At 38.4% G+C, this 576716-nt stretch overlaps 1 protein-coding gene and 1 pseudogene across 6 annotated transcripts; both read left to right on the plus strand.

The window, feature by feature from the left end:
• Positions 1 to 25092: 25092 nt before the first annotated feature.
• Positions 25093 to 419678, plus strand: LOC119523146 (neuroligin-4, X-linked). 6 transcript variants are annotated; one of them, XM_037821928.1, is made up of 8 exons: positions 25093 to 25156; positions 98393 to 98561; positions 101825 to 101911; positions 140778 to 141542; positions 278952 to 279104; positions 406374 to 406559; positions 410527 to 411316; positions 418200 to 419049. In XM_037821928.1, the coding sequence occupies exons 4-8, from the start codon at positions 141437 to 141439 to the stop codon at positions 419047 to 419049; spliced, it is 2085 nt and encodes a 694-aa protein (XP_037677856.1). In that variant the 5' UTR covers positions 25093 to 25156; positions 98393 to 98561; positions 101825 to 101911; positions 140778 to 141436. The 6 variants fall into 6 exon arrangements, with proteins under 6 accessions (XP_037677856.1, XP_037677859.1, XP_037677858.1 ...); XM_037821931.1 differs by lacking the exon at positions 25093 to 25156 and adding an exon at positions 61191 to 61652 and having other exon boundaries at positions 98393 to 98581; XM_037821930.1 differs by lacking the exon at positions 25093 to 25156 and adding an exon at positions 61193 to 61652 and having other exon boundaries at positions 418200 to 419678.
• LOC119523147 lies at positions 159716 to 160544 on the plus strand (annotated as a pseudogene).
• Positions 419679 to 576716: the final 157038 nt, after the last annotated feature.

A 576716-nucleotide genomic window follows, 5' to 3' on the forward strand; every position in this document is an offset into this window, starting at 1 on the left:
AGAAGCTAAGACAGAGGGGGTGGTGTTATTGGGAGTGAAGTGAGACAGACTCCAGGAGGAGGAACAAGTCTTTGGGAAGAATGTTATCCTCAGTTATGACAGAGAAGGAGAGTGGAATTCCACTGGCCTTGCATGGACCACACATTCAGTGCCATTAACATCAAAATTATGCATCATTCTTCAGACCAGGAGCAACCTGGAAGAAGGCAGAGCTGGGGGGATGGGTAGAAGACGCACAGCTCCCACAATCAAGAGAAGATTTCAGAGGTCCCCAAAAGAGGAGAGCTCAAACTTTCCATGGAGGTGCAAAGTCTGGGTTTTCAAATTTAATGAAAACAGCACTGGCGACTTGGAAAAGAGGGGTAGAATCTGGTACTACTTCCCCATAGCTGGCTGATCTTTCTAATTTGTCAGTTTTTCTCATTATCCAAATGGGACTGTTCATGTCTAGTTTACAAGCATTTGTGAAGATCGACAAGGACAATATCAGAAAAGCTTCAGATATCCACTAAAGTCTCGAAGAAGGGGTGTCTCTTCCCACCTTCCCCTGCAACCTCTTGAAGCTCAGTTGGAAAATGCTGAGTTGCTTCAAAAATATTCTTAGAAGTGATGTAAGGTGCTTCTGGAACACTAATTGGATTTTGAAACAAAACCTTCCAGCAAATGGACTTGAATCTTTATGCACTTTGTGAGCACATTAGACTTTTATAGATCCTACCACACTCAAGATCTGACCTCACTCAAGGATGGTGTTATTAAATAATTAATGGATGCGAGAGATATGTGCAAGCATTATTGTTTAGTATTCCCTGAGATGATGTTCTATTCTATGGAAACACACTGGTGAGAAGACAGATATCGGATATTACTCCTGCCTATGTATACCTTAAAATATTCGTGGGCATCTTGCCATGTATTTATTGGCCATTTGTTTATTTGTTGTGGGGAAATGTCTACTGAAGCCCTTTGCCCATATTTAAATAGAGTTATTTGTCTTTTTGTCATTGAATTGCAGCAGTTCTTTATATCTTCCAGATATTATACCCTTATAAAAGACATAGTAATTATTTTCGACTATGAAACAGGTTGTCTTTTCACCTTCTTGATATTGACCTTTGACATAGAAAAGTTTTTAATTTTGATAAAGTCCATTTTATCTACTTTTCCTTTTTCTCTTGTGTTTCTGATGTCATATCTAAGATACTAGTACCAAATCCAAGTTTTTTCTAATAGCTTTATTGTTTTAGCCCTTATTTTTAGGCCCTTGATCCATTTAGACCCAGCAACCCCACTTCTTGGTGTATATTCAAAATAATTGAAAGCAGGGACTTGAATAGATATTTATATACCAATGTTTATTATAGCAGCATTATTCAAAATAGGCGAAAGGTAGAAGCTATCCAAATGTCCATCAACAGATGAATGGATAAATAAAACTTGGTATATACACATGTGATGTTTTGAAGGTTTTATGTATCCCAGAAAAGATCATGTTCTTAAAACTAATCCATTTCTGTGGGTGTGGACATGTTGTAAGTAGGATCTTTTGGTGAGCAGGATCTTTAACTTGAGATGTGACCCACCTCACTCAGGGTGAGACTTAATCCTCTTATCGGAGTCCTTTATGAGAAGATAAAAGAGAGAAGACACAGAAGAAAGCCCCAGAGAAGCTTATAGAGAAGGACACATGAAGCTAAGAGAGACAGAAACTAAAAGAAATGCATAGAAGCTCAGAGGGGAAACCACTGAAGCCAGAAGTTGGAAGCAACAAAACCTGGGAGAGAAGGGAGAAAACCGCAGGTTCACCATGTGTCTTCCATGTGACAGAGGAACTGAGGATGCCAGAAGTTTGTCTTTAGAGTCCAGGTATTGTCCTGTTGATGCCTTGATTTCGACATTGTCGTGGGCTCAGAATTGTAAACTCATAAGTTAATAAACCCCCATTGTAAAAGCCAACACGTTTCTGGCATATTGCACTTCATCAGCTTTAGCAACCTAAAACAGCATGCAATGGAATATTATTTAGCCATTAAAAAGAATTAGGTTCTGATGCATGCTTCAGCATGGAGAACCTTGAAGACATCTTGATGAGTGAAACAAGCCAGATTCAAAAACACGATTATATGATCTTGCTTACGTGAAATACCTAGAAGAAGCAAATTTCATAGAGACAGATAGTAGGTTATGGGCTACCAGGGATTGGGGGTGGGGGTAAGAGAATGTTATTGCTTAACAGGTATAGAGTTTTTGTATGAGGTGATGAAAAGTTAGGGTAATGGATATTGGTGGTGGTAGCACAATATTGTGAATGTAATTAGTACTACCGAATTGTACAATTGAGAAATTTTGCATCATATATATGTTACTAAAATTTAAAAGTTAAAAAAATATATATGGGATTATGTTAGGTAAGGTAGAGAGTACCCAGGAAAAGGATTAGGGGAGCCCCTAAGACGTTCTTCTGTGATTATCCCATAGAACAATAAAGTTGACTTCGGGGAGAGATGACATATAAATTGAAAAGTAAAGGATGAGAATAGACAGAGGGGTATTGGAGCGGGGAGGAAAGAATGGCTCAGATCGCAGAATTCATGTGTCAGAGTCTCAGGTTAAAGGGGTCCTGGGTGTTCTGGACCTGCAGGTAGTTACGAATCGCTAAAGTATTCGATGGGAAGCAAGGAAGGCAAGAGGTAAAGCCGAACAGATGAATGGAAGGTTGGAGGAGAGGGATAAATTCTGTAATGTTAGGGAAGGGTAGCAAGGAGCTCAACAAGGTATGAAGGAAAGCAATCTTCCCAAATGGAATAAAGAGAGAGAGAGAGAGAGAGAGAGAGAGAGAGAGAGAGAGAGCAAGAGAAAACATCTGAAAATGTTTGCATTGTGTTTTTACATATAGAAAAAATTAACAGCCAAGGAGGGAGTAGGCTTTAATGGAGAAATAACAGGCTGAAATACCAAACAATTTTGTGGGATTAAAAAATGTGATAGCAAGATCTGTTTTGCCATCTTGTAAAAAAGCAAGAGTAAAATTCTTAGAAGTCCATTCTAAAATATGGAAGATAATTTGAGATGTTGGATATGAATGTGAAAGCAAGGTACATAATTTTTTTTACAAATGAGAGAATTGATTAAATGTTTGAGGCTAAAGGGTCCTCCATAACTGTATTCTAAACTTCAAATAATATTTGTTTCTTAATGTAGCAAAGACCAATGGAGCAGAGGAAATAAAGAAATTGAAGAGGAAACTTTTCTCAACTTAGAAAATAATTGAGTTTGTTGACTAAAAGGGCTTCCCAAGAATTACATGGAAAAGGGAAGAATCATATATATTCATTCAAGCAGGAAAAATATGTGACCTAAAAAATGCAAGGTTAAAAATAGATTATCCTCCGGGTTTTTTCCACAACAAATTCCATAAGAGCATTTAAAAATAAATCCAGAGTCTTTAAGGAGGGTGGTCATGGGATGTTATTTGTAGTCATATTTCAGTTCATACATGAAGGAAAAGCAAGTCGATAATAGTGAAAAGGGGTTAATAAATTAAACATCTAATCTTGGTGAATGTTTAAATAAAATTGCATTATATGAATCCAGTGGATCGTTGTATGTCAAAAAACAGTGATCAGGAAAAGTGTATACAAATCAGGAAAATGTAGTGTATTAAATGTTAAAAACAAAATAAAATTTGATATAAATATGATCACAACACATAAATATATACTGGGGAAAAAAAACTTTGAGATGAAATACAGCAATGTGTCAATAGTTAATGTCTTGGGGGGCACTTGCCATGAGGCTTTTCTTTCTTCTTAATAATCTGAAATGCAAAGTCTTTTTTTAAAAAAAATATTTGGCCTGCATTAATTTTATAAAGTGAAACTAAAAGTTATTACTTTGATTTATTTATGTTTTCTTCTTCTGCAGTTAGATATTTAATATTTAATCAGCTGGTATTTTAAGTAAATCTCGGAAAGGAGTAACTCAGGCATTTTAGAAAGCATGTAGGTGGAACAATTGTTCCACTGCAAAGCAAATTTGAAAATCACCCATAGGACAGAGCCAGAAAATGGCAGAACAGCAACATTTAAAAAATGTTCACTAACGGGGTATCTGAGTTAATAAAATTGGTGACGAGACCATGAAAATCCAGAGAGGATGGAGGTCACAATTTCACCACGGGCCCTTAAAAGTTTTTCTCATCATTCAGGGACTCTGCTTGTCCATCTGGGATCATCAATTTCCTGAGTGAACTCAGCTAGGGTGTGGTGTCCAGTTGTTTGGTCAAGCAAGCACTGGCCTGATTGTTACTGTCAGGGTATTTCATGGATGGATTTACATCATTGGTCAGTTGATTGCATCTATGGCTGATTGCATCTACAATTAACAAAAGCAATTGCCTTCAGCAGTGAGGGGAGTCTCTCCATCCAATCAGTTGGCGATCTTAAAGCCAGAACTGAAGAATTCAGAAGTTAGAAAGAATTTCTGCCTCTTGTTCAGCCAGCTGGCTTCTCCTGGGAATACATCAACTTCATCAGAGTTTCCAACTCATGGTCTAGGCCAGATTTCAGAATCACCTTTTTCAAAGTTTCCAACTTGTCTGCCCTATGAAATTTCGATCATATGAACCAATTCCTATAATAAATCTCCTAATCTATGTCCTTTCAGTTCTGCTTCTCTTTGAAGCCTTACTAATACACCATCCAAAGTTTTTCCAAGGAACATGGTCATGTATCTTGAGAAGAAACCCCCAAAGTTGAGTCCTGCCTTTGCACATGAGTGCTTGTGGGTGAGTGCTGTATGGCTGGGTGTTTTGGTTTCTTCCTTTGCAAGTCAAAGAGCTTGACCTGTCTAGTCTGTGAGCTCCCCTGGAGGCCTTTCCTCCTGCCTGTCTTTTACTTGATGTCTTGACGAGCAGAGATACAAGCAACCAAGAAACAGGGTGTGAACGTTTGCCCAGAATCAGGTTTCCCACCAGCACTAGAAACGTTGAAGAGTTCAAGAGAATTTCCACTTCAGAAAAGGACCCATTCATGCCTGCTGTCCCTTTTATGTAAAAAATAAAAAGGCAAAAATGCTAAATAGTTGAGGCTATAAACTGCAGAGGGCAATTCCTGGGAACAGCAGGGAACATAAAGATAAATACTGCACAATCCTTGCCATCAGGGAGCTTAAAACCACTTACTGTCCTTATATAACATAGGGAGTGGTTCGAAGGAGCACAGAATACCTATAAAGAGCTCAGTGCCTTTCTGATTGACAGGGGGCAGGAATTGCTTCTGGCCAGTATTGTTTCCCAGTTGGCTCCCACAAACCCTTTCTGGGCCCCCCACCCCCACCCCCAGGACAGGACAAGGTTGAATCCATGTTCAATCCATTATCCAGCACTTGGGACCTGACTGATGCAAACTGATTTTAAGCACACTGTCTTTAGACAGGAGAAGCTTCCCAGATGACATGTCATTGGAATTTCAAGTTACAGAGGGGTGAGGGAATTATTGAGTGGAGTGAAGGAAGATAACGGCATATGAGGCTGGAGCAGAGAATATGATAGGACAGCTGGTTGGGTATGTATATATGTGTATTTCTATATGTATTGTGTATGTATATTAGCTGATTGGATATCTTCTGGTCTGTAGAGAGTAATAGAGTTGACATGCTCAATGAGAAAGGAGCATTTTCTAAAGAATTCTGCTCATTCCCTCTGTTCTGTCTAAGCTGAGGAAATTTAGAAAGTGCTTACTATGTAACACTAGCTATTTTCAGTTAATATTATCATTTACATATATATTCTATTTGAAAATCAAGGTAAAAAACAGTATCTGAAGCAAGCAGTAGAGAACACAAAGCAATTTTAAGAAGAATTTGGGAAATTTTAGCCCCATATAATGCAAGGTTATTTATTTATTTATTTATTTATTTTTGATGTCTTGGAAAATACAGAGTTCTGAGTAAGATGATAAAAACTAAGGAATAAAACTATATAGGCTGTTTATGAAGTAGAAATGCTCATCTCCTACCTTGCTTCTATTTCATTCTAAAAAGAGATAAATCTTCAAACTGCAAATAGCAGAACAAATATTGTTAAAAGGATACTAAAGTGCAAGATGGGAGAAAGTAACTGAGAAAGAAGCCCATTTAAAGGCAGCAGTTCTGGCCGAAGCCAATTACTCCTCAGAGTAACTACAATTATTACAGACATGATCAGATGGCCAGGAATGGAGGAAGGGAAAGAAAACTGAAGATGGGCAATGATTTGTCTTAAATTTAAAACTGGAAAGATGTCATACATTATAGCCAGCCAACTAGACATTAATCGCTGCCCCTTCCCCAAATATTGGCACTAACAGGTGTCCACAGGAATTTAACCAGTGTATGTGAGGCAGCACACAAGCTTTGTTATCATGTACTCAACTACAAGTTTTGTAGAACTTGCATATCTTGTAAAATAATATAAGAAAAAAGTAAGCACTGAGATTAAGAGATGGAGTCAAATATAAATAAGGTCAAAATATGCCCAGCTAAAGGGAAAGTTGCATACACTTGTTTTAATATTTTAATTATGTAGGACTTACATTCCACTGGTTTTAAATACAGTCTATGATTACATGGGTCTGTGGTCCACTAAATTTGGGATCCCATGTGTCAAACAAGGGACGTGGCTTCTTTGCCATTGCGCTCATCTTCACCTTTAGAGGGTGCACTGAGAACCTCCATAGGAGGATGGGATGACGGAGGCTTTCTCCAACTTATTGCACCCGAGCATTTTATTTTCATATACTTTTATTTCCTGAGCATTTCTCAGGAAAACTGCTTCATGGGACATGTTTTGGAAAATACTGGATGAGGGAATTAAAACTTGATGTTTAACACCACTTTTCAAGTAATAAGTTGACCCCATTTATATGAGCTGTGGACTTCACAGTGTGTGTTAATAATGGCAATGTTTCATCTTAGATATTACGTCCACCATAATTTTCCTGTGTATCGTACATCTTAGATGTTTGTGGTCAGACTTGTGTGACTGGGTAGGGGAAGATGGTGCAGATTCAGGCACAGCTAAGATGGAAGTTAAACAAGAAATTATACAATTGGACCCCATGAAGAAAGTTTAAGGAAATCAAGTCTGTTCACCTTGAGAATAAAAAAAGTTTAAGGGAATAATTACAACCAAACAGAATGCTCTTCAATACATAAAATTGAATAACAACAAAAATAAATGTACTCACTAGTGAAATCTAAAGTATAGGAGAATGAGCCTTATGTGAAAGTTATAGAAAGTCAATTTTCAGGAAAAGCTAAAAATAATTATATTCCTATAATTAACAAGGGAGTCATACCCACTGAAGGCTTTGAAAATTCCTTGCTTAACCATTGGCCAGAACTCTCCTGGAGAGGATTTCCACAGGAAGAGGAGGTTGATTTAAATACATTTATATATATTTCATCTCGGATCCCCTCCCACCAAAAAAAAAAAAGTGATGTGAAGCCATTCATTGACTTACATACAACATGAAAATGAATGAGGCTTTAGCACACAGATATATCACAAACCAAACATGCCCTTATTTTTGGACACTTAGCCTGTTTCATTACATGCATGCACCTATTAAAAATCTTGTTTGAGGAGAAAATTGCTTAACATGGGAAAATAACAGTAATATAATGTATTTGGGAAAGCAAGATACAATAAAATGTGAAAGAGACAGAGACAGACAGAGAGAGAGAGAGAGAGGGAAGGAGGTTAGGATTTCTGGGAGATTTTTATTCACATCTGTTTTTGAGTATTTGAAAAATAGAATCAATTAATATACAATGTTTTGTAAAAGAAATTATTAAAGAAAAGAAAAAGTAGATGAAATATTTTGTGAAAAGAGCAAATAATGTAAATATATAAACCAGGAGTCAGCTTAGAACACCAAAACCTGGCTCTAATGGTCTGAAAATTGGCTAAATCACTGTGATAGGCAGAATTCTAGGATGCTTCCTTTGATAGCCTGTCCCTCCCTGGAATTTAATAATTCCCAAGACTATAAATATAATCGATTTTACTCCCAGATTTGGTTATGTTAAATGGCACAGTTGACCTTAGATAGAGAGTTTACCCCGGTAGTTGGACCTCGCCTAATCTCCTGAGTTCCTCAAAAGTAGAGAGTTCCCCAGTGATCAGAAGAGGAAGTCAGAGCTTCAAAGCAGAAAAACGACTTGATGCATCACTGCTGGCTTGAAATGGAGGGGGTCACCTGCCACAGAGTGTGAGTGACCTCTAGGAGCTTAGATCCATCCCCCAGAAAGAAGATGAAGACCTTAGTCCTACAACCATAAGGAACTAAATCCTGTCAACAACAAAATGAGCTTAGAAGCAACTTCTTCCACTGAGCCTTGAGATAAGAACTCAACCATTCAGCATTTTTATTTCAACCTTGAGCAGAACTCAACACTTCAATGTGTTTATTTCAACCTTGAGCAGACAACCCAGAAGATGGACTTGTGACCTATAAAACTGTGAGCTAACAAATGCATTGTTCTAAATTTATAGCAATTTGTTATGCTGCAGCAGCAGACTAATACAGACCATCTTTGATTTTGAACTTTCTAAAAATCTATGTAATAAAGAGAATATCATCAGGCAAAAGAGAGACCCACAATCAGACTCTTAGATATCACCAGTTCCTCAGGCAAGGCACCCATAAATGGAGACCTGAGATAAAGATAGGGGAGGATGCATGTTGTTCCGGTTTGCTAATGCTGCCATTATGCAAAATACCAGAAATGGATAGGCTTTTATAAAGGGAGTTTATTTGGTTACAAAGTTACAGTCTGAAGGCCATGAAAATGTCCAAATGAAAGTATCAACAGAAGCATACCTTCAATGAAGGAAGGCCAATGGCATCTAAAACCTCTGTTAGCTGGGAAGGCACGTTGTTGGCATCTGCTGATCCTATGTTGTGTTCCAGCTCCACCCTCAGCTCCTGTGCACTCTTCAAAGTGTCTCTCTTGGCTGCAGCATCTCCTTCTGTCTGTGAACACTTTTATAGGACTCCAGTGATTCATATAAGACCCACCCTGAATGAGTGGGGCAACACCTCCATGGAAATTACCCAATCAGAGGTCTTGCCCACAGTTGATTGAGTCACGTCTCCATGGAAACACTCAGTCAAAGGATTCCAACCTAATCAACACTAATACTTCTGCCCCCACAAGATTGCATCAAAGAACATGGCATTTGGGGGGACATAATACATCCAAACTAGCACACATGTCATCTTCAATCATGTCCTGACAGAGAACATGAAGATGTAGTCCAAAGGCAAGTCCTAGGAGACCTCTATTCTTCTTTCAGGTTGCTTATTTTGAACAGCTTCCCTGGTAGACAGTATTTCCCACCACTTTGTCCTCAAGATGAGACCCTCAGTGTGAAAGCTTCTTGCACCCCGACGTGACCAGCTTGGTGTGGTCTTTCCAGAACTCGGTGCTTTTGAGGCATCTGAAGTTCTGTGAAGGAGGTTCTTGGCTTCCCATCAATTCATCTTCTCACTTCCAGATTCCCTACATGTCTACACACACCTGATAATGCAGTGAAGAACAAAACCAAGAGAATGACTTTAAGCAACAATGTGGTACTACAGGTTCAAATCATCTGCTGAAGGAATTAATAACCTGAAAATAAACCAAATTGAATGGGACTGCATTTCCTAAGTAAGGGCCAAGCCTAAGAACGTGAGATGAAACCCTGAGTTCACATATACTGTAGAGGGGAGAACTGGAGACAATTGCCCAAATAATTCAGACCAAACACAAAAGGTTTAACCTGATACAGCACCTTCACATTTTGAAAGTAGCATATTTTATGTTGAATTAAAGTAAATAAACACACACAGGCAAATGTGAAATTTTCTTCTACAAGTGACCTAGATCCATCCTAAAATGTTTTGTCTAATACCAAGTGCCAGGTTCTGTAATCTTAAAGAGCAGGAGGTTGAGCGAGTATCTCGTGTTCTAATACCTCGTCTACCGCTTACGAAAGTGCAAACTTGAAGGGGCTTAATAAGCATTCTGAATCCAATTTTCTCTGTAACTGTAACTGGAGAATAATACCAGTTTTTGTACTGCTAACCTGCCCACTTGCAAGGGAGGATTTATGGTGGGTTATACAAATAAACCAAAGTAAAAACTGGCTGTAATTAATAAATCAAATCACAACCATTTCCCAGCAAAGAGAGGCTTCCTCATATATTGCATGTACTTAACTATAGTGGTTGTGTTTCCCACCTAATGCATGTTAATTGTGTAATAGAGTCTTGTTGGTGAAGTGTCTGAAAAACCATCAAGTACGATGCAAATGTAGGCAACAGCATTCTTCTTCACTCCATTTATTTCTATTTAATAATTTTATTCCTTAGAGTACAACTGATTTCTTATTTTGTCCTGAATGAATACAGTGGGAATATTCAACTGCAGTAAAGGCCCACCCCAACCCAGTGACAATTATTAAAAAAAAAATGTGAATGGTCTGTCGATGGAGGTTAATAGTAATAATGAAAGTGTTCTACCAAAGAAGGGAGGTGCATGAACCAGGCACACTCCAATAGGAGCAGAGGGGTTGCTTTTCACTTCTCACGCCAGTAGCAGATTCCACCTGCCTGCCAATGGCCGTCCCCTGGCAGGTTTTGTCTGCTGCTGCTGCCTCCCTCTGCACAGCTTCAACCCAAGCGTGGATACCTCCCCCTCCCCTTTCCTTTCCCTGTCTCCTCCATTAAAAAGCCAGCTGTGCACATAGCCAGGCATGAGAGTTGAAAGGTTTAGCACTTTTTTATTCCCCTACATCTGCTTAGATTGTAGAAACCTGCAAAAAGCATCACTCGTACCCTTTTCAGGAGAAAATGATGCATAACCTACAAAATTGTAACTTGCCTTGAGCCTTCTGAAGAGGACAAGAGCTTGTAAGTTCAGAAGGGAGGTACAAACCGTCTCACCTGTGACAGACCGTGGAAGGAAGGAGAACCAGCTTCCACTTCAGCAAGGAAAATGAAATCAGCTAAAGTTTTAACCAATTCTTAGAATGGTTCATGGCCCCCGTAAAGAAAAATTGTGAAAGGCTTTGAAATCCAAGGGATGTCCTGACTAGCTCATCAATCGAAGTTATTTCTTCCTTTGTTTGCTTTGATTAGGCTATTTTGCAAATCTGTAAATTATGCAAAACTGATGGTAGTGCAGATAATCCCTGTCCAAAGTGATACAAACCACGTCCGGTAAAATGCAATCAGTTTTCACCATGTGGATTTGGAACCAGTGTGATGGACTTTTGATGTGCCAAGGCAGCCAGGCTACACACCAGAAAACTAATGCCACCTGCTTTTTCATTTTGCATCCATTTTAACATTCTTTATTGGACTATAAATGTGCAAACTGACTGTCCTTCTTACCAATTCCCTCATTAATTGAAAGAAGTTAAAATATTTGGCACATGTTTATTTTATATCTAAATTGAGTTATGATTTTGCCTTTTCCTAAAATAATATGTATACATCCTCTAGCACCCCAGACACAGAGGAGTTTTTACTTACTCATGAGCTCTCAAGGGGTCTTACTGGTTCTTGCAAGAGTTATTGGAGGCAGAGAAGAATAGAGAGCCTCCCACCCTCACCGCTAGCAAGGCGCAGGCACAAAGGAGACGACACGAAGCTGCTAGAGGAAAGTTGCAAAACCATGCCATCTTCAACATATCCTTCTTTCAGGAAGTAAAGCCTTAACCCACTAGCAAAAGATGCAGCAGGCAATGTCAACCCAGGTCCCAGGCAAAGACCCTTCACAGCCGGGGCAAGGTATGGGGATGGGGGGGGCAGGAAACAGATCTGGTCCAAGAATTCTCTACTGGTACCAAGCGGAGATCTACAACCTCCAGAGGGTTGCAGGGCATTGGGACATAAACTCAGTCCACCCTAAGACCAACCACACAGGTTCAGGAAGAGTTTGACCACAGTGGAAAGAAGGCCAGGGAGGCTGAGAAGGTCCAACTTCCAAGACCTGGGAACAGAAGTCCAGCCTAAGTCTGCAGCTGCACCAGGAATACAACACCCATAGCCCCCACCCATCCCCACGCTGAGCCCAGCACCTGTTCACAAGTGACATCAACGTGCAGTCTGGGAAGGGGCCCAAGAACCCCTGTGGGGTGCAGGAGCACAGGGCAGCTGAAAGGTGAGAGGAGAGCAGGAGCAGTGAGTAAATCCTTCAGCCCTCAGCCCCCACCCTTAACAACGGCCCATGATGGATGGCCCATTGAGTAGTGCGCTCAACTCTCCCAACAACATTCAAACCCATCTCGGTTCACCTCCCACAGTAGAGGGGAATGGACTCTTTATCTCAGTCTCTCCAAGGGCTGCCTTCATCGGCATGCACACCATGCATAGAAGGACACCCAGCCCCACTTAGTTTGATGTTCTGCAGTGGCCATCCTGAGATTCATAATAATTTTTGAACAAGGGACGCCTCATTTTCATTTTTTCCCAAGCCCTGAAAATTGTGAAATTAATCCTGATCTCTAACATCCTACACGTGGGTTCCAGCAAGTTCCAGCCTTCAACCAAGTAGACATGAAGTTCTCTGAGTGTCCTGAGACCTTTGTAGGGGGTCCCTGTTGTCAAAACTAATTTCATGATAATTCTAAGACACTATTGCCCTTTGCTCACTCATTGTCTCATGAGTTTATAGAAAAATTTTCCAGAGGCTGCATGACGTGTGTTTTTACAACAAATTGAAGGCAGAAGCCGATATGTGAGAATCCAGCTGTCTTTGACCAAGCTCAGTAAAGAGACTTGCACAAGTACAAAACATGACACCTTATGTACTAGATTTTTGAAAATATAGTATTTTTAATAAAAATGCCAACATGTAAAGGATTTATTACTATATCTATTATAGGGAATAAAAATAATTATACTAAAAATGCTTTAAAGATTTCAGTTTTAATATCTAATTTGGGAAATATAGCCCACATTGAAATAAAAGTTCTTTGAGGTCCTCAATTATTTTTAAGAGTGTAAATGGTTCCTGAGACCAAAAATTCCAAGGGCTGTCAAATGAGAGCATACTGCTTCCTTCCTCCTCCCTAAAATGAAAATTGTGGCAAGGTTCAAACTCTCTGACTGGCTAATCTGAGTTGACTTAAGAATCTATGACCATGACCTTGAGGCAGACTTTCTTTGCTGCGGATACGCCATCATTTCTAAATTTCAGTGATGCAAATACCACGTGATAGCACTTTCAAAATTTGTAACTGTTTTTCTCTCGTGTTGAGGGAAAAGATGAGTAAGAAAGAAAATTATACCTCAATGGATCAGTTGAAAGATAATGAGTAAATATTGAGTGAAAGTGGGATTTTACACATGTATAAATTGGTATTTTGCTGCACACTCCTATTAATTAGTTTCCTAGAGTTGCCATAACTAACTGCCAGAAACTGGATGGCTGAAAACAACCACAAAAGGGTTCTCTAAAAGTTCTGGAGGATAGAGGCCTGAAATCAAGGTGTTGGTAGGGTTGGCTCCTTCTGGAGTCTCTGAGGAGAGCAAGCATCCCATGCCTTTCTGTCAGCTTCCAGTGGGTGCTGGCAATCCTTGGGGTTCTTTGGCTTGTATCCACGTCACTCCAACCTCTGCCTATGTCTTCCCATGGTCTTTTTCTCTCTGTGTCACCAAACCTCACTCTCCTTTCTCTTATGAAGGCACCAGTTGTTGGACGTAAGGCCAACCCTATTCCAGATTGACCTCATCCTGTCCAGTGTGAAAGACAAATCAGAGTTGAGTTTGCAAACTATGGCCTTTTACTCGGGACACCAAAGATTGGCTGCAGCAAAGGAATCCACAGTCAGAAGTAGCTTCGGGGCTCCAGGGATGGCAAACAATTTTTATAGATATACATAGGAAGTGATCGTGACCCCTGTCGATTGGAGGGGAGTTTGTCTTATGAGGGGAGGTGGGTTAGGGCAGATGGGCTTTATTTTGTATTGGGTCAAAGCAAATGAATGAGGGGCTTGGTTGGCTATGGGGGTGAGCTGCCTTGGTGGGGGTTACAAATTTCAGGAGATAAAGAGGAAAACAAAGGGGACATACTGGTTTTGTTTTTGTTTTTTGGGTTTTTTTTTTTTTGGCTCTGAGGAGCCAATTTTATCACCTTATTATATCCTCAAAGACCCTATTTCCAAATAAGGTCATATTGACAGTTACCTGGGGGTTAGAACATGGACATATCTTTTTGAGGGACAAAATTCAACCGACCATATCCACATAATAGTAAAATAATTACAAGTGTAAATTTGGTAAATAATATAAATATTTTCGCCAAGTATTTGTTAATCCTAGCTGTTAATTCTAGTTGTCACATCAAACCAGTACACATCTCTGTGACTTTGCACAATACATGCTTATTTCTCCCCTACCCAAAGATCCAGGTGAGCTCTTGGTGTCTTTTCTCTACACCAGGGCATCTCAGACTTTCACACGCACACGAATCACCTGGGGATCTTGTCACAAGGCAGATTTTGATCCAGTGGAGCCTGAGATTCTGCATTTCCAGCAAGCTCACTGCAGCTGCTGCTTCTGCTGGTCAGTGGACCCCACTTTGAATGGTGAGGTTCTAGCTGGCAGCTCAGAGACCTCTCTTCTTTCTCCCTTGTACTTCCCTTTCTCTGGGCCCCTTCAGAGTCCTCTGCTCTGCTCTACCCTTAGCATTCCGTTGTCCTGGGGCAAACAACACCTGGCCAGGAATTGAGTGTAGGTCAATTATACACACATTCCATTGTCCAGAAGGCAACCTCAACCCAACCATAAGGATCTCAGGTAAATGTGGTCTTCGTGTTTTCCCAAGAAGAGGAGATGGGCTTGGAGGACTTATAGCTAGTTCTCCCCGCCTAGTTTATTGAGCATTAATGTTTGAATTTTTTCCCTTTTAAAATGTCTTAGGTGCATTTAGCTTTAAAAGGACATTTTGTCTCTGTTGTAAAACCTCCTGTGTTTTCATATGGGTAGCTAAGGGAAATAGGGCACACTTTATATACTTATAATTATAATGCTAGCGTCACTGTAATTCACTCAAACTCTATAAGATTTTCCATAGATTTCAACTATGTACAGAATAGTTCCCCTAAAAAAGTCTGTATATAATCTCAGTTCTGATAACCAAGTATTTAAGTGTCTATAATCCAAAATTAACAAGCAAAATAAATGTGAATTGCCACATGAGAAAATTGTTTTAGTCCGTTTTTGGTGACTGCCTAAAACACGGTCATATTTTATAAAATATAAAAATTAAATATGGATGCCTCCAAAAGAAAGCAGTTTACATCTAAATTTTTAAATAAAACTTTAAATGATTTATGTTTTTTTCTATCTAAGCACCAAGACTATTGATAAAAATTTTATCGTCTTTGCTATCTGACAATTTATGCAATTACTTTCCTCTTGGATAGTTTTCTTTTTTTATTATTCCTTAAAGAAAAATTGCAAAGATAATACCTGGAGAAAGTTGAAAAATTTCCAATCTAGTCAATAGTCTCAGTTTTACAACTCTTATATTTTACAGTATTTTGAGTCAGAAAATCAAAAATTGTGTTTTGAAAGTGGAATGTTAAATCATAGAGTGGGTTATGACAATTTCTGATTACTAGTTTGACAGAAATATGGAGGCACATAAAAGCACACGTACACATTTCTGGAAAACATATATTTTCTGGGCTGCAGCCACCATCTAGGATTTCCACACTTCCTGAAACTACCTATCATAACCTGGAAATCACATACTCTATTCTAGGAGGATAGAATATACCATTTCTGCATCTTCATGAGGTTTTTATGAAACCTGTGCCTGAAATCAGGTGGGAAGAGAAAGCACATGGCATATGGGATCCTTTGGTTGGTGTTAAACCTGGGGCCAATCTGCATCATCTATGAAGACATGGCTTCTTTGATCACAGACCGAGAAGCACAGAATTCCATCCCTGGGGGGTGAGATCCACTGATCTTGACAAGGTAGAATGTGGCTTCCAGCCGCTGAGATACATGAACACCTTTCAAAGGCTGTAGGACCAGAGCAGATCTTTTTTCCCCTCCAGTAGAAGAGCCTTCTTCACCTAAAAGTCTGGGGACAGTAACACTGGAAGGATAGGTATTAGCATCCTTTCAGCAAGCATCTTAGACAGTTCAGAAATGGTATGTATACAACCAAAATTGAGTTTTATAACATGGCAAGAAGCATAAAGAGAAACAGTGAATGAACTAACAAACAAAGACTACTTCTCTGCTGCTACCAAAGAGAAGCTTTTTATTTCTTGATAATACTCCATGCTGACACAGTGAAAAGGAGCACATAACTGTATGACAAAGAATTAAAAACAGCTCAGATCACTCAGTTTCCTGTGAACAAATAAATAGGAATGGTGGCGGGAGATTTAAAAGAAAATGCACATGAAAGTACCCTGACATAGAAAACCTTTAGTGTTCATTATTTACCAAGGAATTTTTTTTAGTAAGGTATAGGCATAGCATAATTAATTCCCTAAAAATTCCAGGAATGTGCTGGTAAATGAAATTAATACACACAACAAGTGTGCTTTTTAACCAATTCATGCACTCCTTACTTTCTTACATATGTTCCTAAAACTTAATACTGAAGTTAAATATGAGAAAACAAAATAGTACTATACATGGTATAAGAGAGCTTTATGTTCATAAAGCAAAAATGGGTACCAAAATTTTCCTTTTAGGTGAAATCATTGACAACATTGTTCCAGTGTTTCACACTTATCCTATAATTTTGTTCTTTTGCTTTACAATGGCACACAGTTGGCAGGCTTTAGCCCAATAAACTGGAGATTCACTGTTTTTCATCTCACTACATGATTCTCATTTTTGTCTGGATTGCATGAATTTTTTGAAACGTGTTCTTATAGTATTAACGCATCCATTATTCCATTTGCTAGAGTTTTAAAAATAAAATTACAAAGGCAAAATCTTAAGACAATCAAATCATCTTATCTGCATAATTGTACAAAGATGGCAAGCTTATCAAAATGTAACTATTGTCTGGCAAAGAACTCTGCTCTACAGGAGACTGTGGTTTTCATTTGTCGGAGGATACAATAAAAAGTAATTTTATGTATGGAGGCCTAAGTGAAGATATCAAATATATATAAATACGATGGTTATATACGTGTGTACATATACATGTGTGTACATGCAATGTGTTTATATATTTTTTAACTCCAGATTATCCTGAAATACAACAAAGTGGTGATTTTCCACATATCTTCATCAGGGGCTACAGCCTTTCATATTTGAATGAGAATCTGTGAACCAGCCAAAAATCCCATTGGGTCTCTTTGACTTTAGCTAAGTGTGGCCAAAACAATCCCTGTGTCTGTGGAACGTGAGCTGCTGGTTGGCTAAGATCAAAGTTGTGGATTCCACCATCCAGCTGGGTTGGACCCAGTTCTACCAGAAATGATGGGCTGAAAGTGAGGAAACAATGGGAACTTGTCTTCATCTCTTGGGGCTACCATAACTGAGAACCATAGACTAGAGGATTACAACAACAGAAGGTTATTCTCTGGCAGTTCTGGAGGCCTGAACTCAAGGTGTCAGCACAGCTGTGCTCCCTCTGACACCTGTAGGGGAGAATCTGTTCCGTGCCTCTCTCTTGGCTCCTGGAGGTGGAATGCTAGCAGGGCATGCCATTCTCTGCTTCAGTGGTTCCCTGGTGTTCTCCCCACTCTCTCTGTCTCCTCTTTGTAAAAGGTCACCAGTTGGTTTAGGGCCCAACCTAATCCAGTGTGGCCTCATCTTTACTAATAGTATCTTCAAAGGTCCTATTCCCAAATAGGGCCACATATGCACGCCATCAATTAGGGCTTGAGTATGTCCTTTTGGGGGACACAGTTCAATCCGTAATAGTATCCCAGGGGGAAATGCTTGAGGTTAGCAGGAGAAGCTCAAATAAAGTTGATGGAATAAACAAAAGGAATTCATCAGGCCAATAACTAATCAGAGAGAGAGACATGGCAAGGACCCAACGCTGCTTACTGAATTATCAAGCATATTTTTTCCCTTGGTGTTCCAGTTTGCTAATGCCACTGTTATGCAAAATACCAGAAACGGATTGGCTTTTATAAAGGGGATTTATTTGGTTGCACAGTTACAGTCCGAAGGCCATAAAGTGTCCAAGGTAAAGCATCAAGAATAGGGTGCCTTCACTGGAGGATGGCCAATGGCGTCTGGAAAACCTCTGTTAGCTGGGAAGGCATGTGGCTGGTGTCCGCTTGCTCCCAAGTTGTGTTTCAAAATGGTGTTCTCCAAAATGTTGCTCTTGGGGCATTTTGTCCTCTCTTAGCTGCAGCTGCTCTTCAAAACATCACTCTCAGTTGTTCTGGGGTCCTTCTGTCTGTGAATTCCTTTATAGGACTCCAGTGATCCAATTAAAACCCCCCCTGAATGGGTGGGGTAACACCTCCATGGAAATTATCCAATCAAAAGTCTACCCACAGTTGATTGAGTCACATCTCCATGGAAATACTCAATCAATAGATTCCACCCTAATCAACACTAAAACATCTGCCCCCACAAGATTGCATCAAAGAACATGACTTTTTCTGGGGGACATAATATATACAAACTGGCACACTTAGACCACATGATCCTCAAAGTGGATACTCAGCCTTGCTCAGATCAAAGCAACAGAACACGTGGGTGGCTTAGAGATGACTTCTTTATCAGTCTCTTATTTCTTTAACTAATTTAGTGGTCATTTGCAGCTAGCATGACTTGCACACACTTTTTTGAAGAAAAATAAATTCTGACTGGAGAAAAATGGAATAGTCTTATAAATGCAACCTGCAATAATTGGTTGGAAGAAGGCTAAAGGATATTGAAGATCTAAAAGCCTCATAAATGACAGAACGAAGGCAAGAAGTGAAATGGAGTAGAATGTGTTTAGGAAGAAGGAGTGTCTCCACGTGCCCTGACTCATAGGCTATGGAAAGGGGCCCCACTGTAAGCTTGGAAATGTAGACGGGTGCTCAAGAGTAGAGGCATTGGCCATCCAAGCTCAGGAGACTACTTGTTTTCCAAGAGCATTGCCTTTACAAGGTGGGTTGTAGAAGCTTTCAACCTTCTGCATGGGGACGATAGCTCCTTGAGTTTCAATTGCGGCTGAACACGGTTTGCTTGTGTCTTTCATGGATGCTTCCAAGCTTCTCCAAAGCAAAGATGCTTTTACCATCTGGTCAATTTTAAGGCAAATCATACCAAATGTAATGCCAACTTTGTAAAAAAAAATCGATTCATTCATTTCACATTATGTACTAACATATAAATATTCAGAACTTTAATTGGGAGAGAGGGGGAGGTTAATTTTTGGGAAGATAGTTATATTGTGGAGCAAGAAGAAAGTGTGGCATCTGTGTATCCAAACATGGGGAAGAAAATTCTAGAGTTTGTATATGGTGGATTGGCAGAGGCAGGGATAGGGAATAGGGTGTTAAAATAAGTGATAGGAGACTTGACAGTTGGAGTGCAATGAGTGGGGAGGTGCAGAAGCAATTTCAGAGGAGGTGTAGACTGTATTTAGCAAATTAGGATTAGGAAGTTGGGTGAAGAAATAACTGAAGAGTCTGAAATAAGTTTCTATGAAATCTGGAAATGGTCACACCATCAACAGAAATTGGAAATATGGGAAGAGCAGAAATTTTAGATGGGAAAATTATGTTGTATTTTTTTTTTTAATAGTCAAGATGGCTCATGGATAAAAATCTTCACCACAGTTTTAGTAGAATTTTATTATTGTCATCATCACAATCACCCTAACATACCTATGACAGTGGTTATATCTGAAAAGCCTGGTAATTGGTTTTCCACTAATTTTTGGATAAACATAAATATCCATATACCCTGGCCAAGGGCTATGGCCACCTCTTCTCTCAGCAGAAGTCCCTGTGCCTACAGCTTACACCTTTTCAACACTTAACCATGCCCTAAGTCATTCTTTGGGCATCATAGTAAAGTTTCCTTCCACCATGAGGAATTTCCTACTCTCCAGTATTTTCTTGTTGTTCTTTTCCAATATATTCTTGTAGCTTCCTTTGGATTTCCCTGGTAGCAATCAGCATAGTCTGTAATTGCACATTTGTCTGAGAATTTTGGGGCCACCTCCTGTAGCAGACAGTCTTTAAGGAGCTCCCAAAGAATCCCCACTTTCTGGTATCTTGGCCCTTATATATGCCTCTCTATTGCACATGCCCAGGCTTGTGAGATGCCACTTCTGAGTTTACATTATGCTGCATAAATCTCCACTGTGCTGGCAGACTGTCTCTAGGGAATTTCTCTCTTGCTGACTCTGCAGAACCAGGCAGTTGTATAGGGAAGCCCATGTGAAATGAGTCTGGCCTCTAGGGCTGAGCGAAGCTTTAGCTGATAACCAATAAGAAGACAGGACTCTCATTTCTACAACCACAAAGAAATTAATTCTGCCGACAGCCTGCATGAGTTTAGAAGCTGATTCTTCCCCAGTCAAGCCTCCGGATAAGAACACAGCCCAGCTAACAACTTGACTGCAGCCTCGGGAGACCCAAGAAACTGGATAATTAACAAACTCCTAACCCACAAGAATTGTGACAGCATAAATGTGTGTTGTTTTGAGCCAGTATAGTAGTGGAAAGTCATAGCTTTATCTGAGCTTAGAGAACACTTGAGTTGCTTACTGCTAGATGCTCATTGCAGAGTTTGGCTCTGGCCATAGGAGGTTCTTAATCATCATATCTGGAAAGAATGATGAGGCGAACGACTTTAATGAGGAAAGAAGGGAGAAAGAGGGAATTGAAAATTGTTCAATGGCCTTGTATTATGGCAAAGACTGGCTCATTCTTGTTACTTAAGGTTTTCTGATGCTGGAGCAATCTATAAAACTAAGGCTGTTGTAGTAAGAACTAATCCATGTTTACTCAACAAATTTGAAGAATCACCTGTGAACACATCAATTTAATCTGATTGATATCATGGATGGCTCACGAAAGACAATAATTCATATTTTTTTGGATGAAGGGAGACAGAGCCCTGCCCTCAATGAGTTTACATCAAAAGCAAACATGTCACACACAGATCAGAATTTTAAAAATAAAAAAATATAAACATGACAAGACATTTTTAAGGACTTTGTAATTCTAAACTATTAGAAAAGACATTTAGATTTCACACCCTGAACATGTCCCTATCCCCATCTATTTTTGATTCCCACCAACTAAAAAAAAATAGGTTCCATTGAGTAATTTAATTTCAATGCTAAGTATAACTGAGCAAACACATAGCAATACATCAGCCATCCACTAACTGGGATCATGTGTTCACCAAAGCATTCAGTGAAGGACTGAAAATAAATTCACCATTTATTCACATTCTCCATCACTGAAAAATATAAAAGGCAAATTGTCTTATTTTGAGTTCTCAAGGCCCATCTAGAGGCTTCAGGCTGTTATTTTACCAGCACTTTTCGGTTCTATGAGTGACTTAAGTCCACAGGAAAATGTACTTTTGAATACATTTGAATGGCAGTTTGAGACTTCGTTGTTGTGGTAAGATGCCTTTGAATACTTTTCTTGCATTAAAAAAAGGAAAAAAGAAAACCCTTTTTGAAACAAAATGATTTAACAATGATGAGAGAAGGCGGATGTTAAATCTTGACTTCCAAGCTGTGCAGTGTTCCAAAATACCTTCAGGATTTAATGCTGATTTGAATCAGAGACTAGACTTAAATGAAGTTACTTCACCCAAAGGATGCTCAAACTCCTTTAGCTTCAGGCTTTTACACAGCTCTCCACTTATTCTTGGTCTGTAGGCTCCCCAGAAATATAAGCTCACTTTTTTTTTTACTTCCTTGGAGAATCTGGGCTGTGTAATGTAGTAAAAGCATTTTACATCTTACTGTTAAAGCTCTAGATATAGAAACACTCATTTTACAACTTAACCCACTGCTTAAATTGCACTTCCAGAATTGTGGCGATTAAATCATAACTCCCAGTAGCAATGCCAGTCTAGAACTTAATGAAGGAGAAGGGTCTACTGAGATATTTATCTTTTTATATTGCTTTCTGCCAAAGCAGCTCATGGCATATCTGTTTGGAATTTTGTAAAAAAAAATAAAATAAAATAAAAAAATAAAAACCAAAAACCAAAAAACCCAATAGTATAATGGCAGAGGGAGTTACATAATTCTGTGGATTATTTTTAGCGTAATTTCCATGATGTGAAAAATAACTGAGAAAAGAATTAATTTGATAATGTGTGTCTGGCTTCCTAGTAACACTCTGAGCTTTCTATACAGCAGGATGTGCTTTCCCTGTTTCCATAAAAGCAGAATGTTTTCCTTACCAGCACTCTTGTCTTAACATTTCTTGCCTGACAATGCCTAGCAAAATCTCATGTTTTCATCTCCTATTTTTAGGCTTGGGAGTCACAGATAAGCCCTTAAAAGACCCCGGAAAAATGGAGGGGCCGTTACTCAGGCTGCCAGTTATTGCCAATAGACTTTTTCTACACCATCGGGGAGACCTCAAAATCTGTCTTTTCTCACATGTATGTTAGGACTCTGTCATTCACTCTGCCTGCGATTCTCCAGATACGATGAACTCCTAAAGCATAAGTGTACTTTCTCATCTGTTTATTGCCATGCTGTTTTTTCCCCTGTTCCTCTAAAGCCTGCTTTCTTTCGAATCTAGCCTAATTTCTCTCCGAGCCAGTTGAGTCACGTGCTCATCATCGTAGGGACTGGTGACCCCCATTCCTTTCATGATGTGAAAAAACAATGACTATCACCACCCTCATTGTTTCACAACAAATATTGGAAGATGAACTCCACAGCTGAGAGTGAAGATGTGCCTAAGACAAAAAAAGTGGGTGTTGTGATTAAAAAAATACTCAAACAGGCAAGAAGTATGTAATAACAATTGAACAGAGTCCAGCCAGAATTCCCAAGTATTTTTCTGGTGAACACCTCCCTTCTCTGATTCAGGAGACAAAAGCAGTGGAGCTCCGTGGGGCTGGGGATTAAGAGACCAGGCCAACTTTTTCTTTCTGTGGCCTTTGTCCAGCTTTTTATGCTTTTAGGTGATGAAAGGAACATGCTAGTATGTTAACACCTGCAGAGGGTCCCAGTGAATCTTGTGCACCTTTAAAACTCTCGTATTGCCATCTCCCCAAATGTAATTGCATGCGTTTACCATGGTTATGAGTAGGAGGAATTTTGTATGAAGGAAATTTTGAGTATTAATTTTTAAAAAAAATTTCTCCCATTGCAGACCCCGAACAATATAAAGGAAAGGCACATGCCCCAAAGATTTCATAAATCCTCTGAAAATCCCTGAAGTGGCCAAGATGACAAGGATTTGGGTATCTCAAATCCTTTTCTGTGCCCCATGCTTTTCTCTGCTGTATTCCTCTTTTCTAAATCAGGGTGAATGTGCCCCCTAGATGTTAATATCTTTTCCTAAAATAAGTCCCTAAGTCTTGGCCTGAATTACCACCTCTCTCACGGCCCGCTCATAATTCTTCTTCCATTTCTCCACTTAATTTTTACAGTGAATTTTCTTCTTTGTAGTTTTCAGGGCCGGCCTTTGGAATTTTAACATGCTCTGAAGGTTATTTTTAAGATGTCATTGTTTTTAAGCACCAGGAACAGTTAAGAACCAATTGCCTCTCTGCCCCATGGTTGCATTTTCAGGTGTTAGACACTCTTTAGGGGGCAGGGAAGCTTTAGTGACCTTATTTTCTTTCAGTGGGGATCATCTTCGAGATGTCAATTGCAAGAACAAGTGTCTTGCGGTAACTTAACTTCCTCTCACGAGAGCCACTAGGGCAAAATGTTAAAACTCACCTGATATGGTAAAGCGTGTCGTGATTGTCTGCTTACAGTTGACCACCCAAACCTTACCCCGTGTGAAGGAGCTTGTGTTCTTTCTACACTTTCTCACTGATTATTGAAATATACTGCTGCCCCTTCCATGTATGCACAGAGACAGGTTATCAAAGGAAGAGTGTTTAAAACCTTCATTTTTTCAAACAAATGCAAATTATCAAATGTAGTATTTGACGTCATCTCAATATATGTGTCACTGACAGTTATACTTCTAGGAAATAACTTTTGGGTGCTGGTAAAATGGCTTCCAGGAAGAAGACTGACAAAATTAACAAAATAAAATTAAGAGCTCTCCAAAGCAAACATAACATAAGCAATGTAAAATGACCAGTAACAACTGGGGAAACAGGTGACACTCTAAAACAGTTGGCTATCATGCTTCAAATATATTCATAGTATTAAACACAAAGGAACAAAGACTGAACAGAGAGTTGGGGGGAAACAAAATTAGAAATAAATGTTAACAAGTGAAAAACTCTCTCCTGCATAAACAAAAACAAGCAAATCAAGACAATGATGGGAAGACATATCTTTAACCTTTGAATTGACAGTCATCTAAAGATTGAAAACCCACAGCACACCTTCTGTTGCTGATGGGGCTGAATCTGAGGAGCCCCTAAGGGGGAGGATTTGGTGATGCTGTTCCCCATTTAAAACATTCATAGCCTTTGACCCAGCACTTCTCCTAGGAATGTTTCCTGACAAACAACACAGAGATTTATGTTCAAGGCCATTTGTTTATGGTAGCACTGTATTATAGTCACACAGAAATTGGGAACATAATTAAATGAAAATGATCATTGAATTGACAGAAGTTGGTTAAATGACAGTGATACACACAATGTCACTAGGCAGTCATGAAAAACAGTGCATGTGTGTGTGTATGTGCATGTGATTGTACTAATCCAGACTGTTTCCAGAAGGTTAGAAAAGGATGTCAAATGAGCCCTCCAGGGAAGGGTGGCTCAGAATCTGCTCTCCAAGAAAAGTAAACTCTTTTCTCTATATGTTTTTGTACTATTTGATTTTTTTCCATATGTGCTGTGATTTTCAGTTAAGAAGAGTTCATTAAATATTCTCCAATGCTTTATTCCCCATTAACAGAATGCTGGATTGAAGACCTCACATTCTGTAAAGAAAATCCTGGGCTTCTGGATGGACAGCTGACACCATTTGACAGCAGGTCACAAAAGAATGAACCTATACGGTAAGGACACTCACCTTGCCTGAGCACTTCACTCTCCACCAAAGTACTTTAGAACTAAGTTCTGCTTCAGATGCAACTCACTGTAAGATAAAGATTAATAACGAGTTACTTTCTGGAAAAAGAAAAGATTAACCTTTCCCTGAAGGTATAAAAACATCTTTAAAACAGCTATGTCTTAAGATCCTCAGATATACCGTCTATCTTTTATATAAGAAACACACGTTTTGAGGGCAAGCTTAACATTTCCCATACCCGAGAAGACTTTTATATAATGGTTGATTTAATTACTGCACACATCTTGAATATAGGTGTCCTGGTTATGAAGAATGGATCGTTAATAATAGTAAAAATCTGGATGATAAAACTCATATTAAGTAGCTACTAAGAGAAAATCTGAGATGGTAGATTTTGCAGGCTTCCATCCAGGTTATAAAAATTCTGCCAAGAAGTATGACAAACTTGAAATATTCTCCAAGTGCCAACAATTCTCAGTGCTGCTGCTGAGCAGGCAGGCTGTAATTGCTAAGCTCACAGCTGAGGAACTCATAGAAAAGAAAGTACTTGACATTTATTTAATTGTGCTACAATAAAAAGTGAATAATTGCCAAAGTGAATATTGCAATGATTATTAGATAGTGTGAGTGTAACCATGAGATCTGAATTTGAACTCATTACCTTTGGAATTCAGCAAAGCCCCTTGTTCAGCACGACTTCAGGTAACATAGATATCACATTAGTTGCAGAGCTGCTTTTGCACAATTCCTGAAAGTTGACAGCTTAGCATGGGTGAAATGGAATACTGCTTTCAATACTGAACCAGATTTTCTGGTGGATATTTGGCACTCTTTTGCTGAAGCCTGAGCCTCACCAAACAACACAAATAGTGCTGAGTTTGAAGTCCTCAAATCTAGTCCCATTCTGTGATTAACTAGGGGCAGTGACTTTAGAAAGTAATTACAGGCATACCTCATTTTATTGCACTTTGCTTTATTGTGCTTTGCAGATATTGCATTTTTGACAAGTTGAAGGTTTGTAGCAACCCTGCATTGAGCAATTTTATGGGTGCCATTTTTCCAACAGCATGTGCTCACATTGTGTCTCTCTGTCACATGTTAATGATTCTTGTGATATTTCAAACTTTTTCCTTATTATTATATTTGTTATGTTGATCTATGGTCAGTTATCTTTGATGCCATGATTGTAATTGTTTGGGGGACACCATGAACTGCACCCATATAAGATGGCAAATTTAATCCATAAATTCTGTGTGTGTTCTGACTGCTTCATCATCCTGCTGTTCCCCCATTTGTCTCCCTCTTCTTGGGCCTCCCTGTTCCCTGAGACACAACAATATTGAAATTAGGCAAATTAATAACCCTAAAATAGCCTCTAAGTGTTCAGGTGAAAGAAAGAGTCACACATCTCTCACTTTAAATCAAAAGCTAGAAATGATTAAGCTTAGGAAAGCATGCCAAAAGCCAACATAGGCTGAAAGCTCGGCCCCTTGCTCCAAACAGCCGAGTTGTAAAGGCAAAGGAAAATTCTCAAAGGAAATTAAAAGTGCTCCTCCAGTGAACACATGAATGATAAGATAGTAAAACTGACTTACTGCTGATGTGGAGAAAATTTTAGTGGTCTGGATAAAAGATCGAACCAGTCATAACATTCCTGTAAGCCAAGGCCTAATCTAGAGCAAGGCCCTAACTCTCTTCAATTCTGGGAAAGCTGAGAGAGGTGAGGAAGCTGCAGAAGAAAAGTCTGAAGCTAGCAGAGGTTGGTTCATGAGGTTTAAGGAAAGAAGCCATATCCGTAACGTAAAAGTGCAAGTGCTGATGACAAAGCTGCAGCAAACTATCCAGAAGATCTGGCTAAGATAATTGATGGAGGTGGCTACACTAAATAATAAATTTTCACTCTACATGAAACAGCCTTCTATTTGAAGAAGATGCCATCTATGACTTTTGTAGCTGGACAGAAGTTAATGCCTGGCTTCAAAGCTTCCGAGGACAGCCTGACTCACTTGTCAAGGGCTAAGGCACCTGGTGACTTGAAGTTGAATCCAATGCTTATTTACCATTCAGAAATCCTGGGGCCCTTATTCTACTCTACTCTGTCTGTGCTCTGTAAGTGGAACAACAAAGCCTGGATTACAGCACATGAATATTTTAAGCCCACTGTTGAGACCTACTGCCCAAGAAAAAAGATTCCTTTCAAAATACGACTGCTCATTGACAGTACATCTGGTCACCCAAGAGCTCTGATGGAGATGTACAATGAAATGAATGTTGTTTTCATGCCTGCTAACACATCCATTCTGCAGCCCATGGATCAAGGAGTAATTTCGATGTTCAAGACTTAATCTTTAAGAATTGCATTTTGTGAGTGATTTCTCTGATGGATCCGGCAAAGTAAATTGAAAACCTTCTGGAAAGGACTCACCATTCTAGATGTCATTAAGAGAATTTTTAATTCATGGGAGGAGGTCAAAATGTCAACATTAACAGGAGTTTGGAAGAAGTTGATTGCAACCCTTGGATGACTTTGAGGCATTCAAGATGTCAGTAGAGGAAGTCACTGCAGATGTGTTGAACATAGCAAGAGAACTAGAATTAGAAGTAGAGCCTGAAGATGTGACTGAACTGCTGCAATCTCATGACAAAACTTGAACAGGTGATGAGCTGCTTCTAATAGATGAACAAAGAATGTGGTTTCTTGAGATGGACTCCACTTCTGGTGAAGCTGCTGTGAACATTGTTGAACTGACAACAAAGGACTTAGAATATTTTATAAACTTAGTTGATAAAGGGTTTGAAAGGATTGACTCCAATTTTGAAAGAAGATCTTCTGTGGGTAAAATGCTGCCAAACAGCATCACATGCTACAGAGAAATCTTTCATGAAAGAAGAGTCAACTGATGTAGTAAACTTCATTGCTGTCTTATTTTAGGAAATTGCCACAGTCACCCCAACCTTCAGCAGCCACCACCCTAATCAGTCCGCAGCCATCAATATAGAGATGAGACCCTTTACCAGCAAAAGATTATGACTTGCAGAAGGCTCAGGTGATGGTTAGCATTTTTAGAAATAAAATATTTTTAATTAAGGTATGTACATTTTAAAGACAATGGTATTGCAGACTTAATAGATATAACTCAATCTCTGCCTCTGTCAAATTGCTGTCTTCAGCTCCAATTAAGGTTTATTATTTCCAGAAGACACAATTTTAGACCATGCTGATTGACTCGCCATGAGGCAGAGTTTCCCCTTGACCTAGGTGAGTGTGGAAAACAGAGAAGGGAATAAGACCAAATATAACCAAGAAAACCTACACATGAGTATCCTAACCATGAAACTGTGTGCCTGTAGGAACTCTAGCTTTTTATTGCATCTCTCTCTTAAAACATCTCTGGTCATCTCCAAAGTGTGTGCACCCATCCTTAAATATGCATCCCTATCTCCTCGGCCTGCTCAGCCCAGCATCTGGGTGATGAGCCATGAGCACGTCTATCAGCTCCACATGCTGCCCTCTCGGGCCAGACTGTGGCCCTACTTCTTGGCCCCAATCCTGGGCACACGCCTGCTCCTTCATTTCCCACAGCTCAGCACGTTCTAAGCTGGGTCACTAGATGAATCTTGGCAGTAGGCAGTTGAGAGCAACAATGCAGAAAGAAAGACTTCAAGCAAGTTCCTAGATATTTCTGTTCTGCAATCTCATGCACTGGAATGAGATGCTGTAGGTGCTGTACAAATTCTCCATGACAAAATGGGCCTCGTGGCCACCAAAAGGGGCTTCTCAGATCCCAAAAGCAGGGAAGATGATTAACTGGGAGCCCCACTGCTGCCTGTTGAAATCCATCTCCCTTTTGCATAGATACCCCATTTCCCACAGGTAGTCTCCACCAACAGCTGACTGAGTTTCTTGGGGTGCCATAGCAAAGCAAAGGAAATTGGGGGGATTAAAACAACAGAAATGCATTCTCCCACAGTTCTGGAGGCTGGATGTCTGAAATGAAGGTGGCGGCAGGGCCACACTCCCTCTAAAGTCTGTACAGAAGCATCTGTTCCCTGCCCCTCTCCCGGCTTCTGGTGGTGGCTTGCTGGCAATCCTTAGTGCTCTGTGCCTCAGTTGTCACACAGCCTTCCCTGCTTTTCTGCATGTCTCTGTATCCAATTCCCTCCTCTTATCAGAACACCATCATATTGGATCGGGTTCCACTCTAAACCAGTTTGGTCTCATCTTAACCAACCACGTCTTCAAAGACTGAGGTCACATTTGCAGAACCAGGAATTAGGACTTCAACATATCTTTTGGGAGGATGCAATTCAATCCATAATGGTATCCCGGAGGAAAATGGTTGTAGTTACCAGGAGAAGCAAAAAAGAAGTGGATGGAAAGTTTGAAACAAAGGTGTTGAAACAGCCACACTCCCTCTGAAGTCTTAAATACTGGGGGAGGACACCAGTCCAGGGCTTACTCATCTGTGCTGTCTTCTCTCTGTATCTCTTCTACCAACTCCCCAAGTTTCCTCTCCTACCAGTTGTGTTGGATTAAGACCCATCCTAATCCAGTTTGGCCTCATTTTAGCTTAACTAATTGCACCTGTAAAGACTCTATTTCTAAATAATCTCACACTCTGAGGTTCCAGGTGGATATGAAATTTGGGGGAACACTATTCAACACAGTATCACCACAGAAGACACTGGCAGATTTCAGACCACTCTTTTTCTCCCTTCTAGCTAATGAAGGTTTGAAAAATTATTCAGGCCTGGTTTTGGTGAAAGCATAAGCTAGTTACAAGAGAAGTCTGCCTGTGTCTAACAGATTCATACAACTATTTTGATCCTTTTCAGGACAGAGGAAAGTTGGGTAAACCAGATGAACGTGATATAAATATTTTTTAAAAAAGTAATTTGAGGTATAAAATAATCACTGGTTGAGAGCTAAAAAGAAAGTCAGAGCCTCATGCATGTCACAACCTGATTTATCATTTTTCTTCACTTTTTTGTTTTCTTTCTTTTTTCTGATTTTACTTGTAACCCATCACAAATACGTATAGGGAGGTCAAAAACTAAAACCTGTTCTCTGTGATGCCAGGACTAGACTCACATTAGACTGACCTAGAGAGCTGTTATGAAATGTCAGTGCCCACATCCAGTTGGAAGAGTCTCGATTCACCTGGCTGTAGGTGGGATATGGGCATCAGCGGTTTTAAAAATGTTCCAAGTGATTCTAGCATGCAGCTGGGATGTACAAGAACTGCAGGAACTGGGAGGACACTCAGTGTGACTAGTAGAAAGCTCTGTGTCCTCGATGCCTGCACTTATGTCCACTCGGGCTGCAGCACGGAACGTATCAGGTCAGGTCATTGATCCATTCTGGAAAATTGGCTTGATTTTTCTGTGCCCCTGAATGCATGAGTCCCACATCCAGTAGGGGATATTTCTATAAAAATGGCGGTTGTTTTGCATGATTGACATGGCAATTTTAACTGTTTAAGTGATCAAATTTATAACAGAATTGCCAACAGAAATGCATATGTTTTATAGAAAATATTTTCCGAATATTATCACTGCTTAAGTAGCTATGCAACAATTTTGACCAAAAAAAAAAAATTAAAAAGGCAGAACTTATGTAATAGGAGCTAGGTAATTTACGTCTATTATTTCATTACGTCTTCAAGACAACTTAATTGGGTAGATGTGGTCAACTAAGCTTTCTTTCTTCCTCATGTAAGGCGTAGTTATCTTTGGCATTTGGATGAGATTTTTGCATGTGATTTATATAGTAAATGAATAGTTTCTGTGATCTGTTTGAGTTTCAATCCATTGGAAAATAAACTGGTTTAAACACAAAAAAATACATATTTAGGAATTTGGTGGTTTTTAAAATTTTTAATTAAAAATATAATTTGAGGTGAAGTTCATATTTACATAAAATTCACCATTTTAAAGTGAAGAATTCAGTTGAATTTAGTAGATTCACAATGGTGTGCAACCACCACCTCTATCTAGTTCCAAAACATTTTCATTACCTCAAAAAAACACTCTGGACTCATTAAATAGTTAATCCCCATTTCCCCTTCCCCATCCCCTGGCAATCAAGCCAATATTCACCAATCTACTTTCTGTCTCTAAGGATTTGCCTATTCGGTACATTTCACACAAATGGAATCAGACAGTATGTGCACTTTGGGGTCTGCCTTCTTTGACTCAGCAAAATATTTTCAAGGTTACCTCAAATAGTAGCATGAAATAGTACTTCAGGCCTACGAGAATTTTTGACTAATGTAGATATACTTTTAGATTCATACAACTGCACCAAAAAGGAAAGAAAAGAAATCCAGCAAGCGAATGTAAATAAATAGGAAAGAATGTCTAGATCAGTGCCATCTAATAGAAATATATTGCAAGACTATTTTGTCAATTCTAATATGCTGGAAGCCACATTAAAATAAAAAGAAATGGGTGAAATCAATTTTGAGGATGTATTTTATACAAACCAACATATCAAAAATATCATACTTTCAAAATGTGATCAATAGAAAATTATTAATGACATACTCTACGTTCTTTTTCTGCCTTTGTCTTTAAAATTTAGTATTTATTTTACACATCCCAATTTGGACTCACTGCATTTCAAGTGCTCACAGTTACGTGTTGCCAGTGGCTACTGTATTGGGAAGCAAGGTCTAAATCAATGTTTTTCTCCAGGCAATGACCTACGAAGGTATCATCGATTTCTTAGCATCATAAGACACCAGCAATGGATGATACCTTAACGCTTGTCAAGTCCAAACATTCCTTTTATTGGTGATTCTCAGAGAGTTTAACCAGCTTGTCGAAGGTCACAAAATTAATGGGAAAACCAGAACTAGAAATGAAGTCTCAGTGCTGAGGTGAAGCCTTTCCTGCTTTGAAATATATATATATTTTAAATTTAATTATCATGTATTTTCCATACTACTGGTGTCCTAGAATCATATCTTTCTTCATGATTATCAGTCAGATTGGGCATACCCCCTGTGTCCCATCCCTGGTTTCATACCCTGTATGTCTCATAGGTGGGACCTATGAGTTGCTTATAGGCAAATTTATATATAAATTTATATAAATCCTAGTACTTTCCATTGCATTTATAGTCTTTGTGCTAAAGTATATCCTTTTGTAATTCCTTTTTAAAGGATCTTTGGGTAAAATATTTCCAGAGTGGAAATGCCTCCATGAGAACATCTCATCAGAATCATCTCCCACAGCTGGGTGGGGCACATTCCAAGCAAATCCAACCAGCACCAAAACGTCTGCCCCACACAAGACCACAAAGATAATGGCATTTGGGGGACACAATACATTCAAACTGGCACATTCCACCCCCTGGAACCCAAAATGACATTATCTTTCCAAATACAAAATACATTCATTTCATCACAATATCACAAAAATTTAAATCATTTCAGTAACAAAAGTTAAGTACAAAATCCCATCAAAATCAATTTAGGCGTGGTCAGTTCTAAGGCATAATTCCCCTCTAGCTGTGGATTTGTGAACCTAGAACAAGTTATGTGCTTCCAATATACAAAGGAGAGACATTCATAGGATGAACATTTCCATTGCCATAAGGAGAAACAGTAAGAAAAACAGGGTTAACAGGAGCAAAACAGTTCCTAAAACCCGCAGGACAAACTCCATTAGATTTCAAAGTCTGAGAGTCACTAACAAAACAACGTTGCATCCTTGGGGCTTGAGAGAGCGGGAGTCTAACCCTTCCTAAGGGCCTTTCTGGCAGCCCTTTCCTCTCCAAATGCTTAGGTGAGCGCTCCAACATTTCCACACATTGGGGAGACCACCTTCTCGGCCCCACCCTCCTCAAACATCGGGGCAGCTCCCGGATTCCCTTCCATCTCCCGGGCACACGCTCAACCCCTTCAGAACAGTGGGGTGGCAGCCAGGCTCTCCCCAATTCCCTGGGAATGTGCTCCACCCTCTTTGGGACCTCGGGTGGCAAAACTCTTCCAGAGCATCGAGGTGGAATGCCCGCCCTCGACCTCCAGGGCAAACTCACCCTTTCCATGCATGTGGGCTGCTCCACTCTCCCAGCCCGAGACCTCTTGACTCCAGACCTCAACCTCCATGGCTCTGTCTTTGAAGAGATTTTTCCTTTAATTTTTTCCTTGTCTGTCTCCTCCAGTCCAGACTGGCAATGGCTCTGTCTATAAAGATCTCGCAAAAATTCTGTTGGCTTTGCATGAAGCATACAGGGGTCAAAACCATCAGACAATAGGACTTTCCAAAAATCCTTTCTGGATAATTCCATCTCCAATCTTGGCTTGTACTGAAATGGTGGCTGGGTTCCATGTTTGGTAACATCCTCACGTTGGGCTGTAGCTTCAGGGATTCCACCCACTGGAAGCCCATAATTTTCCAAGCCATCAACTTCTGGTTTCTTTGAACCAAAGAGTTCAGTTCTAAGCTTATCTCTCTCTGCTCGCATTTTACTATAAGCTACAAGGACAAGCCAAGATACATCCTCCACACGTAGTCTGGAGATCTCCTCAGCTAAATATTCCAGGTTGTTGCTTCCAGATTCTTCCTTCCATCTGACACCAGGACTCAATTTTGCCAAATTCTCTGCCACTTTAAAACAAGGATCACCTTTCTTCCAGTTTACAACAACACATTCATCATTTCTGCTCAGGGCCTCATCAGAAGTATCTTTAGAGTCCATATTTCCATAAACAGTCTCTTTAAAGCAGTTTTGGCCTTTTCTATCAAGCTCCTCACAACTCTTCCAGAAACTCCCCATTATCCATTTAAAAAGCCTTTCCAACATGTTTGGTATTTGCAAACTCAGCAGCAAAAGCACCCCACTTCTCTGGTACCAAAATCTGTGCTAGTTTGCTAATGCTGCAGAATGCAAAACACCAGAGATGGATAGGCTTTTATAAAATGGGGGTTTATTTCACTACACAGTTACAGTCTTAAGGCCACAAAACGTCCAAGGTAACACATCAGTAATTGAGTACCTTCACTGGAGATGGCCAATGGCATCCGGAAAACCTCTGTTAGCTGGGAAGGCACATGGCTGGCATCTGCTCCAAAGTTCTGGTTTCAAAATGGCTTTCTCCCGGGACATTCCTCTCTAGCAAGCTTGCTCTTCTTCAAAATGTCACTCACAGCTGCACTCCCTTTTCTCCCCCCAAGTTAGCTCATTTATATAGCTCCACCGATAAGGGCCCACCCTGAATGGGCGGGGCCATGCCTCCATGAGAACATCTCATCAGAATCATCTCCCACAGCTGGGTGGGGCACATTCCAAGCAAATCCAACCAGCACCAGAACGTCTGCCCCACACAAGACCACAAAGATAATGGCATTTGGGGGACACAATACATTCAAACTGGCACAAGGGCCTTTAAATCTATACAACACTGATATTCTAATGCAATTGCATATGTACTAGTTATTTCTTGCTGTGTAACAAATTAACCCATCAGACATTGATTATGTCACAGTTTCTGGAGGCCAAAGTTCTGGCTTAGCTGAGTCTTCTACTCAGGTTTTCACCTCTGCAATCAAGATGTTGGCCAGTTGTGTTCTCATCTGGTGAAGATTCTGCTTCCAATCTCAGTCAGGTTGCTAGCAGAATTAATTCACTTGTGGCTGTAGGACTGAGAGCACTGGCTTCTTGCTGCCTGGCATTTAGAGGCCACTCTCATATCTTAAAGACCATCCTCAGCTTCTTGCAAGGGGGGCATCCCAATATGACCACCTTCTTCAACATCAGCAAGAGCGAGTCTGCTAGCAAGACAGAATTTTACATGGCATGACAAAAACATAGACGTGACATCCCATGACCCTGGCACACCCAAGAGGAGGGGTGTGTATAGCATTTGAATCCCAAAATCATGGGTCATTGAGGGACCATGTTTAAAGCCTGCCCACCACAAGGGCAGGCCAAATAGTCTTCTCTGATATGAACACTTGATTTATCAAGCCCACAAGGAGGTTCTCTCAGGAAGGGTCCAGTCCCTCTTCTAAGAACTTCCATCCGATTAAGCCAACCCACCTAAAATAATCTCTCTTTTGATTAACTCAGAATCAACTAATTTGGTCCCTTAATTACCTCTGCAAAATTCCTTCACCTTTTCCATGTTCTATGGGTTAGAAGCAAGTCACAAGTCCCATCCACACTTAAAGGGAAGGATTCCATAAAGGCCTAAACACCAGGTGGTGGGAATCATTGGGGTCACCTAAGAGAGATATTATCTATCCCAATATACCTGAAATGTTGATGCAAAATATAGCATTCCAAAGACAGCCATCTACAAAGCAAGAGTTAATAAAATAAATAAAGGCATTTTTAGACATAAGTAACTCTGGAAATATTTTACCCAAAGATCCTTTAAAAAGGAATTACAAAAGGATATACTTTAGCACAAAGACTATAAATGCAATGGAAAGTACTAGGATTTAAGGTACAAAATAAGTAAAGACTACAATAAACCATGTCAGTAAATCAATACATAAGCACTGATTCTAAAAATAACTTTAAATATAATATTAATTTTTTGTATTAAAGAGTTCACTGGTGGGCTTTTTGGTAGGAATTGAATGTTTTTAAATAAAATTTAATTTCTAAAAATTTGCACTGGAGCAGAAATGCTGAACAATATTAATAAGTATTTGGTTATGGAAGAAGAGTTTGCCCAATTTGGGTATATTAACTTCCATGTCTCATTCAGAAAGGCAATTATGAAACTTAAGAGCATTAAAGTTGGTGAGAAAATTATAAATCTGAATACTTAGAAGAGCAAGTAGGGAAAACAAGGAAAGTTTGCCAAAAATAAGTAAAATCATCAGAGGTCAGGAAAGGAGAGAAGAAAGAAGCAACATAAGGGGCAGAATGAAAAATGGAAAATACAAAGTGAGAGAGCAGAAATAATGACCAATTATACCTGTAATCACAATACATATCAAAGATTAAACTTGCCCATTGGAAAACAGACTCCCAGGTTGTGTCTTAGCTTGCAAGTCCTGCCATGGCAAATACCACACAATGGGTTGGCTCAGGGGCCATGTATTTATTGTCTAATGACTAGAAGTCCAAACTGAAGGTGTTGGCAAGGCTGTGCTTTCTCCAAATTCTATTGTATTTGGTGCAATTGATCCTCCATCACATGGCAATCTCTCTTCTGATTGCTCCTCTGGTTTCTGCTGAATTCTGGCTTCTTTGTGTAGCTTTTACTGCATCCAAATTTCTCTCCATATGAGGCTTTTGGTAATATGGAATATGACCCAGCCAGATTTAATATGGCCACGCCTTAACCTAATAACATCTTCCAAAGGTCCTATTTATAAATGGGGTCACACCTAACAGAAATATGGAAGAACATGTCTTTTGTGGGGCACATGATTCAATCTCCAATAGTCTGGGTTAAAAATAAATATTTATAATATAATCAAGCTCTATACTATTTAGTAGAGACATTTCTATAACAAAATGATGAAAAGAGTTTAAGAATAGCAATGAAAATTACAGACCAAGCAAAAAAAAACAAATGAAGCTGGCATGCGATTGCATTTAAGCCACATGTAAGTAATAGAAGTGAGAGATATCACATCTTGAGAAAGTTATCCCACACAAAATATATAACAATCATAAACTTGTATTTAAGGCTAACAGCAGAGACTTGATAAACATAAAGCCTGAAATGAAAGAATTACCCTAGGACATTTTGAAAAACCCATCTAAGGTGGGAGAATGTAACACACCTCTGGAAGAACTGACAAAAGAAACAGACAAAAAAAACCAGGTTAAATATTTAGAGTATGGGAAACAAAAATGCTTGATCTACTTGATATAAGAAGAGAGAAATATACATCCTGAAGAAAGACATCATGCACTATTTTGCAATTCAGCTGCTTCATTTACAGTAACTGACTTGTGCTGCAAAGGAAATCTCAAAATTCCAAGGAGCCCAAATCATTCAATTTTCCCCTCTGCACCATGGATAACTGTGGGTGATGACTCTGATTGGATAACTTCCATGGAGGTGTTGGCCCGCCCATTCAGGGTGGGTCTGAATTAAATCACTGAAGCACTATATAAGCTCAGACAGAAGGAGCAAGGAGCTACAGCCAAGAGGGACACTTTGAAGAAAGCACAGGAGCTGCCAATGAGAGACATTTTGAAGACGGCCGTGGAAAGCAAACTCTTGCTCCGGAGAAGCCAAGAGAGGACAAATACCCCAAGTGCAACTAAGAGTGACATTTTTGAGGAACTGCAGCCTAGAGAGGAACATCCTGGGAGAAAGCCATTTTGAAACCAGAACTTTGGAGCAGACGCCAGCCACATGCCTTCCCAGCTAACAGAGGTTTTCCGGACACCATTGGCCATCCTTCTGTGAAGGTACCCAATTGTTGATGCATTACCTTGGACACTTTATGGCCTTAACACTGTAACTGTGTAACCAAATAAACCCGCTTTTATAAAAGCCGATCCATCACTGGTGTTTTGCATTCCAGCAGCATTAGCAAACTAGAACACCACGTAAGCTGACATATTCACAGGTTCCAGAGATTTGGACATGGAACCCTTTGGGGGCAGGATTCTGCCTACCACGTTCATTTTGGGGTTCCTAAGCAGCTGTTGTAGTGGCAAAAGTGGAGGTGAAGAAAATGTCTATTTGCTCTTCATGGAATACAAAATTCCCAAGTCACAGACCTATAACACATGCTTAATCACAAATTCTGATTTTCCACGGATCAGATACTATTTTTTTAAAACATGATTACCAACACCGAGTTAAATGTGGCATAGTTAAGCATGTGTTATAGGTTTCTCTGGGCTCTGGACAATGAAATCATAAGGGGGAACAGGGCTGGAATATATATTCATTTTCTTCTGTGATGTGACCACTTTCTCTTTATAGCTGTGTTTCTAACTTGTTTACATTTAGAATCTTTCATTCATAAAAGAAGCATTAGTGGCTCAGAAACATCTTGAATTGCACTTAAACATCGCCCATAATTGTAAAGAAGCCATATGATATCTGAAAATGTATTGATTTATAGTCTCCCTCAAGTCTCTGGGAAGGAGAAGAAGGAACAAAAAATGTCATACAGAAAAGTAAAAATATGGTGAGATAACTCAATCTGATTTTTATGTTGAAGTTTCAAAATTTCAGGGGCAGGTTTTAAAAAAATCTAAAGTGACAATGGAGTTGTAGTGCTTTTGTTGGAATAACAGATCTAAATAACTGGCAAGGAGGAAAAAATGCCCTTGACTGTGTCAACAAAACTATTGTTAAGGGAGTCAATAAAAATGTATATGTATATAATGTGTATCAATATTTTGTTAATGCCTTTCTTTTTTTCACTGTAAGTTTTTTTTATCATTTGCCTTATTTTTTATGCAATTTTAATGAGATATATTCACATACTGTTCTAGTTTGCTAATGCTGCCAGAATGCAAAACACCAGTGATGGATTGGCTTTTATAAACGGGGTTTATTTGGTTACACAGTTACAGTGTTAAGGCCATAAAGTGTCCAAGGTAACACATCAGCAATCGGGTACCTTCACTGGAGGATGGCCAATGGTGTCCGGAAAACCTCTGTTAGCTGGGAAGGCACGTGGCTGGCGTCTGCTCCAAGTTCTGGTTTCAAAATGGCTTTCTCCCAGGACGTTCCTCTCTAGGCTACAGTTCCTCAGAAATGTCACTCTTAGTTTCACTTGGGGTATTTGTCCTCTCTTAGCTTCTCCAGAGCAAAAGTCTGCTTTCAATGGGCCGTCTTCAAAGTGTCTCCCGTCTGCAGCTCCTGTGCTTTCTTCAAGTGTCCCTATTGGTTGTAGTAGTTTACTCCTTCTGTCTGATCTTATATAGTGCTCCAGTAATTTAATTCAGACCCACCCTGAATGGGTGGGCCCACACCTCCATGGAAATTATCCAATCAGAGTCATCACCCACAGTTGGGTGGGGCACATCTCCATGGAAACACTCAAAGAATTACAATCTAATTAACACTGATACGTCTGCCCACACAAGATTACATCAAAGATAATGGTGTTTGGGGGGACACAACACATCCAAACTGGTACACATACCATACAATCATCTAAAGTGTGCAATCAGTCATTCACAGTATCATCATACAGTTATGCATTCATCACCACAATTTTTTGAACATTTTCATTACTCCAAAAAGTAAAAATAAACATATGAATAAAAATAAAAGTAAAAAGGAACACCCAAACATCTCATACTCCTTCCCCCCCATTATTGGTTTATTTCTTGTCCCCCTTTTTTCTAATCATCTGTCCATACACTGGATAAAGGGAGTGTGAGCCACAAGGTTTTCACAATCACACAGTCACACCATATAAGCTACATAGTTACACAATCATCTTCAAGAATCAAGGCTACTGGATTGCAATTGAGCAGTTTCAGGTATTTCCTTCTAGCTATTCCAATACACTAAAAACTAAAAAGGGATATCTATGTAACATATACGAATAACCTCTAGAATGACCTCTTGACTCCATTTGAAATCTCTCAGCCACTGAAACTTTATTTTGTTTCATTTCTCTTCCCACTTTTGGTCAGGCAGATTTTCTCAATCCCATGATGCTGGGTCAAGGTTCATCCCAGGAAGTTATATCCTGCATTGACAGGGAGATTTACACCCTTGGGAGTCAGGTCCCACGTAGTGGGGAGAGCAGTGAGTTCAACTGCTGAGTGGACTTAGAGAGAGACATCTGAGCAACAAAGAGGTTCTCTGCGGGAGACTCTTAGGCACAATTATAAGTAGGCTTAGCCTCTCCTTTGCAGCAACAAGCTTCATAAGAGCAAGCCCCAGGATCGAAGGCTTGGACTACTACAATGGTAGTCCCTAATGCTTGCAAGAATATCAGGAATTCCCCAGGTGAGGAAATTTAATATTTCCACATTTTTCCCCAGTCCATCAGAGGGCTTTGCAAATACTTTTTAATTCTCTGCCCAAATTACTCTGGGATGTATTGGGGTTTCTCACTAACCTGTACAGACCAACCAGATCTCACCCCCTATTCAAGGTTCCATGTAATTATGGTGTTTGAATAAACTGACCATACAATTAAAATTATATAGCATGCCACAGAAAATATAGATTTTGCACCAAATAAACATCTTTTCCTTTTGTCTCACACAGAAGTTTAGGTTTTAGAACACAGTCAATGTCATTCTTTTCCCTTTAGTCTGGTTTACCTTAGTTATAATCAAGTCCATTTCATGTATATCTCTAATTGAAGTCTGATCTGTTTTTCAGACTCTTTAACATTTGCCATATGGGGTAATGCTGACATTCACAGCTGCTGAACTCTGGCTCTGAGTCTCAGGTGTCAGACAGATACCCGAAGTTCCAGGAACAGACCAGGTTATACACAAAGAGCTCAGCATCTCAGAATTTAGAAACAACCATTACAACTCATGAATAGATGTGACTTCTGTAAGAGCTTACAATCTAGGAACCTTTACCATAAGCCTTCCTCTGATAATCTGTGCTCTCAGATTCAATTCTCAGAGTGTGCACATTATAGTTAGTCCATATTAGTGATGCATCCTTCTTTTTAATACCTTGAGTAATAAAATAGATAAATTTGTAAAATAAAGCCAATTCCTGATTTTATTTTCTTAAAATTGAAGCTCAACTTAACTCTTCAAACAGTTGCTTGAAACTTAAAACTATGAATTGATTGCTGTCATCCCTGAGTGTACCATCTCTTGTCTGAGGAAATGGCTTCACTGTGGGGAACTCAACAAGGAGAAGAAAGGTCGAGAAAAGTAGCCTCCATAAATACTCTTGCTGCATGTTCTTTGAGGGTATAATTTTGTATAACAATGTAATAATCACATTAAAATTACCACCTTCCCATATAGCCTATTTGTTATAATAAAAGGAACTATGAAAATTCAATTAAACGTAGAAAAGTATTAACCTGAGCATGTTGAATTTTAAATGAGAAACAATTAAAGAGAAAACAACATTCATTTAATTAATTTCTCTGAAATAAAATTATCTTCTGAATCCATTTGGCACTTCTTAAAAACATTACTGTTTCCCTCTCTCCTTCCTCCATCCAAATATAAATTTGGAGAGTTATTTGGGGAATAGATGTTGTTCTAAGCATTTAATAGCTAACAAGAATAGGTCAATTTAAAGTTGATAATTGGAAAGATGTTGGGTGATAATTAGAATCGTGGAGTTCATGTACATTAAGTTACTTCCCTTTGTAACTAGAGAATATAACCTGGATGTCAGCCATCAGCATGCCCCCGAATTTTCCTATCTGTTGATTTCTCCTTCAATAAGCCCATTGCTGGATCATGCTTCCATCCCATATTCTGTTTTGTGGCTCAAAACCATCCCCAGGGACTCCAGGATGCTTGTGACCTCTTGGTTGATCAGCATTTCAGGCTGTAGCTGAAACTACCTATGGTTTCCTCCTACTCCAAATGTCATGCTGGTCACACTGAACTCCACTGCACAATGTCCCCTCCCAAGGCTGTGGAATAAAGCAGGCATGCTTAAGGTTGGGGCTTTGAGGAGGGATTTAGGCAAGAAAGCAGAAGCAGTTACTTTAAAATAAGTATCAGAAGCTCCAGTCCTAAGAATCATTGGCCGTTCCCAGGCAGGGTAATTTCCTGTTGACCATGTCCTGTGAAGATGCCTCCCTCCTTCTGCTGTGGGAAAGTCTCCTCCACTCCCTCCTCCTATGGTGGGAAACCCTTCTCTGCTCCACCAGCACATCTTCAGGCTGGGTCCCCACCCTCATCCCTGACGTTTCTTTTCTCCAACTGTACTAGTTTCTTAGGGCTGCCATAACAAATTACCACAAACTAAGTGGCTTAAAACAACAGAAATATTGTCTCAGCATTATGGAGACTGGAAATCCAAAATCCAGGTCTTTTCAGGGCTGTTCTGCCTCTGGAAACTCTAGGGAAGAAACCTGCCTTGCCTCTCTCTCACCTTTTGATGGCTGCCAGCAATCCTTGGTGTTCCTTGGCTTGCTGCTACATCACTGTCATATCTGCCTTCTTCCTGGGTCTGTTGCTCTCCTCTTCCTATAAGGACAGCGGTCTTTAGATTTAGGGCCCACCCAATGAATTTATCTTAACCTGATTATACCTGCCAAGACCTTCTTTCCACTTGCATGTAGCAGGAGTTAGGGCTTCAACATACCTTTTCTGAGGACATAAAATGAGTGTACACCATCAACCTTCTCCCCTCTCTCTAGACCTGTCCCTGAAACCCCAGATACTTCTCCACAATGCAGGACAGTTAGCATTCTTTTATTTGAACTCTTTCTCTACAGAGCAGACGTAGGAAGTTCCCCTTCACACCCAAGGGGCATTTCAAGGTGTTTTCCTAAACCAGGAGTCAGCAAGTGTTTTCTGAAAAGGACCAGATAGTAAATATCTTCAACTTTGTGGGACATCCAGGCCATCTCATCTACTCAGCTCTGCCCATGTAGCATTGATGCAGCTATAGACAGTTCTTGAATGAATGGGTGTGGCTGGGCACCAACGGAACTTCACTGATGGACACTGAGGTTTAAATTTCATATAATTTTCATGTTCCAATAAATATTCTTCTTCTTTTATTCCTTTCTTTTTCAACCTTTAATATGTAAAATCCATTCCTACCTTGTGGGCCATGGTGAAGCAAGTGGTGCTCAGCTTTGACTGACGGGCTGCACGTTTTCCAAACCCAGATGTAAAGAAAGAGTTTCTCCTTGGCTATGACTCTTGACACTCACCTAGTGTGTGGAAATCACTGCAGGCAGTTATTTATTTCTTAAAACAAAATTAAAATTTTTTTCTACTGCAAGAGGAACATGAATAGTTTACGGACAGAAATCTGGGATTAAAATTAGAAAACCTGTACACCCAAGTACAAAGTTCTTCATGTCAAGTGACAGTATAAAAACAATTCCTCTCTTGCCCAGTGATGCATATTTTTTGAGTGGAACCAATGAAGGAATGTGGAGAGAAAGGAGTATTTGTAGTTTGTAATGCTTACTACAGATGCAAATTGTATCAAAGAGTACTTATGTGGCTAGGATTTGATCCTCAAACAAGGAAACATGCTACTTCTGAGCATTGCAACAAGCACACCTAGGAAAAGAAATGGAATTGCATCATATTTGCTCTCCCTCATTTTGACTGTTTGTAATCAATCAAAAGATTTGGCATCAAGAGATCCACAGGCTGTAGTTTAACCACTATCAGGATATTGCCCCCAAGGAGAAAATCATTTGGCGGTGCTTAGGTTGGCACTAACTCTTCAATTCAAAGCTTGATCCAGATCAGTAGTGGGCTATCTGAACGAACCATCACGCTGGAATTTTCTCCTGCTCTCTCCATCCTTGTGCTGTGAAGCAATTCCCGTTTGCAGACTTCCTCCTGCTAATGACCAACAGGCAAGTATTTTGAGTATGATTCTAGTGCAACTCTTGACTTTGAAATTTTATGTTATTTTTGGTTTTCTTTTAGAGATTTTTAGTTTTCTAGATTTTTAATATTTTATGTTATTTTATTAGTTTTTATTTTTTTTCCATTATTCTTCTATGCTTTGGTTAAAAAAAAAAAAAGCCATCTTTCCTAGACATTTCAGGCACAAACACCCCTAATTCTTTTCTTTTGAATGGTTATGGTGACCCGCCCCTTTACACTGGAATTTGTGGTATTAAGCAAGCCCCATCTCTCAAGGAAGCATATGTTAATTATGTAAGTATTAATTATGCAAATTGTAATAATTAAGTGCATTGGTTGATGGAGGATGAAGACTTATCAAAGTTGTCAGATTCTTAGGGTTTCTGTTTTGTCTGCTGAATTACACTGAGACAGACAATGCATTTCTTATTGTTTAGTGCAGAATATGATACACTCTCAGTGTTTAATAAATAATAAAAGCAGCAATTACAAGATACCCCTATCATGCTTAACAAAAATAATTCCTGTTTAAATAAATGAATTGTTTAAGGTCCCATGTAACTATGAGAGAATTATTCTCATCTGTGGATTTATTTAAGAATGAAGTGGGAAGAAGAAATGCATAAATATAGTGAATTTTTTATGTGTCTAAATGGAGGTGTATACATATTGAATTTAATTATTCTTATAAATCATTCATATTTCAGTTTCTCAGAAAAAGTTGTTTTGCTTTCCTTATTCTTTCTATAAAAATGAATGACTCTTTCTATAAAGAATCAAGAATATTGAAATCAAAACTTTTTCTAAATGATGCCAGTAAGTTTAAAAGTTAAAAAAAAAATCACTCAAACTGGTTGAAGCTTGTCTTAATGCCTAGATCAAATCAAGGCTGGCTTAATGGCCAGACCGAATTGGTTGTTCAATTTTGAGGTCTACCGAAACGAATTGTGTGTGTTTTCCATTCAGATGACTGTAAAACTATTAGGGAAGTCAATCCACTTCTTTAAAAAAAAATAAATAAATAACCTTAACTTCAATATTGTGTTCTCTTTGGTTTACTCAGAGATGGATGGAATTGACCAATTCCCTGCTTGATTTCAGGTTTTCTTGGATAAATCTTCAGTATCTCTCCCATCAGTATTTGTTTTGGCTATATATGTACTTGCTTGAAGAGAAACACTTGAAAACTTAAATGCATGTTTTAGCAAGAGGACTCTTTGGGTATGAGGCATGAATTTGAAAGATAATTTGTGCTTTCCTCCTCATTTTCCAAATAAAAAAGTCCCAAGGGAAGACAGACTTCCGAATGGGAACATTTTTATATATTCATTTGTTTATCTTAACAGGAGAACCTCCCATGAAAATTTAAAAGACAATAATGTCAATCCTGGTTGAATTTTAAAACATTAAAATAAAGTTGAGTTCCTGTTCAGGTTTAATTCCACCATTTTCCTTAGTGAAATTCTCTCTGGGTCCTTGTATTCACACTACATTAAAATAAGACCTTTTCAGACAGATTCTCAGTGCAGAAACGGCCATCTCCACCCAAGTGGGACAATCCAAACAAATTGGGAAAATGCAGAAGGTCTTCGCAACTGAAAGTTCCCCATTTGAATTTTGGGGACAGTCCCTTTTCTGCACTTCTCAAACTTAAGATCTACTCCAAAGTAGACCTCAGTGGAGGAGCCAGATTTACAATAAGGCACTCAATTTCAAGTTGAGAATGTTTGGGGAGAAGGGGCCGTATACTGTGATTGCTTTTTCTGGTGGAGAAGAGCTGTTACCTAAAGATTTTCTAGCTGGTGTAATAACCACATGCTCCACATATTAGCTACTTATTCTTAAAACAAATAAATTCACCACCAAAAGATCATTGACTTGATTACAGTCCCAACATAAAATTCACTGTGATTCAACAATGTTGTAGAAACATAACCAACAGATCCTCCAGCACATTTTCCCACATATTATCTTCACAACAGTAGCTGTCTGATTTTTATCCCCAGTAAAATTGTTAGCTATGCCCCATGAATCACAGTTAAATGAGAATATATTCAAAGAAATAATAAGTGTCTCTTTAGGGCCAGCAGAAAGGTCTTTGCTATCAGTTACTTGCCTTTCCAGAAATATCCCCAGTTGTCAAACCAAGGGGTTTGGACAGTTTTTAAAAATCTAACATAATTTTCATGGTTTTAAATATCAAATTGACCAGCAAAACATTTCAACTGCTACTCTATGAAAGTAAATATGAATGACCTTGTAGAAATCAAGCTTTTCAATCTGCATAATAGCCTTAATATTCTCGATGAAAGCTCTCTGCATTTTGACCTCCACAAAACTGAATGCAAGAAATCAAATTTAGCACATTACTTAGTTAAGCTCAAAACTTGCTTCCTGCCTGCCTTTTTAACATAAAATAAAATATTCATCTATTGCAAATGTTTGAATTCAACTAATATATTATTTCTATGAGATGTCTAGTTCAATAAGAGAAAGCAAGAGGTATTATAAAAACTAAAATGATCTTATAAAAGGTTTTACTAAAACAACTGAAATTTGTGCTTACCATTATTAATTTCTTTAAAGGGTGAGATATGTATTTAAATCCCTCTCCATCAACAAACAAGCATCACTAAAGTCCTGCAAAAAAAGTGCTTTTAATTTTGTGCATCCTGTAATTATATTTTAATATATCCTTGGCTTAAGATATGAACAATAAAATTGGCCTTCCTTGATTTAGATTGCAGACATAGACTGTTTTATTGATGGTTCCAGTTGAGTCAGAATATCTGCTGTAATTATACCTGATTCATCCCCACCTGCAGAAAGGCAGGTCACCGTTTTCTAATTTTTCTATTGGATCTTTGGAGTAAATGGATGCTGGCAGAAGACACAAGATTCTTGGGTCAGAGACAAAAGACTTTACTTTCCACAGCATCACCAACAGCAAGAACATCATATTCTCATCAGTCCGCGTTCCTTTCCCTGTTCCCTAGGCACAATACACAGGGCACACCTAGTGAGTTTAGGTCATATACCCTGAGCTCATAGAGGCCAAATATTTTATGATGGGCTGCAAGTAGAGCCATCCTTTCCCTGGAGGAAGACAATATCTTTGTATATATACAATAATCAGACCTGCCCTCAGTTCTGTAGGAAGTCACTGTCTCTACTTTCCAAGTCTGTTTGGATACCTGTGGATAGCTGGCAATTTCCAAGGCTATTTGCTACAGAGAAGAGAGGGTGTAGACCAGAAAGTCATGCAGAAACAAACAAAGCCTTGGAGACTGTCACCCAGCATATATTGCCTTGGGAGTCATAGCATTTATGATGATTCCAGAGCAGTGCATGGACACTGCAAAGCAGAAGATATCATGCAAGAACATCAAAATCCTGGTCTTGATGGCACAGAGGAGCTAAGTATACAAAGAAACTATCCTTGTTTACCCTACCACTTGTCTTGCCAACCTTTTTGCCCAGTTCTAGCTATTGCTTTAGCACAGATTGTTGAATCTCCAATTGGAAAATGTGGGGACCTGTTGACCTTTCAAGTGCTGTAAATGAGTATAATCTGGAGCCAGATTAACAAGGGGGCAGAAATAGCAAACACAAGTAGTTTGTTTCACCCCTGTTCATGCTTTATTTATTTTTTTTCTAAACCTGGCGTAAGAAGTGACAGACACAGTTTTTCTTAGTTGCTACTACTTCTCAAATAAAAGGATCCTGATCTCAGAGAGACAAAGACATTAGACATTGCACAAAAAGTGGTAGCATTTTAATAGACTACCTTCTTTAGTGCTCTGCTATAGTTAAATAATAAAGTATTATCAATTTCATTGGCCAAAAAAAAAAGAAAAGGAAAAGAAAAAAAAGAAAAAAAAAAAAAAACTACCGATGCCCAGTGAAATATTTCCATGGTTCTATACAAGATTGAGCTAATGAATGTTATTTAAGATGTTATTATCTATAGACTTGGACTCATTAGACTTGGGTGTGGAAAACTAAGGAGGAAAGATAATTCACTTACAATTTTGATGTTTTCTTTCTTCTTTTTTTCTTTTAAGAGTAAAAGTAACTGAATTAGAAAATACCTACACTATAATACTGACAAACACCTGTGGATAGCTGGCCATTTCAAAAAAGGCATGGGGGAAAGTTTGTTTTTCTAGGAATTCTCTATCAGGCTTATTGTGCTTCGAAGCCAAGCCTGGGTGTTTGAATTGAAAGAGAAACGAACATGTATGTTATTACTTCAGAGAAAAGGTGCCTAGAAAGGAGGCAGATGGTTGAGGAATGAACTGTTGGTAGGAAGACAACTGTGTCATTCAGATAAGGCAGGATTGGGACAGACCAACGGACATCCAGGATTTCGGGTTCTTGCTATATGTAAAAATAAGTGAAGAAATACTAAAACAAACGGGTTACAAATTCATGGAATCTTTTAATTGTATACATTGAAGTAACCAAAGCTTTCAACCAAAAACCACTGTGATTGTTGATGGTATAAAGTATGTCAGTTAGGGATCCTCATGGATGTAAGGTCCTGAACACATCCCCTCCCTAATCCTGACCCCAGCCATCGAAGCTGGGAGGGTGGCCACAGGGGCATGAGTTTCCTTTCACGAGAAGGGTAGTTATCTGTGCCCCTCTGGAGAAAAGCATGGTTCCTAGGGAGGCTGAGGGCTCATCACTGGGGCCCTCTCGAGGAAAAAGCATGGCGCCAGGGGAAGCTCAGGAAGGGTGCCAGGCTGTGCATTCCTGTCGGGATGGGAGGATGTGTTGCAACTATGGATGCCTGCCTCCCTCTGTCCACTCCTGACCTGGAAAAAAATGTTGTGCATGTCTGTGAGCATGTGTGAGTGTGTGTATGCAAGAGAGAAACAGAGAGAGGCAGTGGGGAGAGAAAGAGAGAGATTGTTTTCCTACAGGATTTCCTACAGGATTTGATTTTATTCAAATTATTCAATTTGAATAAAATTCCTACAGGATTTGAATAAAATTCCTACAGGATTTGATTTTATTCAAATTTATTCAAATTATTCAATTTGAATAAAAATACAGTCTATAAATATTTTCTTTAAATGCACCAACTTGGAAAAAATATTGCTTTGTGGTTGTGTGCACCATGTACTAGATGCTCTCCTTGACTGTTCTTGATCCATGTTTGCTATCAGTGAGGACTTGTTTACATTCATTGTCAGGGTCTAAGGGCAGAATGGCTTAATTATACTAGCTGCATATGTGAGTGATTTCAGAATTGCTAGGTGCATTGGGGTTCTATTTATCTGGGACTTCAACCTTTTTGTGTTATTAATAAGAAATGTGCTCCCTCATTGAATACCAGAAGTCTAATGACTTTAAGATTTTACTAGATCACATATTTGTGAATGATTTCACTATGCAAGACAGGAATCTCAACACTCAAGAATGAGGTATTATGATAAGTTGGAAGACACATTATAATCTGCTGCTCCCAGTAAAATTTCTTCAATTTTTTGACACATTTTCTCAATTTATGGAATGAAAGTAAACAGAAGAGAATGAAACAAAATCCACTTTTGCATTATGAAAAAAACTGCTCAACAAACATTTAAACAGTGAGGCATTAGGGACATACACACACAAATCAAACCTCTAGTCTAGTGGACAAGACACACGCACGCACACACACACACACACACACATATCCTATACATGCCACCAGAAGCAGGTGAATTAAGTTCTGTTAGAAGGTTAAGGTGTTTTGATAGGAGAGGAATTGGAATGATGAATTTTGCAGGGGTGGGTTTACGTGGGAAAGGAAAGGCCAGACAGCTTGATAGAGGAGAGACACCAATGCAGTTGTGGAGAATGATGGAAGATCTATGAGTTAGAGAAGTGAGAGAAGGACATCTCATCAAGAAAGAAGATGATGAAGGGTAGCCAGAAACCAGTGGTGTATGATCAGTCAACAGTCACTGTTTGTCAAAGAGGAGATTGGACCTTCCTGTTGCCCATCCCCCAGAGCTGTTTGCAAATCCATAGGAAGGGTTTTGGTTGTCAGATTCATCAGAGAGACTTTTGGCATTGATTGCTTCAGGGAGAGGGTAGAGATGGTGCACATTCTGCAAGGAACTGGGACCATACTACACCGAAGAATCCTCCCATCCAAAATGCCCATGAGGATCCCAGTGAGAAAAACTGCAAAGAGCATTTCCTAGGTTGTACAAATTGTGGGTATGTATTTCTTTTGCTTATGAGCAGTAATTCTCAACTGGGAGCAATTTTGACTCCTCCCACCCAGGGAACACTTGGCAGTAACTGAAGACATTTTTGGTTGTCACAACTGGGTGGGGATTACTAATATCTATTGGGTAGAGTCCAGGGATTTTGCTAAATATCCTGCAATGCAAAGAACAGCCCCACAACAGAGAATTATTTATCCCTGAATATCAGTAGAGCCAAGATTGAGAAATCGTGCTTTAGAAATTTTGTGACATATATATACATACATATATATATATATGTATATATGTGTGTGTATCTCAGGAACTTTTAGGTCCCTAGAGGATATGAATTTGGATAATATTTCCAACACTCTTGTGGCCTCCTTGATATAAGGCTGCCCATCATTTGCTGATGTGATGAATGGTAGAAAGACCAAGGCTGTTGATGGGCACTAAACAACTATCAGCCACCATAAAGCAAATCTATTTTGCTTGATGCAGAAATTACAGATTTGGTTGTCAAGATCCTCCTCTTCCCCTAATTTGCAATCCTTTGGCAGGCTTTGCAAGCAGATGTATTTCTTACTCTGGTTCATTCATCAATGATCCTCCTGAAAGAGTTGTAACTGCAGTTCTGCAAATTATAAAATATTTAGCACATTCGTTCCATTTGCTCAACTTTATTCTATATTCATGTTTGTTACAGTTTGTTTACTGCCATCCATATCCATGCCCACCCACCCATACATACATATGCACATACATACATATGTATGTGGCATTAGTTATTTATTACTGCATAATAAAGTATCACAGACTTAGTAGCTTAAAAATCCATGCATGTATTATCTCAGTTTCCTTGGGTCAGGGGTTTCAGCATAGCTTAGGTGGGTTCTCTGCTTCAGGGTCTCTTGTGGGTTGCAATTCAGGCATTAACCAGGGCTGGGGTCTCATCTGAAGACTCAGCTGGTGAAGGATCTGCTTTTAAGCTCCCCAGATGTTAGCAGGATTTAATTTCTCACTGGCTTTTGAGCTGAAGCTGATATCAATTTCTCGACATGTGGACCTCCTCACCATAGCAGGTTAAATCACCAAAGCCAGTCTGCTAGGAAGACAGAAGCCATGGTCTTTTAAACCTGACCACAAAAGGCTCCCCCAACATTGAGGTATTCTATTCATTAGAATAGAATTCTATACATACCTTTCCCCTTTGAGATCCTCAATCATTGTTTTTATTTTTTTTAGCACTGCTTATTTTATGACACTACAAATGATCCAAACTCATCTTGAATATTTCCTACTGCGGTCCTAGATTAGCCAATTCTCCAAGAAGCCCTGGTTCCCTTTATTGAACAATATTATTAGAAACCAAGTGCTGGGTACCAAGTGTGCTCATTGCTACTGGGATGACACTTGCCTCTAGGTTTCACCAATTATTTTAATTTATATTTATGGTTTCTTCCTATAATATTACTGGCAAGCACCCAACCAATAGTCAAATTTTAATTACCTAATATCTAGCTTTCAATGTTGTATGATGGGGTTTTCATAGATGCCCTTTAAAATGTTGAGGAAGTTTCTTTCTATTACTAGTTTTGTAAGCGTTCTTATCAAGAAGAGATGCTGGATTTTATCAAATGTCATTTCTGCATTAATTTAGATGATCATATGTTTTTTCCCTTGTTCTGTTAATGTGGTATATGAAATAATTGATTTTCTTATGTTGAACCACCCTTGCATACCTGACATAAATCCCTCTTGGTCATAGTTTAGATTTTTTTTATGTGCTGTTGAATTCAGTTTGCTGTACCTTTTTGAGTATTTTTGCATCTAAACTCATAAGGGATACTAGTCTTTAATTTTCTTTTCTTGTGATATCTTCTTATGTCTTTGGTATGAAGTGATGTTGTCCTCATAGAGTTACAAAGTGTTCCATCTTTTTAAATTTTGGAAGAGTTTGAGCAGGATTGGTGCTAATTCTTCTTGGAATGTTTGGCAAAATTCACCTACAAACTTCAAGCACACTTGCACTCATCCCCTTGCCCTCTGTCATGCTCTTGTTGGACTTTTCTTTGTTTGCAGGTTTTTGATGCTTGATTCAATCTCTTTACTAGTTATCGGTTTGTTGAGATCTTCTATTTCTTCTTGAGTCAGTGTAGGTAGTTTGTGTGTTTTTGGAATTTGTCCATTTAATCTAGGTTATCTAATTTGTGTCAAGTCTCATATATACTAGAAACTTCTAAATTTGAAATTACTGTGAATGATTCTTGTCAATGAAATGAATTAGATCTATTAGTGATTTTTAGTTGGAGTGGCTACTTGGAATGAAATTTTATTGCCGTAAATATCCATTGTAATTAGTTGAGTTAAGTACAGAGTTCCAACGTTGCTGTACAAAAATGCATTTACTGAGTCCAGTGGTGTGCAGCATAGCTGTCTTTCATGGCACAGAGGTTGGCAGGCAACGAGGGCATGATACAGGGCAATGGGATGAGTGCAAGTGTGCTTGAACTTATGAGCAAACTCAGAAATATCAGTGGTTAGTGCATAGTAAATCACTGTAGTCAGTCCCGAGCCAAGGTGTGTCCAAGCACAGAAGAGCACAGCAAAGCAGAAGGCTGAGATGAGCAAGTTCAGTCCAGAGTATTTGCAAGTGTCTGAGAAGCAGCACATGAATTATCAGTCATCAGAAACAGAAAGACCATGTGATTAACACAGAATGAGGAGTCCATAGGAAGACAGATGAACTGTATCAGAGAACAGAATGCTGCCTTTTCCAATTGATGGCCTCAACCAGGGAGATTTTATATGATTTTGGTTGAAGAGTCAATTGATCTCTAAGTGTAGGTAACTACACACCTGTAAACTCAACTCCCAACCTAAAGGTGGTAGGGGTCAAGCTGAAAACCAACTCCTCATGTAGACTGCGTCTCCCACAGCAGAGAGAGGGGTGAAAGATTCTGGCATAGGGGACGCTGATATGGTTGCCAGATAAAACTCAGGATGCCCAGTTATGTTTGAATTTCAGATAACAATGGGAAAACGGTAGTATATGCATGTCCCAGATTTTGCATGAAACATCTAACATTTTTTTCATTGTTCATCTGAAATTCAAGCTTAATTGGAATTCCTGTATATTTAGCTGCTAAATTTGGCAAGCCAAGCACCCCCAAGACGTGTGCTAAAGTGGGATCAAGCTAATGTTTCCTACTTGTGTGATTTTGATCCAGCCAGTCATCTTCTCTCTGCCAGTTTCCTCACATAAATTGACTTTGTCCAAATCCCTGCCCTAATTCTGCTCATATTCCACAAGATCCATTTTTTAAATCTAGCAACACCTTGCATATTAATTAGGGCATGTTCCCTGACAGTAACATATAGTCACTGAAGCAAGCTTAATTAAAATAAAACAAAAGAGGAAATTTGTTTACGGATACAGAGATATCTCAGAGGGCTCAAGGGAAGTCTAGGGGATTGAATAATGTCCCCCAAAATTCACGTCCACCAGGAACCTCAGAATGCCACCTTAATTGGAAATAGGTTCTTTGCAGATGTGATTAAGTTAAGGATTGAGATGATATCACACTGTATTTTCATATCCCTAAATGACATATGTCCTTGTAAGAGACAGAAAAGGACACATAGAGATCCAGAGAGAGAAGACCCTGCGAAGATGGGGAAGACATTAGAGCAAGGCAGCCACAAGCCGAGGAAATCCTGGGGCCAACTTAAGCTACAAGAAGCAAGGAAACATCCTCTCCAACAGGTTTCTGAGGGAACGTGGTTCTTGATTTCAGACTTCTTGCTTCCACGGCTGTGAGAGAAAAGATTTCTGTTGCTTTGATCCACCCAGTTTGTGGTAATTTGTTTCAGCAGCCCTAGGAAATTTAAGATATGCGGGAAGATGCTGAACATCTAGAAGGAAGTATGGAGGTCTCCCTTTGACACTAGTATTTTTCTCTCTGGATGTCTGCTTTCTTTGTCCCCCCCCCCCCCCTTTGTATATGAGCTTCCTCTTTTGTTCCATTCAACAAGTTGGGAAAAAATGGCATCGAGCATTCCTAAATGTACCTATTACCAATCTACTCTTCCCAAGAGCCAGTTCCCTATGTGTGTGGACTATGGTGTAAAAATTTAAAGCCGTGTGTTCCCAGGGTTTGCATACTGTTCCTGTTTGCTGATGCTGCCATTATGCAAAATACCAGAAATGGATTGACTTTTATAAAGGGGGTTTATTTGGTTACAAAGTTAGAGTTCTACAACCATAAAAGTATCCAAACCAAGGCACAAACATGAGCATACCTTCACTGGAGAAAGGCCATTGGCATCCAGAAAACCTCTGTTAGCTTGGAAGGCACATGGCTGGTGCCTGCTTGCTCCCAGGTTGCGTTTCAAAGTGGCATTCTCCAAAATGTCTCTAGGCTTAGTTTCTCAGGGCAAACTCTGGGCTAGCACCTCCAAAGCATCAGCAAAAGTCTGCTTTCAACAGCTGTCTCCAAAATGTCTCTCTAAGCTGCAGCAGTGAGCTCCTTCTGTCTGAGCTCTTATAGGGCTCAGTAAACTAATCAAGATCCAGGCTGAATGGACAGGGCCACACCTTCATGGAAATAATCTTATCAAAGGTATTACAATTGGATGGGTCACATCTCCATGGAAACAACCTAATCCAAACATTCCAACCTAATCAACACTAATATGTCTGCCTCCGCAAGATTGCATTAAAGAACATGGCATTTTGGGGGGCATAATTCATCCAAACTGGCACACATACTGATTGCCCAGCTCTGCTGGAATGCTCAGCCTTGAACAAGTCAACAATGAGCAGAAGTTGAAAATCCCATTCTGTAGGCCCATCTATTCCTTCTGTAACCCTTGCCCTGTGTAACCATGTCCATTGGATGCTGGGAAAGCTGTCCTCCAGACCAGCACAAATCACCAAATGAACCTGTTAAAATGCAGATTTGATATAATCATTTGGTATGGGAGCCTGAGATTCTGCAGCCAATGCCGTGATTGCTGGACCAAAGACACTAGTTTGATTAGCAACATACTAAGGTGCTAGATCTTCTTTGTTTTGCATTTGCAAGGAAAGAATAAGATATTCTATCAGTTCATTTGTTCTCTACATCATTTTGCTCACATGCCGGTTTGTACATATTATGTCCCCCAGAAAAAGGCTATGTTGTTTGATGCAATCTTGTGGAGGCAGACATATTAGTGTTGATTAGGATGGAACCTATTGATCGAGTGTTTCCATGGAGATGTGACTCAATCAACTGTGGGCAAGACCTCTGATTGGATAATTTCCAAGGAGGTGTTACCCCACCCATTCAGGGTGGGTCTGAATTAAATCACTGGAGCCATATAAAAAGCTGACAAACAGAAGGAACTCGGAGCACCTGTGAGTGACATTTTGGAGAGACACTGAGAGAAACTGTAGCTGAGAGACACATTTTGAAGATGGCCATTGGAAGCCAACACTAACATTTTGGAGAATGCCTTTTGAAACACAGCCTGGGAGCAAGCAGATGCCAGCCATGTGCCTTCCCAGCTAGCAGAGGTTTTCAGGATGCCAATGACCTTTCTCCAGGGAAGGTCCCCTTTGTTGATGGACACTGTATGGCCTTAAGACTGTAACTGTTTAATGAAATAAACCTCCTTTATAAAAGCCAATCCAATTCTGGTATTTTACAAAATGGCAGCATTAGCAAATCAGAATAGCTCACAACTATTCCAGGAAAATATTACTGTATTAGTATATCACTGTTTTATAACAGCAATTGATCCCCATTCCACACAAATGTATTATAGAGACCTTCCTGCTGCTCTGTTTCCACTTGTAGGAATATGCATATATGGGTACACATCACATATAAAGTGTGACTTGCAGTAATTTCCTTCTCTGGACAATAAATGATAAAAATTCAAAGTGATTTTTTTTTTAAAAAAAAGATGACAAAACAAACCTTGAGTTGGAAAGAATAAAAGAGGTCCATTGCCCCAATAATTATACTTGTCCATCTCATTTCATTTAAACTAAATTTATAAATCATTTTGCATTTACTACACAGGTACTAGTTCCCTATCAGCATAGACAGAACAAGTCATTACCAAGAGAGAAGGCTGTTTCCTTGAGTTCAATAAATAAAGCACATCTGTGTAGACTGAATTATGTACCTGATTTAGATACATTCTTAGTCTTAATTCATGTGGATTTGAATCCACTGTAAATAGGATTTCTTGAAGATGTTCTTTCAGTCAAAGTGTGGCCCAAATGAATGATATTGGATCATAATCTGAATTTCTGGAATCCTTTGTAAGTGGAAGAATTTCAGACACAGTAAGATAAAGCAACCGGGAAGTGCTAGAAGCCAAAAGTCAAGGAAAGGTAGAAGAGAAAGAAGAGGACATGGTCCTGTGACGTGAGGCAGGGAGCCAAGCCAAGAAACACCAAACATTGCCTGCACCAGAATGTTACAGACTTTGGAGAGAAAGCCCCACCTTGCTGATGCCTCAATTTTAGACTTCTCCTGGCACCAAAACTGGGAGTCAATAAATTCCTAGTGTTTAAACCAATCCATTGTATGGTATTTGTGATATCAGCTGAGGAAAACTAAGATAAAATCTATACTACTTCTTATATAGACCCTCCCCTACAATTTTCAATTTCTTTCTTTAAAAATATAGATTGTCTGGAGCATACAGTAAGAAAGTAGAAAGACAGAGTCCATAAGGAGGACAAAGATATAGGGATAAAACAGGCATAAATCAATGAATCAACCATTCTGGGACTCTAAACCCATCTCTTTAGTTCCCACCCACCCCCCATATACTGCAATAATTCTAAGGTTCCAATTAACCTGGAGAGAAGGGCTTTTATATATATACAATTTTTCATGATTGTAAAGTATGGCATGTGTTCTTGTTTGTCAAAGGAATATAGATATCATGAAAGAGTTTCATAAAATGTCCAAGGCAATAGAAGTGAGAAAGTCACTGCAAAATGTCATTAAAAATGAACTCTATTTTGAGTGCCTTATTTGGGATTCGATATGCTTGGTTTTCATACAAAAGCAATAGTTAATGGGTTTCTTATCCTCAATGAATGTCGCGAAAATCGGTAGCTTGAATGCTTTTTAAAAATCCGGGCCATTCAAAAGTCATTTAGGCCCAGTGATGAAATAATGACCAGGGAAAGAATTTAAAATAATCATGCATATCTTTGTACAGTGTATGCTTGTTACATAAATAATAATGTTTTATGGGTTTAAAATAATAAAAGTCAGAAGGACAAAATCTTCAAGGGACCAGATTGCAGACACTTACTTGTGAGGATATTATTGCCATTTATGAGAGGCAAAAATTGGAATTAAATAGGGAGAATGTACAGTCTTCTCTTTGGAAAAGATACACCTTTTAAAACTACCTTTAAAGGTTTATTAATCTTATTAAAAAGAGTTACAAAACTGACAGGGCTCTAGATAGGATGAACTCAATGTCCCTTCCAACTGAATTTCTAGAACTATGTTGACATGTAAGAAGTTATACATGCACTAAACTAGTACAATAAAACGTCATTTAGTTACTGACATTAATTTGAAATCCATGATAATTCAATTTCAACTAGTCTGAAGTTCACTTTGTATCACTGAGAGGAAAAGGTTTATTTAGCAAGTCAGAGTATAAAACAAGATAGAATGGAATTTGCTAAACCTTAAGAGAACAAATGTTTGTAAGGCCTTCAGTATACTCTTTTCATTAAAACTATAGTTAGTGATCGTATATTTTAATCTAGTCAGTAAATCCAGTTTGGGAATAATGCTATTTAAGTATTTTGTAATAAATTGAATTGGCTATGTACATTGGTTATATGAGTTCTCTTATATTAGTTACATTATGTATATATAATATAATATTGTGTGTACGTATATATCTAAATGTAAATGTTCTTTCTTACATCCCTTCTCCACAAATTAATTGAAATTCAAGCTCTGAACAGTTGTCATATAATTGTGATGATCCAAGGCATTATTGTCAATATGTTTCAGAGATTGTTCTAAGACCATTTGTCTACAATGGCAAATGAAAGCAAAAATATAATAAATAAACAAACCAATAAAGATAAAATTAGACAGTTGTTCTGGCTATAAGCCATCGCATATAGCCATGACAGGATTAGCTCCTTGGGGGCAAAGACCATGTCTTATTTATTTATCTTATTTATCCATTCTTGGTATCGTATAGAGTGCCTGGAGAAGTCAACAGTTCTGAGATTCATGTTCGTTGACTAAAAGAATAACAAAAATTATCAGCAAATAAACTGAAAACAGCCCTACCTCAACCCCGCTACCTCTGAATTAGTCTTATCTTTTCTTTTTCCTTTCACTTATAGTCTTGTAGACTATCCTCAGGTTTCTGACTTCTTCATCATGACCTCACTCATGAATCTACCCAAAATGTTGAGTTGAAGGCCATCAATGATGTAGTGATTCCAAAATGTAGCCATGTTTCGACATAGCCCATTTTGCATTGAGGGTTGAACCTATCAACCCCATAGGTACAAGGACATAATGTCAGAACTTGGTTGATGGAAGCAGTGTAGTTACAAGTGTCACAGAGAACAAAATAGCACAGTCTAGATTAGTTACCAAGTTCCTTCCCTCTCTCTTGTGCCAAATCTGGTTTATATGCCAATAGGTCCTTCTCTGAAGCCCATTGTATTGTATCTTTTTATGGCATTGATGGTTTTCCCATCTCTCCATATCCCATAATTAAGTTTCAAATGGAAGGATGGAGAATTATATCATTATCTCTTCTGAAAAGCGTGGATATACAACTCTTTTACCTCTGTTTCACAGTTTGCTCTCCCAATAGTGAAGTTGTCCCTTTTCTCACCATGGTTTCAAGTGAGGGGCTTTGGATTACGGGAAATGATAACTCATAAAATTATACGTTCACTGTTCTTAAAATGCTGTTTTTGTTTGCCTAAGATGCTTTTTAATGATCCGAATAGGGTCATTGAAGTAAAAATGAAAATCTGCCTGCCTGCATCCTCTCAGGTCTCGAAGCTTAAGGAAGCTATCTGCTACCCAACCAACCCACCCAGGCAGGAAGCCAAACACCAAGGGGTCACCAATAAATCCAAGGTCTCCCTCCCCAAGTTCAAAATATTTAGAAATGACCTCTTCTCCCTATAGCAATCGATTTTTTGTTGTTGTTGTTGTTTGGGGCTTCCTCATTTCTCTAGTATATATCCATCATTGCAACTTTCTTGGAACTATTTTGTTTTCAAACTTGATCCCCCTCCAACTTATTCTCTCATTGCAACCAGAGTGATTGTCCCAAGATATAAATGTGATTTTTCCTTTCTACCACCTGTTTAAAGTATTTTAGTGGTTCCCCATTGCCTGTTGGATAAATTCCAACCTTTTACCGGGGCATTCAGCATCCTCCTTCTCTTATCTCTCTCCTTTTTATACAACATCACTCACCCATCCCAAACCTTCCCTGTTTCTAAACCCTCACATAGGAGTGCTTTTCTGATATGCTTTTGCCCAAGCTATTCCTATGGTCTCTTGCTCAACTTCATCATCCAGTCAATGTCTATTTGCCATTCATTCTCTAATAAGAAGCCTCCTTCTCTGCATATGCTTCCTTGATCATTTTGACCTCCACAGCTCTCCGTGGTCCCCTAGGAATTCACACACCATAGCATCTTTTCACACCTACTTGTAATTCCTGTATATGGCTATCTTATCCATAGAATGTGTCCATATTCAAATCATGAATGTCTTTCTCACAAATGCATTTTCAGAGATTTGCTTAGCAGAGTACTACTGCTCAAAAAAGTCCTGATGAATTTATAAATAAATTATTGCTCTTATTGTTGGCAAAGCCAATGACTTTCTGTTCCATTATGATCGTTGAACTCAAGTTGAGACTTTGCTTCTAAAATCTAATTTGGGAAATGTCTATGTCTATGACTACGACTGTTTTTGTCTGTCTATGTTGTTGTCTTTATGTATGCCACTGATTGGATGGGGGGACGCTATATTTATTAACCATAGTATTTTGTTAGTGGATCCTATACACTATACACACATGTGTATTGGTATACATCTTTTTGCTAAAAGGTATTTTCATATGTAATATCTCATTTAATCATCACAAGAAGCCCACAGGAGAGCTATTTTTAATTTCTGTTTAACAGATCCATTTCCTAGGATTCATGGAACCTAACTGACTTTCCAACCAGGCAATGCTAATGAAGGGAGATTCTTGCTTTGAAACCAGGTCCCTGACTCTATCCCTACCACCTCCCCTCATGATTGCCCAGGAAACTGTCTCTTAGAATTTGTGAGGAATCCCTGATTACACCATCCAACCAAATAATTATAGCAGGCTGGATGCTGAAGTTTACTGCCTAAGTACAGAAACCATTGTGAGGCTGCCCCTTTTGTAGATGACATTATCTTTCTCCTTCTGGATATACATTAATAGGCTGTGAAATGATTTTAAGGAAAGGTCATATTTACTTAGGCTTTTTGCATCCCACATCCTGTATTTATTCATTTAATCATCATGACAGTATTGTGCAATGACAACCTTAATCGCCTCCATTTTACAGATGCGGAAACAAAGACACAGCATTTAAATACAGGCCCAAGGTCATTTGTGTGACTTGAACTCAAGTAAGCTAGTTTCCTAGCTCATTGTGTTCATTGCCTAGTGTTCCTGTATTTATCAACTAGAAACTTTAGACAGTGCCCAGTTAGAGCCAAGTTCATCCAGCATCCTATCACCAAACTTGAAACTGGCTGCGAAAAATAAACTCTTGGATCTAGAAAGTGAAGGAGGGCATTTAAAAATAACTGGCCAATTCCAGCAACATCCTCAATATTTTATATATCAAGACCAACGCTGCATAAGCAAACAAACCAAAAAGAGTCAACTAACTCATCTCTCAGCCATCATCGGGGCACAGAGAGGTCCAGTTCGTTCCAATTTGCTGCCCTTAAGAAATGACATCATTGCTTCCTAATATAATTACAATAACGCGGCCCCCGAGAAACAGTAACCTCTTTGTGTGACCGCCGGGAACAGCTCCTCCCTGCTGGCGCCCTCGAAAAATGTGGCCTTAAACAGTTACAGTTGTTTGCAAATACTGTAGCTCTTTGAGCGTAGAGGGTCTGTGACTCGCTCTAAGAAGCTGCGGAGCCCGGAATGAGGTTTTCTGTGCGTTTTTGGCCTGGTGGCCGGGGATGACATGTCCACCTGTTCCAGCACCCTGGCGCCGGGGATCACTGCGTTTCCGCTGGTTTGCGCTGGGATTAGCAGCTCTTTGCATGGGGTTGTAGCTGCAACTGTGGTTTCTGTAGTGATGGGGCCGGCCGCAGACACCTATTGGCTGCCGATTTTGTAAATTTCATTCAGTTTGGTCCAATCGCAGGAGGAGAGCGAGGCAGACAGCAGCACCTCGCGGCTCAATCTCTCTTTTTCTTGCACACTCGTCTCTCCGCCGTCCCCGTCTCTGAGCACAGAGCTCTTATTCAGACCCAGCTCTGCCCTCCCTGCTCCGATTGGAATGCGCTTTCTTCCTGATTATAGGCTATTGACGACCGAAAGAACGAATTCCCTCCAAACGGCGGTTTGGGGGCCCGTCACATTCCTTTGGATGTGGCAGATCTGGTCGGGATTCCAGAAAGGGAAGACGCTGGGACTACATACATCCTCCTGAATCACACCCGCGGTGACGGTTCCCCAGAAAAATCTGGATGTGTAAAGAGGACACTTACAGACGATGCAGCTAGTCCACTGTTAAGGTAGGTGCCCTTTGAAGATGTCTCTCGGTTATTTTCTTTAAAAGCCATTTAAACATTTTGCCATGTAGTTGTCCCCCCCAGCAAAGGGTGAAAAGCCTAATTGCAGACACTGGAGCTCCACTTCATCTGTTTCTTATTGCTATTTTTTAAATTTTTTATTTATTTATTTTTTATTTTTTGCAAATTTGCACCGTACTTTCTCCCATTTGCCGCTCCATTTCGAAGGTGTGGGTGGGAGTGTGGGCATATGTACGCGTGTTATGTGCAAGCTTCATGCCCTTGTCGACAGAAACATTTCGTTTTCTTTTGACTTAAAAAAAAAAAATGAGACCACCGTCGTTTGGAAGCATTTTGCTGCAATCAGCTATCTGAACGGCTCTGGGGCCGTGTGTGATGTGTTTATAAAGTAGCTCTGCCTCACATACAAATAAACAGAAGAGTGTGGCGGGGAGAGGAGGAAAAAAATATGTATCTGCAGTACACGGAGAGAAGAAGCAAAACGCCAGATCTCTGCAAACCCGGACTCGAGATGAAGGCAAGACGACTTCTGGAAACTGTGAGCGCCCGGGGGCCTTTTTTTTCCCTCTCTTTCTCTCTCCTTTAAGGAAATTGTCAGCTACCACCTCCTGGGGTGGTTTTTTGGGTTTACCAGAGAGGAAAAGGGAAAACAGTCTGGTCTGGGGTTGCATTAAGCGGCTGGTTTTTCCTTTTTTTTTTTTTTTTTCTCCTTTTATCCTTGCTGAGCTGGGATAAGATGACGGCTGAGAGGCACGAAACAGCGCACGTGATTGATTAGGACCTGGTTTGGGGGTTGCTGGGGAGCTATTGGGGCGCACTGGAGACCCCGGGTATAGGCGAAACGACGGTAGCTTATCCTTCCTCTGCAAAGCTGGGGAGCCAGCGGCATGTCCTTTTTCGTGCGTGGGAGCTGTAGGGGAAGCCAGCGGCAGAAGGGGGGAAGCTGGTGGTTTTGCTTCTTCGGGGAGCCTTTGGGTCAGACCTGGACCTTTCCAGGGGACGCAGCTCCGCCGCTGCCCGGAGCGTCGCCTCCAAGCTGCCAACTGCCCCGTTCTCCCGGGGACAGGAAAAGTTGGGAGCTGCGGGGACAGGCGCCGCGCGTCCCGGCCTGGGTCTCTTGGGGATCCGGAGCCCCCGCCGGTGCCCACAGAAACGCGGCTCCCGGGGACACAGCCGGTGGGGCGCACGGCCCTCCAGTCCCCCCCGCCGCGGTGGGCGCAGGCGGTCTGGGGAGTTGGTTGCAATCCGTGGTCCGCCCCTGGAGCCTTGCACCACACGGAAAATCACCCGCGATCCCAAAGCTCTCGGCTGTCCGGCGCTTCAAATGCCGTCCCCTCAAAACGCTTTCTGGAACCGAGTTCATACCCACCCCACCCCCAGACACCGCTGCGCTCCAACCCGCCCGCCGGGCTCGGACTCCTGATGGCGAATATCTGCCAAGCCCGCAGCCTGGGGTTCCGGTGGGGGTGGGGTGGGGGCTTTGGAGGCAAGAGGTCCGAGGCCACCGGAGAGAGCAGGTGAACTTGAGGCCCGACCCCCGCCCCCAGGCCGCAGCGGATGCGCCACCGGCCTGCGCCCGGCACTCGGATGGCCGGACCTGCGGAATCGCGGGCGGGGAGCGGGGGGCTGGGGAGTAAATGTGACTGTCGTTCGGCTGCGGATGACGCGGCGGTGGGGGGCTTCCTGAGAGGAGGGAGGCTGGCATCCTCGCCACAGGGCCCTTCTTCCCTCCCCCTCACCCCCACTCCGACGCCTGCTCCCTCCCCCTCCCACTCTAGAGGTCCAACGCCGTCCCCTCCCTCGGGCGCTCTCGCGTCCCTCGGGCTCCCGGACGCCCCTTCCTTTCTTCCCCGCTGTGCCGGGGCTCCTTTGCACCGCCGAGACCCGCGGGGGTTGGGCCAGGATCTCCGGGGTCGCAGCTCCGGGCTTTGCGCCCACGCATTCCGACCCCGCGTCCCGCGCAGCCTGCGCCAGCGCGCACCATCCCGGCGCCGGCCCGCCGCGCAGACACAGCGCCCTTTCTTCCCGGAGTGGCGGGGGCGGGAGCTGGTGTGGGGGGTGTCACTCCACCCTCCGCACCCCCGGGCCCGGGCCGGAGCCACCCTGGGAACGGATGTCCCGCTGGGAGGACGAGGGCGCCCGGAGGATGCTCTCAGCATCCCCTCGCTTTTCCCAGCCGCTTTCCCCGCACCCCGGGGCTGCGGGTTTCCTGATCTCTGTCTCCTCCCGAGGCGACTTGCAGGTGTGGGCCTCTTTTTATTTCTGACCGGAGCCATTGTGCTGCTGTCTCGGGGCTGGCGGGTTGGGAGGTGCGGGGGGCAGCGCTGGGGGTGTGCTAGCGGGGGCGGTGGGGGTGAACCCCGCCGTGCGCCGTGGCTGGCAGCGCGCGCCGGCGCTGAGTGTGTGCGCGTAATGAACTACACCGCGGGATGGGCGGGCCGGGGGGAGCGAAGCCAGGGGGTCTCCATCTGTCCTCCGACCCAACTTAAGAAATCGGGGGTCAGAGGGTTGGGGAGGGGGGTTATTGATCTCAGCAGGTGCTGTTTTTGCGAGCAAAATCCACAAGGTGGTAGTATGGGTTCTCCCTTTGATTTTTATTTTATTTTATTTTTCTATTCGGTCAGTGGTTGTGGGGGGCGGGGGGACGGTTATGTGCTCATTATCGTATGCTTTTCCGAGGGGTTCCATTGCTGACGAGGCCCAATGTTGCATTTACCATGTTGCATTTAGCTGTTTTCTAAAGGGGGGCGGTGCCAGCGAGCTCCTTTCTCTAAGTCAACACTTCTAGTGATAAGAGAGACAAGAAAAAAGAAAGAAAAGTTTAGGGAGACCTAGTCATTTTGATGGAGAAGAAATGCCACTTGGTGTAGGAGCTCTCGGGCAACATAAAATACAGGCTCAGGAAATCGTCGGTAGGTAGCTACTTCAGCCAGAAATTAAATGAGCAGGATTTGAGAACCTGATTTTGATTATGAACAAAGAAGCAGCAGCTGCTGAGAGGGATGCTTGGTTTGAATTGAGATGCTTAGCGTTTAGGTAGAGAATGTCAGAGCCTGGAGAAATGATCAGATTGAAAAAAAAAATCTGCATTTTTGTGGGGCATTTTGGGGGAATGACAATTGGTTCATGCCTTTGGTTGGCTGTGAGAAGATGTTGACTGCAATTATCAAATTCAGGTTACTGTTTCCTGTATAGATGGAGGGGAAGGTTGAAAGACCTTAGCACATGGTTGCATGGATCTTTCTTTATTCCGTAAAAAAAAAACCTGGAATGTTTATGTGTCTCCAGGTTAAGAACATAAGAATTTCATGTATGCCTCTGCAAAATAATAATAATATTATTAATAATATGTATATACACATATATCTTTTCTCAGATAAGAGATTCAGTATTCTGTTAGCAAAGTTAATAGTAGATGGTTTCTTTTTTTTTTTTTTTAATTTGGCAATTTTAAAGCATATCTTCTTTGACATGTAAGAAAGTAATCAGACCCAATGTAACAAGCGGGAAATTACTTCATCAGTTTTAAATCACTGGATAAAAGAGATTTGATTTTTGGAAACCAGATTTTTGGAAACCAGAATGACTATCTAGCAGGGATTCAGTGAAAATTGCATTTTCATAATAATGGCAGTACTTGGATGATGTCTATAAGGTGTTGTATTTAGGTGTATTTTCCTTGGATGGGAGAATTGTGAATTTCTTGTGTATTTAGTTTTGTAAAATAGTGCTTAATGAACAGTTGGCTTTAAAACCAGCAGGTATGTTCATTTTTAACCAAATCTAAGAATAGAAAGGATTCTAGATAAGTGATCTATTGCTTTATAACATGGATAAAGTGAGTATCTTGATGCTATTAAATTTACAAGTGAATAAATTTGAACCTACTGGAAAGCTCTCTTTTTTGGGGGGAGGGGGTGGGTCTGGAATGTAGAGTAATGATAAGTTTATACAGGATTTTTTCTTTATTTCTGCACTTGTGCTTTTCATTTTTTTTTCTTTGTAGCAATTTGTGGAAAATGTTTGGTTTCTATACAAAGAAGAGGGCTTTCACTGACTCTGTCGTATTTCATTGTGTTCAGAATGTGAAAGATCTCTGTAAGAACACTTTAGAATGTTGTGCTTGGACTGCTAGCACCACTACCAAACACAACTGGGAGGTTATCAGTAATGTAAATATTCAAGTGCATGATGAATGGCTTCTGTTTAACATTTTTCATTTTCAGGTGGCTCTCCATACTTTCAACTTTTATTAAATGTTTGAATATTGTCAATAATGTAACCACAGAATTTATTCATTTCAAACGACATGCAATGTAAAAAAAAATATTTTAAGTTCCTTAGTACCCTCACTCTGAAAATACACTCATCTGGTTAAAACATACTTACCCAAACATGAAGAGGAGTGATTCAAATTGTCAAAGCTAAGTAGGAGCAGATTTTTCAGATATGAACATGATTGAAGTAGTTAAAAGTAGTGCTTTTTGCCTGTAACAACATGCATTTTTATTCCGAAATGAGAAGATAACGTTGAGAGTTTAGTTTAAATTAGTTGCCTTTTTAATTTTCTGAATACAGTAACTTTTTGGAGGAAAAGACAAACTCTGTCTTCTACATAGCAGCACGTGATTTCTCAAAGTTGTCCCCTACAAATTCCAAACCAAAGATATGGGTTGTGCCCAGTGAATTACAGGAAATTAGAAATGAAATTGAAGCCCACGGGTTTAGGCAATTAAGTCATCTATTTTCCTCTGTGGTAACATTCACTCAATGAATATTTTCCAGTTTTGTCATTTTCTCGAAACAACCTACATTTGGCCTTTGAAAGTTCTCTCAGTTCTTGGCCCAGTGAATGGTAGAATAGGAAACTTGCCCTCCTTTTTTGGGGGGATGTGGGGGGGATGGGGACTATACGAATGAACAAGGAAAAATAAAATGGCACTGCCTAGAAATGTGACATTTTGCCACTTACAGGCTTTGGATAAATACTTGGGAAAAAAATTATCTCCCTGGTGGTTATAATAAATAAACAAACAAAAAGACTCATAAAATCAGTACCTGTCTGGAAGGTTGGCAGTGGAGGATAGGTAGGTTTGGAGATTTCCAACTGCAGGCATTTAGTGTTGAGGTCACCTGTCCCAGGTGAGTGGAGAACACAGCACACCTGTGGAAACTGGGCCATCATTTCCAAACTGAACCTCTTTCCTGGCCCGAACAACCCTCCTTCCTCCCAGAAATGGTGCCTGAAAGAAAACAAACACAAGCAATTTAAAAAATATAGTAAAATGAGGTTTTATTGACTTTATTCCAAAAGGAAGAGAGTAATCCTTGTATGATTTAGGAAGGAGACAACATAGAAGGAAACCTGAAGATACGTTATTTAAGAAATTGGTTAAGGAACACCTTTCAAAGAGAAAAATCTTTATTCCAGGAGAGTGCTAAAGAAATGACATGTGAGTTCACAGCTCTCTGGAAATGTGGGGAGATGACCCAGAGTTTTGTTTTGGTTGTTTTCTTTAAAATGTGCTTTATATAAATGGCAATTTGCCACAGTGACAGAGTGCTGTCTTTGGATTGCAATCAGCCTTCATGGTTGTGCGTGTGAGAATTGGTGATCGTTTTGGTGTCAACATGGTAGTAGCTGATTGGATGACATCTCAGAACTCGAAATCACCACCCCAAACCCACATTTTTGTTAACATCTGTGCCCCTCTTTCTTAGTCCCCACATCATCCCTTATTCTGCCTCATTTTCTGTTTCTGTTTTTATTGGTTTGGTTGATTGTGTGTGTGTGTGTGTGTGTGTGTGTGTGTGTTTTGGTGGGACACATTTTGCAAAAGATACTCTTTCTAAAGTGGGGAACTTAGTCTGTACATGTTTCTAAGTTACAGAGGAAAGAAACTTGGTTTGTTTAGCGTTGCCTTACCTGATAAGTTTTTGTATCCTTTAAAAAGGAACCATATTAATGAAACTGGAATCATCATTGATAAAAGGCACACCAGTGAGTTCATGTCTATTTTGCAAAGTATGAAAAAGTTTCCTTTGTTGTGTTATTATAGCTGTGATTGGATTTCTACAAGGTATCGTTTTCATGTTTAATATTTCAGCATCACCAATATTCTGCTCGGAATTGCAGGATGGGATCCAATTGCCTTGTTGGGTTGTCACAGTTGGCAAAAGAGCACAGCTAACAGTGGCTCAGAAAGGGTGGGGGTGGGGTGGGATCAGCACAAGTGGGGAGCCTGTGTGTGTGTGTGGGGGGGGTGGGGCATGTAGAACAGAACCCCATGCAGATCTAGTGTCTTTGTCTTCAACGTTTTCCAACTTATAATACAGATAAATCTATGAATAGGCTTGTGAGAAGCTCATAAAAAGAAATACATTTTTACAAATAAAAATGTCACTGTTAACTACTTTTCTAAGTCAATCAGATACCCCTTCACAACCTAAAGCCATGTGATAACATTTGTGTGTGTGCACACACACGTGTTATATACATATATGCATATACACATATATTTTTCAGCCATTTTTGATACATTAGATAAAAATAAAGTTAAAAAGATACCTGAAAGGAAATGTGATTTTCCATTAATTATTTTCATTTTTTTCTCTCCATCATTCATCAAAAGTATGTCCTATTTTTAAATTCCTAACTCAGCTCACCTATGAAGCTTGTAAGTCCTCTTGCGTTAGAAGTAAAGGCTTTATACCAATGAAACCTTGATAAAAAGGGGGCATGTATTTAGCACAGGTATCCGTTTTCTCCAAGCTCCCTTTTTCTTCCTCTCCTATTTCTAAAAAAAAAATCACCTGAGTTTAAGATAAAAATGACCTGTGTAAATATATGGAATAAAATACTGCCCTTTCATGGGCAGCAATATTGCAAGACTGAGATGGAGAAATTGACAACTTTTGCAAGAAGCAAACTGGGCCCTCTTTTAAGAATGCTAAACCCACAACTCTTTATCTGCCTTTGTAGGAGATGCATGCCTTTTTTCTCTTGGAGCTAAAAGGTCTCTGCTAGAATACTCTTTGACCTTGAAGCAGGTGACACACTTGTTTGAGCATGGTTTTAGCATGGCTTCTGAAACCCTGTGTTCATTTTCAATAAGCACAAAGAAGACTGAAGTCACAAAGTTGAGATCATAATAGTGTCCGATGGTCTCAGGCTCCTTTCTTCCCTACAGAACTCCTTTGAAGCCAGTGTGGAGTACTCATTCTTTGTGCACCTACTGGGGAGTTTAGGATAATCCCAGCTGCATTTCTTGGGCTAGGTGGTAGCTTCACCACCGTGCACAGGTTCTTTAGAAATATGATTACACATCACACGAGAGCACTGTCAATATTCTGGTGTGTAGAAATAAGTGGTCTTGGGATAGTTAAAACTACAAACTGCTTATGTCATAAAATTATGTTTTCTTGTGGTTGGGTGGGCAGATTTATCCAGAAAATCTTCATCATCTAGGCTAGCTGTATTTCAAAATTTATTGGAAAGCCTTTATGTTCTTTTTTTTAGAAGCAAATTTTGAAATGCATTTTCTGGAAGAAAGTGTGCTTTAAGTGGTGAGTAGATTGCCAGGCTGTTCCATAGTTAAATCACATTTAAGGATTTACAGAAGTTACAGTGTGACATTCAAGTGAAGCGGAAGAGCTGTCTGTGGTATTGTGATAGCAAACATGTTACGATACTAACAGAAACAATTCATTGTTGAGTTTCCCTGCATGTGATTCTTAGTGTGTTATTTGTGGATCCATCATAAAACCCTGTGTCAGTGGGAGTATGTGCCAAGCTATTTCTCGTGCCTGCTTGGATGGATAGGTGACCTTTGCTTCTTGATTGAAGGTTGAGAAATCTTTGGTGGTCTGGAGCTTAGCAGGAAAGAACCTCACAGCAAACCATTGGTGTCAGCCCTGGGCATGGCTTGGGCAGGAGGGTGCTGGTGTTTCTTTCCAGCTACAGAATCTGTTGCCTAGTTCACGTCCATGACCTTGCTCAAGATGAAAAATCAATATGGTAGGCTCAGGAATGTTGCCCCATAGCACTGGCAAGAAGCAAACTCTGTGTCTAAGATACACGTATCCATTTCTGGAAAACGGCATCTTATTTCAGCATGCGTTTGCCCTTCATGTCCTTTCTTTCATCTATGGCTTTTATTGAGCAATTACTATATGCCAGTTACAGGCCAGGAACTAAAAAAGTCAGGGCTGGTAATATACAGGAGAACTTAACATATCCCTACGCTCAACAAAAAGGGGTGTGAATAAGGGAGAGTTAATTACCTTCATTTCCCATTTCTGGTGTTATGTATTGTTATGTAATGTATTGTGGTTTATTTCCTTCACTCTCTCTTTCTCTCCCTATCTCTAGCTCCCATTTCTTCCTCACTTTTTCTCTCTTTTCTTCCTCCTTTCCTTCTCTCTCACTCTTCTCTTCTTTCCCTCCCTCCCTCACCCCTTTCCTCCCTCCCACCCTCCTTCCTTCCTTCCTTCCTTCCTTCCACTTCCTTCTATTTGATGAATGGTAAGGGTTCAGGAGCCCTTAAAGGTTTAAAAAAAAATGTAGTTAATTAGAGGAATGACGCAAATGGTTAGGAAGGAATAGTGAAAAGAAAGACTCGCCAAAAGTGAAGGGCACACTTTCATGACCATTTAACAGAATTCTCCCTATGCCATATTTGTATGGCTGCTTATATTTCAAATATTTCTCAAACACTATAAGTATACAATTTTGATTTTCATTTTACTAAGTCATATATATTAATGTATACATAAAACAGATTACTTTGAGTCAACAAACAATTGAGTGTCTGTGAGATTTTTTTTAACCTATGACAGTGAAACCCATCTCATTAATTAATGTTCATTTCCTATGGGCTGTTTATAAAAATCAATAAGCAACAGATATTTCAGCCTATTTTCTAGGCATGAACACTACTTTGAATTCTGAAGTTTTTGAGTCTGCAAGCAAGAGAAGAAAGATGTGAAGCATATAGGTAACTGTCTCACTGTCCACTAATACTCATATAATCTCTTTTTCAACAATTCAAGATTTATTTGTTCAGTGATGCATCCTTGAAAATCAACAGCATCACTTGGGTGACCTAGGGTTGCTTGAAAACGGGACATTGCTTGCATTGTCTTTGAGCAAAATTTTTCAAGGTAATTCTTTAAAAAATATGTATTCTTTAAAAAATGTGCTAGCAATTGATAGGAAGAACTCTCAAATCAGGGATTTTCTCAGAGTCTCCCCAGTCAAATAGTTTTGGAAACCCTCGTATACCATACGACTCTCTTAATGTTTTACACTGAAAACAGACACATTAAGAGTTCTGAGAAGTCCTGTATTCACAGATTCAGTAGATAGGTTGGGGAGCTGGTCCTTCTTTGTAATGAATTTTACCCAAATTAAACACATGAATACATTGAGAATATTTCTATTCTATTTTATTGACACAGAGCAGAAAGACGTGCTAACAGGATTTGAAGCTCCTTGAAAGGGTTTGAATTGCCAAGTTAATTGGGAGAAATTAACTTTTTTGGTATTTGTTCAATATTTGTTGAGGAACAAGAAGTGCGGTCATAGAGAAGACTAAATGCTGAGTCTTTCCTTTATTAACCACATGCCAATGACATTTTGTGCCTCTTCATGGCAGTAAAAGGGGGAGGGGATAAAAAATGAACCAGACTCATGTTTAGGAACAAGGAAATGTGTCAGAGTTTTCTTTCCTGTGTGTGTGCATTGATTTTTGCTTATTTTTCCCCAAATCTTTCATGCCTTATCTCAAATGTTAAGGAAACTAAAAGCTTAATTAAATGGCCATAAATATTTTTAAAATAGTTAAAAACAAAATCCTCAGCACTATAGAGCTCAAATATTAGGAGTTAGGAGCCCTTTATCATTTTCAGGTTATATTAATATACTCCTAATTTTTAACTTGCAAAACAGGTCAGTCTACTTGAGTTTGATGGTATACTCATTTTCTGCAGCTGCCATAACGTATTACCTCATAATGAAAATATATTCTCTCACAGTTCTGGAGGACAGAGGTTCAAAATCGAGGTTCTGGCGGGGCCATGCTCCCCCTGAAAGCTCTAGAGGAAAATCCCCCCTCGCCTCTTTCAGATTCTGGTAGCCCAAGGCTCGCTTGGCTTGTGAGTGCATCGCCCCAGAGCCAGGAAGAAAACATAACCATGATATGCAAGTTAAATAATAGTAAATGTACAGAGAGAGAAATGTAAAGGAGAGGAACAGGAATGGACAAACAAAAAGTGAGAGAAATCTGAATTTGTTGGAGCATAAAACAAAACATACAAATAAACAACCCCAGTGAAAAACTGGGGAGCAGGTGAATTGTAGAGTATGTGGGTTATCTCAGTACACCAATTTAACAACAACAAGAACAAAAAAGAATGGAGGAAAATCATAATATGTAACTTGGAAATATATATATATATTCATCCTTGCATGGCTTTCTCTCCTCTCTCTGTCTTCTCCTCTTCTGTCTCTTATGAGAAACCTGTCATTGAATTTAGTATCCACCTGGCCAATCCAGGATGTCCTATGTCAAGATACTGAATTAAATTACATTTGCAAAAAAACCCTCAAAACACATTTTTCCAAATAAGATCACATTCAAGGTGCCAGGTTTTGGGACATGGACATATCGTCTTAAGGGCACCATTCAACCAACATGGGAAAAGAGACAGGTTGTCCAACAAAGGATAATGGCGTTTCCCATAAGCTTTGGAAAAGGCAGCCTGCCTCTCATCAGGGAGGCATTGGATGGTGTTCAAGCCCGGGTTTGATTTGTTACTGCAGAAAAAGAGTGAACCTATGTAGACATAGTATAAATTTACCCATGGGACAAGCTTATGCTTTGTGAACATCAAATAATTATTTGCAATAGGTATACTTTGAGAATTACAACAATTGGAAAGTAGATAAGACATTTTGAATAAAACTAATAACAACCAATAAAAACCACACAAGACAAAATTCTTGCTCTTGGATTTATGGTTGCCTGGTACTACAGAGAGCTCAGGGCTACTGGATACAATGTAACCCAGCAGAAGCATCAGGAGAAGGCATTTCTTGCTGAGTAAAACAGTAAAGCAGACACACAGAGAAAGCAGAGCCAGGAAGAAGACAGAACCGTGATATGCAAGTTAAATAATATTAAATGTACACAGAAAGAAATGTAAAGGAGAGGAACAGGAAGGGACAAACAAAAGTGAGAGAAATCTGAATTTGTTGGAGCATAAAATAAAATACACAAATAAACAACCCCAGTGAAAAACTGGAGAGCAGGTGAATTGTAGAGTACATGAATTATCTCAATAAAGCCACCAATTTAACAACAAAAAAGAATGGAGGGAAATTGTAATGTATAACTTGGATATGTATTATCTCCACAACAATATTCTGACAGACTAGTTCCATAATAGGAGCCAAATAGAAGTGTATTATGTGGATAAAATACTATTTCACACATTGCTTGACTTAATATTTGTTTGGAGGTGTTTTATAATGATTACATCTGTCCTGGTAATTTCACTGGAAGAGTAACGTTCCATGAATATATACGACAATACATGGATTGAAAAGTCTCTCTTTGATGAACAACCAGAGTAAAAAGATATGATGATCTACAAAAAATACATAACTAGGCATGTATTAATTTCACAATAAAATATGTTTTGGCATTTAACCCAGTCATATCCAAATTAGTAAGAAATTAATTACTTCTGTAAATGCCCAACATTTGTCTGGATTGTGGGAGATTGAATTATGTACCTGAATTTAGATGTGTTCTTAATCTGAAATTCTGTGGGTGTGGACCCAGTTTAAAAGGACCTCTTGAAGATGTGAGTTTTAGTTAAGGTGTGGGCAACTGAATGAGGTTCCTGGAGGCCTTTATAAGCAGAAGAAATTTAGACATAGAGAAAGCCACAGAGGGGAGCTGGAAGTATAAGTCAGTGGAATCTGGGAGAGAAAGGAGATTTCATCATGTGACCCAAGGCAGGGACTCAAGCCAAGGAAACCCAAGGAAACCCAAGGATGAACAGCAGCCGGCACCACAATGCTATAGATTTGGGGAAGGAAGCATCACCTTACTGGATGTCTCGATTTTGGACTTCTTCTAGCCTCAAAACTGTGAGCCAGTAAGTTCCCATTGTTTAAACCAGCCCATTATGTGGCATTTGTCATAGCAGTTGGGAAACTAAGACACTGATATTATATATGTATATACATACACACAGAGAGAGATATTATATACACATACACAGACTTATACATGTATAAATAACCTACTTTTTATTGGGAAATGTTTCTTTCTAAACATTTTTTCAAAGACAAGATTTTATTTGCTTCACATAATAGCATAACAGAACCAATAGAAAATTTTCAATGCATCATTCATTTTGACTTAATAATTGATCTTTAAAGTTCTGGTGCTAAATCATACAGGGAATACAGTATGCATAGCCTGTCTCTCATTACTTTAAACATGACTGTGGATGAGAAAATTAAAGTGGGGAGAAAGGTACAATCCTACGTATAAATGCACGCCATGGTTTTTGTTTTTGTTTTTGTTTTTTGTTTTGTTTTGTTCTTCTTCTTCTCAAAATGTTGTTTAATTCAGAGAAAGCCCAGCCCAGCCTGGAAGTCCCCAGTATCCCAGGAAACATGCAGCTGAGCCCCAGATGACTTTATTCATGTGAGGCTGGTCATCCCTGATTTTCTGGTGCTGGAAAACAGTCTGTCCCAACAGAGTAGCCTTTGCTTCATCTGGATTCTCTTGAGTTTGCCAGTCCCAAGTGTCTCCCCAGAGGGTAATTATCCAATCGCACTTGTTCCCAAGGACTTTCCTGGAATCTGGGTGTAGGAAGGCCTGCCTGATGGTCTCCCTGGGCTGGGATTCTCTCCAGGACAGGGTAGAGCTGATTCTCCACCTTCCTTCCCTCCCCGCCCTGCCCTAGCCCTCCTGTCGGACATCTGTACAAGACTTCTGGACAGAAAAACAATTTCTCTATTCAAGTGATGCATAGTGCTCAGTATATGCTGTACACATTTTCTGGCTATTTTAATTTCCCCCCTTTTTTGGGGGGTGGGGGAGGGCTGGACAGGACAGCATTTTTCAAGAAAGCCTGAAATCTGTGTCATATTTTCATCTTTGTTTACTATTTGTTCAGGAATAAAAAAATGTGCTAAATGATTATGAAATTACCTATATTAAATTTAAGTAGACTCTGTTGTCATATTAATGTTAAAAATAAAAAATAACATAGAATCACAGATCCTCAGGACTTGAAAATAACTCAGTACTCATTTATACTTCTTCATTTATACATGAAGAAACTGAGTCAGAGAGAGAGGAAATGATTTATCCCACAGTTTTTTTTAATTTAAATTTTTTGTTTAGCTAGTTTCTTTTCTTTTCTTTCTTTCTTTTTTTTTTCTCAGTATTTTTAAACATTCTTTGTGAGATGAAGGTGAAATACCTGAAATTTCAGGCTTTCACAGATCTGGTTTTGCCATTTCAAGCATACAAAATGAGAAGGAAAACAAATAGGTTAATAAAACAAGGTGCATTATTGCATTTCCAAAATCTGCTTTTCTATATTGTGCAGAAGACGTTTTTAAAAACTAAATCTATTTTAGGAAAAGAAATAGGGCAGAAGGCAGAAAAAAATCCAAGCAATTGAAAGCGAAACTTGGTACTTGGAACCCCATTTTTTTTTTTTTTTTCTGGGTTACTAGGAAAGCAACTCTGCTGGTTCTGGTATATTTTATGTTTTCAATTTTTAACTGTATGCAATGACCCTATATCTTTCCAATTTTTTTGAAACGTTCATTCCTTTCATTTATTATATCTTGTCTGTTTAAGGAATTCCTAAAAGGGTACAAAGTATTTTCATGGGTACTTCCATCTTTCTGCCCACAGGGTTTTCTCCAAGATGAGAAGTTTGTATCATCTTCCCCTCATCTTTGCAGAAACCAATGAATTCTAGTACTCTGCTCCTCTACTTCCAGTCCCTTGAGATATAATCAAGAGGAAGGAATTATCCATCATCACCTAGATTAAAAGTCATCCCATCCATGGGGTCCTAGAGGCACAAAAATGGTAGGAACCCTCTTGAGGGTGAGTTTTTAAGCTGTGCAGAAGGGCAGGATCGTTAGCAGGGCTGGTCTCCGGGAGTCTTGTCTGATTGAAGGCTTTGCATTTGATCTGTCGATTCTCCAGTATGGAGTTGATGAAACCTGTACTTTGTGGCCATTAGTCTACATCTGACGGCTGTTGGAGGGGAAGCAAAAGTCAGGAGGGGACTTGCTAATTGATTGTTGAGTAGCAGGGTCTACCTCCTGCCTTTAACGCAGCCCACCCCCAACCTGATCTTCCTTGGCAATGGTTTGTCTAGCATGGAACTAGAAACCTGGCGTATTTGAGGGGCACAGCTGTTATTGAGATGCTTTCTGTTTACCTGAGAATTATTGTTTGCTTGCAGCGTAAGTTTTGCCATGGCCTTTTGTGCATTTTAGCATTACCCATCTAAAAAGTTGGGAATGAAGCTGTGGGTACAGGTGTCTGTGTGTCTGATATCTTGTTTTGCAGATGCATTAATGTAGAGGAATTAAAAACAAATCCTTTCCTATTTCAGTGAGGGACGGTTTTACAATTTTATCTGTGTTATTTTTGCTTTTACACATGGGGTCTTTGATTCTGTAGGGATTAAAACAAGGAACTGCTTTTTCCATTCGATGGAAAGTTACAGGGCACAAAGCAAGCAGACACACCTCCCTGGAGTAAAAATGCTGACTGTTCAGTTCTTATATATTGTTCAATTTTACAAAATATAAATCTATTTTTTTCCTCTAGGACTTTTTTTTGGCAAAACTATATTCATTTTCTAAAATAACCATTTTGAATTTGGGAAAGTTGCAAAAATAATCCAAGAGTTCTGTAAACCCCTCACCCAGCTTTTCTTTTCATTAACGTCCTTTATTACAGTGTTATTTGTCACCAAGAAAGAAACAATGTTGGTACATTCCTGTTAACTAAACCCTACAACTTTATTTGGATTTCATCAGTTTTTAACTAATGTCCATTTTCTGTGCCAGGGTCCCACTTGGCATTAGTTGCCATGTCTCCTTAGTTTTCCCTCATCTGTGACAGTTTCTCTGTCTTTCTTTGTTTTTCTTGTCCTTGATAATTTTTTTTTTTTTTTGGATTTTTTTTTTTTAATCATCATTTTATTGAGATATATTCACATACCATGCAGTCATACAAAACAAATCGTACTTTCGATTGTTTACAGTACCATTACATAGTTGTACATTCATCACCTAAATCAATCCCTGACACCTTCATTAGCACACACACAAAAATAACAAGAATAATAATTAGAGTGAAAAAGAGCAATTGAAGTAAAAAAGAACACTGGGTACCTTTGTCTGTTTGTTTCCTTCCCCTACTTTTCTACACATCCATCCATAAACTAGACAAAGTGGAGTTTGGTCCTTATGGCTTTCCCAATCCCATTGTTACCCCTCATAAGCTACATTTTTATACAACTGTCTTCGAGATTCATGGGTTCTGGGTTGTAGTTTGATAGTTTCAGGTATCCACCACCAGCTACCCCAATTCTTTAGAACCTAAAAAGGGTTGTCTAAAGTGTGCGTAAGAGTGCCCACCAGAGTGATCTCTCGGCTCGTTTTGGAATCTCTCTGCCACTGAAGCTTATTTCATTTCCTTTCACATCCCCCTTTTGGTCAAGAAGATGTTCTCCGTCCCACGATGCCGGGTCTACATTCCTCCCCGGGAGTCATATTCCACGTTGCCAGGGAGATTCACTCCCCTGGGTGTCTGATCCCACGTTGGGGGGAGGGCAGTGATTTCACCTTTCAAGTTGGCTTAGCCAGAGAGAGAGGGCCACATCTGAGCAACAAAGAGGCATTCAGGAGGAGACTCTTAGGCACAAATATAGGGAGGCCTAGCCTCTCCTTTGCAGCAACCGTCTTCCCAAGGGTAAAACTTATGGTAGAGGGCTCAACCCATCAAACCACCAGTCCCCTATGTCTGTGGTGATGTTAGCAACCATGGAGGTGGGGTAGGCAAATACCCCTGCATTCTCCACAGGCTCCTCAAGGGGGCACTACATCTTTTTTTTTTTCCTTGTTTTTCTTTTTTTTTTTTTTTTTAACTTTCCCTTCTTTTTTAAATCAACTGTATGAAAAAAAAAAAGTTAAAAAGAAAACAAACATACAATAAAAGAACATTTCAAAGAGACCATAACAAGGGAGTAAGAAAAAGACAACTAACCTAAGATAACTGCTTAACTTCCAACATGTTCCTACTTTACCCCAAGAAAGTTACATAATATAGCAACATTTCTGTGAACTTGTTCCTACTATATCCATCAGAAATTAACAGACCATAGTCATTTCTGGGCATCCCCAGAACGTTAAATAGCTTATCTGTTCTTCTTGGATTATTGTTCCCCCTTCCTTGATTGCTCTCTACTGCTAGTTCCCCTACATTCTACATTATAAACCATTTGTTTTACATTTTTCAAAGTTCACATTAGTGGTAGCATATAATATTTCTCTTTTTGTGCCTGGCTTATTTCGCTCAGCATTATGTCTTCAAGGTTCATCCATGTTGTCATATGTTTCACGAGATCGTTCCTTCTTACTGCCGCGTAGTATTCCATCGTGTGTATATACCACATTTTATTTATCCACTCATCTGTTGAAGGACATTTGGGTTGTTTCCATCTCTTGGCAATTGTGAATAATGCTGCTATGAACATTGGCGTGCAGATATCTGTTCGTGTCACTGCTTTCCGATCTTCCGGGTATATACCGAGAAGTGCAATCTCTGGATCGAATGGTAGCTCTGTATCTAGTTTTCTAAGGAACTGCCAGACTGACTTCCAGAGTGGCTGAACCATTATACAGTCCCACCAACAATGAATAAGAGTTCCAATTTCTTCACATCCCCTCCAGCATTTGTAGTTTCCTGTTTGTTTAATGGCAGCCATTCTAACCGGTGTTAGATGGTATCTCATTGTGGTCTTAATTTGCATCTCTCTAATAGCTAGTGAAGCTGAACATTTTTTCATGTGTTTCTTGGCCATTTGTATTTCCTCTTCAGAGAACTGTCTTTTCATATCTTTTGCCCATTTTATAATTGGGCTGTCTGTACTATTGTCATTGAGTTGTAGGATTTCTTTGTATATGCAAGATATCAGTCTTTTGTCAGATACATGGTTTCCAAAAATTTTTTCCCATTGAGTTGGCTGCCTCTTTACCTTTTTGAGAAATTCCTTTGAGGTGCAGAAACTTCTAAGCTTGAGGAGTTCCCATTTATCTATTTTCTCTTTTGTTGCTTGTGCTTTTGGTGTAAAGTCTAGGAAGTGGCCGCCTAATACAAGGTCTTGAAGATGTTTTCCTACATTATCTTCTAGGAGTTTTATGGTACTTTCTTTTATATTGAGATCTTTGGTCCATTTTGAGTTAATTTTTGTGTAGGGGGTGAGGTAGGGGTCCTCTTTCATTCTTTTGGATATGGATATCCAACTCTCCCAGCCCCATTTGTTGAAAAGACCATTATGGCTCAGTTCAGTGACTTTGGGGGCCTTATCAAAGATCAGTCGGCCATAGATCTGAGGGTCTATCTCCAAATTCTCAATTCGATTCCATTGATCTATATGTCTATCTTTGTGCCAGTACCATGCTGTTTTGGCAACTGTGGCTTTATAATAAGCTTCAAAGTCAGGGAGTGTAAGTCCTCCCACTTCGTTTTTCTTTTTTAGAGTGTCTTTAGCAATTCGAGGCATCTTCCCTTTCCAAATAAATTTGATAACTAGCTTTTCCAAGTCTGCAAAGTAGGTTGTTGGAATTTTGATTGGGATTGCATTGAATCTGTAGATGAGTTTGGGTAGAATTGACATCTTAATGACATTTAGCATTCCTATCCATGAACATGGAATATTTTTCCATCTTTTAAGGTCCCCTTCTATTTCTTTTAGTAGAGTTATGTAGTTTTCTTTGTATAGGTCTTTTACATCTTTGGTTAAGTTTATTCCTAGGTACTTGATTTTTTTAGTTGCTATTGAAAATGGTATCTTTTTCTTGAGTGTCTCTTCAGTTTGTTCATTTCTAGCATATAGAAACATTACTGACTTATGTGCATTAATCTTGTATCCCGCTACTTTGCTAAATTTGTTTATTAGCTCTAGTAGGTGTATCGTTGATTTCTCAGGGTTTTCTAGATATAAGATCATATCATCTGCAAACAATAACAGTTTTACTTCTTCTTTTCCAATTTGGATGCCTTTTATTTCTTTGTCTTGCCGGATTGCCCTGGCTAGCACTTCCAGCACAATGTTGAATAACAGTGGTGACAGCGGGCATCCTTGTCTTGTCCCTGATCTTAGAGGGAAGGCTTTCAGTCTCTCACCATTGAGTACTATGCTGGCTGTGGGTTTTTCATATATGCTGTTTATCATGTTGAGGAAGTTTCCTTCAATTCCTACCTTTTGAAGTGTTTTTATCAAAAACGGATGTTGGATTTTGTCAAATGCTTTTTCAGCATCTATTGAGATGATCAATTGATTTTTCCCTTTCGAGTTTTTAATGTGTTGTAATACATTGATTGTTTTTCTTATGTTGAACCATCCTTGCATGCCTGGAATGAACCCCACTTGGTCATGGTGTATGATTTTTTTAATGTGTCTTTGGATTCGATTTGCAAGTATTTTGTTGAGGATTTTTGCATCTATATTCATTAGGGAGATTGGCCGGTAGTTTTCCTTTTTTGTAGCATCTTTGCCTGGTTTTGGTATTAGATTGATGTTAGCTTCATAAAATGAGTTAGGTAGTGTTCCATTTTCTTCAATGTTTTGAAAGAGTTTGAGTAAGATTGGTGTCAGTTCTTTCTGGAAAGTTTGGTAGAATTCCCCTGTGAAGCCATCTGGCCCTGGGCATTTATTTGTGGGAAGATTTTTGATGACTGATTGGATCTCTTTGCTTGTGATGGGTTGGTTGAGGTCTTCTATTTCTTCTCTGGTCAGTCTAGGTTGTTCATATGTTTCCAGGAAATTGTCCATTTCCTCTACATTATCCAGTTTGTTGCCATACAGTTGTTCATAATATCCTCTTATAATTTTTTTAATTTCTTCAGGATCTGCAGTTATGTCACCTTTTTCATTCATTATTTTGTTTATATGGGTCTTCTCTCTTTTTGATTTTGTCAGTCTAGCTAGGGGCTTGTCAATCTTGTTGATCTTCTCAAAGAACCAACTTTTGGTGATATTTATCCTCTCTATTGTTTTTTTGTTCTCTATGTCATTTATTTCTGCTTTAATCCTTGTTATTTCTTTTCTTGTACTTGGTTTAGGATTGGTTTGCTGTTCATTTTCTAGCTTCTTCAGTTGATCCATTAGTTCTTTGATTTTGGCTCTTTCTTCCTTTTTAATATATGCGTTTAGTGCTATAAATTTCCCCCTTAGCACTGCTTTTGCTGCATCCCATAGGTTTTGGTATGTTGTGTTCTCATTTTCATTCGTCTCTATATATTTAGCAATTTCTCTTGCTATTTCTTCTTTAACCCACTGATTGTTTAGGAGTGTGTTGTTTAACCTCCAGGTATTTGTGAATTTTCTAAGTCTCTGATGGTTATTGACTTCTAATTGTATTCCATTGTGGTCAGAGAATGTGCTTTGAATAATTTCAATCTTTTTAAATTTATTGAGGCTTGTTTTATGTCCCAGCATATGATCTATTCTGGAGAAAGTTCCATGAGCACTAGAAAAGTATGTGTATCCTGTTGATTTGGGATGTAATGTCCTGTAGATGTCTGTTAAATCTAATTCATTTATCAGATTGTTTAGGTTTTCAATTTCCTTATTGGTCTTCTGTCTGGTTGATCTATCTATAGGAGAGAGTGATGTGTTGAAGTCTCCCACAATTATTGTGGAAACATCAATTGCTTCCTTTAGTTTTGCCAGTGTTTCTCTCATGTATTTTGTGGCACCTTGATTGGGTGCATAGACATTTACGATTGTTATTTCTTCTTGCTGAATTGCCCCTTTTATTAGTATGGCCTTCTTTGTCTCTCAAAACATCCCTGCATTTGAAGTCTATTTTATCTGAGATTAATATTGCTACACCTGCTTTCTTTTGGCTGTAGCTTGCATGAAATATTTTTTTCCATCCTTTCACTTTCAGTTTCTTTGTGTCCCTGTGTCTAAGATGAGTCTCTTGTATGCAACATATTGATGGTTCATTTCTTTTGATCCATTCTGCGAATCTATATCTTTTAATTGGGGAGTTTAATCCATTTACATTCAACGTTATAACCGTGAAGGCATTTCTTGAATCGGCCATCTTATCCTTTGGTTTATGTTTGCCATATTTTTCCCCTCTCTCTATTAATATCCTTTATTGTACCCATACCGAATCTCTTTAGTACTGAACCTTTCTCCAAGTCTCTCTGTCCTGTCTTTGTTTCTCTGTCTGTAGGGCTCCCTTGAGTATCTCCAGTAGGGCAGGTCTCTTGTTAGCAAATTCTCTCAGCATTTGTTTGTCTGTGAAAAATTTAAGCTCTCCCTCAAATTTGAAGGAGAGCTTTGCTGGGTAAAGTATTCTTGGCTGGAAATTTTTCTCACTCAGAATTTTAAATATATCGTGCCACTGCCTTCTTGCCTCCATGGTGGCTGCTGAGTAGTCACTACTTAGTCTTATGCTGTTTCCTTTGTATGTGGTGAATTGCTTTTCTCTTGCTGCTTTCAGAACTTGCTCCTTCTCTTCTGTGTTTGACAGTGTGATCAGTATATGTCTCGGAGTGGGTTTATTTGGATTTATTCTATTTGGGGTTCGCTGAGCATTTATGATTTGTGTATTTATGTTGTTTTGAAGATTTGGGAAGTTTTCCCCAACAATTTCTTTGAATACTCTTCCTAGACCTTTACCCTTTTCTTCCCCTTCTGGGACACCAATGAGTCTTATATTCGGACGTTTCATATAATCTATCATATCCCTGAGGTCCATTTCGATTTTTTCAATTTTTTTCCCCATTCTTTCTTTTATGCTTTCATTTTCCATTCTGTCATCTTCCAGGTCACTGATTCGTTGTTCAACTTCCTCTAGTCTTGTACTATGAGTGTCCAGAATCTTTTTAATTTGGTCAACAGTTTCTTTAATTTCCATAAGATCATCCATTTTTTTATTTAGTCTTGCAATGTCTTCTTTATGCTCTTCTAGAGTCTTCTTGATTTCCTTCATATCCCGTACTATGGTCTCATTGTTCATCTTTAGTTCTTTGAGTAGCTGCTCTAGGTGCTGTGTCTCTTCTGGTCTTTTGATTTGGGTGCTTGGGTTTGGGTTATCCATATCGTCTGGTTTTTTCATATGCTTTATAATTTTCTGTTGTTTTTGGCCTCGTGGCATTTGCTGAACTTGATAGGGTTCTTTTAGGGTTTGTAGACCTATTGAAGTCCTTATCTCTAATTTATCAGATCTACAGCTTCGTGGAGTACTTTCTCTAACTAACCAGCAGGTGGCGTCCACGAGCCACCTGTTCTCCACAAGCCAGTTCTCCCCTGCTTAGCCTTTTTGGTGAGTGGGGGAGTGAGTCTTGTGGGGCTCAATTGGTGTACCAAGCTTGCGTGTGTAGTTGGTGTTGCCTGCCCTGTATGTGGGGCATGTTTCTGGGCAGTCGGGGAGGGGGGGTGGCCCTAACAATCAAATCTCCCTGATGATCCTAGAGTTTTAAAGCTGCTGCAATAGTCTAATCCTTCAGTTCAGTCCTGCCACAGTTTGTCTCTGCCACTGACCCACAAGTCTTTGGTATTGGCGTATGGCTCCTGAGACTTGCAAGTGGGCCCCTCTTCCAGGCTGTGCACCCCGGGTCCTCTGTTGAGGGATGACTGTGCTATGTCACATGTGAGTGCCGTCCCCCCCGGGCAGTTCTGGGCTTCTGGGCTGTGTAGGGAGGCTCCCAGTCTGCTCAAATGATGGCTGAATGGGGCTTTGTTAATTCACACTGCTCCACCTTCCCAGCTCTGGGACAATCAGCTGAGGTTGCAGGGAAGGCTAATGTCCACGCCCAGTTTTGTGGTGTGTGCCTGTTATTTGAAGCACTTCCGTCACACTGGGTTGTCTGGGGCAGCTCTGGGCTATGGGGCTGGCGATGGGCAGGAGTGTTTCCTGTCCACCAGGATGGTGGCTGTGAGCAGACACCCCCCTTTTCTTGGGAAGTTGTGGTGTTTAGTGAATTTTCTCAGCCACTGGATTATTGCCTTTTGTCTCAGCGCTCTCTTAGTTCTGCTCTTGGCTTGACGTGCCCAAATTGTAATTCTTTGAAGCTTTCTGTATTGGGCTTCTTAGAGTAGTTGTTTCAGAAAAAGAAAAAAGGATTAAAAAAAAAAAAAAAAAAAAAAAAGAGCCCTCCTCAGAGATCTAATGGGTTATTGAAATGCTAATAGACAAAGCAACCAGGGCCATTAAGGAAAGGTTCACAGGGCAGAGAGATCAGCTTTTCTTCAGGATTTGCATATGCGCCTCAAGGCCTGAGCTCCGCCCTTCCCCTTTCTGTGTTCACCAGAACTCCAAAAATCCTCTGCTTTTATTTTGGAGTTTTTCGCGTTATTTTTTTTTTCTATGCCTGTCTCCTCTCTGCTGGGCTGGCAGCTCTCAGATTCTCTGGTGTCTGGTCTCAGTCTATCTATGGTTGGAGTATGAATCAGTAGAATGCGTTTCTGAGAAGGGCTACCACTGCAATTCTCCCTTCTCCTTCCCGGAGCTGGCAGCCCCTCCTCCCCCGGGACTGAGCCTGGCAGGGAGGGGCGCGGGTCCCCTGGCCGCAAAAACTTACAGATTTCGCTGATCTCAGCAGTTCGACATTTTCATGAGTGTTGTATGAAGTATGCCCGAAGTCAGATTGCTCTGTGGTGTCCAGTCCACGCAGTTCCTGGCTTTCTACCTACTTTCCTGGAGGAGTAACTAAAACTTACAGCTCACCAGTCCGCCATCTTGCCCCGCCTCATCCTTGATAATTTTGAGGTATTTTGTAGAATGTTGCTCAGTTGGAATTTGTCTGATGTTTTTCTCATGGTTAGACGAGAATTATGAGTTCTGGGGATAAAAACTACTGAGGTAAAGATCCCTTCTCATCACATCATACCAAGGGTACATGTGATCAACAAAACTTATTAGTGGTGGTAGGTGACCTGGTGGAGGTTGTATTTGTCACATTTATCCACAGTAAAGTTACACCCCACCCCCTTTTCCTATAAGTCTATTCTTTGGAAGCAAATTGTTCAAGTGCAACTTACACTTAAGGGAAGAGGGCTGGGGAGAGTTAAATCCTACATAGAGGGGGGATATCTACATGCATTTTTTGGAATTCCTCTGTAAGGAAGATTTGTCTCTTCTTCCCCATGTATTTGTGTATTCAATAATTTATTTATATCAGTATAGACTCTTGGATATTTAGTTTATACTTTGGGTTCTAATCCAATACTATGCTCCTTATTCTGTCACGTACTTTTACATTATTAATTTTGTTGCCATTGTTTGGCCATTGGGGAGCATTTTCATTTTGGTAGCTGATAAATTAGCTGCATTATGTGAAAGAACAACTAGAGTGAAAATCCCACCCAGGGTTTGGGCATGGAAGGAGGAGTGTACTCTGGGAAGGTATGGGGTCCACATGGCCAGCCATTTGGTCTGTGAGTTTGACCTGGCATTCCAGTTTTCTGTTGTATTGATCAGCTCCACTGCACCCTGGGGGCCCAGGGATATTAATTTACAAAGATGTGTCCATCTGGCAATCTCCATGGGCTGGCCGCCTTCACATCATTCTTGACAGAGTTTGATCTGCATTTTCCCAGCACTTTCTTATGCAGGAAGCCAACCATTCATACCATGGGTTGGGAATGGGGTAGAACTCTTTACTTCCTACAGTTTATATCTTTATATCTTTCCATAAATAGGTATCCATTTGAGAGAACATATTACTTACTGGCATATTTCCCAAGGGCCCCGACTGATCAGGTTATAATTTGATCCTGTATGCACATCCACGTGCATCTTTTCACCGTGATCAATAATTTGAATACGATAGTATCTTCTTCCCGTTATGAGATATATCTATATATATTGCTAAATAAATTTTTAATTTGCATATAAGTGGTGATCACTTAAACCTATTTTAAGCAGCATTCTTCTTGGAATTCCAGTAACCAGTTTCATTTTATAAGTAAGTCATGGAAGCAAAGGCAGTGCATTTCTCCTCATAGAGAAGGAATAAGGAATATTGTAGGAAATACAGAAGTTTTGAAAAAACATAAAAATTTGTCATCTTTCTATAGGCCAGTGGTTAAAAAGGAAGGAATTCATCTAATTTCTGCCAGTCCTTTGAATATTTTATACATAAGTGATAGTTACCTAGCTATACCCTTATCTTTACAACTGTGTATCACATCTGCATCTATATCTTGATGTAAATCCCATCTCTATATATATCATAGATGTATCTTTGTCTATGTATCATCTACACCTGTATCTGTTATAGTGTCTTATCTGTAGCCACACTTATATCTAAATCATCTTTTATATATATCTATATTCATTTCCTTATTTATGTCTATGTCATATCTAGCTCTACCTCTATCTTTTCCATTTTGAACTTTGCATATCCCACAATATTATTGCAGAAGAGAGTTTAGGATTGTTAGAAATCTTCATAAGCCTTGCTTTTTGTGAGTGATAGAGTCTCTCAGAAGATTATGCTGTAGCCCATTTAACCATTCCTTTATTCTTCGATATTTAGGTTATTTGTACATTTTTTTTCCTGTGACTTATTTTCAAACCCCTCCTCATAAATGGGCCCCCCTCCCCCATTCTCCATTGCAGGAGCCCTACTTATTTTTGTTTACTCTTTTGGTCTGCCATTTTTTATATGTTGTTTTGTTTCGTATACTTTTTTCTTTTGCTTGTGGTTGAAATCTTCTGGACTATTTTCCTATATAACATTTCAAATCTATACAAACAATAAAGAAAACAGGACGATGAATCCCATATATCCATCACTCCAGTTCAGCAATTATGAATGCATGCCTTAATCTTTCACCTTCAACTTCCTACACTTCCCCTATTTCTTATTTCTTAAAGGAAATCATGATATTTCAGCATGTTGCTCTACGGAAAATCTTGTTTCCAATATAGCCACAGTATCCTTACCACATGCAAACATATCAACAGTAATTTCCCAATATCGACTATTAATCATAAATGCCCAAATGAATTTTTAAATTGTGATCTCAGAAAGGTGCACACATTGAACTCTTTTTAAATTTCTTTTAGTAAATGGTCCCACTCCAACCTTTTCTAGTCATGCAAATTCTTGTTGAAGAAACTGCTGTTTTTTTTTTATCCCATGGGGAAGTAAGTTGTAGAATCAGCAAAACAGAGTGCTCAAGAATTTTAAAAGACCCATGAGTATTTTCTTTAACACTCAGGGGCATAGCATTCTTCCAAGAGGAGGGGTTGGAAACTGGCTTTTGTTCTACGTTAAAAAATGAAGCAAAACAAAAAAACACAGAAACGTACCAAATTGATTGCAAATATCACCCCCCCCCACACACACATACTTTAGCAACCCACAATGAGCAAAATTATGTTATTTCATTGCAGTACATATTCCATATTGTACTTAGGAAGATAAAGACTAAAGAATAGCAAAGTGATCTATGCAATTAAAATAGTTGGCTATCATACTTGGCTAGTGGAGTTGTGCTCCATTTTAAGAACAGTTCGTTAGTGTGTGTGCTTGACAAATCTAAGTTTCTATGACATAGATTATGAATATTGAACTATGTCGACGATCATTGTCAACTCTTCCAAAATGATTCATTAGAGATTTTTTTGAAACTGGGGAGTTTTATATAGTATTTAAATGTGATTTGATTTACTTGGATATTTTGCAGGGATACAGCTATCTCAGAAAAAAAAGATTTCTCCACCTTAGTACTGTTGGCATTTTTTGGTGGGATGACTCTTTGTGGTGGAGCTGACCTGTGCCTTGTGGAATGGTAAACAGGAACCCTGGCTTCTACCCAATGAATACCAACCAGAAGCACCCACTCACCTAGTTGTGACACCCCAAAACATCTCAGATGTCCCTGGGGATAGGGGAAAATTCATCTCATTGTAAAACAAGATACATCCATGCCAGGTTTAACACAGGGAGTTTCACTGCCGTTGGGATTCCAATAACCAAATCATATATGCTTGGCATGTCCAGATAAACTCAGAAAACTGTGCAGCGAGAGATGGTGAACACATTATTTTAGAAGCTCTTTTGTTGCAATAAGACTGGTCTCTATAACCAGTACAGGCTGCAGGGAGAATTTGCTCAATGTTTGGGTAGAGTCTTTATAATGCACTTTTTCCAAAGGGAAACCGGAATTGATTTATGTAAGTGATAGCCTTAGAGAAATAAAAAAAGAAAAAAACTAAACTTGATAAGTGTCTTTCAGACAAAAGTGCAAAACACAATGTAGCCAGCTTATCTAAAATTGAGCAAAACCTTATTGCGAATGAAAGTGCAGTAAATGGGAAAACAGCATTTGAACATTTGATGTGCAGAATCTGATTTACAGTTCTACAGATGTGAACAAATTGGTGAGAGCTGTCACTTATTTAGAAGTTATTAACATCAGTGGAAACACTCAAAATGTGCTGTGCAGAAAATTAAATTTATGACTCACTGAAAACTGTTATATTTTCTGAACTGTTACATTGATTGATTGAAATTAGATTCCACAACAAAAATAGAAGTGGTAAAATTCTGAGTGAATACAAGATGAATTTATATGGAAAATGTGTTTTTAAGCAATGTTTTATTAACCTCAGAGAATCTAAATTCATATCACCTACCCCAAAGAATGCAATGTAACATTTATCAGAATGACTTCATAATAGATTACTTAGTGTTATTGTTTTTAATTTTGATAATAAATTGACATATTTCAATATTTCACCTTTTTTTAATGATAAAAGAATGTGTGGAAAAAAAACAGATATTTTATTCAAATGATAATGATAATAAAATAGCAATCAGCCCTGTTTTATTTGAAGTGGCAACTTCAACCACATATGAAGTTTTTAAAGGTCTGAAAATGTATTGTCAACTAGTTAATAAGAACTTATTTCTATAACATTGGATTGTGGAGGTGTGTGATTTTTTTTTTCTATACACGTTTCTTTATTATTTATGTTTGCCAAAATGGATATATACTATTTTGACTAAAAGCATTAAAAACATTTTGTTTTCCTTTTAAACATTTCAAGAATGTTGGTTATATTTTTGAAATATTGATACCATTGCTAAAATATTCAAGCTGCCTGATGGAACAGGTTTAAAATAAGTTTTTGCTTTAAAAGGAAACCAGTAAATAAGCTAAGCTGAAACATGTAAGAGAAAAGGAAGAGCCAATTTATTATATAATTATCTTATCACATACATACACACAGTTTTGGGTGAATGTATCCAGATTGAACCCCAATACAATTTGACAGAAGTTGTCCTCACATTTAGGGCAGAAGCATTTTTGAATGTGCGTTATGTAAATGGCATAGATTTCCTTGTCATTCATCAACAGGATGCAAATGTGTAGAGATGGCCAGGTAGCTTTTGTATATCATGAAATACTTGTTTGAAGATAAACACATTCGCTCAGTCATCCAAATGTTCTATTTCCACAATGACCCTTTCCAAATAAGTGAGTGAATGTGTGTGTGGGGGGTGGGGGTGGGGTGGGGTGGGGGGCTGGAATGTTCTTGTTCTGTTTTGCTCCAGGTTTAACATTTCAGAGACTGAAGAAAACACACCATGAGTCTAAACATCTCGTTTTACCAATAACCAAGACACAGAGCTCTTTAGAGGACTTTTTCAAATGTATCCATTTCCAAGCAGAACTGGAATTCAAACCACTGCCTCAGCCTGATTCTGAGCCTTGCCTTGTTTCTCAGATACATTGTGGCAATGGACGTGGAGATGTCATTGTCTTCTCCCTCCCTCCCCTTTCCTGAGAATTTGAGAGAGTCCACTGCAGCTTCTCAGGGTGTCAACCCATCCCAGAGTGGGGGTGGGAGCCCCATTTTTAATTACAGTCCTTGGAAGGGAAACAGCACAGCTTCCTCTCCGTTAACCGTCAAATGAGTGGGTTGGACCATCTCTACGTCCTTTCTGATTCTGATGCTTTATGATTTGAGAGCCAGAATCATGGCAATTAAGACTCTTGACTTCATTAGTGCTCATTTTAGACCATGATTAGAATGGTGAAGTGCTACACACATTTTCTGAATAAACATCATTGTGACACGGTTGAATATTGGATGGAGATCTGGAAGGGAGGGCTTCCCAGTAGAAATGGCGTGATTTAAAACCACTCGGGCATTTACATACCGAAAGATATCAAGACTCAAAAGTCAGGCAGTATAAAATCACTGTGTGGTGTTTAGGTTAGAAAATTCAAATTGCATTAAAATGAAACCTGGGAAGGGGTAACGTTGGTAATTTTTTCATCCTTCCCTTCCATTTTCTTCTGTGCCTGTCCATTAGGAAACATGGGCTGCAAAGTGGTTTTCTTCAGCTCATTTTCAATCTCTGATTCATACGTTGTAAACAGTTAAGCAAAGGAACAAACGCTGCATCAAGGTGAAAGGAAGTCCAGATGTCACGTCTTCTCCTTTCCAACCCCTCAGGAGATATTTCTCCATCTTTATAAAGAGGATTACTATGATCCTCTTCAACCTCAAACTCAGTGTGAGTGTCCAAACCACTTGAAACTTAGTCATACATTGAATACTTTGAACGTTGCTGCCAGGCAGGCTCTGGGCTGCCCGTTGTGAGTGGGGGACAGAGTTGAGGTGGAAGCACCAGGCACCCCCCCCCCCTCACCCACCTCCTGGATCTGTGGGCTGCTGGAGGATAGAAGCGCTGATCAAACAATGACATGGATGCATCATATAATGCAGCACCATCACCATGGTGAGTGTGGCCATCAGTGTTCATGGCGCCCAATGAATATGAGGGCTCCTAAAAGGGGACATACTGGAGAGTTGGGGTTTGTGGGTGGCCTTTTCGGGAAAGACACTGGAACTTTGAGCTGGGAGGGAGTGGAAATAACCTAAAGTCATATTGGGGCAGAGGAGATGATGGGGGTGGTCCTGTTGAAGGGGGAATCGGGCAGATTTGAGGGATGAATGCTACTGCAAATATGGGATTCACTGCTGATATTGAGACACCTCAGAAATGTGGCTTAATGGAGAGAAATAGCTCATGGTTTCCTGATTTGCCCAATTCCTGAGCCCATAAATCCATGGATGCAGGAGGGTAAACATCCATCCATTTCATTTCTGACTTTCTCAGGCTATTTCTCCTGGGAAGGTTGTTACCAGAACCCTAAGTTTTTATTACTTTTGAATCAGATCTTTCTACTGCCATATTGCTCAAACTTGAGTGAGCAGCAGAAGCTCCTGGGTGGCTTGTTTTATGACGTGGGTGGCTGGGCTCCATCCCCCCAGAATTTCGGAGTCAGCATCTCTAAGCTGCGCCCTGTAAACTGTCAGGCCAATCTGCCATGGTTCCACCAGGGACCGTGATCTGAGAACCACTGAGCTAGTGCATGCTCAGGTTATGTTTCCACGAGTGACCTGTTTAATTTTTGACCTCCCCACTGTATTTCAGTCCTGGAATTGAATAGTTTGATGGTGGTTTTGATAACTCTGGGCCTCATGGTCTGCTTTTGTCATTCAGTCTTGGTCTGCTGATTTACAAGTTATCTCGTGTTGCTTGTCAACACAAGTCAGTGCGTATTCATTGGGCATCTACCATGTGCTGTGGACTGTGAGGGATGCTATGATTAATAATAACAACCATAAAAACTCACTGATATGCCCTCATGGCCTCCACCTGCTTGGGTCATAACTCAGAACACTAGACAACTTGAAGGCAGCTGATTATTCCCATTTCAGCAAGCAAAGACACGTTCTGTCTCAAATGCAGTTCTGGAAATTCCAGGCTGCATGGAGTGATTTTTCTTTCAGACTAGAAAGCCATGAATATTGCATCATTGATTCAGTCATTCATTTGAAAGCCATGTATTGGCATCATATTTTGAGAGGATCATCATGCTAGAAGATATGTTTAATTTCCTAAGCTACTTAAGCAGACACTGCAAAATGGGTCAGGTAAAATAATAGGAGCTTACTAGCTTACAGTTTTGAGGCTTGGAAAATGTCCAAATCAAGACATCATGACAGTGATGCTTTCTCCCCAAAGACTGTGGCATTCTGGGGCTGGTTGCTGGTGACCCTTGGTCCTTAGTTGGCACATGGCAAGGCACACGGTGGTGCCTACTGGTCTCTCCATTCTCTTCTGGGTTTCGTTGAATATTTCAGCTTCTGGCTGCTCTCTCTCTGGCTTTCTCTGTATAAATGTCATTCTTTTATAAAGGACTCGAGTAATAGGACTAAGACCCATCCTGATTGAGGTGAGACGCACCTTAGTTGAAGTAACCTGAACAAAAGGTCCTACTTACACTGAGCTCACACCCACAAGAGTGGATTAACTTTAAGAACATATTTTTCTGGGGTACATACAGGTGCAAAACATCACACATAACACTCCAGAGAGGGACTGGAGAGATGGCATTGATGGGATCTGGTAACCTATTGGTTAGAGAATAATCCCATGAAGTAACTGTCAAAGGCTGGGGTTGTCTGGGGTAGTTCAGTTATGGGAAGAGAGAGGTTTCAGAATGTCACTGGGGGTTGGCAAAGTCAGATGCTGCAGACGTACATGAGAATGGAAGTGATGAGGTTATTATTTTGTACATTGGTGTGCAAATATCTGCCCGAGTGCATTTTCAATTATTTGGGGTATACCTAGGAATGGAATTGCTAGATCATATGAGAATACTATGCTTAACTTTATGAGGAACTGCCAAATGTTTTCCACAGCATCATTCTGCATTCCTACTAACAATGTATAAGGATTCCTATTTCACCACATCTTTACCAACACACGTTATTTTCAAATTTTTAAATTAATAACTATTCTAGTAGGTATGAAGTGGTATCTCATGGTATTTTAATTTGCATTTCTCAATTATATGAAATAATTGATGGGCTTTGAGAAATTATTTCTTGTCAATCCTCCATATTCTCTTTTTTCTAATGTTTGTTTTGTTTTTTTGGAATTGACCTTAAATATTTATAACCAAGTCCTTCTATTATTCTAATCAGCTTTCTCAAAATCTATGTCTGAATACAAAGTCCCTAAAGAGCAGACAAGTCTTATTAAGATACATCTCTTTATTTTCTCCCACTTTCTTTCCACTTTCGTTTCAAATAACACACTAGAAAGGACACTCTGCAGCTGACCCCTGGGGAGGCTCACCCATCAGTGGAGCTTTCATCCTCCTTGGAGTTCTGCATAGACCTTCACATGTTCATTGCTCCTCATTTGGGGAATTTTCCCCTTCCTTGAATTCAAAGACACCGCACTCAGCTAGTTCTCCCCCTACTGCCTTTCTCTTCCTTTATTTAACTTGTCTGACCCTGCTCTTTCTGCCTCTTTTAGTTCTGCTTGCTCCCTGAAACCCAACCTCAGCCTACTTCTGTTTATCTCATACTTTCCTCCATGACTTTGCATCTACTCATGGTTTAGCAATCACTTCTACTCGGGAGACCCACCTCCACTTTCTGCTCTGACTTTCCCACCAACATCTATCCTGCCCTTACAGCTGCCTCTTGGACAATTTTTCCTGTAGGCTCTGCCAAAAATTCAAATCCAGTGCATGCAAAATTGACCTGTCATATCCCTTGCCAAACTTGTGCTACTCTCTGCTGTTTTCCTGCAAATAGCATCTTCTCCACTGAATCCGTCATCTTGAACTCTGAGAACCCTCTCATTTGTGTCCCTGATGTAATCTAAGTGATGTAAACCCCTTTCCAAAGGTCTTTTAATTTCTTCCTCTGTGATACCTCTCTGCCTTCCCTGATCCTCTTCTCTCTTTGTGGTTTACTTTTACTGTTTTAAGAAGCTCCTGCCTAAGGCCGCTCATATTCCCCAACCCATTTAATGAACAGTTCTTGTTTCATCTTCCTAAATAATAGATTGTATAAGACCACTCTCCCATTTGAGAATCATCATCCATCATCCATTGTGCATGCTTGAAGTAAGAGCTCTCCATTACCTGCTCTGCACTTATCTTTACAACCTGAGACATCCATCCTCCTCTCTGGATACTTCATACTCTATCCCAACCTAGCATCACTGAGAAGTCACTGCACCTTGGTCCTGGATTTTTTTTCTCTTTCATTCTTCCCATGCCTGGGATACTTGCATTCCCTCTCCTACATTCATACCTTATCCATCATGTAGGGTTAAGGTTTGGTGCCTGTCCCCTCCCTATCTCTGACATGCATTATCTGCTTTCCCATGTGGCACTCATCAGTTTTCACCCAAGGGGCCAAGGGACATGGTACTTCCTAGATGCATGAATCTCAGGTGGTTACTTTATTTTTAGTGTCTCAGTTTCCTCATCGGTTAAGAGGGCTGTGAAAACAGTACCTACCTCTAGGAGTGTGTTCCGGTTTGCTAATGCTGCCGTTGTGCAAAATACCATAAATGGATTGGCTTTTATAAAGGGGGTTTATTTGGTTACAAAATTACAGTCTTAAGGCAATAGAAGTGTCCAAGCTAAGGCATCAAAAATATGGTAACTTCACAGAAGAATGACCAATGGCGTCTGGAACACCTCTATTGTCTGGGAAGGCACGTGGCTGTTGTCTTCTTCCTTTGCTCCCACGTTGTCTTTCAAAATGGCTTTCTCCCAGGACATTTCTCTCTAGGCATCTGGGGGTATTCTCTTAGTTTCTCCCAGGCAGACTCTGGAGTAGTAAAAGTCTACTTTCAATGGCCATTTTTAAAATGTCTCTCTTGGCTGCAGCAGCGAGCTCCTTCTGTCTATAAGCAGTTTTATAGGACTCCAATGATTAAATCAAGAACCACCCTGAATGGGAGGGGTCTGAGCTCCATGGAAATAATTCAGTCACATATTTCATCTACGGGTTGGTTGAATCTCATCTCCATGGAAACACTCAATCAAAGGATTCCAACCTAATCAACACTAATACATCTGCCCCCACAAGATTGCATTAAAGAATATGGCTTTTGGTGGGCCATAATATATCCAAACTAGCACAGAGTGGTAACAAAATAAATAAGTTAATTAAGCTTGTACCATGCCTCAATATACAGGCACATAGTAATTGCCCAATAAATATTCTCAATATTATTATTATACACTTCATGTTGTTGAAAGGAGGCTCTTTATAATATTTATACATAAATCATCATCCTATATCTCTTGCCTAATTTAAAATGTTTTACAAAAGATGACTTTCTATTTTGCTTAGAAGAAACCAAAAATTCCTTTCTCTGGCCTTCTTGGCTTTAAAGCATGAGGTTCCTGCCCATTTTTTCAGCTCCATCCCTCGGCAGCATTCTCTCCTTGCTCACTGCACTGCCGGTATACCAGTTGTCTTTTGCTTTTGTGACGTCAGCAAGATCGTTATCAACTCAGGACACTTGTACGTGCCCCTCCCTGCCTGGAACACCCTGTCCTCTCTATTTAAAGTGGATCCCACCCTCTTATTTGCATGTTTCATACCAACGTTTACTTCCCTCTTGGAACTCACTCTAATTTGAAATCATTTTTATTTTTTGTCTACTTATGCATGTAGACTGTTTACTTTTTTTCCTCCCTCTGTTAAAACATATATTTCATGAGTCTGGCATAGATTAGGAGCTCATTGGGTAATTGTTGAATAAATGAGATGCCAGGCACTCTAAAGATATTCATTGAATGAAGGATGAATGAATGAGGAAATCAAATGCTGCTTTGTAAGCACAAGTGTCAACAACTGAGCCATCCCAAACTTCCTTAGACATGTAGCCAACTCTGAGACACTTTGAGGGAAGGAGCCTTTGATCATTTAACCAACTTTTGTGTGTGTGTGTGTTGAGTGGGGGGGTATGTTCTTCCCTCACCTAAGCAAAGAAGCACCTTCCTTGGCTGTTCACTGTGGCGTTTAGCTATTGTGGTAGATTGAATTGTGTACCTTTATTTGAACAGGTTCTTAATCTTAATCTGCATTCCTGTGGGTATGAACCCATTGTAGAAAGGACCTCTTGATGATGTGATTTTAGTTAAGGTGGGAACCAGCTAAATGAGGGTGGCCTTAATCTGGCTTCCTGGAGTCCTTTATGAGCAGAAGAAATTCAGGCATAGTCCGGGAAAGCCAGGGAGAGGCACTGGAAGACAGAAATCAGTGGGAACCAGAAGAGAAAGGAGACAGCCTCGCCATGTGATTCAAAGCAGAGACATAAGGCAGTGAGCTCCAAAGATCACCAGCAGCCAGCACCAGAATGCTATAGATTTGGGGGAGGATTTTGTCTTGATTTTGAACTTCTCTTAGTCTCAAAATCATGAGCCAATAAATTCCTATTATTAGGCCAAACCACTGTGTGATATTTGTGATAGCAGCCTGGAAAAGCTGAGACAACTATCACGTTTTACTGAAAATGTACCGATTACTTGATGCCTATTTACCTTTTAAAATCTTCTTTGTTAGTATTAATATCCCTAGAGTTTTTGTGTATTTTTTAACTTTTTCCCATAGTTTTTAAAAAGAAGATATTAGAGAAAAAGCTTTGTCAAGAATCCCATTCTGATCTATGCCTACAAAATTGTAAGTGATAAACTTCAGGAATGTGAAGGATTTTGGAGTTTATTTGTTTAAAGTCTTTTATCAATCTGTTGTGCAGTTTTATTTTCATATTTTTCTAGATGGATAAGTCTATGTGCTTATTTCATTGTAAAGATTTAGTTCAAAACTAACGGTCTGGTCAAGAAATGAATTACTTGACAGCTCATCGGAATTGTGAGATTATTCAGGGTGAATGGAATTGTGTAAAATGGATTATCTGTTCTTAGTCACTCTTTTAAAATTCCAAATAGAAATGATTTTCTCTTCATGTCAATTTTCTTCACTTTCATAATGCTAAAAATTAAACAACTAGCACATTCCATTCAAAAATTGGGAGCAAATTCAAGTCAGAAACAATAGCTCTATTAAATATGCAACTTCTTGAAAAATGGGTACATTTTAGAAGATTTTTCTCTTTGGGAGAGGGAGATATATTTAGGATAGATAAATTAGGGTGCATATTAAGACTTCTGTTAAATATCTAGAAATACATGGAGTGACCACACTGAAACCTACAGATAAGTTCTCTTCTCATCTGACTGTACCTTTTTGATGTAGCAACCAAAGAAATCTGTCAAAATCAAAGTCATCACTCCTGTTTTCCCACTGGAAATTTTATAGGTCACTGCGACTCAAAAGAAAGCAAAATAAACGATGAACCATACTAGGGATTTTTTTTTTTTTTAATTTTAAAAGTCCTTTTTGAAATATCTTTAGATTTTTAAAGTAACTTTTCATTTTCTGGATTTTTGTGTGTGGAGGCAAGTGTTATTAATGAAAGCTGTCAAAGCTGTGGGGATGGGTCTGGTGCAGTTTGCTCCCTGTGCCATTCCGGAGGCCCTGTTCTGACAAACACGGCCAAGCTTTCCTTTGTCTGTTGGTGTCAGCTCCAGTACGACCTCACAAAGTCTTCTCAGAGCTGTCACTTCCTGTGAGCCTGTCATGATGTACTCTTTTTTTTAAATTCAGTTTTATTGCGATATATTCACATATGACACAGTCATCCGTGGTGTACAATCAACTGTTCACAGTACCATCTTATAGTTGTGCATTCATCACCCCAGTCTATTTTTGAGCATTTTCCTTACACCAGAAAGAATCAGAATAAGAATAAAAAATAAACGTAAAAAAGAACACCCAAATCATCACCCCCCATTCCACCCTATTTTTCATTTAGTTTCTTTGCCTCCATTTTTCTACTCATCCATCCCAACACTGGATAAAGGGAGTGTGATCCACAGGGTTTTCACAATCACATCATCACCCATTGTAAGCTACATTGTTATACAGTCGTCTTCAAGAATCAAGGCTACTGGGTTGGAGTTTCGTAGTTTCAGGTATTTACTTCCAGCTATTCCAATGCATTAAAACCTAAAAAGGGTTATCTACATAGTGCGTAAGAAGGCCCACCAGAGTGACCTCTTGGCTCCATTTGAAATCTCTCAGCCACTGAAGCTTTACTTTGTTTCATTTCGCATCCCCCTTTTGGTCAAGAAGATATTCTCAATCCCACGATGCCGGGTCCAGATTCAGCCCCGGGAGTCATATCCTGCGTTACACCTCATACATGAGCTCATGGCTTTATTATTCCTTGCTTTAGTGACTCGCTCCTGCTAAAGCTTTCAGGCTCCTGGAGAGCACAGAGGAGGTCAAGTTCATCTGTGGAGGCCCTTCTCTGTCCTCACTTCTCATTCATGGTCTGTGTTAGGAAATACTCTGAAATGAGATAACTTAGGATCTCTAGACAATATGAAGTAGAAATTATTTTGATAAAAGGGAATAAAATCCTATAAGTAGCTTATTAAAAAGAGACACACCAACGTCATCCTATATGGAAATATTTATATCCTTCTATCTTACATCTTAGGTATCTTGTTGACCTGCTTCCCAAGGAGAGTTGAAATGGCCGTGATCATCTCTTTGGACTCCAAAATCTTCAGTTGCAAAGATGAAATTCTATGGAGAGACTTATTTAAGACATTATCCTAGTGTGGAAGATACTGTTCTTAGCTTCAGCATCTGATATTCTTCAAAAGGTGTGTATGCTTTGATCAAGGTATGATCTTTGTCCCAGTATACCATTAAAATGATATATAAGATTTTTATGGTCACCTCAAGTAGTTTAGTACTTCATAAATATTGGTTTAATAAGTATATTCCTTTCATTAGTCCACCTTGATTATTTAAAAGCAATCCTCACACAGGCTGTACTTTTTAAAAAAGTATATGCTTTTATATTTAAATCAATAACTTATTTATTAAGTATACTATAAGTCTTTACAATGATATGTATATGGTAGGAGCTTGTTTCTTATGTGAAACATTAGGCTATAAAATGTAATTTCTTATGGATTTATAGCTAATGAGCCAGTGTGTTCATATTCACCTGTCTTCAATAATAGGTCAATAATTCCCAATTTCATAGTAAAATCAAGGAGTATTTTAAATTTAGAGTTTGTATACTTTAACCTTTGAAACATCTTAGCAGCCACATGACTTGTTTCTTATAACTTCTGTGCAAATTCACGAAAGAAGCCTTGCTCTAATTATTTACATCATCATGGCCAATACTAAACCATTCAGCAGTGAGCACATGAGCAGAATGAGGGGGGATTATTTTAACAAAGGAGCATTGAGGAGGAGCTAGGTTTTCCTTCAAATGGCATAACACGGGTATGATAAAGAGCCACGACCTTTATATGACTCTTCAATGGTTGGAGGTTTCTAACCCAAAAGCTGTCTGAGAAAACATTATGTTGTGAGTTGACACATGAAGGAAAAAAAATTTACAAAGGAAAAAAAAAACTTATTTGGAAAAGAGTCTCTCAATGTATTTAACCTTGCATGGGAGGAAACTTAATCTATTCTGTGTTTAGGATAGTGACACAGTTCATAAAGAGAAGAACCAGAGGTGGTGAGTTGGCCAATACAGAATGGGTGGGAACATTCCAGCCTTAGAGTGAGGAAATGGAGAAAACCGTTCTCCCAGGGAGAACAAGTGTGGATGACAGGGTTCTCTCCACGGAGCCTCAGGAGGCGACACAGCTATGTACTAAATACTGTATGAAATGAATATTTTCTCCCATGAGATTTTAAAAAAAAGATGTATATAAATAAGATTAGTATTTCCATCTCACTTGTGTACTTAATACATACATACATACATATATGTGTAAAACAATCAAGCAAGCTAAGAAACAAATATATCACTAATGCAAGATGTTAATAATAGGACAAACTGTGTTGGGTGTAAGGGAACTCTAGTTTGCTGTGCAATTTTTCTGTAAATCAAAAACTGCTCTAAAAGTAAAGTTTGTTATTAAAAAAAATCTTCAAACCTAAAGTAATTTAAGAACATAAGAATTTAAATTTAATTTAAAAACATAGCAATTTAAAAACATACTCTAGCCTAAGAAAAGAGTATGGTCAATGAGATGGAATATAAACTCAACCTTGTAGAACTTTCCTGAAAGTCAGTCTTGGTGATTGCCAGTGAGTGGGAGCTGAGGTACGAGCAACTTCAAGGTTGTAATTCTAATATTGCAATTTGAGAATACTACTATGAACTGAGCATTTGCTATATGCATCACTCTTGCCTTATGAGGCTGTCTTTGATATTGAGGTCAAAGAACTATTTTTTTCCAGTGAAAATTTTTGTCACTGATGAAAACCCTTCCAGGCGTAGATCCCTATAATGGGGATAATTGAGGGATGTGGAGAGAATTGAGGCTAACTACCTACCAGGGCCATTGTAGCAGCATGGATGGAACTCAAATCTCGTTTCAGCCCTGGCTCCAATTTCCGTGCCTCTGTGGCCTTGGCCAAGTCACCTACAGTCTCTGAGCCTTCGTTTCCTCAACAAATCTTGATGATAATTATCTGATATGTTTATTAAAAAGATAAGAAGTCATGGTATTTATAAGGCGCTCAGTATGATGTACATATGCATGTTTCCTATTATAATAATTATTATTACATTTGTTTGAATGAGGAAGTAACTGGATATTGTGAAAAGTGTGTTTTCTTTGGACTCCAGATAGACTTTGATCTGACTCCTTGCCCGTACAGCTTCTGAGCACTGTGACTTATCATCTGAATATCAGTTTTTCTACATGTAAAGTGGATATATTAATAACCACCCTGTGTGGCTCTTTGAAGGGTCATGGATAGGAAGTGTCATCATGGTTGCTCTTAAATACAAATTCACCTTCACAGATACTTTTTAATCAATATATATGAACTACATTAGCCATATGCACTCCATGTTATGAGTAATATGAAACAGAATAATTAATTAATTATAATTTGTTTATTTATTTTATTAATTATAAATTAATATAAAACATATTAATCCTACAGATGAATAACACACTGGCTCATAAGCTGTGAAACCCAAAGACCCTATGTACTTGGGACTAACATCCTTCAAGTATTGAAGAAACCCTGAAAGTGCATTAGATGACTTGCCCTCTCGTATTTCACTTACTATCTTTCCTTCCGATGTAAAACATAAGTGTAAAGGGTGGTTTGGTATTCTGTCAAGTGTCCCCCACAGAGGTAGGAAGACACAACGCTTACCTCACTCTCACCCCCACTTCTGTCTTTGGTGTTTCCTTCTCACTATTTCCCGCATGAGGAAAAGAGAAGTGTTGCATGAGAGTCATCATGTAAAGACAAGGTTGCATGAGGAGATGACGAGAGAAGCACTAACTGGTCCTGGGATGATTCCTGATCATACAGGAACTAGTTTTTATTGAAAGAATGTCCAGAGAGCAGAACAGTATAGGGCCATGACTTCTTTGACCCACTGCTGTGGGCAAAATATCATCAGAATGTGGGTCAGTTCTTGCCAGGAAATGGTTTCTAGAATGCAGTTCCCCTATTCCTTCAAAGTATATTTCACGATGATTTTTAATTCTTAATATACACAAGCTAGATCTAACAGGAATACACAAACTCAATTATTATCTCCAAAGCAGATTTAACGGGCGCACTGATGAATGGACTGTGGGTATCCTCAAGCTTTATTCATTTAATCTGAGTTCTCAAAGTATGTGTGTATGAAAATGCTTGGATATAGAGTCCACATTTAGCGTGGCTGTGTAAGTGCCCTCTCTTGACTATTTGATTGAGTTATTAGAGAGCAAGTCAAGAATTACTTTATGCCCTTACCAGGCAGTCCTTATCACCACCCATAGAAAGCTTCTAAGGCACATAGCATTGGTGTTTACTCCATAGCCTTGTCTTTTACTAAGTGGAACAATTTGTCTCTCTCTCTCTCTGTCTTTTTTAATGGTAGGGAAAAATGTGCTGAGATGCGAAAGACATCAAGTTGCTTTCCATGGAGGCATTTTTAAAGGCATCGTCTCAGCAGGACAATGTAATGGTAAGTATCAAGAATAATTTTTGATAAGCATTGAACTCTGGCTTGTTATCTTAACAAGGCATTTGCAGCTTGGTTTTATCAAGTAGAACAGTGCTTTCATATTACTTTGGTGCTGGAAATCATTTTTAAACATTTATTTAAATATTACAAAAGCACAAAGTAGTGATTTGAAGCTCATCTGAAGTATACATAATGGCATGCATTAGAAATTTAGGCTTTTGTAATACTTATTTGTTCTTCCAAATAACTGCAATGTGGGTCATATCTCATAAATGAGACACGCCAATGAATGGTAAGCTCCCTGAGTTCTGAGAAATCCACCCTCTGGCCCACTGCCCACCAGATGCCATCTCTATTCTAGGCTAAGTGTATTGAGTTATGTAGGACCTAAGGGGTCCTTTTGGGGACATTTCAATGGGACATTACAATTTTGGTTGCCCTTGCAAAGTGGGATCCAAAAGAACAGACGTGTGCTAAACATGTAGGCTAATGATGCAAGGCAGAGACCCTTCTCGGGACATCGAATCTGCAAATAGAGCCGAGTCAAGGAAGGTGATGATGGGTAGAATATTCTCACGGTATACGATATGAGTGGATGTTAATGGAGATGTTTCACAACTCTAAATCCGTACCCTTCCCCCCAAACTCAAATTTAACAAAAGATCATCATCTCTTTTAAAACATTTAAAGTAAATGATTCTGTATTTTCATAGCTCAGCTGTCAATTCAAGCTCTATTGAGGAAGTAACTAAGATTATAACACTCAAATATTGGTTATTTGCCCATTTTCCTATCAATTTTAGTGTCATTGCTTCTAAACATTTGTCAAAATTTGGACTCCAAATGGCTTTTGGGTATCTCTTTGTAAAGTCGGCCAGATACTTCCCATAGCTGTAGTTTACTCTGATTGAAACAAACATCTGTAGATTTTCTAAGAGATTGCCAAGGCCACATCATTTATTGAACTCTTCCTTTTCATCAAAGTTGATTGCCAAACTGCTTTATAGATTTTGTGCCATGGAACAAATACTTGTCTCTTTTTTTCAAAGACAATTTGTAATTTAAAAAGAAAGACTGATTCTGACCCCCTTTTAATCACTTGCATGCACATTTGGAAGATGATCATAGGGAACCTTTTTTGATCATTTATTTGCTATTTGTATCATGTATGATTTATCTATTTTATCGAAGGTACTCACTGTATATACATATTTCTGTGCAGCATGTACAGCTAAATTGTCAATAACAAAGCATTATACAAATCCCTTCATCACCTGAACTTCTCAACAGTTTTTCTTTTTTAAATTTGGAGGAGCATTAACAAATAGTGGAGACTGGAAGTCTTGAAACCTTCTTCCTTCCCACACAACCATCCTTTTGAATGGCAACCTGATGCAGCTGTGGATGTCATCATTTCAGTAGCTGCAGTGCAAGGAGTGTTCAGTTTAATATTATTAGGCTGCCCTAGTTCCAAAGAGAAGTGGTAGAAAAAGGTTTGGCTTCAAGCTCAGGGCTGTAGATGAGCCACAACTCATAATACGACAGCTCACATTATGAAACACAAAGGGAACATTATGTAAAGTGCACAGTCAGGGGGAGGAAATGAGAACATCTAGAACTAGAGAGTTCTTATTGTCTTACCATATGCACTTAAGTTCATTTGGCATTGGAAACCACTGAGTGTTATCAGCATGGTCTGCTACTGTGTGTGTGTTGTGTGTTTTAATTGGTAACTGCATCTTCTGTTGAGATGTCTGCTTTGGAGTGGGTTGTCTTGATGCGTTGCGATGGTCTTTGCTGAGAGTGATCCTGTGTTGTAACTTCTACATTGTATACCAAGAATGACTTGGCCTGAGAAGAAATTAATGGAAAAGAAGGTTTCCTTTCCCAGCCATTGTCTAGTCCATCCTGAGAACTGAAAGCACTGTGGTTATTCAGTCACAGTAATTGTCTTTTAGGAAAGGTGCGGTTTAGTGGGAAAACACAAGTCCTATGAGTGAAGGGCTCCATGTTATATTCCAGGTCTACTGTTAATTAGCTGGTTTACAATCACCAGGCTTCTGATACATTTAAAGAGCAGAGAAACATATATTCCCTTATCACCATGAAGAATCTGTGATTATAAATTAAAAACAACAGCTGGCTGGCTAGGAATCTCAAATAATTCATTAAGCATTTTTGATTCTTGGAAATTTCAACATATGCCACTTTAATGAATTTTTCTATGCGGAGTTAACTGAAACTTTCTGGTTTTGTGACTCCTGTTAAGGGAAGTTTTTTTGCAATAGAGTTTCATAGTAGACTGGGATTGTGCTGGTGAGTATGACTTAGTGCATTTCAAAACCGATGATCCATAAAAATTCCTTCTTTGCATTATTGAAACCATAGTCTTCATTTCTGAATTGCAGAAACATTGAAGAAATGATCCAGGGATTAGAAAGCTCAGTATTATATGGAACAAATTTGTCAGCTTGCCGAATACTCTGATGGTCAGGGTAAATCTAGGGGCTTGTAAATTTCAACATTGGGAGAGTTTGTTTATATTGTACTTAGTTCCAAAAACATATTACTTAAATGAATCTTAAAAAAAAAAAAATTTGTGATGTAGGGGTACATGGAGTACTTATGTAAGTCAAAGTGGTGCAGCAAATGGGGTACAGACTTAAAATTCTCTTCAGATTTAGGGAATCTTGGCATTAAGTAGAATTTGGCAGTGGTCAAATGGTAGTCCAAAGAAATCTAAGATTCTTGAGGGACATTTCAAAGATACAGAATAGAGTAAATTTTGATTGAAATAACTTGCTCAATCCATCTGATATGCTCACTTCCACTTAGAGAGTAGGATGAAAGCTAATAAATTAAAGAGAAATGAAACGATGTTTCTACTACCTGGCATTAGGATATCTGAGAACTAATCAGAATATTTTGGCTTCTCAGTTATTAAAGGAGGAGATGAGCTTAGCTGTGCAGAAATGGAGAAAATAAAGTTTTGCTTGTATACTTTTTAAAGATGAATACTTAATAGGAATAAAAATATACAGTTATATATTTTAAGAAACCCTTCACTACTTAATCTTTTTTGGATGCATGGAAGAGCCAGAAGAGAAAAGGGCTGTACCTCTTTTGTTAATTTCTCTTTCCCTGTCAGCCAGAAGAGTGCTTTCTTTACTTAGGAAACCGACATATTTGCTAAGTAAGAGTGGAAAGCATTTTGTTACAGATTCTATTATAAGTTATAAATGAAATGAAAATAAGTATATTGCTCAGCTCATTTTTAAGTTCAAAAATTTCCCCACAATCCATTTTCATACAAGCTCCTCTGAGTTACTTTTTGTTTTGCTTCAAGTCAAAGACCGTTTTATGTCACATAATTTTTCCTTCTGAAGTCAACAGTTTCTCCCTTGTGCAAAACCAGCTCCCCGGAACCACATGACTCTGTTAACCAGGGACCATTCCCACTCCCCTCCACTCAAAGTCCTAGAAAGATGAATATTGTGGGGTAAGACATCTGCCTGGGGAGAGGAGGGACAGAGTGGGGTGATGGGCTTCCCACAATGTTTCCTTTGTTCTAATATCATATTGGGGCCCAGGGGGCTCTGGGGTCACAAAGAAAGGAGGAAAGAAAGGAGCATTTACCTAAGCTCCTTCAAGAGAAACAACCCACCTAGCTCTGACCCTAGCTGTACCCACCCATGGTGTCACCTCCTGCCCAGGGCTCCCCAGGTAGGGCACCAACAGGTAGTGGGTAGGGCAAAAAGTGGGGAAATATGCATGTGTTTGCAGGTGTTTCTGCACCTGTTCAGGCTTGAATTTGCCTAATTGTGCTGATTTTCCCAGCTGAGCCGCAGCAGACTGGCGTCCCTCTTTCAGGGGTGAAAAGGGGTGTTAGTTATAGCTCGAATAAGCTTACGCTCTGTAGCCAACTGCTAAAACTGCTCTAAAAGCAAATTTGTAAGCAATTGACTAAAGATTGAGGAGTTAGATCCAATATTTTCCTTTGGTTTCTAAAGAAAACAGACTGTTATCCCTCTCCAGAAACAGGTAAAACTACTTTTATAAGTAATATAAAATTAGTGTAAATCTCATGGATGGTTTTTTAGATTCAATTAAGGGGTAAATTTACAGCAAATATTAATATGCTGTTCACCCCTTTTATTACAAACAATGGTTTGAACGTGCCTTGATTCAGTCAGTGGATATAGTTTGTTTTGTCTTGTATCTTTGCAGTGCTTAAATGACAAGTTAAGTGCATGACTTTTAAGGAACATTTTCATTGTATTGTTTTGGTTTTGCTCTGTTGGCTTTTGTTCACGGTTCTCCTTGATACTTTTCTATTCAACTATTTATAAATCCACAATGTTTCTTTTGACCCAAAGCTCTATTTTCTATTTTTTCCTTGTTTATTCTTCTTTTCTGACAACAGATATGTATCAGAAAAGAAGAAAAGGGAAAATGTTTTAGTTAAATGGATCATCTTACACTGTTTATAAGGTATATAAAATAATTGTATTTTTTATACAATTTAAAACTGTATCCCATTTTTGTCTGCTTTCTAGCGGACAAAGATAAACTTGGCACTGAGTTTGTGCCTAATAGTGAGGTGGGTCAGCCTCCCATTTTTTTAATAAAGTTTCATTGGAACACAGCCGCGCCCACTCATTTCATTTGCATTTTGCTAGCAGCTGCTTTTGCACTGTAAGGGCAGAGTTGAGTGACTGAACCAGAGAGGGTCTGGACTGCAGAGCCTAAAATATTTATTATCTGGCTCTTTATAAAAAATAGATTGCTGACCTGTAATTCTGAGCATGGCATGATTCCTTCTGGGGTGGAAACCTTTCTTGGCAAACTTCTTGGGTCCATAAATTAATGCACATGTTAGCAAAACAAATAATTATCATTAATAAATTGTATGAGTTGACATATGAGGAATCCTACTAAGTGTCTATAATCTCTTACACATGGAGCAGGTTTGGAAACAGCCTGGAAATTAAAATATGAAGTTTTATATGTACCACGGAGGGATTCTGTGCCTTCAACAACAAAACAAACAGGCTGCAGCTGACGCACACCAGTTAGCTTGCGTGGCTTCAAGCTCTTCCAGTGATGGATTCTGGTGGCCTCTGATTATTAGGGCTAAGGCTCATAATTAAGCAGATTGGCCGTGGGGAACCATATTGACCGGTTTTGCCATGCCCCAGTCCATTTGTTTCATCATCTACAAGAAGGGGATGCTTGATTACACACAAGCAATTATTTTGATTTTTGTTCTGCTTCAATAAACTTCCTAATGAAATGAATTTTATACAGTTATAACCAGGGGGTTCGTTGATCCCGTTTTTGTGAGAATTTGCGAGTGCAGTAATTCTGACTCAGCATGCTTCCTCGAAGTGGGTAATTAATATCAACAGGGAATGGAGTCGTTTTGTCTTTCTCTGGCATGGTAGTCAACGTCACACCTGGCATGCTGTGGGCTGCTAGTAAATATTAACTAAAAATAGTTTATTATGTAGATGATTAAGGATTTTGCCTGAAAATGTTACCCTCACCTCCCTTTCTCCCTTCCCTTTCCACAGTGACTGGTGAAAACATGATTTTTCAAATGTGTTCCTAAGTCTTAATTTATTTCAGCATGACAGGGGGTGATGGAATGTAAGAGTTAGGACTCAAATGAAGCAGAATGTAACATGATTTGCTTGGAAATGAATTAGTGCAGTGGCCCACAATGGTTGTAAATATTTTCCTTTGTAACCGTTCTGTCCTTCTGTCTCTCTGTCTCTACCCCATCCCTGTCATTGTTGAGGAAACTTTGTGAACTTATTGCTCATTTTTAAGTCCACTCTATTTGTTACTTATGTTACACAAAAAAAGTATGACAAACTTTGAGACTTAAAACCACACCCATTTATCTGTGGCTGGGTTTCCTGCATAGATTCTCCTAAGACTGAAATTCAGACGTCAGCTGATGTGGGCGCTTGCCTGGAGCCTCTGGAGAGAATGTGCTTCCAATTGGTGTCGGTTATTGGCACAACCCAGGTCCTTGCACTTGTAGGACTGAGGTCTCCAATTCCTTGCAGACTCTCATTTGGGATGGTTGTAGCTTCTGGAATCGGCCTCCAATCCCTTTCTCATGACCTTCTTCCACCATTCCCAAATCAATGCTTGTTTGAATCCTTCTCATGCTTCAAATCTTTCTTTCTGCCTCTTGTCTCCTCTGCTTCCCTCTTCTACCTTTCTCTTCTTCTGTTTTTAGGGCCTTCTCAGATAATCAAGGATAATCTCCCTATTTTAAGGTCACTTGATTAAATAACCTTAATTCCACGGGCAAAGTGCCTTGTGCCTAGATTAGACTTTGATTGAATAACCAGGGGACATGGATCTTGGGGTGTCTGTCTATGTCTGAATTTTCTGTCTTTATAAGTCCTCCAGTAATACAGCTTAACACCCACCCTGATTTGATTTGGCCGTACCTCAACCAAATCAACATCTTCGAAAGGTCCTATTTACAAATGGGCTCACACTCACAGGAACACAGACTAAGATTCAGAACATGTCTTTTGTTGTGGTACATGATTCAGTCTACCAGAGTAACTATTATTTCCTCCACTGGAGTTTGTGAAGGAAATTAATGCAGTCTTTTAGGGTGTATTCTATAGGTAATAGCAACTTGGAAGCGATTGTGTGCCAATTTTGAGATTCCCCCCCCCCCCAGCATCTACTCTACTCTCATATATATGCACAGAAGAATATGAATTCTTTAGCATTGACTTATCTGTAATTAAGTCCTCTAAATGGACTAGCATTTACCTGCTATATTTTCTTCTCAATTACTTAGAAAATTCAAGTCTTCCTTGGGGAATGCTTAGTCTTTCACTTGTCCTTTTAATGGTAATTGATTGGCTTCTTCAGATTATACTGTTCTGGGAAGGAGTTTAACAAATACAATCTGGCAAGGATATAAACAAATGGTGTCTGATGAATAGAAGGGTCCCGCATATGTGGCCTCATGAATTTCTTACCTTTCAAAAGTTGCGGATGCATAATGATGGTAAACTTTAAAATGGGAAAATGTCACGTGCAGGTTTTAAGTTTCAATGATAGGTGTTCTTTTTAAAAATATATATTGCTAGTATTTGCATTTATCCTTTTATAATAACTATTTTATAATTAAAATTCTCAACTAATTTAGTGCTTTTGAAAAGATATCATATGTTCTCTTTACTTTTTAATAATTCAGTCAAACACTTGCCTTAAACATCAATTGAGGGGAACTTGAGCTGAAGGTGGATAACTGTTATTTATTATATGATTCTTGGAAATGTAAGGCTATAGTTTAAACATTGTAATTAAAATAAAATCGAAGTGCTGACCAAGTTTTAACACCCCTTTATGTGCTCATGTACTTAATCATCATTACTATTTCTGTTTTTAAGTCTTAGAACATGGCTGTAAAATGATGCAGCATCAACCAATTTTATTTTTTAAAAGAGGTAAAATAGCACCAAATTAGTTGGGTTTCCCAAAATATCCAGCTAGAATTGGACTGACTTAAGGATACAGTGACTTTTATCTCACTGCCTTTCCAAGTGAGCAGATGACATGTAAGGTTCTTTTCAATGGTGATGCCATCCTGATTTTTTGTGTAGTTGAAGGCGAGTTGATTGGGCTGTCTCAAGAAGAAATTGAAAGGATTTGTTTTTCTATTTTTATTTACACATACTCCATATTACCAACTATATACTCCTCTTCCCTCCTTTCAGTACAAAAAAGAAATAAGATGTATTGAAATAGTTAAACTGCTTTGCTAAGAAATTTCAAAATGATTTGACTTTTCAAGGCTTAGAAAGCAGACTCCAGCTCTTAAGAGCACATATTTTTCTCTCACAAATGTTATCCACAAGGTACTTCTTCAGAATCTTTAAAATTGATTTCTTTCATTCAGATTCTGTATTTGGAAGTAAAATGTCAGCTTTTCACTGACTTGACTCCATCCCTGCTTGAATCTTCTTAGCTAGTCTTCTTGGAAAAACTAGTCACACTTTGTTTTCCTCACTTTCCACTCTTCCCTCAGTGGGCTGCCCTGTTAGGGTTTCGAATTCTGGTTGATATGTTTCAGCTGTTATGAAAGTGACCTCTGTAAGGACTCTGCTTGACCTCCTCCTCCATAGTGACTTTTCAGTCTCCTTCCTCTTCACAGCCGTGCTTCCTCACTCCCCTTCTTTATCCTTTGTGCTTTCTCCCTTGCAAATCTCCCCACCCTCTGTCTGTGAAGGAGTTTGTATCTGGAAGATTCTCCATGTGTGTGAGTTGGACAAAGACTGGCAGGGGGTGAGGTGGGAGGTGGGCTATGGGCACTGAATGGCCTTTGGTGATTTAGCATGGCTCCTCTTCAAACTCCCCCATTTCTGACTTCCCCCTACATATATTTGGTCACAGGCATAATGAACCACACAGAATCTTCCAGAAGCATAAGTGTTCCATTGCAGACCTCCAAGTCTCTTTAAAGGCTGGCCCTTCATCCCTGAGCTGACTTTTCTACCTGGAGCTGAGTTCCTAGAAAAGTCTTCTTCAGCCCTTATGCACCACATTCACCTCCCCTGGCCCGTCCACCTCTGCAATCACTTATTGGGGGGACACTTTCATTTTAACCACTGTCACCTCTGTTGTTGATATAGATCTGACTCCTTTACCAGACTGAAAACTTCTTAAGTGTAGGAAATGATGTATTTCTGTAACCACCACCACATCTTTAACACAGTGCCCAAGGTGAAAATTTTCATTGAGTTAATATAATCATAGCAGAGGCAGTCATTAAGAGACGGTTTAGAATCAGCTTCTCTATTTTGTTGTCAGTCTCTTAGCAGCTGTCATGAGCCATGCCCCATCCCTAGTTTGTCTGTCTCTGTGTATAGGCATAGGGTAATAGATGACAGAAGAAGTCACTGAAAGCTTGGGAAGGTTCTATGTACCTTCTACTAAAATGTATTGACATGCATGAACAGTTGTTAAAAGAGATTGCACTTTCCAAATAACCTGAACTATCCTCATTTTATACAAGCCCAACACAATCATCTTGAGAGCTGTTGATGGACCCGTGATGCTGAGTATTAAGTTCTATCAGAAATAGAAGAGAGTCGTAGATGCCGCCACTTGAGGGAAAGAAGCAAAATATATGTGGCTCCTAATGCAATATTGTTTTCCCCCAGAATGTTTCTCATTTACTTAACTTAAGGGAAAAAACAGGCCAGGGTGGTGGAAATGAACTGAAGACCTTGTGCTGGCAGACAGGCTTCTCCTACAGGGAAGATGCTAAAGAGTAATGTTTTGAAAATACCGTGAAGAAATGGAAGTTAACATTTAAGGAAAAGAAGAAACTCTGTCAGCAGTTTAGACCTTCTGAAGATCACGGGGAGAATGGATTAACTGGAGTTTATAGCAACTCTGATCTCATTTTTTAAAGAAAAGGTATAGCTGAGGATTTTTTCCTTAACGCTGTCCTGCTGCTCCTTTCTATGGTTATAAATAGCAAATGGATGTTTACTAACAGATCTAAATTTCATTTAAACACTTTCATCCTAACGTGTCTATTGATATAGTTTTATATTGTCTATTGGTATAGTTTTGCAAAGAAGATTTGAGTTAGCACTCTATCACGTAGAAATTCAGTTAGTGCTGTTTTCTCTCTTAAGTTTATTATTTTTGAAGTCTTTCTAAATGGAACCCAGTTCCCAAAGATTGTCATTTCTCTTCCTAAGCCTAAATAAGGTGGATTTACTAAAAACTTGAAAAGATCTTTAGTGTCCAGTTACTAATTTATCTGACACTTACTGGATGCTGTGAAAAGGTAGCTACTGTCCTTGTTTGCAGAATCATCATTAGAGGACAGGAAATGATAAAGAAATGTCCTTAGAAAGGAAGGAAGGCTATCGGATCTCACATCAATCACAGCTGTGCAAACTAGGAATGTCATCTCCTCTTGGTTGTCTTTCCACACTTGCCTTGAACCCTAACTTTGGTGGGGTCCCTTGACTTGGAATTGCCTTCCAGCCCGGAGAGGGGCAGTGGTTCCTGCCAACCGGGGGACATGACAGGTTGGGCTTCAGGTGACCAGTGGTCACTAGTGGAAAAACTGAGACCCGGCCAGCCACGTAACACCATGGGAACCAATGCCAGTCTTGTTAGACATGGAGGTTGGCGCACATCCACGACTGATCCCACACGGGCATCCCAAAGGCACACAACAGATGCTCACACTTAGGCTTCTCTATTCTTAGGAATGTCATAGAAATCGTAGGATTAGCAGCATACTAAATTTTAATCAACTACAATTAATAAATTTTATAAATATAAATTAAAAAAATATATATATATGTATGTATATATATATATGTTCTCAAATCCACTGACTCTCTCAGGAGATGATTGACATGGTAGGAAACTGCAGTCCAGTGCTTCTGAGCTCATTATTTTTCTGGGCTCTCACACTGCAATGCTCTTGATTCTAAGACAGCGTAAGACTATAAAGCCTTATACCTTTACCCCGGCTATATTCATGATTTTTGTTTTTTTCTTTAAACTTTTTGGGAACAAAATAAGCCTTATATTCCTTGTCATGCCAGTTGAAAATCATTGCTCAACATTTCTTATTTATTAGTGGGTAGCAGCTGTCTTAGCTCAGGTCTTCAAAAGCTTGAGTTGATGAATCTTAGTCAACACCTTGGAATTTTAGTTTTCTCCATTTTACCTGAACTTATGTAAACAATCTTATACTTCTCCCCTTCTGTCTCTCCCTCCCCCCAGACATAAAACAAGTATGATAAATATTTTCTTAATATTTCTATATTTTGCTCTTCTTAGAAAACGTCAGTAAAGGAGGTATTTTTCTTGTGTTCTTTTCAACCTTACCTGTCCCAACTCTGCATGATTTGCTTAAAGACCATGATATTATTGGCAATCATGGAAGACAGTCCTTTTATTGAAAATCACTGAAATATCCAGAGTCCACTAGAATAATTATACGTGCACTTGTTGCTTTATAGTTTGAAACTTCTTTTCATATTTACGGTTATAGTTGATTCTCCAAACAATTCCCTAAGTTAGGCAGACATAGCCTGTCTATTTTCCAGGGAAACAAAACTGTGGTATAAGAAAGTCAAGTGGTTTCTGGAAGGTCATTGTGGGCTCTTTTTTAGGGTTTGAGTACAGTAGTGTCATAAGAGATGGTATGTTCCCACAGGAGTTCAAAGTGACAAAATCATCACTGCAGAGATGGAGTCCACTTACACTCACGGGAAAGCCCAGAGATATTAGACAAACACCAGAAACTCAGTGGGTGAACAGTGTAGCATGCAATTGTGCTAAATTATGTCATATATTATTATGCTATTGCTATTATGTTCTTTTGAAGTGGAAATCTGATTATGCATCCTAATTGGTACCTCATTGGCAAGTTTTTTGCGTTTGTGTGACAAAAAGATGTATCCATGTTTTATCTCAGGCCCTCATGAAAGCCAAGGTGATATTCTAGAACATGTGAGGGGAAAGCTAAGAACTGCTGAACTCAATGAAGCTATCTACATTCTGTCAGCCTCACTCGTCTTTTCTTTATTTAAATGCCAGGTGTATGAACTTCAGACATCCCTCCTGGTGTCCTTTTGAAATATCTAGGGCTCCTACTTGATATCTATCAGTAGTTTTTCATATTCAAATAACATAATTCTGTGTGGATAGTCTGATAGTATTTGATAGTTGACTAGAATTAGCTATAAAATCTTGATTATCCTATACAGGAAATATCACATATCTCAAGATATATTACAACACTTGAATAATCAATCAAGTGCCAGGCAGAATAGAGAACTATTTCAACATATAATGTGAAGGGAGTTGTATGCCCTCAACCTCACTATGAATGACCTGAATTTTCTGTTTCACCTGCCAGCCTACAATTCTGTTTCCTGCATTCAGAGTTATCAGTTTGGGTTATCAGTCATCACACAGGCTGCCAGTTATATAACTTTTCCTCTGTGCTAGGATCTGTTCCAAATACTTTTTACATTGAAACATTTCAACCATTCCATCTGGTAGTTACCATTTGTATTTGCTTCCGATTTCTGCTCTAACAAATTACCAAAAATGTAGTGGCTAAAAGCAATGTGTATGTATTATCTTGCAGTTCTGGAGGTCAGAAGTCCCAAATGAGTGTCAGTGGGCTGAAATCTCTGTGCTGGCAGGGCTGCACTCTTCCTGGAGGCTCGGGGTCAGAATCCATTTCCTTGCCTCTTCCAGCTTCTAGAAGCCGCCTGCAGTTCTTGGCCCCTGACCCCTTCCACCATCTTGAACACCAATGGGTGTTGTCCTTCTCATGCTGCCATCTTTCTGGTTCTCTCTCTGGCTTCCCTCTTCCACTTATAAGGTTCCTGGAGGTTACCTTGGGTCCACTCTGTTAATCCAGGATAATCTCCCCATTTGGAGGTGACTGAGACCTTAATTCCTTTTCTGCATGTAAGGTAACTTCCACAGGTTCTAGAGATGAAGGCATGGCGTCTTCAGGGTCAGTCTTCTGCCTACCATACAAAGGCTATCTTCACTTTACAGCTGAGGAAACCAGAGACTGAGAGCTAAGTAATTTACTCAAGGTTGTAGGGCTGCTCCAGAGTCTGGGCTTAACCATTATGCTATTATCTCATTAGGTTTAACATTTGATATTCCAAAGAGTAAGCTTCATTCAACCCTTATCGCAAGTTCTCCTGGAGAATGTTTCTCCCAACTACTACCTCAGAACATCTCGTATTTAATAAGAATAAATTCTGGACTTGGAGGTCCAAACTTCCCTTCTGGAAAAGGTGGTACTTGCATAAAACAGTGAGGTGGGAGTGCATTGTGGTGGGCGTTTGAGCTAGCCAAGGGGTGGGGTGGATCTTCATCTCAGATCTTTGTGAGTGAAACCAGAACCTAAATGCAAAGTCAGCAGAAGTCTACTGACCTCCAAACTGAAAGAAACTGCTACAAGGCAATGGGGTGGAAATTGGAAAAAAGGAATGAAATTCATGTAAATATTGAAACAGTATAGTATGCAAGCAAACCCATTTGAACAATTTTGAGCCGGAGATATTTTTGCAGAAAGAACAGGCACCCACTTTCTCAACATCTGTACTTGGAGGGTGCTCTTTACTCCTTGGTGACGTGAAAATTTCAACGTAAGTCTTCAGACGAAGGAACAGTCTCATGATAATCTGAAGTCAGGTTGTGCAGGGCAAGGTATATATAAGATTCATCTGGAAGCCCCTCCTCTACCTTGGTAAACCCTTTATCTGATCAGGGCTTCACAAATGAATTTGTTGGTTACAAAGAATGTATACATAATATTTCCACAAGACCGAGGCGAATCTTCTTGGTTGTGCTTTTTTGACCTTCAAGATTGACTTTTAGTTAAAATATTCAACTTTCCTGATGTGTTGTAAAAACTAAATTACATTACAGTGGGGTTGATGTAAAGTCAGTAACTTTCTATTTATGCTGCCGAAGATCCTTTAGCTAAAAGAGTGCTAAGAGGTACAAGAAAATTTAAAGACAGTTAACTCGGTGGGGTTTTTGTGTTTAAACATGTCATGCCATGGAAAGAAAGGCTTTATACCCAAGTGGTTACATGCGTGGGCTTTGGAGATATGCATTAGGATTTGAATACTGGCGCTACTTCTGTCTTCTTGGACAGTTCTCAATCTCTCACCACATTTTCTTCTCTGTAAAACGGGGAAATTGAGGATTCTCTCTTGGAGGACTTGGGAGTAAACCCTGTGCTGCTCCCGGAAACCTGCTGGCACGTAAATAATGCCTCCAAAAATAATGCTGCCTTCTGGGGGGCATGAATCACTCTTTCATTTATTACATGCTGCGAAAGGAAAGAATCTACTACTTTTCTTCAATTCTAAAACGAATATGTGCATCAAGAATTGAAATCCTCCTAGCAGAGTTATGCTTTTAAAGATGGTGGCAATGTGCTTGCCAAAAGGCTTCATCTGACCTATTTTTAGGATAGCTTTTCTAACATGGAAAATCAGCAAACACGAGGAGGAGGTTGAAAGTGCCCTCCTACCTGCACACCAGCCAAAAGCCATCACGTCTTTAGGCATCGCACAGGGTGCAGCCCAAACTCGGTGATAGCTGTATTCCCCAAGCCCCCAAGTCTGAGAAGGAACGCTCTATGTTAAATTAGACAATGAGTGTGGGATATCTTTGAAAGCTTAAAGAACTAGACACATATAAAATGTAATTGACTTTATAGAAAATTATGTCTGCTCCCGTATCATCTCCTTTTCTTTTGTCTAAACCTAAATGCTTTCAACATCTTTGTAAGCTTTTCCTGCATAAGTGTCTCTACTGGGGCAGTGTATGGGATTTAATTTTCTATATATCTAATCCTAAAATTGGAAAGTTAATCCACAGTATTGCTTAGATAAGCTATTGGGTTTTTGTTTGTAAATTCAAGGATATGAAAACTGCTATATATTCCTATTCTGTTTTGCATAAAACACCGAAGGGCATGAGGATATTTGTAATTTTGAATACAGTGTCTGGCATGGTTGCAAAATACAGGCATTAGAATTCATTCTTTTACTTTGGTAGGCAACTGTATTTAATAGTTTCTCTTCTGTTCTTTCCAAAGTTGTCTTTGCATTTCCCACTCTGTGGAAGGGAAGGAAGGGAAGTGGTCTATCTGGTTGCATAGATATGCCATTTTCCCACCTCAGGTCATCTTTCGTTTCTCCATCTCAACACAGTGGATCCTGGATTGGAAAATGCCAATGGCGAAATGATATTCAAAGTTCACTCGTTTCTTGCATTCAATCATGGCAACAGCTTAGTTGCAGACCATCACCCCAGGTGGTTTATTAGCATATTCAGTACTTTTAATTAGCACTTCTTGGGAGGATTGATTCAAGTCAGTTCCACAAGTTATTTTCTTCTTTAAAAGTATAAATGAGGTGGAGGCGGGGCAAGATGGCGGACTGGTGAGCTGCATGTTTTAGTTACTCCTCCAGGAAAGTAGGTAGAAAGCCAGGAACTGCGTGGACTGGACACCACAGAGCAATCTGACTTTGGGCATACTTCATACAACACTCATGAAAATGTGGAACTGCTGAGATCAGCGAAATCTGTAAGTTTTTGTGGCCAGGGGACCCGCACCCCTCCCTGCCAGGCTCAGTCCTGTGGGAGGAGGGGCTGTCAGCTCCGGGAAGGAGAAGAGAGAACTGTAGTGGCAGCCCTTATCGGAAACCCATTCTACTGATCCAAACTCCAACCATAGATAGACTGAGACCAGACACCAGAGAATCTGAGAGCAGCCAGCCCAGCAGAGAGGAGACAGGCATAGAAAAAAAACAGCACGAAAAACTCCAAAATTAAAAGCGGAGGCTTTTTGGAGTTCTGGTGAACATAGAAAGGGGAAGGGCAGAGCTCAGGCCCCGAGGCTCATATGCAAATCTGGAAGAAAAGCTGATCTCTCTGCCCCGTGGACCTTTCCTTAATGGCCCTAATTGCTTTGTCTCTTAGCATTTCAATAACCCATTCGATCTGTGAGGAGGGCCCTTTTTTTTTTTTTTTTTTAATCCTTTTTTCTTTTTCTAAAACAATTACTCTAAGAAGCCCAATACAGAAAGCTTCAAAGACTTGCAATTTGGGCAGGTCAAGACAAGAGCAGAACTAAGAGAGCTCTGAGACAAAAGGCAATAATCCAGTGGCTGAAAAAATTCACTAAACACCACAACTTCCCAAGAAAAGGGGGGTGTCCGCTGACAGCCATCATCCTGGTGGACCAGAAACACTCCTGCCCATCGCCAGCCCCATAGCCCAGAGCTGCCCCAGACAACCCAGTGTGACGGAAGCGCTTCAAATAACAGGCACACACCACAAAACTGGGCGTGGACATTAGCCTTCCCTGCAACCTCAGTTGATTGTCCCAGAGTTGGGAAGGTGGAGCAGTGTGAATTAACAAAGCCCCATTCAGCCATCATTTCAGCAGACTGGGAGCCTCCCTACACAGCCCAGCAGCCCAGAACCACCCTGGGGGGACGGCACTCACCTGTGACATAGCACAGTCATCCCTCAACAGAGGACCAGGGGGTGCACAGCCTGGAAGAGGGGCCCACTTGCAAGTCTCAGGAGCCATACGCCAATACCAAGGACTTGTGGGTCAGTGGCAGAGACAGACTGTGGCAGGACTGAACTGAAGGATTTGACTATTGCAGCAGCTTTAAAATTCCAGGATCACCAGGGAGATTTGATTGTTAGAGCCACCCCCCCTCCCTTACTGCCCAGAAACACGCCCCATATACAGGGCGGGCAGCACCAACTACACACGCAAGCTTGGTACACCAATTGGACCCCACAAGACTCACTCCCCCACTCACCAAAAGGGCTAAACAGGGGAGAACTGGCTTGTGGAGAACAGGTGGCTCGTGGACGCCACCTGCTGGTTAGTTAGAGAAAGTGTACTCCACGAAGCTGTAGATCTGATAAATCAGAGATAAGGACTTCAATTGGTCTACACATCCTAAAAGAACCCTATCAAGTTCAGCAAATGCCATGAGGCCAAAAACAACAGAAAATTATAAAGCATATGAAAAAAACAGACGATATGGATAACCCAAGCCCAAGTACCCAAATCAAAAGACCAGAAGAGACACAGCACCTAGAGCAGCTACTCAAAGAACTAAAGATGAACAATGAGACCATAGTACGGGAGACAAAGGAAATCAAGAAGACCCTAGAAGAGCATAAAGAAGACATTGCAAGACTAAATAAAAAAATGGATGATCTTATGGAAATTAAAGAAACTGTTGACCAAATTAAAAAGATTCTGGACACTCATAGTACAAGACTAGAGGAAGTTGAACAACGAATCAGTGACCTCGAAGATGACAGAATGGAAAATGAAAGCATAAAAGAAAGAATGGGGAAAAAAATTGAAAAAATCGAAATGGACCTCAGGGATATGATAGATAATATGAAACGTCCAAATATAAGACTCATTGGTGTCCCAGAAGGGGAAGAAAAGGGTAAAGGTCTAGGAAGAGTATTCAAAGAAATTGTTGGGGAAAACTTCCCAAATCTTCTAAACAACATAAATACACAAATCATAAATGCTCAGCGAACTCCAAATAGAATAAACCCAAATAAACCCACTCCGAGACATATACTGATCACACTGTCAAACACAGAAGAGAAGGAGCAAGTTCTGAAAGCAGCAAGAGAAAAGCAATTCACCACATACAAAGGAAACAGCATAAGACTAAGTAGTGACTACTCAGCAGCCACCATGGAGGCGAGAAGGCAGTGGCACGATATATTTAAAATTCTGAGTGAGAAAAATTTCCAGCCAAGAATACTTTATCCAGCAAAGCTCTCCTTCAAATTGAGGGAGAGCTTAAATTTTTCACAGACAAACAAATGCTGAGAGAATTTGCTAACAAGAGACCTGCCCTACTGGAGATACTAAAGGGAGCCCTACAGACAGAGAAACAAAGAAAGGACAGAGAGAATTGGAGAAAGGTTCAGTACTAAAGAGATTCGGTATGGGTACAATAAAGGATATTAATAGAGAGAGGGGAAAAATATGACAAACATAAACCAAAGGATAAGATGGCTGATTCAAGAAATGCCTTCACGGTTATAACGTTGAATGTAAATGGATTAAACTCCCCAATTAAAAGATATAGATTCGCAGAATGGATCAAAAAAAAATGAACCATCAATATGTTGCATACAAGAGACTCATCTTAGACACAGGGACACAAAGAAACTGAAAGTGAAAGGATGGAAAAAAATATTTCATGCCAGCTAGAGCCAAAAGAAAGCAGGTGTAGCAATATTAATCTCAGATAAAATAGACTTCAAATGCAGGGATGTTTTGAGAGACAAAGAAGGCCACTACATACTAATAAAAGGGGCAATTCAGCAAGAAGAAATAACAATCGTAAATGTCTATGCACCCAATCAAGGTGCCACAAAATACATGAGAGAAACACTGGCAAAACTAAAGGAAGCAATTGATGTTTCCACAATAATTGTGGGAGACTTCAACACATCACTCTCTCCTATAGATAGATCAACCAGACAGAAGACCAATAAGGAAATTGAAAACCTAAACAATCTGATAAATGAATTAGATTTAACAGACATATACAGGACATTGCATCCCAAATCACCAGGATACACATACTTTTCTAGTGCTCACGGAACTTTCTCCAGAATAGATCATATGCTGGGACATAAAACAAGCCTCAATAAATTTAAAAAGATTGAAATTATTCAAAGCACATTCTCTGACCACAATGGAATACAATTAGAAGTCAATAACCATCAGAGACTTAGAAAATTCACAAATACCTGGAGGTTAAACAACAGACTGCTAAACAATCAGTGGGTTAAAGAAGAAATAGCAAGAGAAATTGCTAAATATATAGAGACGAATGAAAATGAGAACACAACATACCAAAACCTATGGGATGCAGCAAAAGCAGTGCTAAGGGGGAAATTTATAGCACTAAACGCATATATTAAAAAGGAAGAAAGAGCCAAAATCAAAGAACTAATGGATCAACTGAAGAAGCTAGAAAATGAACAGCAAACCAATCCTAAACCAAGTAGAAGAAAAGAAATAACAAGGATTAAAGCAGAAATAAATGACATAGAGAACAAAAAAACAATAGAGAGGATAAATATCACCAAAAGTTGGTTCTTTGAGAAGATCAACAAGACTGACAAGGCCCTAGCTAGACTGACAAAATCAAAAAGAGAGAAGACCCATATAAACAAAATAATGAATGAAAAAGGTGACATAACTGCAGATCCTGAAGAAATTAAAAAAATTATAAGAGGATACTATGAACAACTGTATGGCAACAAACTGGATAATGTAGAGGAAATGGACAATTTCCTGGAAACATATGAACAACCTAGACTGACCAGAGAAGAAATAGAAGACCTCAACCAACCCATCACAAGCAAAGAGATCCAATCAGTCATCAAAAATCTTCCCACAAATAAATGCCCAGGGCCAGATGGCTTCACAGGGGAATTCTACCAAACTTTCCAGAAAGAACTGACACCAATCTTACTCAAACTCTTTCAACACATTGAAGAAAATGGAACACTACCTAACTCATTTTATGAAGCTAACATCAATCTAATACCAAAACCAGGCAAAGATGCTACAAAAAAGGAAAACTACCGGCCAATCTCCCTAATGAATATAGATGCAAAAATCCTCAACAAAATACTTGCAAATCGAATCCAAAGACACATTAAAAAAATCATACACCATGACCAAGTGGGGTTTATTCCAGGCATGCAAGGATGGTTCAACATAAGAAAATCAATCAATGTATTACAACACATTAACAAGTCAAAAGGGAAAAATCAATTGATCATCTCAATAGATGCTGAAAAAGCATTTGACAAAATCCAACATCCCTTTTTGATAAAAACACTTCAAAAGGTAGGAATTGAAGGAAACTTCCTCAACATGACAAAGAGCATATATGAAAAACCCACAGCCAGCATAGTACTCAATGGTGAGAGACTGAAAGCCTTCCCTCTAAGATCAGGAACAAGACAAGGATGCCCGCTGTCACCACTGTTATTCAACATTGTGCTGGAAGTGCTAGCCAGGGCAATCCGGCAAGACAAAGAAATAAAAGGCATCCAAATTGGAAAAGAAGAAGTAAAACTGTCATTGTTTGCAGATGATATGATCTTATATCTAGAAAACCCTGAGAAATCGACGATACAGCTACTAGAGCTAATAAACAAATTTAGCAAAGTAGCGGGATACAAGATTAATGCACATAAGTCAGTAATGTTTCTATATGCTCTAAATGAACAAACTGAAGAGACACTCAAGAAAAAGATACCATTTTCAATAGCAACTAAAAAAATCAAGTACCTAGGAATAAACTTAACCAAAGATGTAAAAGACCTATACAAAGAAAACTACATAACTCTACTAAAAGAAATAGAAGGGGACCTTAAAAGATGGAAAAATATTCCATGTTCATGGATAGGAAGACTAAATGTCATTAAGATGTCAATTCTACCCAAACTCATCTACAGATTCAATGCAATCCCAATCAAAATTCCAACAACCTACTTTGCAGACTTGGAAAAGCTAGTTATCAAATTTATTTGGAAAGGGAAGATGCCTCGAATTGCTAAAGACACTCTAAAAAAGAAAAACGAAGTGGGAGGACTTACACTCCCTGACTTTGAAGCTTATTATAAAGCCACAGTTGCCAAAACAGCATGGTACTGGCACAAAGATAGACATATAGATCAATGGAATCGAATTGAGAATTCGGAGATAGACCCTCAGATCTATGGCCGACTGATCTTTGATAAGGCCCCCAAAGTCACTGAACTGAGCCATAATGGTCTTTTCAACAAATGGGGCTGGGAGAGTTGGATATCCATATCCAAAAGAATGAAAGAGGACCCCTACCTCACCCCCTACACAAAAATTAACTCAAAATGGACCAAAGATCTCAATATAAAAGAAAGTACCATAAAACTCCTAGAAGATAATGTAGGAAAACATCTTCAAGACCTTGTATTAGGCGGCCACTTCCTAGACTTTACACCCAAAGCACAAGCAACAAAAGAGAAAATAGATAAATGGGAACTCCTCAAGCTTAGAAGTTTCTGCACCTCAAAGGAATTTCTCAAAAAGGTAAAGAGGCAGCCAACTCAATGGGAAAAAATTTTTGGAAACCATGTATCTGACAAAAGACTGATATCTTGCATATATAAAGAAATCCTACAACTCAATGACAATAGTACAGACGGCCCAATTATAAAATGGGCAAAAGATATGAAAAGACAGTTCTCTGAAGAGGAAATACAAATGGCCAAGAAACACATGAAAAAATGTTCAGCTTCACTAGCTATTAGAGAGATGCAAATTAAGACCACAATGAGATACCATCTAACACCGGTTAGAATGGCTGCCATTAAACAAACAGGAAACTACAAATGCTGGAGGGGATGTGGAGAAATTGGAACTCTTATTCATGCACGCCAATGTTCATAGCAGCATTATTCACAATTGCCAAGAGATGGAAACAACCCAAATGTCCTTCAACAGATGAGTGGATAAATAAAATGTGGTATATACACACGATGGAATACTACGCGGCAGTAAGAAGGAACGATCTCGTGAAACATATGACAACATGGATGAACCTTGAAGACATAATGCTGAGCGAAATAAGCCAGGCACAAAAAGAGAAATATTATATGCTACCACTAATGTGAACTTTGAAAAATGTAAAACAAATGGTTTATAATGTAGAATGTAGGGGAACTCGCAATAGAGAGCAATTAAGGAAGGGGGAACAATAATCCAAGAAGAACAGATAAGCTATTTAACGTTCTGGGGATGCCCAGGAATGACTATAGTCTGTTAATTTCTGATGGATATAGTAGGAGCAAGTTCACTGAAATGTTGCTATATTAGGTAACTTTCTTGGGGTAAAGTAGGAACATGTTGGAAGTTAAGCAGTTATCTTAGGTTAGTTGTCTTTTTCTTACTCCCTTGTTATGGTCTCTTTGAAATGTTCTTTTATTGTATGTTTGTTTTCTTTTTAACTTTTTTTTTCATACAGTTGATTTAAAAAAGAAGGGAAAGTTAAAAAAAAAAAAAGGAAAACAAGGAAAAAATAAAAGATGTAGTGCCCCCTTGAGGAGCCTGTGGAGAATGCAAGGGTATTCGCCTACCCCACCTCCATGGTTGCTAACATGACCACAGACATAGGGGACTGGTGGTTTGATGGTTTGAGCCCTCTACCACAGGTTTTACCCTTGGGAAGACGGTTGCTGCAAAGGAGAGGCTAGGCCTCCCTGTGGTTGTGCCTAAGAGCCTCCTCCCGAATGCCTCTTTGTTGCTCAGATGTGGCCCTCTCTCTCTGGCTAAGCCAACTTGAAAGGTGAAATCACTGCCCTCCCCCCAACGTGGGATCAGACACCCAGGGGAGTGAATCTCCCTGGCAACGTGGAATATGACTCCTGGGGAGGAATGTAGACCAGGCATCGTGGGACGGAGAACATCTTCTTGACCAAAAGGGGGATGTGAAAGGAAATGAAATAAGCTTGAGTGGCAGAGAGATTCCAAAAGGAGCCGAGAGGTCACTCTGGTGGGCACTCTTACGCACACTTTAGACAACCCTTTTTAGGTTCTAAAGAATTGGGGTAGCTGGTGGTGGATACCTGAAACTATCGAACTACAACCCAGAACCCATGAATCTCGAAGACAGTTGTATAAAAATGTAGCTTATGAGGGGTGACAATGGGATTGGGAAAGCCATAAGGACCACACTCCACTTTGTCTAGTTTATGGATGGATGAGTAGAAAAATAGGGGAAGGAAACAAACAAGCAAACAGACAAAGGTACCCAGTCTTTTTCACTTTAATTATTATTCTTGTTATTTTTGTGTGTGTGCTAATGAAGGTGTCAGGGATTGATTTAGGTGATGAATGCACAACTATGTAATGGTACTGTAAACAATCGAAAGTACGATTTGTTTTGTATGACTGCGTGGTATGTGAATATATCTCAATAAAATGAAGATAAAAAAAAGAAAAAGAAAAAAAAAAAGTATAAATGAGACTCTTACACAATTTTAGATTAGAGACCCTGGCCAGAGGAGGAAACCCTAGTGGCGATTTATAAAGAATAATGGACGGGAGAGGAAAGGCTTGTGGTTGATTGGATGACAAAGATGGAAGACACTGAGAAAGTTCGTAGAAACGTTAGATCTCAAGTTGGCAAGTGCTTTTGGCATGCATGTCATAGACTAACTCTCAATCCTGGTTCCATGTTGTTTTTCCATATAAGTTTCCATTTTTTTTCCCGTTCACAGCTTTGTAAAAACTGTTTTAATCTAGGTGTAGTGGATGCATTTTTGCCAGATAAAAACAGAAGCCAAAAAAATTACTTGTTGGCCTGACAAGTGGAAGGAAAGGATGAAATAGTACTTGAAGAACCATTGGGTTAAGGTATTTATTAAATAGCTGTGCAAAATATGTAATAAATTTTATTTCGTAGAGAGAATCCTCCCTACTTCTCAAGGTGGAACATGAGAACATAATTTTATGCTACACTCACCATTCCTCTAGATAGTTCTGCTTTTTAAAATTCAGGTTCTTTTATTACTTGTAGTGCTGTATTTCTCTGGGAAAGAAAAATAAATAATTGCAAACATATGGTGGAGAATTTGATGTATGTAAGAGATAGGCAGGTTGGATTGTACACATGGCTTTATTTTTTTGCCTTCTTTTAAAACTCTAAGCTCATTTGAACTGCGGTTAGACCACAGGTTTCCATTCTGAGTGGCCAAAACCTTGCCCTTCCACCTATTCCACAGGGAGCAGAAGGAATTTATTTTGGAGAAATTAATCTTAGACAAGGACTGGGGAAGTCAGGCTTTGAGAAGTGTGGCTGGAGTGCTCTGAGTGAGAAACAAGGGAATGCCATGAAAATTTTGGTAAAAATGTGGAGAGTTGTTCGGCAACTTTTCCTTCCTGCCCAAGTTGCAAGCCACTGGAGTTGCGTGGGCAAATATTGGAGGACTCTTCGCTGGGGAGCCTGAACTTGTCCAGAAAAGAATTCTGTAAATGGCCTTTGAAGGCCGTTTGGGTGCATTGGTCCTTCACCGTAGGAAGGCCCACTTACTGATGACCCCTGTTTACCCACACTGAGCTTCTTTTTCTTTTTAATTTTTATAATATTGTCTAATTATTTTTTTTTTTAAATTCAGTTTTATTGAAATACATTCACACACCATACAATCATCCATGGTATACAATCCACTGTCCACAGTATGATAACATAGTTATGCGTTCATCACCACAATCTATCTCTGAACCTTTTCCTTACATCAGAAAGAACCAGAACAAGAATAAAAAATAAAAGTGAAAAAAGAGCACCCAAATCATCCCCCCATCCCACCCCATTTGTCCTTTAGTTTTTATACCCATTCCTCCACTCATCCATACACTAGATAAAGGGGGTGTGATCCACAAGGTCTTCACAATCACACTGTCACCCCTTGTAATCTACCCTATTATATAATTGTCTTCAGGAGTCCAGACTGCTGGGTTGGAGTTCGGTAGTTTCAGGTATTTACTTCTAGCTATTCCAATACATTAAAGCCTAAGAGGTGTTATCTATATAGTGCATAAGAATGTCCACCAGAGTGACCTCTCGACTCCATTTGGAATCTCTCAGCCACTGAAACTATTTCATCTCATTTTGCATCCCCCTTTTGGTCAAGAAGATAATCTCAGTCCCACGATGCCGGGTCCACATTCATCCCCGGGGGTCATACTCTGCGTTGCCAGGGAGATTTACACCCCTGGGAGTCGGGTCCCACGTAGGGGGGAGGGCAGCGAGTTCGCCTGTCGAGATGGCTCACTGAGCTTATTCTTAAATGACAAAGGACCGTCTTGCCTCCCAGACATTTCTGGAAAGCTTCCACTAAGTAAGACTCACAAAACAGATGACTGACACAAGTTATCTGGGAGAAACACATACAGTGCTAACTGGAAAACATGAAGAAAACATCTCCAATGTATAACCTGTGGGAGATATGATATAATATTGTTCCATTAAAAAAGATGGGAATTCTGGGAAAAAGTAACAACATAGCCAAATGTGAAAAAAGAAATGAGAAGAAGGGCTGGAAAATAAATAGAAATATATGGCTCATAGGTGAAACCTGATGAGATAGAGATGGGGAAAAGGGAAGAAAGAAAATGAAAGGCTTAATGCAGGAAGTCAAACCTCCAGAGTTGTGCTCCAGAAAATGATGAAGTAAAACAGAGTCAGAAATTACTTATAACTAGTTGTTAAATGTATCCCAGCACTGAAGGATCTAAGCTTCCAGACTTAAGAGGCACATTGGGAAATGAAACTCTTCCCAAAGCATGTTGTTGTGAAATTTCAGATCCACTGCAGTATGGGGAAGATCTGAAAGGCCTCCAGGGGTGGGGAGGGGCAAAGAAAAGCAAAATAATAACCTGTAAATAATCAAAAGTGTAACCGAGAAATTAAGAATAAATGAGTATGACTGCTGAATCATTATAGAGATGTTTTTCTTTCTATATTGTGGAATAGGCAGAAATTAATACCTGAAATGACTGAAACCCAGCTAGTCTCACCCTTGTTTATACTTCCTTTTGTACTGGTTATTCTACTCTGGTCTCAGCCCTGTTTATACTCAGTATTGTAATGGTAACAAGTCCATCCTCCCTTGTTTGAATCCATAAAAACCCTGGAGACTGGGGAGACAAATTTTTGGCCCGTGGGCCATCTGATCTGCTTCAGGTGTAACATCGAACTCATTCTCTTTGAAACCCCGGGGTCATGGATTGGCTGTTCTGTGCGTTGGGCAGAGAACCCACCGCTTTTGTCTGGTTTCAGCTGTTATAATGCCTTTAGGCCCTCCAAAGATTAGGAGGCAAAGAGAAACTTGCAAAATTCTAAGAAAACTCATTCATTATATTTAACTCTATCCTGAGCCCAACTATCAGTGTGAGGTAAAGACATTTTCATTCAGGCACAGTTTCCAGAGATTGCCCGTTCACGTACCTTTTCTCAGGAAGCTGTGTATGTATTTGGATGGATAATGAAGGGAAGGATGAGCTCCAAGGAACAAAAGCCTCAACAAAAGACAGGAGAACTTGGCTCCCAGCTGAGTGCTGGGAGCAGATTGGGAGCCTAGGAGACCTCAAGGAAAAATAAATACAAGGGTAAAGTAAATGAGGCATTGGACCATGTGGAAAAAGTCCTCAAGAGGGCCTTTAGTTCTTTTGGAGCATTTAGAAAAGGCAAAGAATAGGTACGCAGAAAATCATGCAAAGGAAAATATGAATGAGGCAGTTATTGTTTCCTAGTGAAACAGAAAGTTATTCAAGAAAGGTGATTTGATTAGGTTCTAATGTTTTGTTCAGGAGTGATCAATAAATGCATATTTACAATCAGATTAATATTCAATATTGGTATAATCAAAACAGTGTTTTAACTGCTTTTCAGGAAGTATTCCTTCCCAGCCACACCCAATGCAGACAGCCATTTTATTTTACAGAACAATATCTAAAAATAGTAGCTCAATAGAAAGTAGCATATTGTTATTTAGAAATGGGGTGGAGCATGTTTTGAGAAGAAAAGCTAAGAGGCCTGAAAGGGGTTGCCTCTTCAGAAAAGAACTGGTCATTGGGGAAGGGTCTGGGTAGGGTTTTGGGGAGATGTTTTGGGCAGGAGCTGCTGTTGTTTTTGTGGTTGTTTAAATAATACTTGTCGTTTGGCATTTCAAACTTCACGCAAGTATTTGCCGAAACACAAATTACCTAAAAGAAAAATAAATAAAAGTAAAGGCCAAAATTCCATGGTGTGTGTTGGTGAATACAATCATGCAAAACGCTGTTTCCCAAACTTGGTTACGCATTGGAATTCCAGTGGAGAATTTAATAAGTACCAGTTGCTGGATCCCTTCCTCATAGATTCTGATTTGTTTGAGTGCAGCCTGGCCTCTGGGATTTGTACAGTTCTCCCTAGAATTCAAATATGCAGTAGAGATTTGAGAACCACTGATCCGGAGTATATTGCTTTAATTTAAAATTTCACCCAGTGTTTCCTTTACCCCGATACAGCGTTTTCAGTAAAGAAGAAAGAATCTGATAAGGTTTTTAGATTGAGCAAACTTCATCGCTCACTTTTTCCCCCTTATTGTCTCATGTGCTCTTTATAGAAAGGATGTAATTGCCTAAAATGACCCAATGCTTCTCTCAAAACGCTTTCCATTTTCTGGCTGTTCTTCCTTTTTTCTTTTTTAGCTGAAGCCACAGAATGTTCTCCTTTCGGGGGTGCTTTGTCTCTTCTATGGGGAGCCCATTGTGCGTGGTCAAAGGAGGCTTTCAAATTTAATTGTTCCACTTCCTCCTGTGTTTGTAACTGCACATGAGGTTGAATTAAATATCATTTTCTCAGTTTGCACTTCCCAGGCAATCGTGCTAAGTGGCTCCTTGGAGGAGCCCAGTGCATTCTGTTGGTCTAATTCTGTGATGCCTTTTAACTCAAGGGTCTGGAATGTAATTACCAGCCCTAGAAATTCTTTCAGTGGTCACGGGTTGTGTTGATGCCAAACTTTCTTTCGTTATGATCAGACCTTTTCCAAGCTTCTGAAGTGAGGAGGATTGAGTTCATATTAAAAATCACTGGTGACCATCAAAATAATGTTTTTTTTCTTTTATCTTCTGCAGCTAGTATAGTCCAAATTTCATCATAAGTCTTCCAAACAGCTAAGTCCACCTGATACATATCAGACAGTACGTGAAGCTGTGTTCTCTCTGTGCAATGAAATGAGAAGCCAGTGGCTTACAAAACCATTTACTTTTGAGGAGCAGCTTTTATCCTAGGAGAAGCTAACAATAAATGCATTCAATGCTGACCTGCAGAGCTGGCTTTATGGCGTGACCTAATCTTTGAATCTGTTTCTCAAAGTCTTGATTTTGGTAGAACTTATTCCATCACCCCCTTCTCTGTTGGGGTGACCTCTGGTTAGTCCTGTCTTGTCTTTCCTCTGATCTGGAAAACCAGCCAATTTCAGTGAGGACATCCCATTGATGGAGAGCAAGGTCCTCTTCCCTCCCCTTCTGATTTTCCTTTTCCTTTTAAGGGTCTTGGCTTCCTCATTTTAGTCTCTTAGAATCTCCTTAGGAAGGAAGTGAATTTTTCATGTTTTGATTGGATTTCTGAAATCTGTGATGTCTCATGAAATAAATTAGACAGCCAAACGGCTGTATGTGAACAATGGGCTTGTGATTTTAATCAAGTATGTAAAAAAAAACCCTTGGGCGTAGCAGTTCAGTATATAGAATTGAAGTTTATTTGTTAATGCGTATTGAAACCAGTTGTTTGAAAATCAGTATCTGGCCTGTCATAAATTCAGTTTGATCTAGTTGTTGATTAACTAATTTAAAGTACATTCGTGAGTGGTGAATGGGTTCATATGTGTTGCTTTAAAACCTCTTTGACCTAATCACCTTGTGAAGTTGCAGTAGGAATTTCACCTTAAAATGGCACCCTCCCTGTTGGTAGTTTGTGCTGAGACATTTGCCAGAGGATGATTTAACACCAAGATTTTATATATATATATATATGGGCACCACACTTGCTGAGTTGCACCGTCTTTGGTGGGCCGATTGAAGAGAGCATGAATAAAAGAGGCTTGTTAAGGGATAATTAAACATGGGGGAAATAGAACAATTGTGGCAGAGGATTTAATTGGGTTTAATTGGGTTAAGAGGAGTAGGCCAGGGTGAAAGAATAGCTCTTAACAGGAGGTCTGAAAATAGCCGAGAAAAGCATTAATTGCAGAAAATCTGTGACACCTGATTACAGTAGCGCGCACCCAGCCTTTTCGTATCTTGGTCTGTATGGAAAGAGGTGACAGGGAGAAGGGAGTCTTCCCACAAAAGTATTTAAGGACAGCAAGTGGATGATTTGAGATTACAAAGAGACGTAGGCAAGTTACAAGTCAGAAAAGAGGCGAGTGAAAAATCAATATTTATTTATTTCCTAACTCTCAGAAAGGGTGGGTTTTGCCATTTGTCATGAAAAAAGACACTAGAGTTTTTCTAATATTTAGCCTGTCATCATATTTTCTCCTAGAGAAGGGACATTGGGAGTGGAGTGGATGGGGTTTGTGGAACAGGTTATGCTTGTCTTCATTGATTCTGGAAATCCCCAGAATTCTTCTCCTTGGGCTCTAAGTTGTAGAGAGGCTCACTCCAAATGCATAGCATCCAGCGGTAAATTATTTAAATGGCCACTACTTGTGACATTTTCCCTTCCTCCGTTAATCTGCGGTATTTTAATGGAATACTGCATTAACTGCGGTTTTCTATGTATTTGTGTTTTGAAAGTGTTGCTTATATGTAGCTTTCTTTACTTTACATTTTTGTCTTGAACGCTAAGTGGCTTTGGCTTAGAGAGAGAAGAGCCTTCTAGTTACTGGAGTCTTTGCAAGTGGTTGAAGGCACCCTGGTATTGGTCATGAATGACTAACCAGATAATCCTCACGTGAGATAGTTGAGTAAGTGGACCCTTAGCTCACCCTTCTGCAGCCACCATATCCACTAGCTGAACCGTGTCCTATAACTTGTTCTACCCACCAGTGCTTGGGGTCTAGAGAGGCAAGTGGAATCAGTTGTCTGGGCAATTGGGCAGTGGTTCTTAATTCTGTGTGTCTGTGTGACACACCTGTTTGTCAGTTTGGTGAAAAGTATTCACCCTTTCTAAAAATAATGCTTTTCAGTACAAAAAGAAGCTAAATGAGCTTAAAAGGAAGCCAATTACATTAAAATAGTAAGCACAATATTTTAAAAATATACTGAGATATGCGTTTCATTATTGGGTATCAAATAACCAGATCTAGTTACAAGTCTCATAATTGCCACAATTTCAAAGTAGCGGTGAGCATAAACCATATTTTGAGATAGTTGCAATATCAGGAGTTTGATAGGGAGCTATCTGTGATTTCTGTTGGACACAAAAGTGCAGGGATTGCTGATATTACTGAAGATGGGAGAGAGTTGTCTGTATTCATAACTGAAAGAAATATTAAGCCTCAGTTCAAGTTTAGTGAAAATAAAGATGCAATTTCTGTCACCCATTCAAGTTTATTGAACCCCTGGGATCTATCCCAGGACACTTGGGGAATGAGGGTCCTTGCACCAGGGTAAAGAACCTTCTCGAATTTATGCCGTGGAAAGGGTTATTTATTAATTTATTTCAGATTTTTTTTTTTTTAATTTGCCTATTCTAGTTAGGAATTTTGCCAGATGTGGAGGATGTGAGAGTAGTATAGTTTCAATCTAGAGCACAGGGTGTGAGACTTCTTTTTGCATCAAAAAAGAAAGCAAGGAATCAGGTGGGTTTGAAACGTTGTATCATTTTCAGTTTAAAAATTGGAAAATCTCAAGAGCACTGAACATGGAATGCTATTTACTGCTGTTTTGGGAGAAAATGCATTTCATTTTTATTCATTTTGATTTGTTATGATGCCTACCAGGATTTGTAGGGAGATTTATAAGAAGACCTTTGGCCCCCTGTCTTATATTCTTACTTTATCTTGATCCCATCTCTTACCCTTCTTATTCTTTCCTTCCTTCTTAAGCCCTATACTTCCTTTTGCGCCCCATTTCTCCCTTCTCTTGCTAATGCGAGATACAGGGATGTTAAAGGGTGTCTCCTCCCTGGATTCTGGATCCTGGAAGCCTTGATCATTTCCTAGAATTGGATGCTGAATGTCCAGTCTCAGGGAGTGAGGAGAGTCTGTTCCCACAAATTCATCTTGCCACCTGGCAGGTGCAGAGGAAACATTGTGGAGAACGGTGGGAGGTGGTGGATGAGTGGGGTTCAAGACTGCAGTCCAGTCCTGCCTTTCTGGGAGCTCATACAGAGTCACGATCAGGAAGTAAAACCGTGAACTAACGATGGTTTGGTAACCTGCATCCCACAAGCTCCTCCTCACCTTGGCTTTCCAAGTGCATCTACAGCATAGAAACACACGTGAGAACATGGCACTGAAAGAGTCATGCCCAAGACCCAGGCTCTTCTGTATAAGTGGAGCAACCCTGGCAAACAGAATGCAAGCCGCAGAAGTGAGGCGCGGTGCGGCACTCTAGCTGGGGTATGCATGATGGAACTCGTCCATCTGCCGTGGATGGCAGCCTGGGAATGCCGGAAGACTTTCTCCTTGGACATTGCACGATCCATTAGCAAAGGCTCTGAACAGCGGGTTCAAAGCTGCTTATTAAACATACACAGAGAAGTACTCATTGTCACCTGAGGTCACTCTTCTTGTCTCCCGCTTGGCAGTCCACAGTTGTCCTGCTCACATTTATCTCAAGGTGTGCAGCTGTTCAACAGCCATTCAGATGGGTTGGGTAATACCAGTTCTAAGGAACCACCTCCACTTCAAACGGTGCTATTTATAAATGGACTGCTGTTTCTTACAAAACGGGTAGTTTTCCTTTGCAGGAGAGCACTCAACTTTGCCCCTCTTGAATATTTCCTCTGGGCCATCAGGATTATTTTCGTATCCTCTACACACCTATGAGAAAGCCTTTTACAAGAAATGGCATTAGAGGCACTGGCTGGTGGAATTCCCGGCTTTGCTTGCAGATGTGAAAGCAGATATTACCTGAGAACTGATTCTGAACCATTTTCTAAATTAGGCTTAATAGAAACAGGGCAAGCTGGTTAAGTGCCAAAGGCTCTAACTCTTTTTGCTGCCATGCCAAAGAGGGAACTCAAGTCTTTCCCCACTGATGGAATCCTTGTAGGCAGAAATTTCTGGAGCTAGGTCATGGAGCAAAAGGGAGTTTATGAGCAGAGCTGGTGGTGGAAGTAGTGGCTTACCGTAGCACCTATAGGAACAAAGCTCAATGGAACCTTGCTGATTTCCCTGCATTGGATATCCAGGCTCCTTCTGACTTCTGCATCTTCTCTTCCTTTTAATTTCATGACCATTCTGAGGTCCTTCTGTTTGTTACAGTCTAGCATGAACTGAAACATTTAGGAAATGACTGTGACATTCTGTGAATGTTCCTTCTTTCTATAAATCTTGGTAGGATTGCATTTACATTCTTGGATTTCAGTGCTTAATTCCCCTCTTGCCATCTTCACACACCTCTCCACCTCAGCTTCCTCTTACGCATCTAAAATTTTACATACCTCTCTTAGATATTCTGTTCCAAATTCCATCCTGCACAAGCCCACTGTCCCAGAGAAGGGGGGTGACAGAGTTAGTGGACCATATGCTTGCTTAAATGCAGATTTTACGTCATCGACTGAACTGTATTTTCTTGGACAGTGGGAATTGGTTAGGTGTATCTTTATGTTGATGAAATTATGTTTCACAATGGAGGCCCTTACTTATGATAGGACATGTAGCAGTAATTATAATGAGCTAGCAGTTTATTTGGGTGCTAGCACTTGTTCTAACTTTACATGTCTACATAACATTCATGTGCATGTATGGACTTATATAAATATATGTGTATATATTCACACACACATACCCCCCCACATACAATAGCAAAAGTAGTAACATCCATGAATTACATCCTGTTACTATTCCCGTTTTACAGATACAAAAACAGAGGCATTCACAGATGATTTAAACCTTTCTCCCTGATCACTGATGGATGAAAACTTAGAGCCAGGATTTGTATTTGTAGGCTCTCTCAGTCCAGGAGATGTTTTCCTAACCATTGCCCCACACTTCCTGGCAGATACCACATGCACGGACAAGTACGTGTTTTGGTGTATATCAGCATGCTTTTGAGCCTTTTGCTCTTCAGATAACTCTTGCTCAGAACCATCTGTCTGAAATTGCATAATCAGCATGATGTGGTACAGGGTTTATTATCTACAGTGCACTGAACAAGGCTCTGTAGAAAGCAAAGGGAAGGGAGAAAGCAAAATTACTGAACCTAAGGGCCTTATTATTTCAATGGATTCGTCTGAGTTTATTGACCAAAAATAAGTGGCTAAACACTTTACAGTTCCCCATCTACCATGGAGTCTCATATATATATAGACACACACACACACACACAGTAAGTACAAATTTTTGTGACATAAACTACATAGTCAGATATGAGAAGCAGGGAAAAGATTATTTGTACAGAACAATGAGTGCAATGAATTTTGGGAGAAAGCCAATTAAAAGCTATTGTCAATCTTAACATAGATGTCAAGTAAAAGAAAATCTGGTGACTATGTTATATGGCATGGAAAAAAACATACTTTTAAGAATGTATCTGTAAGGCTACATTAGCTCCATCTTACTCAATAACCCTTCCCAATTTCTTCAGACCAATTATCTCACTTAAGTTGTGGTTTCTGTCCTCCATGGGGGAGCCTTCTGATCCCACTGGCTTCTATATTTCATTCACTCACGGCTTTGATGATAACAGGCTGAGGTTTCCGTGCATGTTTGTGCTAAAAGCAACTCAGCAGGTTGCTTTGTCCAAGCCCTCATTTTGCAGTTTGAAGCCCAGGGCACTGAGCCATGTGCCAAAGGAACATTGGCTAATTAGCGGGAGGGCCGTAGCAGCTTTTGGTTATCTGATTCCCCACCCCAGTGAAGTCTGCTGCTTTTTATGGGATATGTGGGCAGGTGCTCTATTTCCCTGGGATAGCAACAGAAACTTGTTAAAAACAGTTTGTTTCTTTTTCTTTGTTTATAAATTCTAAAGACATTGTGATAGTGCATGGGAAAACACTGTGATTGAGTAAAACCTGTATTAACAAGCTTCTCTTGATTAAACTGCATATTGTGAAATAATCATATATATATATATAATAGTGCACAAAAATGGGAACACAGTTTAAAGTATCAGAACTAAACAGAATATCCACTGTGGACTAAGAAATAGAACATTACCAATATCTTCATATATCCATGTGGGTTTCTTAGTCTTACTTCCTACCACTCAGAGACAGCTTTCATCCCAGAACTTGGTATTTGCACAATTTAGCACACAGGTAGCTCCAAACATTGTATTATTGAGTTTTAGGACTATCTAAATAATATGCTTCTGACTTGCTTTATTTTTTTATTTTTTTTTTTAATTTTTACTTATACTCCCTACCTACCAACAAAAACTCCCTTGCCTTTTATTTTTGAGACTTATCCATTCTGATACATTTATCTGTTTTTAAAATTCATTTATCCCCTTTTGTGCAGTTTCCTGTTCTCATGTGCCAGTATTTATTTATCCGTTCTCCTATTCATGGATGCCTGGGTTGTTTCCGATTGTTTTGCTATTCTGACCGGGGCTGATAGGAACTTCCTGTACTTACCTCCTGATGTCAACATTCAAGAAGCTCTCTAGGAGAGATATAGACTATGGTGTGTTATGTGTGTGTGCGTGTGCACGTGTGTGTCTATATTTATCTGCCTTACAGGCTTCTGCACGCTTGACTTCCCTATGTAACATAAATTGTTTTCCAGCGGGGTGGCGCCAATTCCTGCCAGCAGTGTGTGGTACTTATGACTTCAGGTCATAACTTATGGCTTTGCTCAGCATTTGGAATCGTTGGTCTTTTTAATTGTTGCCAGTCTCATTTGATTTCCTCTGCCTTCCCCTAGTCACAAATGAGGTTGAGCCTCTTGTCCTTTGGATGGTCTGTAGATTTGAGCACATGCCTGTTGTTGGATCAGGGAAGGGGAGCCACTGAAGATGGCTAGCCTCAACAACTGGAAAAATAATGGGACATTGGACAAAAGTCTGGAGGCACTTGAGGGACTCAAAGATGAGGTTTTAGGGGCACAGCAAGATATCCAAGTAGCAATATTCTTGGAGTCGAGAGAGCTTGACCTTGAGAACATATGTCTGAATTTGGTGACAGAGGGCAGCACTAAACCTGCAGATATTTGCAAGTTGTGAGATTCAGATTTTGAAAATGTGCTTCATATTAGTTTAATCCAGACAGAAAATCTAGTGTTGAATGAGCCTTTACTGGTTGCCAATCCATGCACTACCTTTATATTTCCAGAAGTAGAATAAGAAAAAGGCACCCACTTGGGGATAACTTCATGAGAATGTAAGTTCCTAGTAGCCAGAAACTCTGTCTTTTCCTTTGTTGTGTTCTCACCACATAGAACAGTGATCTTTATGGAAGTCTTCTTGGCAGCTGGCTATTACCTTGTTTCTGTGGTCAACATCAGGTGCTGAGAGCATTTGTAGCACATAGTTTTATCTAGAACTATGAACGCTTTATTCTTGATCACATAGTTGGCCTGTAACCTCAGTAGTGTCTTCTTTCTAAGCCATCTTGGCTGGGCCGCATAATAAACCATTGATTCCTTTTTCTTGGGTTCAGTCTGGTTTCTGCAAAGAAGCTCCGGATGCTACCACTATGGACCAAGTGTGTTTCTAACCGGTTAATCTTCAGTGTGAGGACGAATAGGGTGAGGGAGGCGATGCCATGAGCCCACACCAAGGCTCAAAGCCACCTCGAATAAAATACATCTGCCATCTTTATTTTACTCCCGTAATTACTTTCTTTCTACTGCTTTCTTCTTGGTTCAACATGGTGGATTTTTAAGGAATCTGTTTTTAGAACTGATGGAAACTACATAGAAGAATGTATAAAGAACTGTAAGATTCCGGAAAACATGCACTAGTTTGTAATCTTGCCTGGCTCACCCAGGTGATGAAATCAAGACCAAGATAACAAAATATTACTCTAACAAAAATATACTATTTGGCTGATTACCAGCGTGGAGTGAGTCCTGGGTAAGGACTGTGGGTTTATGTGGAATACATTACAGAAGGTGGTCGTACATGCTGAGTGATTTGGGCAAGGAGCAGGCTCTGCTAGTCTGTTTTCCTGATGCTCTTGGAATGTTCTGGAATGCAAGGAAGGCTCTCTGGAGTGCCTCAGTTTGTCAGAAACTTCTAGGCAACGAAGGTCTCTGCACATCCTAGACTTTCTGCGTGGCTGGAAGTACTTAGAATTTTTTTTTTTAATATATTCATAGCCAGACAAAGGCAAGACTCTATCCACCCGGGAGATGGGATTTTATTTATTCCTTCCAAGGCCAAAATACCAAAAGGCATTTACTCAGGGCTTGCATTTATTTGATGTATATTTTAAAATTAAACTGGTCTGAAATTGAGAGATGTGCTCTTTGGGGAGAAATTTATTGCAGTTTTTATTCTGACCAATATATATTCTGATACACCTGAATAGTTTGCCCTGTCTTAATTACAACCTCAGCCATAATAACTGCTCAATGGGGAATTATTCTGACATACCCAAACAAGTTATAAATCAAGTCAAAACACCATTCTGAAATATTACTGTTTGTACAACTCTGGCAGAGAAAAGAGGCTAGAAAAGTCCTTCTTAACTCCCAAATTATATATGTATATTCATTGATGCTATGATTTTAATTATTTTTTTCATTGAAAGGTTTATGCAAAGACAATTCATTTCATAACATGTCCTTGGAAAAAATTTAAATGAATAACAGCATATCACCCCTTGCAAAATGAATCCTGTTCAGTTTGTGAATGTTCCATGAGAGGTCTTTTCTTTTTTCCTGTAATGGCCATAAGCTGGTTAAAAATTTTCAGGAATTCTTTAATGATGACGATTCTCATTAATGGGTTTGTCTTTAGAATCAAGGTTTCTTGTAATGTTAAAAATTTTAAAGTAACCAAATATGTCAATGTTATACACACATATTTATATTTATGTTTATATTTACATACACCATACTCATTGATTCTAACCTTTAAACATACCCGCAAATACCTTGCCATTTACATGGCCACCATAACTGAATAAATGATGGATTTGAGCCTGGGTTCTCACCCAGGGGTGACTTTGCCCCCCACAGGTCACTTGGCAATGTCTGGAGACATTTTTGGTTGTCACACTGAGAGGAAGGGGTGCTGTAGGCATCCAACAGCTAGAGACAGCGTTGCAGCTAAATATCCTACTAGGCACAACACAGACCCCAGCACAGACAATTATATGCTGCAAATGTCAGTAGTTTGGAGGTGAGAAACTCTGAGCTTTAACTTGAATTACTTGCATGTGATTTAGCCAAATATTAAAAAATGAGGACAAAAAATGAAGAGGGGAAAAAGAGAGATAGCCCTAACTTGTGAATATTATGAATGCTCAACTCAGACTCCATCAGTGCTCAGATGTCCCATGGCCTTCCTTTAAATGGGCCATTTGCCCCTTCTCTCTGCCTGTTGGAACTGTGGGGAGGTGGGTTTAGTCAGAGGAGGAAGTGACTTGCTCAACCCAAGCTTGCTGTCCAGGCGTGATCCAAAGGGGGCAGACTCCATGAATATGTGATGTGTAGATGTTCTCATCCACTTTGGGTTCAGAAATTTAAGGAATGGGCCAGAATTTCTCATGTCTTTATAAGTCCTGGGACAGATCCACCAAGCCAGTTCTGCATTTATTGAATTCTTAGTGCCAGAAATTGTAAAGAGATCAGGAAAGTGAGGCCAGAAGAGTTGCAGTGACTTGCTCTGGGCCTGCTGGATGCTAAGAGGGGGCTGATGCAGAACTGGTACCCTTTGTCCTTCCTGTGATAAAGTAGGTCTGTGTTCGAAATCCTTACATTTTGCACTTGTTGAATTGTCTTCTCTCCTCAGCACCTTTTGCACATGGCCTTGTTTTCTACACTCCATGGCTCTTGAAGCAGATAGGACATGCCTTTTATCTGAAGCCCAGAGAAGTTGATTCATTTCCTCAGTTCCCTGGGATAACATCCAACTTAAAGGTGATTAGGGCCACCTAATACAGGAAGGAAAGCTCCAGAAGGAGACATAATGCTGTTTGAAAAACAGAAGGGCTTTCAGGAAAACAGGAGCATCCAAACCTGTCATCCCTTCCTTCTTGTTTAAGGCTGTCACTTAATTATTCAGAAATTCCATCACTTTTTGGCTGAAATCCAAATGTTGTCTATAACAGAATTCAAAGATAGAAACATTTGGTGTGATGCTGTTTGTTCACTTTTCAATTCAAGCTATAATTCAGAGTTTTAGTGCAGTTTCACGCAACCCTGGTTAACTTTGCCAGGGATGTCATATATTGTGGAATTCACCCCAAAGGTTTGCTGCTCCGTGATAGATCCAGAACTGATGCATTTTATTTTAAAAAGTAGCTGCTTTACATAATTTACTCAACTGTTTGCTTAGATAAAGTGCATACTTATATTCTAGTCCAGAAATATTCTCCAACTTCTTATAAATGGGTGTCTGTTGTTGAGTTGCAAAACACTAAGATCTACTCCTTGAAACGCCTAATGAAATGTTTTCCACCCCAATGGATCATTTGCACCACTGTCCACTGGTGGACACTGTTATTTAATGTCATACGAGCAGTGATGCATCTACTGAGAGAGCCATTCTATCACCCAAGATAAATTGAAGAGGCAACTTTTTAAAATTACCGTAGACTCCTTGCATGCTCATCAAGAAGGAAATCCATCACACTGTCAGCTTTTTGTGTAGGCTGTACTCTCAAAAGTGCACTCTCTAAGGCTTAGCAATGGCTTACCCAAAGGTCAGAGTAAAATGTATCAATCCTTTGAATTTTGAAGGCCCCCTTGATGTGTCAAGCACTGCAGCATGTACTTGAATGGACCATCTTGTTTAGATTTCGTAGAAGGAAACAGATTCCGGGCCATGAAGCATGTAACCTATAGATGTGCACAGATGAGTAGCAGAATGCAGAATCGCTTCTGAAGCTTTCACTCTTCCAATTAGGTAGGCTACCTCAGTGGTATCTAGTAAATATCCACACACCTTGCACCTAGCTCAGCCTGGACACGTGCTCCTACTTACTGTGTACTAGAAAACAGAGTTCCTTGATAGCACCTTAAGGAAAAGGAATCATTTTGCTTAAAAAATTGAGAAACAGTATGTTGGGGGTACCTACCCATTGATGACCAATCTTGTAAATAATAGTGAAATAATGAGGAAATACAATCATAGTCATCTGCATAGCTTGTATAATGTTTTGAGATTTGGTTGTTCATCCAACAAGCACTTGTTGAGCATTTTCTGAATGTTTGGCGCTGTTTTAGGTGGTGGGGAATTGCAAGAATTAAGACAGCGTGCTTGCTAACTGCTGTGAAGATGCAAATCAGCCAATGCATGAGACTTTCCTAGAGGGACATTGAGGATTTTCTAGAGGAGACAGCAAATGTCATAAGGGGGTGGTTGCATTGGCCTCAACTGTCATTTTCTGCCTTCTCTTCCCATTAGGCTGACTGCTCTTCCTCGGAGTTTTCATAAAGAGCTGCTGCCCTTGGGAGTTGTTTGAAGGTCACCGCCTCCTTGGAGCATTGTACTGGCCGGAATTTGGTTCCAGGATTAAGAGAGGGCTGCTCCCGGGCAATGGGCTGCCAAGAAAACAGCAGTGTTTGTTTTTAACATTGCGTGTTACCTAGCAGAGCAACTCTCCTGGGTCTCTCACTCCTGGAGAAGCCCCCTCTCCCCGCTTTCTTTCCTTAGGGCTGTATCAAACACCCCACCCCTGCGGATGTGGTTGTGAACCCATGTCGAGGCCCAAGGAACTTGCTATGGGTTCCACTGTTTTTTACCCCGCTGTGCGTCATGTTAAACTCCAACGTTCTCCTGTGGATCACCGCACTCGCCATCAAGTTCACGCTCATCGACAGCCAAGCACAGTATCCCGTCGTCAAGACCAATTACGGCAAGATCCGGGGCCTAAGAACACCATTGCCCAATGAGATTTTGGGTCCAGTGGAGCAATATTTGGGGGTCCCTATGCATCACCTCCCACTGGAGAGAGGCGGTTCCAGCCCCCAGAACCCCCTTCCTCCTGGACTGGGGTTCGGAATGCCACGCAGTTTGCCGCTGTGTGTCCCCAACACCTGGATGAGAGGTCTTTACTTCATGATATGCTGCCCATTTGGTTTACTGCCAACTTGGATACCTTGATGACATACGTTCAAGATCAAAACGAAGACTGCCTGTACTTAAACATCTATGTGCCCACGGAGGATGGTAAGTACCTTCCTTTAACAGAAAACAACACTCGCCTACCCAGGGCAGAGAGATGCACCAAGAAGTTTTTATAATGTCCTCAGCGTGACATTTCCTATAACCCATTGATTTTTTGTGTGTGTGCCAAATGCAGTTATTGCTGTTAATTTCCATGTGCTCCACTTGGGTTTACTGAGCATCTAGTAAATGAACAGTACTATTAATTATCTCAAATATTTTCCTGTTATTTTCTTAAAATTGTTGTAGTCTTTATTTGCAGATGATAACCAGTATGAACGTATAGTCTGTGTATTATACCGAATCATCTGTAAAGGAATCAATCTAAAGAAAATAACAGAATTAAAAGCATCACCGTACTAGAGTTTGCAAAATGAAAAATGACAGGGATGGTCCTTTTTGCCTTAACACCTTAAGAGTTTAGCACTTTCTTTTTTGGGTCGTGAAAAGAACATGGATTGCTTTTAATACACAAACAAAGGATGTTTCATAAAATGCTTCAATTTTATTGCTTAGAAACCATTTTGTTACAGTAAATTTAGTCCTTGTTTTCTTCCAGTGTCCCTTGCAACCAAATACAGATGAGTATAGTCAGATGATACTACCTACATTAAAGTGACTGCATTTCCTTTTTAAAATGACCTTTTCTCTTTTCTTAAAGAAGAGTAAAAATCTGTCCAACCAATAGCACTCAATATTGTTTGCTTAATCCAATATTCATAAAATTCAGACCCCTTTTTGTTCCTGTGGATCTCAAATTAAATTTTTCCATGAAGTCTAACCAGACTAAAGCGAAGCCACAATATCACACCTCTCAGTTACCATTTGCATATGTTATTTGTAGTCAAGGAAGCGGAAAAAATATATGATGCAATCTTACTGGAATTAAAAGAAGTAACTTATGGGAAACAAACATTATCTACTATAAATACTAGTGTGTGTCTTTTGTATAGTTTTTGGAGAACCTTATTTTTTAAGACTTGGAAATGTTTTTCAGTAACATTTGCTTAATATCTGATCTGAAAAGTTACATGAGTTCACTGATCTCCAAAATTTTACCACATCTGCAATTTCAGTCAGTTCTCCACGTAAATGCTGAAACACAGTCCAAGTTAGAGGGTCACCCAAAATCAGACTTGGATTGTGTGCCACAGGATCACAAAGAGTGCCCCACAGAAAGAAATTCAAGGACCGGCTTCATTATATTAGTAGTTCCAGCACGTTACCTTTGTCATTATGGAGACAGAACATGCCGTTTGCTTGTGAAGTCTAGGTCTGGCTGTGATTCGAGGCGTTAAACCAACATTTGGAAGCCACACTTACCTGGAGACTGCCGAGCTGGCTTCGTGTGTTACGGCCCCCAAGTAGCTGCTTTGTGCATGTATGAGAAGATGGATAACGGCATCTAGAACCAATTAGCGTTCTCATTTCACCAGCCACCTGAGTCACGGGCTTTCCCGTAATGAACTATTCAAACCAAAAATAAAAAAGAAGGAAAGAAAAGGAAAAAAGGAAAAGACAGGTTGAGGATTTAAATTGCTTTCACAATACATTTGACAGCCTCGTGTCTCTGAGCCAGTGGTTTATAGAGGTAGCTTTTATGAACAGTGAGCACATGTCAAATGCGATACCTCCTTGTGAAAGAGAAGGGACCGAATTAGACCACCCTGGAAGAAAAATCAATAGCCTCCCTGATTACAGGACCCTGTATGTGCAATTGTGTGGATTGAAACTATAAGCTATTTGGCCCTTCCATTGTGGTTTGTATTGAATGGGAATTTGCAAATATAAAAACCAGCAAAATGCTACCTAATGAAAAGGCAATCTAAACTCAGTTATAAACCTAGTTCCACTTTTTAGGCCTGTACACTGTTTGCGCCCTTGTGCATGCAATATTTTACCCATCTTACCAAGAGAATGAAGAACAGGATAGGGGTTAAGACAGAAGACAGCGATATGTGAGTGTTGGATTTTTACTGGGGAGCCTTTGATGCTACCTGCCTGAATGTTTGCAGAAACAACAAATCACAGTCTATAAGGGCAAGAAGTGTATATGTGTGTGTGTGTGTGTTTGTTTGTGTGGTAATATTTATATCAACTTGAGAATCAGTGTGGAAGACTAGATATATTTAATTGTTGGTTATTTGTTGGATGAATGAACAATGCAACACACTGAAATTATGGTGTCTTGCTGATTCCCCCAAAGATCTTTCCTCAGGGTGCGTTTCAGTTTGAATCAATGCATTTATTTAACAGCACAGACAGTGGTATTGTGTATTTGGAATTCCAAATTCCATTTTGAAATGTCAATTTCCAGGTTGGTCTTTTTGCATTGATCAGATTGGCTCAAATTTCTAGGTTTCTACTTCCATATAATGTGGAGATGTAATCATAGAGTGGAAAACAAATAGCCTATATTCCAGGCATTTATATGTATTTATCTTTATTATTCAAAAGTCACTTGCATGAGGAAAATCATTAGAAATTTCTTTGTAGTATAATAGTTTTATGAAACATACATTTTCCCACATCAAACAATAAATACATCAATTCTTGCTACAGGTGATTCTGTTAATATAAATTGATACTATGATCTATAAAATCTAGGCATGTTTCTATAATCTATTCCCATAACACATTTCGCTAAATAATTTAAATTTTCAGAGGTTATGAGCACTTGAAAATTTTGTTAATTTCAATTTGATGTCAACATGAGAGACTAATGAGTTAACTTGAATTGCATATGTAACCTTTTGATAGATGCTCAAATAAGGTCAAAGCCAGTCAGGAGACATGGACTATCATTGTTAATAAGGTATAGGCATGATTGTGTGTGTGTGAGACAGAGAGATGGGGAGAGGGGAGGGGAGAGAGGGGCCAAGGGAAAGTGACTTTTGGTGAATACTGCCAAACATATGGATTAGAAACAGACTGTTCAATTCAAGCTGAGAATTCTGAATCTGATATAAAAAGTAATGACGAGTTCATGTTGGTTTGTTAGTGAGGTATGGCAGTGTTGACTCTGGAATTCAGGATATCTTCTCGGTCCAGGGGTAGACTGAAAGCGGAAAGACTAGTTATTGAAATACCCCAAGTTTCTGTTAAGGACCTTTAATGTTTTGCAGAAGTGGGGCATAAAATGAAAGGGGAAAATATGACACTTGTGAACAAAATGCTCAGATGAGACTCTAATTAAAGGTAAGAGAGTGGAAGAATGAAACAGTGGAACAGTGTCTCTGGTGATAGAAATAGGTACTTCTTCTCTGTCTCCTTTGACAAGTCCCTTAAAATCTTGTCCTTGAGAGATTTTCAGGAGAGAGTGATCTATCCATTCTGCCTCACAGGGCTAAAAATACTGGGAAATATCAAGACAAATATAAATGAAAGTCATTATCACCAGTCTTTCATTGTGGGATGGTAATAACAAATGCCATTATGATTTCTATGAAAGTGAAATTCTGTTTTTGTCAGGAATAAAATTGAAGGGAAGATGTGTTAAAGAGGAAATTGCAGAGCATAAGGCCTCTCTCCCATCTTTTTTCTCCTAATGAGGCATCTGACTTTTTCAACACTATGATCTAAGTAAATATCCAATGATGTTTGGTTTAGGACCTATTAAATGCAAAACCTTGAGATTTGTGGTGGACCCAAAGGGAGGAGATATAGCCTATGACCTCCAGGGATTCGTGGATGTGTGGAAGCACATCAGTAAACTTAGAGGTAGAAAACCAGAAGCATCCTCATTAGGGAAACCAAGAAATCCCTAGGGGAGTTCAAGGACAGGCTATTTCAGGAGAATTTGATGGTAGCTCTAACTGGTTGAGTCTGCCTTGAAGGAACCATAGGATACAGAAGGGATTCATCAGAGAGTACCCTGATAAGTAGTGCATTTGAACATAGAAGCCTGTGTTGATTCAGTGCCTTTTGTTGTGGTTGTAATCACTTGGGTATTAGTCTTGGAATGAGAAAGAGGGGTTATGCATTAGTATAGCACAATTGTTAGCAATGTCACAGTACAAAATTTCCCAAGTTTTCTGTAGCTACTGACCCTAAGGCTTTCTATGGTAGGCAGATCACCTAGGATGAAAGAATGACAGCACACCTCCAGGCAGTGATGTGGAAAATCGAACGGCCCTCTTTGTCCTCATTATTTCTCTATGGAACGAGTTCACTTATCTTATAGACCAGACTAGCCCCAAATCAAATACAGACAATTTTGAATCATAGCATCATGTTTATCTTTTAAAATCTCTTATCCTCTCAGAAATCCTTACAACCAGTTTCCTACCTTCTATCTTACTCACAATTTGTGTCCAAAGGATAGAAATGTAAACTAGCCCTTAACCTGGCTTTGGGGGAGAAATAGAAATTTATGAAATCGATGCTGGGATAGCCCAAGTTATTTTGAAAGTTGTGAAACAAAACTGGGGGTATGGTAGGGGTGTAGCTGGGCTTCAGGAACACTTGGAACCAGTAACTCAAATGCCACCGCTGAACCCCATTCTGTCTCTTTGCTTCTCAATATTGTGGCTTTGACCCGTCATTCTTTCTCAAATGTGCTTCCTCCAGTGCATGGGGTGTGGAGTCTCCTCTCATGATTGTAAGTTACATCCTATAATTCTCACCACCAACAGCGTGGAATAAGCTTCTCTGGTTCTCTAGGAATTTTTTTCACAATAGGAGAGTTTTGATTGGCTCAGCATCACAAACCCACACCTGGGTAGGGGTAGAGTAGAGGAGACATTGCAGAAACCTGGGTGACCAGTTGGTTGGAACAGGGAGAAATCCAGCTCCTGGAAGAGGCAATGGGTGATGGGCAATCAGTTTTTCACTGAAAAAGATATTTAGACCACTTAATACGTAACAGGTGTGTTTTAAATGCTGGGGTTACAAGAAATGCAAAAAAAGACACGTTTTAAGGGATGGGCACTGTGGTGAGTTAGAATAATGCACCATCCCCAAAGCTGCCCACATCCTAATTTCTGGAGTTGTTAATATTGCTTTACATAGCCAAGAGCAATGAATGTCGAAGACGGAAATAGGGTTGCTAATTAACACACCTTAAAATATTCTTAAAATCCAAGAGATTACATACTGGATTATCCTACTGTCCCAAAGTAATAACAAAGGTCCTTAAATTTGAAAGAGGGAGGCACAAAGTGAGAGGAGAATCAGATTGCTGTAATGTGAAAAACATGGTGTCTCCCATTGTTGGCTTGAAATGGGAAGGGGTCCAGGAGCCAAGGAATGTGTTGGTCTCCAGAAGCTGGAGAAAAACAAGGGCAGCTCCTCCCCTGGAGCCTCCAGAAGGAACGCAGCTTTGCCAACACCTGGACCTTAGCTCAGTGAGTTTTCTGACTCCAGAACCGTAAGATAATAAATGTGTGTTGTTTTACACCACGAGGTTTGTGGTGATTTCTTTCAGCAGCAAGAGGAAATGAATACAGCACTTTGCTGCCCTTTATTAGTATTTGAAATTCACAATAAAGTATATGTCGGACTAGAAAATAAGTCAAAGTAATGGGTAAGGGGTCGTTTCATTTTAGACCCTCTGAACCCCTCACTATTTCTAAGATTTGAATTCATTTACCTCCCTTTCCGCCTCAGGACCACTGGTGGAAACATGCTTTTCTTCTCAACAGTGAACAATTACATCTTGATACTTTCCCTCAAGCAGGGCAAGAAGGTGATATCAGTTTGCTGGTGGCAGTGTAAACACACGGTGCACCTGCTGTGGAAGACAGTTTGGTCATTCCTCAGAAAGTTAAGCATAGAACTACCGTATGACCCAGCAGTCCCACTAAATTGACAGCATGAATTTGGACTGATATTTGCACACAGATGTTCATGGCAGCATTATTCACAATCGACAAAAGATGGAAGCATCTTAGGCTCCATCAACTGATGAATGGATAAATAAAATGTGGTGTATTCACACACTGGAATATTATTCAGACTGTAAAAGGAATGCAGTTCTGATGCATGTGGACAAACATAGACGAACCCTGACGACATCCTGTTGAGTGAAATTAGCCAGACACAAAAGGACAAACATAGTATGATCTTACTGATATGAAATATTTAGAATAAGCAAAATTTTAGAGTCAGAAATCTAGAATGTAGGTTACCAGGGGACGGGGGTGGGGATAGAGAATGGGAAGTTAAGGCTTAAAATGTACAAGAGTTCTTATTTGAGATGCTGGAAATGCTGTGGTATGGATTGTGGGTGACAGTAGCACAATGTTGTGAATGCAATTAACAGCTCTGCAATATTATCTGAATGTGGTTAAAAGGGGAAATGTTAGGTTGTATATATGGTAATAGAATAAGACTTTAAAAAATTCCATGGAATGCACTATGCAGTGAATCCTAAGTTAAACGGTAGACTATGATTAAGAGTACAAATATAAAACTTTGCTGTCATCAGTTGTAACAAATTGTACCATACCAAAGCTGGGAGTTAATAATAGGGTGGTATATGGGAATCCTGTGTTTTATGCATGATTGTTCTCTAAACACACAACTTCTATAATTAAAAATAGAAAAAAGATACACCAATGTGACACAGGAAAGAAATGAAAGCTATGTAATATTCTCAGGCATCTCAAACAGGTTTCCAAAATAATTGACAGTAGATGACAGATAGCAAGCCATCCAAATTGTCTTCTTCCCTCATCTGTTGCCATGGAAGTCTCTCTCCTGGTGGCAGTTGTGTCTCTAAGCGTCATCTTTGCCCACTTAAAACCACTGCTAACCTCTCTTCTAAGCCAACTCTGCAAGTAAACTCACTGCCCTACCCCCCACATGGGACATGACTCCCAGAGATGAGCCTGGTGTTGGCATCATGAGATTGAGGTTGCCTCTTGACCAAAAGGGGGAGAAGAAATGGAACAAAATAAAGCTTCACAGGCTATGAGATTTCAGACAGAGTCAAGAGGTCCTTCTGGGAGTTACTCTTAGGCAAGCTTCAGGCTGATATTACAGATTGCCACAGTATGCCAAGCCCCAACCGACAGTATTCCTGAAAACCCTGGAGAATACCCTGGGCTCTAAGACTCTAAATGTTTTACTAGTAAGTTTATTTTTTCAGAAACTTAAGGCCTCCAGATTGTTCCTTTGCCAGATAGGTTCTGAAACCCAGAGGTCTATCCAAGAACATCAGCCTCCAGATTGTTCCTTTGCCAGATAGGTTCTGAAACCCAGAGGTCTATCCAAGAACATCAGCCAGTTCCATTCCTCTACCCCATAAGGTCAACACCCCTTTTCCGCACAAAGAAATTAACGTGGTCATTGGCCAGATATCCCTGAAGATTGAGAGAATGATCACATTTCAGGGAGAAGGTGTAATTTGGATTTAACCAATGACTGTGAATACTGACTCATTATAAAAATACTTGTTTTTAGTTTCTAGTGCTTTAGAATAGCTAAAAGGAAATACCTGAAATTCTTGAACTGTAATCCAGTAGCCTTGATCTTTGATAATGATTATATAACTATGTAGCTTTCATCATGTGACTGTGTGATTGTAAAAACCTTGGGACCAATACTCTCTTTATCCAGTGTATGGGTAGATGAGTAATGAAACAAGACATGCATGAAATATAATCAATAGTAATTTTCTAATTAAAAATATAAAGACTAAAACAAAACAAACATCAATGACCACCAGGAACTATGGCATAACTAAAAGTCTTATGAGTAAAAGAGTTTATAAGAATTATAAACTAGAATCTACATGTTAAATAATGTGTCTGGCTTAAAAAAAAAAAAAACACACCCACTGTAAAAAAAACTCCTTGGGGCTCCCCACTCCGTTGCCTCTAGACCTCCAGATCTTGGTCTCTTCTGGGTAAAATGAGGCTCTGCCCTTTTTAATGTAAATCCAGTTCCTTCACATAGCTCAGCTTGTTCAAGAACTTGGCTCCTTGGATGCCAGTGCTGGGCTGCAGCCTTACCAGTTCGGTGACCTTGGGCAAGTGACTCGGTGTGTGTGAGCCTTCGTTTCCCTGTGTGTAAAATAGAGGTGTGGTGGGAGGCTGTAGGAATTAATCCATGTGAAGTGCTTGGACTAGCACCAGCTCATAGCAGCACTCTGCAATCTGATGTCAGTGGAATATACCCAACAATAGAAAAGTGAGCCAGATTTCAGCTAGATTTTACATGCATATTGGACATAATATGTACATCAGCCCAGTGCATGACAACTGCTTGTCTTCCGGGACACACTTTTTGTAGTAGTTGAAATGAGGTGAGGAGCAAAGTATTTCTGACCATTCTGAGTATGACTTTAACAAAAGGGAATTTAGAGGGAACAGAATTTTAGAAAGAGCTGAGTATTATTATTTCTGATTTATTCCTAACCTTTATGATTTTGAACCTGAGTCATCACAGGGATTTTTAATGTCATGCATGAGTTACAGAAATTATTCATCAGGGAAACTTTAAAAGGTATTTCTGGAAAGAGCATTTTAAAATATCATAAGACAATAGTTCTAATATTTTTGTATGAATTAAGGAGGAATCAATTTCATTGCCTTTTTCATATAGGCACAAATTGTATGTATACTGTGGTGCACTCTAGATAAAAAACTAAAAGTTGGCTATAATTTAAGACAGACATGTTTTAACCAATCAACACGATATTCAACGGTTTGAAAATATTTAAATGATTCCAGTTTTCATCTTTCAGGTGGGTATTTGACATTGTGTAGATGTAGCTTATAAGTGAAAATAATTATGAAAGTTTATTAAGCAGATGCCTCTGTAACAAGGATTGATTGAAAAGGGTTTAGTATTTTGTGAGCAGAAACTAGTGTGAATTTCTGATATCATGTTTCTCTTTCCCAGATTAAAAGTTTTCAGCAATTTCAGCATGGAATGATAATCTTGTTGAGGGTTTAGAAATCACATATATTTAGAACATTCCTGTTTGGGTAGTACAAATTATGATTGTTTGAACAATTAAAATCATTTCCTAAATGAAAAGGAGTTCACCCACATTTGTAATTTTCTTTTAAATGTATTTTAATTCAATTCCATCTGCAGTTTAGATTTTTTTCATAATAACTCAAAACCACCTAGTCTGTATTAAAAACAATTTTTCATTTATAGTGCATATCATAAGCAAAATTACCCAAACTGCCAAGGTAAAACTTTAGGTGCAACTACTCTGCTGGACTATTTGGCCATTTCCAGTGATTTACTAATTATTTGCTTGTACAGAGTCTTGCCTCCTAGGGAGAATTATAGTTTTATTTGTTGCCAAGTGACACTGCCAGTTTGGACATTATCATTTATTTTCCATGTTGTCTTGGCCAAATCATTTAACCTCTTTAATACTTAGTGGCTTTGGCTATTTATAAAATGGTATTAATATTATACTTGCTCTGAATTTTTTTTTTTTTTTTTTAGATTTAGAGTGATTTGGTGGTAAGCTACTGCTTTAGAAATAATCATAAAATAGAAGATCAGTGCATTCTTATAAATTTAATTTTATGTTAATTTAATGTTAATCTCTTTAGGTGATATTTCATGGGAATATTGAGTTCTTTGTTTCTCTGAATCAGTGACTGGCTGCTGGGGTTGGGAGCAGGTCTCTACCTTCTTCATCTGCTTTTAGTTTTCCTAATCCAGGATGTTTTCATAATGAAGCAGTTTAGTATTTTCTCCTTTATGTTGAAGAATCCCTTTCTTTTGTGAAGTAACATCCAGCCTTCAACTCAAGCAAGCAGATATTAAGAGTTTGTTAACTTCAGATTCGGGGATGATAGAGGGTTTGTGAGATGTCAAATAGCAGCTAAACTTAAATAAATCATAACAAAAAATCACAGTGAATTTATAAATAAAGCAGACAAAACATCTGAGAAACAATGATTATTCACATTCTAACTACTTGTTTCCGTCAAGATGAGATGATGTAGTCTCTATATTAAATTTCAATCTTATATTCTGTGTTTAGGTTCAGAGAAGCATGTGTAGATTTCCACAGATTAGAAAGTAGAGGCAAAATGAAACATTGAGAGAAATTTCCCTGTTAGGTTTCAAATATCTGATTACTGTTGGTGGTAGAGATGAGTGCTGTTATATGGTGTGTGTGTGTGTGTGTGTGTGTGTGTGTGTGTGTGTTGGAAGAAAAGCCCCTAGAGAAAAATCCACAATTCAGTGAAGATCCAATATATTACAATTTTCCAGGAAAAACCAAATCAAACACGTAAAGTACTCTACAGCCCTCCCCCACGCCTTGCTTCCTGAAGTCCCAGTTAAGCAGTACGCCTTCGTCCTCTTGGTCTGAGAGTGAAATTGATCAGACGATAGTCACATTGTCTGGGGAATTCCTGTCCCCATCAGGAAGGAAGGAACACTGGAAGTATTGGCTTATCTCAAGTAAAGGAGCTTTTGTCCTGGGTTTGACAAGATATTAAAATTGCGTGTCCGTGCACTCTTGTTTCCTTCTTCGTTAAAGTGAATGCCCTTAGCTCAGTTCTGCTCCGGCTCTCTTTTACAACATAATCATTCAATCAGCCAGCCAGCATCCAATATTCTGCTAACATCCTATCTGCTTGGTATGCCTTGATTTTAGCCCAAACTCAAGCCAATTCATCTACTGATCTGATCCTGATCTCAACTGAGACTCTCTGTGTATTTTATTCTCTCTTCCATTCCTTAATCTATCTCGTCAGAGCAATTTTAGGTCATTCATTATATGACTGTTAATAAATCAGTATTGCTATATGCAGAGCTTTGGGCAATTCAAAATAAGAATGTAAAAAATATGTAAGCCATTTGCTGGTCAAAGGGATATGCCCTATTGACCTGTGACCCAACAAAACCAAGGTTTCCAGAAGGGCTCAATACACACAAAGAATTCAGGGAATGCTTTAGTGTTTCAGGGGAAAATAAGAGGAGAATCTGAAAGTTGACGTTTTCCAGAAAGGGTCCGTGATGAAAGGGTTTACATCCAACCTTGAGACAAATGTACAAAGACTAGTCAAATGTGGGTAGAAGATGTAGAAATGCTTTCCAAGCTCTCTGCAACTAAGCTCCTTGTTTACTGCTTCTTTGGAAGAACCAAGACATAGGAAGTGGAAAATGGGGGAGAAGGGAGGGATAAAGCCTTGACAAAACCAGAGGTAGGTGCATCTATAATATAATTTGACATGCAAAGTACTCACTTGGGTGTTTTTGCATTGTTGCCTTTTGGCATTGGAGGATCCATAAATGGAATTCCATCCAAATGTAATCTAATATACATTTTTCTTCCCAGCAGACTGTGCAATAAGGTTAAATCAAAGAACAGGAGGTTCCATTCTTTCTGAATTCAAATATACTTTTATCATTTGGAATTTAAATCATTAACCTAAAAGCTTTCAGATCCCTGCATATATTATCTAGCAAATTGCTTTCACAGATCTTTATTTTTAAATGGATTAATCCAGATAATTAATATGGAATTAAGTTATGTTTATCTTGCATGTTTTAAAAAATAATTTAAATTCAAAATTAGAGTAGACCTTAGAGAAAAAACTGGTTTTCCTAAGAAAATTAAAATGTTAGGAATCTAAAACTTTGATTAGATATTTCACATTAAGCTAAAATCATATAATAATGAGATCAGATTCAACCATAGCATATTTTGCAAGGATATTTGCATTTCATTCATTTTTACGTAGGGGATTTTGGGGTATATTCAATGTCATACTTGAATATTAGTGATGGAATCAACTCAGGACTTCAATCACAGAATTATAAAATCTTCCGCTTGGAAGGAGCTTCAGGGGCCATTAAATCGAACTCTTTCCCAATGCAATATTTCCCTTTTCATTAACCCTTTGACACCCTAAGCCAAAATGGAAACGCCTCCACTGAGCTCCCACAAATTCAATTTAGTCACTGTATTATGAGTCTATACCTACTAGTCAACCACAAACCGTTTGAAGGCAGGGGCTGTTTCTGAGATCCATGAACGAATCAGTCTACTTGAAGGCACTGAACAAATGAATGAGTGGATGTTAGTTGGCCATGCAGCTTGTCTTGGATCCTAGCCAATGAAGATGTTTGCAGCTTTGTAAGGGGGGTTCATTCCATTATTAGAAAATGGTTGACTGTGTATACCTGTGAAATGTCTCTGGACAGAACTGAAGCAATTCTGAATGTTTCTGCCCCTCACCTCCATTATATTGCTTTAGAAATCTTTGAGACAGAATATTCTATTCCTTCTGGGTAGTCTTTCTATGCATCCCCAGGAGCTTTACCTCTCTCCTGCCAGTAGTTTTGAGACTCTCATCATCTGTGCTAGCCTCCTTTGGACAGGCCGTAAATTGGCTATTTTGTTCTTATGTAGGGGTCTTGGAACCACACAATTACTCCTGATGAGGAAGAATACGCAGGCATTTGCTCTCATTCAGCACACCATTTGCTATAAATATTCCCAGAATTTGCATTATATATATTTTTTGGCAAGTGCATTAAATTCTTAGCTTGTCTATATTGAGCCTGCAGCCCCATGTTTACATATATATGTATTTTAAATATAACATATTTAGTATTTTCGTTTCCAGGCTGCTAAAACAAATGCCATGCAATGGTTTGGCTTAGCAACAGAAATTTATTGGCTTAAGTTTCCGAGGCTAGAAGACTAGCTTCCTTCGGGGGATTGCTATCTCCTGGCTGGCTGCCGGCAGTCTTTGGGTTCCTTGACTTTCCTGTCATGTGGGAAGGAGCACACATGGAGGTATCCTCTTGTTTCTCTTCCAGATTCCATTGAGTTCCAGATTCTGGCTGCTCTGCATGGCTTCTCGCTCTCGCTCTCTGAATTTCATTTTGTTTATTAAGGACTCCAGTAACCTGGATGAAGAACCATCTTGAATGAGATGGGTCACACCTTTACTGAAGAATTCTCATACAAAGGCCCTACTTACAATGGGTTCACACCCACAGGAATGGATTAAGATTAACAACATGTATTTCTGGGGTCCATAACTCCAAACCACCACAGTTAGCAGTATGGTTTGTAAAGTAAAAGAAAATATGATACCTTTGCTTCCTTGGATAGACTATGAGCATTCACTGGCTCACAGCCATTTGCAGCCATGGCTCAGTTCCCCCACAGGTCGTTGTATGCCCAACCGATGAGCAGCCAGGCCGGAAGCCCATTTGTTGCACGTTTCCCCAAAATACCAAGTCCCTGTGGTTTTGAAAAGGAAGACAGCATAAATGGTGATAGAACGGCCAGCAAACTAAATTGGTATGTCATTTTGAGAAGGCAGTGTTTTGCCTCTTTGGAAATACAGTAGGCTATAGCTTGACTGAATGGAGATAGTATCATTTCCAAGAAATTAGTTACAGTTCACAGGTTGAAAAGTGCTAAGTTCCTCATCAGAGAAGGTTTCCTCTAGATTTAGGAGACAGTGAGTTTCCACCGGCATTCTATTCAACTTACGGTTTTGTAGTTTTTTATTATTATTAATCACCACCATCATTGTCATCATTGCTGTCATCTTGATTATTACTACTATTTTTATCATTTTTTAAATAAAATTAGTCATGAGGAAGAGGTATTATGAGGTCTTCCTGGAGAGGAAGTTGGGATCTATGAGATTTGAAATTGTTATTCTAACAATTGTTGTTCTATTCTATTCACCATTTGGAATCTGTGTTTTAAAATCTTTTAGAGGGAAAGCTGTAGCAAGTACTCCTTATAACTTTTCTTTGGTGGTGGTTTTTTATTGACCTGGATTATATAATTGCCATCTATACTTCCTGCCTTTGGCCAGCATAGGTTGGTTTGCATTCTGGTTCCGAAATTCCTCTGTGGGGACCCACTACTCTCTCCTTGAGGGAGCCCCCCTGATACCTTGAGTTCCTGGATATCTTCTACCCCTCTACTCACTGGAGAAGTGAGATCTTGGCTTCTGATCCTTTAGAGCAAGGACTTTACAACTGGTGGACTCAATGAACTAATGGGCCCCAAACTCAATTCAACCTTCTTCTACTGAGCTTTTGTTCTTCAGGATAAAGTTATTCCACCACTCCACTTCCTTCCAGTGGGCCCAGATATTCCTTCTGAGACATTTTGATCCATATCTAATGGATTTTAAGGATTGTCAATGTTCCCTGGCAAGAACTAGGCACCACCATCACTATTCATTTTTTTATCTATTTTTTTCCTTTTTTAATTTATTGACATAAAATGAACCATTTTAAAGCAGCCTAAAACAATGTTGTGCAACCACCATCTCTAATTACAAAACATTCCTATTGCTCCAAAATAAAATCCTACACATATTAAGCAGATTCTTGCCTTCCTCCCTGTCTCAGCCCCTGGCAACCAACTATCTGCTTATTGTTTCTATGGATTTCCTTACTACAGATATATCATATAAAAGGAACCAAACAGTATGTGACCTTTTGCATCTGGCTTCTTTCACATCATTTGATTTTTTTCAAGATTCATCCAAGTGGTAGCACGTATCAGAACTTCATTCCTTTTTATGGCTGAATAATATTCCACTGTATGGATAGACCTCAAGTTGTTTATCCATTCATTTCTTTGAATATTTAGCTGTTTCTATCATTTGACAATTATGAGTAGTGCTGTCATGAACACAAGGATTTTTTTGAACACCCATCTTCAATTATATCCCCAGGAGCAGATATGTTGGGTCATCTGGTATACCATCATTCCTCCTGGTGTAGGCATTTGTGGAGCACTGACTCTTAGATGGAACTCAATGATCCTTACCTCCTTGTATCTCTGCTTTTGTGTCTTCCTCTTCCCTTGAGCGTGGGTAGGACATGTGACTTGCTTCTAACCAATACTATATGGCAAAGGTGATGTCATGTTGCTTCCATCATTATGTTGCTTGTGATTTGTGAGTTACCAGCAGAACATTTCTTTTGCTTTCCTGGTTTGTATGCTTTGATGAAACAATCTCTGGCCAAGGACCATCCGGGAACTGAGGTCCCCAGACCAACAGGCCCCAACAAATTGACTCCTACTAGTTACTATGTGAATTAGCTCTTGGGTGAGACCCCAGCCCTGGATGACACCTTAATTGCAGCCTCATGTGAGATCCCCAGGCAGATGAGTAAGCTGCCTAGATTCTTGATGCACATATGCTGTGATAAAATTAATGTGCGTTGTCTTAAAAAACTGAGTTTATGGTAATTTGTTACCCAGCATTTGATAATACAGCAGGAATGTAAGATAGATGGATTTCAAAAATTGGCCAGGTTGCAACCCTCCTTCACATACATAGTATATTTTTGTTGGAGGGATATACATTTTAAGACTTATCTAGCTGTAATTACTTAAGAACTATTTGATGGCAAGTGAAAGAAAGTTACATTCAATTAAGGGGTAAAAAGGGGATTCATTGGCCCAATTTATAGAAGTCTAGCAAGGAAAATTGAATGCTAAGCAACCAAAACCCATCAATGTCCACTTTCATCCCTCTTATTAGAGATAGTAACCAAGTGAAAATCATGGAATGGCTTCTTTGGGCAGGAGATGAATGTGGATGGTAAAACCATTTCTTCCATTTCTTCTCTTTATATTAAAAAGGAGAGTCTGGAGATTTGAAAATGAGGAACCTTACTTATGTGGTGGCAGTGTTCTTGCAAGCATCTGGAACTTTTGCAGACATACACTGATAAAGTTACAGGGAAATCTCTCAAATCAGGATATTCATATTAGGACATCATCAAAGCAGCTCCATATTGGGAGTCACATCCCAGAGAGCCTCCTGGGTCTGCAAGCTGTTAGCTGGTGGAAAATGAGAACTAACCTGAACTGTAACTCCAGGTGGAAAATTTGACCCAAAGTGGGTGAAGCTGTTTAGGACAGAATGTAACAAGTAGATAGATGTGGTCATCTGTTTTCAAAGCCTCTACAACCTTTAGGTTCCAACTAAAGGATTAGGTTGAATGAATGATCAGCAATTTTAGAGAGTTGATCTGGGGAAAATGAAATTGAATTTGAACAGGCTTCAACCAAAGCATTTAGCAGGGGGAAGACATGGGAAGAGTTGCATTGTAGGGCTTTAGGCAAATTGCTGGCAGTGTGGAATCTATTTCTCTCCCAGCATATTCCGCAAGAAACACAGGAGGTTGCACTGAGCTGCCTCCTTCTGCTCACTGGTCTTTGTTGTAGGAGTGTGAGGTGGGTGAGGGTACAGGTTATTAATGTGACTCTTGGGCTCAGAAGGTGAGCTAGATCTCCATTTCTTGTGTATCTCTGAAAATCCGAGTGAGTTCCACCAACAGCCTTCCTTAGCTGGAGAGAGGATTCACAGATGTCAATTTATGAAAATTGAGAAGTCCAACTAGGTCAAGTGTTTAGCTAAATAACTTTTTTGGAGAAGGGAAGCAGGGGTGAACAATATAGCCCAGGGCTGAAACTTGATTTTGCAAATCATGTTCTACTGGAATGCAACCATGCACCCATTTAGGTATTGCCTGGGATTGCTTTCATGCCATAAGAGCAGACCTGAGTAATTGTGACAGACACCATATGGCCCACAAAGTCTAAAATATTTATTATTTTGTTCTTTATAAAGAAAGAGTTTGCTGAATTCAGATGTTAAGGGATGTCTTCATGATGCCATTTGGACAATATTCTAGTTAACATGCAGACACGAATGACTGAGTATAAAAGTTCCATGCCATAGAACACTTAGACTCAAAATAGTCAGGAACTTTTTACAATGCAGATTCCCAGGCCCATGGAATCAGAAACTCTTGGGAATCCCAAGAATCTGCATTTTAATGAGCCTGAAAGGTGATATTGACAAAGATGGTTCCTGTACATTTTGTTGTTCATTTTGTTTTTTAAGCAATAGTGCCATAAAGCCAAACCTCAAAAAAAATTAGACCTGAAACATTTTAAACCAACCATGTACATACCATTTGCATAAGAAAATGCACTTTTCTACCATTAGAAAACAAAAAGGAAAAAAATGATAAAACTCATCAAAGAAAGTGTGGTCCAAATTGCCTAGACCAGTATAATTTTCTGGGATGACCTCCAAGATAAACAAGTTTCAAAGTGTATCCGTGGTGATTTGATGCTGTATATACCCCAGAAAAACATGTTCTTAAATCTATTGCACTTCTGTGGGTTTTGGATCTATTGTAAGTAAATCCTGTTTTGCTGAGGTTACTTCAGTTAAGAAGGTATGGCCCACCTCAATGAGGATGGATCTTAATCCTATTACTGGAGTCCTTTATAATAAAAAGAAATTCAGTCAGAGAGAGAGAAAGCCGTAGAGGAAGCAGCTAGAAGGAAGAGAAAGCTGCAGGAAGCTACATCAGTGGAACCCAGAAGTAAAGGGAGAAACCAGAGGACATCACCAGGTGCAATGATAGAAGAGCCAAGGATTGCCATCAGCCAGCCCCAGAAACTACAATCTTTGGGGAGAAAGCATCGCCTTGGTTTGGACTTTCAGCTTCAAAACCATAAGCTAATGAGTTCCCATTGTTTAAGCCAACCCATTTCATGGTATTTGCTTATGCAGCCTAGGAAACTAGTGAGCTAAATTTAGAGGCCTGCAAAAGAGATGATTAGCTATAGATCTTTAAAACATTAGGTAATCTTTTGAAATCAGTTTCAACAGAAGCACTAACAGTCCAGTGGGCAAAGAGCCCCCCAAAAATCATTAATAAAATAAGTATAGATGATAATAACAGTGGTGTCTTAGTTTGTCTGACTGCTATCACATATATCACAAACTGTGGTTTTGGCTTAAACAACAGGTAGTTATTGGCTCACAAGAAGTTTTGAGTTAGAAGTCCAAAGTCAAGATATCAGCAATATGCTTTCTCCTGGAGTCTGTATATCCTGGTGCTGGCTGCGGTGGCCCTTGGGATTCTTTGACTTGAATCCCTGCCTCATGTCACATGGAGATGTCCTCTCCTTTCTTCTAGCTTCTGTGACTTCCCAGTTCTCTTTATAAGATAAGGCCTTGAGTGTTCTGTATTAAGACTTAGCCTCAGCAGATAGGTTTGTTGGCTTACTCCTTTCTTCGCAATGATGCTGAGGAAGCATCATTGAATTCTTTCTTCCCACTGCCATCACATCTAAATCACAGTCTCCTAAAGAGCCTGAACAGCTGCGGAAGCTTTTCATCAGAGGGCTAAGCTTTGAAACAACCAATGAAAGTCTCAGGAGCCATTTTGAGCAATGGGGAACACTCATGGACCGTGTGGTAATGAGAGAGCCAAACACCAGATGTTCCGGAGGCTTTGGGTTTGTCACGTATCTGCTGTGGAGGAGGTGGATGCAGCCACGAATGCAAGGCCACATAAAGTAGATGGAGGAGTGGTAGAACTAAAGAGGGCTGTCTCAAGAGAAGACTCTCAAAGACTAGGTGCCCACTTCGCTGGGAAAAAGATCTTTGTTGGTGGCATTAAAGAAGACACTGAAGAACATCACCTAAGAGATTATTTTGAGCAGTATGGGAAAATTGAAGTGATTGAAATCATGACTGACCGAGGCAGCAGCAAGAAGAGAGGCTTTGCTTTTGTAACTGTTGATGTTCTTGACTCTGTGGATAAGATTGTCATTTAGAAATACCATACTACAAATGGCTACAACTCTGAAGTAAGAAAAGCCCTGTCTAAGCAACACACGGTCAGTATTTCATCCAGCAAAAGAGGTCCAAGTGGTTCTGGCAACTTTGGTGGAGGTCGTGGAAGTGGTTTTGGTGGGAATGACAGCTTTTGGTCGTGGAGGAAACTTCAGTGGTTGTGGTGGTTTTGGTGGCAGCTGAGGTGGTGGAGGATATGGTGGCCGTGGGGAGCAATTTTGGAGGTTGTGGAAGTTACAATGATTTTGGCAATTATGACAATCAATCTTCAAATTTTGGATGCATGAAGGGAGGCAACTTTGGAGGCAGAAGCTCTGGCCCTTATGGTGGTAGAGGCCAGTACTTTGCCAAACCATGAAACCAAGGTGGCTATGACAGTTGCAGCAGCAGCAGTAGCTATGGCAGTGGCAGAAGGTTTTAGTCACTGACAGGAAAGAAAGCTTAGTGGGAGAGGAGACCCAGAGAAGTGACAGGGAAGATACAGGTTATAACAGATTTGTGAACTCAGTCAAGCACAGTGGTGGCAGGGCCTAGCTGCTGCAAAGAAGACCTGTTTTAGACAATAGTCATGTATGGGCCTAAAAACATGAGGACTGTATTTGTGACTAATTGTATAACAGGTTATTTTAGTTTCTGTTCTGTGGAAGGTGTAAAGCATTCCAACAAAGGGGTTTAATGTAGATTTTTTTTTTTATACCCATGCTGTTGATTGCTAAATGTAATAGTCTGATCATGATGCTGAATAAATGTTTCTTTTCTTTTTTTTTAAAGACTTATCCTTATTCAGTTGGGTTACACCTAAACTAAAAATAACATCTTCAAGAAGTCCTGTTTACAGTGGGGTCACACATGCAGGGACATGGATTAAGATTGAGAACATGTGTTTGTTGGGGGACATAATTCAGCCTACTCTAAGTGGCAATAATAATGAAAATAAGGATGATGATAGTGATGTGAAAATGGTGGTGATGATGGTGATGGTAGTTGTGATGGTAGTGATGATATTAATGGTGGTTGTGATGATGGTGATGAGTGTGATGTTGGTGATGCTGGTGATGTTGGTGAGGTCTATGTGGTGATAGTGATGAGAACCATGAGGGTGATGGTGGTGGTGATGATAATCATGGTAATGGTAATAATGATGGTGAAGATGATGTTGATGATGATGTTGATGGCAGTGGTGAGGATGATGAGGATGATGATGGTGATTGTGATGCTGATGGTAATGATGGTAATGGTGATGATGGTGGTAATGGTGGTAGTGATGATGGTGGTGGTGGTGATGGTGGTAACGGTGGTGGTGATGATGGTGATGGTGGTGATGGTGATGGTGGTGATGATGGTGATGGTAGAGATGGTGATGGTAATGATGGTGATGGTGGTAATGGTGGTGGTGGTGATGGTGATGGTGATGATAATGGTGGTGATGGTGATCATGATGATGGTGATAATAGTGATGGTGGTGATGCTGGTGGTGATGATGATAGTGGTGATGGTGGTGATGATGATGGTGATGGTGGAGATGGTGGTGGTGATAATGGTGGTGGTGGTGAAGATGATGGTGATGGTGGTGGTGATGATGGTGGCGATGGTGAGGGTGGTGTTGGCGATGGTGGTGATGGTGGTGGTGACAGTGATGATGAAGGTGATGATGGTGGTCATGATGATGATGGTGGTGATGCCAATTTCCAGGTATGTTGATGGTGATGATGATGATGGTGGTAATGGTGGTGGTGATGATAATGGTGGTGATGGTGATCATGATGATGGTGATAATAGTGATGGTGGTGATGCTGGTGGTGATGATGATGATAGTGGTAATGGTGGTGATGGTGGTGATGATGATGGTGATGGTGGAGATGGTGGTGATGGTGGTGGTGAAGATGATGGTGATGGCGGTGGTGATGATGGTGGTAATGATGGTGAGGGTGGTGATGGCGATGGTGGTGATGGTGGTGGTGACAGCGATGATGAAGGTGATGATGGTGGTCATGATGATGATGGTGGTGATGCCAATTTCCAGGTATGTTGATGGTGGTGATGATGATGATGGTGGTGATGGTGATGATGATGATGGTGAGTACAATGATGGTGATTGTGGTGCCGATGACAGTGATGTTGATGATGATGATGATGGTGGTTGTGGTGGTGATGATGTTAAGGGGAAGAGGTCAGTGATAATGCTGCTGATGTTGCCACTGATGGTGATGATAAAGTTGATGATGATATGAGTTAGTATTTAGTGAGTGAGTTTTATACCAGTCACTGTGCTAAAGACTGAACTTCTTCTCTCATTTAATCCACTTGACAACTCTCCAAAGCACCATGCTACAAATAGGGGAAGCAAAGGCAGTAGAGGATAAATACTTACTCAAAGTCATCCAGTTTGTAAAAGGAATAAACAAATTTAAATCTGAGCCTATCTGACTCTTTCATTTGTAATTTCTCTAGGAAACAATTACAAAGTAAGTTAATAAATTGAAACACCAGTTCACCTATAATATTACTAAAGATTTCAGAAGACGTATTATTGTCAGAGAGAATGCATGCACACAACTTTTTCTGTAGTTGTCTTTGTAAAGTGGTAAATAATTTTTGCAAAAGGAACATAGCAAGATGTATAAAACACATGTAAGTACATGAGTAGAAAAAAGACATGAAGTACAAGGCCATCTTTGCCAGAAACAAAGAACTGAGGACAGAGAGCAGAAGTGGTCTGTCTTGGATCTTTCTTCTTTCAGTGCTACAGCTGACAGCACCCAGATCCTACAGTGATGACCTGTTTCTGGCCACACAGAATCCCCTTGTCACTTCCAGAAACCACGAGGAAGCACACATGGTAGCTGCCTGTCCTGCCTTCCAATCCATCCCCCATCCCAGCATACCTGGAAATTGGCAGGTGATTGACTGGGTATATGGAAAATTAGAAAAGTGGGAGATGAACATACACTCTCCCACCAGTTGACACAGAGGTCTCCTTCGGACTCTTGTCCATGACTTAGTGAAGCAGCACGAAGTCTGTGTTCAGATTCTGCTCAGTCATTTGGGTGACTTCAGGAACATTATGAAGCCATCATAGACTAGTTCCTTCATGTCCACACGACCTCTTAGTCCTTCCCACCCACACAACCTCTTAGTTCCCTCCAAACATGAAGAGTTTCTGGCTTAGTTATTAATGTAGACTTTTGGTACTAAATTATTAGACTATTTAATAATATATTTAAAAAGGTCACACACATGCACAGCATTTGAAAAGAGCACATGACTGGGTGTTGAACACAAGGATGCTGTGTGGACAGCAAGATATTTAGGAGACACGGCTCTTGCAAATTTTAAAGATCTCAAACTTCTTGCACATGGTCCACATATGATGAACAGGAGTATTTAATTGTATAAACACCTGTATGCTGTTTTAGTCACAGCCATCTTTTAGGAATACCTCAACCAGGTAGTTGAGCATAACCTCCATGCTATCTTGAACACTGAGGATCTTGTCTTCCATCTCTGTCAGAATTCTTAATGTAACTTAATGGCAGAAAAGTAACACTGAAAACTATGGAATATATCACTAGGCTAATATTTAAAAAAAAATCAGCTTCCTCATAGATAAATGCATACCTGCCTAAAATGTTAGTGATGGCAAAATATTGGTGATGTCTGCTGCTCAGCCATATTTTCTATACTTGGCACTGTTGACATTTGGGGCCACACCACTCTTTGTTGTGGGTTCTCTCCTGTGTGTTGTAGGGTGCCTCTCAGCAGCCCCGTCCTCTGCCCCCATCCTCTGGTTGCCAGTAGCACTCCCTCCTGCGACTTGACAATCAAATGTCTCCAGACATCATCTCTGTCAGATGTCTCTGAGGGGCAGAGGAACCCCAGTTGAGAGTCCTTGGATTAACCGGTTGTCTCCTCGGAGTTCCCTGGATTTAACGAGCCTCCTGGAAAACCAGCTGCTTTCTTCCAAGTGCCCAATACCAGCTGCCTTCTCCCTCAATTCACCCCCTTCTGGAAGTTTCCAACAGATGGCTTTTGAGCTCAGCTCGTTCTCTGATCTCCTTCTCCTGGGTCCCTGCACTCCATCCTTCCAATACACCAGATACAGCCCCACCTTAAACCTTTGCTCTAGCTCTCCCCTCTGTGTGCCTCTTTCCCCAGATTTCTGCTTGGTAAATCACTCAGGTTTCTTCTTTTTTAAAATTTTTTACAAACAGTCCTCCCCACCCCTTCCTTCCCCTAGTGACATCTAATCTGTTTTCTATTTCTGACAATTTTTTATTTCTAGTTCTCTCTTACAAGGGATATCATACAATTTTGTTCTTATATGCCTTGCCTATTTCATGGAGCATAATGTCTTCAAGGTTCTTCCATGTTGCAGCATGTGTCAGAACTTCATTCTTTCTTGTGACTACATAATAAATAATATTTTATTATGTATGTCTACCACATCTTGTTTATCCATTCATTTGTTGATGGAGCCTTGGGCTATTTCCAGCTTTTAGCTATTGTGAATAATGCTGCTATAATCATTGATAATCTGTTTGTGGCCCTGTTTTCACACTTTTTAGGCATATACCTAGAAGTGGGATTGGTAACTCTATATTTAGTTTTTTGAGGAACCACCATATTGTAGCTGCACCATTTTATATTCCTGCCAACCATGCACTAGAGTTCCAATCTCTCTGCATCCTTTCCAACACAACTCTTTTCCATTTGTTTTTTTAATAATAGCTATCCTTGTGGGTAGGAAGTGGTATCTCATTGTGGTTTTAATTTGCATTTCCCTAATGGCTCATGACGTTAAGCATCTTTTCATTTTTGTTTATTGGCCATCTATATTTCTTATTTAGACAAACGTCTATTCAATTTTGCCTACTTTTTAATTGGGTTGTTTGTCTTTTTGTGGTTGAGTTGTAGCCATTCTCTCTGTATTCTGGCTGTTAAGCCCTTCATATGGTTTGAAGCTATTTTCTCCCATTCTGTAGGCTGACTCTGTTGTTTACTCAGATCTTCCCTTTTAAACAAGATCTACACTGCCCCTGCTGGGATTCTGCAGGTTGTTCACCTTCAAGCTCTCCAGCTTATCCTTTTTTCCTTGATTCATTTCCTTTTTTCCCCATAATGTTTTTTCCCTTCTAGTATGCTATGCAATCTACTCAGTTTTGCTTGTTATTTACTGTCCCTCTTCGTCTGCTGGAATGCAAGCTCCTTGAGGGCAGGCAACTTCTTATATTTGTTCCCTAATGTTTCCTAAGCTCCAAGGACAGAGCCTAGCCTTAGAGTAGCTATTCATTAAATAATTACTACTAATGGTCACATGCATGATCTCTCCACTAATAATCGCACTAAAGGTAAACTGTGTTAATTTAACAGAACTTTTCCATAAGAAACTTTGTTTTTATTGCCAAGACCCTGTTACTTCTCTTGGCTCCACGTAAACAGAACCACCCCAGAGACATTTCACATGTAATACATTCACAGCTCGACCACTGATTTCTCTGTGATGCCCACCCCATCTTAGCAAAAGGCACCCCGTCCCTCCAGTCCCTCAGATGAGGCAAATGTGTGATGTACTGGACCATATGCCCAGGTCAAGGTAAGGTAGACCAGATGGCTGCCCTTGGGAAGGTGCTTACCATGGTGACCGGAAATGAGCCCTAACACTGGGTGTGGTGAAGGTGGACTGAAGAGGTATGTGGGGGTCACAGTGCTGCTGACCCTGTGCCTGGGACGCCCAATGAGTTTAACAGAGGGGACATTTTGTACAGCATTTTGGGCCCTTGGAAGGATGTAAACCTGCAGAATAGAGCTTCTCAACCAAGTGCAGTTTATCCCCCCCAGGGGACATTTGGTGATGTTTGCAATCAGTTTTGGCTGTCACAACACGGGCAGAGGAGGTGAGGCCAAGGATGCTGCTGAATATCTGATGGTGCCAGGAGGTATCCAGCCCCAAAATGACACTAGTGCCAACATTGGGGAACCCTACTCTTGGTCAAAGGTCTGCCTTACTAATTTTTTTAATGCTGGTTCTAGACCAGTGTTTCTCAACTAGGGTTCACATTTGCCTCCCAGGGAACACATGGCACCCTCTTGGGACCATTTTGATCATCACAACTTGGGAAGGGGGAAGCGGATGCTTCTAGAAGATGGAGCCCAGGGATGTTACTCATCATCCTACAATGCACAGGAAACTCCCTACAACGGAAGGTCATCTGGCTCCAAATGCCTGTAGTACCAAAGTTGAGAAACCCTGAGGTGGACAGTAGACCCAAGTCATGCTAGGAAAGGGTCACCAGGAAAGGTTCACTGTGCTTGCAGCAGGGAAGGCAGGTTGGAATGTGGAGTGTGACTGTTGGGACCAATGCCCGAGAAAAAATACATCGGGACCAAATTAAAATCAGTCGCCAGTAGGACAGAGAAGTAGAAAGAGTCCGACATTTCTTGACTGATTGCTAAGGATGAGATCTGCATGAATTGTCTTGTTTATCCTATTTGGGAATTATGTTGACAGCCAGAGGCCCGTGAAGGAACATTTTTAAGCCGTCAAGTGACAAGCTCTAATTTGCATTTTTAGATTAATTACTCAGACTTCTGGTTACTTGTTAACTTGCTCAGCTTGGCCTGGGGACACATCTAGATTGTGTACTTTGTTTTATTGCACAGAGAGGAGTGCTGCCCCTTTGTTATCTTGGCCCACTGCCTGAATTTCTGATCACTGAAGACTTATATGTTCAGGTTAGGGCATCTCATTTCCAAGAGAACGTGTTCAATTTTTTAAGCCATCAAAGAAGTGAGGATGGATTATATTATTGAACTAGATGACCAGTGAATGAGTTCATCTCTGAGTTGGCTTGCCAAGATAATTTATCAAGAGAGGGAGATATTTAAAGGAGGCAAGAGGGATACATGCAGGGAACATAGAAGACCTTTGTCTCAATTACTTCTAGTTTTTTCCTTTTCTGCTTTGTTCTGTGTTTTACAAATTAGCCTATTGGTGGAGTGAGTGGTTGGTTCTGTTTCTTATGTTAACTAATGCCAAAAATTTAATTGGTATCATCTAAAGTTGACTGTTGTGGCAAGACTATAAAGGAGCTACCATAGGTAGGCATTTAAAACCAAGGCATTGGTCTTTCATCCCTTGTGGAAAAAAAAACTCTGTTCACTATCACATGCAACACAAAGCAGAGTATAGCTATAACCATTAGGAAGCAACAATATTTTTCTGGCTTCTTCCCCTGTGCCTTAAATTGTGGACAGAAAGAAAACTTTGAAAAGAGATATTCTGGCTCTTTTACATGCAATTGGCTGAAAAACGTCCACACGTCAGAGTACTACAAAAGATACCCATAAAAAAGAAAACCTTCCACCAATGCTATGAACAGAATTAATCTGTGGTCATTAACATGGGATTTCTGTTGCATTTTACATGTTCCTGATCAGATTCAAGAACCAAAGAATGGCTTTAATTGATGAAAACAGACCGTAATTTTGTGCTTTTAATACAATGGCCTCTGGCCAAATATGGACAAAAGAAAGAACATTTGATTTGTTACTTTAGATATGTTTCCTACATCCTGCTCGAAAATAGAAATGATTTACAGTTTTAATATATTTTTCATGCACAATTAACATCATTGCCGCCAGCTTCACAGAAGAGCTAGGAAAATGGGTAGCTGTGATTTATTATGAGTTCATAAAACCTAATTAATGCCACTAGCCATAGATCACAAATGGGGAAAAGTTAAAGCACAGTGGCTTAAAAATAAAAAGAAAGCTTGGCATCAAAAGTGTGTTTATTTTAGGCATCCTACCTTTTGATCTTAGAGGATGCCATTTTTAACCAAAAAAGAAATGTATATTCGTATTTGAGGACTTTGGCCTGTGTTGGAAGATTTTTTGTAGATTCCCAATATAGTACAATATGTCATTTTGTTATCTGAGGGATTGAAGTAAAGTCCAATTAAGATCGGCAGTTTTAGAAAGAAGTGGGGTAGAATGAATATTTTAAAGATTAGGTATCTTTTTCACTAGAAATTGAAGACTGTGCATTCAAGAACAAATTAGTGTTTTAAAAAACATTTCATTATTTAAAGTGTCATTGTGAATGGTTTTATTTTGTTTGTGTTTGTGTTGGATCTTGGAAGGATAACATTTATTTTTTTGCTATGGGGCCTTCAACATAGATTTTTTTTTTCGCTTGCCACTTGCCCTTGCTTGAGCGCTATAAAGGAAGCAGATATTTCTGTCAAATGCAGAGATGAAATTTGTATACTTGTTGTTATTCTTAATTGAAAGAGAGAGCTCTTTAATAGAATAAGGACAAACTAAAGACCTTGCTTAACACACAATCATATCTGAATTTCATTGGTAAAAATACTATGATTATTGATACCTATTTATTATTGAACCAATGAATGTGGACAGGGAAAACCAGGCATCAATAAAAGAGTCCAATAAAGGCTGGTTGCCGGATGCCTTCCTTGACCACTCAGGTTTGGGATGGGTACCTCCAGCTTGTCCCATATGTTGTTTTTCATCCTTTCTGGTTTCATTATATAATTTTGTTATGTCCTACACCCCCCCTGGAAATAGTACTCTCCAAACATGCAAGGGTTGCACCCAGTCCACTTGGGTCTTTCAACATGCCCAAGACAGAAATGGGCAAACTGTAGCTGACAATAATTATGTTAAATTTATGTGAATCACTGCACTATATCGGATGAATGGCTTTTTTTTTCTGAAGGAAGAATCTGTTGTTCTCTGTAGCCTTTTATACTTTACTGAATTATTTTCTCTTCCATCTCATGAAAACACTATTATTTAAAACCCCATTAGCTGTGGAAGAGGTAGACTGCTTCATGTAAAGCTAGAGAACATGTAAATTGTCACCATCTTTTGGGATAACAACATACTAATAGGCAGCACGTGCCTTAAATTTGTGCCAGAAATACATTCCACATCAAGGAATGTTATCCTCAGGAGGTTATTCGACAAGTGCAGAAAGATGTCAGAACAGAAGAGGGATTTTCATTGTTCTGTGCTTATGCTAGAAGAAAACTAAAATGAACACAAAAGAATTTTAACAGTATACAGTTTGTTACAAAACTAAAGATACAATGCAAGCATGGAAAACCAGCTGTGAAAACTGCATTATAGGATATTTAGTGGTGTGGCAATAGATACAGTGTTTCATTATATAAAAACATCCAAATCCTATCATGTTTCCATTCGATTTTCAGTCTCTTTGTTACATCTTTCCTTGAATAACCTACTCCAGGGCTGTTTCTGTTTTATTTTGCTTCATGATACATACGGAGCAGGTAATGACAGAAGGGCACAGTGGTGTAAAAGATGCTATGGGGGCAGGAAACTTGCCTGGAGTTATGTGTACCTCAGCTATACCAGCCTTCACTAGCCCTAACCCTAACCCTAGCCCTAACCCTAACCCTAAACCTAGCCCTCACCCACAAAGGATGCATCCCATCTGAGCACACAGACACGGATTCTCTGACTTAAACGCTGAACCACTGTTAGTTTTACATGTTGCAAATATCTCACAGCCTGACAGCAATCTGTTATCATTGTTTCTCATGCAGTTTATTGAAACAGAAAATCATTCTTATTAATTTACCAAAAATCCATCGACGTTCTTTTCTCCCTTATGGCTTATTCTAAAATCCTGCAGTACCCCATGCTCATGTAAATGTTCTCCTGCATATTTTTCCATGTGTGAGGGTTTCAGTGTTCATGCAGGCACCTCTAATTGATGTGGTGTTTATTTTTACATATGGTGTGAGGTAGGGGTCTGTATTAGTTAGGGTTCTCTTGGGAAACAGAATCAATGAGAGATGTCTCTGATTATCAAATTGTAAAAGTGACTCACGCAACTGTGGGTATGCACTAGTCCAAATTCTGCAGAGCCATCAACAAACTGTCAACTCCAAGGAAGATGTCCGATGAACTCCTCGGGAAACGAACCGACAACTTCGATGAACTCCTCAGGAAACGAGCCGGCAACTTCGACGAACTCCTCAGGAAATGAACTGGGATCTTCAACAAACGTGCTCGATGAACTCCTCAGGAAGCGAACCGGCAACTTCGACGAGCTCCCCAGGAAATGCTTCACTGGGCAGCCGAAGAAGAAGTGAAGGTTCTCTAACCGTCCCGCTTATAAGCCTTCAACTGATCACCCGGACCAAATCCAGCCAATTGCATTCTCTCATTGTGGAAGGCACGCCCCTTGATGAGTCATCAGTCAGCCGCAGTCAATTGACTGATGATCCAACAAACCAGCCCGTTGGTTTATTAACCAGCCTCAAATATCCTCACAGCAATCGTCAGGCCAGTGCCCACTTGACCAGACAGCTGGGTCACCTAGCCAAGTTGACACGTGAACCCAACCATCACAGGATCCAATGTTATTTTCCCACAACAGTGAGCAGAGAATCTCAATGCATAATGTAAACTGTATCCTTTCCATGATTTGTCAGTCAAGATCCTGGCAGAAAAGATAGCGTTCAAATGGGGTAATTTCATAAAGGACCACTTCAAAAGGTGAATAGCATATAGGAAAACCAGCTTGAGTTAGTGCAGTAACCCTGAAGTAGACACACTGAGGAATTCCTAGCTTCCTGGGCCTAAAGATGCAGGGGGCAGAGAAGTTACTAAAACTATTGAGGTTCTACTGGAGGTCTTATTGAGGGACCTCTGTCCCCTTCCACCCCCCAGATTTCCTGCTAGCATCTCCTTTGGCTGAAACGTAGGGGAAGCCAGAGGGCAAGACAAGTCCCCGGGAACTTCCCAGGGATTAGAGCAGAGCAGAGTCAAGGAAGAGTGGATCTCCAAGGTCTGCCAAAAAAAAATCCAGTACAAACTTGAAATAGCCACTATTTGTACATCAGCCAGTTTTTGGGCTATATCTTTGGTCCCTATTGGTCTGTTCCTATAATAGGCAAAATGAGAATCAAGTGGAACAAATGCTCCTTTGGTCTTATTCTTCAAAGTCCTCTTTGCTCTTTGTAGATTCTTTCATATATATTTAAGATTCGATGCACCTTATTTTGTTAAATTCTGCCATCTACCTTGGGACTTGAATAGAATTTAATTATTAGTCAAGGAAAATCATCATCTGTCCATAAACTGACATAGCTCATTACTTATTCAGGCCTCCTCTTAGCTTTTGTAGAGGGCTTGCGCATTCTTCAGTAAATTAATTGCAATCGTTTCTTTTGTAAAGGATGTCATATTTTCTCTTATATTTTCTACTCCTGGTATAAAACAATGTCTTGATTTTAGTAAATCAATTATATATTCTGCACTCTTTGAATTCTCTAGTTTTTTCTAGATACTTGTCTGTTGAACCTCTTGGTTTTCCACTAAAATGATCACTATCTACAAATAATGACCATTTCCTCTCTCTTACTTTTCAGTGCTTAAGTATGTCATTTGGTTTTCTCTTCTACCATTGCATTGCCCAAAATGTCCAGTGCTATTTTGAATGGAAATTGGACAGACTGACTTCTCTGTTCAGACTTTCACAGGAAATGGGTATCATGGCCCTCTAATAAGCATGATGTTGCTAGAGGTTTTTGGCTGGAAGCCATTAACAGATTCAGTAATTATCTTCAACTCCCAGTATTATACAAAGGATTTTTTAGGGTTTGTTTTATTTTAATCATAAATAGGTGTTGAATATTATCAAAATACTTTTTGGTGTCCATACACTGGTCACACAATTTTTTGTCTTTGTTTTCTACTCACATGGCACAGGGACATAATAGATTTTTTTCTGCTGTTGCATTTCAGAAACAACCTCTTTAAAAAAAAAATTGTTTATTAGAGACATTGTAGGTTTACCGAAAAACCATGAGTAAAATACAGAGTTCCCATATTGCTATCCTCCACCATGCACACAGTTTATTATTAACACCTTGAAGTAATGTGGTACAGTTGTTGCAATTCATGACAGAACATTTTAATTATTGTACTAGTAAATATAGTCCATCATTTACAATAGGGTTCACTGTTTGAGCTGTATAGTCCTATCTTTTAGAAACACTCTTTTTGGTCATTATGTAAACTTCAAAAAAATCTTATACTCTCAGATTTGGTTTGTTATTTCTCTTAGGATATCTATATCCATATTCATAAGTGAAATCAATTTATAGCTATTTAATCTTGAAAGTCTTGATTTTCTTTTGATATGAAAGCTAAATTACCCTTACAACAAAGATTTTGTCATCTTCCTTTCATTTTATAAGTTCTGGAGAAAATGTCCATTAGAAGAATTAGGAGAAGTTACCCAAATTATCTGGGCTGGTGAATTTTTCTGTGGGAGATTTTATTACTACTTCAATGTCATTAACAATTTTTAGTTAATTTTTTTATCTATGTGTGCTCAACTTTATTATTTTTAATCTCAGCTATTTATTTCAATTTGTTTAGCCTCAGTGTTTATATCATTAAAATATTACTCTGTATTTTTATATTTCTGTTATCTTTCAGATTATTTAAAGTTATTTACCCTTTTTCATTTAAATATTGTCTTTTCATTATTTATCTCTTTTTGCTTGATCAGTCTTGCCAAAAGTTTGTTTATATTATCAAGCTTTTTAATAATCTAGCTTTCATTTTGTTAATTAACTCTTGTTTCTTTTTTTCTCTGTTTCATTGACCCCCCCCACCTTAGCTTTATTGTATCCTATTTTCTGATTTATTTGGATTTCACTCTGTTTCTCTTCTTCTAGCCTCTTGATATACCCACATGGCTCATTTAATTCCAATCTTTTTTTTTAATGTTATAAATGTATTTGAAGTTTTAATTATCTCCATAAGAATTACTTCAGATACATGAATCTGATTTCTGCATGTGATGCCTAAATTGTCATTGGACTCCAAGTGTTTGGTGTTTTTGCTTCAACTTTGAGGATTCTAGCTTATTGGATTATTGTCCAGAAATATACTGATATATAATACTGATTCTTTGAAGTGCCTTATAAGGATGGTACATATTTTTAAACATTCTATACATGCTTGAAAGCATTATGTGTGTATATATACATGACAACAGAACATGTGTACATACGTATATACATATATACATGCATATGCTTATATGTATATATAATTTGGGGGAAGGCATAGAGTTCTGTACATTTCCTTAGGTCAAAGTTATTGGGTTACTCAAATCTTATATACTTTTGATTGCTTTCTACCTTTTTGTCTCTAGGTCTATCAGTTTCAAGAAGGTTGTATTTTAATTTCTTGTAGCATTTGATTTTTTTCCTATTCCTCCCAATAATGTTATTAAATATTCACTTTTGCACTTTGAGACCTTACTATTAGTTGTTTAAATAGGTGTCACCGTTGTGTCTTTTTAATCTTCTGATTCTTTACCGGTATTTAATGTCCAATATTGACATTTATGATTTGCTTTCCCACATATTTTTTCATTCATATTGTTTTGAAATTTTCAGTCTTCTTTATTTTCATGTATAAAAGTATTCAGGTATTTAAGTATATCTATTGTCAAAAGTATGTTGATGAAACTAGTTTTTAATCTTACTTTATCAGTTCATCCTGCATATATTTTCTTTCTTTTTTTAATTCAATTTTATTGAGATATATTCACATACCATATAGTCATCCACAGTGTACAATCAAGTGTTCACAGTACCATTATATAACTGTGCATTCATCACCACAATCAACCTTTGAACATCTTTACCATTCCCCACAAAAAAGAGCAAGAATAAAAGTTAAAGTAAAAAAGAATACCCCAAACCTCCCATACCCCATATCTCCACCTTATTCATTCAGTTTTCATCCTCATTTTTCTATTCATCTGTCCATATACTGTATAAAGGGAGTGGGAGCCACAAAGTTTCCACAATCACACGGTCACACAGCATAGGTGCCACAGCTATGTAATCATCTTCAAGAACAATACTGGGTTGCAATTCAACAGTTTCAGGTACTTTCTTCCAGCCACTCCAATACACCAAAAACTAAAAACAAATACCTACACAATGCATAGGAATGACCTCTTGACTCCACCTGAGATCTCTCAGCCACTGAAACTTTGTTTCCTTTCTCTTTCCCCTTTTGGTCCAAGAAGGCTTTCTTAATCCCACGATGCCAGGGCCAAGCTCATCCCCGTGAGCCATGTCCCACAGTGCCAGGGAGACCCACACCCCTGGGAGTCATGTCCCACATGGGGGGAGGGCAGTGAGTTTACCTGCAGAATTGGCTTAGAGAGAGAGACCACATCTGAGCAACAAAAGAGGCTCTCTGGGGGTGACTCCCAGGCATAGTTCTAAGTAGGCTTGGCCTCTCCTGTGTAGCAACAAACCTCACAAGGGCAAGCCCCAAGATTGAGGTCCTGGCCCTCCAAATTGTTAGCCCCCAATGCCCATGAGAATCTCATTAATTCCCCAGGTGGGGAAATTCAACATCTCCATACTGTCCCCTAATCCCCAAGGGGGCCCTGCAAATACATCTCTGTAGTCTGCCCAAATTACTCTGGGATGTATCGGGGCTTCACACTAACCTGTACAAACCAACCAGATCTCACTCCTTATTCAACGTTCCATGTAATTATGGTGTTTGAATAAGCTGACCATACAAGGATTATATAGTGTGTTTAAAAAAAAATACAGATTTTGCACCCAGTAAACATCTCTTCCTTTGGTCTCATACGGAAGTTGAAGTTTTAAAAGCACCGTCAATATCATCCTTTACCCTTTAGCCCGATTTACCTTAGTCTGACAAGTCCATTTTGTTCATATCTCTAATTGAAGTCGGGTCTCTTTTTTCAGACTCCTTAACATTTGCTGTATGGGGTAATGCTGACATTCGTACCTGCTGAACTCTGGCTCTGAATCTCAAGTTTCACACAGATACCCAAAGTTCCAGGGACCGACCCAATTATACATAAAGAGCTTGGCATCTCAGAATTTAGAAATAACCATTACAACTCAGAAATAGATGTAACTGCTGTAAGAACTTCCAATCTACGAACCTTTACAGGAAGCCTTCCACTGATAACCTGTGCTTTCAGACTCAATTCTCAGAGTTTGCACATTATAGTTAGTCCACATTTGTGATGCATTATAATGTTTTTCTTTTCATTTCTGGTTTATTTCACTCAATGGACTGTCTTTAATGTCCATTCACTTCACAGAGTCACTCCTTCTGTCTGTGCCACAGTTTGCCATTCAGTTCTTCAGTTGATGTACCCTTAGGTCACCTCCATCCACTGCAAATCATGAATACTGACACCATAAATCCCACTGTGCAAATGTCCCTTCATGTCCTTCTTGTCAGTACAGTTCTTCCAAGTATACACCCAATAACCAAGTTGCAGGACCATATGGCAACCCCATGTTGAGCTTCCTATGGAACCACCACACTGCCCTCCAGATGGGCTGCACCATTCTACTTCCTCACCAACGTTGATTAGGTATATCCCTTTCTCCACATGTTCTTCAACACTTGTATTGCTCTATTTATTTTTTAGACAGTTTTATTCACACACCATACATTATATCCTGAGTAAAGAATCAGTGATTCCCTGTATAATCACATAGTCATGAATTCACCAGAACTTTCTATATAAGGACATATCCATTTCTTCTACAAAGAAAGAAAAGACGTGAAAAAAGTAAAAAGAAACAAGGAAAAGAATGAAAAAATGACAATTAAAAAGCAACAAAAGAAAAAAATGAAATACAATAAAAAAGTCAGACGACACCAATGCCAAGAATACCATACCCCTCCCTTATATCCCCCTCTTATAGACATTTAGGTTTGGTATATTGCCTTTATTACAATTAATGGAAACATATTACAATGTTACTGTTAACTATAGGCTCTAGTTTGCATTGATTGTATTTTTCCCCAATACCACCCCATTTTTAACACCTTGCAAAGTTGACATTCATTTGTTCTCCCTCATGGAAAAACATATTTGTACATTTAATCACAATCATTGACCACTCCAGGTTTCACTAACTTATACAGTCCCAGTCTTTATCATCTATCTTTCCTTCTGATGTCCTACATGCCCCTAACCTTCATCTTTCAACTATACTCGCAGTCATCTTTGTTCAGTGTTCTTACATTATTGTGCTACCATCACCCAATATTGTGCTCCAGACCTCTCTCTCCTGTCTTTTCCTATCTGTCTGCAGTGCTCCCTTTAGTATTTCCTGTAGAGCAGGTATCTTGTTCACAAACTCTCTTCAGTGTCTGTTTGTCCAAGACTATTTTAAACTTTCCCTCATTATTGAAGGACAATTCTGCCAGATATAGAATTCTTAGTTGGCAGTTTTTCTCTTTCAGTATCTTAAATATATCATAGCACTTCCTTCTCACCTCCATGGTTTCCACTGAGAAATCCACACATAGTCTTATCAAGCTTCCCTTGTATGTGATGGATCGCTTTTCTCTTGCTGTTTCCAGAATGCTGCGCTTCTTGGATCTGTAATTTTATGTCTTTCATAAGAGACAAAGAATTTTCAGTGGTTGTTTCCTCCATTATAGTTTCTGCCCCTTTTCCCTTCCCTTCTCCTTCTGGGACACCCATGACATGTACATTCATGTGTTTCATGTTTTCATTCAATTCCCTGAGACCCTGCTCATATTTTCCCATTCTTTCCTTATCTGTTCTTTTGTGTGTGGGATTTCAGGTGTCCTGTCCTCTAGTTCATGATCTTTTCTTCAGCCTCTTCAAATCTATTGTTGTATGTTGTTCTAGTTTGCTAATGCTGCCAGAATGCAAAACACCAGAAATGGATTGGCTTTTATAAAAGGTGGTTTATTTGGTTACACAGTTACAGTCTTAAGGCCATAAAATGTCCATCAACAAAGGGTACCTTCACTGGAGAAAGGTCATTGGCATCTGGAAAACCTCTGTTAGCTGGGAAGTCATGTGGCTGACGTCTGCTTGCTCCTAGATTGCATTTCAAAATGGCGTTCTCCAAAATGTCTGCATCAGCTTCCAATGGCCGTCTTCAAAATGTCTGTCTCAGCTCCAGCTAGTTATGAGCAAATTCTGTCTAAGCTTATATAGTGCTCCAGTAAACTAATCAAGGCCCACACTGAATGGGTGGGGCCACACTTCCATGGAAATTATCCAATCAGAGTTATCACCTACAGTTGGGTGGGCCACATCTCCATGGACACTGCACCAATAGGTTCCAACCCAATCCACACTAAAACATCTGCCCCCACAAGAATGCATTAAAGAATATGGCTTTTTCTGGGGGACATAAATAAACAAACCAGCACATATGTCTCCATTGTGTTTTTCATCTCTTATGTTGTGCCTTTCATTCCCATAAGTTCTGCCAATTGCTTTTTCAAACCTTTGAGTTCTTCCTTATATTTGCCCAATGTCTTCTTTATATCCTTCATCTCTTTTGCCATATCTTCCTTCAACTTGTTGATTTGATTTCTGGATTGATTTAGGAGATTTGTTTGATTAATAATCAGCTGTTTCAAATCCTGTATCTGAGTTGAAGTGCAAATTTGTTCCTTTGATTGGGACATATCTTTGCTCTTCCTAGTGTGATCTGTAAATTTCTGTTGTCTGGGCAACTGGTTTCCTTGATTATGCCAATCAGATTTTCCCAAACCATATGGGCTCAGGTCTCAGGAGGAGGTTGTATTCAGTGTCAGGTTTCCCTGAGGGTGAGACCCAACAGGTTGTCAGACTTTCCTGTGAGGCCTCTAGACTCTGTGCTTTTCCTGTCTTGCCCAGCAGGTGGCACTTGTGAGCCTGTAGTTCCCCACTGGTGTAAAGAAGTGTGGTCCCTTTAGTTCTCAGCAGACTCTGACCCTGCCAGGGGCCGAGGGTGAATCAGAAGCCAAGAAGTTGTTTCTGGTTACATGCTCCTCACCCCAGGCCCTGGGATCTGAATTCTTTGAGGGAGGGCAGCCAGATGAGCTGGGCCCCAACCCCCTTTTCTCAGGGAAGACACACCCTTTAGGGAGTTATCTTCTACACTTGAATTCCTCCTTTGTCTCTCTGACTCTGTTAACTCAACCCTTGCCTGGGTCAGGGCTGACAATTGAAAATGTCTGAGGCTTTCTGTAATAAGCTGCTTAGAATGAGAGAAAGAAAGGAAAATTAGCAAAAGCCCCTTTTCAGAGCCAGTCCCTAGCCCCCCAGTTTCCCAGACAACTGGTGTTGGTGCCCGGTTCTCTATGCTCCTTTCCTTGGGGCACGGCATTTTCTAGTGTTTTGAGCTCAGCCATCTCCAAAAGCCTCTGTTTTCATTTATTTATGTATTTTTCTTCAGTGAGCCTCACCTCCTCTTTGCTGGGAGGAACCTCTGATTCTTTTCCAGTTTGCTCTGGGTTTATCTGTGCTTGTAGCTTGTATTCACTAGTCCAAATTTGTTAATTAAAACCACAATTGGAGCGTGGTTGAGTTACTTCTCCTTGCTCCAGGTAAACAGCTTCTTTTTTCCAGAAGGAAGTGTTTCAGCTCAGCCTGCCATTCCAATGGGGGAGGGATGCCAGCTCCTCACTTTGGGGAGCTGTATTTACAATTGTTTGCTGTGAGCTCAGACATTCCACCCATTCCATGCTGGGGTACAATGTGTGTCCAGTCACAGATGTTCCCCAACTGTTGTTCCAGACTATTTACTAGTTATTCCTGGCTGTTTACTAGAGGACTAACTAAATTCCACACCTCTCTCTGCCATCATCTTGCCCCCCTCTCCCCATATATTTCTGCAATTCCCATTACTATATACTAATTTCTGCCATGTTTTCTTATATTTTCTATTTACCATTCTTGATGTCTTTTTCATTCTTATATTTGCTTTTCCTAACTTCCATTACATGGATTTAACGTTCTTTTTGCTAAAGTCAGTGTTATCCTTTCAATTATCCTTTCTTATATATTTCTTTTCTTTTTCTTATAGATTGGATTCATCAGCTTTTCCTCCACCTGTTTGAAAGTTATATTCTGCAACTATATTTTTACTTTAATCTATATCTATTCTTACTTTTCCCTATCAGACTTTTCAGAGTCCATGGTTTTCCCCAGACAAGATATGGTTTTGCAAACTCTCACCTCCTGTGTGTCTCTCTGTCCTCTTCCCACTCACTGCTGTGTTGGCACCTAAGGGAACATCAGATTTAGATTACTTTTGAATGGCATTTTAAGTTACTGTTTCAGTCTTTATTTCTGTGAGTAGTTATTCCTGGCTGTGCCAGTTTGGATGTATTATGTCCCCCAAGACACCATGTTCCTTAATGAAATCTTGTGGGGGCAGGTGTATTAGTGTTGATTAGGTTGGAACTTTTTGATTGAGGGTTTCCATGGAGATGTGACTCAATCAACTGTGGGCAAGACCTTTGATTGGATAATTTCCATGGAGGTGTTACCCCACCCATTCAGGGTGGGTCTGAATTAAATCACTGGAGCCATAAAAAAGAGCCAACAAACACTGGCCTTTGCCTGTTTTGTGCTCTCTTTCTGTGTCTCCCTTCAGATGAAGGGTGACAGTTCTCTTTCTGTCTCCCACAGTTTGTCATTTCCTTTTTTTGTTTTTTCTCCATTCCTTCATCCCACATACCTTTTGGGAGAATGGCTCTTTGAGCTCACACTTTCATTCATTACCTTGTTCTACTATTTCACCCTGTTCTTCGAGCTCTTTAGTGCAACCATTTTATTTTCCCTCCATAGTATGTTTCTTGCCACCCTCCCCCTTCATAATTGCTTATTTGTATTTCATGTTGCCTTCATTTTTTTCAACCCTGTGTGGACATTTAGTATCTTTATTTTCATTCCTTATTCTCTTCTTTGGGACATTCACTTTTCTCTTGTATGTGTATGTACATGTGTGTGCACATTATATATATATGGTATGTGTACGTGTATATAATTTATATTTATATATAATTGCATTTGTTTTGAGTGCTTTGCTCTTCTGCTGTCTGTTAAATATTCTCTATGAGTTTATCATCATTTATTTCCTTGGGGCCATCAGAGATCTTACCGGGGAATGAATGTCCCACAGCCTCTGGGTCCAATGGAGCGAGAAAGGTGTGCCTCCAAAAGGGGCCTCCGACATTACATTTCAGAACCAAGAATTTGATGTTTTTCCTTCCCTTCCCATGCCCAGGCAAGGCTCTCATCTGGGGCTGCCCAGGTCCATTTGTCAGTCCCATTCTGCCGCGAGCAAGGAAGGGGGTGGGAATGCCCAGGGGGTCGCCAGCCTTGCTTGTTTGCCATAGACTCTCAGACCTGCGGGAAACCAGGCCAGCTCTGGGCCACCAGAATCTTCTGCAACTCTGACTTTCTTTGCCCTGAACCATGACCTTCCTGCTCCTGGATAATGATATGGGAAGCAGTGATTCTCAGGGCTGTGAGGGACAAAGAGCAAGACACAGTCAGAAAGCTCCTTCTCGCCTACTGTCCTGTGTAACAGGCACCTGATCTCCCAATGTCCCCAGGACCTACCTAAACTCACAGTGATTCAACTGCTCTTCGTCTCTCCAACGTTTCTCAATTTGGGTGGTGACTTCAGAAAAGGTACATGGTTTGATCAAAGGAACAGAAAAATATTTGTATGGCTTGTTCAGAAGATGGAGAGGAAAACACTAGGACTGGAGTTTGACTCCAATTTTGAACGACGTTCTGCTGTGAGTAAAATGCTGTCAAAGAGCGTCGCATGCTACAGAGAAATCTTCAGTGAAAGGATGAGTCCATGGATTTGGCAAACTCCAGTGTTGCCTTATTTTAAGAAATGGTCACAGTCGTCTCACCTGAGCCTTCAGCACCCACAGCCCTGATGAGTCAGGGGCCATCAGCTGTGAGGCGAGATCTCCCTGTCAAAAAGATTATGACTCACTGAAGGTTAAAATGATGGCTAGTATTTTTTAGCAATAAAGTATTTATAATTAAGGTTTGTACTTTTTTAAGACATAATGCTATTTTACACTTAATAGACTACAGTATAGTATAAATGTAAATTTTATTTGCTCTGGGAAACCAAATAATTCATGTGTCTTGCTTTATTGCCATATTCATTTCTCTGCGGTTGTCTGGAACCAAAATTGCAGTATCTCTTGAGGTGTGCCTGTACTTTCAAACCCATACTTTTATATAATGATTTGTTCTACCTGAAACTCTTAAGGTAACAGGTTTTTTTTTCTTTGAGTGTGTTTTCTTTTTTTCTTAGTAAATTTAGATTTATTTAGAGTCCTTAGCCCTTAAACACATTTTCCCTCTAATTTAAAGATTTTGGATGAAGCTCTTTGTAAATCATTTGATACATACACACCTCCTCAGACAGAGGTAGCAGAGGATATTAGGGTCTTTCGTTGTTAAGTGCTGCCATTGCAGATTGTGTTTATTGTAGGAGGTGTTTACAGGGTAGAAATTTCTAGGTTTGCCATGTTAAATCCCATCAGATTTATGGTGCATTTTTCTTCCCTTCTCATGCTTTTTGTACTTTTTCTTTCTTCTACTTGCTGACCTATTTCATAAAATTGTTTACTTCTCTTTTCTCTTTATATTGTGACCTATGCTACAAATTGAGCTCATTAGAGTTCTACTTATAATTGAATAAAGGAACTGGTGTCATTTTCTATGCTGGGATAATGGAGTGAGATAGCCCACTTGTTGATTACAGGAGTTCTCTTAAGCTGTAGAATTCAGCAGCCTGCTTACATTCTCGAAACATCAGTTGTCCAATGTGTAAAGTGGGGCTAATAATAGTGTCTTCCTCTCAGAGCTGTTTTTGGGATGAATGAGATAATTTATGTAAAAAACCTAGCACCGTAAATGACTCATGGGAGGCCCTTAATCAACACTAGCAATTATTAACATTATTAACCATGAAGACAATTAGCATGACCTGGTTGGTTTAGAAGGAGCTAACCTAGCTCAACCTTGTTCTTTCATTCAACGGATTTATTTTTTCAGCTCCAAATAAGTGCCAGACCTCATGTTAAATCCTGGGTGGACGTCGATGACAGAGACAGTGTTTGTATTTAAGGTGTTCATTGAATACCTTTAATTTTCCTGCTTAGAGATGCCCTTTGCTAGGCTGGGTCTTGCTTCTTGGCTGTGTTCTGTATGGGAGAGGTTATGCAGCAACTTTCTAAATTAGTGACATGACACTGTGCATATTGTGGGTTTTATTCTGAAGATTAGTTAATTGCTCTAGTCTTTATTGAAGGCTGTTTGTGGAATAGTACCAATTATCATAATAAACATGGTGGCATGCTCATTGATAATGCCAATATAATTCCACCTCAATGCTATAATACACAGGTCACTTCTCTGTGATTCGTGGGCCATTTCAAGCCCATAGGTATGTTTGCTTGTCCTGAAGAGTTGTACAAAATTAAAAATGGTGGCAGTACTTCAAAGCTGTGATATTTTGCATGAAAACGTAACTTCCCAGCATTTCTTAAAAACACATAAGATTTGACCACAGTGGGCCAGCAGTTGTCTGGGGAGGAGCAGAAGCTGTTCTCTTCAGCTTGGCATTCACTTTGTCATGAAGCTAAAGACCCACCGTTCCCTGTTGTGTCCCCAGCCCTCAAGCTGGATGCCTGTTGCTGACCTCTTTCTTGTACATCACTACCGGACTCATAAGTAGTTGACCATTTGGTCATCGTTTTATCTTTTCCAAAATCTTCCATGAATTTATGTTTTCCCCCTTCATTTGCTTATTTTGAGCTTTTTAATTTTTTTTTTTTTTTGCCAGTAATTCACTGTTCAGTATTGACACAAATTCGTATTTGCCAGTTCATCTCATGGGGTACTTTGTAAACTTCCTTCTGTGGATGTTCTCCTAACCCCATAAACAATACATCTAATTATCAAGTAGAGACTGCTTAAGATAAAAGTTCCCATCATCTTATAAGCTTCTATCTGTTGGTACTTTATTCCTAAATCTGGGCATTCAATCGTTCATCCATCCATCCATTCTGCATATTTAATGATCAGGGGCCTCCTAGGCACCAGGCACTTTTCCAGGTGCTGAAATTGTAGTAAAGCAGTCACCAGCAGTAGCAAAGCCCCTCCTCTTATGCAGCTTAAATGAATAAACAAGTGCATCTCTAGTACTTTAGACAGTGACACATGCTGTGGAGAACAATGAAGCAGATTAAAGTAGATGGGGAATAATGGAAGTGGGCTGGAAAATAATTATTTTAAATGCAGCAGTCAGGGAGACCATGCTGAGATCTGAAGGAAGTAAGGGCAGAGTTCCCAGGAGGGGGAGCAGCATGTGAAAAGACCCTGAGGGGGTCCTTGATGGGTTCAAGGGATTTCATAGCAGCACTGAGCCCATGGAGGGAATGCCTGGGGAGAGAGGAAAGGGGTTTGGGGCGTAAAACCATTGAAGGGCATTGAAAGGAGTTTAGCTTTTCAGTTATGCAGATGGGAAGCTATAATACAACTTTGAGCCAGGGAGGGACAGGCTATGGCTTACATTTTTCATGAATCCCACTGTGTTTCAGTTGGGAAAGGGTCTGTGGAGAGGTGCTGGTGCACTTAGGGAGATCACCGTGGGAGGTCTTTGCCATAATGCAATTGAGATGATGGTAGCTTTGTTCAGGGAGCTGACAGGTAAAAAGTGGACAGATTCAGGAAATAATTTGAAGCAAGAACCAACAGATTTGATGATGGATTGGGTATTGAGCAACAGAGAGAGGGACAACTCAAGGTTGACTCCAGTTCCTCTGGCGGAAGTAAGTGGAAGGATGAAGATGCTGTTACTGAAGACAGGGAATCTGAGGGAGAGAGGATTAGGGGAAGGAAATGAGGAGGCTGTGATTGTACAAGTTGAGAATAACCAAAAAGAAATGCCTGACACCTGGGCATAGGCGTGTGGCTGTGAGGGCGAGATCTCCTCTGGAGGTACATGTCAAGGAGAGACTGGCACGCACTTGGTAGTTAAACTTCTGAGCTGGATGTGATGTCTGAGGGGATGAATGTCGAGAATAGAAGCAAGTGTGGAAAGAGAAAGAGAAGGATAAGGAGAGGAGGGGTCGGAAGCAGAGGGGAAGTAAGAGTTTGAGGAGCAGGGCTTGGAGGAGGAGAGAGAAAAGGAAGGAGGAGGTAGAAGAGGAAGCACAAGAGGGGGAAGGAGAAAAAGACAAGAAGTAAAAAGAAGAGGACAGATGGGAGTATGAGCAGAAGGAGAAAGGTGGGGGGTAGGTAAAGCTGCACTAGCGAAGAAACAAAATTCCAGTGACTTGCAATTAGCAAGTTCCATTTCTCTCTCATGTCACACCTCAGTGATCGGTCAGCCTTGCTTCTGTTCCGCATGCCTTCTCCATTCCAGAATCCAAGCCTGGTCTGCGAAGAGGCTCTGCCCAAGCCAGAGGGCTAACGTGCGATGGTTCTTAAAGCTTGTGCTCAGATGTGGTGAGTTCATGGCAACCCATGTTCTATTCACCAAAGTCTGCTCCTCTCCACTGGGGAGGCATTGCAAAGAGACGTGGCAATGGGTGGGGGTTGGAGAGGAAGTAATGGATTAGGTCCTGGCAGCCATATAAACACAGTGTTTCAAGAGAAAGAAAGAGGCTTCACTGTGCTGAATACTGCCTATGAATGCCATAAAGTGGAGGTGAGTGACTGGTCAGGCAGTGTTTTCACTTGAAGGGGATGGTGACTTGCCAGGAGCTCTTGGAGTTAAGTGTTGGGGTGAAAGCCCATTTGGAAAGGAATCTAATGGCAACCTTTTCACAGAATTGTGTTGTAAAAACGAGAAGAGAATCGGAGCAGTAGCTATAGGGGCATATGGGCTGGAGGGGAATTTGAAAGGTGCCGCATGATAGAGTAGATTTGTGAGCACACAGCAGTGACGGGGGGGGGGGTGGTGGAGCAGTTTCTGAGGGGTGCTCTAGAGGATGATGGCATTGAGAAGGTTCCACGGGATGGAATGTTCAAGTGCAGGGACAAAGCTTGGAGAGACACATGGGCTGCTCCATTCACACCCAGGAGGGGAGGCGGACAGAGAATCTCGGTTGAGATGCAGGAGGTGGGGTGATCAAGAGCTAGGGAAATTTACTCCTGATGGCTTCTACTTTCTCCAGTCTGCAGCTGAGTGTGAGGTTGGGAGGAGCTGGAAAGAGAGAAGAGAAGGTGCGGAATTGTCTGTCTGCCAGTAGCTCCATCTTGAGAGGGCAGGGTGGTAGGCAGGGCTTCTGAGGACCTTCTCTTCACCATGTCCTCCTGCCCAGGTGCAGAGGTGGTGGGGAGCTGGATTTAACCGGCACAGGATGGTGCTACATCATGGAGTCAGAGCTACAGGTGAGAGCCAGGGAATTGAGATTGCAAGATGTTGACCAGATCATGCAACTGAAGCAAGATGTAGACAGATATGAGGAAAGAAAGGGAGGGTAAAAGAAGGGTAAAGAGTAGGATTGAAAGACTTGTAAAGCAGTTGCGCTTCTTATGGTAAGTGGCTAATATTAATCTGATGTGTCAGTGCCATGATTTACATGGAAATGCCCCCATAAAATAACAGAAAAGTCAGCTATCTTCTAATACAGAAAAACCAAACCAAAAATTCAGACCAAAAAGAGATCCACTAAGAGCCATTCAGAAATAATTGCATCAATCCCTTTGAACACTGAGATGGTGATAAAAACAGAAGAAAAGGAATATGCTAATTATACACCTTGCCTCCCCGGGGACTAGAAAAGTTCTTGGCACCTTAGAAAATCCTTGTGGAAAGAGAATGCAGGTGTCAAGCCAAAGCTGACATTCTTTCGCAGCATTCGCTAATTTCTTTATTACATTTGTAAAGTTTACCCTGACTCCACCGGTGGTTTTCCTCATTTGACCCTTGCTCCTTGAGCAAAGAAGTGAGGCAATATAAGGCTGGAGAGTTGCACAGGGATCACCCTGTTAAAAATCTGCTTCTTTGTCCATTCAGCCACAGAAAACCACTGGGTGCTCTAAACAAGTGGTATGTCCTGGGCAGGCAGCACTCACAGGGTCCGATTTGTGTTTCAAATGGCCAATTCTGAATATAGCATGGAAACACATTTTGCAGGATTCCAAAGCACCTGCCTCTTGGCTTCTCCACTTCTTGAACCATTTCTTTCACTCCGGGGAACATCCATCTGTGTGCTTTGCCTCTGTCTATCCCCATCCCTGGAATGCTCTTTTCCGGTTTCTCTTTTTCCGAGGGCTGCTCTTTCTGAATTATTTACAGTTGCTTTAGCAAGAGTCAATCCAATCGTCCCTTTCTTGGTGCCACCATCCTATTTTCTGCTTCTTCATGGAATGCTAGGGCTTGTGTTGACTTGTCTCTTTTGCCCAAGAAGTCTTTAAACTCCTGAGAGTGTTGGCATATTTTTGTCCAATCAGCACCTAAAATTGTACAGGTGTATGTACAAGTGTTCCATAAACTCTATTAACGAAATGTATACCCTGAACACAAATGTCCTTTTCTGCTTTTTGTTGGAAGGACACGTGAGACATCCTATATTTTCAAGACACAGTGATTTTGTTCTTTTTATGTATTGCTTTGATCAGGTAAGGGCCATCTGTTTTTCTCCAAGCCCCACCTCTTCCCTTAATACTCAACAAGTTTTGAGTTGTATTATGGTTCATTCTGCATTTCTGTGAATTAACACCATCCCACCAAAAACCACGTTTCCGCCTACATCCTCCTGATGTTACCTGATGCAGAATCATTAAATGGTTCTCTCAGCTACTTGCTCACAAAATAACACACACATCTTTCATTGTGCAGGCATGAGTCCTACTTTTATTTCTTCCCAGAAACCACTTTAGAAAATGGGTTGATTTTAAAGAAAATAGGTTATAGAGTGGAACAGTCAGAGACATCTTGACTAGTGTTTATTTCCTTTAGGGATTGTTTTTCTGGATTTAATGAAAGACAGAACCTGCTGTGTAGCTGTTTATCAGCAGGTGTCTCATGGTTTGTAGGAGGAAGGTGAGGCTTGCTGAGAAGCAGAAATTTACAAGTCTTGCAAGAAGGTTTACTGAACTTTCCCTTGGATAAAATAATTTGCAAATTAGACATCTCTCCCACCTGCACTCACAGCCAGCAGCCAGTGGTGCTGCTGTAACATCTGCACCTTAGGCACAGTGAGTATTGGGAGAAAATAATTTGCGGTTTGATGTTTAGTTAGCTTACGTGGATTACTGCATTAATGAAGGGGAAAAGTAAATAATTGAGAGAAAATTCAACTTTAACAGTCCACGTTATCCGGTGTTGCAGTTGTGTGTGTGTGTGAGTGTGTGTGAGATTGTGTGTCTTCTATGGGAAGAGACTATCTAACAGAGACGAGGTTTTATTAAGAGCTTTCCGTTATAATCAGCATTTTAACTAAGTTATTATATCATTGCAATACTCAGGGAGGACAGCGGAATTGGCTGAAAAGACAACTTCACCCTCTAATGATCCAGATAGGAAGAGCTCATAAAAAGTGTGACTTTCATCTCAGATTAGAAACTGGAGCCTGGCATTCAAATTTGTCTCTAAGTGTCTGATATCCTACTAAGAGTTCAATTCCTACATACTTTTTCTCAAAAGCCATTTCAAGTCTCTGAGGCTTTAAATCCAGCAAGTAGGAAAATGTAGAAAACCTGAAGATTCATTGCTTCAGCAGTTGATTGAACTCTGTACACATCTGTGATAATTCAGGTATAGACGGATTCTTCAAGTTAACTAGTTTATATCTGTTAACCAGTTGATGTATTTTTAAGGAAACAAGCATGGTACAGACTGCACTAACCCTTCATATCTAGTCAAAGCCAGGATATCCCAAAGGACACTATAAATGTCAGCCATTTATAGTGGCAGGACTTGGGATTTATTGCAAAGCTGCAAATTCTTAGTTTCTTGTCTCTCTGTAACACCTAATAAATATGGCGACTTCAACTGATTTCCGTTGGAAATACTTTGTCACTGCTTTCTATTTGTAGATGTTTCTTTTGTATTAAATTATTCCATAATGGAAAATTTTAGAGAAAGTAAGAAGTACCCTTTTGCGAAAATATTCTGTTCAATAGGTTTTCAAGTAAGTTTTTTGTTTTAGAATAGTTTTAGAGTCACAGAGAGAGTTCCTATTTACACTGTCCCCAATTTTCCCCATTGTTAATAACTGACATTAGTGTGCTACATTTGTCACATTTAATGAATGAATACTGCTGCCTTATTATCATCACCTACAACCCATGCTTTATTCAGATTTCAATAGTTTTTTTACCTAAAGTCCTCTTTCTGCTCCAGGATCCTAGTTTAGTTGTCATGTCCCATTAGGCTCTGCTTGGCTGTGACAGTTTTTTAGACTTTCCTTGTTTTTGATGACCTTGACAGATTTGAGTAGTACTGATCTGGTATTTTGTAGAATGTTCCTCAGTTTGGATTTGTCTGACATATTTCTTTCGCATAACTAGACTGGGATTATGGGTTTTTGGGAAGAAGACGACAGAGGTAAAGTGCACTTCGCATCACGTCATATCAAGGGTACACATTATCAAAATATTATTGCTCTTGATTGTGACCTTGATCACTTGGCTGAGGGAGGGTTTGTCAGGGTTCTCTACAGTAAAATCACTCTTTTCCCCTGTTTCAAACTGTACTCCTTGGAAGGAAATCCCTATGTGCAGCCCACACTTAAGTATGTGTAGGGTAGGGTGGCTAGATAAATTATTTGGACTTCTGCATAGGAGTTTTGTTCGTTCTCTCCCATTTATTATTTATTGAATTCTTTATATTAATATGCCCTTATGGATATTTATTTTATACATTAGGTATGCTGGTTTGCTAATGCAAAATACCAGAAATGGAGTGGCTTTTATAAAGGGGTTTTATTTGGTTACAAATTTACAGTCCTAAGGCCATAAAAGTGTCCAAACTAAGGTATCAACAGATGATACCTTCACTGAAGGATGGCTGATGGCATCCAGAAAACCTGTTAGCTGGGCAGGCACGTGGCTGGCACCTGTTGATCCCAGGTTGTGTTCCAGCTCCTCTATCAGCTCCTGTTCAGTCTTGGTTCCTTCTCCCAGGACGTTTCTGTCTAAGCACCTGTGGGTCCTGTCTTATCATATCCCAGGGCAAACTCTGGGCTTCATCTCATAGCTAAACATCCTTCTGTCTGCATCTCTAAGTATCTCTACGCATCGGTCCCAGCAAGCATCTTTCCAGAAGTATTTCTTAGCTGCTCTGAGCTCCTTCTGTCTATGAGCTCTCATAGGACTCCAGTGATTTAATTAAGACTCATGCTGAATGGGTGGGATCCATATCTCCATAAAGAGAATTTAATCAAAGGTCTTGCCCACAATTGGTTGAGTCACATATCCATGGAAACATTCAATCAAGAGGTCACAACCTAATCAAAACAATAATCAATCTGCCCACACAAGATTGCATTAAAGACTATGGCTTTTTCTGGGGGACATGATATATACAAACTGGTACCTTAGGTTACAATCCAATACTATGTTATTTGTCTATCATAGGTTTTAGAAGTAATCTGGAACTAAAAACTTGTCATTTGTGGTCATTGAACATCCTCTTGTTAATCTAGGGGATAGACATGAAAGATAAAATTATATTGCAGGCTTTATCACATACATATTTTCTAACTAGCCTCAATTTGCAAAACAGACAAACACACACAAAAAAAGACAAACATTATGCTTTTCCCCAAAGCTCTACTTTGCTTACTTAAAATTACTCTCCTACAAACAAGGTACTATCCTTTTACCCTCTTTATTTTAATGAATATTCACAATATTCTTTCCCCTGAGGCTCTGATTAGATTTCTAAAATCCTGAGGGTAAGATGTTAGCATATGAAGTATTTAAGAATTAGACGGGATAAATGAAGTTGGGGAGCCGGGGGAGTCTAGCCTAGAGTGAATCACGTACTTTTACTTTCTCTTTCTCTGCAATAGAAATAAATAAAGCGATGCATACATCTTCAAAGAATAATCGATGGAAAGACCCAGTTTAGGCTCTGCCTGTCCCATGGTTTCAGTGATTTGCTTTGCTTTGCTCTGTGGAGTAGGTACTTCCCCATCACCCAGGCTTCGGCGTGTTGACTTCCCAAGGGAACACGCACCTTCTGATTCTCACTTGGAGCTGCCCCCTTCCTCTCCATGTACCCAGGAGTATGAACTGGTACGGTTCAGATCTAAGCATTTATTGTTTCACTTTCCATTTTATTTCCAGCCCCTCCAATGTCCTCGTTTTCAAAATTCTACCCAAAAAGCGACTGCTGAAAACTTTGCTGGCATTATTGCCAAAGACACACAGAATCCCTTCGTCCCAGGAGGGGATTTCCAGCACTTTTAAGGATGAATGCATTTCTCTCTTTCCAGGAAGTTTGCTTATCTTCCAAATGAGCTATTCCTGATAAGAGGGGGATTTCAGATCACTCTTGCCTCAGTAGAACAACGGCTTTGAAGACAGCAATTTGCAGAGTTGTAGCTCCTTCTTTGCTCTACTGTTCTACAGTTAAATATATTCCTGGAATGAAGGGGGACTCTGAGTCGAGTAGCACATAGCAGAATCAAGGGGTCGGGTACCTGTCTGGATGTCTGAGCCGAGTTGGGGGGCACTCACAGGCACCCAGGGCTCCGATAACTGGCCCATCTGCAAAGGCTCCCTACCTTTGGGGCCTCTCTGTCTGAGGACGGGAGAGGGGAGCAAGGGAGACTCCTAGAAAGTCTGTGGGAACCTGCAGTCTAAGCCTGTCCTCGTCTTCCCCAGATTTCGTTCTGCAACTGGAGGCAAAGCTTCTGACAGCACCCTGTATCTCTGGAACACATCCTTTTGCTAATAGAGATATTACTATAATTCCCCAAAAGCTTTTAGGCTCTCCCTGGGGCTGCGTGTCTGCCTTTCCGGGTGGCTTGGCAGACGCAGGAAAAGAGAAAGATTATGGGCATCCGCAGCCCTGCGTTTGACGGAGTGAAACCCTGTGATTTTCCTTTAGTGCTGCAGAAAATTGTCTTTCTACTGCTTAACTATCCAGCTCCAGGGAACATTTACCAGTCAGGTGATGCTGGAATTTACATCCACCAACAGGGTTTACTTCTTAATCCTTCCCTTGTAGGAGTGTTACTGTTCTATTTAGGATACTGGGTACTGATGGATTTGGAAATGGTTGGCAACCACCAAACAAAGCAATGGTTTTGAAAAAGAAACATATAGTAGGCTCAGCTCTGCTGGCTGCATTTTCTGCATTTTGTTTTGTTTCATTTGGTTTTGGTTTTTCGTTGACTGCTCAGAGAATAAATCCAGTATGTATGAGATCAAAGCATATCTGGTGTTTGATGTGATTGAAAGTTTGGGTTTATAAGATCGCTGTCATAGAGCTTTGGTGTTTCTTTACCTTTTTTGTTTGATGGACCCAAAAGTTAGATAGTTAGAGATGAAAGTGAAGCAATCAGAAGAGCAGTTAGAGATCAGATTAAAAAAATAATAAAGAATGAAAGCATTAATCAATTTATTCCTTTGTTCATCGGGATCAGCTTTTCAACCAATACAATAGCGCCTCTAAATATTACCCGTAATAATAAAAGCTGGACCATGGAGTGATTAGCCCCATCCTCTGTGCGGATCTTGCTCTCATTTTGTTGCTCTCACTCTAACATAACACTTTATTCTATGGGATTGAATGGTTTGCACCATTAAGTATAGTGTTAGCCAAGCATTTCTTGATTTCTGAAGGCTTATATAATTATGAGTGTGATACACAGTGTCGCAGCCCAAGAGGGCCATGCCAGTTCAGAGGCCAAAGAAGACAGCAAGCATTTTCTGACACATGAACTTTTATTCAGGGCTTACTTACAGGGTGAGAAGTCATGGAGAGATCATGACGGCTCTCTCAGGCCGGGCAGGCATCGCGTTCGCAGAGAAGATGACCCAGCGATGCAAAGAGGACAGAAGGCCTTTTCTAAGGGTTTAAGACAAAGGCCCTCCTAAGGGTGGGGGGAGCATAGATGCAGGAACAGGTCACTCTGACCTGGGGGGTGGTGCAGGAAGGACTAGAATAACACTTGAACAATTACATTTTGCTCTTTTTGTGAGACTAAGAGCCTCTCACGTCCTGCCTGCTTGCATAAAGTTACATTTTAAGGTCAATTTACCCTTGTTTTTCTTTACTGGCTTAGAAAGACAATAGGTTAAACATTTAGCTGCCTAGGTCATGCAGACAGCTGTGCACCAAAGATCTGCAGGCCTGTTTTGCTCAGGCCACAGGTTGCCACACAGGGTCATCGAGTTCCTTCCAGGAGGGTAGGGAGACATTTAAATAAGGATTAGTCTAAAACTGGGATGTGGTTGGGAGCAGGTGGCAAGGGTGTCTACCCCAATCGTGGAGGCAGCCTGGAGGGCTTCCCAGAGAAACAAAATTTAGTCCAAAAGTTGAGAGGTGAGAAGGAATTGACCAGGGAATGAGGACCCACACACCGAATTTCCAAGTTAATGCATTTTATTTTGTGAAAGTTGATTTTTCAAACAGAGTATTATATTTCTTTCATTCTTATTTTGTCAGCATGTTTTATTCATTTACTTAAACACTCATAATGTGCAAATTTAATAAAAAATAAACCTAAATTCTGGTGGAAAGTAAATTTTAGTCAGCTTCCAACCGTTGGCCTTGTATGGAAAGTCAAATATAGAGAAGGGTGATTGACATGGCTACATGTCTGTCACAATCAAAATCAATCCATTTTGATTCATTATTTGGGTGGCAATAAGTCCTAAAAAAAATGTTTTCTAAGCCCAGATTCTCCTAAAAGCAGCAGCCTAGAGAAAACTTTGATTGGAGGCGATTATTGTGAACACTACACTAAAAGCAAGAATAGAAGATCAGTAGATTGAACAGGGAAAAGAGCAAGGGGCAATCAAGGGTTGAATTGGCCGTGGAACAATAGCCGTTGCTTGACCCAGTGGGGCTGTTTAAAACCCCTATGCAATTAGTCTCAGGTTCATCCTTCATGGGTAAGAAAAAGAATAGACATTCATCTATCAGCTTCCATCTGCTCTAAGTCCATGGCGATATACCTTCCCCAAGCTTCTGGAGGAGAGCCAACTAGAGCAATTGGAAGACATGACGTGAGGTTGCACCTGCATAAAACTGGTTGAAATCTGCTCACCAAAGCAGTGCCTGGATAAGAGATGCAGCCAAGAGGTGTCCAAAGCAAGGATTGTATGAAACCAGAGCTCTCCTAGCTGTGGTTGAGCTTGGCTCAAAGCCCATCAAAGCCATCCAAGGTACTTCGGATTGAATTCAAGCCCATCATGTGTTTGTCCCCAAATCAGTAAGGTCATGGGTAATCAGTGAGGAAAGCATAAAAAACAGTAATCCACATTTCAGTTTGCACATTACCTGAAATAAAATGGCTTTTAGTATTCTTTAGTTTTTTTTCTGTGTGTGCAGATTTTTGCCTGGAAAAATATTGGCAATTCTTTATTCTGTCATCCCACATCGTCCTTAAGAAGAGATGCTGTTCACTCGGGAAAGTTGACCTAACTGCTGATGTAACTGCCTACATGTTGTAAGAAGCATCAAGTTCAAAAGAACCCCCAATTTTTCAGCCAACCCCATGATAATACCAAGAGAATCTTCATTTGATGGATTTACTTCATACCACCAAAGACACCTCACCACACAAGTCCAGCCTTAAGTAAAATACTTGCTTTCAAATGATGATTCTCGAGATCATCAAGTATTTCAAGATATCCTCTCACATGGCAGCCAGTTTCTGAGTAGCAGAGAAAAAAATGCATATTCTTCTCCCAATTGTGATGCAGTTTCTCAAAGGGGTTTTGGATCACACACACCTGAGGAATTGGGGGGATTTCTGGGGCTGGTAAACAAGGCTATTTTTAGATTTTGGAGAAGTCTTTGAAATCCCTCCCATAGCAAGTAGAAAGTGAATAAGGCAACAGGTATAATGTAAATAGCAGTGTTTTGAATAATGGTGCCCCAGCCCGTCGGTTTGACACATCTCTAATAACTGACGTATCTCTATTTGAGATAGTATGGTGAATTGCAGAGGTTCTCAAAGGAAAGGGGGTGATTTTCTCCACAAGGCGCCTGTGCTAGTTTGCTAATGCTGGAGAATGCAAAACACCAGAGATGGATAGGCTTTTATAAAACGGGGCTTTATTTCACTACACAGTTACAGTCTTAAGGCCACAAAGTGTCCAAGGTAACACCTCAGCAATCGGGTACCTTCACCGGAGGATGGCCAATGGCCTCCGGAAAACCTCTGCTAGCTAGGAAGGCAGCTGGCGTCTGCTCCAAAGCTCCGGCCTCAAAACGGCTTTCTCCCAGGACGTTCCTCTCTAGCAAGCTTGCTCCTCTTCAGAACATCACTCCCAGCTGCACTCAGTTTCCTCTCTTTGAGTCAGCTCATTTATATAGCTCCACCGATCAAGGCCCACCCTGAATGGGTGGGGCCACACCTCCATGGGAGCATCTCATCAGAATCATCTCCCACAGCTGGGTGGGGCACATTCCAAGCAAATCCAACCAGCACCAAAAACGTTTGCCCCACACAAGACCACAAAGATAATGGCATTTGGGGGACACAATACACTCAAACCGGCACAGTGCCATTTAACAATTTCTGGAGACATTCTGGGTGTCCCAGCTGGTTCCCAAGGGTGTTACTGGCATCCAGTCGAAAGAAGCCAGGGATGCGAGTAAATATCCTAAAATATACTAGACGGGCTGCTATAACAAAGAATTATCTTGCCCTGAAGGTCACCAGTGCCGTGTTGAGAAAGCCAAGTGTAATGGAAGGAAGGGGAATTTTGGAGCTAGAAATGATGGGGTTTGATTTATGATCCCAGGAATTTCTGTCTGTGACTTTGGACAAATTATTTACATGACTTGAACTTCTTTACACCCGTGAAAATTGGGGTGAAGTTCTAGGTTTCTCTGGGTGGTTTCATTATGTAGGTAAACAGTGAAAAATTCAAAATTACCCCCAGGGGATTTGGATCTTCGATAGCGGACCGTTGGTTTCATCAAGGTCTGTGGTGGTCGAGCATCAGGAGGTCGTTGTGACATTGTGGCATGGTGTGTCTGAGAGTGATGAGTTAGCCTGGGATTCGAGGAGTGCCTTCCATTATAGGTGATAGTCCCTGATTTCCAAAGGGCGATGAGGACTCCAGCCACCTCCCTTAACTTAAACACTTACTTATGTCTGTATGGTGTTTATGGAAGATGATGCAAACCAAATCAAGGAAAGAGGCTGCTATCAAGTAAATTACTTTTTTTTTTTTTTTCTTAAAGAATGGAGGTGGGAGAGGAGTGTTGATTCTTGTTTAGTTTGCAAGCTAAACTCCCAGCTTAATTATCAGAGTAGATTTCCAAGGGATGATGTTGGGATTAAATGGTAGCTAGAGCAAGATGATAATTTTCCGGTTAACATTAATTAGGAAAATAATCATTTACTTAGTAAAACATGCTAGGTCACACTTTCTAAACCCTGAGAAGTAATGAGCCCACCTATATTTGTTCATATATAATCCCTTAACATCTTAAACACATTCACCTAAAGTCTTAAAAGACTTAAAAGGTACTGTTTTTGTTCATGATTTGACTTCATAAAATTTTATCAATTAAATATTTTATTCTATAGTCTATGCTATACGTGTGCATCTATGTATTATCTATCTATCCTTCCATCCATCATCTATTCATCCATCATCTGGCTAGCTAGATATTATATATCAATATCTACATATCTATATGATTATATGTAGATATAATTTTGCAAGTTAACTTCTTCATCGAGAAGGGGATATACACTTTCAGCCATTTGTAAAATGATTTGATGTCATAAAATTATATCAATTAAATATTTTATTCTATATTCTATGCTAAATATATGCATCTATTATCTATCTCTCTACATTTCTATTTATCCATCCATTTATCCATCCATCATCTAGCTAGGCAGCTAGATATTATATATCTATATCTATATAATTATATACAAATATAATTTTGCAAATTAACCTCATATAAAAGGGAATGTACAATTTCAGCCATTTGTAAAATAATGATTAAACCATCTCCAGGAATCTGACTTTGTTAGTCAAATCACAGCTCTAGTCATGTCTGAATTATTCAGATTTGAGGGATATGCATCATAACAGTTGTTCCATCCCTACACCTTTTGCAGTCATCCACTGGATATGTTTGGCTTGACTTGGGTCATAGTACAAAGTTCTTTTCCCTGCCTCCATCCCCATGTAGGTTGTCCCTGTCCCTTACCCTCCACACACATGGCTCACAGGTGTCCAGGTCTGGTGCACATTGCGTTTTCCCAGGTAACACATTGCGGAAGGGGTTAATGCCCAAAATTCCTTGCCCATCTTTTGTCTTCCCTCTCACTGTTCCTGGTCTTAATAGACTGGCCATTCCCCATCCCCACCATGCCCCTGGCTCTACCTTCTCTCCTTCTTCCTCTAGGCTCAGTCTCATCATCTAAAACAAATTTACTGAGAGGAAGCCCACATCCTGCAGGTCTGCCTTGGGCCTCTTTTTCGGGTTCTTAGGCCAGAGTTTCCTTTGCATCTTCTTTCATGTGAGCTGAGAGAAAGAAAGAGGCCTTCAGGATACAAGTGAGAGAGTGAGATGACGGGCAAGAAAAAATAAAGACAAACAGATTAGTACGTCAACATATAATCCTGCCATGTGTACAGCAAGATGCACATAAGTAGATAGCATCCAACACTGAAAGTATTTAATCAACTAGGTATCCCTGAGTAATACCGTCTCAAGTTCTTACTGGAGAAGTTGATAAATTCCTTACCAGGGAAGAGTATAAAGATCACGAAACCTGTCCTTTTCTTTGTCTAGAAACACAATGTTTTGTTTCTGTACTTGTAGACATTTGTAGGTCCTTCTGATTCCAAGAAAGCTTTAAGCTGGTTATTAGGCAGTATAAAATAAAAATTCAGTTGGAAAAGAATTTGTGGAGGAGGTGAAATGTAGAATAAACATTACAATTTTGGAATCTACAGTGTAGATCTTTGCCAGTATCTGAAAACATTTAATAGATTTAAAAATGAGTAGCTTCATACACAAATACAGCATTCATACACATACATTCGAATACATCTTTGTTGCTTGTGGTAGGCACAGAATTCTAGAATAGGTACAACATGCCAAATTTACGGTTAGGTTAGAAATGCCTTCATGGCACGTATAGTTGAGAGATAACTATGGATTTCTGCATCATGCTGAACTATAAACTGTTAATGTTTTATAATAGAATTGCATAGCATTTTGAAATAAAACACAAGTATTATGTGTTAAGGTTTTGAATCAAGTTTCATAGATGTTGAACTCTTGAGAAGACGCCCTGCTGTAACTTTATATAACTAAGAAAGTTGTATGTCATGGTGGTAAAACATCTGCATGATGCTTCTGACGTTCTAGATATAGTTTTAGACTCACTTGTTTAGGGGGGTTCCCTAAGTCAAGGTGGGAAAATTGGGCAGGCATTATAGCTGGTGATTTTGGGCTCATTTACTTTAGCTTCCTGCCAAGTTCTGTCCAGCTGTACAGATAGCCCAGAGTGATGTCTGACCTCATTGGTTTTCACCTCCCTGTTCTCACCGTACCCTGAAGCAGTTAGTCTTGGCTACCAGTTACCCACAGTTGGATGTTGAGCCTCCAAAGGGGGACAGGAGGAGACTGAGTTAGTGTCAAACATTAAAAATGGAGGGAAGAACGACTGGATTCAAGAGAGGCACAAGGGAGAGAGAAAGATAAGACAAAATCTGCGATTCTGTCCATTCTGGTTGAGTGGGTATCAACATGAGATTTGCAAGTTAATTCTGTTTTCCTTTGGCTTATATTTGCTGATATTGATATTTTCTTTTTGCTCATACTGCTTAAGCATTTTATATGTGCCACCAATGTAAATAAATATTAAATCCCATCCCATTGTATACCTTCCATCTCTTTTTCAAATATGAGTTTAATATTAGAACACAGAAGTGAGAATCATATACTTTCGTGAAGTGCTCTTTTCTGTGCAATCTTTAATAGCCTCCAGGAACAGAAAGTTCACATCTTTCCCAGGAAACCCTCGCAGGTAGCAAACCAGACACCCCGTCGGATATCAACTGAGGGATTGGTTGAAGATCATGTAGTTCATTACAAAATCGACTAAAAATCTTGACCCGGTTTCTCTAATGAGTACTATCTGTAGATGTGAAGTGAGTCTCTTTCCTCTCTCTCTATATGTACACGTGTGAATACACACACACCCCTTTATAATTAGCCAAACAAATTGATTTTGATTACTGGTCTTTGTTAAACAGTGGACCAACATTATGTACATATGTGTATAGGTATGTGTATACATATATGTATATACACGTATGTATGTATATACACAGACATAGAAACAAGCATGCACACAAACACATGTATGTGTGTACATATAGATATACATTTATACATATATATATATATATTCCCAAATATTACTTGGCAAATTAAAATTTGCCAAGTGACTTACTGAGTTTTAAAACAATATTACATTCCTGACAGACATCCCAAGGGGCACCCTAAAAAGCAGATTTGTTTTGCTTTTTCCTTATTTAGTAGTATGCATTTATTCCCTTCAAATGCCTGCTTTCTGATGACACAAGTTCCCTGCCTCCTGGGACTCCTGCATCTCTCCTGTCTTCTGAAACATAATCACTTTCTTCTCTGTTGCAAGAACAAAGATGATCTTCCTTGTGAGGGTGGTGATAGGGGGCAGAAGGAGGGAGTTGACCTTACCTTAGGGTTCTGTATTCATTCTATGGATATTTACTCACTGCCTATCTAAGCTCCAAGAGAAAGCGGTTCTCCTCTCCTTAGTATCTTCCTTGTGGAGTGCACGAATGAATGAACCAACCTCCCGTGCCGTGGCTCTTTGTTTCTCTACCTGATTTCCTCTCTGTCTCTCCAATGCTGTCTAATAACCTGTCCACCCTCCACAGATGGGACCTTCTGCAAGAAGCCCTTGCTTAACTGCTCTCCGCTGGAGGTAATTTTCCCCTCTGCTGAGCTCCCATTGAGTTTTATCCTCGTCTGTATCTTTTATTTTGTGTCACTCAGCTCCTCCAGTTGATAACAGCTTATAGACTGAAGACTCTGACTTTGTTTTCTATAAAACCAAAGTGTTTCAGATCTATTAAGCACTTCACACATACCCATTCACAGATGTTCTCTCTTTTATTTATGGCAACCAATGAACTAGACAGGGAAGTCATTTTCACTGAGATTAAGAGGTGAGAAAACAAAGCTTAGAGAGGTTGATTTATGCTGCCTCTTATTCCTAACAAGTAGGCAAAGCCAGATCTATGGAGTTTGGGTCCACAGAATCACATTGTTATCTATTTTTTTCTGGTAGGCTTTACTTCATCCATGTTAAATTATTAAATAATACTGATTTCTACAGTTCAGTTTAGTGTCACAAATACTTAATGAGCACCTTCTCGGTGAAAGCCATTATCACGTAAAGCTCTGTCCATATGTCAAAAAGGGCAGTAGGTTTTTTAATCCCATTCAACTTTGAAAGGTTGATGTCTAATAAAAGCTATACAGGAAGCACTTGAACAAATGACAAGGTGCTTTCTACTCTCGGGGAAAGAGATTACACAGCCACTTGCAGTCCAAGGAAGAAGGCAATAATTGTTGTACAGAAAAGTTTAGGAAGAAACAAGAGAGGCTTTGCCGATTCTTTCCCCCATTATTCTTCCGAGACATTTCCGTGTTCAATGTTTGAGAGAAATTGGATAAATAGGATTTGCTGATCCGAATTGGCTACCCGAGCATATTCCCCCAAAAATCACTAGAACTGACACTAACCCACAGTTAAATACTGGTTTATTCATTCATCCAACAAAATGTTATCAGTGTCCCTATGTTTCTAACTCTGGGAATGGAAGCATAAGCAAAATGGAGAGTATCTTATTTACTGTGGTTTATACTCCAGTGCAGTGGTCCTCACTCAGGGCCAGTTTTCCCCTCAGGGGACCTCGGGTGGTGTTTGGAGACATTTCTGGTTTGTCATATGGTGGGTAGGGGTTCCCCTGGCTTCTGGTGGATGGGGCCCAGGGGTGCTGCTAAACATCCTACAATGCATGTGCCGCTCCCCACAATAAAGTATTATCCAGCCCCAGTTGTCCACAGTGACAGGGTCGTAAAACTCTGGCCTAGTGGTAGGGAAAAAATAATCACATAATCACCCACCTATAAAACTACACATTGATATCCATGCATGATGCTAAGGGAGCTCACTTAAGGGGCTTCTGGTCTACTCATGAGCATGCATATGGGAACAAGAGGGAGATTGATGGGGTCAGGTCACCAAGGGAAGTCTATCTAGGTGTGCAAACAGACCAGCTTGTGGAAGGGACCTTGGATACCATCCAGGCTCTTCGGGCACAGGTGTATTTCTAGGGTGGAGGGCTCAGAGGAAAGAGGCAAGAGGGAAAACTGGATGCTCAGAGTGTCATTGGCCACGATGTGTGCCGGCAGTTAGCAGTGTGGGGTACAAATGCAATTCTGCAGACCCTCCCTCTTTTGTTCATAATATTCTTGTATAATATTCACTCATCGGAGCAGCACCTTTTCTGGGTCTGCGTTCATCATCCCAAGTGATAGACCTTGAAATGCAAACACAACTGAAAAATGTTGCCAGCTCTTGTGAAAGCTCATCAAAGTTACTGTTGTTTCTCTGCATTTCTAGTCTTTCAGTACTTCTTCCCGTCCTGTTAAACCGCTGATCTCAGTCAGAGGGTTCTGCGTATTTGCTTCTGGCACTGAGATGAGGCATGAAAGGGTGTCCAGAATCCCACTATTCTATAACCAAAGGAACACCACTGAGACTTTCTTGTTAGATTTTATTTGGATGTATTGTGTCCCCCAAAATGCCATTATGTTTGATGCAGTCTTGTGTGGGCAGGAAACTATTGGTGTTGATCGGGTTGGAGACTTTTGATTGGATGTTTCCGTGGAGATATGATCACCCAACTGTGGGTGATAACTCTGACTGGATAATTTCCATGGAGGTGTGGCCCTGCCCATTCAGCATAGGCCTTGATGAGTTTACTAGAGCACTGTATAAGCTCAGACAGAAGGAGCGAGCTTGCTACAGCCAAGAGGGACACTTTGAAGAATGCACAGGAGCTGAGAGAGGAGCTGCAGATGAGAGACAGTTTGAAAACGGCCGCTGAAAGCAGACTCCTGTCCAGAGAAGCTAAGAGAGGACAAATGCCCCAAGAGCAACTAAGAGTGACATTTCTGAGGATCTGCAGTCTTTAGAGGAACGTCCTGGGAGAAAGCCATTTTGAAACCAGACCTTTGGAGCAGATGCCAGCCACATGCCTTCCCAGCTAACAGACGTTTTCTGGACGCCATTGGCCATCCTCCAGTGAAGGTACCCAATTGCTGATGTGTTACCTTGGACACTTTATGGCCTTAAGACTGTAACTGTGTAACCAAATAAACCCCCATTTATAAAAGCCAATCCATTTCTTGTGTTTTGCATTCCGGCAGCATTGGCAAACTACAACACCCTATTACTTAAATTTTTAGACCCCCGACTATAAGCATTTTCAAAGAAGAGCCAATAAGAACAATGTTTTCAATGACTGTAGTTTAGTAAGTCTGAGATCAGATTCATATATTTAAAATATGTACACTCTTTAAAAAATGTTTTAGAAGATACGTTATGCAAACTTAAAGCACAAGAAAGCTGGAATGGCTACGTTAAAATCAGACAAAGTAAACTTTAAGACAGGGATCATTGCCAGAGATAAAGAGGGGCATTTCAAAATGATAAAAGAAAAATTCACCAAAAAGAAGTAACAATTCTAAATGGGTATATGCCTAATGACCAAGCTTAAAAACACAAAATTTGTCGGAAATTAAGGGGAAGAAGGACAAATCACTGAAGACAGCTGGGGATTTTAAGGCACCTCTCTCAGAAATTCATGGAAGAAATAGATCAGGAAAAAAGAAAAAGAAAAAAAAAAGCAGTATGGATGTAAAACTCGTCAAAAACACTGAGCACCCTGAACCAAACTGGCATCTATAAAACACTGTACCCAATAAAAGTAGCAACAATAGCCATTATTTTCAAGAATGTCTAAAGCATTAGCAAATACACCATACGATGGACCATAAGATATGTTTATGTATCTAAAATGATTGAAATCATACTGAAGCTGTTTGCCGATTGCAGGAGAATTCAATTAGAAGTTAATTACAATTAACTACTTAGAAAATTCCCATATATAAAGAAACACACTTCTAGTTAACCCATGGGTCAAAGAAGAAATAACAATGGAAATTAGAAAATACTGTGAACTGAATAATAAGGGGAAGGCAACAGATTGGAATCTGTGAGATATCAGCAATGCAGGGTTTAGAGGGAAATTTATAGTTTTTGTGCAAACTATATTTGGCAAAAGAAAGGTTTACATTTGCTGTTCTAAGCTTTTACCCAAGAAGGTATAGAAAAGAATGAGGGAGGATTATTACTAAACTAAGTAGCAGGTGGAAATACTAGAGATAAGTAAGAATTGCTGAAATGGAAGGCAGGACAGAGAGAAAAATCAATAGTATGCAAATTGTGCTTTTGAAATGATACTTTGATAAATTTCTAGAAAGACTAATACAGAAAAATGAAAGAAGACAGAAATTGCCAATAGTAAGAATTAAAGAGAGGGCATAACTGTAGGTCATTTAGATATCAAAAGGGTAAAAAGAGGCTATTATATATAATTTTATGCCAATAAACTCAACATGTTAGAGGAAATGGAGACAATTCATTAAAAAACTAACTTTACAATTTTATTTAAAAATTAGAATATCTAAATAGCACTATGTATGTATTAAAGAAGTTGAGTTTGTAATAAAAATCTTTCTACAAAGAAAACTCCAGGGCCAGGTGGCTGTACTAGTGAATTGTGTCAAGCCCATGAGGAAGAAGTGACAGTTTCATACAACGTGTTTAGAAAAGTTATCACTTCCCACTTTCCAACTATACGGCCAACTGACAAAATAACATGATCAGAAGAGAATGACACCATTATATTACATGAAATTGATGCAGTGACTGCCAATAAAGTTTAGGAAAATGTATGTAGCTGCATATAAAAGGGATAATCCAATATGACAGGGTGATTTTATCCCAAGAATCAGGATTTGTTCAGAATTTAAAACTGAATCAGGGTTATGCTCCCGTATTACCAGAACACAGGAGAATCTCTATGATCATCTTATTAGTGGCAGGAAAAGCTTTTTTTAAAAAAACTAACACCCATTCTTGGTAAAAAGTCAGCAAACTATGAGAATGAGAACATCCTCATTCTGATAGAGAACATCTATGGAAAACCTACCAGTAATATCAAACTGAATTGCATGCTTTTCTCTTACCGTCTGGAATAGGGCAAGATGTCTGCTCTACCCACTTCTGGTTAAAAACGAACTGGAGATCTTCACCAGTGCGATATAGCGAGGAAAGAATTAAATATATAGATTGAAAAGGAAGAAATAAAGCTTTTTATTTGCAGATGACGTGATTATTTATGTCGAAACACCTAAAGAATCTAACAACCTACTAACAATAATACATGATTTTAAGAGCTCAATATAGAAGATTCACACACATACACACACAATTGTATTTCTATATTCTGGCAAGAAACCATTGGAAAATGAAATTCAAATTATAGATTTACCAGTAGCAACAATGCACAAGATATCAAGGAATACATTTAGCAAAAAAAGTGTGTAAGACTGTACACGTTTTAGAATGGGGTCGTTTTCTACAAAGAAACGGTGTTTGAGGACTTTGATTAAGAGGGTGATGAATCAGAAAAGGATTTGGGAAGAACTGATACTTTAAGGCTACTGAGCCTTCTAATCCATTAGCTAGTCTAGCTCTCTATGTATTTGAGTCATCTTTAATTTTTCCTCAACAATATTTTTTCAAACTAGAGCTCTTGCACATTTTATGTTAAATTTATTCCTAAGTTAAAACATATCACCAAAGTAGGACCTGTGTAAGAATATGCAAAGCAGCTTTATTCCTAATAACTCCAATCTGTAACCAACTCAAAATTTCTGTGGATAGAGGAATGGATTAAGAACTGTATATTCAATCAGTGGAATACTTTGAAACCAATAAAAATTGAGCTACTTATATATCAACAATCTGGATGAATCGCAAAAGCATTATGTTGAGTAGAAAACGCCAAACATAAAAGATTACATTCAGTAAGATTTCTATTATATGCATTTCTGGAATAGCAAAATTAAGCTACAGTGGTAGAAATCTATACAGTTGTTGGCATGGAGGTTGACTGCACAGGAGCCTGGGGGAACTTTCAGGGGTGATGGAAAATATTAGTACATCTTATTTGAGGTAGCCATTACACGACTCTGTCCCAGTGTAAAAACTCATTGAATTGTACAGACATACACACCTGTTTCATGTCAATTTTGCATCAATAAAACTATTCCGTTTTAAAAGTACTTTTTAAAACTCTTTTCAATTTTCCTCTTTAAATGGTGAAAAAACATCTACCTATGTTGGGACATTCCACATACGAGTTTTCTAAAGGTTAGTGTCTTTTAAATGTCTCAGGCTAAAGGTATCCTGGATAACCACCTGAGATTTTGTTTTTCTAAAAAGAATCTCAAAATAAGAAAATGTCACACATGGCATGTCTGATTTTGGCTCTTTCAGACTTTCTGGAACATCAGATGGTCAGCCCACAGAAATCTGGTGTTTTCTATCTATAACCTCTCCTTGATAATTGCATCCTACTTCTTCAAACTCATTGACAGTCACAGTGATTTAAACACTTCCATTTTCCAAGGGCTCGTTTTGCAATGCAGGGACATATGTAAACATATTCTTTATCCTTTACCTGCTCTCTGTCATTGATGCAGCTACACAGGTTGTGTAGAAAACTAAATCCGGTTCTCTTTCATTTGTTACATTTCTAGTTCTATTTCAAAAGTTTGGAGTTATTGGTCAAATATATATTTCTTATTGTACATTGACAAATCAAGAAGCAATTGGGTGATATTGTGTCCTTGTGGCAGTTAACTGTGTCTCACTGTGGAAGATTTATCCTCTGGATACAAAGGATTGTTGACATGTATAAACTCTCAGCATACTCCTGGGATGAAGTGAAAGTAAACTAGCAATTTAGCTTAAAAGTTGTAAAACCTGGAAACACTATTATAACTATTGATGGGCCTATGTATTGTTACTCCATTTTTCTTTTTGGAGATATTAACAGCCAATTAACATCTATTTATTCAGCTTTCAATAATTTGTATTTAATCCTGTCTTATGAACCTTAATTTTGCATTTTATAGCAAAATGGCCACATTTCCATATTCCACTGATTGTATAGATCATGTCATGATTTTTCTTTTTATAATGTTAAACAATTTGTGTATGTTCTTTTACTTGCTCAGCTTTCTACCTGTGCTATTACATCCTGCCTTTCCCTGCTGCCCTAAACCCCAAGTCGTATGTTTCTGGGCTTCTTCTGTTCTTTTTGCTTTCTCTTCTGTCTTCTTTTCTTATTTTTTTTTTCATTCTGCAACCTGTTATGGCATTCTGAGCTCTTCAATCCCTGCCTTGGCCTCCCTCTCTCTCTCAGTCTCTCTCTCTCACTCTCTCTCTCTCTCTCTCTCTCTCTCTCTCTCTCTCTCTCTCTCTCTCTCTCTCTCTTGTCTTGGGGTAGTATCCCAAGTTGTCTAAATCTAGTGACATCTATGTGTTTTTTATCATATTTTTTATTGTAGAATATAACATGTATACATAGAAGTGATAACTTTCCAAGTGCAATTTAACAAGTAGTTAAAGAGCAAATTTCAAAAAATGTAATGAGTTACAGTTCCACAGTTTCAGTTATTTCCTTATTGTGAAATCTGTGTTTGCATTTTAAGCTACTATTTGCTATTTTCCTCCCCTGACACCTTCTTCTGATCTGCTCCTATGTGCCAGCTCTATGCTGGACAGTGGTTATAAAATGGTGCACCAGGTGCAGTCTACTTCACAGAGCTTGCAATCAACTGCTTGTTTTTATGACACATTTTTAAATGAATAGCTTCCATGATCCTGCCCTTCCCAGCTTCATACCTTGACGACTATTCTTTTTAATGCCCTCCTTGCTATTTTTTCCACCTCCCCTCCTCGTTCTTCACCAACCCTTTGTGTCCCCAGGACTCAAATTTGAATCTTTGGCCTCTCCCTCTGTATTTAGACTGGTAGTTTCAAAATAAACATGGATTTTATTTTTAAGGGATGAAAAGTAGGATATGAGGAAGACAGAGGTTCAGACTGCAGCAGAGTTTAAAAAGCACACTTTCAGATGACTTAACGGACACTGGGGAAATCTGTTGCTTTCTTTGGTGCCATCCTCCTTCCTCTTCTTTTGTAGCATGGGTGTAGATGGGCAGTGCCGTTCGATTTTTGTCTGTAGCCAACACAGTCATCCTTTACCAAAAGAAGGAAATGGGGAAATCTTAAAATCTCTGCTGTCTTTTGTTTTCGTTATTCTTTCTCAAGTAATTAACGTAATTTCCGAAGGTCCTGTCGTAACGCAGCTTCATAGACTCACATGTGTTGGAAATCAGCACTTTATGAATTTATTCAGTTGTATTATCTTTGCTCACATTTTCAGAGTTCTTTGTAATAGTTAAAGTGTCACACAAATGATAAGATGCTATTGTTCTCTTTATGTGGCGATTAGAACTCATCCCTCTCTGATAGATGAGCCAACCCGTGTGACAGGTAAGTGACCTGCGCAAGGTCTGGAGCTTGCAGCCAGGGCTCAGACCTGGTGTTCAGAAGGAATCTTTCCTTCCCTAGACGCATAGAGCTTCCCAGAGAATTTACGTGACTAGTAGGACATACAATGAAGATTTCAGGCATTACTTTTATTTATAGCTTGATGTGGAAACCTCCTCTTGCTGGGACAGCAAGGAATGGTTCTAACCAAATATGTTCCTGAAATGTTTTTCTTTTGATTTCCGTGCTAAGAAGTGACACTCTCGTCTGATTGTGCTTGCTTCTCCCTGCTTAGTATTCTTGGTTTGGGCCTTAAATTCGGCATGTCTGTCAATAAAATTTTAGCATTAAATAGCCAGGGGCCTTCAGCAGGTGAACATCTTTGATCTTATATCCTCACACTCTTCCACTAGGAGTTGAGGAATAAATAAGCATTCCTTTCCAAAACTGAATACCAATTACATTGTGAAAAACATCATTGTACTGGGAGATATTATACTATTATGTATAAAAGCACATATTTTAAAGGTTAATCCTGTGGATACTGTGTTAAAGGTTAACATTTCATCAGAAACATGGCAGACAGGAGTTTTGACACCAATAATTTCAAATAACAAGGCTTTTGCTTTCATTTCCCACCCCTAACTTCTAATCAATAGGGAAGGGGGTTGCTACATGAGGGAACTGTGGCCGTATAGGACATGAGAGCCAACATTGATTGAACGTGATATCACAAGAAAGCACATTGTCTAAATTGAGGAACAGATTTTGTATGCATTGGGCTAGTGGCTGTGGGTTCCCTCAGCTCTCCAGGGGGCACCGAGATGGTGATCCAGGAACAGTGTCATGCTTAGATTAGGCTGAGTCTGTCCCGTGGATTGATTATTTGTTAAATATTTACTTATTTATTTATTTATTAGTCATAAACACTCTATACCCAACAAGCAATATGTCTGTCTTCCCCCTTCCCTGTCCCATCCCCTAATAATCTCTATTCTATTTTCTGTCCCTGCAAATTTGCTGTTACTAGATATCTCATGTAAGTGACATCTTACAATATTTGCCCTGTGTTTCTTGCTTATTTCACCCAGCTTGCTGTTTTCAAGGTTCATCCACATTGCAACACATCTCAGAACTTCATTCCTCTTAATGGCTGAATGAAAGTCCATTGTGTGTATGTACCATGTTTTGTTTATCCATTCATCTGTTGATGGACATTTGGATTGTTTCTGCCCTTTGGCAATTGTGAATAATGCTGCTGTGGACATTGGTGTAGCCATATCCATCTGTGACCCTGCTTTTACTTTCTTTGTGTATGTACCTAAGAGTGGAATTGCTAGATTATATGGTAATTCTATATTTAACTTTTAGTGCAACTGCCATCTGTCTTTCCACGGTGGTTGCACCATTTTACATTCCCGAGGACAACACACTAGAGTGCCAATTTCTCCGCATTCTCATCAACACTTGTTATTTTACATTGTCTGGCGTAATTTGACAGTAGAACCTAGCTCTTTCCTGGGATGAATGTTCTAAAACAATTTTTATTGTTGTATATACAGACAGTTCTATATTATGGGTGATTGTTCACCATTTGCATGATTGACAATTAGCTAGCTTTGTGAAAAGAAATATTTTCAGATGTTCTGCCTGAAACATCAAGGCATTGAACATTGGTGACTCCATTTTCAGTTATCAGTGGCTACCTACAGCTAGATGCTTTCTCCATCTCCTTCTTTCCGTGAGTCTTTTTTCAACCTCAGCACTGTTGACATTTGGGGCTGGATAATTCTCTGTTCTGGGGGCTGACTGTACATTCAAGATGTTCAGCAGCATCCCTGGCCTCGACTCACTAGATATCAGCTGCCACCCCTCAAGGTGTGTTCAAAGGAGCAGTGGGTTCCTACAGGTTTAAGGTAGATGTGTCCGGAGCTTGGTAGTGACTTCAAGTCCATTCACTTGGATTCCTTTATTCTTTCCTAACCCTGATGGATAGAACTGTTGATTAAAAACAAATATGTGCTTTTATTAAACTTCCCTGTTAGTTGAGCTAGACAAAGACACTTAACCTCTCTGTTATTTGGTTTTTGGAAATACCAAATACCAGGTTTGGTATTTGTAAAAGTAATAAAGCAAGCAAGCAAACAAAAATCTACCTTCTCTCAGGCTTACTGAAAGAATGAAAGAGAAAATGACTAAAATCAGCTCACACAATACACATTCATTAGAATATTGATTAACACTGGAATTTTAAACTCTGATACCTTTTGAGCAAGGAATTTGGAGAGTGTTTGATGTTTGTTTAAGATTAGGGTGAAAAATTCAATCATTGTAAAATAGTATTTCATTCAGTCATTATTGGCTTTATTTCCTCAATATGGGTTTCAGTGGTTTGACTATCAAATAAGGGAAATCCATTATTACCAGGTTTATACATATAAATAAATGATAAAGTGAATCTACATTTTGAAATATTCAAGATATTAATAGATATATATATTGCTGAGGTACTGAAAGGATTAGGCATTGAAATCGTTTTCATGAATGTTGACATTCTGCTTATTAGACCATGTATTTTTCAGTGCCTAGACCAATTAAACCAGTATATATATTTTTTTTTTATTAAACAGAAATGAAGAAAAGGACTGATGTATTAGCTTAGAAATGAAGAGTCACCATTTTAATTTACAATTAATATGGATTCTACACCACTGTCTTAAAGTTATCGCTCAGGTACTGCACAGGTGCAGTAAGACTTAGCTCTTGTGAACGCAGCCGTTGACCCTGAGCTACTTGCCCTGTGGGACCACATAACAGACCCAAAGCTTATTCTGACGTGAAGGACAAACCATGAACTGCAAGTTATTCTCCACAAAGCCCAATGATGGGGGTGGACAAAGGAGCTGGGCTGGTGGATTAGAGAAGCCATATGGCTCCATTGTATTTCTGGTTTCTCACAGCTGGACAACCAATGGCCAGTTCGTGAGTACATAAATCGTTGAGACAGATTCTAAGTTAATACTTTCAAGGTCACTCTCAGGGTGGAACATCACTTGTCTGGAAAACTAGGACCGTGTGGTTTCCAAAGGTACTTGATAGAGCACGTGGAATTCGACTCTCTAGTGCCCAGCACATAGTCAGAAATTGGTGGATGCATCCATTGCGTTGGATCAAATCTACGTACAGACCCTGTATGATCCGACCCCACCCATCTCTTCCATTTTTTTGGTGCCTCTCTTCAGCATCATCACTTGGCTTCTGCTACTGTGTTCCCTTCCCCCACCAAACTCTGATCAGCCCTGCTGGGTGCTCTCTTGCCCCAGCCTTTTGCATGTCTGGATCCTTCTCAAGCTTCAGATCTTAGCCCAAATGTTCTCTCTCTGTGCACCGGGTCTAAAGTATACCTCATCTGCAGCCAAAGTTGCTCTTCTTCCATCTCCCCGTTCTGCATATTAGCTTGCTCGGTCATTGGCTCATCCTCCAAAAAGATTCCAAAGGCACAGGATGTGGCGGCTTCATTTACTATTGAATTCCCAGCACCTGCACATAGAACTTACACACGCAATGGATGGGTGTTTTCTGATGGAAAAGTGGGTGCCTTGCTAAAACAGTATGTTTATTTAACCCATTCACTGAAAATTAGGGATTGTTAAGTATTTCATTGTTGATGCACTAGCGCTATATAAAAAGTATCTTCATTCCTGATTCCATGGAGTGTGGGCAAAAGAAATGTCATATTGTCCATTGTGATATTTTCTTAATTTCTGGGATGATTAATTTCCTTTTTGTTTGTTTTATCCTTTATTGTATTTTAATTCAATATTTAATACCTAAATGTATACTATATATTAATACTATATATTAATAGAGCATAACATAATAGAGTAGTTAACACCAGCTAATCTGCCACTCAATTTAAGAACCAGAACATAATAAATAATCTTCACCTACTCAAGTTCTCCTTCATTATTCTATCTTTGTGACCCCAAGAGTTTCCTAAATTTTGTGTTGATTACCACCTTTCTTTCTAAACTAGAATTTAGTTTTCTTTAATTTATGTTGATCCCTCCACAGTGTATTGGATAGTTTTGCTTGAATTTGAGCTTTGTATAAATGATATCATCCCTGTACTTTACTGTCTTGTTTTTTGTCCTCAACATTAGGAATCTGAAGTTCAGGGTGTTTTAGGGCATTACCCTTCACTTATTTTCATGGCTGTACAATAACTGGTGCTTTGAATATTGTATAAACTAAGATATATGAGTCTGTTCCTCCTGTTAGTGGACTTTAGGTTGTTTCAAGTGAGTCCTTATGTACAGTGCTCTTTGGAACATTCTGATATGTATAAACTTTTAACAAGAATACATATAAATTTACTTACATATATATAAAATTTTAACAAGAATTTATGTAGGGCAGGGGCATTTAAACAATTGCACTACAACCCACAAAAATAAATAGCATGTTACATTGTGATCCAGTACAGACACACACACACACACACACACACACACACACACACGAGATTCATACACACCATCCACCCCACCCTCAGAACAAATTAGGAAACTGCAAAAAAGTTTCATGAATCATAACTCACCCTTTTCACAGGTAGTAAGACACCCACAAACACACATGCATATTTTTGAAAATGCTGATCCCAATCCAATATATTGATTTCCAAAAAAATCATTAGGTTAGGAACTGAAATTTTTGAGGAAAAAGAAAAGAACCCTGCTTTAACTGTAGGAGTCTTGAGTTGTTGGATTTGTGCGTGTTCAACTGTACATGAAAATGCAAAATGTCTTCTAAAGAGTTTGATTAATAAAAAACTACAAGTGAAAGCATTCCCTTCTCCAACATTAAGTACTTCAGATTTATATTTTCTAACCTGGTAGACATGTCTTCAATTTTAATAACTCTGGATATTGATGAGTTTGCGTGCCATTTTGGTAGTTTGTAAGCCATTACTGTTTTCTTCTGTGGAATACTTGTTCGTGTCTTCTACTTATTTTTTCCTATTTGATTTTTTTTTCTTGTTGACTTGAAATAATTCATCATTATTTTTCACATTGATGTTTTATTGGGTTTGTGGGTTGTGGAGATCTTATTTCATGTGGCTTTAAGGTAACTTTTCCTGGAGAGGCACCTTGATTTTCACATGGTAGAAGGAAATTCCGCTGGTATAATTTCCTTCAAAGTAGTGCTTGTTCTCTCTTACTTAATCCTGTCCTTCTCCAGGCTGATAAAGATAGTCTCTGATATTTTCCCCCAATGGTTTTAAATGGTTTGCCTTTCACTTTAACCCTCTCTTTTATCTGGAATGAATTTTTGTATGTGAAACTTACTGATCCAATTTCACGTTTTTCCTTAGTTTTCATCAGTTTTCCTAGAGCCATTAATTAAGCTCTCTCTCCTTCCCACCTGGAATCTTCAGTACCACTTCTGTCTGTAGCCACTTCTGGGCTCTTAATCCTGTTCCATTACTCATTTTTATCCCTGTGACAATAACAGCTTTAATAATAAGCTTTAATATAAGTACCTCCACCATGTTTTTCTATCATGGTGTGTCTTGGCAATTCTTGTCATTTTGATTTTCCAGGAGAGCTTTAGAACCAACTTACTAAGTTTCAAAATATGCTACTGTTATTTTAATTAGAAGCAGATTGTCTGTAGATATGGAATAGAGGCAAGGTAGAGATAGATAGATTTATATATGACTTTTTTATTGGCGGGGAAAGTGACATATTGACATATTGAGCTACCTAACCATAAAAATGTTCATTTAGGTCTTCCTTATTGCCTGTCTATATATATATATATATATGTATGTATATTAATTATCCAATTTTCATTCAGCTCGTAAAAAAATATATACCATATACATATGATTGCCAATGAATATGGACTCTTTTAAAAATTCTGTTGGGATGCTTTTTGCTTCTGTAGAGAAATGCAGCTGATTTTCATTTTCCCAACCACCATGCTAATCTCTCTTCTTATTTCTGATAATTTCTCTATAGACTCTTTTGTGTTTTAATGTTTAAACATTCATAAAAACTCAGAATACTATGAATTTTGCTTTTTCCTTTCTGTTCCTTAGTATATGGATGCACACATATTCTTTCTTGTTTTACTGTATTCTGGCACCATGCTAAACAGAAAAAGTGGAGTACTGGGCATCCCTGGCTATATCCGACTTTAAGAGGAAATTCATCTAGGGTTTCACCAAAAAGAGAGTTTTTCAAAATTGAGGTTTTAATAGATACCCTATTTTTTAGGGTAAAATAGATTTCCTATTTTAGAATTTCAATTCCTATTTTGGTAAGTCGTTTTATCCTGAATAGTGGCTGGATTGTATCAAGTATCAACATACCCAGGTTTTTGTGTTCTTTATTTTGTTAATAAAATGAATTACATTATTAGTTGTTTTTTTTTTTTTTTTAAATTTTAAACAAGCCTTGTATATCTGGTATAAACCCAAATTGATCATGATATGGTTCTTTTTTAAAATTTTCTGCTGGATTCTATATTTACCAAGATGGTAAACCACCATTACAATAAAATGTGGGTCACCATTTTTTTTTTTTTTTTTTTTTGAGTTTAATGAAATGACCAGAATGTCTGCTGTGTGATTAGTTGGTTGGAGATTCCAGAGGGGTTGTGTCTGCTCTGGGTTTTTGGCCATAGTTTCCTACTACCACTCTGGCTTGCTTATCGAGGGAGAAGATTCTAGATACTGCGGCTACTGAGACTAAAAGGACGTCATAGTGATTCCAGGAATCTCTTGGCTAAATGGCATCTGTTTTCCTTTTTTTTCTTTTTTCTGCTCTGAAGAGAGCTATGGGATACCACTTCATCCATCAGCTTCTTTTAAATCCTGATTTCCCCACCAGAATGCTGATTTTGTAGAAATAAGAACTGCAGCCCACCTTCTTTTGAGAATGGGAAAACTAGTCAATTGCACAAATCAAGCTGAATCTAAATTTGCATTTACTGTGTAGCTCCACATTCCCACTGTGTTTTGGTAAAGGCTTTGGAGTTGATATCCATGAGTATGAAAGTCTTTCAAATTTTTGAAACTATCTTTGTCTGGCTAATTATCAGTTATACTGCCCTCTTGGAATATGTTTGTCTATTCTGAGGAAGGGTTTTCATTAAATCAGAACGGTCTGTTCCTTAAAACTTTGGTAGAACCTGTCTGCAAGGCACAGGACATTTGAGTCTGATGTAATTTCTTCAATAATTAATTCAGAAATATTCAGGCTTTCAGCTAATACTTGGGTCAGCTACTACCAGAGGTTTGCATCTTTTGTTCTTCTTTTTTAAGATTTTAGTTGTTTTTGTCTCTCTATTGGATCTTTAATTTTACTTGCTTTCTTTTAGTATCTTCTTCCTTCTGCTTTGTTTTGAATTTTGGGGGGATACTTCATTTATTATTTTTGCCCTTTTCTTTTCCAAGCAAATGTTTATGGCCATTAAATTTTCTCTTCTGCTTTTCCTACATCATACAACTTCTGAAACATAGTGTGTGTTTATCAGTTTTGAAGTGTTGTCATTTTCCATTTTGAATAGACTTGTGAGATATTTAGAAACATTTTTACTTTCAAGCATATGGGATATTTATTGAGTTACAACATAATTGTCAGTCATAATGTGACTTACTGAAATTTTGGAGACTCCTGTGATAGCCTAATTCACTGTCATTTTTGGTCAGTGTTTTATGTGTAGTCTCCAGTTGGTGAGCTGCAGAGTTCTATAATTGTCAAATTAAGTTTTAATGGTTTAGTTTATATCATCTACTTACGCTGTTTTGATTCTGTTTGATGTATTAAAATTGAAAAAGATATTTTGCTATCTTCCTGTTTTATAGTAAATGTGTAAATTCTCTCTGTAATACTATCAATATTTGCTTTGAAAACTATGCTGTTTTCAATTTACAACATAATGTTATATTCCCTGAAGAATAAAATCGTTAATCATAATGTAATTATGTACGTAATTATGTTCTTTTGGTCAAATATCATGCTTTCTCTCTTATCTATTTTATCTGAAATTAACAGAGTCATCTCAGTTTTGTTAGGGGAGGGATTATCTTTTACCTAGAAATATATGTATTTATATTTATATTTTCACTTTTAATAGTTCCGGGTACCTGTAGGTATGGCACTTCAAATGACATCTGGGATTTCTGTTTTCCAATCTGACAATTCCCTACTAACTGGGGAATTTTAGGTCTTTGATATATTTTGGGACATTTGATATATTTTGACATATTTTTAGTATCTTAATATTTTTCAGTTTTATTTTATTATTGAACTCATTTTGTAGTGTAGAGTTGGTTGCTTCTTATCCCATATATTTTCCTTAATTAACCATTTACATACTTTCTGTTTTTCATGAGTACTTGGAATTGCAAGAGGCATTTGAATCGAGTCTAAAATTAAACGGCTACATTTAAATCAACAATCTAAAATTAAACAAAGTTAAACACCCTTTCTTAGAAAGTACAAGAAATGGCAGAGAAACTTAATACCTATCACCTCTCCCCTTCCTTACAGATTATTTTTGTTCGGAATTTTATTTCTGCCCTTTTGCTTTACCCTACATGTTAGACACTATTCTTTTATTTAAACATTTAGAATTTGCAGTCACATGTGCTTTTTATTTTCTCACTACTCCTCCCTCCATCTCAGCTCTCCTGATAGAGCTTCCTCGCCCTGTCTGTGAGTGATCCATTCTTAAAAATGTGATTCATGAGTGTCTGTTATAAACTCCCTCAGTTTTTGTTTGACTGAAAATATCTTTGTTTCATGCTCATTCTTGAAAGGAAGTTTTGCTAAGTACCCAATCCTAGGTGGACGATTATTTCCTCTCACCATTTTGGGTATGTTATCTCACTGTCTTTTGCATTTGGGAAGTTAAGAGTCAGACTCCAATTCTTTGCAGGTTTTCTTTTACCCAAACTGCAATTAAGGTTGTCTGTTCAGTATTGTTAATTGTCAGTTTCACATCAATAGGTGTAGGTATCGACTTTGCTTTATCCTTCCTGTGGTTCCTGAATCTTTGAATTCATATCCTTAATTAATATTTGAAAATGATTGGAATTACCACTTCACATAATATCTCTTCTTCACTCTTTTTATTCTTTTCTTTTGGAACTTTGATTAGACACATGATCAACATTCTCACTTTAAGCCCCCTATCCTTTAAAATTACTTCCACATTTCTACTTCTGTGCTGTTTTTGGTAAAACTTTCTCAGATATATCTTCCTTTTATTCTCTTTTCTATTGTGTCTCATTTGCTCTTTGCTCCACTGATGGTCCAACAATTGTAACTTCTACTGGTTTAAGCTTTATGTGGTTATTTTGCACATTGTCCTTGCCCTTTCCAATTATTTCCTCTTTCTTGTTTACCTTTTCAAAATCCTTTCCTTCATTTCTGTAAACAGTTCTTACATAGCTACTTTATATTCTATACCAACACTTAATATCGCAGTCCACCTGTGCTTGGTGACGGTTGATTCTGAGCCTGTGTTTGTTGGATATTAACCTGTGGGAACTTTTAGACCTAAGGTGATGGTGCTTTCCTCACACAGGTTTGCGTTTGCTTCTGGCAGGAGCCAGAGTGTGTGGCTTGAGCGCTTTCAGGGTCCAGCTTTTCCACCTTTCCTGGGGCTCAAGGCTGGGGGCTCCTGGTTCTACTCACCTGGCTGCACTTAGAGCCCCTCTTATGCTCACCTGAAGCTTCTACCACTCTGTACAGGTTCCCTCAGGGCAAATACCTTTTCTGGTTTGCTCACCTTTCAGGGCACCCAGGTGAGTTTTTAGCTTATATTTGGGGTGGGCGCTGTGTGACAGAGAACAGCTTTGGATATTTCCCTTCCTTGGGTAATCCCAGAAATTCATTAAAGGTGTCCTTATCAGGATGAGGTTCTGTAGAAGGAGGGTCCTTCAGAGGTAGTTGTTTTTTCCTGATGAGAAGGCAATTGGAAGCAGAAAGAGATAAAGTAAAGAAGGAAGGGAGGGAGGGGGGTAGGGAGTGGAAGATAAATTTAGAAACACTTCACACAATTGTGAAACCCACTTCTTTTATGCCCTTATCCTACAAGCTAATATTTTCTCTCCAGAAAGGCTGTAGTTTACTCTGTAAAACCACTCCACGAGGAAATAGGTTTGCAGAAAGGGATTTGGCAGTATTACAAATTTGGCAGGAATACAGCTGCCTGTCGTAATGATGAATGGGAACAGTAGGAAAAAAACGGCACTAAAATGTTAAAATATTAATGCCATTTTTCTGTGATTTAAGCTCATCTGCTATTGATTTTGCATAATTTCTAAGTTCTAGGAGTCAACATTCCACCATTAGCAGAATCTCCTTTAAGGCTCTGGGAATGAAGGGGAATTTTTAGAAACTGGATATTGTATCCATAGGTGAAAATTCATATTTCTCCTTTGGGGTTTCCATGTTCTGGAAGCTCAGCCTTCGGGCAGGAGGCTGAAGAGGGTTTTACTGCCCAAGAGTGGATGAAGCAGGCCCTGTGCTCGCATTTGTGGTTTTGTAAGCAGGTCTCTGGGGTGTCAGGGCCTCCAGCCAGCAAAGTTGGCAGCAAGTCAATGATGTTTCAAGGTGTAAAATGAGGATTAACAGTTCTGGTTTTCAGAGTCATCCTTGGGATCCAGTAACTGTTTTGATAGCACATCCAGGCCACCAGAAATGCTAATTTGCTTTCCTTTGTCATTCTCCACCTCTCCTGTCTTCCCTCCTTTGTCTCCCCTGTAAAATAGGATTTCTCAGTCTTGGCACTGTGGACGGCTGTCCTGCACATCACAGGGTGGTGAGAAGCGTCTCTGGTTTCCACCCACTAAATACCAGGAACCCCCACTCCCAGGTTGACAACTAAATTGTCTCTAGGTATCGCCCGGTGACCTAGTTAAGAACCACTGCTGTAAAATACACTCTATATTAACAAAAATCCCATTTTACATCTTTTACTCAGTGCAGGGATATGATTATAAGATGCTAGGTTTTACAAGATGTCTAGGAAAGTTCTTCGATTAAATCTCAAAATCCCACTACCACTGTTGATGAATAAAATGAAATTATATTATTCTTTTCATAAGCCCACATACAGCAGCATAAATCTTGGTGTTTTACGGTGTTGAATCTAATTGTAAGATCTAGTTTTACATGTTTTAAGATAAAATTTCTGATAAAACAGAAATTGAAACAAGGGCAGAATTTAATATTAAGGTAAAGATATGGCATTAGGACTCTGTGGATTTTCCATCTCAGGTATGAGATACTGATGATATGCTTCATGTCTAGTAGTTTCTTGAAATCCTTACAATGACAAAATTTTAACTAGCTTTTATCTATCTATATTAATATTATTGAAATATATCAATATGTAATTTATCTAGGTCTATTAATGTAACAACTATATAATTAATGCTATCCAAATGAATATCATAAATGCATCAATATATAAAATAGCTTCTATTGAAATACATAAATAATAAATAGCATTATATTAAAATATATAATTTATATTAATAAAATTTATTAAATATATATTTATAATGGAAGAATAGAGTAAGATGATATCTCACAAGTTTAGCACAACTAAGATAATTAAGAAATGCTTACTCAAGTAAAGATTGAAGTTAAGTTGGTCGAATGCCTAATAGCTCCATGTCCACAGGTGACCTTATTGCAGTTAGGAATTAAATGGTCATGAATAATTAGTTATTGTTGGGATTGTTCTCAGATCTATCCTGAGCTCGTTTCCCACACTTTGAAGTGCATGTTTCCTCTTGCCGATTACTCCGTCTCAGCACTGACCCTTGTTTTGCAGATGAAGAAATGGAGGCCTTCAGTGTTTTAAGTACCTTCTCAACTTACGCGGTTGCCAGTGGGCAGGTGAGGTTGGAACCTGGCGTTTCCGAGATCAAAGCCTGGAGATATTCACTCTCCTTCTTTGTCTCCATGCCCATGATCCGTTCCCGGTCTATTTCTAGAAGATGCTATCTCGTGAAGGCATCACTAACTCTCAGGCTCTCTCCTTATCAGAAAGTTGGAGTGAGTGGTTTTCACTCTTCTCAACCTGCTCCCTCCTGACTTTTTTTTTTTTTTTTTGGATAACCCTTTTGCCCTTGTGCACTTTGACCTCACCTATTTCTCACTTCTTTACACTTGTGGAGTGGATGCCTGACGAACGAACAAGTGAAATTAATTACATATGACTTATAGACATCTCAAACTCGATGCGTTTTCTTTGGATGCAGGTTTACTTTAAATAAGATTATTCTACAATTCCTGAATCTTTCACTTGAGCAATTGAACACATGCCATACTCTTGTGAAATGCTAGCTGCCATATAGAATTAGTTTATGATAATAATTAAGTCTTGCAGAGGTTTTGAAAAGCTCCTCTTTTTATTGAATCAAAATAGCCACACATAAACCTACTGAAGGACAAGGTAGGATGATGGGGAGATTTTAAGAAACATCTGAAAATGTAGAAGGGAAGATATGTATTCATTCAAATTTGTTTATTTCAGTAGGCATTAACATTTATTCATCTTTAACCACCTATTTCTTTTGGACATCACCTACATACCATCATCGTGATACACTTATATAATAAATTGGCTTCTATAGTAGTCTTTACATGGATTTATTTTAAGGCTGTATTTATAAATTTCTTCTCATTATGAAAAATGTATCTAATGGTTAAAATTAAATTGTTACCAAATGAATTGCTTTGCAGAATTTACTTAGGAATAATATAGACATTAAGTTAAATATCGAAATACTCCCTTTATTATGTGGGGACCATTTTTTATTTCATTCATTTATTCAACAAGCATATGTTAACCGTCTTCTTTGCACGAAGCACTGTGCTAAGTTCTGGGTGAAAATGGACAGGCGAGGGATACAAAGTCTTTGCCCTCAAGAAATGTTCAGCAGAGTGCAGAGACAAACACTCATCAAAGAAACAGCCAAATAAATCTATCGTCATAAACCATGATCAGTACTTAGAGGAAAATTACAGCATGCTGCGATTGTCAACCAGGGAGCTGACCTTGTCTTTGAGGCAAGGATAAAGTGGCATTTGAGCCAAACAGGATGGGTCGGTGCCACACATTTGGAGAGGTGAAGGATGACGTGGCGGGAGGCAAAGCATCCTCTTACAGGCCTGGAGGTGATCCAGTTTGCTAGGGTGGAAACAAAATCAGGAAGACTGTTACAGGGTGAGGCTGAGTGTTTAGACACTGGCCCAATCATTCATTGTCTTCCTGGAGAAGTCAAGGCAAGTGTATGTCACAGCCAGGGTTCTGAATGTGATAGAGTGCTGTTGCAGTTTTCTGGCCGCCAAAGCAAATACCATGCAGTGGATTGGCTTAACCAAAGGAATTTATTGGCTCACATTTTTGAGGCTAAGAGAAATCCAAATCAAGGCACCATCAAGGCAGTGCTTTCTTCTGAAGACTGGCTGCCTGAGATCCTTGGTCCTGAGCTCCTCTGTCACATGGCAATGCACATGGCGGCCTCTCTTGGCCTCTCCTTTCTCTTCTGGGTTCTATGGATGTGCATCTTATAGCTGCTGCGTCTGTGGCTTTCTCTCTATCTGTCTGAATTTATTCTGTTTATAATGAACTCCAGTAAGAGGATTAAGACCCAACCTGAATGAGGTGGGCCACACCTTAACTGAAGTAGCCTCATCAAGAGGTCCAACTTACAAGGGGTTCACACTCAGAGGAATGGACTAAGTTTAAGAACATTTTTCTGAGCTCCAAACCTCCACAAGTACTCTGGGTGGGGAGTGATGGCCAGACTGGAGTGGACATCTTAATTAGGCGGTCACTCTATTATCTGGGAGAGAAATACTGGCGGTTTAGACCAGAGGAGCAAAGATGGAGAAAAGCCAACAGGCCCATTTGAGAGATATTTGGGAGGGGATCAGAGAGGTGTTCATGATTTATTCAACCTTGTGAAAAATTATGGAAAGTTGGGTGGAATTTCCTCTTAGTTTCTAGATAGAACATCTTCACAGTGCAGTACTAAAGACGGGAACATGTAAAGAAGTAACATGTAGAGATTCAGGTGATGAGTTTTTCCTTTTGCTGTCTTTCTGTCTGAATAGAGATTTTGAAGAGCACTGGCTCTTACAATATGCAACCTCTCATTGTTACAAGATTTTGAACATTATTTCCTTCATGGAGCATGTCATCTGCCAGTTATATATATTTCAAATAATAATTTAAACACAATAATAATACCAACAATTAATGTATACATAATTTCTGTGATTATAATATATAACTCCATGCCATATAATATATAAATGATATGAGTGACAAATAATGTAAAATATAACATTTTTGAGGGGCAAGATTAATTAATTTTTAGAAAATTCTAAAATGTGAAACCAAAACTTGCATGTCTTTGGTAAAATGTAAAATTTGCAGGTGTGCTACTATATGTGTGTGTATTTACAGCACAACAGTAACAAGGTAGAGCAAGATTTCGAACTGTAAAACCATAAATTTGATAACTCAGGTAAAACCAAAATTTTAATTAAGGTGGAGCCAACTGGAAGATGAAGCAAAGCTTCTCTCCCTGTACTGTCTGTGATGTTTGCATGGCTTTGGATCAATACTTCCCTGGATGCAATTGGTTGGAACCTAAGGCCACAAGAAAGAGAAGTTCTTTCCATTTCATCCTGGAGGAAATAATTTATTTACTTTCCTACCTACATAGGCAAAATATTTTCATCACAACAGAAAGATGGTTTCGTAATGTTTATTATTTTTTTAAATCTCAGTCCTAATATTTGTGAGGCATTAAAACTAATACAGCTTGCATTTAATGCAGCCTTTTCAAGGTACAAGACACCAGGAAAGGGGGATCTGGTCACAAAACAGATTAAGACTGTCCTGAAGTTGAGAAGCAATGAAGCAATCTGTCTAAAGGATGATAAATTATCTAATGAGTCTGTGCATAAGAGATGGGGCAAGTGATAGCCAGGGCCTTGAGTTCCAACATGGGTCTGGAATGGCTCCACGGGGTTTGTCCTCCCAGATTTGTGGGCTGTGTCCTTTCCATGGATGGGTGGAATGAGTGCAGTGGCAAGGACAGAAAACCAGGCAGACAGATGGGTGGTCCCAAGCTGGAGGTCAGCGGAAGGGGCTGGGGTGATGGGGACGAAGGTGACCCAGAGCTGGGAAAGTAGAGCTGGAGGATGTGCATGACCTTTGAAATTAGGCAAGGTCACGCACATCCTCCTTTGGGAATGCCAAAGCCTTCTTGGGTTTAAAATGAATGCTTCACGGGCTTAATGATGATCTTATGAGTTAGTATCATGAGGAATGATCCTGCTTTTTGGAAGAGCTGTGACATGAGTTGCATTGTGCTTTAATTCCATGAGGTTGTAACCGTTAAGTATATTTCTATTGGGAAAAATAAGTCAAATCTTTGCCTTGATTGTTATTATGAGGCATTTCAAGAGATCTGAGGGCACTCTCTTGCTAATTGTCATGAGAATGCTGTACTTCTTTCCCCTGAATACTGGTTATCCTTGGGGATTTCCATTCCAGGGTATTTTTCCTACTGCAGCTGTCACAGGAGAGTTAGGGACATTTCTTGGCCAGTTTATGACAAATCAAAATCTGAATCCCTCCTCTGGCCCTGGCACTTCATGATGGGAAGTCTAAACCCATAAAAGAAAGATAAATATTGAATAAATGTTTTTGAAAAGAAAAGATTTTCAAAATGCATTTTTTCATGAAAGACTTTAAAAAGGATTAAAAGAGTTGTGCTTTCCTTAATTTCACAGGAAAGTTCATGTTTTAGATATCATATCCATATTATTTGCTTTTTCACAGGATTTTTCAAACAGATCATTATTTTAATAATGAATACATATTACCAGAATCCTATTGTCCTAAAAATTTAGTTCAAATAATTTTAGGAACATTTCTCAATATTTCCAATATCTGTGAATAATTTCGAAATACAGTAATTTTTAAATATCAGTATTTTTAAGTGAAATACTTTTTAAGTGTACCAAAATTTAAATAACTATACATATCCATCATCTTCATTCATGTGGTGAATTTTACTCCCTTAAATTTGTTAGAGAATTGTTTATGCATTTAAAATAATTATCTACGTAACACCTCTTAGGTTTTAATGTATTAGAATAACTAGAAGTAAATACCTGAAACTATCAAACTCCAACCCAGTAGTCTGGACTCCTGAAGATGATTGTATAATAATGTAGATTACAAGGGGTGACAGTGTGGTTGTGAAGGCCTTGTGGATCACCTCCCTTTGTCTAGTGTGTGGGTGGATGGGTAGAAAAGTGGGGACAAAAACTAAATGACAAATAGGGTGGGATGGCGGGTGATGGTTTGGGTGTTCTTTTTTTACTTTTATTTTTTATTCTTATTCTGATTCTTTCTGATGTAACAAAAATGTTCAAAAATAGATTGTGGTGATGAATGCATAACTATATGATTGTACTGTGAACAGTTGATTGTATATCATGGATGATTGTATGGTATGTGAATATATTTCAATAAAACTGAATTTAATTAAAAAATAATTATAAACTATAATTATACTACTTTGGCAGTATATACTTTTTGCTATTGTTAATAGTATTCAAAACTCAACGTAATGTTTGGTTAAAGAGCTGTATAGAAAATTGTAGATATGGTGCTTATGTGGAGAAAGTTGAAATTCATTTTTCTGTTTTTTAGGTTTTCATACCCAAGTTCCATTGATAAAAGTCTTATTACCACCCCCTGGGCTCTTTAGTGACCTAATAGTGTAAATAATTCTATTCTTTAAATGGCAGTAGGGGGATTTGCTTGGTTTATATCCATAATACCGTAACACTATCTTAAGAGTTGATTTCCTTTCTATCTTGGAGCTATTCATGTAGAATTACATAGCGCCAGTTCTGAGTATAAGCAGAAGAGAAACAAACTTCTCACCGCAGTGCCTTCCCTGAATGGAAACTTGCTCAGATACTGATGGTTTGTTTCAGGGGCATTGACAGCCTTATCATAACTTTCTATCCAGGGACCGTGAAAAATGGCTTCCACGGGAGCTCGACAAAGAAAATGAAGAGCTTTGCATTTTCTCTTGGCATTTCCTTCCATTGTTAAAAAGGTCAGATATGCAATTTAAAGAGTTCCATGCATGGAGCATGACAAATGTCACATAGAAAATGAAACTGCTTTCGTTGGCATTTTTGGCCAGTTTCCAAAGGGTACCATTTTTCACCTTTCCCCTCTTATGGATTTGCGATTTTGGACTGTGCAAAATGCCTGGTCCACTGTGCATTGTCCACAGGGAAATGCTACATGGAAGATATGAAAAATGTGTGCAGAGAAGAATGCAAGTGAGAAATTGAATAGCCCCAAGAAGAATTAGAGAAATAACTTGCAAATGACTCCATCAAAACTGTTAAGGCAGCTCATAGATGAAGAGATAAAATGTCTAAATAAAAATGCCTATCAAATTCATATTTAAAGAAAGGCAAATCAAACTAAAAAATGCATTTATTTTCTTTTATATTTTATGTTTTTATTTTATTGTCCTTCTGCCTAGCTGAATGGCAAAACCAAATTCAGTTAAGTGCAGGCATCGTAAAACGAGCATTCTCATACTCTCTTAGATCAAGGATAAATTGATATAGACTTTTGGAGGAAATCAAGTATTATATATTAAAATTTAAAAAGAGGCCCACTTTTCTCCCCAGCAATTCTGCTTTTAGGAAACTATCCTACATATATATGAACAAAGATGTATCTATATAGATTTCTTTTGCAATCTAAATTTCTCTCTTTGGGTAATAAGTAAATTTGGCTTCATTTAACAAGAACGAGGCATAGCAAAATGTGCAGACTTGTATAATAACAGTCACATAAACCTTTTAATTCTATAAATGCATTTATAGATACTTGTGTTATGTATCCATATATGAATATGCACATTTAACATATGTGCAGGTGTATACATACACGTGAGTATATATATTAAACTATATCTATGAATATGTCACTGCCTTGAAAAAAGTCCAGAAAAAACAAACTAAACTATTAACATATTTACTTCTGAGATGGGGAGTGAGAGACCATATTGATGGGCAGAGGCAAGGATTGATAGAGAAAAGGGAAACCTTAACTCTTTCTACATGTATCTTTTCTGCATTTTTCACAGGAAAGCCTGAATAATTAAAAAATAAATCATCATGAAGTCTATGCGAGAAGCCATCAGGAGAGCAGATGGTTTAATATATTAGGGAAAAAATAACACAGAATCTGAGTCAGAATTTGGACTCAGCTGATGGGATACTATTTATTTGCCCAAATTGTATGGTCAGAGCCTCCTTGCATGGATGGAAGCCACACGTGTAAAGAAATGCAGTGAACCACTTCATATTAGGGAGAAAGACTGATGGCTTGTCTATGTGATTGTACACATCGGCCCAATTTTGAGATTTGGCCCCATGATTTTAGAAAACCCTAGAAGCTTCCCTTGTGGTTTGTGCTACAGAGAAATCTAAGCAATAAATGGCTTATTCAGCTTTATTGTCACATTTACCATTATGCATTGCTTCTTTGGCAATGGGAGAAGCCCCCAGAGAAATAAACGGTACACTGCATCTTTTACAATATCTTGCGATTATATTTTGTATGCTGAAAGCAGTTGTTACACATGAAAACGATGTTTTCCTGCTCAAAACCTTCTTTAGCTATCCTTACCCAATAATAATTATTTATATTGTTTACCTGGATTTTCTCACCGGATGGTTACCGCAACTCCGTGAAGTAGCCTTGTGAACTCATACAACCAGGAAACTAACAATAATTTAAAGCTTATGGAACTCAAAAGTGGCAGAGTTGGCTGCAGCAGAATAAACCCCAGTTTCTCTTGGTTAACCTCTCCCTGTCCAACCAACCCTGCCATGAATGGGTTGCTCTCCAGGCTTGCCCTTTGCCTGTCTCCAACCCCTTAGAGTAAGATGGTGTTGAGCTTTCAGTCCCATCACTCAGAAAAGGGCACCAGAGTCCGTGTAGATGGTTTTCTGAACACACTGGCTCAATTCATATGATCAACGATAGTGTTCTCCAGGACCCACTCCATACCACGCTAAATGTGCTGAGGTCCACCAAGGTGGCAAAATCCTTGCAAAGGGTATTGAAGACACAGTGGAAAACACTCATGAACTCTGCATAAACACTTGGCATACTGTCTGAGTTCTGTTTAGGGTGATCCCAAGTGATAATAAAAGCCCAAAACTTATACAGCATGACCATTTAAGGCAAGGGCACTTCTATCATGGAACGAAAGGATTAGATTGCTTCAGTGTTTTAACATGGATGAGTTGAAGGGTTGATGAGAAGTCTGTGAAACCCACATTGAGGTGGGGATTCCAGAAAGAACAGAAACATGGAAGCGGCTTGAGTTCCACTAATGTAAATGCCTCAACTCCATTTAAAACCACCTCCCAGCTACTCAGTGTATGTTGTCCTTCCCCAGGCTTGCCCTTTGCCTTCCCCTTTGCCCTTTATGGGACAGTGATACTGAGCTATCATTCTTCACCCAAGAAATGGACAAGAAATTGTGGGTTCTATGTCTGACTTCTTAAAACTCGGAAATCCTAATCCCCATCCAAACCTCCTATTCTCCCGATTATCACTCTTTTCCCCTCACTTTGTTGGTCCTCTGTGACATTATCCCCTTGAGCTCCCAAGTACTGCCTGTCCTTGAGCCACCACGTATCTGGAATAGATGGCGTGATCTGACTTGAGCTCTTTCACCAGCACTCTTGGCTCCCTTCTCTGCTTGTGTCTCTCCCACCCTGCCATCCACCAGCCCCGATTCCTTCCAGATGCCTTGTCTGTTTGCTCTATAGCACAGCTGGCATCAATAGAATCCCTGCACAGACTGGCCTCATTCTGAGCGTGTGGTTTCCACAAACAGGTGAGATCTTGGTGATGGATGGTGTGTGAGCCCTTTTATCACTGTCCTCATCAGCTCCAGTCTTCATTTGCCAGGACCACGACCCAGCTCTTTCCCACCGTCCCTCCTTCATTTTTAATGCACAATGTCTAATCCTGCTTCACAGAGAAAACAAAGAATCTATCAGGAACGAGCTCTGACAAACTGCATAGCGGCCATTATGACCACACAACTATCTGGGGGTTTTTAAACCACCAACTCAACCACCTCTTCCCTCTCAATGGGCCATCCCATCTCCCCAACCCTAAACAGACTTGATCCTGTTTACCTCTTGAATGGCATATCTTTCTCTTTCCAATAATAGTCATATTTCTCAAAATAGGAAATTTTGCCTCCATTTTCCTCCTCCATTTCCACAAAACCTGGTTTTCCACCCCCTCAACCTCATGTTAAATAACTTCATCATTATATGACCAGTGATTTCTGTATTGCGAAACCCAGTGGATACTTCTTTTTGATGGTGTTATGTCAATTTTACGGGCACTTGTGACTTTTGCTTCTTGGCTTCCATTGTGTCCCCGTGATCTAGTTTTCTTATGCAACTCTGAGAAGCCCTTTTTAGCTTAGTTCTCTTATTATTCTTAAATGTTGGTTACTCTAAGTTTTTTTATTGTCTCCAGTCTCTGCTCTATATGATCCCTTGCGATGATATGTTGCATTCCTGTAGCTTCACCTACCACCTGTATGCAGCTCAGACCACTTACCTGAGTTTTGGCATTTGCATTTCTAACTCCTCTTAGGAACCACTCCAAACTCAACATGTCCAAACACTGACTATTTTCCTCCCCAAACTATTACTCCTCTCTCTGCACTTTTGTTGGTCAAAGGCATCCCAAATTCCAACTTCTCCAAGGTATGAACCTGGAGTCATATTTTACTTCTCCTTTCTCATCTCTTATGTAAATGACAATCTATAGTTCATGAGCTCTGCCCCAGAACACATATCTGAATGGGTGCCTTCTGTTTCATGCCCACATTTACTGCTTTAATTGTATCATCATCATATTGGTTTGGATTGCTTCTGAATTCATTGCTCTCCCACCTCCAGTCCATCTGTGATGGTTAAGTTCGTGTATCAACTCAGCTGGATTAGGCTGTGCAGTGGCTTAGTCAAGCAGGCACTGGCCTGATTGTTATTCTGAGGATATTTCATGGATTTAAATCATTAGTCAGCTGATTGCATCTCTGGCTGATTACATCTGCAGTCAACAATGGAGAGAGCTTTCAGTGATGAGAGGAGTCTCCTCATCTAATCAGTTAGCGGCCTAAGGGGAAAACTGAGGATTTCAGCAGCCAGAAAGAATTCCCATCTCTGCTTCTGCCAGCCAGCTTCTCCTGGGGGATTCATTGAAACCATCGTCGGATTTCCCACCTTACAGCCTGCCCTACAGAATTCAGACCTGCCCATTCCCAGAGTTGCGTGAGCCAATTCCTATAATAAATCTCATAATGGTTACATATATACTTATATATATATATATACTAGCACACGTGTGTGTGTGTGAGTGTATACAGTGTGTATATCTCCTGTTGATTCTGTTTCCCTGAAGAACCCTAATATACCATCCTTCATTCATCCCTCAGACTCATCTTCCCAAACCCCTGCTCTGATTTCTTTCCTAACTAAAAACAAAATGGACCAAATATCTCCCATTCCTACCCACCCTCTTGGCTACCTGGGAAAGCCCCAAACCCTTGCAATGGCAGAGAAAGCTTTTAAAAATCTGCTCATGACTCCCTTTCCACCATTGACTTCCTCTTCCAGCGTTGGCTCCCTCCACTTCTCCCGTATGCTCTGGCCCCAGCCCCTTGAACAAACAGTCCACAGCTCCCTGAGCACACAGTGCTGTGGTATCCACCCCCGGGCCTTCCATCTCCCGAGCTGCACCCTGATGTCTTCCTCCTCCCTGTCCATCTGCGAAGGTCCCACTCACTTACCAACGCCTGGTATCTGTGATTTTCTCCCCTTCATTTACTGAAGCATCACTGTGTTTATCTTAGCTCAGTGTCTTTCATTTCCTTCCTTAGCAAATGATTTCCGGATTGACCAATTAGTGAATAAGATGACTATTTTCCAAATTACAGAACATTGGAATCAGACCAGAAAAAAAAAAAAGGAATTAGTTTTATATGGGAAAATTACCCAATGCAGTATTCAAAGCATTTACTTGTCCCACTTTTACTTGGTGTTGGCAGTATAACAGAGATTGGGCAGGAATGGTCCAAGCCTTTATACCGTAGAACAAATAGAAAAAAATGATTAAAAAACCCTTGCCTGTTGTTTTTGCAAGTGTGCATGTAGGCAACTCATAAGCAGAATCACTGTGGCAAGGACACTCTTTTGTCTTGGGTGTCAGAATAATACCAGAACATAATAATCACATTATATGGTATAATAACTTAGAATTATGCAAGATAAATAGTTGAGCTCTCTAAATGGAAGCATGGCCCTTAAACTCTTGAAAAACATTTAAAAAAACAAGAAATGCATGGTAAGAAATGGTAACAGTGGGGGAATAGCTGAAATAATATAAAACCTGAGATCGTGGGCTACTTAAAAACCCATTACGAAATTTGCTATGATACTGAACCGAATGGGTTTTCAGTGTTTCCAAACAGCAAGTTTTTCTATCCAGTTATGTATCAACCACTAGAAAAAAGGGGGACAATGTTCATGATTAGCCCATTTTTACATGTTCCATAGTGCCTATGAGTTATATTTTGACATTTTATTCATTTCTGTGAGTTATATTTTGACATTTTATTCATTCTTTTATCTTGTCAAAAAGGCCATTTAAATGTTCATTTATCCAAAATAAATACTCTGACATTGTAGAAAAAAATAATCACATTATGATACCTGATGACATTTTAATTGGTTGATGATTCTTACAAGTTGATTTTGGTAGATCAACAGGGTGTGGTACGTGAACTACCTCCAGTCACACCCAGAAAAATATGGATACGTGCGTGTTCTGGGTGGTTATTCGTATGTCCATGTACAGACCCACACTTCTGTACTTTGAACCCCCCACTCCCCACCCCATGGAAGATGTGGTCTAAGGTTTGATTAAGTTTCCATCACCCTCTTGTGATCCTCATTCTCTGCTCACTGATGTAACAAAGTAGTTCATGTGATGCAAGTGTGAATTAGTGAGGCTGTGGGCAGCCCTTCTGGGGGCCGATGGCCATGTGGATAAGATGCTTTTCTGTTTGACAAGATGAGAAAAAACTAGATTGGATAGGATTATGCACCTTGCATGTCCAGTGGGTCTGGAAAGCCAAGTTGAAAGATAAGTAGATGGGTGGATCTCGGTTGGTGGATTGTTTGATCTTCAGTATCCCTTGTGGTCAAGTAGTTTCAACCTTTTCTCCCAGATGTGACTCACACCTGAAAATATAGGAGTCCTTGGGTGAGTGAAAGGACTCAGCCTCCTGTCTGAAGTCCTTGCTCACTTACCTTCCTATTCACTGCACAGCCACATTCTCTGTGTGATTTCAGACACTCCAACCCTTGTTTATCAAGGCTTGTCTTTTACATTAAGTACTAGAATCTTGAATCAACTGGGCCAATTTGCTTTCTAAAGAGATCATTGTTGTTTATTTCTAGGGAGAGTTTCAAGCTAAATAAATTCCTTCCTAATAATAGGGAGTTCATTTTGGGTCAAGATCATCTGAATGGCTACAAGGAGACGTGCTAATATCTGCAGAATACATTTCTATCAGAAAACAGATGAGCTACTTTCATTTAAATTTCAAATGTCCCATTAGTTCCAAGACTCAGAGACCATGACTACTTCACATATTACCTTTGGTTCTTTCAAGCAGACACACCTTCTCATGGGCACCAATATTTTCCAGTCTCCACCATGGTGGTGAATTTTAGTTTCCTAGACAGATTATGTGCTTTGTGAGGTAGCAACCCCCAGGAAGATGTCATCCAGGAGGAGACATGCCCCCATTTGTGATGTGTACTTGGTGAGCCCTGAGGGAAGGGGGATGAGGTGGGGGTAGGGGGTGGGAAGTAAGAGTTAGACTCAGCTCTTCCAAGCCCTTCCTCTCTCACCTCAAGCTGAGGGTGGTTTTCCTTCTCCAGAACCAGAGGTTCTTCAACTCGGAGCCATGGATGCCCACACAACACTTAGTAGGTAGGTGCAGATGTGTTTACTTTTGAGAAGTGTGTCTCCTCAAAGAAGCCTGTGACCAAGAAAAGATCAAAAATCCCAGTTCTGGATTCTGATGGAATGTAAATTCCATTCTTGGAACTTAATAAGAATTCCTTGTTAGTGTATGCAAAGTAGGGCCATATGGGATTGCCATTTGCTTGGGCACAAAAGCTGTCGAATATTGTCATTTTCATATGCTGCATCCCATAGCGTTCGTACGTTCACATCTTACCTCCCCTCCTAAATCCTCAGCTTCCCCAAATCAGGAGATGCCTGTGCCTCCTGTCCTCACTCACCTGTGCGTAGAGACGATGACTGAGAAGAAAGCATGTTCAAATACAGAAAGGAGAGCATTGGAATCTTGTTTGAAACCTCTTGTTTATATGACCTGGGGTAAATTATCCCAACTCTCTGGAAAACTAGCATAATGAGGAAACCTAGGTCTGTGGTCAAGATTCCTAGAAGATAGCAGGCTCTCAGTAAATTGAAGTTCCCTGTCCCCTTGGATGATGGTGGTGTCATGGAGCTTGAGGCTGATGTCGTTCTTGGTATGTTAAGGACACACTGAGTAATTGCTGTGTCGCAGATTTAATTGTGTGCTTTAGGATATTTATTCTCACATCGAATCGGTGTTTATTTAGTGCCTGCTGGCACATTGTGGATGTCCTAAGGTGGGGAAACAAACCTAAAAAGAGAAGCTCAGGAATATCAAAGGGGTCAGGTGGTGATGTGTGCTTTTTGGAAATTAAAGCAGAATGGGGTAAGTGGTGAACTGGGGAGGAGCTCCTTTAAAGGAGGGGGTCATTTCCACGGCTCTGCTACGGGCACATGTCTTATCCCCTTAATCTTTGCCAGGAGGCCATGAGGTGTTCCTATTATTTAACTCCTTTATAGAAATGGGGAAATGGGGAAACAGGGCGATTAAGTCCTGCTGTAAATGTCACATAAGGAATGGGGCAGCCAAGGTTTAAAGGTGGGCTCTTGGGTTACAATGAACACACCATCAACATCCTCATGCCTCCCCTGATAAAAGAACAGAGCTCACCACAATTCCCCTTAGCCTACCATTTAAGGACCTCGTCTAGCTACCCCCAAACCATTCTAAGGGAGCAGCAGAAGAATGCTCATGGATGGAGTTAATATAAGTTAAAGACTCTCAGGACCGCTCTTGTAATCTGTTACTAATTGTATGTATGTGGAGGGAGCTGTTTAAGGCATGCTAAAGGATCATTATTAGGAAATGGTGGTTTGTGGGCAGGGGTTGGGATTGTTGGACAGTTCGCTGGGCAGTGGGGCTGATCTCTTGAAGCGAGCTTATTATTAGCACTGGTATAGTTAGCAGCCATCTAAACGAAGCATGACCAAGACCCAGGTCAACCCCTGTCCTTCCTTTATGCAGGGATAACCCTACTCAGTAGTGAGTTGCTAGATGCCATGAGAGATCAGAAGCAGGTGGACGGGGCCAGCTGTTCAGGAGAAGATGCCTCTTGAGCCAAGATGACCCAGAGGGATGGAAACAGGATAAATGGCCTTTTTAAAGTCCCATCCACTTATTGATCTATTTGCGCATTCATTCATTAGATTTTGACAGGCCATCATTCTGGGCTCTTGGGAGATAATAGTAAATAGCACACACAAATGTCCTGCCCTTGACTCAGTTAGGCAGGCAGAAGTTAAACCGATAAAGAAACCCGTTAAGGATGGAATGGAGATTGTGATAAAAGCTGTGAGGAGAGCCACCAGTGAGTCTGATGGGATGTTTTGGTTGCCTGGGGCTGCTGAAGTAAAGGACCACACTCAGTGACTCGAAACAACTGAAGTGTACTTGTTCACAGTTCTGGAGACCAGAAACTGAAATCAAGGTTTTGGCAGGGTGTGCTCCCTCTGAAGGTTCTAGGGGAGGGTTCTTCCTTGCTCTTCCAACCTCTGGTGATTTTTCGTAACACATATGTGCAGCTGAGGCTCTTCAGTCTCTGCATCCTCTACTGCATGGCCTTTTCCCCTCTGTCGGAGAGACTGTCCAAATTCCTCTCTTCTCATACCAAAACCAGTTATTTGGATTAAGAGACCCCCGGTCCAGATTGGCCTCATCTTCACTAATCACATCTTCAAAGCTCCTCTTTTTGGAAATACAATTCAACTCTTAGCATGGGGTTTCTTTAGATCAGCTGACCAGGACAGACCTCTTCGAGAATGGGTGAATTTAAGATACACAAAGAATACCGAATCCAGAAGCACAAAGAACTGGGCACATGTCATCCGGACAGAGATTCTGATCCGAGTGTTGGCCTTGACACCATCTGAAAGTCTTGTGAGTTTTGCTAAAATTTAATAAATGTAATGATAGGAGTTCAAGCTACCTCTGCAGGGAACCCAGCTCTCTTTGCTGCTCGTGGGTTTGATTGTCACGACATGGTGCTAGAAATCCCATTTGCAGTTTCTGAAATCCTGTGATGGACTAGAAGGCATAGTTTCTTGTCCTTTGACAAGCAAAGAAAAATTCTCTCATCCTGCAAATGAGAATCAACTTGCTCTGAACTTTGGACTTTACACAAGCTGACTTTTTGTATTTTCCTTTTCAGTTGAGTTGTTCAGTGGTTAGACAATTAGGTAGATGTTTCTGGAATAACTGCTTAATTGAGGTAGGTAGAGGAGAGAAAATAATAAAGATTTAGTGCTGGAACAAAATGGTGTTCAGTGATTTTAAGGGAAAATGAGGTTGTAATTTTGGAGTAGAAAACTAAAATTTTGGAATGTAATAATATTGATGCAAAAACGAAGTATGAAGAAGATCATAAAAATATACTGTATCCATGTGATATAATATTCTCTATATGTGTTAGTCACTAAAATTTGAACATAAACATTTTCAAATACATACCTGTGCAAATGTCAGCAGTGACAGGTGGTATATCACATTTTATATTTAAAATATGTGTGGGAGTTAAAGGAAAAAGGTTAGAAGATGTTAAATTTAGAATCCTAATGAAAGAACATATTGAACATATTATTTAGGACTTTGTTCTTTTAGGATCTCATCAGAGATGATGCTGATAATATCCCCTCAACTTTTATTGGCATCCATTTTCAATAAACCCTGTAGACAATGAGAAACAACAGCATAAAGAAGCAAAGTGCATTAGCCAAATGGATTTCATAAATCCTGTGTCTGTGTAATAAGAATGACCCATAGGCTAAGTCTAATTAATCAGTATTTTAGTGGTGGAATAAGGAGTGTCTTCATCTAACACATTCTTCAATCAATTGGTAGACTGCATTGGGTGGTAAAAGTTTCACCTGGGAGTCATCTGGGAATATATGAGGAGAGAGCCACAACTCTCCTCCAAAGCATGAGTGGAACTCAACAATTTGAACATTGTAATAGTTGCTTGCATTAAACTCTAAAAAAATGTAACAGAACAACCAGAGAAACTGCCAAATGCAAACAAAAATGTTTCCTTCCTAAATGATAATGCATCTGGCCCTTTTGAACTTTTGTGTGGCCATGTCTGAGTTTAATACTTCATTTGCGAGTTGATTTCAGTAGAGTTGATGAAACAGTTTATGGAGCTTTGTATTAAGCTGGTTTTGGAGCCCCTTATTAATGTTTTAAGAGTACTCTGATACCATATGTTGATTTCTATTTTAAGATTTAAAAAAATGTAACCAGTGTGTGTTCCATTTAGCCCCAGATGCCTAACTTCTAAGCCAGCGTTTCAGTCTCCAGTGCAGATATCATGACACCATATTGGACTTAGCGTTGGTCAGATTCAGCAGGTACACTTGGCGAGTCTTGGAGACAGAAAGAGGGGAGTAGGTCTAGGAAGATTCCAGGTTTCTGGCTTTTGGGACCAGTGGATGAGGGAAGAGCAGAGAACTCCTAAACATACCTCAGTGCTTACCTCCCTGCCTTGATCCTCTCCCCTGCCTTAATTCAAATTCACATTGTCATCATTCTATATTATCTGGGCCCCTTGCCACCAGACTCTTCTTTATGAAATGCACATGTCATCACTTCTCTTTCTTGCTTGAAACTCTTTCATGGCTCCTGGCTCTTTATAGCGTCAAGTTCAGTCCTCACTTCTGGTGAATGAGTCAAAGAGGACAAGGTAGACATCTAAAGGAACTTGGACCTTTTCCTTCAAGATTGGGACCAAATGACACCACCTCTGGGAAGCTTCCTGCCTCCACCCTGGCCAGGAGTAGCCGTGAGCACTCCAGGACACCTTTATCCTTATCTTCATGGACTCCTGTTGGCTTTCTGATATTTGTTTCTATGACTCTCACCAATACAAGTGTAGGCTGCCTGGTGCCAGTCCAGGGCTTGAGAAACAACAGCATAAAGCATGAGACATGACTTCTTAGCTACTAGATGTCACTCTGCTATGGTTGCACCTGCCTCTTTACCACCCCTGCCCTCGGTCCCTTTGTTCTTGGTCCTACATGATGCAATATGAGTAGCATGATGAACTTTGTAGTCAGACACACCTAAGGCTCATTCTTGATTCCTGATCTCATTGCTTTCTCTTATACGGCCATGGGCTATTTTTTCCTCTCTTTGATCCTCACTTTCTTCATGGTATCACTTTGATAATTGTTCATACTGTCTGCCATTGCTCAGAGGAGTGAATGAGCTCAGATATGCACAGAAGCTGTGGGTAAAGCTTTAAAGAAACCACCATTCTGCTGCATGAAGATCTAACCTTGACTTGACGGTTTAGCGCTGTTCCCCTAGAAGCTGGATAAAGGAGCATGGTATCAGTATATTTTGTTTTGCCTCCTTGATTATGATGAAGATGATCCCCAGTTGGTAAATAGCATCTGGACAGGGAAAAGCCATACAGAACTAAAAGAATGCAGTGGTGCCTGAGGGTGATGCTTTTTGTCCTGCCATGTTTCCCGAGGGGAGGAACCCTTGAGCCTCCCCTATAGAGTATTTATGAGAGATATTGGCTCCTGTGAGTTACGAGTTTCTACTCCAAGGAGGACCTGACCCCATGGTTGTAAACCTTGCAGGGATATTTTCTCCTTGTCTCTGAGCCCTCAGTTGTGGAACATATAACTCCAGGATGTGTGCTGCTGTCCTGCTGGCCAACTGAGCCGCCTGTCCCGTGTCCTTCCAAGTCTTGTGATTTTGCATGTTTAGTTGAACGTAAGAAGACCCTGGGGAGCATGGCAGGGTATAAATCAGAGTCCCTGTCACAGAAAAGTGGCTTAACAAATGCTTTCCTCTCTGATCCCCCTTTGCTACCTGGAAAATCCATCCGTTTCTTCTTCACTAATAGTTTTAAGACCTGGCTCTTGTGATATTATTTCCTGATCTTTCCTCACCCCACATTGTTTTTATTTTGGTGGTGGTTTTACTCTTTCTCCTCATCTAACAGTTTCCTAGTTTATGATGCCTTGTCTTATATATTCTCTAATAACTGTACCCCCACTCATCTTACCCGGGTATATTTTACTCCTCTGCTACAGTATGTATTACTTGAGAATAGAGACCATGCCTAACTCATCTGCCTTCTTCATAACATGAAATATTGTGCTGCACAATAAGTTCCCTCTCCTTAGCATCCCTGCCATTTTTGGGCACACAGTGACACTAATTTGGCAAAGATGGCAGATGTTCTCATGGCAAAATTTCACCATTGGCCACAGCATTAGGATCCACCCTAAATATTAACTAATCCCAATTTGAAATATATGAGCTTGGCTTGTGTTCTCACTAATTATATGGTTCATTAATCCATTCCACCTGCAAATAGTTATCACGTTCCAAATCTGTACAAAGCATTGCAATATGTGCCAATGGCGACAAATATAAATAAATCGATCCCTAGTCTAAGAGAAATAAACTCCCCTTGGGAATGATGGTAGGGCAAGGGGGGATGGGTGCTGATCCTTGGAGGTGTAGAGGAGGGTGAGGGGAGCTGTTCAGATTGTAATGTTAGGAAAGGAGTAGGGAAAGAATTGTCATGTTAACCAGCTCCTAAAGGCAAGGTGGGAGTGTGTAAATACTCTAAGTACGTTACTGGAATAAGAAAGTACAAGGTATAATCTGGGAAGAACAAGGGGTCCTTATTTACTGAAGCAGAGAAAGTTTCAGGACAGAGTGAAAAGCAAGCCCGGGGCTAGCATTTGGGAATGATCCAGAGTACAATGAATACTGGAGTAAAGAGTTGGCCCCCAATAGGGGCTGGAGGGTCTAGGGTGTGGGCCATCAGCATGGAGCAGCGTGAATGGACAGGGAGGAGATGGAGTCAGAGACTCTAGCTAGGGGCTTGTGGCATGAGCACAGTGATGGATGAGGGATGTGGTAGCAGGGAAAGAGAGAAGGGACAGACTCAAGCAATATCCCAGAGACAGACTCAACATAACATAGCAACAAGAAAGAGTGAAGGGTTATTTACGGTGGATGCTAAGAAGATGCTGACACACATAACCTGAATCAGGAGGAGGCTCTGAGATTAACAGAAAACTCAAAGTAAATTCTAATGGTAACATGATGGCTAGAGAAATGGAATTTTCTAGACATAGAGCTGTTCAAGTGCTCTCATGTCCCAAAAGCAGAATCTCAAATCCAGAGGCCAGGACCTATGGTCTTAGATAGTTCCTTTTGATTGATTGATTGATTGAGAGAGAGAGAGAGAGAGAGAGAGAGAGAGAGAGAGAGAGAGAGACAATATGAATGAGCTGGAGATGAATATTCCTACATGTAGATACCCAGACAGCAAAACCTCCCACAAACTTTAGGAAACTATCTCCAGCTTTTGGCCACAGCCTCTCAATGTGATGGAAAACATATGCCTTCCTTGCACTCACCTGGACTAGTGCCTACCTTAGCTCATGAAAGTGAAAAAAAAAAAAAGAACCCGAGTTGGCTGTGGTTGATTTTATGGAGAAGCCAGTAGCTATCCGTGGTCCTGAATTGATCATGGCGGTATCAAATTGACAGACCAGGTCCTGGGACTGCAAGGTTGGCTCCCAGGTGCTGCTTTTATGCTTTCAAGCAACCAAGTGCTCTCTTATAATGCAGTCTTCAGGCATACTCATCAAAGATGTTGGGCAGGAGGCCCCCATGTCCCTGTTAAGATTCTAACCTTGCTCATGGTAAAGTGGGACCAGCTTTTCAATGGATATTTGGAGGGTTCTCCAGCCACATTAGACACAAAATGTGTTTGCTGTGCCTCCTGGTACATACAGATATGCAGACTGGCTGCTAGTATCCTGGGCCATGACTGTGCAAATCTGATGACCGCTTCCCTCCTCATCCCACCCACCACAATAGGAAGAACAACAAAACTGCAAACAGATGTCACGTGGCTACCTCTCAGTTCATTCCTTACTCACGGCAGCAGCAGTTTTCACGTGCAACAATCTTTGTTTGCTGCTTTTAGATTTTGTTCTAGAGGCAACTTTCATGAATGTCATTAATTTTTTTTTTTTTTTTTTGAATTGAACTCTTTGCTTTTAACAGTCATACCTCATTCACCTTAGCACCAGAACAGTGCCCTCAATTCTTTTATGTCTTGTTCAGGATTTAACAGGATTTAACTAGAAAAATATGTGCAACATGGTTTAATTCTTTTGTGATGGAGTTTAAACTACTTTATTGCTTCCAGATGAAGGATGTGATGAATTATTAAAATATTTGAATCTCAATTAGAAAAATATTTGAATCTCAGTTTGGTGAAATTCTGGCATTAAATGGAATTTTCCACATAGAGCAAAACAGCCCAGGTTTAATCCTTGAGACTGGACACATGTAGGTTGGATGACCCAATACTCTTTCCCAACCTCCTCTTCCTTGCCTGCTTGTAGAGGAGGGAGCATCAGAGATGAGTGGGACCGACTGGCTACCAAAAGACATTTGTGAGAAGCAATTCTGAGAAAGCTTTCACTCTTCTAATGCAAGGGCCCAAAATAGCCAGGACCACTTCTCTCCTTTCCCCTGCCTGGATGTAGAAGCTGGTGCTTTGTTCTGGAGCTCCACTGGCCATCTTATGCTACACTGTGGCAAGCGTGAGGACAAGATCAAAGCTCAAATTCCAACATGGTGGTTTGGTGAGAGGGAGGGAGGGAGAGCGAAAAAGAGGGAGAAAGAGGGAGAGTGAGAGAGTGAGAGCTGGAGAGATGGACTGGGTTACCTTGGAACTATTGGTAGCTGAGCCATAAATGTCTATCTCTGGCCATCTTGTTAAGTAAAAGCTAGTCTCTGCATTTTAAAAGTTCCCAGTTTGGGTTTTCCAAACCCAATATTCCTAATTGATATGGTGGGACTTAATCAGAGGTAACCTCCTATGTGCTAACATAAAATTGTACAGTAATCACACATCTCATAACATGGATTATAGCAAGGGTAGAATTCCATAAAGCCATGTGGGTGAGCCACTGATTATTTTGGGAATTGAAAAATGGCGTTTGCTTTGGTTTCCTCTTTAATCCCAGTAAATGGAGCCGGGAGACAATGTCTTCTCCCCCAAGCTGTGTGAAGTAATGGATTCCTGCAAAACTGGAGAGGAGGGTTATCTTTGCAGTGTTAATTGAACATATGAGTGATTCCAGCATGATCTTACATGGTATTTGTTGCCATCTGTTTTAATTTTGGTGGACAGAAGAATAGTTATAAATTTGCATATGTAGTAAAAATAATATGGTGTAATGGAGATCACTGCAAGTGCTCTGTTTAGTGCCCATGTGAAAGAAGGGGACAAAGCCTGTGATACGGGGTGCCATATGTGCAATGGAGCACTCTCTTAGGGTGGAGAATGTCTGAGACATGCAGGGTGTCGTGATCTTGCATATAATCTAGTTGTGAAGGCACAGGCAGCATTGCAGTGGATTTCAACTCTAACGAGCTCCACTTGACTACAGTATGGAATGAAGCAACTTACTACAATATTATTTATCATGAACATGTGTTTGCGGTTTCTCATTGGCCAAGATGTCAGGGTTATTAAACCTTTATCTGAAAGCGATAGTGGAGAAAAGGTAAGGGAGAAGAGAAAAGATCATCGACAACAGAGGAAGATGTTGAGAGTAAAGGGAAAATGGGAGGGTGTGGCAGGTTGACTTATGTACCCCAACAGAAGCTTGTTCTTAATCGCTATTCCTGTGGGTGTGAACCCACTGTCAATAGCACTTTTTGAAGGTATTATATTTAGTTAAGGTGGGGCCAAATGAATCTGGGTAGACCTTAATCTCTATGACTGGGGTCCTTTATGAGCTGAAGACAGTAAGTCAGGGAAGGAAGGCTGCAGAGGAGAGTAAGTCAAAAGTCAGCAGAAACAACGAGAGAAGACCACCGAGAGAGACTGACCTCCTCATAACAGGGACCCGCAGTGCAAGGAATCCCAAGGATTTTGGCCAGCTAGCATGAGAATGCTACAGACTTTGGGGGAGAAAACACAGCCTTGCTGATACCTTGATTTTGGACTTCTTGTCTTCCGAGCCGTGAGCCGATCAATTCTTATTGTTTAAGCCAACCTCCTGTGTGGTATTTGTCATAGGGAGAATGGGCATCTATGAAGTCAGAGGACTAAAGAAAAAATAAGGGATTGATCATAGAGACAGGACTTCCTGAAATGGCACCATCAGTTTATACTTTGATATACTTGGGGTTGTTTATCACAAGCTCACTCCAGAAAGTATACATGAAAGCCGCCATCACTCACTCGAAAGCTGTTATCTTTTATCAATGAAGGGTAAAAATAGCCAGGACCAGGACTGGGTGGTGATGGTTATAAAATTATATAACTTCTGAAAATGTACTTCATCAATATTGAATGCATTTGCATGCTAATTTTCTTAATCAGTGCTTAAACAGTGTAGAAGGGTGCTAAAATGGTAGAACCACATGCAAGCACTCCAAGAGTCTGAGGAGAGTGTGCAGGAAAGTAGAAGAGAAACAGTTTGGCTTGGAGACAGGAATTAAAGTGTCTGGCAAGAAAATGAGCCCAGAACATGGAATAAAGAGAAGAATTGCAAATGAGAAAATTGCTGAGACTCCTAATGACCAATCAGATAAAACTAGAAGAGGTCCCTAAGCAAAAAACTGTAATGGGTGAAGAGAAAGAAAACATAGGGGTTGTGTTGCAGCACCAAATGTTACATGCAGAAGTTTAGTGCTGAGTTACAACATTGATACTTTGCTGAGACATCTGTAGATACAGTAGAACACCAAATATTAAAGCTAATACAGAGAGGGTCCTTTAGAAAATACTGTTACACTTAATTAGCAACCTTAAGATTATTATTATGCCTAAGCCATCCACTGTTTTTTTAGATGAGTGCATACTTGAATTGAATTTTACATGTTTAGCATGCTTTTCTGTTGTTTTGTGTGTGTGTCTGTGTGTGGCATTTTTAATTATGTAATTTAAATACCTTAAAAATAGTTTAAGGAGAAGGAAAAGCCCTCAATATGTAGAAGACTGCCCAGGAAAAAATAAACACTGAACAATTAAGCCCATAATTCCTGACCCAACGTACATGTTTTGGATGGGAGATATTCTGTACAAAGAATGGATTTTATGTTTTTCTTGTACCAAAGCAGAATTTCTAGAAACTATATAGTGGATTCAGCTTTAAATAGGAAACTGTGGCTTTGTGGTGGGCATTGCATTCGCATCACATTATTAGGAAGAACTTGCAACTGTTTAATCAGTGAACGATGAAATCTTCTACCACCGACCCTGAAAAGACTTCGTTTGATAAAATATGATAAGGGTGATAATTGTGTGGTTCAATTTCATGTTGTCATTTCTTTCTTTCTTTCTTTTTTTTTTTTTTACTTCTCTGTGTTGTCTAAACTTCAACTACTTTTAAATCCGAAGTAAATACTGCATCTGTCTCTTCCCCAAACCACATGTCTCAATGGTTTTTACTTTGTCAGTTGTCACCATGGTTTTCTGCAAGTGTCTGCTGGACATGGCCCATCTTCTCCTGTCAGGAAGTGATTGGCCACTCTTTCTATATATGTCCAAACAAATGCACATTCCCACAATTCCCCCTAAAGTTTCCTCCTCTGTCCCACGCCACTATCTCTATGTTTACCTGAGTCTGCCCCTTTCTACCTGGTATTAGGGTGAGCTGATTCTAAGTCTGTGTTTCCTGGAATACAATAGTTCCCATAAAAATTCATAAAATCCTTCTGCAGACAGAAACAGCAGAAGTTCACATGCTTCACAGGCAACTTAAATGTCTGTCTTCTCTTGAAAGCCAATGACTGTTTTTATCATCATCCCAAAGTCTTTCCTGGGTTGTAGGTTCATGGCTGATCTGCAGCCATGTAGAGTAAATTATGATAAGATCCTGGCAATCTTGAATCCAACCTTTCAAGCACCTTTTAGTGCTCTGAGACGTCTACTTTCCTGTAAGGATGGGGTGAGAAGAAGGGATGGAAGGGTGTTGGAGTGGCAGAAATAAAGGAGCAACCCTTAGAAGATCTGATAATTTGTGCAGCTTCTCTGATTGCTAGGCGGCTGTGCAGAGATGATGTTGATTTGCCGATGGTATCTAAAAACAGGACCAAAATAGGAAGAAATGAAAGGAAATGGAATAGCTATTCACCTGTGACGAAAACAAAGAGCCAAGTGAGAGGAACTAGGCATAGTCAACCACAGGACTGCAAACAGTCATCTCGGTTATGCTTCTGCAACCTTGGAAAGACAGAGGCATCTCAAATATTTTTGTATTTGGCAAAGCACATTCTGTATGTTTTCTTGATTTGTCTTTAAATGGTTGTCTCTCAGTTACCTAAAAATTTTACTTTTCAAGTAATTTATTCTCTAAGGTTTTAAATATTCAGTTTTCTGGTTTACTTATCTATATAATACTGTATAATTCTGAAAGTAATATTTATAGCATCCCATCTTTTAATATTTGAAATATTTTATTTCTACTATTAATTCTTGCTTTCCAGTAATTTTTGAGTTTCTACCATAGTCCAGTTATAAGCACTGGGGATGCACTAAAGTACAAAATAGCCAAAATTCCCTGCCTCATGCAATTTACTTTCTATGGAGGGATAGGGGGAAGGAGAATAAACCTAAGAAAGAATTAAATTATGCATTACATTAGAAGATGGTGGGTGCAATGCATTATGGAAAAAAGTATAAGAAGCTCAGGAGAATCAGGTTTTTGAGGACAATTGTTAGTGGGGCGGTCAACATAGACTTAGTTGAGAAGGTAAAACATGAGCAAGGGTTTGAAGAATTTGAGGAATGAATCCATGAAAATGGTTTCCAGAAGGTTACTTCAGGCATTGGAACAGCCAGTGACAGTGTCCTGTGGTGGGAGCATTCCCGTGTGTATGGGGAGCCCAATAAGGTCATTGTGTCCAGAGCAGAGGGAATGACAGGGGACTGGTGGAGGAAGATGCTAAGAACCTCGTCTTCAGCTCCGAGATCCAAGGGGAACATCTGGGGAGATTCCAGCAGAGGAGTGACATGATAAGGCTTGTTTTCAAGGTCCACTTAAGCTGCTCTGTTGGGTCTAGCCGGTAGGGACAAGAGTAGAAAGTGGGAACTCTGTCAGAAGGCTATTTCAATAATCAATGTGAGAGATAGTGGCTACATGACCAGGATGGGAGCACTGGGGGTGTTGAGAGAGGTTGGCTTTTTTATATCCTTGAAAATAAGATTTGCTAATTGTTCCAGTTTGCTAAAGCTGCCGTTAGGCAAAATACCAGAAATGGATTGGCTTTTTTAAAGGGGATATATTAGGCTACAGATTTACAGTTCTAAAGCCAAAACAGTGTCCAAACTAATAAATCAACAAGAGGATACCCTCACTGAAGAAAGGCTGATGGCGCCTGGAACACCTCTGTCAGCTGGGAAGGCACGTGGCTGGTGTCTGCTGGTCTTTTGCTCCCAGGTTGTGTTTCAGAATAGCTTTCTCCAGAATGTCTCTGGGCTTCTGTCTCTCCTAGCCTCTTCAGCTCCTGTGCATCTAAGCATCTGGGGGCCCTCCCTTAGCTTCTCTCTCTCAGCTCCTATGCACCTTAGCTTGTTCTCCCAGGGCTTTTCTCTCTAAGCATCTCTGGGGCAACTCTGGGCTTCATCTCTTAGATTAGCACCTCCAAACATCCTTCTGTCTGCATCTCCAAACCTCTGGGTCTGTGTTGGCTCTTAGCTTCTCCTGGGGGGCAAACTCTAGATTACGTATCTTAGCTTTCTTCCAGGTGTCTCTCTCTGCTTCTCTGAGCTTCACCTCTCCGTGAGCTATCTTAAAGGACTCCAGTGAACTAATCACTGGATGGGTGGGGTCACACCTCCATGGAAATGATTTAATCAAAAGGTCTCATCTACAGTTGGGTGGGTCACATCTCCATGGGAACAACCTAATCAAATGTCCCACCCTGATCAAAAGTCATCCCCCACATGGTGGGGGTGGGGCGGTGACAAGGTAGATTCAAACCAGCACATTCTAATCCCTGGACCCCAGAAAGACATGTTCTTTCCAAATGCAAAAATAAATTCATTCCATCACAATATAGATAAGTACAAAATCTTATCAAAATCAGTTACAGGCATGGTTTCTCCTAAGCAACATTCTCCTCTGGCTCTGGAACTTAGAACAAGTTATCTACTTCCAGTATTCAAAGAGGGACAGTCACAGGATAAATGTTCCCATTGCCATAGGAAGAAATTGGAAGGAAAATGGGGTTCATGGGACCAAAACAGTTCCTAAAACCCACAGGGCAAACTTCATTAGATTTCAAAGTCTAAGAGTCATTTATAGAATGACATTTTATCCTTGGGGCTTGAGACAGTGGGCGTCCCACCCTTTCCAAAAGGCACCCTTTGGATCCCTTTTCTCTCCAAACACTGGGGTGATTATTTTAACATATCCTTGCATTGGGGAGACCAACTTGTTCTCGGCTCCACCCTCGAGCATCGGGGTAACACATGGATTCTCTGCCATTTCCAGGGCACATGGTCAACCCCTTCAGAACAGTGGGGTGGTGGGCAGGCGCTCCCCAATCCCTGGGAAATTTGCTCCACCCTCTCTGAAGCCTGGGGTGGCAGCACTCTTCCTGAGCATCGAGGCGGAAGGCCTGCCCTCTGCCTCCAGGGCAAACTCACCCTTTCCATGTGCATGGGTAGGTCCACTCTCCTTGCCTGAGATTTCTTGGCTCCAGACCTTAGCTTCCATGGTTCTGCCTCTGAAGTCATCCTTCTCTCAATTTGTCCCTTCTCCATCCCCTCCAGTCCAGACTGGCAGTGGTTCCATTTATACAGATCTCTCAAAAAATTTGTTGACTTGGCATGAAGCATACAAGGGTCAAAACTGGCAGACAATAGGACTGCCTACCAATCCTTTCTGGATAACTGCATCTCCAATCCCAGCTTGTACTGAAATGACTGGCTGGTTCCAGGTTTCACGAAATCTTCATGTGGGGCACTAGCCTCTGGGGTCTCGCTTTCTGGAAGCCCAGAATTTTCCAGACCATCAATTTCTGGTTTCTTTGTGTCCAAGAGTTCAGTTCTTAGCTTATCTCATTCCTCACATTTTACTATAAGATGCAAGGAGAAGCCAGGCTGCATTTTCCATATTTAGTTTGGAAATCTCTTCAGCTAAGTATTCCAGCCTGTTGCTTTCAAATTCCTTGTCGCTTTCAAAGTCCTGGTGTCAGATGGAAAATCTGACACCAGGACTCAATTTTGCCAAATTTTCCACCACTTTAAAACAAGGATCACCTTGCTTCCAGTTTCAATGACACATTCATCAGTTCTATTTAAGGCCTCATCAGAAGTATCTTTAGAGTCCATATTTCCACCAACAGTCTCTTCGAAGCAATCCAGGCCTTTTCTATCAAGCTCCTCATATTTCTTCCAGAATTTTACCTTTGTCCATTTAAAATGCCATTCCAACATGTTTGGTATTTGCAAACTCAGCAGCACCCCACTTCTCTGGTACCAAAATCTGTTTCAGTTTGCTAAAGCTGCCATTATGCAAAATACCAGAAATAGATTGACTTTTATAAAGGGGATTTATTAGGTTTCAAATTTAACTTGGGAGAATGAAAGGCTTGCAATGATTGTGCCCTGTTCATTGGAAAGGATGAAGTTGCTTGCAAACAACTTGGGAAGGCAACTGGTGGGAAGAACTTTGAAAGGTAGTTCATGAGTTGAGGTTTGGAAGGAAGCATTTGAAATGTACAGATGATATCAAAGTAGATATATCTTATAGGCAACTGTATTTCAGAGTTCACTTTTTAAAGGATTCATCTGTGCCAAAGAGAAATTTTGGAGCACTCAGCATAGAGAGAAATTAAAATCATGAGCCTGAATAAGATCACCAGGAGAATCCTGTAAAAATAGCAAAGAAGGGATGGATCTGGTGCCTGCTAATATTGTGGGGACAGACATAAGAGCATGACCCTGAAAAGGGGTCATAACCCTCTGTTGAGTGAACAGAGCAGAAGAGGGAGAACAACATGGAAGTCATGTGAATTGAAGCATTTCAAGGAGAGGGAGCTGATCAGCTGTGTGAAATGCTAGTAGGACAAGGATAATTAATACTAAAGACATAGCAATTTGGAAGTTGTTGGGGAGGGGGTTGGGGCAAAACCCTGAAGGGAATAAGTTTGAGAGAGAATGGGGGTGATAGAGTTGGAATTGGTCAGTATAGGCAACAATTTTGAGGACATTTTGTAAAGAAGCAAAGAAAAGGCAGTAGTTGGAAGGACACATGATCCAAGAGAAAATTACTTTTTTGTTTCTTAAGATGGAAGTTCTAACAGCATGTTTGTATGCTGGCCTAGACATGTGGTGTATCAGTCAGTTTAGATGAAGACGCTGCATAACAAGTATACCTGAAACATCAATGTCAATGTCAGTGATGTACAACCACAAAGGTTTATTTCTCTCTCAGGTTACATGTTCACAAAGGGTGAGGCTCTTTAGCCTGTCATCTTCATTCCAAGACCCTGGCTAACAGAGCAGACCCATTTCTGTTTTTATGGCAAAGGAGAAAGAGAACATGAAGGAACCATACCATAGTTCATAAAACTTTGCTTAGAAGTCTTATTTCCGCTCATGTCCTGTTAGCCAAAGCAAGTCAGATGGCCACTACTTATGTTAAGGAGGTAAGACAGTAAAATTCTTCTTGGGGGAGAATACTGCAATACTTACAACCAAGCCTGTTCTCACCTGATGAGACTACATATTTCTCTCAAAGAGAAGGGTGGGATACACTTTGAAGAGTGATAAAATACACCTCCTGAGGAAAAGTAATCTGATGCTTAGCAGAGAGGGTGTTTGGTTATTGAGCTGGTGAAGGACAATGAGCCATGATGCTTGAGAGCTGGCATGCAATGGATTCTCTCCTATTCATCTATATTGCAAAGAGGAAGGCATAGAGGATGGGGCAATTATTGATATGAATAAATGTGTTAGTGGGTGTTTGTGGGCATTCTTTTCCAATTATTTAAGCTTTCTCAGTATAGTAAGTTGCAAAGTCATAAGCCGACGGTGAAGATGGTGGAGGTATTGGGGATTTGATGAGAGAAAAAGGGGCTAAATAGTCATTTAGGAGAGCTTTAGTTAAGCAGTTAAATGCTTTTCCTTATTTATGCTCATCTTTAAAGGTGTAGGTGTGGACTGGATGGAGAGGTGGATTTCACAGGGTTGGGGCTTTGCCAGGAAAAAACCTAAAATTAAGAGTGGGAAAAAGGGAAGGAGGGTAAGTTCTAAGTGCTTGTGTGTCCATGCATTTAGGGCTCATAAAACTGGGTCAATTGCCTGTTTGCTATATAATTCTCCATGTGGGAGTCAGAACAACTTTCTAATTGTGCCCTAAAATAGAAATCTGTTTAAACAGTAACAGCATATACATTTTTGCAAAAGAAGTGAATCTGAGAAAGATATGGGTATATGGTTTTTATGTTCTGCATGATTAACGTGGTACCACAGCTAATTAGCCACACAAATGAAAACAATCGATCATTTGTTCAATTTTTGTCCAAGAGTACTAAGATGAAAGTGGCTATATAATCACTTAGGGGACTGATGTATAACATCAGATTTCTTGTTAATGTCTTCGCCCAGGAGGCAGTCCTTTCACAATGTAAAAAAATTGCTTAGTTTTTAAAGAATAAAGAAGATAAGACAGCACAATTATATGTAGTTGAGACAGAAAATGGCAAAACCATTTTCTCAGTGAATTAGCGGCTGGCTTAAATTCTCATCATTTTTAGTTAAGATCTTATTTTGCTGTGTCAGCTAAAGATTGAGTGGCATTCTTCACAGCCCAGTGTGTTGTTTGCTTACTTTTTATCCAGCAGAAAATGTATACTGAAAATATATTGTTCCGTGCAGGACAGGTAGTTGCTACAAAAAGGGCACAGAATTTGATGCAGTTCACAATGAGCCTTAAGTCTTGTTTGGGGGAAAAATACAGCAATTATGGAATAAGATAATGTATAATTAACCGCTAGGATATGTGGGGTAGGCAATTAGAGTATAAAGCACCACAGATGTTTTCAGGTGCTGATTGTGGGTTTTAGACAATAATGAAAATTGCAGAAGCACCATCGATTTGAGATGAAAGTATCAGGGGTGTTTTGTGTTTCCCTTGTTGCCCTCTAACTAGTACTGGACTGGTTTGATAATTTCCCAACAAATGGTTGGTGTCTTCTCTTCTTTCACAGGAGAATTGCTGGTAATTATAGAGATTGAGCTATAGATAGACTTGGATTATGGATTTTCATCTTGCTGGTAGATGAAGTTTACAAACAAAATTTGAGTCATCTTCACTGCCTTTCTGGCATTTGTCCAAATACCCAATGGTGACTCCGTTTTGTTTTCTTGAGTCTGCAGTATTCTAAAAATCCCAAATGCAAATTTTAGAACTTCTCCCCAAATCTAATTTATCAGTCATCTCATATGAATTCTTTCATCACCTTAAAATATCTCCATGATTCAATATCTCATCTTTCAACAGAAGAAAGTTCAGGTATTTTGGGATTACATGAATACTAAATCTTTTAATGATTCACTCTTTACTGAAGTTAAAGACATCCATCATAATAAATCCATATCATATTCTGTTGCATGTTCTCACTTAACCCTTTAATATTTCTAACCAGGTTATATAGTTGACAATTTCAGATATAAATAAAATATCTGATGTAAGAGTCAGGGCTCACAATTTAAATTGTATGTTTAAAGTTGTCTAATGATTTTAAGTACAAATAAAAATGTAATGCATAAAGTTTCCATATATTAGTCCTATGTATTTTTTCAATAATTCATAAAACTTGCCCTAAAATTGGTAATGCTCCATTTGTGTATTATATGCTAAAAATTTTAAAAAAATTCCTAAAAATTAAATCATTTTTTGTAAACCTCCCAAATACTCAAGTAGGGATCTCAATAACAGGACTGAAACAAAATATTTTATTGTATTCCATATTTTATTGTCTTTGTTTTTTTATTCAGATAATTACTTTTCATCGGCTTTTATATTTATTTGTAGTAAAATTTGGGGTATATCTATTTGCTTTTCAGTCACATATTTAATATCTTGAGCACACTGTCTTCATCAAAATTGCCTATATCAAAAACTTTTAAAAGTTTGTCTTAGAAGTGAAAAATGTAATTTGTCCTGTATCCAAGCTACCATTGCTTCTGTTATAGTATGAGTGCAAGCCTATTTATGATGTAATCTCCCCCCCCCTCTGTTGTGTGTGTGTGTATATATATATCTTTAAATAAATCTCTATGTACATATTTAACATATTTTACTGAAGTCATTTTTTACTTGCTTCAGTAAAACTGAGGCACTCTGAAATTCTGCCAAAACCCTATGATTTGTGTTTTGCTGAACAACTTAGGTGTAAGTGCTATATCCTTTTGTTATATTTTGGTATTTTACATGGTCCTTAGTCAATCTACACAAGTTTTGTTTTTGACGACTTGTTCAAGCCTATTACGTTGGAACATTTTTAGGTAGAACTTTTTAAAATATGGTCTCTGACTAAAATCTTATGGGTAGATGTGTAAGTAAATTGCTTTGACTCATCTGGAAACATTTTCTTTATGTTGATTTTCACTATTCCTTCTACTAATTTAGAAGAAAGACTTCTTTCTTTTACATGGTTCTGTCAGTGCATGAATCATCTTCCCTTAAGTCACATCCTATAATTGATTATCAGAGCAAAATTAGTAGATTTTATTAAGATGATAACTTTGAACCTAAATGGCAATTCATCAGGCTAAATTAGCCTAATCGTCTGTAGCAGTGATCAAAAGATATTTAATAAAACCTCTGACCCTTACATGTAATACATGCACATTTTAATGATCTTCAAATAGGAAAGAGACACTTGGCTATTTAATCTTCTTGACAAGATATTCATTTGGCATTCACTAATTCTTATTTTAAATGATCCAGAGCATCTTTCTTGTTTTCATTGCTTTGCAATGATTTCATTCAGGGGTCCTTCGAGACACCTCTACCTTGGTATGATCAAAAAGTATTTGCAATCCCAATGCAATTTTTACCCTTTGCATCCGAGCCTGAGGAATGGAACTACCTCTAGACGGCAAACTGATTCCATTCTCCTGTGACCGGGTTACCAGACTATGATAACCTGGCAAACACTGCTGCTCATTTTAGACAATAAAACAACTGCTATGCATGCTTCTCAATCATCTTTATGAGACTGGCCTGTGAAATACGTCATCTCTGCAAATAAGGGCCTGTGATGGCATGATCTGTTTATTCAAATAAATTTAACGTTGCGAAATCAGCACCATGGATAACATACCCAGTAGCGGTCAAGTGCCTTATTCTGTTGTTTTTATTTTGTTCTGTTGCTTAACTTCGTCAAATCTGCATTTTTAAAAATCTTCATAGCATCATGGAAGCCACTTCCCAGTAGCTAAGGAATTTGATCTAATTACTGATGAATTTTGCTTGGTTGAAATGGCCGTCCATCTCTTTCTGCAGATTTTTCAATGGCTGCTTCTCCTTGTTTCTTGGTGACTTAATGAAAAATTTTGCAACTTCATATCCAAAGCCATATATGTTAGATTCGTTAGCAGAATTTATTTTCACAGTGGACTGCTCCCAATCTCCCCCATCCTACTCAGCCTGTCAACTCGTAATATCTGGCTAAAAGATGCTAATACATTGCTGGTTGGTCTTCTGTCATCTCTTTCTAATTATTTAGCTTCAAAGCAAGTAGTCCATGTTATGCAAATTTATTTAGCTGTCCAATTAACACACATTTCCAGGCAATTCTGAGAGTGAGGATGACTTCTGGCTTCAGCCAAAACAAAACAAAGCAAAAGTGATCACTTACATGACATTGACCTTGGCTTGGTCTTAAGACTCTTAGGATAAGATTCATTACAGGAGTGCACTCATCTAACCTCACAGCATGGAATTGTCCCTGAAAATTATAGCCTTTTATTAATAGCATGAAAACTCTTCCTTTTGAATTAATGAAATATGAATCAGTTGTGGACACCAAACCTCACCCATGATATTATAGTGTGTGCATTTGAGAAGTTTCACGTTGTTGGTAGGCAGTTTGCAGAGACAAGGTCCGTTCCTTGGTAAACAGAAGTGAAATGGGCTGTTGAGCCAATGGACCCCTTCCGTTGGGCTGGTTTTGGGGTGGGAACTATGCCTTGTAAATGGCCACCACCAAGATGGCAGGAGGGCAAAGGGCCAGTCTAGGTCACCCAAGAAGTAGGAGACGCTGGGCTGTTCAGTGAGGTGTTTGGCTGCTGGCCATCCCCTCCTTCCATTCCCGGGGAAAGGTTTATCTTAGACCTCAGGTAGCTGACCCTTCTCAAACCTGGATGATGTGGGGGGATGGCCATTGGAAAACTAAAGAGCTCCTCTTGTTGATTCTGTGGTCAGCTCAGTAGTTTGCAGAAGAACAAAACCCAGTGGTTTCAGCTGGTCTGGAATTACTGTAATGATATACTCTCAAAATTCAGTTTCTCTTTTGCTGTTTCCCAGTCTTTACCTTTATCTTGATCCCAGAGTTCTAAAATTATTGGAGGAAGTATAAGGTGAAAGCATGCACATTTTTGGATCTACGCTTAAATATGATGAAACTTGGAATGCAACTTAACTTATTCCTCCAATGAACATGAAAGATTCTAATTTGGGGACAGAAACAAACAAAAATTATTTTATGTATTGCCTTACTCTTTTCTAAGTGACAGCCATACTGATATTAATTGGAAAGAATCTCTACTTCCTAACTCATGCTAATAGTACATGGGACGTATTAATTTTATTGAAGCTGCACTGCTCCCATTATTATAGATCACTTCTATCTTTGCAAATGGCATTGGGCTGCAGAGATAGCTCTGCTGTAGATGAATGATAAAAAAGGAAATATTACAGCCTAGCAGAATTCCAGGTGAAATGCAAAAGCTGTGCAACAATAAAAGAAGGAAATGTTAGAGCCTAGCCAAATGCCAGGTGAAATGCAAAAGCGGTACAACAATAGTGGTGACTAAGCAATTATTTCCTGATGCCATTTTTAATAGCAATGAAAGAATCCAATCAAAATTAAATATTTTTGTTTTAAAGGCTTCTTTAGTTCAACACATATGAAAGCTTCATATGTGCAACATGGTGCCAGGCAAGGAAAGATTCTTTTTTTTGTAGGAACCAGAGTTAATTTGTATTGTGTTCATGAAATGCTGTTAGAAAATTTTGTGCTGTTTTCTAAATGATCTCCATAGTAATGAAATGATGGAGAGTTTTCCATCTTTCTAGATAGAACATATAATCACATGCCGTTAAGAATAGAGATGTGACCTTTCAAAACCTTTTATCCCCGTGATCCATGCAGTGGTTGTGTGCCATCTGAAAGGCAGGGAACCCTCTGACCTGCCCCCACGGTGCCGACTGCAGCTCTGAAAATCTCTGAGCCAGCAAGCTCCTGGGGCTCCAGTGTGCTTCTGGAACATCCCCGGGGAAACTTGGTCTTCCCAAATTGCTCACCAGCTGCAAAGGGAACGATATGTGTTCCCTTTGAATTCATGCTGTAGGTGCAAATGCTTGCTCTATACCCAGTCATTATCCTACCCACATGCTGTTTGAGGATGCAGATCTTCGCTGCCTGGTTCCCGAACATCCCGTCTTAGACAGGTCACTGATTGACAGACAGCACAGTGCCAACTTTCTTGGGTGCCCCTTTCCTTTACCTGTCTGTGTCCGGGGCTTCACAGCCTTTCAAATCCCCCATGAGGAGTGGTGGGTGTCCTTCCTTCTGAGAAGGATACCTCCATGGGAGCCCCATGGGGTGCTTGAAACTCATGTAGACAGAGGAATGCAATTTAAAAGACGGAGGAGGCACCAGAGAGTTTTCAAAACAAGAGGGAAGACTGATACTATCCAGCTACTTCTTCCATTTCAGAAAGGTTTTGTAATGTCTGATTTCAAAGGCTTATTTGCAATGTGCAGACATTTAAGAAAGAACTTTCTCTTATCTCTTAAACATTCAGAAGCGCTTGCTCCTTTCTGGAATAAATTCCTTTAATTCCAAGATGGGCTTTAATTTCAAATGTAAGAAAAGCTCCAATTTAAAAATAAATGAAAACCACTGTTTTGTTCTGTTTTGAGCACATTGGCTTATGGAATGGAGCTGGCCCATGTGGTATGTTCTGAACAGACGGGCTTGCTTTCCCCAGCCCTGCCTACGCTCTGCGGGGGGACATCTGGCAGGCAGACCGAAAGCTTCGAGCAGCCGGCTGAACCCCAGATGGTCTTGTGGTGCCGGCCGGCCCTCCTTCACTTCCTGCCTTCCTCGGGGACCTCGCCGAATTCACGTTACCTGCAATTTGGGAGAATTCATGGAGTTGACACAACCAATGCCTTGCCGTGTTTAAGCTATGTAAACAGCGAGAGAATGGATGAAAACGAATGTCATCTCCCTTCAAACACTTGGATGGTTGCCCATCTGTATTAGGTTTCTTTCGCCACCTAACAAATTCCTACAAATGCACTGGCTTAGGCAACATGCATTTATTATCTCATGGTTTCTGTGGGTCAGAATTCAGGTGTGGCTTAGCTGGGTTCTCTGCTTAGGATCTCATCTGGCTCAACCAAGGAGTTATCTGGGCTGGGTTCCTTTCTGGAACTTGATGTCTTCCTCCAAGCTCATTGAGGTGTTGTCAGAATTCAGTTCTGCGAGATGCTGCCTACAGCTCCTTGCTATTTGGCCCTCACTCAGAGCCTCTCACCACACACACAGCATCTTCCTTCTTCAGGAACATTGGGAGAACTTCCCCCTCCAGCCTTATATTGCTGCTGGCACTCTTCTTTGTTAATTGTAGATGCAGTCAGCTGTAGATGCAATCAACTAACTATAGATATGTATCCATCCATGGAATACCCTCACCATTACAATCAGGCCAGTCCTTGCTTAGCTAAAAAACTGGGCACAATAACCTTGCCAAGTTGACCCATGTAATTAACTCTCATGCAAACCAAGGGAATGGTATCCCATCACTTGGCCCTCAAATGTGATCTAATCAGGGAGAAACTCTTCCACCATATTCTCTGGTCCAACTGACACTCAATCAGAGGAGAGTATACAAGGACAGAGGACAGTACTCATTGGGGGACGACCCTAGGGTGTGTCCACTGTACCATTTCACCCAGTTCTTAACTGGCCTACATATTAGTTGCCAGGGCTGCCATAACTAATTACCACAAACTGGGTGGCTTAAAACAACAGGAATTTATGGTCTCCAAGTTCAGAAAGCCAGAAGTCCAAAACAAAGGTGTTGTCAGGGTTGGGTCCTCTTGGAGTATCTGTTCCATGCCTCTCTTCTAGATTCTGGTGGTTGCCAGCAGTCCTTGGTGTACCTTGACTTCTCGATGCATTGTTCCAAACTCTGCCTCAGTCTTCACAGCACTTCTCTTCTGTGCATCCTTCGTGTTCTCTTCTTTTCTTATAAGGACAACAGTCATTGGATTTAGGTCTCACCCTCAACCCAGGATGATCTCCTCTTGAGATCCTTACCTTGATTACATCTGCATGGACCCTATTTCCAAGTAAGGACCCTTTGTGAGGTTCTAGGGGGACATGAATTTTGTGGGAATGCTATTCAACCCACTGCAGCCCGCAAAGCTTTGCCCATGGCCTGACCCTGCCCATACCTCCTGTATCATCTCACATCAGGCTCTCTCTTGCCCTCCATGCTTCCCTTCCTTGAAGTATAACAATATAACAGCCCACTTCATTGAGCATATATTCTGGGTAGGCACTTTGATGAGTGCTGCAGCTGGATCACTTCATTCCACCCACCAAGCAGTCATACATACCAAGAGGTGGTGTCACATTCCCTGCATTACAGTGGGGAAACTGAGGCACAAAGAAATTAAGTGACAGCTTGTGCAGGTCTTCCCAGGTGTCCTTCATCTTTACTGAATATATTTTTTTATGCTTCTCCTTTCTCCTCATTAATTCCCAGTTCAGATCACAACTCATGTATTCAGGGCACTCTTGTTGAGCACCAGCCTATACAAATTCAATAGGATGCATATACACACACACACATGTACACACATATATTGCATGTGGAACTATATCCATGTTCATTCAGCCTTATCACAGTTGGAATTTTAATTTTGGTGTGATTATTCTATCAAGGGCCAAGCATTTCAGGAGAATGTACCCTACGAGCGCCAAGAGTGAGTCTTTCTGTGTTCACTATTGAATCCCCTGTTCTAGCATTTTTAAATATATCAATGGTGGGAAAGCCCAATGTACCTTCCTACTAAAAGCATTTTGTGACTCTGAAGGTAACAAATGGAGATTCCTTGCCACTTCTCCAAAACCATGGATTTTAGCTCCATATTCTGTTTCCAACATGAGGATTTCACATAGCCATGAAAGGAGGAATGTTTGATTAACTGAATTGCTCATACATATTTTCTGAGCAGCTCTGACGAATGCCTCAAGTACTCTGGTGAATGAAATGGAGAGCAAGCGCGCTCTTGATGAATCCATGATCATCATGGGCTCAGATATACGCCATGATAACAGTAACACATCCTGAATTCTACCAGTGGCTATTTTTAAGATCTTTAAAAATTGACATGAGTTTCTTCAGTTAACCAGCTCAGTAAAATAATCTGTGGTATCACTCCTTTACATTCTCCTGTTATCCCCTGATGTTTTCTAGATTCTTTAAAAACATCACCTCTATTTTAATGTTTTCTTATACTTTTATTTTACCTAAATTTATATTACAAATAATGCTTGATGTTCTCACATTGTTTTATAATGATGTTTAAAACGATGATGATTCTGTGTATAATTTTCAGTTTCTCCATTCCATAATTTCCCCTTTCCTAGCCTTAATTCATGTCCTTTAAATCTCCTTTCATTCTTGAGCCTAATGGAGTTTAACTCTGCTTAATTTCTTATTTGGATTGTTTCCACATGCTAATGCTGCCTTTAATGCAAAATACCAGTAATGGATTGTCTTTTATAAAGGGGGTTTATTTGGTTACAAAGTTAAATGTCAGTATCAGCTTTCAATGGCTGTGTTCAAAATGTCTATCTCAGCTGCAGCAGCGAGCTTCTTCCACCTGAGCTCCTATATAGGACTCCAGTGATTAAATCAAAGACCCACACTGAATGGGCGGGGCCGCATTTCCATGGAAACAATCAAGAGGTCACACCCTAATCAAAGGTGTTACTCACAGTTTTGTGGGTCAAATCTCCACGGAAACAGCCTAATCCAAAGTTTCCAACCTAATCAACACTAATACATCTGCCCCCACAAGGTTGCATTAAATAATACGGCTTTTACTGGGGGACATAATATATCCAAACCAGCACACCACATATGGATTTTTACTAGATACATCAGGATGGGGAGTTTCTTAGCATTCTTACCTCTGAAAATACCATCCCTGAGGACCCATTGGCAAACATTTTCCATGAAAACTTGATAGCTCCAGTATCATCTGCATTTACTTGTTCCAGAGAAGTCTAAAACAAGTGAGATTTTTGCTTCTTTTCAGATTTCCCCAAAACTTTCTGGGGAGCTTATCACAAAGAAAATGACACGCAGAGCACAGATTACCAAGAGTCGTGAAGACATGTTGGAGCCCAAGGACTGGTTAGGACACAGATGTCCCTTCCTGTGACCAGAGACAGAGGCAGAAACACCATCACCAAGAAAGCCCTTTGCCCTTCCAGAGTTCAGTGGTCCTTCCCCTCATATTTTACCTGCATGCCTGTTTTAGCATTTCCCTTCTGGCTGATCAATTTCTTTGGCTTCTTTTAAAAAAATTGGACTATCCCAGTTTCCCAGACACTGGGGCCTCTGGCTCTGATATTGGGGCCAGAAGATGTGGAAGCAACAGCATAAACCTTTGTCACAGAAGCCACCTCCTGTTAGATTCGGCATCTACAACTGTCAAGAGACTCTTTTTTCTACCTGGAAGCCTGTTATTTTGCGTGTTTTTGGTTTACTTCACATATTTAAAAATAAGCAGCTAAGGTCAGAAGAACATGATGGGATAGAGAGGAGTAGAAGCTAGTTAGTCCCCCTGGAACAACTAATAAACAACCAGGAACAACTAGTAAATAATCTGGAATAACTGCTGGGTGGCAAACATGACTGTCCACAAATTGTGCACCAACCTGGATTGTGAGGAATTCCTGAGATCACAGCATAAAATCTGTAAGTAAAAACTGCAGTCCAGAGCTGTGAGCCCCTCCCCCATGGCAACCGGAACTGCAAAGCAAAGCCTTGCGGTGCTAGAGAGCAGCACCCTCTGAACAAGTGAATATACCTCAGCCCAGCTCCAATTCAGGTTTTAATTAGCAAATGTTGACTGCTCAATACAAGCTATGAATTCCCAACAAGCAGACAGAGGCTTTTAGTGATGACTGACTTTGAAGAGCCAGAGGACTTCTCTGTCCTGGGAGGGGGAGCCCAGAATATCAGGTGCTGTCTCCAGTTGATGTGTAAAACTAGGGGCCATGGACTGGCCCTGAAAGGGGGGCTTTCTGTCCATTTTTTGGCTCAGTGGAGAAATCCTCAGCCATTTTCAGTTCCCAGCGCACTCACCCAGACAAGGGTGGAGGTAGCACAGGCAGAGAGACTTCAAATGAATATGATATATCCCCATGGGGTGTACCTTCCCTAAGAGGAAAGAGGTGGGGCCCAGCTTTACTGCCTGCCTTCCATTCAGAACCAGACCCCGGAGCCTGGGGGAAAACAGCCACAGGCCACACCTCCTTACACCAGTCAGGAGCTACAGGCTGACAGGCACCAGCTGCTGAGCAGAAAAGCACAGTGACTTGAGGTCTCACAGGGTATATCAATCTTCTAAGACACCCTCAGGGAAACTGGATACTATTGCCTCCATCCAAGACCTGAGCCCATTCTGGTCTGGGAAAACCTGATTGGGGTAACCAAGGAAATCAGATGCCTAGACAATAGAAAACTGCAACCTACACTAAGAAAAACATAGCTATGGCCCAGTCAAAGGAACAAACTTACACTTCAACTGAGATACAGGAATTGAAACAACTAATGCTAAATCAATTCAAAAAGTTTAGGGAAGATATGGCAAAAGAGATGAAGCGTATAATGAAAACACTGGGCATACATAAGGTAGAAATTGGAAGTTCAAGAAAACAACTGGCAGAATCTATGGAAATGAAAGGTGCAACACAAGAGATGAAAGACACAGTGGAGACATACAACAGCAGAGTTCAAGAGGCAGAAGAAAACACTCAAACACCTGAAAGCCTACCCACAAAAGAACAGATAGAGAAAAGAATGGAAACATATGAGCAATGCCTCAGGGAATTGAATGACAACATGAAACACAGGAATGTACATGTCATGGGTGTCCCAGAAGGAAGGAGAAGAGAAGGGAAAAGGGACAGAAGCAATAATAGAGGAAATAATCAATGAAAATTTCCCATCTCTTATGAAAGACATAAAATTACAGATCCAAGAAGGGCAGCATACCCCAAAGAGAGTAGATCTGAATAGGCCTATGCCAAGACACTTAATAATCGGATTATCAGACATCAAAGATAAAGAGAGAATCCTGAAAGCAGCAAGAGAAAAGTGATCCATCACATACAAAGGAAGCTTGATAAGACTATGTGCAGATTTCTCAATAGAAACCATGGAGGGCACTATATTGAGTGAAATAAGACAGACACATAAGGACAATATTGCAGGGTCTCACTAATATGAACTAGTTATAATATGTAAACTCATAGACATGAAATATAAGTTACCAGGATACAGAATGGGGTTAAAGGATGGGAAACTGTTGCTTATTAAGAGCAGAATGTTCAACTAGGATGAACTTAAACATTTGAAAGTGGACAGAGGTGATGGTAGCATGTTATTGTGAGAATAACTAACAGTGCTGAGTGGTCTGTAAATGTGGTAGAAAGGGGAAGCTCAGAGTCACATATTTCACCAAAGGAAAGTTGGAGGTTAAAAGATGGGAATGTATAAAACAGTGAAACTTCTGGTGGACAATGTCTGTGATTAACTGTACAAATGTTAGAGATCTCTCTCATGAACTAGAGCAAATGTGTGACATTATAACTAGAAGTTAATAATAAGAGGGGCATATAGGGAAAAATATAGCTATTACAAACTACGTACTACAGTTAGTAGTATTTTAACGTTCTTTCATCAACAGTAACAAATGTACTATACAAATACTATGAATCAACAATGGAGGGGGGTGGTTAGGGGTATGAGAGCATTTGAGTTTTCTTTTTTTGTCTTTATTTCTTTTCTGGAATAATGAAACTGTTCTAAAAATTGAAAAAAAATTAATTATGGTGATGGATGCACAGCTGTATGATGGTACCTTGGGCAATTGATTGTACACTTTGGATCTTTTGGATAATAGTATGGTTTGTGAACAATCTCAATAAAAAAATAAAAAGAAATAAGTGGCTAGGACATGTCTTTGTGTCTAGCTCCTTTCATGTATTACTCTGGAAATGACAGAGCTCTTAAAATCTGTTTTCCTTCCCTGCCATCTTTCTTACTATGTTCTCTTTAGTGGTTGTTTCCTTCGTTTTTCTCATTTTCAAAGAGTGGTTCAATTTACTGTTCCAGCATTGGTTCTCCTTCTGGCTAACTTGCACAAGTATGCTTCTATGCTTCTATGGCTTTTCATTGTTTTTCTAGGTTGAAATATTTAATCCAGTGTCTCTCTTGTTCTAAGATGAGGTTTCTAAGGTGAGGTTGAGTTATAACTTCCCTTTTTGTTTGACTCTTACTTAGTGATAGTTCTTCAAAAAGAAATACTTTACATTTCCAAATTATTAATAATAACACTAAATAATATAGTGGCAGTCAAAAACCTCCATAAACCTTGTCTAGCCAAAATTATCCATTCTTGAATACTTAATTTTTCAGAATCAATATTAGAATGATTTTTTTCAGTTACCAATAATCTCATTGAATGTTTAAAGTCATAAATTTAAGAGCTATTGTTATTGTTACACATTTTATTTTTTATGAGACACATTGAATGTTTCCAAATATAAGCAAATCTGTTGTCTCATAATTTTACATATTTTATACAATGTGTCATCCGTATTTCTTAATGTTATTACTACAATGTTTATGATTTTTCTTTTGAACTATGATAATATATATGAAAATAACTTTGCATAATGATTTCATGCAATTAGAATGAATAACATATGTGCTCTAATTATTTTAGCTGAGTCTCTAAATTCCATCCTCCTGGTTAGACAATTACACATGACATGCAGTGATATTTTATTTTGTCTCCTTCCTAATATTATCAGTGTTTATCATTGCTTGTTACCATTTTTACCATATTGGTTAGAGCTTGCAGAATTATCTGGAAAAATGATGGTGATAATACCATTTGCTTATAATTTTATTGGGAATCTCCATAGTGCTTCATGACCCCAAGTGCATCTATGCAATGGTATGTCTGCTGTCCATGTAAAACATTAGAAGAGGATTTCTTGTCAAAATAAACATTCCATGTACTCTCCAGTTTTAGTTTCTTTGGCTGCTCAAGCAAATACCATGCAATGGGTTAGCTTAAACCAAGGGAATTTACTAGCCCCTCAATATTGAGGCTGGGAACATGTCCAAATCCAGGTCTCATCAAGGTGATATTTTCTTCCTGAAGACTGGTTCTCTGGGGCTGGCTGCTGGCGATCCTTGGTCCTGGGCTTCTCTGTCAATGGCATTGCACATGGCGGCTTCTTCTGACCTCACTTCCAGTTTCCACTGACTTTCAGCTTCCTTCTTCCTGTGGCTTTCTCTCTTTCATTTCCATTCTCTTATGAAAGACTCCAGTAATAGGATTAAAATCCATCCTGATTGGGTTGCAGCATCCCTTAACTGAAGGAGCCTCATCAAAAGTCCTACTTACAATGGGCTCCCACCCACAGGAATGCATTAAATTTAAGAACATGTTTTTCTGGGGTACATACATCTCCAAACCACCATATCTCCTATTTTCAATTAAAATATATTTAACAGCATCTAATGTTATTTGTAATCTGTCAAATAGTTGTTCTTATTTGATCTTTCCTATGGTTATCTTTTGCTCTTTACCATATTTCCTACTGTAGAACCATCTTCTACATCCTTAGAATAAACCTAATTCCTTATTGAGTCATGACATAGTTTTCTTTAGTTCTTTGTTTTTGTTATATGAATTTAATATTTCATGCTACTTATCAAAGTGGTGATTGGATTAAAAGTCAGAATGGGTTGGGATTTTTATACTATCTCTTAGAATTTAATGTTGTTGGAGATAATGGCTTTTGGGGTAGAGAGGAACCGGTGGGATTTTTTTTTCCTGTACTTGGAGACTCTAAAGGTTTTTATGCCTGAGGAAGCTCCCAGGACTTAATCTCATAGGTTTGATAGCTTTTGGGGTTGCAGTTTTCTCCATCAAATTTCTTAAGCCCTTATGGCAGTTCTCATGTAAATTATGTTTACATTAAGATTTGAAAATATATATCAATGTGGTATTGTACCTAGTGTTCCTTTAAGTGCCTTCTTTTAGAGTATCTTTCGATATCATTGGTTATTTCTCTTTCATCAGCTCTAAGGGACAAATTTATGCATTTTTCCTTATGACTACTGTGAATTTTAATTCTTTCAATGCACTTTATATTTTCTTGAGTCCACCTTTACCATCCCATTCTTTTCTTTCTATCTAAGATGGTTCTGTTTTCATTCTCTGCTGTCAGAAGCTACATCTTCTTTAACTTCATGAAAAATGGCAAATAGGTATTTATATTTTTCTTGGTTTCCAGATGATATGGTTTCCTTCTGTCCTGTGCTATTTTTTTTTTTCTTCAGAAAATACATGCTGTCTTTTTTTCTCTCTCTTTTTCCTCATGTTTGATCAAGTCTGGATTTACCCAGACGAGGTGTTTGCTAAGAGGTAGGATATATGCCAGAGATCTAGCTGGTCCTAGTCACTCAAGGTGTGGCTGCAGATGGCTGGAAACACATCCCCTTGGAGCTCCTTAGAAATTCAGACCCTCACATGGGACCTCAAACCTACAGAAATGGAATCTGCATTTTAAGCAGATCCTAGGTTGATATCTGTGCAAGCTAAAGTGGATAATATAAATAATACCTGCAGAATTCTATCTCTGATTTGCAGCTCTTGATCTAAATGACTCCTGCTCAAACTTGGTTTCTAATGGGACATTCATCTCTAGGAAGCAATGTCTTTCATGAAGATTATCTGTAATTAGTACTTGATACTCAAAACTCTATACTAGCCAAACGTGAAAAATATTTGGCTTCTGGGTCTTTTCCTAAGTTGTCCAACTTTGTAGCAGTAAGCTACTGCCCATTTTCCACCACCATCTCTGCCTCTTACCTTTCAGCTTGATTGGTTTTAACTTTGATTCATTAATTGGTATAGATAGATAACTCAGATAATTATTTCTGAAATAATACCGTGGCCATTTCCTGAGGTAGGAACACATCTCTTTGTTTTTTCTTTCCTTGGGTGTGTGGTGGGCGGAAAGTTGGGATTTGTCGAGCTCTTGTACTCTGAGAAGGGTGGTTGACTGTGAGAGGAGAATCCCAAGTGTTCCCTAATTTGTTTCCTATTGGGTTTATAGAATGGTTCCCGAACGGGCCAGGCTGTAAGGTGGACCCTGACTGGACCAGTCTCTGTTCAGCCTCATTAATGGGATTACCAGAAACCCCACTCAGATGTGACTTTAGATCACCCCTGCCCTAGGTTTGCTGTGATGTTCACATACTTTTCTTTGTCTTCCTGAGTATTTTAGTTGGGAGAGTCACAGCAGGGGATATTAACTGTGTACCATATTGGACGATTTCTTCTTAAGACAGGACCCTAGAGAGAAGTTTTATCCCAATCTTGAAAAATAATTGGGATGTTGATCAGTAGACTTGGCCATGGGAGTGTGTGTTTCTTGGTGAAAGAATGGCATTTCAGTGTATTTTAATGCTATTTACCACTCTTATTAATTCATCTTTATGATGTTTAATATTTTGACCTGGATTCTTTCATCCTCCATCTCTTCATCTGAAAATAAAGAAAAAAACAAAATCCTGGGAGAGTTCATAAATACCTGAAATTGCTTATAATTATTATAGAAATAAAATCTTTGTGCGGTGATTACTTTTGTTGTGGATCTCAAATTAACATACTTTTTAGAAATGGGGCTCATTTAGCATAAATCCCTAAACACCTAGAGGGAGATATAAGCTTAGAGCTTTGGCCTGAAGCAAATGCTTTATGGATTTACAATAGAATGAAATTGTTGGCTTAGAATCATTAAGTATATGGATCAAACATTTGTATTTTAAAAATCCCATCATATAATCATCTCCTAGTATTGTTTTCTAAAGTAATGCTAATGTAAATATATGAGAGTTCCGAAATCGAGACAGATAATTTAGATAATTATCAGAATGTATTTAATAAAGCTGAGTAGCATTTTATGATTACAGTATTATCTAAGTATTTGAATCCATGAGGGTAAGGGCTTGCAAAGTCTTAAAAATAGCTGTATTCCTAGCACTGAGGACTAACACCCAATACCTCCCAATAATTGTTCTCTTCAAATTTAGTGCCACAATTTTGCCTAAAAACGTGTTGTATTGGGTAACGGATGTTGTCATGATTAAACAAACTGCTCCCAGTCCAGCAAATTTCTCCCCATTTCCCACCTGGGCTTTGCAGTCTCTTTTCATTTACTCTTTAGTTTATTCGTCCTCTGGAATCACACCTGTCCTTTGAACCACAATTCCAGATCCTTCATGCTTGCCTTTCCAATAAGAATTTGTCATTTCTCTGGATACCAGTTGTTCTTCATCTGCTCTTCTCCAATGAAAAATTATATTTTAACTCTGTTTATAAAAGTTGTTTAGTTATAATTCTTATTTTGTCTACTAGAACAATGATTCTTGGACATAGTTGATGGCTTATTCACCTCTGTATTTTTTATAATTTATTTTGGGGCAGGAACAAAATTACTTTGCATAGCATAGCTCCTTACATGAAATGGTTTTCACTGTTTGTTAAAAAGGTGGCATTGTGTTGCCATGAGGGTTTGAGTTCTGGGTTTGAATCACAACAATGCCATGACTTGGTGTCATTGAACTTGGGCAGGTTCTTAAACACTGTCTGCTACAATTGCCCTATCTGTAAAATATGGGCAAGAATAATACCTGACAGTATTCAGGGTTGTTGTATTTGGAATAGAGTTATGCATGCACTAAGAAAAACATGCACATATAGTTATTGATATTGCTATTATAAAATAAATTTCGTATTGGGATGTAACAAGAAGACAGAGCTGCTAATGTTTACTCTTCCAGTAGCTAGCATGTATTATAGATCTGGGTACATACTATAATACTTATTATGTAGATATCAGCTGTGTCACTGAATAATTCTAGAATCTTGTAGGCAAGTCATTCTCATTTTCTATTCTTCAGCTTCTTGACCTATAAAATGCAGATATCAAATGAAAGGAACCAGAGCTCCTTGGAGAAATGGCTGATTCTGTAATTGGGGAAGGATATGTGATTCCTTTTTTCCACCTTTATTAGAAAAATTGTGGGTTTACAGAGCAATGATGCATAAAATACAGGATTCCCATATACCACCCCACCACCAACATATTGCATTGGTTTGGAACACTTGTTACAACTGATGCTTGCACATTTTTATAATTGTACTATTAACTAAAGTCCATGCATTAACTTAGGGTTCACTGTTTATGTCACATAGTTTCATGGATTTTTTTTTAAAGTTACTGTGTTACCATATTTATACAATCTAACATTTCCCCATTTTTATTCACATTCAAATACCTATATGAATATATAATATATATATTCAGTGCTGTTAATTATGTTCATAATGTTGAACATAGTCATGATGTCCCCATTTTTTATTCCACTATAATCTTATGGTATTTAATGTAGACTAAAAAATATCAGTTTTCTGCGACAGATAAACAAAATCATGGTCCTGATACCAGATAATAAGGCACTCATTTAAAGGAAAACCATCACATTGGCTTTGATTTCCAGATGTCAGACACACTAGAGGAGAAGACAGGTTTCTGATTTAAAATTATCTGTTTGATGAAGAGATGTGTTGGGAGGCTAGGATGCTGTGTGCAATCTGAGTTACATGAGATTGGATGTGTGAGTGCATTTATTTGTGTATGTGAACATCAGCTTGAGGGAGAGAGGCAAACAGCTATGGCATTTATGTCAGGCAAGGTTATGCTGTGTAACAAAAGGATTTCCGCGTCTTGCAACAACAACATCTTGTTTCTCTTTTATGAAGACTTTGTCAATCATGGGTTGGCTTGGCTTTGCTCTACCCCTTTGTCTTTCGAAGAGAAAGGCTGAAGGCAGAGTCTCTGTCTGGTTTAGTGGTAGAGAGGAAAAAAGAGATAGCAGAGAAGTTTTACATGCCCTTTCTCTTTACATGTTTTTGGCCAAACTGATGTGAATTGGTTGGGAGGGTATACTCCTCACACAGCAATGAGCAGTGAATATTTTGAACAAATAATACAGCCCAACCAAGCTCAACTGTTGAGTGAGCACCATCATGCAATTAAAAGGGATGAAGAGCTCTGTAAAGGGACTTATGGTTTCCCTTATGTTTGTTTCTTTGTTGCCATTCCTGCTGTTTGCATCATTAATTTCTTAGTTTCTAACTGGACAAAAAGAGACCAGCTCTATTGCGGCCAATCAGAGAGTAGCTCTATTATGGCCAATCAGAGACCTGTTCTATTATGGCCAATCAGAGACTAGCTCTATTGTGGACCATCGGGTAAGTTAAAAAGGGGATAGAGGAGCAGATACTCTTATTAGTGTTAAGAATCATTCCCCCTTCCAAGGGATTCAGTGCCCTTATGATTCCTAAAAACAATTTTAAGGGCCCTTAGTTAAGTCAATTGGATTTGCATATTCTGACATGCCAGAATCAAGAATTTAAGGGTGGGATGATTTTGTATGAATCTGGACTATTTTCTTTCTTTCTTTTTTCTTTTTTTTTTTAATGATTAAAAATCTTGTGTCTTAGGGGACTGGTGGTTTGATGGGTTGAGCCTTCTACCACAGGTTTTACCCTTGGGAAGACGGTTGCTGCAAAGGAGAGGCTAGGCCTCCCTATGGTTGTGCCTAAGAGCCTCCTCCCGAATGCCTCTTTGTTGCTCAGATGTGGCCCTCTCTCTCTAGCTAAGCCAACTTGAAAGGTGAAATCACTGCCCTCCCCCCTACGTGGGATCAGACACCCAGGGGAGTGAATCTCCCTGGCAACGTGGAATATGACTCCCGGGGAGGAATGTAGACCTGGCATCGTGGGACGGAGAACATCTTCTTGACCAAAAGGGGGATGTGAAAGGAAATGAAATAAGCTTCAGTGGCAGAGAGAATCCAAAAGGAGCCGAGAGGTCACTCTGGTGGGCACTCTTACCCACAATATAGACAACCCTTTTTAGGTTCTAAAGAATTGGGGTAGCTGGTGGTGGATACCTGAAACTATCAAACTACAACCCAGAACCCATGAATCTCGAAGACAGTTGTATAAAAATGTAGCTTATGAGGGGTGACAATGGGATTGGGAAAGCCATAAGGACCAAACACCACTTTGTCTAGTTTATGGATGGATGTGTAGAAAAGTAGGGGAAGGAAACAAACAGACAAAGGTACCCAGTGTTCTTTTTTACTTCAATTGCTCTTTTTCACTCTAATTATTATTATTGTTATTTTTGTGTGTGTGCTAATGAAGGTGTCAGGGATTGATTTGGGTGATGTATGTACAACTATGTAATGGTACTGTAAACAATCGAAAGTACGATTTGTTTTGTTTGACTGCGTGGTATGTGAATATATCTCAATAAAATGAAGATTAAAAAAAAAAAAATCTTGTGTCTATGTCAAGGTTTAGATTCAGATACTTTGTTACTTTTACACAGACAGCAAAAGTAGAATAAATCAAAGATGCTAGGTCTCCATAATCCTTGCCTCGCACACCAAAAGGGCACAGGACCCAGAAATTCCTCCCATTACTCAGCAGTTGGTGACCTGGCTACAGAAAGATACTTTTCAGCAGAGGTAGGGCTATGCAGCAGAACTCAGAATCTTCCAGAGTCTCTTTGCAAGGAGGATGTATGTACCTGCAGAACATTACTGTATTTTTGATGCAACATTTCAGGAGGAGTCTTAGGGCAAATGAAAGCCAGTTTTGCTCTCAACAGGCATTGTCTAAAATAAAAATGCATGAAGACTAGCTTGTGTAATACAATATTAAATTAGTTTCAGGTTTAAATACATTGGGATTTAATCTCAAACTCAGATTCTTCAGGGAGGCAATATATTTTATCAACTGAAAGTTCTAAGAAAAATGGGAAAAACTCATGTAAATCTAATAGGATCTGTCTTTTATTCTTGAGAACATAAAAATTTCAGTAACAAAATCACAACAAATACTGCCTATGTAAGATTGTGTAATGTTCTGGGACTCTAATAAGCCCAAGCATATGTCAGAGATGTGTACAATTTTTAGATTCACTTTGATTCTTGCCCAAGGGAATGCAAAATCAATTCTTTCTTAATTCCAGAAAAGCAACAAAGGAAAAGTTTTATTCAAATTATTCTCAAACTGGCTCCCAAAGCCAGTCAGAGAAAAATAAGAAAATATACAAAAAGTATTTCCATTATTATGATGCAATATTTTTGAACTTTTAGAAAGTTAGAAAGAATGAGACTTTATTTTGACTATATGGCAAAAGCATGCCCTCAATTTTCTTGAAATGACAACCCTAGATAATTTAAATGGCAGAATTTGTATGTACTATATGAAAACAAAAATCCTTATGTGGCCAACTAATGATGAATTACAACCTAACATCTTTTCTCAAAATCAAATAAGAGAATGCAGTGATTTATTTTCATACTTGAGAAAATAATTAGTTATCCACACTACATAGAAGAGTCAATGCCTGGTTCACCAGTATTTATGGTGGTTTTTGATAGCTGGTAGTGCAAGCACCCCTTCTGTGTAGAGAAAATGGACTTTAGTTAAAAATATGTGGTTATCTTATATATGGATATATTTGTGTGTCTATATATATGTATGTATGTATGTAACTTTTATGTGCTGGTTGTGTTGCTAGCCATTGAAGATTTGAGAATATGTTTATGAAAAGAGAAACAAAGACTTTGCTTTCTAATGGGAAAACAGTTATTAAACAACTTGTTATATATTAGCAATTGTAATAAATGTTGTGAAGGAAAATTTCCACTTGAGTGAATAGAAGAGGAACCTGTTAGTTTAGAAGCGAGGGTTGTGATGATTAGGGGATGCCTCTCTGTGAAAATGACATTGAATCTGAAGAATAAAGAGGTGTGATCCAGTAGAATATCTTAGGATTGGTCTATGGGGTGGGAGCAGAGAAAATTTTCCAGGAAATAGGTATAGCAGAAGGTCATCAAAAGTCCCAGAGTGACCTGATTTTATGAGTGAAATCACGTTCATAGTGTGTATCAGTTAGCGTGTGCTGCGTAAGACACCATTCCAAAGCTGTGCATCAGGAAACAATGTTTGTTTAGCATATGATTCTATGGGTTGGAAATTTGGGCCTTGCTCAGCAAATTTCAGGATTTGCCTGTTTGCCTGGGTTCACTCAAGACTCGTGAGGGAACAGATTTTCATAGCTACCAGGTATGTTGGGAGCTGATTGGACAAGGACTCCCTCGGCTCAAATGCTTGTGTGGATTCCATGTAGCCTGTCTTCCTCCAGACAGCTATGCTGGGGTTGTTTTCTCAGCAGCTTAGCAAGGTTCCATTTGAAAATGTACGAGGCATCTTATGGCTAAGGGCTAGGAACAGCAGGGATTCTTATTTCACATCCTCTTGGCCAGTGGAAGTCACGAGATCAGCCAAAATTGACTGGTGAGATACACACAAACTTTTCATGGAGCACTGAGAAAGCTACATTAAAAAAGGCATGGAGATGAGGAGAGGTGGAGAATCAGGGACAGTTTTACAATTCCTTTTACACAGTTGGAAATGCCAAATATAGAGATATGAATTGTCCTATTTAGTTTATACATTTTGTATTGTTTTACCTAAATAATTAATGGGATTTTTCATGATGTTTATTTTAAGAATCATAGAAGAATAAATATCCTAGAATAGATACAGTAGTTCTAAGATGGAATTACAAGAAAAGGATACTTGCTCTTCCAGCTATCAATAAAAATTTTAATCCAATAAATATACGTCTGGGTGTAATCCCAAGAGAGTTGAAAATATATATCCAGAAACAATGTGTACACAGATTTTCATAGCACCATTATTCCAAAATTGTCCTTAAGTAGATGCAACCCAAATATCCATCCATCAGCTGATGAACAGATAAAACAAAGTATAATCCATAGAATGGAATAACATTTGGCCATAAAAAGGAATGATGTACTGTTACATGCTGCAAAACAGATGAACCTGGAAAACATTACACTAATTGAAAGAAACCAGCCACTAAAGGCAAATATCGAGTGATTCCATTTATAGGAAGTGTCTAGCATAGGAAAATCCAAAGCTTAGCACTTGTTTCCGAGGGCTGAGGGTAGAGGGGGGCAAATGGGAAGTGCTTCTAATGGGATTTCTTTTGGGAAAGAAAATATGTCCTGAAGTTAGATAGTGCTAATGTGCAGATCTGTGAAATGTATTTTAAAAATCAGAATTGTATACTTTGAAAGGGTGAATTGTATTTTTGTGAATTATATTTCTGTCAAGTTGCTTTATGTAACAGGAAAGGACAACTAAAAGCGGAGAAATTAAGACAGCCTAGGATTCTAGAAAAATAGATCATTGGAACAAAACAGGGGAGCTAGAAACAAGCCTTAGTATATATAAGAACTTGGCATATAAGCAAAAAGGAATAATGGACCCATGGATGAAAATAGTATTGAGGTCTAAGGAAATATATAAAGGAACTGCATGTTACACTAACCAAAGAAATTATTTCTAAATGGATTCTGACCCCAATGTAAAATAAAATGTTAAAATCACTAGAAAAAATATAGCAAAATGTCTTTATGACTTTATACCTTTAGATTAAAGAAGGCATCCTTTTAAAAAGCTCAAAAACAGTAATTATAAAAGGACATATTGATTAATTTTACCACATGTATTATAAAATACTTCTTAACTGTGTAAATTTGGGCAAGTTATTTAATCTCTATGTGCTTCAGATTCCTGAGGTGTAAAATGAAGGTATTACTAAGTGCCCATGTCCTAGGGTAGTTGTGAAAATTGTACAATTAATATGTGTTAAAGCCCTTAGAACAGGGCCGGCACACACTTGGCACTACTAAATGTTTGCTGTTACGTAATTGAGAAGAGATCAGCGTCCAGATATATAAATTCCCTGTAGAGTAATAAGATGAAGATGTGTAGCCAATCAAAAATTGGCAGTCTAATATCTGATGACTTTATTTGATACTCTACATATATAAGTGAAAAAGTTAATATGTATTAAGACCATATGAAAAATTATTTTCCTGCCTCAAAATATTGACTAAAGAATCGATGATTTGTAGGTTTTCCATTGATTTTTATTTTTCCATTCACTCTGCTTTTTCCAAATTCTCTACAAAATGTCCATATTACATTGACAAGAAAAATATTATTTTATATTATTTGACTTTTGAAGATGATACAGATAAAGCACTAAAGGGCATCATCAGAAGAGGAGTATAAAAAAAGATGGAAAAGTTTCAGGACCAGGGATTTAGGGATATTTTTATGAATAAAATTAGATTTCCATTTTAATAATTAATGGAATGCCTATTCTTGTGTTTGAAATAATTTAAATATTCCTTATAAAATCGAAAACCATTTCCCCACAGAGGTGTGATGCTGATGCCAATTATTAGATGTAAAGGAATATTATACTGACATTTTGAGGAAAGAGGAAAATTAGCATCTATGTCAGTTTTGTAATGCTTCCTTAAAATATGTACCCTCGACTATACTGTAGGAAAATCTTCGTTTCTGTGTTCACTAACACCAGTATTTACATAGTTCATGATTATAACTAATTTAATACTCAAAAACTTTCTTGGTTTCTAGGCCATTTAAATTGTTATACTTTCAAGGACAAATAGAGCAGTAGCTTATTGAAAAAGAACGAAAGGGTGGATGATTAAACATACATAAAACAGTAAAGACCCCTCTACTTACGATTCTCGCTCTAATATATAAAGTTAGTTTAAAAATTATGTTCATCACTCTCTATGAAAATCTTAGTAGGTGTATTTTCCTAAATTGACAAGCTGATTTTAAAATTTGTATAGAAAGGCAAATAATCCAGAATAACTAAGGTGGCCTTGAACAAGGAGAACAACTTTGGAGGATTTACACTTCCCTAAAAGCTACAGTAAGCAAGACAGTGTGACCCAGACAAATGGATAAAAATATAGATTGATGGAATATAATTGAGAGAGTCCACAAATGAACCTTCACATTTACAGTCAACTGATCTATGACAACAATGACACAATACTTCAATGAGGAAAGGGGAGAATTTTTCATAAATGATATTGGAGCAATTTAATATTTGTATGGAAAAATTTGAGTGTCAATCCTTATACCACATACAAAGCTAACGCAAAATGGGTGAAAGATGCAAATGTAAGAACTTAAACAAACATTTAGGATAAAAACATTGGAGAAAATCTTCAGAACCTTGAGTTAGGCAAACATTTCTTAGATATAACTTCAAAAGTACAGTCCAGGAGATAAAACAATTGATAAATTGAACCTTCATCATCAAAAGTTTAAAAAAATAATAAACTTCTGCACTTCAAAGACACTGTTATAAAAAAAGAAAAAGGCAAGCCAAATACTGGGAGGAAATATTTCAAATCATATTACTGATAACACGTTTGTATCCATAAAATATAAAGAACTCTTACAGTTTGATAAGAAGGAAACAACCCAATAAAAAATTGGCAAAAGATTTGAATGGACATTGCTCCAAAGAATATATTAGAATGTGTAATAAGCACATGAAAAGATTTTGAAGTCATTTGGGGAATGCAGGTTCACGCCTACTGGAATGGTTTCCCTCCAAAACACAGGTAATGACAAGTGCTGGCAAGAATGTGGAGAAATTGAAACCCTTGCTCGTTGCTGGTGGGAACATAAAATGGTGCTGTCGATGTGAGAAAAAAAGTCGGTGGTTCTTCCAAACATTAAATATAAATGTCCCATGTGAAACAGAAATTCTTCTCTTAGGTATCTACCAAGAGACGTAAAAACATATGTCCACAAAAAATCTTTTACACCAAACTTCTTAACAGCATTATTCATAATGGCCAACAAATGGAAACAAACCAAATGCTTGTCAGCTGATGAATGGATAAATAAACATGGTAAGTCCAGACAATGGAATATTAGGCAGAGTTCTGATGTATGCTGCAACATAGATGAGCCTTGAAACCATTATTCTGAGTTGAAAGAAGCCACTCAAAAGACCACGTTATAATAATTCATTTCTATGTAATGTCCATAATGGCAACTCTATAAAGAAAGAAAGTAGACTAGTGATTATTGGTGTGGGGTTTGGGAACATTGGGTGCCTGGAAGAGAATACAGACTTCTGGGGTGATTGAAGGCAATATCCTAAAATCAGATCATGCTGATGATTGCACAGTACTGAAAATTTACTGAAGATCATTGAGTTTATATTTCAAATGGGTTCCTTTTATGGTATGCAATCATACCTCAATAAGGCTCTCAAAAATTGTGCTTTTGGATAACAGAAGACTTGGGTAAAGAATCCAAGAATCGGTAGATTGGAGTGGATTGCTATTTAATCAATGATGTGACCATGTTAAGAAAATTGTAAGTGTATTGCAAATCTTTACAACGTCTTCCTCAAGTTGCTTGGGGATTTTTTCCTACTCCCCGCCGCCCGACCCTGGGATTTTTTCGGATTGTTCCGATTCCAGGGATTGGTGGTGAACCTGATAACTTGAGAGGCCAAGGGCTTGGGAGAGAGCTGTGACAGTGCATGTCCTTGCTGGGCAGATTTTGCGGAGGTCTCACCTTGGACAGGATGTAGGCTTCCCTGCTTCCTCCTGCCACAGAGAAGACAAAAGATGCTGGTAAGAGGAAGTCAAGAAGAGAGTAGAAACAGAAGGCCAGGTGCTTAGAAAAGGTAGACTTCAGCTGTGGTCTCCGAATGACTTTCTAAGGACTGCAAATTTTGTTGTAAAAAAGAACTTTGATACTGAAACGTATCCTCTTTCCTAAGCCATTTCCCATCTTTTGAATACAAATATTTTTTTCTACTCTTCTTTTATAATGAAGAAACACTAGAAAAATAAAGTGACTTCTTTCTATAGAAACAAACAAACAAAAAAGTGCTCCAAAAATTAAAATATTTTCAGAAACTTGTTTTTGGACTTGTTTCTAACAAAAGCACATGGTTGAGTGTGTCATTCGTGTAGCATATTTCTTTATGAAAAGTATACCTTTTAGGGTTTTCAAAAATGCAATTTAGCAGTAAATTCAGCTAGCTTTGAAATATATTTTATACTGATAAACACTAATAAAACCACCAAAAATAAAGTCAGGCTAATTTGATGGCAAACTAATTTTTGGAATTTTTTTTTAGGCATCTAAATACAGTAGAATTCTTGGATATGAAAGTATTTCTTTATCAAACTAATGACTAATATTGATGCATCATGATCAGAATACTTTTTAAGGTTTTAGAAATAAATGGGTTGGAAGGAGAGTGGGTTGTTCTCTTTGGAATCAGCTCTGCCTCCTTTAGTTTCAAGGGTTTCTGCCCCAAATTTCCAACTCGGTGAACAGCGACCTCCTCTTTTAGCTTGAAACAGGCTCTGGTGGGTGAATTCACACCACGAAATTCAACAAACACTGCACATCAGGACTTTTTCTTCCCGAAGAACTGTCTGTCAAACTGGAACCACATGAAGTTGCCAATATTTAACCTTTATTGGGCCAAGAAAAACAGCAATTCCTTATCTTTTGAGTTACATACGACTGAAAAGCATCTTTCCAAAGCAAGTTTTGTAGGTGAGAGATATTATTCACCTTAACCTATAACCCACTTCTCCCAGTGCCCCACGGGCAGGCAAAGACTATTTCCCATCGATGGAAACACAGTTCAAGTTATCGGTAGTTGCATGTGAGGCATGGACAACATCTGTCGATAAAAAGAAGGAAGATTGAACCAAATCCACAAATGATTCAACAAAATTAAACGTTTTGGCCTCTTGTATCTGGAAAACAAGAAACCAAAGTGGGGTGCTGCATTCAAAGGGTGTAAGGGAGCCATTTTGCACAGTTATGTGTGCGTCTCTGCATTTTCTGTACATGAAAATAAGGCTGTCAAGGTAGGTGACTTCCATTTTTATTTTTTATAAATGCAAGAAATAACATTCAAATAAGTATTTTGAAACAAGCAGCAAGAAAAGTAAAACACAGTGAAGATATCTTGATTAAAGCTCATGTTTATTGCATATGTTTCTGTTTATGTTATGAAATTTCCTAAACAAAGTATATCAGTGTCTTTTCAAAAAATTAACTAGATTATAATATGTCCAAATTAGGGGAACATTGAATACTTCATTTGCATTTCTTTTAAGAATGTGGGAAATCTTTTTTCTAATAATTTAATTTTCTCTTTTTTTTTAAACTCACATTAGCTTTTTCTGTTTTTTTTTTTTTTTTTCTTTTTTGGCAGTACTATCATTTTAACCCCAAAACTGCATTTTCACAGGATATCTAATATTTCTTTTTGCAAAAAACATTTTGAATTTGTTCTTCTTGACATCTTTAAGTTTATATGCATTTTCTATCCGCCCTATTTCATTTTTTTGAAATCTAAATGTAACCGATTTCAACTTTTTGTGTTACATTTTTTTTCTTTTACTGGCTAGTATTTCTTCTAATTTTTTTGCAAACCTGTTGTTTTTGAATTCTCTTTTTTTCCCTTTATTTTCCTTCTCACTGTGACCCTCAGGAACCAACACAAAGAAAAGCGCAGATGATATAACGAGTAATGATCGTGGTGAAGATGAAGGTATTTTTTGTATTTTTTCAAAGCTCGACCCCGATGCATGATTTTATATCTATCTCTCTCTCTATAAACATTTTTTTCATTTCAACCTGTTTTTCCTCCTCTTATTCAAAACTAGTACACTTTGGTGTGCTGCTTTGTTTTCTTCTTGTGTGGAGACCACTGTCATTTTTAATCCAAATTGCCATATAGATGAGTGCAAATAACTTGTGAGAAGAATTATAAAAGTTGTTTCTAAATATGGAGTAACAAAATATTATTTACAAGGAACTCTACCTTTTTTTTTTCTTTTTTTTTTTTCCCTTGGGCATCAGAAGAGACAATGAAATTTTAAAACATGCATGTATACATTCTTTTCTTCCTTCCAAAGATTATTTTGTAAGTTATTGTTGTATTTTGGAATTTTTGTCTTCTCAATTCCTTCTATATACTACATAATTCTTCAACACCTCAATAGAATTCTTTGGGGGCTAGCATTCCTTTTTTTTTTTTTTTTTCTTTTATAAACATATCGATTCCGAAATAGATTTCAAAGAATCTATTCTGGCTGACAGTGAAATACGTCAAAAAGTGTTTTAATGAGATGTTGTTGTTTCTTTCAGGACTGCCTTTTAGCAGCATTTAAAGAAAAAAAAAAATAGGGATATCTATGAATTGACAAAGGTCAAAAGTCTAGCTATATGCATCTTTCTTTTCACACCACGTCTATTTTGAAAACATTTTTCTCCCTGAAATGTTTTGTTGCTATGGTAAGTTTCTTCTTGAAGGATCCCAAATTGCTTGACAAATTATCTACCAGAAGTGAAATGATTTTTGTCTGCGTGGACTCCAAGTAGACAACTAGCTATTGTATTCTGGGCTTTCAGCAGAGTAGATGGTTTTTTAAAAGGAAAATAAAAACTAAAATAAATCTTTGCTTGTTGAGAAGGCTCTATAGGATGGATAAGAGCACATTTTACCCCCCATCTGGGTAGCAAAATACATGGAAATCCATGTTTTTACCTGAAATGATGAAGGCCTTCGATGACCCTTTAGTTCTGTGGTTGAAATGCAATTTAAACCCAAGAAGTGAGCGGTGAGTTATCCTTGTCAGCTTAACTTCCCTGAAAGTGCCTTTTTTTTTTTAATCAATTGCCTGTTTTTGCTTCTCTCTTCGATTTCTTTTCATAAATCAAGTGTTCTCCAAGAAAAGAAATTTTGTCAACACTCCTTTCAAGCCTAGTCTTTTCATAACATTATGTTTTTACTGAGCCCTAAGTTCAAAGGGCTGACTTTGACTCAGCTAGCTCTTAAGATGGCATTAGAATATCACAACTGCCTTCTCTCCTTGGGTAAGAGCTTTAGAATGCCTGCCATTTTATCAGCATTCAAAACAAACAAAAAAATCCCAACCATTATCTCCTTGTTCTCTTGTATTTCCTGCTGTTATAATTTTCATCTTGCTCTGCTTTCTCCTTTTAGTATTTTTCCTTTTGATAGTTAGGATCTGTTTTCACAGCACTCTCAATCCAACTTTAGAACAGTTAAAATGCTGTCTAATTTTCATTAATAACTGATAAGCTGTGATTTTTACCTTGAATTAATTTGACATGTGGTTATTACTTCCTCAAGTTCAAGAAAACCATGTTCTATTTTTCATTAAAGGTAAGAGATACTAATCTCATATTTTCTCCCAGGAACCTCCTTAAGCAAGCATTTAAAATCTCTACTTATGTTTTTTCCACAATTTTTTTCCAACAGCCAGTAATGGCAAAATAAATCAGGGCCTAGATCAAAAAAAGGAGCAAGAAGAGGGAGCACATCTTGGGGAAAAGCCTTCCATATTCAGCTAGGAGATGGTTAAAAAATTCCACATAGTTTATGTTTAAAGAAGGGTTAATAAAACACTTGCACACTAGAATTTAATTTCATGTGAGATAATAGGAGACACTTCTGTAGATTAAATATCAACAGACATGTGGGAAGCTTAACGCTTTTTTCTGTACTTTATAGTGAACACAGTGCATGGTAGAATTTGGGGGGTTCTCCTGCTTTCTGTAAACTTATTGTTGGCACCCAACGAACGTGTTAAAGATTGTGATGTTGAATCATTCTGTTAACAGCCACTCTCAAAACAAAGCTAGTTTATTTGCTCAAAGTTTTAAAAGCTCTCTGTGAATTAGGTGGGAAAAAAATTATTGGAGAAAAGATGAAAATAATTTTGCATGGATACATGGTTCAATTGGATAACATACAGTTATTAAAGATATTTGCAAATATCTATCCAGAGAAAATTGAGATCAGTCTTCTTAAATATTGAAAGTGGTACAAATGGCTGATTAGGCTAAACATTACTTTGCCTTTTCAGAAAGCACACCTGATAGATTGCCCCCAAATTTCTGTCACAGACCATTGCAAAATATTGTTCTTGTGTCTTTGTTAACTAAAATAAAAATAGTTACTAAGAGTATACATTGGCTTCATATCATTGTGAAAATATGAAGTATTTAAATAATTTCACCTTGAGTTTGGAGTATTTGACCATTTTTATTACATCTTTAAATTTTGTTTCATTTAAATATGTTGGGTAATTACACAAAGATACTTGCATGGACTTTTTAAAAACACATTTCTGTGGTGGTGTTAATTTTTAGCCATTTATTTGGTTTAGTCATCATCTGTCCTGCATTGAGAATTTGTAGTTTACTATTGCTTTTATGTTTCCATTTTTAATTTGAAGATGGTTCTATACATGCTCACCTTTGACTGAATATAACAGTTACATTAAAAATCAATTATAATTTTGAAGTTGATTTTGCACTTAATTAGATGATGGAAATATATTTTGTAATGGGATGTCCTGTGCTTCTCCAATTTAAATCCCCTTCAAGAGTTTCAGCAATATTTAGGAAAAAAGTATTTCTCTTAAGTTCTTTATTTTTTAGTATTTAAGAATGTACACAAGCTTGCATATTACAATGCTTGTGTGCTTCTCCAAATATTGTTTCTACAAGTAGAATTTATGACAACATTGACAATTTTCTTTACGGAATCTTATAAAGGCTTATATAATGCATAGACGTCAACGTGGTTTCTTCTACTTGAAAGTAGGGGTATTAATGAACGTCTGCCCTTTATTTAGAATCAGCCAGTTTGATTCTTTACTGTATTTTCCTTACTTGATCTTTTTTCCAGACATCCACGATCAGAACAGCAAGAAGCCAGTAATGGTGTATATTCACGGTGGTTCTTACATGGAAGGAACTGGGAATATGATCGATGGCAGCATTCTGGCAAGCTATGGGAATGTCATCGTGATAACGATTAACTACAGGCTGGGAATTTTAGGTAAGTGATTACTCAGCTCATTTCAACAGTGTTGCAAGAGGCAATGATGAAAGTATGTGTTGTGATTTGATGAGGCTGTTCCACACGAATGGTATCACTCTATTTCCTCAAAAATTCCACTTTACAGAGCTCACTTTTGCCACTGAATATGTTTGTTCCTGCAAAATCAGTTATAGCTATATTCTTTTTAGTATCTCCATGTGGCACAGTCTAGCTTACAGTTTTTCATTCATGTGCTTCTTTTAAAATTTTGTTGAACTTGAGTCCCTCCTTAAGTAAGTGCAGATTTTGCCATCAAATTTAAAATAAATTTTCCTTAAAGCACTTTTCTTTCTTTGGGCTAAATGAATGTTTCATTTTTGTTTGTAGACATAGTCCTGTATAATGACCATATGTTTGATCATTTAATAGTTGGTAAGAGCCATAGATATTAGCTTTCTTTTCACATTGTGTAGGTGTATTCATTAATATATTATGTATAGGAAAATATTTTGCCAAGTTCTTTAACTGAGTATTGGCATACTTTGTATCATGAAAAACTTCCATTGAATTTGTGTTCAGTGAAACATCTTTTATTTGAACTTTATTTCACTGTATGATTTGCAATTAAAGAACACTGGGTAAATATATTGCTCTACTTTGTTTTGGTGCTTAGTTTATTGGAAACGAATACATTCTGAGGGTGTATGGGGAACACATTCTGAGGGTAAGATTTTAAGATTCACTTCCTTTTGTGGTTTTGTCTACTGTTGTGTATTTCATGAATAACATTTCTAGGCTTATGTAAAAAAAAATTGTCTCCAAGACAAAAAATGCATCTAATGAGTGCATAAAATCGAATTTTTAACAGTGTGGCTGTAAGAGAGAGGTGTCTCTGCTACAATGTGGTTATGGTAAAATATAAACAAATAAAATGAACTAATTGAGCTGTGTCAAAAAATAAGGCTGAAAATATTTTCTCCAAACAGGTAAATCCTGCCAAGGATATTTTAATTCCAACTTGATATTTAATTTTATTTTGAACATTTTCATTCATTTATATATGAAAATATTAACCTACAAAAGATGCCCAGAGGCGATGTTATACAAACGCGTTTTTAATTTAGGGATGTTAGTTGCGAAACTTCCCCAGATGCTGGCAAAGTTGTAGCATTTGAAGCACGATTAAGTTTCATGTCCGTGTTTTCTCTAAAATAAGCAAAACAACCCTTAGTGTCAAGCACCTTATTTCATTCTTTTGTTGTTGTCATTTCTATGAGCTAGATCTTTGTGGAACAATTTAAATGAGTTTGCATGGAAATGGTTGCAGGCCTCTGAGTATTTTTCAGAGGTCTCTGGCTAGCTGGTTTGGCTACTAGTGTTTGAAACAGGAAAGCGCATTTCTTTATCTTTTACAAAAGGTCCATTCTCACAAAGAGGTGGAGAGAGGAAAAACCGTGTAAGGTGGCTGCCCATGACCCTTTCAATGAGAGCTGTGTACTTCTCTGTGGCAGTAGGCTGTGGAGAGCCTTCGGAGCACAGTTTTCTAAATGAAGCAATGGACAATTAACGAGCTGTTGCATTGGTGACCCCTCAAAAATGTTCCCCTGTGTGCGTGATACATGGATTTGACTTACAAGGCTGTCATTTCAAACAACCGTGGCTTGAGGAAAGCAGAATTGTATTAAGCATCTCTGCAGTGTGATTTCTTAACAGGGTTGCCCATTGGTGAATTAATTGCAACCGAGTTGTGTGAGAATTATGCCAATCTTATTCTGTTTTTAGGAAAAGTAAAAAAAAAAAAAATTCTTTTAGAACTTCTCCTGTTGAAAAATCTTAAGTCTACCTTTTTGCTCCTGAAAGTTAACAAAACAAAACAAAAGCAAAACGTGGTAACTAACTCAGATCTCTTAACGGGGCAGGGAGCAAATAAAAGAGGTGATTTAGCATATCCATGCCAGGCTATTTACATTCTGCAAATGGCAGCTGAGGAAGAGCTGTGACCAGCTAGCTACCCTACAGACCCCCTTTTATTTGAAGGAGTGAAATGTGCCAACTTTGCTGATTTTAGAAGGTGGGAGAGATTTTTAAATGTGATTTAGTTTATCTTGATCGTGGGTCTTGAATTTATCATCGTCTTCTTGAAAACTTTGGCCCTGTTCGCAGTTTGCTTTGAGGAAATCACTGTCATTGGTCTTGAAAACTGTTTAATATTTTGACCTCCAGATATTTTAAAAAGATGATAGAATAAAATGGCATGCCATGTGCTATGATGATCGTCCCAGTTAGTGCTTTTTAGTAATAATAGATACATTTTGTATCTGTTTGAATTTTTCTCCATAAACTAACAAAGTCCATTTTGCTATACAACAAAAGAAAAAATATTGAGATTTTAATTTTCATTTATTTATTTTTACAGAGTAGCAAATGGGGTTTTCCTATCTGAAAAGAGGTGGTTAAAAGAAAAAAAGGTGAATTATGTAAAATGTGAGCTGAATGTTAGATTGAAAAGGGCACAGATTTTAGGTTGAGAAAGACTTGAATTAGCATCCTCACTCCACTCTGTATTTACTGTAAAACAGTGGGAAAAAGTCAGGTACATTTTCCAGGTTCTCTTCCTTAGCTAAACATGGTGATGGTGACCTCTCCTAAGTAAGGATATTTGCAAAGGTTTAATGTGTTCATGGATGTGAACTTCCCTAAGCTGTAACTTACCACCTGAGCCTACCCAGTGCATGGTAGAAATCATTGTTATTATCAGATATGGTATTAATGCTACAGTAAACACAGTGTTAGTACAGTATTTATACCACCCATCGTTGGGTATAGTATTAATGCTACAGTGAACACAATGTTGCTACAGTGTTAATACTACCCACCACCATCAGGCATAGTATTAATGCTACAGCCAACACAACGGTACTACAGTATTTATACCACCCACTATCGGGTATAGTACTAATGCCACAGTGAACACAGCGTTACCACAGTATTAATACTACTCACCATCATCAGATATAGTATTAATGCTACAGTTAACACGATACTACAGTATTTATACAATCCCAGCCTAACATATAATGGCTAATATCCACCAAATACCACCATGTAAACTGAACCACCTTAATTACCCAATAACAATTACACAACATTTCTAGAAAAAAATTAATGAGAAAAAATTATATGGTTGCTTCTTGAAATCTGAATTTTTTCCTTAATCAGAACTATCTGAAACAATGTGGCTCGCCATTGAAAGAGGAACCATATAACGTCCAATCCAGGATGCTTTGGAGAGAGAAAATGGGTGTGGTTCATATGCTATTAATACATTGAGATTGTTCCAGGTTAACTGGGATGGATCGACATAGCTATAAAGTAACTATTGATACCTGCCTATGAGTTATTGATTTAACTGGCATTCAGTTTAGAAATTTGTATTTCCAAAGAAGTTGTCCTCATGTAATCATATTTCAGATTTATTCTGCCGCATGCCTTTATCCTTAGGAGAGTGTGTAAATCTGAAAACTCGGGAACTTGAAGTTCACCAAGGCCCTCAAGCCTTGTACACGCTTAAGAAGGAGAAGGTACCAAAGCGTAGCTGGGTATTTGCCTTTTCTTCTCCACCAGCACTTGCTTTCTTCTGAAACTTCCTACACCCATTTCTTATTACCTCTGAAAGAACCAATGCATCAATACTCTCTTCTTAATCTAAGCCCCTCACTATCCGATAACTTGAGTTCTATCAAATCTGCCTCCTTTTAAATTTTTTCATGATGAATATCCAAAGAACTTTGATGTAAAAGAGAAAGGCCCTTACTGAAGGAGACAGTGAGAGCTTATTGATTTGTGTTCTCTGCCCCAAGGAATTTCTTCAAGTTGCATGTTTTTGCAACTTCAGTTGGTTTATTCTATCTCCATTCAAATATCCATTTTAGTGTAGCCCGTATTGGAGAACCTTCTTGGTTATCCTATTATCTGATGCCTCATTTTTGCTGAAATAATTGTTTCTTCAAAACAGATCCTGCATATATGTTTTATCTTCAGTGGAGCTTGTAGTGTGGCTGGCCAGGGGCTGCTGCAGATGATACCTTACTTAATCCTCCTTATCTTACCTATGAGGAAAAAAACGCTCAGAGGAGTTGGGATTCTTTTCAAATCGTACAGTTCGTAAAGGATAGAGCTGAGGTTTGCACCCAGGACCCCCTGAAGCCAAATCCCTCACTGTTTCCACTAAGATATCACCTCTTGCCTCGTCAAAGTTAAATAGGAATTAGCTAAACTATAGGATGACTTAGGGAACTGAATATGACCTTAGCATCAGATTTAGGTTATATAATTACCCCAAAATTGTCAGATACTCTAATTGCTGATCTAGATACAAAATTCCAGTAAGATGCTTATAGTGTATTTTCACTGTACTGAGACCAAGTCCTGAACTGATGAACCATTTCCATCAAATCACTCTTTATACTTTGCCATGGTGCGCAGTGGATTTGGTGGCATGAATGCTGACAAATGGCATGTAAAGCTTTTCTTGGTGCCATAGAGCTAAGGTTTTGTCAGAGAGATGGGTTTCTAACAGTTCTGATTTCATTATCTGCTTTCTGCCTCTTGCCTGTAAAGGGAGTTAATAACATTGAAACCTAAGGTGACTTTAAGGGAATTCTCACCAGACAGCTATTTCATGGTTTTAAGAAATGTTTGCAACAGCTTTAGATAATTGACTCTTCCAAGGATTAAAAAAAAAAAAAAATGGTGGGAACCCCTGCTAATTTTTGCAGTATGTAGCCATCCTGAAATTTCTCATCTCAGACAAGATTGCAAAATAGCTTTCTGAAGTTGTCTTTCTCATCAAGGTCATTAATTGCATAAACCTATTTCATTGTTTTGACATTATAATTTTGAATATGAGGAAGAAAAGGTTTAAAATAAAGGCAGTCTTTGTGCATTGGACGAAGAACATTTGAACCAATGTTCTGAGTTCTTAGGATGCTTTTCTTAGAATGGCTTGAGCTACATTCATGCTATTTGCACAGCCTGTGGGGTTGCTTTCTTTTCTCTGATCTTCTTCTCTGGATCTTGGTTTCATGTGAAATGGAGGTGAGTTGGGGTGGGCTTTGAGTCGACTCTGCAGCTTTAGCCAGGGCTGTCTCACCATTACTCATTTGATATCCTGGTTCCATGTAAGATCCCATTCAATCAAAGGAGTTTGGACCCATTAGAGGAGAGAATCTGTAAGTTCCACTGAAGGTTGAGAATCGGAATTCCACGTTTGTGCATTTGTGTGCAAGCATTTTATATCAGTGGGAATTTAGTGGGCCCCTGTAATAAATCTTATACATCTGCTGGAAAAGTCAAGCTACTGTCCATATGGTTGCATGGAGTGCTCATTCTCATCCAAGAGTTAGATATTGTTCATTAGTTTGTTATCTTCACTGTTTTTTTTCTAGCCCCCCCCCCTTCCTTTGGTTTCCTTTTCTTTTGTATTTTATTAAGGATTTTCTTTTAAATTGCAAATGTGACAGCTTATTTATAAAGTCAGAAACTCACATTTGGGCATCTGTAACTCTGAAAAGCATTTGTCCTCCCCTTCGAGGACACCATGTCTTGGTATCAGTGACCAGGCTTGGCCATCTCCCCTCTCTCTCGCCCTGCTACACAATGCCACAGGTACTCCCTTACTCAATCTCTGCAAATTTTCTACTTTGACTTGGAAAGTTTCCTTCTCTGTCTTAAAAGAAAAACCATGCCTTACTTAGCTGCAAGAAATCCCTGTAAAATGGTAGGCAGGGAGGGGAACAGTTAACAGTTGCACTTAGAGAAAATAAATGGGCAAAAGCAGGGAAGTGAAGCATGGGGCTCATGAGAGGGAACGGATTCCGGGGAGATTTATTGAGTGTGATCACTTAAAACCAGCATCTGGAAATGCAAGGGGGAAGAAGAGGGTGGCAGCTCACGGAGTAGTACACACTCTTGGTGGCGGGTGGTAGAGGACATCGGCCAGCCTGGAAACAGGCCCTGGGTTTGCTCGTTGTCCTGCTGGCCGCTGAGTGTCTTGGAGATGTGCTTGGCTGGAGAGAGGGACCATGGGCTCAGATACAACCAGAACAGAGCTTGGCTTTGATGCTGGCTATTCTGACCCAAGAGTTAGGTTTAGGTTTCCGGGTAATTTATACAATCTTAAAGCACTGCAATTTGATCCTTACTGTTGCCCTGTTTTCATGAACCACAAGAGTGGGAGCAGGCAGGTTGTGGCTGTTTTGCTCTCGGGAATCGTTCATTACTTGGACTTTCCTGACTTGCCTCCTAGTGGCTAAAAATGCCCACGGCATTGACTGGATACAGCAAGGGCTGAGAACATCAGGGAAGGAGGCTTTGTCCTCTGGGACCTCAGCGCACATGGAGAGCAGGCCTGCAAACCATTGAAGTGGGATGGGGACCCGATAATGGGGAAGGGTACCTTTTATGAAACATGGATAGAAACAACAAAGCGAAGAGCCTACTTTGTCCTGAGCTGACAGAGGGCCGAGGATGAAAGTCAACTCTCCAGCAAACTGCAACTTAAGGGATGCAAAGAATTTGGGGTATGTGTGTGGGTGTGTGAATAAGATCAGAGGAAGGATAGAGAGAGAGAGAAAAATATTTTTCTTTAATCCAAAATGCACAGAGAACTGTTGACTGGAATGTGACAGGCTACAGTGCATCTCTTTGATCTATTTATAAATGATGCAGAATTTCTTCAAAGACATTGGATTTGTACTTTTCTAGAGTGTTACCATCTTGGGAAATCAAAATGTTTAGGCAAACTCAATAGCAGAATCTATTATGTAAATATATATATACTCCAGTTGTTATTTTCCAGGGTGTCATTTGAGCATGAGTTAACAATCACATAGAGTATACCTAAAAAAGGTTCTTTCCTGGAAATTTTGACATTCAAAATTAGGTCTCTTAGGATTCTTAATTCTAAAAGAAGAAATTGCTTTATGTCTTCTCTATGTTTTCTTCATTTTGATTTTTTCCTGTGTACGAAGAGTTGATCATGTTTATTGATTGGGATGAGGTGCCTCTGTCTCCATGGAGACAAAACATTTTACCCTAAATGAAAAGAAGGACATGAGCCCAAGGGGAAAGCAGAGTTACAAGGAGAAGCATGAAACTGGGAGCCAGAATCCATTAGGTCGATTGAAGTGAGTTGGAAATTAAAAATCCTGGTGATTATTTTGTCAGCAAAATAGTTTTTACACGTCCCTAAAAGATAAACACCCATGTGCTTCTTGTGTCCCTTTTCTTCCTTCCCTAGACATGTTCAAGGAAATTAGTCCCTCCAAGTCAGACAATGAAAAAATCTCTAGAAGGCAATCTGTTTGGGAAGTTTAAACACTGAGAGAATGCATGACTATACAAATTCTGGCCTGCAGCTTTGTGTGTGTGTGTGTGTGTGTGTTTTTCTGGCATTTGTCTGCAAACCTATAATACAACATTCAATTTTCCACGAAACATGAACTGTCGTAGTCACATTCTATATCCGATGGGCTCATGGGACAAGCCAAGCTCTGCCAGTAGTGATTGCCAGGACTTCTACTAGTTGATTTGTGCAGAAAAGGTAGAATGTTGTCTACACTGGCTTTCTGGGGGAGATAAGTTCAGTGTACCCAGAACCAGACATTGCTGCGTATTCTGTTCTGTTGTCTCTCTCCATTTGACCCCATCACACACCAACAGTCAAGAGTTGTATGGAAATCAACCTCAGAGGGTGGAAGGCAAACTTTCAAAGAGAATTTCTTAAAGAACAAAATGGAATGCAGATACGGCAGATCCTCCGTTCACTTAGCAATATAAAAATAGGTTCAGATAAAGTTACACCCTCATACATTGATGAGCTAAGTTAGGTCATTTATTTGCACAGTATCTGTTTTGATTACATAATAAATGGCTTTTTGAGTCAAGCTTTTTGCACTTGGCAGTATAAAAATATCAGAATGCAACATTCCTTTGATACTGCCTCCTTTTGATGTGGAAGAGTTAGGGGCTTCGTGGAGATTAATCACAAGGATCTATTGATTCCATTAACTGAGATTGCATGCACTAATTTTTATTGCATTAAATATATAAGCATCCAGCTGTAACAGAAGTCATATTATATATCTCTGTTCGTAAATGAATGGGTGGGATAAGCACATTGTTATAAACATGATATCACAGAAAAAGGACTAAAAATTCTACCCAATAAAATTAAGCTTGTACTGAAGTTTAGAGAATGATTTATGGAATGAGGGAATGTTTCCAGTTTGGATGGATCAATGCTTTCTAACATTCAAAGTCAACTCTGCCTCTTTACCAAATATCCCAGTAAATATTTTCATGCCCTGGTTGCTTTTCCCACTTAGAAACCTAGCCAATATATATTTTTCACTCCCTCTTCTACCTTTTGAACACATGGGAGATACCTCCATCTCTGTTCAATGTATTTCTTACCCTTTACGTATCTTTTGTCTTCATTTCTGTCCAATTCTCCCTTCTAAGCTTGACATTAGAATATTTTACCCCTCTTAAGAAATATCATTCAACGTTTCCATTAATGCTTCTTTGCTAAAACCTTCCATAGGGTTTTCCCTTTTTGAAAAAAAGAATTTTCAGGGCATGACTTTTCACCACCTCTCCTTTTTACTTTATTTATTTCTTTATTTTTACTGTGGTGTCCACCTGTCTGATTATACCCTCTCTATTTCTTCTCCCTTAATGCCTGGTGAACTGGCTTTCTCTCTTCCAGTCATATTTCACCAAAATTGTTCTCTTGCAGGTCACTAGTATGCCATACACATTTTCTTTGACACTTCAAATGTTTCTGATAGTTTTTATTGCATCTGCATCTTTTTAAATCTTCCTGGGATCTTTAAAATGTAATTCACCCAAAAGACTTATCTTCACTCCTGCTGTTCATTGCTTGTAATTTTTTAAACATCTTACTGACATTTAAAGTGCACAGTCCACTGGCTTTTAGTATATTCACAACGTTTTGCCACCATCAACACAGTTTACTTTTTGAACATGTTCATCATCCAAAAAAGAAACCCCATGTCTACTCCCACCAAAACCTCCAGCCATAGACAACCACTGTACTTTCTGTCTCTATGGATTTGCCTTTTCTTTATAGTTAAAATTCATTTAAATGGATCACACAATTTGTGGTCTTTTGTGAATGGTTTCTTTTTCTCACATAAGGTTTTCAAAGGTTCCTCTCTGTTTTAGTGTGTATCAAAACTTCTTTGTTTTTATTGCCAAATATTTCTCCATGGTATGGATATCACATTTTGCTTATCTATTTGTCAGTCAATATGGGACATTTGGGTTGTTTCAGTCAATATGGGACATTTGGGTTGTTTCAAATGAGCTATTAGGAAAAATGCTGCTATGGACAATCAGGTATGTGTAGAATTTTTTATTATTATTTTTTTTTTTACCTTGGGCAAATAACTAGGAGTGGAATTTCTGGTTCATATGATAACTCTATGTTTAACTCTTTGAGGAACTCCTGAACTTCCAAAGGGGTTACACATTTTACATTCACATCAGCAAAGTGTGGATTCCAATTGCTCTAATTGCCCCACCTTCTCACGGTGTTTATTTTCTTTATTTTGGTTTTTTTTTAAATACTGTCTCTCCTAATGGGTGTGAAGTGGTATCTTGTGGTGTTGATTTGCATTTCCCTAATAACTAATGATATCGAACATCTTTTCATGTACTTCCTGGCCATTTTGTTAATTGTCACTGGAGAAATGTATATTTATTCAGATTCTTTGCCGATTTTCAAATTGGGTTATTTAACTTTTTATTATTTCATTGCTATTTTGAAACATATTCTGAATTCATGTCTCCCACCAGATATGTGATTTGCAAATATTTCCTTCCATTGTATGAGGGTTTTTTTTTATTTTTTATTTTGTAAGAGTTGTTTTTTCACTTTCCTGATGATGTCCTTTGAAGCAAAAATATTTTTAGTTGTGATGAAGTCCAATTTTTCTATTTTTTCTTTGGTCATTTGGGCTTTTGTTGTTGTATGTAAGAAGTCTTTGATTAACCCAATGTCATAATAATTTATTCCTATATTTTCTTCCAAAAGTTTTCTTGTATTTGCTATGTAATTTACATCTCTGATCTCTTTGAATTTATTTTTGCAAATGAGCATGTGGTTTTACTCTCCTTTCTTTTTTTGATAGGGTGTATACATTAATTGATTTTTTAAAAAATGTTAAACTAATCTTACATGGCTGGGATAAATCCAGTTTGGTCATGGCATATTCTCTTTTTTATGCTTGCAGGATTCAGTTTGACAGTATTTTATTGAGAGTTTGTACATTTATAAGAGCTATTGGACTCTAGTCCTTTTTCCTTTTGATGTCTTCATATGGTTTTGATATCAAGAGTAATTCTGAGTTGGAAAGTGTTCTTTCTTCTTCTAGTTTTTGAAGTGTTTGAGTAGGTTTGGTTTTAGTTGTTTAAACATTTAATACAATTCACCAGTAAAACCAGTTCATCTTGGGCTTTTCTTTATGGGAATTAAAAAATTACTAATTAATTCTCCTTACTTGTTGAAGGTCTATATCTATTTTGTTGTCCTTTATTCGGAAGTTATCCTCTATCATGGAGTCAATGTTCTCCCCTAAGATGATGGCATTCCAATTCATGTGTGTCCCATTTATTTTTTCACTTGATTTTAATTTCCAGACTTCGATTCATCTAGAGAGCATGTTCCCTTGAAATTTCAACCAGCGCTTTGAAATGAAAATGTACCAGATTATTTATTTAACCTGCTCCAGAGGCAAACCCTTCAATCGCCTTTGTTTCTTTCTTACCATTTACATATCTGAAAACATGAGCCTTTGTATCATTTATCTAGAATTCTGTGCAATGACTCTTGTCTCCCAAACAGGCTGTCCCACTATTGTACCCTTCAAGTTAAATGCTTATCAATACATGCCACTCAGTGCCAAGATCCAGTGCTGTCCGCATCTTTCAGGGTTTTCTAACCATTGTACCAACCCAATTTACATGTTTAAGAATTGAAGGCGTGTAGCTTCTCCCAGCTGAGGACGTAGTGCCAACAAAGGGACCCAAATGAGACTTTCCTACAACCAGTTCGCCATGACTGGGGATTTGATCTTACCCTTGCAGGCTCAGCAATATAAGTTGGTGACCTTGTTGATCAGGTTGTGGACCTACCTGATAGCCTGATGTTGATCCGTTGGTCAGGTGTGGATTAACATTATCTCAATGTTAACCCAACCACAGTGTAAATTTATTCATTAACCATAAGATGTATAACTCTCCATAACTGTCAATAAAAAATTATAAGGCATTTTTCAGTTAAAATGACTTGACAAACAAAATTATGTACACAAGGTTGTGCAGAAAACCCTGAATTAAAAGAGGGGTGGGAGAAGTTGTGTTTCTAAATTAGGAGAGGTTAAGACACATTTTCTCCAGTTATTAAGATAGCTTTGCAGAGGACAGCATCATAGCAGGTTCCATTTATTCCTTCATTCTTTGCCACATGGTGCTATCAGTTGGGGATGCTGTGGGCAAAGGAGACAAAATCCCTGAATTGGTAACATGTATATTCCAGTGAGTTAAAACCAGTCGACAAATAATATAGGTGGCGTAATATGAGATGATATGATACAGGCTATGGAGAAATAATTAGAGAGAGTGGTGCTGGATTGGGGATGAGGTGCTGCAATTTTAGATGGAGTAGATAGGGAAAGCATTGGTGCAAAGGTGACGCTCGAGAACCATGCATCTATCTGGGGGAAGAACATCCCAGGCTAAGGGAAGAGCCCATGCAAAGGGCTGGGACAGCCAAGTCCTTAGATGAGGGACAGTAGGATCTGACTCAGAGACGCCATCGTCATTGTGAGTTGAATCTCATAGGCTTTTTAGGACATCTGTCTTTTTCTCAGTGAGAGAGGAAGCCAGAGGAAGTAAGTTTATGGCAGGCAGGAGTGGACTAATCTGTCAGTCTGTTGTGTTTAGGGAGACAATGAGGAAGAAGAAGTTATAAGGTTATTGCAGTAATCCAGGGAGAAATAATGTCAGCTTGGGCCAGAGTAGTCACAGTGGGGGTGAAAATAGAGTTAATTCTGGGTTTATAATGATATGGAGCTAACAGGATTTGCTGATGGATTGGATGCGTGGGGTAAAATGTGATGCAAAAACTCCAAGGCATTTGTATTGATCAGTTAGAAGCATGCTTTGGGAACAGCCAAAGGTAGATCATGGAAGGAACAGGTAAGGGAATCAGGAGATCTGTGTTGGGCATAGTAAGGTGTGAAAGGTGTGTTGAAGCACGAAAGCAGACATAGAGAGTGGGCAGAAAGGGATGAGTCTGGGGGTTAATGTCTGAGCTGCTTGTCATTTAATGTACAAAGTCCAAGAAAGTGAGTGGGATTTCTAAGGTAATGAGCATAGAAAAATGAGAGTTCCTAAGGCGTAAGCCTGTGGCCTTCCAATGTTTAGAGCTTGCGGATATGAGAAGTAATGAGCAAAGAGTAGCCATTATAGTAAGAGGACAACTGGGGGGCCAAATAATAACCCCCAAAGATTTCCAGATCCTCTTCCCCCTTTCCTGGAACTATGTTATTTACATGGTAAAATGGACTTTGCAGATGTAGATTAAATTAAGGAGCTTATGATGGGGTGATTATCCAGAATTATCTGGGTGAGCCAATGTAACCACAAAGCTCCTTATAATAGGGACACTGGAGGGTGTGAGTCAGAGAAGATGTGGTGATAGAAGCAGAATTCAGAAAGACGAGGGCCACCAGCTAAGGAATGCCGGCAACCTTTAGTTGCTGGGAAACCAAAAAAATAGAATCTACCCCAGATGCTTTCAGAATAAATACTATCCCATTTGGACTTCTGATCTTCAGATCTGTTCAATAAATCTGAGTTTGTTTTAAGCCCCTAAATCTGCAGTAATTTGTTACAGCAGCAATAGAAAACTAAGATGCTAAGTAAAGAAGATTAACAGAAGAGGGAGTCTTCACATTTGAAATGGTTCTGGGAGATCACAACGAGAAAGGATGCCATTGGACGTCCAGAGGTGAAGGAATTAATGGACGTGATGAGGACTGTCATGGAACAGTAGAGGCTAAATCCTGATAGAAATGTGTTCAAGAGAGAAAAGCAGGAAAGACGTAGTAGAATTCTTTTTCAATATGTTCGTAAAGAGCAAAGAAATGGGCCAGCAGATGGACAGGTGCAGTGGAATCAGAGACTTCCCTTTTTGACGATGGGTTGAGTGGCAGTGTTTTTGTGTGCCTTGGGTTATGATCCAGCAGAGAAGCTCATTGTGCAGCTGTGGCACACGTCACAGGGGTGATGCTGATCCAGAGGCAACAATAGATGGAGTTGGAGTGACATCATTAACAAGTTGATGTCAGGCATCTCCCGAAAAGTCTCCCCTCAGAAGCAACTAAAAAAAAAAAAAAAAAAAAAAAACAAGGGGCTGTTTTGAACATTGATCTCATCTGGCTCCCTGCAGTGGGATATTCTAATGTGGAAATTACCAGAGGCAGAAAAGCTTCATGGATAAAAAGGAAAACTAAACTTCCATAAGGCAGGGCAGGACCCAGGACTAAAAAGTATAATAGTAAGGGGGCTGTGCCAGTTTGAATGTATTATGTCCTCCCAAACGCCATTTTCTTTGATGTAATCTTGTGTGGGCAGAACTATCAGTGTTAATTAGATTGTAATTCTCTGAGTGTTTCCATGGAGATGTGCCCCACCCAGCTGTGGGTGATGACTCTGATTGGGTAATTTCCATGGAGGTGTTGGCCCACCCATTCAGGGTGGGTCTGAATTAAATTACTGGAGCACTATATAAGATCAGACAGAAGGAGCAAGCTGCTACAGCCAAGAGGGACACTTTGAAGAACACCCAGAAGCTGAGAGAGGAGCTGCAGATGAGAGACAGTTTGAAGACGGCTGTTGAAAGCAGACTCTTACTCCGGAGAAGCTAAGAGAGAACAAATGCCCCAAGAGCAGCTGAGAGTGACATTTTGAAGAGGAGCTGCAGACTAAAGAGGAACGTCCTGGGAGAAAGCCATTTTGAAACTAGAACTTTGGAGCAGACGCCAGCCACATGCCTTCCCAGCTAACAGAGGTTTTCGAGATGCCATTGGCCATCCTCCAGTGAAGGTACCCGATTGTTGATGCGTTACCTTGGACACTTTATGGCCTTAAGACTCTAACCTTGTAACCAAATAAACCCCCTTTATAAAAGCCAATCCATTTCTGGTGTTTTGCATAATGGCAGCATTAGCAAACTAGAACAGGGGCACTGAGTGAAAGAGAGCATTTGAGCAAATCTAGGAGGAAAATCTGCACAAAAGCAAACAGAATAGCTCAGCAATCCCAGAAAAGGAACAAAGGAAAGGAAGCTTCTCCTGGAGATGAAACAATTGCACATAAAAGGGCAACCTTAAAAGTAGCACTGCATATCCAGGGTAAGAAACAGGTGCAGAGTACCTAAGAAAATCTGAGCAGTTAAACACAGGCTGCTCTAAAGTTTCAGTATAAGCTGGATCAAGTATCAAAGAAGAGCCTTAGTACATAGCCAATCTACAATAAAACTCTAAAAAGAGGGTGCAACTGACTTTCAGAGTCAGCACCATCAAAATAACTAGATGCCTAGACCTCAACAAAAATCACAAGCCATGGTAACAAACAGGAAGATATGGGCTTAGTCAAAGAAAAAACTAAAACTTCAGAGGAGACAGACTTTGGAACAACTAATCAAAGAAGTTCAAACAAATCTCCTAAATCAATTCAATGAATTGAAGGAAAATATGGATAGAAATATGCTAAATATGGATATGGAGCTAAAGGATATTAAGAAGACAATGTGAGAACAAAAAGTAAGAATTCAAAAGATAAGTTGGTATCTTTTCAAAATAGTGGGTTACAGGCTTAGGTTGTGTAATACAAACCCTAGGGTAACCAAAAAAAAAAAAAAGTATTTAAAAAATGCATAGAAATGAAAATGAGAAGAGGATCAATTACATCACAAAAGATCAACTGTATACAAAAGGAGTCTACAATAAGGAAAAAGAGGAAAAAAGTATAGAAGATATATAAAAAAATCAATGGATGAAATGGTTAGGTAAGTCCTGCCTTTACAGTAATAACACCAAATGTAAACAGATAAATCTCCCCAGTCAGTAGACACAGATTAGCAGAATGGATAAAAAGCATGATGCAACTATATGTGGTTTACAAGAAATTCACCTTACACTCAAGGACACAAATAGGTTGAAAATGAAAGGATGGAAAAAGATAATCTATGCAAATAGTAAGCAAAAAGAGAGCTGGGGGACCTATACTAATTTCAGACAAAATAGACTTTAACTGAAAAGCTGTTACAAAGGGTAATATATATTAATAAAAGGGTCAATCCACCAAGAGGAAATAGCAATCATAAATATTTATGCATCTAGCCATGGTACCCAAAAATATATGAGGCAAACACTGGCAAAACTTGAGAAAGACACCTATACAATAATTGGAGGTTTCAATAGATCACTTTCATCAATGAATAGAAGTCTAGATGGAAGATCAATAGAGAAACAGAGAACTTGAATAGTATAAATCGTCTAGACCTAACAGAAATATACAGAACACTGTACCCCAAAACAGCAGGATACACATTCTTCTCACATGCACATGGAACATTATCCCAGATAGACCACATTTTAGGTAACAAAAGAAGTCTAAATAATTTAAAATGAATGAACTATACAAAGCATCTTCTCTGACCATAGTGGAATGAAGCTGGAAATCAATAATAGGCAGAGAGTTGGAAAATCATCAAATATATGGAAATTAAACACTACTCTCTTGAAAATTCAATGAGTCAAAGGAGAAATCACAAGAGAAATCAGTAAATATTTTGAGACAAATGAAAACAAGAACACAACATGCCAAAACTTATGGCATGCAGTGAAGGCAGATCTCAGAGGGAAATTTATAGCCCCAAATGCTTACATTAAAAAAAGAAGAAAAAGCTCAAGTCAAAGCATAACTGCATACTTAGAAGAACTAGAAAAGAACAACAAAGTAAACCAAAGGAAGCAGAAGTAGGAGATAACAGAGATAAGAGCAAAGATAAATGAAACAGAGAATAAAAAACACAATAAAGACATTTAAGAAACCCTAAGTTAGTTCTTTGAAAAAATCAATAAAATTGACAAGCCTTTAGCTAGACTGACAAAAACAAAACCAAAGGAAAAAAAAACAATACATAAACAAACAAACAAAAACAAAGAAGACACAAATAATTAAAATCAGAAATGAAATGAGGGACATTAGTACTGACCCCACAGAAATAAAAAGATCATAAGAGGATACTACTGTGATCTACTGTGTGCCAACAAATTAGTCAACCAGATGAAATGAACAAGTTCCTAGAAACACACAAACAACCTACACTGACTCTGGAAGCAATAGAAGATCTCAGCAGATCAATTACAATTAAAGAGATTATGTCAGTCATCAGAAACCTCCCAAGAAAGGAAAACCCAGGATCAGAAGGCCTCACAGGGGAATTTCCCAAACAATCCAAGAAGAATTAACACCAGTCTTGCTCAAACTGCTCTAAAAAAATTCAGGAGGAAGGAACACTGACTCATTTTATTAGTCCAACATCACCCTAATACAAAAGCCTGATGCAAATAACCACAATTCAAGAAAATAACAGACCAATGTCCTTGTGAATATGGATGTAAAAATCGTCAACACAATACTGGCAAACCAAATCTAACAGCACATGAAAAGAATTGTACATTATGGGGATCTAGTGAAATTTATCCTAGCTATGAAATTGTGGTTCAACTTAGGAAAATCAATTAATGTAATACACTGCATCAGCAGAACAAAGGGATAAAAGCCACATGATATGGCATTTGACAAAATCCAGCATCCTTTCTTGTTAAAAACACTCAGAAAAAGAGGAATAGAAGGACACTTCCTCGACATGACAAAGGGCAGGTATGAAAATGCCACTGCTATCTCAAACTCAATGGTGAAAAGCTGAGTCCTTCCCCTCTAAGACATGGGACAAGACAAGGATGCCTACTACCACCACTGTTATTCAACATTGTAGTGGAAGATCCAGCCAGAGCAGTTAGGTGAGAAAAAGAAGTAAGACACATAGAATTTAAAAGGAAGAAGTAAAAGTTTTACTTTTTGCGGACAACATGATCCTATTTATAGAAAGTCCTGAGATCTACAACAAAGCTACTAGAGCTAATAGACAAATTCAGCGAACTGGTGGGGTACAAGATTAACATGCAAAAATCAGTAGTGTTTCTATACACAGATAATGAAAAATTCTGAGGAGGAAATTTAGAAAAAATTCCATTTATAATATCACCTAAAAGTTTCAAATATCTAGGTATAAATTTATCCAAGTAAGTAAAGAACTTATACACAGAAAACTGAAAAACATTGCTAAAAGAAATCAAAGATAACCTAAATAAATATACATTCTGTGCTCATGGATTAGAAGACTAAATGTTGTCAAGGTGTCAGTTCTACCCAAAGGGATTTATAAATTCAGTACCATCCCAATCATAATTCCAACAGCCTTCTTTGCAGAAATGGAAAAGCCAATAATCAAATTTATATGGAAGGGTAAGGGGCCCCAATAGCCAAAACCATCTTAAAAAAGAAAAAAGTAAAAGGACTCACACTTCCAGATTTTGAAACTTATTATAAAGCTTCAGTGGTGAAAACAGCATGATACTGGCACAAGGACAGACATATAGGCCAATGGAATTGAATTGAGAGTTCAGAAATAGACACTCACATCTAAGGACTACTGATATTTGTCAAGGCTGCCGAGTCCACTCAACTGGGAAAGAACAGTCTCCTCAACAAATGGTGCTCGGAGAATTGGATATCCATAAGCAAAAGAATGAAAGAGACCCTCTCTCACATCATGTACAAAAATTAACTCAAAGTGGATCAAAGACCTGAATACAAGAGCCAGGACAATAAAACTTCTACAAGAAAATGTAGGGAAGCATCTTCAGGGTCTTGGGTTAGGCAATGGTTTCTTAGACTTTATACTCAAAGTACAAACAACAAAAAGAAGACATGGATAAAGGGACTTCATCAAAATTAAAAACATTTGTGCATCAAAGGACTTCATCATGAAGGTAAAAAGGCAACCTACAGAATGGGAGAAAATATTTGGAAATCACGTACCTGATAAGGGCTTAATTCCTAGAATCTATAAAGAAATCTGACAATTCAACAACAAAAAGACAACTCAATCAAAAAATAGTCATTCGATTGAATATATTTTTCCAAAGAAAATATACAAGTGGCCACAAAGCACATGAAAAATGCTCAACATCATTAGCTATTAGGGAAATGCAAACCAAAATTAAAATGAGATACCACTTCACACCCACAAGAATGGAGACTATTAGAAAAACAACAACAACAAAAAAAACTAGTGTTGGAGAGGATGTGGAGAAACAGGAACTTTCATTCATTGTTGGTAGGAATGTAAAATGGTGCAGCCACTGTGGAACACAATTTGGTGTTTCCTCAGAAAGTTCAGTGTAGAATTATCTTATGACCCAGCAACCTCACTTCTAGATATATACTCAAAAGATTTGAAAGCAGAAACTTGAACAGATATTTGCACAGTGATGTTCATAGCACATTATTCACAATTCCCAAACGTTCCAATGGTACAATGTTATCTATAAAAGGAGATAGTTTCTTCTGTCTTAATACCCAGTCAATTCCAAAGTGGAGCTTATAGTGGGATAAATAAATATTTGAGATATAAATTCATCCCACCAGAGTTTCATTCTTGCTTCCACAAAATACATCATTCCAATGAATCCCTCCATTGCAAAAATGAATAGTTGAGGCACATGTAAACCTTAACAGTAAAATTTTGTGTAGATGACAGAATGATAGATGCTAAGGTTTACATTTTTCTTATGGTTTGCGAACAATGCTGCTCCGAAAGGAACAGTAAAGTGCAAATTTAGATATGTATAAAATCAAAATATTCCAAATGTTTTTCCCAAAAGACAGAAACACCCAAGTGTGCAGCAGCAAATGAATGGATATACAAAATGTGGTATATACATACAATGGAGCATTATTCAGCTATAAAATGGTATGAAGTTCTGATATATGCACCAACATGGATGAACCTTGCAGACATCATATTGAGTAAAATAAGCCAGACACAAAGGGACAAATATTGTACGATCTCACCAGTATGAAATAATCAGAATAAGAAAATGCATAGGGTCAGAAACATTCTAGAATACAGGTTACCAGGGACTAGGGACGGCTACAGAATACAGAGTTAAAGCTTAATTGGTACTGAAATTCTCTTGGGGGTGAAAAAGTTGTGATGAGGATGGTAGCATAATTTTAGCTCCGTGAATTTTACATCTGAATGTGATTAAAGGGGGAAATTTTAGGTTGTATGTATGTTACTAAAATAAATATATATTTTTAAAAGTATATTGAAGTAATAAGTTTTTAAGAATCACAATATATACAATTTACTCTCAAATATTTAGAAGATGGATGGATGGATAGATAGATAGGGAGGACAGACTAATGGACAGACAGACGGACAAATGTGGCAAAATGTTAAAAGTTGGTCTTGGTATGTGGGCCCAGTGTATGTTGGAGTTCTCTGCATGATTTTTGTATTATTTTTGCAGCTGTCCTGTAAGCTTGAAATTATATCAAAATTAAGTTTATTCAAAAAAAAAGGGGGGAATGTATAGGGTCCGTCTTGTTCAGAATCATTGAACGTGCTTTCTGAGTAACAGAGAGGTGAACTCATAGATGCAGAGGGTAGAGGTGGAACCTTATGGAAGTTCTCTTAATGATGACTGCTCCTCTCTTGGTGAAGCATGAAGGAAGGCTTTCAGCTCACTGGGATGATGAGGGAGAAGGTGATAAAGTTTGAAGGGAGAGAAGAAGTTATGAAATATTCCTCTGCACGATGATTGGGCAGGGAAATGCCTTCTTACACTTGGACAGCTCTCCTTGTCCATCTCAAGTTGAGATTCCTGGATTCCACATGAGGCCAGATGGTATTTTTTGTTTGTCGGTGTTGCTTCTGGATTTTCCTCCAGCCGTATCTCCCTGTTTGGGGATAAACGTCAAGTAGGAAGAAAGTTGGCTTTAACCGCCATTGCAGTTGTGCCAGGGCAGTACCACAATGGAGATGGGGCAAAGCATTTATTGTGGTGTGTGTAAGAGAGTGAATCAGCGTCTGTTGCTCTTTACCCCCCTGTTCATGGCTGCTCTTGGTGGGCACTGGTTCATTTTCTCCTTTGACCCTTATATCTTTTTCCACCCCCATGGCTAGCCGTCTCCCTTTCTTCTGGATGCACTGTTTCTGTATCTGTTTATACCTTTAGTCTGCAGTTACTTAGGCATGGGAAATTCGTCATAACCCTCTGCTTGATTTTACATGTTGTGCCGGTTTGAGTGTATTGTGTTCCCCAAATGCCATTATCTTTGTGGTCTTGTGTGGGGCAGAAATTTTGGTGCTGGTTAGATTTGCTTGGAGTGTGCCCCACCCAGCTGTGGGAGATAATTTTGATGAGATGTTCCCATGGAGGCGTGGCCCCGCCCATTCAGGGTGGGCCTTGATCGGTGGAGCTATATAAATGAGCTGACTCAAAGAGAGGGAACTGAGTGCAGCTGGGAGTGATGTTTTGAAGAGGAGCAAGCTTGCTAGAGAGGAACGTTCTGGGAGAAAGCCGTTTTGAGGCCGGAGCTTTGGAGCAGACGCCGGCTGCCTTCCTAGCTAGCAGAGGTTTTCCGGACGCCATTGGCCATCCTCCGGTGAAGGTGCCCGGTTGCTGATGTGTTGCCTTGGACACTTTATGGCCTTGAGACTATAACTGTGTAGCGAAATAAACCCCCATTTTATAAAAGCCTATCCATCTCTGGTGTTTTGCATTCTGCAGCATTAGCAAACTAGAACACATGTCTTATCCACATTTATCTGAATGGGTAGTCTAATTTCCCTTATGTGCATCACCTGGATTATCTATTTGATGGTTCCCCAAACTCAACACTATTGACAGTTTGGACCAGGTGGTGCTGTCTTTTGGGGGGCATCCTGTGCATTGTGGGAAGTTCATCAGCATCCCTGGCCTCTACCCACCAGGTGCCAGGACACTCCCTCCCTGGTTGGGAGAACCCCAAGTCTCTCCAGATATTGCCCGATGATCCACTGGGGATGGGAAGGGGAGCGGGGAATGAACTCCTGTGAGAAACTCTGACTGATGATGTGTTTCCCTTCTCTCAGAATTCCAGGCCATGCTGAAATGATGTCCCTGTCCCTGAACTCATTCTGTACCCTTAATTATACATCGCTTTGCTTTTTCATGTGGGTAATTTTTGCTGCTTCTAACTAATTTCTAAGCTCCTTGAGGACTGGGGTCATAGCTCATATTCCCCTTGTCTCCCAAGTGTATACCAAATAATAAACACTTTCTGGATGATTAGCTGCTGCAGTGTTTTTGACACCAAGATGCAGAATGCAAGCTAATTAACAAAGGAGGGGATACATTTACTTGAACATTTTTATTTTAGTATGAGTGAACTCCTGATTGTCAAAAATCAGTGAATGCCTGATTTTATGCAAACCATGTTTATTTCTACTTCTTACTTTGCACAGCTGTTCCTTTCTTCACTAATACCAAAGGTTCCATTCTCCTCAAAACATCTCCTTATGCCTGTGCCATCAGTTCATGCTTTATCCTCATAACACACGTGTTAGCTTGTATGGAGAAATTTTATAGAAATAGCACTTTGTTATCTTGAGTTGAAATCTAAAGATTAAAAAATATTTTAAACTCTGCATATCATAGGAACAATGATAACTGATAAGATTTTGATAGTTATAAAACAAATCAAGATAACAGAGCTCTCTAGTGTAAATTTTTTTCTTTTTATTTTCCTCATGGATGTTGTAAACCATTTATGATGACACTACATCAAACGATGCTTTTCCAAAGGCAGTGCTAAATTTTTGCAAATGGCTGGCAAGTTTATGAGATGATCTTAAAATCCCAACTTTCTCAGATACGATCATCACAGCTCACAGGACACCACCTCTACCTACCAAAAACTCTGGTAGGAGATTCTTTGACATTTTGATGTTCTTCGCCTCCTTTTTGCATCCCCTTTGCTTTCAAATAATGTAATCCTGCAGGATCAAGAAGTTTATTTTCTGAACCTTTAAGAGAATCTCTACCTACTGTAAATTTAGCAAAAGCATTTTTCTTTGTTGTCTGCAAACCCATGCCTTTGGTCCAGCAATGTGTGGTAGAGTTGCATTTCATATTTTCTTCTCAATTTGCAAGGCCATAAATATGAAGCAAAAACTGTTACTGAGTTACATTCTTTTTCTACCCTGGTTACCCTATTATAAAATCTTATTACAAATGCTCACTAGTTTTCTCTCTTGGAATTACAAATCGGACGCATGCCATCTCAAAATGAAGGATTATTTTATTAATATAAAAGATGAATGCAGGTTTTTAAAGAGGGACTTATTCAAATATATCTCATGTTTTAAAGTAACTGACTCATTGACTTTTAATAAAATGCATGGCCTTCTTATACTACCTCATCATTTCTTTGCAGACTCAGATGCTTCCGACACTGGTGTATTGTGTAGCTTCATTTTGTCCAGTTTCAGGATGTTTTAAGTGACATTAGATTTCCACTCTTGGCACATGTTACTGTGAAGACAGCATTTTATGCTTGTTTCTAGTTTTCAGAACATGTTGGTAATGAGTGTGTAACTTACACACGAGCCAGGTGTTGCTGAGGAAGATGATGTCGACAGAGCCAGACTTACCCATAGTGCTTTGGCTTCCCCTGGTGGTTGGAGGTGTATTTTGGTGAGATCCAACTTTAGACCAAGGTCAAGGTCACAGGACCTTGATGGAGAACAAGAAAACCCAAACCTTCTTGAGATCTTAGTCCATCTGTTACACGGGGACAACATTTTCTTTCAGGGGATGTCTCTTTCCTCCTCCACCAGCAGGGTCTTTGAATGGTGAGGATAAGAGAGTCCATTATAGGGAAATGTCTTAAGCTCTAAATTTAAACACATTCCAGAGAATATTTCCAGAGATTTCTACTTTAGGAACAGAGGTATATATTTCAGAATTTGGATGAGTATTGGTAGGATTCAAGTGAATGGAAATGAAACTTGCCTTCTTTAGGCCAGCCTTCTATTCCCTTTTTCCTCCAGGATGGGAAAAGTGTTGGTTCTGATTTAAGGGGTGCTGTGGGGAATTGGAGGTATCTGCTTAATGGGTACAAGTTCCCTTTGGGGGTGTTGAGAATGTTCTGGAACTAGATAGAGGTTCTCATTGCACAACATTGTAAATGTACTAAAGGCCAAAAATTCATACATTTAAAAATGGTTGATTTTGTGTTGCATGAATTTTACCTCAATTGAAAAAAAGTCTGAAGATTTGCCATATTTGACTCCTCGCTTTAAAATCTTATCAAAGCAGCCCAGTTTAGAGGAAGTTCTTAAAAGTAATGTATAAACCAACCAACCAACTAAACAAATAAAACACGCCAGCACAAATCACAGAACCTAAAATGAAAACAAAACAAAAGTGGCCCCAAGATTCCTTCCTTTCCTTTTTATTACTTTTAGAAACATTTTATCATATGGTCCACCTTTCTCCTTCACAGGCCCAGTGTTTCAGTTTGGTTTCAGAGCAAACTTGAGTTGCTAATGGAATTTCCTTGCTTTGAAAATGCAAAGACCTCATTTTTAAAATGTCTTTCAACATTGTGAACTTACAGAAAAGAGAGAATTTTGCCTGTATCCAGTTGTTAAATCCTCCATGTCCCATCAGGCATTCACCCAGTAACTATTTGTTACATTTACATTACAATATTTTGGTCTAATTGTCCTACTGTTTCTTTGTACTCCCCAAATTATCCAGTCCTTGAGCCGAATAGCCAACTATTACTTATTTTTATTTGAATTATAATAAAATTTGGGATATTGGTAAAGAGATGATTTTCATTGGATGAATTGTTACTGTGCATTTACATTTAATGTTTAGATACCTTCATATTTTCCTGTGCTTCTCAAACTGTTAGAAATCTGTCTTCACCTTTTCTTTCTTCTCTGGTGAAAATATAGTCTAGAGGGATAAAAATGTGTCTCCTTAATCCCATCCCTAGATCCCTTAGGCAGAAGTTTTTTTTCTTATCATTATTAACTACAGAAGCTTTGCTTCTGTTCCTGGTTCCAGCTCAGATATGGTGCAAGAAGCATGCCTTGGTTTGCCAGGGATGCTATGACAAATTCCCCCCTGATTGGCTAAACTGACGGGAATGTGTTTCACAGTTCTGGAGGCCGAGAATCCAGCACCAAGACATCAAGACATCACGGGCTGTGCTTTCCCCCAGACCCTAGCACTCTGGTGGGAGCTTGTTGCCAGTCCTTGGTGTTCTTGGCTCTTAGATCTATCTCTGCCACAATCTCACGGCAATCTCTGGCTTCTCCTAATGGGCTGTGCACGAATTTTCTCTGTGAATAAGGACTTCAGCCACATTGAATTAATTCACTTTGATTCAAGGTGGCCTCAGCCAAAAAAGTGTAAAGGCTCCCTTCAGGAGGAGACGAGATATGCAGTTCCAGAAAGCACGAACGTTGTAATGTATTTGTAATGCCAAGGACAGTAGGCATTCCCAGAGCACATCATTGGCTGTAGTTGCAATGGTTTTGGTGAAAAGAGGCTCACGGATGGTGCTCATTTGTCTTTTTTTTTTGGAGGAATGCATTTTAGTTGCAGGCAGTGCACATTAGTACATCATATAAGAAAACTCAGGGTATCCACATCACAGCAATATCCATCTCAGAGCATTGCCTTGAGCTCTCGGGAAAACTCTTGTGAAGTGTTTGGGTTTTAAGGAAAACTTATTCTCCTGGCTTTTTTTTTTTTTTTTTTTTTTTTATGTTTTCCTAACAGTCTGAAGGTAAAATACAATTTATAAAGGCAGTTATATGGTAATATTGGGTTACATGAACTTGGGTGGTTCTGGAAATTTCTGTTCCTTGGTCAAATGCCATTCTTTCCCCAATTGCATTATGGACTAACAGTAGTCAACTGTGAATGTATTTAATTTAAATTCTTATATTTTTAGTTAAATTCTGTTGTGTCATCCTGGCCGTATCCGTGTGGGTTGCATGCATGTACCCTTAAAGAGCTATAGTCCATAACTTCAGGAATGTGAAACATTAAAATCTTTGCAGAAAAATGTCAGGAGAAGCTTGACCAAATATTCAAAAAGCGTGCGTTTTTGTGTGAATGATGGTGGAGACCGAGGGGATGACAGAAACATGATTGAGTCAATATGCCAAGAGCTCCGTTTAACCCCAGAGTTTGTGTTTCTAAAACCAAACCCCTCTGAGCCAGGAAGAAAAGAGCAAACTGGCATGGTTTAATGTCATATGCTAGAAAAAGAAAAGCATGCCATTTTCGTACTCACCAACCTCTTCTTGTTTCCTGTCAATGATTCATATGAAATGTAATTTTTTTTCATGTCCTCAGTTGGCTTGTACTATTTCTGTGGAAGATGTGCTTAAAACGCTGCCCACTCTTTTGAGTAAAGATACTTCCACAGTCATTTAAATGGATAGCATCCAATTTGAGAAGCATCTAGCAATAGGTAGAAAGTTTAGTCTTCATTGTTCCATTCCATTTATTTTTATAGTTTAGATTTAGTTGTATCACGAGAGAACACGTGTACTCAAAGGAAGACAGCACTCATTATCAGTAAATGTGGTTTTGTATTTGTTTTTTTTTTGTGTCTGCAAGACAAACGTGGTGGTTAGCCAAAAAAAAAAAAAAAAGTTATTTTAAGTCTCCTTTCATTCCTTTAAGAAATTCCTGTTGATCTTGTAATACATGCTAGACTTCGAAGAAAGACAGAACTATTGTCACGTTGTCTGTGATAAAGGAAGCTTCCAGTCCACTGGGGGAAATAAATCACAGGTCCAATTACTTTCTCTAAAGCTCCCTAATCCATCAACTACATTTAATCCACATCCTTTAGAAGTGAGTGGCTTTGTGGCAAAATTTGTCTTTATTTAACCGCTTCCGTTATGAGAGAATAGAATCTAATGTTTTGCATCTTGGGTTTGTCCTTAATTTTTTAAAGGGTTTTGGTTAATTAATAACTGCTTTACTTTCTCAAGGGCCCCCGTAAGAACTTGACGTTGACCTGAAAGCATATTTAGTGGTTCCGTATTCAAAAACCTAGACTCAGAAATAGCCCATGGCCTCAGGTCATTTTCCTGGTTGCTTCTGAAATGGTCCAGGACAGAAATGTTTTTATTCATACATGATCATTCAGCAGGTTAACATCCTCGTCTTCATAGTCTGTGATAGTGATCTTTGAATCAGCAATTACTGGAAGAACTTGAAGACTCTTCTCTCTAGTATAGCCTGTCTCTAAGCATAAGGAAAATTAATTTTAAAGCATAAGGGAAATTAATTTTAGATTATGCCATCTCCCAGTAAGCATGTTAACTGAACCACACATATTGCCACTGATTTTATATTAGCCATAGATTCCATTTTATTTTCACCATATTTGATTTGATTTAGGAAGTTCACATAGTGCCTTCTGCATGGCTAAAAGCTCCTTGTTATTTCACCAAATATCATTGCACCCATAAATGCTTCTGGGGTTAAAAGAGCAATTTTTTGGACATTCAGATATGAAAATCATGGCACGATTGGGCAGGAGATTTCCCTGAACCAAACACCTTGCTAAGTGTACTTAAATATTCTCTGAGTCAGCAGTCAGTGTTTAATAAATGGCCAACTGGTGCTGAAAAGTTGCATGTTAGCTGTTCACACACAATTCTTTATTGGACTTGTCAGTTGAACTTACAGAATGAGTATGAAGGGGCAGGAATAGCTTATATTTGCAGTTTCCAAAGTGGAATTGAGCGCTGGTCTTGGAGTTGAGATAATCATCTGACCTAAAGGGGGTAAAAAAACATAAGATCAGAAGATAGAAATTGAAGTGACTCAATTCTTTTGTTGACCAGTAGTAAAGAAATGGTGCAGAAATGTTTGGTTTATGTAAAGGAGGAGAAAACTGTACTCCTATTAAAATGATTTACTGAAAAATACAGTTATTGTGAACATACAGAATTTCCAAGATAATGAATTGTAAAAGGTTGAGAAGACTGCCAACAACAAAAAAGGGCAGAAAACTGCCATGTTCAGGAACTGATTAGGATTTTTAAAAGTTTACATATTTTAATTCTATTCCAAATTAGTACTTTGGACCATTAAAATCTATATTGTGCCGCTGCCAATATGGTGAAGTTAGGTTTTTATGGCAAAAAAGGTTTTCTTTGTATTTTTAATGTTTTCTACCTTCTTTAGGACTATGAAACAGTTTAAACAGGAAATCTGTTTCTGATAATTCATAATTATCCCAACGCTTAGAGAAATAATTATCACAACCACTACTTCTGTGTCATGCAGTCCTGTTCACGACACAAAGCAAATATAAATGGAAGATGCTGTTTTCTTTCTTTTACAGAACAGAAAATGAAGGTTCAGAGACATTTAATAAATTCCCATTGGTTGCATGCATAACCATTAGATTTTGTTGTCTTGTTAGGCAATATCATTCTGAATTTATTTTTAAGAAAAAAAATATGACCTCAGGGTTTTCATCAGGCTTCTCTAATCAGTCAAGCAATTTGCATTTATACCACATTGGTTCCTGGAAGATGTAAATGTGTCTAATATTTGGAATAATGTATCATCTATAACATTTACATTGGAGTGTTGAGGTCACAAGTTCTCATCAAATTAAGCCTCATAATTTGAGAGCAAGTTTGATAATCAGAGAAAACTGACTGAGATGCTTTATGAAGTTGTACAATTTTGGGGGAGTTTACAAGAGTCCCTGAAAACCCTTTGATTCTTGAGACAGAAAAATATCTTCCTGTCACCAGCACACAGTTAGTTTGGCTTAGGGATGATAATTCTGCCTCTTGCATTTCTCCAGATATCAAAATAGTAATTATGATTCCATAGCTGCCCAGTTTTTAACTGCCAAGCACTTTGGTTAGCACTGACATGTATTAATTGTAATACATGTCACATGTGCTACTTACAAAAACTGCATGCAGTCATTATCATCTTTATTTTCACAGATAGTTGACCACCAGGTTACCTCCCCACCCTAATTGAACCAAGTCGTGTTTTTTGACTCATTACGACAAGGAAAAACATACATCATGGGGAGAGTTCAGTTAGGGATGGTTAGAAAGAAAAGAACCCATGGATTTGGCTTGTGTTATGTGATGATGTCGAGGATTCTGGGAAGTAGATTTGGCTTTGAGTTGGATGTTCCCAGGACTTGCAGGTAAATCTTTGATTGGTTATCTTAGTGAATCTTATCTAAAAGGTGCAAAACTTAGGTGAAGGCCAATGCTATAATTGGCAAAATAGCAGCAGTCGTTAATAACAGCCAAGATGGAAGATGTTTGATTGTTTGGGGGGCTTGGATAACCTTTTGTTTTTGTTTCCATTTGTGTTCAGACATGATCCCAAAGTGCTCTTCCTTTTACCCATCATAGCCACAGAGCTGACTTTCTGGTGTTGCTGAACCTTGAAATAGTTCAGCACCAGAGTTCAGCCGACAGAGCCAGACCAGCTCCCACTACCACCTGGTCTAAGCCAATTGTGCTGGACAAGCTCTTAGCCAAGACTCAGATAAACTAGGTAATGCAGCCAGCTGGCTGTGGTGCTTTGGCGAGCTGCTCAACAAAGATTGTACAGTAGAGTCTGGGCTATCTCTGGGAGACTGAATGCCAAGAATTTCTTTCTCGCTGGAAGGAGGCATCAGCACGTTCTACAGTGGGAATTTTAGATTTTAAGAAATGAGAAAGAAAGAATAGAGTTGTGTAATGCAGGTTTCAGGAGACACCTGGCTGGCACTGCTTGGCAGGTTTCACCTCCATTCTAGGGTGAGGGTGCCTGGAGCGAGGGAATGTTCTATCCACACCCAGGACAGACTCTTCTGTGGATTTGCTTGTATGTCGATAGCCAACACCAAGGTCTTTTACTCTTAGTTTTATTATTATGTTTTTCTGTGGCTGGTGAAGATCTGTCCTTACTGACTTTTCTCTCATTTTGTTCTCGGATTGTTTTGTTTGTACTCTGATTTTGATCATGGCGACTTAAGTCTTTCTAGGAAGGTGATAGGTTATCATCGCCAAGCAGTGACATTGTCCAGTGTATTTGAATTCCAAAGGGCAACCGGTTGCTCTTACTTCTTGCTTTGTTCTAGTAGCCATTAAACTTGCAAGCAACATTCAGGAGAAAGGGGCTGAAATTCACCGTGAGTTGGTAAGGCTAGTGAAGCATGGGAAGATACTACATGCCCTTGAAAAGTCGAGATAAATTCAGGTGCATCCCTTCCTCTTGGGTTTAAAGAGCATGAAAAAATACAAAAGAAAAATCAGCAGAAGACCTCTTGTAGTTTCTTTTCATTGATGAAGCCTTTTTCTCATTGATTCCAGGTTTTCTAGCATGTGTTTTTAGTTTTGGAGAGCCAGAAGCATATATAAATAAACTTGTATTTACCTAAAAGATTGATCCCATATTTTCTTGGTTCTGATGAGTGAACACAGCTCATTTTAGATAAAGTTGCAAGAAGAGCAATGTTGTTAAAATTACTTTAAAAACAGCAGTATGGCTTAGGTATTCAAACAATGTTTAAAGATTTTAAGAGGAACAGGTTATAAAGGAAATGTTGTCAGCTTTCTAGCTTTCTGGGTCTCAGAATCAGAGCTTTATACATGGGTTTCTTTAGGTTGATAATTAATTGCATGGCATTGAAGCCACATGTGGGAAAACATGTGCTTGCCCAGGAGAATTCAAGCTGCAAACAGACATAATGGGCCAGTGGTGGACAGAAAAACAGATATAATACCCATTTCAGAGCCAACTGCTCCTGATTAACCAGGAAACAGATACGGGACAAGTCATGGCTGACCCAGTGCCCTCTTGGTCCCTATTTGGATTTTTCCAGCTCAGTGCTAGAAAAAGCTGTCAAGCTGTCATTTACCCCTAAAATCAGGGAAAAGAGAATGGTCATAAAAATAAGGCAGAGAAATGTGATACTTTTTACAGCATGTAACAGGGAAAATTGGGCAGATCCTCAGTAGAATACTCAACAGAGATACTTGTATTTGCCTTTTATTAAAATAGAACTATGACAGTTTAAAGTGCAAATTTGATGCAAGGTAAAATTTTTCAAGTCCTATTTTTTGGCAAAAATTTTGAAACCAATGTTTCTCATATCATCTGCCTCAGAGTACTACTTCTCCATCCTCCTTCCCTCCCTCCCTCCCTCCTTCCTTCCTTCCTTCTTCCTTCCTTCCTTCCTGTTTCTTTCCCTCTCTCGCCCTTTCTTTCTCTCTCTCCTCCCTTCTTCCCTTCCTTTCATTTGTTCATTCTTGATTCACCAAGAATCCCATATTTTCAAAGCAAGTAGACCAAGAGAATTATCTGTTTGTTTTTTTAATGTGACTGTCACAAAGCTTTGCCACTTTAACTCTTGAAAAAGAAAATCTGCTGTGCTTTGATTGTATATTTGAATCACCAGAACTTCTGGGAATAATTTCTCACCATGTTTTCCAGATATTTTAACAGGAAGTAAAATCATTTTCATATCTTACGATAGCATCAGCCAATTGTTCTTAACACATGGTGCTAGTGCTAAAAATCTGTGTCTGAAATGAAACCACTTTTGAAAGGAACTTCCATAGGGGACGTGAAATACGATGTATATGCAAGTTTCATCAACTGTGGGGGTTTTCTCAGTAAGAGAGAATGTTTAGTAAAATGTCAGAAAAAATGCAAAGAACACCAAGGTGTAGCATGAAGCACAGGTGGGTTAAAGCTCGCCAAGGTGACGTCTCCCTCACTTTATGCTTATACCAACAGGAACATTAGCATTTGTTGTGTCCTGTGTGACCTTGAGCTCTTGACTTACCCTCTGTGTGCCTCACATTCTCTTTTCCTCAGGGAATCTCATAGGACTGTGAGGGTCAAACTAGTTACTAGACAGAAAGTGCCAGTGTGGGTGCACGTCCCATGCAAAGGGTTAATAAATGCTAGCAATTGTCATCTTCATTTTAGAGACGATAGGCCAAGGTTTAAAGCATGTATGTAATTTACCCAATGTCATATTCCTGGTTAGAAGTTGGGAGATGGAATTGAAATCTTTAGTGGTTGGGGCTTCCTTTCTTTCAGTTTGCACAGCCTGGAACTGATTTCTTGTCCTACATTGTGAAAGAAGCCACCTGCAAAATTGGAGTAGCCATAAAGGCTCTTTTTCTCTCTAGTTCTATAATGACTTTTTAAAATCCCTTCCCTTTAAAATTATTGCTCTATTCAAATTTTCTGTTTTTTCTCTATTCAGTGTTGGTAATTTACATTTTCCCATAAGAAACAGTCAAGGACATTTCAGTAGATCTCTGAGGAAAGACTTCCAAGGCATAAAAGCAATAGAAAATATTTAAAATATGCTACAACTTTGTAAAAAAAAAATCAAAATAATATTCAGTGTATATTACATTGAGCTTCATATAAGTAAATTATATATACTCACAAAGACGTGTATATATATACACATGTATGTATTTATATCTATAGAAAGACTGTAAAACATATATCCACATATTCATGGGTGATATCTGTGGGTGACGTTAAAGATTTTGCTTTTATACTTTTTACAAATTCTCTATAATTAGAAAACAACAAAAAAACTTTTTCTTTTAAACCCACATGCCCCTTTTGGGAGAGAACCCTGAAACCCTTATTTTGGCCCCCAGGAGTTCCTTCCCCACCTGCCCCCCGTCCTGTTCCCAGGCCTGTCTTCCCGCCCTTGGTCCAAGGCAGCACTGTCATAACTCCGGGCACATCCCTCTTGTGCCGGTTTGAGTGTATTGTGTCCCCCAAATGCCATTATCTTTGTAGTCTTGTGTGGGGCAGAAGTTTTGGTGCTGGTTAGATTTGCTTGGAGTGTGCCCCACCCAGCTGTGGGAGATAATTTTGATGAGATGTTCCCATGGAGGTGTGGCCCCGCCCATTCGGGGTGGGCCCTTATCAGTGGAGCTATATAAATGAGCTGACTCAAAGAGAGAAAACGGAGTGCAGCTGGGACTGATGTTTTGAAGAGGAGCAAGCTTGCTAGAGAGGAACGTCCTGGGAGAAAGCCGTTTTGAGGCCAGAGCTTTGGAGCAGACGCCAGCTGCCTTCCCAGCTAACAGAGGTTTTCCGGACGCCATTGGCCATCCTCCGGTGAAGGTGCCCGGTTGCTGAGGTGTTACCTTGGACGCTTTGTGGCCTTAAGACTGTAATTGTGTAGTGAAATAAACCCCCGTTTTATAAAAGCCTATCCATCTCTGGTGTTTTCGCATTCTCCAGCATTAGCAAACTAGGACACCTCTCTTGCCCATTCCCAAGGCCACTAGGAGAACACTCTGGCTGCCAACGCTGACCCTACACCCCCTGCCCAGAGCCTTTGCTTGGCTTTCCATGTCCTGTAGAGTAAGTCTAACCTCCTTATTGCATTGGAGAACTTTCCAGATCTGGCCCCAGGGAAAAGAATCATTTGGTGCAGGGCCATTGTTTTGGCCAAAAAAGGAAGATGGAAGGGATGCAATGAGAAAAGGGGAAATATTGGGGCTACCAACAGATTGTGGAAGGAACAGGTGCTGAGGCAGAACACTGGAATAATCATATATACTCTATCACATTGCATCGCATTGCATTACACTGCATTGCATCTCATTACATTGCATTATTTACATTTTATATTATATAAAACATTTTATATTATAGAGCACTTTGTTACATGTAAATCATAATTCTATATAGATGTAGATACATTATAGATATGCATATCTATAGATGTGTCTATAAATATCTACATCTATAGATGTTTTTAGAGAAAAGGTTTCATATCAGCTGCTTGTGTTTGTTTAATTCATTCCCTACTGAAATAGAAAAGAACAGAAAGAAATTTCAGGCCCTGTATGATTCAGATGGGAGCAGAAACCTGGACTAACCACCGACTATTTTATCACAGATTGTTTCAGGCTTTTTAATAAAAATAATGTAATTCTTAAGAGGACATTACTTATTAGCTGTACAATAATTAGCTGGGTTCTTACATGGTTCTGCTCTGCTTTCCATTTTTTTAGAAAAAGGCATGGATTCTTTTTAATTCTTTGGGCTGGTCTACATGATGCAATTCTCTGGACATTGCAGCTCAAAATGTGAAAATTTCTGAGGACCTATGACCTAGCTTCAAGGGGGGGTGGTGGTGGTGTTTATTATCCCCCAAATCACTTTCCCCAGCACACTCGGCTTTAAGTGGACACCTCTGTTATCTTCCAGTACCCAAGCGATCATGATGAAAGGAAAATCAGGGAGAAAAATGACCAAAATCAAATCTCAGCAGCAAAGCAGAACGCCCTGAAGGCAAGGATGAAAGAGAAGTTAGGAGCACATGTCAGAATCTTATTCTTATCTAGATGGAGCACCCCTCACCCGCACGCTGAAGAAGTGGCATTCTGCACAGCTTTTAGACATCTCTTAAGCTTTGTTGATCTCATTTTGATCTTCCCTTTATGTCAGTGAAGGTGCAGGCTTGAATGACTAAATCGCGTCTTCCAGAGTCTGGCCATCAGAGCTCCCTCTGACATCACTTTTAGGGTAGATCTATTTCCACTTTTGACGGAATGCATTTAGCTACCTATTCACATGGTCTGTTAGGAAGAAACATGCGTTCCAGGCTTATGCAAAGATTAAGGGACTCTAGGTTGTGTGTGCATTCACAGACATTGCCTGTGTATGGATTTGTGTTTGTAGTAGGTGCTCATTGAATTCCTCTTGAGTAACGAACTGTGGTCCAAGGTCTAGGAAAGGAGAAGTGAAGGTAAACGTTGGCTGAGGTGTCGGGGAACCAGAGGATCTCTTGCTGGTTAAGAGAAGATGTTCCTTTACATATTCATTCTGATGCCATCCTGGCATTTTTAAATATAAAAGTAAAATATATAATACATGGAAATGATTTTAAAAATCGTATGTAATCCCAGCACCCAGATAAAACCCATTAAAGTTTTGTCGTCCCCCTCTATTTATCTGCCTATTTCTTTTTTTTCATGCATGACTTTATTTTAGTATTCATCTACCCATACACTGGATAAAAGGGGTATCAGTCACAAAGTTTTTACAATCACGTGGTCACACGATGAGAGCTATATAGTTATACAATCATTATCAAAGATTAAGGCTACTGGATTACAGTTCAGCAATTTCAGGTATTTCCTTCTGGCTATTCTAATACACTAGAAACTAAAAAGAAATATCTATTTGAAGAGTCAGTAGTCATAATCATTTGTTAAATCCTAATTTCTCAGTTATACCTCCTTCCTCTCATTTGATCATTCTCAGTTTTCAAGCATATCTGGGCAATGACCATTCTAACTTTTTTGTGATGGAAAGGGGTGTTGACTTTATGGGGTAGAGGAATGGAACTGGTTGATGTTCTTGGAGAGACTGGTAACTCTGGGTTTTCAGGGCTTATCTGTCATAGGAACAATCTGGAAGCTTTAAGTTTCAGAAAAAAATAAACTTAGTAAGTAAAAATTTTTATAGAGTTTTAGGAAGAGCCCAGGGTTTTTTCTAGGGTTTTCAGGAATACTGTTGGGTGGGACTTGGCATTCTATGGCATTTTGCAATTTCTGGCTGAAGCTTGCATAAGAGAAACCGCTATGATGACCTCTCAGCTCTATTTGCAATTTTTTAGCCATTGAAACTGTTTTGTTTCACTTCTTTTCCCCCTTTTGGTCAAGAAGGCATTCTCAATCCCATGATGCCAGGTCCAGGCTCATCCCCAGGAGTCATGTCCCATGTTGCCAGGGAGATTTACACCCCTGGGAGTCGTATCCCACCTAGGGAGGAGGGCAGTGAGTTGATTTGCAGATTTTGGCTTAGAGAGAGACCTGCCTGATTTTAATCCATGGGTGTGAATACCGGACTTCCTTGATGATCCCTTAAACATGACTTCCTTCAAGTTCACCCTATTTGGCATTTCACAGGAGGGCCTTAGAAGTCCACCATCACAGCCACTAAAATCTCTGTCCTTTTTCTTAGCCTCAGCACTAGTACATTTGCCGTCAGGTTTCCTAGCCAATCTAACCATTGGGGAAAGTCTGTTTCCCTCTCAATTCCAAAGCTCTGGCTAAGTCTTGCATGGCTTCAATTGGGTCTCTCCAGCTACTTTCCAGAGAACTTAGTTTCCAGTTTGCACAAAGTACTGACCCTCGTGACATTTTCATTTTTGCTTTGCAGTAGGTTTTTGTCTCTCAGTTCATTTTCAGGTCAGAAATAGCAAGCATACTCTGACTCCAGCTCTTCCTAAGTCTTGAAACCAACCCCTTCTACCTACTGGTTTTATCTTGACTCATTTGTTTGCTCCTATCACTGTCCCAGTGAGGTGTAGACTTTTGACGTATCAGACAACCTTTGGCATGCAGAAGCAATTACAGGGGTTCCCAAGGGAAGAAGTGGGCAGTACCTTCACAGAAAGTTCTTTCCAGTTAATTGGATTCACTTACCTAACCAAGGCATTTGCTTCAGTAAATCACGTGAGGGTGGAGAAAATCTTATAAAACCATGCTGGATTGAGATGGATTATTGAAAGTGTGTGTTCATTGTTTGGAGAAGCAGTGACAAGACTTGAAGAAACAGGAGTCATATTAAAAGTGATGGGCATAGCAAACTACAAGAAGGCATATTTTTAAACATTATTGATTTAACTACTTATAAGTGATGATAACTGAATCTTCAAAAACTACCTTGGTTATGAAGGAAATCAGTTCAGATGTGTGTGCTTAAGAATGCATCATTCCCGTTGCCTTGTGGCCAAGGCAGGGTTCACTGCATCATCGTCTTCATGCTTCACACAGGGCAGAATTGTCTGTGTGTCTGTCCTGGGGGTCATTACTTTCTAGGGGCTAGGAAAGGAGGTCCAAGGCTCTGCTCACTGAGTTCACCCCCTCAGGGCCTCTGCACCTTGGCCAGGTCTGGTAGTGATGTTCTCTGGGCAAAAAGCACATTGACATCTGAGAGTTCACCGTTTCGTTTTTTGGACAAGGGATAGATCCCTTTTACCACCATTATTTTGAAAACACAAATTAAAAAAAATAGAATAAGAGGTGAAGCCTCATAGATCATCTTATTAAATGGTCCAATGTTGCATAAGTATCTGGTGTAAAAAATCCCATTGGGTAGTTCTGTAGTCATAGATTGAATAAACTGAATTATGTTCCCCCACAAAAGACATGTTCTTGATCTTAATCCATGTTCTTGTGGGTGTGAACCCATTTGTAACTAGGACCCTTTGAATGTGTATTCTCATTTATGACATGGACTCATTTGAGAATAGGATCTTCTACAATCCTATTTGGGTGTGGCAAACTGAATCAGGGTGGGCCTTAATCAGTAAGAGTAGAGACCTTTTATAGAGAAGCCAGAAGTCAGAGAAAGCTATCGAGGAGCCCAAGGACATTGCCATGTGACAGAAGCAGAGATGGAATTCAAGGAACCCAAAGGATTTCATCAAGCAGTACCAGAACGCTATAGACTCCAGGATATAAAACAGCCAAGTTATCACCTTGATCTGGGACTTGTAGCCTCTTAAAACTGTGAGCCAATAGATTCTTGAAATTTAAGCAAATCCATGGTGTGATATTTGTCATAGCAGCCCTGGCAAATTAAGACATTATTCAAACACCATCTATCCATGATCTGATTCCAGTGAAGTACAGACTTTCTAGTTTCAACATAGCATAAACAGAAGCACTTTTATTTTTTCCACGTCTTCCATTTCAGTCCACACTATGTCTTTCTTTTTCCTCACCTCTGGCTAAAATTCTGGGAACCTGGCCTAAACAGTTCTACCCACTCAAAGATCTTAACTATTCAGATGAACAGTCTCTCATCCAGCTTTTTCACTCTCCCCGCCTGAGCCAGCCACAGACTGTAAAACAATTGGATAAGAAAGGAATGTGAGGTTGGCTTCTTTCCTCTGCAAGAGGAGAAGGAAAATGAAAGGAAAAGGGCAACCACTTCCACAGCAGGTAGAGTAAAAATCTGATGTTGCTGCCCTCTGGGAGAGGCAGGTGTCCATAGCTGATTGGTACTTCTGAGGCATTTCTGATTTCCAAAGGCCCCTTTTCCGGTACTTGTAACTGTAGCTCATTTGACTCCGATGAAGTCTCTTCTAGCTGGATCCCCCCACCCATTGCTGGCTTCAGCTCCATGTATATACCCTTGGGCTCACATGGTCGCTGGGTGGTTGTCTTTGCAGGACCCCTTTTTAGATGACCAGGGAAGGCCTCTTTCTATGAGGTCCACAGGCGATACCATCACCATCACAGCTGACAGTTCCCTCACTCCAGGAACCCCAACAGCCTCTTCAACCTCCAACATATTCTTTGCTGAGCTGACAAAGCCCATTTGAGGCTCATGAGCTATGAATGCAAAGCAAGTTCCAGATTCTCTTAGCAGGTTCTAGAGTGGTGGTCTACCTCCTTGCTTTAGATCTGTGGTTTTCAGACATGGGTGATTCTGCTCCATGCAGGACATTGGCAATGCCTGAAGACATTTTTGGTTTTCACAACTGGGATGGGGATGCTACAGGCATCTTGTGGGTAGAGAGAGATCTATGATGTGGCTAAACATCCTATAATGCTCAGGATGGCCTCCACAATAAAGAATCATCCCATCCAAAATGTCCCAGTGCTGAGACTGAGAAACCCTGCTTTAGACTATGGGGATTGCTTTTTGCTTACTGTTGAACTGCTGTTAGGAGGCAGCTTTGGAGAGGATTGAAGAGTGAAGTCTGTGAAGCCATCCATGTTCATTTGGTCTGAGTCCCACCTTCGCCACTTCCAGGTCTGGGATCTAGGATGTGTCGCTTAGCATAAGGATCCTACCTAAATCATAAGGTCAAGATTAGGAAATAATTCACTGGGAGATATAAATGAGGTTAGAACATGGCCTGGATCTCTAGCAGTGTTATTCTTTTAACATTACTCAGAACCTGTTTGCAGTCTTTGGACTTTAGCTGAAGTTGAGATAGCAGGCAAACGCCCATGGCGTAGGAATCAGTTACACACAAAAAGCCCTCTCTCACAGGGCTTTTCCATCTGTTGTTAAACAATCCAACCACTGCCACATTTTATTAAATGGAATCAGATTATGACACTATAGTCATTAAATGGAATCAGATTATGACACTATAAGGAAATTAAAATGAAGATAGAGCAAACCGTAGGAGCCCGTCTTCTGATTGTACATGATATTTAGTGCCTTTACGATGATTCCTGTTATTACTCATTGGCATTTTCAACCAAATCAATGTTCGGCATCTTCTCGGTATTTTTATCAACGGTCAGCATCACTCATATTTGCTTACTGTTACTGGCACTGATGGATATAATCATCATGTCTTCCTCTGGAAGGCAGTTATGCATATTGAGTGTCTTAGTTTGCCCGAGTGGCTATAACAAATATGACAGATTGTTTGTCTTAAACAACAGAAATTTATTGTCGCACAGTTTTAGAGGCTCCACGTCCAAAATCAAGGTGAAGGCAAGTTGTGTTTTCACCAGAGTCTGTAGTAGTGTTCAGTAGTGGTTTGACCAGTAATCCAAAACTCAATCTCTGTCTTCATCACGTGACCATTTGTCTCCTCTCCTGTCTCCTAAGGCATCCAAAGTTCCTCTTCTTATATTGGATGAAGGTCCACCCTGATTCAGTTTGGCCTCACCTTACTAATAACATCTTCAGAGTTCCCAATTACAAATAAGTTCACAGTATCAGGGATTAGGATTTAACCATGCCTTTTTGATGGCAATGACTCAATCCATAAGACTGAGAAAGAGCTCTTGTTCATCCCAGTAAATTATATATTTAAACCAGGGAATTTCAGACCCTCGATTGACTACTTCCATCTCGCTCATTAGAGAACTCACGAGGTCATGGAAAATCTAAGCTGGGTTGTTGGCCACACCCGAAAGAATCATGAAGAGGAAAGCCTTCCTGCTTTCAGGGATGGGATGTACACCAGAGGCAGAGAGAGCGAGAATTCTCCAATCTCCCTTCCATCCCCTAGCCTCTGAGACAGAGGATTCTTGACAATCTCCACACTTGTCTTGATCAAGCCACAGGGGAGCAGAGAGTAAGAGGACCCCAAAGAAGAACGCCTCCTCTTCTTTCTCCCCTGCAAAAATTGCCCATAACCATTTCTACTTTCTTCTTCCCTTTTTTCTACCCTACAATCTGGAGGCCGCTAGGACATGTACCAGTCTCACGGCAAAAATTAATCACACATTTCATCCCTAAATTCTGAACCATGCCTTCTGACCTTACCACTGCCCTAGTACACATGCATTATTTTTAAATTTAGTTTTATTGAGATTGTTCACATACCACACAATTATCCAAAGATCCAAAGTGTACAATCAGTTGCCCATAGTACCGTCATACAGCTGTGCTTCCATCACCACAATTAATTTTTTTCAATTTTTAGAACATTTGCATTACTCCAGAAAAGAAATAAAGACAAAAAAAGGAAACTCAAATCCTCCCATAACCCTAACACCCCCCCATTATTGACTCATACTATTGGTATATTACATTTCTTACTGTTGATGAAAGAATGTTAAAATTCTACTAACTGTAGTATATAGTTTTCAGTAGGTATATATTTTTTTCCTATATGCTGCTCTGTTATTGACTTCTGGTTATAGTGTCATACATTTGTTCTAATTCATGAAAGAGATTTCTAATATTTGTAAAGTGATCACGGACATTGCCCACCCCAAGGTTCACTGTTTTATCATTCCCATCTTTTAACCTCCAACTTTCCTTCTGGTGACATACGTGACTCTGAGCTTCCCCTTTCCACCTCATTCATGCACCACTCAGCACTGTTAGTTATTCTCACAATAACATGCTACCGTCATCTCTGTCCATTTCCAAACACTTAACTTCAACCAAGTTGAACATCCTACTCATAATTAAGCAACCGCTTCCCATTCTTTAGCCTCATTCTATATCCTGGTAACTTATATTTCGTGTCTATGAGTTTACATATTATAATTAGTTCATATCAATGACACCCTGCAATATTTGTCCTTATATGTCTGACTTATTTCAATCAATATAGTGCCCTCAAGGTTTCTTCATCAACCTGTTTTTTTTAAGATGGTTTTGTTCATACACCATACATTCTGTCCTAAGTAAACAATTGATGGTTCCCTGTAGTCATGTATTTATGTGTTCACCACCATCACCACTATCTATATAAGGACATCTCCATTTCTTCCACAAAAAAGGAGGAAGAGTGAAAGAAGGTAGAGAGACAAAACAAAAAGAAAGAAAGAAAAAGAAAGCATGACAGCTAGAAAGCAACAAAAAGAAAGATAGAGTTAAACCAAAGTAGAATAAAGAGTCAGACAGCATCACCAATGCCAAGAGTCCCATACCCCCGCTTATGTCCCCTTCTTATATGTATTTAGCTTTGGTATATTGCCTTTGTTGCATACTCACAGTCATCTTTATTCAGTGCACTTACATTGCTGTGCTACCATCATCCAAAACTGTGTTCCAAACCTGTCCCTCCTGTCTTTTCCTGTCTGTAGAGCTCCCTTTACTAGTTCTTGTAGAGCAGGTATCTTGTTCACAAACTCTCTCATTGTCTGTTTGTCAGAGAATATTTTAAACTCGCCCTCATATTTGAAGGACAGCTTTGCTGGATACAGGATTCTTGGTTGGTGGTTTTTCTCCTGCAGTATCTTAAATTTATCACACCACTTCCTTTTTGCTTCCATGGTTTCTACTGAGAAATCCACACATAGTCTTATCAAGCTTCCTTTGTATGTGATGGATTGCTTTTCTCTTGCTGCTTTCAGGATTTTCTCTTTGTCTTTGACATTTGATAATCTGATTATTAAGTGTCTTGGCATAGGCCTATTCAGATCTATTCTGTTTGGGGTATGCTGCACTTCTTGGATCTGTAATATTATGTCTTTCATAAGAGATGGGAAATTTTCATTGATTATTTCCTCTATTATTGCTTCTGCCCCTTTTCCCTTCTCTTCTCCTTCTGGGACACCCATGACACCTACATTGATGCATTTCATGGTGTCATTCAATTCCCTGAGACGTTGCTTATATTTTTCCATTCTTTTCTCTATCTGTTCTTTTGTGTGTAGGATTTCAGGTGTCTTGTTCTCCAGTTCCTGAGTGTTTTCTACTGCCTCTTGAGATCTGCTGTTGCATGTCTCCATTGTGTCTTTCATTTCTTGCGTTGTGCCTTTCATTTCCATAGATTCTGCCAGTTGTTTTTTTGAACTTTCAATTTCTACCTTATGTATGCCCACTATTTTCATTATATGCTTCATCTCTTTTGCCATATCTTCCCTAAAATTTTTGAATTGATTTAGCATTAGTTGTTTCAATTCCTGTATTTCAGTTGAAGTGTGAGTTTGTTCCTTTGAGCTGTATCTTCATTTTTCTTAGAGTACATTGTACTTTTCTGTTGTCTAGGCATCTGGTTTTCTTGGTTACCGCAATCAGGTTTTCCCAAACCAGAACAGGCTCAGGTCTCATAAGGAAGAAACATTCAGTTTCAAGTCTCCCTGAGGGTGAAGATTGATGGACTTTCCTTTGAGGCCATTAGCCACTGTGCTTGTCCTAACCTGCCCAGCAGGTGGTGCCTGTCAGCCTGTCACTCCTGACTGGTGTAAGGAGGTGTGGCCTGTGGCTGTTTACCCCCAGGCTCTGGGGTCTGGTTCTGAATGGAAGGCCAGTAGTAGAGCTGGGCACCGCCTCCTTCCTCTTAGGGAAGATACATCCCCTAGGGAGTTATCATCTGCATTTAAATAGGTTCTTTGTCTCTCTGACTCTGCTATCTGGATCCTAGTCTGGGTCAAAGTGCTGGGAACTGAAAATGGCTGAGGCTCTCTCCATTGAGCCCCTCAGGTTGAGAGAGAGAAAAAGGGATAGAAAGCCCCCTTTCAGAGCCAGTCCATGGTCACCCAATTTCACTTGTTGTCCAGAGGTAACACCTGGTCTTCTAGACTCCCCTCTTAGGACAGTGGAATCTTCTGGTTCTTTAAGGTCAGTCATCATTAAAAGCCTCTGTCTGCCTGTTGGGGATTTGTAGCTTGTATTGAGCAGTCCATGTTTGTTAATTAAAACCCCAGTTGAACTGGACTGAGGTATATCCACTTGTTCAGAGAGTGCTGCTTTCTCCTACAGCGAGGTTTTGCCATTTGGGCTGCTGTTCAGGGAGAGGGCTCCCAGCATGTTTCTGCGGTTTTTACTTACAGATTTTATGCTGCGATCTCAGGCATTCCTCCCACTCCAGGTTGGTGCATGATGTGTGGACAGTCATGGTTGTCCCCCAGAAGTTACTCCAGATTATTTACTAGTTGTTCCTGGTTGTTTATTAGTTGTTCCAGGGGACTAACTAAATTCCACTCTTCTCTATGCTGCCATCTTGCTGCCTCCAACACACATGTGTTTTGATGGAAGACATCTCAAAATTTTTGCTTCACTTTTAGGCAAGCTATTCTGTCGCCTAAATAAAGTCACTATTTGTGCAGTTCAAAATAATACAAAATGTGTACAGTTTCTGCCCTGTGCATATATAAGCTTCTGGGGGACAAATTCAGCCCTCGATCTGCTTCCCAAAGTATGTACCTGTGGGACTGTGGAACCTGGCCAGACAGGTGCTTATTTCTAACTCAACCAATATCACCTTATTGGGGAGTGCGTCCCCTCACCACGTCCTTCCTTACATCTCCCATACCCAATGTACTATATATTTACTTGTCCATCTGTTTATTGTCTCTTTAACCCAACTTGAGTAGTTTGTATTCTGGCTTTCTCAGCTGTGCCTATAGCAGTATCTGACCACCAGTGGACACTCAAGTCAGTAAATAAATGTGTTGAATAAAGGAATACATGGCTGACATAGTTAACACTTGAAAGGAAAATGAATATTGCCATTGACTTGTGTAGCTATTATGTGTTACTCTGATTCTCTTTCTTTGTAATAATATTTGTGCCAGTTTGAATGTATTGTGTCCCCCAAACGCCATTATCTTTTATGTAATCTTTTGTGGGCAGAGGTTATCAGTTTTGATTAGATTTCTTTGAGTGTTTCTTTGGAGATGCGCCCCACCCAGCTGTGGGTGATGACTCTGGAGATTTCCATGGAGGTGTGGCTCTACCCATTCAGGGTGGGCCTTGATCAGTGGATCCATATAAATGAGCTGACAAACAGAAGGAACTCAGTGCAGCTGTGAGTGACATTTTGAACAGGAGCTGCAGCCAAGAGGGACACTTTGAAGAAAGCACAGGAGCTGCAGATGAGAGACAGTTTGAAGACAGCTGTTGAAAGCAGACTCTTGCTTCAGAGAAGCTGAGAGAGGACAAATATCCCAAGTGCAACTGAGAGTGACATTTTTGAGGAACTGCAGCCTAGAGAGGAATGTCCTGGGAGAAAGCCATTCTGAAACCAGAACTTTGGAGCAGACGCCAGCCACGTGCCTTCCCAGCTAACAGAGGTTTTCCGGACACCACTGGCCATCTTCCAGTGAAGGTACCCGATTGCTGATGTGTTACCTTGGACACTTTATGGCCTTGAGACTGTAACTGTTTAACCAAATAAACCCCCTTTATAAAAGCCGATCCATTTCTGGTGTTTTGCATTCCGGCAGCATTAGCAAACTAGAACAATATTATTATTATTGTTATAGTTATTAATTTCCACTTAGTCCTTTCTTCCCAGAAACATTTAGGAGGATCTTTTGCTTTCCTCTGATCTTCAGAAATTTTAGTGTGAAATTTTAGGCATGAGTGTTTTTAAAATGTATTATGCTAGACAGGTCTTCTCCATTTGAAGACTCATTTCCTTTAGTTTTGGGAAACTTTCTTGCTTATTGTTTTCTTCTTGGGAATTTCTTCCCATCCATTTTTGTATTCTTTTGTCTTTGAAAAATCTCCCAAATTCTAGAAGTCAGGCATTTAAACCCTTATTTTTCTTTCTCGTTTATGTTTGTCTGCTTTGTATTTTATGTTACTTTCTGGGAAATTAACTTTTTGTTGAACTTTTTAACACCAGCTGTTTTTTTTGTTTGTTTGTTTTTAATTTCTAAGACCTCTTTCAGGAAGTCTCTTCCTAGCATTGGTATTTGCATAATGGGTGCCCTAACTTCTCTTTCCCATAAGATGCAATACCTTTTGGAGGATTTTTTGAGACCTCTTTTTGTTCCTTGCAGGTCTCCATTTTTTTCTAAAGTCCCATTTCCAGTTTTGTTGTTCTCTTTAGGTCTGTGGGTGGGTGTATTTGTGGATGTGTGTGCTTTCACTTTTGGACTTTGTCTTAAATTGTCTGGTCTTTCTTCACGCCCGGCCGATCATTTTTTATTTAACATTGAGACACTGAAGACTCTCTGGAGGGCTGCCTTAAGAATTTCAGATTAGGAAATTGGAAAAACGAGAATGGGGGAACCCATCTACCAGCTTTCACAATTGGCAGTTCTTTATTTTTTGCGGGAGTCCTGCCTATCTCTGAGAGGCATCTTCTAGCCTGTTATCTAGAGACTTTCCCAGGCAACACCCAGCCAACTTGGCGGCCTGTGTCTACAAGTGTACATTGTCCTGCATCACTTGTTTCCGCTCATGTGTTTATCTGTGCCTTCCTCCTATTTCATAGCAGCGCTGAGTTCCTGTATCAAGCTCCTTGAATTTCTCCATGTACACCTCAGTCTTTTCAATGTTGTGTCAGTTAGAATGCTTCCTTTAATTATAATGTTTCTTGAATTACCCAAAAAAATTCCTCAAAGCTCCTGCCCACTGACAATTTCTGTTTTTTCCTTGTCTTTGTGGATTTCAAGAGGAGGGACTCAATACATATGGAGAATAAGCAAAAACAATATCTAATATATTACAGGACTTCAAGAAAAGTATATTTTAGGAAATTCAGAAGGTATTGTAATAGCAAAATTTTAGGAACACATATCCTTATATATGAAGGTAAAAATTAATTTTTCCATGTTCTCCCAAATGATTCAGGTTGGAAAATATTTTAATGAGTAATAGTAAAATCATAATGGTACATGAGTCATAACTGGTGCATAATTAGGCTGATATAATTTAGCAAATATGTCAGAAATTATGTTTCCAAAATGAGCATTAGTATATTCAAATTAGTCTCCTCCGAGGCAATCCACTAATTACAATAAAGTAAGCCTGCTTGAAACTTTTGTGTTTTTCCTCACTTAAAATTGCTTCAAGCCTCCAGTAATTTATTTTTAAAATCATGATGTGAGTCAGGTCTTATTCTTTAAAGCTGGGTTATGTTCATAAAGAGCCAGGGTTCTCTTGAGTAAGGTCAGTAACTGTGCTGTATAGTGAAATTTTAATTCAGAAACAAGGTAGTGCTATAAATTAATGTGGGCTTGATTAAACTAACTCCTAAGGCACCTTGAAAAGAAAAATAAAAAATGCTTTGAGAAATGTAAGTTCCTTACATACACCTTTCAAATTAACTGCTATAAAGGATGGCATTTCCTTGAAGCTGTACCCCCTTCCATGCTCAGTTTGGGAAGGCTCATTTTGTCACCTCACCTTTTAGAAGTGCACTGAACAAAAGGGACCCTGACTCTTTCATACATCTTCAATATAACTTTGACCAGGTATTGGTCAAAGATTGGCGACCAATTACCAGTTGACGTTCCTTCCTCAGTGTTAAATCATAGGTAATCTGCTTTCTATTAAATTATATCATTTCTATCAAAATGTCTTTGGATAATTAAACAATGCATAATGTGGGATCTGTAGAAATAACTCTACATATTTCATGTACCTAGAGAAATTACCAAGGAAATATTGGCAGTTCCCTGATGTTCATAGAGAGTAATAAATCATGGTGCATGCAGACATGCAATCTTAAAACTGCATAAAGGATAATGCTACTGGGACTTAACATCTCTGAGTGACTCAACTTGTAGCTCTCAGTCTGTAGAAAGTGTGTCATCTCAGTGGTGGCTGGAGGATCTGGGAGGCTTAATGAGGTTTTCCCAGTAACTTTCCTAATTAACTAGAATAGAAGCACAGAACTGTCACTGCAGGCTTTCCCCTTTAGTGAGAGTAACTCTTAGGTGATGTGGCCGTCTTTTCCAATGGTATTTTCAGAACAGGATGGACAATCTCACAGCAAGCCACCCAAAATGACAAATAACAGGGCCATCTGAAGAAATTATATAGATAAATGAGAGTAACTTGTCAACTATTATTTATTAGGTTTACACTAATTTAAAATAATTCTGCTTGAAATGGAAACTACAGAGAGAAAATTCAGTACACCAAAAATATTCAATGCCAAGTAAAAACAGCAAATATTTCTGTAATGATCGCCCATTTGAAGTAACATAATATCATCATTGCAAAAGTAGATAGTATGTGGGTGTGTTCTTTTGTGGCCATACATCCCTCTCCACTGATAACCATTATTCTAAATTTCATGCTAATCATGTCCTTACTTTCCTTTACATTTTTCCCACCTAAATATGCCTCCCAGAATCTCATAGTTAAGTTTTGCTTGTCTGGGGACTTTAAATTAATGGAATCTTACATTCTTTTCTCATGCATTCCTCCCATGCAAAATTGTGTTTTTGAGATTCATATTTGCTGTTGTTTTGGGATCTATTTCACTCATTTTAATTTGGTGTATAATTTCCATTAAATGCATACATCACAATTTATCCATTCTGTTGTTGATAGGTATGTATATCATATCTAGTTTGGGGCTCCTATAAACCTTGTTTTTTTAAGCATTCTTGTTCATGCATTTTCCATTTTTCATGTGTATGGGTTTCCTTAATCTTACTCCTTGTTGGAATTTGGGGTAAAAATTACATTATTCTCATACAACAAATCCAGGTGTCTGTCCTTTTCTTATATTTTCTTGAAGAGTTGAGATTAATAACAATTTTCCTTAATGTTTTCTAGAACTGGTAAGTGCAGCCATTTGTGATTACCAGAAGTTCCCTAGGTGGTGGTGGTGGTGGGGGTGATACCTGATTGATATCTAAATGTTTATTGCCTCATTGAGATTGCTTTATTTGTATTTGAGCCCCTTTTGGTATGTTATTTTTTTTCTGGAAGACTTTCTATTATTTATAGATTTCCTTCTTCTTATCTTTTCAATGCCTGCTAGCCTATAGTGGGGTGCTACTTTTATTCCTGAAATTACTTCTGCCTTGTTGCTTTTATTGCTATAACTTAACAGAATTTAATCTCTCTTTGATTAGACTTTCCAGTGATCCAAAATTTAGCTTTATTCTTCAGTCTGCTATATGTTTTCTTCATTTTCATTAATATTCCTCTTTTTATTATTTTATTCTGATTAATCTGTTGTTTTGCTAACTTCTTGAAACAGAAGCTTTTAAATTAATTTTCCAAAATCCTAATTTTCTAGGATATTAACAAATACCTGTCAGTTTTGCTCAAGTACCACTTTAGCTGCCTTCTCTACAAATTGGCTAAATGATGATTTTTTTTTTATTGTGCAGATGAAATACTTTGTAATTTATATTCTGAGTCCTTCTTTTCTGAGTTCTGATTTTTTGGGAGAGTATGTCTTAATTTCCAAATATGTGTAGCTTTTCTAGTTACTTTCTTTTCAATTTTTTTTATTCCTTGTCAAATTATTTTGTGTCCTGGAGAAAAATGTTTTGTTGTGTTTTGTTTTGTTTTGCAATTGTGGGATGCAGTGTTCTATATATGTGCAATAATTCAAGTTATTGAATTTTATTGATAGGTTGACTGTGTGTTCTCTTTCAGTTACTAAAATAAATCTGTTAAAATTTCCCATTGATTTTAGACTTTCTTGTCTCCTTTATATTTTTCCAAATTTTTATTTTATGTATTTTATGTCCTCATCAATTTAGTGGATAAACATGTAGAATTTTATCACTTTGTATTTCAGTGAAATGGTTACTTATGAAATAATCCTCTTTATTTCTGGATGTATTTAGTTTGATATTAATATAGTTCTTTTTGGGTTGGTAATTAAAATGTGTATTGTTTCCATACATTTACTTTCAGCCTTTCAGATGCCGCATGTATTCACTCTGTCTTTTGTTCATTATATATATTTGAGTCTCATAACATAACCTTTGCTGTATGGACTGCAGATCCAGGTGTATTTACTTATAATTTCAGATATATTTGCATTTTTGCATTTAAATCTTCTATCATAATTTTACACTCTTAATACCTTGATCTATTTTCCTTCTCTCTTGCTTTATGAATATCTTGGTGTTTTATTTTTTTTTTTAAATATATTCCATCCATTCCCTGACAGTCACCTCTACCTATCCACTATTTCAAATACAAACAAAAACAAAAACAAAAACAAAACTTTGCTTGTTTTCTTTTAGTGGAGAGCCCTAGAAATTGCAGCATGTATCCTAAATATAATTACAGATTTAATTAATCTATTTGCACATTTCTCAGACAATACTAGGAACTGAGTGCATTTTAACTCCATCTTCACCCTCTTTATCTACTGTGGTTACCATGTGATTTGTTTATGTGTTCTTTAGGAAACTCACGAGACCTATGTATTTTTTTAAATTTCATTTAATCCATATTAATTAGATTTTCCCACAGTTGCACCACATTTTTTACTTTTCATTACATCCTCCACCTCTAACTTTATCTGCAAGTGTTCTCTTAAAAATTTTAGTGGTGATCTAAAATATGTTTTCAGAGCATATGAGCTGTTGTAAATCCCCAGTTGGTTTCTCTGAAAATGTCTTTATATCCATTCTATTCTTGAAAAAATATTTTTACTGCATGTAGAATTTCAATGTGGCAGTTACTTTATGTCAGACATGAAAAAAATCACCCTCCTGTTCTCTGTATTCCATTGCTGCTATTGAGAAGTTAGCTGTCAGTTATACTCCTTTGAATGTAATCTATTTTCTTGACCCCATCGTCCTGGATAATTTTAAAATTTTCTGTTAGTCTTTGCATTCTGCACTTTTTCTGTGTTGAGACTATATGTTGCATTATTTTAATTTTTTTCTGCTTAGAATCCTTAATCATCTTGAATTTTTACAATGGTGCCTTAAGTTCTAGAAAACAATTAGCCATTACTTCTTGCAGTATTGCTTCTACATCTTTCTTTTCTTCTTCGTTACTTTAATTACACGTAACTTAGACTTTCTCTCTGTCCCTCTAAGTTTTCTTTCTTTCCTTCTCTTGTTTTCACCTATTTTTCTTTTCAGACTTCATTCTGGATTATTTTTAGTTCATATCTATATTTTACTTCCCTAATTCTTTCTTCTTCTCCATCTAAGATGTGGTTAAACCCATGCATTGAATTTTAAATTATGTCTGTGTATTTGTTGTTTACTTCTAGAAATGATTTCTTTTCTTCTTATATTTTCTACCTCCTTGAATTTCTCACTTTTTTCTTTTATTGTCTTGAATATACTGTTCCTGTTTATTTTAGTCTGCAATTGATATTTCCAGATCTCAATCTCCCATGGTTCGGTTTCTCTTGTCCGATTTTTTGTCTTGGTTTTTGGTCTCATTGTTGGATATCTTCATGCTCTAAATATTCTAATTATGCTCATATTAGCTCTTCTGATTTTGTTATCCGTGTTTGTAATTTGCGTTACTATCTTCCCCATCATTTTATCTCTCCACATTATATCCTGGATAATTTCTTCTCATCTATTCTGAAACTCATTCATTTTTTCTTCAGCTTTGTCTAATTTGCTCTTAATTCAATCTATTAGTGCTTAATTTTAGTTATTAATTCTTCCAATTTAGAACTTCTATTTGGATATTTCTGTTATTTGCTGTCTTCTTTCTTTCTTTTATTAATAGTTTCTAACTCCCTGCAGAGATTTTTCAATATTGCCTTTTCAGTTCTTTGGCTTATTCTTTAAGAAAATGGATTATTATGTGTTAACATTACACCATCTTAAATCCTTTGTGGTCTCTTTATATTGACTATACTTTCTGCTGGAAACCTCTTGTTTCTTTCTGCTTGGCCATCTTGGTAATCTGGTCAGTGTATTTAAAAATATATATTTATAGCTGCAAATCAGTGCTCGAATAATGGCATGTTGTCCTAGGGCACAGAACTGTGATCACTTGTGTTCTATCCAGATCTGATCTTTCCTGAATTTCTCAGGTGTCGTGGAGCTGGGCTGCAAATCCCTGAGAGAACCGAGTTACTTTCGTTTCGTGCTTGCTCAGTGGGTGAAGCCCATGGAGGGGCCGGGCTTAAAATTTCAGGGCATTTGTCAGACTGCACACATACAGCAGAGTCTGAGGTTTGACATTTTATCCCTTTATACCATGATGCCGTGGAAGCCAGAGCAGTTTCTTCCAGAAACTAGGGCAGAAGCTTTCTTTGTTCACACTGCATACTGCTCTACCAACCTCGTAGGTGGGATCCTTAGTCCCCAGCAATTTTGGAACTGTAATATCTAAGTATGATTTTAGCATTTCTATTCTTTTAAAAGATATTTTAAAATATCTCCCTTAAAAGAATCAGCTGCATTTTAATTTGTCCTCTAAAAGAGGGTTGGTTTGAATTACCTGATTCAGGTAATTCAAATTTTAACATAAATGCTTATTAGGTAAGAGATACTGATTTATAGAAATAGTGGGATATAGTTTATTAAAGTAACATTCTCTTAGCACAGCTCAGAGTTCAGAGAATTACTACTTTATTTTACAGCCATCAGAATAAATTAAATAGGCAATCTTAGTACTTTTCACCAAACTTCAGAGGTAGTTCCGACAGTTAATCATCATTTAACATGACAGCACATGAAACCTGGATTTTAATCATGATTTATGTTTTTGCTAGAGTTATGGATGAGAAGAGTTTATTAACATTTCTCTGTCACACACTGAATCACACTCTTGGTTTTTAGCAAGCTTCCTTACACTTTTCAGTAAGTATTGGGAAAATGAGTGTTTGGCTATTTTAGCTGGTTTGAGAGTATTTAGTCTTTTAAAAGACATGATTAAAATTCATTTTAGAAATAAACTCATGAGTGTTTTAATTACCCAACCCTGTGTTTCATTTAAAATTCATTCACATTTTTTCCCACCACAATTCTCTCTTATATATTTGTGTAAAGTTATGTAAGTTCATTGACTTTATAGATTGGTGATGGAGTTATTGCCATTTCTTCATTTAGTCTACAATAAGGAGATGATAGTAAATTCACAAAGTTACTGTGAAAAAAAAATGACGGTATGTGTAAAGAGCCAAGCAATCTTCTTTTCATACTTTATTCAATAAACAATAGGCCTTGTGATTATATATCTAATGATCATTCCAATAACAGTGAATTTGTATTTAAAATTCAGGCACACTCCAAAAGAAAAGTGGTGTATTTTATGCCAAAATTACAATTTCTTGGAATATTAAAAATAATATATTATTCTAGGAATGGAAATCTAGCCCTTTATATCGATCATTGTGAATATTTGAATCTGCATGGAATCCATTTAAAATTTAATTGACTTCATTTTAATGCAAATGACCTTTTTAAAATATTCAGAATCAGGAAAGCTTTAATGGTAGTGAATTTCAATTCTGTGGAAGCAAAACACACAATAAATCCCCATACGTAAACATATAAAATTTGTAAACTGGCTTGGAGTTGCAGCAGTTGAATTTTTGTGTCAATGGAAAAGTAGAAATAAGAACAAACTAAGATATTATCAGAATATTGACACATGTTAAAATGGGAAATTTTTTAAATGTTCATATTTCTCAAGGCAATCTCAGAGCACAATGCTTTCCAATGACCTGTCATACAGAATCAAGCTTTTTTGTCTTTTATTTTCATTCCATCACAGAAAGATATTTTTGTGTATGAATATATGAAGTATATAGGATTAAATCTGAAAAAAAACAGGTGCAATGTGTACGCACTGAAAATAGAAAAGATCACTGAGAGCCATTAAAAAAGACCTAAATAAGTAAGGAAATACATTGTGTTCTTGGGTCAGAAGAGTCAATATTGTTAAGATGTTGATTTTATACAGATTGATCTATCAATTCAATGCAATCTCAAACAAAATATGAGCAGGTTTTTCAATAGAACTTGAAAATTTACAATTCATATGGAGATGCAGAGAATCTAAAAAAGCCAAAACAACTTTGCAGCAAAAGAGCAAATTAGGAGGATTTATGGTACCTGACCTCAAGGCTTATAATGATGTTACTCCAATTAAAATTATGTAGTATTGGCATAAAGATAGAGAAATAGATCCATAGAACAGAATAGAGACTCCAAAAAGAGAATTATACATATACGAGCAATTGATTTTCCACAAAGATAATTCTGTGCAGAAATAATACTTTCAGCAAATGGTTCTGAAAAAAGTGGATATCCATATGCAAAAAGGAAAAACAAAACATTTTGCTCCATTCCCCACACTATATACAAAACTTTACTCTAAATGAATCATAGACCTAAATGTAAAACATAAACTATAAGACATATGGAAGGAAAAAAACATTGGCAAAAACTTTCATAACCTTGGGCTAGGCAAAGATTTCTTAGATACCATGTAAAAAGCATGGGCCTTGAAGGAGCAAATTGCTACACTGGGCTACAGCAAAATTTAAAACGTCTACTGTTGAAAAGACACTGTTAAGGGAATGAAAAAAATACAGTCCACACTGGCAGAGGTAATAAGTGCAAGCCATTTATTTCATATGGGAATTTTATCCAGAATTTCTGAAGAACCATCTACACTCAATAAAAAGAAAGTGGATAGCCCAATAAAAAAATGGGCAAATATTTCTAACATGCACTTCACCAAAGGAGAAACACAGATCTCCAAAGAGCATATGAAAAGATGCTCAACATCATTAGTCATTGGGGGAATGCAAAGTAAAGCCACATGAGGTACCTCTACACATAACTGGAATTTCTAAAAACAGCAAGACTGGCCCTGCCAAGCATTTGCAAAGATGTGGAGGAGTTGGAACTCTTATGCTGCTGGTACAAATGCAAACTGGGAAAGGGTTTTGGAAAACAGTTTTCCAGTTTCTCAAAATGTTCAACATACACCTACGACACCATCCAGTCATTTCATTCCTAGGTATTTACTCATGAGAAATGAAAGCATGTGTCTATACAAGGACTCAAACAGGAAGGTTTTTCTAGCTTCATTGATATGAGCCACAATCTGGAAAGAGGTCAAGAAGAAAATGCGTAAACAATCTCCGATATATCCATGGACTAGAATAATATACACAAATAAAAGTAAATGACCTAATGATTCTTGCTATGAGCCAGGTGAATGTTAAAATGATTATCCTGAGTGAAAGAGTGCAAACAAAACAAGTGAGCATATTCTGTTATTCTGTGTATAAAATGCTAGGAAATGCAAACGAATTCATGCTGTCTGCTCTGTGTGCGCATCACTGGTTGTCTGGGGACCAGGGGATGATACAGAAGAGAGAGATGAAAGAGGGGCACGAGGAAATCTGTGGGGTGTTGGATATGACCATAATCTTGATTATGGTCTTGGTTTTAGGGTTCTGCACATAATAAGCCAAAAGCAGTCACATTGTGCACTTCAAGTAAGTGCAGTTTATTGTACATCAACTATATCTTAGAAAGCCTGTTAACCTTATAAAAAGTTAGGACTTACCCAAGCCATTATGACATCTCCAGGTTTCCTTTATACAACTCTTTGTACTTTACAATAAAAGGGGACTAAGATTTCATCAGAAAATAATAATTTTGATAGAATTTCAAGAGATGTCTGGCCCATCGAATTCGGCTGAGGCTGCCGTTGACATGTAATTTAAACAGGGGCACTCAGTATGTCTGCTTCAATGGCACATTGTTTATTTTACAAAGTGAGTTAGTCTGAGATGGAATTTTTAGAAAGCGATTCATCGGTAAAGGAGACAAGGGAATCATATGCTAGCCAACTCATTTAGAAATAGAGTTAATGGCATTGTAAAATTTCCATCAACTAGAAAATTCTTTGAAAACAATGGAAGAGTCAGTTAATTTGAACTTTCTAATGGTCATTGTGTGTCTTTGGAAATGACTGCATCTCAATCCTGCTTGCATTTGCTGAGGGCCAATTTATTCTCTGTACAAATGTTCTGTCGGTAGCCTTCCAGAAAGCACTTGCCTCATGCAAGGCAACTCACCAGGTTATTGGCTGCTCCTCAAAGAGAAGATGCTGAGAGCACGTACTCAGGGAGAAAGACTAACTTTAAACTGGTGCAAGCCTGGTGTACCAGCTACAGAAGAATCTGGAATCTCTCCAGAGCAACCTGCTGAGTCCACACTTGGTCCCTCCGTACACAATCGGGAAATGGATGAATACTTGTAGCACATTATTTTATGCAGTAATAAGAGACTGTGTCTCACATTTCTGTTTTTGAGCCACATCTACCTAAATCCATAGTAAGACGTCTCTACCTTGGCACTGTTGATGTCTGGGGCCAGGTAATTCTTTTCGATGTGTATGTGTGTGTGCAGGAGGTAGGTCATCACAAGCACTGTGGGACGTTTAGGAATATCCCTGGCTTCTATCCACTAGAGGCCAGTGGCAATCCCCACCTCCCACTGCTCTAGAACTGTGAAAGCCATACAAGTCTACAGACATTGCCAAATATCCCCAGGCTGGGCAAAATCATCTCCAGCAGATAATCCCGAATCTATAGCAGTGACCCCAAGTGAGAGACTATTTAATCCTAGAGGATATAGTGGGATTGAGATGATTTCAGTGCAGCTTCGATTGGAGAATTTATACTCAATTATTATGTGACAAGAACTAGAGTGCGAGTGAGTGGTCATTTCTAGGCAAAAGACTATATCACATGAATAATTAAGATAACATGAAGAGAGTTAAATAAAGATGAATATTTAAAAAAAAAAATCTGGTCTCCATTTACCTGGTCAAATTTTATGTTGCATTAGCATTTTAAAAACCAGACAAAAAACTTAGAGTATAGTATACTGATGATAATATACTTAGCCATATGATTTGTTTTATTTTTTGTCTTGAAAGCCACCTGTGAGTATTCACTTTAGAATTTTTAAGGGACATGGGTATAGATATTTGTTGTAATAGTTTGAAATCTTTGAAGGCTAAAAACTTGGCTTGAAGTGGGTGACTATCAAGAATCTATTACAGATAAGTTTTCAAACTCAAGAGCACCTAGCTGAATTTAAAATCATGTGTATATTTAGGGAGAATGATTAAATTTTGAGTAATAAAAATTCTCCCCAGTGGGTAGTGAGCATGAATTTTTATTTTGGCTAGTATTTCTTTCTAACCCTCCTTACACTCTGAAAACTGGCAAATTTAGAAATTAAAGGAGAGAAACATTTTTAAAAAATTTTAACTCCAGTCTCTTCTAGATCATCTATGTAAATAAACAGAAAATAAATTAAACTGCTTATTTATCTTATAAGAGAAGATTTTTCTTCAGTACTCATGTTGAATATTGGAGGAGACAGGCATTCATGGAAAAGGTGGCACATTTCTCTATTGTTTAGCTCCATTAATGTGAATTTAATGCATGAGAATTACATTAATAAATAATTAATTAATAATTAATGCATGAAATCACATTAATGTGAATTTAATTAATGTGAATTTAATGCATGAGACTAATTATTGAGAAAAAATAGGTTTATTTTTCATGTGTTTACTAATATTCCTCCTATCCATAAGAAAAATATGAGCCAATGCTAGGGGGCACATTTTAAAAATATTTGAATATCATGGACAGATGAGAAAAATTCAGAAGTTTCACGAGATTATTGATTTCACTATTATCACAATGAGAAATATCCATGGCTAGAAAATTCTACGAAGTGCCCATTTCTGGGTAATCTGAGGGCCAGGGCAAGGGCAGATTTTACTATTTCTTTGTTATCTTTCTGAAAAGGCTATCCCAAACTTAAAATAAAGTAGGTTGAACATATAAATGCACATCTTTAAAAACAAAATAATTTAAGTCTAAAAAAAAGGAGATTGGAGATGCTCTGATCACATTTCAAATGATATAAAATAAATGTACATGACATGAAGGAGCCCATTTATTTTCTGCTTTTGAGAACAATAAGTGAGCAGAAAAACATTAACCAAACAGTAAGACTCTTCACTGTATCTTAATCCCTCTTGAAAAACTGGTTAAGTGATTTCACAGCAGGAAAGATGGATATCTGAAACAAGAAGTTCCATTAGTTACAAATGAGTTTTCTCTGCCATATATTTTCACAGAATGAGATGCATGAAGTGCCATAACCTTCATATTTCCCTTGGGTTTACTGATTTTGCAAAATTATCCCGCCCACGGCTTTCACAGTTTTAATCTTGCAGTCTGAATTTGATGGCCTTGTTCACCAGGCAAGATGTGTTCAATCTACTTTTACCCCAAGTGTGAGTTCTGTGCTTTTTGTTTAAAAATGATGCACAAGCAATGGACAGCAGGTTTGCTTAAAGGTATTTTCCTTATTACAGTTAGGAAGATATTTAGCTATGGAAGAATATCTCCTTGGTTGAAATTAGAGGGAAATCCATAAATACTGCTGTGTGTTTACTGCAGTTTTAAATGGCCAGTCCCTCCTTTTTTGCCATTGGCCCATTCCATAAGGGATACTTTAGTTGACTGCAGAGGTTGGATTTGACTTTGTGGATGGGTGTGCAAACATTGGAGGGGTTGGGGAAAAGAAGGAGAAAAATTTTAGTAAGATGGTCCTCGTGGCTTCAGCTGGAGCCTCAGTAAAGAAATAAACAGTAATAGGATTTTTCTTTTAACATAAAAGCAATCACTATCTTTTGTTAAGAAATGTATATGTATACTGTTCCTAAGCAGTGGTATAACATTAATTCTCCTGAAAATGGCAAATGTATCTACATGTTTTATTAAATTAAATTATAATTAAATGCATTTTGTACACCATCTTTGCAATATTACAGGAGTTTTGTTTCCCTCTGCCCTCCCTCCTCAGATGAATTTGAATTGACATGGACTCACCTTAATCTTTTTAACTGTTGATACCTTAGCTGCTGCAGAAGATTTTTAAATTTATCCTTAAGTCACTGTCACAGCCCAAGAGGGCCATGCCAATCCAGAGGCCAAAGAAGACAATGAGCATTTTCTGATATATGAACTTTTATTCAGGGCTTACTTACAGGGTGAGAAGTCGTGGAGAGATCATGACGGCTCTCTCAGGCCGGGCAGGCATCGCGTTCGCAGGGAAGACGAGCGAGCAATGCAAAGAGGACAGAAGGCCTTTTCTAAGGGTTTAAGACAAAGGCCCTCCTAAGGGTGGGGGGAGCATAGATGCAGGAACAGGTCATTCTGACCTTGGGGGTGGTGCAGGAAGGACTAGAATAGCACTCAACAATTACATTTTGCTCTTTTTGTGAGACTAAGAGCCTCTCACGTCCTGCCTGCTTGCATAAAGTTACATTTTAAGGTCAATTTACCCTTGTTTTTCTTTACTGGCTTAGAAAGACAATAGGTTAAACATTTAGCTGCCTAGGTCATGCAGACAGCTGTGCACCAAAGATCTGCAGGCCTGTTTTGCTCAGGCCACGGGTTGCCACAGTCACTCAATGGGATTGTGGGAAATTTTTGTCTATCTTCCCTTTAAATTTATGGCTTCTAATTTCATCCTTTCCTTCCCTTCCCTTCAGCCTCACCAACTACAATACCTTCTCAGTTATGTTTTATGTCTTTGGAATTATCTTTAACTCCAGTTTCTTAAGAGTACTATTTCAAAAGCTTCCTTCTTCCGCAAAGTCCCAAATATGCTGCAAATATCCATTTAAACTAAGCAGGTGTTTATGCTCATTTCTGAAAAGCCTATTGTGGGTGAGGTAAAAACAAAACAGTGTAGCAAAATGCATAAAAGGGAACTTCTACCCCATTCAGAACCCCAGTTTCTCTTAGTTTTCCTCCCACTCTTCCTTGTATTTTGAGGGTCTGTCTAGAGATATTCCACATTTAAACAACCCTGAAATGCCAATGGGAAACACCCTCATTTGCCTCTTGCTGTTTTGCCTTGAATAATATAAACTGGCAATTGTTCAGTCTACCTCAATCCTCAAAAAGGCTCCATGATATTTCGTTATGTAGACATACCATAATTGATTGAGAAGCCTGCTGGGACAACTGACATTTAGGTTGTTTCCAAACACTTGTTACAATGAGTCATCTTGCAGTGAAAACAGTCTCCAGTGGTCTTTGCGTGGGGGTTGGGTCTCATATCTATTTTTAAATCATGCATCTCTTAGAACATTGTGTTGAGGGAGGCTTAACTAATTTAATTCCCAACCACAATTAATGGAAGTGTCTCTCGGCCACATCTTGCCAGCATGAGTTATTATAAAATGTGTATTCTTTCTCTTTGTCTACCCCAGGTCACTACCTTTTCTACAAACATCAGAGAGGAAATATTTTAGGTTTTGTGGACCATGTGGAGTCTGTTACAACTACCTTTTCTGCTCTTGTAATGTGAAAACAACTATAGACAATATGTTAATTAACATGTATGATTGTGTTCCAATAAAATTTATTCTCCAATGCAGATGGTGGAACATATTTAGCCTGTGGGCTATACTTTTCTGATCCTTCATCTATTAGCCAGATCAATAATAAGTTTTAATTTGCTTCTATTGTATGAGTAAGATTGAGCCATATGTTCATGTATTTAAAATCCATTTAGGTTTCTTTTCTGTTAAATATCTCTGTCCCTTTTTACTTTTCACAATTGCATGGATCTTCCTCTTATTGGTTTGTAGAAGCTCTTTGTATATTTAGAACACTAATGTTTTTTTCTTACGTGCTGCCAAGTTAATGATCTTTTGCCCCTGTTGTTCAGCAGCTGTATTTCCTGTGCGATATATTTTATATAGAACTAAGTAAAAATCACTCTATGCCTTTTTGGTTTGTGGCATTTTCTCTTAAAAGTGATCACTCCTCATATTGGTGTCCAGTTTTACAGTTTTCTTAGGATTTTCAACCAACAGAATTTTATGTGATTCCTCACAACCTTACTTGGAGTTTATTCAGATTTTACAGGTGACTTAATAGCCTAACCAAGATTATTTTATCTTATAAATGTAGAGCTGAGACTCTAACTGTGTTTTGGAGTTCAGTTCTAGGGTTTCATGCTCCTTTTCTGTGCCTCCCATAAGTAAAATAATACTTCTTATTACACACACTTTCTCCTGACTTCTTTTCTGCATTGCTACAACTTAAATCCATCCAGAGAATTACAACCCTGCTCAAAATTTTCCAACTTCTTGCCAGGCTTTCCCATCAGCCATCCTATTCTCTTAAAATCCTTTTCTTCTGTCAACATTTTCTTTTTTTCTGCTTCTCATTTTTGTGACATTGTAATGGAGTAGGGCAGTGACTAGTGGTAGTGATTTAGAAACACTCACCAAAAGCAGAGACGGCACAGCACTCTCTCATATGGAAGTAAGATTTGCTAGTTTTCTCCAGCTTTCCCTTGGGATATCCAACCATGGATGATACAACCCACAGAGAGTGAGGATTCCTTCAGGCATGAGTAGTTGTTAGCCTCAGTCTTCTCCAAAACCCTTGCTGGCTTTCTCACCTACTTCTTTCTTCTTGGGATGCTGGCCACACGCCTGCCCAGGTGCTCACCAAGTAAAAGGAACAGGTGAAGCCATACAGGTGAGAGTCCCTGCTTGTTTGGGAGAACTGGATATCATTGTCAAGGGCATCCATAGGCTCAAGACTGAGGCTTCTTTTGCATTATTTTTCTTTTAAGTTCTTTCATCTTAGATTAACATTTCCTAAAGGATATCTCAAATTGCTTGCAGAACTGAAATCACTGACTTTCCTTTAGGGATGAACTCATATCTGGTTGAGGAGAAACTTTTATTAAGACCAAAAAATAAATAAAATGGAGTTCCTTTCTTGAAAGTATTGCCCTACTTTGCTTTTTCCACACATTAAGAATAGGCTTTTCTTTCAGGACACACATTATGTTTCGATTAATATTTTCACCCCTGCAACCCAGAATGGAACTTGCTGTAGAAGGCTGTGTTTAAAGCCCAATTCTGTCAAATCTAATTTCCCCAAAACCTATTAGGTCTAGGACTGTGCAAATCATGCCTAAATGAGGATGCAGTCAGTGGGATGGAATGGCTTAAACAGTGTGTCACCTGCTTGTAAAAAGGAAAGGGCCCTTGAGGACACTGTCGCTGACAGGACTAAATTCTTGAGATCACTAATGTGCCTTTCTTGTTTGCCGAATTATGTCTGCCTTCTGAAAGCATTTCTCCAAAGGGAAAATTATGGTGAATTATCCTTGGATCAGTTGTGATTTGATAGAGAGGAGGTGGTGAGTCTTGTTCTGTAGGTTTCTTGTAGCCAGGGTGAAAAATAACAGCTGGAAATCATTGCAAGTGCAACTTCCTGACTTTCTTCAAGATTCAGTGGAGAGAATTCATTACAAACTCCCTGGGCTCCTGTAACCCTGAGCTGAAGCTCAGCAGCTGGTGGACGACAGAGAGCTAGGCATGGCTGGGTCTGAATTAGATCACTCACCTGGGGCTGGTACACAAAGAGGGTCCCTTAGGGTGAGGACATTGGAAATTACTTACCTGAGAAGGTGTGACATTCCTTGCCTAAGTGACTTTGATCAGGTAGATGTAGCAAGTCGTCTGAATGTCCCTTGGAACTAGGCGAGAGGCAGAATTTTGGAGGCTTCATCCATGACTTGGAAGAGCTAAAGCTCTAAGACTCCATCTGGCTTAGGGGTTGTCTCATAATTATTTTATTTCTCATAACAGAAATTGTATTTCCGATCATTTTGAATTTCTAATCATTTCTGATAATTCGTAATGATTTCTAATAATCGATGCACTCCAGCCATGGAATGTACTTCCTCAGGGGATGGTGAATTCTCTCTTACTGAGGTGTAGTGTTTAACTAGCAGAGGTCAAAATTCTGCAAACAGGGTTCCTGCTTTGGAAGAGACGTTGGATTCAATTATATCTGCTGTTCTTTGCCTTTCTAAGATGCTTTAAGTACAGGCTTTTATTACCCTGAGCTCCCCTGTCATCCTCTTTCTAATTATTGTCAACTGTATTGATTGAAAATAGAGTAAAATTATTCCCCTTTCTTCTTGGGGCTGAAAAGCTGCAGTTGTCAGCAGATCTAGAGGTAGGTAAGAGACCCCCACATTAGTCAGATGTAAATATGTCACTCATATTATTTACATTTGAAATGTAAGAACAGTGCATTTCTAGAATTAGGACTGCAGGAGCCTTCATATTTCAATGGGCTAGCTCCAGAGAGGAAAATCAGTTTTATAAAAGAGACAGGATTTTATGAATTGTTGGAGGGGAGAATAAGGTGGGTGTCAATAGTGTAGAAAGACACTAAATAAGGAATTCTAGCTAAAAGGCCTCCTAGAAGTTTATGAATGCAAGGGATGGAGGGTCTCATGGAAAGTGCTTTGAGTGCTGGATGGGAGAAGAAACTCCTGCTGCTACTAGGAGAAGGTGCAGGTTGTCCAAGAATGACTGTCACCTGGAAAGGACTTGAAACTAGATGGTTGTTCCTTTTTCTTTTGAAATTCTGCTTGTGTGCAATCACGACATGTTAGGGTTGAGTGACAGCAGTGGCCAAGGGGATTCTGGAGAGAAGAGGTGGAGATGGGGGAGGAGGGGGAAGAAATAGCAGAACAGTCAAAAGCAGCTTGAGGAGCTCTGAGAATTCAAGTTCATAATGGTCCTTCCAGAAACACTGCGTGGTGGGGGTTTCTGCTAAATCAAGACTGAGGGCTAAAGGTGTATGATCTAGAACAATACAGGCATTCAAAATGCACATTTTTAAACAACCAACTGTTCTTTGTGTATGTTTGCAACTAAACTCTCATGGGCTCCCAGGAAATTATTCAGATGAACGAGTTCATTCACATGAGTTGATTTCCTTTTCAACTATACTGAACTTTTAGATAAATGTATACACAAACACAGATACTCACACTCAATGATAAAACCCCAAGATTCAATTCATGCAAACAAGATAAGGAATGTCTCAGGGTATGTGGGAAAACTGAAAATACAAGAAGCCACTTTTAAAAGCATGTGCTTTGATGGAGGAAGTGGAGGGCTCGATTTGATCAAGTCTCCACTAAGTTCATTTCCTATCTTAATAAACATTTAGAGTATCAGTTCCCATTCACAGTTCTTTCAGAAAAGAACAAAATTAGTAGAACAGTAGAGCAAGGTAAGCTGAAAATCACAACAAAAATATTGCGCTGGGGAATTTCCAGCTTCCTTTTGGTATGAATGATTTGTTCGTTCATTGAAGAAACAAATTATCAGCCACTTTGCTGGTGGTTTTGGTTCTCAAGGACTTAGCACCCAGTCTAATGGAAATGCATATCTGTAAATGGATCACCGGAAGATGGAGGTAAGCACAGAATGAAATGTCCTTGACATCCGATCCAGGCTGTAAATAAGATTGTGGGGCTGCAAATTTGAGTGTTCCTAGGAGTTAAACAGGTAGAGGAGGGTAAATACTGGGTGATGGGGAGGACTTTGCTCATTAGCAGAGCCCATTTTATACAGAGTCTGTGGAGCAACAGAAAGTAAGCAAGTGTTTGATTCTACAGGGCTTACATTAAAGACCTTCCAGTTTTAACCTTTCCTCTGTGTCCTCTAAGTGCTTTTCTTTGTGCAAGCATGGTGAGTTCCTGAGGCTTGAAGGAGAGCAAGCCAGGCTGTGTGCCTCTTGCTCCCTCAAGTACTACACAGGCCTAGCCCTGATGATGCAAATAAAAAAATAAACTTCTCTAAGATCCACTTGCCCAGCTACTGAAAATGCACAACCCCAAGCAAGACTGTGACAGAGAGTTCATGCACAGAGCAGAAGGTGCATGAGATGACTCAGCTTTTCTGAATTCCTTCAACCTTCTTTAACATTGTAGTCTCAGGATTTTGTAAAGGAGTTCTTGCATACACAGGAAAAAACAGATGTCTGAGCAGAGAAGGAAAATAAAACCTATCTCCTATCCTCCCCCAACCTGGGATACCATTTTGATGCATATGAAAACCCTTCAATGACTGATTAAAAATAAAAACGAACTGTGCAATGAAGATTTTTAAATGAGTCCTCAATAAGTTTTGCAGTAAAAAAAAAAATGGTTTTTGGTCGTGGATCAGTGCACAAGGAAGGAACACATGTGAAACCTAAATTGCATCAAACTCACCCTACATCAGGGGTATCTAATCTCTCTCCCCCATGATCAAATGGCCTCATTCTGTCAGTTGCAGTCCTTTCCGACTTTTTTTCAGACAGCACCCTGAATTGATCCCCAGCCTGACAGGGAATGTTATTGCATCCTCAGCCACCAGCTTGCTGTATTTAAGGTTATGATGAAGAGTGTGCAGTGCTACTCAGTTTTATAGAAAAAGTAAAAATGGAGATGATCCTGCAGACTTGTCAGACCCATTTAAGTATTAGTTTTATTGGAAGGGTGCCTGCTCCTTCCCAGTTTTAAGTAACAATTATTCACAACAATATTTCCTCATATTCAGTTTGTAGCATGGCCAGTTTCTCAAGCAGCATTAGTCTGCATTCTGAAAATTCAGTTGGACCTTGACCTTTTACTAAATGATGCATCTCTTACTCAAGCCATTGAAATGCTCTGAAAAGACGTCATGTGCAAATTAAAATTTATATATAGTTGCCATTATTTTTTCTCCTTTGACATCACAGATGAGTATCTTTGAAGAGGATATTTAAGTGTTTTATTTAAACATATAAACATTCATCTTCATTTATTTGGTTTTGAATATATTTTTTAATAATAACAGACCAAGGTGCTGTATGTTAAGTCATGACTCTTCAGTGATTCTAAAGTAAAGATTACTTATTGACTATCCTACATAAGCACTATGCCTATATTAGAATAAAAATCAAGCTCTCTCCATGAATTTTCATCTCCTGTGAGATCCAGGAACAGAATTGCTTCTTAAAGAACGAGCAAAAGTTAAGACTTTATAAGTGGAAAATCCAAGTGATTAATTCACTCTTTATTGCCATTTAAATTAAACTGGCATATGATTCAGCATCTTACTCATACTCAGAGTCTGCTTCTTTAAACCTGAAACTGTGTGCAATATTTTGAGACAGTATATTAAAGAGAGCAATAAAAGTATATCGTGTTCTACCCTTTCAAGAGTTCCAATGATCGAATGCTCCTGGATGCTGCTATTTTTTTTTTACTTTCCAGTTTCTGTGGAGAAGTTGATGAATAATATTTGCTGGGAGCCAGATTTGTGACTTGCATGTTTTTACCCTCTCCATCCTCTGGGGATGCCATGCAGCCAATAAGGCATTAAATTTTATTAACTGAAAAAGATATTAAAAGTGAGTCTAGTGAAAATACACCTACTAAAAGTGGATTTTTGGATATTTTATAAGGTTTAGGCAACACAATGTTGCTTATTATTCAAATGGAATGACACAGTCTAAAATGCCTTGCCCCCAAATTCATGTGAGGTCATTGCTACATGGAAAGGTGGACCATATATTTGATAAGAAGTTTCCTCACTTGCTAAAAGTTTATCTTTGGGCCAGTGACTTACTTTCTCCCAGCTCATATGTTATCATTTACTTAATGTGCATCTACCAGCCACACAAGGTGTGTGGCAGGCAAGTCTGCTACACGGTACCGCATCTCCGCCTTCCTGAGTTCAGCACCATCTGGGTGGACAGATCCACTCACTGCCCCACCTTATTTCAGCACCACCTGGGTGGACAGATCCATTCACTGTCCCAACTTTCCCGTGGAAAAGTGTATGCCATGGTTGTCTCTCTTTGCAATGCCTTCCTTAAAGTGGGTGATGACCCCAGCAGACCCAGACGTGCATATAACACCAGCAGGGGATGAGGGGTGGCCCTCAACCTTTGTGGGGGTGGAGAAATGCCTCACCTCCTGTCTTCCTGTGGGGCAACTCAGAGGCACGTTCTATGAAGTTCTTCAGGGGTTTTCCAAAGACCCTGAGTCCTGAGTTGCCCATATCCGTATCCCACTCATGCATGCCCCATTCATTGGCTTTCACTTATCCCAATTTTTGCCTCATATGGTGTGTTATTTGGAACAAGGTAGATATGCGGATGGTTCCTCAGAAAGTTACGCATAGAATTACCGTATGAATTGGCAATTGCAGTCCTAGGTTTGGATTGAAAACAGGGATTCAAACAGATATCTGCCCACTGATGCCCATAGCATTATTATACACAATAGCTAAAAAGTAGAAGCAATCCAAGTGTCCATCCACAGAAGAGTAGTTAAGTAAAATGTGATATATACATACAATGGGGTAATGTTCGGCTATGAAAAGGAACTGCATACAGATGCATGTGACAACATGGGTGAATCTTGAAGACATCATGTTAAGTGATATAAGCCAGGCAAAAAAAGGACAGAAATATATGATTCCAGTTATGTGAAATGCCTAGAATAAGCAAATTCAAAACGATAGAAAGTAGGTTAGAGTTTATCAGGGACTTGGGAGGGAATGAGGAGTTAAAGCTTAATGGGTACAGAGTTTCTGATAGAGGAGATGAAAAAGATTGGATTTGGGTGATAGGAGGGCACTATTGCAAATGTAATTAATACCACTGAATTGTCTACTTGAAAGTGATTAAAATGAGAAAATTTGTGCTGTAGATAGGTTACTACAGGAATTTTTTTAAAAGTTTGATTGAAGCTTGGCATGTGCTTGCCATATAATAAGAACTAATCATCAAGTCATTTGCATTCAAGATACTCAGTATTTGGATATAGCAGGTGTTACTGGTCTTTTACTTGGAAGCACAATGCAATTAGAAAGGGTTTTCTCAGAAGGCTTTTAAACTAATCTCGCTAGTTTAGCCCAGCCCTTCTTCAGCTCAGCCTTTGTATACATTTCCCTGGATCCACAGAACACAGCTATGCCTAATTTATTTAGACCTATTAGATGTTGTGCAAATCTTAGATAACTCCCTACAGATAAGGAGGAAACTCATATTTTGGAAGTATTTTAGCTATTGTAACTGAAGAACTTGTCTAGAAATTTCTTTCCCCTATTTGAAGTTGCCTAGTGTTAGTTAGAATGATGGTCACTATCTGCTATTTAAGTAGCAAACATTCACATCTAAGGTTTTTAAAAAATAGCTGGAATGTATTATTCTTGAGAGGTATTAATTTGCAAATTCAATCCTTCTTCCATTATTCATTCTTATATTTCTTTTAGAAGGCAGCCAGTTTCTTATTTTAGTTGTAATCTGGAAATACCTACTACTGGAAATAAATTGTACCATTCTACGCTGACAGTATAATTATTATTATTCTAGTCGTTTTGCATGATATTTTAGTTGTTTATGTCAGACTCTTCCATCAACAAAGGGTGCAACCAGCCCACTAGGTTGAGATTTCCTGCAGGGAGGGAATTAATCTCATTTGTTTTTGCAAACCCAGTTATGAAGTTCTCTGGGGCTGGGTGCTTCTTTCCAACTCTGCGTTTGTTGAAAGTATTTCCTGAACACACTCATCCCAGCTCTTACTCCATTCTGTGTCCATTCTTCAAGGCCTGACTCAAAAGTGCCCATCCCCCAAAGCCCTCTCTAATTCTTTTATCCTTCCCCTGTGCTCTCACTCACCTTGTGTGCTTTGCTCCTCAGGAGCATTAGGGAATAATGCCTTATTATAATGAAAAATGTCCAATGATGACATTAAGACTGATATAAGTAAAGTTATTTGGATGCAGGGGTGAGTGTATGCTTGGATTTCATGGAGATGGAGTGAAATGATGAACTGAGAAGGTTTCCTACAAGTGGGGCATCTGAGCACGGCTTTACAAATTATGGGTAGACTTCAGTGGTCAATAATTGGAGAGGGGAGCATCTCTGCAAAGCCAACTGTCCTATATTTCCTTCCTCTTTACTAAGTGAGTACATTTGAGGAGCCCAGTCCAATAGACTATTGGACTTTTCTGGGGCCCAGTTGTCAGAAAATGGGCGTGGTTCTTTTGAACCTTTCCCAGTCACCCCAGGGCTACTAGGGTTAGAGTGTTAAAGACATTTCCTTATACTGGCCTTAAGATAGTTTTTAAAGTATAAGAGAGATAAACAGTTAGAGGAAAATTGTCAAATGCTATAAAAACTTTTCAACTTTTGTTAAATACACTCAAGTACGTTCTTAGTTCTACAACTTTTGCTCTGTTATGCTTTACCCAGAAAATGAATATTCATAGTGATGCTTAGTTCACTAGCAACATGTTGCCTTGGATTAGCTTTAAGTTTTACCTCTGGCTTCATGTAATCTTGAGAAAGTTATTTAATATCTCATAATTCCACCTATTGAGTTATAACATGATGCAGTGAACTGAATTCTACCTCTCTCATGGGACGTTCCATCAAATCCTATATTCAACATACATATACTTTGAACAAAGTGCCTTGATACAACAGCATTTTGCATTAATATTATCCTCCGGGCTTTCACCTAACCTTCTACACGGGAAAATACATGCTTACTCTTGGATAGTTTGGATTGTTTTGTTAGCTAATGTATATACACATTATCTCTGCCCACCTTATTATTATCTGTAATCTCTCTCTTAGAACTCAAGACACAGTGGGCTTGTTTGATTTGCAGGGACGTAAACAGAATTGCAGATCAGAAGAGAAAGCCGGATTAAGATGATGAAATAAGACAGAGCCTTTCAAGTTCTATTTTAGTTGATTTACAGAGTATCTTAGAGAGATGATAGGCTCGTGCACAGGAGGATAAACCCATACTCAGATGCCTCTTCCAAGGAGTTCAGATCATATATTGTGAATGCAGTGAGACTTTCAAGGCAATAAATCCTCAGGATACCTCGGTGGTCCAGAAAAATGTAAAAACAGGTTTAAAGTTTGAAGGGACTCATGGCAACGAACTATTTTCCAACCTTAATAGGATTTCAAATTGAAATTGACATTTTAGTAAATCAGAATTAGCTTTTTTTAAAAACTCCCCTGTCTTATGTAAATGGCTGTGCTGACTTTTATGGAATTGCATATTTCAGAAAATGTCATGGAACTTAATATAAAACAAGTTAACATTCTCATTTTTAGATCTTAAAGGGATAGGATGTTAAAATAGAGATTTTTATATCCTTCTAACCTGTGCTTGGTTTTCTTTGTGTGTGAATTTCAAATTCAAGAATTTAACCTGCATATGAGGATATATCTATGCCTGTTCCAAATAGAATTGAGATTCTTAAGGACTATTATAATTTTCTCAAATGAGAACTGTTATAGGAAGTCAAAGACTCTATTAATGGAATGACATTACATTCTTATTGAGAGCTTCAAAACCTTTTCATTCCCATTGCTATAACTCTACCAAAACATCTGTACGACTCTGAAAGCCATCCTCTCCTTCCAAAGATCCATCCTCGTCTTACTCCCTACAGCTCCACATCTTCATCAACTGAGTTTCTTATGAGTTTCTTATGTCATAAAATATATTTTATTCATGAAATAAATCGCATGTTATGTCATCACGAATATTAGGATGGACTCTTGTGGGTGAAATTATAGGTAGTCTAGATATGTGAATTGGCGAAAATTATTTTAGAGACCATCTCCATGTTTGCACAGTCAAGGTATAATAATTCAAAATGTCCATTCTTCTTACATGATAACATGCCAACAGCTTCAAGTCCCCTTTGCCCTGATCCAAACCATTGACTAAGGGGGTGTTCCAGTTTGCTGATGCTGCCATTATGCCAAATACTAGAAATGGATTGGTTTTTATAAAGGGGATTTATTAGGTTACAAATTTACAGTTCTGAGACCATAAAAGTATCCAAACTAAGGCATCAACATGAGGATACCCTCACTGAAGAACGGTTGATGGTGTCTGGAACACCTCTGTCAGCTAGGAAGGCATGTGGCTGGAGTCTGCTGGTCCTTTGCTCCAGAGTTCTGGTTTCAAAATGGCTTTCTCCAAAATGTCTCTGCCCTTCTCTCTCTCAGCTCCTGTACATCCTTGCTTCTTTCTCCCAGGGCGCTTCTCTCTAAGCATCTGTGAGTCCTCTCTTAGCTTCTCTGGGACATACTCTGGGTGTCATCTCTTAGCTTAGCATCTCCAGACATCTTTCTTTCTGCATCTCCAAGTGTCTGGGTCTATGTTGGCCCCTGAGCTCTCTTAAAGACTCCAGTAAACTAATCAAGACCCACTCTGAATGGGTGGGGTCACATCTCCGTGGAAATAACCTAATCAAAAGGTCCCACCCAACAGTAGGTCTGCCCCCACAAGATTGCATTAAAGAACAGTAGGTCTGCCCCCACAAGATTGCATTAAAGAACATGGCTTTTTATGGGGTACATAATAGATTCAAACCAGCACAGGGCGATTTCCCTTAGCCATGAAGGGATGCTGATCATGAAGATAAAGGAGCGTACCCTGTGCTGGCTTCAGAGAAGTAGAAGACAGAGGAGCTAGGACAGAGAGGTTGAACCTCCCAGGAGCTTGTAGGCCAAGCCTTATGAAACATTTAGGGTCTGCTTCCTAAACAATGGCTGCATGTGTGAAGGGTTAGGGTCTGAGATCGCTGTCATCATCTGATTATGTAGGTAGAATCTGGGGGAGGGGAGGAAGAGCTAACCATCACTCACCTCCTACGTCTTCAGGGGTTACTGCTACCTACCAAAACGAACCTAAGAATTGTACATGAGCAAATTGGCTTGGGTGGTTTGCAACATCTGCTTTTCAGATTGACCCGGGGCTGCCCTGTGGGCTGAGCCTAATGAAACTCAGCCATGTTACCTAAAATTGCAAAGCACTGAATCTCTTGGCTTCCATGGCCTCGTTTCTTTATACAGAAATGCAGCACGCATTTGCTGAAGGCAAATCTTAAATAATCCCTGACCTAGAGAGAAGAGGAGAAAGAAAATTACACGGGGGGGTGGTTTATAGAAGGGATAAGATAGCCTTGTTGAATATGAGCCCAAATGACATAAATACTCATGTTCAATTACAAACTCAGGGGGCCTAGTTATTTTGGGAAACAGTTTTTTAGGGTAATATTAATAATAAATCAAGCTTTCAGCATGGTCTGAAAAACCACAAAATCCACAGTCATAGCTTAGCTCTTCAGACATCAGATGTCCATTTAAGAGGACGTAAGCTGGGAAGCTGGGGGCACGTGGTGTGGAGGAAGTGGACTTGCTATTTTTAATATTTCTAGAAAACACCATTTTACATTTTCTCGCTTAACATCCACTACTTCTGTATAATGGTAGATGGAAAAGAAGATGGATGGATGGATGGATAGACACTGCTGATTTTAGTGAGGACAGTATCTATTTAAACTCACTCTGATAAATTTAATAATATACTGCTTTTTGTCCCCAGATTTTTATGAGTTCTGGAATTTTTATTCCCATGTTGTATGTATGTATACTCTTTTTGTAAAAATGCTGTAATTCCCCCTCACTGCTCAGTGCCCTCCGCTTTCAATAAGCCTAAATTTTGAGGGGATTTCTTAGCATTTAACCATTTGAATGCATTCCTTATGTCAATCAGATTTTATACATGAGATTTGCTAAGCACAAACTTTTTGTTGTGGGGAAGGGAGAAGACAAAATTTGTTACCATGTTAAACACATTCATATGGTTCTAGTTACCCAAGGATAATAAGGACAAAGGAAAAGGCCATTTAAGGGGAACCACTAAAGCAAAGCACTTAAATTTCATTTCCCTCCTTAAAAGCATTGGTTGGAAATGCTTTTGGGAAGAGGAAATAAGTTTTTCTTATATTTAATCAAATTTACATGATACATGCAAATATCCCCTAACTCTTAAGTGACAAATGAGGAATATGGATGTTTTGTCACTGTTGTTTTTTGGGGGTTGCTTTTAGATATGATTTATGACTTGTTCACATTTCTATTTGTCAGTGGTTTGGCAGGTGATTCCAGCTTTTCAGTTAAATTCATGAAATGCTGCAATCTTGACAAAACTTGCAATTTTGCTTTGCCAGTACTTTGCTCCACGATGTACTATAGCACTATTAGGCAATCAGACAATGGTAGTCAACGGCTGCTTGAGTGTCTTGGTGCTGAGTGTATGGATGAAAAGGTATAGTGTGTCCCATATGCTAAATGTAAGAGGTAGTGAACTGTGACTGTGTGACGGCATCTTAAATCCTCAATCTGTGGCTTCCTCTTCTCTGACATCCCTCCATGGGAATCTGACGCTGAAGATGGTGAGGGAGCAGAGAACCATCCCAAAGAAAGCAATACGCAAAACCACGTCCCCTTCCAAACTTCCAAATAGAAGGAGCTATAAGGCACATAGGAATAATTTTATTTATTTGCACATTAGAGTGCATATGATTATAGAAGACATTGCGTTTTTATCTATAACCAGCATTAGTTAAAAATCAAGGTTCAGAAAGAATATAGGTTACTAGGAGCTTGAGTTGGGAGTAAGGAATGCAGAGTTAATGGCTTAAATTTTATGGAGTTTCTGTTTGGGGTGATGGGAAAGTGTTGGGCATGGATGGTGGTGATGGGAGCACAACTTGTGAATGTAACTAATAGGGCTGAATTATATACTGGAATGTGGTTAAAAAGGGGATATTTTAAGTGGTATATGTGTTACTAAAATAAAAGTTAAAAAACAACACATCATATGAATGTACAAAACAAACGGAATTATAGACCCTAGTTAATGGTGCGTTTATAATAATATTTATTTGTTGTAAAAAATGTACCATGCTAATGCAAGGCATTAATAATGGGGGGATGGTATATAGGAACTATATTTTCTGCATACTTTTTCTGTAAACCTACACCTTTTCTAATTAAAAAAAAAGCAAGGTTCTAGAATGACACTTATGGATATATGAGAAAAAGGTTGTTTAGTGGTGCTTTGGTGAAAAATCAATTTTTCCTTCTTTCTTCTCTTTCCCTCTCTCTCTCACACACACACACTTTTTCAATTTCTTGCACAATACTTATGAAACTTGTCAATAGTAGGACTGCAAAGCAGGCAGTTATTTTTCGTTTGGAGTAGCTTCCTATGCTATTATTTCTCAGATACAAAAGAAATGAGAATAAAGGAGAGTAGGTTGCATTTTGCTATGTTTAAATGATTTAGTAATCTAAAACTAATGCACAGTGGTTTCCTTGCCTACTCTGTACTGGTGTTTCGAATGTTGTCCCTGCCTCCATGTGGATAAGCGTTTGTCCTGCCTTCATGTCTTGCAGTCGTCTATTAATCTGCTAATGCAAAAGGCCCCCTGCCATGCATGGGACAAGAGGTTTTGCACTGTCTCCAGAGCAGGTAGCTAACCCATCAATTCTCTCCATGCCACATGTCTCAGGTGACAGAAGGACAGTGAGTGAAATAGTTGGGTGATCACAGCACATTCCAACCACATTTTCTACCAGCACTAATGATTTTACTCAGTCTTTCAGTTTCTGTAAAAAGTATATTTTATATACCTCTCCTCCCCCTTCCCTCCCAACAAATACTACAACTAAACCATTACTCATTATCACATTCCCTTTTGGGGTATATCTTAGAACATTGTCTCTAGTGTAAACATCAGCCAACACTCTTATACTTAAATTATATTTTTTGCATTATGATTTTTAAAATTTTGGTGCATAGGCATACATGTGCACACATGTATTTTGGTTTTTATTATATATACAATTTTTCTTATTTGTCCTTGGAATCATGCTTTTTTTCCCCAGTTTCACTTACAGTGATATCCAGCAAAGGGGAAATGTTGAAATAGTTGAAAGATGTGTGGTTACAATTTGCTGTTTGCTTTTCCTCTAGATGCTTCTTCATGTCGTCGACTATTCAGGGATATCTCGAGTTGTTTTCCAAGACTATATACTCTACAACCAGCATTTCTCAATTCTCTTTAAGTGTGTGGGTGATCTGGTCTTAGCAGTTTTTTTACTTTAATTTTGTGTTCCTTGTTTTCACTTTAATCCAGTAAATACTGATATATTTTGGATTTTTCAGACTAGTCTTCTTGGGGAATAATGTAGACTATAGTTCTTTCCCAGGGTAGTGGCATAACGTGTGTTTCTATAAGAACAACACTTTTAAATTTTGGTCTATAACTGGTTTATCATTTTGCATTATATTATGTTGTACTGTATTATTTCAGAACCCCTTTTTGATTCTAGCATTGGGAATTGGTGTTTATTTGTTTGGATGCAGGACTGACTCGCTTATCTCCTCTGAGATATGAAGGCTGAACCTCAATATTCTTTTCTTCCCTAGCTGGATAAAAATTACCATTCTTTTCTACTGGTTCAAAAGATTCTTTACTTCTTAAAGGATATATTTATTTTTATGATTAGATATGTTGTAGAAGAAAGTAAACTTGAAATATCCATCTGTAAAACCCTGGAATTTAAAGTTCTCATTCGGTTGGATATGCTAATTTATTAATGTGATACATCAGCTATGGCTAAAATAGGCAAATGGTTTCTGTGTCACCTACTAATTAATAAGGAAATACGGGGCTCCACTGTGGTGCTGAGTGCTTTGTTGTACTACAATTAGGATATTTTTAGCTAAACCTTGAGGTGTTCCCAGATGGTAAGGATTTGCATTTGGAGAATATTTCAAACACATGATAAGCTGGTAGCCTACTTTAGAGGCTGACATGCCAAGCATGACTTTGAAATTTTTTAATTTTATGTTAGAATATATTTTAATATGTAATTATGTTTAACATTTAATTATATTTTAAATGTCTGATTTAATCTAAAAATCACTTTCATCATTTTTGAGAGCATCTGTAAGGTAACTTATGTTCCTGGGTTTTAATGGTTAAAAGAAATGTCTGGCAAAATAACTAATAAATATTCTGAAGACAGAAATCAAAAGATGATAGAGTAACATCATTTGAAGCTGGAACTCTACTGCATTCATTACATGTATGCCTCAAATTAAAAGATAAAAGAAAGCCCAGATATTTAAAGGAAGAGGAAAGATGGAGGACATGGATAATCAGCAAGAACTCATGAAAATCTGGAGTCTGAGCAACGTGTTCACTAAGTGCCATTTATTTTCATCTCCAACCTCCATTTGAGGAACATTGCATTGGGAGTGGTGGGGAAAAAGAGAGGGTGTGAGAGCTTTATCCCAAGGAATAATTGGAATAATTATTCAGTCATTCAGCCAGGAAGTGGCCGTGCTATGGTCTGAATCTCCAGCCCCGTCTCTTCCCAAGATACCTTGCAATCTCTGAAAAATTGATTTTTTTTTCCTCTAAATTTCCCAAATAATTGAGGGGGAAATGGAGTTTCCACAACAGCTGGTCCACGTAGTATGGAATCCCTGGCAAGACACTAACACCTTCCTCTTCTTCACGCTTCGTGGTCTGGGCATAAAGTACAACTTTATTGGGTTGAGCACATATGGCTGTTGGGCACAGAAGGTCTGCTGGGGCCAGTCCTTTGCCAAGCTGCCTTCTTCTCTTGCATTGACAATCACATTCCATGAAGAAAGGATTAAGCCAGTAACACTGCAGCCCGCCTCAGTTCCCCAATAGGTGTTTGCAGTCATTCATGACATTTTCTCGTACAACACTCACCAAAGGTTCCAATGCCCCCTTTTGCTCCTACTATAAATGCTACATATATTATATTTCAAGTCTATGAAGAGAGAAGAGCAATACTACAGGCTATTCATCAAATTGGGTACAATTAATATTTTAAAAATCTCAAGTTTTAATTCTAGACGTTCCCTCTTCAATTGAACACTTGGGTGACTTTGACTTGTTTGCCAGAAACTGGGCTTTTGTAGAGTTGTGGGTTGAATTCTGTCCCCCAAAAGAGATGCTCAAGTTCTAAACCCTGGTTCTGTAAACATGACATTGTTTGGAAATGGGGTCTTTGAAGATGTGAGAGTTAAAATGAGACCAAATTAGATTAGGGTGAGCCCTAATGCGATAGGACTGGTGTCCTTTAAGAAGAGGAGAGGAGGGACACTCAGGCCCAGAAGAGAAGGCCATGGAAGACAGAGAAGGAAGAATGTCATGTGGAAATGGAGGCAGAGACTGGAGTGAGACATCAACGAGCCAAGGAAAGCCAAGGGTTGTCAGACACCACCAGAAGTGAGGTTGGAGGCGTGGAGTAGATTGTTTCATCCCCATGTTGGGGAATGCGGAACCCTGCTGACCCTTTAAGTTCAGATTTTTAGCCTCCAGAGGTGAGAGACAACCAATCTCTGTTGTTTGAGGCCCCCATGTTTGTGGTGCTTTCTTCTGGCAGTACTTGGAAGCTAAGACACATGGCTATCTAGTAATGAAAGAGATTCCCCAAAGGGCTCTCGAAATACCACTAGCCTGAACTGGTGACTTACATGGGCCTTCAGTTATCTATTTTTTTAAAATGAGGTTTGTTTCTTTTCTTCTCTCAGCATATCATATCAGCAGTTATGCTAATTTTCACCAAATTTGGGGTTTAATATTAGAGCAATGAAAATTAAAATAAAGGGTGTGGGGCAGATAAAAATTTAGTTCAAGATCTGGTGTGGCATGTCAAAGAAAAAGAAGTCCTCCAAGCATGTGGCTGTTTGCTTGGATGTATATTATCAGGAAAAATGTAGGGTGAAGGTCAGCGGGGATTTCTTGATGTAATATTGATTACTAACTTGCTGAAGCAACCCAAGGTTTGACAGCTCACTTATGACGATGGGATTTCATTGTACCTTGACACTGCTCTTATGTTTTTGTTTTGTTTTGTTTTAAGAGAAAGTGGAGTAACTTAAACTAAAATGTAACTTGTTGCCTGGTGTATATGTTACAAATACACACCCACACTCATATATGCGCACACACATTTAGCAACCCAGCGTAAAAACGGATAATACATATGGGAAAACATGTTCAACCATAATGAACTTATGCAGGAAACCCTGTGCTTCTTGTCCCAACTCAAGGACTGTCTCCTATAATTCTTTCTCACTTTCTACATTTGTCTCCATACTCACTGGACACACCTAACACCACGCAAATATCCTCTATTTATCCCATTTGAAAATAATTTTCTTGACCTCACTTCCTGGCCCCATTTCTTTGTCATGTCCTGATCTCCAGAGAGTTCTCAATGATCGTCATCTTCACTCCCCTTCTACCCTCTTTTAAACCTACTCCAATCAGTAGATATCCCTGGCCACTCCAGCAAACACTTCTTTCCAATTTGGCTTCCAGGCTGCTATTTCCAGCTCTCAGCTCTCAGGCGTCATCTTTCTTCCTCTGACAGCATTTCAGAAGTTCCTATCTTGAGGAAGTAGTGAGGTTGGAGTTTTTAGCAGGGGATATTGGGAAGGACTGGGTGATTCCACCCTACCCCACCCCCATGGTTTTCCCCAGAATCTATTCTCCCAACAGAGACATGGGAGGACAAGGCTTAATTTGTTTAATGTCACTGCCCTTTTGTCCACCAGGCAGACAAATAGGATCCTTCAAATACCTAATTTTCTTGGTGTGTCTGATCTATAGTCAAGCTCATTTGACAGACAGATGGTCCAAAATGACCCTTTTGGATTTCTGGGGTAGAAAAATGAAAGGGAAGGGGTCTAGACCCCATTATAATCCTGGATTGGAATGAAGTTACTGCTTTACTGAACAGTAAACACATATGCTATTCCTGGCTCCTGAGAATTTGGGACAGATGATACCCACATGAAGTAAGAGGATTTTTTTCTGCTAAAGAACTAGTTCAAAACAGCAGGAATAATTGCAAATTTCACTTTCAAGAAATAAACAAACGTATATTGAAGGATGGATTTTCTAGAGCCTCAGAAAAGAGTTTGATCTGATTTGCAGCAGCAGCAATGCAAGAAAAAGGCAACCAAAGGACCCTAACATATACCTTCTCCCCATCATGACTGAGTGGGAGATGTTCCTTCTCCATCCTAGTCCGGAGAATGAGTAACAGATTTTGCTGGGGTAAAGGCAGCCCAGAAGACACCCCAGTTGCTTCCACAGTGTCTGTCATGGCAAGAAGTTCCAGAGTCACAGTGATTGAAGACTGGGATCAGTTGTGGAGCTCCTCCCTCTAGTTGAGTGGAACCCAGGAGATGTCAAGAGAGAGCTGCTCATTGGAGCTCACTCATCTCACAGAGCAGGAGCAGTCACCATAGCCTGTCGTTAAGCCACACGTGTGTTGGCGTGGTTTCTTATGCAGCATCAGCTGACCAGAAGAAACTAGAAGAGCTGAAACCACAAGTATGGGGCTGTCCTACCCAAAACCTAACACATGGTTCTGGCTTTGGGAACCATGTAATGGGTGGAAACTGGAAGGACCCCGATGAGATGGTGAAGGGCTTGAAGGATGGGGAAGAAAACTGGAAGCTGGAGAAAAGAGAAAGAGATAGATGGAACACTGGGAAATATTTAATCAGGGTCATTGTTCTAGTTTGCTAATGCTGCCGGAATGCAAAACACCAGAGATGGATTGGCTTTTATAAAAGGGGGTTTATTTGGTTACACAGTTACAGTCTTAAGGCCATAAAGTGTCCAAGGTAAGGCATCAACAATTGGGTACCTTCACTGGAGGATGGCCAATGGTGTCCGGAAAACGTCTTGTTAGCTGAGAAGGTACGTGGCTGCCATCTGCTCCAAAGTTCTGGTTTCAAAATGGCTTTCTCCCAGGATGTTCCTCTCTAGGCTACAGTTCCTCAAAAATGTCACTCTTAGTTGCACTTGGGATATTCATCCTCTCTCAGCTTCTCTGGAGCAAGAGTGCTTTCAACGGCCATCTTCAAGCTGTCTGTCATCTGCAGCTCCTGTGCTTTCTTCAAAGTCTCCCTCTTGGCTGTAGCTCCTCTTCAAAATGTCACTCACAGTTGCACTGAGTTCCCTCTGCCCGTCAGCTCATTTATATGGCTCCAGTGATCAAGGCCCACCCTGAATGGGTGGGGCCACGACTCCATGGAAATATCCCATCAGAGTCATCACCTACAGTTGGGTGGGGCACATCTCCATGGAAACACTCAAAGAATTACAATCTAATCAGCACTAAAATGTCTGCCCCACAAGATTGCATCAAAGATAATGGGGTTTGGGGGACATAATACATTCAAACTGGCACAGTCATACAGGAAAAAAAAGTAATAAGATTATGCAATTTTACATAAACATGTCCTTTTGAAACAAAAAGATGACATCCCAATGAACATATTTTTTGTTTGTAGCTCTAGATGAACAAAATACTAATGTGAATTTCAGAGGTATATTATGTTTATAATCTTAGTTTTATAGCAAAAGGTCAAATATATAATTATAATGATAGATTCTTTTTTGTTTCTCTCTGTTATGCTTATATGTAAATTGTGAACACCATTTTCATTTTGTATCACACACCTTGGCGGTGCCATTATTTGAGACATATTTAATTGACTTTTCCATTTCAAAATTTGAGGAACATAGTCCCACCAAAAATAACAATTTACAAAGTCTACAGTTTGAAGAACTCTTTCTTTTAAAAATGAATTTTCAAAAAGTTTTCTTTCTTTTCTGTTTCTGTGCCATGTCTAGCTATTCTCTTGTTCAATTTATTCCTTACCTGCTAGGAATTATTTTGTAAAGTCGGGATATGTCCTTTAAATTCTTTTCAGTTTTTATTTGCCTGACAGGTATTTAGGTTACATATTTATTTTATTTTCTATTGCATATATGTATTTCTATTTTGAGCCTCAAGCTATTTTGCAGACATCTGCATTCTAAGGATAAAACCATAAAGAAAGATCAGCCATATGTGCTTTAAGAATGTTTATTTCTTCTCCTAAGTTTGCATTGTGGCGTGTGTGTGTGTGTGTGTGTGTGTGTGTGTGTGTGTGTGTGTGTGTGTTTAAAACAAACTGGAGAATAATGCCATCTGTCTCTGGAAAAATGATTGCTCTATCAAAAACATCTTTGCCTTCACATATTTATCTTCTTTTCCTGTATGGGACACAGATCTTTTGTTTCCAAAATCAAGCCACTTCAGGGTCCAAAATGACGAAGTTACCGTGGCTCCTCTAGAGAATTATACATTTCCTTGTTGCAGACCTTTCTTAAACCTGCATGCATTTTGTACGTCACATCTCGAACACTTCTCAAACTTTTCCTTATCCCAATGAATCCTTGACTAATCCTAAATTAAATACCTTCACCCACCACATTTATAAAATTTCCTCTTGAGTCTCTCCTTAGAGACACTCTCCTAAAATTCATTCTTTTAAATTACTCTTATTAATGATTTGTTGACCACTCTTACCTCCTTCTCCCACCCTCTGCTTTCTTTTTGCTATGCTTCCTACTTACAAATTTCTTTTAAACCATACAAGCACTCATTCGATTCTCTATATGTCACACTCACACAGTCTTATTTTTTTCTGCAGAACATGTGTCAAAACTGTAAAAAAAAAAATTGCAGTGTCTAATGGTATTCAAAACTTTTAATAAAGGATTAGTAAGTTTTTGAAATGTCAGTTAACAGGAGTGCGTAAATAGATGTCTAATTGGATGGTGGTTCTCAACCAGGGATGATTTTTCACAGGAGACATTTTTGTCCACAATTGGGGTGGGGGTGCTCTACTGAGCAGAGTCCACAGATGCCTTTCAACGTCCTGCCGTTCCCAGGACCACATCCCCACTGCCCACAACAAAGAATTATCCAGCTCCAAATAACAATACCACTGAGTTTGACAGACTCTGCCCTGTGATAATATGGATGAACACAAAATATAGCTTCAGGCTGCGGCTTCTTTCCATGGTTTATGCTTGATTGAAAAAAAAAGTCAGAAAAATCTTGGGAAGAAATAAACCCTTGGTTATACGGAATTCATGGGGAATAGTTTGTCTTGTGTTTATGTGACCTGTGTTTAGAGTAGAGAGATTGAAATCAAGTTACTTCCCAGAATCCTTCATTGTAATGACAAGACAACTCCCAGATTTAGCACTTAGCAGATTTAACATAAGCCTGATGATCCCAAAGTGGTGTATTTGTGTGTATACTCTTGCATTTTAATGTCTGATACATTGATTCTCCAAATTTGATTGTTCCACTTTGACCAAAAAGACATACAGCCAGCCTACTTTCTTCTGCTGGGGCCTTTCAGAAGATGAATCATATGTCACTTTTCCAAAGCATATGCCATTTTATTTTATTCTGGGAGGTTGAATCACATTGTACATCTGTTTCAGTGTCACTCCCGGTAAGTTCACCATCAGACCTTCCCTCAGTGCAGCTTCTTACAGGGATGCTTGCTGACCCGAACCATAAATCTCCCCGGTGCCTCCAGACTGTCTATAAACTCGTTACTGCTAGATTTGTCCTCTTGCAGAACTGCCATGCTTCTTAGGACCCTCCATTTTTCCCTCTACTTGGGATTTATCATTACTTATTGTGACTCTTGCTGTTGGACAGTGAGAAGAGAATTCTGTTTTTTATTAGTGTTGCTTTCTTATTTCCTTTTAGTGGATACTATTTCCAAAGACTCTATAGCACTTTCTTGCTTTCTCCTACTTCTTTCTCATTTTATCTTCTGACCAGCCTTGTGGCAAACACTTTAGTATTACCTTAATAATTTACATGAAGAAAGAAGGTTTAATAACCTGCCTGGATTTCTCATCCATTATTTGACGGAGTTGGGGATCTAAACCCTCTGTTCTGGCTCCAAATCAATTTTTCTTTGCATGCTATTTTGCATTATCTTATTAAAAATATCACTTAAAATGAGCTCAAAGAATGACCCTCTGGATGTCAGCATAGCAGTGTATCCAGAGTGCATGCACTGATTTCTTCTTTTAGACCAAAAGAGTTTCCAATTGTAAGGTGATCTGCTTATTTAGGGATCTTCCTAATTGACATGGACCCTTAGGTGCTATTCATTTGTGTTTTGGTGTGAACTGATGAAGACATTCAGAGTTGGCGGGGAGGGGAGAGGGTACCAGCCAAAGATATCTTCAGCACAAGTGCAGAAAGCAGCTCTCTACCCCAAGATTTAGGAGATGTAGTTATCTCCACTGCTTCAGGTTTGCCACTCTTTGCAAGATCTGAATATTTCCAAGTCACCTCTGTAAATTTCCTAATCTGCAACTTCACGTTCACCCATCTTGCTGCCTATATTTCCTTACATTCATTTCTCCATTGCTGCCATAACAAATTACCATCAACTCAAAATTATTGTCTGGCCATTCTGGGGGTCAGAATTTGGAAGGCTCAGCTGGTTTCTCTGATTCGATGTCGGCCATGCTGCCTTCCTCAGTAGAGGCTGTGCAGGGGCGAATCCCCTTCCGTGCACATTTTGGTGGTTGGCAGAAGTCAGGGCCACCTCACTGTGAGACTGAGGTCCCCATTGCCTCAGTGGCTGTTGGCCGATGGTGGTTTGATCTCAGCTTCTAGAGACCTCCCAGCATTCCTTAGCTTCTTCAAAGCTAACAATGGCAGCTTCTGACACTTCCATTGTCTCTGATCTCCACCTTCTGCTTTGAAAGACAATGTGTGGCCGTTGAGCCCACCCACTGGATATACTAAGATAATTTTGCCATCTTACAGCCAGCTAATTAGCAACCCATTCTGCACAGTCCCTTCATGGCAGTAGCTAGAAGTAGTAGTAGGTAACCTTTGAATGGGTAACCAGGAGCTGCGAGTTTTGAAGGACCATCTTTCAAGTTCTGTCCACTATGTTCTCCTACATGAACAAATGTCAAGGTTGGTGTGAAGCATCCTTGCAACTGGCTTCGGACCAGACACCTGTTAAGTCTGCCCCAAAGAGCCTGCTTATGGGAAGTTCTGCTTTATTTTCATGCCTGGTCCCAATCTAAGTAATAAGCCTCAGATGATTGTGCCAGCAGTCAGAAAAAATCAGTCCTCTTCTCTGATGTGGGTGGCTGCCACACCAAATTGTGTGTCTTTACATTTACAAGCCTAAACATCAAAATCTTTTTCTCACAAAATGGTGTTATCCGTGTAGCGTATTCTTGTTTGCAAAATTCAAGCTGAAATTGACCTACTTGAGTGATATTAAGTTTTTATTCTAATATTTCTCACGTGGGTGCAACTTTCATTGACCTTAAAGGGATTGCGTTGACAGAGTACTTGAACTCCAATCTTGTTCTCTTTGTTCTTTTGGATAATCATAGGTTATCATTTTTTCCCCTTCCTTAATTTCCAGCAGTGAGTCCAAGGTGGAAACATTTTCATAAATCAGTCATTTGGCAGCATTTGCATTTTTAATCAGCTTGCAATCAAATCAAAGAACCAGGAGAGACCTTGAGAGATTGTTCTGTTCTTTGGAAGTTCTGTGCTTTTGGGAAGAAAGTTACAATGGCACTTTTTCCCTAATTCCCTGCCCCATATGTCTAAACACTTAATATTTACTTCTCCTTACTAAAATCCAGAGTCAGTGCTTTCTTCTCTTCTACATGAATCCTTACTTATTTTACCCAAAGTGATTTTAAAATTGGAGAGAGCTAATTTGTAATGCAATGCTGACCTACAGAATTTTTCTGGTACTTGTTTATTCTTTCCTGAATTAATTTGGTAGGTTGGGTTTTTTTTTAAGCTACATTTCATAATAATCATAATAATCATAATTAGCATAACTTAAATCCAAATTTTTATTTTTGTTTCTAAATAAGGGATTTCTATTACCTTATGGTATTTTTTCTTTTTCTTTTTCTTTTTTTTTTTTTTTTTTTTTTTTTTGCTGCAATAGCCTGACTTTGATGATTTAGCATCCTAGTCTCCTTATGGTTTAACAGCTTCATCAATGCCTTTGTGCGTTATAATAGAGTACTGGCAGAAAGGTCTTTTAAAGTAACTTCTGAATGTAGATTCCATTTTGCTTAGCTAAAACATAATATTTCTTCTGAAAAATAAAGCCAAGCAGAGCTACCGTATTATATTTTCCTTTTAGTATATTGAACATTAATAAAAACCCTTGGCAGCACAAAATTTTCATAAGAATGTGATTCTACCATTCTTTTCCATTTATTAACAGCACAATACCTATTAAGCCATCCTATTAAAGGCAAAAGAAATAGCTTTTTGTAATACAGTAAATTGAAGATAAGCTATAAAGCAGTGTTTGATTTATTTATTTAACCCTCCCAAATTCTCTCTTAAATTGAGGTTCAATTAAGAATTAAGCCAGAAAAGAAATTTTAATGAAAACACTGTTATAAGATATGAAAATGTCTTTAAAATCCACCCATCACATACTAAAGGAAAATATGTTTAAAATAAAGTTACAGACACTGAATTAATGCCTGGAATGTATGGCTTTATTTCCATAAGTGAGTAATAGAAATGAGATTTTTTCTTTTTCTTTTTTTAATGAAATACAGCCCCTAATATAGCAAATGTATAAAAAGCAATATATTTCAGTGTATTTAATGTTACCATAATGTGATTCCAGCAACCTTTGAGATTGCTGAGCTGAGGTTGTAAACGTGATGAGATGACATTGCATTTTTCCCCATGCTCTTACCCATTCTCAAGAGCATTTGGACTTGCATCTGTATTTCAATGCTCTCTTACCTGAGCAGGAAATGAACATGTCCAGGGAAGACTAAAAGTTAACATCTAAGCCAAAACAGCCTCTAGGTAGTTAAAGCAGGGGAGCTCGGCTTGCCGGTGTACCAGTTCTTGTAAGTTGAGTGTTCCTAAGTAAACCTGATTTTTCTAGAGGTCTCTTCTTGATGTTTTTCCTTGCATTATGTTAACTTTGGAACATACCTGGGAACTTTGAACACTACAGAGGGTCCTTATCCTTTTCATCATTATGATAAAAATCATAATTAAAAATATGCATAGAAAGGGAAAAGGCTTAATAATCTAAACTTAAGACAGAACTTTTGAAAGAAATCAATCACAAAATGACTATGCAAGACGGAGAAAGTGTTAGTAAAAAGTAAAGGGTTTTTTTTTTTTTTTTTTTTGAGCAAAAAAGATATCAAGAAATGGATATTTTGTAACATAGTAATTTAGCCATTTTACTTGAAGAGATATGGATGCCCTGGCCTAAGATTGAGTCTTTATGTGCAAAACAGCAGCACAACTCTTTACTAATTAATAGTTGTGTTTATTGTGTTTTCCCTATGTGCTGCTTAAATTATTCATGGTATTCCTATTTTAAATATTTTTGCATGCAACAATATAAATATTTATATTTATATTTTTGCATGCAACAATATAAATATTTATATTTGATAATTTTACATTGCCTTGGGACAGTCCTTCCTCTGTGTCTTGACATTTCTTATCAGGCCCCTCCAGGCCTGCAAATTCCCAGAGCTGCTTCAACTGATGGCTACCGTCCCTGCTCCCTTCTCCATATATATGTTCTAGCACGTTTGCTAGGAACCGCTTTTAGGCTGTGCATTTACCTTTGGTGGAGACAGCAGCATGCATACAGCTGCATCCAGTTGGGTCTCTACATGAGTGAGCTGGACTGTGCAAAACCAAGCTGGAACATTAATAGGATGAAAAACTCGTCATCCCCAAATAGGAGTCTTATGGGAAGATTAGAGGGCTTTGGAAATAGCCCACCAGTTAGAATTAGGGTCTTGTGGAGGAGATCTTTAGCAATGGACCTGAAGCCCTTATAAACACCTTTCTCTGTATAGTCAGCTAAATCCTGATATCAGGACACTGATAATGCGTTTACAGTTTTTCTCTTTATAAACACCTTCCTCTGTATAGTCAGCTAAATCCTGATATCAGGACACTCATAATGCATTTATAGTTTTTCCCTTTATAAACACCTTCCTCTGTTTATTCAGCTAAATCCTGTTATCAGAACACTGATAATGCATTTATAATTTTTCCCTTTAAATTGATCTTTGACCATTCTACTTTAGTGGAACACTTGAAAATCATGAATGATGCTTTCAGGTAAAGGAATTATCATTAATTAGCCTTATATGCTTTAAATATATAAATGAATGAGTGGATGAATAGATGAACAAAGGGATTAATATATGTGGGTGTGTTTGTGTATGTATATGCATGTATAAATATGTGTACATATATAAGTATACTTACACATCTGTTTATATGTCTAGATAGAGTATACACATATGCAGAATATATAAACATACACATGTCTGGTTAGAATATGTATACATACTTATACACTCACATATATATATACAGAGGTAAAACATATTTAGTTTGAATTTGCATCTACAAAAATCCAAAAATGAATGCAAACCTGTTCCTAAACTAAATACAAATCCATAACCTCACCTGTGACCTTGAATTAACTCTTAACCCATGAACACATGACCTTTGATCCTAACCTCTGACCTGAACACTGACACAGAACTGAATCAGAGCCTGTATCTGAAACCTAAATCTAACACTGACCGTATCTGGAAATTGCAGACTTGAAACCAACCACTGAATTTTACTGCTTGACCCTTGACCTATAACCCTGAACAGCAAACACAGGAATCGGAAAGGGAAACCTATCCCAAATCTAAACCCAAACCCAAAGCTGAATTCAAACCCAGATGAGAAACCCAATCCTACCCGTATTGGACCATGAATCCAAACTTGAACCTGAACAACCCAAATCCGACACCTATACTTAACTGAAATGCTAATCCTTGAACTTACACTTGACCTTTGACCACTGAACCCTAACAAGAATATGGATTGAAACCCTAAACAGATCGGTTGACCTTTTGCCATTGACCCTACTCTTGACCTTTTCCCTTAATCCAAACCCCAGTTCTAATCTTAACTCTACCCAACCTGAACTTGAACACAAACTCAAACTCTGAACCCATACCTGACACCTATCCCTACCCAAGTCCATCTTTATTTTTCACTCTAACTACAGACCTCAGTTGCCTTCAGTAACTCCTAAGATGACCTTTGGTCAAGATCCTGAGACCAAGACTGACTCAAAGCCATAAACTTAAACTTACTTCAAAATCTAAACCTATCCGGACTTGAACTTGAATCCAACTCTGAACCAAACCTGAAGACACCTCTCTGTAACCCTAAGATAATCCTTGACCTCAGCCACAGAGAGTCAATCCTTGACGCCAAACTATGATTGTTTATACCTTGACCTTTGACATCTGATCATTGGCCCTTTATCATTGTCTCTGAACCCGAAACCAAACTTGAAACCTTAGTGGAAGCTAAATTCAAAATCTAACCCTACCAAACCTCAACTGGAGCCAAACCTGTGCCCTGATCCTTACAGAACACTTATCCCTAATTCAAACCCTAACAATGGATCTTTGATCCTGGACAACATTCCTTATATTTTATCCTCGACATTCACCTCTCTAACTTTCACCCCTTGACCCCAGATAATGAATACTGAACCTGGTCTGGAACCTGAATATGAACTCAAAATATTTTAACCTAAAATCTAACCCAAATCTGAGCCCAAACCCCAATCCAACCTAACCACAAATTCTAACACAAAACCTACCCCTTATGCAAATGTTGAAACAAGTGCCCTGTTGGGACCACGAAGTGGGGTTTGCAGCCCGGTGTCCACTCCAGACACCACAGACTTGGAGATGTGCTCAAATGTGTTTTTGGGAAAAGATTCAACAAACAGAAAAAAGGGCTTGAAAATTCATGCTTGACATCTCATTTTATCAGCTTCGAGGTGAAATACACATGGCTTAACTTCTGATATTTCCAACTTCATAATTGTGCTATTTGGAGAGCATCATGGGCCTCTGTGTACCTCAAATCCACTCATTCAACAGATAGACAGACAGTCACAGGCAGACAGACAGATAGATAGAAAGACTAAACAGATACATAGATGATGAATGGATGGATAGATAGATAATATATAGATGACAGGTAGACAGAGTGAAGGAAAAAGGGAACAAGGATAGAAGGAAGAAGGAAAGGGGAGGGAAAAGGAAGGAAAGTTGGAAGAAAGAAGGAAGAAAGGAAGCAAGGAAGGAAAGGAGGATGTAAGGAAAAAGGGAGGGAGGGAGGAAAGATAGACAGACAGACAGACACACAGATAAACTCAAATCCAAGTTCCACTCCAAGAACAAAAGCCCTTACTAAACATTTCTGCAAATTCCTTTCAGGGGTGGATGGAGATTTTCCTTTGTGGGCAGTGACTTTTCCAGCTTGGGTATTGGCTTAAGTAACTCCATTCCTTTGTGATTTGTACAATAATCCACTCGATTGTGTGTGCACTGTATGCATGTGTGGGTGTGTTTTTTATTAGACTTAGAATATTTGAGAACAAACTGGGGACATTTTGTCATCATAATTGGAAGAAAAATATTCCAAATTGAATATCTCATGCTTTTGTTGATAACTATCATTTAGCCATCCTAATACTGGGGATTTGTGTACTAGAAGTTTCCAGTCTCAACTTACCAAACCCACTGATATTATAGAGCAGATTTATAATTTCTTCTTGCCTTGAATTTCACCCTCTGCCACTCATGATTTACAAAAACAGTTCTATGAAAGGTAGTTGTCTCCCTAAGAAGAGTTTTGCTTCTTTAGTGTGTTAAAATAATAATAAACTGTTTCCTTAGAAGAAAATGGCATATACAGGGGAATCGTCTTAGAAGCTGTATCATTTTGCTTAGCTATGCTGGGAATTTGAATAATTATTATCTACCAATTCCAAAGCATTGCAGCCTGCAACTTTGCTGCAAAACACCTCCCAGGTGATCAGTCCCAATTGGAAACCGCTGATAAAAGTAATCATTTCTCCAGATGTAGCAACTGAGAATGGTAGAGCATTTGTTTAAAAACCATTTTATTAAATGACTTTATAAATATTAATTGAGATCTAATTGTTTAGATGAACATGTTCTGGTTAATTAGAAATTGCATTGGGCGCAAGCCATGGAATAATTAGAACTCATTTTTTTCTTTCCAGATAAACAACTATTTTACTGTTTATTAGGATGAAACTGCAAATTTAAACATACCAGTTTTTTTTAGGATTCGAACATTTAAGTTCTGTGATCTTGCTGCAGGATTTGACCTGGAATACTAAAAGGATTTATCTTTTTTATATCTCTAGCTGCTTTGTGCAGCACTGATTCCAGATTTCTTGGACAATTTTAATCTCTTTTCTTCGTTGTTAGAGAATTTTCAAACATGGACATGAAAAATAAATCAAAAATCTTTCTATTCACAACCTGAATTAAAATTAGAAACTGTTTTAGTTTCCTAGGCTGTTCAAAGTAAATACCATGAAATGAGTTGGGTTTAAATGATGGGGATTTATTAACTTACAGTTTTGAGGCTGAGAAAATGTCCAAATCAAGGCATCATCAGGGCGATGCTTCTTCCCAAAAATCGGCTGCCAGCGATCCTTGGCTCCTCTGCCACGTGGCAAAGCACACGGCGGCATCTGCTGGGCTCTGCCTTCTCTTCCAAGTTTCCTTGCTTTCAGCTTTGCTTCCATGGCTTTCTTTTCCTTTCTCTGTATTCATCCCATTTATAAAGGACTCCAGTAACAGGAACGACCCATCCTGAATGAGGTTGGTCACAGCTTAACTGAACTAGTCTCACCCAGTGGTCCTACTTACAATGAGTTCACACCCACAGGAATGCATTAGATTTAAGAACATGTTTTTCTGGGGTACATACAGCTTCAAACCATCACAGAACACGGTGAACATTTTTGCATGCTTCTCTTCTCACCTTCTAAATATTGTTGCTCTGGTCCCACCTGTTGAATAAAAAACTTTCTAAGTTTAGTTTATCCTATCATTCTTTTATTAAATTTTATTTCCACAAAATTGTCACTCACAGCATAACCCTACTAATATACATTAACTATGGTATATTTTAAATCTTTTTATAAATGAAATCATCATCTAGAATTCTGCACCTGGGTTTTTCACTCAACACTGTGTTTTTGAAAGTTAAGCTTGCTGATTCTTGAGGCTGCCATTTGTTTACATTCACTGAAATACAGAAGGCAATTGCATGGCTATACCACACTGTATTGAATTCTTTTTATTTTTTTGGAACTGGAAATTTTGTCAAGACTGACCTTTTGCAAACAGTTCAGTTGTAAACATTTCATACATATCTCTTGATGAACAAGTGCCGATGTTTCTCTACCTAGGAATAGGTGTTGGGCCATGTGTTATATATATATATTTAGATATAAATGCTAGAGTTAATTTTTAGAGGGTTGAGCACCTTTATACTCCCAAGAACAGTATATGAGATTTTTTATTACTCTTTGTCTTGACAAGGTGTGTCAACATTTTATTTTCATTTTCGTGTCTGACAAGTGCAAACTCTATTTTTAAAGGTACATTTTACTTGGAAAAATCACGGATTTTAAGGGCACAGTTCCTCGAGTTTTGCCAAATGTATACATCCACAAGATATCCACTCCAGAAAAGATGCAAAATATCTCCATCACAGTAATAGATTCTTTAAGCCCTTTCCCACTTAATAACATCCCGTCCCCTGGAGGTTTACTGTTCTGAGTTACATCTTTAGAGGTCAATTTTGCCCAGTCTAGAAATTTATGTAAATGGAACCATGCAGTTTTTACTCTTTTAATTCTGGAGACTTTTATTCAATATATAGGTTTTGCAATTTATGCATGTTGCTGTGTATAGCAGAAGTTCTTTCCCGTTTTCTTGCTGAGTTGTAGCCCTTTGTATCGATATGCCACAATTTGTTTATCCATTGACCCGCTGATGGGCATTTGAAAGTTTCCAATTTTGGGCTATAATGCATAAAACTGTGAACGTGCATGTAAAAGTTTTGTGTGGGCACAATTTTCATTCTCATGGAAAATAACCAGGAATGGAATTAGTGAGTCATATGCTTACCGTATGTTTAACTTTATAGGAAGCTGCCAAACTGTTTTCCAAAGTGATTGCACCATTTTGTAATTCAACCAACGGTCTATGAGTGTTCCAGTTTTGCCTTATCTTTACTAATACTTGACATTGTCAGTCTTTCTAATTTTAGCAAATTTGGTGAGGGTAAAGTAACATATCATTGTGGTTTTTCTTTCATTTCCTCTGACAACTGATTATATTAATGATCTTTTCACATGCTATTAGCTATTAGCGTATCTGCTTTTGTAATATCATTTTTCCCATTTTGCTTTTGATATTAATTTAAAAATAGAATTGTAAGACTTTATTTCTTATGGATCCATGCAAGTGATACCTTTGTTAAATGCACATATTGCAGATATTTTCTTTGACTTGGTGTTGTGCATTTTTATTTTCTTAATTTCTTTTTAAGAGCAGCTATTTTATATTTTTGATACAGACCACAGTATATTATTTCTTGCTTATTGTTTATTTTATGGTTATGCCCCACCTAAAATTAATTTTATATATGGTATGCATTAGGAAACAAGGTTCTTTTTTTATTTTCTGTACAGATATATGGTTGAAAAGACTGTCATTTCCCAAAAAAAATACCTTGGCATTTTGGTTGAAAATAATTTGACCATGTATATATGCCTTTCTTTGAAATGCTCTTTTCTAGTCTTTTGCTCAATTTCTATATTCTTACCCAAGTAGCATACTGACTTGATGGATATACCTTTCTAGTAAGTCTTGCAATCAGGTAGTGTAAATCCATCAACTTTGTTCATCTTTTCCAAGATTATTTTGACTAATATACATGCCTTGAATTTTGTCTAAGTTTTAGAGTCTGCCTGTCATACTCTACGAAAAATAAAATGCTTTGGGATTTTGGGGGGATGGTGTTGAATTAAAAAGAGAATATAAGAAGTATTGACATCTTAGCAATATTGAGGATTCTGAATCATGATTACAGTATTTCTTTCTGGTTATTTAACTTTTGCTCCATGTCTTTCTCCAATAGTTTTACTACTTTCAATGATGGTCCTTGCTCTTTTTTTTACTATTAAATATTTTGCTTCAATGCAATTCTCAATTCTATTGATTTTTAAGTTTGAATCTATTCATTGGTCATATATAGATGATTTTGGCTTATGGAAATGTTTTTTGCATATTGCCTTGTTTATTGCCTTGCCACATTGTTAAATTTACTTGTTTATATATATGTTTACAAACTTCTAATACACACACCCCCCCACACACACACTCACACACACACACACCCTTTAGAATATTATATGGAAACAATCAGGTTTAAAATAGTTTTATTTTTACCTTTCCAATTTAGTTTCTTTTCCTTCTTATTGCTTGAATCACCAGTACAATGCTGAATAGAAGTGAGAGCACGTCTCCTCATCTTTTTCCTGATTTAAAGAATACATTCAGTGTTTCACAATTATGGCTTATGCTAATTGTAATTTTTGAATATGCTCTTTATCAGGCTGAGGAGGTTTCCCTTTATGGTTTGCTGAGAGTTTATATAAATGTTATTGAGTTTGATCAAATATTTTTCTGCTTCTTTTGATGTTCATTAGTTTTTTTTTTTTTTTTTTTAACTCTTACGTTAAAGTGGTAAATTATATTAATTGATTTTAGAATGCTTATCTAACTTTGCATGCCTGGATGGAATTCATTTGACGATAACTTATCCTTCTATCCTGCTTCACTATGATACTATTTTGTAAAAGATACTTGTGTATTTTTGTGAGAGATGTTGATCTGAAATGTTTAAAAAAAATTTTTTTTTAATTTTTCTTTTAAGGTCTTTATCAAATTTTGGTATCGGCATTGAACCGCCTCCTAAACGAGATGAAATTTTCCCTTCTTTTGTCTGAATGTCTGTTTAAAAGTCACCGTTCCTTACGTATTTGAATAGTATTCACCAATGAAACTATCCATAACACAAGGGAGCTTTTCCATGTGTATGTGTTAATGTTTTTAATTACAAATTTAATGAATTTGTTAGACACAGGACTATTGAGATTTTCTATTAATTATTAGGTAAGTTTGGTGAGTTGTGTTTTTCAAGTAGTTTATCCAAGTTATCAAATTTCTGGGTATAAAGCTGTTCATAATATTTACTTATTAATATCTTAATGTAATACCCCTTTAATGACTGTATGATTTCTTCCTCTGTCATTCTTGATATTGGTCATTTAATCTTTCAAGGATTTTTTTTAATGAATTTTCTTAATCTTTTCAAATTAACTGTTGTCAGCTGTTGTCTTTGTTGATTTTCCAATATTTTTATATTGTTTTCGATATTGTCTATTTTTCCCTATCAATTCATGTTTTTTCTTTTTTATCTTTTAAAAATAGAATCATAAATAATTTATTTTGTGCCTTTCTGTTTTTCAAATATTGTCACGTAAGCTACACATTTTTTCGTTAAGGATTTCCAAATTCCAACATTTTTGACATTTTTCAAGCAGTAAACATTTTTAAACACTTTCCAGTTTTGCTTAAAATTTTCCTTGAATTATGATTTTCATTTTTCATTTTAATTTACAAATATTTGGGGGATTTTTAATTTATTTTGTTTTCATTTATCCCTAATTTGATAACAGTGCATTCAAATAATATTCGTTGACTAATTTTAATCCTCTGACATTTTTGATGCCTTTTTTATGGCCCAGTAAATTGTCTATTGTGGTGAGTGTTTCATGCATGAATTAGAAGAATGTGTACTTGGCATCTGTCAAACACAGTGTTGTATAAATGTCAATTAGATCTATATTTGAGAGTGTTTTTTAAATCTTCCATATCCTTCCTTGTTTTTTTTTAACTTTTTCCATCAATTACTGAGAGAGGGATGATCTTTTTTATTATTATTTTCCGTTAGTTTTTCTCTATTTACTTTTTTGCTTCACTCTTTGCTTTTACTCTTTGTTTTTTAGCTTTTTTTAACTTGTAATTTTTATTTCACATTTTAGCTTTTTTTTTTTTTTTTTTTTTTTTTTCCCATGGGCAAGGGATTATGGTAAGTAACCTTAATTTATAATATTCTACTTAGAATTAAACTTGTGTCCTAACACATTATAATTCCCTTCGCCCACCTTCCTGTGTTTTGTGTACTGTGTTGTCATATGTTTTGTTTCTAACTATGTAGCAAGCCCCAAATTTATCTTCCTATGAAAAGATATTTATTTTACTTATTTTTGTGCTTTGATTTACTTTTGTTTTATTAATTATATTCACACATACTCCATATCCACCAAACATACATGGCCCCTTCCCAAGATATGTATTTTTAAACAGTTTTTTTAAAAAGAAAGAAAATAATGTTTTCTATTTACCCACATACTTGCATTTGCAGTGTTCTTCCTTTTTGTATCATTTCTTTTCTACTTGAAATAACTAATTTTAGTGTGGGTCTGCTGGCCAAATTATTTACTTTTTGTTTATCTTTAACTGTCTTTAGTTCATTTTCTTCTAACACTTTAATAATAGCCTTCCATTGTTTTCCGACCTCTATTGTATCTGATGAGAAATTAGCTGATATCATTTCCCATGTATATAATAATGTTTCCCTTTGGCTGCGTTTAACATTTTTTATTGATTTGAAGTTTTCAGTAGTTTATGATGTTATATGACTTTAATTCATTGTTTATTTTTCATGGGGTTTCTAAATTTGTGGATTGCTGTTTTTGATCAAATTTGGAAGTTTTTCTGTCTATCTTCAGTCTCCCCCAGCCCCTCTCACTGCAATTCCCCATATGTATATTAATCAGCTTGACACAGACCCTCTGTTCACTTAAAAAAAAAAAAAAATCCCCATTTGATTCAGTTTACATTGTTCCTTATAGGTCTCTCTTCAAGTTCAGAGATCTTTTTTTTCCCTACCTTACCCAATCTGTTATTAATTGCATCCATGCTTTAAAAAACAAAAGTTAGATACAGATCTTATCATTCAATTGAAGTATCTCTGATTGTTGTGTTTTACAATTTTCTTGAAGTTCCCATTTACTTTACCCTTTGCATCCTCCTTTTCTTGTACACTAAGATATACATCATTGCAATTTTATATAGTTGTCTGATGATTCCAACATCTGGGTCATTTTTAGCCTGCTTTGTTTGCCTTTTTTCTCTTGACACTGTATCGTTTTCCCAGCTTCATAGCCTGTCTAGTAATATTGAATGGATATTTCATTGCAATGATAATTTGAAGAGACTATAGAGACTGTTCTAGTCAGGTGGTTAAATTACTGCCTGATAAGATTAAATTTGTGGATGCTTGATTTTAGGCTTTGTTAGGGTGGGACTATTTTAATTTACCCTTAGTCTTAAGGCAAACCTTTTTTTTTTCTGGGACAAATCTTGACCAACGTGTAAATCTTTATTCCTAAAGGTTTCAGTGGAAAGCCCATGATGTTTACCAAGCCTCCCCTAAATTGCGAGGACTCAAACTCCAAACTTTGTCACCCTTTTAGCAGCTGACATTGCTACCCAACACTTCTCAGAAGAGCCTTCACACTTTTAATTTTCCCTTCCACTCTAGGAGTCTTGTCCATAAAAGTCCAAGTCAGTGTTCAAACAAAGGATGTTAATGGTATTTTGGGTTCTCCCTGATCTATGAATACATCTTTTCTGTAATGTCCACTTTCACTTCTATAATTTCCCCTTTCACTGAGTTGTTCTAGAAGTCCGAAACACAGGGGCTTTCTGCCCACCTTGGGTCTGCCCACCATCCTGCCCCACAGTGGAGTACCCTCAATGGAAAACCCATAGAGAGGTATCACTTTCACCGTTCATTCCTTTATTTCATGTCTACCATCTTTGAGTTGCTCTACGCATCCTTGTGCCATGTTTTCCAGAGTTGATGGCTAATAGTGGGTATCTGCTGGGAGTTTAACCAAAAACATAAATACCAAAGCCCAGTCATTAGATCTTTAAATGTACATTCTCTGATTATTAATGAGATTGGGCACTTTCTCAAACCTATATTTGCAATTTTATGTCTCTTCTTCTATTACCTAATTGCTCCCAAATTTTTGTATTTTTATAAAAGTTTATTTTTCTTTTTATGCCTGATTTTTAAGAGTCCTTTACCTATACTAGAAAATAATTATTTTCTGATTATAAAAAAAGTATTTATTTATATTTATATCTCTGTGTTGGAAATTTCAAAATTTCATTTTTTTTTTGTCTTCTCCTCATGGTATTTTCTGATTTGAAAAAAAATGAAATTTAGTATAGACAAGTGCTTCAATATATTACTTTATGATTTTCCATTTCTTAGTTGTTTAATAAAGCCCTTCATCCAACAAGGTCATAAAGATGCATTTCTCTATTTTTTAAGTGTTTTTAAGTTTGTTTTACAGATTTGTAATCTTTAATTGACCAGTAAACCCAAGGTGTGGTATGAGGATTGATTTTCTTTTTCTTTCTTTCTTTCTTTTTTTGTTTTTCTTGTCTGTTTTTTTTTTTTGTTGTTGTTGTTTGTTTGTTTGTTTGTTTGTTTTGGTAGACAATGGATAATTTGTTATCCTATCCATATTCATTGAATTTTCAGGTCTATTCCCTCTGACCTGACATCCGTCTTTTCGCATATATATTTCCACGTAGACCTATGTCTGTAAAAGGGCTCTCTATTCTATTCCTACTAGTCTATTTGACCTTTCCTGTTCCTAGTCCATAATCACAAATTTACAATAGATTTGTAATAAAATTTGGTATCCAACAGATTACGTCCCCAAATCCTTTTCTGTGTACATTTGAAAATCAAACTATGAACTTTTACCAAATGCCTTTTGTGATTTTTTCACTGGAATAACATTGACTCTATAAATCAATTCAGTGTGGGAACTTACATATTTACAATATTGATGCTTCTTTCCCATGATTAAAGCATATCCCTCTATCATTTTTTAAATTATCTTTCTTGTCTTTTATCAGAGTTTTATATTTTTCTCCATATAGAGCTTACCTAACTGCATCGTTTTCTATGTATTTTAATATGGTGAATGGCATTAAAAATGTTTTTCTCTGAACTCTGTGGCTGATATATGAAAATAATTTTGGCATTTGTGTTTTGATAGTCTATCCCAGCACCATGTTAAATGTTTTCATTAATTGTAACAATTTGTAAATTCTCTTGTGTTTCCTATATAGTAGAGCATGTGCTTTACCAATATTGATAGCTCTTATTTCATCTCTGCATTTTCTGTCCTCATGCATGTTTGCTTTTTTTAATTGAGCTGGCTCAGGCATCTGAGTACTGTGACGAATAGTACTTGTCTTGTTTGGTCTTTATAGAGAAGGCGTCTAATGTTTCACCAATATGTGTAATAATTACGGTAGTATTTTGGTAAATTGTATTTCTCAGATGAAAGGAAGTTTACTTCTATACCTAATTTGATAAGATGTTTATAAAAGCATAGATAGGTTTTCTTGAGGTTTTTTCTTCATCTTTTAAGATTATCATTTTCCCTTTTCATTTGCTTTTGTGGTGAATTATATAATCAGAATTTCTAATGTTAAACTTGGTTATGATATGTAACATATTTTTATTCATTACAGCCTTCCATGTTAGTTATGTATTCATTAAGTTCTTTTCAACTCTGAACATGATAACATCTTTAATTTTTATGAGTTATTCTGACTTTTCTTGGTTTCAGCAGCATCTTATACTATATACTATAATGCGTTAGGAGCATTTTTTTCCTCTTCCCAGAGAGAGCCAGTAAAAAAAAATCAAATTATTTGCTCATTAAATAGGTGGTAGAACTTGCGGGCAAATCCATCAGGGACTGACAATTTCTGTGACTAAAGATTTACAATTTCTTTGTTTTATGACTATTGAGCCTTTCTATTTCTTTTGGAGTCGAATTTAGTTGGTTGCAATTTTGTAGCTCTTTGTGCATTTTCCTACAAACCAAGAATAAAATGATGGGAAAGAAATAATTAGCAATAAGTCTGTGGTCCATTCTCTCTTTTTTCCATGGGAAAAGGAAGAAAGAATGTTGGCAGGGTGAATCTCCAAGACATAGTAATGGAAAACCTCCTGGATAACACACCAATGGCATTTGCTAGTGGAAGAGTCCCTTCCATGGAATTTTTTATTATGATGGACATGGTATGTCTAAGATTGCTTTTGATAAATAAAATAGGAGTCTGTGGAAATAGGAGGTGTCGAGTCCTTGAAAAGAGAAGATCAGCTCTGTGTAACCACCATAATTTACAATGTGGAAGTTGATGATTGAAACATCCATTCTGTGTGAGTGATGAGTTTGTGTTCATAAACTTAAGACATTACGTCTGGGCTGGAATGCATTCTAAGGCAGCAAAAATGGGCTGAGAGCTCTTTTTGCAGTATGGCCTGCCTGCTTTGCTTGTGCCTCACAACTGCTTCTATCATTAAAATTATTAATAAAGCCTGAGAGTGGATGAGGGCTTTGAAAACTGTAAGCTTGCTTCCACAACCTCACCCTTGTGTTAGGTCAAAAGCGTTCTCTTATCATTATCTTGGTCTTCCCAGCATCTGCTGTTTCAGTCTCTTTTTTCAATCCTAACATTGTTAATTTATACCATATCTTTCTCTTGATCAATATTTTGAGGATTTAGCAGTATTTTCAATGAGAAATTTCTGTATTGATATTTTCTGTTGTATCTTTTCCATTTTATTAGGATCAGCTCTTATTTTTATTATAATCTGTTTTGGGGGGGAGCTAAATTTTAGTTCTTTTTCTGATTTCTAAAGTTGAGGGACTGATACAATCATATTTGGTTTTTCATTAGCTTGAATAAAATCATTCAGGGCTAAACTATTCCCTCTAAATACTTCTTTAGTTACATTCCACAGATTTTAATAGTAATGTTTTAATTTATTTATGATTGCTTTGTAATTTCAGATTATTTGATGCATGAGTTACTTAGAAACTCCATAAATTTTGTCTTGGTTAGGTTTGACTACAGCCTCTTCAAAAATCAGGTATCCAGTCAGTCCTGCAATTTCAAATCATCCCTTACCTATCTGTCCCTCACACGTGAGCACGGCCGACAGACCCACCTGCTGTTTTGTTTACTGTTAAGTAGGCCATTTCTCTGAGCCGTCGTGGCTCTGAGCATTTAACACAGTTGTTGGATTCTCGTGTTCTCTTCCTCCTCTGATGAGCCATAATGTCCTAAAACTGTTGTTCTAGGTTCCTGATATTGGCATTTGCAGACTCAGTACTCCATCTCCCTTTTCAATTCCCAAAGTGTTAACAGGTTATCATTTTACTTTGGCAGTTTGAATGATGATGCCTGTGTGTGTGTGTGTGTGTGTGTTTCCCCCATTGGGGTTTTTCCTTGTGAACTCAGTCATGTATTTAATCACTGAATTTATCCAACAAACATATGAATCTTTTTATTATGGAGAGGAAGACTCTTTGAATATCTAGTTCATCCTTTTTATAAACTGGAAGCTGACATGATTCTTTCTCAGTTCTCCTTTTCTTTCTGTCTTTCTTCTCACTGCTTTGTAGTCCTTCCAGACCAGTAGAAACATCTTTGCAAACATTTGTTCCTCCACGCCAATCTGTTTTTGAATGATCTAAGTCCACCCTGCTCAACTATCCAGGTAAACAGACTGTCTAGAAAGTAGTTCCACACCCATGTTTCAATTCTGCCACTATTTACTTCTGTTACTACATGAATCCACAGGTGGTTGTGTTAATATCCTTGCAACTTAAGGCTGAAATTAAATTTCCCATTTCCAGAGTATTATTTTCAAATAGATGTCGCAGGTGGTACAAATAAATCAGACCACCACATATTCTAGAGCCTGGTTCTGACATCTAGAAATTCTAACATAAATAGCATGCCCTTTCTGAGAATTCTGTCCTCCGCTTCAGCTGCATAACTCTTATCATTCTTTCATATCACACTTGGGCAGTAAGTCCTCTGGAACTCTTTAGTAAAACCACCATTCCTGGTCTTATTTGGACCCTTCCTGTCTGCATAAATCAGCCTCAGTTTCCATTGCATGCTCAATTGTACCTCTCTCACTGCCACCAAGCACACACATCCAATACTCAACAGCTGTTTGCTGAAGGAACACCTCAACTATACCCAAAGTAAGGTTGAAGTCGCCAAGCGTCCTGCAAGAACTCAAGGAAACCAGCCTCCCTAATTTGTGTGCAAATTCATTATGTTGTCCTCACAAACTGTGAGGTGTAGGAAACGTCATTTCACCCATTCCCATCTGGACCCACTAAGATAAAGTGGCTGGAAAAAAGGAGAGCAGTAGACAAATAGCTAAGCCTCCCAAGAATAAAGATGCAAAAAGAGAGCCAGTGGGGGGAAAAAAAAACTTGATTGCTGTGGAGAAAAAAGGATGGTAAACCAGAAGTCTTGACAATTCTAAAATGGGCTGTTTTGTTTAGCATTCAAGTTCAGGGAGTTCACTTAATATATTTATAGATATGGCACAGTCTTCTCTTTGCACCATGCAAATAAAACTTTTTTCTTTATATAGTCTTTCCCTCCTCCTTTTAAGGGAGATTGTTGTAAATTGTTTGGAGTTCATGTTTTTATTTGCATGCATGCTCTTAAAATCTGTATTTGCATGCATGTATATTTAGATTACACATGATATATATACACATACACACATATACATATATTTACATTTCTTCACTCCCCTTGTCTTTTTAGCAACAGGTGTCTTCTAACTGCTGTATATTGTCAATGGTTGCAGCCAATAAATTTTGCCTATCTACTTCTTACCTTCTTTTCACCACTAACAACTTTCCAATGAATGTCCTCACGTAGGTTTCTTTATAGACCTCTGATGAGTTCCTTGGGATAGACGTCAAGCAAAGACTTGCTGGGTCAGTTCCTCTGTTTGTGTATATTTGACAGAATGCTTCAAGGCTGATTCCAAAATAGATGCCGTAGTCTACCCTTGCACCAGAATTGCATGGAGCTCCTTACCCCAAAGCTCCCATAGTGTTTGGCTTAATTAGGGCCAGTCATTGGGCATAAAGGAATATGTCACTTTTTCTTTATTTTTAAATTTGCATTTCCCTGATTACTGTTGTGTTTAAGTATCTCTATATTAGGCTTGTTAGCCTTTTGGCTTTTGCTGTCTGAAATTCTCAGTTCATTTTATTGCTTGGCTATTTTTCCCCGTTAGGGTTTTTCTTTTCTTTTATTCCTCATTGATCTATAGCATTTTCTACTTTTTGTACATAATAACATCTTATCTTTTGTCAACAAACATATCCATTACATTTTCCCATGTTGCCTTTCATTGAACAGAAATCTTTGGTTTTATTGTGTTATTCTTATTTTCTTGTGATTTGTGCTTTTGCAGTTTTGTTTAAGGAGACCCTGCCCTCTGTTTTGTCGAGGTTCGCACTTAGGTCTGTCCTTTTCTAGAAATCTACTTTATATAGCTTAAGCTAGGGTCCACTTTTCTATTGTTTCTTATTGTGAGCTGATGTTCTAAACTTGTTCAAATCTCCAGTTATTTGTTGACTTTATATTAAGTTCATTTATATATACATGTACTATATGCATACACATTTATACACCTGTATTGCATGCATCCATATACATGCATATATATTACATAGTGTGTGTGTGTGTCTGTGTCTGTGTCTGTGTGAGCCTGTGGATGTCTTTCTTCTACACTCCTGGTTCAGTATTTGTCTGGTTGCATGCTGTATTAGTTTTATATTGCTGCTATAACAAGTCACCCTAGATTCAGCAGCTGGAAAGAATCCCCATGGATTGTCACATTTCTGGGGGTCACAGGTCCGAGCTAGTGTCCGACTCACCTGCACCCTATGTTTAGAGTCTCACCAGCCTAAATACAAGGCATCAGCAGGCCCTGGCCCTTCCTGAGGGCTCTGGGGCTGTATCTGCTCCCAGGCTCACGCAGGGTGTTCGATGAATTCTGTTTCTGGTGGCTGTAGGACGGAGCTCCCCGTTTCCCTGCTGGCTGTCAGCTGGGGACCCATCTTTGATCCTTGCATCTGCCTACATACATACCTTCCCCATGGGACCCCAGCAGCAGCAGGGACTAGTCCCTCTCCATCTTCAGATCTCTACAGCATCCCCTTCCACCCCCTCTCCCTGACTCACTCCTCTGGGATTACATTGGGCTCCCTCAGATAATCCAGGATAGTCTCCCTCTTGTAACATCAGCTGATTAATAACCGTATTCCACTTGTAGAGCTGCCCCACAGCAGTAGCTCTGTTACTGTTTGATTGAAGAACTAGGGGATGGAAAGCTTACGGAGGGATTCTTTAGAATTCTACCACTTCTGCTAATCCTATTCTATTTTTTTTTAATGGTCCTAGGAACATGTATAAAATGGAAACTTACTTTTTCTTGGAATTTTAGTAGAAGACACTTGTAAAACCATCAGGATCTGAGTTATTTTTAGGGGAGTGTACATGTTTGAGTATCATTTCAATTTTATTAGCTCTGGTTAGTCTTTTCAAGTTATATAGGTCTTCTTACCATGCTAGTTTTTGCATATTATGTTTTCCAATGAATCTGTTTACTTTTTCTAGATTTTCACAATTTTTAATATGTTTTCATAATTTTTAATATGTTTTCGTAATGTTTCTGTAGGTGTTTTTTATAATTTGGTATTTCATTTGCAATCACTCTTCACCACTCTCTTCTCTGTCACTCTCTCTATATTATATATATATAAATTGTATACATAAAATGTGTAAGTATGTATATAAAATGTATAAATATGTATATATTATATGTACACATTTATATATACAAATATATAATGTATTATGTATACATAATGTATATATAAGTGTATACATATAAAATGTGTGTTTATGTGTATGTATGGATGTATACATATATACACACATACAAATTTGCTTGATCTATTATCCATATATATTTCTGGTCTTTTTTCTAGAATTTTTAGGCAAGAATAAATTTTATTGTTAATTTTCATGCTTTTTGCAGCATTCTTCTCAATATTTTTTTACCTTCTAATTTTGTACTTTCTCCAAGAGATTTTGCAGAGTGAATCTTTGTCTAAATGTTTGAGGCCCTGTTTGACTATTTATTTATTTATTTATTTATTTATTTATTTATTTATTTTGCCTCCAATGTTAAATAACCATTTGACTAGATCCAAAAATTAAGTTTAAAGTTATTTTACTTTAAAGTTCCAAACATTACTCCTTTATCTCCTAACGTCTTGTGCTACCACTGATGTCTTTCTCTCTGAAAGCTTTTAGAGTTTTCTTTTTGTCTTCGATATTCTTAAATTTCACAATAATGCCTCTACTCCAAGCTCTCTGTCGGGTCATTCATATGTATTCTTTATTTCAATTGTATTTTCCTAATTACATCAACTCTTTCGTTCTTCATTTTTTTTCTCCTTCTATTTTCTCATGTTGACATGTCTACTCAATCATCTACTCTCCAAGCTCTTTATTTCTATTTCTTTACATTTCCAGCTGCTTTCTAGAAAAGTCCTCCATCGGGCTTTCCAATTCAGTACTTTGTAATTTGACTGTGTCCATTCTGTGACCCTTCTCAACTATTAAGTTCTTCAATTTCAATTTTATAGATTCAGACCTAATATTTGTATTGTGTCATTCTTAACTGCTCGTCACAACCTCCTTTTTGAAATATATTCTGTTAGGTAATTGAGTATATTTATTTTATCCATTGTAATTTCTCCTTTGGCCTGGTCAAACAATTATTTCTCATGCACAAGACGTTGTTCTGTTTAGGGTCAGTGTATTTCTGAGTGTGTGTGCTTGGTAACTGCTTTAACGTTCAGGTGTTTGGCTATGCTATTTTTCTCTATGAGCTTGTTTCTACTTGGGGAAATGCTATAAATTGTCCCTCTCCATTGTCATTGCACATTGGAATCCACCAAAGGACAGTCCCAAATCTGCTTCCACTTTGCGAGTTTAGGGCACCACAGATAATGCTTGATAACTTCAGTGTACTGAAAATAGAGTGGGAAGAGCTTCTCACTGTAAATTTTACTTCAGACTCTGTAGATAAAGCAGCATTGGGATATGAAAGCCTCCTCTGCTTGTATTTCACTAACCCTGTGGATGTACAAGCTCAGGGGTTGTGCAATGGAAACAGCCTCACCTGTTTGCAATCAGCAACTCAATCCAAAGAGCTTCTACCTGCCCCTTGGGGTCCTACTCCTGGCAGCTACCTGGTTTCTGTGGGGAGGGGTGCAAAGAGCAGGAGAGTAGGCATTGGCTAACTAACTCAAGGCAGTGGTGGGAGGAGTCAAGAGTGAAAGTTAAAGCCTTCCCTCCAACCTGCTCTTCCTGTCAGTGAGTCCACTGTCTGCCAAACGCTACAGCCACCACAGTCACCCACCATATTGATGCGTCCATCACACACTGCTCTCCCCTGGCTTGACTTAGTGTTTGCTCAATTTGTTTTATCATTGTTGCTGTTTCTCTTTCAGCTGATTCACATTTTGCTTTAGAGTCTGTAGTTCCTCAAAAGGAGATTGGGGGTGGGGGGGGTGGGTTCAGCTTTCAGTCCTATTCACCATCTTGAAAGGCACAGGAACCTGTCCCTTGTTTTATTATTGTTTTTCCTAGGTTGCGTATATCTCCCAATAGAGGATGGGAGTAAAACCCTCCAAACAAACCCTAAGTTCTTCCCAACCCCAGGAGTTTTGGCTGTAGTGGAGTGACACGTGGTGAGATATAGACTACCCTATGGCATTTTTCATCACTACAAACCTCAACAGTTGTAGTTAGTACCTCAGCTTTAATTAGTTACTAAAAAGATCATCCAGAAAATGAAACATGCATTCTTATTATTTCATCACTGGTCAAAACCTTTCTAAAGTACTTTGATCTATTTCAGTAAGGAACCCCAGTGGTCCCAGGGACAAATGTTCAATATTTAGGTATTTTAATTATACATTGTTCATGTATCATGCACTATAAATTTTACTTTAGACTCTGTAAATAAATCAGTATTGGGATATGAAAGCCTCCTCTGCTTGTATTTCCCTAACCCGGCAGCTATGGCTGCAGATATCAAAATATTTAATTATACACAATGACATGTATGACAGTGAACAGTATGTGTATTAGAATCCCATGTATATTAGAAACTAGGGTGTAGTTTTGATTGTCATACGATTTTTTTAACAAAATATTTGTGTTATTGACTCCAGAGGCCAAAAGCACCTCTTCTCTCACCAGGGAGACAAATAACAGCTTTAAGGAACCATTAGTGTGTATGGAAATATGTTACTTTTTTCTGGTGTATTAGGGGAAAATAACAGAAGGCCACCGAGTTTGGTTTGGGGTGATAGGCATTTGCTGCAGGGAGGTGAAGCCCCTATGATAAGAGGGTAGTTGAGCCAGAAGTTTGGAGAAGATTGGGAAACAGGAAGGGAAAATAATAAGACCAAGGAAGGAAGCCTAAGAAAGCATCAGGGGATTAGGAAAATGAGGCAACTGGGAAGAGCAAGGTAGAGCAAATTGGGAGGGCGGTGACTATGTTTGAAGCAGATTATTTTTTATTCTGCTTTCCAGACGGAACCAGTCTTCCTAAATCGACGAATGTTGCTTCTTTACAAAAGGAGGCTCTTTCTTCCAAAGCTCGTGGCCATAGATTTCAGATCAGTGTCGGATTCAGTTATTCTCTAGAGGAAAGGGCACCCCGTATCCCTCAAAAGCACACAAATGACAAGTTTTAAGTCATTCCTGCATGAATATTTTATCTGTTTCAAGAGAATATTATATAGCTAATCCATTGATTGGTCACAGATTGATCATCTGGGGATATAATTATTTCTAGGTTCCACAGAGTCTGCCTGAACACTTTTCCTGCTTTTGGTGCATCAGAAGGGCCGGAAGGGTTTGCTGGAAACCAGAATCCTCTGCCCTTTACCCCACCTTCTGATTGAATAGCTCTGGGGTGAAAGCTGAGGATTTGCATTTCTGTGCACATGGAGTATCACAGCATTTAACTCTAATGACACAAGCAGTGTGAATTGTCATCTTAGATTTCTAGTGCTGCTCAACCCCCCACTCACTGTTTTCATAAAATATGTATCCGTACTCTGTTAAGCTGAGAAAATAATTAATTCTAGCCTACAACTACAGGGAGAAGCCTTCTTAATGAAATTTTCTTAATTTCCTGAAAGACGGTAGCTTAAATCTTAGAAAATATCAGTATCATATACACTGATGCATACAATACACATGGTGATTATGAAATGCAATGTATAACAAGATACAAGTGAACAAAAATTAATAATAAATAGAATATTTTATTAGCAAATATTGTGTACATTTTGTTTCAAAATGGACAGCTCGGTATCTTTAAAATGAAGCTTGACAAATAACAAATATTCCCTTTCCCTTTCTGTAGATTACTCAGAAAATCATTAAGATCCTAATTAGCTAAGAGAAGACTACAGTGATAGAATTTGAAAAGAGATTCACTTAATTTAGCCAGCTCAATCTGTCTTTATCATGTTTTGTGCCTTCAGGAAGCTCAGGGAAGGCATTTTTTATTTGACAATCACTGCAGTGGGGTGGAAACTATACATTTCTGTTAAACAATACATGATTGCGCTATCTACAAGCAACATTTCTAAACGTTTGCTAATCATGTCTGCTTGAATCCCACAACTCTGCCTAGCTGTGTGAAATATCGCTACACTGTTATTAAATGCCGTCACCTCTGTCTTCCTATGAATCCACACTCACCCCCACCCCCCATTGGAAAGGCTTTCACCATCAGATCACCCTGAAAAAGTGAATAACGCAGATCATGCATTCATCCATTCAACAGCCATTTAAGGAGAACTTAAAGCGGACATACTGTGGGTTTAAGATCACATAGTTTGCCACACTAACTTGATTGACCAGAGGGAGGAAACAAATATTAGATGGAAAAAAAAAAAAGATTGTGTATATGTCTTTGGAGGTCAAGCCCAGGAGTTTAATTGTGTTTCTGATACACAGCCATCTGAGTGGGAAAAACATCAGCAAAGCATGGGGGAAATTCAGAATCTGAAACCATGGGATACCTCTCCAAAAGATACAGACTGATATCGATATCAGCTAGATGGTGATGTGACTTATGAACACTTTAGTGCTACAAGAATTAATGTAAATTCTTTTCCCTTGCTCTCCCTGGTATGAGGAGGTCTGCAAAAGTGGTATCATCTGGTAGAAAAAAGCATATAAAACAGAAATATTTACTTCAGGCTGAGTTCCAAACTTTATCCCTAATGATTTTTCTTAAAGCTTGTTGACAACATTCTGTCTCCACCTACAATCTCCTCCGGGTGGTTTCCCAGATCTGCCCCATAAAGTACATCAAGTTCGGTCATTGATCAAAAGTTGGCTGCAGACACTGGAGAGCTGTCCTTTCAGTGCATTTTTTTTCTTCCTGAACCTCTTCTAAGGTCATAAGGCACCCTAGGAGTTAACTCTCTTAGTTCCGTTTGGGATGATCTCTTCTTTCCTTTAAATATAGTATTTTATATTTTTCTGATTGATTGTAAAATTATGTATATATTTTTCATTACTTATATTCAGAAGGTGAAATAGAAAAGAAAACCCTCTGAACAAAAGAAAACCATTGTTAATTTGGTTATATATGTGCATATATATACACACACAAATATGCACTCATGTAAATACGTAGATATGCATGCATAATATATTTAGAATTACAGTATGCATTATAAATTTAATAAAATAGTACATATAGAGTTATTGCCCTATTTTGAAATATAAAATAATATTTTTAAGATTGTCTCATTTATGTTAATATTCTTTGAAAGCATGTTTGAATTGATCACATAATGCTGCATCATATATCTCTACCAATAATTTTGAAACTCTCTATTAGGCAGTTCAGATATTCCTGCAGTTTGTGATTGATGTGAGAAACCCTTAAAGGGAAAAATAGCGAATGTGCCCCAAACATTAACCAAATTTGGGGATTAAAAAAAAGGCTTTTGTATTTTTCTCAGTCATGCCATTGGAAGCCTTTAATTCTAAAATTTTGATTTTCTTGGTTTTGTTATTGTATCATATAGAACTCATAATGATGTCTTTTAGTTTAGTTTGAGAGACCTCTCATTTATTTTACATGTACTACTCCACTGGCTGAAATATCTAAAAACCTAATGTGATTAGTGGAAACACATGTTCTTATCTCACTGCTGACTTTCATGAGGGAATTTTAGGCAATATTGATAACATTAATAGTGGCTGCTGGTATCGATAGATGTATTTGAGTTTCAGAAATGGTCCTATTTGTAGCTTTCAAAGAGTTGTATTTTTGTTTGTTACTTTTTCAGTCATAGATCAGTGCGTTTAAGTAAAAATATTTTCATTCCAAGAACACAGCTTTACCCCCTTGCACACACACACCATAAACAAGAGAGAACTCACAAACTGGCAAACCTAGAAACAAATTTAATCCAAAGAACAAATAGCCCTAGTTAAAAAAAAAAATAGATACTAAAAATCCAGAAAATATGCTAACAATCTGATAGAAATATGAGCAAAAAATGTGAATAGTTCAGATAGAAGAGAAACACAAAGAGATTCAAACAATACGATGACATGCATAACCTTACTTTTAGTAAGAAAAATGGAAATTTAAGCATCACGGAAATGTACCATCTCATCTGCTATATTGGAAATTGTCCAAAGTTGGAGGGAAAAAAAAGTACTCTTAGTAAGACTTGAAAAATAAGTATTCTAAGTCCAGGTAGGCATGCAGAGTTGCAGTCCCTGTACAGCGGAATGTGATAACATCAAAATGTTCCATGTGTTTCCCTTTGACCAGGAAACCCCACTCATAGAAAGCTCTGCCAAAGATACACAGATGGAACTATGAGATCAAGTGTGCACAAGGCTGTGTGTTTGCAAAAGACTGGAAACAACCCCAATGTTGGGGAATGGGAGATGGGTTGAATAAACTGTTTAACATGTACTCTTCAAAGGCCCATGAAGCTGTGAGAGGGAATTAGGAAGACGTCTGTCCTTTTGTAGGGAGTGATATGATGATAGTTTGGTAGATTGTGGACATATTGGCAGTAGACTGACTTGAGTGTAGCAGGTGGTGATAAGGACACTCCTACATACACATATTCACTTTATTTTCAAAAAGATAAATAAATAGAGGAAGGATAAACCAAAACCCGAGGAAACAGTTGTTATAGTGGAACAGGATGGAAATTGCAGGAATGAAAATAAGATGTCTGCCAACGTTCTTTTTTACATATCGTTTTCCATTTGGAGGCATTTAAACAGCTTGCTTAAGAAATAAATCCAAAATGAAAATTAAGAATACCTAAATATTAAAGACAAGGAAACAAATGAATTCATGTCTATCATGTTGGTTGCAAAAAGAAAGAAAATAGTTATTTGAAGTGATTTAAAAACACAGTATTTTGTATACACAAAAGTTGGGAGATATATTCTGAGCACCAAAAGGACTGCATGCAAAAAAAAAATTAATTGCATTAATATTTTGAGACAGTATGGATACACTGCAGGGCAGAACAAATTTGTGATTATTATAATCTCATTAGGAATTAAGCCTTTTAGTATAAGAGAAAGGAGAGAAATGCACAAAATTTTTAAAATGTTTAGTATAAATTCTAAATATTAAATTTGAACTACAAATATGTGTGTGAATACATGATTATTTTTCCCCTAAAATGTACATATATGAATATTTACATGCATGTGTCTGTCTGTCTGTCTAGTCTTGTCCACTGAAACCCAGAAAGAATGAAAATTCAGTAGCGGAATTGGTCCGAATGTGTTCTCTAAGTCCCATTTACAATTAAAAGGTATCCAGGTTTCCTTGGAGAAATGCCTATTCTAGGACTGAGGCAGAATTTACAAGATGAACACACCTCCCAACATATTGTGTTTTTTTCATATTTTTTTGTAGAATATAACATATATACATAGAAGTGATAACTCCCCAAGTGCAATTTAGCAAGCAGTTAGAGAGCAGATTCAAAGAATATCATAGGTTACACACAGTTCCACAGTTTCAGTCACTTCCCCACTGTGAAATATAATATATATACAAAAAGGTAATATCTTTCAAAGTATAACTTAACCAGTATTTATACAGAAATTTCCAAAGTTTTAATGAGGTACAGTACCATAGTTTCAGTTATTTTCTTATTGTGAAATATAATATATATACAAAAAGGTGATAGGTTTCAAATTATAATTTAACAAGTAGCTATAGAACAAATTTCAAATGATGCTATGGGTGACAGTTCCACCATTTCACTTCTTTCCTTCTAGCTGTTCTAATACCCTAGCAACTAAGAAAAAGAAAATTATATGGAGAGTCAGTAGTCATAATCTGTTAAAATTCCATCTCGTGTATTGCTACCCCTTCCTCTAATTTAATCACTTTCCCAATCTTCAGGGATGTCCAGGCAGTGACCACCCTAACCTGTTCGTGTTGAAAAGGGGTGTCAAATTTATGAGCAAAGGGGACACATCTAGTTGATGTTCTTAAAGAGGCTATTGCCTCTGGGTTTTGGGACTTAGCTGGCATAAGAGTTCTCTGAAGGATTTAAGATTCTGAAGAATAAACTTAGTGAGTGAAACTTTTATAAAGAGTCTCAGATAGGGGTCCCCAATATATTGTTTCTACATAAAACAAGGAAACAGTAAAAGCGCAAGACCCCAAAAGTCAAATGGAAGGGCCCTCCATGGCCCCAGTGGAACAGTTTGAACTTCCAAAAGAATAACAGGGTATAATAAACTCAGACATGCCAAATATGTAACAATCCATGTATTCATCATCATACTGAAAATAAAAACTCATCAGTTATCGTACTACAACACAAATATTGATAAAGAAAAGAACCATGCATTTTTCCTGCCTTCCCTGTACAAACTGAATTTCTGAGTAACTAAATAGCTGATGAGTGAAAGAATTCAGGTAACAAATGCAGAACAAATAATATCAGGAAATCACCATTTTTTGAGACCCCCAAGGAAGTAGTAGATCCAGGAAATCATCGTCAGTGGATTGTAGAACATCAGTTGAAAATGTAATAGGTTACTTTCCAAGTAGAGGGTTAAGACATCGAGGGAATCCAATGATTACTCCCTCTGGGTATAATAAAAATTAGACCAACAGGCACTGTATATCTCTCCTTACAGGATGGGATATGATATACACAGCACTTCCCCTGAAGTGTCCCTGCCTACAAATGGTAACACAGATCTAATCAAAGCTGGAGCTAAATGCTACTTGACAAGAAACCCAGGAGAACATACAAACAAACCAACAACAGCAACAGAAAGACATAATTGAGACGCTTCCTGAATGCTTGGGTCTCGCACAGAGGTCCTGATTTGAAATTCCTGGTAGAGAGTTCAGGAATGTGTGCTTTCACAAGCCCTTGCCTGGTGAAAGTTTCAGAAGCACTGCTCAACAGGACGATTCACCTGGTCTTTGTAAGAAATCAAAGGGATGAGAAAATGAAAAGAATGAAAATTATAATTATTATAATTGTTTTTATTTGCTTTCATTCTAGTTGAGTGGGACACAAAATTTGCCGCACGTTAGCTAAAATTTTGGATATTTTCTTAATGTGTGTGCCTACAACTTATCCCTCCCCAAACTAAATAAGCCTCATGGCATAGAAATCAGTATTTCTTCAAAGCCCTAGATGTTTTCAGGATAGAGAAGAAGTCTTTTAACCCAGGTACCACGAGGAGGCAGTTCGGGGCCAGGGGACGACGGCAAGAGGAGAGCCTTGCTGGGAGCAAGCTGTTCATTGTAAAAACACTAGTCAATTAGTTGTTTGTTGTAACCCAGCTCTTTCAAAATAATATGTGTGTTTATCCACAGATGTAAACTGGGATATCAGAAATATTGTCAGCTGAAGGGAACCTCAATTTCAGTAGCGAGAATGAAATAAGATAGTGGGTGAAAAGCACTTTGCAAATAATCAGGTGTTTCATCTGAATTTTTAGATGCTATTTGAAGTTTCCATTGAAGAGTGTGGGTCAATTATCGCTTTTGTCTTTCTCTTCATTTAATTTTGTCTCTTGCCTTGAAAGCATTAAAGAGTATAAAAATATAGGATTTAGCCATAAAAGAAATAGTGTTTAACATCATGGGAGTTTTCTTGAAAATTGACAATTATGCAGTGATTCAGAAGCATCCTGTTGAAAATAAAGCATGAGTGCACGTTCAGCAAATGACTGTGAACAGCCTGAAGTCTGAGCTGATCGGTCGCCTAACCAGGGTGGGAAGTAGGAGTTGATTTTTCAAATCAATTTTGTATAATTAGACGAAAGGTATCCTGTTACCCATTTTGCTTCACTCTCCACTCTACTAATTAAGGTACAACTGTTTCAAGGTTGATTTGTTTTTGTAAATGTAGATTGCAGTACAGTAACAACAAAAATATTATTTTTTAATTGTATTTTGAAATAATTTTAGATTCATAAGAAGTTACAAAAACAGGACAGAGAGGTCCCATGTACTCTTTTCCTTAACTTTTTTTTGTTGATATTTTTCACATACCATACAATCCAAGTGTACAATCAGTTGCCATGGTACCATCATACAGCTGTGCATCCGTTACCACAATTAACGTTTTTTTCAATTTTTACAACATTTTCATTACTCCAGAAAAGAAATAAAAACAAAAAAATGAAATCAAATCCTCTCATACCTCTAACCAACCCCCCTCCATTGTTGACTCATAGTGTTGGTATAGTACATTTGTTACTGTTGATGAAAGAATGTTAAGATACTACTATCTGTAGTATCTAGTTTGCAATACGTATATTTTTTCCCTATATGCCCATCTATTATTAACTTCTAGTTATAGTGTCATACATTTTTTGTTCTGGTTCATGAAAGAGACTTCTAATATTTGTACAGTTAATCACAAATATTGCCCACCACAAGGTTCACTGTTTTATACACTCCCATCTTTTAATCTCCAACTTTCCTTCTGGTGACATACATGACTCTGAGCTTCCCCTTTCCACCACATTCTGCACTGTTAGTTATTCTCACAATGTGCTACCATCATCTCTGTCCATTTCCAAACATTTAAGTTCAACCTAGTTGAACAGTCTCCTCATAATAAGCAACCTCTCCCCATTCTTTAGCCTTGTTCTATATCTTGGTAACTTATATTTCATGTCTATGACTTTACATATTATAATTAGTTCCTATCAGTGAGACCCTGCAATGTTTGTCTTTATTCACTCAATATAGTGCCCTCAAGGTTTCTTCATCAACCCATTTTTTTTAAGACAGTTTTGTTGAAACACCATACATTCTGTCCTAAGTAAACAATTGTTGTTTCCCTGTCTAGTCATGTATTTATGTATTCAGCAACATCGCCACTATCTATATAAGGACATCTGCATTTCTTCCACAAAGCAGGAGGAAGAGTCAAAGAAGGTAGAGAGACAAAAGAAAAAGAAAAAAGAGAGAGAGAGAAAAAAAAACTTGACAGCTGGGAAGCAACAAAAGGAAAGATAGCATTAAACTAAAGTAGAATAAAGAGTCTGACAACATTACCAATGCCAAGAGTCCCATACCCCTCCCTTATGTCCCCCTCTTGTATGCACTTACCTTTGGTATATTGCCTTTGTTATATTAAAAGAAGCATAATACAATGTTTCTGTTAACTATAGTCTCTAGTCGGCATTGATTGTATTTTTCCCCCAATACCTCCCTATTTTTAACACCTTACAAGGTTGACATTCATTTGTTCTCCCTCATGTGAAAACATATTTGTACATTTTAGCACAATTGTTGAGCACTCTAGGTTTCACTGAGTTATACAGTCCCAGTCTTTATCTTTCCTCTTTCCTTCTGGTGTCCCCATGCTCCTAACCTTACTCTTTCACTCATACTCACAGTCATCTTTGTTCAGTGTACATACATTGCTGTGCTACCATCACCCAAAATTGTTTTCCAAACCTCTCACTCCTGTCTTTTCCTTTCTGTCTGCAGTGCTTCCTTTAGTGTTTCCTGTAGAGCAGGTATCTTGTTCACAAACTCTGTCATTGTCTGTTTTTCAGAGAATATTTTGAACTCTCCCTTATATTTGAAGGACAGTTTTACCAGATACAGGATTCTTGGTTGGCGGTTTTTCTCTTTCAGTATCTTAAATATATCACACCACTTCCTTCTTGCCTCCATGGTTTCTGCTGAGAAATCTGCATATAGTCTTATCAAGCTTCCTTTGTATGTGATGGATCGCTTTTCTCTTGCTTTTGGGATTCTCTCTTTGTCTTTGACGTTTGAAAATCTGATTATTAAGTGTCTTGGCGTAGACCTATTCAGATCTATTCTGTTTGGGGTACATTGTGCTTCTTTGATCTGTAATTTTATGTCTTTCGTAAGAGATGGGAAATTTTCATTTATTATTTCCTCTATTATTGCTTCTGCCCCTTTTCCCTTCTCTTCTCCCTCTGGGTCACCCATGACACGTACATTCAAGGGTTACATGTTGTCATTTAATTCCCTGAGACGTTGCTCATATTTTTCCTTTCTTTTCCCCATCTGTTCTTCTGTCTGTACGATTTCAGGTGTCTTGTTCTCCAGTTCCTGAGTGTTTTTTTCTGCCTCTTGAAATCTGTTGCATGTCTCCATTGTGTCTTTCATCTCTTGTGTTGTACCTTTCATTTCCATAGATTCTGCCAGTTGTTTTTTTGAACTTTCGATTTCTACCTTATGTATGCCCAGTGTTTTCATTATATGCTTCATCTCTTTTGCCATATCTTCCCTAAACTTTTTGAATTGATTTAGCATTTTTTGTTGTTTCAATTCCTGTATCTCAGTTGAAGTTTAAGTTTGTTCGTTTGACTGGGCCATAACTTCATTTTTCTTAGTGTGGGTTGTAGTTTTCTGTTGTCTAGGCATGGTTTCCTTGGTTACCCCAATTAGGTTTTCCCAGACCATAACTGGCTCAGGTCCCAGAAGGAGGAAATATTCAGCACCAGGTTTCCCTGAGGGTGTGTCTTAGAAGATTGACACATCCTGTGAGGCCTGAAGACACTGTGCTTTCCCTAACCCACCCAGCAGGTGGTATCTATCAGCCTGTAGCTCCACACCCGTGTAGGGAGTTATGGCCTGTGGCTGTTTTCCCCCAGGCTCTGGGGTCTGCTTCTGAATGGAAGATGGGTAGTAGAGCTGGGACCACCTCTTTCCTCTTAGGGAAGATACACCCCCTAGGGAATTTTAATTTGCATATAAATAGGCTCTGTGTCTCTGCGACTCTGCTATATCCACCCTTGTCTGGGTCAGAGCGCTGAGAACTGAAAATGGCTGAGGCTTTCTCCACTGTGCTGCTTAGGTTGAGAGAGAGTAAAAGGGACAGAAAGCCCCCTTTCAGGGCCAGTCCATGGCCCCAGTTTCACCCATCAGCCAGAGATAGCACTCAGTCCTCTGGGCTCCCCTTGCCAAGACAGACAAGTCCTTTGGCTCTTCAAGGTCAGTCGTCACTAAAAGCCTCTGTCTGCTTGTTGGGGATTTGTAGCTTGCATTGAGCAGTCCATGTTTCCCAATTAAAATCCCAGTTAGAGCTGGACTGAGGTATATTCACTTGTTCAGAGATTGCTGCTCTCTATCACAGTGAGATTTTGCAGTTCAGGCTGCCATGAGGGAGGGGGTTCCTGGCTTGGATCTGCAGTTTCTACTCACAGGTTCCACGCTGTGATCTCAGGCATTCCTCCCAATCCAGGTTGATGCACAATGTGTGGACTGTCACGGTTGTCCCCCAGCAGTTATTCCAGATCATTTACTAGTTTTTTCTGTTGTTTATTAGTTTCTCTGGGGGGGGACTAACTAACTTCCACTCCTCTCTATGCTGCCATTTTCTTCCATCTTGCTCTCTTTAACTTTTATTGTTGTAGTAACATACATACAACTCAAAACTCCCCATTTTAACCACTGTGTAGCGCACAGTGCAGTAGTAGTAATTATATTCAAAATATTTTGCTACCATTGCAGTATCCATTACTCCAAGTTTCTTGTCACCTCAAACAGAAACTCTGCACCTATTATGCAATAGCTCCTTTTCCCCATTCCCACCCTCAGCCCCTGGTAACCTATAGCTTCTTTTAGGAATTTCATAAAGGCAAAATCTTACAATATTTGTCCTTTTGTGTCTGACTTCTTTCACTTAACATGTTGTCATTAAGGTTCATCCATGTTTTCACATGCATCAGAACTTCATCTCCTTTTTACAGCTGCATAATATTCCAACATGTGTATATACCACTGTGCCGGTTTGGATGTATTGTGTCCCCCAAATGCCATTGTCTTTGTAATCTTGTGGGGCAGGCGTTTTGGTGATGGTTGGATTTGCTTGGAATGTGCCCCACCCAGCTGTGCGTAATGATTCTGATGAGATGTTCCCATGGAGGCATGGCCCCGCCCATTCAGGGTGGGCCTTGATCAGTGGAGCTATATAAATGAGCTGACTCAGGGGGAGGAAAAGGAGTGCAGCTGGGAGTGATGTTTTGAAGAGGAGCAAGCTTGCTAGAGAGGAACATCCTGGGAGAAAGCCGTTTTGAGGCCGGAGCTTTGGAGCAGACGCCAGCTGCCTTCCTAGCTAACAGGGGTTTTCCGGACGCCGTTGGTCATCCTCTGGTGAAGGTACCCGATTGCTGAGGTATTACCTTGGACGCTTTGTGGCCTTAAGACTGTAACTGTGTAGCGAAATAAACCCCCATTTTATAAAAGCCTATCCATCTCTGGTGTTTTGCATTCTGCAGCATTAGCAAACTAGGACAACCACATTCTGTTTATCTAGTTATCATTTGATGGATGGTTGGGTTTCTTCCATCTTTTGGCAATTGTGAACGATGCCTCTGTGAACATCAGTGTACAAAGGTCTGTTTGTGTCCCTACTTTCAATTCTTTGGTGTCTGTACCTAGAAGGGGGATTGCTGGGCCATATGGTAATTCTATATTCAACTTTTCGGAGGAACCGCCATATTGCTTTCCACAGTGGCTACACCATTTTACATTCCCACCAACAATGTATAAGGAACAAAAGTGTGTCAAGAGTTCTTATAAGTTGAGTGCTATGATGTAAAGTTTTAAAGAAATATTTGACTCCTCCGCTTACTTGGAGAATGTATGTTCAGGTTTCCTAGCCCACGGGGTTGGTTTGTGGTGGGAATGATGGCGAGGAAAGGAGATGTCACACCATAAAATTGGCTTAGTACAGTGTGTGAACGACACACATATGAACGTTATCACGAGGAAAATGTTCTCCAATTTCAAGAAATGCATCAAATAAGGAAATTTCTAAATGATTTTTAACTTTAGTTTTACTCACTTTTGAGATTGTTTGAGGTAGCTCAAGAATATAGTACCCCCACATTTTTCCCCAAAATAAAAAAAAAAGTCCTTCAAAGTGAGGCAAAAGGAACAGGGACTTTTAGTGCCTGAGTGGACCATAAATTGGACTTCACAGTTTCTGGCAGATGAAGTAAAAAAGAGAAACATACTTGGTTCGGAGGTTTTTATTTCAGGCGAAAGAAAGCCTTTCCCTTTTCCTTCTGTCCCTTTATGAACAGCAGTTACGGGGTTGGTGATAAAAGAAGCGTTGGTGAAGGAAGAGTATCTGTTCTTTTCTCCTCAGTGGCTGGTGGATTTGCCAGTGACATTACAAATAATATCCCAAACCCCGAAACTACTTCCCTTGAGGCAGACCCTTCTCATTCTGTGTAATGAGTATTGGCAGTGAATCTTGGAGCTATAAAATTCTGCCCACATTGTGCAAAGCCTGTCCTGCTAAGACCATTGCCAGGTAGCTTCACCTGCTGCCAGAAGCAAGTGCACACAGCAGAGAACTCACTTGGGGTTTCCAGCACAGACACCTGAACTCTGCTTCCAGAGATTTTGATTCTGTGGTCTGGGGTGGAGACTGAGCATTTTCACTTTCACTGAGAACTCAATTGTCTGTTGCATTCTTAAGCCACATTCTGAAATAGCCCAACCCTCCTGGACTCACCCCAGCTAAAACAGTGCTGGATGCAAAGCTGCTCTTAATAATTGTTCAAGAATTGAAGGAACACCTGAGCCTGGAGGTACTCAGTGACGTTCTCTCTCTCTGCTTTATTTTCAACATAGCTGAGTTAGACAGAGACACAGCTTGAGGTCATGAGACAGTTACATCAGGGACTGAAGATGTTTCCCTTCAGATCTCTATTTTTATTTCTTCTGCCCTTGCACATCAATTTTGCCAACCTTCATACAGTGAATATAATGAGTGGGTCTATGAAAACATTTGCCTTTTCTTTTCTTTTCTTTTCTTTTCTTTTTTAACCAGGAGAACTTTTGAACTTACCATGTAGAGCATTGTTTAAAAATGCCTTTCTTTTTAAAATTTTTTTATTAGAGAACTTGTAGATTTACAGAAAGATCATGCACAAAATACAGAGTTCTCATATTCCCACCCCCATTTTTAATGTTTTGCATTAATGCAGTAACTTTGTACCAATCGATGAGAGAATAATATTATAATGTACTATTAGGTATAGTCCATAGTTTTCATTAGAGTTCACTGTCTTGTACAGTCTATGGTGGTTGCTTTTTTTTTTCAATTTTTATTATAGCAACATATATACCTAAAATTTCCCCTTTTAACTATGTTCAGACATGTAATTCAGTGCTGTTGATTATACACAGTGTCGTGCTATCATCACCACCATCCATTACCAAACTTTTCCATCTCCTCAGCAGAAGCTCTGTATCAATTAAGCATTAACTCCTCATTCCCTACCCCCATCTCAGGCCACTGGAAAACTATTCTAGTTTCTGACTCTCTGAGGGTACCTATTCTAATTATTTCTTATCAGTGAGATCACACCATAGCTGTCCTCTTGTGTCTGGCTTCTTTCACTGGTACATGGGACAGCATGGATGAACCTTCAAAAACAATCACGTCAAGTGAAAATACCTTTCTTGTATTTGAATGCTCTTGGGTAAATTATCACTGCATTGAAATCCAAAAAAGATCTCAGGTGATTGTGTGTTGGGCTAATGGTAAATTAAACAAAACATGCCATTGATATTTTTCTTAATAATCATTACCACCAAGAAGCCCTTGGCGAGCATTATCACACTCATTACTCTTTCCAATGTAATTGACAACAAGAACTTCCATAACCTTCTCCTTTGTAATGGTTCTACAATGAGCGAGGTGTGGTATAAGAGGAAAATCTCAGAATCTAGAGTTGAACGTAACCTAGGTTTGCACTCATCAGCCAATAGTTATAGGATATTTGGGTCTTTACCTGACTTTGCTAGGATATTGTGAAATAGGAAACAAATCCAGACTTATTAAGGAGAGACTTTGTTCAAAAGTATTATCACAAGAGGGGGAAGGGGCTATTGAAGTAAGAGGGCACTCTCCCCCAAGATCAGCAAGTGTCTCAAGAGTTAGGAAAAAAAAAAAGGAGTTTCTTTTACAGGCAGGAAAGAACCGGGTGTGGGAAGTGGGATGTCAGGGAGGCACGATTGAGAATGTCTTCTTCTGAAGCAGCCTATTTTCTGGGAGGATCCCTTCAGTAAAACACAGGGTTCTGAAGGAAGAAGAGAAGTTTTTTCACATTTGACCCCAACTCTGGTTCTGTTTTTGTATTTTGGGGATTACAAGGTTAATAATATTTTATTAACACAAGAATAATGGCCAAAATTCAGTGGACCAAGCAGTCCTCTAAGTGCTGCACATGGTTGGAAGAGCTGATACGATTTTACTCTGCAGTATTGCTTTGTTCAAGCCTATACAATTTTGTGAGATAAAAGTTATTATGTGGAAAATCTGCATGCTTACAGTTGCTTAAAGTCTGTTCTTTAAGGCCAGAGTCTTTCTCTTTTTGAAATGAATATGCCCATTTCTGCTCTGATATAAGATCCATTTGATACTTTTATACTTTAATCTCAGAGTGTAATCTTATTTCCTGCCCTTTACATTTCTCAATAAGCACCTCACTGGGATCCCAACACAACCCTGGGGCAGAGCTATCAAAAATGACAAAATGATGGCAATTATAACAACAGACTTCAGTCCAGTAAGAAATACAATGGGGTTTTGTAATTGCTCATAAATCAAGAAGCCCTTCTCTATAGTGAGAACAGAATTGCAAAGATCTCATCCTTTCCAGCAGTTGGTGATATGCTCTTCTAACGTCTAAGAGACCGTCTTAAAATCAACCAACATTTCAGCCCTTGAAAGGAAAAGAATGGAACCCAAAGGTGCTGGTCAGGCTTTGGAAAGGCATTCTGGCTGTGTGTCGTAGTTGAGGACAACGGCAAAGAGTGATCACGCCAATGAGCTACCCACTGTCAGAAACAAAATGGCCAAGACTTTGTGGAAACACTGTTCTCACAACAGTTACAAAAATAGTATAGAATAATTGAGACTATAATGAGGCAGACAGTGCACTCAAAGCATTAAGCCAAAAGGACCTGTGAGCATATAAAATGCAGAGCCTATATTCCTAGATTTTCCCTCACTCAGTTCTGGAAAATGTCTTCAGTAACATATGTGTTACTGAAACTAGAAATTGCACTGGGATTGCAGCTCTTTTATATGCCATCACACTTCGTTACCCCTGGGTGTGTTATGATGCCAGAGATCTTCTCTCTCTCTCTTTTTTTCCCCCTTACTTAAAGCAAGTTACAACAATCCTTTTAACAGTGTCTCAAGTTTACTAGAGAAAAATCAATGTTGGGAACTCTCAGAATCTTTCTGGGTCCAATGCAGATTTCTTGAGCTAGTGGATGGCCCTAGATTTTGATGGAACTGAGAAGAAATGCATTGTTCTTATTACATTCACTTGTTCTATTGTCTTATAGAAACATGAGATTCAACCTGATTAATTATTGTCAGCCCAGGGTTAGTCTCTAATACAAAATACGAGCAACACACCATTACCTCCACCACCACTACATACTTGTTTAGCAGTTGAGGGTAGGAAAGCATACTGAAACAAATCAGCATATTTTGAATTAGGGCACTTTAAAAGGAATTGTGAACATGACTTTGGATATGTGTGATGGAGTGTTGTACAGTTATCTTTTTTCTTATATGCATTTTACAGTGCCCTGTAACTCCATGTGTTTCACATTTTATAAGTACATCTGATAGAAAAAGTAGGACTTTCATTTTTTAAAAATTTTAAATGTTCTTATCAAAACCAAATGGAAGCTTGCAAATGCAAAAACTTCTTGGTAAGTAGGTTTTTAAGATCTCTGTGGAAATCCATTTAGAAACTCATCAGTATTTTTCCCAGCTTTTAGCCTACCCCCATGTCATTTTAGGTAACTGATATATATTGATAGAATAAGCATTTCCATAAATTTGTCTTTGTGTTTTCCTTGTCATCCCCTTTAGACTCTAAGCACATAATAAGCACTTAGTAAACAGGCATCACAATCATATAAAATTGTACAAATCTCTAGTTCATTCCGTAAAATACAGTGAAGGGCACGTAAACTTTCTTTATCATCTGAATAATCTCAAAGTGAAGACCTATCTAGACTGTTAGTCAAATTTTCCTTCTGAACTCATTTCATATAGTCAGAGGTATAATCTGTTTTTCCCTTTTAAGTCATTCCATATACTCACGGACACCTCTTGCCACCTGCCAAGTGTTGGCAAAACAGCACAAATCACATCGAATCCAATGTTAAGAAAATCAGTCTAGCAGGTACCCGTTTTGAACATACACTACATACGCACCGTGTACAGTGCCACTTTTTTGTGCATTGCCCGATTTTCTTTCTCTTAAGCCACAAACTAAGATCAGTCCTAGTCTTTCCTCAGTTTTATGTATGAGAAAAGTGGGGCTTGAGGCTTTCCAGTAGATTCAAATCCATGGGTGCCTGACACAAGCAGTCTTAGTAATAACGCTTCCATCTGTAAGCAAATACCCTCAATTAATATGAAGTGGTACATTTTACAGCAGAAATTAAGTTAAAGACATCTACTGTGCTGAGAGAATTGACATGATCAGGGGCTTTTGGAAAAGTGCAGTTTTGGCTTCTTGCAGCTGGTTGGTGCTCAAGAGATGGGACCAGGTTGGTGAAGGGTCTGCCCTCAAGGGGGTTCTGTGTTCCAGAAGGGGTCCCGCCGGCTGCAGCAAGGCAGGCTTTGGGCAATATACACCAGGCAATTTACGGGCTTCTGGCAGCCCTGTAAAAGAGCGTCCCAGATGTAGGGGACTGCATATAAAAAGACAGAGAGGGATAATCATGCAGGGCATATTCTGGGAGCAGTCAACAAGAAATGTGGTAGAGAGGTGAGCTGGGGAATATATAAATGGCAGAGCCAGAAATGAGGGCTGTGTGTGTGTGTATGAGAGAGAGAGAGAGAGAGAGAGAGAGAGAGAGGGAGGGAAGGTGGGAGGAAGGGAGAGAGAGAGAGAGATAGAGAGGTTGCTCAAGGAGGGGATTTAAACTGTGGAAAAAAATTAACCATATATTAAAAATCAACTGTGAATATTCCCTATAATAGATGTAATAGATATAATCCCTGTTAACTGATTTCCTTCCAGAAATGTGTGCGTTTACATACATGCAAAAAAAAAATGCGTGCTCTAGGAATATCATGGTAAGCTCTATGAATATAATGGTAATATATATATGAAATGTATTTTACTATGTTAATAAAAGTGAGACCATAGGATGCATAATGTACATCAACTCACTCGTTTCTCTCGTAAATGTGTTCCCATGCCCACCCGTATAAATCTTCCTTATCTTTTTATAGAAGTTTATAATATGCCATTGAATGGATTCAGCCAATCTAATTTATTCAGCAACTCTCCTGTTCATGGATATTGAAATTGCTGTTTTTCTGTTTTTTTGTTTTTCCAAAACTATAAACACTGAAAATTAGTATCTTTTGGTGGCACTTTGTGTACACTCTGATACACAGATAAGGCTTTTTGTAGAATGCATTCCTAGAAAGAGAACTTCTGGGTCAAAGTGCTTGGCATTTTCATTTTCCTGGGTCTCCTCAGTCCTTTTCCTTTGGGGGCCGCTGTGTTTACACTGTGTGGAACCTGAGTGAAACTAACACACTGAGACCCTAGAGTAGGTGAATCCTGGAGAATAGAAGCTTTTATCTGGGGCCCTGGGGTGAAGACTCAACAGGAGAGACAAGGCGTTAGTAAGGATCTCCACGTTTTGATATGCATTATTGCATTGTGAACAAACTGTCATCATTTTGTATATTGTTTCCAGTACATAATCAGTTTAACTTTGAATTAATATAATCCCAACTTAAGCACTTTAAACATCCTGTGCAGCCTCATTCTAAATAAATGTGTGAGGTTCTAATGTGCTTTATGAAAAGAATGCAGGGAATCACGTTAAAACTTTAATGCACCCAAGCTTGGATACCTCTGCTATAGGAAATCAGTCATCCTGCTTAATTCTCTTAGATTTAGCTTACTAATGTTGGAACTACACTTTGTCTCCATGCAATGTCAATTAATTAGATGTAACATGTGAAAGTTTGTTTTTACTCATTTCATTTTTAAGTAAAATAAAAACTAACAGTAGTCACTAAATTTCAATCAGCTTTGTCCATGATGCATTCAGCATTTAATATACAGCTCTTCTTCCTTCCCTCCTATGCTTTCAAAGTGTTTGCCCTTTTGTTAAATAGTGATTTCAATAAGAAAATTTAAGTTATCACCTTGAACCCAGATAGTGATCTCCTCTAAACATCAAAGACTGGAGATTTGCATTTCTTTTCCTGATTTTTACTTCTTATACTTCTGCCCTAATTCTCATCACACAGTTTTCTTTAAGGGCTCATTCAGGTAACCTAAAATAAATTCTGTATTGTCAGTGAAGAGATATTTAGATATTTCCTTTTCGATTTTACTCCTTAAAATAAAATGTGTGTGTATATGTATATAATTCTTTTAGGAACGTAATTGAGACTCTAATTAAATTAAGGCTGGTGGCATTACACGTGAATACCAATGCTAAAAGTAAACCATGTTTTACTTCTTTATTCACTTATTCGTTAGCTTCTGGTTACTTAGTAACTGAAAAACTCCTGCTGTGATTGTGTAATGGCTAACATCCTAAAATTAAATAGATTGTGGCTTTAAATTGTTACTACAAATTAACAGAAGGACCGTCACATCTGACCCCATTGGGTTTCTTACTATCTTGCAGTGCTCAGGACTACAAACACCCTAAAACTATTATCCTAAACCCTATGGTGAAATACCAAAGAATGAGAAACATTTTATGATTACCAAGAAAAAAAAAAAACACCATGAAACTTTTCTATTCTAAGAGTAATATCAAGACCAAATAAAAATGCTCAATTTTATATCATTGGCTCTCATTCAACAGGCAGTGGGGAAATGTGGTTTCTGTTTTTGTGTGTGGCGGGGGGGGGTTGGGTTTTTTGGGCACCTTTTCCATGAAATATATTTTAAAATAACCACCGAATCACTGAATGTGGTCTTGGGTAGGTAGTTTTCGCTCATTACAGAACTCTGAATGGAACTTGACCTCGATGTACTTAGTAACATCCATTCATTAAAATGTTCTATATCTTTCCTTGTTCATTTGATGGGGGCGGCGGGGGGCGGAAGTTGCTGATTTAGAAGCTTGATTTAAAGGATGTTGACTCTCAAAAGCCAAATGTTGCATCAGTTGAAATGCCTAGAGAGTCTGCAGACGAAACCAGCCACCGATGAATGGAGCCATTTGTTTAAAATGTCTGGTTCCATTGATTCATTTGGAGTATATATTTAAAGTTATTTGGTTCTTTGGGAGCAAAGTTTAGGGATACTTCCGTGAGCACATATCCATGATAATGTCTGTGGCTCTTTCCAACTGACTAGCCACAGTCCTTTTGCTTTCTAACAAGCAGAAGGAAAAATATAGCGATTTATGTCTGCAGAGTTCCTAATAGCTTTGAAACCTGGGGCATGGAGGGTGGGCAATTACACGATGGGAAATTTTCGAGAGCCACTGAGTTACCTGCTAAGAAGATAGCTTTGCCAGGAGAAATTACTGTCTTCCCCAGTCCTGACATCTCCACTTCAAACTAGGAAATGGGGGATGGGAGGGCACTGCCTCTCTCTCTGGCCTATTCACAATTCACAAGAACCCTGGCCAAATGCAGACTAACGCCGTAGATGATGGATTTAGACTCAAATAATGCTTAGGATTCAGATTGCTTTGTCACAAGTCAAGTGCCTTAGGAAAACAAGCCATTCTTTCCATAAACCCATACCTTTCTGGGTTTATAGAATGCAATGATACAAACCCACGTGTATCTAGAAGCTGGATTTTAGGAGACACCGTGATTCAGCAACCAGAACATGAAAGGAATGGGCCCTCGTAAATAAAATAAAATTGCTTGCATTCATTCTGTACCTGCAACAGGAACTCGACCTTTTTGATAGTTTTAAATGTAAACAAAGCAAAGTAAAACAAAAATGGATGTTGCAGTAAGTGATGTTTTCATGGCAGAAACTGGAAACATCAGCATCAAAAAACATGTTCATTTGTGAGAGATGTATGACTCACCATTTCCTTCAACCATCTTGCAGGACCTTTGGAAAGAATTCAGAATCTTGAAGCTCAAACCATACAAAAGGATGCTGTTAGAGGGCTCAGATCCATGTAAGCTTGGTATATTAATTAGCCTGCTCTTTGAGAGTTACAACAGTCATGTTTTTAGGGAGAAATTTATTTCTGATTTAATAAAGGCTGGCGATTTACGGAATGTTACAAATCCACACTCCTCAGCAGAAACAAATAAGCAAATAGGCTTTCTACAAGAGTTGAGAAGAGAAGAGAACTGGGTGGACAAAGGATGTGTTAAAGATAAGACATTCTGCCAGAAAATTACTGGAACCTTTAGGAATTCATCACCTTTTCCTTTAGTGGGAGAGAGAGGGTTGTCTTAATACAGCACCCAAATTTCATTATCAGGCATTTTCACACAGGCACTGCACAAAAGGGACTTTTCTCCCAAGCAAAGCATGATTCATTTTATGAGAATCTTGGTAAAAGTTTGAATGATGAATGCAGGAGCTATAGAACATTTGTTGGTGGGAAACTCTCATGAGTAATTGCTAATTAAATAGGAGGGGGGTTGGAAGATGTGTGGACATTCCCACTAAACATGGCTAATTTCACATCGAAATGCTGTGACGGGATGTGAATTAAATGTGTGCCTGTAACTTGCAGTTATGATGTTGTCTTTATTTGTAGATAAAGGAGATTGGGAGTTACAATTCAAGCTGAGAATTTTTATGGTAGATTGAGAATAAAAAGCCATCATGCTGCTCGCTTTTGAGCCAGACTGTTCATTTTTGATTCCGCTCCTGGCTCGGTGTGTTTGTCACAGGCACTCTGGAAAGCTTTCGGCGGACTGTGTTCCCCAACTGGTGTACAGTCTCATCCTTTAGTTATTCTGTTGTTAAACAGATGTTAGACGGTGGCCCTCCAGAATGTCTTGGGATACTGTCAAGTGTGGTTAGGAATGTGGTTTGGAAAAAATTGGTTTTGATTTATGTTATTTTAGGGCTCAGATCACACTGTGCCCATTTAAACAGCACATCAGAAGGCCATAAACACTTAATGAGCATTTATCGGAATGAGCGGCTGACATGGCCCTTGAAATAATGAAATGATACAGAAAGAGGGAAAGTCCCGATGGGGTATATTGGGCAGAGGCAAATAAGAATGAGAAAAGCGTAAAGGCTTTCCAAGAGTTCTTTTTATTAGAAGGCTTATCTAGTACAGATTTGGGCTGAAATTGGATTCGAATTTGTGCAATGAATTAAATAAACATTGAGGTTGCTTTAAAAACTTTCAGAGAGTTGAATCTTGAGTGGGAGAGTGTGTGCTTCACATAGAATGACGTCAAAAACGTCAGAGAAAAACAGATTTTCCAGGGCAAGTTGTTTTGCAAGGTGAGAAGAACTGAGAATGAGATAAATGTGTAAAACTGATCTCTCTGCTAAACTAAATAGCAAAATTGCCTTATTTGCAAAGAATAATTAGGAATTCAACACCTTGAATGAGACCTCAATCCTCAATTTACGGAATTCTCTTTCCTTTTAGAATAAAATGTACCAGCTCTAAATGATATTTTTGGGACAGTTGAGGAAATTTGAATATGGGCTGGCTTTCGGCTGAGATGAAGGAATTATAATTTTTGGTTTGGGGGGACAGTATAATTTTTGCTATATAGTAAAATAGAGGTGTGCACTAAAATATTTAAGAATGGAATGTCAAAATGTTCAAAAGTTGATTCTGGTGATGAATGCATAACTATATGATAGTACTGTGAATAGTTGTATACTGTGGATGATTGTAGGGTATGTGACAATATCTCAATAAAAGTGTATTAAAAAAAAAAAGCCAATGAACAAAATGATTGAAATAATTACTGCCTTGAGAGCAATAATACTGAATGTTAAAAGATTAAACTCCCCAATCAAAAGAAACATTCACAAATGAATAAAAAATTAAAAAAAAAAATAATGGAATGTCATGATGCCTGTAACTTGCTTTGAAACTTCAGCCTTCAATGTGGTTAAATTAAAATATTAAGAAGGAATTCAGTGGGAAAATCTGACATACAGTACTTTTTATACATGCAAATACGTCACACACAGACACATAGAATCACACACACACACACAGTTCCTCTCCACCCCTCATATCCCGAACAACTTCTTTTAGGAGTCTTTTACATTTTGTCAAATAAAATAACAATATGTACAGGAATGAAATTCTGAATATAGTACAATTTATAAAGTCTCCTGGCCTTGTCCCATGTGATGAATATTTTAGATTAATTTTGCCTTATGTGTTGCCCATTTACCTACCAGTAGACAAGACATTTTATCATAATGTCAAAAGACACTGTCGCTATAACTGTTATTTCAGCAATAGAATCCTATAAGCCATAAAATTATTTCTCCAATGTTGCTTCTGATTTAGCGCGGGGATGAGGGGTTAGCAAAGCCAATTGTGAGATACCTGTTCAAAGAGCGTTGATGTCTGCGTGCTCTTAGGAGTTTACCGCCCCAAACACCCTGTGTTCTTTTGTAGGATTTCTAAGTACTGGAGACCAGGCGGCCAAAGGCAACTACGGATTGTTGGATCAGATCCAGGCACTGCGGTGGATTGAGGAGAACGTCGGTGCATTTGGTGGCGATCCCAAAAGAGTGACCATCTTTGGCTCCGGGGCAGGGGCGTCCTGCGTCAGCCTTTTGACCTTGTCACACTATTCAGAAGGTAATGAGGACCTCCCCTGGGTGGGTGGGCAGGTCCCCCACAATTGAGAAGCAACTGATGCAGACTTCCTAGGGTGCAGGGTTGTATTGCTCAAAGTCCCTCTTGGAACACCAGTGAAAATCCCCCGAATTGCATGCATTCATAGTCTTCTAAGTCTATTTTCTTCCAATTTTAATAATTTTTTTTTCTAATTTAAATGTATGACAATGCAATTGGAGCCAAATGATTTCTTTTGGAACCCAAAACTTTGGTTACTTTTACTTCCCTGGCTTTAAATAATGGTGTCAACGTTAAATTTTACTAACATCCAATTTAAACGTGTTAAGAAGTCACCTGAAAACAGCAAACGCTCTTGTAAACAAGGGACTATAGTTGATAGTACAATTATCATAATATTCTTTTTGTGACACTAATACAAGGTGTTAAAAATAGGGCGGTATATGGGAACTGTGTTTATCCATGATTTTTCTGTAAACCTACAACTTCTCTAAAAAATAAGTTATCTGAAAGAGAACATTGTTTGGATAACTGATGCTGATTAGTACATTTTGAACTAAGCATGGCTTTTAAAAGTCACCTCTCTGATTCATGTTAATTCCTTAAAACTTCCAGAAATATTAAGAGCATATCACATTCATATATTAGGGTTTCCGGCTTTCCTCCTTTATTTGTTTTTTTTTATTATAGAAGTCGTAGGTTTACAGAAAAATCACACAGAAAGTAGTTACCACATTTCCCCCCTAACACGCTCAGTTTTCTCTATTAGTACTTTGCATTATAATGATATTTGTTACAATTGATTAAATATTATTATAATTATACTATTGACTATAGCCTACAGTTTATATTAGGGTTTACTGTTTGTGTTGTACCGTACTCCATTTTTCTTTTTAAATTTTTTTTCTAGTAACATATACCCACCCTAAAATTTCTCATTTTCACCACTTTCAAATACGCAGTTCAGCACCGTTAATTACACTCACAATCTTGTGCCACTATCACCACCATCCGTGACCAAAACTCTTCTTTTTTGTCCCTTCCCACTCCACCTCCCCACAAATACAATGTTGGGCAAGAGACCCAGGTAGAAGCTGCAAGGACCAGAGGCTGAGCGCCTTCCCTGGGTGCAGCCAGTAGCAGGGGGCTGCACATCGTGCACTAACTCCCCTGCAGCCTGGGTAAACACTTGGATGCAGAATTCAACACACCCCTTGACCCCAGAGTAGAATCTGAGGTCCTCACCCATACACTAAGCTACAGTGATCAGTGACGGAGTTCCGGAGGATGTATTAGACCGGAGATTTAAAAGAGAAGTCCACAGGGATGGGGTATAATTTCCTCTGGCAGCACAGTAAAAAGGCGTGGGCTCGGCCTCGAAGGGGAAAAAATAATCCAGGAAAATCTGCCAGGCAGACTCAGCCTTGAATTACCTGGCAAAGTACAAAGGAATACATGTAGGAATGGTCTAAATCATCAAAATTGTGTTAGGTTTTGTTCTGCATAATCAGTTTAAAAATTGCACCACGTACATGCAAAATGTTTCCATCAAAAGCGCTTGAGACTTTAATAGAATTATATTTTCTTTAAAGCACGTGGCAGGGTCTTTCTTAAAAATAACTTCAGGATCTGTGACATGCTAAGAAGGAGGCACAGTTGGATTTATTTGCATTCCTCTCTTCACTTCTTGTACCATTCTGGACAAGTTACTGAATCTTTGTGTGCCTCCATTTCTTCATCAGCAAGATATGTTTGAAGATGATTTTTAAGTCCTCCCAAAATTGAAGTTAGTTGCTTCTTACTTTTTAACAGCTATTCAGAGGTGAAATTTTTAGAAATCTTCACTTACAAAGGGAGTCAATAATCACATTTTTAATATAGAGTTCTGTAGTGTTTTAGACAATATCTAGATTTTAGTTTTTCTCAGTTGTTATAATCACAGCTCTGGATTTGGAAAATGGCCAGATTGAAACTCAGTAAATCAAATATATGAAAGTCAAAATAAATTGGGGGAAGAGTGTCATTTAAATTATTTAAATGAACGGATTGGCAAAGATTGGGCTCTGCAATAGAGATTTTGGATTGGTCATTTCTGCAAGCTGGGTTTTGAAAACAGCTCATCGATATAATCCAGAATTATAAAATTGCCCACACTTGTTTGCCTTAGGGATTCCCCTTCCAGAGATATAGTCTATTGGAATCAATATAAACTTGGAAAAAGTTTCCAGGAAGATGTTCACCACACTATTATTATCAGAGCAAAGAATGAGATGCTAAGAGATAAAAATCCAGGGAAACATATAAGGAACTTTTAGTTATAAGGAACTATATATTATATAGTTATATAACTGGGAAGAATTTTGGTAGGTTTACTCAAAAAATGAATGATAAGTTGTAAGAATTGTATTTAAGATACACTGGCTATGGAATCTCAGTGAACAAACCTGTGCATATATTGAACACCATTACATAAAGTGGACCCAGAGAACAAAAAAGCCAAGAAGGAATTACAACAAAATGCTACATTCTGTAGGATTATAGTTGATTTTTTCTTTATCTATTTTTCAAGTTTTATCAAATGGTTATAGTGCTTTCCTAATATAAAAATATGTGTTCTGTATGTTACATATACATACTGCTGCCTAAATTTTTGCTAACAGTTGTGAGAAAAAAATGTAACTTCTAGCAGCATTTTTATGATTCTAACTAGATAAAATATTGCTATATCAAATATTAATATTATTTCTTACAAATGCTTCCCAAGCATTAAGCTTTAGAACCCCATGCACACAAGTTAATATTTATGCATCACTGAGAGAATTATGAACACCAGGATATGGATATTGGCTCTGAAATGATTTTTGAAATAACACAGACGCTGATGACGTATTGGACAAAACAGATCATTCTGGAGACTCAGCCTTGCGTATCATCTTTGGGCAGCACTCCAATCTTTAAAATCCCATTTCCTGATTAAAATAATCTTCTCCCCACACTTATTGCTTACACGACCCTAAAAATCAGGAGGGTAAGAACTTCTGGACTCAGTGCTTTATTTTTCTAGCAATTCATGAGGTATCAGAGTGAGACTAAAGCTGGAATTTGAGAAAAGGCAGGAAGAGATCATAGATAGAATGCTGAGATTCTTTGTCTTGCCGTGGTTAAAAATAGAGGTTTAGACGTCTGGGTGCAGTAGACTGATCTGATAGAAAATGCTAAGCTAACTGCACTTTTACTTCTAAAATTGCCCAAGTTTTTTTTCACCCAGAGTATTTTAAAACTGCTGCAGAAGAAAATATAGAAAACTCTGAGCTTTGAGTTGATATAATTTTGAAATTAATGATTTTTTTAAAAATAATTGTTAGTTGAGTACTCAGTCAGAGGATTTCTTTAGGAATAGCGAATTGAACTGATTTATATTGATTGTAATATTTTAATATCTTCATTGCATCGAGGACGGAGATATAAAGACATCCAGGAATTAGTACTCTGAAGTGAAGTGGATAAGTTCTTCCCGTAATGAAATGGTGCCTGGTTTTTCCTGGAGATGAAAGAGCCTTTGACCTCTTACTGGTGGAAAGCATATTTTTTATGGAACGGAGCCCATTCTTTCCTCTAAGAATCTTTTGTTATATCATCTGGGGAGGGGGAAGCAAAAACTGTACAAAATTGTGGAAGGATAAAAAAGATTGCATGTCTTTAACACTACAGGAAAAGTGTAAACGCAGTTGTGTTTTTTAACACTCATTTTTTGCATAGAGAAACATCCTGTAAAACTAATGTCCAATTGCGGGTGGGAGGAGGGTGAGAGGAACAAGATCAAAATGAGTGAAAGAGAAGCTGAAAGCTGAAGGGTACTGTATCCCAAAACTCACTTCCCTGAGATACAATACAAGCATTCTCTGCTAAGTAAAAGCTGCTTTTTTATATTTCGGGCTTTCATTTGCATGTCCACAATTTGCACCTGCAGGTCTGTTCCAAAAAGCCATCATCCAGAGCGGCACCGCCTTATCCAGCTGGGCAGTCAACTATCAGCCTGCCAAGTACACTCGGATATTGGCAGATAAACTCGGCTGCAACATGCTGGATACCACGGACATGGTTGAATGCCTGCGGAATAAGAACTACAAAGAGCTCATTCAGCAGGCCATCACCCCAGCCACGTACCACATTGCCTTCGGGCCCGTGATCGACGGTGACGTCATCCCCGACGACCCCCAGATTCTCATGGAGCAGGGGGAGTTCCTGAACTACGACATCATGCTCGGCGTGAACCAAGGCGAGGGCTTGAAGTTCGTCGACGGCATCGTGGACAACGAAGACGGCGTGACCCCCAATGACTTTGACTTCTCCGTGTCCAACTTTGTGGACAATCTGTACGGCTACCCAGAAGGGAAGGACACTCTGCGGGAGACCATCAAGTTCATGTACACGGACTGGGCAGACAAGGAAAACCCCGAGACACGACGGAAAACTTTGGTGGCTCTCTTTACCGACCATCAGTGGGTGGCGCCCGCCGTGGCCACTGCTGACCTGCATGCCCAGTACGGCTCTCCCACCTACTTCTACGCGTTCTACCACCACTGCCAAAGTGAAATGAAGCCCAGCTGGGCTGATTCAGCCCATGGTGACGAAGTCCCCTATGTCTTTGGGATCCCCATGATTGGCCCCACAGAGCTCTTCAGCTGCAACTTCTCCAAGAACGACATCATGCTCAGTGCGGTGGTGATGACATACTGGACAAACTTCGCCAAGACTGGGTAGGTTCCTCTCCAATTCAGATTTTTGCCCTCTTCCTAAATCCTTTGGCTCCTCTTTATTAGTATCTTATCTGTGAATGAACCAATGGTATTATTCTATGACACTAGACGCACACACACATTCACACCTATACACAATCATACCAGTCATTTCTTTCCATCGTCAATGGGAGCCTGGTTTTTCCCCTTTAACCTTAAAGTGTTTTCTGTCAAACCAGATTTTTACTAGAGTGGTACTTACATGTTGAAAACTCAGCAGAGCAATTTCTTATGTGCTGGCCCAGGAATTAGAAGTAACTTGGTTGTTTGATTAAGAGATGAACACAAGAGTTTCAAATCTAAATAGGACCTCTCATTTGTTAAATAGTACAGCTATCAAAACAGGCATGCTGCACAGGAAAGTGGCCTTACTGCATAGACACAGGAACAAAGTAAATCTCATAACCATTATAGAGAAATAGAAAAATATCAAAGAAAAACCTATTGGCTAATTGTAGTTGAAAATCTGTCTGCGTTATGGAGCAGATCCTCTGCAAACCCTGAGAAAAAAAGCCTCTAAGACATATTAAATAGCTGCAGATAGCATGACATCTTTCAATTTACTCTTGTCTAATGGCATAATTTTGAAAATTAATGAGGTATCATTCTGTTCTGCCTTTATGTAGTGCTATCATTAACCTTGAGCCTCTGTACAGAATTAAAAATGAAGATACTCTGAGTGGGATGAATGGTGAATCTTCCCACAGAAGCTGCGTGTCAGAACTAGGCTCCCAGACTGCAGCCAGAGGACCGTGCTATGCTCACAGTTCTCATGCCTAGTGGTTGGCAACTTTCATTCTTTACAAGGATTCCAACTAGCATTTGGTAGAATGTGGTCAAAGAATGTTTTGTGGACTTAACAAAAGTATGGCACATTTTTTGAGTGGAAAACATGTTATGGGTATGCCGATTTTGAACAGCCAACCTGATAAATTTGGTATAAGAAGGGTTAACATGGGGAAGCAGAAAATGGAGAAGATAGAAAGGTTCAAGGGAGATGCTTGTCTATTGCCAGAAGGTTCTCTGTTCAACAAGGTATTGACTAAAGTCAAATCAATGAGTATTTTTAGGAAATCACGATGAAGGCAGGACCAGGCTCAGTGATGTCACAGAACTATGACAGATGGCAACTGTCATCGTAGTTCTGCATTGTCTTGAAGCACAAACAGTCCTAGAAGGCTTTCCCACATCCAACTCTTCACTGTTCTATTTTCACTCCATCTGCATCCAACCATGTTATTTACTTAAAATCTAATCACACGCTCATGATTTACTTTATTCTTTCCTTACATGATTTCACTTGAAAATAAAAGTTGATTTCATTTCCTTAAATGGAAACTAGGATCACTTGTCATAAATGGAATGAACCATAAAAAACAGTGAAATCCAAATAACGTCTTTAAATTCCTGCCAGCTCTTCCGTCTTGCCAAAGGCACTGTGGCTGAGGCGCTCTCTCTCATTGTTTAAGAAAAGAAAGAGAATTAATTAGTGTCATCAGGTGGTAAAGAACTGCTAACACCAAACCGGTGCTTTCTCCTGGGCAAAATCAAAGGACTGAGAGAGAATTGAAAAGGTGACAATGTTCTTTGTATGGGATAGAGTGCTTTTGAATGCCATAACTCTATTTCCTAAAATCTCGCACAGCACCAGTGGCTCACACCCCTAGTTGGGGAACACAGATATAGAGATATAAATTGGTGCAGGAGTAGTACCTCAGAAATCTGTCTGGGTTGCCGTTAGTGGTATCTATCTATTGAGGCTGCTTTCAGCTTCCTTAAAAGTATGAAAGTGGCTGGAACAGATGGGGAAAGAGTGAGGCCCCACACTGGGATGGATAACTTTTTCTGATTGGACCTGAAATCCCCAAGTAGGGGTTTATTGAAGTAGCAGTGTATAGATGATGGAGAGCCTTGAAGAGCTGTCTGAAGGACCCAGAGTTTACCCAGTCAGGAGCTATTTTTTGTTTCTTCCGCAAATATGGAGCATAACTGAAATAATACTTTGGGATGTTAATGCAGTGAGTTTTCTTCATTCATTTAAAAGGTAATTTAAATGACTAAATCATCTTGAAAGACACTTTATTCAGAACTTTATCAAATGTGCGAGGCAAAGCACAATTTCACATGTTAATGAATCGGTGATGACATTTCAGTTGTGGTTGGTTTAACAAGAAAACAGGATTTTGATGTTGGGTGGGGTCTAGTGATTTATGTCTTCGTAAATGAATTGTAAGGGCTTAAAGGTTGTTGCTGTGTATTTGTTTATTTTAAGTAGGGAATTGGCGTGGTCAGAACTGGGCGGGAGGAGGAGTCCTTGTAGCTGTTTTAGTGGCCAAGTGAAAAGAATAAACAAAACAGTCACAGTCAGGGAATAGCATAGGGTAACAACAGCCATGGCTGCTGTCATTGTTGAATGAGATGCTGTACTATTTCTTGCAGAGCAAATACTCAGGAAATGGTTCATAGAATAGGATGGAATAATTTTGAGAACCAACACTGCTTCCTTCAAGTGCTAGAGAAGAAGGGGTTTGGTAATAAGAATGCCTTACATCTATTGCAATTAACACATGGCCATCAAAACAGGATTGTGTTGCACCAAGATATGCCTCCATGCTTTCATGTGACAGATCTGCCCTCCTTCTATACCCTGATGTTCCTGGGAGTTCATAATTTGCCAAGAAGAATTGGTACTTTGATGCTCCTTTATATACATCCTAAAGCTAACAATTTTAGCCTTTTATCTACATCTGAAAGTACATGTATCTTACATGGCAACCTTTTGGCTTTTAATGAGAACAGAAAAATGTGGTTGGAAAAGTGCCGTTTGTAGGCATGAGAGAGAGAGAGAGAAGAAGGAAGGAGAGAAAGAGAGAAAGAGAAAGATAGGAGAAAGGAAAGAAGGAGAGAGCGAGAGAAGTGGGGAGGGAGAGGACAGAGGGAGGGAAGGACAGTTGCATCCCTGCTTGCAAATCATCGTGTCGCCAGTGCTATTTTCTTGACAGCCTTAGTGGAAAGGGCTCTCCCACCCTTGGGAGGCAGAATCAGCAAATATGGTAGAAGAGGAGAGGAAATTCACAGTGAGCCTCACAAATGGTTGAAAATGTTGGTTGGGACCAGATACCGGCAACCAATGAATAGCAAAACCGTTAAGAAGTCACGTTATTTATTTATTTAATTGTATTTCATGTCATTTCTTGTCAATAGGGAAGGGGTACGGCCATATCTGTGTCTGAGGAGGGGTCCTTTGTAGCTTTGAGGCTCTTTCAATGGTCCAGGTGGGAGTAATGAACCAAAACAGTGTGATGAGAGCAAAATATAGACCAAATCATTAAGGATTTTTGTTATATAAATAAGCCATACTTGGAAAGCTTTAATAAGTAAGAAATAATTTCAAGGAAAAGATACTCCAAAATTTGAAAAAGCTTATACCTAATTAAATTACTCATAGAAAAATCTTTTTTGGGGGTAATAGGTGGAAAGGAGTTGGTAGTAACTGGCAATAAAGTTCAGGTCTTCATTAACCAAGGGCAGTCTCAGTTGGAGTTCCATTTGGGAAGAGGCGGATGGAAAGGAAATGGAGAAAAGCCACCTCTGCATTCCAGGCCCCACACATTACTCTAAGGAAGCAAATGGTGCACTGCATATTGAAGACTTGAAATGCAATTGGAATTCAGTGATGGGAAGATGATTCACCAAAGACAAGTGAAAACCAACATAGATTTTGATTTGTTGACTTTGTTTTGAGTAGGTTACGGTAGATAGGAGAGTACGGCATGCACGTTTTGTTTGCTTCAGATGTGGTCTCTGCTTTTGAATGTGTTGGTACCCTGTGGTTCGCTTATATTCAACCCTTATCAACTCTGACAAAAGCGAAAAAGAGGCCCTTAGAAAGGGGGCTTAGAGAGTTTCAGCAAAACTCTAGTTTCAAAGATCTGCTCTATGTCCCCTGGTGCCAAGGGGGTGTTCCCGAATGCTTTACATGCCCTTGGAGCAAGGGCAGTTTTCTTATTGAGAAAAATACCAAATAAACTATTAAATTGCTGTAGTTGTGAGGAGGATCTTATTATACCTAACAGCAGATCCCAGTGTTCACTGAGCTCTTAAAAGAAGTCGTACTACCTCTTTATAGCAAATAAGGGAAACCAAAAGACTTGGCATTGCATTGGGCCATCCACTGCCAAGATGCCATCTCAAATAAAACATGAAATGGGAAAATTTACACATTAGGTGTTAAGGAATTGGATGAGATATGAATTGAAGAATTTGCAAGAGAGACAAGATTGATTCTGTTTCTTTCTATCCTTAATCATGATAATCTCTCATTTTACTCATGGAAAATTAAAACATCTCATAGGCTGAAGGAAAGTCTAAGAAATGAAACACTGATGTCCCACATACAGAAGTGAGCATCTTTTGAGTGTTGACAAGAGAAAATGAGTTGGGCTTTCATGATCTCTGCGAGTTTATCAGGGTTTGAGAATTCTGGCTGTGAATCTCAAAGAACTTTAATAGATGGTGTCGGGCTAAAGCTTACTTATCTGGATTTGGCAAATCCTCTGCTCTATTCTTTGAGAACAAAATAAATGTGTTTCTCTATGTTTCAAATATACACTGAATCCCTTCAAAAATAAGCCAGTATTCAATATGAACCAAACAATATTTTTCCTGGCTATACACTCCTGAATAAATAATGGATCCAAATGCAATTTAGTAAAATGAGATCTGGGGGAAAATAGTAGGAATCATTATCACATTTCATTTATTCTAAAACAATAACAATCAAAGACAAATGTTCCCACAGCAGATCCAGTTAAATAGGAATTGTTGATTTATGCCAAAAGACTTAAGAATCATGAGGTGGTGTATTGAATCCAACCTTTTCCAAAACATGCACAAATATTAAAACATTAGGGAAAAAAATCTTTTTTCAGAGTTTTTGATACTTATATCTGAAAATATAAATAGGAAATTTATTTAACATAAATAAAGTAGGACCTACAATATTACATTTTGTTTTTCATCTTATTAGTAAAATAGAATTACAGGGTGCATTCAATTAAGAGGTAAACTTTTGTTTTTGTGTTCTATGGTAAGCCATATTTTCTATTCCATATTCCTCTCTCTCTGTCAATTTTAGGAGCTTTTCTTTATATGTCGGGAAAAGGGGATAATATTTGTCAAGTGTCTACTATAGCCAGGTATTTTGTAGTCATTATTTGAACACCTCTGATTTTCTCCAAGGGCAATATTCTCTTTCACTCCAGAGATGAAGTAGGTGAGGCCGAGAGAGCCTAAATAATTTGCTCAATATTTGACAGCCACAAAGAGGAAGAGCTGCATAAAGTTTAACACAAGGGGTGACACATCTTACCATCAAGATGGCCTCAGATTGGGAGCAAAAGTCCTTTCTTTGACAGATAGGGGCATCTCTTGGTCATGTTTGTTATTTGAATCCTCTATAATTTATGATAAGGGTAATGGCCTTGTTATCTCAAACACAACCTCCATCTTCCTGGTATATAAGCAAATAATCAGTGGCTGGGGGCACTGATAGAAGATGGAAGTTAGAGCAAGTGTGCAGAGTAGTAGAACAGGGTGTTGCAACTTCCAGCATCCTTTAGGTCTTCCCGTTGATTTAATGAATGTTCAGTGCTGTCCACTAGGTGCCTTTTTTACCAGGTACAATCTCAATTGAGATTTTTTATAACAAACAAGCATGAAGGTGACGTCTGTTTTGCACCTCACTTTGCCAACCAGGAAAATGGGGGAAATTGAGAATTTGATAACTTTTTTGGTGTGGCCTGTTATCTTAAAGACTTGGTTCCAAGGGTGTTCAAAACAAAACGCTGCATGGATTATCTGTAATTTTTGATGATTGCCCTTCTGCCTGAGTTCATTTCTGCAAATAATAAATTGTCAAGCACACTTTATATACATAAAAACTCTCCATTTATTGCATTGTGTGTTACTTCTCTTATACACACTAACTTCACCATATCTAAATTTACCATCTTCCCAAACCTCTGACATTTAATGGAACATTGTTTGATCTGTACCCACCTCAGACCTTCAAACGGTTTCAAAGTAACCTTCGTGATTTAATTTATTCCAATTTTTATATGAGCATTGGTCTTTCAAATAGGGAATGAACAAATGCTGCTTGTTTCTACTTACAAACATCTTGTAATTACCATTATTTGATTTTACATATATCTAAGCTATTAAACCTGCAATATCTATTCATTTACTTAAAGAGCATTTCTTTAGTGTGAAAACAAATGCCTCCTTTTTGAACTGCTTTTAAATTAGTGCTTTGCAACCTCAGCAATGCCAACATGTGAGGCTGGAATCTTCTTGCTGGGGAGTGGGGGTGGGGTGCCATCCTCTGCATTGTAGGATTTTTGTCTGCATCCGTGGCTGACACCAGCAGCATCCCCAACTGCAAACCTGTCTCCAAACATCCTCAGATATCCCCTGGGCAGTGGGGGGACAAAACTGCCTCTGGTTGAGATTCACAACTCTAAAGTACTTAAACCTGCCATACGGAAAGTTTACCGAGAGACTTCATGTCTTCCTTTTTCATCATTGACGGTAATTTGATGCATTTAATATAAACGAGTAGAAATGGTGTTTTGAAAGATGAGGGAATTTTAAGGAAAGGACAAAGTGTTAGACACGTTTTGGGTTAAAGCACACTGGGCCAGTTCCTCCCTGAGTGTTTTGTGCTGTTTGGTAAACATCTACCATGATCTGATATCGATGTCCTGCTTTACTCAAGGAAGAGGTTTGCTGGTCCAATGTGGAAGAATGTGACTTTTCTTTGTTTTCTTTCTTCTGTCCCCAGCGATCCAAACCAGCCTGTCCCACAGGATACCAAGTTCATTCACACGAAACCCAACCGCTTTGAGGAGGTGGCCTGGTCTAAATACAACCCCAAAGACCAGCTGTACCTGCACATCGGCCTGAAGCCTCGGGTGAGAGATCACTACCGAGCAACCAAAGTGGCCTTCTGGTTGGAACTCGTCCCTCACTTGCACAACCTGAACGAGATATTTCAGTACGTGTCCACCACCACCAAGGTCCCTCCTCCAGACATGACGTCCTTCCCCTACGGCACCCGCAGGTCCCCCGCCAAGATATGGCCCACCACCAAGCGCCCGGCCATCACGCCCGCCAACAACCCCAAACACTCCAAGGACCCGCACAAAACGGGGCCCGAGGACACGACCGTCCTCATCGAGACGAAACGGGACTACTCCACCGAGCTCAGCGTCACCATCGCCGTGGGGGCCTCGTTGCTCTTCCTGAACATCCTAGCGTTCGCCGCGCTCTACTACAAGAAGGACAAGAGGCGCCACGAGACGCACCGGCGCCCCAGCCCACAGAGAAACACGACCAACGACATCGCCCACATACAGAACGAAGAGATCATGTCACTGCAGATGAAACAGCTGGAGCATGACCGCGAATGTGAGTCGTTGCAGGCCCACGACACCCTGAGGCTCACCTGCCCCCCGGACTACACCCTCACGCTGCGTAGGTCCCCGGACGACATCCCACTTATGACACCTAACACCATCACCATGATTCCAAACACACTGTCGGGGATGCAGCCCCTGCACACGTTTAACACCTTCAGCGGGGGACAAAACAGTACGAATTTACCCCACGGACACTCGACCACCAGAGTATAGCTTTGCAGTTTCCTTCCCCTCCCTCTGCAGCCCCCACCTCGGCAACACAGAAGAGAGGAAGTCAACGGAAGGGACGTCTGCAAGCAACCAATGCTTTCCATCACACCAACATCGGACAAAAGAGAGGACGGACGAGCGCTGCGTTCCCGCTGACCGTTCCCTGCAGAATTTTCCAGCATTACAAGAGCAACTTCTGACCCTGTGAAATGTGAAAAGTCTGCATTGCTGGTTAAAATACTATCTTAATGTCTTCACCACTCCAGAGAACATGTAGTGTTCATTTCCAGGACCTCAGTGTTTCCAATGTAACAGTAGCATCTGACAATTCTGGAATGCAGCCAGGGACACGATGTTTTTTGTTTTCTTTTTTTTAATTACAGTTTAAAAATAAATAAATAAAAGTTCTTTTTGTGCCATACGATGGATGGCTCTACTTCAGTGAAGAAAAAAGTCTGTGGGCTTTTACCCAGCGTATGGAGCTGCAGTCCAGAGAGAAGGAAAAGTAGAATTTTATTATTAAAATAAGAACTGACTATGCAGTAAAATACGTATAGTTCTGTGCAAAGAGATGTTTTGCCAGCCTGAACTATATTTAAGATACTTTGTAAAAATAAAAGAGAAACAATGTATAGAGTTGTGAGTTTAAACACACACATGGGGGGGGGTGGGGAGGGAAACAAAAAAGCTTTTATTGGTGTTTTCAGTTTGAAAGAGCTTTTAGCAAGGTTGTGCGATCAGTTGTACTCTGTATGTATATAAATATATATACATTAGTCATATCACCTCTGTTTCCTCCCAGACAAAGAGGTTTTTCTTCTCAATTACTTGTGGTAAACAAAGACATGGGTTTTTCTAACTCATTTCATTTGTAGGAGAATGTAGTGTCATACAGAGGAAAAAGACTATCTGTGTGGCCTATTTCCCCGTTTCGGGTTGCACAAGTGCATGTAACAGCATTGTTTTTAGGAAACTTTGATTTTTGTGTGTTAGCCTTCATGAAATTGCGACACAAAGCTGGGTCCCCTTAAAGCGGAATATACTTAAAGCTCGTTGAATTAGGGACACGCACACACAGAGCAAGCAGCAGAAAGAGAAAAAAAATACAAGTCTAGTTCTGTCGTTGTGTTCTTTGAATACGTTTAGGAAGAGATGCTTCCCACTCCGAGGCCTTGCCAAGAGGAAAGAAAGCTCGTCTTTGCTCTCCCTAGTTCCCGCGGTGTAAACCCAGCTCTGTGTTCCCCAGCAGCTGCAGACGGGTTTGGCTGACCAAGTACCTGCTCGGTTTTGCTAATCAGGTTGAAGGAGGACATGTGTCTTTCCTTTTTGTTCGAGCAGCGAGTCCCTTATTTATCAGTAAGCAGGGTTTTCTTTTAAATGTTTTATATCATTTATGGGGTAAAACACATGCCTGTCTGAAAATATTGCTTTTTTTGTGGATTTATGTAGCAGTCGCCATTCAATGCATATTACAGAAAGAAGGAAAAAAAGGCATAACATTAAATATGCTTTGCATGGGTTTTGGAGAAAGTTTGGCTAGCTTCGCTGTCAAGATAATAGGTTAGGTGGAAATTTTTAGCACATTTTAAATTGGCAATGTGTGGATCAGAGATGTGTCCCTCTAATTCCATATCAGTTTCTCATTTTCCTTTTATTTTTCCTTCAGGAATGTTTTGAGTGTTATAGGGTGGAAGGAAAAAAATAATGGTTACTTTATATTTTGTCTTTCAAAAATTACTGCATCACCAAGAAATAGTGACCAAAGATATTTGAAGGTAAGGTCTCAAGGTTTCATGGTGGTTCTTGTAGAAACCCAGTCTTAAATTCTGTCATTAGGCAGGTTTACTCCTTCACCTGTCAGAGACCCCATCTTCTTTGCATCTTTTCTCTAACAACCTTGGAATACTGAATCCCTAAAATAGAACTGTATTAATATGTCAGTGTCTTTGAATATTCCCTCTAGAGAAAGAGAATTTGTAGGAATTCATAAAAGTCCCATAATCAATCCTGTTGTTGATCTCGGTTTAAATTTGAGGGTGAGTCTCTGCAAATACATAGGTGAAATATTAGGGTCCCAACTTAGCTGAAAGTGAGGTGACAGTTTTCCCTTAGAGCTAGAGGTGTCATGCGTAAGATTTTTGTCCCCGAGGCATCATTTACTAACTAACGCTTTTATCAGGCCATTTCTGCAAGCTGTGTATTACCCCAACTGGGCCACAGCGAACAAGCTCTCCAATGAAAATACAAAGGAAGTGATGCTTGGCTTCAACGTTGGTTCAGTATGTTTGCAACTTGAATCCCAGTATTTGTTTAGCATTTCCAATTGTCTTTTGCTAGCAATATGTACAGTAAGGTGTCAGGCTTGTGACATTTGGATAAGGAAAAAGAGTTCCTGTTAAGTGCATAACTTTAGCTTTTACAGAGGATTATGATTAAAAGCAATTTAATACATCTTAAATGATATATTATTTCTACATGGAAAGAAGTGATAGAATCTTCATAGAGTTCTATGAGAATAAAACATACTTGCTGTCTATAAAAAGAAAAAAATGGCATAAAAAGAGAAAAAAAAATTACTTTCCTAGGCTTTTATTCTTGACCTTCAAAGGCACGCAGGGTTCACTGGTTTCTTGGGCTATTATTTTGCAATTTTGTTTTTGATTTTGCCTTAAGTAATGATAGAAGATATATATGGCTGGACACATATGTATAAACTTTTCAGCAGCATTTTTAATAATAAAATATCACAGTATTTTCTAATGCTTTGTGCAAATAATTACATGTCCATTCTTTATTTTGTAGATGGTCTATTTTGTTGACGGTTTTCTTCTTTAAAGCCTTTTATAAATGCAAAAACTAAATACATATCTGACATACATTGTAAACAAAGGGAATCAGTAATGAATTGGTTTCTTAATGTGCTGTCTAAAGCACTGTTTTACTACATAGGAATTTCTGCTGATCTGCCTGTGGAGAATAAAGCTGTGGATTTTGAAAGTCACAACAGGAAGATGCTTCCTGAAAGGGAACGCTTGGATTTATTACTTCAACTACCACTCCCTCCTAGGTAGCTATGTTGACATAATTATGCCTTGATGCTTTGAAAGAAGAGGCTTATGGGGTAAATCTTGAAGTGACAACAGCAAACTATTGAATAAACCCAAAAGGCCAAAACGTCACTAGCTAATTATTCATAATCAGGCCACTCATTAACTTATTTAACACTCACAACCCACCCTTTATAATTGTATTACTTCTATTGTAAAATCGAAGAAGTTGAGAATTAGAACCTTTAGTTAGCAACTTGCCCCTAAATCCTACCGCTTTAAGCAGCAGAACTTAAACCAGGATAATGTACCTTCAGAGCCAATCTTTCCACCAGTAAGTTATACTGCAAAACTTGTAAGCCAGGATCATGCATATGAAAACTATACCAACCAATGATCAAATAAACGAAAACATCAAATACTGTGGCTTTCTGTCACATGCAAACTCTTAAATCCTTCAGACATGATCTGAGGCCATTCTCTGAAAATGCCGAGCACAGTGGAAATTCTACGTATATTTGCTTAACAGAAATGCGTTTTTAGGGATTGAAAGTTGAATCTTTAGCAAGCTGTAGCTAGCAAAAGTAGTTGTATTGCCTTTACCATTGAATGCATTCTTGGCAATTCTGAGTAACTTAAAGAATGGTGAAATATATATATATCCATTCTACTCGGCAAACCTTTACTGAACAGCTGCACCGTCCCAAGTCCTGTGTTGGGGCTAGAGTTAAAATTGAAAGAAAAACCTCTTTCTGCCATGGAACTCAAAGGGTTAAGGCAGAGAAATTAAAAAAAAAAAAAAAATGTTGCCAATGGATCTCATGATGACCATAGAAGGTTGGTCACATTCTCTTCACCAGGTCTGCGAGCAGTGGGAAGTTTTCTGCACAAAGCTGCCACAAAGCCACCTCTTTGTAAGTGAGCGGGCGTACATGCAAATGGAAAACTGGTGAAGGAGTGAGGTAGGATAGGATAAAATTCTACATTCTATACCTTGCAGCGAGAAGACATAGCAAGTCTGGGGAACCACAACTTGTCTGTCATGGCTGAAATATAGGGTGGCTGGTGTTGGGGAACATTCTGGAAAATGAGACGAAGCATTGGACAGACAATAAAGGACTCAAATCATGTGATATGGCATTTGGACTTTGTCCAAAGGCAATTGGAAAAGTAAATGTTTCTTTTTTTTTTGTTAAAGAGACATGGGCTGATTTTTTATTTATCAGAGTGCTTCTCAAATATTAACGTGCATGCAATTCACCTGAGAATCTCGTTAAAAGATTCAGAGTATGTATGGCTGGGATGGATTTGAGTCTGCATTTCCAACAAGCTCTCAGGGAATGGAGATGCGGCTGTGCTGTGTTTCACATTTTGAGTGGTTATATGATTTATACTGCCTATTCTAGATCTAGTCAAAGTTCAGTTGATTAGCTTGCTGCAACAAAGGAGAACACACACAGGAGAATTTGTCATCTTTATAAGTGCTCAGCTGGGTTTATCATGGGTTTGGGCTTGTACCTGTGATTTGGGGAGGACTTAATGGAGCAAGGATTTATTCTGGATTGGTTGCTATCAAGATGATTGGGTGTCAATAATTTTTATCCAGGAGGTAAGGGGAACAAAGGATGGCTAGAGTTGTCATTGGTAAAGAAGCAATGGGAGAGAAGAGGTTAGACCATTTTTGTGGTTGCCCAGTGTCTTTGTTTTTGTCTTGTTGTATGATGGTCACAGTCTACCTTCAACTGATGTCAATATCCTCTGATTTTTAAAAAAAATATTCAGCAGGGCACACCATGACTTAGCTGCTAGTTGTCTAGCTCGTTTCCAGCAGTCTGCTGTCAGGGCTGCTTTCTCTTTCTCAGAACATTTGTGTAATTTGCTCATTACTCACATCTTCTAGTACTCCTAGTAGGGAAAAAATGTTCTGGGTTCTGCTAAGGAAGGAAAAGCAGCTCGAGATATTTCCAGGGATCATGACACATTGACCTACCTTTGTAGAAACTTGGAAGTGAACTCATTGTGTTGGCACCATCTCATCTTTCCTTGATCGTCTTCCTCTGGGTCCAGGTTTTAGCTGCAGGTATCTTACCTGCCTCAGGCTTCCACCAGGGCTGCTCGAGGCCAGCCTTCCTTGGGACAAAGTAATTTTGACTTCTCTTCTCCCTGTACCAGTCTCCTGCAAAATGCTGACCAGCTTGTCTTCTCCACTGTCTTCTGCATTGATTGTAACTACCTATTAATTCCTGCCATTGCAATTTGTGGCACATGTAGTGAGTACAGTCCACAAAATCAGGCATCGACAAATGTGCTTCATTTCCTTAGACTCAAATTCAAGCTCTCTCACCACAATCATAAAGATAGAATTCCCAATACTGTGGCTAGAATGTAGAAGAGATACTTCTGGATGTATTTCCTGAGTGTTTTTAAAAGCTTAACCAGTTCACAGTTGATTCATCCTAAAGTACATTCAACTGAGATGTAAATAGATTTTTAAAAAAATTCTTTTAGTTCTCTCATGAGCATCCTCACCCCATTTCAATAACTGCATTAGTTTTCTTCTTTCCACATGGTGATTAAAAACCTAATCTTATTCAGTTCTGGGTGATTCCCTCTTTCTTGTCCTCTGAGTTTGCACGTGACATCACGGAGGGTGAGCAAGAAGCTGAAAATTCCAGGTGGGTTTAATTTCCTCATTATACATTGAGACATCCTTGCTCCTCTTCATTTTTGGTGGTTGTTCCACCAAATGAGTGCTGTATCCTCTTCGTTTCCCAATGCTAGGGTATTTGGGGGCTGTCAACTTGCTGCCTCTCAGAGCTGCCCTTGGGTGTTTGCCACATCCCATACAATATAGGGGCAGGTTCTCGGCTGTGTGCTATGCATTTTATTACCCTCCATCTACCCATGAAGAAAAACCCCATTCAAAGCGTTCAGGCATCATGCCCAGGATAAAGTTTTTTGTTTAATCTTTAAAATTATATTTCTATAAGGAAGAGCTTTATCTCAAAACCCCTTTCTCTAAACAATACTCACATTTGTCACCATGGCGAGCTAGTAATTTGTGGATTTTATCTGAACAGCGATTATCGCTACTGAAAGCAATGCCCGCACTTCAATATTCTCTTGAAATGTCCTAGTTGTCTTTATTTTTCTTAAATTACAAATATTGAGGTACAATGGAAATGAACATTTGGAATATTGCATCTATACTTTTGTGGGCATGTAAATTACATTTTTGATTCCCTTTGAAGATGCCTAAAGATATTTCTAGTGATAACAGGTTGCATTGGGAGACAGTTTTCTTCTGATTGCAAAACCTTTGTAACAAGAGCCCCAAATCATAATGGGACACAGAATAGCCCTCTGCAGAAAGCTGCCTCACCTGGGTGTCTCCAGAAACTCTGCTCTCCCCATCATTTCCACAAAGTCGCTTCCCTTGACGTCTAGACAGGTTCTAAATGATGAAAGAGACATGCAGACCAACAGCTGAGGATGACAGGAAGCTGGGGTAAGCCCCTTACCCCACCTCCCACCCTCCTGAGCTCCACTCTCTAGGCTTTGTGCTGCGTCCCGCATAGCCCGGTATCTGCAGTGACACACCCAGCCAGACTCACATGGAGCCCTTTAAAAATGTTGGTGTTCCTTGTTCAGTTATTTGTGAACAAAAGTTTCCATCACATTGCTTTCCCAGGTGTTACCGTTCTCTGCGTTTTATCACTTCATGCAGCTCGTCTATTGAGTTCAGTTCTATTCAATGATCTCTTCTTATGTACAGAAATACTTTCTATGCAGATTATCATTATTATATATATAAAGAAATGTATATATAGAGAAAGGACATTTACAACCATACCTTTCCATATTGTTACCATCAGTTTAATAACTTACAAAAGCTACAGATAATTGTGTTTTTTGCTGTTGGCAAGGGAATTAGGGAAATGGGTGAGATTTTCTGCTATTGCACATTTGGCCAAAGAGGAGAAAAACCTTGTTGGAATTCATAGATGGAATCTATGTAAAGGGGAGTCTTTGGGCCAGTTCCTGAGGTCGTTGGCTCAGGAAGGGACTGGCTGGAGAGCCAGTGGGGCCCGAGACAAATCATCAGGATCTAGAACAGGGAAAAGCACTGAAAGCAAACTTCTACTAAGCCCCTCCTCCGGTGCCAACTCAGGGGTTTGACTCAAGGGTTTCCATTGACACAGGAAGGAAATGAAGAGATGCATTTCTGGAACCTCAAAATACAACCCTAAAATTTTCCCATAAAAACTGGGAACTTAATGCCCAATTTCAAATATTAGAACATCATTATGCTCTAAATGCAAAATCTGTTAAATCAATTTTTGTGTTCTCATGTGTTAACCTCAACATCTTACTCTGGGTGTATAGATAATAAGTACAACTTAGAAATAAATATTATCAGGCTGTCTATATCGTGGGTTTCAGGTATCATTTCAAGTACTTAAAGAGTAATTACATTTTAAATTATAATAGTACAAATAGTAACACTTCATGAGGATCTGTGTTACTTAGAGACAAATTTCTAAAAAGTATTTTGAGACTAAGTATTGGGTCCAGTATTTACAGAGTTATCACATGTTTCTTGTTTGAAAAATTTCAAGTGACAATCAAAATATTTTGCTAGACACTGTTTTAAATAAGTTACATGTGTTAATTCGTTTACTCCTTATACTACTCTAATGGTGTGGCTTCTTTCATTTTACAGATGATGAAATTGCAGTACAGAAAGCTTAAATGAATTGCTCAAAGTTCCACAACCAGGAAAAATCATAGACCGGGTTTGAGCACAGACAGACTTACTCTTGAGTGTGAGTGTACCTAGAATCTGTGTTCTAACATATCTAGTTTCTACAGGAATATCCTGCCTCCTGTAGAAAATTTGAAAAAATGTAAAAGAAATGCATTCACCATAATTTCAATATACCTTGAAAAAACCACAAGCTTTAAAATTCAAAGCAATTTTTCATGCACACACATTCACAAACAGATACATTCAGAGGGCATATACAATATTGTGCTATTACATTTTTTAAAAAAACCTTAGTTTTACTTATCTTGTCATTTTCCTTTCTTTTGCATCATTAAATTTTGGAATGTCATTTACTCCAAAAATAGCTTTTTAAAAACTTGCTGTGCCTGCATCGTTCCTGATTGTCTGACTACGGAATATCAAATGTGGCGTATAAAAAGCTAGAGAGCATAAAGGAGATATATGTTCACAAAGAAACACTGTACATAATAACTAGCAGCAGCGGTCACCGAACCCATCTGGCTGTGTTGGACGTCCTTCTACTGTCCTGAACACCTTTGGAAGGACACCCAGGTCCTGACATAGTGCAGATCCCAGGCTCTGAGAATAAACCCCTTCCATTTAATGCTGTCCTTTTGAAAGAGTGATTCCACCATTAAGTATCCAACATACATTGACATGCAGGGTTTCCCACCCTATCTCTCCCCAACTCCTAAATTCAAATGTCTTGATGTGGGTTCTAAGAGAGACGGAGAGATGAGAATACAACTGGTCCCTCTAACTTTCAGTCACATGTTCATTATTATCCTAGATGCTACCCATGCTCTAGCAAGTTCTAATCTTGTTCTAACCAAGGAACTTGTTTCTTAATATTATTTCAATGCATCCTCATGCACAAGCAGAGATCAGGTACAAACCAATGTTAATTTAGGGGTGCATGGAAGGTGCTATGTAGGGTGGAGGGCTAAAGTTTTGTATGTTTAATTCATTATTGGTGTGACCAGGGAAAATATCAATTTACATAACGTTGGCAAAAAAGTATGCCTGGTTATGTGTCTGTTGATTCATGTGTGTTAAATATATGTTCAAAAATTCCCATTAAGGAAAAAGTAGCAGATGCCAGTTGCATTCAGTTCTGTGCTATCCAGATTCAATTTCACATTTACCTTTGTCCTCATAGGAGCTGTGAATCCCTGGAATCACTAGGAAATATAATTTAATAGAAAGTACATTCAAGTTGGAGTCAAGACTCCTTGAACATGTGAATTACCACTTGGGCATCTCCACCAAGGTGCATGGGAAGATATATTCAATCATCTCTTACAACACACAACATGCTTTCTTGATCACTTACACTGAAAGAAATATTGAAACCATATAATGCAATATTTCTACTAAAAAGCTTCAGTAATTTGACTTTCGTTTTATTAACCTACCATATAATTAATATAAGCAGATACCCTAGTAATCTCTTTAAAGAACAACTATAGTGTGAATTGAACCTGTGCTAGCTTTATCCTTTACACAAAAGAGACCCTTGCTAAATATCTGTGGTAGATTGAGTTATATATCCCAGAAAATATGTGTTCTTAATCTGAATCCCATCCCTGTGGGTGTCAAACTATTGTAAATAAGCCTTTTGTAGATGTTATTTTTAGTTCAATTGTGGCTAACCAAATCAGCATGGGCCTTAACCCAGCCTACTGGAATCCTTTAAAAACAGAAGCCAGCTTCAGAAAGAGTGGGCCACAGGGAGGAGACAGAAACTGGAAGACACAGAAATGGGGAGAGAAAAAGGAGAGGGCTTCCCCAGGTGATGGAAAAGAAACCCCAGGGTTGCTGGCTAGCCAGAATACTTCCTACCCCAGAGGTGCACAAGCCAGCCAGCCTCTGAAAACAATAAATTCCCATTATTTAAGCCCACACATTGGATGATATTTGTCTCAGCAGCCAGGAAACGAAGGCAATGTCCATACAGCTGTATGCTGTAGCAGTTTTCCTGAATTCAGTATAATTTGGGACCACCGTTCAATTTCATACATTCTAAATTAATTATCTTGTTTCCTTTGTTAATAGAGAGGCAGCTCTTGTGTTTTGCATTTACTTTCCTGGCTTTAGTGATTTTTAAAAAGCCATTCCTTCCCCCCACTCCAACCCTCCTTTTTCGTTGGTGTATTCTTTGGGCTGCTCAGCAAGAACTCCTCAATGCCTCCATCACAAATAATAATGACAATAATAGAAATAATGATAAAGATGGTGCTGTAGGTCATAATTATAAAACAAAGAATAGGAAAAAGTCCTGTTGAAAGTATAGATGAAGACAAAAAGAGTCAATGGTGTTAAATTATGACTATGGCCAAAGCAAGATCAAGACCAAAGCAAGGTGGACCTGATCTGGGAGAAAAGGAAAAATTCCTAGAGGGAGAGGGAGGGGGAAGTCAAAAGAGGGCTGGGTCAGGAGAGCTCATTTAGTTCTCCTGGGATTCCCCAGCTACAGTTACCGTTTCTAACAACCCTCCTCCAATGAATCCCTTTTCCTTGCTGTTGCATCAGGAGTCAACACTAAAGCCATCATTATAAATGCAAAAATTCTTCCTGACTCAAGAACTGCTTGGGATGTGATTTTGCAATGTGTCTCTTACTGCTAGATCTCATTCTATTGCAGGTGTTGAGGCATTTTATTAAGGATATCATTAGTTCTGATCAGTACTCTGATAGGGGAGATTAGAAATGAGCGGATAACAGGGATGTTTTTATTCCTTCAGCCAACTTAGGGCACCTTCTTTGAATATCTCTTACAGGCTTTTTTTTTTTTTTTCCACTAAACAATTTACTTTAAACTCAAACCTTTGTTTGTTTTTTGTTTTTGTTTCCCTCCTGTAATGCATCCAATCTTGGCTAGCATCATTTTTTTTCCTTTGAGCTGTAAAACCAAATCTAGTTTTACATGAGATACACTTATTACATTTCTATGAATCCTGTTCTGTTTTATTCTAAAATTTAAATGATGATTCCATAAAGACGATTGTGTCAAAATGAAGGGAAAGCCAGGTAGTTCTTGGCAGTTGTTCTTTATGACAGCAAATTCAATTTAAACTGGCCCAGCAACTTAACTTCTTCCAGGCGGATAAATCAGATTGGGGCAGATGGTTAAATGATTGGAATGGACACGTGTCAACACCGCTTTGAAATGCAATTTGTGGTCTGAACAAAGAAATCGCTTAGATTTTAAAGAGCGCAGCATATATAGTTGTTGCCAGCCTCTTTCAAAGAAGATGCAGCATTGAGGGCCAAATGTTGAAATAATAGTTTGTAAATAAGATATCATGTATGCCTGATATTATTATGCATGATTTACTACTAAAGAAGAGGGTAAACTCTTATTTTAGGTGGTAGAGGCAATAAAATCATTAGCATTCCAAGAAGAAAAAGAAGGAAAAAAGTTGTGTCACCATGACTTCTCGTTGATCCTTTATTTATTATTGACCACGTGGCAGAAACCACTTCCCAACCTAACATATGGAGGGTCAACGCCATGCTCTTTGATGGATCTCTTTGGTTGGAATGCGTATTAGCACGAAAATGGGCTCATTCGTCTTTCTTATGATGTGTTTGCAGGATCCTAATTGACAGGACAATTTCTAGCAGAATAGAAAGGAAACATATTTGAGAAGAACATGCTTCATTTATTAGCAACATATCCATACTCCTGAGGTACCCAAATTAATCAAATAAACACAGTCTTCCTTCCTCACCAAGGGGGATAAATACTCAACCTTGAAAGAGAGAAACTTGGCAACATTGTGCTGAAGATGTTTGCCATGCTAACTGTGGAAGGCACGCTTCTCAAAATATTCAAACACCCAGGAACCACACACCCAGAGCAGGTGGTTTGGGATCCAGTGTATAGTAGACAATGTGAAGCTCAGGTGACTTGAGAGACATCGCTTAGTCTCTGCTAAGGATAGACAATTTTTGTCCTGCTTGCACACCTGGATCCAATTAAAGATAAGACAAAATTGCAGATTTGAAGATTTATTATAAAGCAGTATAAATTTAAAAGGTTCCTGGGGTAATTTGATTCTTTTTCATGTTTGTTTCCAGGCAGAATTTGGAGGAAGGAGGTGGAGTTTAGCCTGTGGACTTCTAAGAAGTCTAACAACCTGAAATCCTTGTCCCCTCCCTCCCAGGCTTTTTTGCTCTATTGATTTGTTCTTTATAAATATCACACAACTGGGTCTCGTGGGACAAAAAAGATATGAAAGAACATGCCTGGTTTAGGCCTCAGGAGCAAAGGAACTATTTGGGAGATAGAGAGGCTGAGCAATAGGTAAACAGACAGTGTTAGAAAGTTCAGAAAATAACGCTGAACTCTGTTTAGAGGTGGATATAAAACAAGGAAGGAAAAGATTACTTTAGTCAAGGGTTTGTATCAAACATGATGTATCTGACCTCGAAGGAACCAAGAAAAGTGAACAATAAACAGAAACTGCTAAAGGTTCATCAGCACGATTATCACAAAAAATATTTTAAAATTCAGTATTCATGTGCTAAGCTGGTTGATCTGCTGGCTGAACTTTGCCTTCCCTACATCATGGGTTCAAGTTTGTGGTCCATTTCCATTTAACAGTATCAGCCTATAATTTCAGACAGTGTTTGAGTGATTTCTTTTTTTAATGAGGAAATGAAGGCTTGGCAGCAAGGCAACGTAACTCATCTTCAAAATCCACATTCCTGGTTAAATCCACAGGCACCGTGAACGTCAGGGATTCCCACGTATAGAGAAGAATTTTTCTCTTCTCCCTGAAAATTATATTTTTACAGGTTCAGTGCATAGAGAAGGTTTGCCGCCCTCCTGCTCTCTTCTCTCTCCCTCCTTCTGCTTTTCTTTCTTTCCCTTGTTCTCCTCTTTCCTTTAAGCATGTTGATGACCTCCATGAGGGAATGAAGAGATGACATTGAAAATATATAATGTTGACAAATTTCCAAGTTTTTTTTAAAAAACAGTCGTTGGAAAATTTGCTTTACATTTCAATGATAGGAAGTTTTCAGATATAGTCATGTGTAATAGCCAGTACATATATACTAGGAGATGGGTAAATAGACAGATAGATATAGATTGATATAGATATATAGATATAGATATATAAACAGGCAAGCATATATAATCTAATATATATAGGGAAAGAGAGATTATTATTTGTATATCTATATATATGTGGACTCAGAACTGTGATGAAAAAGGAGTCCCTGAGTCATGCAAAATTTTCTTTCAAAATGTAACAATTGTTTCTTATAATTTCCTCTTGTCTGATGCTACAGAGAGTATTTCAACATAAATATTTATTTCCTTGGACTATTTGAATTATCTCCTATCAACAAACACTCTTTATCCTTTATTTCTAGCTAATGTAAATCTACAATAATACAATTTAAGAAGATCTTTAGGAAGCATAGTTCTTCTAATATTAGCACCTTAGTGACAAGAGTGACCTGAAAAATGGCATTTGCCTCCATCACAGGCAGAATAAATGTTAAGTTAGATACAAGTTGACACCCATGTGTGGAAAATCTCTCATTTTCACGTGATTTTCCCAGCAACACAAAGTCATTATTTGCTCATGTAAAAGGGTTGTAGCATCAGGGTAAATTTTCCACCATCCGGTTTCATCCATGTCTATATTTTCCCTTGGAGAAAAACCAAAAGCCAGGTTCTGGTTTCTTGCCTTAGAAAAGAATTTTACTGGCTAAAGATGTGCACATACATATATATACACACAGGATATGTATAGCTAAGGATGTATGTGTGTGTGAGTGTGTGTGTGTGAATATGTATGTATAAAACATACACTGCATATGGCAAAGGTACAAACTAAATATGCTATTAAGGTTAATTGTACCAAAATATTACTCCATAATAGAAACGTTTTTCTCTTCTAAATAAACCAGAAACAATGTGTAAATAACTAGCCACGCAAATATATTAAACTGATGTAAATGATAAACATATATGTATTTAAATTTGCAAGTAATGGATTTTATGTTGCTGGGACAATAACATGAAAATAAGAACTTTGCCACAAATTTGTCAATTTATGTCAAATCTGGTATTCCGTCTATCTCTGATGGAGGCACGTGCCAGTTTATAGACACTTGCATCACCAAGATGTAATTTGTATATATGCATATATTAACCTAATGTAAATTTAGAATTTGATTTTATGTTTTTCTAAACAAAGATGTTCTATGAAGTTTATTAGGGTCCTTTGTAAAGATGTCATTACATGCAGAGCAGATAATCATTCTCTCATCCAATCCTTTGTCCTCTCACTGAGAGACAATTTGGGGGGATGAGTGAGACAGCTCTGTGTAGAACCAAACTAAGTTCCACTCCCATCTCTCACACTTACTTGTTGTTGAAACTTGGATAAATTATTCACATTTTTAAAATAATATTTCTTCCCTCCTCGCATCTAAAGCAATGGTTTTAACCAGGAGTTGGTGGATATTTTCTGTAAAAGGCCAGTAGTAAATATCTTTAGGCTTTATTAAGCCATACAAACTTTCTCCAAACTCCCCATCTCTGCTCTTTAGACAGAGACAAGAAGTTAACAAACGGGCATGGCTGCGTGCCAGTAAAGCTTTATTGACAAAAACAGCTTTGCTTAAAGGTCATAGTTTGCTGATCCATGTTCTAAATCAATACATATGAAGTACTTAGAAAAATGTCCAACCCATTTTAAATACTCAAAAAAGCATTGTTGCTTTGTTATTAATGTGGACAGCCAGTTCTGAGAACCCTCTGCATACATAGTTTTCTGTTGTTAGGAAACAATTTTTTGGAACTTTAATCCTTTAGGGTTTTAACAAGTTACAAATGACTTTATTCCTTCCTCATCTCAGGCATTAGTGATCTCTTTGACCACATAAGAATCCCATAAACATCATCATTAGCTTTGCCTTGTGATGTTTGCAAATGTAATACTATGAGATGGTGATGGGGAAACTTTTATGGTTTAAAATCGAACTTGGTACTTTGCTATGATGTTACTTTTTTTCCCTCTCTGTATGGAAACCAGCCATAAAATAGGTTAAGATAAAATCCTCCCCCTCTATTTGGAATGACTTAGGCATAATGTATTAATTGTGGATGTTGTACGATATTTAGCTGAAACAATGTAGTCCTTATTTAACCAGAAAACATAAACACATTGAAACTTTCTGTCAAAGCAGGCATCATTCATTGAGTTTGATAACTATTATCATTTCACTTAAAGCATCCAATGGAAGGGACATGGTGTCCATTTAATGAACAGTCTTATTTACCTACACACTGGTTTCATCAATCAGTCTTTCCACGATGAAAACTCACATTATGTGCAAGACTATAATACCTGGGATTCTTTTTCATAAATTATACCTGAATGTTGACATTCTCTATTAAGGCAAAGAATAGAGACTCTCTCATTAAGTTTACAATTTACATATTGCATTCTATGTGGGCTCTGTGGTTGATACAAGTGCATACCACTGGTTATTGCAAACCTGATTCATTTATATAATATGACTTAGGTTAAAAAAAAAACCCACAGAAATACTGCAATTTGCTTGTTAGGATTATGGGTGATTTTTATTTTCTTCACATATTTTGTTTCCTTATTTTTTTAACCTGCATATGCATTGATATTATAACCAGAAAACACAATTTAATAGAGAAAATAAAAAATATTAATGTGCTATAGCAACGACTATGAGTGATCCAGTAGGTGTCACTCTCTGCTCTGTGTCAGGAGAGAAACCGTAAGCTTCAGGTAGAACAGGTGTTGGGCAGGTGTTGGACAGGTGATGGAAGATGGTGAGGTAATCAGAGTGCATGGTGCATTGAAATAAGAAATGACAACATGAGTGGCAAGGCTTTCCTTCAGTCTTCCTGAAAGCTTTATTCTAAGGCACTTACCACCTCATGCATATATAGGCACATGACTGTTGAACTTACTTTAAAGAGAAAGATTCTGTGGTCTTTGGGAATTCCTTCTAGCTCAATGAGGTCTCCTTTCAGGAAGTGAAAGCAGCAAGTGAACCTGGATTTTACTCTCTATCCACAAGGCATTGGAAACTTTTTACAAGAGGGTGTGTGTGTGTGTGTGTATCCAATATACTTGGTTTCCCAGTATGTCCTCTAAAATAATAAGAATTTTTTTTCCAAAATTGTACATTGGGAACGTGTAGCACCTCAAATTAGAAAACTTTGCACTACCTTAAATACAAATAGTAGTTATTATATTTAGATCTTGAGAAGATCAGTTCTAGAAAAATAAAATTTTCCTAGATGTAGACATATCCATTTTTGCATCATATGGAAGATCATTTTCTGCTGCCAAGGCAGTTTTTATTCCCTTTTTGAAGTTCTGATGTCAATGTAGTTTTTATTACATTTTTAAATTTGAAATTCAATTTTCCTTTGAGGTTTATGGCTTGACACCACAAAATCATTCCATATTGCCTGAGAATATGTGACCCTTATGAGACAGGTATTTTAGAGCTGAGTAGATCAGTGTCTCGATGTGGGAAATGGTTGTATGGAAAGATCTTCCTTAAAAGCAGTCTTTTCAAGGGATATTTATTTAGTGATTATATTCCTTTATTTAGTGGTTTTCTGCCAGGTTCTGGGACACAGTGTCAAACAGAAGAAGAACTTACTGTTTAGTTGAGTAGATAAGCAATTAGGTAAAGGGGAAATATAGTTTTAAACTGATGTTAGTGTTTAAAAATGTACAGAATCCATTGAGTGAATGAAATAGGTTTTAGGACAGCTGCTTGCAGAAGGAGTTCAGAGACTGCCTAGGAAAAATTTGTGTCAGAACTGAATTGCGAAGGAAGAGAAAAAGGTCCAATATTGCAAATGTGTGGGAGGGAGGGAATTTCTAAGCCAAATGGGAATGGAAGGAGTGCCCTGGGTGGGCTGGAATGTGGAATGGATGGGTAGTGAGGTGATGTTGTGCAGGTGAACCGACATCAATGACCTTGAGTCCTGGTGAGAGAATGATAGCTTATTTTAAGTTCACCAGGAAGCTTCTATTTTAAGCAAAAGTATGACATGAGACATTTATTCACAAAGCCCAGCCCTACTGCTGTGTGGAGGGCAGAAGGAGGAGGGAGCAAGACAAGAAGTGGGGAAGACTGGAAAATGCCCAGTTAGGAGTCCTAGGGAGGGGGACTGGGTTGCATTAAATGGTACAGAAGAGGAAACGTGCATGGCTTCAGTGTGTGTTTTGGGAATGCAAACTCCAGAGCTCGCTGTGGGATGGGCAAAGGCAGGTACAGAACAGAGGAAGTCAAGCGTCCATTCATTGAACGAAACAGAGCACGCATTCTTAGAATTATAATACAAGGGGCAGGCTTTGGGAAAGAAAGAAAGATTCCTGGTCTGGTGAATATGTTAAATGGGAGATTTTGTGAGACATGTCGGAGCTCAGAGAAAAAAGGAAGGAAGACAGACTGGCAATCATCAGAAGGGATATGTTATTTGAAACCCTGGGAATAGACACCAGAAATAGAGGTGTTGGAAGTCAGTTCAGAAGAACATAAGATTCAAACAGTATCTGGAGGTGAGGGATTCAGCAAAGGAGCCCAAGGTTGAACTGCTAGAAATATCAGGGGGAAATGAGGTGAGTTTGACATCACAGATATCAGAAGGGAGAATTCCAGGATGGAGAAAGTGGTCAGCTGATTTGAAAACTGCAGGGAAGACACTCAGTGGGAGACAGAGAGGATCCCACCCAGTTTGGAAGCATGCAGGTTGCTGTTGTCTTTATAAGAAGAGCTTCAGAGAAACTGTCAATAGAGGATCTAAGTTGTACTCAGCTTCTGAGTGGATAAAGATAGATAAAGAGGGAGATAGAAACTTTTACATTCTCAAGATAGGTAGATACAGAGATAGAGAAATACGTTATACCTACAGATAAAGATATATCTTCCTAGCTCTTTACTCATCATCCTTATTATATTGCATTTTGTCTTCTCACTGGTTTCCTAATGGCTACAAAATGACTGCAGTGTCTCCAGGCACCTTGGCAATATCACATGAAGGAAAAAAAAGAGAAGGGAGAGAAAGAAGATGAGTCATACTGTTCTCTTTTTGTTCAAAGCTTTGTTTTTGGCCTTCACAGATGCAAAGACACTAAGGAAATTGTGTTTTCAACTTTACTAGCCCCTATAATAGAGGCAGGCAAGGAAAAATGGGGTTTAAAAGGGAGAACTTTTGGTCAACCTCAGAAGAATAATATCAATAGAGTGCCCCTGTCATGTATAGGGTTATCTCATTTTTTTTTTACTGTTTTATTGAGATATATTAACATACCCTACAATCATCCACCATATGCAATCAACTAGTCACAGTACCATCATATAATTGTGCATTCATCACCAGAAACAACTTTTGAACATTTTTCTTACTCAAATAAATAAAGTAAAAAAGAACACCCAAAATACTCCATCCCCCCATCTCACTCTATTTTTCATTTAGTTTTTGTCCCCATTTTTCTATTCATCCATCCATACACTAGACAAAGGGAGTGTGGGCCACAAGGTTTTCACAATCACACTGTCACACCATGTAAGCTACATAGTTATACAATCGTCTTCAAGAATCAAGGCTACTGGGTTGCATTTTGACAGGTTCAGGTATTTCCTTCTGGGTTAGCTCATTTTTAAAGATTCAGTTTCTCCTGTGGGGGGATACTGCCATTTTTGCCTGATATCAAGTGACTCTCATGTAAATATTTCTAGTAGTAAAAGTGAGTTGAATCCACATATATTTCATTTGTAAGAGAACAGCTTTGTTAACATACAATTCACATACCATTACATTCACCCTATTAAAGTATACAATCCAGATGCAGTGATTTTTAATATTAAGCACAATATTGTGTAACCATCATCACTATTTAATTGCAGAATATTTCTATCACTCCAAAAGGAAATCCCTCACTCATTAGCATCACTTCCCAGTCCCCCGCCCCAGCCCCTGACAACTACCTATATGCTTTCCATTTCTAAGCATTTGTGATTTTGCATGTTTCATCTAAAGGTAATCATACAATATGTGGTTTTCCTGTCTGACTTCTTTCACTTAGCATAATGTTTTCAGTGTTCAACCAGGTCACAGTAGACATCAGAACTTCATTCCCTTTAAGGCTGAATAATATCCCATTGTATGAACAGACTACATTTTGTTTATCCAAGCTGATAGACATTTACGTTGTTTCTGCTTTTTGACTCTTATGAACAGTGCTATAATGAACATTCACATGCATGTTTTTGTTTGGACACTAGTTATCAATTCCTTGGGGCATAGATACCTAGAAGTGTAATGGCTGTGTCTTTTGGTAACTATGTTTTACCTGCTGAGGAAATGCCAATGTGTTTTCTAAACAGCTGTCCCATTTTATATTCCCACCAGCAGTATATAAGGGTTGCACTTTGCATCCTCGTCAACACTTGTTATTGTCAGTGGTTTTAAGTTTAGCCATCCTGGAAGGTGTGAAGTGGTATCTCATGGTGGTTTTGATTTGCATTCCTCTGAAGGCTAATGATGGTGAAAATCCTTTCAAGGGCTTATTGGCCATTTGTGCATCTTCTTTAGATAATGTCTTTTCAAATCCCTTGCCCATTTTTTTTCTTTACTTTTGTTATTTGTCTTTTTAACGTTGATTGCATCTACCTTTAACATGTCATTTGGGTAAGCACTAGTGTGTTTCAGTAGATGGAAGAAAGAGAACTCAATAGAAATGGTGAGTAGATATCCAATGCCTGAAAGATGTTTGCAAAACATAGCTGCTTCCACCTCCCCAGCAACTGGAGACTGCATTCAGCCCTGATTCAAATGTCTCTTCTTTCAGAGTTGTACACTTGCATGCCTTTTGCATCAGGGTGTGCTGATTAAAACAGAATCATTAAATCATGCCATGACTTGAGGCAGGTTTGACTTGCAGAAATACCTGCAGTGAAGCTGTGGTTTCAACATAGAATAAGGCATGATAACAAGACAATAATGTATTCTAGAATACTTTTAATTGCTGTAATCACCATGGACTTCCTTTAATTTAATTACACTTTTTTACCAATCTTTTTGAACATAGTGTGCTGCTAGGATATAAGATAAAAGGAGCTACCACCCCAAACTCATACCCTGTGAGGGGCAAGCCACAGCTGTATGAAATTGCATAATTAAGTCTTCCTTTAATTAGAAACTACCTTCTCTCATTGGCTCTCTTTTAAGTTGTAAACTTATTGCAAAATATAAATATTCTCATATGAATTAATTTCTCCAATTATTTTCTAATTTCTCATCTTTTAAATAAATTAATTAGTAAAGAGGCAAGGAAACAGTAAATCTACATAAAACTTAACCTATTTAACAAAGTTCCTCAAACTAACTCTTTGTAACAAAACAAATTCTCCCTTCAACTTTGTTATTTGCTTCCATCCATGAAAGAATTGTTTTCTTTCTACCACAGGAAAAATCCAAAAACTTGACCCAAGTTGCACATGCCAAGATTCTACTGAAACCTAACTTAGTTCATTTGTGCTGAAATTTAAGGGCGACATTTCTCAATCCATCTTTTGCAATAACCGAATAAAACCTGCCCTCTTCCTCCTCCCATACATTACTTCTTATCCTCATGCTAAATGCCAGAGATGACAGTTTTTGATTCTCATAAAAAGACCCCAGTGAAATATAAATGAGAACAGTTTCCTTTGCTATTTAATGGGCAAAAGTCAGTTTAGCTTACTTGCCATAATTCAGTTATAGATTATTCTCGTGTACTAAATTGCTTTGAGCTTGTTATTGCAGCAATGTACAAGAGAATTGGAGCATCAAAGGAAGGAAGGAGAATATTTCATGTTTTATTTAGAGCTATCACTGACCTGAGCAAGTTTGATTAAAGGAGCAAATTCACTCTTTGCATAAGTTTGTTACAGAATTTATTCTTAGCCTCATGATTGAATGACTCTTGTTGATTGGAAAGACCTAATTAACGGTAATGAGATCAGATGAAGGTAGCAAATTACTGATGTGTAATCAATAGTAGCTCATTCTTTACCATAATGGCAATGACATCAATCTGGCCTTTTCTAGCCCATCCCAATAAGTTGCCCCTTCCCCACCTAAATGCACACCCCATGTTAGGAAACCAAGTTTTTGTTCCAGCCTGGAAACTACCCTGAGCCTTCCACTGTCTTTTGGCAACAGCAGCAGATTCAGGAATTCAAAGGAACAGCAGGAAAGACCTTAGTTTCTATCAGAAACATTTGCAAATAAGGGTAACGTCAATGCAGGGTGTGTTTTATGCCTGCAGTGTGCATAATGTTCCAAATATGACGAAGATGAAAGCAGCTTGGATGTTTAAGCCAAACTACGAGACCTATTTTTGATCCTTGTCACTGTTCCTCCAATTCTGATTGTCCTTCCCTGGACTATTAGGTATTTGACTTCATTTTTCTAAAATCTCTGTTGCTAGCGACCCTCAAGACTGAAATCCATGATTCTACTTTTTCTTGTGTCAATATGAGCTGCTATTCTATTGATTCCTCAAAATTTAACATTTAATTGCACAAAACAATCTTTAGTATCTCTGTTTCTGGGATAGACGAATCTAGGCTTGCCTCAGCCACATCATCTGTAGCAGAAATTTCCAACAAATCTGCCATCTTGTGGAACCCAGGGCTAGGGTCTCATCTGAAAGTGCAACTGGGGAAGGATCTGTTTTTTAAGCTTGTTCACATGATTTTTGGCAGCATTTTGCATGGTCTCTTGGACCAAGGGCCCTAGTTCCTCAGTGCTTGTTGGCTGGAGGCTATTTCCTGTTCCTTGCCACATGGGACCTCTCCAACATGGGCACTTCATCAAAGCCAACGTTTCAGTCTTTTATCGTTTCATCATGAAAGTCACATTCTACCATTCTACCATTCTATCATGGCTTCCATATTCTCTGGCTAGAAGCAAATGACTGGGCTGGCCCCAAGTGAGAATTCCCTCAAGGGGAGGGAGTTAGGCAAGCAAGGGTGGGAAAGCCAGGAGCTGGGAATCTTTAGGGAACACGTAGGGTCAGCCCAGCACAGAGCACTTCCTCTTAACCTCTTAACCCTTTAGCTTGATACTAACCAGGTGAGGTTTAGAAGTGGAGGGAGGTGAAGAATGTCACTACCTCATGTCTGCTTCTCAGCCCTTATATAGGTGTTAGTGCCACAAGCCAAAAGATAATTAGTAGGTATCTGCCAACTATGAATCCAAAACTACACAAACAGGATTCATTCTGAAGAATCATTGTGATGGTTAGGTTCATGTGTCAACAGGTGATGGTACCCAGGTGTCTGGTCAAGCAAGCACTGGCCTAACCGTTACTGCAAGAACATTTGTGGCTGGTTAATAAACCAGAAGACTGGTTTATTAAATCATCAGTCAATTGGCTGCAACTGTGACTATTATGTTGATGAAGGGTGTGTCTTCCACAATGAGAGAATGCAGGCAGCTGGATTTAATCCAATCAGTTGAAGACTTTCAAGCGAGACAGATAGAGGACCTTCACTTCTTCTTCAGCTGACCAACGAAGTGTTTCCTGAGGAGTTCGTTGAAGTTGCCAGTTCGTTTCCTGAGGAGTTCATCGAACATCTTCATTGGTGTTGCCAGTTTGCTGCCTGCCCTACAGAATTTGGACTCATGCATACCCACAGTCGCGTGAGACACTTTTATAAATCTTATATTTATAGATATCTCTTGTTGATTCTGTTTCCCTAGAGAACCCTAACTAATACAATCATAAGAAGTCAAGAAAACATTATCATAGTTTATTGACTGTGAAAGGGACTTTCTGAAATACTAATACTTTATAACATTGTCATTCAGTTGCTTACGCCTATTAAGTTCAAAATCAATAATATCCATCAGAAGTAATTGTAATAGATTCAAGATTCAGGGATATGTTTGTCAAAAACCAAAGCTACAGGTAGCAATTATTTAAAAATATTTAATAACTTATGAACTTTAATGTTATGATAAAAATAAACTTTCCCCATTTTTCACAGCAGTGGAAAATGTAGAAAAGAATGCAAGGAATGATGTAGGTTAAAAATGTTTACAAATTATTACACGAATGTAGGGACTGCTACCTACCAATTGTGTACTCTTGAAAAAATCATCCTTTATTCTTCTTATTGAAAAATTTACTGGATCATTATCAAATACAACCAAACATCCCAATTGCAAGATTAACTTAAGTTAAAAATAATCTTACAGTGACAACTTCTCTAAAATCTTTGTTTCATCAATATTTTATATCATACATTTCTTATAACTTTTCTTAGAGTTATAATATTCATTCTTTTAATTACTAGAAATTTCTTGTCAGTTATAGCCATGCAAATATCCCAATACCACTTCTAAGTTCCTACATAATTAATATGAGCATAATTCCACCTTGACCATGCACAGTTCGTTAGAGTCTACTTAAATGTCAATTTCTTAAAAATTTCTATTTAAAAGGGTGCATATCCACTAAATCATATAATGAAGAGCACTTATCAGGTGGTATGCTATGTTCTCTTTTGCATTCTTCCTCAGCCTAAATTTTCTCTGCAGAAGCACATGAGCAGAGATATATTCACGTAAACATGAAGGGTTTGTTACTGTTATTTCTGTACATTTCTTTCAACACACATTTTGAGATACATATTTAGAGACGTTACCAAAAAGTAGCAAATGCCCTGCAAGTGGTGGAGTCCCTCGAAGACCTGACTGTGTGCCCGGTGCAATATCTTGTCCTCAAAGCCTTGCCCAGTGTCATCTGTTGAAAGAAACTGAACCACCTGTAAGGACAAAGAAAGGTATCGGGATGGACATGCATTGTCTTCTGCTGTCACGTTCTGCATGGAGGTTTCTTGATTTCCCTGTAATGAAGCTAATCCACATGCAATGAGATATGTCACAGGAAGCAAAATATTCTCTCTTCAATTATTTTGAGAAAATAGAATGAGTTTCATTATCTGTTCACTGTTTTCAGTGAAATGATCACTTGTCATTTATATTTCCAGACAACAGAGTCAAGAAATTATTGGTGGCATGCATGTGCTCCAAAATCCTCCAGTTCCTTCACAATTTAAAATGATACTTAAAGTCATGCTAAATATTCACCTTTTAATTCCAAACTTCCATGAGCGTAAACTGGGAGTCAAGATGAGGTCAATATTTCATTTTCTCAACAAAAATAAGAAAATCTTCTTACAGATACCTGTTACATGCATGAAACCTTACTCACATTTTATCACCTAGTCCTCATCATCCTGTCGTATTCATATTTTATACTTTTCCCTACCTCTGAGAAAATAGATATTTAGAGACATTATATATGTCCTGAGGTTATCAAGCTCATATACAGCTAATTTGGTTTGAAATTCTCATTTATTGTACCCCTAAAGCTCTTGCTCTTTTTAATTACTTAGATATTGTTGCAAGTTTCAACAGAAGGTGGAGGATATTAAGAATTTTGAGTTGCCTGGTAGATCTTCCACTCAAGTCTACTATGAATATTAATTAAAATACCAGAATTTAGAGTTAATTAAAACCTCCTATTTTTCATGATGAACAAAGAGAGGTCTAAAAGGTTCCACACATTCTCAGAAGCCAGATTTATTGATTTACTTTAGAACCCCATTCTGTGTGCTAGTAGCTAAATTTGATGTAGCATTAGTTTTGACAAAACTAGAGTTATATTTTTAATCTACCTGAAGGTACTAAAAAACCTACAGACCACAAAATCCACAGTTATAAAATCAATATGAAGTATGTCGATTTCATTTCAAGCTTACAAGTTATAGAAGATTAACTGATGAATCACAGAAGTTTCTTTTTAGTTGGACTAAGAGACAGGCAGATTCAATCCTACAAGATAAAGTCACAGCAATGTGCTTTATGTGGAAAAATTCAAGGGGCTTCAAAAGACCAGCTCAAATGCTGAGTAAATCATCACTGTCAGAGCAAGGCACAAGTCTTTTGAAGGTTTTGACAATTTATATCATGGAAATGTTGCTCCTTCTTGCCAAAGATGATGTTAAGAACATGCTGGATAGACAATGAAATTATTACAATAATATGAATAAGGCTACTCAATGGGATTCATTTAAACCTACTCAATATAAAAAATGTATGTATCAACACACATACTTTTTTCCTGTTCTATTTTAGTTTCCTCAAGTTCTCAAGTAAGCTTTACAATGGCAGTGTCAACTCACAGGGAAGCAAATTGCAAAATCCCCAAAGATCTTGGAAATGGAGGAGAGAGAATTTCTTCATGTTCTCAGCAATTCTCACAAGGAATATGATGAATTTGTGAGCTTGAAGAGAGTGGTTTGTATCAAAACACATTTAAATGTGTTCAGCACAAAGGTTTTGAGGTTTGAATGCCAACTTTCACAAGCCACCAACTGGGAAAGACTGCAAACAACAGGAGTCAAATAAGAAGCTCAAACACTAGAAAAAGGACACAGGAACTGCTAATCTTACCCTCTCACTTGAATCTTACCCTCTCACTATCAAGCCAGTTCTCTCCTTGGGAACGAAGCAACAGTCAACAAGACGGGACCCTCTCCCCCATAATCTACTTCTCCCTAAATTCTCCTGGCTATTCATTACTAGTAATTTTGTCTTCTCTCCCACTTCTATTATATGGGCATTCCCTTGCCAAATCATCCTTTTTGTTTTCACAATTGATCAACACTTTCATTTCTCTGAATGCAAAGGAAATGAGGTTCTCTGAGGGACAAAACAAGATTTTCCCCACTATGCTTAACAGACTAAATCATCAAGAAGGCATAGACTCTTTATGGAAATTGTCCGTGGGGATGATGTGACCGACAAGCCAGATTCCTGGGAAGGAAGCTCCAGGGCTGGTTTGGAAAGGCCAACATCTTGATCAAGGAGATCAAAATTTCAATAATGGGCAAATTAGGCATCTTTTGCCTTTACAATCTCTTCTTATTAGAAAAGGAAACCAACAGGGGCCCAGAGGCTTTCTCTAATGAGATACTGAGAACATTTGCATGCCATCCTCTCCACGAAGCATTGGCTTAGCGTTGGACAATTGAGGACTTCAATCAGCCTTTGTGATGGTATACCCATCCTTAACAATTGTGTTTTTACTTTAGTCCAAAGCAACACCAACTCCCATGCTACCAGCGTGTAGAAGTTAGTTGGCTAGGAGCTGAATCACTATAGGAAGTTGAGTAAGTGGGAGCCAGCCGAGGAAGCATGGACTACCAGAGTAGACTGTGGGGCACATTGTCAACCAAGGGTCCCCCCTGCTGAGCTCGGGAATCTGCAACTACACTTGTGGTGAGCTCAGGACGCTCAGGGATGCTTCTCATCAGTGCCCGAGTGTGGCAGAAAGACTAGAGCAGGCTTGAACTTGTGTGCCTGGCTGTCTCTGGCAGCCACGTTTGCTTTGAGGATCCACCGACAGCCTTGCCAAATGCTCTTTGATGCTTCCCTGCAATCTCCCACCCTTCCCCCTTTGTCTCCCAAGGTTCAGTCCCCCATCAGGTCCAAAAGCCCTTCCACCCCTCCCTGCTCTCTCTCCCCTTATTTTTTTCACATTTAATCCTGTCTTGTTATCTCCTTTTCAGAAGATCTGACCTAACACACAAGCCTTAGTCAAGATATATATAGATAGATATAGATATAGATATAGATATAGATATAGATATAGATATAGATGATATGGGAAGGTCATGAGAATCAGCTCAGAAATAGAGGCTAGTTTTCATTTTCTCTTTAAGTTAGAAGCATTGCACCTATAATTTTTCTTTGCAGATGGTAGTTTTCTCTAATTATAATATAGAGTGTATCAAGCAAAGAAAGGCAATTGGTTATGGAAAGAGAAGCCAGAAGTCCAAAGGAACCAGGAAATGTGTAGACCACCTGTGACAGAGGCAGAGACGCAAGCCAAGGAACCTCAGAGATTTCAGCAAGTTGGCACCACAATGCTGAAGATTCTGGGAGAAAGGATGACCCACTGAGATCTTGACATTGGGCTTCTAACCTCCAACATTGTGCGGCAATACATTCCTGTTGTTTAAGCCAACTCCTTGTGTGGTATCTGTCACAGCAGCCCTGGAAAACTGAGGCAACTGCCTAAAGTCCATTCCCATGTGAATAGTTGACTTTTACCTCAATTCATACGCAGCTGAACTCATTCATGTGAATGGAAATTGGAATCCTCTCCTCTTTGTCCTTTTGCGTGGAGGCTCTGCTGATTTCCTGCCTCTGGGCAGAGTTCAGTTGGAGCTCTGAACCACCAACAGAGTCTGCAGCTCACCGTTTTCTCTGAGTGTGCTTGTGCCTGGATGTTGTGTTGAGTAACTCGGTGGTTTATTTAATGGCTATGAGGTTGGTCACACTTTGGTGAGAGAAGGAAAAGATTCCTAACTACGTTGTCTCACCAGATAGGTTCCAGAGAGGATGAGGTAATTCTGAAGGATGGATGAGTGATTCAAGGAAGGCAAAAGAAAAGGGAAGAGAAGTAAAGAGAAGAAATGTATTGAACAAACAAGTAAAGGAAGCTTGTGAGCTGGAGAGAGAATGGGAAGAAGCCAAATAAGCAAAGATCAAAAGGCCTTTGCTCTGGAGTGTGAATTCAGTGTTCTTCTCAATTGCAGTTCATGAAATTTCATGTGTCCATGTACGTAAGTTATTGGCTCTTGGTCACCCCTGGGGGAGCTAATCCTCTTGGGCTACTGGGGTCACTTTTGGCAAGCATGGTTTCCTCACGAGGGTTATAGTAGTGGGATTAAGAATACAGAGCCTCAGCAGATGGGGCATGGCACATAAAAACAATTAAAAGGTAAATGAGGTCCAATGGTACTGCATGTTGCCGCCATAATGTGGTTACAATAAGATCTTGAATAGTATCTCTCCACTAAAAGGAGTGAATTTTGGAGCAGTAGATATTTGAATAACAACAACCATTTCAAGAATGATTCCCCAAGAACTTCCTAAGGGAGCCCCAATTTGGTTTTCTTAGGGATACTTTTGAGATCAGAATATGCTTTTTGAAAAATCCTTCTGCATCTCAGCCCACAAACTGTCACCTTTCAAGAAATAAAATTTATAGATGACAGTTCCACCTTCTAAAGACAATATCATTAAGAGCTTTATCCGTTCGGGCTTAGGAAATTTGTGGTAGTCCTTTGAGGAATGCTAAATGTAATAAATGAAGAGTGGAGGGGCCAGGTCTGTGAGAATATGTAACTTTGTGCTTCCTTCCTGTCTTCAGCAGTTGCTAATACCCTTATTGAGAATACAATTCAGTCTTTACAACATTTTGTAGACTTTGAGAAGAATGCACTCAACACTGCAGCCTTTTCAAATGTACTTCTGAATAAATTTTAACACCTGATGATTTCAGAATGCAGTGTAGTCAAAACTGAAAATGATTTTTCAGACATTAGGGACATTAAGCACAGAATACATGCACGTTGTTAAGATATTGACGTGCCCTTTGGAATGATGTCAACCCAACTTGCTGGTCAACCTGACTCAATTTCCAACCCTTTCTGAACAGCATAACTCACTCCTTATAAAAATAAGATGACGTTGACTTTCTAACCTTTGTCTTCTTCTACATACGGAATCAACCCTGAGGTCCATGAGCCAAATGCATGCCACATGTGTTTATAAATAAAGTTTTATTAGAACACAGCCACTCCCATTATTGTGGCTGTGTTCTCCAACAGCAGAGTTGAGTGATTGTGATACAGACATTAGAGCCCTGTGAATTTGAAAGTATTCACCATCTAACCCTTTATAGAAAAAATTGCCAGCTGCTCCCCGAGATCCACTTCTGGAGTTTTAAATATGTGCTCTCTTACCTTTACAAAGGATTGTCCAATGCTGTTGTGCAAAACAGTTGAAATAACTTCTGGTATAACATGATTTTGCTTTAATGGACAAAGGCTGGAGTTATAGCCACATATAATCGCCTATATTAATAAATTAATTGATTTTATAGAGTGATTTTTAACTCAGAAAGTCAGAAGTCATATTGGAAGAAGGAAGCATTAAATCTTGATGAAATGTGCACAATACAAAGTATCTTAAAGACTTTTGAGTATCTAATTAAAGAGGAATCTAAATTAATGACCCAGTAGTAGTTCATAGTTATCACATTGACACAAATCCCAGCGGTTTTCTACTGTGTTTATAACAACAGTGGGGTGCTATCAGATCAGGTATTTATTAAGCTATATATGTAAAAAAATAATGCCATTAACAATTATTTCTTCCCAGAGGTATCCAAATAATGTATCATTCTCTCTCATATCAGTATTTGTATTCTGTAACTGTTCTCGAATGTTTTTGATACAAAACCTAATCAAGTTTTGGTTATATGAACATGTTAGCTTAAGTTACTTTAAGCCTTAAAATCGACTGTTTGCTTACATTTTATATTTCCCCAGACAACAGTAGTAAAATTTTGTTATATGGGTTTTAATATTCTGCAGTATATACTTTTTGACTCTTTTTTATTATAGTTAACTTAAGTTAATCTTAATTTACTCACAAAATAGGGTTGTCTGCATTTTTAATTCCCTAAATGTAGCATTACAGCTTGAATTGTTTGTCTGGAAATTTATCCTAGCATAATTAATACCTTTTACTTATTTCTAGTAACATTTACTCTAGATTTTCTGTTCTAATGAAGATTTTATATTGAATATAATTTTATTGATTAGACTTCCTTAATTCTTTTAAACATTTTTCATGTAAACATTAAGCAATATTTCTATTCACAATACCAAACAAATATCATATTAAAGTTGTAGCCTACAGTGTAAGCAGTTACAAAAGTTCTTTTAAATAGTTAATAATTGGTTAATTAAATTGAATTACATTTGGAGATGTAGAAACAGGGATTTACTTGGGTTGAAAGGTGACTGAAGGATATTTCTAAACAAAGATGACCCCTATAAGTTGGCAATAAATCCATTCAACACATAAACATAGCTTTAAAATATTTGTCAAATATAGTAGGAAAGTCTAAGAAATAAGATATGAAGTCATTCTTATGGATAAGATGTTTAATCAATATAAACATTTTCATGATTCTTCCTTAACCAAAACTAGGCTGCTTTTACAAAAATGCCCAAATGCACATATGTAGAAAAACATGCACACTGATGAAACTCAGATAGAGAACTTTAGGAATACAGTCTTGTAGGGAAAGAGACAACACCTAAGACTGAGAGCTATAATAATAAAAAAAAAAATTAGCACACTGTTGACTCCTATCAAGAGGGAGTTCTCCCATTTCTTTTTGTGAAAGAATCCTTGTAGCGGAAAGCAGGGCAGATGGACTTCTTTGTAAAATATTTTAAGGTGTAAGGAAATAATACATGATAAGGCAGATACCCTGGGCCCACAGCACGGAAGTGTCACCAGCCCTAGGTCCAAAGAGAGGTAGAAAGAAATTTTCTGGAAGGGGATTCTGTTTTTTTTTTTTTTTCCCGGGGGCCGTAGGTAGGAAAAGTGAACTACTGACAAACCATGCCAAGGCCATTTCACCAAGTTGCAACCAGGAAAATAATTCCCCTGACCTCCCTCTTCTTCCTTCCTCTGACATTCCAGAGCTTTAAATGGCAGCACCAAGCTGCATCCAGCCCTTAGCAGATCCCACTGATTTTATGCATTCAGGTCAGCCTCCAGGGACAGAGAGTAGAATAGAGTGGATTGGAAGATGTAAACAAAATATATTTGTCATAACCCTGATATGTTTCAGATATGGTCCAAACCCTGACATGTCTCACAGAACCATGATCCTATCTCTTGATCCAAGGATAACTGTCATTGGTGAAAACCATTCTCAGAAGCCTCATCACTCTTTCTAGAGATTCGATTAGGAGTGACCAAGGGGAAATTGAGGACCAATGGGACTTGTGTTGGAGACTTCTCAGAAGGGAACGAGGAGCCAGCCCATTTTGTCCTGTGGAACATTGTTGCATCTGGCAGTGAAGTGGTGATCTAGGGCAGTCAACTCTCGATGGAAAAAAAGCCCGCACGAGGAGCAAGATGGCCGAGCAGAGGATGGAAAGAGTGTGAGCCTTTGCAAGTGTTGTTGTGTCGCTATAGATTTATCAACATGAGAACTCACCTGCTTTGGGATTTACTGTTATATGCCATCTTGTATTGTCCTAATATTTAAAGTTGTTTAAGATTGGGAGTTTATGTTACCTCCAGCCAAAGGAAATGCAATCAATACAGGTTCTAGTAAGGGAGGTGTGTGTTATACTAGTTGTAAAGTCAAATGACGATTGGTGAGCCCAAATGGTTGGCAGTCCTGAATGGAAGGAATCTAATAATGTGAACTATTTCAAGTTCTTAAGCAATGAGAGACTAAATGCAGAGAGGTAAGTTAAAGCATTCCTGCAAACCTGAAAATTCAAATGTTAGTCTGAAATAGAATAAAAGTATAAAATGGAAGGAAAGAAAACATGGGAATTTCAATGGAAAATAACAAACCACAAATGTGATTGGGACAGAAGCCAAGAAAGGAAGAAACATAATAGTAAAAAAAAGTTTTGTCCCAGTTATAACTTTCCTCAAAGCAATTCAAAGACCTAATATATTTTTAGAAGCCCTCTGATATATAGTTCAGATTTCGTTGCAATTCAAATTCTTAATATAGCAAAAAACTTTCAGCTGAGGGTCATTTTATTTCAAGGATAATGCAGATAAAATTCCAACACAATAATTAAAAACTGTATTTGAATAATAAGAACAGCTTTTCCAAAAATAAAATGAATTACAAAGAAATTATATATTTTCAATGTCCCTAAACTATGAAAGCAAGGTATCAGTAAAATTATTGTTCATCTTTCTTTTTTCTATTTTACCCATTGCTAAAAAATTTAGTATATTTAAATACTAATATTTAAAGTTATTTAGGATTAAATAACACCTTGTTGGTTGCTCACTATGCAATGATGAAATCCATAGGAGCTATCCTCAAGCATTCTGCAATTTAAAGGTTAATTGCAAATCCATAAGTAACATAGAAAGTTCTGTAATTTATGTATTTTCTGGGTACTATGCAAGCCCAAAGAAAAGTTATATATGAAAAGCTGGGGAATTCCTGGAGAGAGTGATCCAAAGGTAAGCTTAGATCTTGATAGGAGAGCAGAGCCATTCATAATATTCTTTCTAAGAACATGGTTGGCTGCTGCAGGTCATTAGACATGGTAGAGACATAAGCTGATAGCTCAAGAAGGGAATGGGGGAAGGATAAAGACACAAATGTGAATACATTAGAAGGAGCTTGTTACTGCAGAGTGAGGAGCTTTATTCTTTTTCCTCAGCTTTGATTACATGTGGGACTTGGTTGTGTATACGTCCTTATTCCATTTGGAAAATATCACTCTTTAGGAGCATCTAATATACTAGGTTACAATGAACATCTGGTCAACCACCCCACATCCTAAACACAACTCAATGATGTATAAAACATTAAAAGAAAAATTCAATAGAAGCAACAGTTCAAAATCCACATAAATATCTCCATGCACAAATAACAAAGCAGAATTAAAAAGCTAGAAGAGGGGAAGTGGGACTAGAGATGGCTGCTTATTGGGCTCCCAGTATGTAAGAAAATACAGGTGGTGTTGAGATTTGAATCCATTCCCCTGCAAAAGGTGTGTTCAAATCTTAATTCTCAGTTCTGTGGGTGTGAACTGATTTGTTAATAGGACTTCCTAAGGTATCTAGGTGAGTCAGGGTACGGATATGAACCCATTTGTGTGTAAGATCTTTGAAGGCCTTATTAGATGAGATCAATTTGAATCTGGGTGATCCTTACTCCATAAGACTGGAGTCCTTATTAGAAGAAATCTAGACAGATACACAGATGAGTGATCAGGAAAAGCAGAAGCCAGCAGTCAGAAGAAGCCCAAGAATGAGATAGATTGCCATGTGACGGAAGCAGAGAGGCAAGCCAAGAGCCCAAAGGATTGCGGCAGCTTGCACCAGAACCTCCAGCCTCTGGGAGAAAGGATGGCCTGTCTAAACCCTGATCTGGGACTTCTAGCCTCCACAACCATGAGATGAAAAATTCCTGTTTAAGCCAACCCATCCTGTGGTTTTTGTTATAGTAGCCCTGGAAAATTAAGACAGGTGGCCAAGAGTTTTGACTCTCAGTGGCCAAAGATACCTCAAAGGAGATGGTGAACCAGATCCCAGATCACTTCATCAACCAGGGGCTGGGCTTCTGCTCCCTCACTCCAAGTGAGGAGACTGGTAAAAATCAAGAAGAACCACTAGCTGGTGCAGAAATTTATTTAAAGCTGCCTTCTTGGAGATTTGGGCATAAATAGGTTCTCTTTGCAGACAATTGCCAAGCATAGGGAAATATGGTGGCCACCATAGCTGCTCATGCTTGGAAGAAATCACCCCCACTGCAGATAGTCCATCCAGGGCTAGGAAGTGACTCATTCATTCTTGGGAGGGTGGAAAACATCATCTTTCCGTGATGTCCAGGGATCTCACTGAGCCTTGCAGGAGGAATGCAGGCAATGTGCTTTCCTCTACTTTCCCAAAAGTTGGGGGTGGTTTTGGGGTGTTATTGGGTGTGTCCAGACTTTAACCAAAGGAAGAAGAAATGTGGTAGAAGACTTGCCCAAGAGCTCATATAAAATATCCACTAGGAAATGCACTGAAATATTTTAGAAGACTTTGAAAGGAGCCCGGAAATATACTGAGTTATAAACTTAGATAAACACCATTTGTTCTAGCTAATTGAATCCCCCTCCTTTTTGCCCTGAGGCTTGTGTGACTAAGGGTTCAGAGGTTATACCTTTTTGTGATTATGTTTTTTCTTGCCAGGTGTTCCGGTTTGCTAATGCTGCCATTTTGCAAAACACCAGAAATGGATTGGCTTTTATAAAGGGGGGTTATTTGGTTACAAAGTTATAGTCTTAAGGCCATAAAGTATCCAAGGTAAGGCATCAACAACAGGGTACCTTCACTGGAGAAAGGCCATTGGCATCCAGAAAACCTATTAGCGCGGAAGGCACGTGGCTGGTGTCTGCTTGCTCCCAGGTTATGTTTCAAAATGGCTTTCTCCCAGGATGTTCCTCTCTAGTCATCTGGGGGTATGCTCTTAGTTTCTCCAAGGCAAACTGTGGAGTAGAAAAAGTCTAATTTCAATGGCTGTCTCCAAAATGTCTCTCTTGGCTGCAGCACTGAGTTCCTTCTATGTGTCAGCTCTTTTGTATGGCTCCAGTTATTCAATTAAGACCCACTCTGAATGGGTGGGGTAACACCTCCATGGAAATTATTGAATCAAAGGTCTTGCCCAGTTGATTGAGTCACATCTCCATGGAAACAATCAATAGGTTCCAACCTAATCAACACTAATACATCTGCCCCCACAAGATTGCACTGAAGAACATGACATTTGCGGGGACATAATATATCCAAACCAGCACACCAGGTCTTTTGGCTCGAATCATGCCCCACACTAAGACATGTCCAAATCCTACCCCCAATCTTGTGGGTGTGAATGCATTCATAAATAGGATCTTTCCAAATGTTATTAGTGGAGATGAAGCTGAGCTGAAGCAGGTTGGTTCCTAATCTAATAAGACTGCAGTCATTATAAGCAGAGGAAGTTCAAATATGGTAAATAGTGGGAGACAGAGTAGACAGACAGCCACGTGACGGAGGCAGGGATTGAGTTATGAATTGCCAGCAGGCCATCACCTGAACATAACTGATTTGGAGGAAGCATGGCCTATTGACAGCTTGATTTTGGACTTCTAACTTCCAAAGTGTCCAAATTCCTGTGGTTTAACCAACCAGTCTGTGGCGTTTGTTATATTAGTCCCAGAAAATTAAGACACCAGGACATTTAAAATTCAGTTTTAGTATAAAATATTGTTATTTCTTCACCAGAATGAATTCAAGCACTTCTTATAGTCCCATGATTTGTATGTATGCATGTATATATAATTTGTGTGTGTATGTGTCCTATAAATATTTCAACATTTATTAGATTTGATGAATCTATCAGGATCAATAACAGCCAATTGCTTGTACTTATGTTAATAAGAAATTATTTATGCTGGTTTGATTTGTGTAAAATAAATCATTAAGATTTACATATTTAATTTAAGCTTCAAGTGATGCTGTTCTTTAAATAAATCAGATAATCCCAAATGTTCACACCTGTTATTTTTGCAAAGGTCCAAGTGAAACTTTCAATCTTCATTCTAAAACAGTGAACTGTCAGATGATAGAAGCTAGTAGAAAGAAAATTAAATTAAGAAGTCTTTTAACACCCCCTTTTCTCAGTACTAAATTATGATATATTAAGACTATTCTTCCTCATAAAATACATTTCTGGGTATAACTAATCTGTTCTGTCCCAATATAGGAATTACTATAACAATATAACTTTTCTACACTGCCGCAATATAAAATCAAATTATATGTGTACTTTGTATATCTTTTTCTTTCCTGGAAGGTCTGAACTCAAGGATGTGCAATCACATGTATTAAATAATTTGGCAAAAGTTTTGGTTTCTGGTAAATTTTCCACCAGTCTGATTCTTAAATGGTGATTTAAAGATAAATCTTTAATCAGAAGGTGAAATTTGCTTTTACAGAAATCTTGGCTGCCATCTGAGAAGAGAAATCATGGGCTTTCCTTTAAAACAGACAGATCTTGACTTTTCTCAAGATTCAGCAAGGTTAGACAATGCATCATCATTTAATCAGCAATTTTTAACATCCTTTGAGTCACAAACTCAAGTAATTTTCTGCTTTCAACCAGAATTACTGCTTTCAACCAGAAAAAATGCACACATGCACCTTCACACATTACAAGATTTCCTAGGATTTTTCAGCCCAAATCTGGATCATTGGTTAAGAATTCCTCTTTCAGAAAGTAAATTGTCTTTGGACGATCATGCTGCGTTTCCTAATTTGAGAGGGACAGGATTTAAGGAGATAAATACCAGCAAAGAATCACAATGAAAATGATATGATACCACTACTTCCTGAACTCCCTTGTGCCAAAAGCAAATGATTTCCAAGAATAAGACTTTGTCATGGCTTTAGGGTTCACACTGATGTTATAAGAATAATATGTAGTTCTGAACATTTGAACCTAGTTTTCTTAAGGCGGGCATTTCTTAAGTAGAAATGGATAGCAGTCAATACAAATGGATTGGTCAGTCAGCCCCCAGTGGGGATGGGAGTGTTTTTATTGTTACATTTTAAGAAATATTAACAGGATTCAACTTTTGACCATTTTGATTCCATGTCTGCTCTTTGAGTTGTTCATTTTTATAATTACCTTTGATATTAAAGTCAAATATAGATAGATAAGTCTGTTTTAATGAGACAAATATAGATAGATAAGTCAGTTTTAATGAGAAAGAAAAGCATGAATGTCCAAACTGATTAACTAAATTCATTCCTCTAAGAATTGGGTACCATACCATAAATCATTAATCTTTACGACAGTGACTCTAATATATCAAGAATAATTGAATTAAACTATTAAACTAGAAAAACAGAAATGTGTATCAATAAAAGAATAGGTAAAAGAAAACAACTGTAGTAATTGGAAAAACAAATACAAAAACAAAACAGAAAACACAATTGGTTTGACCGAATCAGTAGATTCGACAACAGCATGGTTGAACCTCAGAAACCTTTTGCTCATTGAAAGAAGCCAAATACAAAAGAGTACACCCTGTGAGATTCCAATTATATGATGTCTTAGAGCATAAAAAAATTAATCCATGGTCTGGCAGATTGAGCTATGTGTCCCAGGAAAAAGAGGTGCTTAATCTTATTCCATTCCTGAGAGTGTGAACCCATGGTAAATCGGACCTCTTGAAGATGTTCTTTTTAGTGCATGTGTGGCCCAGCTGAATCAGAGTGGGTCTTACTCCCAATCCCTGGAGGCTTTATAAACAGACAACCATGGGGAGGAGCCAGAAGCTGTGAATCAGCAGGAACCCGGAAGAGAAAAGGGAAGACATCACTGTGCGACTGGAAAGCCAAGGAACCCAAGGATGGCTGGCCAACTAGGACGTCAGTGACCCTGGGAGGAAGCAGATTTTCTAGCCTCCAAAACCATGAGCCAAGAAATTCCTGTTGCTTAAGCCAACCCACTTGTGTGGTATTTGTCACAGCAGCCCTGGAAAACTGAAGCACCTGGTGGAAGGCATAAGAGCACTGGCTGCCTCGCGAGATGGGATTTACTGGAATGGGCAATGAAGAACCTTCTGGGATGACAGAGATATTTTATATCTAGATCTGCTCAATGCACACATAGATAAGTCTGTTTGCCAGAATTCATGAAGCTGTATATTTAACATGTACGCATTCTATTGTGCATAAATTATACCTTATTAAAATGCTGTTAGTTTTGTTTTTCAAGAGAATAAGTTGGCATCTGTTGAACTGAATCTCTGGAACTCACACTTTTACAAAAGATTTTATTGGTGTTATGCAGATTTTATATTTGAAGGGATATCCTATAGGGCAAGTATTTCTTAAAACACAATTTGGGAAACATTTAAATTTCAGTATGCAGTATCTAAAGAAGACAATAAATTACAATCCATTTTTTAGATGTATTTCCCCTCAAAATGCTTAATTTTTTTTTAAATTGACTTAGGTGGAAGAGCTTACTGATGAGTGATTCCAGAAAAATGACGTTACTGCAAAGAGATTAAGTGTGATTTTATGAATTTTATTGTTTAAAAGATAAAACTCATTCTACAAAATAAAATTCAGTGAAGGGAACTAATCCAAGCATGTTCTAAATTTTCTTTTCTTCCTTCATTGATTCAGTCATTATTTCACAGGCACATGTAATATGCTTAGTACTATAAAATATCTGGTTGCTTATTTTCTTAAAGATGTCAAGAGAGTAATTTTCCTTTATTTTTCTCTTGAAAAATTGACTAAGAGCTCCACACATCCTGTCATACTAACTGGAAATTTACTGATTCTTGAGATGAATATGCATAATTACAAACCTAAAAATGTATGACATAATGACAGTAAAAAATACAAAGAACATTCTAGAACAGATTGCCAATCTAATTTGATGGTCTAGAAAATAATCTGTTTTTCCATTAGGTAGACATCTTAAGGTTAGCTCTTTGGAGAGAAAAACATGATGCTTTGAACTTATTAGTAACAATATAATATTGAGCATCTTCTGAGAGTATTTTAAGTTTGAGAATTCTGTGATGTTATGGGTTAAATCAGTGGTGGTTCATTTTTAAGCCTGCTCACTTCCTGACATGAAGATGTAGTTTCCCCTTCAATTCTCAATGCATGCTAAATCTTAACCCTTCAGTGCTGCCAGATGAGCCCAAGATGCTTTCCTACACTCTCTTTGCAAAGTAATGTGTGCTGAAGACTAGGGCAGACCTTTTTAACTGAATGATCTTTGCATCATGCATGCTTCTTATCTCAATAGATTTTTCTCTGACATTTGTAACCAGGACTTCGGTTCCATTTTTTTTTCTGCTGCTGGTAAACAGTAATATTTATCCACAGGCTCCATCTCAAAGAAGGTCAAGAATGTATCGTGCCTAGAAGCCAAACACCCAGCCAACTCATAAATTATTGGTGATATCATATTTGACTTTATAAATTGAACAAGAGACTGTTTAAATTCTGGTGTTTGTTCCAAGCATCAAATTTCAGTATAACAATATACAGAGTTGGAATTGCTTTAATGAAAATGGGATGTACATTAATGGACTAATAACTTGATCCCACCAATTCCTACTAGATCAATCCTTTCTTTTGCTATCCGCTTAACCATCATTATCTTCCTTCTGTTTTTCATGACTGGAACTCACAATAGATCATGCCAATAGATTACAAAGTCTTCTGGAGAAAAGTATGTTATAAGTCATTTGGAGGAAAATATGACCCAATAAAGAATGGAAACTTCCACAAAGATCTTGGTGGAGTTCAGACTGAAATTGGTTTATGGTTTTGCATTTTTCAGATTTGCAGGCTAATTCTCATCAGAAATGTCAGGTGCATCATAAGCAATACCTTCAATTTGCATTTGGTTCTTAAATAGAATTTGTACCAGATATCAAGTCAGGCTTCTGTGTTTTTATTCTCTTTTCTTTCAATGCCTTGTGTTTGAAAGAAGTGATTTTTTCAAGTTCTGTAAAAAAGCATTGAATGTTGGATCATAGTGTATATTTTTATTCAGACAAAATGTACACAGAGGAAATGCACAGATTTTAAGTATTTGGTTTGATGAGTTTTGTTAATTGTATAAATTCTCATAAATGCAGACCAGAATATGATACAGAACATTTTTATCACCCTAGAAGGTTTTCCTTTGTGCCCAGTTCCCATCAATTAGCTTCAACCTGAGGCAACCATTATCTGACTTCTGCTACCCATGATTAATTATTCCTGTTCTTGTATTTCTTATTAATGAGATAACACTATGAATGGCTTTGCCTTTTTTTTCTCTCAATGTAATGTTTCTGAGATTCACTCATGGTGTTCTGTGTATCGGTGGTTCATTATCAGTATTTTTTAACAGTGGGTAATTGAATCAGTATACCACACTTGGTTTATCCTTTCTTCAGTTGTTGGACATTTGTGTTGTTTCCTGTTTTGGGCTATTAAAGATAAAAGTTCTATGAACTTTGCATGTAAGTCTTTCTTTGGACATCCATTTTCTTGTTATTTGAGAATTGTTGAGTTGTAGTGTAGAAACACTTCGTTTTGAAAGAAACTACCAGGGAGTTTTCCAAAGGCGTAACATTTTACACACTTCCTAACAAGGTGTGAGAGTTCTGATTACTCCTTTTCCTCCCCAAAATTTGGTGCTGGCAGCCTTTATCATTTAAACCATTTCTGATGGGTACAGTTTTAGTTTAATGTTGAACATCCTCTCATTAAGTTGTTAGTCCATTTTATTACACTGATTATCTTTTTATTGTTTATTTGTAGGAGTTCTTTATGGATTCTGTATTCTATGACTCCTTTGTCATATATGTAATTTTTCTCAGTCTTTGCCTGACCTATATGTTTTCACAGAGGTATCTTTAGCAAACGTTTTCAATTTTGATTGTGTAAAATTTTTCCCATTTGTTCTTTTATAGTTATTTTTCTGTGTATGTGTCTGTTCCAAGAAATTTTGATACCCCAAGGTCAAAGTGAAATATGACTATATTTTCTTATACAGACTTTCTTTTAAATTTGGGTATGAGTCATCCAGAATTGATTTATTATTAAATATGGTGAGGTAGAAGTCTCCATTCATATTTTCTAGTTTATCCCTGATGTTTCAGCATCATTTATTGAAAATACTTCGTGTACATCCAGGTCTTCGTAAGGATTTTTATTCCTTCCTGTAGTCTGTTTATCTGTCTTTTTGCCAAATATAACTCTATTGATTATAGTCGCAGTACAGCAAAACTTGAAATTAGATTATGTAAATCCTCCCATTTTGCTGCTTTCTTTTCAATTCATGATGCAGCATTCTTTTTAATATGTTGCTGGATTAAATTTTGTAATATTTTGGTAAACTTGCATCTATCTTCATGGTGGCTGTTTCCTGTAATTTTCTTTTCTAGTGAAGTGTTTGTCGGGTTTTTATTTCAGGATTATGCTAACCATGTAAAGCAAGGTGGAAAGTGTTCTCTCCTCTATTTTTCAAAATTGTTTATGTAGTTTTGGTATTATTTCTTAATTAAATGCTTCAGGGAATTTTACCAGTGATGGTAACTGGTCCTGGAGTTTTTGTTTTGTTTTGTTTGTTTGGGGACGATGTATTTGGATTATGAACTGAATTAATTTAATTGAGACTGTTTAAAGTTTATTCCTCCTAGTTTCAGTTTTGATGAGCTGTGCACAAATCCACAAATGAGAAATCATGGATTTCATCTACATTTTTGCATTTATTGTCATAAAATTATTCCCAATGTGTCCTTATCATCACCAAGATATCAGTTGTTTGCTATTATTTTTGGCATTCATAATTTGTGTTTCCTCTCTTTTCCCCTGATCATACTTTGTAGATGTTGATCAATTTCTGAAAAATTGTCAAAAAAGAGCATTTAAGATTTTGGTGTTCCCTGTTTGGCATGTTTTCTAAAATATTAATTTCTGCATTTATTTGTATTAATTGATTTCTTCGACTTACTCTGATTTTATTTTGCTGTTATTTTCCTTGCTTGTTAATGTAAGGATTTGGATCACTGATTTTGTTCTAAAATCTAAGCACTGCTTTTGCTATACCACGTACATTTTGATAGATGGTTTTTTCCTTATCAGAAAGGCCCAAATATTTTCTAATTTTCCTTGTGCCTTTTATTTGACCTCAGGGCTACTTAAATTTGTTTCTTAATTTTCAACTATATGGGGCTGTCCTCTCTTTCTCTCTCTCTCTCTCTCTCTCTCTCTCTCTCTCTCTCTCACACACACACACACACACACACACCCCTATTGTTTTGTTATAGTACATAGTTGTTCCAAAGACTTCCAGGGACCCTGGGGCTTTCGAAATAACTTATTGCTATTGATTTATAATTCAATTCCTTATAATCATTGAAGAATATACTCTGGATGATTTTAATCCGGTGATGATTTTTAAGCTGCAGCACATGGTCTAGCTCACAAATGTTCCCTATCCACTTGAAAATCACTGTGAATTCTGAAGTTGCTGGCTGTTCTGTTCTATAAATGCCCATTAGGTCATTTTGTTTGAGAATGTAATTCAAATCTCTCATTGCTTCACCAAATTTTGTAAATTTTTTAAAATCAGTACTGGAAGTGGGTGGATTTTTCTGCTTCTCCCTTTCAAATAACATGCATTTGCTACATTTTCAAGTTTTGTCACTAAAATTCTAGCAGTACAAGTCTGCTGGACCAGAATAATTTCAGCAATTCAGTGTGCTCATTCCAATGTCACCTGGGCCCAGGTAGGTTGAGAGCAGGATCTGGGCTTGCTTTGCAGGCTAGCTTGGAATCTGAGCAGCTATGTCACTTCTTGGTTGTCTTTCTACTTTGCAGTTGAGCCTTCTGCTTCCAGCCCATGTATGGTCTTTCTCTGAACCACCAACCACATCCAGCATTGAGGTCATCTAATGATGCGCCTTTCTTCTCCTCTTTCGCTCCCATCTTTTATGAGAGTCTCCTTCCCTCAGCCTTGACATGTGTGAAGGCTAAGGATGCTTTGGAGGATTTTCTCAGCTCCCTTCTCTGTTCCAGCCTTCAGAATATAACACGTGGGGACACTGTACAAATCTCAAAGGAGATATTGCTCAGTACCCATGCCTTGCCTCCAGCTCTTGGGCAAAGTTCATAATTCAGTGAACACCTGGAGTTAACAGTTAATGGAGAGATATGGATTTCTCCTGTGGTGGAGCTTCCTGAAAGTTCCAATGTGTCACAGCGGCCCCTGTGGTTATTAAAACATAATTACAAGCCCCCTTGCCCTTTTTCTTTTTTTTTTTTTTTGGTTTCTTCTCCCTTTCTAATGGTGGAATTCCTACTCTTTCAACTGCTCCTTCATTGGTAAGAACAACCATGAGCCACATCTCTCCTAGAAAGAGCTCATCACTTACTTGCATAATTTAATTTATTTAGGTTTATTTGCATCTGCAACACTGATATGTTTATAATAAATATTATTTATACCATACCCAATTTATTTTGGTTGATAGGGTGAGAGTGATGTTTTCTCATTACTCTGTATATCCCAACTGGAAGCAGAAGCCCAAGGAATAAAATTTTAATTAAATGCCTACATAATAGAAATTGTCATAGTTTGCCAGGGCTGCTACAAGTAATACCACAGGCTGGTTGGCATAAAAGCAGTAGGAATTTATTGTCTCACGGTTCAGCAGCTAGAAGGCCAATCTCAAGGTGTGGGCAGAATCATGCTTTCTCCAAGTCTGTAGCATTGTGGTGGTGGAAAGCCATAACTCAATCTCTGTCTGCATTAAACATCCATCTCTCTCCCAGTCTGTCTCCCTCTGTCTCCTGCTATTCAAATTTCCATATCAGATGAAGGCCCACCCCAATTCAGTTTGGCCTTACCATAACTAATAACATCTTCAAAGATCCTACTTACAGATGGGTTCACACCCACAGTTCACTGAACTGGGTGTCAGGACTTGAATATATCTTTGTGGACTCACGAGTCAATTTATAACAGAAATGAAGACAGGTATTCATTGAACTGATGATGGTCACTTATCCATGCTTACGAATTTGCAGAAGCCTTTTGAATCAATGACATTAAGTAAGGTCCAACCCTTGAGAAGAAGAGTGAAAACTTTTTTATAAAATTCTTACTTGGCATTATATGACCTAGCGATGTAGAAAAAATTGGTCTTAGTCACTTAAGGATTCCTACAAGAGACTCAAATTCTTAAAATCTCTTATAATCCCTGCTTATTCAAGACCAAAAAAGTTATTTTAACAGGTCTTATTCAAAATTCCTATCTTAGAAATGCATTCAATCCTTGGTAACCTCAAACGGTAGGACGTTCAAATAATCATCTATTCACAAAGATAGCACATGGCACATTACACATCTTAAAATGGAGAATGCATATGGAGAATTAAGATAAAACATATTAGGAATATTCATTTGTGGGAAAATCTCTTGGGAAGACTTACTCCCAAGTGCATCTATATTCAAAAGCATGTGGCAAGCACACCATCCACACAGCGAAGAAACCAAACTGCACCTTCCCCAGGGCAACCTGACTTCTGTCCCATTCAGTACCCTCTTTTCCTGACTCTCCTAAAAATGAGCTCTGGATGCTTTGTCTTTCTATTTCAACACAAACATGGCCAAATGTAAGTCCCTATATTTGAGCAGACTTACTGTCTTAGTTTTCTGGGGCTGCCCAAACAAACGTCCACAAACTGGGTGGCTTAACGCAAGTGTATTGCCACACATTTCTGGAAGCCAGAAGTCTGAAATCAAAGACTTGGCAGGGCAATGCATCCTCTGAAGTCTGTAAGGTTCTGGTGGTGGCAGGTTTGCAATCCATAACTGAACCTCTGTCCACTGTCTCATGTCCATCTCTCTCTCTCTCTCTCTCTCTCTCTCTCTCTCTCTCTCTCTGATTATATCGTATGGAATGTGGCCAAATTTCCCATTTATACGACATACCTTGTATTGAATCAGGTCCCACTCTAATTCAATTTGGCCCCATCTTAACTCGTCACATCTTCATACATCCTTTATCCAAATAGAGTCACTCATAGGCTTGGAATTTAGGACATGAGCATATCCTTTTGAGGGTCACAATTTAATCCATGACACTTACTTAAGAAACATCATTCTGTGCTGTTTCTTCGACACCTGTTGTATTGTTAGCTATTTCTCCATAGCAAACCACCCCAAAATGTAGTAGCCTAAAACAGCAACCATTATTACTTAGCTCACCGTTCTTCGGTTATCCATTTAGGCTGGGTTCGCTGGTTAGGGCTGGGCTGCCTCGAGGCTGTGGGCAAGTGCAGACGGGAGAGTGGCTGGCAGGTGGCAGGGACTGAAAGCTCCGGCTGCAACAACTTGTTTGAGTTGACATGTGACAAGGCCAGTCAAGATTGAAGGAATTGGGGAAATGACTCCCCCTCCTGATGCAAGGAATTCACATTGGAAGGGCATGATACAAGGAAGGGTGCAAAGCTACACCATATTTTTAATCAGTCATGCCACACCTGCATACCTCAGACAAGCTGATATCTTGCTGACTCATATCTGCCAGGCTACCACTCCCTGCTTTGGTTCCATGTTCTGGCTCTTCCTAGATTTACCTGTATAGTCAAACTTCTCCCCAGTATGAAGTGCATATTCCTTCTAATCCCCAAATATGATTAGCAAGCTTGACTTGAAGTGCAATCTTATAATCAGAGATTATGTCCCTGTATGTTATGGACCATTTGGATGTCATCGGATGAGTAATCTTGCCTTACTGGAGATACATAAGCATATATCACAAGCTTGTGCCTGGGTAAAGATAATGGATTGAAGGAGGACAGCCCATCTGTGGTAGTTTGAAGCTGTATGGACCCCAGAAAACCAGGTTCTTAAAGCTAATCCATTCCCGTGTGTGTGAACCCAATGTAAGTAGGATCTTTGGTGAGTAGGATCTTAAGTTGAGATGTGACCCATCTCATTCAAGGTGGGTCTTAACCCTCTTACTGGAGTCCTTTATAAGAGGATAAAATACAGAAAAAAGTCAGAGAAGCTCAGAAAGTAAACCCAGAGAAGCTAAGAGAGAAGGACACACAGAAGCTAAGAGACACAGAAGCTAAATGAGAGAAAACCACAGAAGCTGAGAGAGAAATCCACTGAAGCCAGAAGCTGGAAGCAACAAAACCTGGGAGAGAAGAACAGGCAGATGTGTCATGTGCCTTTCCATGTGACAGAGGAGCTGAGCACGCCGGCAGCCTGTGTTCAGAGTCCAGGTATCGTCCTGATGATGCCTTGAGTGGGACATTTTCATGGCCTCAGAATTGTAAATTCTTAAGTTCATAAATCCCCATTGTAAAAGCCAACCCATTTCTGGTATATTGCATTTCATCTGCTTTAACAAACTAAAACACCATCCATTCAATTATTCCTTATCCTTATGTAAACTTTTAACTATTCCTTCATAAAACAGCATAAACACTATTTGTTTAAAACCTGTACTTAGCAAAGTGAGTCCCTCAACTTGAGAAAATACAGAAAAATGTATAAGTATCTATAAAATATCTATAAAATATATAAAAATTATAATTATGTGAAATTGATGTAAATTAAAAGTAAATAAAAATCAAGTTCTTCATTCCCACTAGTCACACTTCAAGTAGCTGAAAGCCACACGTCTCATGCCGATTGTACAAGAGAAAAGATATAGAACAATTCTGTCTTTACAGAGACTTCTATCAGAGAGTGTTGCTATAAATAATTAATATATAAGCCACTTAATCATAGTGAACCTGAAATAATATTAATCCCTGATGACTATAATTCCAGGTTTTTATTTGGGGCTAAAGGGAAATGAAGATGATTTCACCCCTGATACCTCTCTGTGGTCCAAAAGCTTCACAAATGCACTGGCTGGTGAGGCTTCATAATCTGAGATTCATTATCCTGGCGCTTTGAAAGCCACTAAATTCACATGCCCTCTAATTATTCTTGATGGGGTCACATCTCTGCCTAGGACTCAGAATTGCCACAGTTCTGCATGTTTCTGAACCTGCCCTGTATTGAACTTACTCTAAGATAGCAAACAGAACCACAAGGAAATATTCCCATTGAGTGCAATTTCTAAAGGAGAAGCCAGTCAGTTTGGAGACTACAGAATAGTTGAAAAGTAGAGCTAGTGAGAGGTTTTGGGTGGAAGAGATGGACCCTGTCGTTGGAAAACAGATACAGATAAACTAGGCTCTGTCTCTAAGATCTGATACTCTGCTTTTATAATTAACCAGAAAGAAGGAAAGTAAGTGCTTCAGTTGAGCACGCATACAGATGATTGTTTCAGGATGTGAACTTCATTTGTGATCATCATTCTCATTCTGAAATCTTGCCCAGCGTGTCATGGATTGTATCTACATACTGTTATCTGTAGTAATTTTTTTCTTGTTGATCATGAGGATTAAGGAGTGTTTATGAAGGGCAGAATTATTACCTAAACAACTGGAGTCACAGCCTATAAATCTGAAGTATGAGTCCATCCACACTGAATTTAAAGCTATTAAAGGACCAAGGGTCATTATTCAAAATGAACCTTGGCTTTCACACATGGGCTGGTCTGGCTTATGTTCTAACCAACGATTCAACTGTTAGCAAGTAACAAAGAGGTGGTGAAGTCCAGCTTTCAATGAGCTCTGGGCAGTGCCACGTTGAAAGAGAAATCAAGTGGACTGCAGTGTCGCTTTTGGTCCTTGTCACAGGCTGGTGGTTGAAGTTCTCTATATCCAGGCAGGTGTTGGGTCAAGATGGTACAGCCCTTACTTCTGGTTTCTCCAGCAACTGTTGCCTTCTTCCTATAGGAGAGTATTTCTTGAGATTGTGATATAGTTATCTGAACTTTCTTCAAACACTGCTCAGTTAAGTATTGGCTTGGATTTTCAAATGTCAGTTCCCACCATCTCTTGAAGAAGAGAAGGACATGCCATGCAAAAACGCATGGTTTGAATGCATTTCAAATGAGCTAGAGAATCCTTTTAATTGTCAGCCTTGGGAAGATGTGGCAATCACTGAAGAAAGCATCTCTGATCTCCATGTTTGGCCCCTTGAGCTACCACCTTCTGAATTCTAGAAAGGATATTCTAGACGGTTTTGGCTTGAGGCTGGGCTCAAGGCTGGGCCACTATGGCTCAAGGGTGAGATGACCAAGCCCAGCACTTCTTAAACGTCTGCTCACATCACAGCTACTCATGTCCCTTAGGCTAAAGAAAAATGCTATGGTCAACCCCCAATTCAAGCAATGGGAGACACGTAACAAGTTTGTGGGTATATAATTCATTGCAAGGAACTGAAAAATTGGGACTATTATTGACTCTTCCACGAGTACATTCTTGTGCAACTTGGAAGATAACACATTCACTGATAAACAAAGATAAACATATGATTAAGCACTGAGAGACAGATGGGGTGATAGCAGAGCATTTGGAGTAATTCATTGAGTAAACAGTTCTGAGTCAGGCATGGGTTGGAGACATGGCCAAGACGGTGGCACAGCCTTCAAGGAACCAACAATCCCAAAGATCTGAACATGAAAACACGAATTTATGAAAAGAAAGAGGGGTTATCTACATGAGAAGGACATGAATTATACAACAAATGGAGGCTTGGAGATAGAATGGGGCTTTGAGAAGAGCAAAGGACTTGGATTCAGGCTACCAACATTGGAATCTTGATCCTTGCATTCAATAATAACTGGTTCTTGGCATTCTCAAGATCAAGTGATTCTGGCAATAGTCACATCTGGGTGATTTGAGTCTCTGGGATTTGCTTACCATAAAGGAAGAGGTAAACATTTGATATAGGAACAGGAGAATTGAAATGAAGAGATTGAGACCCCTGGGGTGTAATGAGTGCTGAAATCAGAGAATCAGTGGGAGGACCAAAATTTGAATTAATACTCTTTGATGACTTGAAACCATGCAAGTGATTAGGGTAGAGACAATTGATACCTATAGAAAATTTGATCTGTTTTGCTTGCTGGGATTTTTCTTTACTTGACCTTGAAGACCCAATGTGTTTTGTTGGAAATCTCACACTACATCAGGATAGAAATCTGTAACATACCTATCTTTTGGTATTTCCTGGTACAATTCACCTTTTTTCACACTGTGCTTTAGGACCGTCAATCTGTCTGGATCAGATTGGAGTCACATCCTATAAATTTGTGATATTAATCTATTTCTAAGGTCTGATACTCTGATTTTATAATTAACCAAAAAGAGGGTATGTAAGTGCTTCAGTTGAAACCCATACAGATGTGACGTAATGAGCTCTTGACATGAATCGCTGTTGCTAACAAATTTCCTTAAAAGTTAGTCCAAACCTTTCAGAAACACAGAAATTGTTAGATTACCATGGAGTCCAGCTCAAGGTTACCCAATTATTATTGTCACCAACCTAAATTAATGTCATGTGCAGTGGAATGAATAGGGTTTCTAACTTCAACCATTCCTTCTGCTTAAAAATGACTTTGAAATTTAGCATGATTGCATAGTTTTTTGACAGCTGACTTACATTTCGAGATGAGATATTTAAAAATAACGAACCCTGCATGTGGATGAGAAGACACAAGAAGGAAGGCAGAAAAGTGCCATCTTTCAAATTTTATTTTATTCTACATGCGTTTCCTACCAGTCCAAGAGTTAATCTGTCTGTTTCATTTTTTCAGCAATTTTCTTTTTCCAGCCCAGAGGCAAATATGAAACTAAAGACATTCTTCTCTGGTCAATTTCCAGAAGGATGGGAGATTTCAAAGACTTACATCTTTTTAAAAACCTTAGCTTTATATTTTTATGATGCATAAAGAGCAACTGGCAAAAATAAGTATAATAGATACATTTCAAATTTGAAGTGATGTTATTCTAAAACCTGCACTTTACAATGATCCAACTGAATTGCAAAAAGATGTGGTCATGAGGAAGATGGAAAATATTCACATATTTTCAGATAACATATCTCATGCCTATGCCTACTAATGGAAAATAAATAGCTAAGTGCAGGAAAACCTGTGGCCCGTTGTAGCAAGAATAATTCACAGAAGTATAATCATTGGATATAAATCTTCTAATGTAAAAGGACACTTAGAAAGCAATTTACTCAACCCAATTACTATATAGAAGCGGAAGCTGGGCAAAAAATCACAGAGCTCATGAATGTGATTTCCTTTTACTCCCTGTTCGGTAATTTTTCTCTTCTAACTGTTCTCAAAGAGAGACATCTATACTTCGTAGTGCAAAAAATATTCTCCACATTTAAATAAGGTTGTAAATACAGGGTAACTCAGAGGAACAGAATTCTTCCCTGCAGATTTTAATATTCATATATGTGTGTGTGTGTGTATAAATTTTATTTGACTCCAGAACTTCCTCCTCCTTTTTCTCACAGACCATCTCTTTACATGAGTATTCCAGGCAAAACCCTAAAGAAAGCATTGGTGTACAGCCCCCCACGGGCCCCTACTCTATCTCGTACCTCTTTGAAGTCTGACAGCTTTCAATGAACCTAGATTATTTCCACCCCTTCTGGCTGTGTCTCCAGAATGCTCTGTCATTATGGATAGACAGGAAATGCTTGCATTCAGACTATGTCCGTTTTCTATCTCAGACTGATGAATCTGTGACTCAGAGTTCTATTTGTTTTATTTAAGAAGATAGAGTACCCCTGAACCAACTGGGGGCCTTCAGAAATTTCACTATACAGTTATATACCAGTTTTAGAATACAATTTATGCCTTTGTTAGAATACAAAAATACAATTTTTACAATGCTGTTGTCTATATAAAAGCAACATGAAAGCAAAAAATGAATGAATTAAATCAAGAGGAGGAGGGTAAAATACCACTCTGGAGTAAAAGAAATGGATTGTATCTATGGATTCTAACAAAGGTGTATCATGATATAGTGGGGAGCTAAATTATTTTCATTGACATAGAAAGATAGATGGATGGATAGATAGATAGATATATGATAGATAGGTAGATAGTTGTAGATAGAGATACTTTAAAAATCTATTCACAAATATATTTTGATTCTGGGACATAGAGTTATGCAGATGCTCTACAAAGGAAAGGAAATTTGGGTTCAGATAATAACCTTCTCAGCTTGTCATTTACAAAAGGTGGGTCTCTAAGCAATCAAGTTACAAAATCTCATCTTCCACCCACCATATTGTCTTGCTGATGCTCCATTAGACTTTTTAATCTTGATACATTTGCATTCTTATTACTAGTTGCCTTTACAATACCAATGCTTGTGGGTCAATAGCAAGTGATCTAACATACATGCAATTATAGTCCCAAAGGGAAAGGAAGGGAAAAGATGGGCAGATAGTATTTAAAAAAAAAATTTTAATGCAATTTTATTGAGATATATTCACATACCAGAGAATCATCCGAAGTGTTCAGTGGTTCATGGTATCATCATATAACTGTGCATTCATCACCACAATCAATAATTGAACATTTTCATTACTCAAAAAAAAAAGAATGAAAATAAAAATGAAAAACAACACCTAAAACATCCTATACCCCTTATCCCCCCTATTATTTGTTTATTTTTTGTCTTTGTTTTCTTACTCATCTATCCATACACTAGATAAAGGGAGGGTCAGTCACAAGGTTTTCACAATCACACAATCACACTGTAAAAGCTTTATAGTTATCAGTCATCTTCAAGAATCAGGGCTGATTACAGTTCAACAATTTCAGGTATTTCCTTTTAGCTATTCCAAAACACTAAAAACTAAAAAGGAATATCTATATAATGCATAAAAATAATATCCAGAATGATCTCTTGACTCTATTTGAAACTTCTTAGCCACTGAAACTCTATTTCGTTTCATTTCTCTTCCCCCTTTTGGTCCAAGAAGGCTTTCTCAATCCCGTGATGCCGGGTCCAGATGTATCCCCGGGAGTCATGTCCAACTTCGCCAGGGAGATTTACACCCCTGGGAGTCATGTCCCACATAGAGGGGAGGGCAGTGAGTTCACCTGCAGAGTTGGCTTAGAGAGACAGAGAGAGGGCCACATCTGAGCAAAAACAGAGGTTCTCTGGGGGAGACTCTTAGGCACAATTATAAGTAGGCTTAGCTTCTCCTTTGAGGGAATAAGTTTCTTAAGGGCAAGCCCCAAGATCGAGGGCTTGATCTATTAAATTGTTAGTTTCCAGTGCTTGTGAGAATATCAGGAATTTCCCCAGGAGGGGAAGTTTAATATTTCCACATTTTCCCCCAGTCCCTCTGGGGACTTTGCAAATACTTTATTTATTCTCTGCCCAAATTACTCTGAGATGTATTTGGGCATCACACTAACCTGTACAGACCAACAAGATCTCACACCCTATTCAAATTTCCATGTAATTATGGTGTTTGAATGAACTGACAATACAAGTTAAATTAGATAGTGTGCTACAGAAAATATAAATTTTGCACCAAATAAACATATCTTCCTTTGGTCTCACATACAAGTTGAAGTTGTAAAACAGTCAATATCGTCCTTTACCCTTTAGTCTGATTTGCCTTAGTCCTAACCAGATCAGCTTCATTCATATCTCTAGTTGATGTCTGATCTCTTTTTCAGCTTTTTTATCAGTTGCTCTGTCAGGTAATGCTGATTTTATAGCTTCAGAACTCTAGCTCTGAGTCTCAGGTGTCACACATATACCCAAAGTTCCAGGGAATGACCAGGTTATACACTTAAATTTAGGAATAACCATTACAACTCAGGAACAGATGTGACTGCTGTAAGAGCTTACAATCTAGGAACCTTTACAGTAAGCCTTCCCCTGAGAACCTATGCTCTCAGATTCAATTCTCAGAGTTTGCACATTATATTTTGTCCACTTCTGTCTTATTTCACTCAACATATTGTCCTCAAGATTCATTCATCCAGTTGAATGCCTCATAACTTCATTCCTTCCTGTAGCTGCTCAATATACTATTGTGTGCTTACACCACAGGTCACCTTCCATTAGTCGATGTACCCTTAGGCTGCCTCCATCCATTGCAAATTTTGACTACTGCTGCCATAGTATGCAAATGTCTGTTTGTGTCCCTGTTTTCAGTTCTCCCAGGTATATATCTAATAAAGGAGTTGCAGGATCATGTGGCAAATCTATACTTAGCTTCCTGTGGAATCACCACACTGCCCTCCAAATGGGCTGCCCCATTTTACTTCTCTACCAACAGTGAATGGGTATCTCTCTCTTTCAACATTTTCTCCAGCATGCCTATCTTTCTGTTTATTTCTTAAACAGTTTTATTCACATACATACAGTCTATCCTAAGTAAACAATCAATAGTTCCTGGTATAATCACATAGTTAGGCATTCACCACTGCAATGGTATTGTATATGGGAAAACACAATCAATGCAAATTAGAGTATATAATTAACAGTAACATTGTATTATACTTCCAAGAAATGTAAGAAAGGCAATATACAAAAGCTAAATATCAATAAGAGAGGGATATAAGGGAGGGGTATGGGATTCTTGGTGTTGTTGTTGTTTCTTCTTTTAATTTTATTTTATTCTTCATTTTTCCCTCTTCTTCACTTTGTAGAAAAAGTGGAAATGTTCTCATATAGATTGCAGTGCCAACACCTTGTAATGTTGACATTCATTTGTTCTCCTTCATGTAAAAAAATTCTTGTATTTGTACATTTAATCACCATCATTGTCCACTCTAGTTTTTGTTAAGTTATACAGTCCCAGTCCTTATCTTCTGTCTTTCCTTCTGGTGTCATACATGCCCATAGCCTTCCTCTTCCAACAATACCCACACTCAGCTTTGTTCAGTATACTTACAATATTGTGCTACCATCAGGTATTATTGTGCTATCCATTTCTGTATCTTTACAATCAATCCTGCTGAACATTCTGTACTCCATCAGCATCAAACACCCAATCTCTACCCTCTTTCTATCTCCTGATAACCTGCATTCTACACTTTAACTTTCAAAGTTTGCTCATTAATGTTAGTTCTTATTAGTGAGACCATATAGTATTTGTCCTTTTGTTTCTAATTTCATTCAATATAATGTCCTCAAGATTCATCCACATTGTTATATGCTTCTGAGTTTATTTCTGTCTTACAACTTCTCTCTCTTGTTTTTTACCCTTACTGATAGTCTTCATTTCTACACTCTTCTCCAGACCTCTCTCTCCTGTCTTTTTCTATCTGCCTGTAGTGCTCCCTTTAGTATTTCTTGTAGAGCAGCTCTCTTGCACACAAACTTTCTCAGTCTCTCTTTGTCTGAAAATATTTTAAACTCTCCCTCATTTTGATGGACAGATTTGCTGGATATAGAATTCTTGCTTGGCAGTTTTTCTCTTTCAGTATATAAAAATATATCATATATTTATATGATGAACATATTAAATATATCATAAAACTGCCTTCTCGCCTCCATGTTTTCTGCTGAGAAATCTGCACATAGTCTCTTCAAGCTTCCCCTGTATGTGCTGCTTTCAGAATTCTCTCTTTGTCTTTGACATTTGGCATTCGGATTAATAAGTGTCTTGGAGTAGGTCTATTCAAATCTATTCTGTCTGGGGTATGCTGCACTTCTTGGATCTGTAATTTCATGTCTTTCATAAGAGATGGGAAATTTTCATTGATTATTTCCTCTATTATTGCTCTTGCCCCTTTTCTCTTCTCTTCTCCTTCTGGGACACCCATGACATGTATATTCATGCACTTCATGTTGTCATTCAGTCCCCTGAGACCCTGGTCATATTTTTCCATTCTTTTCCCTATATGTTCTTTGTAGGATTTCAGATGTCCTGTCCTCTAGTTCTTTAGTCCTTTCTTCTGCCCCTTCAAATCTGGTGTTGTAAGTCTCCATTGTGTTTTTCATCTCTCCTATTGTGCCTTTCATTCCCATAAGTTCTTCCTTTTTTTATTCAAACTTTTGAGTTCTTCCTTATGTTTGTCCAATGTCTTCTTTAAATCCTTCATCTCTTTTGCCACATCTTCCCTCAACTTGTTGATTTGATTTTCATTTGTACATCCTTAATTAGTTGTTTCAACTCCTGTATCTCATTTGAAGTGTTAGTTTGTTCCTTTGACTCGGCCATATGGGTCATATCTTCATTTTTCCTAGTGTGACTCATAATTTTTTGTTAGTGTCTCAGCATCTGTTTACCTTGATTAGTTTATTCTAGAGGTTGTTTTCACTCATTTCCCTAGGGTTTTCTTGTTGTTTGGCTTATTCTCTATCTGTTCTTTGGCATTCAGTTCAACTTATTCTAGAACTCTAGCATAGCTTCTGTTTAACTGATCAGGATTTTCTGGTTCTTGTGTCCTACCTCTATGTAATCTTCTTTTTTTTTTTTTTGAAGGCTCTACCCAGATATGATTGACCCCCAATCAGATTTTCCCAGACCAGATGGGCCCAGATCTCAGGAGGAGGGTGACATCAATATCAAGTTTCTCTGAGAATGAGACCCAGTAGGTTGTCAGGCTTTCCTGTGAGGCCTCTAGACTCTATGCTTTTCCTTTCCTGTCCAGCAGGTAGCACTTGTCAGCCCACAGCTCACACCAGTGTAAAGAGGTACAGTGCCTTTAATTCTCAGCAGACCCTCTCCCTGCCAGGAACCAAATGTGAAGCAGAAGTTGAGGCAGAGTGAGGCTTACACTTTGTCTGCCTCCAGCGCCTGGGGGTCTCCATTCTCTGAGGGAGGGCTGCCACTTGAGCTGGGTCCCACCTCACTCCCTTTTCTTGGAGAAGGTAAGCCCTTTAGGGAATTATCTCCTTCACTTGACTCCTTACTTTGTCATTTGGGCCTATCTTAACTTCACCCTTGCCTGGGTCAATGCAGACAATTGAAAATGCCTGAGGCTTTCTCTAATGAGCTATTTAGAATAGTCTAAAAAAAAGAAAAAAGAAGAAGAAAAAAAAATCCCCTTTTCAGAGCCAGTCCCCAGCTCCCAAGCTTTGCCAGTCAAGAGCCAGAGTTGGTACCCAGCTTTATGTGCCCCTTTTCCTGGGGCACAGCCCTTTTCTAGTATTCTGAGCTCAGCCATCTCCAAAAGTCTCTGTTTTTATTTATTTTTAATTTATTCTTTTTTTCCATCAGCCCTGCCTCCTCTCTGCCAGGAGAGAACTCAGGGTTGCTTTCTTTATTGCTCCTGTTTTATCTGTGCTCATAGCTTGTATTCAGCAGTCCAAATTTGTTATTTAATCTGCAAGTGGAGCTTGATTGAACTACCTTCCCTTGCTCCTAATAGACTGCTTCTTTTTCCCACAGGGAAGTGTTCCAGCTCAGCCTGCCATGCCACTGGGGGTGGGGGGCCAGCTCCACAGTTTGCAGAGCTTTACTGGCAGTTCTACGCTCTGATCTCAGCGTTCCACCCATTCCATACTAGTGTATGATGTGTGTCTGGTCATGGATGTCTCCCAACAGTTGTTCCAGTTTCTGGCTATTTACTAGCTGCTCTAGAGAACTAACTAAATTCAATACCTCCTTACACTGCCTTCTTGTCACATTTCTCTTGACAGGCAGATAATTTTTGAGGAAACAAATATTTAAGGAGAGACAAGTGAGTTATTCCATACATATTATTGATGTGCCTGGGGAAAAGAACAAATAGAATAGCAAAAAGTCATTCATTTCATTATAATGTAATTTCCTGGCATTAACAAAACCAAAGTACTAATAAGTAATAAATACATACTAGTGGAAAGGAAAATTAAAACAAATGAAGATTGAGAAGGCATGTTGTTTACCAATTCGGATACACTTCATTGTTACTGAGACATATCTTAATAAAGTTACCAAATTTAAAGAAAAATATCCCCATATCATCTCCAGTTATTCTTTCAAATATATATGATGGTAGGAAAATGTATTAGTTTGAATTCTACTTTATTCCTGTTTGTCATGTGCTGAAAACACTAATAAGAAAACACTAATCCCTAAAAGTAAAATCTGAACTTGGTTTAAGGGGAAACAGTAGTAGCCCGCAATTAATTACATTGGGAAATCCTGAGAAAATGTCCTTTCATTGCTCTGCAGGGTGCCAATTTAGAAGGAAATGTAGGTCATTGACTTTTTGTCAAATCCCAAATCGCCAGAAAAATTTATGGAACTTTTATCATGAATCTGATTTCCTTTGGAGGATGATATAGTCAACTTTTCCTATATAGTTTTTGTTTAATTAGAATCATTACTTTCAGTTTAAGGAAGGAAATTTAAGTGTTATTTACTCTAGGCATCAAATTTCACCTAAAAAAATTCATTTAAATAAATGGCACCTCACAATATGTCGATTTCCCATTTTAATTTGGTGTGAGTCTGGGGCTTTATTTTGTGAAGGAAACCTAAACAAAATTATTGTAACTGACTGCTTACTTACTGTCTCAGAAACCATCTTAGAATCTATTAAAAGTGGGCAAAACCACTTGAAGCAGTATTAAAGATCTATTTTTAATTCTGTACTTCATTTGGATCCTTTTCACCTGCTATCTAAACATATATATATATTTATCTCCCCTTGTTTAATTTCCATTTCACATTGGTTTTCTTATTAGTTCTGTTTCTGAATTTAATTAACATTTTACATTTCTTAATTTCTTTTCTGGATTTGAGTAATTTTGTCTTATTAGCACTTCAAAGTCAGACTGAGAACTCCAAGCAGAGGGCTTAATTGCATGAGTAGTTAATTTCCTATTATAGACAAACTCATACATAGTAAGTGGTATTTAACCTTTTAAATGTTCATGGGGAAATTTGAGTATGAATGTCTTAAACCATTTTTACATATTAATTTTTCTCCAAACCTCCATGAAATAATAAAAGAACTTAAAATAATATATATTGCTCTCATTTTAAAAATTTCAAAACCTCACATATTGGCTAAAAAGTCACAATTCTTTAAGCCTGGCTCATCTCCTTTCCTGAAACTTGGAAACCAGAATTATTCATCCAAAATCAGATTGTTTGAATTTGGCAGCATTAAAATTTTTATTTGTTTGTCTCAGAGTAGTATTTGACACAATTTTTCATTTTTTCAGAAAAGCAGGTTTTGTATTCTATTTTAGGAATTTTCCACAGGAAATGATAGGGATATTGAAGGTTTTCAACAAGGATATCCATGACCACATAGTTTATAAAATGAATACAGCAACTCTCTAAATATCCATGTTTGTGGACTCATGATTCTATAGCTTTGTTTTAGAATCTGGGAAACGTGCATTTTTTAATACTTATTTTAAATGCTATTTCATCTTGCCTTCAAGGAGCTTGATAAGTTAGTTGTGATATATCCATATATTCCATCAATTACTGTTATAATGGGGAAAGCTAATAGCAAAGAAAATTGCTTATAATATTTAGTAATTTAAAAAATCAGATGAAAATAGATTATGCAAATATATTGGTGAAACATCCTATAATGTGTATTTTTATCCACGGAGAAGGAGTGGAGGTATGTGAAACAAAATGCTGAGTGGTTATCTCTAGGTAGTAGAGAAATGCTACTTTTGTTTCTTTGGACTTTGAAAGGTTTTGAATATTTTTGACAGTGTGTATGTTTGTTTATGTAATGAGATGAAATAACATTTAAAATAAGCATTTAAACATGCACATCTCCAAGATTGTTAAAAAAAGCTATAGAATCATGAGTCCACAAACATGTTGAGGCATATTAAAAATGAAACATATAGTGGGAAAACAACCACTATTGCTTTGGTATTATCAAAATCAATTTTGCATTCTTTTTCATTAATCCCCAGATACTGGTGGAAACATACATACTTGAGATCCTTCTTGATTAAAGCAGAGGAAAAAAAAAGGGGGTCATAACAGACTGTAGATAAATCACTAAGAATAGGTAACTTAGACTAGACTAAAAAGCCTATTAACATGAAAAATCACTCTCCTGGCTCATTTTTTCTTGCTTTCAATAAGTTTTCTTTGGACATATCATATATATGGGATTTATGACCTCTAGAATTTCCTTTAAATTGGGTTTGAATGGTATCCAGTAAGCGTATTCCAAAGAGATTTATTAAGGAAAATCTCAAAGATTTTAGGGAGCGTGGTAATCCATAGGAATTATGTTTTATGGATGTGGTGGTCCACATTGGTAGTCATTTTAGGGCGGCACACCCACCCCCCATCTGCTGGGAATTTTGGGTGCCGACAGCCCCAGCCTTCTCTGGTTTGGCCCATGGACTGTAGGGCACTGCTTTCTTCAAGATCATACAGCCTCCCAAGTGAAGGGCTGGTGTGGGTTTACAAGGAGCTGCTTCTTTGCCTGAATTTGGGAGAACTCTAGTGCTTTGTCCGAACTCCAGAGCTTTCAATAAGGTGACCTGAAGCCTGTGTAGTAAGTAACCAGTTTTCAGGCCAGCTTCTTACCCTGCCCTAGCTTGTGTCCCTTCCCTTGCAGATATCCAAGAGCTCTCCCAGAAAACCCTCTGTCTCTGAGTCTATTTCTAAGATAGCTGTCACATGGAAGCAGGTACAAACATTTTGCTCCATCTTCAGAGACTATGTGGTGAGTGGAAAAGTGGGTGATTATGTAGAGAACTAAAGACGTACAGAAGCAGGTATAATCGGTTTGACAGGTGGGGGTAGGGAGCAGGGGAAATTTATAGTTATGCTGTTCTTTCATCTGGTCCTTGAATTGGTACCAGCTAGCAATTAACACATCACTAGTTAGGAACTGGGTAGAGCAGAGAGGCAAATGCCTTTAGGTAGACATGTCCACAAACTTACAGACATGCATCGTTGGGTCAAAGGACAATCATGTGATGATGGGAAATAATAATAATTATTATTATTCAAATCAAAATACAATTTATACAATACTTAGTATATTCCAGACCCTGTTCTAAACATACATGCATTATACATATGTATCTCCAATTTTTTGTCTTCATAACAGCTCTCTGAGATAGGTTCAATTGTGAATCCCCCATTTTTAAAAATAGATTTGGAAATAGTGGTATAGAAAGATTAAGTAGTTTCCCCTCAATTACACAGCCACTGGGCTCTGGTGTATGCAATGAACATTTGTCAGATAATTAGGATAGTTACAAAATTATCAATATGATGTTTATCTAGTCATTCCCATTATACTACCCCTAAAACAATTAATTTATTGAGCCCTTATGTGTCCAGTGCTGGACTAAGTACATTTATATCCATTTCTCATTAAACCTCATCACTGAGATGAATGAACTGAGATGACATAGGCTTTGGGACACTAGCTGTAGATATACACACAGCTGCCTGGAACTAGATTCAGAAACTGGACAATGGGAACCCAGGACACTGGGCTTTGAGTCACTGTGAGTCACATTCTCCTTTGTCCAAACCCAATCTGAAAACAGTGCTTTGGTTGTACAGCAATGCCCTTGAAAGCTTGTATCAAGATACGTGGTTCTTCCCTTTTCTAGTCCCAAGTAATGCACGCCTTAAATTGAGACTTTCTAGCAAGATACTTAGGAAATGAAAGTTTGTAATGTGTACACAGATAGTTGAGTCATGAAAATTATGGTAAATTGAAATTGAATCAGGGCATTCTACTTGCAATTATGCCCTGCCGTAGGGATATGTCACCTTTTCTGAACCTTTATCATGATAAAAAAAGTTAAATACACAATCAACTTGCAGGCTGATATCACTCATCTTCAAAAATTAGCATCCTATGGAGAATCTTCATTTTGCATATCTTTACACTTACTCATCCTTGACACTCATCATCTCTGGATACATTGAAGCAAATCCCATACATCATAATTTAAAAATTTTCCAGTATGGATGCAATTGTCATTAAAAGGTTAGGATTTCTCCTTTGAAGTAAGTCTACAAATTTCCTCTGAAAATTTCTCTTTGTCTTCCTCCTCTTTCTCCTCCTCTTTCCTTTCCTTCACTTTCTTCTTCTCCTCCTCCCTCTTCTCCCCACTCTTTCTCCTTCTCTTTATTCACCTCCATCTTCATTTTCTTTTTCATCTTCTTCTTATAAAGTTTGTTTGAACCATATCAAACAAGGGCCATAATTTGTGCTTTTTAAAATGTGCCCCTTATTTTGCCTTCTATTTTTGTGTTTGTTTAAAAAACACAATGTGGTGGCATTTATTGTGTTTATCCATCCCCTATATTTCCTATAAATTGGTAGTCAGATTTAAAACTTTGATCAAATTAGAGTTATAATTCCTGGCAAGACCACTTCAAATGTGGTATGGGGTTCTTCTACCAGGAAAGAAACTGATGTCTAGCTGTCTTTTTCTTTGTAATGCTAGAAGCTCTTGATTATCATTGCCAGGGTCCATTACCTTGTAAGGGGCTGAAAAATGCTGAATATCTAATTCTATCCCTCTTTCTCCATCTATCAATTGGAATTCTCCTATAAAGAGAAATTTCCTTTATATATTGTGTGGTCACCAGAAAGCACAAATATCTAATATTACTTAAATGGCATCAAAAGGAATCAGGAACCATTCTAAATTGGCTTTCACCAACTGAAGATGACACAATAATAATTTAATCATTTTGAAACAACAAATATGATTAATTCCCTGAGTTCATGATAATGCTAAATACACACACACACACACACACATTTATAATCACACATACATACACACACCCTGATCATATTTAAAAGATACTTGGGATCCATCTCTTTACTTTGCAAATTGGTAAACTTGCAAACTGGTAAAGGGAAATAAAGACTCATATATCTTGCCTTGCTTATATAAACTGTAGCTCAAATTAATTGATGGGGTATTTTAAATTATTTTGTCACTGAATTCCTATGAAATATATATTGTTTAAACACAGAATTTTCATCACCTGCATAAATATGTAAACCATACTATAATTAAAAATAGTGTAGTAAGGCGCAGTATAATAAGAAATTAGCAAGCAATCCAAAATTGCTATGCTGGATTTTATCACCAACACAGAATCCATTAGGCTGCTCTTTACTATGCAACTTCAATAGCCAGTCGATGTTGTGTTTTTTTGTGCCTAGGGGAAAATATTTTCCCACTTTGTTGACTGGTTGCACATATTATATACATATTTCTGAGTGTAACTGCAGAAGAAACACAAATAATTTATTGAAGTATATTAACTTCCCATCATTACCTTCGGGATGAATTATCTCCTACTGATTTTAATGTCTCTAATTTATGAGCCAAATTAAGCAAAACAAAAAAGGGTGAGATGAAAGAGTCAAAGGATTTATGGCAAAGTTAGATAAATATGAAATAAATTATAATCACCCTCTAAAAATATACATGGAATGACTTCAGATATTATCATGATTTTAACATCCAATGCCATTTTTTTAATGTAGTGGGAGCATTCCTGATTTTCCTTAGAAATAAAAAAGAGCCAGAATGGTAATTTTAGCTTGTGCCATTAATTCAAGAAATCTTACATTAACAAAAATGTATATTTTAAATGATAGGATAAATGATGCAATGGTGGAAGTTTGGGGATTTCACCGGAATGCAAATGAACCAAGGGTCTGTGGTCCCACAGGTTGTAAATCACTGAACAGGACATGGATAATTTAATTATATTCCAGGCAGTGTTCCCAGAGTCATCATTTTCAGGCTCACCACTGGAAACACGCTGAGGAAAAGAAAATTATGTGGCAGTAGCACCAAGTATTTTACAAACACTGGCTAATTAATCTATGCCTCACTATTGTTATGTAGGACATTACTATTTGCTGGTGAGAAAAGAGATTTGGACTTTTAAACACATATACATTTAAATAGCCATTTAGTTTTATCCCACAAAGCATAATGCATATTAACAGATTCACGGATATTGTGCTCTGAGCAGGAATGGTGGTTGAAAGAAAAGAAGCCCATTGGTTCTTCAAGGTAGGCTTACTAATTCATAATATTTGCATAAAATTTGAGGATATATGAATAGATATTAACATAAATTGTTTTGTTATCTCCCCAAATAATCATGTATTATAATTCCTAACGGTTTACAGTCAGATGATATATAGGCTTGGGTTCAAAGCTGGAACTTAATAGCTATGCAATCTTTGCCAAGTTGCTAAATTCCACTTATTTTCTGGCCTTTTGTGAGAATTAGAGGTAATGAAGTGAAAGCTCATCACACAATACATTGTAAGTGTTATTTTGAGTCTGAGGTATGGGACTGCCCAAATTTTGAAACTGCATCCCCAAATATAGCTTTTTAAAGGGGCTCCACTGCCAAGTTGTTTTAACCATTCATCTATTCAATCATACGTTTATAAGATAAGTTTAACCATGGCTCTTTAGCTGAGCATAGTAGTCAATGGCAAATACCTGCATTTGAGAAAGGAAAATTTCAGTTGGAGAGAGATGGGGAAATCAAATTGCTAATGAGCCAGAGGCAAGATTGGGGTGGTAGTGGGGATTCAAAATGGTACCCACAGGAGGGTGAAAGTATACTAAGTACCCAGCCAGGTATCTGTGCAAGGTGAATGGCCACTAAAACATGCCGCAGTCTTTGACAACCTAATGTCGTAAGGGACATCCCATACCATTTGCCATAGTCTATTGTGTAGGAGCAAGTAGCTAGGACTAATCCAAGGAACATTTCCATAAAACTGCAAGGGACCGGACATACATGACAGCTCAGTAAATAGTTGTTGGTTGACTGGATGAATGTAAATTTGGAACTAAGGCAGAAAGGTAGTATCTATAGGATGCTAATATTAATAATATTTACAAAACAACAACAGCATGTAGAGTAGCCAGACACTGTTCTAAATACATGTATTTACTCATCAAATTCTCCCAGGAACACTTTGCTGTAGTTAATATTTTATTTACATTTTTCAAATGGGGAAAATCAGAAATAAAGAGATTGAGTAACTGGCTTGAACTCACACTTCTAGTATGGAGCAAACTTGTGATTTGAATCCAGGAGTTTTGGCTCCAGTGTCTTAACCAATACCAGCTCTTAGAAATACAAGACACTGAAGCATTTTAACAATAAATTAGATTTAAAAATATAAATGATATAAGCTGCCCTTGAAATGGGCAAAATTTCTAAACAATATTTAGTTTTGAGAAATTTCACCTTTAGACAATAAAAACCCAAATCAATATCACACATGTCAGGAACTCTTCGAATCATTCAATCCAAACCTCTAAATAGATGGAGGTGATTAAAATTCTGCCATGTGAGTTTCTGACACCTTTTGCTCCATGTTTTCCTTCCAGTTGGCAATTTTTCTCCTCCTGGCACCTTCAGCTTGTATCTGAGCCTACAGATTCAGTTACACCATTAATTATCCAGTGGCTTGGCCACCCAAAGCCAGGGGCTCTGGTCCATCTGAAAATCTGCCTAGATTCACCCAGTTGACAGCAAAATACTGCTGATAGTCCAACACCTTGCAATCAACATCTTAACTTTAGTGCCAGCCCTCCATTAGAGATTTGCGGTAAAGAGTAAAAGACCAATTGCAACGTCTTTTAGGATCAGTGTCTTCAGGCTGTTGGTGGTTCTAGTTGAACAAGGACTTGAAGGTTGGAATCTTTTGTTCTTCTTTTTATCCCTCCTACTTCATTCTCTGTGGCAGATAGTAAGAGCTAAGCAAATGTTCAAAAAACAAATGGAGCCCCCCAGTTTGCCACCTTTATAAGTCCTCCCTGTAGGAGTGTGACTTTCAGGGAATATAAGAAAAGTTATGGCTCTTATACATGCCATTATTATTAGATTATTATTAATAGAAATCATGAATCATTATTAATAGCAAAGTCTCCTCCCCATGGGTTGTATCAGGGAGTAACTGGTAAGTCAGTGAATGAAGTCAGACTGATTATAAATTCATGAAAAATAGAACTCAGCTTCTTGTAGGAGGTGGTGTTGACTTTGTTGGCTTTCAAAAATGACAATAAAAGCCATCCTATAATTATAAAACCAAACTGTTGTTTAAATATAAGACACATAAAGATCATGCTGAGTTCAATTTTTTTATCTCAATAAGTTCTATCAGTTTTATTTAGTATTTTGAATTCAGGGACAAAATTTCTTGCTTATTATAAGCGGAACAATTTCTTTCTTCTCTTGAAGCCCATAAGCAAATAGTTTCTGAGCTCTCAGAAGACACCCTTGGACTTCTCTGTGTCTATTCTACAAATATGGTAGGAAGTTTGGTTAAGGAAGTGACTGGATATCAAGTCAACTTTGTAGGATGTAGGGAGAATTAGCTCAAAGTTCAATCTTTAGAGACCTGGTTTTTGGTTCTGCCTGCATCCTTTACTAGTCCTACATCTGTGGCTAGTTATTTAAGCCCTTATGGCATCAGTTTCCTCATTTCAAATGGTTCTGAAAGACTTAATTGAGGTAATGTATATATTAAACAGCCATCCAAGTAAGCAGTCAACCGTAGTAATGTTCTTTGCTTGTAGGTGGGACATGTAAGCAAGATATCAATATGGCAGGATGAGGGTTGGATATGAAAGATAATTTCATTATTTAAATGGATACTATTTAAATATCTGGTTCCTCCATGCCAAAGAGCAAATATTTTTTTCATTGTGGTTTCAGAAACAGCTTGGGTCGGGCAGGGAGACTGTGATTCTAAAGTTCTCTCATAGACTTTGCTGACTTGTCTTCATCCCTTTTGTAGCAATAGTTAGAGAAGTACAGTCAACAAGCCTCCTGGGAAGTTATTTTGTGAAAGGATATGGATGCATTCCTTGGTTTTCCCATTTGACGTGTGAGGACAGACAAAAGAAACAGACAAAAATAAGAAATTTCCTGCATGTCCCGCTTGTTTTCTTGGAAGGAAGAAGCAAGCAACTCCCTTTTTCTCTTGTTTCTCCATTTGGCTGCATGTTAGAATCACCCAAAAAAGATTTCGGAAATCCTCCTGTCTCAGCCCTCCTGAGATCATGTTGATCAGAATCTTAGGAGTGGAACCCAAGCCTTAGTCCTATTCCTATAGGTTTTTCATAGCAGAGAATTTAAGAGCAGAGAATTTGAGCAGAAAAGAGATTTCCCAACTATCCTCTCTCCTCTTCCACCACAAACTCTCCTGTTTTTAACATCTTGCATTAGTGTGGTATATTCATCACAACTGATGAACCAATTTTGACACATTATTGGTAACTAAAGTCTATAGTTGACATTAAGGTTCACTCTTGGTGTACAGTTCTATGGGTTTTGACAAATGTATCATGTCATATATGCACTGCTACAATATCTTACAGAATAGTTGCACTGCCCTAAAAATGATCTGTGCTCTACCTGTTCATTACCCTCCATACACCCTAAATCCCTGGCAATAACTTACCTTTTTACTGTCCCAATATATAGTTTTGCCTTTTTCAGAATGTCTATAGTTGGAATCACACAGTATGTGGTCTTCTCAGACTGGTTTCTTTCACTTAGCAACATTCATTTAAGGGTCCTCTGTACCCTTTTTGTGGTTTGCTACCTCTACTTTTTTTTTTTAATCACCGAGAATACTCCATTGTATGGATATGCCACAGTTGGTTAATTTAGTCACCCAATGAAGGATAGCTCGATTGTGTTCAATTTGAGGCAATAATATAATAAAATCTTCTATAAACATTCACATGCAGGAATTTGCATGGGCATCAGTTCTCCTCAATACTTTTTAAAGCTCTTCAAGTGATCCCAGTATGCATCTGATGTTGAGAATGGCTGAACGAGATGGTGATTTTGTCAAGTTACAGGGTGATAATCTCAAAACTTAATTAAATATTTTGACTAAGAGACTCATTTCAAAATATAAATTATGTGAGACCAAATCCAGCCCATTTGCCACAGTGCAAAAGACAATATTTTGCAGAAATGTTGGAGTAGTTCCGTCATTGGCTCATTACTTATGATTGTTTGTCACTTAGTAAAATGTGCTTTCTCAAGTCTAAACTCCTATGTTTGGGGAGCTAAAAATTGGGAGCTGTTTAATTTCAAAAGAGCTTGAGTTATATTTTATTGCAAGAATTTGAGTCAAAGTTCAGTGCTTACATATTAAATTTGTTTTAATCCAGTAATTTGTAAAAATCTGGTAATTTTCACTATTGCAAGATAATGTTGGTTTTTCATCCATTCCTTTCTTCTGCAAATGTGGCTGTACCTGTTTTCCTATGGGGTGTTGCATCCAAACAAATTGCCATCCCCAGTAGGTCTTTACTTCTTAGAATGTTCCAGCTGAGAATTGTGTAAGCATCTGTTTAAGATGTCATGGTCTTGTTAGGGACCCCATTGCTAAGTCTACTTGTTTTACAAGCTATAGTAGTGCATAAAACTGTTAACTTCCCACCATAACTATATTGGATGCTGGCTATTTTGTAGTGGCAAATGAACTTCCTTGGACCAATAGACTTACTAGTCAGGGGCTTGTGCAAGTTATATCGTATAATCGTCCTCTGTTTCTTTACATGTAAAAAAGAGGATAATTAAAAATATCATCTATGGTAGACTTGGGAAAATTAATGAGAGACGGCAGATGAAATAGTTTTAGCACCACAAAGAGCAATATAGACAAAGTATTTCCCTTTTGCCTTACATTGACTATTATTTATTTAATTGTGTGCTACACTGACATGTGAAATCATATCAGGAAATAGGTTTGAATAATTTCTAATACTCTGCATTGCATATCCTTTCTGAATAGCAGCTGGGCAGAGTCCAAGAATAGCTTCCACTTTCTAATAAGCTTCAAATGGCTTAGAGAAATTGAATTTCATTAAAAAGAATAAAGTAGAACAAATTATTTTTTTGTCATAACCTATATTGATGTGGTATGGAGACTAATAAGTAGTTAGGCATTCTTTGTCAGTTTTCTCTTTTTCTTTCTAAATGATCAAGGCACTGATGTTTCTGAAAAAGTTCACGTCAAGTTAAATGATGAGAGAGAGAAAGAAAGAACCTCTAATGGGAATCTCAAATGTAGGCGAAGGCACAGTTATCAACAACTGTAAGTGGAATAAAAGGGAATAGAAGAGAGAATGAAGAAAATTCAAGGAAAAAAAGAACTTTGTAAGAAACAAAGTTAACTGGGCAAGTCGCAGAGGAGTTTATTACAAATATATTAATAATCATCAAGGGTGTGAAGTGATATTGTTTTCCTTCAAGAGAATTTTAAAAACTGTCCAAAGATCTGACAACTAAAAAAAAGGTCTTTGGAAAACATTTTAGGTTTGTAGCTAATAAAAAGGATACAGCTGAAGAAGGGAAAAAAAGAAACATAGGATGATTTTGCTGACAAATATTCTCAGAAACTATCTCAGGAGGCAAGAATTTGAAAAGTGTAGAAATAAAATAAAGAGATATATTTTAGACTCACAGCTCTTAAAATATACCTAACAATAATTCTGGAAGGATGGAATAGCTAATTTAGTGTGGTGGTAATACTTAAAGAATAAAAAAATATAGAATTGTGTAGTCTGCAGAACTGAAGAAAAAAATGTCCCCAGAATAAAGGCCCAGTTTAGCCCTGAGTGTCCTAAATATGTAAGTGAATAAATAACCCACATATATTATAGCAGAACTTCAGAACTTCAAGGATGATGAGAAAATACTGAAAGCACCTGGGATGAAAAAATATCTCTGTAAAAAGATTGGAGTCAAATTGTCATTAGATTTATTTTCTGCAATACTAGCTTCAAGGACAAGGGGCCCACATCTTTAAAAAAAATGGAGGGAGAATAAAGTAGGGCTCATTATTGGCCACATTTCTTAAATTACTGTGCAAGTTGAATGGGTTAATATATTTAAGGCAATCAAAATAAAATAGAAACACTCATAGTAATAAAAAAAAACAAGTCAATAGAAAAACTATCAAGAGATATGATCAAGTAATTCAGGATTAAAAATAAAGACAAACTGCATTCTAAATGTTACTTAATCTGGCAATAAGGGAAGGGCCATTTTTTTCCCATCATATTAGCAAAAGTTTTAAAAGTGTGACAACTTTGGGACTTTTGTAAGGAACTTGAGTGTGAGTGTAATTGGAACTACTACTTTTAAGGTTGGTTTAGTAGAATCAAAGTAAAAAAATGATCAGTTCCTTTGACTTAGCAATTCCATTTTACATTGGCCATCAGAGGAAACATGAACAGAAAGCATGTGCAAGAATGCTTTCAATAGCTTTGTTTGTAACAGTGCATGACTGGAATTATCACATATGTCCATAGATAGGACAACAGCCAAATGCAACAATGACATGGAATATTACAGACAGATAAAATGGGTGGCATGTATTTATATGTAATAGTGGGGAAGGAATTTCAAGAGATGTTGCTGGGGAAAAAGAAGCTGCAAAATAAATGCAGTACGGTGCATTTATATGAAAGCAAGCAGTAACCACAAAATTACCTTGGGATTTCTATTGATCTGAATTTTTAATAGAGATGATGATAGATAGCTTATAGATAGCTGATAGATGATAGATAGATAGATAGACAGACATATGGGATGGATGATGGATGGATGGATGACAACTGATGATGATGATACATTGATAACAGGGAGGGAAGGAAGGAAGGAAGGAAGGACGGATGGATAGATAGATATTTATAACTGCATAGAGACGCATCAAATGGGTAATGGTGTTTTCCTTTGCTGAGAAGATTGCTGTTTGAGATGGTGACCCAAAGTGTTTTAATGTTATCTGTAATATGTGGACCTTTACAAAGAAGGTGCATTCAGTATTACTTGTGAAATGGAAAGTTAATTTAAATAAAGAGTATAATTTATAAAGTCTACAAGGAAACTAATTTCTGTAAAATCAGCTGGGATTTCTGTGCTAGATCAGGCAAGTTTATGAGCCATAGAAGGAGAGAGACCACTTAGCTACTGCACCAAATAGTATACCCGATTGTAGATTTGGGCATAACCAATTAGAATTGTCCATATCCCCATGGCCATCTCATTCCTTTACTTTGATTTGATTCACTTCAAATAAACATGCCATTACTACTTTAGCTCCCAGTTATTTTTTCAATTCAATTTTATTGAGATATAGTCACATACCATACAGTCATCCAAAGTGTACAATCAACTGTTCACAGTACTATCATACAGTTATGCATTCATCACCCCAATCTATTTTTGAACATTTTCCTTATACCAGAAAGAATCAGAATCAGAATAAAGAATAAAAATAAAAAAGAACACCCAATCATTCCCCCATCCCACCCTATTTTTTTCATTTAGTTTTTTTTTTTTTTTCATTTAGTCCCTGTCCCCATTTTTCTACTCTTCCTTCCATACACTGGATAAAGGGAGTGCGATCCACAAGGCTTTCACAATCACACTGTCACCCCTTGTAAGCTACATTGTTATACAATCGTCTTCAAGAGTCAAGGCTACTGGGTTGCAGTTTGATAGTTTCAGGTATTCACTTCTAGCTATTCCAATACATTAAAACCTAAAAAGTGTTATCTATATAGTGCGTAAGAATGCCCGCCAGAGTGACCTCTCGACTCCATTTGGAATCTCTCAGCCACTGAAACTTTATTTCATTTCATTTTGCCTCCCCCTTTTGGTCAAGAAGATGTTCTCAATCCCATGATGTTGGGTCCAGATTCATCCCAGGGAGTCATATCCTGCATTGCCAGGGAGATTTACACCCCTGGGAGTCAGGTCCCACGTAGTGGGGAGGACAGTGAAATCACCTGCTGAGGTGGCTTAGCTAGAGAGAGAGAGAGAGAGAGGGCCACATCTGAGCAACAAAGAGGCACTCGGGGTAGCTCCCCAGTTATTTTGAAGACAGGAAACATTCATAGGAAGGAAGTTTCACTGGCTGTGTGGGTCTCTAATAACCACGATGACTGTGTGTGTACGTCAGGGTGTCCCCTCAGCACTCACCTTGGCATCTGAGGAAGCACAGGTGAAGGGATGATATCATTTTGTGGACCTTCAACCTGAGACCTGGAAGGGCCACCAGTTTGCCCACCCTGGCTGCACCATCCTCACGGATAACCCTTAACTACCACACTCTTCAAAGAGCCTGATTGCATTCCACTTTTGAACTGCTTTGAAAACCTTACTTCTCTACAGGCTGTCCTAGACCATTTCTAGTCCTGAGTCAGAAAAGAATGCAGGTTATTTTCAGCTGCTAAGTGGTTAAAATTCGCTTGTTAAAATCAGTATGTTAATTTCCTGGGAATTCCTAGTTTAGCACTTTGATCTCTGGGCTTATTTTATTTATGTATTTTTACTTCTCCCTTCCACAGAACCTCACCTGTGTCCCCTGCACATCTTTCAGCTTCACCTATGTTAGATCCTTCTCATCTCAGTACTTCTGAATTCTTTTTATACTGCAAGTCCACAGCGTCCCTGCTGGTTTGGATTTTCTCTAGAATAGGCCTTCCTAGCAAACAACGCACCACAATTCAACATTATATAACCCGATTGCTGAGAAAAGCCAGATCATTCTGGGAAGGAGACAACTTGATTCCTATAATTAAAAATTTTTTTTAAAATATGGTAAATTTTGAAATCATTTTTTCTTGCTTTGCAACAATACTTCTATAGTGAGAGGCTCTCTGTTGCCATGTTGCCTACTGCTGATATTTTTCTCTGTCCCTCTTGGACAAGAGTCAAGAGTAATAGTTCCAATTTCTGTTGAATGAAATTGCTGCAAACATCCTTTCTGTTTGAGAAGCAGTGAAGAATTTATATTATATATATGTACAATTTTAAACATGTTGGCTCGGAAAGGAATGACATCACAATTATCATGTGTAATTTGCCAAAAATCTATTTAATGATAGAATAAAAAGGCATTGGTCCACATTCTATTGTGTATTTCCCAAGACATAAAAAGAACCAAGAAATCCCATGCTGGTAAAGCACTCTCCATAGGGTTTACAAAGAGATACTCTTTAAATTTTGTTACTTCTGATTTCTTTAAACATGAAGAAAAACCGGAAATGCTCTCCCTGTTGAAAGGCATAGCAAATAAACCTTTGACTCATTAGTAATTTAAATTGACTGAAGTCACGTTCCCACTCCCCAAGAGATCTTCAGATGCACATTGTGCAAAATATTTAACCATGCCCCCTCACTGCCCTTAAGAATTGCAAGACTAAATTAATATTCAGGGGGGCAGCATATAATTAGTCCCTCTAATACCACTTAACCGGCTAAAATTAATCCTCCCTTCAATTATGTTAATATAAAAACACTGGGGAATCAAACACCAGGATGTTACAAGAAACACCATCACAGCAGTGAGTTGTCACTCCTGGGGAGTTTCCCACCAGCAGTTCCATTAATTTTGCAGTTGGCACCAAGTCATTGACAAAATGGCCCTCTCTGCAACCCTGGGTTACCTTCCACTGCTGTCTGTCTTTCGAAAACTTCATGGCATGTAAAAATAAGTTCGTTACTTTGAAGGGAATGCTATCTTCAGATTCGTTTGAAACCTATGTAAAACCCTGGCCCTCATCTGAAATATTTGCCCAATCAAGAAATACCAATTACAGTGGATGCCTTTGCTGGGCCATTGCATTTATCTCCCAGCTGCTGTGAGAGGTTTTGATACACAGCTTCCTTCTTCTCCAGAAAAGCATCCTTCTGAGCTTTTCAAGCTTGGCACTGTTGACATTTGGAGCAGGACAAGCCATTGTTGCAAGGGCTGTGCTGTGCATTGTAGGAAATTGAGCAGCATCTCTGATCTCTACCCACCAGAAGCTGGTAGCTCTCCCCTAATTGAGACATTAAGATCATCTCCAGACATTGCCCAAAGTTCCCTGGTAGGCAAAATCATCCATGGTTTAGAACTGCTACCCTAGGCTGATGAGAGGTTATTGCTTGGAAATGCCTAAAGGATTATACACCCCATTCTCTGGGATAACCCACCACCCATGATTGTCTGGATCTCTTCATATGCACAAGCTCCTGGTGGAACCAGATTGATTGTGGACACCAGCTGAAGGGACACCTTTGCTTAACTTCCTTCTTGCTCCACCCTGCTACCCTCACTCACCTACAGGTTTTTGTCATGAACTCACCCTCAGGAAATCACCTGTACCAGAACCCCTGTCTCAGGTTCTGCTGCTAGGGAAGACAACACAAGCTAGCAAAATATTTCAGTCTATGTACACTCATCATCACCATCATCATCATCTTCTAAGCACCAGATATTACACCTGCTATTTTATGTTAATTCCTATCCCTGTACATCAGAGCATTGTCATCAGAGGAACCCACAGTTTTATGACTGATTAGTGACAAATAGGAGGTGCATTAGGTCCACATGTTTGAAAAATAATTCTACATCTAAGCTCCGCCAAAGAGCTTTTCAGACTCTAAAGTGCTGTGCCCATTAGCTGTTAATTTTTCTATCTGGCAACGGGACAAAGGTTTAGCTGAAAATGAATGTCATACTATATTTCCTTAAAAACTTATGTAACTGGAAGAGTTATGAGTTCAAGGAGTATGATATATGCAACCTGCTCTCAAATGTTCAGAACATGATAAAAGGGTAGATAGATAATTGATAGAAAGATAATAGATATAGTTGAACGAAAGAGGGGGTGGGGAGGGAGGGAGAGAGGAAGGAAGGAAGGGAGGAAAGAAAGAGAAAGAAAGGTACTGCAAAGGTAGCAAAATGTAAAATTGGTAGATACAGACATCTGGGGGTGGGGGGTGTTGGAGTTCTCTGTATGGGGTTTGTATTGTATTTGCAACTGTCCTATATGTTTGAAATTATTTCAAAATAAAAATTAAAAAAAAAATTATGTAACTATTTTTCTCAACCATCTCCATTTAGATTCAAATGCCATGCAAAGACTATTTCTGAAGGAAAATATCTGCTTCAGCACAGAAACAGAAACAAGTGGACAACTTATTGTATTATACATGAAACACCAAAGTGTAGGTGTGTGTGTGTTTGTGTTTGTGTGTGTGTGTGTGTGTGTGTGTGTGTGCTCCCATAATATAGAGTGAAGGGCTGGCAAAAAGCAAGTGGGCACCCTGGAAAGCAGAAGGCTATCGTACATTCAAAGTCCAGCCCAGTGTACATTTTTTTTTCCACATTCAGAAACTCCAGTGTGTTTACAGAAAGTCTCCCTGGTAAATAGTTTATAGGCTGAGCTGAATTTTTGCTTGCTTTGATTGTATGCTAGAGGTCTCGAGGTACACAATGTATCATTACATTTGGGTTCCCAAACACCTAATTTAATTCCCCAGTGCAGAAGTTGTCTTACTTGAATGGGAAAATAAATGAAGGCTGAAGTCACCTTCTTTCCTTTGTGTCTCCATCGCAAGGGCCATCTCCTTCTTTATGACCCGTGATCATGGGGAGTAAGAGATGCGTTAAATTTTTGCAGCCAGTAAGCTTTCTGTATTTCAACATTCCAAACCATCACCCACCCTCATTTGTCACTGTTTCTCTACCAGCATATTTGTGTCTCTTCTCTGCCACCTTTCATAGGATATTACTATATCTTTGAGAAAGAGATTTTTTTTCTTTCACAATGGGAGACAGAGCTACAAAATAAACCATCCTAACAAAGGCCATTATTTCAAGGATCCAGTATTCTATGTTCAAGACATCTAATCTGGAATGTAATTCCTCACAGTCAAAATTGTGTAGAACCTTCTTAGATTTTCGGTAGATATTTGTCCTGCCAGGCAACACCAGGTGTCTGAAAAGATTTCATTTCTTTTTTTACTAAATAGCAAGATTGCCAGCATTGGCTGGGAGAATCATGTAACATTACCTCATAAATAAGTCCTGGGCACTCTTGTTCCTGGGGCAGCCTATGGAGAGGGGTCCAAAGTGAATACAACTGAGTCAGTATTCAGCAGCTGCAAATCAGAGATCATCTCTGGTGAGTCTCTGAGATTCCCCAGCTTGTCTGACCTCTTCAGAGCGTCCTAACCCAGGAACATCTCTCCTTGTTCATCAGAGAGGCTTTCCTGCGTGTATCCCTCTGAGCTCAAATGTAGCTGAGTGCCTTTCGCTTAGAGGTGCCCTCAGAATCCATCCAGCAAATTTTGGGGGAGACACCTCACTTGTAGTTTAGGTCAGACCATTTCAGACACCCTCCACATTAGGTGGGAATCTTTCCGGAGACATTTGCTTGGGGGAGAACTAGAAAGTCAATCTGAAAGTGAATTTTCTTTATATAGTTAATGGAACATAATTCCACTTGTCATTGTTTTACTGATATTCCAAGAATTATAATGTCTTGTCTGATAAATTTAAAACTTGCCTTTCATTAAAAAAATTGGGCGTTTTTCAAAATATCTTCTGAAATCGCTTCTCAGTAGGCAGATGGGGATGACATTAAATCCAAATGGTAGCCCAATGGGAAGATAGCATGTCATCAGTTAAACTCATCTCAAAAACTCATGCAAAAAAATCAGGGGCAAATGATTTGGAAGGAAACACATACAGATGTGTTTTTTTTCCACCTCATTATTTTTCCAGAAGTTCTTTTTTCTTCCCTTCCCCTCTCTCTCTCCTCCATCTCTTCTTTTCCCCTCTCCTTCCTTCTTTCCATCCCTTTTCCTCTCTCAGAAGAAAGAAGACTTCTACCTACTCAGCATAATTTCATATAGCAGCTATCAAAACATAATAATTATGAGACTACTTGATAAATATTTGATTTTGATAATGGTAAGAAGGAGGAGGATGAGGTGACAAAACAAATTTACCAATATATTGAATCAAGATGTTTCATGGTGGGACTGAGGAAACTGTGCATTTTCCATACTAAATCTAAGGTGGATTATGTGAGAGAACTTCAATAATCAATGTACTGAAGAGTGAAAAAGTCAATTATAAATGATACATTATTTGTTGGGAAAACATCCATTTTTCTTGGTGCTGTTTTAATAGAGCACACGTCAACTTTCATGTTCTTCTGCTCTGGGGCAATTGTAGATAATAGATTACATTTCATGCAAATACCATTTTTTGTAAGGAGATGTATAAGCACTAAGCGATCTTGAATCTGTATTTCCAAACCTTTGTCGTGTGAGAAAGTGGGAGGGAACAGGAGCACGTACTTATCTGTGGTCTGTAGACAAACTCAACAGTCCCATCAGCCAACATTCAAAGGAGAGTGTCCTTAGAATCAATTCAATGATCATTTCACATATTGGTCATTTCCTTAATAGTACTGTATGCCATTAATATTTCCAGAGTAGGGTCAGAGGACAGGGATGGTGGAAATTTGACTATAATCATCTAAAAAGAAATATTTATATTTATGGATTGAGCAAGGAGACACTTCTCAAAAGCCACCACTCCTGGACTAAGTATTTTTGCCAATGTCACACTCCTCGGCTAAAGAAAATAAGGATGTGAATCTAAAATATTGCTCTTAGATTCCAAAACGAGCCGAGAGATCACTCTGGTGGGCACTCTTACGCACACTTTAGACAACCTTTTTTAGGTTCTAAAGAATTGGGGTAGCTGGTGGTGGATACCTGAAACTATTAAACTACAACCCAGAACCCATGAATCTCGAAGACAGTTGTATAAAAATGTAGCTTATGAGGGGTGACAGTGGGATTGGGAATGCCATAAGGACCAAACTCCACTTTGTCTAGTTTATGGATGGATATGTAGAAAAGTAGGGGAAGCAAACAAACAGACAAAGGTACCCAGTGTTCTTTTTTACTTCAATTGCTCTTTTTCACTCTAATTATTATTCTTGTTATTTTTGTGTGTGTGCTAATGAAGGTGTCAGGGATTGATTTAGGTGATGAATGTACAACTATGTAATGGTACTGTAAACAATCGAAAGTACAATTTGTTTTGTATGACTGCGTGGTATGTGAATATATCTCAATAAAATGATGATTAAAAAAAAATAATAAAATAAAATAAAATAAAATATTGCTCTTAGAACTGAGCTGCATCAATACATCACAGAGAAAGAAAAATTGCACTGTCTTCTGTCCTGCCCTCTAGGAGAGTTTCTGTTTTAGAACTTAAAACAAAATCGCAATGGTGTTCAGTTTACTTTGGGGCTAAAAGACATGGGCTTCATAAAATAGACCCTCCAAGGAAAACACAGGGAAAGTGAAGAGCCTGATTCTCAGGGAACATTTTGGTTGTTTCTGAGAACCTCTTTACCACTTATTTCTGATGGAGGCTAAAGACAACTTCAAGGAATGTCTTCGTGAGTTTCTCCCTGACAGTTAGAGGGAACAAATATACTGGCAGCTGATATCCAGGAATTTTCATTACAATTCAGCTCTTTGGTTGAATTGTTCTAATGCCTCTTTTTCCCTTGGGTCATATAGTTGGGAAAAGGTCTTGAATTTTCAGTGAAGAAAAGTAAATATCTCTTGATTAATTGAAAATGAATAATTGAATGGGTTCACAGAAGATTAGAAATCCTCTCATAAGGCAAACAGTAATGTCATATTATACACAGAGCGTGGATTGAAAATTGTAAACATCCAAGAAAAAACCGGGTTCACATGGCTGTCAGATGTGTCCCTACTTTTTCTACTTTGTGCAGGGTGGTGGATTTTAACTGCAAATGTAACAATGTAATGGCAATATTTTTTCCAATTAATTAATTATTAGCATTATATTTTTTTACTGAGCCAAATGGATGAATCAGATAATTGAGTGTGTGCATCATTCTGATCTGATCTCTGGGGCTCCCAGAGATTTTAGGAACATGGGTTGCAAAGCAATGCTGTAGGGAAAATTACGGGAATTGATGGCAAGCACAGCTGGATTTAAATGATTGTCCAATTCTAACTAATCCTTGGATGCTGACTTTATGTCTAGTCTCTGCACCGCTGCTGCCTTACCAATAAAATTGTTATAATAATATTTATCTTGGGGAGTTACTATAAATAGTGAATGAGATGAAACATATAAATCTCTTGATACATAACTGCTACTTAATAACAAATATTGGTTTATTTTTTCCTGGCATTTTGAATGCCTAACCTCACATGCCCCCCCCCCTTTTTTTTTCCATACACATTGACATCCACCTATGTTGATTTACAGGCACTACAGAAAAAAACTACTTCTGTCCTTTAGATTGTAAATGTCTTGGGAGCAGGAAAAGGATTCTATTTATCTTTCTATCTGATACATTTAGGCAGAATGTAAATGATCAATAATTATTGTTTGAATGGAATTGTTTCCTAAAATGCAGAAGGCAATTTCATGGGATATTTTTTTTATTCATGCAAGCTTGAAGTGTGTTTCATTGTTGCGCACACACACGCACACACACACAAGGCCTGGGAACAATTATTTATAGCATCTAAAGACATAGTGAGAGAAGATTTAAATACGTTGGCATCTTTTTAAATGGCAGCCACCTGCACAGAGACAATATTCACAATTATTTTTACTTGATTTCAGAGCTTGTCACTCTTTTAACACATTGTATACATTATTTTAGATTTGTCCTCTTATTCTGGTTGGGTGCTCATGCCTGTCCTTTCAAACCCACAGATCCGAAAATGAGCTTCTAACATCATTAAATGATATTCTGAGTTGCTGGAGGTAGACTTTTTAAATGATGGCTCCTGTCACCATTCCCCATAAATGGTGATGCATTTAGATGCAATCATATGATTGGCTTCCTATTTTCATTCCATTATCAAGCCATCTCTGCTATCTCTGAACTTTAAAATAAACATACCACTATCTATTTGTCATTTAAAAAATGGCAGGCACTACATCACTGGCAATTAGTGCACTTTGGAATTGAGAATGAATGAGATTGGCTTTCATGAGCTTCTAAATGAAGATACAGGGATGGGTTGGTGATCTAGTGAGGAATGAGGGTATGAGATGGAAATTTTAAACCTAAGTACCAGGATTAAAATATATATATATTTTAATATGTATGTTAATATAATATATAGATGAACAGATTCAGATTAAGAGAAAAATTGCAAAGATAGGACAGAGAATTCTTAGATACCCTGCACACATTTCTCCTATTAATAGTGTGGTATGTTTGTTATAATTAATGAACAAATGTGAATATATTAGTCATAACTAAAGTTCATGGTTTATTCAAGTTTCTTTAGTTTCCACTTCAAGTCTTTGTTTTGTTTTTCAAGGATTTGATTCCATTAGTTGTCATGTCTCCTTAGGCCTTTCTTGGCTGTAACCATTTATGAGCCTTTCCTTGCTTTATGACGACCTTTCGAGGAGTACCGGTCACATATTTTTGTAGACTATCCCTTTATTGGTATTTGCCTGATGTTTACCTTGTGATTAAACTTGAGTTATTGGAGAAGTGTTATTCTCATCACATCCTATCAAGGCTACATACTATCAACATGACTTATCTCTAGTGATGTTTTCCTAGTTCACCTGGCTGAGGTAGCATTTTATGTTTCTCCACTAGAAAGTTATGGCTTTTCCTCCTTTCCAAGAATTACACTTAGGAAGGAAATCACTGGGTGCAGCCCACACTTACAGAGTGGAGAGTTAGGCTCCACCTCCTCGAGGGTGGAGTATCTAAATAAATAATTTGGAATGTTTCAGTCCCAGAGATTTGTCGCCACCTGTCTGTCTGTCTATCTATCTATCCATCCATCCATCCATCCGTCTATCCATCCATCCTTCTCAACATCCATCTATCCATCCTTCCATCTATCCATCATCCATCCATCCTTCCATCCATCCATCCATCCATCCCAACATCCATCTATCTCATCTATCTTATCTATCTATCTATCTACCTACCTACCTATCTACCTGTCTCATCATCCATCTATCTAATCTATCTACCTATCAATCATCTATTTATTTAATTATTTATCCAATGATTTATATCAGTGTGGACTCATGGATATGTATTTTATATTTTGGATTGTAGTCTGATATTATTGTAATTATTTTGGTTCTCAAATTATTACAGCTTTAGGCATAGCAAGCTCTTTCACTTGGCTCCTCTTTGTCTTTGATATAACCCTGCCATTGTGTGTGTGTGTGTGTGTGTGTGTGTGAGAGAGAGTGTTTGAGTGGTTCCTTCATTTTTCCCACTGCCATCTGCTCCAGGATCATCTCGTATATTTTCTGTCCCAGTCTTAGACCCAACCATTTCTCCAAGGAGCTCTGATTCCTTTTATTGGAGAAGGGGGTTAGAAATAAAGGTCTGGGTACAATGAGTGCTCTTTGCTGCTAGGGTATTGCTTCTTGTAGGCTGTCTCAGCTGACAGAGCTACAGGCTATGTTGCCTATGTTAATCTATGCACACATACCTATTTATGCATGCACATGCATATCTATGAATATTTTCATTGGTAACCATTTGTTTTTTTATATTTTGATTAACATGTTCTCATACAGATGTCCCCAATGCTAATCCATTACCACAGGCTCGTTCTAGCCTTCTTCTCTTGTGTATCTGTAAACTCCCAATCTAACAGGAATAAACCTGAATCCCATTATTTGACGTCCATTTACTTTAACATTCAATTCTGTGTTAGTAAGGGCTCTCCAGAGAAACATAAATGACAGGGTATTATGTGTATTTGTGTGTGTGTGTTATTAGGAATTGATTCACACAACTGTCACGATCGGCAAGTGTGAATTTTGTAGGGCAGGCTGCAAGTTGGGCCCCAGAAGTTGGCTGGCTGAACAAAAGAGAAATTCCTCTTTCTGACTGCTGAAATCCCTAGTTCTCTCTTTAAAGCCTTCAACTGATTGGGTAAGACTTCTGTCATTGCTAAAGGCATTCTCCTTTGTTGACGGTAGATGCAATCAGCCATAGATGCAATCAGCTGACTAATGATACAAATCCATGAAATACCCTCAAGTAATAATCAGGCCAGTGCTTAATTGGTCAAAGAACTGGGTGCCATAACCTAGCCAAGTTCCATGAACTTAACCATCACATATGCATGCAGGCTTCAGAATTGCTAGCCTGTACCCCTGTGGGAAAGGACTATTTCAATTCAAGTACTGTGCTTATGTGCAATTCTTTCTGCCTTTATCCTTACAGACTCCACTCATTTCCAAAATTACTTAAAGCGGCATTTTCCTTTTACTCCCTTCAGGAGGTTTTTTCATACATGTGTAATAAATTATAATCTCTTGCCATAGTACACATTCCTTCTTGCAATTCTTGGACTGGACTTCTTAAATGTTTTTTAGGAAGTTGTTTATTTTCTTGCAATGTTTTCATCTGTTTATAATTATAGGGTAATGCCAGCCTCGCGGAATGAGTTAGGGAGAGTTCCCTTTCCTTCTATTTTCTGGAAAATATTGTATAGAAATGCAACCTATCATTAATAGTGATAAGAGTGTTCATAGTATGACATTTCTTTCTTAAATGTTTGGTGGAATTCACCTGTGAAATCTTCTGGGCTTGATATTTTCTTTCCTGTATGGATGTTATTTATTGATTCAATTTCTTTTATATTATTGGGCCTATTTTGATGATCTATTTCTTCTCTGAGTTTTAGTAATTTGTGCCTTTCAGAGCATTGGTGCATTTACTCTGAGTTATCAGTTTTGTAGCCTCAAGTAGTCTATAGTATTCTTTTCTTTTCCTTTCAAAGATCATGGGATCGGAAGTGGTGACCCCTATTTCATTCTTGTTATAGTGAATTTGCATCTTTCCTTTTTATCTTAGTTATCCTGGCTAGAAGTTTATCAATTTGATTGGCCATTTCAAATAGCCAGTTTTCCAGTGAAATCCATTTCCTTGATTTCTGTCTTTATTTTCATTATTTATTTTTTTCTGCTTGCTTTAGGATAAAAGTGTTCTTTCTCCTGTTTCCTAAAGTGGACACTAAGATTATGTATGGTTGACCTTTCTTCTTTTCTAATCTATGCATTAAACACTACAAATTCCCCCCTAAGCACTGCTTTCACTGCTTCCTACAAATTTTGATAAGTTGCCTTTTCATTTTCATTTGTTTCAAATACATATTTTCTATTTCTCTTGAGAATTCTTTGTTTAGAAAAGTGTTTTTAGTCTCTAAATATTTTGGAATTCTCCAGCTATCTTTCTGTTATCAATTTCCAGTTTATTCCATTGTTTCTGAGAACATACTTTGCATGATTTCTATTATTTCAAATTTGTTAAGAAGTGTTTCATGGCCAAGGATGTGGTCTGTCTTCGTGAATGATACGTACGAGTTTGAGAAGAATGTGGATTTTGCTATTGATGGTGGAATATTTGACACATGTAAATTACACCAAATTGATTGACAGTTCTGTACAGTTCACATAACTCCTTAGTGATATTCTGCCTGTTTGATCTATCAGTTATTGGAAGAGGGAGTGGAAGCGTCTAACTATAATAGTTGCTTTGTGTCCTTTTGCCCCTTTTGACACTTTTGTTCAGTACCTATATGTTAAAGATTGTTATGTCTCCTTGGAGAATTCTCCCCTTTATTATTGTATAATGCATATCTTTGTCCTTGATCATTTTCCTTGTTCTGAAGTATGCTTTGTCTGAAATTAATATAGCTAATTCCAGGTGGTTACACATGCATGGGTTGCATGAGTTAGCATGGAAATAGGATTCCTACAGGAGGTGACGAATCACTTCAAAACACTCCAATCTCTACACAGCAGGCATCCTGGAATAGTCTCTCCAGGTGTTTACAGTTTTTATCATAAAAACGTGGCTCCTATTACAGGAAATGCCTTGCCTTACCCCAGAGGATGGGGAGGTTGGTTGGAAAAAATTTTTTAAACCATGATCTTCCAGCATTGCCAATGTCTTTTCTGATGCAAGTATGCTTTCTCTCTTGCCTAATATCTCCATGATATTAGAACATTGGACTGGGGTCAGACTGTACCGTTTATAGCCCTACGTCACTCAGAAGAAAAGAGAATTCCCATAGTGGGCCTCCTACTATATATCAGGCATCATACTAGATGTGCACTATGCAATTTTATCCTCAATATAACAGGGTAGCACAAATTATGTATTTCCCCTATTATTCACTAAAAACTCTGAGGCACCTCCAAATCCAGTGCTACCCCTAGGATAGAACTTTGTCAACATTTGAATTTCATGTTTACTTTCTGTCTGCTTGAATACAACCTTAAACCATTAGGGTGAGACTCTTTCTCTTTTAAATATTTCTTCCTTTCCAGAACTCCATTCAATCCCTGGCACACATCAGGCTCTCAATAGCTACTTACTGAATGGAGAGGAGGAGAGAAATGAGACAGCAGGTGAGTTGGATATCAGTTGTCATTCCCTTTTATTGGCATGCTGAGCTCTGCAACTTTGGAAAAATTCCCTAATCTCCATAGTTTAATTTCCTCTCCTCTACACTGAGAGATAAGGACTAATTAGGTGAACTCAAAAATTCCAGCAGTTGTTTCTGCTACCACATGGACCCATGTGTATTAAAGAAGCTGAGAAGGAGGGAGACTGTTTTAGAGAGGCAAACACATAATGGGTGCTTCTGCTTTAGGTAAGTGATATGCACGTTTGTCTAGAGAGGGGTTCATGGGGAAGCAACAAATTTAAGACTATTGAACCAGAGGGGTAGATGCATGTTTCTAATTTATATTGGGAGGGTAATCCTAAACCATTTGCATATGTAGGTGTGTGTGTGCTGTGTGTATAGTTTAATATGCATATATGTATATCTACATCTATATCTATTCTCAAATTGCTACAAAACCCTCAGAGAGTAACATCATTAATTTTAAGTGGAAGAATGATAACATTGACTTTGCCAGAAAAGTAAATACAGAACAGAAGCCAGTGCTTCCATAGGGCTTGTGGAAACTGGGATGAATGCTACGGAAACTTGCTCAATTTCTCAGAGCACTTTACGAGTAATTTCCCAACATTTTCCGAAATACTCTGGGTCAAACAGTAAAGGACAGTCTGAGACAGAATGGATGATGGGTAAGAGGGTTCTCTTAATAAAGCACCTGATTCTTAATCCAACATAAAGCACGTTTCTGGTAAGCAAAATCTCTTCAAAGGAATCCACTCCTGTAAATTTTCTCCTCAAACTCAAGTGCCTGTCTTCAAAGGCTAGAATGGGAAAATACAAGAGAGATTAATAGCTGCCTTAAGTTTTCCCTGGTCTGTGCAGTAAATAATAGCATCATCTGAAGCAGAATCCTAGAAATCTTTGTGATTGCTGGGAAACATGAAGGAAATGTCCTCAAGGGCCCTGGTAAAGCCAGCTGCATTGTACTCTGAAGCCTGGTGGTATCTTGGCAAGATGGTCAGACAGGCTAATTCCTTTCTTCTAAGAAAGTGAAGTTGTTTGATTCCAAGGAGCCCTCTAAGCTATTTGTATCCGTGACGGTTGTGATGGCCACATTTGTATCCTAAGGGCACTCTTTGATTTTTATCAAAGGTCTACATTCCTCTCTTATCAGCTTCTTTCCCAGCTCTTATCTCTGATCTTTGCACAGGGACTAGCCAAGTCCCAGATCACTGTCAACAGTGGAAACAATTTATGTTCTTCAAAGAATGTAGAAGTATTTGATTCTATCTTAGCAGGAAGGTCTGCATGATATTATAAATCTCCCTTAGCTGCACTGTATGTATCAATTTTAGACTATTTTTAAATTGATCTTCTAAACCAATGCTTCCATTAGGAGCCAATGACCTTAGCCTAGATATTTATGGGATTTTGTGTCTGCCCCTCAGCTGCACTAGACAAACTTCCTACAACAGCCTAGCAAAAAAGAAGGAGCAAACTAAAGATATTTGCCGTGATTCTTCATTCGAATGCCATTTGCTGCACTTAAATCTTACCAGCCTCTTTTATAGAAAAAATTTTTAAATGGTATGTTAGAAATTTTCTTGGAAAAGCATTTATTCTGAAGCCAATTTCTGTATAAGAGCCTCAATTTGAACTCCGCCAGAGACATTTACTCATTGAAGTACAAAAATGACCTAGTGACAATTAATTAGTCGATTCCTCCTTAAATAGGCAACAATGTGGAGTCTGATATTAGCAAAATATTGAGGGAAAACCGGGGCTTGCTGGCCTTAAGTCACTTTACATTGTACGGCAACGAATTTGAGCATGTTTATAGAAAATCTGCTATAGCTAGAAAGCAAAAAGTGCCTATATATCTTAATTTTTTATCTTTTCAGTACATGTAAGTGAAAATTAGAATTGATTCATGGGACACATGTACTCATATGTCCGTATATAGGCATATGGGTATACAAATATATACACACATGCATATATAATATATTAATATATCCTGTATAATTACATAATGTAGATAATATATATTGTCGTTAAGCTTAATACAAAATGGGCTCAAGCTTCATGAACTCAGCATGGTCGTCTTCAGTGCTGGGACCCCAAGAGGTAGAATATTTCAACAATATGTACATCCTATAAATAAGAAAATAAATATTTATAGAATGAATGAAAAAATGAATGAGTAAAGGTATCACAGTTAGGATGGGAATCTTCTTTTGGTCACCAAAGGCTAATGTCTGAGTAATAAATTAAATGGAAAAGAAAAAAACGATAAAAGTAGAAGTAAAATAGAATCCATTTCGTAACAGTTTTATTTATAAATAGTTTATGCTGTCCTATATGCCTTCCTTGCATCTTTTGAAGAGATGTAAACAACATACATGCATGAATCTATATTTTGTCCAAAATATACATAATATTGTATAACCAGGAAAAAAACTAAGTAGCAGTCTTACTCACGTACTATGAATAATTAAGCATAATTAATTAAACATAATTAATTGCTATTTGAAATCTGATTTACTGCTTCATTTTATTTTCAAACAAACCATAACCTGAAATTGCAATTTTAATCCAAAATAACCTGGGATGGTAATTTTAATCCAATCTTGGCATGGCCAATATATTATTAATCATAAAGACACATGTTGATGAAATCTTTTATATTTAAAAATCATATGTATTTGTCCTTTCAGTAATATACAAAACTCTTCAGAACAATGATTTATTAAGCCATAATTCCCTGATACAATGCTGTTCAGAAATTTCATGTGTTCAACGTGTGTCCAAAATACACATGGTTAAAGCCATAGTCAGCCTGAGTGATGAGAAGGAATGCATATTGGAAGTATTGCTTTGTTTCTTTCCAGAAAACAAAAGAAAACAAAGTAAAAATAAAGACTATTTCTTTAAGGAATATTTTAGTTACTAGTTCTGTATTCTGAAAGAAAGCATTCTCTATTAATTTCCTAGGTGGATCATCACAGAGGCATTTTGCATAGTCACTTTCTGCAGGAGAAATGGGAAAGAAGAGACGACAGTAAATTCAATGGTAATCATACTAATAACTAAAATATTCCACTTTGCGATATGTTTTCTGTGGCTTTCTCATATATTTCATACAGACAACAGACTTATTAAATAAATGTCAGGTGTCGTTAAGATGATTCATCTGTCACTAATTGGAAACTGGAATTTGTGAATCAAAAATACTGTGAAAGGAAGAAAGGAGATGGGGTGGGGAGAGGAGGGAGGGAGGGGAGATGTGAGCGAGGGAAAGAGGGAGGGAGGGAAAGAAGGAAGGAAGGAAGGAAGCTAGGAAGGAAGGAGGGAAGGAAGGAAGGAGGGAGGGAGGGTAGGAAGGAAGGAAGGAGAGAGGGAAGTGTTAGATCCCAGAAGAAGAAACTAACATGTAGAAGAAGTTTCTAACTCAGGGGCCCCACAGCTTATCTCACAAGAAAACAGGTGCCCCATAGACTAAAGAATGAAGGCTGTTCAAGGCTGTTCAAGGCTGTTCCAGCCACAGTAGCCCCTCAAAGGCGAGTAAGGCAAGGTCGGAAGGAGGGAAGGAAGGAAGGAGAAAGGGAGGAAGGAGGAAGGGAGGAAGAGAGGAAGGGAGGAAGGGAGGAAGGGAGGAAGGGAGGAAAGGGGGAAGGAAGGAGGGAAGGAAGGAAAGAGGGAAGGAGGGAAGGAGGAAAGGAGGGAAGGAAGGAAGGAGGAAGAGAGGAAGGAGGAAGGGAGGAAGGAAGGAAGGGGATAGGGAGGAAGGAAGGAAATTAAAAAAAAAAAATAAAAGAAACCATGGAGAGTAGATGGCCAAATGCAAATTTATTTCATACCTCATTACTACCCTCTGTCTCATAATTCTAGAACAATCCAAGGCATGATGTAGAGTATTTTATTAGAACTTGGTATGCCTGAGGGTTGCATAGTGCATGGAAGAGAAGATGAATGTTGAGGCAGGCATAGCTGGATGCACATATAAATTCTGCCTTTTACTAGTTGAGTGAACAACGTTGAGTGAACTGGGTGGGACTAGGGGTGGGGGATGGGGGCAGTTCCCAGGCATCTTTGTTTATCAGTTTGTTCATCAATATAAAAAGTTGAGCGATTCCTCCATCTTATGTTTTGGACGGATTAAATGGGACATTTGTAAGACCCCCAGAACAACTGTTTAATTATCACCAAATAAATGTTAGTCCCCTTAGTGTATTTTCTTACATTTTACAAACTGTATTTGATTTAACTTGAGTGATATCCATTTCCTATACCCTCTTTCCTTTCTTATCAGATTTCTATTGTCTTTGTCACAATTTTGTAATATTCATCGTTAAACAAAACTACAATTTTAAACTCACATTGCTGGCAAGCTTGTTGGCAGTGAAGTGTTAAAAAGCATGCTGTAGATTTTTTTTTCTTGAAATGTTTCAATTCCATTTAACAGAACACTTCTTCTATATTTACATTCTCTATCTTCCATCTTTCTTGTCTGTAACTTATGAGGAAAAAACTGACTGTCTCAGCTACTGCAGTGTTTCAAAATACATAATTGAATAACATTTTAATGAGGTATTTTCATGAGGAAAATATCTACATTTGCCTCAGATACCTATCTTCTTATTTTAACTCCCATTCCCACCCAACTTAAAACCATCTACAATTAAACCTATAAAAATATTTTGAAAAAGAAAAATGTTCACAATCGAATTCAACTAACATTTGAGTAACTGCTATTTTACTATGTCAAGAGCTATATTATGATACACATGGGGAACAAACCTATAAAATTTCTACCATGAATGAGTTCATTGTACCACATGCAAAAGATTAGGTAAAATCGTAAGAACAGACATCCTGTTCCAGAGCTACTAAAAGAAGAAAAGTGTTTGATTAAACCTTAGTGGATGTGGTTACAGACTCTTAGGGATGGAGGCAATTTATCTGAAAAGTAAAGGCTAATGAAGATCTTAATAGGCAGACAATGTGAGAAAGAGATTATAACTGATGGAAAACATTAGGCAAAGCATCATAAACTAAAGTTAAGGTGTATTCATAGAACATCCAATCATGTTTTATGCTTGGGATGCAAACTCAGAAGCCGCAAAAGAATTTGGCCCACTTCTTTTTTTTTCATAGGAACACATTTTTTTCCTTGCAATTTTATTGAGATATATTCACATACCATACAGTCATCCAAAGTGTACAATCAGTTGTTCAAAGTATCATCATACAGTTGTGCATTCATCACCACAGTTAATTTTTGAACATTTTTATTACTCCAAAAAATAAAAATAAAAGTAAAAAAGAGCACCTGAAACATCCCATTCCCCCCATGATTCATTTTATTTTTGTCCCCATTTTTCTACTCATCTGTCTATACACTGGATAAAGGGGGCGTGAGCCACAAGGTTTTCACAATCACACAGTCACACAGTGAAAGCTACATAGTTATACAATCATCTTCAAAAATCAAAGCTACTGGGTAGGACTTTGACAGTTTCAGGTATTTACTTCTAGCTATTCCAATACATTAAAACATAAAAAGGGTTATCTATATAGTGTGTAAGAATGCCCACCAGAGTGACTTCTCAACTCCATTTGAAATCTTTCAGCAACTGAAATGTTATTTTGTTTCATTTCTCGGTCCCCCTTTTGGTCAGGAAGATGTTCTCAATCCCATGATGCCGGGTCTAGATTCATCCCCGGGAGTCATTATCCCACGTTGCCAGGGAGATTTACACCAGATACTAGCTATCCCTGCTTTGTCCTCTCGGAATCCAAGGCACCCAAAAATGGTCAGCATAATACATTGCTGCTGTTTTATGCCCCATGTTCTGGAGTGGTTTGTTACATAGCATTAGACAACAGGATCAGCTGTTTATTTTCAAGATCTGCCTTTATAGTTACATATGCATGTTTAGGTCAATGTAGTATGAACAACCTTGGTGGAAAATCATCGTTAGTGAGAGGTTTACACTCCAGCAGATCTGATTTAGCAAAATTTAAATTTAAACATTATACAAGACTGTGCCTCCTTACATAAATGAAGCAGCACAGGTTGGAGGTGCCTCCTTTCTGGGTTATTTGATTTGTACCCTGGACCCACTCACTGTTTCACACCACGGACCTTACCATGTAGACGTGTTCCATGAGTTTGGTTTTCAAATGGTGCTTTCCAGAGCCCTGGGTGTCGTACCAGAGTTTCCCAAGGTGAAAGTGATGAGGAAAGGGGCAATTGGGATCCTGGTGGGGTGGGCGAGAGAGAGCAATTGGCATCCTTACTTCTTCCTCAGCTGGGTCACCTCTTCCTTGATCTCTTTCCCATATCGAGTTCCCACATATGATCAGCTGGAACATAGGCTAGAAAAGTAATGAAAGTACCAATGTCTGAAGAAACAAAGATGTGTTCTTCTGTGGCGGGAAAAACCTGGGCATAGTATGCATGAATGATTGAAGGGAAAAATTTGAGGAATATTTAAAAGACCACTATTAGCCTCTGCTGGAATGCTTTGCTTTCTCTCATTTATCTGCTTTCTCTTGACTTCTTCAAATATTAACTTTCCTCCAAGGCTCAGCATCTTCTCCCATGGCAGAGTGGTTTCTCTCTCCTCTAAACTCAAAGCATACTGATTATTCTATTTATTGGCATCATTTCCTATTAAATCATGGGAAGTTCTTTGATTACCTGGTAATTTCATTGACATTTTTCTGTTTTCTTTCATAAGGTAACAGACCCCATGACAGCAGTTACTGGCTTTTAGCACATACTATTTATTTGATAATTGATGAAGGACATGGAACTGCCTTATTAAAATTTATTTTAATAATTTCACATATTGCTACATAACTTTGAATATATGGGACCATTCTTGACTGCATACTTTTAATATCTATTAGCACATTGGGAAAGAGCATACATCTCATGGATAGAATTGGCTAGTATTAAATTCCATTATAAATGTTTTGCTTTAGGCCAAAATGAAAATGATGTGCAATGTTTTTGCCTCACCCCAGTTATTCCATAAAGAGTGGAAAATATTCTCCCAAGGGAATGAAACAAAGACGATCAAAAGCACTCCATATATACACTTGCTGCCTAAACTATCATGTCCATAGTATATTATTCTTTCCCTAATTAATAAAATTCCAGAAAGGACAATGAGTCCTTGCTTGACCACTAAGCCATCTCCCCTTCTAAGAGTCCAAGTGAGGATGGTCAAATTCACCAAGATTTGAAGACTCATCTGCGTTTTAAGTGCTGTTCATCTTGATGTCGTAAATCCCTTCAGCTGAATCTCACATGTCCTCCCAATGCATTCAGGGCTGTTGGAGGAACAACCCCCAGCTACCAGAACTATTGTCTCACATGTTTTCCAACTGGTTGTCAGAAGCATGTAAGACATCCAACAAATTCGCCAAGCTGATGGCCAGACAAGGCAGGAGAACATCTAATAGTCTTTGATCCAGAGCTACCTACAAATTGGCTGATCTCTGATACTCAAACCAAGACAGACTTCCAGGGATCCAACCTCCAGGAGCACCTGGAGAGCGGTGCCAACACGGGCGTCTATTTATCCTTGGTTGAGGACACCAGGCATAGGTGATAACATATCTTTAATCAGAAGTAACAGGAAACTTCTCACCCAAGTGTTATAGGGTCACCCGTCCATTCCATACCCCCATCTTTGCAGCCGAAATATCTACATTGACAAATTCATCCAGCTCCCTAGGACTAACTATTTTCTTTTATCCTTCATGTTTTCTCTAGTTTATTTTTGCTACAATGTACACAGGTCACATTAGTTTAGTGTTTGCACATCATTTACTTTTCAGGATGATACCATGCATTTTTGATTAGTGATTTTTCCACACTTTCAATCTGAGCTCTTTTCTTTTGCCATCACATTAGTCATTTTCTGATATTTCCTCTGAGGCTAAAACTTCATTTTCCAATTCTTATTTGCTAGGATTTCAGTTTCTGCTGGTTTAGCTTTGCTAAACCAAAGAATTAAGTTTAATTTTAAAAACTTGACCCATTTCTCTGTGTTCTTTCATCCCACTCACTCAGTCACATGCTATCTTAGAATAACACACTTTGGGCTGGATTCCACAGAAAGGATGTGACCGGCTACAAAGATAGGAGATCTATTTGTTTTTAATCAAAAAGGAAAAAAGTAAAGGAAGCTATTCAATAGGTCAACGCATACAATGTACACTGTTGAAGGATACATTGAAAACATTTTTCAATGTGTCTAATGTATATTCAGTGGACATTGTTCCAGTGCATATAAATGAACTTATCTCTTAGACCCTGCCTTGTTTCCTCCTCCCTTGGGGTGAACATTGGCCCTTACCTAAAGTTCCTTAGTCCCCTCCTGAACCAGCCATCAAAGACACTGCTCCATCAACCCTGGTTTTCACAATCAGATTACGCTTTCTTTGACCTTGTCCTCCAAATCTAATGTTGCAGATTCTGCTTGATTTCTAAGATACAGTCTTCATGATGACCATCACATCTGGTAACTGAGTCCATTTCACATTCCCTAAAATTGGAACCCCTGAATTGATAAACTCTCTGGGCACCCTTGGGCCACATTAAATCCTCAGGCGATGAGGGGAGAGGATGTCAGAGCTCAACCATTGTCCTCAGGGATGACTTCTTTTATCCCACCATCTCAGAGAGGTCCCTTCCTTACATGCTCCTAAATCATTTTACATCTCCTCAGCATAACCCATGTTATGGGTTGAATTGTGTCCCACTAAAAGATATGAACAAGTATGAAGCCCCGGTTGTGTGAATGTGACCCTGTTTGGAAGCCATGATTGGGGTGGACCTTCATCAAATATGGCTGGTGTCTTTATAAGAAGGGGAGAATTGGACACAGATAGACAGACCAACATGGCAGAGAAGGTCATGTGAGGATGGAGACAGAGATGGAAGTGATAAATCTAGACTCCAAGCAATGCCAAGAGTTGCCAGCACACAGCAGAAACTAGGAAAAGACAAGGCAGGATTCTTCTCTACAAGTTTCAGAGGAAGCATGATCCTGCTAATGTCTTGATTTGGGCTTCCTACCTCCAAATCTATGATGCAATTAATTTCTGTTGTTTCAAGCCAACAGAGTAGTTTGTTGTATGTTGTTATGGAAGCCTCAGCAAGCTAAGACATCGATGCCTTAAACTAATCACTTATAGTATGCCTTTCCAATTCATCTGTAATTTCCATGAAAATAGGGAACATTCACTGTGCTGGGGTTTCACTGTTGGAAATTAGGCTGACTTCGTTCCTGCTTCCAACCGCAGGATTAAGGCTGAAATCTGCCTTGTTGAGCAGCTCTGGGAGTCTGTCGCCACCAGGAATTTTGACAGTAGTTGTGGCTAAGCGTGTGTGGAGGCAGCTCCAAACCTGCCGTGGGAGGGTGATCTCGAGGGAAGGAGCCCAGCATGGAGAGTGGATGCATATCTAACCCATGCTCTTCCAACAGTCATCGATAATCAGTTGGGCAAAACAATGTAGCCAAAAGCTCGTTCTTTGGAAAGGTCAATATATTGACACACTCTACCCAGGCCAACCAAGAAACATTGCAGGATGACAACAGAAAGCACGGATATAAAAAATGAAAGTGATGTCTTCACTGCTGATCCCATTAGATAGATATTAAAAGGACAATAAAGGAATACTACAGACAGCTCTATATCCACCAAGTTGGTAACTTGGATGAAATGGACCAATTCCTTGAAAGATACAAACTACCAAAACTCACACAAGGAGAAACAGGCAATCTGAATAACCCATACTGATTAAAGAAATTGAACTGATAATTAATAACCTTCAAAAAAATAACCAGTACACCCAGATGGTTTCACCTGCCTGATCCTTGGAAATTTCCTACTCGGTTTTGAACTTGGACATAATTTAAGGCCTGGGAAAAACATACTCAACAAATGTGCCTCAAATATGCATTTTGTGAAATGGAGGAATTGATACTTGAATGGAAGACGGTACTTGAATGGAAAGCAAGACCAAGGGCTCTGAGTTCTAATTATACATCAAGGGAGAAATGGAGTGAATTGAAGGCATATTTAAATAGAGGAAGCCTTCAAAAGACAATAGGAACAGGGATTTGATAGAATAGGGTTGCTGGATTTAGCAAGTAAAAATATGGAACACCTAGTTACATTTGAATTAAACAAAAATGCTATTTTACTATAAATGTGACCCAAACATTACTCATACTAAAAAATGTTGTTTTAGCTGAAATTCAAGTTTAGGTGGATCCTGTATTTTTTTTCTGGCAACCTTAGATGGAAATCTGTTTCCAAGGAATTGTCTCTGGAGGAAGGGTCACACAAATCCCATTCTGAGACTCAGTGGCTGGAGGTGAGGACTGAGAGGGCAGAGAGCCTCTTGAGAGACACTGTGTCTGGTCACAATTATTTTCATATTTTTGGTTGGAGATGAGTTCATCAAATGAGTGGAAAGTTGTATTGAGCTGCAGAGTTTAAATACAAATGGGACCCAAAGAGTTTTCCATAACACGTAAGGCATCTTGCAAGTGTTGAAATCCATAGGTTGATTTAATTATGGGAATATCTCAAGGATACAATTTCAGTTCAATTCAACAAACATTTATAAAGGCCACCTCTCCCTGTTACTTTCTACCTTCTTGGGAGACAGAAGATCAATATGGTACATTCTTTATTCTTAGAGAGAGGGAGAGAGAAAAGAGAGGGAATGGGAGACGCAAAGAAACAATGACTGAAAGAAAAACTCGCAGTGCAATGGAAAGACAGCTGCAGAAAGAGATGAAGTCATTATAATGTGGCAATGCTCTTTTTCAGGTATTCACAATGTGTGACCATCCTATAGGAAAATGGTTTATTGTAAAGCCTAATCTCAGGGATCTACAAAGGTGGAACAGGTCTACTTCTCCTGCCTTCTACATGTTTTGTTAAAATTCTCAGTTCTGTCTCTGAATACCTACATGGACAGATCTCTTAGCTTTTTGGAAACTTTTGAGTAATAAGAAGATCCAATCCTCCCTTTTCCAGTTTAGAAGTTCAATCTCACATCTCCTAGCATCACCTCATTTCCCTTCCTAATCCATATGTGCAGTCCCTTGGTGTGTTGGAGTGTGGAGATGAAAAAGGAGACTTAAGGAACCCAGCAGCTCTCACATATCCACACTCCCTCTCCCTCACTTGGCTAGCAAGGGCCTCAATATGGGAGCTTTCCAATACTGGATCTTGGATGGGACACCTTTATGAGTTTTGGGGGAGTGCAAGCCCACTTACTTTCTCCAGGGGCCGTTGATCAATGGGGCTCTCACACAGTTGTCACTTGGCATAGCCAGAGAGCCAATAGCTTCATGGCAGACACTTTTCTCCACCTTGTCCTCTCTCTAGTTCTCTTCCTCCATGCTCAAAAATGCAAAGGAGACTGATGAGCAAATCCATGCTTGGGCAGGTGTCCACCGAGTCATAAGAAACCATCCACTTCCTCTTTATGCAGGAGCCCCCAAATTCTCCAGATCACTGATGCCTTCCTTATTTGACTAGGGAGAAGCAAGATGACATCTGTCCCCACAGTGCAGAGGAATGGGCAACCGTAGCCCCACCCAGTTAACCAGAGTCTCCTCCTGGCAACCATCTCTCCATGCCTGTGGAGTTTCAAACCTGGGTCACAGGCGATGGTTGGGTTGCAGAGCTGGCTCAGGATTCCTTAACAGATTGTGGAGGAGGGCCTCTATTTTGTGCCAAGGGCAAGATGTTTGCATTCTTTTAATCTATAATGATGTAATTTGGCATGTGCTATTGGAAATCTATCTTGGTCTTCCTCAATGTGTTTTATTTTATTTATTTTTTATTAGAGAAGTTGTGGGTTTACAGAACAATCATGAATAAAATACAGTATTCCCTTCTATCATCCTATTATATCATTAATATCTTGCATTGGTGTGGAGCATTTGTTACAACTGATGACAGCACATTTTTATAATTGTACTATTAACTATAGTCCATGGTTTAACTTAGGGTTCATAGGTTGTGTAGTGCAGTTACATGGATTTTTTTGAAAACTTTTATTCTATTACCATATATACAACCTAAATTTCCCATTTTAACCACATTTGGATATATATTTCAGCACTCTTAATTACAATCACAATATTGTGCTACCATCACCACCATCCATTACCAAAACACTTCTATCGTTCCAAGTAAGAACCTGAATCTTTTAAGCCTAACTTCCTATTCCCTAACCCCATCCTGTCCCCTGATAACCTATATTCTAGACTCTGACTCTCTGAGTTTGATTATTCTAATTCTTTCACCTCAGTGAGATCATACAGTATTTGTCCTTTTGTGTCTGCCTTATTCCATACAACTTGACACCTTCAGGGTTCATCCATGTTGTTGCATCTATCAGGACTTAATTCCTTTTTAAAGGCTGAATAATATCCCATTGTATGTTAACATACTTTTGTGTGTTTCCTAATATACATGGGATTTTGTTACTAGCCTATCATATTCAAGAACATTTATTTGTAGATTAATTCGAGGAAGTTGTTTATATCTGAACAATATTGTGTCTTCCTGTTCATGATCGTGGTTTTCAGATGTCTTAAAAGCCTTTTGTGTGAGTGTCCTGTGACTGCTGTAACAAATTGCCACAAATACGGTGCCTGAAAACAACAGCAATTTCTTCTTTCACAGTTCTGGAGGCTGGGCGTCCAAATCAAGCTCCATGCTTCCTGTGAGGGCTCCAGGAGACAACAGTTCTTTGCCTCTTACAGCTTCTGGTGGCTCCAGATGCTCCTTGGCTTGCGGTTGCTCTGTCCTCATCTTCACATGTTCTTCTCCTCTTGGTCTGTCCATGTCTCTTATAAGGACACTTGTCACTGGATTTGGAGTCCACCGAGATAATGCAGGATGATCCCATATGAAGTTCCTTGACTTCATTATCTCTGCAAAGACCCTTTTCCAGATAACAAAACATCCACAGGTTCTAGACATTAGGAATTGGACATATTTTCTAGGGCTGCCATTCAACCCACTCCATCCTTCAATATGAGTTGTGATTTCATCTTAAAGATCTCTTACATCTCCTCTGTATGCTCCATGTGATGAATTGATGATCCAAGCATCCTGAACAGATTCTGTCCCTCAAAGAAGAGCCCCCACCCTCGTAATTCTCCACTATCTTAATCTGATGTCATCCCAATATGATACCATCCCCGACGGTCTCTGCATGCTCGTTTATTTTTCCCAGTGCTCAACCTTCACCTTGTGATCTGGCTGCTCCCTTAGACCCTGAATCATAATCACTTCTTTCTTTGCTTGTTTCCCACACTAGACTGGAAGATCCCCGAGGGCTGTTAGGGTCTCTATTTCTCAATCCCACCTGCCCTATCACTCACAAACAGTCTTATCATAAAACATCACCAGGGGCGGTACAACCTATTTAAGGAGTAAAGTAATGAAATGTTAGACTCTATTTTCCACATTACATATTTAATTTCGATGTATTGGATCTTGCTCCTCACGCAGGTCTTTGCTGCTCTGATGAGGTAGGTTGCTTTAGAGCTCTGCTCTTTGTTTGCCTGTCCTGGATGGAGTTGCATTGTCTTATCTGCATATTTTCTTTCCCCTTCCTCATCTCGAATAAGGTGATGCTTGACAACAGGCCGATGGTGAGAACTGCCTGGCTCCTCACTGCGTGACATCCGCTCACGTGTTTCCGTCCTCATCTCCAATCTGGAGCTGTGGGGGCAGCTCGCCATGGACAGCTCCAAGCCCTCTCTGTTCCAAGCAGCCTTATGCTCCTCCGCTATTTCTCCTTCCTCCTACTCCCTGAGTCTGGTTGCCGGATCTTCTGAGCTGATCTGAAATAAAGAAAAATAAAGTTTCTCCCAGACACAGAGCATTCAGTGTTCCTGGGGTTCTTTTTCTCTGCCCCCCACTTACAGCATTATCAGCAGAGTCAAGTTTTCTTGCAGGAGAAAGCTGTGCCGCTGAAAGCTTCCTGCATCCTCAGGTCCAGGAGGGTCCTGGGGTCTGCACTCTTGCCCCAGAAGTAGGGGAACAGAAGCAGGTGTGTGGGAACAGGGGAGGGTGCCCTGGGTGGAGATTGACCCAGGTACTGCTTTTCAGACTTGGAGAATATTTGCTCAGCACAAGCATCTTCCTCCTCTTCCTCTTTGTCTTCTACTACTGCCACTTCGTTTCCTCCTCCTTCTCCTTTTCCTCCTCTTTCTCTTCCTCCTTCCCCCTTCTCTCTCTTCTCCTCTTTTTATCTTTCACTTTCTCCTCTTCCTCCTTCTCCTCCTTATATCTTTCTTTGCTAGTTTTTAATTGAGGCCTTAGCATTAGCTAGAATGTGAGAAAATGTTCTAACTCTTCTTAGGTAGATGTTAGGGGTAGACAAACTACAAAACTGCAATCAGGCCCCAGGGCTTCTTTTTGTGTTAAAAAAATGAAGTTTTATTGGAATGCCACTGTGCTGGTTTGAATCTATTACGTACCCCCAGAAAAGCCCTATTCTTTTAATCCAATCTTGTGGGGGCAGACCTATTATGGGTGGGACCTTTTGATTAGATCATTTCCATGGAGATGTGACCCCCGCCCATTCAAGGTGGGTCTTAATTATTTTACTGGAGTCCTTAAAAGAACTTGGAAAGAGAGAGATCTCAGAGCCAACACAGACCCAGACATTTGGAGATGTTAAGCTAAGAGATGAAGCCCAGAGTTTGCCCCGGAGAAGCTAAGTGAGAAATCACAGATGCTTAAGGAGAAGGTCACTGGAATCAGAAGCTGAAAGCAAAGCAACCCGGGAGCAAAGAATCAGCAGACACCAGCCACGTGCCTTCCCAGCTGACAGAGGAGTTCTGGACGTCATCAGCCTTACTTCAGTGAAGGTATCCTCTTGTTGATGCCTTAGTTTGGATACTGTTTTGGACTTAGAGGTGTTCTGGATGCCATCAGCCTTTCTTCATTGAAGGTGTCCTCTTGTTGATGCCTGAGTCTGCACATTTCTATGGCCTTAGAACTGTAAATTTGTAACCTAATAAGTCTCCTTTATAAAAGCCAATCCGTTTCTGGTATATTGCATTCCGGCAGCTTTAGCAAACCAGAACAGCCACAACAAACATTTATGTACACATTGTCTGTGGCTTCTTTTTTTCACCACAATGTCATGGATGACTGTCTGGTCTGCAGAGTCAAAATGCTTACTGTCTATTCCTTTACTTCTGTAGGTTTTCTTCCTTCCATCCTCCCTCCCTCCCTCCCTCTTTCTTTCTCTCTTTCTCTCTCTCCCTCTCTTTCTCTCTCCCCCCCACTTCCCCCTCCCTCCCTCCCTCTCCTCTCTTTCATTTCTCTTTCTTTTTTCTTTCTTTCTTTCTTTCTTTCTTTCTTTCTTCTTTCTTTCTCTCTTTCCTTCCTTCCCTCCCTCCCTCCCTTCCGTCCTTCTTTCCTTCCTTGCTTCCTTCCTCCCTTCCCTTCTGCAAAGCAATTTGTTTTGCTCCATATTCAAATGAATTCTTCCCAGACATTGGCCTTAAGTAAGCTCTCTGTCCATCATAGTTTTAATGCAATTGACAAGTTCTCTCTCTCTCCCTTTCTGTCTGTCTGTCTCTGTACCCCACTCTCATTTCTTGTAACTTCCTAGTATTTATATAAAGCCAGAAAAAGCAAAGGATTCACTGTGACCATATGGTTAGCTATATCCATAATATATGATGATGTAGTAGAGGGGTTTTACTTTTAATTATAACTTGTAATTTCATGGTAAGTGGATTTGTTCTCTATTTTAAATATGCCCAGGAACATCCAGAAAAAGCAGAGAATATGGCATTTTACGAAATTTAATACTACCAATAACACAGATATTATGTTAAAAATGCACAGATTGATGGGAAGCATGTGAAATAAGTGTATTAATTGGTTCAAGATAGCTCAAAAACTGCCCTAAATTTTTGTGCAAGTGCTGATTAATAATATAGAGAATTCAAGGAAAAATATATCAATTCCAAATGACCATATATACAACAAAGTTCATGTATCTCTGACAGGAAAAGACAAGATGCATTTTGTAGGGGAAAAAAAATGAATCTTTTCTAAGATAAAATAGCTGGAATGTGAAACACTTTTAATATTCAAAGAATATACAAAGAAAAAAATCAGCATGATGCTGCCATTCTAAAAAGCCAATATTGCTTATACAGCTTAACAATTTGATGCATTGTATCTTTACCTTGCTAAATTTTTAATATTTTAAGTGATTTGACTGCTCAACTATGGGGAAAAAGGAAAGAAGGCACTTAAGGGACTTTGAAGTCAATAGTAAAGGAATGTTTAAAATCAAAGTCAAATATAGTTTAAAAAATAATTTAGTGGTAGGTGTGTTTGTGTGTGAAAAACTGGATACCAGGATAAGAAATAAGTATAATGTGTTTTGCATAAGAAATTCAAGATTCCTTTATTTAGGAAATTAGACAGGTGTCCAGCTTTCCTTTACAAAAATATTTTGAGAGTCAGTTATGGACAAACAATTTAATCCTAAAAGTGCCCTTTATGAAGATTCTGTTTGTTGATTGAAAAATTACAAGATATTGGAAAAATGATTCAATTTAATCAGTTTCTGACAAGAACAATTGTAAATAAAAAATCAATTTGAAAATCACTTTGTAACAAGTGTTTTAAAATTTTATTTTGATATTTAACAATGGCTATAAGCTAATTGCTAAATGGTACATTTATATTTTTATAAAGAAATAATAAACACTTCTACTTTACTGATTTGTCCACTGGGAGAATTAAATTTAAAATAAAAACATAATTAGAAATACTGTCTCCATTATTTGATGATAACAGGGATTCCAATGGTCTCTACCGTGTATAACCTTTGATAAAGTGTGTGATCCAAATGGTTGAACATCGTGTCCCTTATTTGTATTAAAGGGCTTAAAAATTTAACAGCTCTGATACTTCACGGCAGAAATGTATTCAACTTTAATCCAATGTTTGTCTTGTACTTAGAGAAATTTGACAGGTTATCAAAGCTATCATCATTAGGGTTTCCTGTGTAAAAATAACTTTTTGTGCATCTTGCATGTGCCAGACATTGTTCTAAACATCTAATTTGCCTTATGTCATGTTTTTGTAACATCACAGAAAAGTTCAATGATTCTGCCTCTTTTACAGCTGAGGCACATCAAGATTGAGCAAGTTGCCCGAGCTCACATTGGTAGTAAATAAATGGCGGTGTTGGAATGTAAAGCCAGTTGCTCCTCCACTTCAGAAGCCATTGCCCCGCTCCATTTAGACCCAAACTTAATCCTCAGTGCCTTGCATAAGAAAGCACGTTGCATAGGCATTGATTAAGCTTAATTTCGATATGACTGTACCCAATGCGGACACAGGAACTCATAACGATTCTATAACTTTTTCAAAGTCTGGAACCCACGGTGCACCCTGGAACACTGAGCCTTTCCAGAATTCCACATTCCCTGTGTTCTAGCGGATGTGGATCCCTCATGAACCTCCACCGTACATCTGCAGATGTTGACTGAGATCATTTTCCCAATTGTGATAATGGGGTTTCTGGCATTGAGCCATCCATACACTGTCCCTTACATTTGTAAAACAGATGGCCAGTCTTAAGACTGGAACAAATGTTCTTCCTGGTTGGAATACAAATACACCTGCAAGAAGATGCTCTCTTTATCCCTGTGTTCATTTTCAGGCTTCACGACCCTGAGGATTTGGACTGAGGGTAGAGCGCTTGCTACCTCATAAAGGTATGGGATGTTTAGTTCTGTGCACCTTCCTCCATCTCCCCTTTTTGTGGATGTATAGTTCTTTCATAAATACTTAAATTGCTCTCTTCTGCCATTATAGAAAAAGGAAGCATGATCTAAAGGACTGTAGTCTCAGAATATTGGTCACAAAATTTAGTAGTAGCACTCAACACATGACAGAGGGTTTACTCTTTTTATGACTTGACTTATTTTCCTCATAGAAAATATAGACTAATTCTGTAAGCCATATTCAGAATCTAATTGTTAATGAGGTCATCATTTCTTTCCCAATATAACTGAAGGAGCTCAATTTAGGGGTGTGAATACAGCATCCATTAGAAAGTATAGCAAGCCATTGTTTAAAACTTTGCCTTTATGTTAAATTTTATTTCACATTTAGAAAGTCAAATTATCAGCCAGAAGGTGAGGTCAGCATACAGCATTAATAACAGTGTTAAAACAAAGTATTCCAAATATATTTACATGGAAAGATAACAGAAACATGAAAATAAAATATTTATTAAAGAGGAAAATTTAGCTATATTCCTAAATCTCATTTCAGGAATTTAGGTTGATCAGGGGAATTATAAAACTTCAATTAAACTGGTTAAATAATGAAAGATCTAGTAAGTGCCTTGGTTATCCAGCCCTTTCATGATTTGGACTTAGAAGAGAAGAAGGGAGGAATATCACTTAAGTAAAAGGTTAAAATAAGGAATGTGCGGGAGATTTCTGTGCCTTCTTTCTACAAATACAAAAAACTATATCTGAGAGGAATGTGAGAAGAATAACAGATTTACAGAAAGGTCAATGAAATACCCAGGCAGCTTTGAGTGAGTGTCAGAAAATGTTTGCATCCTGCAAAAAGAGCTTAGAGCATGCATGTGTGTACTGGAATTCAGGTCCACAGGTATGAATTCAAACCTACATACTGCCACCTGCTCCTTGCTTACTCCCATCACAAAGTTGTATTTCTGACCTATGGGGATATGCATTTGCTAAAACATTCACCTCTGCTAAAAAATGAAGATCATCCATTTTCGTAAACTTCTCTAAATAGATGCAAATATTCTGGTAATATCATCTCCTCCTCAGTCATTGATATGGCATTGGAACTATATACTAAGGAGTAGTTTTTGAATCTGATTGAGGGACCTACGTACTTCAGGATATACAAGTTGATAGAGAATTAAACTGTTTTTCCTGCTTTGGGGTTCACTTAAAATACATATTAAGGCAAATTTGTGATGCATTTAAAATAATTTATTTTTGCTGTGGTAGATATGTGAGGATTAATATTCACATTTTATAAATACCTCTATAAAAAGTATATTATATAATTAGCCCAAAGATCTGCAAATATCATCACAAAACCGATGTTGGATATTTAAAATCCTTAAAATGCAAAAATAAAAAGCAGGTCTAAAACTGATTTAATTGGAAGAGCAAAAGTCTGTGTGAGTCTCAAACAGACTTTGAGTTGCTTGCAAATCACCTGTGCAATCAATTAAACATGAAGATCTCCAACAGAAACTATATATGCAGTAATCAATAATTGTCCATTCCCTCTTACACTAGCCTCTTGTAACCTCAAATCTACTTTCTGTCTCTATATATTTGCCTATTCTAGATATTTTATATAAGTGGAATCATAAAATAGCTGTCCTTTTGTGTCTGGCTTGTTTTGTTCAGCATGCTGTTTCCAAGGTTCATGTAAGTTGTAGAATGTATCAGCAGTATATTTCTTTTTATGGCTGAAAAATATTCCATTGCATTGGTGGATCACATTTTGTTTGTCAGTTCATTTGTTGATGGAAACTTTGGATGTCACTGCCTTTTGGCAATTGTAAATAATGCTAGCATACAAGTATCTGTTTGAGTCCTTGTTTTCAATTCTTTTGTGTATTTACCCTAGCAGTGGAATTCCCAGGTATGGTAGTTTGAAGCTGTTATGTACCCCAGAAAAGGCCATATTCTTTTAATCCACTCCTGTGGGTGCAGACTTATTGTGGGTGGGACCTTTTGATTAGGTTATTCCAATTGAGATGTGAACCAACCCATTCAAGGTGGGTCTTAATCCATTTACTGGAGTCCTAAATGAGAGGATAAAGGACACACAGAAAAAGAGATGAAATTAAGAGAAGTGAGGACCCACAGAAAACGGAGAGGAGGCCCTGAAGCCAGAAGCTGAAGGCAAGGAAACCTGGGAGCAAAGGACCAGCAGACACCAGCCACGTGCTTTCCCATGTGACAAAGGTGTCCCAGATGCCAGCAGCCTGTCTTCAGAGTACAGGTATCTGTTGATGCCTTGAGTTGGACATTTTCACAGCCTAAGAACTGTAAATTGTAAGTTGATAAATCCCCATTGTAAAGCCAACCCATTTCTGGTATATTGCATTCCAGCAGCTATAGCAAACCAAAACATCAGGTCATATGGCCATTCTACGTTTAAGTATGGATGACGGTAACAGCACGGCGTTGTTAATGTAACTTATGCCACTGAATAGTACAGTTAAAATGGTTACAGTGGCAAATTAGTCCCACAATAAAATTAAAAAACAAAATGCAGGTCCCAGCCCCAGCCAGTGATCTAACCCACAGAGCCAGGGTGTGGCTGGCTCACCTGCACAAGTTGGAAGACTCAGGTGATTCAATGCAGCTGGTCAGACAGCATATTGCTGCAGACTGTCTCTCCTTTGCATTCCAGCTCTGACACTCTCTATTAGGGCTCCTTGGAAAATGGGAAAAATCATCCTGGACCCCTGTGGTAGGTATACACGATACTGAACAGCTGGGTGGATGCATGGCTTAGTGTCCCCGAGGCTGTCATCACAAAGTACCACAAACTATGTAGCTGAAAATGACAGCAGCTGATTGCCTCACAGTTCTGGAGGCCAGAAGTCCAAAATCTACAGGGAGAATCGTTCTTGCGCCTTTCTGGCTTCTGATGGGTTGTGGGCCATTCTCGGACTGCAGCCTTTGCCTTGGGCATCTGTCTGTCTGTCTGTCCAATTCCCCCTTTTTATGAGGACATCAGTCAGGTTGAACCAGGGCACCCCTTGTCCTGTTCAGCCGCTTAACTAATCATGTCTTCAAAGACCCTATTTCCAAAAAGGTCATATTTGTGGGACTGGGGATTGGGATGTGTTATCCAATGTTTCACAATGCATAAGGAATAAATGAAATTTTAAAAATATGTTTTATATGTAGTATGAAATTATATATCATAAAATCAAATAATATAAAATATATACTATGGTGTTATAATATGTAATAGTGTATCATATCATGACATAGTTTGTAACCTATAAAATACTAATATATATAATGTAATTAATATGTAATATAATATCAGTACACAATTATACGTAATATAATAGTATAATACCAGTGCACAATTATATATAATATAATTAACATATATAATAATAATAGCACTGCACAATTATATATAATATAATTAATATATAATAGCACTGCACAATTATATATAATTAATATATTTAACATAATATCACTGCATAATTATATATAATATAATTAACATATATAATATAAATAGCACTGCACAATTATATATAATATAATTAATATATATAATATAATACCAGTGCACAATTATATATAATTAACATACATAATATAAATAGCACTGCACAATTATATATAATATGATTAATATATCTAATATAATATCAGTGCACAATGCCTGGCTCATATTGAATCCTGTATAAAAAGCATCACTTTTTAATTTTTAACTTCAATGCCATCATTTTGAAGATGAAAATTCTAGAGCTTCACAAGGAACATTGATGTCCCTAGAGTCATGGAACATTTCTTATTCAGTCTGTAGTAAAATCAGATGTTTTCCTCCCGAACACCCTCTTTCTTTTAAACATCACCACAAAAAAGAAACATTATTTTATATGCTTTATTTTACATGCTTTATATATTTAGAACTACATTGTTTTATACCCTTTACCCTTTAGAAAAAAAACGTTGCTTGCTGAACATTTGGTCATGCAATTTAAAACCATGGATCATTGTTAAGCTGTTTAACTCGAGTAAATGCTTCATTTCAACTAACAGATAAGATGAAAGAGGCAACAGTGACATTATGCATATAAGAATATATCATTGGTAACTTTTATAAACCTGTTTCACGGAGCCAGACTATTTCTGAGTAATACGTGCCCGTGTTCAGAATTGTTTCTGTTTGCAGAAAATCAACCTCTGTGCTTCCTCTACCGTGCAAATAAATCTCAAAGACACTCTACAATTAGAAACCCAATATTAGCGCCAGGAGGTACCTAGATATTTAATAGTTGTGGATCGCCTGCAGCAAGCCAACTGGAGATACATCACTCACAAGATATGGTGACCTTTGGTATCTGTAGAGAGATAACTTTGTGGCAATGATATCTTGCTCAACAGCAAACACCCAAACATGCTTTATCTTCATCAAGGCTGTAATTGGAGCCCAGCAGGTGGCTCGGAGACTGCTGCCTTGGGGTCCAGAGATGCAATAGGTGAGGGATGGGGCTGGGGTGCCTGGTCAATCATGCCAGGTAATGCTTCTTGGGTTAAAATTAAGGAGTATCCGTCTTCCTGTTGCCGGCTGTAAATGCATTATAGAGGAGGCAGGTGCATCACGGAGCGGACCATTGCCCCTTCCTGAGGGGATGCCTGGCAAATGCTTAGGAAAAACAGAGGGGAAGGTGGTATCTCTTAGGAAGCCTGGAACCCAGAGGTGCCTTATCACGCATTATGGAAGTTTCCTTGCTGTGGTGGATTGAATTGCCTACCTGGGTTTACACATGTACATAGGACCTCTGGAAGGTGTTATGTTAGTTAAGGTGTGGCCCAACTGAATGAGGTTGGGTCTTGATCCAAACTCCTGGGGGCCTTTATAAAAAGAAAAAATTCAGATATGGTGAGAGAAAGCCATGGCGCGAAGCCGGAAGTCAACCCAACGCATAACGCAGAAGAGAAAGGAGAGGACATTTCCACGTGACAAGAGGCAGACATGCAAGCCAGAGGACCCCAAACATCCCCAACAATCCCTGCCATAATGTTATAATGTTACAGAATTTGGAAAGAAAGCATCACCTTGCTGACACCTCGATTTTGGACATTAAGCTTCAAAAGCGTGAGCCAGTAAATTCCTGTTGCTTAAACCAAATCCAATGTGTGATATTTGTGAAGGCAGCCCCAAAATACTTCCTTTCCTAGTTTGCTGCATTTTCCCTTTTTGATTAATATTGTAAATGGTTGTTGAATATTGTCAAAGTTTTTTCTGCATCTCTTGAGATGGTCTTACGATTTTTCTCGTATATTCTATGAATTTGGTGCATCACATTAATTTTTCAAATCGTAACCACACCTTGCATTCCTGCACAAAGCTTTGTCACACTGCTGTACACTTCTTATATACAGTTGATTAGATTACTAGTAATTTTGCTGAGAAATTTTACATCTATGTTCTTGAGGGATATTAGATGCAGCTTTATTATAATGACTGATTTTGCCTTAGGATTACGCTGAACATATAAAAAGAGCTGGGAGCCTATTTCTGCTGCTAAAAATTCAGAAAGAGCTTTGTGTGATTGCTGTTATTTCTTCTTTGGTCTGAGATTAACATTGCCAATGAATTCATCTAGGTCTGGAGTTTTCTTGGCAAAAGTTTTTAAATATGAATTCAATTTCTCTAATAGATTTAAAGCCAGTAAGATAGTCATTTTGTTCTGGTGCCACATTTGATATCTCGTGCCTTTCAAGATAGTTGTGTATTTTATCTGTGTTTCGTCTCATTTATTTGCAAAGATTTGATCATCAAATCTTTAATTGTAGTTCGATGTTGCATGCTTTATTTTAGTTTGTGTGTGTGTGTGTGTTTGTGTGTGTGTTCCTTGCTGAATTGTTCAGTTCTCCATTGAGCTAGCTACATGCTCTGTTGACTTGTGTCTAGAGAAAGGAGCATGGCTGCACAGCTTAACAGTACAATTTGATTCTACTGGTTGGATGGTTGCTTTTTTATTTTTATCATTTCAGGAGTGATTCATAATTACTAAGGCAGGTAGAAATCATTTCCTGTCATCTTTTCGGTCTCCACTGTAGATTAAAATGGTTGAAATTGGGGCAACATTGGATTAGGTCTATATGAGTTTCCTTTTGCTGGTATAATAAATTATGACATTGGGGGCGTTATACAACACTCATTTACTATCGTACAGCTCTGGGTGCCTGAAATCCAAAAAGGCATTCAGTGGGCTAAAATGAAGGTGTCACCAGAGCTGGTTCTCTCTGGGGGCTCTCGGGGAGAATCTGTTCCTTGCCTCTTAGCTTTTTGAGGCCACTCATTTTTTGGTTCATGATCCCCTTCCAACAAAGACTTCCTTCCAACCTCAGCTTCTTTTGCCTCATCAATTTCTCTCACTATGACCCTCCCACCTCCCTCTTATAAAGACTCTGGTGATTATATTGGGGCCACATGGATACTTCAAATAATCTCTCCATCTGATGGCCTTAATCCCATCTGTGAAGATGTTTTTGCCCGGTAAGGTGACGTATTTGCAGGTTCCAGAGATTGGGACATGGGCATCTTTGGTGGCCACAGTTCTGCCTACTGTGAGTTCCATCCCCAGTTCTGATCTCAGCGCACACAGGAAGTCCAGGTGATTACCTGGTGGTTCTCCATTAATGCCAGGCCTACAGAGAGCAGTGGGAGAAAAGATTTCACAATTACCTGGTGAATAAGAGCAGTCAACACTGCAAGGGTGAGTAACACCACCACATTAGACTTGTCACTTAACTTTATTTAGCTGTGTTGAAGAGATTAAACCACTGGGAATCTAGTTCCCTGAACTAATAAAAGCAGAGATTGTACATTTTCATTCATGAGGACATTTAATTTTCATAGATATTGGGAAGGTGATCTTTATTTGCATTTAAAATGGTGAATGGATGAATTAAGAAAAATATATGAATGAGGGACAGGATTATTAGAAGCAATAGTCAAAGGGTGATTGTATTCACAAACGATAATTCAGCTCTGGAGGCAAGGAAAATCAGTGATATTGTATTTATTGCATATAATACAGGTCCTGCAGGGCAATATATTTATAAATATTTTCCTAACCACTTTATGCATTTTAGAAATAAAACAATATCTATTATCCTCTAAGGAATATTTTAACACTACTGCAGGAAGAAGAGCATTGGAATGAATTTTAATAGCCCATTATTCAAAGGTTAAAATCACTATGACTTTCAATAATTTCAGAGGTTTACTGATAAATCTTTTCCTGATTATGTAATCATTTCAGTTCAAAAAAAGACAGAATATTTCTAAGATAGTTCTAAAATTTAGATGCACTTATTGTTGAGCTTCTAAATATACTTATTCACCTAGAAACATATAGTGAGCACCTAATAATTGCAAACCCTGTGCTCAGGACAGCATCTTCCAAGATGGAAAAGAAGGAAACACTGGTTTCAGGAAGCTCGTCGTGTATAGGAAAGACCCAGAAGTCATCTTGACTTTGCAAACTGTGTGCTCAGGTTTTGCTAGATGGCAACATGAGCTGGCCTGAAGATATATGGGAGCAAAACCTGTTCTAGAGTGTGATGGCGTCTCGTACACTCATGTGTAGCATGAACCAGGACTCAGAAATGGAAGGATGGAAGGAGAAGAGTATTCCATAGTCTAGGTAATTCTCAATTATCTCCAGGTGATTCACGCACACCTTGATGACTGAGGTTCTCTGGTATAAGGTCAAGCCAGAAGAGGTCCGCTTGTCAGATGTGAAAACAGTTGAGTGTGATTGCAGTTAGTGAGGCGGAGGGGCTGGAACGAACAAGAGATCAAGATTAAGAGACTCGAGGAGCTGCTTGTGAAGGCTATTGAGAACTTGTTAAAGATGGCTTTGGGGAGCCACTGAAGTCCTTTACATCATGTAAGTACTTTGATGAAAGCTGCCCTTTGAACTTTGTGTGGGCCACAGTGGGGGAGGTTTGGAAGGAGTAAATTTTGGACGAGGGCAGACCCAGTATTGAGGCAACTGAGGTGGAAAAGAGTGGAGACATTCAAACCAGAGGTGGAAGAAGGTTTGGCTCCATAACAATTGATAACTGCTTGAATGTGGAGATGTGGGGTGGAAAAGTCAGTGATAAATCGTCATGGTCATTATCCATTATGGTTGGATGGCACAACTCACCAATAATGCAGATCCAAGAGGCAGGGGATGGAAATGTCAGTTGGGACATTTACATTTCCTGATGTCTGTGGAACTTGAAAGTTCATGCAGAATATACATCTTGTGCTTTGTGGAGTTTTCCTGTTTGGAGACACAGTTTTGGGGCTCATTAGGATCTGTTCCATTGGAGCCATGAATGTAAGTAAAATGATCTCAGGAGAGCATGTAGAGGGAGAAAAGAAAGGAGAGGCAAGGGTGGAATCCTAGAATACATTATCCTGCGTTAGTGAAAACTATTGTTTGTTTAGAAGCATATTTGAAAGAGATAAAGCCAATGGGAGGAAACTAACACAGGTCTGAGTTTGTGAACAGATCAGGGATAAACCCCTTCCTAGATGCAGCAGAGCACATCCTTCAAGCATGACTCTGGAGCCAGACTCTCTGGGTTCATTATAGGCCTTGGTTTCCCTGCATGTAAAAATTAGGGGTGATAATGATACCCACTTTTTAGGGTTGGAACGATTGTGTGCCATGTAGAAAGAGCTGTATGGGCATCACTGTTTTATTATGATTACAGTCATCGTTTCCTTCTGGGTTCAAGCCATAGGAGCTGTTTCCTTTTAAGAGGGTGTGGTAGACCCTGAGGTGTCCTTTGTAGGGCAGTGCTTAGGGTACTGCTTGTGGCCCTGTGGCAACACTGGAGAGTTAGTCCTGAGCTTTTGGCCCTGGAGAGTCAACTCAGAAGGGAGCTCCCCACCGTGAGACCTCTCCAAAGGGTCTTCAACAACCCAAGACCAACTCTGCAGGGTCTTCACTGCGGGGCTGCCCCAGGCTTTATCAGGCCAGCTCTGCACCTCCTCCTCCTTTCTGTCCTGCTTCCTCCACCTTCCCTCATGAACACCTGCTCCCACTCTGCGTTGTCCCAATGTTTATCATTTCTTGGGAAAAAGGAGAATATTAGTGATTCTTCATAGTTTTCTGATGGGGTTCTTTACTTGGTGGAGGAAAAACCCACTGTAACTTAGCCTGGTATCAATTTTTAAAGACGGTTCCATTTGTTTCCCCTGTTCAGTGAAGAACCAAGCCTCTTGCCTATTAAGAAAACCTGACTTTTGCTGTAGAAAACAAAGAACACCTGATTTTAGGGCAGTTGCCTTAATCACTGCCATCACATTGTTTACTTTATAGAAGTTGCAGGTGCAATCGGAACTTGGAAATGGCAATGGCCGTTCACTATGGGGAGGTGGAAAAGAACTGCTTAGGTTGCAATTTAAATGGAAGATCAATTATTCTATTTTTGTAATGCAGCTCAGTTGATTAAGCAAGTATTTACGAATGCATCTGAAAACTGAATTAGAGACTCTTTTATTTTAGCCCTCAAAGCCATTGAAACAGAGGCATGCAGGTAAGTTTGGGATGGGCAAGTAGGGAAAATGAAATATCCTATGTCTCAGCTACTGAAATATATAGATTTTATTAAATATCATGTGGTCATATGGTCACTGTTTTAGTTTCCTAGATGTTTAAACAAATATCATTCAGTGGGTTGGCTAAACAGGAATTTATTGGCGCAAGGTTTCAGAGAGTGGAAGGCTGGTTTCCTTCTGGGGTTGGCATCTTCTGGATGGCAGCAGTATTTGGGGTTCCTTGGCTTTTCCATCACATGGCAATGCACATGGTGGTGTCTTCTCCTTTCTCTTCTGCCATCTGTTGACTTCCAGCTCTTGTCTGCTCCCTGTGGCTTCTCTCTCCACCTGACATTCACTCTGCTTATAAAAGACCCCAGAAATCTGAATTAAAGCCCAAACTGTTTCAATTGGATCACACCTTAACTGAAGTAACATCTTGAGGAGATCCTATTTATAAATGGGTCCTCACCTACAGGACCAGGGGTTGGGACCTGAATACACCTTTTCTGAGGATATGATCCAGTCCCGTAGGAACAAAAGCAAATCATTCAACTTACCTTGGCCGATCTGCAAATGGCTGATCTTGGAAACAGTGTCATTCTTCTCTTTAATACGTCAACGTTTTTATTAGGGACACTTCAAACTGTATGCGAAATTAAAGCAAATCTCTGTGAACTTGTCATGGACATCTATAATCTGTATTTCCCAAACTTTCTGTGTTTGTTTCCCTGCTTCTTTTAAATTTTTTTGTTAAAGGGACATTTTACAACTGGTCCCAGAGGGCATGACCTTTCACCTGTAATTACTTCAGCACTCATGGCTATCAGATAAGAGGTTTTTAAATAACCGTGGCGCCACTGTCACATCTAACAAAATACACTGTAATTTCTTAATGGCACCTAATACTTGGCTCAATTCAGATTTCCTCAATTGTCTCTAAAATGACTACTTAAAAAAAAAAAAAAATACTTGGCTTGTTTGGATTGAGTTCTAAACGAGGCACCCTAATGAGAAGCACCGGAATGCAAACGTCCGATGTTGAAGTGTGGTTAAGTTTAACCATGCACACAATAAACCCAGCCTCTGTTAACTGTGCAGATACGGTCTGAATTAGACTGAGTTTCTGAACTTTGTAATAAATATGAGGATGAACCCAAATTCAAACATGACTTAGGATGTCCCTGGGGATATAGTAATAGTAATTTTAAAATGCAAAAAAAAAAAAAACAAAAACAAAAACACTAAATAAAACTACCTAACATAGAGATTTGATTTGTCAACTGGAAACAGCTCGTCTTAGGATAACTCAGTAAGGAGATCAGAGATATCATTTTGTGCCCCCCTCCCGCCCCTTAAGATATTTTGATATACTGTCTGAACAGGTTAGAGCGTGGTGCTGGATATAAATTTGTGAGGCTATCATGACAGCAAATCTGCTAAATCAACGTTTTACATCAAGATAACCAGCTGATTCAGTGGCAATCAGAGTTTGAGAAGCACTATCTTAGTACATAGTAGATTCTCAAGAAATGCTTATTGAGATTGGCTGAGTTGATTTTGCCAGTGGAAGTAACTCATGGAACCGAATTACATGGAGCCAAGGCTAATTTCCACCTAATTCAGCCCCATGTGTGTGAAACTGGATAAATACCTTCATTTATGATATATCAGGCATTCCCCTTCTAGGGGACACAGGTAGGCTTTTTATTTCCCATGATTTTTTAGTTGCATTACCTTTTCCACATTACTATGAAACTAATGAATACACCAAATGAGAGTAATTAATAAATGGATTCCAGCTATCAAGAGGAGGAATGAATTTCTTATCTGTCACAAATTTACTCTGTCCTTGTGGGCAGATTTGCTTCCCTAAAGATACTAATTTGGAACTGTGATTTAGAAGCCCCAAGCCTTGGAGTGTTGGGCCACAGGAGATACATTATTCGATATTTTCATATCCCACATTTTAATTTTGTACTCCACATTGCACTTCTCATGCCACCACAAATAACTTCTTTGAAGGTCACCGTGTGCTTTTTAATGTGTTGAAAGTAGGAATGCAGTGAGTGCTAGGTGTTTTAAATCCCTCTGTGAAAAAAATGATCTTTAAAAAATTGACTGGAATGTGTTCCTCTGCTCAAAATAATATATTTCAGTAATTTGAATTTTTTGAAACCAGCATTTTTAAGTGTGATGAATGTCAGCTTTAAAATTCTGTTTTTGATGTTTGAAAAATGATTTAGTTTTATAAAGATAATCCTAATGTTCTACACTGAGTATTAATTTTATCATATTACAATTGGATCTTCATACTATTGTAAGTATAAAATTGTTTTATAAGAATTAAGGATAACCATGAAAATTAATTCTGACATACTGGGTTGGGAAATAATTCACTTTAAGGGGCATGCACAAAAACTGAGTGTTAGAAGTGTTCCAAATGCATGTGTTCTCTGGGATAGGGGGCAAGGGCACTGGGGGAGACCGCGAGCTAAAACACCTGTGCCGCTTCTGGTAAGGAAGTCCACAAACCAGAATTGAGAGCTGGTGTGCTTGGAGGGATCCAATCCTAAACAACGTGTTCCATGTTCTTGGATTTAGGATGCTTGATAAGATCAACAACCCAGGTCCCTTTGCTTTGGGTTATTGCATATGAAGGCAAAATTTCCTGCTTGGGACATCTGCGTGTTCCCAGCAAATAATGCTGGGGTTTCCCCTGGAAATTCCAGTCTGGCTTTGGCCCTTCTCTGTCTTACCAGGGCCAAGCTCTGAGTGTGCATCTCCTTGCTCCAAAAAACACTGTGAATATTGACCTTAGTTTTGTGCAAATAATTTTGCAACACTACACTCTTTTCCGGATCCACTCTTTGTTACCAAGGAGAACAAAGTTCCCATGGCCATTTTCTTTCCTGGAGGTGATCCAACCCAGTCTGAAAGGAGCCCATCCTGAGCTTCACTTTGCAGAGAAGTGGGAAGAGAATACTTTGAGGTTTTGGGGCTGAATCCTTTGGTTCAGCTGTGGAGACTACACAGTACCTCTCTCCATGTGTGCCCTTTGGGAGTTTCACAAGCATTGTATAAGGCACGTAGAGCAGAGTGAAATTTTTATGCCCTCTGGGGAGAGAACGTGTGCCGCATCTGTCAAATATCGTATTCATTGTGCCACTAACCCTCCTCCAACTTCAATCAAGAAGAAGAGCAATATTTTCTATATTAATTCTTCCATCCCTTCATCTTCATTTTTTCTATTGGGATGTTTATAGACATTGTATCTGTCTATCCTAGCTCAACATACATTAATTCCTGTAATTATCATCTAAATATATCTCTCAAAAGTTCTTATCTTACTCGTTACACATTTTGAAAGCGAAACTGTGGAGAATGAGTCTTTTCCTTTAATTCATAAATGGCTGTCACTTTCTTGGATTCAAACATGATGCATTATTGAACATTAATAAAGTTAGGAAAGTGCCAAATATATTGAAACATTGTGAATACTCAGGTACAAATGATTTTCTGTGGTTCTTACGATATGAATAACTCAGCATCTTTATATCGTAGCATAACAACTCTGACTCAGGAAGGATAAATGGTTCCAAACACATGTGTTTGAAGAAAATCGAAGGGAAACATCTGTTTCGAATGGTTATAAATGTGACATATTCTTGGATTCATAGTTATAGATGCAAACGTGGATGGGGAAAGATTTTGCCCTCTCTACACAATCATGTAATTATATAAACCTAGAATTAGTAAGGAACTCATTTTATTAAACCTTTCAGCCAGAAGCATATAAGTCATTGAAACTGAGGCTCCTTAATTATCACTGGGGTGTAGCAGTTATGACAAATACTTCGTTCCTCATAGGATGACTTTGAGAATTAAATGATGGAAAGTGTGGATGATACATTCCAAAGGTCCAGCAAAAAGAAGGCTTCCATAAATATCTGCTGTTATGGTTCATTTTATGTCATATTCACTTTATTGTATTCACCTTTCCTTAGAAATGGTTACTGACATGTATATACATATTTATCTGTACACACACACACACACACACACACACACACACACACACACAGACACTGCTTTACTGCCTTATCCAGGTTAAACTTTCACTTAATAACTGCAATATTTCAGGAACTGTGCCCTATCAAGAGAGCCACTCATGAAAATACCTGGAGGGAGGAATATATAGGAAAAGTCGACTTCTGAAATGCCCCTTGAATACAGTCAGTAAACTAAGAAAACCATTCTTTGTGCCAACAATTATTTACAGAGAACATAAAATAAATACCATAGCAAGACATTTACATGAATTATGGAGTAGAATTCTTACATCTCATAACCACTCCAATAATAAATTTACGATCACATTAGTTTTTTTTTCTTAAATGTGTTTTGGGTGGGTTTTGCATCATGAGATTGAAGTTTTGGGGGGCTGTGTGTGTATACCCATCTTTTTTGTTTATTTAATACTTTGCTCCATTACTTCCTTAATACATAAACCTGGTTTCCAAAATGACAGAATAAAATGAAAAAGGAAAAAACTTGATGACTCATTTCTATGATTAAATTCTCATACCTCTCAAATGTACCAAAAATCATTGAAATGATACACTTAAAATGGATGAATTTTATGGTTTATAAAATATATCAAATATATTAAGTTCACTACTATTATCATTATATAGTCAATCTGAGTATAGTTTTATACAACAAATTCTAAGGGGGTAGACTGGTAATTAAGTTTCTGATAAAAACTTCCTATTTACAACTTCCTAAGGAATTGGCAGAAATCCCTAATCCCTGTTTATTACCTATGTGCAGGTAAACAGATGTGCCTTCTCTACAATGTCTTTCTCCCTGAGGTAAGATCGGCTGAGCCTTTTCTGGGTGTCCCTCATCCTCCTTGTCTCATGGTATTGAACTCTGGGATGTCATTTTCATAGCACTGGCCCTCAAGAGAAATTTCACAAAATTCTCCCTTCTGCGTATCTAATTGTCGACTTCACCAAGTGCTATGTCTTCATTAGAGCTGTTCTCATGGAGGTTTGTAATAACCATCATATTTTTTAAAATCTTGACCTTAGATTGTTTATTATCCTAGGAATAGAATAGTATCTTCAAAGGAAAAGAAGTGATCCCATCCACCTAAAACTACATATCCTTAAAAAGGAAAGAAAAATAAGACATTTTAGATGCACAAAAGCCGAGATAACTCATAGGCAGCAGACAAAAACCACAAGGAATTCTAAAGAAGCCTCCTCATCATGAAGTGAAACAAAACAGAAAATATATATATTCCTATATAAAGGAATGAAGAAAGATAGGCATAGTAATTATATGGGAAAGTAGAAAATGTTTTCTCTTTATTTAAGCCATTAAAAATAATTATCGTTTAAAGCAGCACAGTATATATTTTGGGGTAAATAACATAAGCATGAGGATAATCTGAGGAAAAAAAAAAGAGTCCCATGAAATGGATGGATAGTATTTTAAGATTTGTACAATATAGATAAAATGGCTTACCTAATTTGAAAGTAGATCGTAAACCATAGATCAACCACTAAAAATGGGGAGTATAATTTACTGAATTGAATATAACGTAACATATCATTCTTCTGTCTTAGAATTAAAACAGTGCATAGATGGAAATTTATAGCTTTAATTTATTCTAATGTTAAAAAGAAAGTATGAAAACAAATATACGTACTTCCACTTTAAGAAGGTAGAAAGAAGAGGGAATTCTATCCAAATAATGGACAGTAGTTTGAGCCAGAGGTATGTAAACTATAACCTGCCTGGAGGACAAAGGTAATCACCCTCTGCTTTGCATGATCCAAGAGCTAATAATTTCTTATATTTGAAATAGATTTTGAAAAATCAAAAGTAATGTTTTGTGATACATGAAAATCATATGACTTTTGAACTAGTTTCCATAAATAAAGTTGTTTTGGCACACAGATATTTCATTGGTTTACATGTTGTTTGTGGCTACTTTCACGCTACAACATCAGAATTGAGAAGTTATGGTCGAATACCTTCCATATTTACTGCATGGCTCTTTGCATAAAAAGTTTGCCGACCCCTCATATAATCAAAGAATATGCTAAGCAAGACACCCAACAGAGAAAATTAAAACCAAAAGCTGATTCTTTGTAAAGATGAAAGAAATAGATAAGACTCTATATAGAATGATCAAGAAAATGAGAACTCCTAAAATTTAATAATACAAGGCAAACATCCACACATAGGAAATGCCAACAGACATTTCATAGTGGAAGATATAATTTCCAGTTAATAAAATTGTTCAACATCTTTAACCATGAGATAAATTAAAATCAATAACCTATACACACTGACTTGAATGTCTAAAACTGAAATACAAATGCATCAGCTACCAATGAGAAAGTAATGGAACTGGATACTGATAATTGTTGGGCACATAAGATGGTAGAATTGCTTTGGAAAGCTGTGTGGCATTCTTTTATATATTTACACATGGATTTACTGTATGAAACAAACTTCTGTTCATAGGTGTTTGTTTAACCAAAAGCAGTGGAAATATGTCTACAAAATATTTGTGCAGAAATATCCATGATAGCTTTCCACAGCTACTTGAAATTTCCATGAAGAGGAGATTGGTAAGCCAGTCTTGCCTTAATGATACAATGTAACACTTCTTATGAGTAAAAAGGAAAAACTAATGATGCATTCGACAGCACGAATGAATCTCAAACATTTTTGCTGGAAGAATAAAGACAAGCACAAAGGAATATACATTCTGTGATTATATTTACATGAAGTTCTGAAATGTGCAAAACGAATCTTGTGGTGGTAGAAATCTGTATGGTTTTCACTCCAGCAGGGGTATGTTGAGTGAAAGTGGCACATGGAAACTTGCTGGGGTGATGGACATGTCCTTTATCATGATAAGAACACAGATTACAGAGGTTTATATATTAACCAAAACTCATTCACTATATCCTTAAATTCCATGTATTTTTGTGTTTGTATATACAGCAGAGGTCTAGAAAACTCATGTGACTCATACCAAAACAAACTAAAATAGCAACAAAGAGATAACATTTGTGAAAACATGTCAGAAAAGTAGAATTCTAGAACTTCAGACAGGCCAGCTTTATGTGCAGCAAAAAAAGACAACACTGAAAAAAATAGAGTGGAGGAAAAACAAGATAATCTTCTATCCACCTTCACTACAGTTTGCTGCCTTTAGGCATTTTGACAGAACTGTTGGACAAACTGTGATGGTTTAAAGCTGTATATAGTTCACAAAGTTGTGTTCCTAGAGTTAATCCATTCCTGTGGATGTGGACCCATTGTAAGCAGGATGTTTTTTTTTTTTAATATTCATTTTATTGAGATATATTCACATACCACGCAGTCATACAAAACAAATCATACATTTGATTGTTCACAGTACCATTACATAGTTGTACATTCATCACCTAAATCAATCCCTGACACCTTCATTAGCACACACACAAAAATAACAAGAATAATAATTAAAGTGAAAAAGAGCAATTGAAGTAAAAAAGAACACTGGGTACCTTTGTCTGTTTGTTTGTTTCCTTCCCCTATTTTTCTACTCATCCATCCATAAACTAGACAAAGGGGAGTGTGGTCCTTTTGGCTTTCCCAATCCCATTGTCACCCCCCATAAGCTACGTTTTTATACAATTGTCTTCGAGATTCATGGGTTCTGGGTTGTAGTTTGATAGTTTCAGGTATCTACCACCAGCTACCCCAATTCTTTAGAACCTAAAAAGGGTTGTCTAAATTGTGCGTAAGAGTGCCCACCAGAGTGACCTCTTGGCTCCTTTTGGAATCTCTCTGCCACTGAAGCTTATTTCATTTCCTTTCACATCCCCCTTTTGGTCAAGAAGATGTTCTCCGTCCCACGATGCCGGGTCTACATTCCTCCCCGGGAGTCATATTCCACGTTGCCAGGGAGATTCACTCCCCTGGGTGTCTGATCCCACGTAGGGGGGAGGGCAGTGATTTCACCTTTCAAGTTGGCTTAGCTAGAGAGAGAGGGCCACATCTGAGCAACAAAGAGGCATTCGGGAGGAGGCTCTTAGGCACAATTATAGGGAGGCCTAGCCTCTCCTTTGCAGCAACAGTCTTCCCGAGGGTAAATTCCATGGTAGAGGGCTCAACCCATCACACCACCAGTCCCCTATGTCTGCGGGCATGTTAACAACCATCGAGGTAGGGCAGGCCAATACCCCTGCATTCTCCACCAGCTCCTCAAGGGGGCCAGCAGGATGTTTTGATGAGGTTATTTCAGTTAAGGCGTGACCCACCTCACTCAGAATGGGTCTTAATCTTCTTACTGGAGTCCTTTATATATGGGATATATACAGAGAGAAGAAAAGAAAGCCATGGAAACAAGAGGCTGAAAGCAACGAAACCCAGAAGAGAAGGGAAAGACAAGTAGAAGCCGCCATGTGCCTTGCCACAAGACAGAGGAGCCAAGGATCGCTGGCAGACATCTTCAGGAACAAAGCATCACCTGGACATTTTTCTCAGCCTCAACTGTAAGCTAATAAATTCCTGTAGTTCAAGCCAAACCATATCATGGTATCTACTTTAAGCAGCCTGGGAATCTAAAACACAAAATGTGGGATAATTCATTTTTAAAAAAGTCCAGCATTTCTGCTGCTTAATGGTAGTGGTTATTTTTCAAAACAATAGTATTGCATGAATTTTTATATTTGACCTGGTAAATTATAAATTCAGAGGATCACCAGCTTTTTGAATGACATACTACATCCCATCCACCTTCTCTGTCACACCTCTATATTGTACCCTGTACTGAGCTTTCTCTACTTGCTTAATTGTTCAACATTTTCTCATCCATATTCATCATCCAGCAACTTGTGAAATTTCTCATCTGTTGGTGTTTTCCCCTTCTATTCATGTCATAGTTTTAAGTTTACTACATGTGGAGCTTCTCTTCAACTATTCCAGTATGTCTGTAAAGGAATGGAAGTCTAAGTCATGAGTGAGGCCTTCCCAATTCAACCAGGTGAATTTCCATCCAGATGCCTGGATGTTTGTAACAGTCTACAAAATGGTTTTATGGATATCATTCTCTCTTCTGCACAAGGCATCTCTGGATATGTGGTAGATTAAATTGTGTAGCCCAATTTGGCCGTGTTCTTAATCTTAGTCTGCATTCCCAAGGGTGTGAGCCCCTTGTAAAGAGGACCTCTTGAAGGTATATTTAGTTAGGGTGTGGTCCAATGGAATGAGATTGGGTCTTGGTCTGGATTACTGGAGTCCTTTATAAGCAGAAGAAATTCATAGTGAGAGAAAGTCACAGGAAGTAGCCAGAAGCTAGAAGTCAGTAGAACCTGGAATAGAAAGGAGAGGACATCGACATGTGATACGAGGCTCAAAGCCAAGGAACCCAAGGATCACCAGCAGCCAGCCCCAGAACATCACAGTCTTCTGGGAGAAAGAATTGCTTTGTTGATGCATTAAATTTGGGCATCTCTGCCTCAAAGTGGTCAGCCAACAAATTTCCATTTGCTAAGCCAATCCATTGCATGATATTTGCCATAGCAGCCTGGTAAACTAAAACAGATATATATGAGAGGATAAGCTTGTTATTCTGTAGAACTGAACATTACATTCTTCTGCTCAACAAGAATAATTTCAACTATCACAGTTTGGCATGAAAGACCTTCATAATTTACTTCATTAATTTACTTTTCCAAACCCATCTAACACAGTTGTGCCCCACCCCCTTGGCCATCCATCACCCAGTGTTGGTAATGAAGCATTCCCTTAACTCTTGCCACAAATTTGGAATGTTTCTCTGGTCCCTGCCATGATTTTTAGCCATGGCATACAGGACTGCCTTGGGTGAAAGATGCTTGCTGTATTAGATGACCTATGAATGAACAGTAGACAATCGCGTCTGCAGGAGATCAAACACTGAGTTAGAAGATGTGGTTCCTTGTAATTTGTTTATGTGTAAGGGGACTAATGAGGATGAGCTAGAGGGAAGCGAGCAGTTAGCACAAAGCTCTCATTACATGGCAAAGCTCCCATTACATGGAACATCCCAGAGCCTTAAACCACATTTTATAACCCAATTAGGTAAGTAGAAAAGGGAGAATGGATAAAATATTAGCTAAAAATCCACCCAGTTATCACAAACCTGAATTTCTCATGCGCAAAATACAATTGTTTCTAGAAGCTCTATGGCAGGGAACTACAGAGATGAATAACTGTGTTTGTCCATATTATAAAGACTTATCCATATGTTAAGACCATTCTTTTTCCCTGGTTCTGCCCATATCTTATTTGCACAAGGTTTATTAAGATTCCTCCCTGAGCTTTCCCTTACCAAAAATGTATATAATCTATCAATCTTGTACATCCTTCACTTCTTGCTGCCCCTTTTGAAACTGAGAAGAATTCTATGGAACCATTATTTCAGAAATTTGTTTTCACAGAAGTCCAACAGATCTCAGAAAAAAAATCATTCAAAAAGTCCTATGATCTCAGGATCCTGTTAAACAAATTGAATATTATAACTGTATTTGACATGCCCAAATAGGATGGCTAAGAGGTAGAATCTACTGAATAATAAGACATCTAAGGAAAGCAGAATGGTTCAAAGTGAACTGCGTTCTATTTTTCATCATAATTTTTGAGATTTCATCTTTAAAAATCCATCTCAGCATCATCAGCTGTGTCTATTGCTTTTTCCTTAATCCTATCATGTGCATTTCTGTGAAGGCAAAATAAGTGTTAGACCAAAAAAAAAAAAAAAAAAAAAACTGGAATGAGAAAGAGAGTACCTTATTTTCCTTATTTTATTCTTTATTCCTCTGATAGTAGCTTGAGATGAGACACGTTCAGTGCATCTGAAATATATATACATCCAGAGAAATTCAGCTTCATTAATAATATGATTTTGACTTAAATTTGTTTTTCTTAAACCTTAGGGTAAAACATCAGCAGTTATCTGAACTGACAGAATTCTGACTGCTTTCACTTTTAAATTGGAAATCTTGATTTTAAATGCATAGCTATAAAAAAAAAAAGTTCCCAAGTCATCTCTTTCTTCCTCTTTTGTTTTAAATTCTTTCAGTGAAACTATGGAAAATGAGTTATAAGATTAATTCTATTAAAACCATGCAATAGGCTTTTCCCCTCTAGAACCTATCACCTCTCGGTAAAAGGTTGAAGTTCTCTTGTCTTCCTCAACTATTTATGCTCTTTGAAAAGATCTAAACTGATATATTTAATTCATACTTCATTCAGAATAATGTCTTTGTATGAAGACTTTTTACTCCCTGAAATCTTTCAGACTTTCTTTTATTTATTGTTTTCTGCCTTACATGGAAAACAATAGCTTTAATCTTTTTTTTTTTCTTTACTCTTTTTTTAAATGGAATTCTAGGACATCAACATAGATCGATTTAAACTAGTTGCAAAATTTTGTCTTTAGAATTGTTTTATGTGTACATGCTATTTTTGAATTGAAAACGTATTTTATAAAATAAATATACATGGCAATTAGTCAAATGCACCTACTATCATCTTATCATTTCTATTCATATTTCTGTTCTGATATTTTAAAACCAAACTGTATATCTGACTGAATGACCTCATTTAAAATAGTTTTATCTCTGACATTTAGACATTAAGTCGCATAGTACACAGTTACTTTGTTTTTAAGCGATTGATAACTCAAGCAAGTAGGAAATTCATGGACTTATACATCCTGGGAAGAAATGGGAAGTATTAAGAGGATGTATTAAAGGGCATCCATTTAAAGCAGGATAGTAAATTGTTGGTAACCAATATTGAGGAACAACAATATATTTAATATGCATTCTTAAAGCAAATAGAGGCACCTTGCCAATGTAAACATTAGTAAGATGCTGTGTATTAGGTTGAATGGTTACTGCCTACATAGGTAGATATATGTCAAGATTTTTTCCCGTCTCTTTGAAGACAAATTCTGAATGTTGTCAGGGATTGCAAGCACTTTGCTTCTACAAAAGTAAACTATCCTCTTTTCCTTTTTATCTGTTGCAAATCCAATTCTGGTCATTCCAAGAGTATTTGACCATTTGTCTTCAAAGACTGTAAATTTATACTGGGTCATAGTGAATGGTATTAACCATGGATACCGTAAATAACACTTTCAAGTGCTTTATAATTTCTCGTTCGTTGTTCAGTGCCACCAACGTCCCTTGGAATAAACTATCTTAATTAGGGACTGTTTTGCCTGAAGATGCTCTTTTGTAGAATATTGTGCAGTGTGCTGAATCTGGGAATTCACTTGGCTATGGTGTCAATTAATCTTCATTGCTGCCTTTTGAGGACACAAACGTGACAAACCCCAAAGGGGGAGGAAGAGAACTCCTGCCCAACTGAACCTCTTTTATTAACACCAAGAATCATTGAAGACAATGGGAAAACAGGGAACATTTTTCATATCTAAGCCTGGCATTTTGAACTGATATAGTTTCCAAGATTTCCATGAAAATCTTTAAATTACATTCACTTTATTCATCCCCCAAATAAGAATAAAAGAATTACGATCTTAAGTAAATTTATTTTGTTTTATCATTGCACGCCACATCTTAAGCTAGATCTGAAAATTTATAGAATTGTAGATTTGATAAAGATTGTTTCACTTTTATATATTACACTCTGTATTCTTTTTTAAAAATTCATTTTTATTGAAATATATTCACATACCATGCAGTCATACAAAACAAAGCGTACATTCAATTGTTTCCAGTACCATTATATAGTGCATTCATCATCAAAATTAATTTTTGACATTTTCATTACTACACATACAAAAATAATAAGAATAAAAATTAAAGTGAAAAAGAACAATTATAGTAAAAAAGAACACTGGGTGCCTTTTTTTTTTTCCTTTCCCCATTTTCCTACTTATCCATCCATAAACTAGACAAAGGGGAGTGTGGTCCATATGGCTTTCCCAATCCCATTGTCACCCCTCATAAGCTACATTTTTATACAATTGTCTTCGAGATTCATGGGTTCTGGGTTGTAGTTTGATAGTTTCAGGTATTTACTGCTAGCTATTCCAATTCATTAGACCCTAAAAAGGGTTGTCTAAAGTGTGCGTAAGAGTGCCCACCAGAGTGACCTCTCGGCTCCTTTTGGAATCTCTCTGCCACTGAAGCCCTGTATTCTAAACCAGAATATGGAAGATGCTAGAAAAATGAATAGTCCCTCTCCTTTCCCTCCCTCCCTCTCTCTCTCTGTTTCCATCTTTCTTTCCCTGTCTGTCCTCTCTGTCTTTCACCCACAGGCACACACACACGCACTCCCATGCAAAGCTCTCAACCTTGTAAATAATTTGAGTGTATAGCACGATGAATGCCTAAATAAAGAGCACTGCAGAAATCATAAAGGATTTAAAAGCTTAATGCAGACTTGTTTATATCAACTATGTAAAAATAAACAATAGGGAGAATGAGAATGAAATGAATCTAATTTCAGAACTCCATGACATATGTCTGCTTGCATTACATTATAATTGTGAGAACTTTGTAAGGGAAAGCTTGAATTAAAACTCTCATTTACCCATAGATGACTATAGATTATCTCAGTCATCATTTAGACTGGAACACTAAGCCCCTGCCCTCCCTGAGATGAGCTCTGAACTGTTCATTAGCAGCAATGAGCCAAGACTTGCAAGGGAGAAGGCATCAGGCACGTGGCTTGCACTCTAGGAGGCCACATGAGATTAGTTGTTCTAGTGTAAAATCAGTAACTGGAGCATCTTGGGCACTTTAAGCTTTCCTTGAGCCACGTTCTGCCATTATGTTCTTGTCCATTCCAATGGGGGACTGTTGACTTTGGGTTTCCAACTTAGCTCTTTACCTTGACCTGGATATCAACTTGTGCACTGAACCTCTTCAGCTCTCCTTCTCCTCATGTCCTTCCCCAGAGAGGTGGATTTGGTCTCTTGTGACCTGTGTTTCTAGAAGCAGATCTGACCTAGGTGGGCACCTCATCTTGAAACATTACACACCTGCGTCATCTACACCACTGCCTTCCTACTTAAGGTGCGGTCCCTGAACCAGTGGCATAGACCTCAACTCAGAGTTTTCTGGAAGCAGAGAAGCTCAGGGTCTATTTCTCACCTACTATATCAGAATATGCACATTAACAAGATCCCCCAATGATTCAAGTTTGACACTAAAGTGATGGACGTTTATTCTACCAGATTCAGCAGAGTTTTAGTTTCCTGGATGCTAAAACAAATACTTTCAACAAAACTTTCCTGAAACAATGGGAATTTTTTGACTCGTGGTTTGGAGGATGGGAGAAATCCAAAATTGATGCGTCAAGAGGCAAAGGTTTCTTCCTGAAGACTGTGCTATTCTAGGGCTGGCTGCAGAGATCCTTGGGCCATGGCTTTTCTGTCACATGGAAATGCACATGGCGGCCTCTCCTGGCTGCTCTTCTCTCTGTTTGACTTTCACTCTGCCTATAAAGGACTCCAGTAATCCAGATTACCTGATTGAGTGGGGCCACACCTTAACTGAAGTATCTTCTTGAAGAGATCCTGTTTACTATGGGTCTACAGACACCAGAAAGCAGACCGAGACCAAGAACATGTCCAAACTGGAGCACATAGTTCAATCCACCACAACTGGCAAAAACCAAACTTGAGTGTCCACACTCATTAGTCAACACATATTGGACTGGTGGCATACCCAGTTTTAACTGAGAGGGTTCATTCCTCACCTGTAGCATGACTTCCCTTTAGGGAAAAAGCTTTCGGGTAATTTGTCAATAAGTGTATCTGCACTTAATGGCATATTTTTGAGAATGATTCTGGTATCATTTTCACAACTCAACTCAATAGTGGGGAACCGGAAAGATAAATGAAGTTGCAGGGAGATGTCAGCAGCTGGGAGATGTTTAGGGAGCTGAAAGGAGAAAAGTGTGTAGTCATCTATTTGGTAAGACTAAAAAGCCAGTAAGAAGAATTTTTTTTGAGTTTTCCTTTACAAATTTGTATAGCACAGTTATGGAAGGTTGTGGGCTATATTTGTACAGACATTATTTTTGAAGGACTTAATTTTTGTTTAGAGATTATTTCACAGAAGTGCATAGGTGGGATATGATATTAGCTGAGGCTACCCATCTTTCTTATTCCACTTTAAATGGTTTTAGTATTTCGGGGGAGGAAACATGATTTTGAGACTATGGTGGATGGTGAAATCAGGAAGATCTCTTCCATTTATTATGATTTCTTGGGACTCCTGCTCTTCAGTGGAAAGAGGTCAAGCGAAAGAAGAAATCAATTGTAGATACAATTACCCTTGTAAACAAGTAGCTGAGATTGGTTAGGGGGTTAACATATTTGGTAAAAGGAAGTTTAAGGAAAATTTAGGGTTTTGGACTCTCAGTGGATATGATTTATCTAAAAGGTATCTATCTTATGATATCCTGCAGTTGGTTCTAGTCCAGTGCTAATTCTGTCTTATCTTTTTTTTTAATGCACATGTATTTTCATGAAGCCCATTTGAGAGATGTGATGGGCAGACAAGTGTTTGGAATTTGGAGTTAGAAGACTTGGGACCAAATTCTATTCCCAGCTAGTTACTAGTTGAGATTAAGTTTTATAGGCAAATTTCTACATTCATTTTCAGATTTATATGAAAGGAAATGCTATTTTGCATCTCAGGGCTCTTGGGAAATTAAGTAAGATAATTCATATCTCAAAGTGCATTGTACAAATGTCAGTTGTTTTCACCATTTTCTTCAGGCCTGGATGGTTTTCTGGAAAATGACTCCTGGTGACCACAAGAGGGGATGCCAAAATCTGATCAGAGCATACAATGTGTTTCCATTTCAGATGTTTGGTGCTTTAAGCAACACCTGATACAGAGAAAACCATCAGTCAATATTAGCCATTTTTACAACTTGTTGGGTCTGCTGTGGTGTGTACTGTTTGCCATTTTTATTTGAGAATTTTGGGAGATATAACAAAATCTTTGGTTACTTTAAGCTCTAAGAAAAAGTAAACAAAATTTGGACAAATTTGCTGGGCACTCTTTGGTGATTTATTTTTCGTTGCTTTGATAGAGTAAGTCTTGCAGTTTTTTTTAGAAGCTAGAACTGTTATATCCTTTGAAATTCACTTTTTCTAGTATAATCCAGGAAAGTTACGTTTGTATAAAGCAATGTTCAACAAGAGCTGAAAATATCTCCCAGACAAGCCATACGCAAGGGTCACAAATGGGTATCTGGTAATGCACTGTGTTCCATGTTGACCATTCCTGGGAAATTAAACTCAGAAGTACTGTGCGAAGTGAACCACAGATGGGAGTATAAAATGTCACCTTTGGATTTGTTCTCTTCCATGAACCTGCAAGGTTTTATATACGGAGGTAGGGTAAAAATTACAATGACAGACAAGTCTTGAACCATATTAGAGATATACCTCAACATGTTTGATTCAGTCACTTACTGATATCCATCTCCTACTTTTTTTGAGCCTTTAATTCTGCTTGACATACAGGGCAGTAGAAAGACTAGAAAAAAATCAATTCCCTAGAATTAGGGACAGTTACTTTACCCGTTACACATGTATGTATGTGCATGCACACACACACACACAGATACATGAAAAAAAATGTGTTTTTCAAAGGAAAAAAGGGAACAAACAAAGGAATAAAACATAGTCAGAAAGGAAAGAAAGAGAGAGAAAGGGAGTGAGAGAGAGCGAAGGAAGGGAAGGAGGGAGGAAAGAAGGAAGAAAGTAGTAGCAAGCTCTGGAAATTAGCTCCCTGGAACCAGGAACTCAGGGAAAACACAACACAATAAAAGAAGCAAAACAGAGCTAAAGTGCTCTGTCTTAAATAAATTGAACATGTGTCAAGAATATGTTATGCATTTGAGAAAGCAATATTAGAGCTTCCATTTGTTAAAGTGCTTTACTTACATAAAATTAATTTTTTGATATCTATCATATTCTTGTTTCTTACAGTAATGATTTAATGAGCAAATACTAGGTATCAATATTTCTGTAGTCTACAGAGGAGGGAGTGAATCACAGAGAGAGAGCCTTATTCCGAGAGCCTTCCAGTTCTTTCCAGAAAGCAGGTTTTTTAACTCTTGGTCCACTGAGCTCTCAGGAGAGATTTATTGTGAATATACTTCATATCACTCAGTTGTGCACTTGAAAGTGGTTAAAATTGGAAATTTTGAGTTGTAGATATGTTGCCACAATAAGAAGTGTTCTTTTTTTTTTAAAGAAAGAAACAGGAAAAAAAATAATCAAAAGAGATGCAACAACAAAGTAAATATGTTTTCCTGAGAGGCCAATTCTGGCTTCATGCAGTAAATCTTGTTTATTATTGAGGATGGGCACAGAGGAAGTTGTTTTGTAGAAGCAATACCTCCTTTTGGCTTCCTGCAACTGGCTTCGCGGGTACCTTGATTGATGTTTCAATAACTTTAAGCAATTAGAAGGATAGATTGCTGAGCAGCTGAGGCCAGATAACTGACCATCCTGTGGTTTTCGATTCTGGAAGAGTTACCAGACAAACGAGTTGGTTTTGCTTGATGGCTTTTATTATCTGCATAACAGCACAAATGCATGAATGAAATAATGCCTATTTCTCTGACAAAATGAATAACACATGCAAAAAATAGTTACAGTTGTCTTGTTTTCAAACAATGGATACTAGCTCTTTAAATATCTGCACATATAATTCATTTAAATAATTTTAGATATGAATCAACCCTCCCTCCCTCCCTGCCTCCCTCCCTCCCTCCCTCATTCCTTCCTTCCTTCCTTCTTTCCTTCCTTCTTTCCTTTCTTCCCTCCCTCCCTTCCCGTCTGTGCTTCCACACTCAACAACACAAGCATGTATAAATTGTGTTCCCTTCCCTTTGTGTCAGGGGGCAGTTTCTTTGCTTACTGTTTGCTCAACTCACTTCTGTCTCAAGTGGAATAAATCCGTCTACTAATTATTTATTTTTCTCCCAAAATTCTGAGTGTTGGGACATTAGAGGTCATAGAATTGGTAAAAGGAGCAAGCAATTATTGCATCAAATAAAGAGCACTTTAGGGGGCAGTGAGCACCTTGCAGTTTTAGGATACATCTTATGTACATATCTACATAGGCATGGAATTTTTTCTGGGAGACGCTTTTCAAAGGGGTACTGATTAAAAAAAAGCATGATAAAATTGTGTGTTTGTGTGTGTGCAGGTGAACATGTGTGATAATTTCAATCAATAATTCTAAGGCCCTGCTTTACACTAAGAAAGAACAGACCAGGTAAATCTGTGTAAAAGCCACGTTCTCTAAGCTGTGCTGTCTCCTTAGAATGGCAGATCTTGGTAGCAGAACACTGGGTTTTAAGGACAGGCTGATCAAAACATCACTGGAGGTTATTCATAGGTGGTCTTGGCTCATTTAAATAACCAGTATTGACCAGGAATCCTTAAAAAATTACAGTGAATATATAGATGGAGGCACATACAGACACACATGTATTAATAAATTGGATACCAATCTTTATATCAACATAGCTGTCTTTTCTCTCTCCTCCTCCACCCCTCCCCACACACACATGCACTCACACACTCACAGATGAACACATTGCATTAAATCTTACATCAGTTTTAGGAGAAGTTACATAATAATATACAGTTCTCCAATCCATGGACATGGTCTATCCCTCCATGGATGGATATGTTCTTTACTTTTCTCTGAAGAGGCCCTGCACATCTTTTGGCACAATTGTTTCTGCAAATGGAATGTTATTTATGCAATTGAAAACATTATTATAGTGTTTAAATGAAATTTAAAATTTGTTTTTTTTTATGAGCATATGGCAATGAAATTGATATTGTGTTGTTTTCCTTGTTTTTATGAACTGCTAAATTCACTTTTCTTAGAGCTTGATTGTAGATTGTTTCTGATTTTAGGTACACACATATTTTTCGATAGGTCTAATTTTTCTTTTCCTTTTATTTTATTGTGTTAATTTACTTGCTTAATCCCAGAACTCCCTGCACAGTGCAGATATCAGATATCCTTGTCTCACTCCTCATCTAGGGGTTGCTTTCAACATCCCACTCCCCAAAATATGCTGTTTCCTGGAGTTTTTCTTTTAAAATGTGAAATCCATTATATGTTTAGGGATATTAGTAGACTTCATATTTATATTATTTTCAAATTTTTGAAACATGCTCTAATATTCCTTCCTTTTATTGTCTTTGTCAGGTTTTGGTATCAGGGTTATACTGCTCTCAAGAAGTTTTTATAGCAGACTTGGTGTTTCATGTCAAATTATATATTTTCACTACTACTTAAATACTGCCTTTAATTATATCTTCTAATATTTTTCCCTAATATATAGAAAGGCTATTGTACACATTCCTCAAACTCAATTATTTTATTTGCAATTATTTTCTGCTGTAACCTTGGAATTTATAGTCATGAACTGAATCTGAAAATAATAACAAAATTTGCCTCCTTCCTTCAAATATTCATGCCATTCATTTTTGTATTGGTTTTGTTATGTTAATTAGTACCTAAAGAATAAAGATAAATAATCATAGTAATAGAGTAGAAATACTCTCAGTGATTTGCCATTAAACATGATAGTTACATTTTGGTTTGTGTGTGTTACACACATAAATACACACATTTGTATATATCTATATATATACACATGCATACATACATGGATATATATTTTGCATGATATGAACATCATGTGTCTATATATATAATTTTTAAATATGGTGTATGTGCAAAGAAAATATACCTCTATTTCTATTTTTTTAAATGAAGAATGAGTTGATTTTTATTGACTGCTTATACATACCTACTGAAACTTAATTGTATTCTTGACATAAATCTCAAATCATAACAATGAATTGTCTTCAAGATATCAGCTGCATTCTATTTGCTCATTGTTTAAAACTTTTCCATGAATTAGCCCGTAGCTTGTGCTATATTACTTGGAATTCATATCGATGCTTTGCTGGTTTTGAAATAAAAACTTGGAACTATTTCTTCTTTTCTATGATCTAAACCAGTTTGTCAGTGAAAATCTCTTGTTTTCAAAGAAACAACTGTGAAACCCCCTGGAATTGGTGCCTTTGAGTGGGAGGGTGGGTCGGCCAGGGATTGAGGTTGGATCTCCCTGGGATTACATGATTAGTTGGTTTTAAGTTTTTATTTCTTCTGGGAAAAAATGTGAATGTCTAGGAAATCATCCATTTCATCTAAGTTTTCAAATGTATTTGCATGGAATCGATCAAACTAGTTGGTTCTGATTCTTTAATTTCCTTTGCACTGTGATTTCCTGTGAGCATTTCTTATTTCATGCATTTGTGCTTTCCCCTTTTTTGATGATTTGAATATTAAACAGTATATCTGTTACATTTTCTTTCTTAACCCTAGGAATTTGCATTCACTTTTATTTTCATTTACCTGTGTTTTATGTTTAATATTTAACAAGACCTTTCTGTTTCCTGCTGTGCTATGTATTTTTGTTGTTGCACTTTGGCTTTGGCTTGCAAAATAGAACTTATAGTTACGATGTTCCTCAGAGACATTCCACCATTTGGGAGGGTTTCTGGCACAAAATAACTAAATAAATTACTTGGCACGGCTCCTTATGTTTCCAGCACTCAAATACCTCTTGGCTTCAACACTCTGAAATGTTACTTTCTAAAATTTCATGTCTATTTGGGTACAGCCCTGAGCCTGAGTACATCCGTAGTAAGTATTAGGAAATAGCATGGATATTTCCAGCATACATAACAAATTATATATATATATAAACACATACACTCTTTTGGAATTTAAATGTTGTCATTTTCCAAAAAGGTAAGGAAGGCAGCAATATTTAGTTAAAAATGTTATTTAGAATCTGAGGTAGACCTGCCAACAAAACCCTATGTATTAAAAATTTTAAATTAATTTATCTTGTATTGGCAATTGCTCCAAATTTATTTGATATCATCAGTTCTCAGAAGCTGTATTTTATTATTTCTTCCAGCTAGGCTAGAATTACTCTGTATTTGATTCAGACATGGATTTCCAATCATATGCATAATTATGAGAATTCTGGGATCTTTAAAAAAAAAAAAAGGCTTTTGCTGTTCAATCTGAAGTAAAAACAAATCATTCTTTGAACTCAAACCCTGCACTTGAGCAAACCTATTTGGCGTTGCCAATAAGTGTGTTACCCCAGCTTTCTTTGCTGACAAGCCCAATATTAAGTTTTACCATTTGACAGATGGATTTCTAGTATGATAGTGACCTTCTGCAGCTCCCTCTCCCCAGTGTCAGTACAAAATACTTTGCACAGAAAAGTGTGATTATTCACATTAGCATTAATGGAAAAATGTCCCATTGCCAAACCATTTTCAATCAACAGGCATTAGGAAGATTTTAATAAACCCATCAGTAGAGAATAAGATATTGCCCTAAAGAAATTGTGTGATGTTTGGAAATTTAGAACAATTTCATCTTTTTAAACCAATATTTGTAAGCTAAGCTATTTGATGGGGAAAAAAAAACACAACAAACTCTTACTTGACCTTTTATTCACAACAAACCTTCTTGAAGTTTAGCTCTGTCCTTTTATTGATTACTCTGACTTTACACTAAGAAATTTGGGTCAAATATAAATTTAGGACAGGCATAATGCCAATTTTCCATTGTAAGAATTATAGGCAAACTATAGATGCCAATATTTGTGGGATTCTTATATAATTAACTCAGTAAGGGAATGGAATTGCTGTAAATTGAACACGGTATCCAAACCTGGGAGCAATTCATCCTGATTTATATAATTGTTTCTCGTAGAAATTTTGGAAAATATAACTCAAAAGTAAGAAAAAGGACATCAGGGTCATTGGTGTTAGAACCAAAGTCGTTTTAAGCAAAACTGGGTATTTCTAGTATCCTTAAGGCAATGTTCATCTCAGCAAATTATTTGTCTCAAAGAGTTTTATTTCTAACCTACGTAGTCTAATTGCCTCAGGGTCTCTGAGTGAGGAGGAAAATGCAGTAATCCGATAGAAAAACTCAGAAAGATGGGGCATGAATACTGGAATCCCCCACTCTTTTGTAGAGACACAGTTGCCATAGGGCTGGCAACTTTAAGTACTCCCTGGGGACAAAGAATCATCTCAACATTAGCCGTGGTGATGGACCTCACGTAACACTGTGTCTCAAATTGACACGTTATTGTTTCATCTCTGTTTCCTTCTTCCAGTTAGAAGTGCTAATAAGTAGAAAAGTGGCCAAGAGACTGTCAAAGCAAAAAAGGAATAATGGGAAAAGAATAGCTCCTCAGGACGTGCCTGCATTTTTAAGCAGGGAATGAGACCTCATTATTATCGTTGCTATGTCTTCTTTGTTTTCAAGAAAACCATTCTTATATCATCCTTTTATCATTCTGTGTTATCATGTATCCAAATCCAACCCGCATACATCTTGCTGGCTAATCACTTTAAAAACACATGCAGAGAGAATAAATTGGCCAATACTTTCAAGATAGTGGTTTAATGTCCTAGGTTTATGACCAGCAATTATTCATTTGTTAAAAACAAAGAGATTATTCAGAAAGCTTATGCACAGAGAAAGTGGTGCTAGAGCAACTCTAAGTTGTAATAAACCATGAGAAGAGAAAAAAAAGTAAAGGAAACACTCTGCTTTCTGAAGTCAATACCATTTGTGCTTTGGGTCCCATCCAATGGGGCCGCCATGTTTCCCCTCAGTGCCCTTCCTTGGGGTTCAGATGTGCTTGGGGAAGAGATTATTTTGCATTCCAAACTTATGTGCCCTTTGTCTCCTCTGGGTGGTTTCAGGTCTTCATAATCGATCTCACCTTTTTGAACATTTTAGCCTGTTCCTACCACTTCCTGGAAATTCATTAGGAAGTTCAACCAGGATTTCCTCCTTTAAAAACACCTTGTAAAATCTCTCTCTTGCCTTCTTTTTCTTTGCATATTATTTTTGATATTTTAACTTTTGATATTATTGTTCACCTTTCCTGAAATATTATGGATTCCTTGTTTTAAATTGCATCTATGACTCTGTTTTCCTCTAGTTGCTATATGTCCCATTTTTGTAGGTTTCTGCCTCCTTCTCCCCTTTTTATTCCTTTCCAATTAGCCACTGTCATTGGAATAATCAACTTCTAAGCCTCCAATGATCTCCTCCATTGAAGATCTCCAAACTTATAATTATATTCCTAATTTGTTTTCCAGGACATTTTTATTTGAACGTCCCACTCTAATCTAAAATTCTTCATGACCCTGCTTCCACATGTTTTCTCCTTATTGAATAAATGCTATTACTCTTAATGACACTGACATAATTCTAACCATTTCAACTGAAAAGCTTGATGATAATACCTCTTCTTTATTTCCTATACCTAGTCCCCATAAACATTCCCTATATCCAGTATTCCACTATTGTCCCAGGTGCACATCATTAAAATATTCTAGAAAGTTCCTTCTTCCATGTTCCTGAGGTCAGTTCTCAGAGCAGAATTTCATCTCCTGAGGTTTGGATAATGGAATCCATCTATATACTGCTCTCACTGCTTCCACAGGCTGCCTTCATAGTTTATCTCCACTTCAAACATCCTTACCACAGCTACTTGTTCTCAAATCAATTTCCATTTGCCACGCAACCTGCCCAAGAACCTCCCAATAAATTCTTTTCCACTTGGCTAATTCCTTCAAGCTGTTTTGTGAAAGCATGCCCTTCAAACCACACTTTGCTCTGAGTGTGCATTCTCGTTTAGAATGTACTTTCCCATACCGATGGTCCTAACCCTTACCAATTCTGAGGGTTGCTTTCAAATTGTCTTCCTCGTGATCACATTCTACCTCGATATCCTCTTCTGTGACAGTATAAGGAACTTAACTGGTTTTCCAGTTACTGGGACTGTGTTCAAAACTCCTTGACCACTTATCTCTGTTTGACCTCAGCAAACTATTTGAATTCTCTCAGGCTGTGCGTTCTCCTCCTGGCTAGCATTTTAAAAATTTTATTTGTCTAACTCAGGTCAAGTCAGATAATACAGATAATCTGCATTTAGTTAAGTTACTAGTGATTATGAGCTCTAATCTCAATTGTTCTCCTTGTACAAAAATAACTCAAAGTTGCTCCTAGACCCACACATAAAACATAAAACTATGCATTTCTTTAAAAATAAAATTTGGGAGTAATCTAGGGCTAGGCAAAGAACTTTTGTGATTCAAAACATAACCCTGGTTTCTTCAGGGATGTTGTGTATTTGTTGGTGATACTCAATAATGCACTTTGGTTTTATTATGCCTAAAAATTCCATTTGGCATCTAATCGAAGATACAAAATAGGCATCTTGAAACATATAATTAGTAGTCATGAAGAGGTCAACCTTTGAGACGTAACTTTATGAGTTTTTCTCCTGTGGATGATATTCAAATCATAAGAATATTCGAGGAAAACCTGATTTGGATAACCAAGGAAACCATGCCTAGACAACAGAAAATTACAACCTACACTAAGAAAAACAAAGTTATGGCCCAGTCAAAGGAACAAACGTACACTTCAACTGAGATACAGGAATTTGAACAACTAATGCTAAATCAATTCAAAAAGTTTAGAGAAGATATTGCAAAAGAGATAGAGGCTGTAAAGGAAGCACTGGACCTGTATACGGCAGAAATCAAAAGTTCAAAAAACCTACTGGTAGAATCTATGGAAATGAAAGGCACAACACAAGAGATGAAAGACACAATGGAAACATACAACAACAGATCTCAAGAGGCAAAAGAAAACACTCAGGAACTGGAGAACAAAACACCTGAAAGCCTACACACAAAGGAGCAGATGGAGAAAAGAATGAAAAAATATGAGCAACGTCTCCGGGAACTCAAAGATGAAACAAAGTACAATAATGTACGTATCATTGGTGTCCCAGAAGGAGAAGAGAGGGGAAAGGGGGCAGAAGCAATAATAGAGGAAATAATTCATGAAAATTTCCCATCTCTTAAGAAAGACATAAAATTACAGATCCAAGAAGCGCAGCGTACTCCAAACAGAAGAGATATGAATAGGCCTACGCCAAGACACTTAATAATCAGATTATCAAATGTCAAAGACAAAGAGAGAATCCTGAAAGCAGCAAGAGAAAAGCAATCCATTACATACAAAGGAAGCTTAATAAGACTATGTGCGGATCTCTCAGTAGAAACCATGGAGGCAAGAAGGAAGTGGTGTGATATGTTTAAGATACTGAAAGAGAAAAACCACCAACCAAGAATCCTGTATCCAGCAAAGCTGTCCTTCAAATATGAGGGAGAGCTCAAAATATTTTCTGACAAACAGACAATGAGAGACTTTGTGAACAAGACACCTGCCCTACAGGAAATACTAAAGGGAGCACTACAGGATGATAGAAGACAGGAGTGTGTGGTTTGGAACACAATTTTGGGAGATGGTAGCACAACAATGTAAGTACACTGAACAAAGGTAACTATGAATACGGTTGAGAGAGGAAGATGGGGAGCACGTGAGACACCATAAGAAAGGAGGAAAGATAATGACTGGGACTGTGTAACTTGGTGAAATCTAGAGTATTCAACAATTGTGATAAAATGTACAAATATGTTCTTTTACGAGGGAGAGCAAGCAAATGTCAACCTTGCAAGGTGTTAAAAATGGGGAGGCATTGGGGGAGGGATGCAATCAGCATAAACTAGAGACTGTAACTAATAGAATCATTGTATTATGCTTCCTTTAATGTAACAAAGGTGATATACCAAGGTGAATGCAGATAAGAGGGGGGATAGGGGAGGCATGTTAGACACTTGACATTGGTGGTATTGTCTGATTCTTTATGGTGGGTAATGTCCATGATCAACTGTACAAATACTAGAAATCACTTCATGAACCAGAACAAATGTATGACAATACAATTAGAAGTTAATAATAGAGGGGCATATAGGAAAGAACTATATACCTATTACAAACTATATACTACAGTTAGTAGTATTTCAACATTTTTTCATAAACAGTAACAAACGTACTATATCAATACTAGGAGTCAACAATTGAGGGGGGTTGGTTAGGGATAGGGGAGGATTAGAGTTTCCTTTTCTTTTTTTCTTTTTTCATCTTTCACTTTATTTCTTGTCTGGAGTAATGAAAAGTTTCTAAAAATTGAACAAAAATTAAGTGTGATGGATGCACAGCTGTGTGAGGGTGCCCAGGGGCAAGTGATTGTACACTTTGGATCTTTGGATAATTGTATGGTATCTGAACAATCTCAATAAAAATGAAAAAAAAAAAATGAAATGGGGAGGAAATTGAGATATCTTTACATAGTTAGTGGTGATGATGGTTAATACATAAATTCGTGACTATAAAGGGAACCACTGCTTGTTGACTTAGGATGGAATGTATGGTGTGTGAATAAAAAAAAAAAAAAAAAAAAAAAAAAAAAAAAAGAATATTCGAGGCTAACAGAAAGGGTGTGAGTGAGAAAAGAAAGATGACGTCAGAGGAAAATGAACGGGGTCACGTTGGAGTGGAAATTTTAAGACCCAAGCTTTCCTGCTTCTGCAGTGGTCACCTGCCAATCACAGCAGATTTTATACCCCCCACCCTGCACTGGATATATAGTATGAAAGAAAAATAAACCTTTGTGGTTATGAGCCACCAGACTTTGGAGGATTCTTTTTTATCTTAGCTTAACCTGTCATATCCCGACTAACAGCACTAATTGGCTGCACTGAATTATACTTACAAAGAGCTGCAGATTTCTACATGGTTTTATTTTATTTAGGGTTTTTGCACTGGTATTTGGTAATGCAAATAGGCAGTCGTTTTCTTTTTAATTTACTCTTCTTTGGTCTTTTTTTTTTTATGTCATAAGACATCATTGGAAGTGAAATAACTGTAGTTAGTTCCTAGATCATCTGGAAAATAGACTTTAATATTCCTTGAGCTCTAAGAGTTACTTTCCATATGGAAGGTTTATTTTTCATTTTTGATTATTGCAATCTTGTTTTCTTATTAATTTCTAGTTTAAATAACTATTTTATTAAATTTTTAATAGTGTTTCTGGAATTTATTTTTTACTTTTGCTTACTTTTAAAGTAATATAGGAACTTCCTAAAATCAGAAAGTTTTGGTCAAAATTTAGCAGGAAATGTTTTTTTTTTAAACTTATCGAATTAAGATAAAATGTGGGATTGATCTCTTTTTACTCTATCTTCTTTTTTAGAAACTGAATTTTTAAACATATTACCTGTGCATGTAAATTTTAAAAGCATTGGTAATTTTAATATATGGGTTGGTTAATTAAAGTAAATAATAATGCTTTATTAAACATAATTGGACTAAAAGGCCAAATGTTATTTATTGGATGAAGTACATGCCCACTTAACAAGAAATATTTGACACAAAAACAATAAAAATGTGTGTGGGAGGAAACATTATTAAAGGGTTTTTTTTAATAAAGGGAAAAAGCTAGCAAATATAAAGAACCACATGGTGCCTACTTGCTATATTTACCAATTTTGAGGTTCTTTCCCTCCTTTCTTTTTCTACTTTTCTTCCTTTTATTTATCCATCAACCTCAAACTTACTTGGGCATCAAAATACATTAGGCAGACCCAAATAAAGTGAGCAAACATTTCCTGCTAAATTTTAGCTAAAACTTTCTGATTTTGAGAAGTTCCTACAGCACTTTAAAAGTAAGTAAAAGTAAAGCATGCATCGCACAATGACAAAATAAGTAAGAAAACATAACCACTTTGAGAACTTTGCCTAATAATTTTTAAACTTTAATTGTCTGATCCTTTTTAACCAAACTGACATGAATGAGAATTTAGCTTTGGTGTGATATAATGACAACTTTAAAGTATTTTAATCCATCCTTCTTCAGCATCTTTCATTTCTCTACAATATGATACAAAAATTAAATATATCAAACTTAACTTTCTGCTGGTGCAAAAAAGAAAACCTTTCTTCCATTAAATGGCAAACATTAGTGATCTGTTCTTGTTACAATCTCATTTTTTCACTCAGTGGAGTGTGAGGAATTGGAGTCAGAAACTAATTAACATTATGAAATTCTTGATTGTCTTGGAGAAAAATGTAAAGATGACTCTTCACACTTTACTGGGAAATATTTTTGTTCATACCTGAGTAGGTAACAAGTGATAGCTGATATCTTAAAATAAATCCAGACGAGGAAAAGCAACTTCAGTATACTTTGCTTTACTCATCTCCTCTGTGTGTGCACATGTTTGTGCACGTTTGTGCATGTGTGAATAGGTATGTGTTTCTGTGTCTATATTTCTCTGTACCAAATGCAGAGAAATTCTATATAAGTGGTTTGAGTTTTAAATCCCCTAGGTTGTGAGTTCTTATGAATGTTTCCAGTTAATGTTATAACTACCTGATTGAATATTTTTAATGCAGTCATTAAAATATTCAGTGGAAACTGAAATTTAAACCAAGGCTTTAAGTTTCAAGTGTGAAGTCTTGCTGTGGGTTATGACTAATAAAGCATCTATGAGGAAGCCACATTTCAGCAGCTCTAGTTTACTACAGTTCAGTAAGACGTCCTGGAAATTATATGTGTATCAGATGGTTGTCGAGAGCAATTAGCTTTTACTGGTGAGGAAAGCCAGGCCCTTTGGGTCTCATAGATGATTCCATCATATCGTGGTGGAAGAAAATGCAAATAATTCAGTGAGAATAAGAGCTGTAAACAAAAGGCTTAGAAAATTTTGTCACCTGTGCAGATAATAAGATGCATAATTTAAATAACCCTTGATTTTTTCTAGCAAATTTAAGAATGCATATGTGCCAGTTTTCATATATTATGTCCCTCAGAATAAGCCATGTTTTTTAATGCAGCCTTTGGGGGCAGACGTATTAGTGTTGATTAGGTTGGAATCCTTTGACTGAGTGTTTCCATGGAGATGTGACTCAATCAACTGTGGCCAAGACCTTTGATTGGATAATTTCCATGGAGGTGTTACCCCACCCATGCAGGGTGGGTCTTAGTTAAATCACTGGAGCCATATAAATGAGTTGATAGACAGAAGGAACTCAGTGAAACTGCAGCTGAGGAACGCATTTTGGAGACGGCCGTTGAAAGCAGACTTTTGCTAACCTAGGAGAATACCCCCGGACACCTAGAGAGAAATGTCCTGGGAGAATGCCATTTTGAAATGCAACCTGGGAGCTAGCAGATGCCAGCAACATGCCTTCTGAGCCAAAAGAGGTTTTCTGGACACCATCCATGTTCTTCAGTGAAGGAACCCTACTCTTGATGCCTTTGTTTGGACACTCTTATGGCCTTAGGACTATAATTTTGTAACCAAATAAATGCCCTTTATAAAAGTCAATCCATTTTTTTGCAAAACAGCTGCATTAGCAAAATGGAACAGCATGCCAAAATGCCTTTTCTAAAATGTCAGATTTCTTCACTTGTTTTATTTCTCAAAGTAAGATATGATGAGATGATTAAATTATGTAAGTCATTCTCTGACCTCTGAATAGATGTGCTCGGGACTTACAGTTGACTTTTTTTTTTTTCAGTTTTATTGAGGTATATTCACATACCATACAAGCATCCATGGTGTACAATTAACTGTTCACAGCACCATCATATAGTTGTACTTTCATCACCCCAGTCTATTTTTGAACAATTTCCTTACACCAGAAAGAATAAAAATAGGAATAAAAAATAAAAGTAAAAAAGAACACCCAAATCATCCCCCCCCACCAACAAACCCTATTTTTCATTTAGTTTTTGTCCCCGTTTTTCTACTCATCCATCCATAAACTGGATAAAGGGAGTGTAATCCACAAGGTTTACACAATCACACTGACACCCTTTGTAAACTACATTGCTATAAAATCGTCTTCAAGAGTCACGGCTACTGGGTTGTAGTTTGATAGATTCAGGTATTTACTTCCAGCTATTCCAATGCATTAAAACCTAAAAAGAGTTATCTATATAGTGCATAAGAATGCCCACCAGAGTGACCTCTCGACTCCATTTGAAATCTCTCAGCCACTGAAACTTCATTTTGCTTCCCCATTTTGGTCAAGAAGATGTTCTCCATCCCATGATGCTGGGTCTAGATTCCTCCCCGGTAGTCATATCCTGTGTTGCCAGGGAGATTTACACGCCTGGGAGTCAGGTCCCACATAGGGGAGAGGGCAATGAGTTCACCCATCAAGGTGGCTTAGCTAGAGAGAGAGAGGCCACATCTGAGCAACAAAGAGGTACTCAGGGGGAGAAGCTTAGGCACAATTATAAGCAGGTTCAGCATCTCCTTTGCAGTAATGAGCTTCATAAGGGCATAACCATAATAGATTTGTCATTGGCTATTTCTACACTCTTAATCATTCTGACCATTTTAATTAATTAACCAGTAACCATAATACCCAGAGTTATGGCATTTTTCCACTCATCAACTCTTTAATAATCAAATAACAACTGGTGTACTCAAATAAAATATAGAAGTGATTCTGTAGCAATTATGGCATAACTGAATGCAAAAGTTCTGCAGTTATTACCCCTAAGTTAGGTATAGCATATCATACCTAATAGTTCAGTATTAAATAGTGCTTTTTCTTTAATCATGCACAATGAATTTCAGTCACCAGTTGACATTTTTGATCTGTTTGGAGCAGTGTTGGATTTGTACACTAGTAGGATGTTCAAGAGCTCAATGGATTTGGGGGAAACTTTCTGAGAGCTGTTAAATACCTTCTGTTATTAGAAAGCTTAGCTTCGGATAGTTGAGTAGCATACTTAAAAGCTGTAATGAAATTCTCAGCAGACGAGAATTCTCCACATGAGAGAACAATTCAGGTTATGCGAAATGTTCTCTTTAAGAGTGTATCTTTAGTCTTTGTACCATTTCATTATATATTTCTTGTGGAGTTCTTATGGACTGGCATTAATTATACTTAGGGGAAGAAACTGAGGGAGAGTTACTACAGTGTTGAAGGGAGAAGACAGGACCAAAATACAATCTTCCTGAGCACTGGAATAAAGCTTCAAATATGTGTGTGCTAGTACAACAGCATTGTCCTGCTGGCTAATCTCTTTTGAAAGTGTATATTTTTCTTCATTTGAAGCATATGCACACCTTTAATAAATAGCCTTGGCTTTCCATTCACCCATTTAAACACCATGCCTTTTATCGTCATAGACTAGAGAGATCCAAATGAAATTTTTTGGCTTGATCACACACATTGTTTTTGCAGAAATTAATTTCTAATATCTATAAACTACTTCTATATTCTCTTTTTTAATGCCTATTTTAACATTTTCAACTACATTAGTATCTCCATCAGAACTAGCAGAGTATGCGTTGATTAGACTCTAGAATCTGTAAATTAATTGCTAGAATATGTAAAAGAACAGTCACATGTTTCCCTTGACAAAATATATTTTAAGCCATTGCAATGTTCAATATTGATTAACGCCTTTCCAACGTGAGAGAGGTCTTTGATGTTTTGCAATAAAATCACTTTGCATTTTGAATTTGCGCCATGATTGATTTAACTCTATTTGTGAGACGTCCTCAATAGATTATTAATGCAATAGCTTCACATGAGCCAACACAACCACCATTTAGATCTTAGTAAAGGGAAGTTGTGCTAATAGTGCCTTTTGCATCTGGAGTTGTATTTAAGATTGAAGATTCATAGGTGTTTATTAATTCTCTGGTATTTCATGTCTTCATCATAGCAGAAATCTCTGCTACCCATTTCCCACTTCCCTCAGTGTGCTAGTTTGGGTGTGTTGTGTCTCCCAGAATGCCATGTTCTTTGATGCAGTCTTGTGTGGGCAGATGTATTAGTGTTTATTAGCTTGGAACCTATTGATTCAGTGTTTCCATGGAGATGTGACTCAATCAACTGTGAGTGAAAACTTAAATTGCATAATTTCCATGGAGGTGTTACCCTGCCCATTCAGGGTGGGTGTTAATTAGATCACAAGAAGTTCACAGACAGAAGGACCTGAGAGCAACTGAGAGTGACATTTTGAAGAGCAGCAGCAGCTAAGAGAGGACAAAACACCCCAAGAGCAACATTTTGGAGAATGCCATTTTGAAATGCAACCTGTGAGCAAGCAGACACCAGCCACGTGCCTTCCCAGCTAACAGAGGTTTTCCGGACACCATTGGCCATCCTCCAGTGAAGGTACCCGATTGCTGATGCCTTACCTTGGACACTTTATGGCCTTAAGACTGTAACTGTGTAACCAAATAAACCCCTTTATAAAAGCCAATCCATTTCTGGTATTTTGCAAAAGGGCAGCATTAGCAAATCAGAATACTCGTTCTACCTTGGATTTGGACTGCAGCTAGAGTGGACTGCACCAACTGAGTACAGACACCTCTCTGACTGGTGACGTTCCAACCACAAAAAAAAAAGTGTGCATATTTCTACATTCTGTCCCTTGATCTTCTTCCATGCCCTGTCAATTATTTTGGTCTTTGGAAGCACAGCATTGAAGTGAGAAAAAGTAAATAGCCCTTGGAGTAACCTGACATCCGTGTGGATAACATCCAATTATCCTATCATAAACCATTTTGCCTCAAAGCAGCAGGCATTGAATAAAGATGGAATGGCAAGAAATAGATCCACAGATCTATGGCCAACTGATTTTTGAAAAGGGTGCTAAGTACTTGCAGTGGGGAAAGAACAGTCTCTTCCACAAATGGTGTTGGGAAAACCGGATATCCACATGCAGAAGAATGAAATTAGACCCATCTTTCGCACCATTTAAAAAAATCAACTCCAAATGGATCAAGAACCTAAATATATGGGCTAAAAGTATAAAACTCCTAGAAGATAACATAGTGGCAAATCTTCATGACTTGGGATTCAGCAGTGGATTCTTAGATATGTCACTGAAAGCACAAGCAACAACAAAAACAATAGCTAAATTTGATTTCATCAAAATTAAAAATTTTTGTGCATCAAAGGATATTATAAAGAAAGTGAAAAGATAGCCTACAGAATGGGAGAAAATAGTTTCAAACATATATCTATTAAGGACTTAATATTTAGATAATATATAAAGAACTACAATGTTTGACTTTACCATGCAAAAGACATAAATAAATGTATTTTGCTCAGGAGAAAGGCAGGAAATCAAACATATAAGGAAAGTCTGAAGGTAGCTTAAAATTTTGGAAAAATGTCTCCCTGCTTCACAAGCTTCAAATCAAAGAAGCTAAGTCTTTCTCTCTAGACATCTGAGGGTTTATAAGCAGCACATCTCAAGCAATGAAGTTTTGACAACTTCTGCGAAAGTGGTTGGTAGTCAAGCATTCTCATCATCCCAGCCATCATCTAATTCTATCTCTGAAGACAGTCCACTACCTCTTCTGTATTTAACTTTTTAAAACTTTCTGATTCAGTAAGCACTCCAACACCAACATAACCCATATCTATTGGAGGGTGAACAAGTTCTGATAAAATAAAAGCACTCACCAAACTCAAATCCATATTTACTTTTAAATGATAACTTCTGACGTGTGAACTTTTCCAACAAAACACCTTCTGTGTTCAGTTTTGGGATAAAATATTGGATGCAGCACAGAAGGAAAACATATGATGGAAGGCTGATGAAACAACCTCTTCACGTGGAAATATAAGATGAATTTGGTAGCCAGTAGGAGAAGCAACATTTCAGACATTGATCTCAAAGGATCCAATAGTGATCAATGAGAACACAAGCTCCAAAGCCTACTATTGTTTGTAGTAATTGTTTTATATTCTATTTTTGGAATCTCCTGTTCTAAATGTCTTAAAACAGGAGATGAGGAGGAGTAAGACAATGAAGTCAAGTGTCTTAATAGGGAAAACAGATCAAGGATCAGAAATAAGATTTTATTTATTTAGGTTCATGTCACACAATTCAGAATTTAGAAGCCACCATTTACATCCATCTAGACTAGTCACTGGACAGTCTTCCAAGGAAGTCTAGGGAGATTTAGAAAATGTCATGGTCATTTTCAATCTGTATGTAAAACAAAATGCCAGGCTGAAAGTTACATTATAGTAATATTTTAATAGTCTAAATTTTATACTGATAGAATTACATGTTCCAGGACAGTTTGCTGATTTTAACAAATATGCCCATCAAATGGCAAATATTTGACAATGTGTAAATATCACTATGCAAACATCATCCAAAATGAAAGCAGCAATTCAAACACTGAAATCCACAGCATTGAAGGAAGAAAATAATCCAGCCAGAAATTGTGTCTTTTGAAAATGAATCTGTTATGCTATTGGTTTATTTTCTCATAATAAAAGAACTCCAGATTTAAGGGTGCAAAATGCAACAGATAGCATCGAGCAACAACTACATGCAAATTCCAACGATGACGGATGCTTGTATCTGCAAAAGAAAAATAAATCATTAAACTAAAAAGAAAAGATCAGTTCTGTGTGAGTTGTGAGTAGTTTTATAGCTTGGAAAGTTTAACTTTACACGGTACCTTTCCTCTATTATGAAATGCCTTTCTATATAATTTGAGTCTTAAAAACTGTAAGATGCCACCAAATATCTATATATAGAGAGGGTCAATGGTAATAGTCATTTATTTTGATTTAATTGAGAAATGGAAATTCCCCTTCAAGTTGATGTATGGATTAGAAACATGACAGATGCAAATCCTTCATCTGTTCTAAGGAAAGATTTGGAGGTAAGAGATCACATCTTCTCCTCTTCAAGAACTCAGGTAAATTTCATAATTTGGCCAATAAATGTTGATGATGGCAAATTGAGAACAAAGATACTTTATACAATTTATACATTAAAAAAACACAAAAACTGTACTTGAAATCTTGCAGAGTAATTTTATTCTGGAGACCCATGATTTCTCTAGTCAGTCTAAGAGAAGTGGACCTCCCAGAATTTTGGAACATCTCAAATGAAAAAGAGAGGGGACAGAGAGGGAAGGAAGCAGCGAGGGAGGGACGTTTGACTACAGGCTTTGAAAGGATGTTTCTAACCTCTAAAGAAAAGACAAATTTTGTCTATGAAAACTTAGATGCTGAGATTTTACTTCCAACATTCTGGTTTGACTAGAAGTTGAAAGCCAAATAGCTTCCTACTTCATTTTCAGCCCTTGTTTGTTCCCTCCAGTCTCTATCCATCCATTTTCCTTCCAGGATTCAATTTCAAGTCTACATTTAAGCAATCTGAATGAATATAGACAATATCGATTTTAGAAGGTGTGGTAGGGTATGTATACATCAGCACATCTTTCCTCTCTAAATAATCCTAATATTGGACAGGGGCAAGGTAAGTTCTTCCTTAAGAATGAACATTCTTTTCAATATATATGCAAGAGGAAATAATCAAATGAGGCTCTGATGAGTTCCCAAATGTCAAGAAAAAATTTTATTTTAGAGGATCTCATTAGTTGACGTTCATTTCATTAGACATCTAGCCCTCATAGATCCAATTGCCTTTGGGCATTTCCAAACTTGCAATTCTTTATTGTTCATTTTATGAATCTTCACTAAATAGTTGAAGTTGTAGCAAGGTATTAATAGTAGGGTGGCATAATGGAACTTTGTATTTTATGTATGATTTTTTTCTGTAAACCTACAACTTCTCATATAAATGTGTTCACAGACACACTTTTAAAAAAGTGAGCCAATAATTTCCCACTGTTTAAGCCAAAAAAGTTGAAGATTTAATAGTAGCTACCTTAGTCTGTGTTTCCCTAAAAGCAAAGACAACTTGGGTGCAGGTGTGTAACTGGAAGCTTACCCAGAAGGCAGGGGGAGGTGGGGAAGAATGGGAGGTATTGCAAGAAGCTAGGCTAACAGTCAGATCCCCTAGGCAAGTCACTTGTATGTATAAATCGCAATACTGCTGGGACTTCCTGAGAATCATGCATGCTTCTTTCCAGAATTGTCCACCTGAAAACTAGAAGGCTCATGCCTTCATTCAGTGGCTCCATATCCAACTGGATGAGATTTGTCCACGGGGCTTTAAGGGTCCCATCAACACAAGGCTTGAGCATGGACCAAAGCAAGCTCCAAAGATAGAGGAGCTAGCCTTAGGAAAAATACAGAAAAATGCTTTGCTCTTTTGAGAAGGGTCACCTCTGAAGGGAAGCGTGAACTTACAAGCACAAGCTGAAGCTTGAATCACAGATATGGGAGATATCTCCTACAGCCCACCTAATAGTATATTTGGATTCATTGGTGTCCTTCTCTATAAAAGTTTCAACATGATAGTCAACCATCAACTTTACAAAACAGTTAATTCTAGAGATTAATCAAATATGGTCTAACCAGACTTAACAACTGGTCCTGAGGCTGTAATGTTTGTTTATCATCTCCTTCCAACATCCTTGAGATACCCCTCACTCTCAGATAAGCTTTCAGCTCAACTAGGTTGCTTGCTTTCTTGGATGGATGACTCACCAACATCTCTAAGGATTTCATCTCTTGTTTTTGTTTTTTTTTTTACCTCGTTGGGCCATACCCCTGTAAATTCCCCAACTCCCAGACTTTATCTCTTTGTGACATACATCATTGATTATTTCCAACAGGAAAATAATTCATTTCTTTGCCTCTAGTCCACTGCCATGGACAGCCTAAGGTTATCAGATGGTGGATATAATTCAGGTTCAGAACAAACCTCACTTTGTATCCTGCTCCCTGGGAACTAGGACCTCTAATGATGCAGAATCTCCGGTTATTGCCCAGGGAGCCTCAAATTCTGCAAGTGGGCCATTGGGAATGATGGCAAAAGGGGCCACTCCTACTAACGCTCATTGTTTTGTTCACTCATGCATACTAGTTATTGGAGGCAAAGCGCCATATACAAGGTGATGGTTTAATGCATTAGATAAACCTTGGAAGTCAGCATCTCTGCCCCACAGGGTATTGCTCTACAGCTAGCACCTTAGCTCTACTCTATAATGGATCATTTCATCTTTTAAATGTCTCTTTAAACTTTTAGAAACAAACCCACCTCCTTCCCACTTCCTTTAATTACCCCCTTGCCTGGAAACCTCTTATCTGCATTCTATCTCTGAAAATTTGCATTTCTAGTCATCTCTTATAAGTGATATCGTATAATATTTGTCTATATGTGTCTTGCTTATTTCACTGAGTATGTTTTCAAGGTTCTTCCATGTTGCAGCGTATTTCAGAACTTCATTTCTTCCTTATGGCCAAATAATCTTCCATTGTGTATATGTTTCATATTTTGTTTATTCATTCATTGTTGATGGGCATTTGGGTTGTTTCCAACCTTTGGCTATTATGAATAATGTGACTCAAAACACTGGTGTACCAGTATCTGTTTTTGACCCAACTTTCACTCTTTGGGTAATACCCAGAAGAGGGACTGCTGGGTCAAATGGTAATTCAATATCTAACTTTTTGAGGAAACATCATTTTGCTTTCCACAATGGCTGCACCCCTTTACATTTCCACTAACAATGCCCTAGAGTTCCAATCTCTCTGCATCCTCTCTGATACTTGCTATTTTCCAATTTTTAAATAATAGCCATCCTTGTGAGTGGGAAGTAATAGCTCATTGTGGTTTTAGTTTGCATTTCCCTAATAGCTAATGGTGTTGAGCATCTTTTCATGTCTTTGTTGGGCCATTTGTATATCTTCTTTGGAAAAATGTCTATTCAAGTCTTTTACCCAATTTTTAATTGGGTTGTTTTTGAGATGCTGAAGATATTTATAAATGCCTTTGTTTCTTGAGCACCCTGATGGTACATTCTTCTGTAATGAGAGGCTATTGTCCCACAACACTGTAGGGGATTGAAGCAATCTTCTGGATCATTTGGGTTACGGTTTTAGATATTGCATTATCCCAATACACTGAATTTATGGAGAAAGGTTTCTTGTCATTTGCTTCATCTGATGAGAATAGAACATCCTTTCTCCATCTGGGTCATCAGAGAAAGTGAAGTATAAAATAGAGACTTTATTTAATAGCCTCTATTTGGCCCATGTTTCAAAGGAAATGGTTCATTTTCTCCCTGGTTTTCAGTTGGGCAAAGGTGTAAAACTTTTAAGACTTTGGCTTGAATTCAGAAAGCTTGACCCATTGAAAAATCTCGTTGAAAATATGAAAAAGAGGGCATTAAATGTATCACGCAAGCAAAAACAAAAGTATTTGTTTTTCCCACTGCTTTGCTTTGTTTTGTTTGGAAAGTTTTTTTTTTATTTGCTAAAGTAATTTTAAATTTTAAAAAAAGTATCAGCAAAACACAATCCAGCTTAAAAATATAAAAATAACAAAAACAGATGGTGATAGCAGAGTAACAAACAGAGACAGCAGTTTTCCAAAGGCCTCTGTTTTCTTTGTAGTTTAGTTCTATTGTATTCAGCCTTAGCTGAGTAGGCTCTTGAATATAATAATTGAAAGCAATAAAAATGTACAAAGGACAATGTTTACTTTGGAAAATTGTTTTAACTTGAAATATGCATGCACACTAACATTTATGCACAAAAAGACAATTAAAGGGTCAGAATTAGAAAAACAAATTTATCAGAATCACTGATTCTGTGAAACAGGCAGACTGTCAGCTACCCTGTTCCTGGGTGTGAGATTTAACAAATGCCTTTGTTCCTTGATCACCCCTGAAGGTACATTCTTCTGCAATACGGAGCTATTGTCACACACCCCTGTAGAGGATTGAAGCAATTATAATTTAGGTTTTCAAAAGAACTCTTATGCCTGCTCTAGCTAAGTCACCAAGGTAAAAGGTTTTGTTTGTTTCTTGCTTTGAATGTTCCACATAATTACCTTCATTTTCATTTTCCTTTCACAAGGTGGATCTGAGTATAGTCATCTCAGAATAGTAGTCAATGTTTAACGGGGAAATCTTGCTAATTTTAACAAATGTATAAGAATAAAGGGTCTCGCAGAACGTGCACAGCCCCTGGGGTATGACAATGGTAAATGGATATTGATTAAGTGAAAGGTTGACATGCAGTAAATATGTGTGTGCCAGTTTGAGTGTATTGTGTCCCCCAAATGCCATTATCGTTGTAGTCTTGTGTGGGGCAAACGTTTTTGGTGCTGGTTGGATTTGCTTGGAATGTGCCCCACCCAGCTGTGGGAGATGACTCTGATGAGATGTTCCCATGGAGGTGTGGCCCCGCCCATTCAGGGTGGGCCCTGATCGGTGGAGCTATATAAATGAGCTGACTCAAAGAGAGAAAAGAGAGTGCAGCTGGGAGTGATGTTTTGAAGAGGAGCAAGCTTGCTAGAGAGGAACGTCCTGGGAGAAAGCCGTTTTGAGGCCGGAGCTTTGGAGCAGATGCCAGCTGCCTTCCTAGCTAACAGAGGTTTTCCGGAGGCCATTGGCCATCCTCCGGTGAGGGTACCCGATTGCTGATGTGTTGCCTTGGACGCTTTGTGGCCTTAAGACTGTAACTGTGTAGCGAAATAAATCCCCGTTTTATAAAAGCCAATCCATCTCTGGTGTTTTGCATTCTGCAGCATTAGCAAACTAGGACAATGTGTATATGTGTTTCTATGTATACAGATATGCATACATATGTATATATACATACGAATATAAATATACATACACTCACACACATATGTATCCCATTAAATGGAAGGCACTGTGGCAGTGTTTAAACTTCATATTATAAATTATTATAAATGTCCACTTGAAATAAATAATCATTTATTTCTGCTTGAACTTCTAAATCCTTTCTTCTCTTTTCTGAACAGGGAGATTCTACTTTAAGGTAGTTACTCCCATTTCAAATTCAGTCAGATGGATTCTCAGATAATTGCAGCAAGATCAACTGTGATAAAGTTGAATATTGCAGTGGAGTTTGGAGAGGACCGTGAGCTCCTCCAGGAGCTTGTTTTACTCTAGGCTGTGTTGTAAGCCACACAGGGGTGCTGACACCTCTCACACATGGGGACAATGAGAACTATCAGGAAAAGGAGGTGGTTCCTTTATGCATATACTTAAAATAAGAAAGAAACATTACAAAGCGGCCTTGATAAAATTGTAAATTAACTTTGAGTCTGCTGAATTTTGTACTCTATCAGGGGTTGGCAAACTATGGTCTCATGGGCTAAATCCAGCCCTGATGCCTGTTTTTTAAATAAAGTTTCCTTTGTTACACATTCACGCTCACTTTTGTGATCTATTACCCATGACTGTGTTTACACTCAAACAGCAGAACTGCATAGTTGTGACAAAATGTATGGCACACAAAGCCTGTAATATTTGCTATTTGGCCGTTAACAAAAAATGTCTCATCCTTGAGCTACATCCAGTTGGAGAGTGTGTGCATGTAACAAACCATTTGCCGGGGGAGCGTAGAGTAGCTCTTTTAGACTGGACACTGCATGCTTCTTTCCTTTCCTTTAGAAGAGGCTACATTAGCTGGTCATTGAAGGAAGGCAGAGTCCTTCCTGTGCAGCTGAGGTTGAAGAAAGCACGTCTTGTCCCAAGATTATCATGGGATGCACTCAGAAGTGTTTCTCTCCACAATCCTACAGTCCTTTGTCAATTGAATCTTGAGTTTGCTTTAAATAGCATCATTTGAGCTTTCAAGTAGATTTATGGGAGAAAAAAATCACCCGACAATTATTATAATCATAACAGTAGTAATTGTAAATCTTTTTAATCTCTGACAACCCTGTAATTCAAGGTCCCACATCAAAGAAATGTTACAATATCTCATTGTTGGTGTAAACTCTTGCCAGAGATATTTCATGATAAGGAAGCCCATTCTGTCGTAAAGCTTTCTGTGGTTGAACAAGATCCAAGTGGCTTTCAAAGTTATGAACAAAGTGATCCAAAGAAAAAAGTCCAATATGAACAATATAATTCCAGCAAAAGTTCAAGGTGTGCATATAATTTCCACAAGATACATCGAAATCCATAGAGATGTTTTAAAGGATGTTTTAATGATTTTATTTGCATGCCATTGTGTGGTTTGTATGGAATTTTACATATAAATCTAGTCTTTTTGCCTAGTTCTTCTCTAGCGTAAGTGTAGATAACTTCATATTTCAGAACTAAGTTGATTTGTGTGTTCTATGGACTTGATTTCCAAAGGATAGTAGAACATTTCACAGAAAAATTTGTTTTTTCTACAATTTCTCGATCAGTGCTTCTTAATATTAATTTGCACATGTATTATCTAGGGATCTCGTCAAAATAAAAATGCTTCTGTAGTTCTGGGATGGCGAGACCTAAAGTGCATTTCTAATGAGCTCTGAGGTGAGGCTGATGGAGGTGCATTGTACATTGTGGTTGCCTCATGTGGCTAATCAAATTAAAATTAACTAGAATTAGATAACATGTAAAATTCATTTCCTTAGCCTCAGTAGCTGCATTTCAATTGTTTGATAGCCGTGTGGGATGGATTGAGTTAGGACACCCTAAAAGATAGGCTGCAGTCCTTACCCACAGTGCTTCAGAAAGTGATCTTACTGGAAATGGGGCCATTGTAGAAGGAATTAAGCAAGTAAAAATGAGGTCATGACTGGAGAAGGGTGGGATCCTTACCCCATATGACTGGTATCCCATAAAGAAAGGAAATCTGGAAACAGGCAGAGAAAGACATTGGGGAGAAGGCCACATGACAATTGAGACAGAGAATGCCATGGGTTGCCAGCAAACCATCACCAGAAGCCATGAGAGACACACAGATATAGAATGTTTCAATCAGCGCAGAAAGTTTTACTGGACGCTGTTTCTCCAGAGGATAGAGAGAAAGAGAATGAATTCTGTTTCTCACAAGCCCATTATTTGTATTTTTCAATACTGGGACGTAATTTAAATCTTTACACGAAAATATCTTTCTGAAAATGTAATTTGGTTCAATTGCATTAACTGTTGAAATTTGAGGAATTGTTAAGATTAATAATGTATACATAAACTTACGACCACAGTTTAACTAAGATCAAGTTTTTCTTTATCTGAAAATGGGTGCTCTTTGATTTTTTTTCATAGTCAATTTTGAAATATCCCTCTTGCGTATCTACAGACTTCATTTGAATCTACCAAAATGCTTCAACGATGACCTTTTCATGCAAGATAAGTTGAATGTGGTGGCATTATCATTTTGTATGTTTTATTATTTCTATATTCGTCAGTTGAACACAGAGTGAAAAATGACGACTATCTTTTTTTTTCCCCTAAAACTCAATAAAGTGTCATTAAAGAGGCCCTGGAAGGCATTTGTTAAACCTCCACAAGGCAGAGTGCTGGGGCAGCCAAAAGCCTAGTTATTGGTTTCCAAAGGCCTAACTTCATATTTCAGAACTAACTTGATTTGTGTTTCATGGGCTTGATTTCCAAAGAATAGTAGAACATTTCACAGAAAAATCAGAGATACCTTTGAGATCCAAATGGACATTCTCAGGCATTTTGCTTAAGTGTCATTCATCTAAAAATGAACAGATGACGTCATGATCACAGACAATTAGGTGTAGTGAATCATGGAGAAATCCCTCAAGGATTGTCAGCATTACTTTGGAGTGAATTAAGATGGAAACTTCCTTTCTCCCACCCCCATTCCCCAAAGAGGTCCTCCCTTATTCACCCCATGGTATCAGTTTTAAAGAATTATAACTGCTTTTCTATTATGCATAAAGTCTCCTTGGGAATAAGAAGGATACATCCCCATAGAAATAGGGAAGAAATAAAACAATTTAGTAGAAAACACAATAGTTAGAAATTATTCAGAGAAAGCTTTTTTTTTTTAAATTGGGAAGTTGTTTAGAGAAAAACTATGCATAAAATAAGTGTTCCCATATACTACCCTATTAACACCTTGCATAGTGTGGTATATTTGTTACAATCCATGAAAGAACGATTTTAAATTATCCTGTTAACTATATAGTCCATCATTTACAATAGGGTTCACTGTTTTTGTTAAATACTCCTGTTTTATAAAAAAATTTATTCTAGTATCATATTTATAACCTAAAGTTTCCCTTTAACCACATTCAGAAATATAATTCATTGCTGTTAATTATGTTCACCACCATCACCACAATCCCTTATCAAAGCCTACAATAGAACCAGAGGCTCTTAACTCAATTTCCCAATGTATTTGTTAATCAATATCTGTATTATAACCTTACCAACAATCCCAGTGTTTACCAGTTCCAGTGATAGATTCAACCTAAAAAATAAGAATCAAATGCTATTGGCGTGTTATTAGCATCTCATTCAGTTGTAGATAATTAGTCCAGTTCATCATCTGATGTGAAATTGTAAAATGATAGCATGACCTGAGAAACAACGGTAAATTGAAAGCAGATTCAGCTCAACAATAATTTGGGTGCTGAATGCAATATACTTGCTTGCCGTATTGCAAGCTGCCAAGACAACCAAAACATGATAGCGTATGAAGGGCACACAACACTTTGAAAGGTAGAAGATACCAGAGTCTCTAAAGCCCATTAGCCCAAGGCCAACACGACACAGGTGGGTAGCTTTGAGAGGTCTGGAGAGCTCATCTGAAACTGTGTCAGCAGACATTCCAAAGCCACCCGTTGGCAGTGCTGGCCACATTGTGTCAGCAAGGCTGGCAGCGAGCATTATGGCACACATGTGCTTTGAGGCCAGAAGTCACCGCAGCTGGTTGTCAATCTGCCACAACCTGATGCTCACCAATGTGGCATCTGACTTGGGTTGGTTTGCCTCAGAAGTCTAGTCTTCAATTTTGTTAGCAAAGGAGCCATCAAGCCAGTCCATATCGTATCTGGTTATTGCTTGTTACAGGCACATGGTTTTCTCAATTTGTCTACATGCTCATTGTGGTCAACAGGTTTACAATGTTTTGGGGACTCGAGATCGTTAACAACATTTCAATATGCTGCTTCATCGTATCATGATCATGGGAACAAAATGGTTCCCACAGTGAGGTCACTCAAGTTTGCAGGTTTCCATTGCATGTTGTCAGCATCCAAAACCAGGCGTTGTCTCCGGATTATGTGGCTTCTCACTCCCAAACATCTGCATATTTCAACTGAGAGACACAACAGTGACCTATGTGCCAATCTATCAATTTAGCAGTTCAGTTTTCTTACACCAAGCCCATACGATTCAAAGTTTCAGAATCCAGAGCCTAAGAAAAAGTCAAAATTATTATGATTTTTGTCTAATTTTTTTTCTTGTAAGTGTGAAGGAGAAATGAACAGTTACCTAAACAGCATGCATTTGTACAAACTAAGCATTTAGAACAAATTGTCATGGGGATATTTCCTTCTAGAATAGGTATCTTAAGCTGTCAAAGTCATCAAGTAAAACATCCCAAGCATCATTTCCCATACCCAGTTTTGAAAATTAGTATTTCGCTGTTAAGAGGTGATCCATTTTGTTTGGTTCCATTTCCTCATAATTGCCAGTCTCCTTTAAGCCTTTGTAAGACACATTCAGACATTTAATTTATATTTGGTGTATCCCCATGTCAAATGGTTTTGAAGATGTTGGCTTTTATACATTTGTTTAGTTATAAAAGGTAATTTAGTCTCACTACAGAAAATTTACAATTCAATTTGCATTAATTATTCATTTTGTATATATTTCTTCCAAGGCTTTAACTTATTTAACTTGTGTATATTTTATTGTCCTACTGATACACTTGTCTATATGTTTTATTGTCCTACTCATATACTTGTCTATTTGTTTTTTTGTCCTACTCATATAATTGTTGTCACAGCCCAAGAGGGCCATGCCAGTCCAAAGGCCAAAGAAGACAGCAAGCATTTTCTGACATGTGAACCTTTATTCAGGGCTTACTCACAGGGTGAGAAGTCATGGAGAGATCATGACGGCTCTCTCAGGCCGGGCAGGCATCGCGTTCGCAGAGAAGATGACCCAGCGATGCAAAGAGGACAGAAGGCCTTTTCTAAGGGTTTAAGACAAAGGCCCTCCTAAGGGTGGGGGGAGCATAGATGCAGGAACAGGTCACTCTGACCTGGGGGGTGGTGCAGGAAGGACTAGAATAACACTTGAACAATTACATTTTGCTCTTTCTATGAGACTAAGAGCCTCTCATTTCCTGCCTGCTTGCATAAAGTTACATTTTAAGTTCAATTTACCCTTTTTCCCTTTACTGGCTTAGAAAGACAATAGGTTAAACATTTAGCTGCCTAGGTCATGTAGACAGCTGTGCACCAAAGATCTGCAGGCCTGTTTTGCTCAGGCCACAGGTTGCTACACTTGTCTATTTGTTTTATTGTCTCACTGATATGTGTCTACATAAAATTTTCACTTAACATCATATTACAAGATGGTCCCTGCTTTATTCTATACACTTTTTCTACCCATGATTTCAATTATGAGCTCATTTGTTGTTAAAAGAGCAGGCGAGAATTGGATTATTTGCAATATTTTGAAATAATAAGAAATGCTATCATAAACACAATTGTACTTCAGATTGTTCAGTGTGTTGGAAGAAATACTTGGTATACATTCTCAGTAATTGAATAGCCAGACCAAAGCATGTGAATAGTTTCCTGGCTTTTGACTCAATTTGAAAAATTGCTTTCCCCAAATCTGTGCTACTTTAGAGGGTTAAGAATATGTGAGTAATAGTTTGCTGTACTCATACTAGTCCAGATGAGGTTATCTTTGCAAAATTAATAGAACACATAGGGTGGCATTCTTAAAAAATATATTTATTATTAGCAAGGCTGATTTTTTCCTGAGGTCTCATTTATTTTCCATTTGCTGAACAATATTGTCCATTTACTGTCCAGAAAGATGTCACGATGTACCAGTATTTTCCCTCTACTGAATTTAATGAGATGTTTATATGTTAACTTTCTAACATGCTTGATTTTAGTATTTTCCTAAGCATTATTGCTCATTTTATATTTCATTTTTTTTAATTTAATTACAAAATATCTTAATGTCTAAATCCCAAAACCCATATTTAACAGATATGAACTCTTTAATCCATAGGTATTTCAGATCCCTATTTTTAAAACAGATTTGAGTTTACTGATAATTGTAGATTTGAGAAACATTTTAAACCAAAGTGCAAAGAAATGCAATAGATATATTGGGTGAAAATCATCAAAAGGAAGTAAAGAAATATAAGAAATACAGAAGAGGTGTACAAAAATTATAGCATACTAACATAAGTTTTTATCCCATAATGTAATGTTTGCTTTACATTTAAAATTCAAACAATATGATTCAATCCATTAATAGATTAAAACATTTACTAAATATAATTGACACATATTTAAAATACAAAAATTGATAAAGCTTGAAATATGTATATATCATGAAACCATTACTATAGCCAAGATTGTAAACATAGCCATGATCTCCAAATTTTCCTTGCACCCTTTCACAACTTTTGCCCCTACCCTTTCAGACCCTCATCGTCATCTTCAGGCAAACACAGATCTGCTTTCTGTCACTGTAGATTAGTTTCCATTTCCTATAATTTTATATAAATGGAGTCAAAGTGTATTTACTTTTTCTTGTCTGACTTCTTTCATGCCCCATTATTTTAAGACCCATTCATGCTGCATCAATAGCTTGTTCCTTTTTAATGCTGAGTAGTATTCCATCATATGATTATACCATGGTTTGTTTATCGGTTTGCATCTTGATGGATATTTTGGTTGTTTCCAGTTATGGGTTACTGCAAATAAAGCTGCTGAGAATGTGTGTGTGAAATTATCCATTTGTACAAATGCTTTGAATTCTCCGGGGTCATTACTGAGAAGAGACTTTATAAGAAACTGCAAAGCTGTTTTCCAAATTGATTTTACCCTTTAATATTTCTGCCAGCAATATATGAGAATGCCAGTTAATCCATATAATTCCCAAATGGGGTATGTGAGGCTTTTTCATTTTATCCATTTGAATAGGTGTAGTGGTAGCATACTTTGATTTTAATGCACTTCCCTATTGACTAATAAATTGAACTTTGTTTTGAGAATTCTCCATGTATTCTGATTTTTTTTTAACCAGATATGTGATTTCTCTCACTTTGTAGCTTGTCATTTCATGCTCTTCACAGTGTCTTTTGAACAGCTGATGTTTTACATTTTGAAATTCTATCAATTTCTGTTCTTATGAATTGTGTCTCTGGTGCTCTATCTAAAAAAATCTTTGCCTAACCCTGTGTCATGTTTGTTTCTTCTAATGTTTCTTCTTCTAGAAGTTTTCCAGATTTATGTTTTAAATTGAGGCCTATGATTCAATTTTACTTGATCTTAATATTTTGCATGGTGCAAAGGGCAGATTGCCATTCTTTTATTATTTTTATTTTTATGGATACCTGACTTTCCCAGCATCATTGATTGAAAATACTATCCTTTCTCCACTGAATAACCTTTGAAATGGTTTTCAGAATTCTGTTAACTAAATATGTGTGGTTCTCTTTCTGGACTTTCTACTGTGATCCATTGACTTATTGGTAACTCTTTTTGCCAATAGCATACTATCTTCATTATAATAGCTTTAAAGTAATGCTTGAGACAAGGCCATATAAGTTCTCTTTGTTCTTTTTAGAAGTCTAGGTCTTTTGCATGTCTATCTACATGACAAATTCAGCTAGCCAATTTCTACCAAAATCTGCTGTGAATTTGGGATTTTGTGGAATCTAGGGTTCAATTTGGAGATAATTGCCATCTTAACAATATCGAGTCTTCTGACCCTTGATGCAGGATCTTACTTCCAAAACAACAACATTTGGCAGTTTATAATATGCAGGTCTTCCATATCTTTTGTTTGATTTTCCCTAAGAATTCTACATTTTTATGCTGCGGTAAAAGATCACATTTTTAATGTCCCATTTTGATTCTTCATAGCCAGTATGTAGAAATACAACTGATTTCCATGTATTGGTTATGTATTATGCAATCAAACTAAATGTATTCTTTCTGGTGGTTTTCTTGGCATATTCAGCCAGATTTTCTACTGAAATGATCATGCCATCA

This window comes from Choloepus didactylus, chromosome X, assembly GCF_015220235.1.
Source record: "Choloepus didactylus isolate mChoDid1 chromosome X, mChoDid1.pri, whole genome shotgun sequence".
Classification (NCBI taxonomy): Eukaryota; Metazoa; Chordata; class Mammalia; order Pilosa; family Megalonychidae; genus Choloepus; species Choloepus didactylus.

Coding starts and splice junctions, on each gene's coding strand:
- LOC119523146 (XM_037821928.1), top strand. CDS start 141,437: ATGCTGCCCATTTGGTTTACTGCCAACTTGGATACCTTGATGACATAC. Junction 141,543..278,951: donor CTATGTGCCCACGGAGGATG/GTAAGTACCTTC, acceptor TCTTTTTTCCAG/ACATCCACGATCAGAACAGC. Junction 411,317..418,199: donor ACAAACTTCGCCAAGACTGG/GTAGGTTCCTCT, acceptor TTCTGTCCCCAG/CGATCCAAACCAGCCTGTCC.